At 45.1% G+C, this 576,716-nt stretch overlaps 3 protein-coding genes across 3 annotated transcripts; 1 reads left to right on the top strand and 2 right to left on the bottom strand.

Moving 5' to 3' along the window:
• Nucleotides 1-11,415: 11,415 nt before the first annotated feature.
• TRABD2B (TraB domain containing 2B) lies at nucleotides 11,416-294,826 on the top strand (the record flags this gene model as incomplete). Its single annotated transcript, XM_084266502.1, has 7 exons — nucleotides 11,416-11,587; nucleotides 12,131-12,691; nucleotides 166,397-166,543; nucleotides 181,247-181,421; nucleotides 251,301-251,391; nucleotides 274,324-274,593; nucleotides 294,607-294,826. The coding sequence occupies exons 1-7, from the start codon at nucleotides 11,480-11,482 to the stop codon at nucleotides 294,824-294,826; spliced, it is 1,572 nt and encodes a 523-aa protein (XP_084122628.1). The 5' UTR covers nucleotides 11,416-11,479.
• A 248,487-nt stretch (nucleotides 294,827-543,313) lies between these two features.
• FOXD2 (forkhead box D2) lies at nucleotides 543,314-545,970 on the bottom strand. The gene has a single exon (XM_084266357.1). The coding sequence runs from the start codon at nucleotides 545,838-545,840 to the stop codon at nucleotides 544,506-544,508; it is 1,335 nt and encodes a 444-aa protein (XP_084122483.1). The 5' UTR covers nucleotides 545,841-545,970; the 3' UTR covers nucleotides 543,314-544,505.
• Nucleotides 545,971-561,455: 15,485 nt separating this feature from the next.
• FOXE3 (forkhead box E3) lies at nucleotides 561,456-562,625 on the bottom strand (the record flags this gene model as incomplete). Its single annotated transcript, XM_084266581.1, has 1 exon — nucleotides 561,456-562,625. One exon carries the CDS (start codon nucleotides 562,623-562,625, stop codon nucleotides 561,456-561,458), a length of 1,170 nt encoding a protein of 389 aa, XP_084122707.1.
• Between the last annotated feature and the right edge of the window lie 14,091 nt (nucleotides 562,626-576,716).

Genomic DNA, 576,716 nt, shown 5'->3' on the forward strand with positions numbered 1-576,716 from the left:
AGCAATCAAGGAGAATGGGAGGAGCAAATGAAATCCAGCAGAGTGTCTAGCCAGTGAACATGCAGCTTACTGTAAGGATAAAACATTGCCTTTTGTTGGCAGCTAGCTAAGTGAGGGGCAGCAAGCTGACAACTATCAAAAGATAATGAGCAGAAGTTGCAGGACACCAGGTGCTGGTTTAGTTTTAGGAATGCTGATGAATGTTGCCTCAGTTCAAAGGGAGCACCTTAGAATCTTCCATGGCTCCTTCAGGGAAGGAAATGATCCCTTCCTCAGGGAAGGTTCTGGTAAGGCTTCTAGTCCTTATCTCAGTGGGCAGACAGTGAACCTTGAGTCACGTTGTCCCATGCATGGATAATGGGAAGCCCGGCTTCTTATGCTAAGATGCTTTCATTCTTCTCATACCTTCATCCCCTTAGATGTGTCAGGGTGCTAAAGGCATGAGAAAGTCTCAATAAAGCTTTAACCTTCTGATGACATTTAGGCTTTAAAAGGAGGGTCATAGGTGATTTGGGGTACTTTTCTCTAATTTCACTTTAAAAAAAAAGGATTTCCCACAGGTCCCCAAACACCGGAATAGATAGGCGTATATTTTTCAGTAAACCAATTCAAATCCTTGGTTTCTTTGGCAAAAGGCCACATAAATTCTTATGGATTTGTTATTGCCTGCTATAAATTTACTACTCAGAAAGAATAATATTTCATTTGCTTTATTGTCGGTGCCTCTAAAGAGGGTGAAAATGGATTTAAGTCTTTCATTGGGCATCTTGATGAGGGCAGAGAAGGAACACAACAGAAACAAGCCCAAAACAACACTTAAAGAATTGATATAAGGCTCCATCATCCAGAATTCAGTTGATAAACTTAGGTCTCCTTTGCAATGAATTATGATGCCAAGAGATTAGTTCTGTAAATTCTGAGCAGAACTTGGCAACACCACTTCTAAGAAAGCAAGCGAACTCCTAGGTTTAGTTCATGTAACCCTGGGGAGTTAGGCAATACTTTCCATGAACCAGCAGTGGGTTTGATGTTACTCATGTTGGCTCTTGTGATCTTTCTATTTTACACAGAGGAATAGGGACAGTAGAGATAGTTCACCAGCACAGGTAGGGCCAGGACATTAAATTCAGGTTCAATTTGCATATTCCTGGGTACACAAACACTTTAATTGAGCTAAATTTATCCAGGACCTGGACTCCAGCAGGGAGAGATCCAAGTGTGCAGAAAAGTGTGCTTGGTTTTGTGTGACAGAGTGAAATCAAGGATTCACACTGTTTGTGCTCTGGAGCTTCTCCAAAACTTATGTTTTGCCAGACTTGCCTCCATTTATCAAACTTACTTAGCCTGAAGTCTCTGACCATGTGGCTACCACCATATTACTATCTGAGATATATTAAGTTTATACTACTGAACAAATTTATGACTTGAAAGCCTGATCCCTGTCATTGGGGATCCAAGATGTGGACAGATGAAGCAATTTGCCCAAAGTCAAGAAAAGGGTGGGTTACAAAACGGAGGATTAAAGTACAACCCTTGAGTCCCATGTGGCTGGCCAGCCCCCATGGTGATCCCTTCTCCAGTGATTGAAAGATCAGCAAATTGCTCTCTAAATGCTTCAACATGAACTCTCTATAACACAGCAAATGGGATTTTTCACACTTTGACTAATGAAAGCTTGGCACATGGCATGAAAAATAAAATCCTCACTGCCAGCAGTACATATATATATAAAATAATGTTTATTTCTACAGGGCTTGTGAATAAGCAAGACATTTTTCATCCATGAAAGGCAGTTTCTGTGTGTGTATGTGTAAGTTAGCAACAACAACAAAAAGTATGACTGATGATCCCAACGAACATCATCCCAGTGAGATTCAAATAGTCATAACTTTTTGCTTCTGAAAAGAAAGTCTCTTTTTTACTTCACTCTGCAAACTTCTGTGTTTATTGTAGCAGTATTTCTCTGCTCTTGACAAAAATACATACATAGTCTGTCCTTTTGTTTCATGTTTATGGAATAGTTATCATCATAGGGCTAGACATTCATAGAAGGAGATTCAACAAAAGGATGCGCTCAGAAAGCACAGCTCAGGTTTTACCTTGCCTGCAACATCTACTTCCACATGAAAGCAAAGCTAGTTTCTGAGAAAGTGGGAAGAGCTCCTTCTTCTTGCCAGACTATAACATGTTTCTTATTCTGCTGTTTCTTCCCTGCTTTCCTGGTGCTCTCCACATGACCAGTGCTAACACCGGAGAGAGCGAGCCTACTTCCTCGTGCAGACAGACTACAAGTGATTAAACACAAACTGGGATCAACACTACACTATAAACACATTTTCAAAACAGACAGTATTTTCTCTTCACCTGCTGAAAATGATTTGAAAAAAGAGTGCAATTAAAATAGTGACTTCTGTGATAAACTGATACTGGGATCCTACCACATAGAGAAAAGATGACCTGGCCACAGTGTTTGAGTTCACAGCTAACATTTGATACCCATATGGACAGAGCTCAGTGGAGGAGCCCTTGTAGGCGTTTTAGGGACTTGTAATAGTGTGAAAGGTTTACATTTTCTCAAGTGGAAAAGGATTACTGGGGCTATTGTAAATTTGCCTCAAAGAAACAAAAGAAGAGCTTTACAGTTCTGCAATAATCAGAAGAAATCTAAGAGGACATAGGTAAGTTGTGATGTGCTTTAGCATAGCATAGCATCGGGGTTTATTTGATTAATTCTTCCCTACAGCTTGTAATGGATATACACAGTGTGATTTCAGGGCAGGAGTAGCTTCAAAGTACAATCTGAGTATCACAGATCCAAGCACGCACAGCTGGATCTCAAATATATAATCCACTTGGAGTTACACAGGAGGAAGGAAAGGGGGAGATTACTATGATCTGAAATGTTACAGCTTCTTTCTCATGATTAAGTACATTTATACATTTTACTCAAACCAGCAGAAGTTGTTTCCCAGAAACAGAAAGAAACAGGTAAGTGTCCACACTATGTGTGTGGGTGTACAACATACATATGTCGTGCTCCTCATCTGAGGTTTCCTAGAAACAGGGCAAAATCACGTTTGGTGATTTGGACAGAGAACTGACTGTGTTACAAGAAAATTGCAGGTATTGAAAAACCAGTAATTTTCCTCCGGTGAGAGAGGAGGAGGGATACCAAGTTTCCTCATAAAGGGAGGCAGCCAAATTTCTCCAGCAGCAGGTGCCCTAGCAGACTATGCATAGGGAGGGCAGTGCACACTGCCTGCAGCAGTCCCAGTAACCTATTTGTCAGGAAACACTGCCACAGGCTGTGCTGACATCGAGAGAGAATCCCAGTCCTGTGATGACCCTGCAAAAGCATTGCCGCGCTGGCATAAACATCCAGCCTCAGGGTATCTCAGCACCACTAGCAGTCCTGCCTAAAGCAGTGTCCTCCTCCTTAGTCTAGTCATCTCCTCTCTTATTTTACAACATTTTAGGCAAATCTGGTATTCACCCTTTTTAATGGGCTTAGGATGACTTGGAAGGTTTCATCAAGTATTTGCATACATGTGCAGAGGTGCAAGAGTATGTTTTGTTCTGGATTACTCTTACAAGGCAGTATGGAGATGGCCAGAACCAAAAAAGGTATCCTGTTGCTATGCAGAAGGCAGCAGGGAGTATCACTCTTTTCAATACTTTTCAAACTGGTGAACTGGTACAGCCTTAAAAATAGTCTCACTCAGGAAGGACCTTGGACTTGAATATACTCTTGGAAGTGTTACCTGTGTTAGATTTGAAACAGCAGGGAATGTGAACAGCACTTCTCTGAAGACAAGAAAGCTTCCTAGTGAAATCTGGCAGCTGAACGGTCTGATTACACTGTGTGGGGAGATCACCTAGACCATTTCTGATGAACCCCACAGCTGAAAAATGTAAAAGAGATACTGTTGGAAGAACTTTTCTTGAATCCATCTGTAGGCCCAATCTTTCACTCGGGAAAATGGGGACGGGACACGAAGGAACCACCTGAGCTGCACTTGCTGATACATTAGATTTGCACTACAGAAAATTTTTAAAAGTAGACTAGATTGTCAGGGAAAGAAACAGCTGACTTTCAGAGGAGGTCTCTTTCCAAGCACAGGTGGCAGTTGAGGCATCTCACACCACAGCATTACTCAGGAATCACAGAATCATAGAAAAATTTTGTTGGAAAGGACCTTTAAGATCACCAAGTACAACTGTTAATCTAAGACTGCCAAGTCCACCACTAAACCATGTCCCTAAGCACCACATCTACACATGGTTTAAATACCTCCAGGGATGGTGACTCAACCACTACCCTGGGCAGCCTGTTCCACAAAATGGGAAAGAACTATTAGGGCACAGGGTGGATGAAATGAGGTCAGTGGCTATTACTGAGCACTACCTCCAGCACTCACTCCTAAATGACATGGACATCTGGTTGGGATAGTGAAGGTCCATCTGACCCAACACTGGCCAAGCTAGAGGAGATGCCGTCTAAATCTTCTTGCTTCAAATTCAAGAAACCAAACATACAGACCCATATGGCACTTTGAGATTAGGGAAGTTCAGATCCTGGCCAATTTCTATTGTTAAGCTCACAAAACACTAAGATAAATACTGGAAAATGCTTCAGCTGCTATTTATTTAGGGCAGTTTTGCCATGTGACATCAGAAAATATTCCATGGTGGAATTTATTAACATAAAAGTGGACTTGGTGAGACTTTGTGATCTATTAAACTTCCAGCTAACTAGACTTTTGTTTATCCAATCGACAGATGGTGTTTTTCTGAAAGGGTTATGTTGATTCACAGCACTGAAGTGGTTACTGGAAAAAAAGGACCATGAGTTTAATAAGGAGCAGGCCCATACACATGCAACAAATGTAAGCCATATTCCATCAGCTCCAAAAGAAAAAAAGCAACAGTTTTTTAAACCAAATTACCAAAATATTGGCACATTTTGCATGTCTATTATGTGTGTTCAAAGCTCCTGGAACAGGAACGCTGTTGGTAAATCAGCTACTTCAGACATATGCACCAAGTTACTGCGCTCACTTGGAATATTCTGTTCCAGGTTAGGAGAAAGACAGTCACGCACAGACTCCTCCTTCAGAAGTGCTGTTGTGGAGAGCTGGTTTGGCTGTTTTATAATAAAGGCTCATCCCACTTACAGAACCCCTCTCAGGCTTCTCATTAATAAATGCCAATCGATGTAATAGCATACCAAGGTTGTAGGAACCAATGGCAATCTAGAAAACAGGAGAAGACAACATAGTGAAGGACAATAAAGAGTGGAACACTGAACTCCCAATCATTCTCCAAACATGAAAGAGGTTGGAACTGTTTGTGAAATAAAGTGGAACTTCTTGAACTGACCTATACTGAACTGGAAGAAATCTCTTTGCTTATTAGGCCTCAAGGAGATCATCTGTTGTGCTAAAAACCCCCAGGTACAGCCTTTCCCATGCAGCAGAGGGATTACTCATATTCAGATGGGTGAGTTCCTTTCAGACCTGGTTTTCCCCCATCTCTCTGATTTAGGAATGGAACAACATGTTCTGCTTAAGCTGCAATCCACCATACTTGTACTAGTAGAAGGACAACAGAGAAAGACGGGCTTCTGCCTCTGTGGGCTCAAATCCAAAATATCTTTGAAAGGATGGCAAAAAGAGCTAAAAAGCATATAACTGAGCACTAATAGCATTCACCTATCCTATTATTTTTTCTATGTATATGCATGTGTACATCTATACATGTATATGTATATATAAGCACACTAATATATATAAACACACAGACACAGATACATACACCTTCCTAGGTGTGTGCATGTGTAATATTATATACATACACAAACGCAGACTAAACTTTGTACAGAGGGAGAATGCATACCAGAGTCTGACACTGGGAAAGGTTTTCTTCAGCATATTTACACGCCTGGTCTCAGGCAGGATGTGGTCTGTCATTGCAGAGGCCACAGCACAAGGTGAGACTTTGCAAAATGTAATACAAGCTATTAATGCTGGTTGGTCTGCAAAATTCATACCTAGCCCTTAGAAGGGAGGATGTTAGTATTGAGAGGGGATTTTCTTCAAGAAGTAGATTGGTTGTTTCTGGAACGCTGAGACAAAAGACGCTGAATTGGACACAGGAGGACAAACAGGCAAGGAAATATAAAACTGACTACAGTGACTACATTGTATTGGTTACAACACACAGGAAAAAAAGGATGTGAAATGTTAAAACAGTTGTGATAATTCAGCAGTTTCAGTGTGACAGCCTTAAGTAGTAGGGGCTTGTTCCTCTGACAACTGCATGTTTCAAATCATGAATTGCACGACCCAACAATGATATTATATGTGAGTACAACTGCTAACACAAAAATCAATCTTCTGCAGGAAAATCCCTGTTTGCTAGACACATCACAGCACAGGTGTCATGGCAAATAACAAGTCGTGGCATGACAGCTAGCAGTGCAACTGCTTTAGGCTTACTACTTTTTGAGTCCAGAACAGCAGAGCAGAGAAATATAATGAGGATCCTTAATTGGACCTGAGCAACTGGATCTAACACTGAAGTTAACCCTGCTCCCATTGAGGGTGATTGGACCTCACAAAGTCCCTTCCAACCAACCTAAATTGTTCTACGATTTGTAGTGCACAAAAAGATTGGCTTTCATCTGCCATCTCTGGGAGGAGCAGAATACACCTTCAGCTTCATTCCTGGAAAAAGGAAAAGCCAGGTTCTGACTCTTCCAGTTTTGACACAGGACAGCTTTTGGGAGAGTCAGTGGGTCTGACAGAGCTCCTTATTACAGGAAAGGTCTAAGAAATGCGGAGACTGAAATCCACTGGCTGCTGTGAAATTCTCCACAACAAAGTTCATCATGGCAGAGACAGGGAAAGACTGATATGGCACAGGGCAACAATATGGTATTTTTCCTGGGAGGAGGGTGAGAGGAGAGGAATTGTAGTGAGCCTGTATGCAACAGACTCTGATAAAAAGCATTACGCTTCCCTGCATGCAAATACTGATCCCTCACAAGTTGTTTCCTCTCAGATCTAATAATCTTCTTTACCCATTGAAAACACACTGTAATTACAAGTTCCAATGCCAGCTTCTCATTAACAAAGAAATCTGCCCTCTATTCCATGGGATTTTGTTTTGTCTGATTAAAGATATTGTTAAAGCCTCCACAAATATTTTTTGTACCCACACAGACTCCTTATTGAATCTGGCTGTCTTCACTTCCTATCTCAGTACAACTTACTTGTTAAGTTGTTGCCTCACTGCACCCCTGAAGTGGTTGCCTTTAAGTGGTTGGTGAAATGATTAATATTTATTTAGTAGAGCTCTTTGAAGAGGATACATGACATAAATACCAGCTAACAGTACTACGCTTCCAAAAACCAATAGAGTTTTTCTATTAAAAGCCTGTACCCCCATTAAGTTTCTTGGAATTTGTTAAAATCACGTAACCTTCCCTTTGCAGTTTATCCTTCTTATCTCTTCACAGTTTTTAATAGTATTTCCCATCTGATTGCTGCTAATCACATTGTCATACTGCTTTTACAGCCTTGGGGTTTATTACAAAGCTTCTCTATTACTCCAGATAGGCACAAAACAGTAGCAGGTAGGGAGCAATATACATTTTCCAAAGATCAGAACCATTATTTAATGTTTTTGTAAATATTTACTTTAGAAGCAGGCTAAACGTTACTTAAGATTCGTTCTAAACTGCTGTGTTTAAAGGAAAAAAAAATCACAAGGACATATGGAACTCATCTGAAGAAGAAAAAAAAATGTTACAGCTACACAAAAGAATTAATTTCCCTTGCTGTTACCAAAGAGTTGTCTTCATAAAAGCCTGTGGCATGCTTTTGTATCTTAGGTGGAACATCGTGATACATATCATGTGGTTTGTGGTCTCCTCTTGCTACTGCCTGAAGCTCTGGCTGTAGTTTCTCCAACCTGACTGTCCCACCAAATCAGCACACACCCACATTGCTCTCCCACTGGGAATTCTGTTCCTGTTCTGCTCTCTTCCTTTCCCCCCCCTCCTTCCTTCTTCTTAGTCATCTTACCCACAAGCGGCATAAATCAAGGCGAGGCTGTGTTTTCACAGCTAGGCAGTTCTTGCAACATCAGGGATGAGTACAGGGAAATGCTCCCCCCCACCAAACACACACACCTGCTTTTTGGCTGAGATGAGCACAGTGCCAAAGATGTTTGTTTATTCTTGCCCTGGGTGCTTTGATATGTATGTCATCAATGAGGGTAATCACCCTACCTCACAACACGGCACCCATGACTAAATAAGGACTCACATCACCTTAGAGACCTCCCAGGCATCTTCTCCAACATGTGAGATGTTGGGTCATGTCACATGTAGGGACTTTTCCATGCCACTGGAAATGTCCCTACCAACCTGACAAGGGCCCTCTGTTCTTTCACTATTTTGGAAGAGATTTGGGGATGATGTGGAAAAAGGGTGGACCAAGTCAAAGTCACCTAGTCAAGCAAGCCCAGCCATGTCACTTTGGAAGCGGCACTTACTGAACACAAGGGTGGGGTTTGGTCCAGTTGTGACTAAAAGCAATAGTCCCCTGTGCTACAGTGTCACTGCAGCATCAAGCTTGTGGTGTTTACCTGATTTGTGGCAGCTTTGGGAAGAAAAAAACCAGGATTGTGTGTGATTGTGTTCTGATTGGAACTAGCCCTTGTGATACTGTATCTGTTGGGATACTTGTTGTACAACCCCTCCTGCTCCAGACTTCATTTCAGGTGGGTGCTCAGCCACCTACAGTGACTGTCCAGCACCCTGTGCTCTTGTAGGTGGGCTGGGAGTGAATACTGAAGCACATCTGGGAGAAAGGAGGAGCTGCTGGAGAGAGGTGGTGTGGGCACGTGCAGCCTGGCTCTCCCCTCCCTCTCCTCAAGCGGTTGTGTTGTCACACCAGCAGTGCTGGGAGGACGAGTTGGGAGGCCTGGGTGTCACATCCCCCAAGGGTAGATGAGGCGGGGAGGGCACATGACAGCTCGCTGCCTACAAAGCAGCACACACCTGCCTGCTGCTGCTCCGTGTCCCAACAGCGTGGGGCCATGGGTGACTCCAGGTCACTGACACCTAGTGAGACCATGACTCAGTTGTCTCCCTGGGCCATCCTGTGCCACAGCGATGGGATACCCTGTGGTCTAAAATAACCTTGTGCCTCTTTCTGTCCCCATCTCTTTCTTACCACTCAGGGTAGACCCAGAAAACTAAGTATTTCTTGGCAGGAAGTAGAAACACCATGAAAAGAAACAATCCCCTGCTCCTTTGCATGATTTTTACCTGGCTGGGAGATCTTGGCAGAGACGAGAGAGCAGAAGATGAGAATCTCCACTTAGAAAGTGGCTGCTGGTCCTGTCGGCATGGTTGGAATGCTCTTGGGTCTCTGGAAACCAGGTGCAAAGTCCACCAGACATGCACACAGTGGTTTGAAAGTCCCTTCAGCAGCCCGTGCAGCTGCATTTGCCCCTCAGTAACCACAGTAGATGGTGTTCCTCTCTGTCTTCACAGGACTGTCAGGAAGCCACGTTTACAGACACCTGAGCCTGAGTCTGCCACCATCTTTGGCCAAACTCTTGCTGACTCTACTCTGAGTTTTGCCAGAGCAAGGGCTCCACCTTATACTGGTAATTACTATATTACATAACAAAAAACTTTGGTAGCTATAATTTCTCTTAATACAGTGAGGGACTTCCCAATTTTGGAAAGGGTTCAGAGTCGTGGAGGTGGTGGGAAGGCTGGGATCCACTTTTTGGCGTGTACTATACACAGCAAGCTGGGCGGCAGATTCATGCAGGGCCACCAACACGGCAGGTGTGGTGGTGTCCTGCAGGGAGAAGGGGCCGTGGCCAGAACACTGACCCCCATCCCTGCCCTAAACACATCCAGAGGCAGGAGTTCCTGCAGGTAGCAACAGGCATTGTCAGCCTGTCCTCTGCTCCAAAACCCCAGAGCTTTAACAGAGATGGACACCTGGGAGGAGGTTTGAACGGCAGCTGCTGCAGTCAGGCGAATACTGTGAAAACCTCCAAAGAAACCTCCAGACCTTCAGGGGTTCTTTATGTCTTACTGTCAGCAAGAACCAACTCAGGTCTTGGAGGAAGGTGCTTGCTCCTAAGGCTTTTCAGTCCGAGTGAAGTTGGATAGCACGAGCAGGACAGATGCAGGTTTTGAAAGCCGAGATGATTCCTTCCCTCCTCCTGTGAGGCTGAGGCAGGGGATGCCCCTGATGCGCCCATACTGGCGATGAGAGCTTGAGGCAGGGCCATGGTGCTAGCAGCACCAGGCAGGGTCCATGTCCTTGACCTGCCCTCCACCCCTGCGCACAGCGAGGCATCGCTGCCTCTGGTTTCAGAGGGGCCAGGGGAAGGCGGCGCCTGCGAGGACATGTTGCCTCACGCCTGGGAGCCGAGCCGGGTCGGAGCGGCCGGTGGAGGGCTGAGGCAGGGGGGTGCCTCGGGGCACCCCCTCAGGAGCCGGCTGCCCTCAGACCCTTCCCGGGACAAGCCCTGCCCGAGTGAATTTGTTACACTTGTAGCGTGCGGGGACCGTCGAAACTTTCCCACTTTCCGCTTTCAATGTTCCAACTGAGGGGAGGACCACGCAGGTGCCGCCGCGGCTGCGGGGCGAGGCGGCGGCGGCAGCGGCGGCGGCGGGCGAGGCGGGCTCGGCGGGAACGCCGCCGCCCCTCAGCTGCGGCCGCCGCGCGGCAGCGCCGAGCCGCGATCCCCCCCTGGCGGCGGGCGCGAGCGGGAGGCGCGAGCGGGAGGCGCGGGCGGGCCGGAGCGGCTGCGCGAAACTTTCCGCCGGAGCCCGAGTTCGGCCTCCCCGGCGCGGAGCGCGGTGCCGCCCCGCGGAGCAGCGCCCGCCCTTCCCGGGGCGCCGCGGAGGCTCCTCTTCGCCGCTGAAGTTTTTTTTCCCTTTTATTTAAAAAAAACCAACAAAACAACCCAAAAAATTAACTTATTTCTTTACTTTTTTATTTTCTGGCTCTCCCCTCCCTCCCCACCCTCCCTCCCCAAGCGCCTTCCCCAACCTCCTCCGAACCGGCGGGGCGGGAAAGGAGCTTCTCCGGTCTGCAAAATCAAAGCATGGCGGAGGCTGGCGATGAGAACCGTCCTCCCCAAAGCATCCAGCGCCTCTGACAAGCCCGGAGCCAGAGGGGGTGGGGGTGGAAAGGGCGGGAGTGGGGGGGGGGGGGGGGGGGAGAGCATGGGAGGGAGGGGGCGGCCAGTCCTTCCCCCTGCACTTGTCAGATGCAGATGGGACTGGCAAAGTTTGTTTGAATAAAAAAAAAAAAAGCCAAAAAAAAAAAAAAGGGGGAAGAGCAGGAGGAGGGGGAGGGAAAGGGAAAAAAAAAAAAGATCCTAGAAATCCAAAAAGGCTCATCTGGGAAGGAGAGAGAGGAGAGCGAGAGGAAGCGGGATGCAACTCAACCTGACGCTGATCTGCTTCGTCTTCGGGGGGTTCCTGCCCGACGCCGCGGCCCGGCGGGAGCAGATGGACACGGGGCAGTGCGACCTGCCCCGCTCGGTGAGCCGGGCCGGGCCGGGCCGGGCCGGGGGGCGCGGCTGCTCGGGGATGCGCGGCTGGTCGCGGCGCTCCGCGGGAGCCGCCGGGGCGCGGAGGTGGAGGGGAGGGAAGGGAAGCGGGATGGGGGGGGCGGCGGGGGGGGGGGGGGGGCGCGGGGAGGATGGGACCCCCCCTTCCGTGCGTGTGTGCGCGCGGCCCACGCGGGCGCGCGTGGCCCCGCAGGTGTGGCGCTGCCCCGCGTGCCCCCCGCGAGCGGTGCGGCGTGCCGGACCCGCGTGCGCGCACGCCCCGCGCGGGGCGGGGGGGGTCCTCAGCCGGGCGCGGGGCCGGGGGGATGCGGGGGGCCGGTGGGCTCCGGTGGGAGACAGCGGGGGTCACGGCGGGCCCCTGCCCTGCGTGGGCCCCTTTGCCCCCCTGGGCTTTGCTCGCCCCAAGCCCGGGTAGGGCTTCTGTGGGGAGGTGGGGGAGATGGGGCGCCCGCGGGCTGACTCTCGCCCCTCTGGCCTGCCGCCACTGATGGGTCCCCCGCTGTCGTCCCCCCAGCAAGGAGAGCTCAACTCCTTCCTCTGGACCATCCGCCGCGATCCCCCCGCCTATCTCTTCGGCACCATCCACGTGCCCTACACGCGGGTGTGGGACTTCATCCCTGACAACTCCAAGGCTGCCTTCCACGCCAGTTCCAGCGTCTACTTTGAGCTGGACCTCACCGACCCCTACACCATCTCGGGGCTGGCCAGCTGCCAGATGCTGCCCCACGGGGAGAACCTGCAGGACGTGCTGCCCCGGGAGCTCTACCGCCGCCTCAAACGCCACCTGGACTACATCAAGCTGATGCTGCCCCACTGGATGACCCCGGACCAGCGAGGCAAAGGGCTCTACGCTGACTACCTCTTCAACGCCATCGCCGGCAACTGGGAGCGCAAGAGGCCCGTCTGGGTGATGCTCATGGTGAACTCCTTGACGGAGACGGACATCCGCTCCAGAGGGGTGCCGGTGCTCGATCTCTACCTCGCCCAGGAGGCCGAGAGGATGAAGAAAAAGACGGGTGCGGTGGAGAGAGTGGAGGAGCAGTGTCACCCGCTGAACGGGCTCAACTTCTCCCAGGTAAGGAGATTCGTGGGCCTTGTGCCTTATCCCTCCTCGTGTTTTGGTCGGTTTCACGGAGCAAACCCCAAGCCTGTCACAGTGGGGCAGGTCAGGCTCATGGGCTCCAGAGGCCTTTGCGTCTGGCTGCTGATTCTCCATTGCGCCGATCCGTGCCGCCCGCAGAAATCCTGCGGTCTGGGTGGCGAGGTTATCGTGTGTATTATTCACTTGAGAGGCAAATGTCCTGGTGTCAATGTGTACGTCCGCTGGCTTGCCACTTGTGAGGGAAACTTAGATGCCTCCCGTCCTGTGCCAGAGCTGGGCAAAAAGTGCTTTTTTGTTTGTTTGTTTGTTTTTAAACAAAGTGGCTCTGTGGTACTTGTCAGGAAATGGATGAAGCCTGAACAATGCAAAAAGAAACTTCGACATTGTTCAAATAGATTTAAGTATGTGCAAACTGTCAGTGGTCTTTTTAGTAGTCACTCCAGGTCAAAAGAAACTGGCTCACTTTGCCCGCATGTACTGGGGGGGAAATTAAGTGTTCAAGCTCGTGGATTTTTTCATTTTAGACCAGGTAAAGTTCAGCAAAAGAAAAGGATGTAGATTAAGAAACAAAAGTTATTGGTGTAACTGGACTCCAGAATTCTTTCAGTGGATTTAGCTTTAAACAACCAAATACTAAGCCCTGCGATCTATTTCATTTCAGTGGATTAATCAGGAACACAGTCACAGCTATTGACTTTGCTTTGTGAAACTGTTTATACGAAATCAGATTTACTAGAAATTCAGGAAATGAATGTGTGTGGAAGAAAACAAATAATCCAGGGGAAATTTACGATGGTGTCAATTACTGCTGTGACATTTCGTTTTTAACCTGCTTTTCATCGTTAATTTTGGATCAGCCTATTTCCAGCCTCTACTGTCCCAGTTTGAGCAAAAAAAAAGTTCTCAGTGATGTGGGAATAAGGATTAAAAGACTGATCTTTGGTGTGATTAAAATGTCCTTAGAGTGCCTTCACCCCCTTCTCCCCTGAAGTCTTCTGGGAACTGTTTTAAGGGGAAAAAGCCTGGCTTTCACTAACATTTGGTTCATCCGATATTTCAGCCAGAAGTCTAACTCTGCATACAGCCTTCATACGAGAAGATTAGCTGCATATGCTTTTGGAGGGATTTTCTTGTTTATCAGCAAAAATAATTAAAAGAAAACCCCTCAGGACCTTTGCATTAATTAACACACACGCAAAAACAGGAATTCGTTTTACCCTGTTCTGTTTGAAAGGTTTAAGTGCCTGTCCTCTCCGTTGAGCCCCTTCTTCAAGGTGAGGTAAAAATAATTAACCATTCCAGACATCTAATAGCAGTTGGTTGCATTGGGTCGGAAAAGGCAGCTAGAATGAAGTCCATGAAAGCACTTGCTTAAAAATGTACCCTACCATTTGGAAGCCTTTTAAACATGAATCATATTATACTTTTTTTTGTTTTTAGAGGGGGAGAGTGTGACAGAGAAAAGGGACAGTGTACAAAACTCACTGCTGCTCTTATCATAATGCTGTTTTTCTCTTGTCTCTAAATTTTAAACAGAATCGAAAATTTCCCCTTCTTTTGGCTACAACTTTATAAAAAGAACAGCAAAGGTATTACTGGTATTGGCAAGTAAAGAGCAATCATTTATGCAAAAAAAGTTTGTGTTGATTAAAAAACCCCATTTATTACAGAGAATTGACCTGGCTGCTGAAATAGAACCGTGATCAGGGGGATTTTTCCTAGGTTGAAGCTTTTTCTGGGAACAAGGCCACCAGAACAACATGAGACAAAATTAAACAAAACAAACCATATATTTATTTTCTTGCTTCCTCTAGATTTCATGCATCCTGACACCTGGCTAGTTGTTTAACAATAGTAATTTGTAATGTTATCACACCGTCTGGCAGTCCTACTGCTCGGTGTATTACTGTGCTAATTTAGTGGAGTGGATTACTGTTGCTGGGCTTCACCTCCCAATTTCAGGTCTTGGAGCCTTCCTTAGGCAACACATAATTAAAATACACTAAAATGGAAATCAGAAATCGAGCAGCTTTTGTCTGGTAGGGTGTTTGCACAGTTTGATGAGAACATCTGTGATAAATTACGCTCCCAAATCTGCTAAGGGCATCAGCAGTTTTTACCTGTTTTCAGCATTACGGGAATACCGCACGTAATTTCTGCATTCAGAATTCAAGTTTTAGCTCTGCCTTGGTGAATCATGTCAATGCTTTTGTTTCTCCTATCCCCCAAGTCCAGTATTTTTGCCTTAAGCAAATTAAGAGAGGGGAAAAAAAAAAAAAAAAAGCTTTTTTTCCCCCCACTTCTTCCCCTCAAAGGCAGCTTTGTGCTACTGCAAATATTTAATCTGACTACATGCACCAAATCTGTTAATCTGATACCATGAGGAGGAGGAAACCTAGGAGTGGTCCTGGTGTGGTACTTGGTTTTGATCTGCTCTGAAAGAAAGCGGATACACTTGCATTTTTGACCAGGAACGATCTTTGAATCATTCTGTGCGTCGCTTTGAAATGTTGATTGTCTTAGCCGGATGAAAAGATTAAGGTGGCTCATATAATTAGCTGCTTCCTGGAGAGCCAGCTCTTGCAGGTAGAGTACGGCACATTGTTTCCTATTGTAAACGCAGAAACTTTGTAGTTTGATGCTCTGCTCCCCCGCTGAAATCTCTGCTCCCTGTTTCATGCCGCTGTCCCAAAGCGGCACGGCTCCCATCGCCCTCCTTTCCCACTGGCTGCTACTCCGCAGGGCTGGCGGAGGTGCATCCTCCTTACCCCCAGGGGCTCTGGCAGCAGCTGGTTACACAGAATCCATCCCGGGGTATTGCATAGCTGATGGCAAGGTGTCTGAATCGCAGCAAAAGGCTGGGTTGGGAGCCTGGCAACAGGGGAATTCAGGTCAGGTTTGGGTCAGGTTGAAATTTCACCGCTCCTTGGTAGATGAAGTTTCAGGGTTTTCACTGAAGTTGGGACAGAAGGAGACGAGAGGTATGGAAAGGAGAGGAAGGAGGCGACTTTTCTGTCTGACAGTGTAGATGTTTATTTACAGTGTCCAGAGAAGTGGAAAATGAAGGGGACCAGGACCGAGAAGAGCTGGTGAGGAGCGGATGGCACTCAGGGCCTTCTCTTGTTGGGATCCTGGCAGAGGTGACACAGCTGGTGCCATGACAGCTGTGAGGACTTGTCCACGATCCTCTGAGGGCTGGCTTGGGAAAAGCTTAAGCTTTCCCTCCTCTTTGGGACCCTCATGTGGGTCTGTGGTGGAAAGCTCTCCCCAGGCTGACATACACTGTCACTGGAGCAAGGAAGATGGTGATGGTAACTCCTACAGCTGCTCAGGTCTGCCCACAGCCACCCTGATCGCCCATGGCTGTGTTGGGACCCCCTCTCATTCACAGGGTGAGCACCCTCAGGCAGCATCACGACCCCACTAAAAGCCTGTATGAGTAGCAAGGTCTTACTCTGCTGCCCAAACCTCTCTGCCCTGGGGAGATGGATGGTAGCTCTGGTGTGTGTTTGATACTGTTTCTTAGCAGGATACCCAGACTAGGACAGTGTTGATATCCCTTCCTGCAATTTAGAAATAAAATCCCTCTCCCATCTCATCCCAAGCTTGCTCTCTTCCAGTAGAATCTGCATTCAGCTCATCCCAGATGCCCTGAATACCAAGGTTCGTGAGGAGAATTTCGTGTCAGGCTGAACTCCATCCTGACCTGTCTGTGGGGGAAGCCATCAGGCCAGAGGGGAGCTGCCAGCACCCCCTTTTCTCTCCTCCCCACTGGTCAGGGCTTGCAGAGCCCTGACTCGGGTCTTCTCCAGCCTCTATCATTTCCAACTGCAGGGGGAGATGTTAAATATCAAACCAGTGTTGATTGGATCAGAGACGGCCTCAAAGAAAGAAACCTCAGACCGTGCCAGATTAAACTTCACACTTTACCATTCTTCCCCTTTCATTTCTCTGCCGCCTCATTCTCTGCACAAATAAACCTCGTCTCCCTGCTTTCTACCAATGAGACAGCATTCAAGGGGCAGAAATGACTTTGTTAACAAAATCAGTCTTCATTTCCCAGGTCCTGCTGTTCCATCAAACCCTGGGACATGGCAGCTTTGATTACTCTGGCGATAGGATTAGAGGGGGAACAAGTGCTGGTTAATAAAAGGCCGATGGGTGGTCCATCACGTTTGGTCACTGACAGATCTGCAGTCTTGGAGCTGGACCTTCAGTGGCAAAACAGCACGACACGGTAACACACAGACAGGGCCACGGCCTGGACTTGCTATTTCATCTCCCCTGTCCCCTTGAAAAATTAAACATTTCTGTGATCACAAAGCTGGGACTCTCATTGCTGACTTCAAGGGAAATTGGCCTGTTTATATGAATGAAAGATCCAGGCTCAGAGTTTTCCAAACTGGATTAAAGGCTCAGTTTCAGAGCTAGTTGACTTAGTTTGACAGTGTGTGTAGTTTATTTGAGGGAGTACCGATTTTTAAAAATTTTATTTTATTTTTTTATGGGAAAAGTGTTTGTTGCCTAATAGAAATTGTGCCTTTTTACTTTCAAAAAATCTCAGGCTTCATGAAAAGGGCAAGAGTCATCAAAAGTAGCTCAGTATCACCTGTTTTGGTTGCTGAATCTTGTTGAAAAAAAGTGTTGCTAAAAGGTTCGATTATATGTAGTTATATATAGTGCACAGAGTTTTCAGCTTGCTGGCTCTAATTAAACTATCACCCCATTTCCCTTGTGTGTGTGTGTCTGTGTGTGTGTCCAGGGTACAAAAACTCCCCCAGTGAAATTAACCTTGGGGTAGAAATTCATACAGCAGAAATAGAAATCCTTCCATTAGCTCATTTGGAATACCAGTGGAGCTGCTTTCTGTCTTTACCGGGGGAACTGCTGAGGGTGAAACTATGCAGGTATTAAAACTCCAGTAGTCACAGTAACACCTGAAAGGATCAGCAGCTGACGTTTTATAGCTGTAACTAACTGTGCGTGCTGCTCTTTACAGGCAGTTACTGTGTGCTTCTTCACCACAGCCCCCTCGAACGGCCCACCCTGGCATTTGATGCCTGTTAAGAAAAAATCCAGGCTGTTAATGATGGCTGGAGGGGCAGCTGGCAATTCATCTATTGTATTTATTGTGTATGTAACTGTGAGCAGTGTTTGTAGAACAGGTTAGATATGAGCCCTTCCTTTCCCTCAGATCCTTCACACCTCCCTTGGTAAGATCCAAGCCCAGGACAGGTGTACCTGCCTCCCAGAAGCCCATCTGATGAGAATTCTGCTGGTCGATTTGTTTGCAAAAATTATGGGTGCTGGGCGTTTCTAGGAAGGAATTGTGTCTTTATAAGCTGAGCTTTGAAGGGAATGAACACCCAGGAAACAGTGGGGAAACTAGCCTGGCACACAGGGGAGTCCCTGCCGTGCCTGAGGCAGCTGAACCCTACCAATGCATAGAAGTCGAACGGCAGAATTGTGCCATTTTTGGTGAGAGGTGAGCTGAGGTCAGAGCGTGGTCTCTTTGGCACCAGGAATGCCTGGTCCTGGCAGCAGGGAGCCCCAGTACTGCTGCAGTGAGAAGTGTGTGGGCAGCACCCACACATGTGCTTTGCTCCCTGCAGTCCCCAAGTTCTGCTTCAGGGAAGGGAGTCAGAGGAGGGACAGATGATCCAAATCCATCACTGTACTCTGGCACTAACACTGCTGTCAGATCCCCTGGAGCAGTTTGCCACCTCCAAGCTGCTCACCCAGTAAGTGCAAAATCCCCCCTTCTTTAGTAAATGCTGTTCTCTGTTATGACTTTCTCTCTGTTTGCCATCAGTTTCTGATGCTGTTGCAACAGCAGTCAGCATCCCACCCGGGCCCAGGGTGCTTTGCTTATAAACAGAATGAACCATTGACCTTAAAAACCTCAAGTATAGTGCAACCTACAGTCCTCAGAAAGTCTTTAACAGCCTCCCCTCAGCTCCCTAGTGAGTAGCAATCCACGTTATAAAGCCAGCCCACATCATTCAGGCTAGTCAGAGGTTCCTGTATTGAAAAGGCCAGAAATGATCTTAAGCAAGGGCACTCACTCACCTTGCACTCCTGTGGAGACGGAGATTGGTGGCAGGACTCCTGGCAAAGCATATTTGGGAACTTCACAGGGATGTACTGTAAAATAACAGGTTTCCCCTGTGCTGGGCTTTACACTGCAACCCTTATTAATCTCTTCACTGTCATTAGGAGTTGGTTAGACAGGTAAAAGGCAGAAGAAATCACAGAGTTTCTGCTTAAGCCACATGAAATCGGTGTGATTTCTTTCATCTTTTGGTCCTGTTGGAGGGGTTCCCTGTAAAATGACTTCCCCAGAGCACAGTGTTTTGGATAGCACAGAACAGGAAATTTTCAGCAAGGACCAACCAATGTTTTGGGAAACTTCATGTTTTTTAAACTTTCAGAAGCCAGCATTAGAAGAGCCCTGTTTTGCAGGGAAACATACATGCCTTGTGTCCACACTTTCCAAAATTCCTCTTTCAAGACAACAAGCAATTCAGATCCTAGATGCTGCTGGACTCAGAATCTGCAGAAAGCACTGCAGGCTGATGGACATCAGTATCTTTCTGAACCTCTCACATTATTTATAGGGTGCAGTCACTAAGACATTTTTTCTGAACATTGTAATGATTTGTCAACCTAATACTCCTTCTGTAACCCATAAGGCATTATAGTTTCCAGTTCACATGAGACACCAGAAATTAAACTGGTGCCTGCAGAGCTTAAAACTGCAGATATCAGTGTTTGAACTTAATACCTCACTTCTTGGACTGGAATTGGAACAAGGCTGTACTCTCTGCAGAGTGGGAACAGACATGCAACTGAAGTGCATGCCTGGCTGTACCTGTCACAACAGCTAATCATTTTGGTATCTCATTCATCTCAGTGGATTTGCTTTTTCTGGTGTTCAGGAGAACATTATAGCTGCCTTGGGTTATTGCTATTGTTTACTGGATCTAGTTGTCATTTAAATGCACAGAGAATTAGAGGTGACATGGTTAATACCTGTGTCAGAAGCTCAAGCAGGAATTAGCACAGATGACTGTGGCTTTTATCTGTAGTTATTCCAACAGCAGTCCTTACCATTTGGGTTTCCAATTTTTAAAGCTTCTGCTGCAAGTCATTTCAGGACTTCTAGCACAATATAAATGAAAGTTGCTAAAAACTGTAAATTAAAACCATGTGTTCAGCATTTTGGGATGGATGTTCTATGACTTGAGGAGGCTCATTAACAAAAGTATTTTTAGTTTCAATAAGATCAAAGACCCTAGGTTTTCCACTCTGAGGGTCATTTAATTTAGGCCTAGGCACCCCATTTCTCATCGCACATAGACCCCCATAGACCAGTTATGTCTGAAGAAATCATCATCCCTGAAATATTGTAATTAGATTTATTATCAGTGTACCAGTGCTGGTCACCTCTGTCCAGGCACTGAGGGTTGAAGAGTCTTGTAGATATCGAAAGGGGGTTTTATTACTGACTTCTTCAAAATCAGGATTGCAGCCCATGCCAGTGGGTAGCAGGGTTAGATGTGAAAGGCCATTGGTATGAATCAAATCCTGTATGATATAGTCGTTGTAGAGTGTCCCTTGAAGGCAGGGATAACAGTGAACCATTCCCAGAAACTCCTGTTGGTAAATAGGGAAAAGATTATTTAAAAAAAAAAAAAAAAAAAGTGTTCTGATTTCTTCTTTTCCTAGGCTCAGTTAACATGGAAGTTACAAAATCTTTCAAGTGAATTTCAGTCCAGAGCTCCTTCATGCTTGGGCATCCCCTGGAAAATCACAGAGTTCACTGAGATAGGCACAAAGGAAAGCTAACAAGTCAGTCATAGCCAAGGTGCTAGTTCTAACAAGGCAATTAAGGGAATAAAACTAAATGCTTTATGTTTTCCCCAGATTGCATCAAACTTGCTTCTTCTACCCTAAATCTTGTACTGGGGTACCTGTTGGAAGACACAGATATCCCTGATCAATACATAAAGCAGAGAAGAAGCTGCCTTCCTAGAGCAAAGCAGTACTCATCAGGCTCCCTTAGTGAGCCAAGGAATGAGAAAAAGGAAACAAATCTTCAAGATATTTTCAGACCTCTTTCCATTTTAATAAATTCAACTTATGAGGAACACAGGGAAAATATTTCTTTAAAGTAGGAGATTCTGTGTCTTGAAAGTCTCCCCTCAGTATTTTAGAGACTGTATTAAATCCAAGGTCTCCATTAGGCTCCCTCACTTTTGTTAACAATCACAATGAAGACTGATTATTCTCTGTACACTTTCTGCCACCGCACAAATTTTGCTTTCCTTTGATTTCTTGCAGGCTTTTCCTATTACAGGTGACAGCATAATAGTGATGGGGAATATTTATTTAAATGGTGAGACAGAATGCTCACAGCATAAGGGTTTGCAGAGTCAGCAGAGGGGGAGAGGGCAAAAGGGTGATTTGAGAAACATGCCCAACTTTTTGAAGGTCTTTGTATTTCTGGCATGTGATTGATTAACAATTCTAGAAATGATCATTGAGATTAATGTTATTCCAGCAATGGGACATGTCCCAGTGTGTCCCATTGGTTCTAAAGCACTGGTAAAATCATCATAACACTACTAATTGGGAAAGAGCTAAACCTTGCACCAGATAAAGAGCTAGTCCAGACACACTGGGATCCAACTGGAATGCTAACTTCTTGTTTGAAGCTAAGGTAATTCCTTCTTTTTGGGATATCACTGGAGCAAGAGAGGTGCAAGTAGGCTAAGGGGTCTCAAGATGATTGTTTTTGTAAGACTTAGCTATGCAGAAAGCCCTTCTTTTTCATAATGACTTTATTTCCCGAGTAATACAGAATAAAGCTAGAAAGAACATTCTCAAAAAAAGCTCATCATTTGCTTACTAAGAAGATAACTTAGTAAGACGTAGAATCAAAGTCAAGTTTCTAGGACCAAGCTATGGCCAAAACAATTCTAGTATGGCCTGGCCTTCAAACAATTGGGACACTACTGGTACAAAGTTACAAGCAAACTGAAGTTAGTCCCTGCAGCATTTCCCCTTCCTTTCCACTTGCACAGTGCCCAGGAGATAGTTTCTCCCTGGTGTGAACATCAGGCCATGAGACCAGGTTACGCGGCCCTGGTGGAGAGATGGAGGTTGGCAGGTGAAGGCAGCAGAGGCACCCACAGGCCCAAAGCGCTGTTCCACTTCATGCGTGGGCCTGTGGCCCTGCGCTGGCTCACGCTGACTCGCTCGTTACCCAGCTAATTGTGTGAGGCCAGGGAGGATTTTCTTTATTAACTCAAGTGGCTTGGCTGTGAAATGAGACATACTGTATGGTATATAATTCAAGCTCACTTTCAAAGGCTTTTTTGTTGAAGCTGTGTGTCCAGAGAGACCTGAGCCTTTAACGTGTGTGTATGCATCTGAAACACAGTCAAGAAACTTAATAATTTAAAGTCAGCATTTACACTGGTTTGTGCTCCAGTAATGGAATAGTTCTTGCTTTAAAAAAAATACTCTATTTATATCATAATGTGCAAAGGTGTGTTTTTTCTGAGGAAGAAACTGACTGCTTCGAGCACTTGCTGTGTGTTAACTATGACTTGTAAGGGAGCAAATTACAGCTCCTAAGTTGAAAAAAACATAGTTGGGCGCACTTGGTGTACGTTCTCAAACCTGAAAGTATTAGTTGTTGTGAATCACTTGTAGCAGTACCCTTTTGTGTCTTGAGAAGTACAAAGAGCTGTAATTTCCCAAAAGGTGTCATATTCTGGCATATTTTGGATGGATTTTGTCATTACTGACAAAGAGATCCCAGTGGAAGATATCCCTAGGAATGCAAAACACAATCACCAAAACCCACACAAGATCCCTTATCATGCTTTCTCTAAAGCTGTTGCAGATTCATTTGAATTACACTGGAAAGATTTATCTCTTATTAATGGACCACTCTTCATTTTTTAAAATTGAGTTGTGCAACACATCAAGTAACAATGTCATAACACATCATAAATCAGTTTCCTCACTGAAGGATTCTAGGTGAGTTAATCTAACATCCTGGACATGGTTCATGAGCAGTTAATTTTAGCAGTTCTCTTTGATACGAATCAGTTAAGGCAAAGCAACTCCAGCCATTATGCAGTAGAGTCAAAACTGGTTAACGGCAAAGCAAGTACAGACAAAGATTGCTCAGAGATAAGGCCTTTGGCAGATCATTCAATGGATCTTTGCTTTATATAGAACAATTGTAGCTCTAATACCAGCAGTGCAGACACTCTGGTACAAAGAGAAAGTGCACACACACACACTCTCACCAAATCGCAGAAGAAAACCACACACACCACTTGGTACTTGCATCTAACAAGAAAGTCAAGGTAAAGTTCACCAACCCTGATGTAGTTACCAAAGAACTCCATGGCAGGCAGTGAGATGGGAAGAAATACCCCCAAAAAGGCATTCAGGAATTATTCCCATTGTTAGTGGGAGAAACTGAGAACGTTTGATTTGAAACACAAAGTCACCCGGCAGCCTGCCAAATGCCATTTATCTCAAGGTCATGCAACATAAATAACCCCAAGGGTTAGCTCTAAAGCAGAGGAGCAGGAGGTAGCTAAACAAAAATAGGGGAATGGATTTCTCTCTCTTACTTGTGGATGTTCAGCATGCTACTGACAAGGTTTAAGGCCTGGCACTCCTAATGAGCCTGGCATATGTAAAACACACCAAGAGCAGGGTGTATAGCTGAGCCTAGCATCATGGAAGGGACTGTGGTGTGAGGCCAAGCCACTAAGCTGTCACGTGTTTTCTGCAAGAATTAGTCAGGGAGACTAATTAAAAAGGAAAAGTAAGCCAGAAAAACTTTCCTCTTGGAAGTTTAATTCTGAAAAGATTGATCCCTGCTATACAGTAGGTACAACCAACTTCAGTTTACTGTTTGCCTAATGTGGTCACATGCATTCTTCCATTCTTCCAACACACCAAAGTATCCAAGCTTTCTTACTTTTTTTAAGAGAAAAAGAAGCTTCACAACTGTCACGTCCAGTAATCCATCATTCCTGTTAGGGAAGGGAGGGATGTGTTTTGCCGAGATCGCTCAGACCTGAGAGTACAGCTTTGAAGATACTAATGGGAGAATCCCAAAAGACTTGGCAGCCAGTCTTCCACTCTCTGGGGTAAAGCTCAGTGTGAAACCCATTAAAACAAATTAAACAAGCTTGCAGTCCTTGAACCTAGAACCCGAAACTGTATCCCTGTGGTTCTTGAAACTGGGCAAAGTGTCTTTCTCACTGTTTTATGTAGAAAGGAATTTTGTGTAGCCATAAATGCATAAAGAGAATTAGGAAGTAAAAAAAGTTGATTGATATTCTTCTAATTTATTTGTGGTTTAGATAGGCTTAAAAAGCAGACTGGGTGGAGTGACTTGTGGTTTCATGTTGAATTCTTGATGCCATAAAAAAAGTGAACTCAACTCACCAAGTCAAATGGAAAATTTCAAACTGGAAGCATTTTGGTTTAGCTTTCCCTTTCCTGGTTCAGCCAACACTGCAGAGATCACTATGCACAGAGTCCTGTACATCTTCTAAACAGGAAGGAAGCAAGATGGGCATCTGGATAAGGAACCCTGATCCTTAATATATATGTGTAGGACAGTTTTATATATGTGTATATATTACATAACATGTTGGAAACTGAAGCACAACTTCAGAAGCTGAAGTATCCCAATTATGTTACTATATTGGAGGCTAAGACTGTGATTTATCCATCTATCTATACATTTCTCTATCCCTTTCAACTTAATTATCTTAGAAAAAGAAGTATTTGTATGTGGAGGGACTAGAGATGGTGATGTGAAGGAGACATCTCCAGAAGTCTAGGCTGATTGCAAACTCTAGAACCTAGAGTTCTTCAGGCGAAGGGCTGTGGTGACATCTCCATCCCTTGGTGAGTAGAGCAGCTCTACCCATCTTTGCACCCTGGTTTATCCCTAATGAAACTGATTTTTTCAAACACAGATGATCTTTAAAAATGGCAGAGAGCGTAAAATTGCATCATTTGCAATGAACCAAAGGCTTTTGTGTTGCAACAGCTTTTGTTGAGGGTTTATTGTGTTGAAAATCCACTGATTTTGGCACAGGCTGGAGAACTCAGCAGTTCCACTTTGCATGTCCTGCCACCATTCAACAAGCAGACCCTGCTGCTAGACATTGCAGTAGGGCAGCCAGTTGGCTTCTTCCAACCTCCTTAGGTTTCCAGATGTCATAACAAAATGAGAGAGAGAGACTTAGCCATCTTCCATTTGTTTATGCTGGAGCTGCTAGGCAGAGACCAAGGCACAACACTGCACAGCTTTTCAAAAAGGACTTAATAGGCCTCTCTATAAAGAGATCTAAATATTTGCTCCAGTGACATTTATCGCATCACACGTCTGGCGCGAGTGTTTCGTCCTTGTTTTGCTTGCGTGTTTGGATTCTCTTATAAACATTAATGAAGTGCTTGAATACAAATGAATAGTCCTCCCCCCTTCTTCCCACCCTGGAGGGGAGGGGAATGGGAGGGCATGAAGTAATAATAGTTCAACCTTCAACCCATAATTGCCCAGTACATTTTTGATGACAGCTTTCATTCTCACGTGCTTTAAAAGACTTTATTCGGTGTGTACATCCGTGCAGAAGGCATTGCACCTTTCTTCAAAGGAGCTGCAGCTGGGGTTGGGGTAGGAGGCAGCACAACACAGCACTGTGTCATTTGATATTTGATTAGTCATGGCAAGTTGACCTGCTGCTGGGTTCCCAACAGGATGGCAGAATTGTGCCTCATCTACAAGGCTTTTAATAGGGGATATATTTAATATATTCTTCCCTAAGCACCTGCTTTCATCTAGTAGCTGGACAGAATAATGGGCCTGAAAGACCTCAGATCTAACTCCATATGGCTGTTCATCTACCTCTTGCTGGAGAATGGAGGTCAATCAGTAGGTAGTTTGCAATTATCTACAGCTTGAATGTGACTGGGACAATGTGCTTCCATGTAGCCCCTTCTGTTCTCACTGCCTTTCTGGAGGACATAGGCCCTAGAAAGTGGTCAGCTTGGTCTGGCTTTTTATTTCTGCAGTAAAAGCGAGGGGGTGAGATGGGTAAGGAAAGACTGACCAAATCTTGTGTCCATAGGTAGTTACCATGTGGGCAACCTTTACAATATTTTCATATTGTCTGGGGCATGATGCCCTAAAACAGATGTGCTAGATACCTGTTCCCTGCTCGTAAGAGGGGTGAGGTTTGAAGCATATCAAAGTTTCATCTCTCAACCTGCTCCAGACTGAGAAAACAGAGAAAACATCATCTCATTCCTGTGTGGGAGTAGTTACAATACTACTCCTTTCTCTCCATGCAGTTCAAAATACCACAGTATCTTCCATGCACTGAATTATCATAATCTCCTACCAGGTGGGACAGTGCTTTGCTCAAGACCTTGCTGAGCATCTTTGGTTTCTGCAGCTGGGCTTGTAGGAGCAGTGGTTTGGCTTGTGTGGAAGCCAGTAATGAAAGAAACTCTGTACTAGCCAAGAGGGTCTCTTCAGAAATTCCCATAACTCATGCCACTAAGCTCTCAGTTCTTTGTTAAGAGCAAAACTGCTGCCTTTAAGCTGTGGAACATAAAAGAGGTAACCAAAGCCTGGAAAGTAATCAAAAGTTCATTCTTCAGATGATCTTTGAGAAAAAAATCATCCCGTAGAAGACATCTGCGAATCTGTTGTCTGCATTAGTACTAAGTGCAGAGGATTCATTTCCCAACAATCAGGCTTTGGGAGGTCAAGATTAATGCTCATTTTTTTAGGGAAAAAACCCCACCACGTTTCCGTCATCCAAGTAATTAGGTATAAAATGGATTAAAAATTAATAGTGTCTTTGATTCAGCATGTATGTGAAACCATTCAGTCTGCACAAACTTGTGTACTATTAGAAAATGCCTGTCAACTCCATTAATTATTGAATTGCTTATTCAGTCTATACATTCCTTGCATAAATCCATATCAACTTTGCCTCTTGTAACAGTATTTGTTTATATGAGCTGGAACTCTCAATCCTGAGGAGTCTAAACTGCCTCTTGAAAGAATTTCTTCATCTGTGCCTAAAGGCACCCAGCCTAATTGCTATTGAGGGGATGCTCAGAGGGGTGCTTTTTTGGTTAGGAGCTGAGAGTAACATTATTGTCTAGAAAGGTGTTCTCTTGTCACCTCTGTTCATGTTGATAGTTAAAACAGAAGAGACTAAAATTATTACAGTTCTCAGCAGCTGTGAAACACTCACTAGAAAAAAGAAAAAGCTGAGAGAAAGGGACAGAAAAAAAGTATTTGCTGATATTTTTGTCATCCTCTGCTGATGTGCCAACACTAATGGAGGCTCTTTTTTTTTTGCTAATTTGTAGTCCAGTACATTCCAGGGTCCCCGTCGCTCAAGCATTCTGCCTTTCACTCATCTGCTGGAACACAAACATGGAAGTGTATTTGGAACTCGCTGGAGCCTTAAAAAAACAATATCAAGGCAAGCTGCCAGATCAGAATCTAATACACAACATATGTTTACAGGGCTATAGTCTCTTGCCATGCTGGCTTTAGCAGCACTCCAATGTGAAGTAGAGTAAATGCTTTCCAAGACCTTTTATCATTCATCGTGCTTATCAAAACAGTAAAAATACTGGTTTTATTTTAGCAGACGTGCCTTTCCTCTTGTTTGAAGCCCTTTGAATCCCCCAAAACATTTGGGATCAATGGAATAGTATGTCCTTGGTCTTGTTTGTCTAGTTCTCCTCCTCTTCATGAGAGCTCATCAGCCTCAAGGCTGACTGGGTTTGTCCACCAGTTTGGCAACCATCCCTGAACGGGACCCCTAGTCTGTAAGGAGAGAGTAATGTTCACCCCTGTCTGCCTTGTGCATTGGTAGTGTAAGTCATGGCAGTCTATGAAGGGGAAAGGATTGGCCAAGTGTAAAACACAGAGGATTTAAGTGAATGAGGTGTTTTAAGCTAACTTGGGTTACCTCAGCTTGTCCAAAGGCAAGAGTTGTAATCGATTCACACTTAGTTCAGGCCACAGGCTGTAAAGAATTAGCTAGCACTGATTCACTTCGCCCGTTCTCACTATTTAATATCCTGACTTGGCCATTATCAGATTTGAACAGCAGTTTAGAGACAGAGGGAGAGTTCTTGATAAACATGTAAACATGTGTAAGCCATTTCCCATCCTGAAAAGCGAGACCAGCCTAGTTCTAGGCAATGTAAAGCCTAACTAGTCCCTTAGTACTGTGAGGAAAAATTGTTTGCTTGGAATTTTAGCCGCCTCTTGGGAGTCTTCAGCACTGCAGAGAGGGCAGTGGCCAGTGTCTGCAAGGAGTCTCACTAACAATCTGTGGTTTGCTTCTGAGCTCTGTTACCTGTGCCTTACACACTGCTGGTATCTACTCATCCAGTGGTGCTCAATCCACAGAAAGATAGGACCATTGAGACTGGAGTCTGCTGCAGTGGAGAGCTGCAAGCTAAAGGCAGGGACTTTCTGACAGGGCAAGACTTAGGAGTGGGATGCAATGGATAACACCACAAGGCAGAGGGAACAGAAAACAGGGATGGTTATACCAGACTCTTTTTACCTTCTGTGACTGCTCTGACAGCGTGCAGAAGACCATCTGCCAAGCTGCTACAGCAGCAGCTGGATGTGGCCTGCAGAATGGGTAATCAGTTAACAGTATGCAGAGTCCATGCAGGAAGATTAAACTGGAAGTGTCTAAAAATGGTGTGGAATGAGTCAAACATTGGTGGGTACATGAAGCTCTGAAAGAGCTTTCTCCTCCAGGTCAGTCTGCATATGTGGAATATAGCTCACATGGTCCATGGAGCATGCTAGGCCACCCAAATCCCGTGAGCTCCATCTACATGCACTCCTCCAAGCTGACCAAGGGCTGTGCTTGCAGGCAGGCTGTGTTAGCAGCAGGCAAGGCTTGTCTGGGGCCTCAGAGACAATCCTGACGTAGCCCTTTGTGTTTCAGTTTTCTGCATGCAAGATGGGCAAGATATTAGAGCTATTTATTTTTGGAAAATGCTTTTTTTTTTAAATAGAAACAGCAGTCATATAATTATCTGTATTTTGAGGAGAAGAAAAAAAGTTCCTTCAAATGTCTCAATTTCAAATTTAAAGTGAAGCTGGAAAAACCCAGGAGTCTCGTCAGCAAAGCAACAGTCTGGTGACGGACCCAAATGGACATTTTTGTGCTGTTAGTTCATAACAACACACTGAAGATAGAAAAGACAGAATTCTTAACCCTTTTCTTGAGATACACTTGTTCCCGGCTGTGGAAAGCAACAGAGGTGGAAATCTCAGCCATTTTGGGTGAATATGTTAATGGAGGAGGAAGTCCTTGGGTTCTTCATTGATGGGGGCTTTCAACACAACTCCAGTTTGCCTAACTAACAGGTTGTTTGGGGCAGGGTGACTTTACATCTACAGAATATGCTTTTTACAGACACAGGAGATTTAATATGCTTTTCCACCTGATTTCCAGTGGGTCAGATCTCTGCTCACATTTACTAGTGTCATGCTCTTAGCAGTCATTGTTCTTGAAATAATTCTGGATTGTAATGGGGAACGGGACATGGCAGCTTCACCTCAACATTTCATCAAGGAGGTCTCTCCTAGACTGTCTTAGATTGAAGTTCATTTCAGAAATAAAAATCACATATATGGAAGTCATACAGGCTGTAGTATAAATACAGACCTTAAGTCTCTTCCAGCTCCAGAATTTTGTTGTCTGTAGCTCAGGTGACCTATGTGTCTTGCCTTTACCTTTGACCACAGACAATCAACTTATCCTTTCACTTGAAGAGACATTGAAGAGGTGGTAATGGTTTGGGCTTTTAGTCCCTCATCTTTTTCTTTGCTCCCAAGAAGTGTTTTCTTTCTATCACTAAGGAGATTAGCTGCCTAGTTCAGCTTGTGAGTCAGAAGTTTAGCCTTCTGCTTGCAGTGCTCGTTTGTCTTTGCTGCCTGGTTTTAAAGCAATTTCTGTATCTATTCCCCATTCTTCTTCAGTTATTCATAGTTTTATTTGACTGGCAAGTGCAAAGTAAGGTTTAAAAGTCAGTAAAAGTCCATGTTGGCTAATTCCTTGGACACAGTGACTATTGAGATACTGATGTCTTCATGACATAGGCTCTGTTTCCTGTATTTCATCAGTACTCTAGGTCCTAATCACTTGCTGTGTGCGAAGCATTTACTGCTGCTGCCCAAATGCAGATGTAGGTTTCAGATCATGAGATTTCAAGTTCTGAGAATCAGCGTGGGTTTTAATGCTCCCGGTGACACAGCCAAATAGCGTTGTTATGATAAAATACAAAATTCATCTCTGAAGCACCTCTTTCTAGTGTTGCCTCATGCATTCTCAACTAGCAACGTATTCCTTTGTCTAAGTGACTTCCACTGTTGGAACTTTTTCCTAACATATTTAAGGTTTTCCTTTACTACTTCCAGATGTAGCCCCTTGTTTCACCATTCTTTTGACTCTGTAAATACATTTGCTCTGGTATTGGTACTGCTGGGTTATTTGGATAGAGATGTCATGATACACATGACAATAACTCTCTCTTTTAGGAGTCACTGGTTAAAGAAAACTTTTCCCACAGCAGACAAACAAACAAACAGGCTTCTGCAGAGACTGAACTTCAGGAACTGCTGGGGATTGCTCATCCAAGATTCACACCTTTCCTGGGCCAGTTGGTAGAGACACCTCGTGGCTGTCAGGAGCTCTACAGAGCGCATCGCAGGTCGTGTCAGATTGATTTGTGCTAACTAACATCCTTAACATCCCGAGTCAGTTGCGAACGAGTTACGGGGGAGGCTGCCAACCTGCTAATTAACAGCTAGAAATGCTTTGCACTCTGTTCCGATGGAAACAAGCACATTTCTTCTAAAGCGGAATCCTCCCCTCCCACTCCCCCACCCCAGCAGCAGCGTGTCGCCTGATTGTAATTGAAACTATCAAAGGGATGTTTCTATTTAAGGAGAAAAAGCTTGGTTAGTTCCTGGATGCCCAGGCTCGGCTTCGCACTGCCCCTCTCCGCGCTCCGCGGAGGTAGCGCAGGCTGCAGCCTGGCAGCACCGCTCGGAGCTCCCCGGTCAAAAGCCCCACCGGTCAGTGTCAGAAGAGCACAAAAAAAAACCCCCAAGCTGCGTTCCCTTTAAACACACAAGTCAGGAGTGAATTAGGCAGTGAGCTTTACGCAACAGAAAGCCAGACTGACTTCTTTACATTTCAGGTCATCCATTAAGGTAGGTAATTTAAACAAGCGAGTCCTGGTAAGATTGCTCACCAGGCAATAAGTCTTTCAAATGGTGAGTAAGACTTTGAATCCACTATCTCCCTGAATTGGCAAAGCCTGCAGCTTTTCTTCTGTTTGATAGAAACTCTTCCGTGAAAGTGGTGTTGTAAAGAACAGAAGCCCTCAGAGGAATAAAGTATATAACCAAGCAGCTCCATGGGATGTAATTGCTCTAGATGCTGCTGAATAGGGGCCTTGTGATTTCCTTAGTCTTAAATGTTTAGATCGTATTATTCAAAATCATATTATAATCAAATCCCAGTACTTACATACATACATATATAAATCAAAAGGACAGGTAGGGAAGTGTAAATAGACATGAACTATCTGTCATTTCTGTTACCCCTCCTTTTCTCAGTGAAAGCTGAATCATGCAAAATGCTGGAAACCATCTTTCCATAACAAAGGAGAATGAAGTCCTTCATGTCCTGTACACAAGGGTGAAAGAGCCTTTTCCTGGAGAAATGAGTCAAAAGCTCCAAAGAGTCCCTCAGATTCAGGGGTTAGTTCCTAATTACAGCTGAAGGAGTCAAAACAGTAGCAAGGAGGACAGACTTATGGAAATTATGAATTCAGAGTGTTTTTCTCTCTATGGTCAATTCCCATCTTCATGAGCATATAAACATGAGAGCAATAAAAAGTGTTTGTCTGCCTTTCTGGTCTCTAGAGCATCTCAGGAGTAGGAGAGAGTCATTACAGAAGATGACAACTCCAAGTGTGTAACAGGACTTCATAAGGGTTTTTTTGGCCTTAATCAGAACCCAAGACCACCTAAAAAAGGTTAGAGCTAAGGTGTGGATGTCAAGTATCATACTTGAGCCAAGACTGTATCTAAGGGAACTTCCAGGCATTTTCTTGACTTGTCCATGCCTTCTCCTTGCATTGGGCTGGACATCCAGCTGATATATTTTTCTATTCTATGAAAAGCATACACCATGTAGGGTAACATTCAGGTCTTCCAGGCTTTTAAAAAAAATAAAAAAGTCACCATGTTTACTTCAACTTTCCCTTTCTAAATTGCTTTGACAGCCCTGTGCTTTTCTAACTCGTTTTGGGGAATATCCAGTCTGCCATTGGAATTATTTGAATTGTACAGAAAGAAAGGAGGGCCTGTTTCCCTCCAAATTCCATATATTGTGTCGCTGGAGCTTTTCATGTTCCATAAACAATGCTCTCTTTTTCTAACCCTCTCCCCCTCCTGCCCGTAGCCTGACTTTCTATAATTTTCTTGACATGGACAACTCAGCATTTTTGTGAAAAGCTATGACTGATTTTCTGCAGCTTTACAAACAGGAGCTTGCAAGAGGATCAGGTAGTTTGATGTGAGCAAGAATGGGTAGGGTCTCTGGGACTTCACATACGTCTCAGTAGTGCATCTGGTTGTGAATGATTGTTTTCCCTTAAAACATTCCTGGTCTCCCATTGGCAAATCTCCTCTCATAACTAACGGGACATTTGGAAAAAGGTTGGTATTTTAAAATATCTTCTTAATCCCTGTAGATCTCTAGCCACATACAAACTAGTGGCTTCATTTTTTTTTTCCACACACCACTCTCTTTTTTAGCTAATAATTCAGTTATTATGTGAGTGAAGTCTCAGGAGGTGCTCAAAGTAGCAGGCGCTGGGGAGTTTGAGTTCATTTCGAGCTTCCTATAAGTCTCTTAATATTTGAATGGTGTTTCATGGTCTGTCTTTGGTGGCTCATGAAGTTGGATCCCAGGAGAAAAATCACAGCCTAGATAAGCAGCAGTGGTAGATATTGCAAAACCAGTAGTGCTTCTGTAGCTCTTCAGAGGCTTGATGCTTCAATATTACTATTTTTATTCTTTTTCTTTCTGAGGAAGACGCATAATTTCCACTCTTAATGATGACCACACATGGGAAAGATGACTCAGCAGCATTTGGGGAGGCTGTCTGATTGCTCACACCCTCATCTGGCCGCGCTCCCTGTGCGTTTTGCATGGCATTTCTGGAATACTTTAGCAGTAGCAAAAGGGTTATTGCAGCGTTTGATTCCAACCTTATAAAGGCTTTAAAAGAAATGCCAAGTCCCTGTAGGCTGGAAGCAGCAACACTGATCGTGTGCCATGGAATGAAGAGGGGAAAAAAGTCCTGTTCAGTGCCTGCACTCAACACCAGTGTCACTTTAAAGCTCTAGGTTGCTTTGAAAACTGCCTTGCAGCCCGGCAGCTTTGCGGTGGACCTGAGAGGTCTTGGGTTAATGTCATCTAATGCATCCTAATGGGTAGTCTAATTGTAACTGCCATTCCAGCTGTCCCTGGTGTGTTTAACTCATGTAAGTGAAAAACGCGGCTTTCCAAGTTATTCTTCAGCTTGAAATATTATCTTCTCCTTAAGTAATGTGTTTTAATTGCAGAAGCAAGATAAAATATATGTGGAAAAAGTGGGCGAGAGCATGAAGATTGTATATAAATAGCAGGGCTTTTTAGCTGTTTCTTTTCTTCACTGTTGCCCTGTCTTCTCTCAGCTGACTGCAGGCTAAACAGACACCGAACAGGTTCCAGCTGATCCAGAGAGGGGATAAGACAGCAACTAGAGATGTGCTGTCACCTGTCCCGACTCCCATCTGCTGCAAGATGCCCAGGTAGTTAGACAGCAGCACTCTGAAGCATGCACATGCCCACTTGATGTCAGTCTGGAGCGACTCTCCTGATGTACACTGGCAGAGGAGATCAAAATGCGGCTTAAAAATCAGGTGGCAGACAAGGGGGGAGGGAAAAAAAAAGGAAAACAAAAAAAAGAGTGAAGTCAGCAGACACTCAGAGGCTGGGAAAAGCTGCCAAACAAGCATTCCTGCCCTTGCTTACGATTCTCCCTCACATACAACTGGCTGTGTACGTCTGGGAGCAGCCAGCATAGTGATCTATTCATAAAGGGCCAAATTCAGGAACTGACCTGCAAGGCTTAAGTACACTGACTACACATGGAGAAGGTGGAGCGAGGGCTCAGAGGGGCTTCTTGGAGTTGTGCAGGACAAAAATCCCCTTCTTTCCAGCTAGCTGAAAAGCAGGCACACCAGAGGGAAAGAATGGTGTAGTGGTTAGGGCTTTAACCTGGGACTTGGGACAGCCAGGACCAATTCTCTAGTCCATCAGAGACTAGGTCAAATTTAACTTCTGCGTTATTTACTTTCTTGGGACAGGAGAAATACAGCTCAGTTCTCTCTTGGCTTGATGTTTGCTGCATTAGGAGAAAACTTACGATGTGTTGGGATCACAGAAAGTCATTGCCTAGCTAAGCACCCTGAACACAGCCTCCCTCCTGCAAACGAAGGCAGCTCTGTGCAGAATGCCAGCTCTCCCTGTGCCTCTGCATCCTCAGTGGCTGGCAAACCAGCCACAGGTTTGCCTTTCCCAGTCACTGGGAGAGGAGATGTGAGGGGTGAAGGTTGAGGACGGTGTGTTTCTCAGTAGATATTAAAGAATAGCAGTTTCCTCCGAGTATCTTGGTCTGTAGTTTGCAGTGAGCAGGTAACGATTAATACCCTCCTGAGATGGGCTCCTAGCTCTCCTGTCACCCAGCCAGCACTTTCAAAACTGAGACAAGATTATTCCATTCAGTCATTCAGGGAGAGACATTTGGGCTTGGAAAGCAAAACCAAACCTAAACCCTGTTGGCATTTCACTGTGTGCACCTGGGCTGAACTCTTGAAGTCACTTAGCCTTCCAAAAACCACAAGACCAACACCTCCAAAAAGACATGCCAAGGTATGACCTTAAAAGCTCCTGTCTGTGTTTGCTTGTCCTTTGGTTGAGCAGGAGGTAGCCAACAGGCAGACCACTGATGGTCCTAAAATGGTGATGGTAGACACTGTGAGACTGTCAGAGGAGTAATCCAGTGACCTGAGATGCTTCTTGATTGCCCCCTTCTGCTCAGAGGAAAGGCAGCGTCCTGTCATCCCACAGCAGTAAGGAGGAGTCTGGAAATGAACTATGGAACAATTTGTCCATCCCCCTTCCACTGCATAAATGTGAAAGGAAATTAAAGGGAGAAGGATAAAAACATGGGTTGTTTCAGAAAGCTTTGAATATACTGCTGTGGTTGAGACTGGATTAATGATAAATACAAGTTGTTGGGTTTGCTTGGATGCTTGACCTGAGGTAAAGAAGAGAGGTGCAGTTCTACTTCATTTATACAAGGTAGGAACCACTGTCCCTTGCTTCTACCACAGTGCTCTGTACCTGCACAGAGAACAGAAGGTGCTTTCCAACAATAGTCTGATTGTACAAAGAGACAGCCTGTGCTGCCCAGGGCTAAAGAGAGGAAGGGGGCAGACTTAGGTCATTTATTGGTTAATTGAGCGATGCTTTAATTTTCCTGTAACCTGCAGCTGCCTGGGTTCCTGTGAGAGCAATGCCTGGGACCTGGCATTCCTTGAAGCTCCTGCAGGGATGCTGTAATGCAGATTCAGCCCCATACTCACTACAGGCCTGAAGCAAGAGAATAGCCAATGCTGCAGAGCTATGATTCGGTCTTCCCTGCACTTGATGGGTTGACCTGTGACATGTCCAGTCTCAGCAGGGCATGTTGTGGAGGGGTATATTCCTGGACCACATAAACTGTTTTCATCAAATGATGCTGCTGTTCCTTAATGCTTTCATGCAGGATTTGGTCCTTATCTGGTATTCAGGTATCTGTAGTAGGGTCTTTTGGTTCAACTGCTGGTTGAAAAGAGTGTTTACAGGGATCTTCAGTCCTGTTTTCCTCCCCTGCTCAGGATGTAAAAAGAAAGTAAACCTTATTTCTGTGACTTGTGAGCTATGTTTAAGAGAACAGTTTTTGCCTTTCAAGCTCATTCAGGAAATGTTTAATTTCTCCTGTTATTAGCTGTGTGTAATTGGTAACCAATCACAGTGGGAACACCTCTAATCTGATTAGTGAGCCATTCCTAAAAAGGGACAGAAAGACTGACTGTGAATGACTTATATTTTTTGCCTGTGCTTGAACAGTGCTTCCACTATCTGGGTCCTTATATAGGCTGGGGAACATTGCTGCTGTTGGATCTCTTCTCATTAGTACCCTCTTAACCTCTGAGGTAGTCTCAGGTCAGTACCTGAACATGAAATGCAGCTACAGTCCTTCCAAGTCTTTCCAGGGAAAATCCACTAGCTTTAGCTCAACATTGGCTTTTCCTCTTCTTTTTTTTACCATGCATTTTAAGGTATCTTACCTTTGGAAATCAGAGCTGGCTGTGACACTGAGCAGATGCTTCTCTGCACTTCAACTGCTGGCTATCTATCCCCATCTTACATGCACACGTGTTTAAATGACATTGCTTAGACTAGAAGCTGCACGTTTTTCCCAACTGCTGTCAACGCTTGGCCAGGGCACTGCAAAATTAATAAGGGAGACTAATTACAAGGCAGAAATGCTTCAGAAAGGGATTTATTTGGTGAAAGATACTGTGCATATGTGCCTGGGATAAACTGGTTTCTTCTTATGCCCTGTACAGAAATATCCTTCCTTACACTCATACTTCTGTGAACCCACTTACTGATGCTAAGCTCTGATGGTTTTCAGACCACCTGGACAATTATGAGCTACTCTCAGTTCTCTCATATGGTACAGTATTTAGTAGTACCTATCAATTTGCCCTAGTCTTTAGATGAAGAGCTCTTTGTAAGCACAGGTTTGTCCCTAGATAGCAGTTGCTGTGTAAGGCGGGCAGTCTCTGCAGGTAGAGTCGAGTTTTAAGAGAAGAGGTTATCACGGCCACGTGAGCAAAAGTATAATCTTGACTTAAGGGTTGCAGATTATGTGTTTCAGAAACAGCCCACAAGTTAGATGGTTGAACCTTCAAATATGCAGGTTCTTTCGAAGTTCTGCCTTTCACATCCCTGAGGTGTGTCAGGCTCTGCTAGGTTTTAGCTTTGGATGATAGGAAATTCAGAAGTCAGTTACGAACAGCCACAGCTTGATTGTGTGTGTACACACAGAAACACACATGCTGAGGGAAACTAGAAAAACAAATCTACAGAAGCAGCTATTTATCCTGTTCTTTGTTTTCCTCCTTTGGTGTGTGAGCACAGCTGGGAATCTTGCTCGGTTGGGTGTTTGCAGAGGGGCAGATGGTTCATGCAAAGCCTTCTGCTGAAGGCAGGCTGGGAGTTTGGATCATGACTTCTCCACAGAGGTAACTCAGTGTGAGGAGCAGAGCTGGACTGACCTCACAACATGAGAAAATGAGGCTCAGTAAGTGATTCGTCTAAGAAAAATGGCAGGAGAAAAGAAACTAAAGAAAAGCCTCTTCTGAGATGGGGGGAGTAGTGGCCTATTTTCTACTGATCATTAGAAGATTAACTGCGGGTCATGTTCCCAGTCAGGCACTCTCAGAGCTTATTTGATCCTGGGCAACAGGTTTATTTGCCTAATTTATTGTTGCTCTTAGACTTTTAAACTCAAATATAAATTAAAGACTTTTGTTCTGTGCAACTTAAAGGCATCTCCAGGATGGGGAGCCCAATATTTGGCTTGGCTTCATGTTCGAAGATGTATTTCAAGAGCTTCTGGGCTTTACTAGGATGACTTTGGGGCTGATGTTTGTTTTCTGAAGTATTTTGGTGCTTAACATTTCTGCATGAAGAAGAAAGGTCACTGCCAGCTGTGAAGCATCGAGGAAGAGCAATTGTTGTAAGGAGCCTGTTAGGCAAGGCAGTTGTTGAAGGATAGCTTATAAACCAGAACAAAGTTAGAAGCTGCTTTGTTATCGCCGATACTTTCTGTAAGCATTGGGGATCATACTCCAGTTTTGAAAGAAACATCCTAAAGAGGTGGTGAATATACAAAACCTAGTGAGTTACAGTTAAAAGATCTGCAGATTATCCTCTAAGACAACTCAGAACATATCTGCATTCAATAAACTGAATCCTTCAAAAAGCTTAATAAATGTATGGGCAACATGAGCAGGATGGCCCCCAGGATGAGCTGAGATAAAAATATCTTGACTGAAAAGAGGGGTGAGTGCAGTCCATGCTGAAGGAAGAGAAACAGGAATGAGAAGTCTTTCTCAAACCTTATAAAAATGAGTTTCTGCTGAATCAAGGTTCAATGCAAAATGGAAGTAAGCTCCACTAAGTAAGTATGATTTTGGTGACAGAACCTTAGTTTTTTTCAGAGATCCCAACATTGAAACAAGGGGGACCTTGCTTTCTACGTGATACTGTCTTGGAGGCATGGTGGATATACATGATCAAGTGCTGGCTTGGTTTCACCAGTGGTTCATCATTGTCCTTGGTGTGATGGCTGACCCAGAGCAAGTCATTTCAAGTCTTCAAAATTTTGTCTGCTTACTGAGCAACGCTCTGACATGTGATGGATGGTATTTATACCCCCACTACATGGGGAGATTGTGGGCAGATCAGTCATAGCTTCAAGTCACTTCCACTCAAGTGCTTCTGCAGTGCAATGCCTACCAGATTGGCTAAGCTCTTCAGGGTACCATGCCTCTTCTGTCTTTGAAGTTAGTCAAGATATCCTGTTCCTCTAAAAATATCTATTTGGGATGTCAATAATTAGAATATATTGTTCTTGGCCCACAGGGAATCTGACACAGCAGCTCTACCTTAAATACAGTGATCAGCCTGCAAAAGCCAACAAAATCCCACAGAGCAAGTGATAACAACTGTTTCACTTTCTTAAATCTCCCAGTAATCTGAGGGATGAACGAGCTTCATAGCTGAGAATTGTTCTTAAGTACAATTTACTGGGGTTTGTTTTTTAATACTTGCATTTATTACATTTTTTTTTTCTTTTAAAGAAAGTAATTTCATGAGATTTGCCAAAGAACATAAAGGTTTGTCATAACGGATCAGTTCACTTATCCCTATAAATCCAGTACCCCATATCTGCCAGTGATGACTTGGCTCAGCTTGAAAATCATCTTGTATAGTACAGTGGGGTGCAGTCATGGCTTTGCTAGAGGGCTAAAAGCCTTCATCCTTCCTTCCATGTCCTGTTAGAGTGACCATGGTAGCCTGGTGTTAGCATCCCCTTCTTGATATTGCCACAGCTGCACTGCCTCTGGTTGGGAAAGGCTCAGAGGTAGCCTGAAGTCTCCAGAGAAGCATTGAGGAAGCTTTGCAATAAAAACCCTGTCCTCTGGCCAGGTAACTGCAACTGAGCCTTCCCTTTCTTTCATAGTGTTTGAAAGTTCAAGGAAATTCAGTGTAGACTCTTTTGTACTGTGGGTCAGATTGTTTGGAGGTTGGATGGATGGGAAGGAGAAAAATGAAATCTGAAATGCAGCATGTGGATCACAACCATGCACAGCAACTGCCAAAAATAATAGGATGGGTCTTGTTCTCTGGATGATCTACAGTAAAAACAGAGATGGACTAAGAATTTAATCTGTGATGAGCTCTATTTCTCATGTGGGTTGGTGTCACAGATGCTCCCTCCACTTCCCAAAGATGAAGCTGCAGCAACTGAAAGCAGACATCCCACATAAGCTGAAGGCACAACCTCATGTTACTGTTCCTAAGGTTTCAGAAACCCTGAGAGGCATTTCTGCACTAGGATTAGCTACCTGTTTGGGGTTTTCATGTTACCATTACAGAGCTATGCCATTGTGGAAGACACTGATTCCTGATGCTGTTGGTGTGAAGGACTATCTAAATCCATCTGCCCTGGCACAGTCAGTGCTGTACAAGCCAGTGAGCGAAACATTCTTCTGAGGGAACAAACCCAGCTCCTCTCTGCCACAAACAGTCCACTTAACTTTGGGTCATTCATTTCCCTTTTCACCTTGTCAGGCTTTAACCATGCTCCACAAGACAGCTGCTTGTTGAAGGCTCAGCCTGTCATCATGGGGAGAGGTGGGAGAAGAGGAAAAAAATTGAAACCCCTCATGTTTTGGATAGGAAAAAATATCCCAGTTGTGATCTACTGTTGCATATGTAGGTCAGGGAAGGATTACCCTGTGGTTAAGGAAGAGGATTGTGTCAAGGGACAAGTTTTGTTCCCAGCTCAGCCACAGTCTTCCTTTCGGACCCTAACACTTAATTCTTTGTGACTTTGTTTACTCACCTGTCTGATGGGAATAATACCGCCTACATCAGAGGCAAGTTGTGCTACTCTGTGTTGATGCACGTGGTGTTAGTTAGGAACATTAAAATGCTTTGTGATCCATGGATTTTAAAAAAATGCAGTATAAATGGTCAGGGCTGTTACTTGAGATTTTATTTCCAGACACTGGTTGCAAGTCAAAGTATCTCCTTTTATTTCTCACTGCAGAGGGTTATAAAACATGAAGTGGGCATTAGGTTGCACTTCAGAAAGCAAGTGCAAGGTTTGGACATCCCAGCAATAATCTAATTTAATTTCTAAGCTTTATATCTCTTCTAGTTTCCATAGCTAATTTCCCATGTTATTTTTATATTTACTGGCACAATGCTTCTTTGAGTTTGCTAGTGTTAAATATTCATTGTCCTGTATCATTTGCTTCCATGTTTGGTATTCCAAGATTTGTATTACATCTCCCTTGGCTTTAGAGATCTAAATTATTCCTGTGCTCATTACTCAGCTGAAATTTGGAAGGGGCTTCAGATCTTTTTAATTTTTTTAAGTCTGTTTTTGTTACAGGCTTCACAAGCTCACTGAAAAATCTTTTAAGAAGGACACCAAAATAGAAGGTGCAAGCCTCAGTTCACTAATCCTGTCTGATCTCAAGCTGACACTTGACATAGCTACAGAATATAATTTTATTCAGGAGACTTCCTGTTGTATAGAAGGTGTAGTGTGTAAAGGAAAGTACAAAAAAAATCTTCAGAACAGGTTGTCTGATGTCATTAAGAAGGCTTGTAGCTTTAGGGCCACCAATTTAAACACTCACACATTTATCATGGAAAGCAAGCCCCTCCTCCCCAACAGCAGTACTGAGTTGCAGCACCATCAGCCAAGCTCTTCATCCATGCCTTGAGCAGCAAGTGCTTTACTGTGTGTGCTGAGACCACTGAGCTACCCAGCCCTCTGCTGCTCAAAGAGGCAGCCACATACTCCCAAGAACAGGAAAGGTACAGCATCCTTGTGACTTGGGCAGGGAAAGCCCTGAACCTCACTGCTTGTGGCACATGGGAACAAGCTGCTTGTTCTTTTTAAAAAAATACCTAGTTCCACTTGATTTGAGATCAAGACAAGCAGCAGCCATGCAAACTTCATCTGCTGTGGGCTCACTGCCATTTTTCATCCCAGAAGCTTAATCTTAAAGCCCAGTAGGAAGGGAGCTTTGTATCTTCTTTTCAAGTCAGATAGGATTAAGTGTAGGACAAGGAAGAAGGAGCCAAATAGGCAGCTCCACAACCTCTTCTCAGAGCTCCTCCCCTTACATCCTTGAGAACACAAGGACAGCTTTAGCACTCAGAAGAAAAGAATCTTGGTTCCTGCCCTAGATTTCTTGCTCTAGTTCTACAGACTCCTGTTAGCTCATTTATAAATCTAATCCAGTTTAGGACTTCAGAAAGCTTTCCCCCCACCCAGTATTACTTTAGGAGCTTGAAGACTAATTTCCTCTCATTAGTCTTTACTAATGAGAGTCCGTACCCTTTCTCTCTCACTTGCCTAGTGTATGGATACACAGGGTAGAGAACTAACTATGAAACCTCTATGTATCTGGTAGAACAAAACATACAAAAGAGAATAACTGGAGAAAGAATAAGGTAAATGAAGGAGAAAAAAAATACTGAATCTAATCAGAGAAGCAAAGAAAGAGGCTACCCCTCAAGCTTGTCCCCAGCCAACATTCACACAGAGCCATCAAGTGAGTGAGCAGGCAAGTACTCACTTTTCCTCTCCCTAGCCAAGTCTAAGGCCCAAGTGAGCCACAATTCCTTTTTATACTTATTCTGGATGAGCTTTTCACCCCAGGTGAGGGTTTAAGCACACCTTCCTCACAGGTAGGCTGTTTGTGTCTTTGTTGGAGATGACCACCTGTTTGCTTTCTCCAAAGATGACCTCCTAGTATTTGGTTTTCTCTTACAGAGGTACTCTTTACAGTTATTGCTCTATAGGACAAAAAGTAGAGCAAGCTGATAGTGGGGGCTAAGTTAAAAAATGGTGCACTAGAAAAAGTAGTAGGTATATGTGCTTGAACTGGGGAGGTTATATGGTATGATTTGATTTATATGAATAGGAAGTTAGCTATAAAACCTGTGGCAGAAGTCTAGTTTGAAACTGTGGTGTCTTTCTCACATCCTGGTCTAAAACTTAGACTGCTTTTTAGTACTTTAAAATCCTTACTCCAAGGCTGAGATGTTCAATTTTTATTCTTTTTTTTTTTTCCCTTCTTTGATGTTTTCCTGGAAATCTTTATCTCTGGGTTAATATGTTGTCCCTTTCCTGTTCCTTTAGCTAGCTTTTGGGTCTATAAGCGAGGCTCATCTTCTGCTTCAGTAGCTGCAAGAGTCCTGTGCTGGCCTTCACTAGGATGTTGCTGGAATTTCACACTACTGTTATCTGTTCCTCATGCAAAATTAGCCAGAGTTACTTGCACACTCCCCTTGTATGTCCAAAACACTTCCTTGGGAGTGGAGACAGGAAAATGGGGGAGGGACTGGGGTGGTGAGAGAGAGCAGGGGTCCATCCCTGTGGTGTGTGTGTCTGGATGTGGAGGAAAGAGAAGAGGGAAGGAGGGAGGTATAGTTTATTGTGCTAAAGGGGAACAGAGAGGACATTCTGCCGGTGCTTATTGACACAAGCCTCGGCAGTGACTCCGGGCTTCCCCGCCGGCTGTGAGTGACGGGCAGAACAGGCCACTGCCTTGTTCAGTGGAATCCTGTGCAGCCAGGCTTCTTGTGGAGGGATGGATCCTCCTTGGGGAGCTGGCGAGAGGACAGAAATGCAGGATCCTTTGGCTGACAGTCTGGCGTCAGGGGACAGACATTTTAGAAGGGCAACCACTATGGTATTAGGGCCATGTCCCCCAAAGAGCCACCTTTGAAGTCTCCTGGAAGCCAGCTGTTCTGGTGCTGGAAAGTAAGTTATTTCTGTTTGGGATGGCCCCATGGGACTCACCCAGCCTCAAACTCACATCCATGACCAGTGTCACAGATGCCCAGGCTGCCTTCTCCTGGCTGACCCTGTTCCTGGTTAGGAGCAATGGGAGTGGATTTCCAAGTGGAGCAGCTCAGGCACAAGGTAGAAAGTGGCTTATCCACAATGTGCCCCTTTGATCTGTGAGCTGGTCCTGTGAGAGCTGAGCCTGTTCAGGGTACCAGAACCTGAGCCATCCTTGGTGCGTGCTGTGCCCTGGAAATACAGCCAGAGAGTGCTGTTGTTCATTTAATTGTAATTTAGGTAAGGATTTGTATTTTTATTCTTGGAAGAGCCCCCGGAAGAACCCTGTGTGCCCTGGCAATTTATCTTTCTCATCGTGAACAATAAACATGCCATTGTAGATTGAAGAAGGGGTATGAAAACCTTACTGTGGTTGGCTAAGGCTGAGAAATCAAAGCGCTACAGGAGTCAGCTCTTGCATTATTGTAGGATTTTCCCTTAAGTAAGTGGCATCTGCTGAACAGTTGGAAGACCAAATGGGACTGGTTTGGTTTCTAGATGCACATGTATCTTGACAGAAAGAAGGGAAAAGAAGGGGAACAATTACATATGGATGAGCAGGTGTAAATGATGTAGTGAGATAGAGAAGGATAGGGAGTTAGGGAAATCAAGATAAAGGGGAAAAATGTAGGAGAAAGCACTTGCTGTGGCACTGACTGGTGTTCTGGACTGTATTGATTAGCTAGTGCTAAAAGGAATTGATGGTGATGCAGATGAGCATGATGTAGTTTAGCTAGAACTTGCAGAAAAGGTTTTGCCATTAAGAGTGGTACTGTGGTACTCTTCTGTCTGAGCAGGGATACTGAGAGGTCTTTATGTGAGGGAAGGTGTCTCTGTTCAGCTCAAAGGACCATTAAATAATAAGTCCAATCCCTTCTGTATCACAGGCCATTGAGAATGACAGCTCATTATTCCAGTGGAAAAACCCATAGGGGTTGGGTGGCCGAAGTAAATTTTGAAGGGATGAAAAGAGGATCCACCTTTTCTCTTGGGAAAGGAGTGGTTCATCACACCCTCCTTTATACATTTGCACCTGTGATGTTTGTCCAGATTTTGCAGGCATCAGAAGCTGTCAGGGTGGATTTGTACGGGGACTTCAGGCAGGCAAAGGCAGCAGGAGAACAGCTGAAGGCACGGAGAATTTCCTTGGAAGTGGAAAAATACAGGCAGCTGACTTTCAGGGAGAAATGTTCCTTTATTAGATGTAAACTTGGGTGCTGCCACCCCTGTGAACTAGCTGTGTGAATTCGGACCAATAAATACGTTGCTCTGCCAAGGTCTGGGCTAATTGAGGGAATGCCCGATGTTGTGTGCTGACCCTGAGGGAACACAAGTCCCTTTAAAGTAGCAGAGTGCCATAGGTATTTGAAATCTGGAGTCACTGAGGTTTTGCTTTAACCAACTTGGAGCTCATGAGTGTGCTATGTCACCCTGAAGCCACAGACATGGGGAGAAAACCCCATTGTATCAAAATTGTGGTTAGGTGGGACAGTCAGGGAAGGTCAGGAGAATACAAGGCAAATACTGTGCACAGGACTAAATCCCCATATTTTCTGGCAGTGTGAAATCAGGGCCAGGGTGTTTGTTTATGGAGAGAGCTGTTTGCAAACAGGGAAAGGCTGCCAGCAATGCAGGAAGGTTTTCTGATGCATAGCAGGTGCTCCTTGGGCCTGAGCAAAGAAAGCAGCAACTGGGAAGATGGTGTTTTTTTCTGAACATTGTGAACTAACAAACAAGTTTCTAGGTCTGTGGGAAGTAGCAGGAAAACAGATTTCTGCACTGGAATAAGCCAAAGGTTCAAGCCATGTGATGTGGGGTATTAATCTAAGGCATCCAGGGGTCGTGCAGTGGGAACACGTGTGCATGGAGTTGTGTACTAAACATGGGCCTGATCTTGAGCCCAATAAAAGCTGCAGAGCAAGGATTTTTAGAAGGGCTTCTCAGGATGTGAGCATCAAGGTCACGATTCCCTCAGTGCACTGCGTCCTACCCACCAAACAAGTTTTGGCTAGTTACTGGTGCTTTATGCTGCTCTACCTCACAGCTGGGTTTTTTCCCTTGCACAGAGAATATCACTATTTCTAAGTAACTTTCCTGCTAGGAGCAGGAGATCAGAAAAATCACCAAGGACGTGGAAGATGCAGTGAAATAAAATTTTCAGGAGAGTTTTGAGTTAGAGAAGTTGTGCCTAATGTGTTCAATCTACCTAAAACATGGAGCTTTGACAAGATAACATTGTTCTTAGAGGGACAACAATTCCTAATGAAACATGCCAGTCTGCTGGGACTAGTAGATTTGGAGCTATTTTAGTTTCAGTGCTGTGGATAGGAAAAATAAATTAAGAGAAAAATTTTGGAAATTTATGTTTTTCCTCCTTCCTTACACTAGGTGAGAATGCAGCTCAGACAGCAGGTCACAGTCTGGTCTTATGGGGGATTTAAGACTGAGTGTCTCAGAGTATTGGACATATTTGAATTGAGTCCACTTGCAGCCTGAATCCAGTAGTGCTTTGCAGCTGCAGATAAGGATGAAGTCATATGCCAGATTGTGGTCTCCACAATACATCATTACCAGGATAATCACATCTGCAAGAAGGCCTGTTAGTGTCATGCATTATTGAACAAGATCAGGTACTTGTATTTCTGAAATAAGTCCAAGACAGTGTAATTTGCCTGCTTATTAGTTTCCAGGGTGAAGCTGCCAAGAGACCATTACCAGGAGTTATATGAATTGACAGGGAAGGCTCAGAGGACAGTTTGAACCCTGTGATGGACAGGCATAGATGTTGCAGTCACTGGGCTATCGGTCTAGTTAAAAGATGACGGTCTACAGACATCCCATTTCTGGTGTATTTGCTGTATCTTTTTCTTTCTTTAATTGCCTGTTTTCCATGCAGCCAGCTCTGATACTGACGTTGAGGGTCAAATCCAACTGGTTTAATTGGATGACGTTTAAAACAAACAGTTTTTTGATCCTAAGAAAATTCCACGTTTTAAAATTTCCAGTCAGATATTTGTTGTCACTGGGAGATGACTTGAAGCAGGGAAACTCATTCTGTCCCAGCAGATGCAGGCCCTGCTGCCTGCCTTCACCCCGAACACACTTTGTGTAGGCAAATTAACTCCGCTGCGAGCTGGATACAATGCGTGATGGATTTCAGCGTGGTACGCCCAGCTAGAGACTCACAGCCAGCGTCTGTTTCAGAGCTGGCTCATTTCTAACCAATTTGGAGCATAAAAGAAGTGCAAGACCACATCTGCTGGCAAATTCCATCTAGACATACCCAGAGACAACTGTACTTCGTAGATTGTGACGCTGCAGTCTGAAAAATAGGATTTAGGATTTATTCTTTGTACCAGGCATACAAAGGATAGCAGATTGGAGCAAGGAGGCTGAGAATTGGATGCCCAAGTGTAGGCAGTTAAAGTAAAACCTGCCAGAAACTGACGGTTCTGCTGGCTGCTTCAGCTGTAATGGACAGCTTGGATCCGCTTTAGAGAAGTCCTGAATTTTTTTTCCAGGGACTTCTTTCAAATCTGGATTTCTAAGACATCCTAAAGAGAGCACTTCAGAATGGCTAGATTCTTTTCAGGCGTGTAGTCCTAAAGTCCACCCTGTGGGTCCTTAATGAGTGGCTGGAACTGCACAAATTCAGGGGTTTTATAATCCATAACAAGCTCTGGTCCAGCCTTCTGCATAACGGTCGAGCTTTACTCAAGATTTAAGCCTGCTGCTTGTTTTTAAGCTATAGCTTAAAACATTTGGAAGTAGTTTGGAAAGACCGCAGCCTTGGTTTGCTAGAAGGAGAATGTACTCTGGTTCCAGGGACAGCAATGACGCCTTTGATCTCCTCACTTCCTTTTCCTGGCAAGTTGCAGTTGTGACATTTGGTGTCTCACCAGAGTCTCAAACTATAGGTTTTTGGGAACTGTTTTGTGGCCTGGGGGAGGGGTGGCATATGGAACAAATGTTCTGCGTTCGATTGCTCCCCTGGGCTTCAATGCAGGCTCAGCACACCAGCAGATCTAGACAAAGGAACATGGTATTTCTGAATTTTCGGATTTGAAAAACTATTAATTTTCCCACTATAATGTCCAAGAATTCTTGAAACAGAAACAAGTTCCTATCTCTGCCACTTACCCAGAGCTTTCGAGATGCAGTCAACCCAGCAGCCATCCCCTCGCCAGAAATAAAAATATCCATGGTGGGGTTTTATTTCCTTCTTCTGGAGACCTGGGATAAGCAACACATGATTTGGTGCTGCTGACATCTGGCAGCATCGTTCCTATTTACTGTAAACACGAGTCATCGCCCATGGAGTATTTTATTGCTTGTGGTTTCCATCTTGTTGTATGCAGCAATTACGCACATGGCGCAATCTTTCCATGTCAATAAAAAATGTTTCATTCTCAGCAAGGAACATAAGAATAAACCCAGCAATTCTTATGGGCTACTGTGCAGAGTTAAATGGGATGTGATGGGGAGGAGCTCTGCAGGGGTCTTGGCATGGAGGGCGGGGTGGCTTTCTCCTCCAGGGTCCCTAGGTGGGACTCACGGGCTTGGGGACAGTGAACAAAAAGTTGGTGTAAGCAATCAGCTCTCCAGCCTGCAGCTGAGAAAAGGCCTCACAGCTTTTGTTTGCTTTGTTGGCAAAATGTTGTGCAGCAGGACGCCTTGTGAGTGCTGCTGGAGACTTTCCTTCATTCTAATTTCTGTTTCTGTCTCTATATTATTATTTTTTTCTGGTTATCCAGGAGTTTAGAGATGTTTTCAGTAAAGGATTCATGAGACAATCTTCAAAGGGGGCCACAGCCAGGGGAAAATCATAAGCATGAGTGGAAAAGTAGTGTTTTAAATTAGTATGAAAGCTTGGGGGAAGTCACTCAGGCCCAAATCCACAAGTTAATTTAAGCCTCTTATTCCTACTTAGGTGCCCGGCTTTCCCTTTGGAGTTTGGCATCTGAAGGTACTTCCCACTTCATTCTTCCCTTGGCCTATTGGGAAACCGAGTACAAGGTTTGCCTGCTTTGGTGGGAGCACAAGGGCTTTTGTCTGGGGCTTGAGACACTGGGGCTAGTCTTAGCAAGTCATCCAGCCTCTCGACAGTCTCTGGGGAGGGACAGGCCCTTCTGGTGGGTGTTTCATCTCCACAGAAGATAAGTGTCTGAGATATGTAGGATGAATCGCTCCCTGGAAGTGCCAGCCTCTCTCCACTGGCTCTCAATGGAGCCTCGCCAAAGACTTTAGACTAGGCGCCTAAGTTTTAGGCAGCTCATAGTATGAGAGGCGAATTTCACCCCCAGGAGCTTTGGGTGGAATTTAAGCTGTCTGAAAATGACAGTTGTGCAAGCAATAATAAACAGTCTGTAGTTCCATGTCTGGAATCTCCTTATAAATAGGGGCATGCAAATCAATTAGATAAAAATCTGAACATTTCTGAATCTCCTGCCCAAACTTGAACAGAACCTTCTCTTGGATTTGAGGAAAATCCCCTTCACTCTCCAACCTGATATATCTGTTCTGCCACATAAGCAACCTTCTTGTTTCATGCAGGGATGAGGATGAAAGAGCCTTGGGTTGTTCTCAACAAGTCTCATCTCTGGACATCCATGACTTGGTCAGGATGGTGAGAGTCAGTGGTGGGAATCTTCTGGGAAGAGCCCAGAGATCACACTGTGGCATGATCCTGGCACAGTGCTGCTGATCGAAGTGCTCCAGATAAGCTAAGATGTAGATAAGCACCCCAACTACTGAGTGCTTATCCAAACCAAACCTTTCAACATTTATCCACATTGACTGTACGTAACTCTGCCCTTAGCAACAGAGATTACACCCACTTTTTTCTTCTCAACTTCCAGTGGATGAGCAAGAACCTACTTGAAGACAAGTAAAACACCTTAGGCTTTAAGGTTCCCACACCTTTCTTCTTTCTTTTTCAGAAACTAGTCTGATTATGTATTCAGTTCTCATTATAGTCACTACCTGGGAAACCACAAATTTGGGTAGGAGTGCTAGGCAGCTCGTTGTGAAGGCAAGTGGGTCTCACTTTCATAAGCATCAGTCAACAGTTGCTCTCAGGGATGGGGTTGCAGGCTCATGGTACCTGCCCTTGCCTGATGCCCCTCAGTTCTACTAGCTGCCTACAAAGGGGAGGATTTTATTTAATTGTTATTTATTGGTTTTCATCTTCCCTTCTAAGCTTGAATGTTTTATTTTTCTCGGGGTTTTCCCCTCTTTTTTCTTGAGTCCCTAGAGATAAGAGAAGTGGCCCTATCCTTTGCTCCCTTTGGTATCATAAAAATGCTCAGGTGCCACATGGCTGTGTCTTGTTCATGCACTCAGTGTAAAACTGGCTTTTGACTTAGGATCAGGGAGAGTTTTTCCCTAAGTCAGACTGACAGAAGCCATTCTTCACCTTGTTTTTGTGAGTTTCCTAAGTAGCACTGGGTATGGGCCACTTTCCCTGACCAGTAGGCATTATCGCCTAACAAATTACCTGTTCTTGCAGGGACTTATGGTTTCTTCTTTCTGCCTGTAGCACATTGTATTTTTTTGTGGCTTTTGGTTTTTCAAATTAAAGATTTTAAGTTGTTATAGATTATGTGGAAGTGTTTTGTGGCTTGTGGTGCGTAGAGTTATGTGGAGTCAAGTTTGGTGGACCTTTCTGAATAAATGTCCTTATACATTGACTGCGAGGGGCTGCAAAGGATGAACCAGGAGATTTCTGTGTTTGAGCCCAGGGCTTCTTTGGCTTCTCCATTCATTTGGGCACATACAAGTAAATGTTACTGCACTTTCTTTCAGAAACTGCCTTAATCTTTATATTTATGGGGACTCAAAACTGTCCAGAGGTGCTAACTCACCCAGCAGCCTGAGACATTCATGTTCTCTCATTCATTATTCATAGATCAAGCAACTCATTGGCAGCGGTATAAGAAGCTTCAGTTCTTACCTGGAAGGTCACCTCTGAAAAGAGGTCTTTCTGTTCCCACGTATCTCTCCCCTCAGCCTTTCCGTTAGGGGGACTGGGCCAAGAGCACATTTTTTTTGCCCAGAAAAGTGAAGTAAAAGTAGTTACACTCACAGAAAAAAAATAGTTTTATTTATTAAGAAGTAAAAAGTATATGTCAGATGTGTTCAGTGTATCCATATTATATGGCATATACGAAAAAGCTTCCATCCTACACCTCCCTCCCCTCTTTTCCTTGACAAGAAATATTCTGGTTTCAATCTCTTTTTTTGATGGATTGGACAATTCTGATGCAAACAATTTATTTTAATCCCATGAAGTGTTAATTTTTTTGCAACCCTCCCACTTTTCATCGACCATATTTTGATTAAAAACATTTCAGCTATCCCTACTGTCAAGACTCCAGACACAGATGCTAACTGGTATAAATTGTGGTGTGAATGTGTATGCACAGCAGCTTATTTCCTGGAATCCCTTGAATGGGCATCAGATGGAAAAACCTTTGAGCATTAGCGATGTGACCTGCCTTCGACCATGGTATCTAGAACCACTTTATGAGTTTTTCACATTTGGCTGTATTTACTTTTAAAATGCTGAAACATTTTTCTGAGTCAATGAAAATTCTCACTGGCAATATGTGCTGAAGTACAAATATTAGAATCTTGGACAAATACCTTAATAATAATCATAATTTAAAGTGCAGCTGCATGTTTTGTTTTGCTTTTCCTCAAAGAAAACCAGACACACCCAGGGAGGTTAAAGAGGGAAGATACAAAGAACATTTATAATGACAGCATAAAAATTATCACTGGTTTTCTCCTGGACCATGGGTGGGCTGGAGGAGCACTCTGGAGGTCTCTAATCCAACTTTTAGCTCAGGTCAGGGCTGACTTCAAAGTCAGGTCCAGTTGTTCAGAGCCTGATCCAGTTGAGGTTTGGATATCTACAAGGAGAGTTTTTACAAGAATCTCTATGGACCCCTGTTCCATTTCTGAACTATCATCCCTGTGAACATTTTTGTTTCCTGATCCCCATTTGAAGCTTATCTTGTGCTGTTTATTTCCTTTGCCTTTTGTCATTTTGGTCCAGGCACCTCTGAAAAGAGCCTCTCTATAACCCCCTTCTAGCCAGTGGTTAGACCTCTCCCTTTGCTCTCCCTCTGGGGACTCAGAAATATATTAAAAAAAAAATCATCTCACTGAGGTACCTTGTATTGGTGTAAAAAAACCAACCCAAAACCTAAACACAACTTTTTAAAGAGTACTGGCAGTTTTATCAGTAATTTCCAAGAGAGCAGAGTTAGCCCAATAGTAAACCTTTTCACAAGTCCATTCCATCATGTTTTTAATGCACTTTCCAAACCAAAAAAAGGTTAAGTGCTCCATCATACTCATCCTAACCAAACAGAAGTTCTGACTTCTCTAAGCTGTGACCTCTGAGGGCAGTATTTGCAAAACAAAACTGACCGGAGATACTAAGTCTTATTAGACATTAGTGGTCAGATGGCTGTGCAGTCATCACCCACTTCTCCCTCTTAGGCAGTTTTGGATTCAGGAAACTTGAGTTGATTTCTTATGAATGACTACAAGATGAGAGCTTTTGGAAGTCAACCTTCCCCTTCTTCTGGGGACAGATTTGCAGAAACCAAACAACACACTCAGGTCTGTGAATGGAAAATATGTGTGGCACTCAACCACTTGTGAGGTTGCTTCAGCAAGGGGAACCTAACCAGCCCAGCCAGACACTTCCACAGACGTGGGAGGTTGGTTGGTGGGTGGGGATGTTTACCCACTGGGTATATGGTCCTGAAGTGTGTCTGCATTTTTATGTGTGTAGCTTCTCCATGCAGACTTCACCCTTCTGCTCAGAGCACTCAGGAGCGATTCCTCTGCTGGTGTACGTGCCTGCAAGCCCCAAAGAAATCCACTGGGAACTTGTCCTAATATTTTCCGTTGTCTTTCCATGGGGTAAGAGCAACTCTTTCCTGTGTATAAGATTATGAGCACTGAGGAGTGCTCTAGGTACTCAGAGAAGCTAAAAATGGGCTCCTCAAGTGCAGCTGGATGGTGGTCAGAAGGATCTATTTTTACTTGACTTGCGTTTGCACAGAGGCATCCATGCACGACTTTCTGTTGTTCCTGGAGTCTTTCAAGCATATGGTAAATAGAGTTTCAATGGGTTGGAACCTATTGCTTCAGGAAATGTTGTTACAAATTGTTTTTCCACTGCAGTGCATTGAGGGTTTTTCATGCCACCCCCAGCATATGCTCTGAAATCCAAGTGGTCTCCAGAAAGGAGTGGCCAGGAGGTTTTGAAGTGATGTGAAACCCATTAGGCTTGCAGAAAAAGTGGTAAAAGCATCAAAAAACCTATCAGAGTGTAGAAAAGCAGAGGCTGTTACTCAGAATGCAGTCAAACCATGTTTCTCTAACTAGATTAGTTTACATCTTGTGGTATATAAAGAAATAAAAATTACTTAGATTGCAATAAGCCATGTTTTTCTAACTAAATAGATTGGCTTACATTTTGTGGCAGGGGAACAAAAACGTTGATTAAGAGACTGTTTAGGGTTTTTTCAGCCTCACTTCTCAGGCTGGATTTCTGATGCTTGTGTTTAGTGATAATCTTTGACTGTTTTGAGGGCACCTTTTTTGTCTCGCTCTTCTCCATAGATTCTTATGAACAGAAATTGCCCATAAGCACCTGTAGGCAAAAGCAAATTTTTCTTTAGTGATTGCTTTTCATCCATTACAACTGTTCTCTTGAACCTCAGCCTCACAGGAACCCTCCTATTATGTAGGGCATCTCTTGACCATGAGATCCTTTTTCCTCCATATCAAGTGTTCTCATCTATTTTTTCCTGGAAAAACTTTCTTTCAAGAATCTCTTTCACACAGTGCACCTTTCATGATGTCAAGGTCTCATCCAGTTTTCTTCACATATTAAAAAAAAGACCCCTAAAACCTGATGTATGTGGGTAGAGATCCAAGGCTTCCAGTGTGTTTTCCATTTATACCGTCTGGCAGATCTCATTTAGTGAGTTGAAAACGTGAGAAATTGAGCTGAATGCCCAGCACAGCACACTGTCATAGGTAGGGCTAATGTGATGGAAGAGGGGGTTGGGTTTTATGCACAGGGGACATGAACAGAGACCTTGAACAAAAATAATGCCTTACTTCATGGAAAACATTTAAATCCTTGGTGCTGGGGCAGGATTTGAAGGATGAGATCAAGGCTGAAATGGGTGAAATCAAGGCTGAAGGATGAAGTCAAACTTTGAATTCAAATTTTTTGGGGTGAAAAAATATATCTTCCCCTTCTGCTAGACTAAAACCTCTGTCAACTTTTGTGGCATCATGCTTGTGACCTGGGTTTGGAACACTCAATGAACTGTTGGAGAATTACAGTTTTGATTCAGGTCATACTCTGTTAACTGAGCACTATGGAAATCCTTGCTTTTTCCTCTGAAGCTGCTGACGCTGCCTGTGACAACATCCTGGATTTAGAGGCACCACTATTGTGATAGCATCTGTCAATTCCTGTGTTTCCACTGGTTAGAAAAAAACCCACAGTCCTTTCCCACTATGTATACAGACTCAGAAGTATCGTCCTTCCAATTTGTTCTTTGTAGCCTGCTGTAATGCTGTCTTTTGGGAGTCAGCTTCATCTAGACAAGGTATGCGCTGCACGTTAGTGTCTGTTGAACACTGTAAGATGGGCAGAGACTCGTCAAATTCGTGAAACCCAGAAAAGTAAGTACTCAGCTTGTACCCAAAATGAAGAGCAGGCAGAGTGGACCTGGCACAACAAGGTATCTCTGTGTGGATGAAATAATTAATCAAAACAGAAGAATAGATCTACCTTGAAAGCTTGCTGAAGTCAAATCGAAAGCAGATGGGAGGCATTTAGAAGAAATTCAGACTGGCTGAACTGTATTCAGGCAGATAAAAGACTTTGCTAAAGAATATATCTTCCACTTAACACAGAGAGGAAGTCCTACAACTCATGTGGGCTTCAAGTGATGACATATGGTTCAAGTATCACGGTCCTCTTCTGAGGAAACAGCACAAAAGCTTGTCACCACCCCGGTGAAACATTCAGAAGGCTGCGACAGGGCTGAGTCTGTTCTCTTGAACCAGAAAGGACAGCCAAGCACTCTGATGACAACAGATGAACAGAGCTCAGAGCTGATTTTTATTTTTTTTTAAGGGAAATAGCTCATAATTAGAGGCCTGGAACCCCCCCACCCATGAAGGATTTGTCCTTATACTGCATAGATATAGGGCAGGTATTTCAACTCACTGAAATCTGTCTGTCATCTCCAAGTTTCATGAAAGAAAATTGGCCGTGGATGTCTTCAGATCCCTGTTCCTTGGTGTGAAACTGCCTCCGTCATAGAGACACAAAGCAAAGTAAACCACATCTGAGAGGAAATCTTTTCTCTTTTATGCATTACTTTTGTGAACCTGTAAAAAGTACGTGTCTTCTTGATACAGTCCAAGATTAACTCTTCTGAGCGTGTGAACCGCTTTTGTGTTCACGGTTAACACAGCAAAGTTTGTGACAGTTGCAAGATGCTTGTGGATAACCACTTTCAGATTTGAAGTGACACCTGCTGGTGTTGGAATTTGAGCCAAAATGTGACAATCATCACGGTGCAGAATCACAGTGTGTGAGTCACAAGATGTACCCATTGAAATGTCCCCACTTTCAAAGATAAAATAAACCCCAAAACTGCCTGTAATCAAACATTATTCCTGGCCCTAATTACTAAGGAAGAAATTTTAAGTATATGTAAGGCAGTTGAGGGTGTGTGTTAGTCACTCAAAGAATAAACAGGGAAATTAATTAAAATAAAATGATTCATTATATATTATTATCCCAGCTACATTCATTATGATGTGAGAAATATTCCAACTACTATCATAAAAGCACTCCCTCCACCCCTAGTATTTTTGGCACCTCTAGAAACAGCAAGTGCTGAAACTCCCACGTGGGGATGTTTTGTGTGAGCTGTAGAGCCAGATTGTACCTGGATTTTTGGGTGGGTATTTGAACATTTGACTGCTTATGGAAAAAGAGCCTGTAGCCTGAACTTTTCTGAGGGCAGCTGTAACCAGGTGGATCCCCACATTTCTGTGCTCTGGCCAATCACAAGTAGTGAATAGGAAGAAATGCGAAGCGATGCCTTGAAAAGGTGAAACATGAGCTGAGGCACTTGCTGAGGATGGGGCCCTGGAGGACTGTGATGGGATGGTTGCAACCTTGCTTACTTCCTGGAGATCAGAAGAGTCCCTGCATTGCTTTGACCTCTCGCTTTTTCAAAAGGCAGTGACTTCTTCCCTTCCCATTGGGCTTTCAGCAGCGCAACACAGCCCATCACATCAAGTCCTACTTTCTCATCACAAAGAACAAAACATACCACCCCCCCCTCCAAAAACAATAAAAATAAAATCCAAGGCACCCATCCCCATAACTGTCAGGGTCTCCTGAGGTGTGCTGAGTGAGTGTGTGTCTGTCTGTCTGTCTCTTACACATGTGTTTAATTCACATATTTTCTACTGGAAGGGATGTGAAAGTGTGAGTTTAGAATTTGAAACAGAACGTTTGGGGTTATAAAAATTTAGCTTGGCTCAGAAAGGCTGTGTGTAAGCAGAGACTTAATTGACTTCTGCTGCCTCTGATGGGTCTCTGCCAGTCATTCAGGCTAGATCGACGGGCTGTCACGTAATCTCTGCATTGGGGGAGTTGGACCAATAGTTCCACAAACCGGGCATTTATTTTAAGCACCCCAAGGGAACCCTGGACAACCAGCCCCCAGATCTGTGGCCTCTGTTGGGACATTGCTCATGAGAAAGACATTCACCTGCTCTGCCTTCAGGATTTTGTTGCCACTGTTTAATTTGCAACTGGTTCCTTGCCCCTTTCTCCCTTGCAGTTTCTGTTCTCAGACTGCTATATAAACACACTGCAGCAGTGCCAGAAGTTCTTGAAGAGCAGAACTACCAGGTGCTATGGAAGGAGAGGTTCACAGTGCTGCTGGAGGTGGAAAACACTGCCTGGTAACTTCACATTGACTTAAGCAACAAAAAGGAATTCACAGGAGAAGGATGATGAGTAACTGCTCTTCCCTTTTATACGGGAGGTTTTATAATACCCCAGAACTGTTTAGCAATACCTTTCCAAAGGCCTTTTCTGCTAAAGGTGGTCTTCATGTCCTTCAAGCTCCTCAGACCTTCTGGTCCTGCATTAGTATTGTCAAACTCCCAAATCCCTCCCAGCAGGGAGACTATAAGAAGCAGTTTGAAGCCAAGCTCTAGGTTTGGTCTGGTCTGGGGTTATCAGGAGAGGAATCCCTCCAAGTTTACTGAAGCAGTTTTGCCATTCACTGAAACACCAGAGTGTTCACTGAAAAACAATGTTCCACCAAAACACTGAAGGGGAAGTTTTACTCTCTTTCATTTGTTTAAGACCAGGGATTTGGCCTGGGAAATTTGTTTATTGAAATATCGAAGGAAAGTCTGGCTGCATCTTTGTAGCATCTGAACTCTTTCCATGTTTTTGAGGGTGGGGTTGCAAACTTGGTCTTCTCAGGCCCCTTCTAATTTCTCACCCTAAAAGTGATATCACAGTATGTTTTACAGTGTCTTCACTGGCATAAAGGGGTGTGGTTTTTTACCCTGTGGTATCTGACACATTGTAGTTACCCGCAGTAAAAATAAGGCAGTGCATTGTGGCAGCGTAACTCCCCGAGATCAGACAGGGATGCTCAGCGTCCAGATCTCATCTCATGGGGGAAAACGGCAAACAGCCTGGCCTTAGGTTAGGGTTCCTCAGAGGTAGGTATTACATATTAAAAATCTCAAAGTACCTTAATTAATCTGGTGAAGGATAGAAGTTTTAGCACTGTCATCCCATATCATAGGAAAAATCTTAGTTGGTATACAGCACCTGAACATCGCACATGAAAAATGTATCAGGTACATGGGAAGAAGCTGCCAGAGGGAGGTGGAGGGGAGAACTTCTGGTTTTAATCTTGACAATAATAGCAAAAGTCGGTGCCATCTTTGCTGGCAGTACAGATGACCAAAAATACTCATTTACTTATTGTGGAAGATACCGTATCATTTTTTATTTACTCAAAAATGTTGCCATTTAAACTGAGGAATTGTTTTGGGTTTCAGTTTATTTTTTCAGTTAAAAAGGGCCTCCTACTTTCTTGTCCTTTGAAATATATTTTTTATTCAATTTTTTTTTTTAATTTGTTTTTCATTACTGATTCTGGTTGTCACATCAGCTGTTTCACAATGTATGAGTTTTTGGTGAGAAACATTCATTGCAATATTTCAGTGAAAATACATTGCCTGGCTCCTCCTTGGCTCGTTGTGTTTGTGCCAGGTGTAATTTAATGATCACAAGATTGCTAGATATCTAAGGTACGTGATTATTTTTTTTTAAGCTACTAGGGGTGTTTGTTACTCAACTTCTGTGAAATTAATGAGGAAAGCATGGACTTTGAAAAGCACAAACACCAGTCTCTCTGCACTGTATTTTGACACTTGGTGGGAAGGATGGAGCCTTGGTTTACTTCTACTGCAAAGGTGCTTATGTTGCACCAAGAGGGCTTCCTGATCCAAAATTAGACAAGAATAGCCAAAACAACTGTAGGAAAAGAAAAATCTGCTTGGTCAGGAAATGAGGAGACATTCAGTTCTCATTTTGCTAGTTAATAAGGATATTTTAGGTGCATTCCAGCAGGGAAATCCTCTCCTGAAAATGTGAATCTCAGTCAAGGTTCCTCAGGGTCCCATGAACCTCTCAGCAAACCTGAGTCCATTTGGATGCACGAATGCTAGAATGAGCTTGACCTGCAGTTGGCCTGGAATGAGTTATGTCTCCAGCTGGAAACCATGCAAAGTGTGATGGTTTCGTATGGCTAGATATGACCTTAATCCCAGCAGGCTTGCTTAGGCTGAAATCAGTGTCTGAAGATGTGAATGTTTCCTCCAAACCACCTTTCATTGCTTCCTGAAGCTCATCCATCACTGCTCACGCATAACAGCTCTTAATGCAGTAAATTAGTGACCTTAATGCAGAGCAGAGATTCAGTTTGATATCATTTGATACAATTTGAGTTGGTACAAGTCAGTTTGATTAATTTGACTGAACTTAACCAGAGTTAACCTCCCTTGGAGGTGGCAGTGATAAATCAGAAGAGTAGGTGATCCCATCCGTAGAGTTCCCCAGCTCAGGAAGGTGAGAGTGGATAAACCTGACTTGCCTGGGGTGGCAGTCAGTAAACATGGATTTATACTGTGTTGCTTCACTGCGTCCTTTACGGTCCTGTGTATGATACTCATACATATGATACTCATACTCTGCACTGCCTGTGAATGGAACAGAAGCCCATCCACATCTTCAAGTGGGGACAGAGCCAACAGTGAGTGTGACCATGTTGCGAGTGTCACAGATGACTGAGGTGAGCACAGCTGCAGGTGGCAGACATGCAGTGCAAGGGAGGCAGGGCTGCAGCTATGTGGGAGCCAGCATAGGAAATGTGGGCTAAAAGCAACAGTCGTCAGGAAATGAATCTGGAAATTATTGTTGAAACAGCCCAGGGCAAAGCTGCAGAACAGAAATGGCTGCTGACCTCCTAGGGTAGGTTGTAAGAGCTGGAATGAGCAAGCAGAAGAAAATACATAGTTTAGAGATCAGAAACTTCTATTTGCTCTGCCTCATAATGCAAGGAGAAGAGGACATTTGATTAATATAGAAAGGTGATGAAAGAAGTGCTAATGAAAGAGTACTTCTTCACAGGCTACGTAATTGAAAAGGAGAGCTCATTGCTTCAAGGTGTCTTTGAGAGCAGGAACTTAGCAGGAATTAAAAATAAAGAAATGCAGAACCCCCAGACCTGTGATACTGCTGTAGATAATAAGAGGATCCAGTTTTGTCAACAGTTCTGCTTCACTGCATAAATTCACCTCCGACTCCTCAGGGTTAATGCTCTGCTCCAGAGAGAAGGCTGCTCCAGCTGCTCACTGCTCACAGCTTCCCTCTGCAAGGGCTGGCATCACCAGGAGTCAGGCACAAAACGGGACTAGGATGACTCCTGATGACATGCAGTATCCCTGGGTGATGCTTCTAAGGGTGTCTGGCTCTTGGTCTGTCCTCATAGGGAATGCTGTTCCGACCGGGGGCCACTGGACCACAGACAGACATTACTGCTTTTGGAAGTGGTTGTCTGGGATAATGAGGTGATAGGCAGTCTCCACAAGGAATGCTTAAAGGATGTTAATCTCACCTAGTGAGTAGGGACTGCAGAACTGTGGCACGTATCACGTAATTAAATTGCTCACTGCTACAGGATATTGTGGAGGCCAAGAGTACAGATGGATTTGAGAGGGGAGTAGACACGTTCGTGGAAGGTAAATCTGTGAGTAGCTCCTAGTCCTGATGCGACCTCCAGTTCAGGCAGTCCTTGAGGTGATGATTTCCAGACACCAGGAGGACGTGCCATGGAAAACGACCATTTTCTGTGTGACTTTTATACTTTTCCCTTTCAGTCTTCAGTGGAAGACAAAATAGTTAACTAGACGGATGGAGACTCCGGTTCTTCTTTTGTTTTTATCTTTATATACTTAAGAAGCCTTAGAAATTCCTGAAGGGCAGATGACTCACGTTGGCAAGGGGTTCAGAAATTGGAGGATAGTCTGAAAACCCTGGGAAGCGAGATGGGAATAAGGCAGGCATTATGCTCAAAGAGTACTTAAGCATATGGAATAAGTTACTGGGAAATGGCAAGCAATGTAAAGACATTATACTAAGACTTTAAGATGATACTTTAAGGCGATACTTTCTAAGTTCAAGGGACACCTCCATCTCTCCTTTGAGCAGGGGCTTGGGAAAAGAGCAGCCTTACGGAAGGGAGTAGGATTAAGAAGATTGCTGGGAAATGGCAGGCAGATCGTGCTGGATGCCCTTTCCCTGTTCCTAAAATTTCTACCGTCCTCATGAGAGGAAGAGAAAATAAACCAAGGAATGGTAATGCTTGGGGTTACACAATCAGGGTCGGAGGCTGCTGACCTTGCCGCTAATGGTTTATGGGCAGCCACAGGCGTCCGCCGCTGCCCCGTGTTTTTGTTACACATTATCTAGCAGTTGCCAAACGACTCGGTCCCAATATGCAGGAAATTACTTGAGAGCTATATTTAGCAAGATGAGCCCATATCTTGATTTGGCTGGAAGCTGAGGCAGATTGAATTAATCTAGGGGAAAGACGGAGTGTGGGGGGTCCCGGCAGAACATTTTCCCCCAAGTTTTCCTGAGGTTCTCTGACCTCTCTGGGGTTTCAGTTGTGGACCAGCCTGAGGGCCATCACATTGAAGGCTGAAGAAAAGGGGGTTTATGGGTTCCCGGTGCTGCATGTTGCAGCACGGCCCAAGGTCCCATCTCTGCTGCACGGCAAGGACAGCCACAGTGTGAGTGAATCCTCCTGAGGGACCACAGGATAGGCTCCATCCCTCTGTGGTGGCCCTGAGACTGTGATCTCAGCCAGCTCCTCTGCCTAAGGATGGACATGATCCACCTGCCAATCATGATGCTTCCCAGCACTCTCCCACCACAAGCTCTCTGGCTGTCATGCAGGTCTGATTTCTCATCCTCTTTCCCACCAGAATCTGGGACTAGGAGGCAACATGAAGGTTCCTCCCCTGGGTGGTTGCCACTCAAAAGAAGGTGGCTAAAAATCACATTCTAACAGGAGCAGCCTTTGTTCCTCCTTGTCCCACCTTGTGGAGCACCAGGCTCAGGTCCTCAGTCATGGGACAAGCTGTGGAACTGGCTCAGTCCCAGGAGAGAAGACACCCACAGGGCTTGAAATCTTGACATGGAGATTTTCTCTCTGGGTTCCCACCTCCCAGAGGCTGTGTAGGGAGATTCTCCTTGTGGTTCCCTGCCCTTCGTGCAGTTGTGTTCTCAGAGGTGTGTGAGGAAATGTTTGTGATGGGCCTGATTCACAGCCCACAAAATCAGATTGGGTTGGATCAGACCCCGTAAGGGGTTTGTGTTGTATTTCAGTGCACAGGAACACAAAAAGCAGAGTCTGGTTATTTGCTCAATAATTAGCAGCTCTGACCCCTAAGGGGAGATAGATCAGTGCTGGGACGAGTCTCTAACCAAAGTGCCTGACAGCAGCTACACCCAGCAGCCAGGTGCTGTGGGAAGGAGGGATTTCATCAGTGCTGTGCATCCTTCATGAGCACTTAGTGTGCAGTGAGCTTTCTGTTACACTGGTTCCGGGCTCACATGAGACAAGGAACATGATCTCTTGGCTAACGCAGGGCCCTGAATTTCCATTCAACGTTGGAAGGTGTTTTGCATGGCCTAAAGACACAGTGTAAGTATCTGACAGGAAAGGAACGGCATTGTGAATACTCAGTGAGATGTGTCTCAGGGAGAAATGCTGACAGAAAGCGTTTAGCTTCAAGAGTTGGTTTGAAGTGTTCCCATTTGTCCCATCCTTTGGTATTTTCATCAGAGAGTTGGTTTGCTGATTTAAGAACCAAAAGGCAGTGTCGTGCAAGTTGAATGACCCACACAGAAGTGCACAGTGAGGTCACTGTGCCCTGGGGTTTGTGGCAGCAAAGCCCCTGAGGTCTTGCACAACGTCCTCCACCACACAGAGGTGTGTTCCTGTGGTTGGGGAGGAGGTCAGCGTGGGGGTCCTCATGGTCAACAGCTTCTCATCTGGGGCAAGTAAATGGTATTCTGTGCAGGTCTGAGAACTCGTGAGCTGTTCAGGCTGTTTGAGATGATTGGTTTCATTCAGGGCATTATTTAAGCACGGGCTGAGTTGAAAGGGGAAGCCAAACCTGGCTGCTTTTGTGAATCAGGGCTATCCTGCCTACTCTAATTCTTACCAAATTAATTGACGAGATTCTTTACAAATGTTGTCCCAGCATTTGAGCTTCTGACATGTGCCCTTTCAAGTGGGCAGCACAGTGACTGAGTAGAGCAGTTACATTAATTTATTTCTTGTAGGAGATTGTAACATTCAATGGTATTTGAAAGCTGTCCGTGCTAGAACATGGATGGCTATTGGCATGTCTCTGATGCCAACTCACAGAGAGACGGTCCTGTCTCCTATTGTCAAAAACATACCCTTGGTTTCAGCATTCATCACTATTTGTCTCTTGTAATTGCATTTTCTTGAGTACTGGAAATTAAATCAACAGTAACAGAATATTTATGGCTCAGAAATACTCTGGATGATTTCTAGAAGAAGCTGTTTCCAGTTTGGTTATTTATGTTCTTTTATCATGGATTTTATAGTGGGAATGGGGAACTAAACAGCAGAAACCATATGAAACATGCTGAATGATTTCCTCCTTGAGCCAAACATACATTTACTACAGGCAAGAGATGCTGGTGTGAGTGCATGCAGCTCAGAGCATCCAGACCGTGGCCAGTGCTCCAGCTCCTACCACCAGTCTGCAGAGAGGGACAGGCTGGTTGCTGAGCTCACTGGGCACATTTTCTTCACTTGGAGGTTGCCATCATTGCCTGGAGAGGGGCTCGAGATGGTCTTGGAGGAAAGGTTGGACTTGGGGTGGGCAAACTGCTTTGATCTGCTCCCTGCTGTCGGTTTCACTCACGTATGGGTGTTGGAGATGAAGCTTGTCAGGGGCTCTGACGGCTCTCCCACTGGGAGCATCGTGGAGCCGGGCTTCTCCTCGCTAGTCAGAGTGAAAATTGAAATGTCTAAATTTCCAGCGAAACAAAAAATTGGAAGAATGCATTCAGGAAATTGAGAAGTGAACTTGTCAGGTCTGTTTCCTTGATGTCAAATTGTTTAAGACTGACTCACCTCTTGCACTGTCCCACTCTCTTCTTGTCCGCAGGGCAGTTGAAATAAAGCACTTTGGCTTTGCTGAAATAAGAATAGTAAAAAAAAATTGATAATTTTTCTTGACAGAAAATTTGCCAGTATGAGCACACTTGGAGAATCGTTCTTGTGTCGGTATTTTCTCATATAAAACTGTTCTATTCTCAGTGATAAGATCTTTTTACAGTTCCTACCCTGGTCTCAGCTCTAGCCTCCCTGTGTTACTGTAAATTTTTATTGCATGCTATAAATAAATAGTAATCATGTACAGAAGGAGTCTTGATCTCACAAGGGTGTGTCATGATCTAGCCACAATGATGACGTATTGCCAGTTGAACTGATGACCCTGTTACTGATGGCAGTTTTGCACATGGCTTAGCTTGGGGGTAGAGATATGAGTGCCCAGTCTTCCTGCAGGATCCCCAGTTTTTCTACATGGCCGTGAGCCACGGGACGTATTGTGTATCTCAGAGCTGAGGGAAGGAGCAGCTGCTGGGCTGGCTCACTCCCAGGCAGAGGCAGCGTTTCTCTGGGCATCCTCCCGAGAAGGAGAACGCTGTGGAAGGGATGTGAGTGCCTTGGATTCCACCGTGGCTCAGACGTGCTGGCCCTCGCTGTCCTGCTGTGTCCTTTCCGGTGATTTGGATGCTTTAAGCAGTCCTTGGGCTTAAAGGCTTATGGGAGGTGTGAGTTAGACGCGTTCTCTGGCTCAGGACTTCAGGCAGGTTATGGCTGTGAAGATTGACCATGGCATTTTTCTTCTCTGGTCTATAAGGACCAGAATAAATCATTGCATCAGTGCTGACAATCCTTTTCAGGTTTTCCTCTGGATAGCTTTTACAGCAAGAGCTGATGTTGAAAAGGCCCAAATTGCCATTCCTGAGGTACTGTAAAGAAATCCTGTGCTGCAAACAGTGCACATAAAATTAAAAATAAAAAGAAGGACCTTTGTCTGCCCTTAATAGTCCAAGTGTTTCCTCAGACATCGCAGGCAGCCTGCCCTTCCTGTCGGGATGGCTGGCTGCAGCATAGGAGATAACGGCGTATCTTTTTATAGGATGCTGCAGACTGTAGGTGGAGAGCCCAGTTCAAAGTGCAGGTCACTGAGCTCCTATAAATTGTTCCTGACATCCCCGATAAAATCCATGCTCTCTCTTCCTCCCTGTCTCTTCTTTTAGCAAGGGGAAAGGGCTGGTAGTAAAGATACTGTTTTTTCCACTTCAGTCAATACTTTGATGTTTAAAGCTGTTTAATATTCATTAAAACTGCTCTTCAAATGTAACTGCAAGAATTACACTTCCCTTTTTATGATTGTCTGTAGGCATTATGGGAGAGGCAGTTAAAACCATCTCCATGACGGGGCTCTCTCCCTGCAGAGGAGCAGAGTCAGGCCTGGGAGCCCCTGCCCCCCTGACAGAGGTCAGATATACGTGGACAAATAGATTGTTTCCTGGGAAAAGATGGTTTTGAGTTAATTGAGAGTGTTTGGGACTCGGTGCCGAGTCGTGACATCCCCTCTCTCTCTCCTCATGCTCCGCTCCTGGCAAAAGGTGCTGGTTAAATCTTTTTGGATAGAAACATTTAGATTTCTTATTTCAACATAAAATTAATTTGGAAATTTGTTGAAAAGTTGTATATACCCACTTGTCTTTAAAAGGCTTTTGTTTAGGGGATGGAAAATCTCCGAGAGATGAAGTGAGACACTTGAATTTGAGAATCCTGAAACAAAATATTTTACTTGACTGAAACTAAGAAAACTTGAAGAAAAAAAAAAAGAAGTCTTCTTAAGGCAACCTAAACCAGTATTTCCCATTATTGCTGACAATGAGTTTAGAGAAACAAATGAAAATCAGCTAATCACACACCTTGGGATGAGCTGTTGCATATCTTTGTCAGGGTCTTTCCTCAACCCCTGCAATTACAGATCTGTTCCCTGAAGAACATCTGAGATCCTTTCGTGTCTCCCTATGACAATGCATCCAAGCATTTCACAATGTTTTCACCAGAATGCACTCACAGGGAAGTGCTGATACCTCTATTGTTGTGATGGGAGTATGATGAGAGACTGATTTATCTCATCCAATTTTAGTTATCTTAAAAATTAGACATCTTTTCTAAGCTGCTTGTCTAAAGCCACATTGTAGTTGATTTTCTCCCACTGTTGGGTCTTCTCATCGGGGTTGTGGAATGTGGGCAAGGAGACTGTTTCTGCCTTTAGGAAATTTCTGAGCCATATTATCAGGGGAGGGAGAAAAGACAGGAATTGATTTATTTCTTCTATGGTAGTGCAGCGCTCCAATTGTCTTTGGAGATGTGAATTTGGACTTCGTGCTGCAGCTGTGAGAAATGCTGCTTCTCTGGCCATCTGCGATTAGTGGTTAGTGAGGCTGGGGAGTCACGAGTGCTGGAGGGGAAGCCAGAGCCAACCGCCTTCTGTCTTCATGAGTCCTTGGCTGGGAGACATTTGCTGAGGTGACCCATAGGCCAGAGAGGCTCGGATGGACCTTCCTCTGTGGCTGCATTTAAAAGAGAGGTTGCATACGGATGCAAAAGCCTTGAAACATTTAAACTCAGCAATTAGAGCAGGTGGCAAGACCTTTCAGGAGAATATTTCTACCTGTGATGTTAAGCTCCGTTGGGATTTCTTTGCAGCTCGGCTTCATGCTTCAAGGACTGTCATTCAGCTCCAAATGCACTCCAAGAGTTACAAAAGAGCCACTGTCCTCTGCTTAATCCCTGGATTGTATGTCTCTATTGGTGCCTGGCTGAAGTATAGTACACACAGCCCTAATAGAAGCAATTAATGTCAATCAAATGATACCTCCTCCCACACACCATTTGCACTAATACAACCATCTTAATTGCCCAAGTTACTTTGCTTTCAAAAAGCATGTTCCACTTAATGATGCCTTTTCTGACACTGAAAGTCTGTTGTAGCAATCCTGCTTCTACCAAAAATAATTTTCAGAAACAATTCTCTCTCCCCCTGCTCCCTTTCAGTCCTTTAACTTTGGTTTCCTTCATCCCCAAGCTATGCACAGACCAGTTGGCTCCAGCCAGTACCGATTCCCTCAGCTGTCCTGGCGCAGCATGGTTGGGTTAGCAAAGCTTCAGAGTTGTACAACGGGGTTTGGAAACGCTCTTCTTAGCTCAGGGAGATGTCCTGAGAAAGGAAGAGTGAGCTGGCACACAGGGAGAGCGCAATTGCTCAGTCACATTAAAGCTGAGACAAAATATTTCTTGTTAAAGAGCTTTAAAATAATCCCTAATGTAAAAGCTTAGCAGCTGCAGCAACACAGAGCCTGAATAAATTCCATGTATGTTCCAGAGCAACACAGAGCTTGAATAATTTCCATGTATTTCTGTATGTGTGTGTGTGTGCCCACGTGTGGGTGCATTTTTCCTCCCATCCCTTTGTGCCAGCGCTGTAATAAGCTGCACGACGTCAGATGCTCCCAGGTCAGCACTGATTCATTTGCCACGAGGTGTGAAGAACAACCCGTTGGGGTTATGGCAGTCTGAAGTGGGACATCTGATTTCAATTCCATCTCCCAACAATTAATGCCTTGCACACAATTTCGGCACAATACACAACTTACAGCCTATTATGTTTATTATCAGACCATGAAGTATTAGTTACAGCAAGCCAAAATATGTCAGATACCCCTGGCTTCCTCTAGCATTCTTAAGAGTGAGTTTGAGCAGGAAACTGAAGCTTTGAAACCCTTGAACACACATGGCCAGCTTGTGAAATCTAGCTTTGATTCTCCTTGCCAAACTGGCTGTAATGGATTTCAGAAAGAAATCAAATTTCCAGCACTGAATTAGAAGAAGAATGGTATATTCTGTGCAATGGAGGGAAACAGGTGGACATCTAGGTGTGAGATAGGAGTGTAAGATAGGAATTGCAAGGGAATTGGTTAATTCCTTTAGGCATGGGAATGCAGAAGTTTGTGGGCAAGACAGAGGTTTCATGGTAATCAGTGAAAAGGTGATTCCTTGCTTAAATTTACATGTTAAGTAAAATATAAAAGGAGTGCATGCTGGCATCATGGGTCAGGTGGAAGGGGGAGTAAGCATCATGGATGGGAAAGCAGGGAAGGAGGATGTGGATTGATTCAACATCTCTGCATTTCCTAAGAGCTAGTGTGGGCTGCTCTGACTTGGCCAAAAACCATGCTAGATGCTTGCGTTCTGACAAAGTGAGTTTTCCTGAAAGCCCCTACTTGGATGTGTATATATATATACAAATATATATATACTTTTTATCCTACACTTGCTTTTGGAATTTCTGGGAACTCATGAGCTGAAAAGTCCTGATTTATGGGTCTGCAAGTTCAGTGCTCTCTGAACTTCTTTGTTAAAATGTTCTCTATAAGCTACAGCATTACAATGCTGGCTTTTTTCCATGTTTCATACCAGAAAATGAAGAAGGATCTCACAAACTCTTGTACTGTGCTTGTAGTGATAGTATGTAAGTGATCCTGTGGCGATACGGGAAAGGTTAAAGTTCGGGTGGGTAGGTAGGTAGGAACATGTGTATGATTTTAGTGGAGTGGATGGAAGGCAGGTAGGTGATGGGGTTCTGCAAGGTCACAGTGTGGAAACAGTCCATTGTGTCTCTCAAAGCAATTCTGAAGAACCACACACCAGTCATTCCATTTGTCTGCTGATCCTCCAACATGGTGCTGCCGGCTGTCAGGAGCTGAATGCTCCCCTATGGAAGCAGTGGCAAAGTGCAGACTGCACTCCATGTGCATTCATGGCTCTGTGATGAGCTACTTGTGCCCTTGCATGTGGAGGAACCCAAACATGAGAACAGCTCTCAGATACAGCGTTTAATCTATCTTCAAAAAAATAGCCAAGAAATTACTTTGATGAATGGGTTTGTTGTGGTGGTTGTTTTGTTTGGGTTTTTTCCCCCGAAGGGAAGCTGAAGATCTAAATCTTTTGATATATCCTTTTCTGGATGGGACAAGATACACTTAAGGAGAGCATATATTCACTTCATAAATGCGTATTTTTTAGTATCTTCACATATAAGTAGGGAGAATTAAATTTCTAAAATGACTGGCCCATTCAGTAAAGAAAGAAAGATTTATCAGGGCTGAGTGTCTCATCACTTAATGGAAGTGAAGGAAGACTTCTCAGATACTCTCATGATACTAAGAATATTAAGAGTGATTTAATAACAGATATTTAGAAATAGTGTGGGCAATTTCAGCAGTGTGTGTAGAAGCACAAAGCTCTCATCATATCAAGAGGATGCTCTGGAAGTGGATGATTAGTATGAGGCATAAGGATTTTTACTTCCCAGATGTATTCTTCATCTTATCACATAGGTTTTTGTTCTCTTTGTATGTGTAAATAACCTTTGAGAAAGCAATTTCCATTTATGGGGCTTATGATTCCTTAACTCAAACTTTAGGCATTCATGCCTGGAAGGATCTGCCCAATCCCCAGTTTTTCACTAAAAATGGAGGCTATCATCTTTTGAAGAGATTACATGCTGTGCATTGGGTAATAGGTCTGGAATGTGTTATTACCATGAGAAAGTGCTCTTTCACTGATACACTGATTACTGGTGCCACACTGAAGAAATTAAAAATTCTCTCCTGTGTTTTTGTATTCCTAATGTGCTCACCAATTCTATCCTAGCAAATACTTAAAAGCAGTAAAGAGGAATGTCAGTGGGACTAGAACTCAGCGATTCTATATCAAAACTCCTTGAGTCTGCAAAAGAGGAGGAGAGAATATTGAGGACCAAATTTTTTTTGGTACAGTCAAGCATTTTCAAAATTAGTCAGTGTTTTCATGTTGTATTGTGAGACTGTCTCAGAAGGTCCAGATACTCAGAGGGTACTACTTACTTGCAGTATATATTGCTCTTGAGGTCTTTGGGTTTTATTGTTTCATTGAGGTCAAAAATACTTAAGCAAAAGCTGTGTGGTGTTTGAAGTTTCAGTTACATGCAAAGGGAAAATCAAGAAGGGAAGAGTGAGAAATTTGGACATCTGTTTCTATGGATTCTGTTATCAGAAAGCATAAACTCCTGGCACTCAGCCTATGATTTATCCTCAGCAACTTGCGTGGCAGCAGGGAAGTATAATCCTCACAGTATACCTATAGTCACAGCCTCATCATAAAATGATGACTTAGGTTTGAAGGTAGCTCTGGAGGTCATCTAGACCAGTTTACCACTCAGATGAAGGCCAAGTTCAGAGTTGGGTTCCATGCTGAAGGTAAGATTGCTTAGGTTACCAAGGCGTTACTTGGTAAAGCCGAGAAGTAAACTGAGGTTTCTTGTGTCTTAGTGTGCAGCCTTTCAAGTACAGTGCAAACCCATACTTTGTAAGAAAGTGATTTCAAAAAGGGGGCAGAAAACTAGGCTAACCTACTTCAGCTTATGAGCTGGTAGTGCCATCCATTCATGGGCAAAGGGAGTGTTCAGTGATAGGACGCCAAGTCAGAAGATGGAAGAGGTACTTCATCTGAGTGGTAAACTGGTCTAGATGACCTCCAGAGGTACCTTCAAACCTAAGTCATCATTTTATGATGAGGCTGTGACTCATTTCACTCTGAATGCATTGGGGGAAATGCATAGAGTATTCTGAAGTTTTAAGAAAGGCACCCAAATGCTTTCATTTCATACAGCTGATCACCTGCAGCGCGCCGAAGTTCAGGCTTTTAGCTGACAAATATCTATAGATGTTTTCTGCTTGTTTTCTGTGCAAACTTCACTGTGCTGACAGAAAACACACTGTCCATATGGGGCGAAGAATGGCATTTAGTGTTGTGTGTTGAAATCCCACTCACTTTTACACAATATGCTTCAAAGCCCTGCTGCCTGGATACAAATGTAAGTTGTGTTTCCAGCAGAAGTTTTACATGGTTTAGCATGAAGTAAAAGCACTGGGGTATGAAGCCAGTCGTGTATATAAACCATTAAACAATTTCAATGCAAAGCTGCACAAAATGTCTATTAAATTTAACAGTACTATTAAAAATCCAGATTTAAGCTTTCTTTGTTTCTAGTATTGAAGCTTTGAAACATGGAGCCCCTGACAGTAACCAACCAAAACCCAGCCTTTGCATGGTATGTAATTTCATAGCAAAGGTGAAATGTCCTGGTCCTGTGCTTCCCAACTGGTCTTGCTCCAGTCCTGAGCTAACCTTCGGGCTTTCTGCGGTGTCAATGTTCCCTTTATGAAGTGGGCTCTAGCTGGTGCCCATGGAAGCCTCTCCTAAGGAGGTGTTATTTTAATATATGAAGGGCAGTCATTTCATTTCATAAAGATAGCTTGTTCTGCAGAGGAAATAAACATTACACTTGACAGTTGCTGGGATGCTCAAAGATCTTCAGCTCCTGTGGGGTCAGGGGAAGGCCTATGAAGTGTTTCTGTGTTCCCCACATTATGGTGCGTGAGGCTTTAGATGTCTTCTCTGAAAACCAATTCTGTGGCATAACTGTAGCCACTTAATAGTTTTATTTTACTTTGAAATACCATGAATGAATGCCCTAGAATGCAGGGAGAAGTGGGGTATTAGGTAGAAGGGTGCTGGTAGCAAATAGAGAAGGGTCCCATGGTAACTACATTAAGTATATTACCTTCTGTGTATTTGGTTGTACCAAACTTGCTGGCACCAGGCATCAGGAAGGTGTGAGGGCTTCAAAACCATCTTATACATGTCTGGTTTATGGGAATAGCATCTCTGTTGGCATATCAGAGTGCAGGTTAATGGACTTCTGCAGCTCTTGTTTCTCTCAGCCATTTGTCTTGCCATCTGTCTCAAGCACATAGGAGGCCGACTGAGATGGTGGATTGCCCCAAAAATTCCTGCTTTAGATTTTCTCATTTTGAAGAGGGACCCCCCCCAGCATGCTGTGGGTGACTGCCCCTTTTCAAGACGAGCGCAACCTGTGTCTTTGATTTAATTATTTTTGGATGTTGCGTGCGCTTTGGGCTGATGGATGACTATTTCTGACTCAAGGTCTAGAGGCCAAAATGCTGGCTTAGCAGCTGGAGGGAAGAGTTCAGATGAAAGGGATGAGAAGCCTCCTGCCTTATCTATTAATCCAGTGCTGTATTTGTTATCCAGAAATTACAGGGAGCTGGCTGCTGAGCAGAGGTGAAGCTTACCCTGAGTTATTCCAACCGCATTTCTCAACGTCATGTTTGTTGTGCTTGGAAGGAACTGCATCGTTCTGTCGTCTCTCTCCCTTACTCCCTCTTACTGAACATAGTAGCTATACTATACTCTTACTGGAGACCTGCAGCACTTAATGGTGAACCAAAGTTGCTTCATTTTTCCCTCATTTGATGAATGAAGCTGGAGTTGAGGTGGTTAGGGAGGGGTGGAAGCAAGGAGAGAAGGAAAATTCACCTTGAGAAAACCCAGATTTCCTTATTGAGCAGAAGATGTTATGCTGAGCACAACACATACTGCAGGAGCTTTGTTGGCCAAAAAAAGGGAGAATGCTTTGTCTGTCTCACAGTGCTTACCACCTTTCTGCTTAATGCAAGAATACAAATTATACAGGAGAAAAGAAAACTGAACGAAATCTCAGGTAGAATTCCCTCTCTGTCATTCCAGTATCCTATACACATGCCATTCTGTCACCCAACATCACTCCTGCTTGAATGAATGCAACAGAGAGAGGCTGTGCTGAAATCCATAGAGTTTTCTAAATAAAATGTGCTGTATGGGAAAACATAAGGTAATTCCCAGGATAAGTAGCTCAGAAATTAAAGAATTTGCTTTTCTTGCACAATGTATAACTTCTCTTGTAATGGAAATAATTTCATCATTAACAAATGCTGTTGTTGGCACTACTTTACCATTCTAGTAACAGCTCTCTGATAAAACAATTTGCTGTTTCTTTCAGTTTTGGGGGTTTTGGGGTGTTTTTTTCATGACTCATCATCTGTTATGCACCAGCAATAGTTCTTTGGAGTGAAGACTGCTGTGGAAATAACCCCTCAGAACAGTGTTGTATGATGTAGTATCCACTAGTGTCAGGGAATTTCTTATGGAAGAAATAAATACCCCAACATCGGTCATACAACATTCCAATGAAACATCAGTTTCCTTTTCAAAAGCTTGCAGAAATGGCAGCATCTACTGTATCTATTTTTCCTTGCAAGTTTTTATTTCCTCTTTGGATTTTGCTTTTCAGAACTTTGTATTTTTGTCTAAATTAGTTCAAGCTGTCACCAACACATATGCATTTTTTTTCATGCAGCGACAGTCCCCAAGAAAACAAAGAAAACAATGCTTAATTCACTGCTTTGCATTTTTCTTATAGATATTGCATGTATTCTATCTCATTAATTATTTCAGCAGCAGCCAGACAATACTATTGCAAAAGAGTTTCGTCGCGATGGAGGACTTTTTTTTGGGGGGGGGTTGGGAAAAATCTTGGGGAAAGCCAACCAGTGTGATTTGGCATCTCCATTCTTTTTGCTTTTGTCCTCCTTGGACCAGATGGGTTTCTTACTCACTGGTTCCAAGGGGACTTCTTGTGGGGTAAGATACTATATAACATCAGTGAGGTTGTGACAATCTGGCCCTCCCTGTGCAGAGAGATATTAAAAATCCACTCCTCCAGGGGCTAAGAGAATTAGAGAATCTGCTAAATAACAGCTTTAAAATGCTTTTTCCTATATGCACATACTTGTTTTGAATGGGGAGTGGAGTTTCCTGGACTGACTCCAAAGCTGATGTGAAGGAGGGTGATGGACCAGCTTCATAGTTGGTCTGGGAAGCCCCTGGTGTATTAGGTCCTACACAAGCAAAAATTGGTCAAGTCTCAGACATCACAGCCTGGTCCCTTGGCCAGTCATTTATAACCATGGAAAAACAAGGGCAAGGTGGGTGCAGAAAGTACTCATTTTGTACTACTGGAGTATTTTGACCACTCTGTGTTTATTTTGCTCAGACATAAGTGACAAAACAAGATGTAGGGCACAGTGAAGCAACGCCTGGGAATCTTGCCACTGATGCTAATGGTGTTGGTCTCTAATCCCTTTCCAGCAAAGGCGAGATGATGCATCAGCAGAATGGCCGCCCACACTGGGAGAGACACCAGGACCATTCACGGTTGTCGAGACAGTGAAACAGTATTTTGGGGAGGGAAAAAAAAAAAAATTAAAAAAAAAGAAAAAGCTCATTCCTTAATATATGGTCTTATAGGGTAAATATTTATCCAGCCATCTAAAGGCAGGAGTAATCGCTGCAGTTTTCCCTTCACTCAGAGACTGGAGATTTTCCCTGACTGCAAAAAAAAAAAGAAGTCCAATTTTGTGTATGTGAAGAAATCAAAGCGTTGCCCTTGAAATGGGTTTTTCAGCTGTCTCCTGGGTATTCTGGGGTTAGTTTTCACCACGTGAGGTTCTGAAGTGCATACTCAAAGGTTCAAACAGAGGAAAATTGGCTATCACTGCCAGCTCTGTTGGGTGGGGAGAAAGCAGTTCCTTTATAGAAAAAGGCAAAAAAAAAAAAAAAAAGGAAAGACTTTTTTTCTTCTTCTTCTTCCAAGGGACTATATGAGAATGAGCTGGAAGAAGTCTTGACTTTTATTATATCCTGTAATCAAATTTGAGCATCTTATTTGCTTCTTTTCTCCAAGACCGCCCTGGTGGTAACAGTCCACGCACACACACAATTTTGGTATGCATAAACCCATAAATTTCATAACAAAATATAGGAGCTGAGGTTGTAGGAGGACTGTTAAGGCAGAAGGTGCTGAAATGTAAAGTCTGTGCGTGTTTGAAGGGATGTCATTTATTACATACTTCTGCCTTTAAAAAAAAAGCAAACCACCTTACTGTTACCACACAGGCTGTATAAATATATATTGCCTAATGCAAGATGGTGTGGTGTAAAGATTTTATTGGCATGCAGTAGCTTAGCTTGAGTAGCAAAGGCCTGAGCAAGCTCTGTATCACCTCAGAAGTGTGCCAAGAAAACATGTCCTTGGCATGGGCAATGAGAACATCCCCAGTGACGCTGCAGAGGTGTAAATCTAATGAGGATAATAACCCATATGCTTCGGGACGTCAACCCATTACTGGCTGCCTGGGATTAGGAAGGAATTTCTCCTTTGGTTGTGTTATTCTAAAGCCATTTATTGTGGGGCTCCGCACACTTCTCTCTGAAGCCTCTGCCACCAGCTGCTGCAGGAAGAGGATAATGAATCTGATTGACTACCTGGAAGGGCCTGATCTGGCAGCTCAGGCGCTCTTCTGCGAATTCTCTAATGATACCTGTTTTATGTGGTTTGGAAAATGCCTGGATGGGGCACTTTGTGCACATCTCTCTGTAATGCCAGCTCCTGTAAAGCTTCTTTCATAAATGTGTGGAATAATTTAGGTTGGCATGGAGCTCTGCAGATCTCCAGTCCAACAACCCACTCCAGGCAGTGTTGACTTTAAAGTTGGGTCAGGTTGCTCAGGGCCTTGCCCAGTTTAGCTCTGAAAGTCTCCGGGGGTAGTAATTTTGCTGCTCCTCTGTCCATTCTTCCATGAGGACTTTCCATCATCTTTAGTAGGATATATATCTTCTAGATACATCTGTCTTGACTTGAGCTGAAGAAAGGTGGAGTCTCTCTACTCACAGTTAGTAATTTATTTTTTTTTTTCCTATAATCAAGAGAGAGAAAAGCTTGTCTTCTGGTAGAGCTTTTGTCATCCAAACATAGGTGGTTGAGGCTGCCCTTGGCCTGAATAATTTCTGGCATGGTCAGTCTTTCTTCAATGAACCTGGGAAGAATGTAGATGTCCCCCTTGGGTTTAAGAACTATGTACAAGGCAGCAATAGTTGCCTGGAATAAGTCTCAGCCCAAATACAAAGTTGTCCAAGTTGAAGGGAATAGTGACAGATTATTTACTACAGTGTTATAAGCTGACTATGAAGAAAAGCACCCCAAAATACTAGAGAAGGTAAGGTTTTTAAAAAAATTTTAATGGTGTAGAACTACTATTCCTGAGCAACGGGACCTTAAAGTTTCTTGATGCAGCTTTATCTTTAACTTATTGTTGCACATCTAAAATGAGTGAAGATTCATCCTGTTGAAAAATGGCTTTGGGTTTCACCAATGTCAGCTGATACATGAACTCTGAAGGTTTGATGTGGGCTGTCCTCATCACAGCTGGTAGAACAATTCAGACTGTTGCTGCTTCTTTGGGAGAGAGAAAGACATTTAAAATAAAACGTGAAAAAACACATCTGTCTTTTAGGTGACAAGGGAAAACTAGTAGGAAGAAAAAGTAAGAAATTCTGTCCTTTATAAAAAGCAAGAAAAGAACTAATCACAAAATCTGTTAAAAGATTCTGGCAAGAAATCTTTGGCAGTTCCTAAAATTCCACTGAATTCTAGACTTGCCCAACGAAGTCTGGTTCCCTGGAGCAAGATCTGGAAAATCCTTGGATATGGTGCTCTCCAAACAGAAAACAAAAACTCAGGCACTGTCACTTGGGGAAAAAGTCCCCAAGATTTTGGGATGAGATTATTCCAAAACATATCTCCAACAAAGTGCTGTTTATTTCTTTCTCTACTTTGTGGACAGAGGCCTAATGCTTGTCATCCAGTCTTTTACATCTCAACGAGTCCCAGTGAATTTCTTGAGAATGAGTAAGGCTTTCCTGTCCTAGACTGAAGAGGGAACAAAAGAAGTCAAGGACAATTGAAAAATCACTTTTTATTCCCATCTAAGAAACTGCCACAGCTTTTATTAGCAAATTTAATTGAAGTCCTTCCTGCAAGGCAAACCCTTTGCACACTGTCTTATTTTCAAGACGTCCGGGGGAATAAATGGAGTGATGGAATCTGGAAAGATCTCGCTGCAATTCGAAAAGTAGCTTTCTCCTTCCTTTCCCCCCCCACCTACTGCCACAGCAGGGGAAAATTATGGGAGCAAGAAAAATAAAGCTCCCGTGATACTAAAGCTTGCTGCTCTGTCAAATAAAATTTTCTGTATTTTTCTGTGAATTATAAAAAATAGGGGAAAAAAAAAATAAAAGAAAGAAAGAAAAGAGATTGGTGTGTAAGTATGCTGCCTGAATGGTGTGCCAAACTAGTGCGGGCAACCCACACTAAGAGCCCACAGAGCTGCTGCATTCCTCACCCCGCGCACGTGGGCCGCGCGGGATGGGAAGGGGAGCTCGGAGGAGCAGCAGCTTTGGCTTCCCCGGGCTGGGCGCAGGCCAGCATAGCTGTGGCTGGTGCTCCGGAGGTGGTGTGAGGCGGCCAGCCCGGACCTGGCGCGGGGGGGGGGGGGCTGCCCACTCTCCCCAGAGCCGGCGAGAGGCCTCGAAAATGGCAAAACTAAACATGCTCTAGGTTGCTTTTTTTTGTTGTGGGAAAGGGGCTGCTTTGTCAGAGTGTGTGGGGGGAAGGATTCGTTTGTCTTAAAAAATCCTGAAAAGGAGGATGTTTCAGGGAAAAAAAAAAAGGGTAATGTTTCAATTTGGGTACATTTATATAATATCCCCTTTGGAGCTGTAGTTTGGTTAACCTCTGTGGGTCGAGCTCCCAGCTACAGAAACCTCTCCTCAAGCTCGCTGGCCAGAGAGCCTCGTGAAACAACCACCACCCTGGTGCTTTGTGGAAGATTTAAGGAGGGAATTTGGTCTCTGGAGAATAGGGGAACACAACACACCCAAGAGATTTATTTTTTTTATTTTTCGTTGTTGACTTTGCAGAAAGACTTATTCTCCAATTAACGCTTATAGGGGATTAGCATTCTCTTCCTCTGTTTAACCTCCAGTCCCCTCCTGTCTGGAGAGCCATGAAATACGTGATTAAGGTCAGTGGGATCGTGCTGTTTACCAATGGGCAGAGTATTCCATCCTGTGCCTGCAAGTTGTCCCAGTTAGAAAAGTGAAGTTCCCTCAAGTCTCCAGTTTGTCCTGTGGGAGTTAACTCCCGCTGAGCCTCTCTCGATGCCGCTGGTGATCCCTCTGCTGTGTAATGTGCATGTCTGTCTACGAGACGTGTACTTACTGTCTTTTGAGAAGCAGCAGCCAGTTGTTGAATCTTGTTATCAGTATGTGAGATGTCCTGGGTCATGTTTAACGAGCACCTCAAGAGCCCTGGGTTGTGTTTGCTGTGCTGCTACCGATGTTCTTTGGTAGCCATGGGTGAATCACCTCTCCTGTGCAATGGGAAAAAAATAATCCACTTTCTTTGTAACAGTGCTGTGAGAGCTACTGAGAAAAGTATGATAGGAGGGTAGGGAAAGGAGTAGGAGTTTAGGTTGGACCACTCATTGGGGCGTTTTAGGGGTGGGTTGGTTGGGGAGTGAATATCAAATTTGAACACCGTTTGGTTTAAATATACAGCCCTGTGAGTATTCGAGCTATTAGTGAGTGGTGTATCTTTTCAGACCTTTCCTCTGCCCTGTCAGTTATCTGGAGCCTCTTGTTGAGAGGCAGACAGTGGTAATCTCTTTCAGATGCTCTTAGTATCTGTCTGTCTATAGCTTGGCCAGATCATGAGTGAAAGGGGGATCATCAAAACCAGAATAAAACAACACAGCAGCCATCCAGCATGAAGTGATGGAAATTTGCGGGTGAGACAAGCTGCCTTTCTGCTGGTGCTCTTGTGTTTTGTTTTTAAATGCAGAGGGCATGTCGCTGCTTCTCAGTTGTCAAAGCTAGGTCAAAGTGATCTGTGTCTCCAGAAAGCTATGACGTAAATAGAATAGAAAAGGAAGTATTCTGTCAGTTGCTGAAACTGGCCATATGCTGCAATCAGATGCACAGGAATTAGAAAAACAAGAACAAGGAAACTCTGTATAGCATCAAAGGCGGAGTTGGCTCATCACTTTGAAGAGCAGGAGCATAGCCCTTGCTGTTTGTTGACTTTCTCCCAGTTTGCATGCTTGAAACACTTGAGATCATGGGCATGTTAAGGGTGTGTTGACACTGGAGGGCAAAACCTGCACCTCACGGGTGCAGTGAGGCTGTTAGGCAGCAGAGATATCAGAAATAGGTTTATAAGAACATCTTGAGTGCCTGGAACCATGATGGGGATACCTCTGCAGAAAATAAAAAAGGGTAGTTTCAGTGGATCACACAGAATCAGATATTTGGAGCCTTATGACCATTACAGATTGGTAAGATCTCTTCCCTGGGCATGGTGTATCTACACACAGCCATACAGGATTGTGTCTTTAGATGCTGAGCAGAATCCTTTTTTGTTCTGTATTGAGTTGTTGTTCTTTGAAGGTTTAACCTACTACAACCACATTTTTACTGGAAGTTATTTTTGGCTGGATTTTCAATGGGTTGATATGTGCTGCAGTCATGTGGCTTCCATAGTGACTTTTGGTAGATTTTTTTTTCTCCCTTATTTGATAATTTGATAATGGAAAGTGTAGGAGTTAGAGGTCTTAAACTCCCATCATTCTGATGGAAACTGTCCTAAGGGGTTAAAAGTTACTGGAGAGCTACTGAGACGGGTAGATCCAAAGGGAGCAGAGTTAGAAAGAACAAAGTAAATCAGGCAATGAAAAGCATTGAATGGAAGTTCAGGTTGTCTGGGAAGAGCACTTGCACACAAAAAAAATCAGTATGATTTGTTAAAAGTTGGCAAAGCATTGCCAAATCCCAACCAAGGTCTTCTGCTGGGACGTATCTGACAATGTTGATTGCTGACTGTAGGCTGCTGCAGTGTCTGCAGAAGCATGCTAGGAATTCAGGTCCAATGTGCACTTCACCTCTCATTCTACCCAATAATCCATATGTACTATTTCAAACAATCCTGATTTTCTAAAACCATCTGTTAAAAAACACTCCTCCTTTGTGCCCTTCCATAGCTGATGTTTCAGCAAGATCTGCTACCCGTGTTCTTGGTCATCCAAATATCAAGCATCCTCCAAGAGATGTTTAGTCCTAAACTAATCCTGTACACACCAGGAAAAAAGCAACCTGCCCTTGATTTTTGCTGAATGAATGGGATCTTGACAGAGTGAACTTCTCTTTTCCATAATGCCTGAAGCACATTATTGGCTCTTGAGTCTGTGTTTGGAGTTTGAGGCATGGCAGCTCTCCTGTGTCTTCTCTGAGGACTGGATTTTGTCTTTTGTGGTTGTGGGCATGTTCTCCAGAGTTCACAGAGGATTGTATGCTGTGGCACTCCAAGTTGCATGTTACCAGATGGGCCCCAAATGTTTGTACAGATTGCAAGCATTGCCCAGAGTCTATCCAACCTGGCCCTGTGAGTGATGGCAGTAGGGAAGGAGCAGAAATACGTGTGCTGGATTTATTGTCAGTCCTGAAGCTGCTTGAAGTGTTCTAGATACAGCTGCTAGGTCTCTAAAGCTGTCCTCATCAGACTGAGGATCTCTCATTAACGTCCATGACTGAAATCACTGACCATCTGTATTTTCTGAAGCTACAACAAAGGAAACAACAGTTCAGGTGGGGAAAAGCAAAGAAGGGGCACTCAGTGCCTTCAATAACTTCTAAAGAATCACCAGTTTTATTTGAGACCAAAAAAGAGAGATTTGTATCTCATAAAAGTGGCATTAGTGCAGAGCTAGATAATTAACATAATCATGTCTAATTTCAGTATAATTAGCATGCTGTAATTAGAAAAGCCATTAGTATAATTAGAACATGTATAAAATTAGCACAAAGGTGTTTTGAGTATAGGATCTGTTGTGCTGTGGGTTTATTTGCCATGGTTGGTAAAGCTGTTAGTGTGATTCTGCATTTCAGGTGGCTGCTGGTGGGCAGCTCACATAGTCACATGGCAGAGGAGGGTGGCAGTGATGAAGCTGTAGTTCTCTTCTGAGAAGCCTTTCCTGGAGGAGAGTGTGTTGTTGGGCTAATAATTTTCATGGGAGGATGCCTGAGTGTGTAAATTGGCCCTGTGTGTAATAGCAAGATTTTCCTGCCTGCATTTATCAGACAGCACATTTTGGGAATGGGGATGTTCTACTCCTCCGAATAAAACCTCTCCTAAATCCTGAGGTCTTTGGCAAAGCTGCATCAGTTTTCACCAGCCAAAGGCGTAGTGGCCTTTTGAATTGGGGCTGGACATTGATTACTGGAGAGGTTAAGCTGCATGAAGGCTATTTAATTACAGACCTACAGTGGTTTCTGCATGCTTTGCCTGGAATTCATTGTGCATTCAGGAAGGTGTGTAAATCAAACAACCAGCACATCAGGCGGGGGGGTGGGGGAGTGGGGTGGGGGCTGAGCAGGAGGAATTATTGGATGCCCTCATAAAACTTTAAAAGGCTTGAATGTCAAGTTTAAACTCTTGGGGCCTTAAAACTTGAGTCTCAAGGCACTTCTACCTGCTGTTTCATCACATAAGCTTTTCACTGTTCATGAGCTGCAAACCCAAGATGATTATGACTTCTATTTCCCTGCAGTGTATTTAATTTCCTTTTACTGTTGTCATCATACCCATGGCTGAACCACCTTTCATCTCCTCCTACCACTCATCATCCTTTCAGTTGCAGCCAGTGATGCATAGGCTTTTTAAATAGAGTGTTCCTTGTAGGCTCTTATATCAAAATCTGTTTAACCTCTGGTGCTTTCAAGCTTAAGGCAAAAATCACTGTGTATTAGCAGCTCTAAGGCATAACTGCACTCAACAGGAGAGTCAGCACATCTGCAGAGTGATACGGCGGCGCAGAGGGGATAAGCGCGCTGCCAGCTGCGCCTGCCTGTCCGGCTCTGCGCCTCCTGCTGAAGCGATGGGTGCCCCGTGCCCACCCGACCCTGTGGCCACAGACCTCTTGTGCCACGTGGTTGCGGATGCCCGCTCTGGTTGACCTGGCCTTACGGTGGAAGGGCTGGACATGGCCCTAAACATAGCTGGCAGAGTAAGCAAGGCACTGGAATCGGTCTATTTGTTGCCACGTACGGGCTTTCCAGACATTTCCTTGCAATAGGTTTGTCCAGGGGAAACATCAAGCATCTCCTCCCCTGCCCCTGCATCCCAGGGAGTCCTCTTGCATTCTCTCCTCTCATCCTTTATCTCTGTGTGTGCTTTCTGTCACCGGTGTAATCTTAGATGCTTGGGCCTCTTCTCTGGTGTAGTATTTAGGAGCAAATGCTCTGCGTGCACCATCAGAAATGTTTTACATGATACCCTAAGTGTCATGGAGATTTACAGCTAGATAAAAGTGGTGGCATCCACAGCAAAGCAATTAAACTGACAGCTCAGTGGCTCAAATGTGAATTCGGAGGAAGTTTAGGGTCACGTGCAGCTGAATCTCCCCTTTGATTAGGTTTGGCTAGAGCAAAGCAACAAGTAACAGTTCCTGATGTCTCTGCCAGGAACTAGCTCAGGGAAGCTGTGTTGCATTGCTGTTTCTGCTTGGCGGCTGGAGTTTCTTCATATTGGTCCCTTCATCACCCCACAAACCAAACCCTTTAGTAGCAGCTGTAGCAAAAATGATAGAGAGTGTGCCTGGGGAAGGATCCTGAATTGAACTCTTGGCTCCCCAGTTAGCTCAGACATTACATTTGTTGGGTCAAACAACAACAACTGTGGCAACAGAAGAACTTGCAGATAATGGTTCTGTTTGGTAAGTTCCTGATAAAATACTCACTTCTTGCAAGATGCTTCAGTTAACACTCAAGTCCAGGGAGAATCTTATCACTTGATGATCATCTTGCAACAGACAGAAAAAGTCTGTGCTTCACAGTGCTCGTTTCCTATAGTAAGTGAGCCTCTTGGCTCAGTTTAAGGCTTCTTGCCTATTCCCATCCCACGTCTTTATTCTATCAGTCCAGTTTTATAACATCCTAGAAAAAAATCACTAGATTTTCTTTCAAAGAGACAGAAGGCATGGCTCAGCAGAGGATTGCAGGGTATCAAAATGCTTTGCTAATGAGAAACGGGCAAACGAATCTAAGGAAATAACTCCACTTTCCCTGACTATTTCCTCATGCCTGGGACTAAACCCAAAGCCAAGCTGAGACTTAGTACTAGGGTGGATTCATGTTTTTCCAATGTTATTTTTGATTGCTTCTCACATCCCATCCCTGCTTCGGAGTTTGGGTTTGGATGGAAGCGGCAGTGCTTGAAAGGTTATGAAATGGTTGTTTCCATCATGTCTCTGGCCCAGTCAGCCACAGAAATAGTTAGAAGTTTTGGTGGAGCCTCTGAAAATTCATTTTCAGCCATGAACTTTGGGAAGCCTATGGATGGCCTGGAAGAGGCTGTGTTCTGAGGCTTTCAAAGCTGACTAGTGAGGTTATTGGTTTGGAAATGCAGACTGTAAATGGGAGATAATGGAGATATACCTTTACTTGGTTCTGTTTCAGCACTGCTGCTGAAGTGCTAGGAGTAAATGTTGAAGAAAGGTTCCCCTTTTATCTCATCTTTGTGATGAGAAAACGGGGGGAGCTTTGGTTTAGCAAAACCTCATCAGTTGTTATGATTTGGTTTTGCAGACCTTAAGCTGGGGAGGTTGGGGTCTGGCTTCCATTATATTCTAACCAGAAAGTTGATGCAGAAGAGCTGTTCTGCTCAGACTATCCTGAATTTGTCCTAACTTCAGTTTAGTCCCAGCAAACCCTAAACTTTCAGCCCTTTAGGGTCTGCCTGTCACTGCTGCTAATGCGTTACGATACACTGCATAGGGTTTGATAGACAAATGAACTCTTGGAGGGTATTTATCATGCACACACACAAACACACACAAATGTGTGTATGTGCTGCAGTATTATGAGGTTCCCTTTCATTTGACCACAGTGGTTTGGGCTTAGCCACAGAAATCTCATACATACACTAGCCAGCTCCTATTTTCATTTGTGCTGGGATGAAATCAAAATCCACTCGGCATGCCTCAAATGAAGGCAGACAGTGTGCCAGCACCGTGCCACCAAGGGAGACAGCTCTGTGTTGGGTTTTGTCTTCTCAGTCTTTATAGTGCTGGGTGAGCTGCAGCCTAAAGTGGACCAGAAAGAGCAAAATGAAACTGGTGATTATGGGCTGGATGTACTGGATGTGAACACTGTTGAGAAATTTAAGATCAACCCTTATAAATAAACTTACAGTGTATGCATATAACTAAATTAATAGCAGGCATAACTCTTTTAAAAGTCACTTGACTTTAATTGACATATCAATATAATTGGCAATTATCTTAATTGATATACATGGCATAAATGCTGTGCTCTGGAAAGCTTCCAGTCCTTCTTTATTAGAGTATTAAGCCACAACATATGCAGATTACATGGAAATACCACTGAAGCATTTGTTAGAAGAAATTCCTTTCTTATGTCTGTTTCTTACATTTTTATATGCATGTGTGTGTGTGTGTGTGTATATATATATATGTAAATACGCAGAAAAAAGTCACGAGGACACACTGAGTATTATCAATAGAGTCTTTTAAACAATTTCAAGTGATTCCACTAAAGGGTTTCTACAAGTTTCACACTCTGCTTTTGTGGAAATCAGCTTTCAAGTCAGTCAGGCTAGAGATTAGATCCAAAGATTTAAAACCCCTATAGATCAAAAGCAGATGCTCTTAGAAGACATTTCAGCCAAGACAAGCCGTCTGGGGACATTGTTACAGCGGGAGAAGACAATTTATCATTAAAACATGAAAGCCTCTGTTCAATAATAACCAGATGTATTAAAAAAAAGAAGGAAAGGAAAAGAAAAAGAGAGAGAAAGAAAAAAAATAGGGGTGTCAAGGCCTTGATTCATTTGTCTCCCACTAGAAATCATCTTTATCCCATACTTAGGAAACGAGTGCAGATTCTTTGATGCCAAGACATAATATAAGAGAAATTGAAACATTTCACATTGTAAATCCTTGGCAATTGTCAAGGAAATTTTAATTATATAAAAATCTGTGATGCCTTAGGTAAAGATAAGGAGCAATCAAGTTAAGGAACAGTTGCAGAGACCTAAGAGAAGAAGGGGGGAAGATCTAACAGGAGCGTTTCAGACCCTCCTCTCTTTCTTTGTACCAGTTTTCACCTCTTCCTTCACTCTGACCTAGTGCAACTCAGCAATAGTCCTCAGCTTTAACGTAAAACATTTCCCCTCCAAATATTTCCAAACATCATTTAAGCCTTCCCCATACAGCAGAGGGATTGCTGCAAGCCACAGACGTGTAGGGGAACCAGGGCAGAGGGAGATGGGATGAGTTGCTTCCTCATGCTCAGTTTACCGATAGGAGAGACAGGAAGTGAGATTTGTAAAATCTCCTTTTTCCAGTCTCTAACCACTAGAGAGCATCCCTTCCCAGTGAAATGTATAGCTCCCTAACACAGGAAATGCATATGCTACCAGTATATGGGAAGTAGGAAGTCCTCTTCTCTCTCTATTCTTGTTTTACAGGCCTTACCATAAGAGAGTGGGTGTGATTAACAACATTTGTTAGAATATATTTAAAATCATTTCCAGGTCTGTGGTTAGATGTTTCAGGCTGAAGCTCCCTAGAGAATGAGTACATCTGAGGACTCGGAGCGAGTGATGTGAAGTCAGGACATGAGTTCTTTGCCATTGCCACCAAGCAGGTCGCAGAACAATCTGCCTGAGCTCCCTGGTCCACCCACAAAATGGGATGGAAACCTCATTGTTTTTCTGCTAGGAATAAGGGAGTGAAATGCACGTCATGTCGGACAGATGGGATAGAACTTGCAATTGACATTGTTATCATTGATGCTGCTGGAAAATGCTTGGTCCTTGACATGGAAGCTTTTGGGAGAAGTATATTGGTTTTGGTAAAGCTCTGGGAAAACTGCTCCCATTCAGGACAGAAGTTTTGATGAGTTGGAAGGAGAGACCTGTCCATCCTGTGCAAGTTCAGAGGGGAACACACAACTTGTATGGCTTTCTTGATACTCCTTTGAGCAAGGCAGATTTGAACTTAAGTCTCTGATTCTCTGGGTATCCTGAAGGATGGGCTCCTCTGTCTCTGACTGAGAAGAAAACCCTTGTCCTGGCCCTGAGGAACCTTCCCAATAGAACTGTTAAAACCAATAGAGAGATTGCCAGAGTCAGTAATGTGACCCTGATACTGTGTGTCTTACATGTGAGCCTGTGTCATCATCTGCTTTCTGCCTAGTTTCTGCCTTCAGTATCTTTGATAGGGGATTTGGAAGAAAGAACTAGCTGATAGATGGGCAAAGAGGATGGCTGGCCCCTCGAGAGGAGGGAAGACAATTTAGAGAATATCTCCTAGACCCTGTGATCAGAAACCCTGGAGATGTAGGACATGGATGTTTGTGTATTTCCACATCTCTCTGAGCACAGAGCACAAGTCAGAGGTTTCCTTGTCTGTAGGTAGCTTCTGGGTTCTAGTCAAGCCCTGCTACAAGGGCTCAACACCAGGAGATTTTGTGAGGGTCCAGGGAAAGTATAAGGACACTGTGCCAAGGCCTGGAAAACATACTGGCCCTCTAGGAACTGGAAGCCTTTAGCAAACTAATTCCATTCCTTTTTCCTTGAACAAGAGAAGGAAGACATTGCCATCTCCCAGTCCAACAAGAACAGTTACGGTGGAAAGTACTTAACTTTCTGGAGAACTCAACTTGGGTGAGCTGGAGAACTGTCACCATGGGAAAAAATGAACTATTTTTATTTCTCCTCTGTGTGCCAAGCACCATTCCAAGCAAATCTGTTTACTGTGCTAAGCATAGTAATGTTGATGTAAAGTGTCAAGAAAACATGAGATGGGTGCTAGCTTTTGACTATTCTGTTGGAGCCACACGTTGTGCTTGGAAACCCGTGTGGACCCACAAACCCACTGGGGACAACAGCCCTTTAGTGACACACAAGTCACAACATGCAGCTGTTGGCTGGAGGTGTATGGTTTGTTATTCCCATTTTTGCTTTTTCAAGTGGGCTTAATCTCCTTTTCTTCGTTTGGGAAGGAACTCTTTGTATCTGCCTTGGACAGCAAATGTTCATAAGCAGAGCAGACTGAAGGAGAGAAATTGGGTCCAGCACTGCTGTCATCAGAAAGCTGAGTAGTGTCTTTCTTGTTTTGACTCACAGCAGGACTTAATTGGATCCAGACTGGATCTGTACATGCATTTGGAAACCCCAAATGTTTGAGAGTTCACCTCTGAGGTTCTTGCCATAGGTTTAAAGGCAGGAAAATTGGAGAGAAGGGGATGTTCAGCTATCATGGGAACACAAGATCAAGGAGAATATGACTTACAAGGGGAATGACAGGTAGAAGCATTTACCCTTTCATTGCCTGATGTTTCAGTTGCACTGATCTATTTTACATGTGTAGGACTTCACCTGTGCTTCTAGGCCCCCAGTGGCTGAATTTTGGAAGGTGGAGAGATTGGAAGGTAGATTTTGGAGATCCACTAGCACATGGGTGCGGATGGCCACCACACTGTCACTGCGGTTGTTGTCACTGTGCCTGAACAGAAGCTTGTTTGGAGCACAACAAGTGGTTCATGTGGCCACATACATCTTTTACACGGTGTGGGAGATCACACACATAAAAGTTTAGTGCAGAAGTGCACAAGCACAGACTCACACAGCCCTCGGGGCTTTTCTGTTAACAATCAGACCCATAAAGCACATTAAAATAAACCTATTTTTACAGCTCTGCACTGCTGTTCAACCAAGCATTTCAAGAAGCAAACAAAAGCACCCACAGCTCTGGAAATATGAGACTTCATTCCTATCCAGGAGCACAAACTGTACTCGGGAGGGAGTTATGAAACCCTGTTTAAGTTCAGATTTGTATTCAGTTTTACATACCTTTGATTCACCCTTCTGTAGGAGGTGGTTTTTAGTTTTTAGCCTTTGATAGCTGTATACTTTTGTTGACAAACCATTTCTAAACAGTTTTTCCTCAGGGTTATGAGAATATGAGGCAGAAACAAGTGAGGGGTTTTTCCTCCCCTTTTTCAAGTGCAGGTAGATACAACAGCAAAGTATCTTCAAGTGCAGAGAGCATTCTTGGCAACTGTTTCATGGCTGCCTACATGAGGACTTACAGAGGGCATGAGAAGGTGCTCTCTGTCCAGTGCTGTTCTCAGGCATGGATGAGTTTTTAGGGTCCCTACTGATTGGACCCCACTACAGAGCAGCTGAACACCCCCCCCCTCACCATCTGATCCATCCTCATCACTTGGATAGGGACTGTTTCTCATTGGGCACCAAAACATGCTCTGGCTACAGAACTGCTGTTTGCATCAAGGACAGCCTTGCATTGTGGACTTCAGGACTCAGAGAGGTGCCTCTGGAGTGGAGAGGCAGCTACTGTCAGAAAGGCATCCTCTGAGAAAAAAAAAACCGAAGCAAAAAAGAATTCACTCTTCCAAACAATGTCTTCAGCATCTAGAACAAAAGGGTCTTGATTTTATTTGGAGATCCAAACCTCAAACAAATGAGCATTTAAAATAATTGATTGTAAATGTGGAATTGCTGTTCTTGTTATAATTTTTCTCTGATTTTCCTGCAGTCCTTTCAAATTACATCACAAATCCTTTTGCATTTGTCAGGCTAAGTGAGCCACTCATTTTTCCCAAACCTTGCTTGGCTGTAAGGGCTTTAAATATTGCAACACTTGACATAAAACAAAGATTTTTGCTGATAAGCGTGTGTAATGGTTCAAAACTGTTCCAGCGAGCAAATCTGGTTTCTCAAAGGTAAACGATACAAAAAGCTGGCCTTTGATTAAATATTCCAATCATTACATGCTAATGGTGCATGAAGCTGTGATTTATCAGCCAAAACAATGTGCTGGAAAATGAACATAATTCATTAAGCTTGAACCAAACTCCACTTGAGCTTTCCACTCACAATAATTCTTGGCTGAGAGCAACTCGTGTCATACAGGAGAGGTCTGTTTGTAGGAGACTTCTAATTTCTTATGCTGCTCTGCTCTCTGCCATCTGAGCTGTACCCTGCAGAAAGCAATCGTTGGCCTCAGTGCCCATCAGCAGCACTGGCCTGAAAAAGAACCGGGGGGGCCACAGAGGATGGTTTTTCTTGCCGTGAGTGTTTTAGGCAGCGAAGAGCCGAAAGGCGTGAGGTTCAGGATGAGCAGGGACAGATCCTCACCAGAGTGCAATTCCAGGGGCCTGCTTGGCCTCCGTGCAACAACACTGCTCTTCCAACAATGAGTACAGATGACAAAAAGTTGTTTTAACTCATGCTGAGTGCAAGCAGAGAGCGAAGAATTACAGCTCAGCTTCGGCGTGGCGTGGCGTACCCCCTCCTCCCCGCCGGTTCCCGCCTCGCTGCTGGGAAGCTGCGGGAGGATGGACTGGTAGCAATCCCTCTCCTTGGCCTCCTGCCTCCACCCTGTGAGAACAGTGCTGGGTGCCAACGAGATATAATTACTTGTCAGGCTGAAACTTGTTTATTTTTAGGCACGCCGATGTGAGCTGGGGACACGGGCTGATCAGAAGTGGTTTCATGCTCTTCGCTACCTCCAAAGAAGGGTGTCTGAAGGGTGTCTCAAGCGCGGGGCTGGAGATGGTGTGCCTGCTGCTAGCAACACGTGTTGCTGTGTTTTGATAACATCCTGGGGCTGGTTATCGTGTAATAACAAGGAGTTAGATCTGTTTATTAAAAAAAGATGTCTGTTTTGTTACTGTGTCTTTGCTAGGAAAGCAGTTGGGGAAAGGAAAAGGACAAGATGCCAAACTGATTGTTGGTGTAGCTGCAGAGAAGGTTCATCACTACTGAGATTTTTGTACCATTAGATTCAAGACTTAATGTAACTCAGGGTCAGGAAGCAGTTTAGTCTATTCCCCATAGTCCCAAACCTCAAAACCACCGTGATTAAGTTCCTTCTCACCCACTTTGCACATCCAGCCGAACACCAAAGACACAAACCAGAAGAATTTCCTGTCCCTCACATCACTTTATTTCTGTGTTCACACACGGAAGAGAAATAACAAAATGATCTATAAAGTTTAACCAAAACCAACTCATCAAGCCCATGAAGCTTTGAAGGAGACAAGGGGAGAGGGAGGAAGATATTTTTGGCTGGAGAGGTGTACATAGATGTGCATCCGGCCTGATACGTGGTCATGGGCTGGAGCAGCAGTGACAGTGCTGGGACTCACCAGCTGCATCACAGGCCAGACCATGGTTGTTATTGCTCCCAATAAATCCAGAAGTCCAGATATGATAGGAAAGGGGGCAGGGATGTCAAACACCGCCCAGAGAAGGTGCCTAACATAGCATGTACATGATTATGTTGAGCAGTGGTGTTGCCCATGTTCTACAGCATGGGGTATCCGAACCATGCTGGGTACCTGCTGTGTGCCATGCTCCAGCCTGCTCTCCCTGGCCCAGCCAGAACCGAGCCGACAAACGTTGTGTCAGGGCATCACACTTACTGTGGCTTTCTGCTCCAGAGAAAGCAGTGCTGGGCTGGAGGGGCCTCTTTGCCCAGACTCAATGGTTTATGTCGGGGATGATGGATAGCTCTGCTTGTAGGTTACACCTGCGGTTAGCTGGCAGCGCCCGCGTAGCTGTTCTGGGAAGCTGACGTGCTGCTGCTGCCTTAATGGTGTGATTGACTAATTTGATTCTCCTTTGATGTAGCTGAAAGAGCTGGACAATTTTGGAGGAGGGAATAAGGGAAAACCCCTCTCACCTCTGTTGTGTTGTGCAAGCAGAGTGCTGTGGGCTGTACTACAGCCTGCTCTGGGCGGGGACAGAGAGGTGAGAACAGGACCTGGTCTGGCCTCTGGCAGGGATTGAAGCTTGGCCTCTGCTGCCAAAAGGCAGGGTGCTAATCCAAAGGGTGGGATGGATGATCTCTTTGTTGCTGCTTGGTTCGGGAAATGTAAGGATGTTGGTGGCACTGGAAGAACAGTGGCAAATCATCAGGCAAGCAAAGAGCTCATAGCACTGTAGATAGGGGAAGCACAGGGTGTGGAGAGTAGTTTGCCCTCCCTGGAAGCTAAAAGTATGATGGATGTCCTGGTAGTTCTCTTGTGTGGATACCAGTCTACCTCCTCCTGCTGTGTCCTTTCTGCCACTGTTCCTCTTTGAGGATGCCAGGGTAAGGGCTGTGATCATGTGAAACACCCAGTGGTTTTAGGGACAAGGAATTTTCAAGGTGATAGACTGCTAGAGACATTAAGCCAGGGAAAGGAATGAGCGTAAGGAAAATGGTGATTCAACCTTTAGGAGTTTCTCCAAGGTCTCAAACTCTCCAAGTTTCTCCCAGTATCTCCATATGACCTTTGGAAATTCCTGCATCATTCTTGGCCCACCTTCAGCGGTCTGAGTGCAGCCCCAAGGAAGTGCAAACATGTCCTTCCTGCTCTTTACTTAAATGATCAGATCTTCTGAGCAGTTGTTTACTGTCTGGGTTTGTACAGTACCTCCAGTAGGTACAATACCACAGCAAGTTTTGAGCAGAGGCTCAGATCCTCCAACACACTTAGGTGCTTAGTGCCTGCTCAGTAAGAGCTCCTACTGACTGCAGAGATCTGGGCTTAAGGTACAGCGAACCACAGATAGTCTTCCTGGCACACTTTGGACTTTTGCAGAAGAATAAAATAATTCTTACCTTTAAAGTCCATCTGCCTGTGTTTCTAACCCCTTGGACACATTTTGATTTATTGGAGGACACAAATTTTAACCTTGAGCTTCCTTCTCAATATTCTTTCATTACTTTTTCCATTGTAGTTTACATTCCCCGTTGCTAAAACTAACAAAATGTTCATGTTAACAGAAAGCCTTCTCCCTGCTGGGCCCCAAATTAAACATTCCTGGAAAGGCAGGAGGCAGTTCCTTTATTCTGTGTTGCGAATTAGCATGTTTGCATAACTTAATGGTCAGTGCATCAGACAGGAATTCCAGAAGACATCAATCTTCAGCGCTGTGTTTGACTTCGCGGGCCGAACATCCTCCTCTCCGTACGGCAGGGCTGCGTAGGCTGCTGAAATGGCCTTTTGGTGTGGGGCTATCCATCACTGGCTTCAGGTCTGGTTTCTGTGAGGAAACCACAGGGAACAAAAGTACGTCAGATGATAGCCTACTGAAAAGCAGGCTTACGTTCTCAAAGCAGAGAGCAAGCAGTAGCACATCCCATTGAGGAACCAGCTCCATCCTATGAAGAAGAGCACTGAATTCTTCCACCTTCTGCAGACACACCTCGAAAAAACCTCTTTACCTCCAGCTGCAGCTCTCTTGGTGCTGTGAAACCCTGTCTGAGGGATCTGGGGAAACTCCATTCCAGTGCCACCATACGTGTTGTCACAGCTGCAGTGTATGAGCTGCTTTAGAGGAGGAAACCACCCATGAGCACATTATTTCCTGTCCTGTACTCTGCAGAATTTTCTTCTTTAAGAAAACAACTTGAGATTCTTCCCAAATGTACGTTTTTTGTGATTTCCTTGCCAACTTGAGGCCTGATCTAGGCTCACTCAGGTAGAGGGGCTGAAGTCCCCTGGACTTGCACAAGGAAAAAGGTCTAATGGACCGTGTGTATTTGAAAGGAGAAGAGGTTACTGTGCTTGTCGATATTACACTGAGGAAGAAGTAGCATCACCAATATTTATCTGGGATGGTGTTACCAAACTCACAAGGTGCCCACTGAAATCACTAGTTTACCTCACTATTACTGTTTATTTGTGTTAACAAATTGCTGAGGCGAATCATGGGCTGAGATCCAAGTGGTGTAGCTGCTGTCCAAGCTAAAACCCAAAAAATAAGCCCTCCCTAGGGAGTGTACAGTCTCTGAGGAGGGTTCATGCACCCTCATGTCCCACAAGCACTGTCTTACCCTCTGTGGTGTTCCACTAAAGTCACTCTGAGTGTAGGACATACCTTATGGCTAACATTTTCAGGGAAGGTTTGGGTTAGTAATTAAAATACGAACAATCGTGGGATCCTAGGCATGTATTCCCACTCATGGAGCCCATCCTTCATGTTACCACCTACATCCACCCAAAAATTCAGGACACAGTTTCTCACAAGATTTTATGGCAATCTAGGAATCCAGAAGGATGATTACCTGAAGAACTGATAGGACAGCTTTCTGAATGGCCTCACTCTTTCCTTCCTAGCAGAGTTTCTTCAAAATTTGGGGGTTTAAAAATTCCTGGAAATAATTAAGCAAAAAATTTTTGTACCAACAATATTTATCCTGGTTTCTTAAAACTAATAACACCTGTTTTTTTTAAAAAAATACAACATGCAGGAAGTAAATATTTTAAACATTTTTCTTATTTCTGCTGCTTAGAAAACTAGCAGCCTTTTTTGCATATTTTTGTTGTCACCTGTGCAGTGTTTCTCAAATCAAGTCCAGAGAAGCTATTTCTATTCTGTCTCACCCAATTGAGTTCTACTGTCATTCCAGTATTTCTTTCCAGTCAGTCCCCTCTTGCTTTTATCTTGTGATGTACAGCCACCCCTTGCAGCCCAGCAAGTTAAAACACCAGAGGTTTATTGCTCTCCAGTAGGATTTTCTTACTGATCTTTTGCTCAACATTTTGTGTTTCTCTTTCTGAAGACACAATGGTAGGCTTCCCAGGCAGGCAGTAAACGTTCTTCTGTTATTGTTCAAATCCACCTAAAATCATGGCAATATACTTAGAGATTTTTTTTTAATGTACATCAAAAAAAGATTTAAAGAACACCTTGAAATTTAGAGACAGGCTGTGGTCCTGTAAAACTTGTCCATAATCAAGCATTAGAGTTGACAGTCTAAGTTAACAAAATCCCCAAATATCCAGGATGTGTCTTTAAAAAAACAGATAGCTCATTTTCTGAAATGTACTGCGAAGGACTGGATTTTTTAAAGTATATGATGATATTTTTTTCACTCTGTGTATTTAGGAAACATGAAACTAATATATGTTATCAATGTATGAGAGCTCTCTGAGTTCTCCTTTCTAATAAATTCCCTCTTTCACAGAAAAGAAATTGTTTTGTTTGGATGGATAACCACTAACTCCTCTCTGCCATATTGCAAATTATGAAGTGGTTTTGGATGTCTGCTTTCTAAATGAGTGTATTTGATGTAATAAATGCCCAGACGTAACTGTTGTCTTAAGCTGGTCAAATTATTCATTACAAAAAAAAATACTGTTTTGTAACAGCATTAATTCTCTTCATAACTGCTCAGTGCACAATTTATGGGAATACAGGCCATGCCACAGGTTAATTTATAAACTACTAGCACACGCTTTTCACTACTTATTAATTTGTGATTAGTCGCTTGAGTCATCTGTTGTTGACTCTGGTTTTTGATTGGACATTGGAAGTGTGATGACTAGGAGAAGAATGAATTGTAAATTCAGATTTGTAATGTGGCAGCATCCATCACAAATGCACAGAAGCATTTGTAAATGAGAAGGGCAGGCATCACCCAAAGGTCCTCCAGATGAGCATCTGCTGTGATGATGAATACATGCAGAAAAAGATGAGGAAAATGGACTTTGCCACTCACAGTGCTCTTGGTGTCCTGGCAGCCAAACTTCTCACCAGTTTTATTGTAGGTGAAGGAGAGTTTTAAGAAAGAGTCACCAGAGGTGACTCCTACATGAGGTGTAGGAGAAAACAGGAGAGACTGGGTGAGAGAATTTGTTTGAAGATGTAGGCAGGGTTGAGGAAGACCTTGTGAGACTGCTGGAAATCTGAATTAACCCTTTGACACCAATTGAGAGATGATCAGGAGAAAGAGGTTGTCCTTGAAGAGGTGAAGACAGATAGTTTTGCTTTGGTAAGCAAAAAGAGAGCAAAATAGAGGTACAGGTGAGAGCATCAAAAGAAGGGGATTCGTAACTGTAGTCTGGAGGGATATGTGCCCAAAGTTGCTGTGTGTCTCAAGATCAGAAAAAAAAGGTCAGGTAAGGACTCAAAACAGGTATAGAGGGGCGACGGTGTTCAAGTGTGCAGATGGAAAGGAAGGCCATGTCTTATGGATACTTTGCTGGCAAAATGTGGAAGACTTTGATCTAAGATGTATGTGAAGACCTATAAGATCTACGGAGAGGTCCAATAGATGAGGACACCTGTCCGGGCTGTGGTCCTGAGGGATGGGCAGGAGAAATACTCTGACCTAAAGGACTCAGGATGTCTCCTTAAAGTGTGGCGGTGGAACTGGTGTCTGTATGCCAAATAACATCAGCTATGGGTATCTTATTGATTAAGGGAGAGTGCAGGCCGTTCAGGAATTTGGTGAGGGTGGTGGTGTAGGTTCAGTGGTGTTGTAAGTGATACAAAACTAAAGCTGGTGATGTCCTCCTGAGCAGCATCCTCCTGGGCAGCAGTCAGCTTGAGGCTGACTTGTATTGCACACATACTGCACAGGCATACAAAGGCTTTTCTGCCTTTGCTAACTTCCATCCTCTGTGTAAGGATGTGTGATAAGCTTAGATGCAGAGCTGCAATGAAGAGACAGAAATTTGTCCTAGGGAACATGCCTTGGTTTGGAAGCAGCAGTTGGATTCTTTAGATGGGCGATGCACATTCGCAGCAGCACAGACAGCAAAATATTCTTAGTATCTGGCCAGCAATGCAGGGGAAGGTTCAAGTCATTCAACAGTATCTGTCATGAAGCTGCTATTTATTCATCTTTATTACACTGAAGTTCCATGTGGTTTTGCTATTCTGTGAATATGCTGGTCTGGCAGAGTTCTTACAGATCCCTAAAAATGTGACTGTTTTTAGAATTATGTGTTGTTTCTGCTTTCTTCTTTTTTTTAATTTTATTTTTATTTTTCAATGGCTAGAAATCAATTGATCTTTCTGTAACCAGCAAGCCAGGGTAAAGCATACTTAGAAAAAGCTGGATCCCATGGAATTTTTGGCTTGCTTTCTTAAACTGTGGCAGGACATCCTGATGCTATGAAATTACATGGGGGGGAAAAAAAAAGTCTTGGAAGAAAAGGTTGGGATTAGTAGCTTTGTTACTGAATGGATTCGTTGAGTTCCTGCTTTGATAGGAACATAATGATGTTGAAAAGTAACAGAATCTTTGAGGAGCTCTGGCACATTTTGAGATGAAAATTGAATGCAAAACTCTGGAAGGTTTTAAGGAATAGCCACTTCATGTTTACTGAGCCCCCTCCATGACTTACAGGTACTGAGCTTGTCTTTACAACAGAAACATCTGGCTTCTTTGCTGTCTTTATTAAATTATTGCAGTGATTTGGGGGGAAAAAAATAGTACAGCCAGAAAAGGGAAGGAAAGAGAAAAAGATACATTTGTGGAGAGGGACGGTGAATAATGCAGTAATTTCCTTGTAGTGGCACCCCAGATACTTGTACAGAGTGAGACTGACAGGAGGGAGAGGGAGGGAGAGGACATCTGGACCCACAGTTTTTCCGAAATTTGTGACATGTTACTTGGAAAAGATGTAATTAAGATTTATTTATTTTTCTGAATGCTCTGCTCTTTTGTATTGTTTTAGCACACATGGCATTCATATAAATCAATTAGAATGATAATAGTCTATGAATATAGCGTCTCATCCACAGCCCACTGAAGTCTATGGGAGGGCTTCCCATTGACTTCACTCGGCACTGAGTCAGCCTCGCTGAGAGCCTTTGATCAGCCAATAACAGCTATTAAATTCCCCCATGTCCCTCTGTGTGGGCAGTTTTCATGGCACTTTGTGCTGCTGGACTCAGTGAGGAAGGGTGCGTGTGGGTGACGGGCACTGCAGAAACTCAAGCTTGTCCATCATCTCTCCTCTGCCACCGGCTTCTCCTGGTTCCTGATGATCGGTAGGATCTTGGCAGGTTTATGTTGCTCTACTTGCCAGGTTCGTTTAACTGCTGGGAAGCTGAGTCATGACAGTCTTGGTAGGCAGGTTGTGCTGCACAAAGGAGCGGGAGATGCTGGAATACCTACTGAAACCTGCTGCTTTGGAGGGGCCCAGCAGACCATGTGCGCAGTTAGAAAGGACTCAGGAGCCACTGATACACTGAGCTGTGGTACCCACCTTACCACAGGAAAGGTCTGACCACCAGCACTGGTTTTTAGCACCCAGTTGTGCTAAGAGCATGCACAGCAGCCTGCTGTGGCAGGGCAGCTGATGGCCTCCCATTGCTTTTGTTAGGAAAGCCCATTTGCTTCTGAATGTGGGACCATGTGTAAGATAAACACGGGGACTGGGAAAGCAGTGTAACAAAAGTGATGTTATACGCTTGGTTTTAGCCAACAGGAGAAGCAGTCAACTCATCTTCAGCACAGTGATGGCTCCTATAACTCACTCATTTAGCTGCTGTCATTTTCCCAATAAATACTTTCTGAATGTAGAACTAGAAGAGTCTATTGTTTAAACCAAACAATTCTACACCACATTAAACACAGTGGGTTTTTTTCTTTATTATCTGTTGATGAAAAGAAAACGATGTCTTCCTAAGAAAAATACTATTGCATTAAAATAAGAAATGATGGTAAAGGAATTAGTCACATTTGCTGTGTAACAATGTAGCAGAAAAGAGTTCTCACTTGCCAGTGCCTCTCCATCACTAGTGACATCCAAACTGCCAGGAATAACTGTTACACATATGCATTCCTAAGTAAAGAGAGTAGGGATAAGTAATTAGATTTTGAGCGATTGTCTTTCAGATAAATTCCATTCCACAGCACTGGTAGTGGTTCTTTGGTGAAAGAGAAAAGAAGAAGGAGAGCCAGACCCTGCTCAGGCGATGGGTTCATTTTCTAAAGGGTGAAGTTATTTTGTTCACTGTATCTTGAGCTTGGAACAAACAAACCCAGACATGTTTAATGTAAAAGATATTGCCCTAGCACGCTGTTGATATGCCAGCAGAGCCCTAATCCAGTGCCTGTTAGCAATGGTTAGCAAGGCGCTGTTGACTCCAGTGGGCTTTGGAGCAGACCCAGAGACAGCTTCACGTACGAGCTAATAATCCTACCGCAGGGTGGAACCTGATTCCCGGCATTCGGCAGGAATTTCCTCATTTATTTCATTAAGCCTTCAATCAGATTGATGTGGTGATACTCATCTCATCCATGTTCAGTCTCAGGATTCAGTATCTCATCAGTTAGGCTCACTTTTTTCATCAGGAGACAGGATGGAGGGCAGTGCAGCTCAGCTGCTGCAGACTGCCAGCTCTGGCTGGCTTTCTCCGGATGCTCCAATCTCTCTTGGCTCAGTGTGATAGAAAGACCCAAACTGCAGAGATGAGGCAGCTAACTTGCAGATAGCTGAAATCAGATAAAATCAGTCTCACCTCTGCTGATCCCTGTGCATCTAGCTTAGGGTATTCTTAGTGCATGAAAGACTCAGCTGAATTAGTTGCCATTGGACTTCATTGAGAATATCATAGAGAATCCAAACTAGAACTTTATTTTGAATAATCATGAGCATAGTAGGAAAAAACCCCAAAACTCCTTTCTCCTTATTTGCTGCTCTGTTCTCCCACTGATGGGACAAGTCAAGAATAGAGATGTCAATCCTAAATAAAGTTATTACCCAAAATCATTGCTCACCTTTAAGGATGAACCTTGAGTTGTGTTTGCTGTAGAGACTTACTTGTGCTATTCTTAAGGAATAATGCATTCTGTTACTCCTCCTTTTCTGTTGAAGTCACTTGAGTTGGTTTTGCCAGTATGTGTGACTTCTCTGTGGCCTAGAGCCATCACCGCTTGAGCTGTGTGCTTGCCTTATCTCAACAGCTAATCAAGCTCAGGCATGATCAGTCCTTGCTGAGGGGATTGCCAGGGAGAATCCAGGCTGCCAAAGGAAGGGCTGGTGAGGTTTGTCAGGAGGGTTTTCTCCCTCTGAGTCAGCACTGAGTCAGCCCAGTATTCGTGGTGGCACGGTGTTGAGGGGTGGCATGTTCCCTCTGTGTTCATGTGTAATCTGCTGTTTCTGCTTAGTATCAAAAGGATGCAGTGAATTAAAAACAAACCAAAAAAAACCCCAAAAAGCCAGAGCATTGCAGACCCTTGCCTTACAGAAATGTTTACTTTACTGATACTTATCTTAGATGAGCAAGGAAAGCCATAGTGAAATATGGTGAAATGTATATGCAGGGGTGAAGGATGGTAAAGGTCTGCTCAGTCTCCTTGCTCCAAACTGTAGGAATAATCAGAAAAGGAAGTCTGGATTGGAAAATAGTGAAAAGAATTGCCTTTTCTATATTATATGTCATTCATTAAGCAGTAGAGCCCATTTCTGTAGGAGGTTACCTGGGAAATGAAATTAGTTATGTTGAGAGGGGGTTGAAGAGAAGATCACCATGGGCAAGCTCTACCCAAGCTTAGAGCAGCATGCCTTGAGCATGTTTTTTTGAGAGGAGTGAGGGATGCAGCCCGGTTTAGACTGATGGAGAGGAGGTGCCGGGTGACTGAATAGCCTACTACAGCTATTTGAAGCGCAGTTACAAAGATGTCAGTGTCAGAACACCATGGGGTAAAACAGTGAGCAGTGAGCAGTAACAAATTGCAGCTTGGGAGGTTTAAATTAGACATAAGGAAAAATTTTTCGTGAGGAGGGTGGAGCAGCACTGGAAGCTGTCCTGGTTACCCAAGCTGTCATGGTATCTCTGTCCTTGGAGACTTTCAAGGCTTGGCTAGACAAAGTGTTGGCTGACCTGACCTACTGTCAGCAATAGTCTTGCTATGAGTGGAAGGTTGGACTGAAAACTTCTAGCGATCGCTTCCAACCAGCGTTTCTGTGATCTTATGATATCCAGTGTGGAATTTCCTTAAAATTATATCATTAAAATTGAGTCCTTGGAACTTGCCAGTCTCCAATACAAATCCCTTGTCCTGATTTCCCTTCTGCTGGTGTCTTTTTTCATCTACACTGCCAAATCACATTATACCCCCTCGGCAGGGTACAACAGCCAGTGCACTTCCATGAAGAGTATCCTCTGTGCTCGGTGAAGGAATATTTGCAAGACAAAGAGGGTGGTTTGACTTTTTGTGGCACTTACACCACGTTCTGCAAATCTGTTTGTCTGGCCAATAGCTTGAAAAAGCTTCATTTGCCCCCAGTTGTCATTGCTCATGCCACTTCTATTTCTGATGAAGTTCTGAAATATGCCGTGGGTTTTTATTCAAGTCCTTGATTACCAGCTTCACCAAAGGAAAGACTACTCCAGCTTTAATCTACACTTGGAAAACAGAATGGGTCACCTAATACTGGTACACTCTGATATCAAAGTCTTGTGGCAGGAGAAACACACATGTCTTCAGTGAAATTACAAGGAAAGAGAGATGATTTGAAGCTGCACAGCTCTGGCTGCCATCTCTCATGCTCTTGCCATGGAGATGCAGCCACAGCAGGCCCCTGACCGAAGCTGAGCCAGACATATTTTACATAATAAGAAGATACTCTGAAATGCTTAAGCAGATAAGTGAAAAGCAAGTGGCAATCTGCTCCTTTTATTTTTTTGTCACTGGCTATTTGCTTTCTGGGCTGAAAAAATTTATTGCTCCTTCTCTGTCCAATAGGAGAGATAAATGAGGGTGAATTCTTCAATGAGCAAAACATACATTTGGAAACATCATTTTAGTATCAAAATGAGATTTCCATAAGAGCTTGCTGAATGAAGCTGTAGCAGTATGTCTTGATCCCTCACTAGGAAAGGAAAAGCAGCCAGAAATTTCAGGACTAAATCGCCTTGTAGTTCTTCATCTTCTTTCTTTGTTATTTTTTTGTTTATAGAAAAAGTGAATTTATTGTGCATGGAAAAAATACCAGATTGACAGCTCTGTAAAAGAAAAGCCTCTCTTAATCCAGAGTGCAGATGTGGCACAGTCAGCATTAATGCAAAATGCCTTCCCGAGAGCCAAAGAAATCACTGCGAGTCATTTGGCAGAGGGTGGGCTCTGCCCCGCTCCTTATCCGAGGCTGGTTCACAGGGCACAAGTGCCAGCCGGTGCTGAAGTGCTCTAAAAGTCAGTTCTGCCTTCAAGTTCCTCTGTGCCACTCTTGTTGCCGAGCTGCTCTGCCAAGGAGAGCCTGGATTAAGGGAGAGGGGAAGAAGGCCAAAGCGGGGAGATTTATGCTCATTAAGAAGTCATTTAAGTCACCGAACAGGCTGTCAGCAATTCACTGGGATGGAAATGGATGGGGATCCAGAGTGAAACTGCCTCAGGAGGGTTGGCATCATTCTGGTTTCTGTAGAGACGGTCCTGCCTTGAGCAGGAAGAAGCTGAGGTTTGACCTGAAAGCCTGTAGATCTCTGCCTCAAGGCTCTGGGGCTCAGCACCTCTCCAGTTAAACGCTGCTCAGCGCTGGTTTACACAAATAGGAGTTTGTCCCATAGCAAGGCAGCATAGCCTAAGGCCTGAGTATAGGTTGAGTGTATAGGATGAGACTTGGCATATGCCCACAAAGCACTGAGGTTTGTGCCTGAAGTGTGGGAACTAGTGCATGCCACAGATGCCACCTGCCCTTGATACTGCCTGTGTGCCGGAGGATGTGCTGCCTTGGGTCCACCATGAGCCAGGTGATGTCTTTGCACCTGCACAGGTGGGGATGGAGTGTTTGGGTCTCTACAAAGACCCTCACCTCCGAGCCACAGGGAGCCTGGGATTAATGGCTCTAAGAGCAGAGCATCCAAGCTCCTGCCCAGATTTTCCTCTTCACCTAACAAGCCTGCAGCCTGTAGAAAGCTGTAGGTGGTTGACACTTGGTTGTGGTGCATTCACTCTTTATTTGGCATGCTTCAGGGCCACTCTGTTGTGTGTGTGAGGAAGGTTGTTTGTTTTTATTTTGCATTTTTCCTCTGAAGTATATGACTTTTTCATCAGGGTGAAAATCTGTCAAATGGCCATTTCAGGCTGCCTAGAAATTATGAGGCTCTGGAATCTATTAAAGCATAAATGTCAAAAGAAAATTACTGCAGAGTTTCTCTGGCCTTTCTTGTTTTACTCCTTGATGTTAACTTTCCTTGTTTGCTGATGTGGGCTTTTTGTGCAGGGTTCAAAAAAAAACCATTTTCTTAAAAAGATGCTACAGTTATTAACTATTTTTTGCATGTCTGCAATGTGCAGGCTGTGCATGTGTGTGTATGTATGTAGGGTTTTCTATCAAGATAAATCTGTGGAGAAAAATGTTGTGGTTAAAAAAAGAGAGAGAGAGAGAGAGGGAGAGAGAGAGGGAGAGCCTGGATGCCAGGAAACCAGAACTAAGTAATTCTCCTTTTTTTTTCACTGTGAATATTTCTGAATTATACTTCTAATGTACCATAACAACAAACAAAATGTTTTCTTAAGTGTAAGTAGATTTGCTGTTGAGGAAGTCTGTGCCAAAGCTATTTTTGAGCAAACAGATGTCAAGGGCCTAAACAAAACCTGAAGTGTGCAGAGGCATTATGCACCACGCTCGCATTCAGAGACAGACTGAAGACAGCAAGCTTGTTAAATTTTACTGGGTTGTCTGCAAAAAGATGCTGTTTATGTGACTAGGTGGTATGAGATTGATTAGGGTCTACGTACCAGCCCTTTCCAAAGCTCAACCTATAATCCCTGATTTTATTTTAAAGCACTTTGTACTTCCAATATACAACTAAAATAAAATTCAAAGAGGGGTCAGATGATCTGTGGGTTGGCACAACTTTCCAGCTTTATTTCTGCTAACCCTGAAGACTCTGGACAGGGATTTGGCCTGGAGCAGGTGCCCTTGGTGGCTGTGGGGTGTCCCAGGTAGAAGGAGACAAGTAGTCTCAGGAGCAAGTGCAGAGAGGCAGCGTGTACCCCTTCTCAAATGCTGGATATCATTTCCATGTCCATAGGTGTCATCAGGAGGTCCTGGTGTACGTGACAGAGGGAAAGCAATCCAAACTGGAGAAATAAAAGATGTCCCAGAGTTTGACTGCATTGTGAACTTTCCTTTCTGCAGTTTCTTTCTGCATAGATGTGTTTAGTTTATTACATATTTCAATATAGCTCTGGGAAAAGGTGTGGGACAGTCTGGACGTTCCAAGGATTTAAGAACTGGAAACCTACAATTAATTTTGGTTAAGGAACTGCAATGGATTTAGATGTTTTAAGCAGCAAAGAATGAGCTAAGGGTCTTGTGCTGTTCTGCAGGGCTGGAGTAAGTCCAGGCACAGGAGGGAAGTTATGGCAATACCGTGTCTGCAAGGCCAGGACAGCTTTTGGTTCAGTTTAGCAAAGCCTGGGGGCCTGATGCACATTTACACGAGTGCTCCCTCGCACTGTGGTGGTGGTGTTGATTATTGTCAGCAGACTGGGATGCCCTAAGTGAAAATCAGACATGTTTTACAGGGAACACTAGGAAGGTTGGCAGGAGACCCTTTTTCCATGTTTGCAAATAATGTGATGTGAAATTCAGCAGCTTTGTGGCTGCTGAACAGGGCCGCAGAGAGTCTGTTAGGGCACATGTGTTTCCAGACTTTACCAATGCCGAAATACCTCCCAGTAGCTGTGTATCAAAGAATAAGGCATTAATTTCCCTGAGCTCATGCTGTAGTGCTGAGCTGCACCAGAAGGGAAGTTTACAGAGTTCAGTTAGATCGGTCTAAGTCCACGCAAGGGATCAGTAAAACCCAGTAAAATAATATCCCAGTCCTTAGAAAACGAGCTTGGTGAGACTGCAGCGATACCCCAACCCAGCCACCCCCCCAGATTGTGCTCAGTAGGGCATCCATCACTGGAAAATGCATCTTGTTGTCTACAACACTGTCCAGAACTTGTCACATGTTTTATTATTACCTCGCCTATTATGTTAAAGGATACCCTTAAGGAAATACATTTGGGAAGAAGATTTAGCAAATTTAATATAGGTGCAACACCTTCGTTGTACTATGTTGCATTTTGTCACCCACTGGTATTTGGTATGATTGGTATTAGCCATAAAAGCCTTCAAGGATGAAGATCCCTGGCTATGGACAGGCATGAGAAGGTTAAAAGAAAAAGGGGGAGGGGGTGTGTGTCTTTCTTTAACTTTATGGCTGTGGAACAGATGCTCAGATTCTCTGAGCATCTCTGAGCTAAGTTAGCTGCACAAACAGGGGTGATGGCCGATATATAATGCTTGATTTCAGAAAAGGTGTTTTTCTTTCTTGGAAATCCTTTATATTTACAATGCAGAACATTTTTTTCACTGGGATCTATGAAATTTTGGAGAAAGTTAGTATTAGTCCCAAATTTAGAACTAGAAATTGATATTTTTTGGACTATTTCCCATGAGTTGAATTAGCTGAAAGTAAGGCAAATAATTCCTCATTGGATTGCCACCAGTGCTGTAAATCAGGTAGTTTGGGAGTAAACTCCAGAGGAAAATTTTTTTCATATCCTGGGTGAAATTAAACCAGAATCACTTTAATTCAAACACGAATTTGGAACATAAGATTTTCCTTGACTTCTGACAAAAGCAATTGTATTTTGAAAACTCAACATGCTATTAAGATGTGTCAGTCTGAGAAAGAAACATGTATATTAATTTATTTGGGAACCGTGGTAGTAATACTTTTGAATTATTTTACTTTTCCCATCAAAACACTTCAGTGAATATTCTAAACTTATTTAATTTGTGTTAATAATTAAAAAAAAAGATCAATTAAATAGATCCATATAACATATGCCATGTTCACAGTTTCTCAAATTTCTAGAAAGCTGACATAGAAGCATGAAATTGGTTATTATTTACTAGCAGCTATATAAAAGCTTCAATCAAGACATTGCATTTGTCAGAACTCCCTGCAGCATGTTACTTGTAAATTTTTCCTTAGAATGACAAAATTCATTGAGCAGATTTGGGCAGGGAATGACATAAAATAGGCTTTTGTACAATCCATGTACCTCTGAATAGCTCAGAGACTATGAAGTGGGAACCAGTCATACTCTATATGTTGTGCATCCTCATTGCAGTCCAGGGGGTAAGCTGGAATCTTTCCCCTTATACAAGTGGTCACAGGAAATGCATAAAGATGTAATTACCTGACCCTATGCAGAAGAAAATGTTCCTGAGATATCCTACCACCAGAAATTCAGTGGAAAGGGACCGGAGTTTCCTCTCACAAGCTCTCAACTGCAATAAGCAGGAATCCATGGTTGGAAGGGAGGCAGAAAGTAGCAAATTTTATGGAGACATACAATCATAGAATTGTTTATGTTGGAAAAAACCTTGAAGAACATTGAGTCCAACTGTCAACCTAGCATTGCCAAGTCCACCACTAAACATGTCCCTAAGCACCACATCTACAAATCTTTTAAGTACCTCCAGGGATGGTGACTGCAACTTCCTTGGGCATCCTGTTCCAATGCTTGACAACCCTTTCAGTAAAGAATTTTTTCCTAACATCCAATATAAGCATCCCCTGACACAACTTGAGGCCATTTCCTCTTGTCCTATCACTTGTTACTGGAGAGAAGAAACCAACACCCACCTGGGTACAGCTACCTACCTCAGAGGAGCAATAAGGTCTCTTCTCAGCCTCCCTTTCTCCAGGCCAAGCAACCCCATTTCCCTCAGCTGCTCCTCATAAGACTTGTGCCCTAGATGCTTCACCAGCTTCACTGCCCTTCTTTGGACACACTCCAGCACCTCAGTATCCCTCCTGTCACTACAAGGGCCCCAAAACTAAACACAGCACTCGAGGTGAAGCCTCACCTGGGGTACAGGGGTACAATCACTGTCCTGGTCCTGCTGGCCACACTACTCCTGATACAGGGCAGGTTGGCCTTGGCCACCAGGGCACACGGCTGGCTCGTGTTCAGCCAGAGATTATAGGGCTGTGCAGGCCACCCCCAGTCCCAGGGCCTCTGACTGAAGGAGGACAGCCCACTGGAGACGGCAGTCCAGGAGAGTGTAATGACAATAGCAGTGCTAGTCCTAGGTTTGTGAGAGGAAACAAGAAGATTACCTCACAAAATAAATATTACTTAAGCTGTTCACTTAAGAAAGGAAAGTTAATGCCCAGGCATCGTGCCTAAATGCAGGAGATTTATCCTCCTCTTAGAAGTGTGTTTCTTCTGCCAGAAGTTCTGCATTACTGCATTAGGTTGTCCTGTGGGACTACATCGCCATCTGGTTCAACCTATTGTTCTAAGGAGTTCTAAGTATCTAACCTCCATGCTGTATGCAGTTATGTGTACGGCTATTTACGTGGTTACTTACGCGCACGCCGCTCATTGAGAAGCACTGAGGGCTGTGGTACGTAAATGCCCCATAGGCTGTAGTAAGTGTTCACCAGACTTCCACTCCAAGGCACGCTACTTCCCTTTATAAACGAAATCCCTAGTCAGTGTATGTTTTATTACACTCTTGAAGAATGCATTTTCCTCTCCAAATCTGATTCACTTTCACTTACTGTCTGTGGAAACATCTCTTTTTTGTAACTCAGAGGGAGTTGCAAGACCCATGGCCAGTAGAAGGGCTCTAATGAAATCCATCTCAGGTAGAGAGGAGGAGGCTGCTGCTACGGTCTTTATCCCAGCATAGAGTGATATGAGCAAGAGTTGGCATGACTGGAGTTCTGTGCCCAAAGCAAGCCATCATAGGGGGTGCAGGCCCTTGTGTGGGAAGATGGATGTGATAGAGGTGTGCTTGTCTGGAGCACTGAAAGGTACTGAGAGTCGCTTGTGAGCTGGTGGGAATTGCACTGAGTCTCGAGATGAATCTCATCACTGTGGCAGGATCAGTGCTGTGCTATCCTGGCTAAGAATGTTAAAGCCAGGGAAGTCTGCAGTAGTAAAGCCAGGGAAGTCTGAAGTCTCCCCAGGAGAATTGCAGGTGGTCATAGTCAGTGGAAAAGGTGTGATAGTTCATGAAACCCAGGTGGCATGGAGAAACGGTGGTGCTGGGATGATGTTGTGCATGTAGCGTGGCTGCTGATGGAATCAGATTTTCTTCTCACACACATCAGTGCCTTAATAAGTCCCAAGCCATCTTCCACCTGAGAGAGCCTGGCCATACATGCAAATCCACAACCAAATATTATCTATTTGATTAACTTTCCCTGGGCTTGACTCCTCATAAGTAGGATTCGCTTCTGCAATGACTCTGCAGGAGGTGAGGGTGTTCAGCTCCTCCCTAACCTGAGACTTTATCCTGGAAATCCAGGTGACTTTCCTGTGCTGATATATGAGTGCTTTCAACTACCTACAACTGAAATCTAATTATTTGCAATTTAACTGGACTCAAGGAGTTGCTTGTGTTTGGACCTCAGCTGGGGACACAGTTGCTTGTAGTGGATTTACCCCTCCAGGTACAGAGGCACTGGGGTGGCCCTTTGGGGGTTTGCACAACGTGTGTCCGTAACTGGTACATCCTTCAGGCACTGAGGCAAGCATTCCTGTCAGCTTGAAACTGGTGGTATGTAAAGATCATCTAGAGCTGCTGGGGTGTATGAACACCATCTAGGGCCAGGATGGGAGCATGCTAACGATCTGTGTGTGCACGTGTGGGCACGCAGGCTGGAAAAGCATTGCTCCATCTGCAGATGTCTCCAAGGGGAGTAACCACCACACTGCACAGAACCTCTGAGCGCTGTGGGACATGGCTTTACAAGCACAAGAAAACCCCAATGAAAACAAACAGTCCCCAGGCTAATGATCTGCTGCTTGTGTTTTGTGAATGGGGATGTGGGACAAGGATGCTGGAGAAAGGCAGGGTGGATATGGAGCTGCTTAGCCTGCACAGTAGCTGGGGGTCTTTTTCCTATCATGGCTCAGTCAAGCACAACCTCAGGTTTCAACAGCTGGTTAGCCACATCCATCCCAGGGTTTATTTTATTATATTCTATTTTCATTGTTATTGTTGTTTTGTAACCAGGAGGGCTGCAGTGGTTTCCAGCGTGCTGCATCTCTGCAGACCTTGTGAGCTTCTCCTGTGGGAAGTGGGGAGGAAAGGAGAAAGACATATTTGAAATGAAAACAAAATAGGGGAAAAAAAAGGAGCAGGCTGGTATTTGCTGAGGAATGCTCCCCACAATGCTGAAGTTGCATAAGTGCCGTCTTTGTTTCAATCCAAAATCTGTTTTTTTGGGTTGAAACAAGGCCACCACTAACAAGGCCAGGAAAGAAATTTCCTAATTGTTCAAAGTGAATTTAGGATTTTGATGGAGCATTTGACTCTGGGTATGGTTCTTCTAGCTGAAGAAACAGAAATTCAGTCCCTTCACATCAGCCAATACATACAGGAATGCCACAGCACAGATGCAGCCCAGGCACCCTTGCCACATGGCTAATGGGTTTGAAGGGAAACCCTATTCCTCCTCGAGAAGGGGAAATGATGAAGTGACAGATAAAGGAACTCAAAGGGAAGGACGCAAGGTATTTTGCAGCATTTGGGATGAATTTTATGGTGAGATGGATTGGTTACAGGCGCTGTTATTGGGCCATACAAATCCTTGATGGCAGTGAACCAGCCCGGGCTGAATTTGTCTTACACAATGCATTATATAATCCTCGGAAGTTTGCATGGAGCGTGTTTTCCTTTCTGAGGTTTCCCCCCCCTTAATTCCTTCATTTCCCTGGTCAGTTCTTGAAACATTCCTTTTTTTTTGATCTTTTAACATTCATGGCCCTGGGAGCTCATTGAGGAGCAGTGGGCAGCCTGTTCCAGTGAGCGGGATGGTGTTTCTGCTCTGTTCCAGTGTTCTGGAGTGTCCGTAGGAGGTTCCAGGAGAGAAGCAGCCGAAGCTGTTTGTCCCAAAACATGAGTGCTATGTCGTGCACATTCATCACTCAGCTTCCCATCTCCCCTTGTTGTGGGCACATCCTGTACCCACCCTGCCCCCTGAGTAAACTGTGTCTCTCATTAATCCAGAGCCAGTTCTGAGAAATGAGCGCATTGCCCCTGTCATGGGGTCAGACCCCACCCAGCCATCAGACTGGAGCTGGAGGTGGTGAACACTGAGGCCATCTGCAGCCAATGCTGCAGCCATCTTTTCCCATGTGTTCTGGCTGCTTTGGGCAGACAAGGGCTTTGAGAACTCCCTGACTTGGAGAATGCACCTTCAACAGAGAGCTCTGACCACTCCTGACTGTCTAAAAAATACTAGACAGCTTCATCCTAGAGCATCTCTGAGCAGCCTAGGTTGGCTTGCCCAGCAGCTGCTAGTCAAATCACACCACCTCAAAGCAATGAAACCCAAAAGGCAAGAATGGGGAGAGAGCAGGAAACCAACTATCTATTGCTTTTATAAGCAGCTCACCTTCTCTTCCTGTAGCAATAGTTCTTCCTGTCCCAGGTAATTGAATTTGACACATTTTAGCCATGCTAACCTTTGGCTTTCAACACATCTCCCATTTTGTGGTCAATTATTTTTCAGCAAGGCAAATACCATCTGCAGTTACACTGGTGAAAACAAAATCATCTGGAGCTTCAGTTCCCATGCTTCAGGCATAAGCTCACAAGGGCTGAGGTCAGGCAGAAATCGCACCGCTCGTAGCAGATTGAGGCTTTTACACCTTCTCCTGTAGCATCTGGAAGCTGCAACTGCTGGAAGCAGGATAACAGTCCTGCTGGGCCAAATCCTGCATTGATGGAGAGTAGGTCTTTAGGAGGCTTTTCCATTGCAGAGCATTGTTGTACTTAACCACTGTGTTTTCCTCCCTGGTGAAACTAAGCCCATGTGATCGGTGCTGATTACTTTTCATCCTCGGCCGTGCGGGCAGCTGTAGCAAGAGCAGGTCACACGAGACGTGTGGCAGAGCCAGAAGTGAAAACCCAGCTGCCTTACCCCAGTCGCAGGTGAAAGAGCCAAGCCCAGCTTTCTGTCTCACTGGAAAACCCCCTAAAATAAAGCCATTTTAATGAGAGCAGCCCAGAGAGGTTTGCATGGGTGGCAGATGAATGATTCAATGTGTGTCCCAGTGCACAGATTTCCTGGACCGTGAAGCCAAAGAGTGAGGAATCCTTATTGCTTGTGCTTTCTTCTGTGAGGCTTTGTGCAAATTTCTGCCTCAGTTTCTCCACCTAATATGAAGCTTGATTGTCTTTCCCTTCTTTTGCTCAGTAAGTTGAGATCTCTAGTTGAAAACTATTGAAGCCTGTTACATTGGTAGTTCCCAATGTAGTTTTCCCCATAAGTAGGGATGGAATAGTGTGGTTGATTATTGCAAGGAAGGAAACACACCTCTTCCTCACCTCATTTAGTGTCCTGACAGGTTGTGCCAAGTCCATAAGAATCATCATTGCACCATCAGCCAGACCAGAGGCTTCTCCTCTTGGACAAAGCCAGGTGGACTCACGAGGTTCTGCAAACCTCTAATGTCTGCCCTCAGACAATGTTGCCACATTTCCTTCCCTTAATCATGTGGAAAGGACTTGACAGTCTGTATTACAACTTTGCAAGAACACAAGCTTGCAGGGAATTTTATGGATGAAATAAATCTCTTTAGAGGAATTCCAAGACTCTAGGACACTTGAGATTTGGGGTTTGCGTATATATTTATTTGTACATATTTATATGTTTCTCTGTTTCTACGTGCCTCCCTCTGTGGAATTGTAATGATCCTGCAGATTCCCTGCGCTCATGGCCACCAGGAAATGTTGATACATTCAAAAGCCTGAGCAAGATGCTGATGCCCTCCATCTCCTCCTCTGGGGAGAGAATACATGGAACCTCAACTTAATGGTCTGCCAGCTGGTGTGCTGGTGTGAAGCCATTGCTTCCCCAAGGAGGGAAGGTTAGAGGCCTAACGAGCATCCAGAAGCAAAAAGCGGATCTAAGAGTTTCTGGGTGGTAATATTAACACTTTGGTAATGGCTTAGAGGAAAGCCCTAAGTCCTCTTGGACCTGGCTTCTGCCTGGTTGAAAAACCACGGAGCTCAGTTGAGCGTTGTTCCAGCTGGAACGGAGCCCCTGAAATTCCCTGTCTTGGAGAGGGGGAGAGGCAAAGGAGAGAAGTCAACACAGACAACAGGGAAGGCAAGATGGAAATATCAGTAGATTTGAAGAGAGAGATGAATCTCTGTTGCTCTGTGGATGCTGCTGAGCCACCCCTCTCCTTACTCTCAAGAGGAAATGGGAGGGACCCTAGGTTGTGCTTGAATCTTCCCAAAAGTTCCCAAAGGGCATCTCTTCACATGCAGACATGGGCACGGATGCCCACTGCCAGACCCCTGTCTTGCACACTTCACATGCTCAGGAATGCCTTGCAGGGTCGTGTTGTCAGCATTTCCAACACAGACATTTAATGTTCCTTCACTTGCCAACCAGGGCGTGGGTATAGCAGCAGAACACGTTTTTGTTTAAACAGCGAAAACAAGCGAATAGGTTCCCCATTCCTCCCCTCCTCCTGTCTGCAATTCAAGCGGACTCCTAGTCCTGGGGTATTATTCCTGGCTGAGAGGGAAAGTTTATGTGAGTCCCTTGTTAGTGCTCTTGGCAGCTCATCACACTATTCCTGTAATACTGCAGCACAGGTTTGGCTGGGGAGCAAAGCGCAAAAGAAGATGGGATTTTGGGAGAACCATGGAATGCTTCAGGTCAGGAGTGATATATACCATGAGGGAAGGAGGCGATGTGGAGGTGGGGTGAACTGGTGAGCTTCTTCAGACCTGTGTTGAGTTCGTGGCCTGGGCTAGGGCGGGAAGCAACAGACCAAGGAGAAGACAGCAGTTGCCTCTTGGAGTATTTTGCCCAGATAAACCTCCTCTGAGTGGATCCACTTGCAAATGTGGAAGTCCCTGGGAAAAAAAAAAATAAAAAAAAGGACAAAAAGAGACAGGAGGTAAATTGTTGCCACTTGTACAAGACAAGAGAGACAGGTTTGACCTTGGTGAGGTCTTTTCTAGCAGGAGAGGGGAGATTGGGCTACATGTCAAACTTCCACCAGAGAAGATATTTCAGGGAAGATTAGGCATGTGTCTGGCAAGAACCAGCTTATTTTCAGCAATCCCATGTTAGACTTAAAGAGATCTCTGCCTTAGAAATCCCAGGAGGCTAAACTGTAGGCTGCCAGCAGACTTAAAGGGAACAGTTCCCACAACAGAAGAAAACCTAAGCAGTTAGTGATGCTCACCTAGACAGCCCTAACAGACCATTCTCCACCATCCCAGGTGGGGTGAGGTGGAGGGAGGTCGTATCTGAACACTTAAACTATGCATACAAGTCAGGTGTGGGTTTTCTATACTCAGCCTGCAGCAGTGATCTAGGCTGTTCAAGATCTCCTCTTCCACCATTATAGCTTATACAGAAGGTCTAAATCAACAAAACCTCTAGGCAATTGTGTGTATGTGTACTGGGGAGGAAATCCTTCCTGATCCTGAGTACATCTGAAATCCCGAAGCAGAAAGGTTTTGTTATATCCACTCCCTGCAAGCAGGGCCAGGATAATGACAGAGTATGGCAGAGTCAGTCCAGATAACCCCCTTCTCCTCAGCCCCATGAAAGATGAGAAGGAAAACTTCATTTCAGTTGCAAGAGGGGCCATAATGATCATCCAGCCTGATGCACTGAAGCTGGTTTAAAATGTTCCTTCTCAAGTAGATATCTAGTGCCTGGATTTACTTGTGATGTTAAATACTCAAGACAGAATCTCCCTGCCCGTTCAGATTAGCTGCATGTCCATAAAGAGTGCAGACTTGAGCCTTTTTGTCCCAAGCGTTTGCCTGTCTCCGTTAGTCATGCCGCCTGTAACTGGCATGAGCCCCAAATCACTCCTGTGATTGCATCTGTGAAGGGTCTGTGCCTGCTCTATGCACATCAAGTTTCTGCTCTGAATAACACAAGTGGGAATGGGATTCTGCAAATTGGGACTATCACTACATTTGGAAAGTGTTTCTGGCAAAGGTCTTACAACTACAGGTCTCTGACACACAAACCCTGATTCCATGTCTTTGGGAAGAATGCTGGACACCCGGAATGCCTGGTTTATGCAGGAGGCTTGCCTGTGAACTCCTGTGGCTTCAAGGGCAATTCATTTTAATACAAGCACCCCTGTGTATTTAGAGCTCTGAAATTATGGTCAGGTCAGACCAACTTGCTTTTGCTTTTGGATGAACACTGAAGCCAGAACTTGAGGGAAGAAGTGGCTGTTGGGTGTGCTCTGTGCAACCTTCGCTCCATGGACATGATGCAACATGAATATTGAGTATCAAAAGGAAGGGCTTCTCCCCCCTGTTTTCACTCCCACGTAAGTGGAGTGACTTCTGTTGTCCTGGTGAACCAAGGATGGGGCACAAAGGATTAATATTGCCTTTCCTTCTTTAGCAAATGGACTAATTATTCCTAATTACTATTAAAGTTATTTTTATAATTTAAGCAGGTATGATCTATAATTATACAATTAGGGTAATAATAATAGTAATAACAGATGCTATAACACGACCTTCTCCCCTCCCACACTCAGGCAAGAGAAATGAGGCAGGTCCCAGATGAAAGAGGAGGGAAAGAACAAATCTGGCTCTGTCCCCCTTCCTCTGCAGAAGTCCTGTGTTTCAGACACCTCAGGCTGAGCTCGGATTTTCAACCCTAAATCCCGTTAAGCCCCTGATCCCTCTAGCAGGGAGCAGCGATGACACTGTATCCCAGGGCAGTGGAGTGGTGGCTGGGAGCTTCAGGCCTGGGGTATTAAATCAAAGCTTTCTTGCTGGCTTTAGGTAATCCAAATAGGCACCGTTCCCTTTTGTTCACCAACAGGCCTGAGGGGCCAGTGCTGTTACTTCACTGGACTGGGACTAGAAAGAGATTTCTAAAAGAACTAATAATAGCCACTTTATTAATACATCTGGAGAATATGTCATAAATTAAGGGACCAAATGCCTTTGGAGTGGGTCTCTTGGACATGTGAAAATTTCTCTGTTGCCCTTCTGCAGCAGCTGATAGTTTATGAATTTGAAATAAAACTGAAAATACTTCCTGCTAGGAGAGAGGAGTGCATAAACCACAAACATCCCAGCTACTTATGCTTCCCTTTACTGCAGCAATGGGTGGGTGGTTGTTAAAACCCTAAATCTCACTTCTGGCTGGAAAGAAGACGTGAAGCCATCCCTGGAGAAAGCCCTGTCCATGTGTCATCCTCCTCCTCCCACACACACACACACTTAGGAGGTTGCTTTAGGGCATTTGCAAATGAAGAGCCAAATCCTGCATTACTGGAGCTCCATGAGAAAGTGGGGGTGTCTTGCCTGGGTGGACTACTGGTCCTACATGTGGTGGTGGGCTCCGCCTCCCAGATGAAGGTCGCTTCAGCAGCCACATGTCATGCCTACACACTTACGTTCAGGCCACTTGGAGAGGACAGATAATGTTAGGATGAATTTGGGAATGTCTGAAGTTAATGCTTCTGAAAGTTTAATTGTTCCAAAGGTGAGGCTTAGACCCAGGGAGATACCTAACCTCATTGCTGATGGGAGCAGGGTGGGACTGACATTCCAGGCTCCTTTGTACTGGCAGCCAGACTTCGTGTCGTGCAAGATTTTCTTGGGGACTGCTATGGGGCATGTGATGGAGGACTGGCATATTCCACATCTTCAAAAATCTTTCCATCCCACAAGATACATGTAGCCAACACCACTTCCCGACTCCTAATGGATCACTGGGTGGGAGGGAAGTCTGTCCAGAAAGCTATACTGCACGTGGGTGTATTTGATGTACTGCCACCAAGTGCCTTCTGATCAGAATCCAGACGAGGATCTATATAGAGTAATCTTGGCATTATTTTCTAAGGCATCATTAACAAGAAGTCTGGTTTTTGCTGGAGCTGGACCTTGCCTCCAGCTGGATGTGGGAGAAAGCGAAAACACAGGTGATGATGGTGACACGACAGAAGTTACTTGAGGATAGACTTCCCTTGGAACTGCCTGTCTCTCTGACATGTGTAGTTATGGAGGGGGAGGAGAGGGCTGCTTGTCATTTACTGGTGCAGCAAAGGCTCGAGGTTAAGCCTTGCTCTGGCTGTAGCCAGGCTGACTGGATATGATCCATGTGTAAGACAAAGGTGGAAATCCCCTCAGTGTCGCAGCACAGTTCAGTTTGGAAAGCATCTCCAGAGGTCTCTAGTCCAATCCATCCATGAACACAGGGTCAGCTTTGAAGTTGCAACCCCTCTCCATGGTCTCATGAACATCTGAGTCCATCTCAGTCCAAGTAAACAGTGTTATCTTCCAGGTAGTGGATGTGCATACTTGCAGAGTAATGGGTTTGGGAGTGCTCTGAGGCACAGCTGAGCTGGCCAGTCCCAGCACCATCTCCAGCAGCATGGCTGTGCATCTGCGAGGTGGTCATCTCAGGGCTGGAGCAGCTGCAGATGGAAGGGAATAAGTGAGCACAGCTGTCAGGACCACCCCTGCCGTCCAGGTACTGGAGTTAAACCTCCAACACAGAAAGAAAACATGGAAGGGGAAAGAGAGGTCAAGTCAACATGCATATAGTCCATGAGAGAGATGTTCCCATGAGAGAGCAGAAAAGAAAAACAGGTTTTGGGAGTGATGGGCCAGGAATTACCGGGTAGGAGACCTCACCTCACCAGTGTGGCATGCTCTGGCTATGCCCTTTACCATGAGTGCTATCCTGATGTCCTCGTTCCCTGTGCCCTGCTGAGCTTCAACACACAGCTTGATGGCTTCAGTCAGTTGGCCTCCATGGATACAGAAGGCATTTCTGCTGGAGAAAGCTCATGTTATGCTCCAAAGGTTCTTCCTTTTTAGTTATGGCAGAGACTAACGAGGTTGAACAAAGAAAATGCAAGGTGTGGGGAAACATTACCCAGGGCAGTGCTGGCCTGGGGCTCAGAAGAAATGGTTTCTGACACTGGCCAGGTGTGGTCATGGCACCCTGACCTCCTGTGCCTCAGTTTCCCCATCTCTAAAAGTAACCCCTGGGTGTTATTCCTGTGTGTGCTCACTCACGCCATGCTGGGGCCTCATGTTGCATGGCATTTAGGACCTTTTTCTCTCCTGCAGTTCAAACTGTTGTCAGGCCCTGGGCAGCAGAGACAAGGGGAGATCAAATAAAGTTTGGTGTTGACTTACACCTGGTGGTTTAGCTGTCAGGTAGAGATCAGCAGCAATACAGCTGAATGTGGACAGCAGGGACAACCAGTGTTCCTGCATGTAGAGAGGAAAGGACATATTTCTCCTGGTCAGTGCTGTGCTGGCTGTCCTGAAGAGGACAGGTTTGTGCCTCCAGCATCATTTCCAGTAGAGCCTATGTACTTTTCCATAATGCAATGCACACGTCTTGTCAGGCTGGCACCATCTGATCAGAGCAAGAATCATCTCTGCTGAAAGTTCTTCTCTCATCCCTGCAAGCTTCTCCTGTTGTCCCTCAGCACAAGTGACACATGGGATTTTGTGGGATGGCCACAGTCATAAAGGAAAGTCCCTTCTCCCAGAAACCTGATAGCATGTTATCAGGCACACTGATAGCAAACCTTCAATATTATCAGGACACTGGAGATGTCAGGCACGGGTTGTCTACAGGGATAGAAAATGGTAATTTAGGTGGTTAGGGGGGTTTATTTATTTTTTTCCTAGCCTTGTACTCCTTTTCTGATAGGTATCTTCTGCCCTGGGAGCACTGAGCAGCATTCACACGAGCCCTTTCTGGTAGCTGCACTCTGAGCATCACACTGAGCAAACACGGAGATCACCAGCGGTGCTCAGTGACCCTCGCTCTGGCTTGACCCGCCGGGCTCGACATCTCTTTGGTGAAAGTCTGCTATGTGTTAGCAAGTAACTGTTCAAACACAGATGCTGCCTGTGTCAAGGAGGCTTTTTGCTCAGAAAGTACAGACAAATATTGATCCTCTATTGAGCCTGGAGAGCGGGCAGGAGCAGCACGGTGACGTGTGATAGGAGCTGAAAGAGGTCCCACAGCACAGGAATTGAGGATACTGAAGGGCCTCTTATTTGCTGATCAGGCAAAGCTTGACGTGTGTCTAATCCCCCTGGCCAATGTGGTCATGGGGGTTTAGCTTTAACCAATTTCTAATTAAAAGTGTTTACAGATGAGTGCTTTATTTACCCAGCATTAATTATAAAGGGCTTTACTCTAGCAGGGAGCAAACGAGTTTCCTGTCTGCTGTAGCAAAACCCTTGCTGGGAGCTCGCTTTCCCCAGAAGGTCCATAATAAAGTTATTATACCGACAGTCTTTGTGAGGAGATCCTGAGCAGATGGGGGCAGGAGAGGTGGGAGTGTTTCCACCTCACATGAGCCCGCTGTCACAGGTTTAGGTGTCCCCTATTCCCATGTTTTCTGCCTGGCCGCTTGCCAGTCACCAGCCAAGGTCTTCTGGGTCCACAAGTCATTAGTTTAAACCCTGGTGTAATCATGTATTAATTTATACATGTATAAAATGCAAGCAGGAGGATATAGGCTGGTTTAAGATGTTCTCTGTGGTTGGAAAGGGGCTGGATGCAGAGGGGGTACACAGGATCAGAGCTCCACGGATCCGTGTGTGTCCATAATAAACAGCAGCCTGTCTCTCAGCAGTTCAGATGGAGCCAAATGCCAAGTATTGTTTGATGTTTATCTGCTTGTTTTTGTTTGAGGAAACCCAAGTTTCTGCCCATTTTGACAAGATTTCTCCAAAGGAGAAAAGCCAGTTGGGAAATTTTTGTTGCAAAGCAATTGTGACCTTTGGTCCTGAAAAAGAAAAGTTCATTTTAAAGTATCCATTTAGCAAATTATTCCTTTTAAAGTGTTTTCTATATATTTTTCTGTATTTCCCTACCAGTAACATTTTATCATGTCTCGTAACAGCCTGTAATTCTATACACACTTGTAACAAAGAAACTTCCAGAACTGCTGTTCTTGAGAAGTTTGGGTTCCTGGGAACGCAGGCTCTGAGATGTTGACATTTCCCACACAATTCGCTGCTCTGGCAATTTTAGTGATATCCAGCACTGCGTGCAGAGCAGCTAACAGGGTACGTGGGAATAAGGGATCAGGTGGTAAGAGCCAGCTTCAGCCTCAGCCTCCGCTCTTTACAGTGATGTCTGTTGGTTTATTAAATAAAGAGTTTTGTTGGACTTTTTGTCCCTCTGTCAGGCCTTTTGGTGGTAGTCAACATTCCTTCTTTAACTTGTAAACAAATTATTTCTTCGAAATTCAAAGGAGAAACTCCAGGTGTCACCCAAGAACTGACACAGAGGTAAAAAAGGACTAATTCTGTGCATAATGCCCAGATAATCAGATAGTTATTCCCTTGTGAGTGTAGTGTTGTGATTCTGGTGGCTTTTCTTTAAAGTATTGGGGATCATTCACCTTGGGAGAGGGACGTTCTGGTGAAGAAGTGGATCTGATCATGTACAGCATGCACATTTTAGGAGCAGTCAGACATCTTCTGCCTTGAGTTTCTTTTATACCCCCATATACAATTTTGTTCTTGCCATGATCTAGTGCACAGCCCTGCAGTAGTTATGTTTGAGCTCTCTTTAAGGGCCCAGGAGGCATCATGGAAGAACCTTAGAAATCTGCCTATCGCAGATTGGTTTGGCTCACTATACCCCAGCTGCATTTGCTATGCTGTGGAACAGTTCCTCCTCATGCCTCTGTACAAGGAAGGATGCTTCTGGTGAGGATGTCAGCTTGGGGTGAGTGTGTGGCTCTTCCTTCCTTGCACACATCTCCCTGTGTTGCATGGTCACACCTGGAGAGACACATTGGCACATGGTGAGAGTTTGCTCAGGCTGAGGTGGGGGCCTTGGTCCAGGCTTGATGTAGCTGTGAATTTGCATAAGGCTCTATTATTCAGCTCAGCAATTCCCCAGTGATCCTCGGGGTAAAGTCATGTTCTAGGCTGGTGCCCTGTCTGAAGTGAATATGCCTGTGAAAGCCCAATTAATGCCAAATTATACTTAGGGGAAATCTTTACCTTCAGCTATGATATTGTAAATTATTGAATGCTGCCGAGAAAATTACCACACAGTCCTTCTAAAAATACCTACCTCTGTCATAGTCATACAGAGCTTCAAATGTTTTATTGAGGGTGACTGGGAGATTAATTTCCATTAAAGATGCAATTTCCTTATTTAAAAAAAAAAGGGTGTTGTAAAAGCCAAGGTAAAACTGGAGGAGAATCATGAGTTCAGGACCCTGTGCTCACTGCAAAACTCCCTACAGTTGTACAAGCAAGGGAAGGAGGGATTAGGGATGGGCAGGACCTTTCTTTGCTCCCATTGTGATGCAAACGATGCACTTGATGTCTTGAAACCCACCAGAGCCAGGGATAAGCCTTCAGACCCAGGTGATCAGCTGTGGTGGTGCAATGTGCTGGGGCAGAGCAGAGCTGCTCCAGGTGTGACAGGGACAGCAGGCTGCAGGTCAGCTGCAGGATCCTCTCTGGGGTCCTGTGTCATGTTTGTGTGATGTCAAGTGGTTTAGTTCCTTCTCAGGTGTAGCCGGACAGGCTGCCCATGGGCTTCCTGCAGACAGACTGCAGGAGGTCTGCTGCCTGCTGAGAAAGCTCCCGTGTCCATGGGAAGTGCTCATTCTGGAGCTGTTTTCTGTGTTGTCTGTGCATCCACTGCAGGGCCTCAGAAATTACCTGAACTGCAGTGAATCGATCAACTCTTTCTTGAGAGTTGACCATTTGGGGGAAGTGTGGCCCATGAACCAATCCTCCAGCAACTGCTGGCAGCTGCTGGGTGCCAGTATGGCTTTGGGAGCCAAGTGGAGCTTGAGGTGGGGCTGTGCTTAGCACTAACTTGAAATGGCAAGGGACACCACTTGTCCTCAGTAGGTACAAACACAGTCTGTAAGGACAGACCAACAACCGGCCCTCCATCCTGCACTGAATGCAGGCAGGCTGGGAGCTGGCTTGGTGATAAAGCTGGAGTCAAGCCTCTGGCCACAAGAAGTGAGACAGTAAGTAGATGAGTAGAGGTGGTGAGAAGCACCATGGCTTTAGGTAAGCCCTTCACATGGCATTGGGAACACAGGATGCTTTATTTTTATATCCACAGTAGCCGGTGCTTTGGCTTCTCTGTGTGAGCGGGGCCTCGAGTCCTCTAATGAGCAAATTCCCCCAATTCTGATCCCTTGTCTTCTGCTGCTCTTTTTTATCTTTAATTTGACATGGAGGCCCTTTAGTCTGTTCAAACCTACGTAGCTTAAAGACTTACTCCTCCAATCTACAGGCTGTATGTAATGGTTTTGTCAGGCCTTCACTACAGGACCACAGTGAAAAATTGTTTCACATACAGGTCCATCCATACCCCAAGCATCACCTGAGGCTAGCAGGGTGTCCCCAACTGCTCCACACTGCCTCCCCTTCTCCTTCTCACTCAGTACACGATTTCATTTAAAACTGTGGTGAAAGATGTGAAAGAAGATACACACAGCGAGAGGTAAAACCCTTCAGTCTGTCAGCATGCCTGGGGGAGGAAAAAAGAAACAAAGACCATCCTGGGTAGGACAATTGTAAACTGAGAATCAACATAAGCAGTGTTTTCAATACTAGGGGCTAGCATCGCTCAGCAGAGAGAAGGTTGGGTGGTGGTCCAGGGTTTTATTAGCAAGATGATGCCAGCAGTGAGATCTCAGCCCCATCCAAAACCCAGCATCCTTCGTTCTGCAAAACCAAACTGGAAATTTAAAGAGCAAACTGGAAATTTAAAGAGCTTCATAATGCTTCGCTTTTTGACAGCACTCCTTCAGTTCAGACACCATCTAGGCATTAATAAATGAGAACTCTTCACATCCTTGCTGTGAGTAGAAAACTACATGGCAAATGAATTTTCCAATTAGTTGAGGTTTTGGGAAGCAAGCGTATGAAATTTTGTTCCATGTTGGAACAAAAAAAAGCAAAATTGTTTTGCGTCATTTGAAACATTTTCAATATATTCAAAGCACTTCGTTCAGATTTCAACCCCTTATAATTTAATAGAAAGTAGAGTCTATTTTAAATAAAGTAATTTTGCAGGAAGAACCCAAACTTCTCAGTGAAAGTATGGAAACAGACCATTTGAATCTTAAAATATATATATATATATATATCCCTGAAATTTTCCACTAAAGAAATATTTTCATAATGATTATGATTTTATTTTTAAACCATTTAATTAAACCAAGAAACAGAAAACTAGACATCCATTTGATACCTTGTGTCAGCTCTGTCCCTTTCTTGTCTTCCCAGGTCTTTCCCCTTTTGACTAGACCCAACTGACAACCGGGGCTAAATTTAATCCCTTGGTTTTCCCTTTTTTCCCTGAAGGAAATGCCCTGCATAGCCATCACAATTAAGAGGATCCCCTTTTCCCAGGGGACAGCCTCAGGCATGGGCCTGTGACTGCTGAAATTTGGCTTCAGAATATTTTTATGACGAAAGTTTAGTGAAAAACCGATGCATTTCCATGGAAATTTTCCAATTTTTAACCAATTGGTATTTTCTAACAAAGAACATTTTGTCAAAAACATTCCCATCCAATTTTCCTGCCTCCTCCCCCAATTAGGTCTTTAAAAACAAGGCAGAGGCAAACCACACGTGTATCACAGGGTAACGTTGTTCCTATAGTCTAGGAAGGGGATGAGATCTGAAAAAGATTAGGAGAAAGCAGGATGATGGCTGTTATTCCCGAATGGGACAGGAGGGTGGGGGCCACATTGAGAACTGTGCAGCCCTGAAGATAGAAGATCTGAGCTTTTCCTGCCCAGGCTGCCTCCTTCAATCAGAGAAATCAGCCAGGTCGATGAAATTTATGAAGTTGCCCGGTGATGGGTCTGCATTGTAAATAAAGGCAAATTAGCTGGCGGTATGTTAGCACATATTTCACTTGTGTCAGGGTGTAATAACGAACCTTGTATCAAAGTCTGCAACACCACCTGAGTTTTATATGCCCCATTTCCTACATGTTTTGAACAGTGGAACCAATTTATAACGTAATGATTTTTCCATACATAATTTCTTTCTTATGATTTCCATAACTCGGGAGTTTTTTACTACGACTCGGGCTGAAGGCAGCCTCGTAAAGGATATGAAAAGAGGGCTGGCTAAAGTGTCTCATAAAAAAACCAGCTCGGGCGATTTGCTAGTGACTCTCTATGGGTTTGATTGTGCCTCGAATTTTGGACGGTGCCAGGAGCCAACAACCTGCCTTTCCAGCCGCGTTCGCACCGTGCAGCCTTTCACACCAGGGGTGCGGCGTTGCTGTTGCGAGACAGGAAAGAGGGGATCTGTGGGCTGGGAGGAAAGGGGGAGGTTTGGCTACCTTTGCTCATCCACTGGCCAATGGGGAGGAATAGAAATTTACTGCTGGTTTAAGCCAATCTGAGGGCGTGTTGATCATCAGTGCCCTGGTTTTGAGTGGGACTCCGTCTCCCGTTAAAGGGCTGAGTAGTGAAAGGGGGGTGGGTATGTTTTTAGCCATGTTCCTTCACTGGGTACTGTTAATACTGGATTGTCCTAATTATGCTGAGCACTGGATGGGGCAGGTGGGGAGGTGAGCGTACCTGCTCCAGGGAAGCAAACTGCTTCCTCCGCTTGACATCACTTTGTGAGCATCTCAGAGTCAGTGAATACAAACCCACCTTTTTTTTGGCAGATGAGATGATTTAGTTTGGGAAGCTCACCTCGTGGTCAAAGGGCACCCATTACCCTATGGAAAAAAGGATACAGAAAAGAGGGGAGAAATCCAAAACAATTGTTTCAGCCATTTTCATTAAAAACTCCTTCCAGTTTTTGTTTCCAATTGGAAATTAGTGATTTAGGAAGAGTTTTAATTTAAGCAAGGTTAGAAAAGGAAGACTTTCAACACTGGAGTACTTTACTTTAGGCTTGAACAAAAAGGGCCATTTCACTGAGATGAAATCTCTGCTTATGTTCTTATTTCATTGCAGCTACTGCATAAATCTCCTCCAAAGCCAGCCTAGATTGACCCAAACCCCTCTTTCCATTTCCTCCTATTTCCATCCACGAATTGACAAAATGGCACATTATCTGTGAACCCACAGTATCTCCTGCCACTGCTCCTGAGATGATGGCATACATCCACCCTCCTAGCTTGCTACTGTGTGACTCTGGGCCCTATAAATCAGGACTTTGCAAACACTGCAAGTGATCTGCCTTGCCCCCCTCGCTGTGCTTTCCTCCTAGACCCCAATCCCATGTGTGACATAACAAAATCCCTGCAAAAGCAGCCTCTGAATCAAAGCCACTCCCAAAGTACCATTTTGCTTTTAGAACATGCTCCTACCCCTGTCAAAGCCCCAACCTTTAGTAATACCAAGGGAAACCTTTTATAGCTACATGGGGTTTCCCCTCCGGGGATGAGGTTAGTTAGAAGCAGGTGCTTGATTAGTGGTGCAGGTCTTTTGGCCAGTGCCTGTCCTTGCACGGGAGGATGCTGAAGTACCGAGTGGAAGGGGGAGAGGCAGATGGGGAATAGGGAACACCTGGCCTGAGAAACAACAATTTCATAAATCTATGACATTAAATACTTTGATCTGTGTACTTGATATCTCTGCAGGATCACTTCCACTGTGGCCCAAGATCAGCCTAGGGTTTTTTGTTGTGTTTCTTTCCTTGATAGGCTTCAGTACACACAGTTAAGCTGAAAAAAATAAATTTGAAGGGCATAATTTATCTCTGTGAGTCCTGGTGACTATACATCAAAATCATATCCTGCCAGGACCACAATCTGATTTGGTCACCAGCAGAAGTTAAGAAACTGCCTGTGTTAACACATCAGATGATACAAGTTCCACCCACACTTACAAGCAACACAGAAAACAAAATAACCAGGTGACAGACAAGAACACATAAATATTGCTTCCAGTTGCTTTCCCATTTATTTGCAAAGTTTCTTTTTGGAATAGGGAAGAATTTTATCCAGGTTCTAGCCATTAGGTTGTTTATTCAGTTAGGGAGAAATTATGTGTTGATAGAAACCGTGTTTTGGGTGTGGGGGTGGATGTGGTTGCAGTGATGGTGATCTGCTCTGGCAGCCACTGCAGCTTCGGTTCTGTTCGAGTGGGACTGAAGCCCCTACACAGCCCCACATGATGGGTGAGTAAAAGCAAAACTGCCTTAGAGAAAATGGAAGGTCTTAAGTAATCTCCTCTGCTGTGTTTAGAAATGGATGTGGACAGCGTGCCTGTGTGCACTGGGCATCCCTCCTAATCGATACATCTGCCGGATACTAATGACGTCCTTTTCCTGGGAATGTATTACTTTTAATCTGGAGTGATTAGTATTGTGGGTTCACACCATGTGACTTTTGTCTCAGCTGGGTAAATAGCATGAATCACTTTCCCCTTTCAAAGCCTTTCAGCTCCAAATACCCATTTAATCTGACTTTATAAGTTAATAAATCACTCACAATAATTAAGCATTAGCTCCATGTGCCAGCAGAGTGCTGGGGAAGGCAAATGAATTGGTGCAGTCCTGTGTCTTACAGACCTTCTCACACCAGAACTCTCTCTCCCCTGGGGTGCTCGGAGCCTGGTGCTGTGCTGTTTGCCAGGGTTGAGATGTGATGGTATAGCACCTGATGACTGGCTGCTAAGTGAGGGAGTATCCTCTCGGGGCTTGGCAATAGCTGTGGCTGGTGGCAAGATGAAGAGCAGATCCCTGAGCACGCAGAAAGGGGGTTGAAGCCCTGGGTCATCGTTGCTGGGCACAGGGATGCCTGGAAGCCTTGCTGTAGCTTTGGCTTAAAGGTGAGGAGAAGGGGGGCTGTATCTCACCTGACTTCAGCCATTTAGAGGCTCATACAGCTGAAGTGGCTTTCTCAGTGGGCAGGGAAGAGGGGGAGACATGCACAGTACATATCTAAGACATGTGTAGGGTCCATTTGCTTATTGCTGAACAGAGGTGGGGCCTGGGTCGCTAACCTGGGGTCATCTACCCATGACTCAGATCTGCTCCTGTGCTCAGGAATTGCCTGTGTGGGCTTATGTATTTTCCAGCTATCCCTGTCTGAAGTCAAGATGCATCTGCAGAGCTACCCTGAAGCTCAGTAACACATAGCCAGGTTTTCTGAGGTATCTGGGCTGCTGTGACATGCACCTTCTATGTTTTAGAGAAGATGGTGGGAGTATGTGTTTCCCAGGCGAGCCATGCATGCCCTGAGCTCTGGTCATAGCAGCCAGCTGTGTGTCAGGCATGACAGTCCATGGCTCTCTGCTTTCTCTTATCCTGCAGTTGTGCATCTTTGGCCATGGATTTTTGAAAGGGAGCACATCCTGGCCTTGAACTCTACCCTCCCCATTAATATGACAGTCTGTGCTGGATAGCATCGGACAGCTGATGGGGTGTTTTTCAGAGATGCTGAGCACCCTCCTTTGCCCTGAGTCACTGGAGCCTCAAGCAGTAACTGGCCGCAACAGCCTGTACCTCTGGATTGGTGTCTGCCTCTCACCTCCAGCCCCAAAAGCAGTGGCTGCAAAGTTGTAGGTCACTTTCCAGTCCCAAAGCCTTTCCCTTGATATCATAACCCTGCTCCTACCCCACGCTCTTCGGCTTTGCTGTGAGCAGAGATTTATACACAGGAAATGGAGAATATGACATTTTGTTTGTGCCTCTGTGCATGCATAATATCTTTAATATGAAACTAGTTGCCACTTAATTAAACAGGCTAAAGACCTCCATTCAGCGTGTTGTATAGAATTTATGAGTCTCAGATCTCCCAGACACGCGTTACAGCCATGGGGCAACACCCACGTGACCAGCATTCCTTTTTAATTTAATTTCCTTACATAAATAGCTTCATTAAGGATCAGTTATTTGGGCAGAGAAAATACTATTCGAATAGGTCAGACTAAGCCATTGAATTTCAGTCCCTGCTACTGTTAGAGGTGGGAGCAGCACCAGACCTCAGCATCACCCTCCTGTTCGACCGTTTGCTTTCACCTTCAGACTGGGAATCTCTCTGGTGAAGGTGGTGGACTTATTTGAGAGTTGATTCAATGTGCAAGGTAGAATCGAACTTTTATGGGGGCAATACTAAGGAGGACGTTCTCAATCTCGTAGTCAAGGTCAACCCTTTTGCTGGGATATCCAATTTGTTCATTTTTATCTCTTTGATAAAAAGAAGTTCCCTTGCTTGCAAGGTTGGTTCACACAGCACCTAGAAAAATCAATTCCCAGCTTTGAACCTCCAGTTTTACAAATGGAAATCAATGAGACATTGCTGAACTCCTTGGGAAGCTTCTGTCAGTCACCTCTGGGCGCTGCTGTGCTGCTTTCCCAGAGCAGGGGGGAGCTCACAGGACTCGGGTCCCTGGCTACAGGCAGGGGAGGGGAGGGAGAAGCACTGGAAACGGGCCGAACAGGGAAGTGTGTTTTCATTCCCTGCACCCACTCTGCTTACCCTGCATAGCTGCTGTCAAAATACTGCTCCATCTGCAAAGGCAGATGAGACCAATATTCCTAACTGATCATGGAAAGATTATCTTCATACTCTGATATTATGGAGTTTGCCCTTGACACCACATTAACTTACCCCTTTCACATGAACAGATACACAATTCACATATCAAATTAACATAAAGACCACCACCTGAGGTAGCCAAGACTTATTCCCTCCAGAAATTCGACCATGTTGCCAGCCTCAAGGCTTCCTGCTCCTGCCAAAATCACAAAGCCTTCCCAGGAGAGTGGGTATTGCTGATTTCCAGGCTGTCTTCATGAGACTGCACTGTTAAGGGCATATTCCAGGAACAGTGGGAGGAAAGTTGGACATTTCCCTCTATCTCTTACATGGCATTCTGTAAACATTGGGAAGTGGTATAAACACCCTGTGTCCGGGATGTGAGCCGAATGCTGAGTGTCTGCAGGTAGGACAGGGCACTCTGTGGACATGCTGTGGTATCATTGAAGCATCTGATTTTTATTACTCCCTGAGATAGGGTATCAGGCTCAGGACTGTCACCCTGAACGTGTGTGCAAGGCATGGGAATGGCTGCTTCTCAAAACGCCGGCCAACTGTAAATTGTACAAACCCCTTTCGAGATGGGTGGTCTTGCTTGTTGGACACAGGCTTTTGCCTTTCAGCAGGGAAAGGGTTGAGTGATGATTATCTCTCACTTTTTTCCCATTCTGTTTCTTCTCGTGATAAATAAAACGAGCCTTGCTTGAAGTGATTGCTTTTTAATGATGCATGTCAGACGTGCAAGCAGTATCGCTCCCGTTTGAAAAGGGCATGTAATGTAACAAGCTGGCTGAGTTTCATTCCCAAATCACCACCGGTCCCTCTATCAGCATAGAAATAAATGAGTTCTCGTTGCCTGCGGAGGCTGGGGGAGCCTTACCTTGCCTGGATATTACCTCCTTGTTCTCCGTGGGGGAAAAGGGATATAAAGTAGCAGACCCCCCAACAATTTTTTTTTTTTTTCTGATTGCCAGACGACCTCCAAGTAGAAAATATGTGTGATCCCTGAATACCTGTCCAAGGAATTACATTTCTGTGAGGCTCATAACACCATTAATAACTAACTGCGCTAGCTCCCCGCGGAGCCCCGGGTCTAGTTTGGGTAGTGCTGACCTAAAGAATAGGTTGAGCAGTTTGAAGAGGAAAATGTTAGAGGCAACTGAGACTGTGGAGAAGCCTTGAGTAGGTCTTTTGTTTTGTCTCAAGGTTGTTCACATGGACACTGGGGACTGAGAGCTTGTTACTGCTCGTTGGCATTGCCAGGCTGTGGTACGTGCCAATGAAAATGGTTTAGTTGGAGCTGCTGTGGGGGGCTGTGAAATGCTGCAGCTGAGGGGAGGGGGGGAGGCTACCCTAGGAGGTTAACACCAGGTATGGATGGTTGGTGTATTCGTTATTTTCCTCAGTAATTACCCTGTGCTGCAGGTAGGAGATAAGCCTGGGCTTCATTTGAACCATGAGCTATTTGGAGAGCAGGATCGTGGAAGACACCAAGTCAAAGAGACAGAAATGTGCTGTACCCTTCATCCCTTGCATGCAGAACACAGCCTCCCAGAACCCAGGATGTTTTCCAAGGCATTATCCGGTCCAATTTGAAATGACCCAAGCAATGAACCAGCACTTTCCCTGGCAGCTTGCTAGGATGTTTTCTCCACCTATCCAACTCATATTTCCCGTTTCTTTATTTCAGCTCAATACTTCCTTTTGCCTGGCTGAGGGTAAATGTGCTTCACCACTAAACAGCCCACAGCAATCAGGACCTCAGTCATGTACCATTAATCCCTGGAGCACAGCATTACTTGTTCACCCTCCTGCATGCCCCAGGAGAGAGTGAATGATTGACACTGGTCATAAATGCTTATAGTGTTAATTCTTTAATGTCTTGCTAATTTTAATTTGCCCTGTTCACATTGGGAGGGGTGTGATAACAGCTGCTGGACAGAACACTGCCCATTGTCTGCTGCTTATCACTGCTGGAAACATGCCTCTCCTGTTGCAGTTTGCACAGCCCCAAGGCATGGAACAAAAATGAAGGCTATTTTCGTACAAATAAACATGGAATTGCACAGAGTTCTGCATCTTTGGTGGCCAAGAAAAAAGATCTGTGTGCTGGAATCTGGTCTGTGAAGTAGGCATAACCTTTCTCATGCCCCTTATTATATGCAAGGGTTTTGCCTGGCTACTTAAACCCAACCTCATTTTTAGAAGGCCTTTATACACTGAAACCCTTCTACGTCTCAGCCCCAGCCTTTGCCAAGCGCTTAGGCAGGTGGAGCATGTTAAGGCCATGAGCTGCACTACATGAGCAGTGCTTATATTCATCCTTGCTCTGCTGAAATGTGCCCTGAACTGCCCCAAAGAAGGTGGCTGTGTTGGATTCCTCCGCTCCCTTAAAATAAATCAAACACTGAATGCACAAACCTGCCTTTTTGGTTCACATATGGTGTGTGGTACTTCTGGGAGAACGTGGAGTGGGCTCAGGTGGAGATTGAGATACAGTTGATGAACTGGTGGAAGCTGGTGTGATCCCATTCCATCTTTTGGCTTGGATTTGTACTGTTCCAGGGCTGGCTGCATCATTTGGTCAGTGCATTTCTTAGCAGACAGCTCTGTGATGCTGATTTCTCATTTTCATGGTGGTCCATACCACACTTCTTGGGCTGATCTCATCAGCCTCTCATGTGAGACATGGAATTCAGCATATTCTCATCCCAGTCAAAGCCACTGGACACTGTTTTGAATGAAATGGATAGAGTTGAGGGTGTTACCAGTATGGGCAGTGATTAGCAGAAACTTCACTTCATGGTGGTTTGAGTTAAATTCATTCATCTTGATGGGATGCTCAGAAAGACAAGCATCCCTTACCTAAGTAGGGAGAGCCCTCTGACAGATTCACAGAGATGAAAACACGAGCAAGTTCATGCCTGGGAAGTTGGATAAAGAAATTATTTCTTCTGTGTCTATTTTTGCTTCCAATTTACAACTAATAATAGATTTCCTTTGTATTTTTTTAATAACCATTTTTAGCCTAATTGCTGATAATAAATCAAACCCCAAAGTAAGCAAAACTTCTGACTGTCAGCAGCAAGGGGCAGATGTGACAGCAGACTGTCCTGTCTGCCCAAGATTGTATTTTTAAAAAATATGTGGAAAGTGATGGGATACAACAAGAGCTGAATTTCAAGGGTCACCCTGTGCTTTTCTTTCCCTCTGAACAACATCTTGAAAGTGCCAAGGGTAAAGAAAACATTCTTGAAAAGCCAGCCAGAGGAAAACAGACCCACCGGGCAGCAGTGACTTGTAGCTCGTGGGGCTGCACAATTTTGGGAGGTCATTTCATCACCTGGTTGCTCCAAAAAACCCTTGAAGATGACTCTGATATCGTCAGAGAGGATGATGGGGCTGTTGATGTGGTAGGATCCCTTATGTTGTGGCTGCTGACAGTCACAGCAGAATCCAGTGGAAATCTTCTGCCCCTGAGCCCGGGTGGCAGTAAATCGTACCTAGTAAAGCATGCAAACCAGATACATACCAACCCAAGGGGAAAGCCATGAAATATTCATGAAGTCTTTCTTATGAAAGAGGCTTATTCATAGGTATATAAATATATATATATGTGCACACTTTTGAAATCTATTCAAACCAAATAAGAGTTTTTTAGTCACCTTGCATAAAATAGGAAAGCAGATGACTTCGGTTCTACCTCTATTATACAGTCATCAGGAGACTGAAATAGCTCTGGAAAAGGAGCCTCTGGTGCTCTGCTGCCTTCTAAAGATGTGTGCCTTTCTTCTGGCTCTGCTGGCGCGTCAGCAGAGCAGCTGCTCTGGGGAAAATCACTTGCTACTACCTTGATGTAGTAAATCAGTCAGCCGTTCCAATTTATTGCCCTCTTTGCAAAAATTGCACAGAACTGTTCCAGCGTATCAAGGGATGAAGCTTTTAAATATCCTGGGAATGGCAATGTTTATGATAGGGTGGAGGCCAGGCTGCGGCTCTGCACTCATTGTCGGCATCCCTGTTCACTGCCGGCATCCCTGCTCACTACCAGCATCCTTGCTCACTGCCAGCATCTCTGTTCACTGCCAGCATCCCTGCTTGCTGCTGGCATCCCTGCTCACTACCAGCATCCTTGCTCGCTGCCGGCATCCCTGCTCACTACCAGCATCCCTGCTTGCTGCTGGCATCCCTGTTCACTGCCGGCATCCCTGCTCACTACCAGCATCCCTGCTCACTGCTGGCATCCCTGCTTGCTGCTGGCATCCCTGTTCCATGCCAGCATCCCTGCTCACTGCCAGCATCTCTGCTCGCTGTCAGCATCCCTGCTTGCTGTCAGCATCCCTGCCCTCTCCATCTGCACCACGGGAGCATCATTCCCAGCTGATTGCACTGTGCCTGCACTGGGGCTGTGCTGTGAATCAGACTGGGGACTCCAGAAGCACAGCTGCACCAGTATGGCTGGGAAACCCCAATAGAAAATGTGTCCCTAGGTAGTGTACCCAAGCCACACAGAAACCCAGTTCCTTTGCCAAGAGCTTATATCCAGAGACAGATGTCTTCTGTGCCTGTATTGCTTATATTTGATCTGTCAATAAGTATTGTGAAGTTTTCACCATCATTAAAAGTCCTTTTTGAAAACAAGAGAGAAACAGAAGGGGGGGAGAGAGCATACTGTAAATAATAACCAGAAGATTATTTTAGGAGTTTTGCTCAGTTCCTGCAAATAAGTAGCTCTAAATTAGACTCTCATTTGCCTTTTAAAGCAAAGTCATCTGATTTAGAAAAGAGCCTTTTATCCTTATTAAAACATAGGAGAATGTTTGTGGTTACGTTTGCCAAAGTAGCTTCAGCGTTTTCTTTTCTGGGAAATTTGTAAGCAAAGTTCTCCAAATGCTTTCTATATCTGATGGCAATGACAGAAATAGTGAATTAGGAAGTGAAATTGCTGGTGACATGACTTTAATAGGCAAGGAACAGCTGATTTTATTTCTGTTCAATGCCAGTGAGGAATGTTGTCTTGCTCCTTTCTTTGCCGGAGGTCCCAGGGTGACCATAGAGTTGCGAGATGGAAGGCGCTTTAACCACACATATCAACATTTTTCCTTCTTGGTCACAAGCTTCAGGGTCTCTTTTTCCCTGTTTGGCATTATTTCTGGGCTGGAATCAGTTTGCACCTTTGTGAGTGGTGGGAAACCCTGCACAGGGGAGAAAAGACGAGGAGCTTCTGCTCAGAGTATCTGTGCTCAGTGTGGGAATTTGCCACAGCCCCGCTTAGCTGAAGTTTTTAACCTTTGAGGTTTCTTTCTGATCCCCGTCTTTCTAGACCTCAGACAGTAAATACTTGTGGAGTTGTTACAACGTGTGCTAGCCAGAGATATGTCAACTTGCTGTCTAATTAATATATAGTAAATTCTGCGGGAAGAGACCGCTTCTCACTGAAGCTGACTCTGAGGAAAGTTAGCAGAGTATTTTCAGTTCCCAGGGGAGTTGCCCTGCTTGCTCCACTTAGATGTCTGGTCTAAGATGGTCATTTGGTTTCCATCTCTAATCCGTGAACAGAGAGAGGGACCCAGAGCAGAAAGCTCAGTCCTGCAGCACTAGGATGGGCAGAGCTGCCAGTCGGGGTCTCTCCTGGATCAGGTCAGCTGTGGCAAATCACACAGCTGATTTCAAATCGTGCCCTCACAGGGTTTTATGCTTTTACGTGTCTCATCTTTAGGAGAACATGTCCCAGTTGAGGCTGCCTGGTTGGACTTGGTGGACATGTGAAGTTCTGGGAGCCAGAAGGTGTCTGGTGACATGTTTCTACCCAGGTCAAGGAGCTGACACACTAATACGTGGTGGAGCCTGTTACCAGTCTGGGCTGCAGTTGTCCTCCTGCACTGTGCCAAGAGCTGTCTGGCTCCAGTATTGGTGACTGACCTTGGATGTGGTGGCCAAGGCTGCCGCTGTGGCCCAGCATGTGAAAGCTCAGCCTGTCACACTTGTGGCTGAAGCAGAGGTGAAAAGGGGTAGAAAACATGATGGGAGCACCTGTCCCAGATCTGAAAGTGTTTTAGTTTGGGCAGAATTATTTAGTTTCAAGAAATCCAAAGTGTTTGTTTTCAGTGTTTCAAAACACACACCCCCAAACCAAAACCGAACCCAAGTGATGGAGCTGTTCCCCCTGGGACTGCCCTTTCAGTAGGAGGCAGTCTGTCCCTTTTTACTTTTTGTTGCTGCTTGAAGAAAAGGTTTTGAATGAGGAACATGCAGCTCCTGTAATGGGCAGCCTGACTTGGATGCCGTTCTGTGTTGACACAGAACTGGAGAAGAGCAGATCTGGGGAAGAGCACCACTAATGGCATTCGAGAAGTATGTGCCTTGCTTCAGCAGCTGGGATCGAGGCTTCACAGACCATGCCTGATGTGGCTTCAGAAATGAATTTCCTCATGTACCTCCTCATTAGCTGCCATCAGGTACTTAGGCAGGGCTCTCAATGGCCACGGTGATTACCTTTCCCTTCCCAGGTATTCTTCCACTCACATTCCAGTCCACAGGGTTAATATCTTCATCGTGTTTTATCTACAGCCAAGTTTGGCAGCCAAACATTCGCTCTCACCTGTTTCTTCATTTGTTTCACGTGCACTCCTTTTACAGAGAAAATATCACTGGCAAAACCAGTGTCTGACATCACCATGCCTGGGGTCTGTTTATTTATCCTTTCATCACCTAGTAAGTATCTAGCACAAACAATATTGAACTGGAAGACGTGTACGTACCTTTCATAACCTCTTCATTTTGTTTAAATGCCCCAGCCTTGGGCTGTATTTAACATGAAGCTCTGGGAACTGCATTCATAAACCAGATACTCAGCTGTTGTAAGTTACTGTAGCTCCATTACAGTCAGCGATACGAGGCTGATTTATAGTAGCTGACCTGTGCAGGAGCCAAGGAGAACACATATAAATGGCAGACATTCCAATAACTAAATTAAGCATGGGAAAATGCAGGCTGGCTCCTTGGAAAATACTCCTAACCAGGTCTGTAAGTGCCTGGAACAGGTACCCGAGTGAAGTGTTGGAAAGGTTGCCTTTTGTGTCTGCTGCAATATGGCAGGGATGGAGCATTTGGAGAGCTAGGAACGACCCAGAAATATATTAACCAGATGCTGCACATGCCTGGGTAGAGAGTGGGGTAATAAAGTGACTTCATTCCTGAGAAAAATGCTCAGATTGAAACCCGGCCAGTTGGTGGGTGTTTCTGTACCGAGTCACAGCGTTTGCTGTGTGCACCTCTGGACACTGCCTGACAGAGCAGATGACAACATAAATACCAGATAAAGTTATCAAACCAGGGCAAGGATCTGGCTGGCTCAGCTCCCAGTGGCCAGAAGCACATGTATAGGCAGATATGCAGACGTCGTCCCCATGCCCACCTACCATCTGATGGTGTGCAGCTCACCTCAGGCGGAGGCCATGTTGGATTAAATATCACTTGATGGCTTTTTCCCTAAGGTCTAAGAGTTAAGACATGTATTTGCTCAACCTCCCAGCCTGCTCTGGCACTGTGCTCCACCACTGCGTTGTGGCGTGGCGTTCAGCAGCCCACACGTTTCATGTGTGTGTGTGGTGGCAGCTCTGTAACACATCACACGGCTCAATGTTCATTCCTTGGTATGAGGTAAGGGTTAACCTGGTTTGTCCATCTTAGATGATATCATCCCCAGTCCTCTCAAGCTGGTGCAGTTTCTTCTGCTCTTTGAAATTAACAGAAATTAAGAATTCACTTGTGCTGAACCTCTGTGCTGTGTTCAGAATCACCCAAGTGGATGTTGGAACTGAATCCATAAAAAGGCTTGAGGATACCTGAAGGCAATTCATTTGAGAAGTGAGGGAGTAAGCTGTCTCTGTCCTGAGGCTGGACCTGGCCTCCGTGCCTTCAGAGTCAGATCCATTCCAGTCTCTTACAGGGGTGATCATCACCTGGGTTGCATAGTCCTGGAGAACATTCTGCAGCGTTGGCTTGGCTCTGGGTGGTTCCTGCCTGGGCTCAGCCTCATGCCAGGCAGCGAGTGCTTCCATCAGGATCTTTGCTGTAGTTGCTACCTCACTGCATGTTTAAACCATTCGGAATGGGACCTCTTGTGTGTCATCATCTGTCTTGCCAGGAAACGTTTCTCATACCAATCACCTTGTGCACCTCATGTGTGTCCCAGTAGTGCTGCCAAAGTCTCCTGCTGCCTCCTCACAACCTCCCAAGAAGAGCATAGCTCCTTTGGGCTCAGCATTAAACACAGACATGCTGTTATGAGGAGTACCTGGTTCAGCATGTTTCATTGAAGGGTCTTCCGATACCTAGATGCGGTGTAGAGCTCCTTCAAAGGTCTGAGCCCTTAACAGTGCCCATCAAGTCCTCTCTTTTACAAGCCACCAGAAATCACTCTGAAGAGTAACAGGTACATAACTTGAGGCCTCAGGCTGCTGGGCAATTAGTAAATAAGGCTTACCAGTAGCACCATGCGGAGGTGTTTCGTCTGGCCTTGCTCTCCACCAGCGTGGGCTGTTCCAGGGGGCACACCATTTTTCATTCCCGCTCTCAGCCGGGCAGCGTGCAGTCAAGTTCTGTAATAACAAACAGTGAAAAAGGACTGGGCTTTGTGAGCTTTAGGAAGTAAGGCAGAGAATAAAACATGGTCCATTAACCTGCCAGAAAAGATACATGGAAGACATAGGAATGACTCCTAAACCACCCTGCTAGAACATGAGAAATTTTTTTCCCCTAAACTGATTTCCTTATGAATTATTTTTTTACTGCATAATAACAACCAAGAAAAGTATGTTTTAGTTATTCACACTGACCTTTTAAACTTCCAAGAGAACTGCATACTTTCTGAGGCCCCATGTAGGGCCTATTAATAATTATGCACTCCCACTGAGCTCCATTGATTAGTTTGGGTCCTATTTCACACTGTAAAATGAAAAAAAAAAAAAAAAAGAAAAGAAAAAGTCCCTGGTGTTTGTGTATGTTTTTTCTTTCTACGTTCAGCTCTCTTCAGCCATAGATCAAGTTTTGCTGTTAGCACAGGTTTCTGCCTGTACTGATGCGTTACGGTGCTGTGGGCTCCGAAAGCCAGAGAAGGGGCAAGATCAGATGGCAGGGAAAGGGGAAGAGGTGTGACCCGTGGGCCAGCAGTGACAGCAGAGTTCAGCTGGAGTGATAAGGGGCGACATGAGTGACAAGAGTGCGCATTAGTATGCGACAGCCCCGCTCATGCCTACGCTTTCATTTCTGCTAGCAAACATTTCTTTGTGAATAAATCTACTTTCTTGGCAATGCTGCTTTAGTTTCATTAAAGAGCCTGGAAACACCCCAGTGGTTCAGGCTGAGATATATAATACTGCTAACACAGATTTGTTTCATAACCCACAAACTATTAAAAATATTAGTGTCCTCCTGGGAGTTGCCTTTAAAGATTCCCTTTTTCTTTCTCTCTCACTTTCAGCGCGGGGCTAAGACAGCCAGCAATAATGCAAAGCAAGCTCAATTTATTCAGCTAAAAAAATAGATAACACAGTTTTTTACTACTTCTGAGCACTTTCTTCGTCTGAATGTTGCTTTGTGTTCCACTTCTTATCCAATGTAAACAGCCATAAAGGAGAGTTGCTGAGACAACATATGGACGTTTTCAAAGGTAGACTTTACCCGTCCAAAGGGAGGTGAATTTTTTTGGGGAGTGAATTTAATCTGGGACTTTGTAAATGGGATATGTTAGTCCCTTCAAGACTGAGCAGGGAGCTCCAAGTCCCTTCAGGACTGATCAGGTCTACATGTGTGCTGGGGGTCTTTATTCCACCCGTCTGACAAAGAAAATAATAAGTGAAGGAAAAGTTAGCAGGCTCTGGAGGAACTTGGGAAGCGAGTAGGTCCAGCACCCAAGGTGGGGGCTTTGGAGCATAGGGGGAGCAGAGGCCACCTGGGACCCACAGCCAACAGGGCTGTTGAGACCTGCGGGTCAGGGAGCAAGGGCAGGAGGCTGGCTACAGAACCTCTTTTCCTTTCAGCTAAGGCTGTTCAGGGAGATGGAGGCACCAGCAATTTCTTCTTGGTGGGTAGATGTCTACCAGCCTAGGTTTTACTTCTGGTGCCAGAAACTGTGCATCTAGGGCGGAAGATGAGGCAAAGAGGACAAGGAGTCCAGAGTTGTAGAGCGTGGAAGCAGCTTTGCGGCCCAGAACATTGGACAGCATCATGGATGAATGGGAGCTTTTTCTGCTAGAGATGGGTGGAAGGGCCCATATTTCACCAACTAAAAGTCCATTTCAAACTTTAGTGTGGACCTTCAGTTAGGCATAGTGAGCATTAGCTTTCCCCTTTGCTTATCTCCTAGAGGAGTAAGAATTGGGTAGAAATTGTTATGCAGAGCTCTTCTTACACTGCTTCTGACATTAATGTCCACCACAATAGTGTGGAGAGGTCCAGGCAGAGACTTCCCAGCACCAGCCCCCTGTGCTTTCTGCTGCTCGCTCACATAGCACAGGAGACTCCTGTCTAGTGAAGGAAAAGAAAGGGTGCAGGAAAAGTGGGCTCTTTGTTTTACAGAAAAGGGATGGAGCACAAAGAGAAGAAATAACTTGTGCAAAGTCACCCGGGGTGTCACAGGCAGAGCTGGGAACTGTGCTACAGCTCTTTTATCCAGTCGGTATCTAACCCACAAAATAATCCAGTTTGGTTCTGCTGAAAAAGCAAAATTTATAAATATTTGCTTAAATCCTAGCTACTTTGCATAGCAATCTGATTCATGTAGGAGTTTTTTATATAAGATTGGCAATTCAAAGCTTGAGATTTTTTTTTTTTTCTCTTCTGGGTCATTTGAAGAAAGTGTGAAGAAACTTCTGAACAGCCGAATCCAAATGTGAACCAAACTTTCCCCGCTTTGAACTCCGCTTATTGCAGACTGTAATAACATTCATCCACATTTCACAGGCTATCCTTGCAGATGGAAGGAAATACAGTAGCGCTGTTTGACACAGAAGAAATTAGATTTACGTGAAATTCCCTTTCCCTGTGTCCCTCACTTTATTTCCAACAGACCTACAGTTAACAATCGGCAGTGTTTCACTTTCAGACAGTGTGGTTTTCATTACAGAGGCTGAGGGAGTTTAAAATGTTCTCAGAGCTCACAGCGTACATAACATCCTACCACATTGCTTTTGATTTCCCTTTGCGGCACTAGCGTTACAGATGCTGTACAGAACGTGTTAGAGGACACTGCTTTTATTTGCCATCATTACAAGGAGGAAACATATTTAGAGACATCTGTTCAGGCTCTTTGATTTCAGCTGAATGTAAGACATCTTTGATGAAGAGTTGGTTTTGGAGCAAGGTTCTGTCAAAGCCTGGCAGCCGTGCAAGCCAAGGGAATATGGCATTGCAATGTGCCTCCAGCCTAATCGGCAGGTGTGGACAGCACGGCTTTACCAGGAGGGGGAATTTAAGCTCTCACCTTGCCAGAGTTACCTTTCCTTTGAGGGAAGTTCAGCTCTGTTTAGGTTTCACGTGGGGTCAGCTCCACACAGAGCGGAGGGAGAGGAACCTCAAGGTGGGGAATGACCCCCGTAGGCTGGAGGCTTCTGTCTGCACAGCAACAAGGCAGCAAGGGTGCAGTGCCTCCACCTTGCCCTCGGAAGCATAGGCATTGTTATTTGCCAGATTCAGAGCCTGAAATAAAGTTTTTAGAAAGTGAAGCATGCTTCTTCTAGGAGCTAGGGTACTTCAGGAGGTGCTACAGAATCTGAGCTGTCTCTTTCCAAAGAAATGGTGAGATTTCAAAGACATCAGTGGGGATTTTGAGAAGCAGAGAGGGGTTTTGAGTATAATCCCTGTCTGTTGGTTTTCTCATCCATGCTTGGGTAAAATCTAGGAGCAGTTGTTTTCTTCACAAGGGCTGAGACACGTTCACACACTGGATTATACCTTGCAAGAGCTTGTTTCCAGAATAGCTTCTTACATGATGTCAAAATTTAGGACAATGAGTTTTATGGGGTTTCTGAGAGCATGAAGGGCTTGTTCTGACTCTGCTTCTGCCCTCCTGATTTTTAGACTATTGTTACTGTCAGCTGCACGCAGCCCTAATGGAAAAGGGCAAACCCAAAGATCTGAAGAGATCAAGTACTTTGTAAATGCAGTTTAAAGTTTGTTTTCTCCTTTCTACCCAGTTTTAGAGTATATCCCTGAAAGAAGTTATGGCTTAAAGAATTTGCTTTCTACGTTTGCATTTCCATAAATACAACAAGCAATATTCAATTAAAGTAAACTCTTTTTTGGGTTGTGGGAATACCACACACATGCAGACATCATATGGCACGTGCATTGTGGTGCGACTCGACGTAACATCTACTTCTTGTTGTGTGAAAACTATCTAGCAGCACAAATAGCTGGTGTGAAACCATGGTAGCTGGCTAATGCTGCACTCATTTTTAGTCAATATAGGTGGAAAATCAGGTTTTGCAGTTAAGAAAACATCAGAAACGTTTATTTATACAAAAATAAGACAAAATTGAATAAGAATAAAATTAATTTAAAGAAGTTATGTAAATCTAAGTTTGTATCTTTAATTACCAAAGGTAGGAAATACTGGAAACTTAATAGTTCAGACTTTGCAGTGACTGGGGATGATCCAGCTCTTCATAAAGCTTCATTTTATTCTCTAAAGTGTTAATCTCATGTATAGTTGCTTATAAAAGCAAGGAAATCCGCAATGAAAATTTATAACCACATTAAACAGTTTCTGGGACACTTCTTTATAAGAAATAAAGGGAAATCAAACACTTCAGAATGTATATATTTATAGCATATATATATATATACACACACAGAGAGAGACACACACATTCATATATAAATCAGGAACACTGGAGCAAAGCAGTGTGGGTTACAACCTTCCCTGGAAAATCCTCATCAGCAGAATGCCAGGCTGAATTATAGATCCAGTAAGATCCCTGGTGCTCTCTGTGCTAAATGCTTTATGGTGGAGTGAGTTCATTGACTGTAGTGTCAATACTGGTGACATATTCAATACAGCTCATTTAAAAAATGCTATTGAAACTTATATGGTGGACAACTGACTCCTTGAGGGTATAACTTGTTGGGGTTTTTACCCAAAAATGCCTGTTTTCTATGAGAAGTTGTATCCATATTGAAAGCTGATTGGCCAAACCTAATGTTATTTATTCCAAGAGACTTCAGTGGGTGGCCAAAGGATTAGAGATTTCTCAACAGAAGTGCAATATTTTCCATTAGAAAAATCCCCTCTGATTCTCTGGGAAACTCTAGTGTTCCGCTTCCCCACGTATCTTCTCTTTGTCATCATGGTCAGAAACTGACTGGCATTTCTGGCTGACATTTTTAGATAAGAAATTTTATACTAGAAACAATGCAAATAACAATACATTGGCAGAAGCGAGTGACATTTACAGTATGATATAGTCCTGACATTTTTATGCCACCAGTGGGGATTTGGCCTGTTTGATGATTGATTCTGTCATTCCTCCATCATCCAGGTAGACGCGTTCAACTTGATACAACTACTTAGCTAACATCCTGGGTTTGCTCCCTAGTGAAATTCATGTCTGGTGAAGGAGGTGAAGTGAAGCCTAATGTTGTAGATAATGAGCAATGTTGTTGACTGACTGCAGAGTGATGAACCTCAGTCACCACCTTGGTTGGAACATTGAGGCTTGGACCAGAAATCTTATGTGCTACTTAATGTATAACTAGTTGTGTCTTCCAGTTGAGGGGAATAATTAATTCATAATCTCTGTGCAGTAAAGACAGAGGGTCCTGGAGGGTTGTTAGAGAGATGAAACTGCCATTTATGCTGAGGTGTAGTGTAGCACAAGGTGCCTGCACTGCTGACAGGCTTCCATGGAGATGTGAATTGCATTTGAAGGATTTTCTAGCATCCTTTATCCCTATCGAAAAAGGGAGTTTGAACATTTGAAGACAGCAAAGAGGAGCCATGCAAAAATAACTGAAGCTTGGAAAAATTTTTTACCCTGGGAGATGCAAAGAGCTCCATCTGTTTAGTGTGCAGAGTTAGAGGTGAGGAGGTACCTTGATTTGATGACCAGGTACAAGTTCATGTGAAAACCAAGTGACACTTCTTTATCCAAAAATGATACAACTAAAACCAGCAGCAGGAAACAGATGCTGGTGAAACTCTCCTGAAACATAGTACACTGTTTCTGGCAGCTGATGTTGTTGCCTGCCCTGAGAGAAGTCACCAAAGGCAGGGTTGGGCTCTTCTGATGAGTTTTAGAGTGGGTGTGATTTTCATATTCAACCACACACTCTCCTAGAAGAGATACCACCATATCTTCTGAGGTAGTTTGGCCTCAAGACCAAACAGAAACTATGCAATCAGTCTAAGAGCTTGTGATATTTTATGTTTAGGTTATTTCAGGTTTAAGCATCTGAAGGAAAGTCAGATCAAATAATCTAATAATCACCGCTGACCTTAAATCTGCAAGTCTTGGAGGAAGGAGGGAAGGTTGCCAGGGAGGAGTTTGAGTGCCCAAGTGCTTTGCTTATTTTTTCAAAGCACTGCAGCTGCTGTGGGGAAAAGATATTGCCTCTTCCAGCAAAACTTGTCCTGCTTATAAACCCTCCATGTAGTTTTGCAATGTTAAAGAAGATTAATGTTACCATTATTCCATTAAGACACAACTAGGTCAACACCAGTGGAATCTGAGCAGTGCTGAGAACTGATCAATTAAATTCTGGCTGAACCGTTTTTCTTAAGAATAAGGCACATTCATTGACAGTGGGATTCACTGGCCTGTGTTGATTTTGATGGCAAGTGAATGAGTTCATATTTCATTTCACTAGTGCTTTGATATAGCTTGGCTTTATTGGTTTGATTGATTTTTTCATTTTGACATAAAATATCTTCATCTATTATACTCCAGAATTAGAATTAGATGTTGTTAGTCTATCAAAGGAAAAGGAAACATTTTTGCTGTTACTGAAATGAAATGCTTCAGCAGGTTCAAAATGCATTGTTCAATGTTGTAGTTCTTTTTATTCCCCAAGTTTTGCTCTGGGGGAAATTTTGAAAACTGGCCTTTTTTTGTTGTCAGCTTGGACTGAAGACAGGCTTCGTGCTTGGTCTCCAGCTGAACAGAAATGCTGCTTCCTTGCACTATGGAGGGATAACAAACAATGAAATGATGCTGACATCTCTGAAGAAAAAGCCCTCCAGGTGAACAGCTTTTAAAAGCTGGGAAAAAACAACGTACTTGGAGTGGGAATTATAGTTCAAATACATTTGTTTCATGTCTGGTTACAAAAGAAACCCAGGACCCCTATGTGTTTGAAGCAGTGGTCTGCCATTCCCCATCCATTTTGCTCTGCTAGGTGCCACGGAGGAGGTGAAGAGCTGAGCGGTAGAGAGAGGTACATCCTGGCTCTGCAGCGATGGGAGATCAGACAGCACTGAGTTTTGTGAGGCCAGTTCATCATCAACCCAGATGGAAAGGGTTGTGTGAGTAGAAAAAGGGGTTAGGAACAAGTCAGCTGAAGGCAAACTTCCCACAGCGTGTCGGTTATCTGCTTGAGAGAAATTTCTGATTTTTCCAGGGCATGTGGATCTGCCCACATCAGTGAGACAAAACAGGGCACCACAGGTTTTCATCTAGTGATGAAAAGCCAGAAAGAAAAGAGACCAGCTTCCAATTCCTGAACCAATGAAGAAGTCAGGATCTGGAGTGAGGCAGAGACAGAGAGTGATCATTCGAAATAATTCAGAAAAGGTCAGGAGTTGATGTTACTTGGGAGGTGCTAAAGGTGTCAGAGCTTTATTTTCATGTTTCTCTCAACAGAGAGAGCTGTGTATTCAGGCACAAACTTTCAAATGAATTAGGTTTGATGCTTTTGACCTGCATGTGTTCTGGGAAGAAAGGGTTTAATTAATTGCAGGAGTCAAACTGATTAAGGTAGCCAGGTAGCCATCAGAAAGAATTACATCTCTCAAGCCAACTTCTTCTAGCAAACCCAACTGTTTGCTCCATAAAAACCCCACAATTCCTTGTATGCTAAGTTCTGTAGCCCAGAGGAAAAAGAGAAACACAAACACAGGAAGGGAGGAATGCCACAGAAACTGTTTTATTAGAGGGAGGTTTGATTTCTATTCCAACACAGTGTTCTTGGTTTTGTTGCTTAGTTTTGATATTATTTTTTTCTCCTGGTGGTAATGGCACTTGTAGCTGGTTTTGTTTTCTGTGTGCCAGGTAGTACTTAAAATTAGCTGTTGGGTAATTGGTGTCTTTGTCTTGAGTGCTAGAAACAGATGTCCTAAATAATGTCAAAAGTTGTTTCAAAACCAAAGGGGATGATGGTGAGGACCTGTACTGAGGCAACTCTGTTGAATTTGGTGTGTCTGATTGACTCATGTGGGAGGAGATGAAGCCCAACATTTCAGTCAAGTCTTCTCATCTGCTGTCCCAGGCAGAAGGTAACAAGTTCTGTGAACTTTGCCACCACTTGTCCTGAAATCTTCTGAGTATTGTCTTGTGCTGGAGATCAAGATCGTGTCCCTGAGATCAGCCCATGGAGATGAGACAAGGCTTGCTATGAAGCCCCAGCCCGGGCACGCACAGCATAAGCTGCTTTCTGCTGTTAAAGTCATTTTTACTTTAACTCCTCCACTGTTCAGCAGTGTGTGAGGAAGCTCTGAGGAGGTTTTTTTCCTTGGGAAAAAGCCAGATTGGCATCAGCTTCACCCTCACTGAGGGGAGCGAGTGAAGGACGGACTATAGCCATCACCTTCCCAACCTGCTCGGCATCTTCTCCCTCCTTGATGGAGAGCCAGGGACAGGGACACAGTCAGGCAGCCCCAAAACATCTTCAAAGCAACAAAAGCTTACAAACAGACCCAAATCTTGGTCGTCTCCCATCGTAACCCATCTCTGTATTTCTCCTGCCACTGGGTCCATGCACAGGCAGCGATGGGGCAAACCCAGGGACGGCACCTTTCTCCCATCCCCTGCAAGTACTGATGTCCTCTCTTCTCCCTCCCCAGGAGCTGGGAGCTGGCCCAGTGAGGCCAGCCAGCACTAAAACCAAACTCTGCTTTTTTACTTATTTTATTACAGTCCGTAAGAGTGGGCATTGGCTGTGTCAGGCAGCTGTGGTCTCGGCAGATTGTGTTTGTGGTTCGGGCTCTCGGGATTCCTCATTTCTAGTCCTGGCACTGCTGTTTGCTCGGTGTGTGGCCTTGGAAGACTCACTTAGCTCTGCAGTATGGCAGTTTTTCCTTCTGTATGGTGGGGAAGTGACACCTGCGTTGCTGAAGGGCCAAGCCGCAGCGGGGATGAACAGTAGCGTCTTGCTAGTGAGTATAAGCTCTTATGGTAGCAGCACAGAGGGAAGACGTTAAAACAAAGGGTGTTACATGTGAATCCAGCAGCAGTTACTTTCTATCCCAGGCACAAAGGTTCTGAGTTTGTGGTTGCTCTTTGCCAATCCTTTGAAAAGAAGGTATATCATCAAAGTATATATATATATTTCATATTATATATATATATATATATATATATAGCTATCTCATCAAATTGCACCAGCCACTGAAAGTTTGTATATTGGCTTATTTCTTTCAGGGCAAGTATGGGCCTGATCTAATTGTCAGGAAAGGGAGGTGTTTGTAATGGAGTGCTGTGTGGTGAGGTGGGCCGAAAGGGAGGTGATGCTCCATGCCTCCCCATTCCCCGTTTCTGCAGTGCTGAGGAACTCTGCTTGGAGATTAATCTGATCTTTCCAGAGCTGGTTCTGTTACTGGGCACATGTGTCATGATGGCAAAGGACTAACACTGGGATGTTCCAGGTGCTCATTTCAGTGTTGTGGAAAACAGTGTCAGAATCCAGCTGCTCCCTCATTTAGAAAATCGTGGAGAGTTAAACTTTGTTGAGGCAGCCCCTGAACATACGGCTTCATTTGAGACAACACGGTTTCCTTGATACTCTGAGTAGGGCCAGATATGCAGAGTTGTGCCCCCATTCCCCCAGCTGTCAAAGGGAATTTTATTTGTTGCTCTAACAAGAGGGAACGAATTACTGCAGCGTAGCTCACTGCCCACGCTAAATCCCTGCGTGGAAACCTCTCTCCATCTGCCTCACCACTAACAAACCTACATAACCTCGTTGTCTCTGAGAGGTCGAGGGAAACTCAAATCCTGAATCCTTGCCGTGAATAGCGGATGGTGCTGATGTGTCTGTAAGGATGGAGGTCGCAAGTGAGAATCAAGTTGGGGGGCAATTCCTATGCATGCCCACACAATTTAGGAAGAGCTCACTGGGTGAAGCAAAAGGGGTTCCACTCTGGAGTCTTAAGTGTGTATTGGCCTGTTCCCTGGAGAAACGGAAGGAGGGCTGAAGAGTCCAGGTTCTCATTATATTTTGCTCCCTCCATGCTCGTGGAAGTAACCTCATCAGAATCCACCATCAGCTGCTGCAACAGGAGATCTTTGTAAGGTGTGAAGGCATCAAGCTGAAGAAGTATATGGTAAAACAATACCACATGTTGAAAGCACAATAGGAGTAAGTCCATTTTGGCACGGCCTTCCACATGAAATCCCTTTTAATTTCAGTGACGTCACATTCCCAGTCTCAGGGAACCTATAGCAATATTTTCTGTGCCATAAATAAATCCACTTGGAGACTAATAAACTAAACTGTTGCTAATTTGTAATGTGCCACTTTTGCGGCAGTATCCAAAATTCATATGCACTAAGATTCCAGGGCTGGAAAGAATGAGGTGGCTTGTCCCTAACCACTGCTTAACTTTTTAAGTTACACTGGTGAGTCGGGTGCAGTTTGGCTTTTAGTGAGACCCCTGGGGAAGCAAGGCCATCTCACCCTACAGTCTTAAAAAAAGGCTATTAAAATAAAAGCATACCTATAAATAAAATAAAATTCAGGGAAATGATGTCTTTGTGACCGAAGCAGGAACACTTGTGCCATTCAGGGGCCTCGCTTGTACTTCTGACTATCACCACTGATAAACACGAGCGACTTTGCCTCAATATGGTTTATAGGCACAGGTGGGCCCTCTTGCATTTAGGATCTCTCTGCTTGGGATTATTGCTTGGCTCGAGGAGGCCTTTCAGTCTGAGGTCTGGTTGTGAGCAGAGGGAAGGGGCGTCTGGCATCTCAGCGGGGCAGGTCGGTGCGTAGCAGTAACAGCTGGTTATTATTCTGATTGCCGGTGTCCCATGTGTACCTTGGTCTCCTTGTTTCATTGTGTTGTGGTCTGATTGTTTGGGCTGATCTTAGATTAGGCTGGAGTTTTTCCAGGGTAAAAGTAATACTCCAGAAAACACAGAGATCCTGCTTCTCCAGGGCAGATCTGTCTGAGAGTCACCAGGAGACTGTTGTGAATTTGCCCCTGTTGCCACACCTTGGAGTGGAAAATTTTGCTCTTTCAACTTTTTGGGTTCATATCAACACAAAAGCAAGTGTCAGAGGACTGGGATTTCTCTCAGGACACAGTGCCTTTTTTTTTCTGACAGCTCTTTGGGTGGTTGATGACTGAGAAGGTGTTCAAGGCAACCTCAGACAGCTGAGTGCCCTACTGTTATCACAGAAGCATCACAGCATTGCTTCCTCTTTGAAAACCCTGGCCTGGCCCCATCTTCCCATTATACAGATAATGTGCACCTCCTCTTGCAGAGAAGTGGGACTCTCTCAGAGGATGAAGCTGATAGTTCCTCCTGCACAAGGAAAACCCACAGTAAGCTAACAATCAGATACAGCAAACCTGTGCTTCGATACACTGTGGGGGAAAGATTTGCCAGTTTTCTCCTGAAAGAGTCACTCTCTGCCACACACATGGTTCTGAGTAAACAGGTTAAAGCATGTCTCTCTCTCCAAGAAAGGACCCCAGATCATCTTTTTCATCCTCATATTGTCATTAGAAGTGTGGATGGGACAGCTGAAATTTGCACACTGAAATGAGGTTGTGCATACAGCCCATAACTAACACCCTGGGCACCACCCAGCAAAGTTCCTCAAGGTCTTCCCAGCCATGCTAGCTGGCACACTGAGCAGAAACCCTGATAGTGAAGGTCACGTAAGCAATAGACAAACAGTGCCTGACAGCCTGAGCTTCTGCAGTGTTGGTTTTGTTCTGTATTTTTACTAGATTAGAGCTCGTGTTCTGTTACCATTTCCCCAGGGCTGTATGTCAGCCCTGTGATTCTGCTGCACCATTTGTATGGGGAGGGCATTGGAGCCGTCCCCAAAGGCTGAAGGAGGTCTCTGGGTGGAACAGGTCCCCGGTTTTAGCAGTTCCTATGGTTTGTTGTCCACAAGTGAATGACTGGCATCAGTCATTCACACAGAAGAATGATCTTCTCTCATGGTTGAACTTGATCTTCTTGCTCAGAGGGAACCCACCAAATGTGGTAGTTCAGCAGATAAAGCCATGTAGTTTTAAATAAGTCCTAATAGGAAGAAGTATTGTTGAGTGTTTATTGCAGGGTCAGGATCTTTCATATTAATCTTTCCCTCCAGCACTGGCAACCCACCCAAAAGTAACATCTAGGAGTTCAGGTATATGGGACCTTTGGGAGCTCAGTAAGTTCCAAGTTAGTTGCTGCCTGCCTGCACAGCTACCCTAACAGGCTGCATGAGTGCTCCTAAATGATGATTAAGTCAAATTACCTTCCTGTGCAGTTGTGGCAGGCTGAGGGTTGGCATGTGGATAGCTATTTACACTTTACCTGACACGCTGACGTGCTACATCGCAGTAACTTCGACTGTGGTTTGCATTCTTAGTGCATGAGACTCCTTCCTACCCCATCCTTCCCCAAAATGTTTATAAACCATAGGGGGACTTAAGCTAGTCTCCACATGAAAATAAATTTGGGGTTGTCCACATCAGCATTTAGTTTGGATTAGGAGCTTGCTTTTGAAATATATCCCTCAGTCTTACCCCTCTTGCACCTTGGTGCTTATTGTGGATTCAACAGGCATTCAGTCCATGGGACCAGCCTCATGCTAAGCCAAAATAAACCTCTTGAAATGTATATAATGTTTATATCAGGCCCCACCTCTCTCCTGATCCATTCCTGTCGGCCACACTACTTGCCAATTTAGCCAATTGAGACTTTGATTTTTAACAGCTTCCCCCAACCCCTCCTCCATCTCATGCATTACAAGAAATCCTTTTCACATAGTTTCACTGCAGTCGGTGTGAAGTGGTGCAGCTCATGGGGGCAGAATCTACTCACTGAGTAAGAGCTGTGCCTTGAATAGGAGTTGGCCTGTGAGCTATGGATAATTGTCAGGGATTGTTGTTAGCTGACATGGGTGACTTGTGCCACCAAAGTCCATTGTTACTTCATTTGCTGCATTTTCATCTTCACCTCTATGTATCTGTCAGTGTATTTTTTTGCTAACATGGTATCATGGCAAAGCCACAGTGCCCTGTTATCCAGACTGAGCTCAGCAAGGCCTGCAATGTTTGTAAATCCTCCCTCATTAGCAAAGGGTCCTGAGTGAATGGCTGGTATGTGATTGCCACAGCCAAATCAGATTTCTTTCCCTGACATCATTCAATACACCGAATAGTGATAGAGCCTTTTCCTTTTCCTTTTTTTCACTTTTTTTCCCTCTCCTTTTTCTTTTCCTCCCTTTCCCCTTTTCTCCCTTTCTCTTCCCCCACCCTGCAGTCTGGTCCTTGCTGGGCTGGAAAGTCACGGAAGCTGTTTGCTGTCACTGTGTTGATACCTCCTTCCTCTCCTAGCCTGGCCCAGGATTTGCTTTTGTTAGTTTTCCTTTCGGGAATACATGTGCGCTTCAGCATGAGGTCTGACAACCTTGACCCTCCAGGCATGACTAATTCCCGTTTACAAGACCACTACAGAATCCATCAGATCAAAAGTGTCAGGAAGTCAGGAAAACCCCAGCATGCAGGGCAGGCTGGAGCTGGTCTCCCCATGCTGTGTGACACAGCGCGCTCGGTCGGCCCTGCTTTGCTACGATAAGGTCAAGGAGAAATGGCACTGGGAAGGAACAGGAGGTAGAAGGGAGGGAAGGAGAGTTTCACAAGCAGCCAGTGATGTGTAATACTTTGCTGTTCATAGCCAGACACAGTGCACTTGTGCAAAGCATTTCACACTGTCCTGCATTACATCCTTGTCTCTAAATTGGAGAGACAGACTTGATGGATGGGCCACTCGGTGGATAAGGAGTTTTGCACTCAAAGGGTTGTGTTCAGTGGCTCAAGGTCTAAGTGGAGACCAGGGATGAGCAACTCAGGGATTGGTGTTGGGACCAGAGCTGTTTAACATCGTTTCTGGTGACATGGACAGTGAGGTTGAGTGTACCCTCAGCAGGTTTGCTGATGACACCAAGCTGTGTGGTGCAGTTGAAACACGGGAGAGAAAGGATGTCATGGAAATAGGTGGGCTTTAGGGTCCCTTCCAACCCAAACCATTCTGTGATTCTATAATAAAAGCCAGGGTTAAGGCAATAATATAAATTGAAAGTAAGGATTTATAAGAAGTCTTGTGATGTTTGAAAACCTGGGGGTGGAGTCTTTCACAGGGTAGAGTTTGAGAGCAGAAAAATAACAGTATAAAGCTGCTAACAGGCTTTTTTTTTGAAGTTGCCTTCAAAGTTTTATCCTTAAGCTGTTCAGGAGTGGTGGTAGTGATAATGCCAACTGGTTGTGGGTCTTATGTGGGTTGTTTTGGGTTTTTTATACTGTCTTTTATACAAGCACGTCTTAGAGTTGGAAAACAGGATGAGTAGAGTGTCCCAAAGATCTCTCTGGTGGTCTTATCCAACAGCTTCTTCTCAACCAAACTCAATGACTTCAGCTCCCTGTGAGGCCAACTGTGAGTGCTCCTCAAAAATCCCACCCAGAGAGACAGAAATCAATGTTACACAGACAGTGTGTGGGTCAATCTCCTGACACAGTCAGTCATAGCCTGCAAAGCCAGCACAGTAGAAGAGGAATAAAAATTTGAACAGATGTGAGGTCTGAAAGAATGAGAGTTCTCTGTGAATGAGGCCTCAGGAGGCAGGAGGTGGCCTTGAGTCAGCCATGGAAGAGTCACAAAAATGAGGTTTGTTGAGTTGTCCAAAGAGAGCTGGAAAAGAGTGAGTGAGAAAGACAAGGTCTATGGGGAACAAACCCTGGAGAGAAGACAATATGTAAAATAAATGAAGGATCTCTATATCTGTTGCAAGCATGACCCTTGGACTTCAGCAGGGCTGTGGCAAATAGTGTTTGGTTTTATGGATACAACTCACACACAAATCTGGGCTGCAGTGCATGGGAGAGGCGTGGAGATGGCTGATTCAGCAAGTTTGCTGGCTTTTTCTCTTGGAATTGTTTGAGCCCCTTTTCATTTTCCCCTTTGGTCTTCAGGATGGGGATTTCAACGTTGTTTAAAACCTTCTCAATCACGTATCTGAAACCAAAACTTGGTGTGAACTATGGGAAGGTGGTTTTGTAGAGCTTCTGTTCTAACCTGGAAAGTGCAGAATTCACTCTGTGTGGGCCTGATCCAAGATCCATAGAAATCAATCTTAGATTTGCCATATACTTTAATAGAAATTGGACCAAATTGCAAAAGTTTCCTATTCCTCTGGCCCATTTATTTGGAGTTTTGCCCACTCAATTTAAAAGAACAATTTATGTCATGAGAAATAATCCCCTTTTGTTGTGTTTTTCTGTGTTTGAATTTTTTTTGCTTAATGTTCTTTCCTTACTGTTACTGGCTGAGAAATGAGGGCTGTGACTTTTTTATTGTTTTATTGGGACATAAGGAGGAAAAGTTATTTAAGTACTCACTAAAGGAAGTTTTCTCACTCGGCTTGAAAGTGGAGGGATTGGTCTGAAAGATGCCCCTTTGAGTACTCTGAAGGAATGAGATGTCCACCATTTGATGACCAATTACTGTACAGTCTCTGGGGCTTTGGCCTGGAAAGCAGCAATGCTGTGGCAGAAAATAGCATGCTAACTGAAGACAGCCCCTCTCTGTGACTGCTTCTTCCCACCTCTGTGCATCACAGTCCTTTGGGACCTGGTTCATGGGGCTGTACCAGTGACTCATCACCGCCTTCCTGTCAACCCTTCACAAGAAGGAAACCCATTGTGTCTCACTGCCCTCTTACCAGAGGGGATTTGTCCAAACCCACACCAGGAAAGCCAACCCGCATCTCAGCACAAGTTACTGCCTTTACCATGGGCACAGAGTTTCTTTCTACCTCCATTGCAGGTCAATACTGAGACAGAGTTCTTGGATGAATTAGAGTTGGAACAGCAGAAAAATAGTATGGGTGGTTGAGCTGAGGTAATTAGTTTTCATTAGCTGAGTCTGTAAAGCTCTGGCATTCAGTGTCCTGCAGCCTGCTGGGATTTCCAGTCTTCACCACCCTGAGTCCTCAGCACCTATTGCAGCTCTGGGCCACCCGGGCAGTTTTGAGCTCTGTTGCATGTCAGGAGCTGGTTGTGTTATTCCACGTGGGGATTTCACACCAAATGTGCTGGCTGTGAGCAGCCTGCCTGGCCACGCTCGGTGCTCAGCCCAGCAGTGAAGCCCAAACACATTGCTCATGCAGAGCAGCACGAGAGGAACTATCACCTCTCCAGCATTCCTGTCTCCAGGATGAAGTCCTACAAGGATCCCCTGAGGGCTGAGTTTTCAGCTCAGCATTCCCTTGGGGTCATGGCTGCCTTGTCACCTTTTCTCACAGGACTTGTCCTTGCTTGGAGACCTGTGTCCTGTCCATCTCCTGTTGTAAGAAGAGGCAATAAATTCAGTAGCCTGGAACAGGAAGGCTGCAAAAACAGCACAGGGACAAAGGCATTCGCGTCCCTTCAGGCTTCCAATGCCCTATGTGCTTTATTTTCAGGGGTGAAGAAATATGGTGGAAAACATCCACTCTCTTTAGGATAGACAAAACCAAAACAAACACTAGAGTGTTGCTTTGGGGTTTTTTGGGGGTTGTTTTTTTTTTTTACTTTTTTCACCTCTTAGACCTGTGGTTTTCATCACATGGAGAGCTTTTACTAATAAATTTGGCCTGCAAGACAAATGTCTGCTGATGGAAGTGAGAGCAATCCTCTACATATCCTGTACCTGTATGTGAAGGGTAGCCTGAGACCTTCCTGCTCAGTCTTTTGCTGGGACACAAGTGTGGTGTTTCTTGTTTTGGGTTTCGGGTTTGAAAATTGGGTTTTCCCCTCTTAATGTCGTAACTCAGAAGTAATAAATATTTTAGAATAAAGTTGGAGTGACTCATTTAGGGTTAGATCTGACCATAAGCATGTGATGAATGGGTTTCAATTTAAATGCCAGTGGTTGGGGTAGCGGCAGGCGCTGGCTGCCACGCGAATCCTCCAGCATCTACACGTTCCAGCCTCAGTGGACCTTATTTAATGAGGCAGATTTAGCAGGGGTTTAGCCTGGCCCCTGGGATTTCTGAAGCTGCACTTAAGAATGCTGATTAAGGACAAAGGAAAGATGTCTGACTAAGCACAACTATCTAAAGGAAATGTCCCTATCACCCCCAAGGAACTGTAAAATTGCTCCTTCTTGATTTGTCCCTTCAGAAAATATTTGTAATGTATGTGAAAAGCAGGAGTCCCTCACTTCTTACATGGTGTAATCAGTGGAGTGGTGTAACTTGGTGCAAATCCATCAGCTTGAAAGAGTTACTGCTAAATTAGGCAAGTGAGAACCTGAAAACATATCACCTGTAAGTAACTGATGTAAAGGCAAATGTTAAAAACCCTCAAGGATGATTTAGCATGGCTCAGTTTCAGCCATGCCAGTGCTGGTCTGAGATGAATTTTATTGACATGAAGCTGCTCCAGCAATCAGGCCTCGTTTCTCCTTGCTGACAGTCAAGAGCAGACGTGTCTCTGAGCGTAGGCTCTGTTGAAGTGTAAGTGGTGGCAGTTCTTACCTGAGCCTCTTGAAGGAAATGCTGAGCGTTGCTGGGTGTTATGGAGCAGGGCCTTACAAAGCTCCTCTGGCTTTAAGTTTTGTCATAATCTTCCTTTAAAAGGCTTGGATTGTGCTGTGCCTCTGATCTGAGAGGGTACAGGATGGTGCTCTGGCTGAGGATCTAGTTCTGAATATGAATTGCCAAGCTTGCTATTATTAACCTATCATTGTTAATGACAGTGTGATACAAATCAACAGAGAAATGGGACTGGGCACCAAAGGATCTAGAATGTAATAAGCAGTGATTTAGTGTTTGTTAAATCGGCTATTGGAGGAAGATGAGTGCATCCTGAGCCTGGCTTGCCACTCTCTATTGAGTGAAACACATTTTCTGGTGTAAGTCTTTTTTAATTGCAAGCCATATGAGCTGTTTGGGAGGTAGTAGGGAATCCAACAACTGTAGATCTTTTAGAGAGAATAAATAGACTACTTTAATCTGTTGCAGCACTGTCACATTGGTTTCCATTTACAACTGGGAAAAAAAAAAGGCTAAAGATTGTTTATTCCTATTATTTTGCCTTGATTTTTTTTTTTCCCTCTGTGCTTGCATGTGTGGGAGGGTTTTTAAAGTTTTTGTCTTGCTTAGTTTTGCAATTTTTTATGGCCCACATTCTGGTGTGTTACAGCTCATCTGCAGGCTGCAAGGCTGGACGACATGAGGGTGGGCAGTGTTTCGTTTCTGCTGATAACTCACACTGGTAGGAAGTGTGTAGGTTACAGCTTAGGGAGTGGGAAGAAGACAGTAAAACTAAATGTTTGGGAATTTTTCAGAATGTCCAATGCCTACAGTTCCTATGTAGGGGGAGATGTCCCTCCCTTCTGTCTCCTCCCCCTGTTTCTGAATGGTTTTGCAGAGCAGCTGTGACGAAGGCTCTGCTAAACCCAAAGTGCCACAGCCTGGAATGATAATCAAAAAAGATGCGTGTTGTTATAAACACTCAATCATTTTCCTTCTTTCTTGTGGAGTTGTTATTAAGCCCAGAGGTTCAGAAGTTCAAAAATATAAAGGAATAATTTGTACAAGAAAAGAAAGGAGTCTATTTCACAAGCCATTGATGCTTCCACTGGGAATTAGCAGTAGCTGTTAGAGTAGCCGGGGTCATACAGAGCAACCATGCATTCTGCTCCCACTTAGGAAACCCCTAATTTTTAACTTTTTAACAGCCACGAGCTTAAGTTTCTGGCAATGAAAAGTGGAGGGAATGTTTGAGGAGCTCTTATTAAAAAAATAAACTTCAAATGGTGATTGACTCCCCTTTTATGTCTCTAGAATGGGGCCCATAAATCTCAACAGTTTTCTCTTCAATGGCTACTTGTTCTTTCTCATTGGTGACAACTTTTATTTTAAGTGAGCTCAATTCTTAAATTAACCCTTGTGTTGACTCAAGCCTTCTTGTTTGTCTTTGCTTTGCCTCCCACGGATGGAGAACAGTTTAGCATATAGTAACAGATCCATTCCCATTTCACGGTTGACATGAAATGTGGGCATCAGTGTGTCTCTGGAAGAGGGAGCAACCAGACTTCAGGAGATGTGTTTCCAAAGAAAGCACTGAGCTTGCAGTTACTGAGACTCCCATTTGGGTCTTTGACACAGAACTTCTGATGGGCAGATGAGCTCTGAAGTTTTAACTTACTCAAATTCACAAGTTCATCAATTCACTGGCATTCAAACTTGCAGTCCTATCAGTCTGAAGAGGTTCTAGCACTCCCTTCATCATGTTTTCTGTAGCAGCTATAGGTATATAGCTGTCCAGCAGTCCCTGGATTTTTCTTGTGCTTAGAACGAAATCCAACTTTTGAAGCCTAGTAATAAAATACCTAATATAAACCCCATAAACACCCCAAGTGGCATCAGGCACTGAACCTACCAGAAGACAACTGGAAAAGGGTTCGATGAGCAAGGGTGTTATAGCCATGGGTATCCGTTGGGTACTGAGTGTCCTGCACAAGCCCTGGGAACCAGCAATACTCCTACTCCAGTGCCTGCCTGTGTGTGGGCAGTCAAATTTGGAAGCTCTATCTCATATCTTTCTGTCAGTGACCTGTTATACAGTCCTGGGGCCTAATGCTTGTGTCAACATGAGGTTAGGTTTCATGGCATCCTAAGCAGAGCAGGAATGTCCTGGCTTATATTTGTCCACCCGGGAGAGGGTGGGAGAGGAGCATTCAGCAGCTACTGGGCTGAATCTCTTGACAGGTAGTGATATAGGTCAGGGGCTTGAGTGGGACATGAAGGCAAGACTTCATTGGTCTGTTTAGATCCCTATCAGCTGTGATTAATTCACTGCTATAGGTGGAAGGATAAATGTGGCTTCCTGTAATCTTAATTGTTTCCACCAGCCTTTGAACTGATGCATCCATCTGGTAGCATTTAATTGTGAATACAAGGGGTCAAACTGTGTCCAAGACTGCATGGTGGGCAGCAGGACCAGGCCTGAGAAATGCCAGTGCCAGCTGCGAAATGGTCTCCTGGTCATGCAGTTTGGGTGGGGCAAGGGGACTCGAGTTAGTCTGGGATAGGTGGTTTGTGATATCATCTGGAAACTTTTAGGCTCCAGATCTTCTCAACTGATTAAAGAGGAAACTGGCAAAAGTGCCTTAAGATGGCTGGTGATGGATTGGAGACTTCCCACACAGGGACTTGTGCTCTGCCCTTCCCAACGCTCTTAACGCAAATCCAGAGAAGACAATGTGAATTGCTTTTCTTGAGCAAATACCATTGTAATTAATAGGGATTGTGTAGATCTTCCACAGAACTACTGTCTTCTTGCATCAGCAGTCCTTCCCCAGCTTTCCAGACTCTCTAATGGCGTAAGTCTTCAATCTCTGCAAGATTCTGACTCGCACACTCATCTGTCTACCTTCAGCACCCCACATGGGACTGGACTTTGCTTTGACATTCTGGTACACAAAGCTTTCCCATGATAACAACTTGAAAAATACCATGCTAGTCTCACTCCCTCTTTAATGTCACCGTGTACCTATGGGAAATTCTGAAAAGGGCAGCAATCTTGATATATTTGGTGGAGGTGGCATGTTTTGAAAGCAGAAGGATCTTTGGCAAAGGCAGCCTGCACGGAACAGAACCAGCTTATTTCAGCTGACAGCTTTGGAGAAAACCAGCATTGCTAAGTTTCAAATTAGTGTGGGTAGACACTAATAAGAAAATGTAGGGCTAGCAATTCAGAAGAAATAGTTTATTGCTTTTTGGTTAATCCCTTTTCAATTTCTATCAGCATAGAGAGAGCAGAGCTTTTTCTCTCAGCCGTTTCTGCCCAAAGCAAAATGTGATGAAAACAGGCAAACTAAAATGTAATTTAGCATCTTACAAACAAAGAGGAGCCGTCACCCCATCAGAAGGAGAGTCAGAATTTGCAGTTTAAACAAGACTCCATGAAGTCTTTGTCTTAGTAATGTTCGTGTCCTAATGCTTTGAATCCAGTAACTTCTAGTTACAGAGCTTAGTGAAGAATGTTTCCTGGGCAGCTTCTTTTGCAATCTATTCAATTTTTTCTTCTCTGTATTAACTCTCTGACAGTTCTCTCAGATGTATTCATGGTTTGGAGTCATTTAATGAATAATTCCACACCTACAGCTCATTTCTAAGTGGTCCTGAGCATTTACTCTTCAAAATCTAAGCTATGATTCTCAGAATTTGATAATTATATATCAAGATTAGAGGAACAATTAAACTGGAAGTATAACTGCTCTTGTACAAAATATAAAGATGGGACTAAATTCACTGTAAAGTGAATTTGGGAAAGTGAAGCCAACCAGCTTACAGCTGCAAAGAACTTGGTCTATAAAACCACCTGAGCCTACTCCCCTTCTTACCTATTTTAGGAAAGGTATAAAGATCATGAACAGAGAAGAAATGTGGAACAGATGTTACCTTCAAAATGGGCTGATCCCCCACAGGTTTGGGGAGAATGTAATTTCCTACCCCCTGCATCATCCCCTTCTCCTCTGGGGTGTGCAAGCAGGATTTCAAGGGGTGTAAATCATCAGAAGGATGCTAAATTACACCAGTGGACTGGCTCTGAAACTCCTCCTGCTCTTAGGAGTTAGGCTTAAGAACTTAAATCAAAGCTGGAAGTGATCCTCTGTGCTCTGCTTTGTATGCACACCACTGCTTTGGGATTCCTTGTTGGATGGTTTCCCCACAGTCCCGAGGTGGAAGAGAGGGCTGGAGCCTGAGCTCCAGCACCAGCATTGGGATTGTGCAAAAGGCTGCTGCTATTCATCTACTTTCTTCTGGAGCAACAGCAGAGAGATTTGCTTTGGGGAGCTGCTTTGTTTTCACCTTGGGGTCTCCACAACGTGCCTGAGCTTTGTCCTGATGTCCAGTGTCAGCCAGATTTTGGGAAATCTTCCTGGTGAAGCACAGCTGCAGAGGGTACAACCTGCTGAATGTTTGCAGAGTGTTTCAGGGGATGGCAGTGTGAGCTTGCTTACATGTGTGTGTATTTGCAGAGCATCAGTGTTAATCAGGGGAGGCTAAAAAGGGGTAAAGGATTTTATTTTTTTTAACTCTACTTTGGGGAATGCATTTCCTCTTCTGGAACTGTATCTGAGGCATGGGAAGAAGGGGTAGAGGGCGAACCTGAGACCTCTCTTTTTCACGTTTTTTTTTCTCTGCTGTTTGTGCATGTGAATCAGAATGGTGCCTGCAAACAACGTTAATTGTGGTAATCATTTAGATGTTTTTCTACATGGGGAAATGGCCTGCCTTCAGGAATATTTGAAGCTGTGCAAAGAATATTCTCTCAGGTCTTTTCTTCCTAGTTAGAAAAGTAACCAAATTTTGCTCTGTTGTTTCTGCCTGAAGCAATACAGGGTGAAAACAGGCAAAGTAAAATGTGACCAAAATGTTACTTGAATTAAGTGCTTTCTTCAGAATTTGCTTATTTGTGTAAACATTTTGCAACGCACCTGATTCTTGGCTCTAGTCAGGAGAGGAAAAAAAAACCAAACCTGTGAAAACTCTTGATTCTTCAGCGGTATATCCTCTCTGGTAGCTGGTTTCATAGTCATTCTCTGGCTGCAATGGAGACTATTTAGCCTAGGCTTAAAAAAGTTTCAAGCAATCTGATCTTTCAGTTCCAGTGATAATGAAAATACAGTTATAGCCATCTCTCCGAAGACAACCTCCTCCAATTAATAAATAACAGAATTACACTGAGGGAGCCTAATATATAACAGAAAATAGTGTCTGAATTTATCATTCTGACCTTGAAAGCTAGCAGGGTAGCTTGTTACAAATAATTAATTTTATAAGTTTCTTCTATCTTGGCAACCTGACTGTGAATAGATTGCAGTTTCCTTGAAGCTATTTGTTAGTTGAATTTATTTGTTGAATAATTGATGTAAATAACTTGGTGAATAGTAAGTAATTACTCTTCGTCTCTGCTTAGTTTGAAGGCGAGTGCTTGGCTACAAGTAGATGATATTAGAAACTTGAGCTGCTGTGATTTGATGGGAAGGTCACCTTCTCTGCCTGGTTAACTGAAAATGGAATCATTTTTAAGCTATTTTCTCCTTCTGGGTAAAATTCCTGTACGTGGCAACAGGGCTGTAACGCTGTACAGGGAGCACACAGCGCTCCCCAGGCCATACGGGCAACAGGGTATGGATCTGACACTGCTTCCTCTCCCCCCAAGCAGTCTTGCCCATGTGTCCTGTGCTCCACAGTTATATTTTCTTGTCTTGGGCATCTCTGGCTTCTACATCTACCTCTCCCTGCATCCCCCCCCCAGAAAGGGGGCTGAAGCAGGAGCTGTTGTATTTATTTCCTTTTCGACTCTGGGCTGTGTCTGTAGCTTTTCCCATCTGTCCCCTTGGACAGAGGACCTGGGGTTGAGACAAGCAGGAGCTTGCAGCAAGCATTGCAGCTCCACACTAAAACCCCCTGTGTATTAGCCACAGTCTATAGCTCAGTGTGAGCATTTTAAAGGGTCTGTTTTCAGCGGCAAGCTGCTGCCCCACAGAGGAACCCCAGCAGGCTGCCTGTGAGGAGCACGGTGGTGTGGCTCCAGCCTTGCCTTCCTGCAAAGCACCTGCTTGTCTTCCCAGTGAATTATGATTGATCACCGGGGGTGCCGTTTCCCAGGCTTTGATAAAATACTCCTCTGAGCAGTTGTCTGCAGGATTTTTGTGGCCATCTGTTGTTACCCAGGACTGTAATGTCACTGCCTAATTGTTCTGCAGACAGGCTCCCTTTGCACTGGATTTTTGCTGGAAGAAGAGGTGGCCTGGGGTGTGGGCTGTTCACTTCTGCACTGCTTCTGCACACAAAAACCCTCATCCTAGCAGCAGGAGGATTGGGTGAACCCTTCCTTCTGGGCTGAGGGACGTGTGAGCCAACGCAGCATCTTTATTCACAAAAAGTGATGCCATTCATGCTGGGCTCTTTCCTCTGCTGATTTTAAGGAAATGGACCGTTTGATCCAGCTGTTGGCTTGCTGGGCAGCGCACTGCATACCCCTTGTGCAGGCTCCCTCTGCCAGGGCTGCTGCAGCAGTGCATGCAGGGCTGGAGCTGCTGCTGGTGCTCCCCAAATTATGTGCTTGGCAAGGGCTGCATTGCAACCCTGAGGCTGATGCTGAGCTGTGAGTTTCTAGGAGGAAAGACTGGCCTCCCTGGTGAGGCCACCCAGGGATCATTATGCCCCACAGCAGCTGGCATGGGTGGGATGCCATCAGCTGTCCTGGATAGTGATAGGGTTTTTCCTAAGTGAGGGAGACCTGAAGTGAGCAAGCTGCAGATCAAGTCCTGTGTTTATTGATGGGCATGAGTTATCCCATGCTTGTTCATAGTTTCCCACGATGGTAAGACCCTTTTGCATAGTAAAATTAGTTCAACCCTTAGATAATGCTCAGAAAAAATAAAAAATACAGCAAACCAAAAAACCCCACAAAAAAACACCTGCTTATCCCTGCTGAGTTCAGCTCTCTGCTTCTTGAAGGTTTCTTTTTCTCGTGCTGTTCCAAATCTTAATTACTGCTTTTTAATTTCAATTTATTTTCCTGCTGACCTCATGAGGACACAAGTCACCTCCAGGCTTAGGAAATGTTCCCTTTTCTACAGCTGCTGACTCGGTCGTGCTCACGTGGAGACTGGAAAACTGAGACAGTCATTGCCCCAAACCATTTGTCCTTGGCCAGAGGTTGTAGCTCCATCTGGCTCACTGGAAAGTGCTCCCCTTCCCCATGGGTTGTGATTTATGTGCCATCATGCTGGTATATGTGGCAGTTGGTACCTGTTTCTGCTGATAGCCCGGGCTGGGAGTTGGTAATTCAGGACACACATCTCCATGTCCCTTTCAGCCCTGCTGCAAGAGCAGCAGTCTGGAAAGAGGCCATGCTGGCATCGGGAGGTGTTAAGCTGGGATGGCTGAAGGAGTTAATCTGCTGCCTCACTGTAATATAATAGAAAGAAAAACATGCCTGTGGGGCTAGTCCATTTTACTGTGTAGCTTCAGCTGGTAATTAAAAAGAAACAGTTCAAAATTAAGCAGTAATATGAATAAACCCCCAAATTAAATACACCCAGGACAGGTTGCATTTTGCGATGGGTGGATGCTTAGCGTATCCCAAAACCAGGCTTTAAAAAAGAATTTCTCATGCTTGGTGCCTAAAACCAGGAGTTCCCCAACCACAACCCCCTACCCCACACCCCCCTACCTCCCCAGCATTACAGTAATGCCCCTTTCATTGCAGCTCACTCGTCGCCGAGGCCAACTGGTAGGTTCTGCTCAGGGCACGTTCCCACATTCCTCCTGTTACGGTGGAGACAAAAAAGTGAAGTTGAAACCCCAGATGGGCCCAGTAACAATTTTATTTGTGAGTCAAGAGCACAAATGTGGTTTCAGGTTCTTGGGAAGGGTTTCATGTACCCCCTTTGAAGATGATGATCCTGAAAACGAGGACAATGTGCCCATTTAAGGTGGAAGAAAGCGATCGATGGTGGGCACTGCCCTTTGGGCATCCTGCCAGGCATCAATTCAAGGCATCTGACTGCTGAGCAGAGTAGCAGGTTGTGACTGCTGTATGTACATCGAGCACCTGGCTACTTCTGAATGGGCTGGTACAACCAAGCACAGTGATGGGTTTGAGGTAAAAGCATGGGGAGCAGGGAGGTGGGTGGAAGCAATAGGAGAAGAGGTATTTTTCAGCCTCGAGCTCCTCAACTAGCAGATTTCCAAAAGATGGGAAGTGCTGTCTGAAAAAAGCTCATCCTCTGCTCACCTCATTTCTGGTGTTCTATCCCAAAGTATCTGTTGCTGGACACTTTTGGTGTGTGTTGGACTCACCTGGGACAACTACTTGTTTTGTTGACACCTTTGAATCAATGTGTGACAGCTCCTGCAGCACTTCTGGAGTGCTGCTCTTCTCTGCAAACCTTCACACAAGGTTCTAGTGCTCACAAAACTCTTTAAGGTACATGGGGGAATTTCTGTGATGTTGAGGCAGCATTCGGGTTTCTGAATACAAGGGTTTGTAAGTGGTGAGATACCTATGGGACAGGAATAACTGTTCAAGCCGGGCTTGCAAGGGTGGTGGTGCAGGAGGGAGAAGGGACCAAAGGACATGCAGGAGCTGGGCTTGCAGCCAAACCTGGGACATCACCAAATAGGCAGCAGGGCCATGTCCAATGTGTTCTGCTGGGCCACTGCCTGCTTTGCCTGGGTGAGAAATGTCTCTGCCTTTGTCTACACTTACAGGTTTCACATGGTCTGGAGGTGTTAGACAGCCATCGTGTGGTATCTCACAGTCCGTCTCCTTTCTCTTCATGGAGTAGGGTCCATTCATGTCAGCTGAGTGCCCCAGCCTTTTGTCCCTGAAATGGTATTTCCAATATAAATAAATCTATTGCCTTCCCTTGAGAATACAGTGTTGAAGATAAGAGTTGATTTTACTGTCTGTTTACCATTTTGTTGACAAGATCTAAGACTGGAGACCAGAAGCCTGGTGACACCAGTGCTACTTGGACCTGCAAGCCATCGCTGCCAGGCAACATGTTGGTTACTAGAACTTACTGCTCTTTAACCAGGAAAGCACTTGAGGAAACCAGCTGCTCCCAGTGTAACTCTTTTGTCAGAAATATTGAGCTGTTAGGTAGGTTTAGTCATGAGAATGAATCTACTGAACTCGGTACAAGTGAGAAAGTGGGTCTGTGCAGAAGTGCTGGTGCAAGTAAATCCTACGTACAAAATCCACACGTTTAGGCTGCAAGTTTAACAGAGGTAATTCTGCCCCTTCCAGTGTTTCAGTTTTAAGTTGCACACCCTTCCTCCCCTTATATCTCAATTTATTTGCCTAAGCTTGAATATGAGTGTTGACCAAAGCAGAGTTATCCTGCAGGGTTACTGCTCACTTACACCATTGCTGGTTGGACTTCAAGCTGAGATCTTGGCAGAAGAAACTGTCCCGATGGTGTGGTGATGGCATTGTGAAACTAAAGCATCCTTCTGGTACTGTGTGGTGGCTTGCAAAAGGGTAAAGGATGGGAATTGGATATCAAAGTTCTTATTTCCCCATTCCCTTTCTTATGAATTAATCTGGACTTTGAGTACCTTGAGAAACCCACAGAGTTCACTACATTTAGAAGAAAAGGCTTCAGATCTTAAACTTCTCCCAGTAGTGTCTGTGGTACAGCTGCTGCTGACTTCAGTTTACTTAGTTAAGAAATTATCCTTGGGTGTTTTGACCTACTTAAGGTGGCTGTTTGCAGTATGTATGTTGGGAATGACACAATGTTTCTGAAGTATTGTCACCATGAAAATTAAATCAGGTAAGGTTTGTATTCCAGAGTCTTTATTTATTTTTTTAATGGCCTTGTGCAAGGGAAGACTGGTATCCTAAGAGCACAAACTGAGGCTATCATCTCACCCAATAACCCACCAAAACCCCAAACAACAGCTCTCTGGGCTCTCAGTTAATGATGTATCTTTCCCAGCCAGGCTGAAGCCAGGAAATTGGTGCAAAAGCAATACTATGGAAGGGTCAGCCCAGGGAAAGCACGGGAGCTGATATCAACCAGGAGAGTGTTCCTTTGGCTTGGGGGTGAGGGAATGGGGTCTCACACACATTGCAGTGTTTTGTGTCTAGGAATTGCTTCTGGTTTTGAATGCTTTGATACATTCAAGCACAAAGAAAAAGTTTTAAAAGTATATATTTACTTTTACACATGCAAGTTCCTCAGAGGAGCTCTGGATAAAGAGAAAAATCTGGGGGCTGAAGTCAAGCTGTTTGAAGTCAACTTCAGGAACAGCTTTGGGAGAACGGGGATGAAGGCTGGAGCCCTGATCTCCCTGCAGCACCAAGAAACCCACCCTTAGATCCAGGGCTGCCCATCAGTAGTAGCGTGACCGCTCTGCACCATGGCCCACAGTTCACTGCCGCGGCTGGGCCGGTAGGATAGGTGACGGTTAGGGGGTTCTCCAAGCTCCTCAGTCAGGTCCAAACTGTTTTATTAAACTGGTTAATTGGCAGTTTGAAAGGGAGGGGGAAGAAGCGAGGTCCTTGGGTCTCCCTGGTCAGTGCCAAGCCGCAGACTGTTAACTGCTCCTGCCTTTCAGAAGCAATAACTGCGGGTTTGGGGAACATATGGAACCAACTAGCCGAAAGGCTTTTATGAGGAGCTTTAACAGGGGGCACGGTTTTGTGAGCAGAAATTCCAGTGGATGAGTTAATAGTTTCACTTTCCTTAGCTGTCCCTTTATAGGAACAACAACAACAAAGTCGGGCTCGTTCCTCCCACGGCCCCGGCCGTACAATGTGCCGATGCATCCAGGATCTCGTTTGGACACTGGGGGAGTCCGTTAGTAGATCCTCCGGGACCTGTTTTTTTCTGAGCTATTTCCTGATGCTGACCTCATTAGGTGAGTTTCACAGCTCAGTAATTCCTAGCAACAGTGCAAGAGATTCAGGGGAAGGGGAAACCCATCTTCTGGAAACCGGTGGAACTGAACGGATTTGGGCAAACACTTTTATTGCTTTTCATTAATCTGGAAAATCAGGGGGTTTTGTGTGGGTTTTTTTTTCCCCCCCCAGCCACTCTTCTGACCTGAAAGTGTATATTTGTTTGAGCACAGAGAAGGATAACAACAAAAGACAACCCCCAGAAGAACCGTGTACCTCAATATTTATGTTGCAGTTTGTTTTGAACCATGCAAGAGAGATGGCATTTCTTTTCCAGAATTGCAGCTTCAGTACAGACAGGATATAGTCACTCAGATGCTTCCAGTAATGCTTATTTAGTGTGTGCATTCTGCTGGCATGTGTCCAAAAGAGAGAGCAATGGAAAACAATAGTTGCCTGCTCAATAGCTGACATCATAGTATGAGCTTTTAAGTACTTCTTTTTGTGGTATCATTATTAACCATGGTTCTATGCAGGGAACATCCTGTAAGTCCAGCTACTGGAGTCCTGTGGATACAATGGTTATACTTTGTTGGTGTTAATTTTAGGAGTGGAAAGCCATTTCTTGCCCATCACTTAGAGTGAAATTTGTCTGAGCACCAAAGTTTGGCCACAGAGTTTCCTCAGGGTTGCCTTTTGTTCTCAGGTCTCCTGTATGGGAAATACACCAGAAGAACACAGGTCTGTGTGCCTTCAGCTTAACACAAAATTTGTTTCTTCTGTTGTAATACCTGAATTTGTTGTCTATTTTATTAACAATAAATTTAATAAGATTTGTGACCTCTGAAGTATTTTATCTGATAAAAAGATATTGTCTTATTTTTTGATGGCCTCCATGATACCCCACAAAGCTGTTCTTCCATGATGGCAGAGGTCAGACAAATTGAGGAAGGTGGACCTGGCACCCTTTCTGCTTAGTTAGAAATCCATGTTATTGCCTGTTGGACAAAGTGATGGGCACAGTCAAGCTGCCATCAGAAACTCATTTCTGAAAAAGCTTGTGAGTGTTCAGGATAATCAGCAGAGGTCAACTTACCTCTGCAAAAAGTGTTAAAGGTTACAGCTAACTGCATCCTTGAGCTGATGTTCAGTGATGATCAGCTCCCATAAAAAGGCTTCCTCCTGGCAGGGTGAAACCCCTTTTCTGTTGTCCATGGTTGATGTCCCAACCAGGGCCAGAGGCAGCTGAGCAAAAATGGCTTTCAGAACGCACCAGTGTGAATGAAAAGGCATTTTCCCAAGGCCGAAGTCATGACTTCCCATCGCTTCCCAGAATAAATACTGTCTGCTGTATTTATTAGGTGGGACTGTGTATAGGCAGTCGCTCTAAGTGTGTTTATTTTGAAGTCCTCAGTTGTTCAGTAATCTCAGGCACCTCCGGGAGATTTAACTCAGATAGGGGTTTAGGCTGGAGGTCGTGGGGTCGCAGATATTAAGATAGAGAGAAGGAAAGGAAACAGCATTGTTTTTGTGGCATTATCTGAACAGTAAGGAAAAATAAATTCAGGTTTTAAGATGGCTTTAACGTGACTCTGAAGGAAATGGTCTACAAATCCAGCCAACAAGCAGGCGGCTGCAACGAGACCTCGCTTCTCTTCAAGTTTGTTTTCAGCCGCCCAACCAAAAACCATGGTGGTTATGGCTTGATTAAGCAAGGCTTCTCTAGAAATCTGTTTAAGTGGTTACAGTTTTCCTTTAGTGTAGTCATATGTTTCGCTTTCTAATTTTAACTTCCCTCCCAAAATAAAGTTTCTTGAGTTGCTTTTTGGCCAGCAGTTTGAGCCCAGCGATGAGCCTCCTACGCAGTGGTGGCTGCGTGCTGGAGATCAGCTGGTGGCCAACATCACCTCTAGGTCCCAAACATGAGCAGGGACACTCATGAAATCTGGGGTCCAGTGCATGAGGATCCACCTCCTGTAGTAAACTGCAAATAACTCTCTCTCATGTGTAGTCTTTGATGTCCTATCAGAAGCAAACTTGTCCTGTGGGCTTTTGTGCAGCCCAGCACTTCTTTTCAAGAAACAGAGGCAATTTTCTTTAAGACCTCTAACCCTCTGCAAATGTGACTGAAACCAGCTAATAGGTTCCAAATTTATTAGCAGAGGACAGACAGACATGGAGTATTAATGCACGGGGCTGGTTTCCTCAGGAAGCCAGAATAACAAAAAAAAAGGAAAATTAAAAGAAAAAAGAAAAGGCATTGGGAGTAAAGTAGGGATTTGTTTATCACTTTCTTACTATTTTATCATAAACCACACTCTTATCCGCAGGGTTGCTTGGTGGTTTGTATATGTGTGTGCCTGTGTGTATACATATTTTTGTATATAAAGATCCAGCAACATCCATTGTTTAAAAAATCAAAAATGAGCCGGATTTTACTAAAAAACATTTTGGGCAAACCTCTGCTTTCAGTTTTCCTGTCAACGTTTTTCTAAGCTTTTATTTTTATTAGCCAAAATGTTTAGAATCCCCAGGAAATCCTGGGATGAACCATTTCCTCTTTGAGCTGTAGCCCTTTAGGGGAAAAAGAAAAAAGCTCAGATCCTTTCAAAGGTTAGAAATTTTTCAAACTGTATTTTTTACAGATTTTTTAAATTAGAGATGGACTAAGTTAGGAAGATGCTTAACTTCAGGCTGTGGTCCTGGGAAGGGTTGATCTCTTTGTAGAAAAGCTTGAAGAGACCCTTAGATCTGGGCGAGGAAATCTGTTAGGCTCAGATCTTAATGGGGAACTGATTGCTGAATTGAGGTATAACAGGTTCAGTTGAAAGATTATATTTTTAAAAGTAAATTAAAAAAATAACATTTTTCCCCCCCTTCAGCCAATTTGCATATGTTAGTGTGTAACAGCCTTGTGTTACGAGGCTGTTAATGCCCTAGAGACACTGTTGTTGTTATGATTTTAAAAAAATAACAATAGTTTCAGATCATATTTGTTCTGTACCTGAGACTTTGCAGGAAGAAATCCAATTGACTGTTTCCTTCAGAGAAACTTCAATGGGAATCATAACTTTAAACCAGGATGAACTTCCATCCTGCAGATACGTATGTGCGTTGTTAATTTTGAACTTCTCTGGGGTTCACTCCATAACGCGGGTTCAGTTGCTTAAAGGTTACAAAGGTAAGAATACACGTCACAGGCTGTAGCCTAGCTGGGCCAGCTGGAGCTCAGCATGGGCTCCCTTTGCCCAGCTTTGGAGCTGATGCTGATTCTTTGGTTATTATGTGGTGAAACACGAGAGTGAGGGATGCAGGAGTCTGTTCGTGAAAAACCACACGTCGATACAATTTTTCAGGACTCTGAATTTGCAGTCACTATATATCACTTTATTTTATGACAAGTGCGTTTGATTATTTCTATAATTTGTGACAAACTGTCACCTACTTTTATCAAGTAGGTGATATTTTATTCATGTACTTTTTATCAAGTTTCTTTGGAAGGGTCTTGGAAAGCCAGACATGAAAAGCCGAGACGCGGTGGTTCAGTAACTGGTATAAATTACTCCCATAGTCTATCACAGATATAAAAAGATTTGTGGTAATTCCTGTGAAATTTAGTAGCCTTTTTGGTAATGCAAGTGGGGAAAAAAAAAAACCATTTTTCAGGACATTTATATATTTGGTTACCTAAATTATAGTGTAAAGAGTGCTTCAGGTTTCTCTCAGGTTCAGGATGGGGACACTCAACTGGTCTGCTAGGTTGGTGTATCAGTATCTCTGATATTGGTGTATTCAGTATCTCTGTTCACTTCACAAAGGGGTGGGTGAAGGGGAAAGTCTAATGGAGGGAAACTAATAATGTATTTCCTAAAGTTTCTGCTGCTAGAAGCATGCAGAAAGTCCCAATACTACAACTGTAACTTCAGAAGTTTGGAAGATTCTAATGTTTAATCAAAAACATTGAGTTTGAGTTTAGGATTTAAGCTGGTGCACAGGAAACAGTCAGAGATAATAAGTTTTCTAATTTAGGGTCTTTTTCCATGTAGCCAACTAGTCAGCAATGATAGCCATGTCCTCCAGCCATGATCTCTGGTCAACACATGTATATGTTGTGAAGTTATACTTAATGAGGAGTATCAAAGGTCTGATATAATAAGGTCTTCTACTGGTCAAGCACTTTGCATCTGACCCTTTTTCCAGCTGGGAATGCCTGAAGACCAGCCCTTGTTACTGTGGGCCAGGATGGATCAACAGACTGCAGGTGCAAGAGAGTTCTTTTTGAGTTTGGCCTTCTTATGCTTTGTTGCTTTGATACCTAATTTTTTAACTCCTCCCTGTTTTTCCTGTCTCTGTTTCTACAGGTGTTGTTTGCTCTAAACCAAACTCTGCTCCAGCATGAAAGCCTCCGAGCAGGGAGCTTGCAGGCCCCGTACACCACTGAAGATCTCATCAAGCATTATAACTGTGGAGATCTGAATGCTGTCATATTCAACCATGACACTTCTCAGGTAAGCAAAAGCCAGCTAATTGAGAAAAATCAGTTGTTTTAACAGTGATGTCACTTACAGGGGCAGGAAGTGTCTCCCACCAAAACCAGATCTAAAATTTCTGCTCTGGTTATAATGATCTGTAGTCTTTAGAACTGAGGTGAAGGATTAAGAGCCTGGTGTAAAGCTTATCAGTACAGCAATAAGTGAAGTTGTTGTCTCAAGCTCATTACTTTATAATCCATCTTCTCTTTCCCTTCTTCCTTTTGCTGCCCTGTGTTTTCCTTCCACACTCCCTGGCCCAGTGATAGAGTGGGGTTTCCTTGGTATTGCTTGGGCTCTGGGGAAGGCACTGCCTGGAAAACTTTCCTAGGAATGTGACTGAAAAAAAAGTTAATTATGGATGTTTGTGGGGCTGTTGAATGTAGTTCCCTCACTGAGGTGGGGGGGAAATCTTTGTAATATTTGAGCTTATATATGAAGAGGAAGTGAACCTTATGTAAATACTCCATAAAGTAAATAACTTCTCAAACATGTCATAATTCAATAATTTTGTATGTGTCTCAGGCAGCCCTTCTGTCTCTGTTTATCTTAGTTATCCAGTGCTATTAAAAACCCTCGATGGAGCAGAAAGCTGCTTTCCAGACCAATCTGTGACTTCATGACAAATTTTGAGATTCTCACTCAATACATAGGTTCCTCTCTCAGATGCAGTGACTTACTCAGAGGGGACCTGTATAAGCTTTGGCAGCCGTGGTATTCTATATGTTTTGCCAATGGAAGTCTATTACATCATGATAGTGGTTTGCTATTAGCAAATGAAAGTCCAGGGTAACTATGTGACTCCAAGAGAGAACTGAGATGGGGTAAGTTCAGTCTGTTGATTGAGGCAGATGCCTCATAGACATCTTGTCCTGCCCTTGCTATCTTGAGTTGCAGATGTTTCTCAGAGGAACAGCTGGGAAAGTGAGGGTGGCCCCAACCTGGCTGAGGCAGAAAGGTCACAGCCACACTCCACAACATGGGTACTTTCCCAGAGGTCTTCTATGCCACACAGAGAAGTTCCAGGTGACCTAACTGCAAGACACTGAGCAGCAGCTGCAGCTTCTCTTTCCTGTCACTTATCATAGCAATAGTCTGCCCCTTGACAGGAGCAGAAAGATGTCACCTCAGACAATTAGAGGTCCTTAAATTCTGGACAAATTGTCATGTCTCCTCTGACTTTAGAGTAACCTGGAGAAATCAATGGTTGCAACTATTCCTGTAATGTCAAGTCACAGCACACGCAATAAACATGTAATGATACTGGAGAAATAGCTTTGCAAGGTGTGGTGGTGTATTGACCACAAATACAAAGAAGGGACAACTAGCAGGTAAAACCACAAACAGTTCTGGTATCTGAAAGTCCTGTGTCACCTCTTAATCTCTGTTTAATTTCTCCTGCAATAAAGCTCTTGTCCCTGAGACACTGGTTGCATTGACTCGGTCAGCTGAGAGCTGTGGACACAATGTCCTGTAACAGACCTGTGGGTTAAACTTGAGAGGAACACATTTCTGTGAAAACTTCTTTATCCCTGCAAATTGCTCAATCAAATGTGAGTTTAAAAAAAAATCTTAAAGAAGCCCACAGCCAATCAGAGTTCCAGCAGTGGTGTTAGTCATGGTCCCAGAGTGCACGCGGTTGATAGAGATTATAACACTTACAGGCCATGGACAATTAAAATCCCTATATGTATACTAGTCCCTGCAGAACATTAAATGTTGTGGAGTATTTTCCTCTCCTGGGTTGTTGTTTTTAATTTGGGTAAAGAGGTTTTTTGTTTGGTAGTGTTTTTATAAACCAGCTTTATACCATTTATTTTTAATTGCAAGCAGAACAAAACAGAAAATTAAAACCTAAATAAACTCGTTATTCAGGTCAAATTTTGTCAGTTGTGGTAATTCCAAAGTTTATTTTGTGTGGTTTTTGCAAGGATGATAGACTCTCTCTGCCATACAGAGTCTTTGCCATTTGGTTAGTGAATTAGAGTAGCCTGGTTGAAATATTAAATATGAAGCAGCCCCTGTGGGATCTTTCTCTTGAGACATTAAATGTAGGCACAGGGATTTAGCATGGGCTGAGAGTGTACTGCAGGCCTCATCAGGTGACAACTATTGGTCTACAGGTGCAGAAAAGCTATAAATATTCCAAGAGAGATGCATTGTCACTTAAACAAGGGCAGGTACCGATGCGAAGCCTGGGAGACAAGCTTGTCATGGTGTTTTTAGAAGGTGTGCCTGTTCTTTCATGACACCCAAGTGCTGACCCAGCTCTTCAGAGGTCTGGCAAGTCCTTGGAGCTGGTACCAGCTTTTTGAAATACCACATGGTAAGGACATCAGGAATGGAGTTGTAAGACCTAACACTTGTATGAATGGTGAAGGCTGGGTTTGGGATTTTTTTAAGGCTTTGGGGTTTTTTTCTTTTAATTAAGAACAGTGAAAGGGGGAAACACCTCTGCTTTCCTGTGGTTATATTACATTCTTCATTCCTTTCTCTCTCCTTCTTAAATTTTGTTTCCAAGCCCCATTTTTTCCAAACGTATAAATCCTTATTTAAACTCTATGAAATTTTAAGAGGCTGAGTTTATTCAGTTAGACTATGGCCCAAAAGTGCAGTAGGAAACATCTCCTCCACTTCCACAGCCTTCTGCACACGCTTGATTCTCTTGCGACTTCTGTAGTCAAGAGGCTTACGTTGGAGTTTCTGGGCAGAGAGTCAAAATGATACTGAAGATGAAGTTATTCTAAGGTAAAGATAGTAAAGGTGTATTTCCTGGGTTTTTCTTCAGACTTTTTCCCCTACAAAAAGCCATAGTTTCTTTCTCTCCTTTTGAAAAAAAAACTTCCATACAAGTGAAGAGGTATTGGATTAGATCAGCACTTTGAACATCAATATTCTGTCTGTCACTCTCACAGAGGAATTGAGGTCAGTATGTCCAGATACATTAAAATGCAAAAAATCTGTTAGTGCAAAATCAGAATATTATCTCCAGAGAATATTTGTTCTTACCAGTGACAAGAAATTGCCCAATGATCTGAAGCCTTGGTGAGGAAAAAGTGGGGTGCAGAATAATTTATTTTGTATTTTGCTCTCTAACTCTGGTGTAAAGATCTTAAACATTTTAAAATGTTATGTCTATAGAGTTATGGGTTCAGGGATAACTTGCACCAGTTACTTTCTGTGGTTGATTTGAGATGTTTGATTTTTTTAAGGACAGCTCTGTAAAACAGGTTGGAATTAGCTGGTTCTGGGTTTTCTTGTATTCCTTGTATACACTTTACTAGGGGGGAAATTGAAATACCAAGGCTGAGATTTTTCTCCTTCAGCCCTTCCTAAAAACTATTCCTGTGGTCTCCAGCTATTGTTTCTTGTCTTCTCAGCTATTCTTCCAACCTGTGGAGAGGCTTCTGTCTGGGAGGTTTCACTGCTTGCTTGATAGACAGTTTTCTTCAGGCCAGGTCCCATTTTAGGTTTAACAGTACAATTCAGGAGTCATACCTGTCACTTAGAAAGCATCTTTCATCTAGAGAACCTTTATGTTTTGCATGTGTTTTAGACTCTATTGAAAGCCCGTTGAAGTAATGGATAATATTTCCATGCCTTCAGCAAGCTCTGTATGAGTCCCAGTGGGCCCAGCCATCATCTGGATATCGGAGTGAAGAGATCAGGTTAGGCCAGTGAATAGCGCAGTTTGTCGGCTTTATGGGCACCTGAGTGTAGCAGCCTTCTTGTTGCCAGGAGAGGTGAAGTCTTGGCTTTGTCCTACACAGAAAAGCAAGCTACATGATGAAGTTGCTTTCCTGCAGACATGTCTCGACCCTGTTCAAGTGCTCAGGATTTGCTGTGCCACCTTCTTCAAGCTGTGTCCATCAGAAACAACCGAGCTTTTTGTGTACCTTACAGAACGATGTCACCCATATCCTTAGCAGCCTCTGCAGTTTAAACTCCCATGGATTCATGCTGAAACGCAGTGTTTGGACAGGGGAAGTGACCTTCCAGAAAGCATATGATGGTCCTGATAACTTGACATTAAAGACGTGTATGCTAACACCATGTCCGTGGTCAGCCTCCCTATACTCAAGACAAAAAGCTTCAGTGCATCACTTCACAATGCACATGGTGTTTGTGAATCACCAGGTTGTGTTATGTACTCCTTTAAAAATGTTATCATCCTACATTTAAACCTGTTGTCTGACATTTAAGGGTCCTGATAATTCTAATTGCATCATTAACTTGCCCCATTCTCCTTCTGGATAAAATATAACTTGGTTTCTGGCTCGCTTCTCAAATCACTGAAAACTATCTGTGGAATGTCCCAGCTTCAATCGCTGCAGAAACACACAGCTGAGACCACTGTGGAGAGTGTTGAATGACAAGCAGACCTAATTTGTCCAAGGAATGGAGTTTTATCTAGGGCAAAGGAAGATAAATCCATAAAGCGAAGGCACAGCTATTGTAATGCAACACTTTGGAAGCATCTTATCGTTTCCAGCTATAACAAAGTGCAGGCGAACTGGCACAGCCTCCTGTTCTTCCAGGGAAAATGATTACAGACTTTCCAGCGAAGCAAGTGCAAGGTTGTCCCAGGCACCAAGGGAGCTGGTCTCACGAGTTTCACGTTCTGGGTCCAGGCGAAGGGTCAGTAACGCTTCCAGGAGTGTTTGTTAAAATGACATGGATCCAGTCCCAACACTGTCCTGGTGTTTGGTGATACGCAGGCTTGTTGCCACTTGCACCCCGATAGCAAGCAGGGGATGTCTCCCACCTTCTCTTCTTTGGGCTGTAGCATGGGATCACAGAATCATAGGGGTTGGAAGGGACCTTGACAGATCATCAGGTCCAACCCCCCTGCCAAAGCAGCTTCCCAGCTCATATTGCACAGATAGGCGTCCAGATGGGTCTTGAATATCTCCAGAGATGGAGATTCCACCACCTCCCTGGGCAGCCTGTCCCAGGGCTCTGTCACCCTCACTGTGAAAAAGTTCTTCTGCATGTTGGTCCAAAGTTTCCTGTGCTCCAACTTGCAGCCATTGTCCCTTGTCCTGTCTCCACAGACCACTGAAAAGGGGCTGGCCAATTCCCCCTGCATCCCATACTTAAGATATTTATAAACATTAATTAGCCCCCCCCCCCCCTTAGTCTTCTTTTCTCCAGGCTGAACAGCCCCAGCTCACTCAGCCTTTCCTCCTAGGGAAGATGTTCCAGGCCCTTAACCATCTTTGTAGCCTCCTTTGGACTCTTTCCAGGACGTCACTGTCTTTCTTTATACCAGGGATGCTGCTGGAGAGAAGTTGCCTGCCCATACTTCAGGAGAGCTCCTGATCTGCCACTGTGGGATTGTACTTTCTTTCCACTTACACCTGAGTTATGGCTTTTGGTCCTGATATCTTGTGAGCTTTTGGAAGTTTAAAAAAAAAAAAACAAAACAAAAAACCAAACAGAAGTGCAGCCAAAATTTTCAGAGTCTAATTTTCATATTATGTCAGAACAGGATCCCAGATTGGAGCAATACTATGTTTTGGCTTATGTGTTTCAGAAAATTGGTTGCAGATTCAGATTGTGAGAGTTAAGTCTACTTGTTGATGACAGTACTGGGGAAAGCAGTGCAGAGATTACTTTTTTATTAATAATCTGGAACATGCCCAGATAATTTTAGTGCTACAGGTTTTGAAAATAGGTTCCTTCTTGAAAATTTTCATTATGTGTTTGCATTTAGAGCTGTTTTACCTTGGAAGTTCATTCCTTTCTCTTTTTAGTTTCCATGGAGAAAGCAATGGGAGAGGGAGAGAAATGGGGGAATTGGAACAAGACATTTAAAAGCAAAGATTTTTCTTGCAAAGACTGCTGGGTTATTAGAAAAGGAACATATTCACCTACAGAAAAGGGCTGATTCACATGAAAAACATTTAAAGATTGTTGACTACCTGTATTTATTAGTAAGGGAATAAGCTATGAAAGAGTGATTTGGAAAAACATTTGGAGTTCAAGGTAGTAGCATGCTGCTTTCTGTGCGTCCTTGTATGTTTGCTGTAAAGCATTTACTATCCCTTCTTTTTAAAGAGCTGGTTTATGAAGTGTTTCTTGGAAAGACTCATTCAAGAGAAATGAGAAAGACTTGTTAGGGTTTGTTAAATAATATCTTCTGGGTTGAATGTACAAAGTGCTTTTTCTCCTGTGTTTTATCCAGAAGATGTATTTGTCACCTCATTATGAAAGGGAAGGGGAAAAAAAGAGGGACAGCAAGTAGTTGGGTTGTCTTTGCTGACTTGGCAGGGTTAGTATCAGACATCATGGGAAAAGACCATGTTCTGCTGTGCTCCTTGATACAGTGTTTCTTGGTCTGGCACTATTACTGTGCATCACCAAATAGCCGACGCTGCAGATTGGGTTCCCCAGTGTGAACTGGTTGTGCTTTCTGATGGTAACTTCAGACCCAGAGCTTCTCTTCTGTTCTCTAGATAGTTGATTGCTGATAAACACAAAGTCAGGGCTTAGACAATTCCACCAGCTTTGATGCAATGAAAACCGTTTGAAGGGTAACAATTCATAGAATGGTTTGGGTTGGAAGGGACCTCAGAGATCATCTAGTTCCAACCCCTCTGCCTTGGACAGGGACACCCTCCACTAGCTCAGGTTGCCCAAAGCCTCATCCAACCTGGCCCTAAAATTTGTCTCTATTTCACTGACTTCATCTGAATTAGTCCTTATTTTTCTCCTGACTGGTCCCCATTCCATTTTAAAATGCTTTCTTGGAGGCATTCTGTATCTTTACATCTTACACTAAACCTCTCAAACAACTGTAACTTAAAAATGAAAAGTAGTTCAAAAATCATCACCCAGCTTGTTCCAGATGGCTAAAAAGCTTAGGCAGGTTGGGTTGGGAGTAACCTGGAGTTTTAGGATGGAACAGGAAGGCAGAGCTGTCTCTCTCTGCACAGTCAGCTCTGGAGTTCTCATATCCAGCACTGCTCCTGCTGTATTATTAACCAGCTTTTTGCTCCTTGCTCAGCTGTGTGATATTTTCCAAACCATATCTCTTGGATCATATTTGCCTTGGGATAAAATCATTTTGCAAACTTCATACAAGCGTTCAGGCTTTCCCTGACATCTCACTGAACCGGGATGGGAAGAGACTCACTCACTGGAGACCCCTGAACAACCAAACCTAGCTTTGTACCCACTACTGACCAGCTGTTCTCCCAGTGTGTAACAGAAGACAAAATGAAAAATACCTTTGGAAAAAGAACCACAGTGCTTTAATAAACCAACCCCAAAAAGCAAACCTTCTGGCCCCAGTTTTTTCACTTTATTGCCCTGCTTTGCCCTTTGATCCATATCTTTACTTGGGTGTCGTGGCAATATAATAGGTGATGGTTTTAGTGTCAGAACAGAAAAAAAAATAATATTCTTTGTCAAAGGAAACAAAGCATTTGGAAGGGAAATAGAAAAACTTGAACTTTTCCATATGTTTGCAAGCTTGTGAAGGCTTTGGTCTCAAAAAAAAAAAAATAAAATCCCAATGTAAAAGGGGTTTTAAATGGGGCAGGAGTATCATTAGGTAGTAAAGATTTGCCCTTCCCCCTGAAACCCAAACCGGTATTTGCATACACAGCAGGCTTGTCATCCTTATTCAATTAATGAACAGGTCCCTGTAATCTGGTCCTAAATATACACTGCATAGTTGGGTGAAGCTTGCAGAAAGGGGGACGGGATCATTGTTCTGGCTGTGTTTTGTTAAGACTTCTTTAATCAAAACATTCATTCAGATAGAGAGGCCGGCTGCATATTTTGGCATCGCTGCCAAGGGGAGCAGGGATGGGGTTGGGGGGGGAGGAAGAGAGGCCTTGGGGGAGGGGCTGGTGTTGCTTCTACTTTCTTTTTTTTTTTTTTTTTTCTCTAAGTGCTTGGAAAGCAACTATTTAACTGGTGTGGAAAAAACAAATAGAAAACATACATGGAGGTCATGACTTCCCAGGGATTTGTTGAAAGTCGTCTTTTTTTAAATCAGGGATAAAAGTATCACCCCCCAAGCTGTCTGTGAGATACACGGTCCATCCCTGTGGCTCTTCTGCACTTTTTTAGTTTTGCCCCTTTTTTTTTTTTTTGTTAATACATGCTTTCCTTCAACCCAAATGTATGGGAGGAGAAGGTAAAACCACGCAGGGCACGCCACTGTCATTTGCCTGGTTGCCATCTGGGAGACCAGCAGGATGGGTTTGGAGCTCCCAGGAAAGGTCTCCACCATGCAGGTGCAATGGGGGCTGAAGCTGCAGGGACACAGGTGTCCAGGTGCTCCAGGGTCTTCAGGTCTCCTTGCCTGCAGGCAAGTTTATGCTCAGTCCAGCAATGACTTCTGCAGCTTTTGTGCCACCTGCAGAGCTGTTTTCTGGAAGTATCATGTGCTACCTCTAGAGACTTCACTAGCTTTCACCCCCTTTTCTCTCTCATCTTTTCCTCTTTATAATTTTTTTCTGTTTACAAATGTAGATGCTCCAGTGGCTCACAGAACAGAACTAGCTAATTTAAACCCAGTTTCAGACACCTCTGTTGAGTCGGCAGCAGCACGCATCTCAGCAGCAGCCACGTCCTCCTCTTGGAGATGCTCGCTCTCACAGCCCATTCACTTTGCTCTATTTGAATCCTTCATATCAGAGGCTGTAGGAAGGGGATATTTCTCTCCCAGATGCCAGAAGGGTCCATAAATCAGAGGGAAACAGGTGTCTTCCAAGTCCAGAGCAGTATATTTTGCAGCACTGCAGTAAAAACCACAATGCCCTGTCAAGGCTGGTTAACAGGAAGGTATCCTCCCTTCATAAACAAATGATAACTCGAGCTCAGATGTCAGCCTCTGACCCAAGAAGGGCTGGTGTGAATTTAGGTCCGTGCAGTTTTTGGAGGAGCCAGCGGGTTTGGGGATGCTGCTTTGGCTCCCTGCTTAAGCCGCACTGTCAGCTCTGGAGATCCTTATCGTGTGTAGTGCTCTTGACCGCATAAAAGTTCCTGACCTGCGTGGTGCAGGGAAAAATCTTCTGAAGCAGGATCCCTTGTTTGTCTTCTGGCCTCTGCCCATGTAAAGCTCATAAATTAGAAGACTAATAAAGAGAACCCAAACTTTATCATGTTTCTTCTTTAAGAAAAACCCAATGCAGTCAGTGTGATCTGGGAATAATTCCTTGCTAACAACTGGAGATAAGGATTACTACCATGGAGGCTGAGCTTTCCTATTAGGGAAAGATAGATGGGTTTTGTATTTAGGTGCTGGATTGGAACTTGTGTGAAGCTGATGGTCAACTCTCTGTCTTGCCATAAACATCCCTTGTGGTCCTGGGTGTGCCTCCTCTGTTTTTCTCTACTTAACCTATGAACACTCTGGGCAGAGATGAAGATGGAAGGTGTTGGTAAGAGATTCCCCTGCAAGGATTAGGGATGATGCTGTAATTGTGTCAGTCTAGAGTTTGAACGTTTCACAGAGGGTTGGGATGGAAAGCCATTAGCTATCTGCTGATTAGGAGACAGGGGGAGAGAGGAGTCTCAGAAGCCAAAGGGGTTGACCAGGACACGAGAACGTAATGGCAGGAAAGCTGTTTGGAATCACTGTATTTTCCACGGCGAGGGCTGACTTCCCATTTCCTTATCTCAGCTTCCTCCTCTACATCTGCAGATAGGTTTACAGATGAAGACCACCTCTGCCTGTATGCAGGCAAGAAAGGCCACACAGCCCTTTATTCTAATGTTGGTTGTACTGGGTTTTTATTGACATAATCTTACAATTCGAATGCACATTCCAGAAATAAGCCAGCATCACTGGAACAGAACAAGGCTAAAAAAGGTTATCAGGGGATTGGGAAATGTAGTGTATAGGAGTAGGAACGATAACGCTGTTACTCCACATCTGATTGTGATTTGATACTGGACTGAAGCTAGAGCAGTTCCACTGTAGCAAGTAGATCCAAAGCAGGAGAGAAAAAAATAAAAGTTAACCAAAGTTGATGGTGTCCCAAAAAAAATTGCAGATAGATATTCCCAGCTTTGGCCCCGTGCCTCCAGCCAGAAAATTTGTCCAAATACTAAAAAAAAGTAAATAAGAAAATGTACTTAAATGTAGTCCAGTGTTTATGAATTTGCAGCTGAACTTTGGCAGGAAGCCCTAAATGTGATAAAAGACTCTGCACAAATATATTTTGCTTTTCTCTTTTTTTTTTTTTCCATTTCTTTCTCTCTGTCTCTACAGACAAAGCTGATAGCACAGCATAGATCTTGAGATATGAGCAACGCATTTTTCTAAGCTAAAGTGTGTTGTTTGCTCTTATGCTAATGATTGCAGCAGAACCCCAACCTTCTTCCACAGAGTATTTGTGGGAAGAGAAGCTACTGCTGAGCATCGTCTTGGACTTTGGATCTTCCTTTGGGTCCTTCAACAGCTTGATTCAGCCAGTGCTTTGTGTGTAACATCTGTTCTCAAGTTGGAAAGTCTTGCTGTCCCCATTTTACAGATGGACTTTTGAGAGACAGGAGGAATAAAGCCAAATGCTTCAAAGATACTTAGTGGAGGTTAAGTGCTGAATTTCTTTTGAAGGTCTAAACCCAAATGACAAGCTTGTGATCATGCGAGAGATTTGTATTGCCCGTGGGAACAGAACCATTTTTTTAGGGTAGTGTCATAACCACTCCACAATCCTTCCTCTTTCTTCTTCCTAAAGCTCCCACTGACTTCAAAGGTGAAGAATTATGGCCCTCATCCCGCAGCACTGTGAGCTCGGACGTGTGTGCAGAGCTTTACCCACACATATATTCCATCAGGGATACTGACTCAAGTGAAATTACACAGGCAGTGTGGAGGAGAAGAAATTTCTGCAAGACTGGGACTTACTTTTTGTTCTCATTCTCTTCCTTTAACCTCAAAACCTTAACTAAGTAGGTGTACCAAATGACTGAGGTTGGGGTCCATCTGTACAGTCCACAGGAAAGCTGTAACCCAAAGTAAGTAAGAATTGAAAAACACACAAAAAAAAGTTCTTGCTGATTCAGTCAAACAAAATATTCTTTCTTTTGAACACCTCTGGATGAATGGGAACTGTGCAGTATGTGCATTTGTCCGTGTATGTATATAAGATGGTTGGATTCTCAGAAAACTGACTGGATTGCAGAGCCCAGACAGGAAGAACCTATTTCTCTCTGTCCACCACAAAGTGAGTGAGCCCCAGGTGATGGATAGCACTGTGTTTTTGTGCTGATCCAACTGCTCTTCTCCTGGATGGACAGCAAAATGGAAAGGTTGGATTTTTCAACAGTCACATCATCCACTTCATTATGTATTTAAATATTAGTAACAGTATTCAGCTCTTTTCTGGAGGTCAGTCCCTCACCCATTGGCACAGCAAATGTCTCATCCATTCACTTGCAGTTCAAAATATCAAAACCTTATAATTAAAATGTTAAAATTAATTTTTACACTGAATGGCAACAAAAATAATTGATGAAGTAGAAGTGGGAAGATGCGTCCCTCTGGTGCATTCTTCAGCCCATCCTTTTAAAACAACAGATTTTCTTCTTTTTCAAGGAAAAACCCTTCGATCCCGGCCGCAGTTAACAGCTTCCTAATTGCATGTGACTGTTTCTTGACTTCCTGATCCCTGTCAGGTGGTTAGACATCCAAAAGGTTTCTTAAATCAACAGGAGCAGCTGCCTCCTTGAAGCCAGGCATGGTGTATGTCACCAACTGTGGAAAGGAACTGCGATACAGGGAGGAGCGGAGGTGATTAATGGGGCCAGTGTCGTAGCTCAGAGTGTGGTTGCACTACTGTGTAGGGGCATACTTACTTCAATCATTTATCTTCTGTCCTCTGCCACAACCTTGCAGAAATGCAGGTGCATGTTTTATTTTTGCCAGTGATGGAGCAGTTGTTAGAAATACAGGAGTACATGAGGTGCAGCAGGATCTGAAGCTGATGATGTGCCTCTAGAGGTGATGCTTTCCTTTGCCTCATTCATTGGACAAGCATGGGAAATGCTGACAAAACCCAGTCCTTGGTTTTAAATTTATCTCTCTGCCAGTGGCAAACTCTTTCCCACAGAAGAGAAAGAGCTGGAGCGGGAGGGGAGGGGGGGAGCAAGTAAAATGCTCCATTTTGTGGACTCTAGATTAGATAAGGAGAGGGAACAAACTGGGTTGACTATGGATGTAGGGTTGCAAGTGATGGATGCACAAGCTGAAGAACAGTGCATGCCTTTTTGGCAAAGATCCTCTTGCTCAAGGTCTGAACACAACTTTAGGAAGGCATCAGAGCTTTCCCCTGGTTGGAGTGGGATAAACAAAGCCATTTAATCTCACAGCACTGCTGGATTGTCCTCACAGGCAATGCAGTACCTCGCTTTCCCCAAAGGATCACAGATGCTTAGAGACCAGGGCCCATCAGCTCCCAGCCTTCCCTTCTGCCAAAAGCAGGGAAGAAGGGACTTCTCTTATGTGAGTGTTGAGCCTTCACATGTTCCCAGAAGTTTTCACCTTCCATTTCAGTCTCTGAAGGCTCACCTGCCTCCTGGCTCAGCTACATCCACCCATTAAACACAGAGCCTTGTGACATCTTGCACAGACCAACAGCTTTGTGCTGCACAGGACACTGCAAGTGTAAAATGGCTTCTCATTCCTCAGACTTTATTCCTACAATAAAAATCTCTCCCTGCCTTTCACTGGGGATGAAAGCCACTACATCTTTGCTGCTGGAGCCAGCAGCTTTTTACCCCTCCGATGCCGGCAGGCTGCTCCCCTGTCCCTTGGAGACAAACACATGTTCTTGCCAGATATCGAGGCAGCTTCCTTGTGTATTAACAGGAAACTGGCATCTTAATGGACGGCTTAATGGGACTTATTATTTGTTGAGTGCTGGCAAAGGGCTAAACTGAGAACAAGGTGTGAAGTACTTGCATGCTCTGAGGAGTTCTTGCATGTTCTGAGGAGATAGGCTGAGTAAGCCAAGCTGTGATGGAAAGCCAGGAGGAAGGAATGACTCAGGGTAACGCAGCTGAACCTTGAGGAGAGATGTCCTGTGAGAAGTACTGTGATTTGGCAAAGCAGGATGGGAAGTCGCAGTGTTTGGTGTATCAAAGGACTACATGGTCCACACAGAGCAAGAGGCTAGGGCAGGTCGCTGTCAGCAGCAGTTTTAACTCCAGCCACAGCTCGGGAGATGTGGTGCCCATTTCTGTCTCACCCATCTGGTACAGCCTGTGGTGGGAATCCAGAGCAAAGCCTAAACTTGTCCTGCATGGCAAGAAATCTCTGCTACCCTGCCCCCCCACACATTAGGAGGGCTGTGGCTGAGGCTGTGGTGAAAACACTTTAAGGAGAGCCACTGGGAAGAGGGAAATTAGTTCTTTCTCTAAGACTTGCTGCAAGCTTCTGGAGAGGCAATCTGAGTGAAGAAGGTGGGAAGAGACAAAAATTGTTGTCATAAAATCATGTGGCCAAGTGGGAGGGTAAGAGGTGGGTGAAAAACAGAGACTAAACTATTAGAAAATGAGTACAGGAATTTCATATAGTAGAAAACCAGAGAAAGAATTAACCAAAGACCTTGCGTAGGTATTTCAGCACGGAGAGTGAGGGATGTTCCCCTTATGGGCTGTTCATGCAATATCCTTACCACCAACTCAGATTAACACTGGAAATCCTGGCAGCTTTACGTGTGCCGGGGGAGTCAGGAATCTGAATCTGGGTTTTGCAGCCTAAGTTGATTTCCAGTGGCAAGGCACAGAAAGCTGTGGGAAGGTGCCTGGGTCCTGTTAAGGTCCTGTGAACAGGCAACAAACACTGCCTGTCATCAGTGCTTCCCACAGCAGGTCCCCTCAGCTCCCGAACTCTCATGGTAGACCTTGGACCCTCACCATATCAAAAGAAGTTGCCTGTCTTTAAATAAACAGAGACTTCTGCCTTATCTGTCCTTCATAGCTCATTGCTGGTTCTGCTGCCCTAACCGGAACAGTCCTCATGGTTTCCACCTTGCTTCTGTACCTATGAATATCTCTCCTTACATAAACAGGGACTGAAGGAGCAGGTCTTGTGGAATTCCCTTCCTTCCCCCAGAAATATCAGGAATATTCCAAGGATTTGTGTGTCGCAATGCCTGGTCTTCTATAGTGGGATCTAATAACATCGGAAGCCACAGGAAACATGAGGGGGTTACCTTGTTTATATCTTCCTATGGCTGGATTTGGTAACAGTTCCTACTTTGGTAGCCATTTAGGTTATTAAAAAGGAGTGTGTACAAGCCAGCTCTTGCACTCCTTACTCAAGCTCAGAGTGATCTCAGCTGAGAGCAGATGACTAGACTTAGCCTGGCATTAAATAACCAAGGAACTGTGCTGAGCAAGCAGAGAATAAGGGGTTTACTAACTCCTAGAATCACATTATGCTGAAGGAACAGCAAAAAAAATCACTTGTTTCGTTTAGGAAAACACTAGTTTTAGATGGGAATGAAAACAAAGTGAGTTGGCTGATGATTTGGTTTTGCTTTATAGGGCTCACAACAGCCCCTCACCCTCCAGGATAGTGGTTAGGGTGGTGGTTTGTTTGCATGCCAGTGATGCTCAGGTGTCTTAAATAAGCCTAGAGGTGACCACACAGTGTGTGGGGGGGATTGCTTAACTACTGCCACCTGCACTCCAGCTTCTCTTTCTCTCTTTCAGGTGCCTAACTTCATCAACACCACACTCCCGCCCCACGAGCAGGTGACGGCGCAGGAGATAGACAGCTACTTCAGACAGGAGCTCATCTACAAGAGGAATGAGAGGATGGGGAAGAGAGTGATGGCGCTTTTAAGGGAGAACACAGACAAGAGCTTCTTCTTTGCCTTTGGAGCAGGTACAGTGTGGATTTTTCTGGTTCACTCAATTATTGTGATTGAAAGTAAAGCAGTTTGAGTGCTTCAGGGTTTTGTTGCTGGTGCTACAGACAGATTTCTGCGGGGACTTACTTTTGAAGTAGAAAGGTTTTCATTTGTCTAAGCTTGCTTCTGAGGTGCAGTGAGTTAGTGTAGGAGAGGGGTGTGGGTCCAGTGGGGCTGTGGACAGGCTGTACTCCTTGTTTTCCATCTGACTGCAGAAAGGTAAAGCTGTTAATGCTTTTCACATCGATGTGTTTGTTCCTAGCCCAGCCTGTGGGCTTCGCAGGCTGTGTTCACACTGTGGTTGTGTCTGTGGCTGCAGGACAGGAGATGGTTGAAGTGCCTTTGAATTTGCATGCAGTGGCTCTGGGGTCGTAGAACTTGTTGTGGTTTGAGCACTGGCCTGGGGTTTGAAACCTTTGGGGCTGCTGCTTTGGTGGTGTGTCTGTGTAGACTGGCTGGTTTTGGACCTTGCACAAGAGCATCAGTTAAGTGTGTAGCTCAATGCCAGTTTTACATTGCTAAGTAAAATTGTAATGCGTCCCTCTGCCTGTTTAAGTTCTCTCCATGGAGTTTGCAGAACAAAGATGTCTGTTGTACCTCTGTGAGCCTGTGACAGTATGTGCTACTGTCCTTTCTCTCTCTTTTTAATTTTTTTTTCTTTTCTAATGGAATTCACATTTCTGTGTGATAAGAGTATAAATTATAACTGTTTGGGCCCTGGTTCAGCAGAATCTTGAGCACTGGCTTAAGCAGCTCTTCAGGCTCCCTCAACTTCAAGGCAGCCTGAGATTGTTCTGCTGAGAAGCGATCCGCTCCTCCTGCTCCCTCCACTTGACAATTTCTCATTTTTGACAGAACTTTGCTTCTCATCCCATGGCTCTCTCTATGAACTTTGGCAACAACTCGCCTTTTGCTACTCACTTCAGTGGGAATTTTGATTAAGGACTGTGGGGTTTAACAGAGATACATGTATTTTGATGTATTTATTTTTTGAGTGTATCCAGACTGCATTTTCCCAAGCTTATTTAATCTCAAGTTTGCCTGATGTTTCTGTCCAAGGAGTTTTGCTGAACTGTTTTTACAGTAGGAAAATATATCATGGAGGTTCATAATTGGACAGGGATTCACAAAGAACAGCTTGTCTAACCCGTAGTGGGGTTTACCAGAGATTATTGAACATGATGATTTTGGTGTTGTCTCCAGTTTTGAAATACCCTTAACCACTATATGCTGGAACTGGGAGGATAAACTGGGCGTAATTGTCCTCTTGCCCTGCTCTGTGCATGCTTTTCCTGGGCATCTATTAGAGACCATGGCTTGAGATAGGATCTTGGACTGGATGGGCCCTGGATCAGGGCCACTGTAGCTGTTCTATGTGCTAATAACAGAGATGAAAATAAACAAATGTGTACTAATTGCACGTTGCTTCCTATAGAAAGCTGTGTCTAAGTTGTGGGAGGTTTGAACTTTTGCTCTCCATCCCTGAGAGCGTCTCCCTGAAACTCTGGGGCAACATCACTTGAGGAAGTTGGCTCATGAAGGATAAAATGGGATTTGCTCTTTACTTGCCATTTCTTGGTGATGCTGGGAACAGACTCTGTCTCTGGGTTCTTTCTTGTTCCCAGCACCAACTGTCACAAGACAGAGCAGACGCGTGAAGCGGGATTTATTGAAAACTGGGGATGCGGGACACATGGAGGCAGCATTTTGGTTTGGGTGCTCTGTTCCAGCCCCCCTTTGGCCCTTTTCACTGAAGTGCCATCCCTGCAGGCCGTCCCCACTTTAAGTATAATTAATTCCTCCTCTCCTCTCCAGGGTGTTTTTTTTTTCTTTGTGCAGTAAGTACTGAAAAAATTAATAATTTTTCAATGCCAGAACTTTCATGTGGCTGAAGCACAAGCAAATTCTGTTTCTCTTATGCTTCTTTTATATGCAGCTTTTCTCCTAAAGGTTTTTGTTGGTTTGTGGGGTGGGTTTTTTCACACACTGAATTATAAGAATGGCTTTGTTGATGCATTTTGTGTTTTTGCATTCTTATATCTCTTTCTCGAAATTTAAGGGACTCCCTTGGTATGTTTTTGGGTCAGGAATTCAAATTGTTTTCTAAAACCTTGAGGGTTTGGGTTTGCTTTTTCTGAAACTGAGGGTGTTTTTGGTGAAAACTGAGGCTTTTGCATATTCCCATAGATTCTGAAGTGCAAAATTTTAGGAATGCACCTTTTAAATTAGGATGAGCATGATAGAGTCTGCAGGAGTACATTAGCTCTCAGAACAGTTCAAAGATCATTTTGTTTAAGACCCTGAATATTTAAGACTTGCATGATGGAGGGGAAATAATTTGGAAAAAAATATTCTGGATAGTATACTCCAAGTATTGTTCTTTTGCTAAGCATGATCTCTATATTATGCCATTTATTTTGAGGATATTTGAACTAACGAATGAATAACAATTTAATTATATATATAGATTACGAAATTTGGAAACCATTTCCTAATGTCATAGCTTCTGGGAAGGGCAGAACGGGATAAAAATGTGCTGGCAAGTAACATGAGGAAAATAAGTATTTTTCTAAATAAGAAAATAAGCCTGTTATGGGCAAAGCACCCTGGAAAAGCTTCACCAAACACAAAGTTACAGACCTGGGCTGCTGTATGAGGGGAGTCCCAGGCCCTGACAATGATTCATTGGGCTCATAACTCAGTTATAACTGGAGCGAAGGGTCTTCCATCCTGAAAACAGCCCTCCCAAGGCAAAGCCTTGCCTGGTTCCTCTGGTGGCCTCACCATGAGGAGACACACCTTACAGAAACTGCAGCAGTTAGGTTTAACTGGCTTTTGCCCACAGCAGTCGAAGCTCTGTTGGGGCACCATCCTCAGCTTGATTTAAGATGCCAGTGCCATGGTTGGGTAGTTCAGTATTGTCTAACACTGAATTAGTATAATGAGCTTGACTGTGCCGTGGGACAAGTTGCAGATGTCTTTGCAAGCAACAGTCTGGTTTGGTTCAGCATATGCTTCTCAGTGACTGTAGCAACAAGACATTTTATAGACTCCTCCAAAAGTATGTATTGTTGTTTAGAGCAAACCCAAAAGAAAATGAAGAAAACCCTACCCCAAAACCAGACATAGGGGACACAGTGACCAAAAGCCCTGGTTTACAGGATGAAAGCCATTGTTGGCTTCAGCTGTAAAACAAGATGATGATGCTCTGGCTGCCTTGTGGTGCAGGAGCTAGCACTACTGAGGTTGTGGTTGGAGCTGGAGGATGCCAGGCTCTGTGAGCAGGAAGTGTGGTCAGTAAGTGTCATGGATTAGGACTGGAAGGAATCCGCTCTGGTGGAGCATCCCCATGATAAAAAACCCTACAAAGTTCCTTTAGGATCAGAAAAAACACAACTTATGCAGAGCAAGCTGAATCCCACCTGGCTGGATGAGCATATGGCTGGAGGGGAGTGCAGATGGTCAGAGACACGGTGACTCCTCTCACAAATAACCTTGATGTGAGGTAAGACATATATCCTTGGCACACCAGCTCTGGCAAGTCAGGAAACATCCCCAGTAATTCTGGATGGAAAAGGATCAATTGTGAGGTAAAATGCAGGAAATAAATTGTGTGGGGATTGGTGCAGAGACACTCGGGTACAGCAGGGATAAGTACTGCTGCCTTGCTGGAGAATGCTCATCTCCCAGGGAAGCTGTGGTGGTTGGGCTGCTTGGAATAGAACAGGTAATTAATTTATTTGCCTGTACTCTCTGGGTTTGTGGTGTGGTTACTGGATACTATGTGTGTAGAATTTCTACCTAATTCACCCTTGCTTTTAAATGAAACTGGTAAAAATCTTCCAGCTGATCAGCTATTTAGTAGAAACCTGGATATTTGGGGAAGCTCTTTGTTTGCATCTGAAAAAGCAAGTGTACTTCTTGCAGGTTTTGGGTCAAACCCGCAGGTGTTTGGGTGTTGTCCTGCTCCTCTGCCCACCGGGATTCCCAGTGCAGCAGTTGTGCTGTGTGTCACTGGGAGCTGAGCCACACAGACCTCGCTCTGCGTTGTGGGAGAGGTGGTTCAGCCTGGTCTGTAACAGAGTGTGAGGCTGTAAGACATCGAATGGGTCCTGGGGATGGAGGGTGGGTTACTGGGCAGGCATCTGATTAACCAAACAGACTGAGATAAAACGATTTCTAGATCCCCAAAGCATCTTTATGCTGTTGAAAACTTTTGTTGTTGTTGTTCTTCCAGTCAAAAGTATTAAAACAAAGAAAACTTAAACAATTCTAAATGGAGCTCTTCAGTTTCCTGCTGTTTTTAAAAAATTAAAAGTATGCTTTTTCAATAGACCTCCCCCCTTCCCTGCCTTCTATTGCTCATTGTGAGCATTGCTCACAATTTAAATGCGTTGGGCCAGTTCAGACTTCTAATTTATTACTTTTTAAAACACATAGAAGTGAAAATAAGCATTTATTCTTTCTACTCTAATTTCTTTCTCCTCTCCAAGAAAAATACAGTCTTTGGATAAAATGGGACTGAGCTCTATACCCAGTTCTGTACACTTCATTCTTTTCCTGCCAGGGTTTACCGTATTCAGACTTAATGTGCAAACCTCACCGTACTGATATTCACAGTAACTGCACCCCAGTAATGAAACAGCATTTATTGTTTGTGCAGTGAAACGATATTTTTCAGGTAACAGGCACAGTAATCTTTCCCTCTGACTGAATGAAAGTGGCTAAATAGAGTACTTCCAATTAAAATTTGGGGGTTTGCTTGGGCTTTTGTGTTTTCACAGTGCATCCTGGCTTGCTGGGAAATGTTGATCTGTAATAACTGTGAAGTGCCTTAGACCTTCTATGTGTACAGGCAATTTATGAAGGTCCATTTACAGTCAAGAGAGAGATACAGCCAAGAGCACACGGGCCGTTAAAAAGAGTTAATATTTTGGCAACTAAGACTATACACATGAAGTCAGTGTTTAAGAAAAAAATCACTCTGGTTTATTTCATTTTTATGGGCAAATAATTTTCAAGTAACACTTATGATAACAGATGGATAAATTTATGTCTGCAGTTAATTTGAACGATAATTTCCTTAGGATGTTTTACTTACTTGCATTTCTTTCTTTCCCTCTCTTATGAGAGCTGTCAGTTTTGTAACTGAGAGCTGGATTTACTGCTTCAGAAATTCGGATGCTGCTCCAGTTCACAATGTTTATTAGCAGCCAAATCAGTAGGCTTTAAGGCAGTGTGTTTGGTTATTAAAAAAAAATAAATATATCTCACAGAGAATATTCTTCTGGTACTGAGAGGAAACTGAAATGCAAGTAGCATAGCAACTCACAGGGCAGGAGGAGAATCAAACTCTGTCCTGAAGTCATGTGGTGGAGGAAAGGATGTGTTTTCCCTGGGACCCCACTAGGTCCAGGCAACCACCCATATCTAGGAGGTCAGAGATGATCTAGGCACTTAGTTGTGGATGGATTAGTTTTAATTTTCTGAGATGCTATGCAAGAAAAAAGACCCAGGCTCTGTTGTAGATGTCTGTGTGCTGCCATGAAAGAGGAATTCATCCTGGAGGCAGGCAGGAATGGCACAAGTAGTTTTTCATCATTCCAGTGCTCAAAACAGGTGGATTTCTGCTCCATCCTGCAGTTTTCTCAGCCAGCATCGGGCTGGCAGCATCATCAGAAATGGTTCTGATCATCGTAAATTGGACTGTTAACGATAATGTTACATGCTGTTTCCAAAGTCTTTTGTAATTGTTATCTTGCTCTTCATTATGGCACTTGGGGGTAGGGGGTGTTGGAGGAGCCTGCAAGCCTTGTGGAAGGGAGAGAATTGTGCAACTTTTCTGTAGGATGGGGTTGGTATGACAGTGCAGCAAGAATATAAAATCTCCTTTTTCTAGTCTTCAACTCCAGCGCTTCCCTTTTGCTCTCTCTACGAAGGATTTCCAAGGAGAATTTCAACATGTCAGTTTAGATACTTTGGAGACACCAAAGAGAGGAATGGTCTCAGCCTTTACCTTCTGGGGCAGTAGGGAGTGGCAGGCATCTCCAAGGTGACTCAGGTCTTTTGTGGTCTTGGTCACTGCTGGGATGTGCTTATTTTTGTCCAGAAACTGAAGTGCAGAAAAACCTGAAGTACTCAGATGTAGCTGTCTTGAACAAACTCTGTCCATGGCTAAAAAGGTGACTGCAACTGGGATGAAAGATGACTGCTTTTGAATTTGAGTGGGAGGAAAGATGGGGGGAGGTGTGATAACTTTTCTTACTGGAAACCATATTTCTGCTCAATAGTTTGGGGAAGGAAAGGAAATGATGGATACTATGTGCAGCTTAAACGCAAGTAATTAAAATCCAGAGAGCCTTTGTGAAAGCCATTAGCACCTGCCACCAGATCTGGCACTCAGGTTCACATATGTTACTTGAAAGTGTTCTTTTGAAAAGGGAAATGCCTTGAGGCCGCCTTCCAACTGCACGCTGAGGACTCCGGATTTACAGGTGTTGAATATGCAAATAGCTGTTTTGCACTCCCAGCTGATGTGATGTTTCCAGCTAATGGGGCATGAGGTTTCCAGCAGAACAACAGTGGGTGTCACTGATTGGTGTTGGAAGTCTTGTTCTCCATCTTCCAGAACTGTGTGGCTTTTTCCCATTTCCATTATTTGTCTTGAATCCTCTGTAGAACATAAAAGAATAAGAGGGGGGGGGGAGGCAGAAAAAAGAAAGTGCTTGCAGGCTGGAATATAAGAATATAAAGAGTCTTTATCCCCCAGGTCAGGCGTCCTGGTCCAATGCTGATTAGTGGTGCTACTGACATCACCAGCACAGTTCATCAGCGGGTTGTCTCAGTGGAGCAAGAAGTTGGCGACCGGGAGATTGAACTTGGCCAGCCTACAAAAGAGAAGAAAAGGGTGAATTAACAGTTTGCAGATGCTAGAATTCCCTCTGCTCGTGTTTATTTGGGCATCCAGATGCTTATAGTGAGGTTGGCCTGTTTTTGTGTGTAGGCTTGTTTTACTATTAGTTTTTAAGGGAAAGTATCACTTTGCTTTTAAAAATACCCTTGAATGCTAATTTTGACCAAGGCTGTGGAATGGATTCATTTAAAAGTCTGCATTAAACAGGCAACGCCTGATTCTCTTTTCAGACACTCGGTTGTACATCAGGAGATGCTCCACAGGGGAAAAGCTTGTTCCAAGTGCAAATCCAGCCTGTAGCCCTTTAAAATAAAAAAAATAATCAGGGAACACTTTTAATGTACATCGATCTTGTATCATACAGAGGTTTGGAAGCCTCAGAGTACTTGCTTTTCACCTGAAGCTCAGATCTGCAAAGAGAGAGCTCCTGAGTTACAGGGCCCAAAATAAGCCTGCCTAAGGGAAGGACCATTCTGAAGACCAGCTCCTGTAGCTCTGATTTAAGAAAACCTCCTGTTGTATAACAAGATATTAATTGTAGAAACACAGTATGCTGTATGCAATTGGGGGGTATCCTGAGCCTGCCCTCACCTGTACCAACTGGGGAAGGCAAGTGATGTATCAAGTAAAAGAGCAGATTGATGTCACTGGCCTTGCACTTGGCTTTTTCTCCTGGTGTGTCACCACCTAAACTGTAGAGGGAAGCTGGACAAGTGCTGGAATCCCTCAGGTCTGGTGGAGAACTCGTGGTGTTCAGCAGGGAGTCCTGCCCAGCCACTTCTTGCCTTTGCTTTCATCGCTGCTCCACCCCGGCAGGGTACAGCCCCAGATCGGAGCTACGAGTGTTTGAGTAAATGTTAAAAGCAAATAAAATGGGCCTTGCAAACCACAATGTATACGTTTACCATCTCTAGTGTAATTCTTCCTGTGATGAATGGGGAAAGTTGCCTGTACACAGTAGGGTTTTGGTTTAAAGAAATGCATACATTAATGTCAGCTCCCCTGGGTCCCTGACATTTTCATATCGTATTTATTATTATGCCCGTGCCAAGTTCTACTGTAGAAGTCTAATTCTGCCTGCCTGCTCTCAAAGAAAAGAAAACTATATTGGCCCCTCCTGTCCTATAATAAAGGGATTTTTGGCTATGGCCTTGCTGTATTTCTCTTCAACATTTGAGATGTAAAAACGTAGACATAATTCAGGAAAAGTTCTCTTTTCAGAACTGCAAAGAATTGTGAGAGATTTACACCCGGGCTTAAGCACTCTGCTGAATAGGAATGGGCTTAAACATGGGATGAAATACTCTTTCACACCCCCTCCCCATGCAGGGGAGAACTTACTGTGGATCCACAGGCCACCCTGCAAGCTCTCAGGAGACGTGGCAGAGGTCCCAAGTAACTGCAGATTTCATAACGAGGGTGTTGAAACCAATATATGGATGCCAGGCAATTCATCACTTTCTATCCAAAAACTGTCTCATCAGAAAATTCCCAACCAGCTTTAATAGTGCTGTTGGGAAGACATTAAAAGGACAACGTGGAGAACCCCACGACTGGCAATGTTCCTCTAACACTGAGGTTTCTGTGGGATGTTAGTGTGAAAAGGCAAACGGGATACAGATTGCAAAGAGCCCAAGGATCTTGTCTCAGCAGGGATACCTTCCTGTGCTACCCACAGTGGTTACAATGTCTCCACACCCAAGCTTACTTCCAGTCCCCCTGCCATCTGTCCTGGTCCCAGAGGAAAAGGAAGTCTGGCTACTCTCTTTGCTTAGCCCCATACGCTGCACAGATCCTTCAGTGGTGTTTCACGTTAATGCAGGTTGATGGGGTTGACAGGGGTTCATGTTCCTTTCTGCTGCCCCCCTTGCCTGGGTGTTTTCCTCCAGTGGAGGAGCAAGGATGTCCCAAGGCATTCTGGACCACAATAGCTCTATCTGCAGCAGCCTCCCTGGCAGAGCCTTGGGCTATTAGAGCAGGGAAGGGAGCTTGGTAGAGTGAGGAACCGGTTTGTACTGCTCATGCTGTACCTGTAGGACTCCAAGCAATTTCTGACCAGTTTTAGGGCCAAGTTGCAAGTTGTATGGAGAAGAACCAGGGATCTTCTCTGTGGATTGGAAAGACAGGGCATGACTGCTGGCTGAAGCTAGTTGTTTTGCAAAAGTAGATGTGAAGCTGAAAGCCTTAAAAAGCCTGGCTGTAAATTATGTGGATTTCTTCAGGATTTTTACTGGTGTGGAAACTGGGACTGGAAATCTCATTAAACTGGGCATTCTTGTGAGAGTTCCAGGTTTTCTTGGTTGTGGTTATGCCAGGAATACCATCAGAGCAAACTTGCTGAGAAAGGATTTATGGATTTGGCATAGAATCCTATTCTCACTGAATTAACGGTGGCTCTGCAACTGACATCAGGGTGACTGGTGCGTGCACCTGGATGAGACAACATTTATTTGTCATTCCAGTTCTTTAATCTGGGCTGCTACTTCCACATTGCTGGGAAACCTCAATACCCTCTTCATAAACCTATTAAATCCCACTCCTATTGTTGTTTTCTCTGGTAAATCAGAAGAAATTTGTCAAGGAAAAGCAAGTGTGTGCATAATATACTTGTGCCCAAAAAAATATTTAAATATCAAAAATGTAAATTTAAGATAGAATTACTTAGAGAGGCAGAAGGGAAATAATTAGAGCTCTAGCCAGCAAGAAGAGATGTCATAAACTTCAGTTATTCACCTCTTGCAGACATTCGAAACACAAACTCTGCCACTGTTGAACCATTTTAGAGGTTCGTAGAAAGCAGCAGATGTCTGTTGGACAAAATTGCTCTGGTGGCAACTAAAACTGGGCTTAAGCCCAAGTCCAATAGCTGCGCTGCCATCTGAAACTGGAAAAAGTTTAGGTTCGTGCTCCAGTCTCTGCTCCCTTCCTGCTCTGTGCAATAGACCGAATGAAACTCTGAGTCTGGACTTGATGGATGGGGAGTGAGAAGCAACTCCTATCCATGGAGAACATTGCTGTTTCAAATTGTTTTTCCAAAAGATAAGTAACAAAAGTTGTAAATATGGTGATTCTTAGCAAAAATGGAGAACACTAGTATGCTGGTGCTAGAGTGCTGCTTGTGATAAAAGCTCCCAGAGGTAGCCTCAGAGGTCTAGTTCTTGGTAGACTGTTGTGCTACAGAGTTCTGAACTGAAACGTGGCAAAATATGATTTCAGAACTAAGAGGTTTTTATTCCTATCATCTTCCAGGCAGGCAGTGGGAAAGAGGAGGCAGATGAATCTGTTATGAAGCTTCTGTTTTTAAAGAGATGTTCAGTGAGACCTACTAAATGCTTTGATTTAGATAAACTGTTACTCATCAACTGAAAATTATTCTGCCAGAGAACTTACAAGCACCTTTTATACAACACAACGTTTTGTTGGAGTTCAGCTTTGGATCCATCCCTGGTAGAAAAGTGAATTATCCATTATTTTCCTGGAATAATGTTGCAGGACTAAAACCCGTGTGACTTTTATCTAAAATAAATAGCATGAATGTTTTCAGTATTTTTCCTGACTTTATTATGGGAAATACCTTAAATACTGAGGTTTGCAAACTTTTAAAAGTTGTATTTACACACTGAAGGTAATTGGAGAGAAAAATCAGATGCCACCGCTGGGTTAACTCAGTATGAAATTCAGCACCAGTTTTCAGTATTTATACAGAATCCACATTCACTTTGCATTTTTCCTTGAGGTGTTTGAGGTACAGTGAAACTGCTGTGAGGTTCTTATCACTTAGCGATCTGGTCTGGTTCCAGTTGAGATTTTTGCAGTACCTCTCACTGGGAGGATTGGTTTAAAAGGAACAGAAATCTGCCAAAGAAATAAAGCCTTCATTATTGACATCAATGCTATTTTTAATCTGGTTTCCTAAGGAAATGAGGCTTAAGCAATCAGGGTGTTTGTGAGTATGCATGTGTGTGTATATATAGGTGCGTGTGAATGTCTTTTTTCCCCCTTCATAAACTTTTCATCTGTTGGCTGATCATAACCAAACCTGACAGGTGGCTAGAGTGTCCAAGATAATAAACTCTTGCATGCTTTATGAAAACACTGATTGCATAGAAGGAAAAAGAAATTCATAGTGCTCATCCACCAGAAGAGCACAGCATGAGCTCAGCTTTTGTTAGATCTCAGGAAATCTCTGTGGGAGAAGGAGGTGAGACACATCTCCATAGGCAGCTGCGCTTTATTGGTTCCTCTGCATGCAGGAGGATGTGGTGTGTAGTCCATATATTGGTCATGGCATGGCTTGAACAGAACAATGATGTTTAGGGCTAATAGGTATTATGAAGAGTATTTCAGGAGCCACGTGTTACCTCTGGGCTGCCCTCTAATGAGGGCAGAGTGGTATCAGGGAGCAGGTTTGTAAATGTGACTGAGGCATGGCTCCAGGACCTTCCATAAACCTAATGAGTTCTGGGCAGTCAAACTGTGCAAGCTCGCTACTGCTAATTGGCCAAGTGTGCCATCAACCATGCCCAAAAATGTTCTTAAGTAGCCAAAGGGTGAAAACAGCTTCAGAAACTCTTTGGAGTCCAGAAAGCAGCCTGGGGCAGCATTCCTGTGTGCAGAGTTCAGGAACACTTTCCCTGGAGTGAAGGTCATTCCCTTGAGAGCAGAGAGGGCTCATTGGCAGTTGGGACCAGTATCAAGAAACGAAGGAATAAAGCATGACCTGAGGAAATTTGGTTTGCAAAGTTAGCTTTTCAGACAAGGGGATGCTTGTCACTTAGCAGTTGGAGATGATGCTTAGAAAACACTGTGTTGAGGACAGGACTTGAAACCTTTCCAGAGCAAAATACAGATGGGGATCAGAAAAGCCAAGCTAGAGTTAATTCTTAATTTTTATCATTTTTTTTGCCTTGAGATTGAAAATTCTCTCTCTAGTATTGTGGTAATAGTGATAACTGTTGGGGAGGGATTCTCCCTCTTGAACTGTAGGTGTCTGAAAGTTCAGTACATCTTCTTGTGTAAGATCATAAGGTTCCTTTCAAACCCCCAGAGAGTAAATCCTCCCACTTATCTCAGATTCATATTTTAAGATGGAATGAATTGCCCTCTGGAGACATCTTTCCACTGACTACAGAGGAAACCAAGCAAACTGACCTCCAACAGATGCCTGACTTTCAGATGAGTGGGATTAATTGAACCCTGAGAGAAGGAGTCAAGAATTCTGGGTGTTTTGTCCTTACCTCTACCTGACCTTGAACAAACTGCTTGGTGGACCAAGTTCCCTGAGCAATGTTTTGCATTGCTGCCAATGGAAGAGCCTTGTTAGTCCTGCTGAAAAAAATGCAAGCAGGAGACTGATGGAGTGCTTTCCATCATGCCTTGGAGAGCACCTTGTTGTGGACATTAGGGGAAAAGAAAATTGTCTGCCACTAGCTCTGGAAAACTTGTCCAGTTCCAGATCTCCTTGTTGAGGGAGAAGGAGAGCTGTAACCCTCCTCTAGTAGCGCCCAGCTCTTGGATACTGTTGAAGCCCAAGGTCAGCCAACCGTTTTGTTTGCTGTTCAGTTCCCCCCATGAGCCCCAGTGCTCAGAGCAATCTGCCCATCTTTGTGACTGCACAGATGGGATGGATCCAGGCGTGCAGAAGTGCAGAACGTTTCCATCTTTCCTCACCTCTTGGCTGTAGGGAGGGAAAGCCACTTCAGAGCAAGGGCGGTCATTCACAAACCTGGTTGGCCTGGAGCTGCATGAAGGAAAGAGAGGCACTGGCAGGAGAGCAGGCTCTTGTTTTGGTTCACTGAGGATGGCTATTGCAAGGGAAGGAGCAAGCAGGCAACGAAAAAGGCCAACAGAAACAATGAAAAAAGGTTTTGACATACCATGTGTCTGACTTTTACTGTTCTCTTAAAGCAGCAACGAGGCCCAATGTGTACGTGCTCTCAGTGAGGAGTGCTTCGGGCCTAGAGACCCTTTGAAAACCACTTTCTGATATAACCTGTCTTTTTGTATGCAAGACTTGAGGAAAAATGGGAAGGTGTGTGGGTGAGGTATTATCTTTGGTGGCATGGGGAGTGTTTTGTTGTTTGGGGTTTTTTTAGTATTATGGAGGAACTCACCAGTCTCCTCTGTGGGGCCACTCGCTGAGCCTGTAGTATTTATTTGGCATCTCCCTGAAACACTAGTATCTTGGAAATAGCCTTCCTGAATTTACATTCCCAGTTCAATCATCTCCCACACAATAAAAGCTCTACTGTTGGCTTGCCTTTAACTTCTGTTCTGCGCCGCGTTCCCGTCAAAGGGGAGCCCTTCCTCCTAGCGTCTTTGTTTTCCTTAATACCTGCCAATCACCCCGCTTGCCTTTGCCCAAAGTTTGTTGTCTTTGCAGTTGGTCACAGCGTGAGCTACCAAAAACCTCACTGAGCTTGACGGGGTATTCTGTTAGCCTAACCCTAACACACGATCTTCCACCTCCCCAGCACACAAAGGGCCTTTTCACCAGCCCACCGCAGCTCGAAGGTTTCATTTCATGTGTTACAATTAATCTGTATTTATTGCCACTTATCTTAAATGGCTAACAATATCAAGAGTCTAAGAAGTGCTTTTAATGTCAAACTGGGTCAATTAAAACTCTACTTAAAATATTTGCAAAACTTCTAGCCTGAAAGTTGCCCCCTCAGTCTGCTGTTAACCAAAATGTTTTAAATAAATACACGCAGCTTGAGGAGACTGATGTTTGGTAAAATTCCCCTTGATATTTTAGTAGAATCTAGGACTAATATCCTTACTCCTACCTAGCTTTTTTGTAAAAGGAGAGAAAGAAATAATATTTTAGATGGTTAGAAATGTTTAAAAGACTCTTTCAATCAGTTAAAAAAAATCCTTAGGGGATGGTATCTTCTGGTCTTAAGAGTTTTGAGGCTATTAGATTGATCAATCTGACCTCCTGGAGCTTCATCCTGTTCTTCTGTGGACCCTAATAGCAAGTGCTTAACTCAGAGCTTCAAGGCATGGGCCACAAGTAACAATTTTGGTTTTTAAAACTCACTTAGTATTGTCTGTGACCCCAGGAGAGAAAGTGCTGGAACATAAAATACTTAAAAGTTGAATAAGGAAAGAGCAGCTTTTACTAGTGTATGTTGAGTTTTGCTGAAGGCTGCTGATGACGGCTAGAGGAACCCGCTTTTCCCCCTGCCAGAAAGCCCATAGTTTGTCCTTGAATTTATTTTTTTTTTAAAGGTTATTTTCCAACATGGTCTTAATAAATTACATGAAATGACTGCTGGTGTACTGCTGATAAGGCTGAACTGTTAATGTAGTTCAGCCAGGGCTGCACCGTGTTAGGATGGTGACACACGTGACATGGATAAGTCCCAAGAGGGATCCCCAGGTAGGACTTAGTTGCGTTGGATGCAGCATGTGCCCAGAGTAAGCAAGACCCCTGGGTGGGGTAATTACCTAAATTAAAGGTCTGTTCGCTTGGTGCTGCTTGGGCTTTAAGTTGTGATCCTCAAACACTCATGCTTTCCATGAGCAGTGACACTGATGGACCTTGGTTTCCAATGGTTTGAGATCACTTGCTTGAATTCCCAGCAGTCCAGTAAGGTTTGAACTCTGGCCGAGGCATTTCTGTTAATTAGGGCATTCGTATCATCTTTATGGGTCTCTGATGTCCCTAATAAGACTCACCCTGCAACTTTGCTTTCCACAGGAGAGGTCAGTGAGTCCCTCTCCAGCCATCTGTTTTCATAAAACATACAAGAAAGGACTGTCTTGGAGACAGCTACTCTTTTCTGATGGATTTGAAATTTGCCCGTGGGTTCAGAATATTTTGGGGGAGATATAAAAACAAAAGCACGTGTGTAAAGGGACAGCCCGATCCTGGAAGCCTCGTGTTCTCTGGAAACAAGGTTAAGATGAAGTTGTCATATTTATGCAGTGTGAATAGCGCACAACTTGAGGACACCAAATGGTTTTAATCATGTCATTAGTCATTCCTTCTTGTAGAATATTCAGTTAAACAAATCTAGCTTGCTCACATGATCTGTAAGCCTGTTTTATAGGTCAGGGATGGAAACACATTTGGAAGAATTGCTTTTGCGTCAGAAATAACCTTGAAAAACATTTCTGCTGCTTCCTGTCCATAAAAAGAGTGTGATTATGTCAATTTGGAGGAAGGCTATTGTTATTGTATCAGTGTCCTAATGAATGCAAGGGTATTGGCTGGTGGAATGTGCTTTTATTGCTCATAAGTTGCTGTCCCGTTTGTTATTCTTTTTGGCTTTGTTTTTAATCTTAGTCAATGTATCAAGAAACCAAATAATGCTGGTGACTAATTGCATCCCAAGAATGATGAATAGCACAAAGCTGACAGCTTGCAAACAAGTCACAGTCTGAAATATCTTCATATAAACCTTTTTTTTTATTTTTTTAAATGCTTGTAGCAGGAATACTGCAAGCTTCCCATTACTGCCTTTTGTTCCCCAATTATGGAGCCCTGTCAGCCTGGCTTCAGATGTGTGGCACAAAGCCTTACATGGCCCTATTAATTTATATTCTTTTCTTTGGATTTGGCAAAAAATATGTCTCTTAAAGGTCAGGTTTGAGATCTTTTTGAAAACCATTGCCTTTGGCAGTGTTATCTAAGGGTCTGACAGGCTCTTATCCTGGATAAGGAATACTGCCTTAGACTGACTTTGGTTAAGTCTTTTAGTTCCTCTAAGAACTGTTTATGAGACTGAGTGTTAATATTTGGAGCTTCCTTGTGTGGGGCTACCCAAGAGCTCTGGCCAGCTTCACAGGAGGCCAGTGATGACAAGCTGGGAAGTGAGACAAGAGGGAGGTGAAAACTCTGAAATTTGGTGGCAGTGTGTAGTAAGGGAAGAAAACCACTTGTGGTTTCCCATCAGATGGACTGGCCAAACTCTAGGCACCTCTGGTAGGACCACTTGAACCCCTTGGCTACTTTCCCTTGAATTTGATGGAAGGCAGAAGTTCATGTGGTTATGTTGCTCTTTGGAACAAGGTGGCTTTGGCAAGAGGAGGAAATTTCTGTTAATGTTCCCATTCAGGGAAAGGCTGTGATATAAACTCAAACTTGCTCCTTACTTGTATTTTAATGCTGTTTTCTTCTAAACTTAAGTGTCCAGGATTTTGCAGGCTCTCGGTTCTTCACCTACTTCCATTGGATCTAGAGAGTGGAATGTGGAGGCTTTGCCAAAATTTGTCTGAAATGGAGGTAGTTGATCGAGTCTCACCAAGAGGTCGGCAGAGAGGAGTTTGGGTACTCATCCAATATGGCATGGGCACCAGTCTAGTATTTACAAAATACAACCACAATTGTGTTGAAAAATCTCTTCCTGCTGGGAGAGAAAGGGAAATGAATACAGGAAAATAAAACTTGGGTCTTAAAAGGGAAGGGGTTTTGAAGTGCAGTCTGGTTACAGCCTTGGATCACTGTAACTGTGGGAAAATGTGATGAGACAGGGAGCATACCCAAGCACATTTGTGCTTTTTCTCTTTCTTTGGGGTTAATTCTGCACTGTTGTGCACAAGCAGGCAATGATGGATTGTCCCGGAGTTCTGTGCATAGTGTTGAAGAGAGCTGGATTTAATTGTCCTGCATTTATTGTACAAAAGGAATGAATTATGAGCCACTTTACAGCATCTCCAGTGAAAGTGATTATCAGCGCTGCTCCTCGCCAGAGATATAACTCTGTCAAGCAGACTCCCTCCTCTCTTGGGTTCCTCGGAAAAAGCTCGTGAATTTGCTGTCTCCTGCCAGTGAAAGCTCAGGGTGAAACACAAAACCAAAAGCTGCCAATAGCTATATATTCAGTTCAGATGTCGTAAGAATTTCTTACCCCTTTCTATTTTTTTTCCCCTTTTTCCCCTGAGTGGAAGATCAGTCAGGATTTGTGGAGCATGTAACCAAAATAGTGCAGCAGAATGTTTTCCCAGTTGGTCGCTCTCTTGATTTTGTAGGTGAACGCTGCGGTTAAGACTTGGCTGTTGGCTTTAATTAGTTTTGACCAGCGCTCGTGCATGCTTACAGTACAGTTGGCCACGATGCTGTGGAAGGGCATCCTACACCCCCACGCACCCAGCCACCTCTCAGCTGTTTTCACACTGCTTCTCCACCCAACGTGCAGATAACCCCAGGAACAGGCTTAAGCTGAGGCGGATGTATAACAGGAACGTTACGAGCTCTGCCTCAGAGGTGGTGCAATAACTCATCTGCAGAAGAGCAGGGAGTTTTGCTCTTTTCATCTTCTGCTGACTACTGTGGTGCAACAATGGGATGAATTGCAGGGCCTGTAACACTGCTGGCCAGAAGGATATTTGGGGAGCAGAGGGGTTGTTCCCCAACACTGCAGAACAGCAGCTGCAAAGGGAGATTTTGCCTTTAAGGTTTGTTTAGATGCACAGAAATATTTTCAGTACCTTCCAGGGAGCTGGTTTGTGCTGTGTGCTTTGGGGAGCTGTTGGTCCTGTCCCCTCTGCTAGTAGGCTTCTGGTGCTGCCTGGCAAACAAATATGGGATTCCTGTGGGATCACAGATGCTGTTATACCTGTGATAGCCCAGATAAACACGTGAAACGTCACATAGATAGAGATAACAACATGTACACAAGTGTGCAAACCTTTATAAGTGGCTGCCTTTCTGCACCCCACCACAGGAACGGATTTCACATGGATTTATCAACAGGTCTGCAATTGCCAGGAAGTCTGTTCTTGAAAAGAAGGAGAAAAAGAAAAAATAACCCCCCCTGTAAAAAGTCTTGGGCTGTAATGGCACTACCAGGTAGCATGTGCAATTCATTTAACTACGAGTCTACAAATGTGTTAGCTCATAGCTGTGGTAACACTCGTGGCAGCAGTCCCCAGGCTGAAAACTGTCCTCATAATTAATAACAGCTAAGAACAGAGGTTATGCAGAGTGTCATAGCGACAGGTCATGAATTAGGAGAGGAGCGTTTGTGGTCATGTCTTATGTATGCAGAGAATAATTTTTGAAACAATTCCCTAAGTAACTGTGCTCATGGATTTTGGAAAAATCAGCTGTTTAATGCAGAAAGTGGTGATGAGTCTTTCATTCCTTCCACTCTGTCATTCAGTTGATTTATCCGCAGTCGTTTGACTGTTAGTCAGAGGAATACTGGATTCAACAGAGAAAATTTAGGAAAAAGGACTTGGAAATTTACCTTGTGTAAACATAATGTGGACTGCAAAGATTGTCTGAACAGAGCTGCTGGGAGAAGCTGTGAAGTTAAATGGCTGGATGAGCTTTCCACGGGGTGGGAAGTCGTGGGTGGCCACTTGTCCATCATTCAGAAATGGGCCAAGTCTCCCAGGAAGGGCTGGATGGAAATCTTGTGACAAAATGGTCCTTCCCTCCAGTGACAATCCATGGTGGCTTTTTGTAGGAATGTAAAAGTTCTCGGGGACAGGGAGAATGGTAAGGCCAACGTTTTATGCAGTGAGACTTTCCACTTTTTCCTTTGCAAATAGCTGTTTGCCTGGAGGTTGGTAGGTTCATTTGGGATATGGGAAATAGAAGTTCATGTCATACCTGATTCCTGAGTTAACACAAGGAATTGAGTGGAGGCCTGTGACTAGCGGTGTTCCCCAGGGCTCAGTGTTGGGTCCAGTCCTATTTAATATCTTCATTGACAACCTTGATAAGGGAATAGCATCGATCCTCAGCAAGTACCAATGATACAAAGCTGGGAGGGGTGGCTGACACGCAGGAACACTGCGCTGCCATCCAGAGAGACCTGGACAGGCTGGAGAGCTGGGCAGGGAGAAACCTAATGAAATTCAACAAAAGCAACTGTAGAGTCTTGCACCTGGGGAGGAATAACCGTCTGTATCAGTACAGGCTGGGGGATGACCTGCTGGAAAGGAGCTCTGTGGAGAAGGACCTGGGGCTCCTGGTTGATGACAGGTTGGCCATGAGCCAGCAGTGTGCCCTGGTGGATAAAAGAGCCAATGGGATCTTGGGGGGCATCAGGAAGAGTGTGGCCAGCAGGTCTAATGAGGTGATCCTCCCCCTCTACTCTGACCTGGTCAGGCTCCACCTGGAGTATTGTGTCCAGTTCTGGGCTCCCTGGTATAAAAAAAGACAGGGATCTCCTGGAGAGAGTCCAGAGAAGGGCTACAAAGATGATTAAGGGCCTGGAGCATCTCCCCTATGAGGAGAGGCTCAGTGAGCTGGGACTGTTCAGCCTTGAGAAGAGAAGACTAAGGGGGGACCTAATTAGTGTTTATAAATATCTTAAGTATGGGACACAGGGAAATGGCCAGCCCCTTTTCAGTGGTCTGTGGGGACAGGACAAGGGGCAATGGCTGCAAGTTGGAGCACAGGAAGTTCTGCACCAACATGCACAAGAACTTTTACACAGTGAGGGTGACAGAGCACTGGGACAGGCTGCCCAGGGGGGTGGTGGAGTCTCTTTCTCTGGAGACATTCATGACCCATCTGGATGCCGACCTGTGCAATATGAGCTGGGGAGCTGCTTTGGCAGTGGGGTTGGACCCGATGATCTCTCGAGGTCCCTTCTAACCCCTATGATTCTGTGATTCTGTGAGTGTTTGATTTGTTTTTGGAGTAATTGCTGCAAGGGTAGGACAGCGATGGATAAAGCCACCCTAAGAAGAGCTATTCCAGAAGCATTATTGCATAGCAGCTTATTGCCCTTTAGCCATCATGGCAAATTTAGTGGGATGCCATTGCTTTTCTTAGGATTCAGCACACGCAGATATCCAAGGGCTGGATGTCCAAGTACCCACAATCTTAAATTCTGTTTGATTGAAGAGCCAGACTGTCTTAAGCACTTGGTAACCAGAGGGCTGGGTTTTCAAAAGAGCTGAGCCCTTAGACAGGAGGTTAGAAAACCTGGCTGAATTTCAGTGTGAGCCTGGCTTTAGAAATCTTTTATATCTTCATTGAGCACAAAGGGACAGGCTGTCTTGTAAGTTCATGCCTTCATTAGGAGGAACCAAATCCTATTGATTTCAGTGGACATTATGGTTGGATCAGACCTCTTCAGTGTGTGGCCTGTTAGCACCCTACTTAAAAACACTGCCCTGGCAACAAGGGCAACAACCCCAGGGGCAGAGGAATGGGAATGGCACAAGGTGAAGAAGGAACATCCTCTTCTCATTGATGGAGATCTCCCTGTAATAGAAAAGGGGGAGGGAAAGCTTGATAAGTCAAGTGGCTTGATTTGTAAGCGAACTTACTCTAAAGTAAACACAATGCCGTATGTGTCTCGTTTGCCAGTGAGATCATCTGTTTCTTTGTTAGGGAAGAAAATATGTTTCCCTTCCAAGTCCAGGGCCACTCAGGCAATTTACATGAACAAATAAAGATGAGGTTTAGCAGCACTAAGTAAATAAAATACAACTCTAAGTGGCCACCAAAGAGCAGAGCTGCTTGAATGGAATAGTGCTGGGATGCGAGCCAGGGGGCTGCTGTTTGCCATGCCTGCCTATGATTCCCCATCCAAGCACTGCTCAGATGCTTCTTGCTGAGGTCAGGTTTACAGCTGTAGCAAAACATATACTGGGAGATAAACAAGCTATGCTACAGATGGGCAGCAGGGCAGAGAATGTAAAGTTAAACTGTGCCTTTGCCGTGGCCTTTGTAGAAAGCAGCTGGGCTCTTGCCAGAGCAGCATGGATAAAGGTTGGCTGGGGCAATGAATGTTTATGTCTTGGTAAAAGAGGTGGACAGCTTGTTTCTGATGTCTTTTACCAGCTGCATCCTACAGTTGTTCAAATGTATTAAATGGCGTCATTCCTAATTTTCTCCTCTTTGAGATTAGGACCTGGCTACCCTTTCTTTCAGTGCTCTAGGCATAAAGCAGGTGTATAAAATATCTCACATATGAGGAAAAAATCAAAGCACTCCAGCCTAGAGCTGCATTTCTTTGTGGATTCAGTGAATGCGTAAAGGCTCAAAGTGCTGTCAGCCCATGGCTGTTTCCTTGTTGCATATGGGAACTGATGTGAGTAAATATCAGCTGGATTAGATTCTCCTTCTGCCTCCAAGTCAAACTGCACATCTTCCAGTCTGGCACCATGACTGGGGTACTGCAACATCCCCTGTGTCTCCAGTACTGCTCCGTTTTGAGAGCTCACACAAATAGTCAGCTTGTGTAAAACTGTTACCAGTCAGTACACATCATACCACTCATGAACAGATCAGTCCTATGCTCTGCTCATTATGCTGCTTACCTGTGTAATTCAGGGTCAGGGTCTGAGATGGAGTCACATCCAGGACTTTAGTTGGAGCAGAGATGTGTCTCTCTGTTCTGTAGTCATGATGGTTTTGGCAGTAGCTATGTTAGCTCCACCCTAGTGCAGGAGACGTGAGAGTATGGGACCAATCTTGAACTGATAACTTGTCTGTGTCTTCTGAACAGATTGTTATTTCCAGTGAGTGGGTAGCTGGATGACTCGCTTTGCTGTGACCAAGCAGCTGAGCTAATGCAGAAGCATCTCTGGTTTGCTCTGGAGCCAATGCTGTAGTACAGATTTAAACTAGAGCGGCAGAGGTGCTGTAGGGGTTTCATATCAGTTCAGCAGACAACAACATAGAAACACTGCGATGGGGAATTGCTCTCCCCACCCTGTCCATTACAAGTGAGATGTCATCTCCTGTTTCTGTCAGGATTTCATGTCCACAGCTGAGCAAACTGTTTCTGCAATGGATTTATTCCAAATGAGTTACTACCTAAAATGAAGTGTTTCATCAATGGCCAGCAGAAATGGGCACCTCCAAAGTCACTTCACCCATCCTAGCACAGTTCTTTAAGATGCCAAAACTTAATTTCCCTGCTTGCATTTCACTACTTCTTTCACTGCAGAGGAAGCCAATGGACTGTCTTAAATTCGACATCTATTGTTTAAATGGTTAATGCTGGGTGGGCTTAATCCCTTCAAGAATAGAAGGGCAGCGAAGCTGGTGAAAGGGTTGGAGCACAAGTCCTGTGAGGAGCGACTGAGGGAACTGGGGCTTTTTATTCTTACGAAAAGGAGTCTGAGGGGAGACCTTACTGCACTCTACAGCTGCCTGCAAGGAGGGTGTAGGGAGTTGAGAGGTCAGTCTCATTTCTCAGGCAACAAGACGAGAGAAAATGGTTACAAATTGCACCCTGGGAGTTTTAGGTTAGATATCAGGAAGAATTTCTTCACTGAAAGGGCAGTCAAGCATTGAAACAGGCTGCCCAGGGAAGTGGTGGAGTCACCAACCCTGGAGGTATTTAAAAGGCGTGTAGATGTTGTGCTTGGGGACGTGATCTAGAGGTGGACTAGGCAGGGTTAGGCTGTGGTTGGACTCAGTGATCTTAAAGGTCTCTTCCAACCTAAATATTCTGTGATCCTAATAATACCTTCTTATCTGAGTTTCTTCTGTACTCATAGTTGTCCCTGACTTTCCAGACTGAAAGTCATTGTGTGCGGCCTGAGCTCAGATCAAAGGCAATTAGCCCAAGCCCAAATTATTCTGCCAGTGTTGGAGGAAGAGCATGGCTCAGAAACTGTCTCAGGACCTCTTACAATACATTCTTGCGTGATGGAACTGCCATGCACCAAACTGCACTGGGGCTTCCTTTAGCTCTTCACGTCCTTACTCATTTACTCAGGGTTCAGGACAAAGTCTGGTTTGGCAGCCCTATCAAACCTCTAGTCAGTTACATACAGAATGTGTTAAATAACTAATTTTAGATACCATCATTCTCCTCTCTTTCCCTTTCTTGCCTTCCTTACTCCTGTCTCTTTTATGCTTTCACACTCCCACTCCCAAAAAGAAACACCCAGAGCATATGTGTAGCTGGAATGAATCTAAACTGCACCCAAAGCAATTGCTGATATGTACTGTTAAACCCATGAAATCTTACAAAAGTCAAGTTATGTGATATAAATATAACTGACGTGGAAGCTGTGGGCAGAGCGAAGAGTTGGATGAGAATCTCGATGGGAAAGTCAGCGTGTTGCTAGAAAGTCTAATGCTTTGCATCCAGATGCATTTGGCCTTTACATTTCACATCTGCTGTCCTCAAGCGTTGCCATGAATGCGTATTTGAGTTATAGTTACCCTTGCCTGTAGCTCAGCAGATGGGGACATAGTTGTTCAGTGCTTTTATTAGAAGTATTCTTTATATTAGCTCATCATTCTCAATGCTAAGACCTGGATAGGCATTGTAGCTCCAGGTACTTGAGCGAGGTAATTGTATTACTTATTCAGATGTTACAGGATTTCTCATGTATATCTCAGGAGTAGGAAGTATATCTCTCTGGAGAAAGCTGCAGCTCTCTTAAGAGACTGATCTCACTCTCAAAGCGTCTGTCTCTCTGCTCTGACTATAGTGGAGCCTGAAGTACTGTGGTTAAATACCTAAAGTTAGGCAAAATCTGGGCTGGGAATTGGTGCATCCCAAGGACCTTACCAGGGGAGCAAACCAGCATTATTCTTCCTAGTTGACAGGTAAGAGACTGAACTAGTATACCCAAAGCAAAACAGAAAGTCTGGCAGATTTAGGAACTGATCGTGGGTGTTCTGAAGTCCAGTTATGGCCTTAACCATTTGCACACCATTCCCGCTGCACACGGCTGATGCCTGACCCCCCTGAGCATAATGTGTATTTCTCAGATATTGTTAAGGTATCTATATGGTTTTATGTGTATATATATATAAGTATGTTGTTAAGATACACCTGCACTTCCCAGATGCTGCAGTACCAGACTGGTGTTATTGAAACATACAGTTTTTCACAAAAAGACTGTTAGGTCGAACTCAGCTTTGGCTGATGTTGGATTGGAAACAACTCCACTGAGAATTACTGAATCCAAAGACCTCACCTGGCCCAGGAAGCCCCCTGAGCTGCAAAGGTCTGGAGCCTGGGAGGGTACCAGGGGAAATGATCTCTGTAGAGCTGCCCTGGTGTTAGCACTCCTCAGTAGACATCTGCACTGGCCATTGCTAGTGGTGGGCTCATGACCTGTATGGTCCTTTAGTGTGATCTCCTGCCTCGGTTCTTGCATGTTATGGTAGAAAATATTTATTTTCTGGTGGGCTGAGCCCAATCCTGATGGACCCTTCCCATGTCACAGAAAACTGCTTAACCCACAGAAAACTGCTTAACCCACAAAGACAAGAAGAGCCTGGGTGGGCTCTTGAGCACATGAAGGAGCGTGAAACATGAATTCAAACTTTGGTTCAACTTCCCAGCAACCGCAGTGCCATGAGTGCGGTCAAGGATCCAACATCGACAATCTCAGGGGGTATTGTGATGCTGCTAAATTTAAAAGAATAAGAATATTTTTAGCATAAACAGTCCCACAAGTCCTATTGAGAGGCATGGTTCTGATTATAGATCTGCAACACATTTGCCATGATAAAAAACAGAGCTGCATCAGGTGATCTTGTTAACACAGCATTTGTACACTGGGGTAATAGATGCAGCTGTGGCCAAAAAAAGGTGGCTTGTTTTTTTTTTTTAAATAAAAAAAATCAAAACCCAGCAGTTCTATTTTAATAGCAATTATTCATTTATAAACTGTAGCATAAGAGTACCTAGAATCAGAGGCAAGTCTGGAGGTCAGGAAGGACTATAAAATGAGAAACAAGTTCCACTCCCAGGACAGATATCCCTTCTCCTTTGCTGACTCTCCTCAACACCTGCTGCACCTCAGGCTTATATTTGCCTTCAACTTGACTTCATTTTGACATAAACATTTCTTAAAGTTTAACATGTGTTTGCAAACTTTGCTGCACAAAGATGGACATCAGGTATGTGTTTGGCCCACACCTAAATATTGCTTCGAAATAGAGAGAACGCAGCTGTCACTCACTCATCATGATTTTATGAGGGGCTGAGTCTGCTGGGAGGTGCTGGAAGCATAAAACCTTCTCAGCCTGGTCACCCTGGTGAAGATTTCACACTTAAGATAAGAGTTACTGCTGGGACCAGGTTCTTGGCCAACTGTGGACATGTACTGGCGGTAGTGAGCAGCTTGGTGTGGAGTGGGGCGGTATTGGCCCCAGGTCACTGGGCAGTGGAAACACACACAGGGTTCACCACAACCTGGAGCATGTCTCATGTGAAGACAGGCTGAGAGAATTGGGCTTTTTCATCCTGGAGAAGAGAAGGCTCCAAGGAGACCTTATAGCAGCCTTCCAGTACCTAAAAGGGCTACAGGAAAGCTGGAGAGGGACTGTTTATGAGAGCAGGGATGATAGGACAGGGAGTAATGGCTTTAAACGAAGGTAGAATTAGATTGAATATAAGGAAGAAATTCTTCCTTGGCACAGGCTGCCCAGAGAAGCTGTGAGGCCCCTGGATCCCTGGCAGGTTTCAAGGCCAGGTTGGGTGGGGCTTTGGGCACCCTGGGCTAGTGGAGGGTGTGCCTGCCCATGGCAGGGGTGTGGAAGTAGGTGGGCTTTGATTTCCTTTCCAATGCAGGCCATTCTATCCCATTCTAACAGCACTGATTCCTAATTCAGTTTGTTCTGGTTCCCTGTGGCTCTAGTCAGCTGTTTATGCAACTTTAGTGTGTGTCTGAGCCAACGAAGACAACTGTGAGCCCTAAGGTATTTTGAGTTTGGGAAACATGGAGAAAAAGTATGTTAAAAAACCAGCCTCGTTATTTACCTCACCTGCCCAGTCCCCAGTAGGTCTAAGGATTTACAAGGAGTTCTCCCAAGATTAGACATCCTGGGTTTTATGGGGCTGAGTTCAGCAGTTTGTGAGATCAAACAGGGAGCACTAAGTCCCAAATTTGTTTCAGATACTAAATTTAAAGTCTGATGGGGAACTTGGGGATTTTTTTATTATTTTTTTTTCTGTGGAAGAGTTTTATTTTTTTGCAAGCTGAAAACAAGACCTGGTGCATACATTTCCAGGTAATCATTTTCTCTTAGAAAGTGTCATTTCCTTAAAATTAAAATTATTAATAGGTTTTGTCTGGCAAAATTATACTTTGTGAAGGAAGTTCAGTGGGAGGTTTTACATTCCTTTCTAGGATACCAACATGAGCCGTTCTAGTTTGTAGAACAATCTTTTATCTTAAACTTCAGTTTTACAACATCACATACAAAAAAAAAACCCCAAGTAAATTACTTCACAAGGGCACATCAAATGCTATTTTCATCCTTTTGGGCCTGTGAGATGCTTTTGGCATCCAGACTTCGGTCTGGTTTCTTGGCACTTCATTATCGGCCACATGGCACTGTTTAGTCAGCTGCTCCCTCCTGTGATACATCCAAGATAAGCTTATACCTTGGAGAGGCAACATTGCACAAATTCCCACCATCTTTGAAATGCAACTTGTTCTTCCAGGCTGGACCCATCTTGGGCCCACAGGGCAATGTCCTGTGAGTTTGCTTAAGGAGTTTTTCCAATAAATGTAGCTAGTGCATTTCTGTCTAGATCATATTTGAAAATGCACTTTCTGGTTTCCCTCTTTCAAAGTGTTGTCTGTGTCCCACTTGCATGAGCTCTGGTAGGGTGATCTGTGACTTGACTTTGCTTTCTCTAGCCCAGACAATCTCAAACTCAAACTGCAAACCTGAGCACTCCCAATCTGAGAGAAGATTGAAACTTAAATCTAGAACCAGCTCCTGTTTTCATAGGTGATCCTTGAGGGATGTAGCTAGTATTCCAGGTTGTAACTGCATTGTATGGTGTCTCAGTGCCCTGTGGGAAGGGAAGTGGCTGAGGTTCAGGAGTGAGTTTGGTGACACTTGCAGGTCCTCTCTGAGGTATAAATTTTGTGGCTGGTAGCATCTCCAGTACTTTTTCAAGACTGTGACTTCCCTTTCATTAAATGTGCTGCACTCTCCAATTGCTGTGCTTATTTTCATCTCTGTTCCCTGTGCTGTTGGCCTGGGAACATTTCAAACCCCTTTGGGATGAAGCCTGGTTTCTCTGGTTCAGAGGCTGTGGGATGCAGAGACTGCCAGCCAGCTCCACCTAAGCTGAAGGTAATGGTGGCTTTCCAGATGGTGGGTAGATACCCAGCCTCAAAGAGGCTAAGTGGTGGGACTTAAGAGTAAAAGGAGATGGATGGGAGTGGATGGACCAACAGCAAACTGGCCTAGAGAAGTAAGGGCTTCATGGGGCTGTGGTGTTTTGTTTGGGTTGCATCGGCCCCCCCATCATCAGGAAGTGGTGTGGCACCAAGGGGATGTACCACTGGGTCCAAGAGATCACATCTGCTGAGACAGTGCATAAGAATCCACAGTGGAGCCAGCCTCTCCCCCTTCTCATTTCTTCTTCCAAAACCTGGCTAATGTAAATAAATCATCTGTTCACATGTGTTTTGGCATCTGAATGGAAACACTTGTCTGTGCACCCCTACCACCCCCGTTCCCTCCCTCAGCATTGTTGCTAAACGAGCCTTTTTTAATCAGCCTCAGCTCAACCCAGAGTTATCCCGATGGTATTTCCCTCTTGGACTGATAACAAGCTGAAGGAACAGGCTGTATAGCTGGTGACATACACCAGCCCAGGTTTGTGCAGCAGATGGATGTTGGTCAGGGACTGAGGGATACCCAGAAACCCATGTGTCAGGCTCTGTACGTACTGCTCTGCTTGCTGGGGTCTCTGTAGGAGCACAAACTTGCTAAAAACTCCTCCCTTGGTGTTAGCAAAAGTATGACAGTATCCAAGGTGTTCCCCAGAACACCGGTCTTGTGTGGAAACTCCTGATGTGTCTATACCTTAACATTATAGATAGCAAGTTACTGAAGGGGGAAATAACATACATTTGATAATAGAATTTCATTAAATGATAATACAGATAGGTTATTGCAGGGAAAAATACTCATACGAATTGATTTTGACCGGGTCACTCTAACTTCAGGTTGTTTTGCACAAACCAAGAGAAGAGAGGTGGTAGGTCACATGTTGCAAAATGCTTCAGATGCTTCCAGTTGGAAAAATAAATATTCAGGCAATTACAATGCCTCTTGTTAAAGAAGAAGATGGGAACATATTGTCATCCTCCTCACGATGTGCATTTCCTGTGCTGTGGGATAATCAGCCTCTGAGACGTCCTTAATCTTGTTGGATTATTTGTGGCTGCACCTGCCTGAACTTTCTCTCTCCTGATTAACATTTGATTAAATCCACTTTTAAAATGCCAGCATGACTGCAGCACTGGGGGGGGGAGGGCACTTGCAGAGAGTGTTTTGCTCTCCATCCTGATTGCATCTGCATTAGTTATGCTAAGTGCTATGACAGGAACAATATTGATGTAACAGAAGTTTATGAGGTTGATGTGGTCATTCAGACAAGAGGGCTGTAAGCAGCTTCACGTGCTTCAGCTGTGGCCTCCCACAAGGAGAAAATGTCATCTCATTATTATTCAGATTGACCTGATTTGGGTAATTTCTTTCTGGGAGCAAGGTAGTTTTGGAATCTCATTAGCTTACCGACATTTGCATGTGTTAATAGAGTTCTTGCTTGTTTTTAATCTTCCATTCCTTCCTTAGCATCGCAAATGGGAGTTTGGTGAAATCAGGGAGGTTGTGTTAGGGGGCTGAAAACTTTCTAGACGTCATTTTGGACCTGCTATGCCATCTTCTGTTTGTGGATCTCCAACCTGATGCTGACTGATGTGGGAAGGTGTTTCCCCACCCCACAGACCGGGGAGCAAGGCTCCTTGTGAGGACACAGGGGTGCCACCGCCTGTCTCAGCCCTGCCCTGCTGTGTGTGCCAGAGGGGAAGAGGTCCTGGCTTCATCGTAACAACATAGAGCATTTATCAGATACCTTTTCTGGGTTTTTTAATCTGCATTGTATACTTAATCACAAGTGCCTCAAGCTTATCCAGGCCTGCCCTGCTGTGTGAAAACCCAGGAGCAAATCCTGCCAGGAACAAATGTCTTAAGGATATAATCTGTGTTCAAGTACAGTTATCTCTGGCAGCAGAGTTGGTGAGCTCCCTTTTCAGCAGGCTGTGGTGTGATGGAGGAACTGGCCACGAGCTCTGTTGTGTACAGACATCCTGGGGTCACGGGGGCTTCTTGGGCAGCTCCTTGCAGAGGGAGTGGGAAGCTCTGTAGTGGTCTGCAGCAGCGTGATCTGGGTTTGGTAAAGCCTAGCACCCACCTCCAAGCACCCATCGCTGCATCCTCAAGCAGCAGTTTTATTTTACATTGCATGATTTAAGCATAAAAATCCATCCTTGTATCACTGCCTTTGTAGTGACAGTCACTGGCCCAAAACCAATTAGTCTACCTTGATGGACTTCCGTAGAGGATGTCATAAGAGGCTTCAGCTTCTCACAATGTAATCTATGCTACATAAGTGCTTGGAAAGTTTTTAAATTTTTTTAAGCAGTTTTCTTAGGCCTTATGAACATCTGTGCTTTGTAATTTATTTATTTATTTTATTTTTACTAACAGGTGCTTGTGCACTATTTGCTTAAAGAACTCAGTTACCTGCCAGGCAGCCCGTTATGGGAAAGAGAGACACTGAGCAGATATTTCGTTGTGCTCTGGGATACCTCTTTCTGTTTATGTGGACCCTGTGTCCCATTTGTATAAAATTTGAGCTTTCTCTGGACGCAGCAGCTTCCCTCTCTGTCTGATGATGTTTCGAACCTGTAAGTTCGGGAAAGGAAAAGAGAAAGCTGACGCCTTTTTCTTTATTTTTGGCCAAAAAATGTATTATGATGTTTTTCTAAATGAGTAACAAAAAATATTCCCCAAATGTTTTCGATTTATTTTTTTTTTTTCCCCACTGCCCTTACTGAAAAAGGAAAATGAAAACTCCAGTAACCCATTAAAACAGATTCCTGGAGAAGCTTTCATGGGGGGAAAGGGAATATCTTGAAAAATCTTTTCCTGAGAAATGGCCTAACACCTATGCCTGGAACTAAAAATGAATAACGCTTGTTTAAAGAATACCTTGGAAAATCATTTTCAGGCCAGCTACAGATGAAAGGTGGTTGTTCGTGGGTTTTCCCCCCTTGTAGCCTTGCTGTTTGTTTGCTGTAGATTGACTTTCCTTTCTGCAGCATCTTTCTGCACTGACTGTGTTCCTCCTTACTCTGACAGTGGTTCTGCAGTGGGAGCCTGGACCTAGTTTTGTAGGGTTTTTGCCCAGTTTGCTTTCTGCAGACCTCCACGGTGGCTTTACATTTGTTTCACCTTTTTCCCATGAACCCAGTGAACTCTCTGGGCTTCTTTTTATAATTTTGGAAGGGATTTTGCCTAGTTGTTGGGTGGGTTTTTTCCAAAGGGTTTTCTTTCCTGATTGCTGGAGGCTGAATGGGTGAACAAAAACATCTGGGATAAAAAAAAAAGTAAGTAAATAAGTTAATAATAATCCAGATAGACTTGTTTATTGAGCTTTGAGTTGCTGGCAGCTAGCTGACTGTAGCTGTATTAAATTACCCTCTGCAAGTATCTAGTCTTCATTTGTAACTCAGCCTTGTAATTTGCTCCATGCTGATTCTGTGCCCTCTCCCCCTCCCACAGTTCCCATTTTGAAGCACAGGCCTCTCACTGACTTTTTTCTTGTGACAGTATGGCTGATAATAAATTTTATCACCATTTTACCTCTCAAAGGGGCCATTCGTAGACTGGTCCTAACTTCTGCTATGTTATCTACAGGTATTTTTCTCCTCCATATTCGAGCAGCGTGTGTTCAGAGTGGGTAGGTTGTTCAGGAGACATTTCTTTCCTGGCAGTGATATGAATTATTGAAAGAGAAGCAATATAAAGAGAATAAAGCAGGTGACATGTCAAAGCATAATCACTGAGATTGATGCATTTACAGTATGAAGACAGCATTACTGTAAAAAGGATCTCTTGGAGCATCCCTGGAGGTTACTCATCTGCTGACTATCAGGGTAGCAGTTTTCAGGTTCCCTCACAGACCCTCACTTTGCATTTATAAGACATCTCTGCCATGTGAAATGTTAGAAAACCATGCCATGGCAAATAAAGAAGTTGTGAAACGCTCTCTTACTTGATTTTCCATCTTGAATAGTTCCATCTTCATCTTGAATTAAGAGTAAGTAAATGTTGCCCATCTTCATATACTCTATACTGTCCCCAGCTGGGATATAGCCACTGTGCTTTCCTTGGCTTCATCACCTGGATGACCATCAGCAGGACATGAAGGGAAGCCGCTTCATCACGTGGCAGAGCTGACTTCCTTATATTTGTTCTTCACTCCCTGTATCTGGACCTGTCTAGCAGGGCTCCCATGGTTCAATTCCTTTCTTCATTGACTGGGAAGCCTGAGGAACTGAGCACTTTGAAACATCTAAGAAACATTTAACTTGGTACAAATTTCCATGTGAATAAACTGAATTAAGGTATCACAGTTTCTGTGTGTCTGGTGCTGGGATCCCTGTGGCCAAAAGCAGGAGCATGCTCTAAAGGGATGCTCCTCCATAGAAAGCTGGTTCATGGAGATGTGGGAAAGGGTCCCTGTGCTGGCCACAGGCTTTGGACAACCCCCAGGGCTGCTCCTCTTGTCAGAAGGGCTGAAATAATTCCTTTCTGTCTTGGTATTGGGTTATTATAATGTAAGCCAAAGTCATGGGTTGAGGTTCAAGAGATTAATGTGGTGTAGCAGAGTAATAATTAAAAGGCTGCAAGTCCTTATTTTATATATGTTCCCAGTGCAGGCGATGTGCTGTACCTTTTAAGCAGCTTTACTAAAGGATTCAAAACTGCAGGTGTCCGTTAGCTTTGGTGTGTGTTCTGGAGGGGTCTCTATGGCTCTGCCACCAGAGGAGAGCTCTCCTCATGTTTTTCTAAGCTCCTTCCAAGACAGTGGTTGAAAATCAGGGGAAATGAATGCCTTTATGATCACCACACACACACGGGGTGCTGAAAAGCAGGATTTCTCTTTCAGGGAAAAGAAATGTGTTTGTACTCTAAGTTGAATCAGAAAAGCAACATTTAAATGGTTTTGGAACAGAAACTCCAGCCTGCCCCAAAATGAACCTCAGTAGAAATGCTCCTGTGTTTCCCTCTTGAGAATGACCAAACGCTGCTGAGCATTGAAGGTAGATCAGCCATCGTGCAAAGGTGTGATCCATGGAATCATTTTAACGTTGTCATTAGTGTTTCAATGTAACATGACAGTCAGCAGTTAATGCTGTTCAAAAAGTTACAAGTGCTATTAGAAAGAAACAATGAAAGTTCTAACAATGACATGGCAATGTCCAAATGATTGAAACTGAATTTCCCCTTTCAGTAATTTTGTCAAAACTGACATCATCTGCAGATTCTCTTGGGAAACGTCCTCTGAGCTCCCAAGTTCAAATCTGTTGCTTGAAAAAGTTATTTAATTAGGCAGATTCAATGCACATTATGGAAATTAATAGATCTTTAGATCTGTAAGAGCAAAACAATGTGGAATTTAATAGCAGAATGTTCTAATGAAGTGTGCCTTTTAATCAATAAATTACTGTGATTCTGGTTCCCCATGTTTCTCCACCTCCTCCAGCAGCTGAGTACCAGCTGCCTTGGAAAGGCTCTTGTGGAGATGACTGAATGCAGACAGCTAATTGATAGGGTTTTAACTTACTTTGTACTTGTCTTTATCTTCACTCTCACTTTCATATGGCCTCCTGCTACAAACCATCCCGCGGTGGTAGGACAAAGAGAGATCTGACAAACACACTTTCTTTTGTGGGTTTGCAAGGTCGAGTAGCTGAAGGATTGTTTTCATTACTAACATCCTGCTGCAGTAAAAGATCAAATTTAATACATATGACGATTGTTATATTACTTAATCCACTGTTTGCCTTCTAATTTAGCTTGAGTTTGCCTTGTTATTTGGTATGTTAGAGGAAGGCTACAATTTAGCTATTTGGCACACCCTTCTTATCATTGTATGTTCTTTAATATCACACGCTGGTGGGGCCTCCAGCTGTAAGACGTCATGGGATAGCGATCTCATTCGCTTGTCCTCGTTGACTTGGGGAGAGGATGCATCTGGTGTCGATCTTTTTCAGTCCTCTCCATCACAGTTGGGCTGATCTTTTTGTTTATGGAAATGCAGGTACAGAAGATGCCATGTGCTGTTCCAGGGAGGCAGGTGTCTGGATGCTGGGTCGCGCACTTGATGTGTGGTTCCAAAATGGGATAATGGGTGCATGTCTTTGGACACCTCCTTTCATGTGCTGGTGAGCATCTGCACTGGCTTTTTGGTTCTCCAAGGAGGTAGCCTGATGCAGTGCCAGCTGCAGTGTCACTGGAGAGCAGCAGAACCCAGTGCTGTGTCCATACTGCATTGGACACAACATGGACCTCCCCAGCCCTGCACCCCCATCATACTTTGGGCAGTACAAAGCTGCGCAGGAGCGAGCTGACAGGTACCTTGCAGGGATGACCATGTGCACGGTGCTTAGCTGGTTCCTGCACAGAAGTGCATGCAGCCTGTGAGAAGAGAGCCCTGCCAGGAAGTGCAGGACTGTAGATCTTCTGGGGCTTCATCAACTGATGAGACTCAAAGCTCGGGGAAAGCCACCAGGCTGTGTAGCAAGGACCAGAAGTGTGAGCAGCATGTCTGGAGAAGTTGGTTTGTGGATATTCTGTGATTCTGAGGGACAGCTTTTTATTAAATTGGGTTTTATTATTCAAGATTGCCAAACCTGAGAGCAATAGAGAGATTCTCCTTTTACACTTTGGCAGGTATGAGAAGGTAGAGCCAGGCACTGTGCTGTTCGTCCCAGAAGGTCAACTCACATCAACTCACATCTCCAGCAGCAGGATGGCCAAGTGAGCTTTGCTCAGCATCTTCAAGGGCCAATCATATGGAAACCTTCCCCTGCCAAGCTCCACATAAAGATGATCTATGTGCTCAGGACACTGAGCATCTTCAGCCCATGCAGAGACATCCAAATCTCTTCTGTGTGTGGGGGAGGTGGTCATGGGGTTTTTAGTTAGATACATGAATGTTTAGTAAACAGCTGATGGGATCCAGGATAGAATTACAGTCCTTTCTTTGGTTGGTTGGGGTTTTTTCTGGTTGGGTTTTTTTGGGAGTTGCTAGTTCGGTTTCGGATTTTTTGCAGTGGACAAAATTATTCCAGTGGCATTTTAAGAAGAAAGTCACGTTGCAGAAGTGAAGACATGACTATTGGACTCCTTTTTATTTTAAGGATAAGCAGTATTCAGCCCATCAGAGGCAAGATGTTTGCATGTGGCCATTCGATTTGTGTGCCACACATGTGATCAATTTAACCAGGGGAGGATTTCGGCAGGGTGGGGAGGCCGATGTTTCTCGTGACATGTGGAATGTTAAGCCACAAAAATGCAACCACAAAATCAGCAGATTAGAATTCCCATTTGTAAGGAATAAATAATCATTATGGTGAGATAGTCCACGAGGGATTAACACGGCTGCTTCCAATTCTGTTGCTCTGTTGTTCAATGTGCTGTGACATTTTTTCCATGCACATATCTCAGGGTTTTTTTTGTTTTTATTTTCCTTTTTTTTTTTCCTTTTTCCTTTCGTGGCTGGTATTGTAATTGTCAGGGTGATTTATGGGCATGAAGGCAACCTTGTGAGGTTTGTCTCTGTACATACCTCTTGTTTTATTTCTTGGTTGTAATTATCTTATGCACCTGTTGTTCTCCATTGGGGCCCACGTGCTCGGAGAACCTATGCTCACGTTGCAGTTGGTTTACTCAGTTTTACAACATTTGTTAGTCACATCTGACAGATCTATTCTGGCTCTGTGCCGAAGAGCTGCCTGGCAGCATAAATCATTCTTACACTGAAGAGAAGAGCACGGTATCTATTTCAGGTTCCCACCCACCAGAGCCTCATAAATCTAGGCAAATGTTTCAAGAAACAGGTTTGATTGTTTAGAATGAGCTAATGCTGCAAAGCCCTTCTTAGTCCTGAACTGAGTCTGGGACTCTGATGCCCCAGGCTTATAGGGTTAACGTAGATTTATAGGATATGTCTACATCGCTCTTAAAAAACAAGCTCAAGAGCATGTTGGCTTCTCAGTTCCACAAGCTTCTCATCTGCAACAAGGCCTCCCCGACCATGTGTCTTGGTGCTGAGTACCTGACGTCATGTTAACTGTTCTGTTAACCTGCCTGGCACACGCAGGCGTGTGTCTGCATCCTCCATAGGAAGTCTCCAAACAGGGGTGTTGAAAGCATCCATTTCTCAGATTGCAGTGTGCGTGTGTCCTTAATTTGCTCTTTTAGTCCAAAGACAAAGGAGGAGGCACAGGCTGCTGTGTTAGAGGAGAAAAATGTTCATTCCTGATGATGACCTTAGATGTGCTGAATGGCCTTCAGAGGAGGCTCTTTCCTTCACTGGGGGGAGGATGGCTGTCCAAGACCTGTATTAGGTGGTGGTACCCTTCCTCGCTGTGGCCTGGAAGCACCAACTCACAGCCTCTCTCACCTCCTGTGCACAGCACTTGGGTGGCACCTCCAGGCATGTGAATTTGCAAAGCACGAGCAGAGACCGCAGGTACCATCTGGTGACATTAACTTCCCAGAGCATAGGTGTGTGCAGAAAGGACCATCAGTATTCATATGTCTGGTAAAAACATCATAATGGGCAATAATTCTCAAAACATTGCTTAGAGTTCAGGATAAAAAAAGGGATAAACAAAACCCATACCTCAGTATCTGCCTATCTCTTTGCTGCTTGATTTTCCATGTTATCCATGAGGATTTGTTTCAGCACCGTGATTCCTGCTCTGCCTGACTGAATGTGTGAGGAATCCCATTGGCTCTGCTGAAAGAGAGGTGTTGTGCTTGGCACGGTGCGTGTTGGTGGAAGCACAGGATACGCTGACCCAGCAGTTTCTTGTGATTTACAAAGCCTTTTTCTGCATCCTTAGTTCCACGGGTAAGGTGGGAACTTCAGGTATTTTATGCAGGCTTGAAGTGATTTAACTTGTGTAGTCGGTCAGCAGTGGCTGCTGAGATGAGATGCTGAGCGGTTGCAGTATCTTCCAATAAACCTTGAGGACTGACTTTGGATGTGAACTAAAAGCCACTGCTGTTTTCTCCGGCTTCTAGGGTGCAGACCTATGACAGCCACATGCAATGCCAGAGATGTCATTCTGTTTGCAGTCCAGGCTGGTATATTTTAGTGATGCTAAATGAAGGAGGTTTGGGTGGATCTATGGCTTTTTGAAAACTAATTATGCTTATGGATTTGTAAGTCTTCAAGTAACGTGGGTCCTGCACCAGAAATGCTAAGTTGAGGTATTTATATTTGATAAACTGTTTCTGTAGTCCATTTGTTTGAGATGGGCAAGGGGTCACGGGTGATGAAGCATCCTTGGACTTTGCTGGAGAGGTGGGACTGAGTAGTTAGAAATCAGTTAATTACATCTGACCACTGGCAAATGGTCGGAAGAGGTGACAAAAAGAGGGAGCAATTGCTATATCTGATCTGCAAAATTTGTGGAGTCCTAAACAAAGGAAGAATCTTTTAAGGGGACATAAGTTTTACCTCTCATGCTGTTTATGTGAACCTCCACAAAAGGGAAGGACGTGCAGTTGCAGACCATCACTGACTTGGGGCAGCTGTGTCAAGGAAGGAGGGTGCTGGTGAGTTCTCTTTTTAGTGGATTTGCAGGAAGTTCTGACACATTCGTAGAAGACAAGTTCACCAGTGGCTCATTAAAGTTATGATTGCCGTGTAACCTCTGGTTCAGCAACTCCCTGAAGATGAGAGAGTGGAAGGATATGCTGAGAAATGCTCATCTGTGACATACGTGTTCTTTCTGCTCTTCCTCTAAACGTGCAGATACTGCATGGATCCTGGGCTAGATTGACTGCTGGGGAAAATGGCTTCTTTGTTGATTTTAAAATGTAAATGACACTCAGAGGATTTTACATCCCTAAACGTAGTAGAATTGCTGGCGATCTCTATACCATAGCCTCTCCTGTTTACAAACAGATGTGTTATTCTCTTAACTTGGGATTTGGTATAAATTGATCAAAAAAACCCCCCTCTTTCCAAAATTAGCTTCATAAAATTCCCATAACGATTGCATGACAGAAAACTGGCTGAGTACCTCAGTGATGCTCCCCAGCCTGTGATTTGGAGAGGCGACTAAATGAAAATGCGGCCTGGCTTGTTTAAGTGTCGAGGACTCCTTCCTCTGCATGCAGTTGTTGCTATGTGAGAGAAGCTGTAGCTCTGTCTCTGAGGCCATGAAGCCAATTTTTAGGCTCTCTAGTAAAATACTTCATTACTTAAATATGCATTGTCTTTGGGGAGCACCTCTCTTGTTCTCCCCTCTTCCCTCCCTAATATACTTCTTCATAAACTTCTGCAAAAATGTATAAATAAATAAAATAATCCAGGTTCCTTTTTCTTAAACAAAAATTTAATTAAGTGGAAGTTAGATCCCTTTGGAATACAGAAAACCAACTTTAAAGATACTCTAGACATTGGCTTTAAGGATTTCCTTCCCTCTTTTTTTGCTTAATAGACTCCAATCCTAGGATTGTATTTCTCTGCTTCAATGCTAAAAGACTTCTTAAAAGGAGCAATATTCAAAGGCCTAACCCAGACATTTTATGGGATGTCATACGTTTTCAGCTGTTCATAACATAAAAAAATAAAATAAAATACTGCAGGTTACTTTATCAAAGAGAAAGTTGATTTGCAATTCCCAAGGTAGAATTATGAAAATACCTTGAGAGCATTACAGGAACAGACATTTATGAGAAGTAATAAAATTAGCTGACTGCAGTACAAATTTGCTGAATGCTTTTGGAGGAGAAAATATATTCCTTCCCCCACTGCGCAGAGAAAATCAGACAAAACCTGTCAGTTCATGAGGCCTTTTCTGCGACAAATCAAAGCCATTCTCTAGCAGAGCAGTGTTTCTGCAGTGTTACCCTGGGAAAATGATGTAGGCCTGATCTTCCTCCCACTGAAACAATAGAAAAAGAGGTAATGGTATTGACAGGAGCAGTACTGAGTATTAACAGAGCTTTGTGTATGGGAGTGGGGCTGTTTCCTGTCTGTTTTCCATCCCCAGGCTATTGCTTCACTGGTTGGGTTGACTTGAGGATGAAGCAGGGCGGATAGGAAGACTTAGTGAGGGTCGAAGAACAAACCTTAGAGGGTGCTGAACGCCTCAGGTCCAAAAAAAATCCAACTGGCAGAACTACCCTGTTGAGAGAGCAGTTGTGGAGCTTGTTGTGTTTCTTTTTGAACATAGGTTGTACCACCTCTGTCCTGTCCCTCAAGGAGGAGACCTGTAAGAGTTAAAGCATGTCCCTGCAGAGTCATTCTGTGTGAGTCCATGTGGCCCTAAGCCTAACAGATGCCACAAAATCCACCAGAAGCAGGTGGGGCACTGTCACCTGCTATTGACCTGTGCTTAACCCATAATTAAAATGTATCTTCATGGCATCTGGAGTCGCTTTGAGGACATAGAATCATTTTGATTGGAAAAAGCCTTTAAGATCACCAAGTCATGGAGGGATCATTCTCCACTTTTATATGCTCTTTCAGTATTTTTACTTGCAGCTGGCAAAATAATTATATAAAGTACCTTCTTTCTCTTTTGAAGGTGTCTGCTGTAACTTCTGGCTGACTGGCTTGTGCCTTTCTCTGCTAAACTGATGAATCTTTCCACATTCACAAGTTTTCATAGCAAAGATGTGTATAACTGCAGTCAGTATATCTCTGTCTCATGCTAAATTGACCAAGCTACTTAAATCTCCAACTGTGAGGCCTGTTTCCTGGTCCTTGAATTATTCTGTTGATCTTCTTTGTATTTGTGGTTTCTTAAGAAAACAAGGCTTATGTGGGTATACTGAAGGTGGATTTATGTGTCCACCCGCTCCCCTCCCTCTCCCCGTTAACCCTTGACTGATTTCACAAAGGCAGGAAGAGCCTAAATAATCTTTAGGCTGCACATGTTACCTGAAGATCTGCAGCCAGGAAGAAGAGGGAAATCTTATTAGCACTCTAATAAGGGAAAATCTGGAGTGTGTATGCTCAGCCACTATTAGACATCTGAAAATCCATGCTGGAGCAACCAAAACTAGTTTTCTTGAGTTATGCTGCTCCTGACAAGCCTTCTTTTGAAGGCTGGTGAGTGGGGCTGTGCATGGTGGTCACAGTTTCATCTCATGATGCTCAGATACCAAACCAAGCATCTTATACATCCAGCCCAGAGAGCAGCGAGCTCAGAACTGGGGTCTGTGGTCATTGATAAGTATCCAGGTTCATCATCCCAGAGCTCTAGCCGGTATCCCCCATCTGCAAAAGTCTCCCTGTGCATTGATTGTGTCTGGATCTGCGTTGCTTCAAGAGGCAAATCTGTTCAGATGGCTCTATGTCTTCATAATTCACCACACGCATGAGACAGACTGTCAGCGTGGATTTTATTGGCAGTGTTTTGAGAACTTCCAAGTCGTGGATGAAAATGTTGACTAGTGTTGGGCTCATTACCAATCCCTATAAATTATTTTTTTTGCTAGAGAAAGCTCCCATCACAGATGATTCCCCATCTTTACATCTGCTTTTTGAAATTTTTCAGTATGCTCAGTTTTCAAACTGAGTTTTCTATGAATATGACATAGCTCTAAAAGCAGACACTTAACCTCCTTTGGCTTACTACTGTACACTGATGCAGTTTTACTGCCTAATGATGAATGATATCAGAAAGGAAATTATTTATTTTTATCTTACAGTTTTCTCTAATGTCACATTGACCACCAGAGATGTTCTTGCGTCTTTGTTCTTGCTTCTTTCCTAAGGATCTTATCAGTAAATACTCTAACCCTTATCCCTGTTCTTCTTTGAGGATTTATTCCAAAATAGTTTGTTCAAGCAGTCAGACTGATATAAAAACTGACTTAAATTTTGAGTTTGTTTCTTTTTCACCTGTGTCTTGACCACAGTTTGTTGGATTCTAATACTGTAGATGGCATTGGGGGAAAAAAAAAGAGAGCAAGAGGATTTGCCATATCAACTACTTTAACAGCACAAGAAAACTGAAACTTAAATGCATTTCCTTTTTTCAGATCCAGATTTAATCTTCATTTCTGTGTCTGTGCCTAATTTATTGCAGAATCTTTCACTTGTTCAATTAAATTTTGAGTGTTTAGCAAAATTACTTAAGTGAGAGAACATATGCCTTCAGGATATGTACGTGTTTCCTGGGCTATATATGATTTCCTTTTTGTTTTCCATTGATTAATCATTTTGGTTTTCCCTCTCCCTAAATCTAGTTAATGGACCAACTTTCGTTAATCCCATGTGAAATTTACTGTATGTCCCATCAATAGTGTTATTCATAAATCTTGTATTCCCCTGTAGCTAATAAGAAACAACAGTCCAGATATCGTCCATCATCTCCACTATGGGCTGGAGCTCTAACTAGAGCAGTGGAAGGAGGGCAGATTACTCCACCTCAGCATCTCTGAGCAGAGTTGCTCATAAATGAGGCTGCGATTAGAAAGCTTTGCAGAAGAGCAAACTTCAGTCTTCATCTGAAATATGTATGAAAGCAAATTATTTTTAGGTTTCTCTAGAGAACAGGCTGTTGTAAGAAATGAACAACATGACCAACATTGATTGCAACTTCAGGCACTGAGTTTTGCTAATGTCTTTTGAGAATTTTCATCATCAGATGCACCCTAACCTACAACCATACTCGTTATTTAGACCTCTTGCCATTTTTCCTCAATTGACTACTTGCCAAATGAGCACTGATGTTTTTTACTTGGTGGGAAAGCATCTTCATCATGCCACCCTTTTGCAAAATAACCTTTGCAGCTTCCTGGAAAAGATGTGCTCCATCTCTGTAACCCTGCTGCACACCATGAGTGGGAGCACAGTCCTGTGTTTGTGAAGGGTTCAGACACTTGAGCATCTTCTGACATATACCAAACTGAAGACCTATAAAACTAATTTTAAAGTTCTCAAGCAGAGAGGACAGGTAAAGGAATATGTTTACTACAAAAGGCAGGATTCTGAAGAAAAGAGAATAGTTTTAGCTCAAAGCCAGTATTAACAGAATAAATGAAGGAGGTAGATTGACCAGGAATGAAGACAGACGGTGCTTTTCCAGTATTAGTTGGCTCAGGGGTAAAAGCAGATGCCTTTGGGAGAGGCTGTGGGCAAAACCAGGTGAATGTCAGCTTAATTATGAAAAATATTATATAAATGTATATCTTTGCCAATCTGGAGGGCCTTTTCCACCTGAAGTACAGCCCATTTTTGAAAGGTTTCTCTGCTCATGTGCAAGAATCTGTACAGCATTCTCTAATCTTCATCTGAAACTTTCCCACTTCTTCAGTTCTCTCTGCCTGCCTGCAATGGCTACATGTCTCAAAACTAACAGAAAAGAGGAGTTGGTTTCTCTTTCATTAGTGAAATTTCAGTAAGGAAAGTATCTGAAAAATTGCTGCTGAAATGCAAAGGCACAGTCTTTTCATTGCTTGACCTTTTCTAAAAGATGTGTGTGCACATACATGTTTATAATCTGTGTACATGTATGTGTACCATATTTAGATTGTTTATATATATTTCCCATGTTCATATGTTTTGACCTTGTCAATTTTCTCACCAAAAGAAAAACTCTCTACAAAAATAGTTCTTACTTCCTGCTTATTACTCCTTTGCAAATTTGCTCCTTTTCAAAAGTATCTTAAAAGCTCTGCTGCCTTCTCAAATGGAAAGCACTATCAAAGCCTTTCTACAGAACAGCAAAGTGTAATCCTAACATTTTCAAGGAATGTATTTGAAGTTCTCAATGTAAAAGTGTGCTTGTCCAATTTTTTGATGTGTTGCATTTCTTTATTCCATAGTGTCTTAAATGAATTCCCATCAGTTGCAGATTTAAGGTGCTCATTATTTATTTCCTGATGGCGTTACTTTAGATTAAATTTTTCTATTATTCTATAGAGAATTCCTTAAAGTAACCAGATTCAATTCCAATGTTACTCATACAACATAGTTACACTAAAAGTAGACCTACTTCTCTTGCCTAAAAATCTTCTTTTGATGCAATGAAAGCTACGTAGTAACTTGGAACAAGGGCGGCAAAGAAATAGTGGAAATCTCTTCTTGAGTGTTTTCTGTATCTCTAAATACATCATAAGAAATGTTTGGATTTGCTAAGTGAGGCACCTCGACTTTTATTATTTTTCAAAAGAAAATTTCTGAAAATATATTAAAGAAGAATATAGAAACCCAAGAACAAAATATTTCATGTAAAAAATGGCTGATCCAAAGTAATTTCACAAATTATTTCTAACAGCAATTGTCTTTGACACACACAGAAAAGTTTTGGTAGGTTTTTGTTTATTAATTTCTTTAGTGAAATATTTTGTGAACTGGAAAAAGAATCACTAACTCTGCACATCTATCTAGATACTCAGCACACAGTATATTTTCCCATAAAAGAAGCAATTTGGATATGGCAATTCTTATTTTTCTTGTTCATTCGTCTTTAATTCTTATGCTTGACATGAAGGTTACATTAATTCATGGCTGCACCTCACTTGGTACCAAACCATGCAGAGTAAGATGTGGATGGATCCTGTGCTAATAGAGTTCTGAAAGCTGGGGTGTGTCAGATGTTGCAGTTCATTTCACTGAACTGATAGTTGCTCGTTCTGTGGCCACAAGGAAAAACGTTTAAGATACAAATTTAATCATACATATTTCTTGACCTAGAGGCTACATGAATGAGGCCTTAATGCTGTTTACCACCTATGGGGACATTAAAATGGTGGGTCTGGAAGGGCTGTTTAGATGCTAGCAAACTAATCCTACCCAGAGGAGGGAGTGCCATAGCATTCAAAAACAGCTGGAAGGAAAAATCTCCTGTGGATCCAAATTCATCATAGAATGGTTTAAATCAGAAAGGACCCCAAAGCCCACTTAGTTCCACTCCCTGTCATGGGCAGGAACACCATCCACAAGCCCAGGGTGCCCAGAGCCCCATCCAACCTGGCCTCGAACCCTGCCAGGGATCCAGAGGCATCACAGCTTCTCTGGGCAGCCTGTGCCAGGGCCTCACCACCTCACAGGGAAAGATTTATTTTTAATTTCAAAACTGAATCTACTCTCCTTCAGCTTAAAGCATTCACCCTTGTCCTTTTACTCCCTGCCCTTGCAAATAGCCCCTCTCCAGCTTTCCTGTAGCCCCTTCAGGCACCACAGGCTGCTCTAAGGTCTCCCTGCTGGCTCACATTGTACTTCCCATCAGCCAATACCACCAAGTCCTCCTCCTCAGGGCTGCTCTCAATCCATTCTCTGCCCAGGCTGTATCTCACTATACCAATCCAAGTTACTTTTTTCCTGTTAAAGAATAAGCATCTTTCATTAGCTGAGTGACTACACTGTGACAGGTTTAAATGCAGTTCATGCCCACCCAAAGCAGGGAGCTCCACGTTGGCTATGTGTGCTCAGATACTTCAGTATCTCAAGAAGAAAAGTACCTGTTTTTTCATATTTTATTCATTATCCTTTCTCCTTTCCTGTAGCTGCCAGCATGCCCACGGGTACAGAATTGCTCCATCTCAACAGAAGCGGAAGGGTTTTGTGTTGGATCTGCACAGTGGTGGAAATTTTAAGTTGGAGATCATGTTACCTGGTGCAACTTAAAAATACTTGTTTGCCATTCCTCTCCATAAACACTTCTTGTTTGTTTCTTCTCAAAGTTTGCCATAACTGTGTGATTGGTATTAGGTCAGACAGGAGACACCTAATGCACTGGCCATCATGTTCTAATGAAAATAATAACATATTCTAACTTTCTGGGGTAACTTAAAGAAAGGAGCAATAATGTTTTGTCTCCTCTAATGTGTTAAAATATATCTGATTTGCTTCTATGCCTTACAAAACTTCATTTGTAAATCTAAGTAACCAAGCTTCAATTTAGTTTTGTTTTGAAATGTTTCCCAGGCTTTCCTTGGGACAACTACTGCATTTTATGCTGTGTGTGTTTGTACATGTGCAGAGATATAGATACAGATCAAACGTCACCAATACCTAGTTCCCCAGGTCATGGCCTGCTTAACAAAATGACTGTTCAATCTGGGAGTGCTTTCTTTAGGATAGGGTTTCTGCCTGTTTTCAAGGTAAGACAGAACAGTCAAATATTTATGAATGTTACAACATTCCAGACTTCCTTTCCAAGGCTACTTGAGGCCACTCGAAGAAGTAAATCTGTCATGGTGATGGAGACAAGCTTCATTTGCACGCTTCCTTTCATCTCTCTCCAAACAAGCAGTTCATTCACACTTCCTAGGTCAGTGGTAGCAACCGTGCTTGGTTTCTCTGTGGGAATGAGCAGGACCAATCGTGGTCATTTTCATGATGTTGCTCCATTATTGAGGAAAGGATTTGCACAACCCAGGCAGACACATGTTCTCTTTGCTCTTCTTTTCGTGCATCTGATATGCTTGAGTGGGCCAGTAATCATCGAGATTCTACCTTTGCCCTGGAATCACACAGACTGGGCAGCTCTCTTCCTTCCACAACCGTTCTTCTGCAGATGTTTCTTCAATAGGAATTATTTGGGGACTTTTCCCTAAGGCAGTCACAAGCTACTGCAATAGCTAATGAATTCTGGTTGCTCTCTACACAGCCAGGTTTGGACTTGTGACTGAGCTGAAGGATGACCTTTTTAGTATCTCTCTGGTTCTCCCACCTCTATGCCTTTCATGCTTACATCGGCGCTTTCTCTGTTCCTTAATGAAGTGACAACTCCATCTATTTCATACTTATATTTCTCTTGACCTCCCACAGTGGCTGTCAAGCTCAGTTTGACTTTGCTGCAGATGGGGCTCTGTGCCTAGAAATCTCTTTCTAGCCCTAAAAATTAAGTCCCTCAGCTGCTGCTAAGGAAAGTTGGCTGGATGGTAGGAAACTGTATTGTAACAGGGCTGGAAGGAAACCTTCCTCCCAGCTGCAGAGCGCAGGCTGATGTGTACCTCCTGGTTCAATGTCAGAGCCCCATCCCCACATCTCTCACTGCTCAGGAGGATGCTCATCCCCCTCCCAGCCAAGGTCAGCTGGCGAGACCAGCCTCATGCTGCTGTCCTCCTGATGGTGTGATGCAGGGAGCCATGTGCTGCCTTAAAACGAGTTGCCTGTGATCTCAACCAATCCTATGTCAGGTTTTTGTGTTCTGGCCAGTTGTTTGTTGCTGCTTCTGACCAATCCTGTCCAGCCATCCATCCCTGGAGAGTGTATAACAGGACTAAGTAGAGGCAGATGTGAGTTTGCTCTGCTAAATGCAACACCAGAATTTTTGTGGGCCTTGTTTTAATCCTTCCTGATAAGTAGCTGTCAGGGTCCCATGCAGTTATGCTTAGTGGTTCCTTGTTAGCTTTTCTCAGCAGGGGCTGCTCCTCCTCAGGGAGTGCAGGAGACAGCTTCAGCCGCTGCAGTTTTTCATCTCCAGCCCTCATCTGGAAGGCACCTGCTGCGTCGGGCTGGGGAACAGATGGGAAGTTATGATGTGACTTGAGAGCAAACCGTGCTCTCTGGTGAAATCCCAGGTGTAAAAAGGTTGTGGTTGGATCCACGAGGAAAACTCCCACATATGTCAATTGTGCAAGCCTCACATCCGACACGTTACTCGGGGAGAAGGTGGCCAACTGTGCGTCCCATCAACTTTAATGAGAAGTGAGCAGATAAACGGTGGAGAGGAGGGACTGTACAAGGTCACCTCCTGGCCTGTCCTCTACGGGATCACGGCAATGAAAGCAGTGGAGTCGCCTCTCCCTGGAGGTGTCTGATGGATGTTACAGCCAGGTCTTGGCACTAAAGAATGAGTAGGTCCTCACTGCCCAGTCTGCATCCCCAGCTGAGGCACAAAGTAATGTCTTAGCCAAATGTGTGCTCAAGCACACCGTAGCAGCTTAGCTTCTCCTGTGTGAAAGAATTTCCTTCCCTTCAGGGTATTCCCTTGATTTTTAAAAAGTCAAGCAAATATTTAAGAGTGGATTAGAGTCTAGCTCAACATATCTATCATTCATCATCAATTATCTAGGTCATTAATACGATTACACTCAGCTCAGGACTTCTCTGTGTCTGAATGTACCAAGAACTAGGAGGAACTAAAGGTGGAAAGAACCTTCCCCCTGCCACCCCCCTCCCCCTTGTTTAATTGGCACACAGGCTTTGACCTAAAGTGTAATTTTCTGCAACATTTAAGGCAGATAAAGTGTCTTTAGCAGCCAAAGGAAAGCTCAAAGGTAACATTATCTAACCAGCAAACAGATGGAAGATTTAACATTCTTGGTAGCTGAAATTTTGGACTCTGGCCAAACCATGTTAATGGGTTTTTTAGTAGTCGTTCTTTTCCTATGAAAGTGCAGGGGACAGATTTTTAATTTTTTTTAATTTTTAGATGAGAAAACACAATAAAACCCAAGCAAGATATGTAACAATACAGGCAGGAGCAAGGAATAGTATCACCTTGATCAAGAGGGGTCGGGGAAAGCTTGTGTGTCAACAACTGGCATATGGCACATAGGAGTAAATTGAAAAAATAAAATCGTTCACCTCAGAAGCCCCAAATCTTTTAATGAAGGAGACAAGCCTGTTGAAGAGTTAAGAGGGGTTGTCATTCAGCATTAACATTGCCTTCCCACGAAAACTGCAGAGACAGAAGATGTCCTTTGAAGAGCTCTCGTTTCAATTGAGTTGCAGGAAATGAGGCGAAGTCTGAACTCCCTGATCCACAGACACATCCCGTTCCTTGTGCGCTTGTGGCAATCCCTGGTGCTCCCTTACGGCCTCTAATGTTTTGTTGTGTGCCAGAGGGCTTTCCCAATTACCACAGCCATAAGCTTTCTTGCTCCATAGCATATTCTCCCTGGGTTTTAAACATGACAAATTGGGCCCTGAAAAAGCTATGCAATGGAAACCACAGGGCTCAAGAGACAAGAATATGTTTTCCAAGATTTATTGGTAAAAACTCTGTGGTGTAGAGAAGGCAATAGGGGGTGGGGGAGGGGAAGCCCTGATAATTTGCAATAATGTGGACATACCAAATCCCATCATACACTGTATTGACTTTTCAAAACTGTATGAAATTTGAGTTTGTTTGGGTTTTTATAAATTGTCCATATTTTGTGATTTCCTTGATTTTGTAGCTTTTATCTCAACACTTTTTGGGTGAATTTCGTTGTCATGCTCTATAAAAAATCCAGTGTCTCTAGGAGGGAGCTGGGAAGTGTCATAGGGCAGAACCGATTAATAATAGGTAGGAGTAAAGATGCTAATTCAGAGAATCAGGTTGAACTGTGAGGCACCTCTGCAGAGATCTGGAAGCACTCATCACAGAGAGGAGAAGCTGATGTTGGAAGGTTGGGTGGCATTTGCTTTGACTAGCCTTGCTCTTTTCTAAGCAGAGGTTTGGGAGCAAATGAATGACATTAACACTCTACACTGATTACAAAGCGCCAGATAAATCATACAGAGAGCTTTAATTCCACCAGATCTCATTACCACCAGATTGAACTTTTCACTAACTTGCTTGTCTCAAGTGATCTGAGTCAGCACATCAGCTCTGAGCATCCCAGGATTTGGGAATGCTGGAAGCAGATCTGGTTCCAAACACTGGCGCTCAGGAGCATTCTTACAAGTCGTTTTCCAGCAGGCAAAACCTAAAATATTACAAAGGGAGAGTCAGAGGCCAGAAGAAACTCCAGCTGAGAGCTCAGAGCTTCTCCAATGCCAGAGCATCCATCTTTTGAGAGTTTAACGAGATGAGTTTCCATCAGACGCTTTCACAACCGGGCCACCAGCAGTGGCCTTGGACATGGTGTCTCGCTTCCCATGGTGTCTGGGCAGCAGGAGTTGTGGTTCAGACCTCCATGAGAAAGCAGGACAGTGAAAATTTGTGAGAGCTAATTAAACGAGACAAGATTTTGCCTGGCAAGGCCTCATGCCAGATACGCTACATCCTGGGAAACTGTCGCAGGCTTTGCCACAAAGTACTTGTGGTGAAGAGAGGAGGATGTCTTGCCAGACTTCACTTCAAATACAGTACTACAGCTTTTACTTTTCTTTTTTGGAATTGGTATGGTCATAAATTATCTGCTTTAGCACAAGGTTAAACACAGGACAGCGAGAGCTGTGAAGTCTCACCAGATGAAAGGTCCCAGCATAAGTATGCTTATACATAATGTTATCAGGCCGTGCTTCAACTGAGCATACAAAGCATGCTCTGAGGGCTTGAGAGACGACCACCAGTCTCAGGAGATCTATATTCATATTCCTGTTCTGATACTGGCTGCCTATTGGTCTTGGGATGTGTTTTTAGCTTCTTTGTTAGCTCTGGATTCCCAGTGATAGGGATGGCACAATTTGCTCCTCTGCTGCAAAATCTCATTAATGCCACACTAGTCTTTGGAGACTGCATTAAGTATAGCAGCAGGGATCTAAGGAGTAATGCTGTCCTCCAGGGGAGGCTTTCCCACCAACAGGTCCTAGCTCTAACCTGAAGGCTGCAAGGTCTTTGACAGTCATCCCAGCAATGACTGGTTGGTGAAACAGCCATTCATTTCTTCATGCAGACCCAGCCCCGCATCCTGACTGAAGAAATGTTTGATGTAGGATCATCAGTCAAGTGCAGATGAAAGAACAAGCTGTCATCAGGAGTTTGGTGTCTGCTGCATACCCATGGTGTCAGCTCTTTGTTGCCACAGAGGAAAACCAACTCCACTGTGACACTGAAAACAGTGGTGGGACATATGGACCAGTCTCCTGGGGTACAGACTAGGCTTGCTCCAAATCTGGCCAAGGAATTGCTTAAGGTGTAAAAAGATCTAGCTGATACTGAGGAATACTTCCACTGCTGTAGGCAGTACATGAGCTTTCCAGAGCAATGACTCTAATGCTGGCAGAGACCCTTAGTGTTAGATACTCCTTAGTTAAGGTTGGGTCGGTTGTATGTGGAGGTTGTGTTTGTATAATTCATGTATTATTTCTGTGCAGAACTGTATTTATCATGTTTCTCAGCTTCCTGCCTTTGGAAATCACTGTGCATCCTCACTACTTCTGGTAGAGAGTCGTAGCTGCCTTTATTATTGTATTTTTTAATTCACCCATTTCTACATTACATAGAATGCAATTTAATTAAAGCCAGAGCTAAGGAGTCTCTTCCAGAGAAAGACATTTGAATGCTCCTGAGCACTTTAATATTCCTGAACAGTGTTTCAGAGCGAGCAGTGAGCAGGTGTTGAGGAAAAGAGATGAGTTCTGAGAATAAAAAAATAAAGAGGGTTGGTCTGGAAGAGTAGTAGCTCACAGATGTGTTTGCTGATTCATTGGAAATTAAAAGCAGATACAACAGTTTGGGGGGAAATTTCTGTAACACGAGGTCTGCCTCTGTGTGCAGCGTTGTTCCCCGGTTCAGGAAGGAGAGGCTTTTGATGTTGTGTGCCAGTCCTGTGTCACCCAGCCCAGATTTTAGTCTCTTGTGGGTAGACATCAGTCATAAACAGATTGGAAAACTTAGACACTCTTCTTGGAAGGAAGCAGAGGGGGTTTGTTGTTGTTGTTGTTGTGGGTTTGTTGTGTTGTGTTTTGGTTTTTTTCCAATGCACCACTTATTTCAAAGCAGTGTGGTTTGGCAATAGTCCAGAATTCTTGGTTTTCTATTCCCCTTGTTCATCTTGTAAAGCATAAATATCATATTTCCTCTACAGGAAAATATATACCTACTTGGGTATCTTTGTGTATAATAATCTGCGTTTGCATGGATGTGGAACTAGTAATGTTGGGAGTTTTCCTGAGTTCCCTGAACACAGCAGAGCAGCATTAAGGAAAAGGAGCTCAGCATTGGAAAGGAAACCCATCCCTGCCGTGACAATCCCATCCTCACATCTAACCTCTGCTGCTCCATTGCCATGGGCTGCAAGTGGTCTTTAGTGCTGTTCATTAACTACTGTTGGTTGGCGCGTGCCAGGGATGGAAGAAAGCCATGGCAGAGAAAACCAGGTGCTGGGGCAGCTGCTGGCAGCCCAGGAGAAATTCTCAACCTCCTGCATCAGCGCTGGCTGTTCCCCCACATGCCTTCAGGGGATGGTGAGGTCCTCAACTTTCATAGTGTGACTCAGGAGCCTTGGGCAGGGGTTGCTGTGACTAATGGTTCGGTAGCACGCTTTGTAAAAGACTCTTTTTTGCTCTGATGTCTTGGCCAAATTATTTCCTGGAAAATTGGATGAGATGTGCTACCCCTGCAATTCCAGATGCACAGAGTATTCCTTGCTGCTTGCCATCATCTGCTGCCAGTTAGTCAGGGTTAAGGTAGGCTGTCTTTTCTGTGATCAGAGCAAGGATTCCCTGAATATTTCAACTATAATAGTAAAGTTTGGAGACCATAATGGGAAGGAAACTTAGTTTGCTACTGTGTAATAATACTGTACCTGCAATCTGTTGGTAAAGTGTATTGCATTTATTACTTACTGAAAGATAGCCTCACTTCTGTCTTCATTTGCAAAATGTTGGTGAGAGCATATTGCTGTTCCCTGTAAAGACTGAGAAAATTGTGGGATTTGATCTTTCTCATAAGCAGAGTATTTACAGGAAAGGTCTATTTTCAAGAAAGAAGCAATAAACACCCAAGCCATTGAGTCTCAGCTGAAAACTGAGCTGAAAGAACTATCTTTCCTTCTTTGACTGTTCTGTGCTCAGAGGGCCGGAGTTGGGCAGCATCCAACTGGCAGTCAAGTGATCAGAAAATGGGATCGGTGAGTGATGGGGCAGAGGGTGCCCAAGCATGGGTGTAGCGTAACGCACAAGTGCAATGCAAACACTCTCACCGAGCTCTTGCACTCGGAGGTAGACTTCAGATAACGTGTTGACAGCATCAGTCAAAGAAAAATAACATTCTGCCCAGTCTAGTGCATTTGACGCTGCGTAGAAAACTGCTGAGGGGTTGTGAAAGGCGCTCTCTGTTGAAATAAAGCGGTGTATGTAACCTCAGCCTTCTGTGTGCGGTCGCAGTGACGGGGTGAAAGGGTTCGGTGATAATACCAAAAGAAAATCCAACTCCAAGGAACTCTGGGCACAGCACTGGAAAACAGTCTCCTAATATGGTTCATCGCTATAGGGATTTTACTTCTGAGGTTGCAGTTCAAATCCTTCCCTTTCTCAGGAGCAAGTTACGGTGCCTGTTGGCTCAGGCAAGGTTGTATGCAGTAGAAACCCTGGTTCATCTGTTGACTTGGGTGGGTTTAGGACACTTAACAAAACATGTGTATTGTGCAGGTTGCCTGCAGATCTAGGAAAATGGTTATTTGTTGGTTCCAAAGTAATCGTGTCACTGACCAGCAGTGGGAGTTTCTGGAATAGGAGCACTCTGTGTTTCAGGTACTTCTGTACAGCACCAGGAGATATGGCTGGGCTGTGGCTTTGAAAAACAACCACCATGCAACTTTATACTTTTTTCAGTTGTGTGGCTGCACGTTAAGCAGATTCCTGCAAGCAATTCTGCAGTTTTCAGTGGGACAGCTTTCTAATTAGCTCGTGCTTGTTAAGTAAGGGTCATAGCATTGAACCCTGATTTCTGTCCTTAAATTGCTTTGAGATCTTTGGGGGCTGCACATGGAACTCTATTGCTGTGTGTGGTTTGCAGGGTGTTGTCAGTTGAAAGCTCCTCAAGTTGAAAGCATGTCAAGCACCGTTCAGGCTGGCTGGCAGTTGGCTTAAGGTAATGATACCAGGATAGGAATGATTGGCAGATGTTGCCAAAACAATTGAGCAGCACATCTGCCTGAACGTACCGGTCTCCTAGGGAGAGATGGAAACACCTTCCAGTGTAGGTAACGGTGGTTACAGCTCTTCAGAAAGACACAGGCAGTGGCTTCAGTTGGCATCAGGGTGTAACAGCAGTAATATCTGCTAAATGCACTGAAAACTACCAAGGCTGTGGCAAACCTGAAATGATGATTTAATCTAAAGGCCATTGCCTTCAAAACTTTTTTGATGGGTTCTGTTTGGCTGTAGGCACTGAGAGCAGAGCAAGTGTAAGGCACTGGGTGAGAGCTGCTTTTTGTAGAGGAGAAATAGCTGTTCTCCACTGTTACACTGGTATTACGAATTCCCAGTACTGGTTGTTAGAATAACACTGCCAGCACAGTGAGAGAAACAGAGAGACAAGAGGGATCATGTTTCATGGGCCATAAACTGGGGCACACTAAAATAATCCTCTCAGATATGGTCAACTGAATATGAATCCGTGTAATCTTGAACACACTCTGCATGAACTCAGAATTAATCATCAGAAAAAATGAACCTGTGAACACAGAGCTGGATGTCAGGAGGAATATTTTGTTTTCATGGTGAAACATTCAAGATCAACCCGCAGCATTGTCCTACAAAGAGCATCATAAAAGCTAACCCAAAAGATGTCAGTATGAATTATTTGCTGGGAGCCTGACTAGCCCTTCCTCGGTATATTGTGATGCCATGTGGCATTTATTTTCCAGAGAGATTAGAGAGTGCAAAGTCTATCATTAAATAAAGCTCAGCTGGAAAACAGTGATGGTTGTTTTCCTGATAGCAGCTTTGGGCCCTCTAGGACTGATGTTTAGTCATCCTTTGAATTAGTACTTCAAACAATTTGAAAAGTGAGCTTTGGTTCTAATACTGACAATATCTGAGGGTCTGATGTCTACAAGCATGGGAGAAAAAGGTGTCTGCTGCTCTACTGGGGCTCCTTGTCCTGGATTTGGAGTTGATGATGAGCATTGTGGTGATGATGGGAAGGGCAGCAGTTGTGCTATCCTGAGGTTCATTCCATTGTTCAGTCATCAGTAATTTTATCAATATACAGCAATGTAATGGGACAAATAACGTCATTCTGGGAGGAAAGAGGATTATGCTTCCTTTAAAGATGGAGCAGCAGCGGCACAGACCAATTACTCTGCAAGGAAACAGGGTGTTTCTTGAGAGAAACAGTCCCAATATCTCAGTCACAAAGAAAATATTTTTAAATAGAGTTTGATTCCAATTTTATTCTTTCTTCCCCACCACCACCATCCCCCTTCCCTCAAAAAAGAGAAACTTTGGACTGTTACAGTAGGATTCCCCAACCCTTGGTTTACTGTGACTTTGGATGCTTGGGACTACTGTACAGGTCTCCGGACTTACCACCCTCTTTCTGGAGCCCCATGATGTACCTCAGAAAGGAATGAGGGACAGAGGGGAAAGTGAGACTTCTTAATGTGCCTCAGGAATTCACGACAGATCTCGAATCTCTCTAGGAATGTTTTTCTTGTTTCACTCTATTGGGAATTGGCTCTGACATAGTAAAAAACATTTTCAGAAAAAGTTCCTTTCATTTTCTTGGCCTCTCTATTGCTCTTGTCACTGACCCAAAGCCTTTTGATTTTTTTTTTTCTTTTGACGTTCTTGAGCTAATTGGCCTCAATGAAAAGTGTTTTGTTTCCTGCAGAAACTTGGCTGTGAGAAAAAGTGTGGAGGTTGGGAGAAATCTGGGAGAGGCCAGTGCCAAAGGGCCTATATAATAGCCCAGAATAGTCAGCCAAAATATAGTATGAGAGCTTTATAGGTGGAGTTCAGTGGGATGAAAAATACTGCAGTGTTTGGACACAAAAATGCCAATAGGGCGAACAGTGAATTTCTTACTTTGGTCAAGGGTGATCTCAGATTCATCCAGTGAAGGGAGCAGGTAATTTTTGAGGCAGATAATTATTGGCTGAATCTGTGCAAGAGTGCACATTCTCTTAGAGTTTTTACTTCATAACATGGGCCTTTGTTTAGGCAAGAGGATCTTGTCTCACATTCACGTTCTGCTCACTGCTGAATTCAAGTGCTTGGTACTCTAGAGCTTTGTCGTCTTCAAACCAGCTGGAAGTCAGGACCACAGATTGTGATGCCTTCTAGGCATCTTTCTGTTATTTTTAGCCAGTTTCTGATCAGATTGGACACAAGGGGAAACTTTTAAGTGTTGTAACCAAGAATAAAGAGCTAAGCTGGACAGTTATGTAGCCCCAGAAGTGAATTTGAGTGCTTTCAGCTGAAGATAGATGGAAGCACAGGTTCTTCACGCAATTTTCTGTAGCATAAAGCTCTGATCAGCTCCTTTGAATTCAATGGGAGTCTTGTTATTGACTTTAGCGGATGAATCACAGAATCTTTAAGGTTGTAAAAGACCTCCAAGATCCTCTAGTCCAACCGTCCCCCTACCACCTATATCACTCACTAAACCATGTCCCCAAGTACCTCATCCAACCTTTCCTCAAACACCCTGAGGGATGGTGACTTCACCACCTCCCTGGGCAGCCCATTCCATTGCTTAACCATTCTTTCTGAGAAGAATTTTCTCCTAATTTCTAAACTGAACTTCCCCTGGCACAACTTGCAGCCATTCCCTATTGTCCTGTTGCTATTTATCTGTGAGAAGAGACTGACCCTCAGCTCACCACAACCTCTTTTCAGGTAGTTGTAGACAGCAATAAGCCTCCTCTTCTCCAGGCTAAACAGTCCCAGTTCTTTCTGCCACTCCTTGTAAGATTTGTTTTCCAGACCCTTCATCAGCTTCATTGCCCTTCTCTGGACACGCTGCAGGGCCTCAGTGTCATTCTTGTAGTGAGAGCCCCAAAACTGAACCCAGCACTTGAGGTGTGGCCTCACCAGAACTGATTATAGGGAGGACTCAGAAAATTTTTGGCTCTGCTAAGAACCTATTCTGGCCCAGTTCTCCATGGCCAGACACTAAATTGACCTTAGTGTGAACCACTTGTCCATGGACATGGCCTTCACAGGTGGGGAAGTTCTCACCAGAGTGCTCAGTCTTTATGGTCCTGCCTGTAGATCTCAAGGAACAGAGAGGCTAAGGACCAGGAATTCACCCACATTTACAGAGACCTGGGCTTAGCCTAGAGCAGTTATTTATGTCTTGTTTTGTCGGCTGAACCAGATGATTGAAGGAAAAGTTATATCGGGTCAGTGCCGAACAAAAATGTTTTCATTTTCTCACCAAAACAAAAGCTTGGAAGAAAATTCAGGCTGTGCAAAGTGTTTAGTTGTTTAATTTAATGTCCATGTTTGTGTTCTGTTTACAATGAAATGTACGTAGATTACATTTCAGTAAATTCTTTCTGAATGTTTGAAATAAAACCGTGATGACGATGATGTTGTTGTTGTTGTTGTTTTGGAAACAGTATTTCAGTGCTCTTTCTCACCAGTATTCCTTAGCATATGAATTTTTTGGCAGATAAATTACATACTCTAAACCATCCCCACCCCTTGTTCATACAGTGCCCAGCTCCTTCATGATCTCTGTTGAAGCCTGAGACCCACTGACTTATCTGAGAGGCTGGAATGTATGCACAGACACACAGCCTGAGCACTCACAGAGGCATAGCTCTACCCTTAGTGTAACAACCCCATGGATGAGGGAAGGGGAAGATGGGGCTGCTCAGTTTATCTTAAGGAAGCTTTCCTTTCCCAAAAGTCTTCATTGGAGAGAGGTCATTTTTCTTTCTTTTTTCAAAATAAGAACTCAGTATTATATCTTCTCCAAGTTTCTCTAAGTGATTTCTTTGTCCTCTGTCTTTTGTAATCTTTGGGCCAGTTGCACTGACGGTTTAAATCAGTGTGACTCAGCTAACACCATTTAGCTTCTAACCCATAACGATTCAAGAACCACGAGCCCTGACTTATCTCAAGCAAATGACTGCTTCCCCTGGAGCCGGCTGAGGCTGCTGGTGTTATTAAAGTTAAGCAGGAGTCCCCACATTCTGCTGTGCTCAGGTTTGAGCGGTAAGGTGATGACACTTCTCTTGGACTTTTGTTATTCCTTGGAGTTGTTCTCCTCCTTTTTGGTATGTGTGGTTTAAAAGCAGTCCATCATGTTGCAGGCTCTGTAAGCTGTGGGCTGCTTAATTTGTGTGATTCGTAACACAAGGAAGAAAGAACCATCATCATTCCCAGTATTACATCCAACTCTGTTAGCCAGAGCGTTGACCTTGACCGGCTAATGATAGGTATTTAATATATGTGCGTATGTGTATATAGAGATGTAAATATTCATTATGTGAGGTCTGAGATCGCGAGGGAGTGCTGGCAGCGCCAAGTTTTGTTCGATGGTTCAGGCCTCCAGCTGTGCCAAACTCTGGGTTCCCTTAATGTGCCATTAAAACAAAACCCAGGCTTTGCTTGAATGTCATCCAGCTTTATTAAGAGAAAGATCAAGCGTAATCTTATTAAGCTTGTCACTCAGAAACCATAAGGGTGCAGCCTTGGTGTGTCTGTTTGGTCCACATGTGTGAACAATTTTGCCTCCTGATACTCAAACAGGGGCTGTTATTCTTTAATGAAGGCCATGAATAACAGAGCTACAAATTGCAACACCGGCCGGGTGATGTGTGCGCGCGTTCACGTGTTAGCAGGAAGGGGGTGAAGGCCTAGATTGTTTGCTTGGACTTTAACGTATTCCTTAAGCACGCCTGAACCCACATAACCACAAAGTTTTGCAAAATCTGTTGTGTGTATTTTGAGGTTTCTACGCTTCCATAATAACTTACCCAACTTTTGGACGTGACCGCGTGTCGGAGTGGACAGCCGTGTCGTGAAAAGCTGAACAGGATTACCTGATTTTCCCTCTCTTTTTGGTTTCTTTGCAGAAGTCTGCTCACTGGGCTGGTATTGTGAAAAAGATATTCAGATAAATTTGTGCTTATCTTCCTTGTTGCTCCTTCTCCCCGATGTTCACAGCTGGGCAGCAGGAGATAACGGGGAAAACCACTAGTGTTTATACCAGTGTAAAACCAGAGTAATGCAGTGGTGGTTCAGATCAAATATTTCTGCTTGCTCGAAATGTGGATGTATATAGAAAATCTGTGTGTTTATACTTTTATACAGAAAAAAACTAAATTGAAATTAGTCAGGATGTTTGGCCATGTGGCTGCGAATAGATCTGTGTGGGTGGAATTCACAAAGATAAATAGTAGAGTGGAATGTAGATACACATTTGATGGTCTAATTAGGAATAAATTTGTAATAAAAAGAAATACTCCCCAGGCATAGCATGTACGAATTAGTACTTCAGGAACACAGCTTTCCATGGCTTTTGGTCAATTAAATTTAACATCTGTGAGCAGAGTATCCCTTGCATGTGGGGACACAGGGGCTCCATACAACTGTTTGCGTGCACAAAGTAGATAAGGAATGGAAGTGTGTGCAATATGGAGCACGTTGTTTGGGTGTGACCACTGTGCATATTCATACCCCGCATTTACAGCTGAGAATCTCTGAAAACCACAGGACTGCTGCTGCTTTTTTCCCCACTAGACAGACGGTCTCTCTGGCAGATAAGATTTACTGACCCTCCTAGTAGAGTCTTTGCCATTACTGGCTAGAATCCCTCACTCTATCCACCACAGGACCTTTAGCTAAAGGGCTGTCCATCCTTCCTTCCTTCTGTTTTGCTTTTAAAGAAAAAAAGCTTAGTAAAGAAAAGACACAGCTAAGAAACTTCCTAATGCTTTAAAAACACTATGGTTAAAGTGTCCCATAGAGATCCTTTTTCTAATTTATAACAATTTTCTTAGGGTCAAAGCTGATCTGACCCATCATGCCCAGGTGGAGTTGATGCTGATTTATGACATTTAGAGGGACCAAAATTGGTACTTTCTGCTCCAGTTTTCTGGTATTGTGCAGCCTTGGCCATGCTTTGTACATCAAAAGAGAGATCTCCAGATGTAGGCAGTGTAGATCTTTTCCTACAGCACATGTATCTGAGGGTCTAGCAACACACACTATGTAGCTTAACAAGTGTCTGTGGTGTGCTCCTGCCTTCCTCCTCTCTTTGGGGCCCAACAGTTCATTGCTCTGATTTGCCTTGTTTTGTGGGTTTGCTTCCTGGTGTTGGAGCAGGCACAAATCAACCAGCAAACCTTGAGCTTGGAGTGGAAGGTGGGAAGCAATTCCTAGTTTATACCTCCTGAAATGTCACAGCAACACCATCTGCACCTGGTGACCCCAGTTGGGAAGGGTTTTGTGGGCTCCTGGCACTTGTTTCCCCTGCTTCTGCAGAGGGAAGGGCCTCAGCCTACAGCCTCAACCCTCTCCATGAAAAAAGTCCCTTTCCTGCACTTGCAGGGCTTACAGTGGTGGTGCAAAGGCATTGTTAGCTCAATTAAAAGTCTCAGGAAAATCTTTTAGGGCAGGTGTTCTGTGTAGTTGACTGGATTTGGAGATGCCTGGTGTAATTCAGGGGCAGCAAATACTCTGTACAACCCAAAGCTGTTTTCAGTGGAAATGTTGGCTGAGCCTTGAAAGTGCAACTAGACTTCACTGCCCTTCAGCAGTGCCAGCTGAACCCACAGAGCAGAACTATGTGTAATTGATTTTAATCTATGGTCAAAGGCACGCTTGGAGACATCCTTGTTGCAGGGTGTTCTGCTCTATGACAGAAGAGAAAGGGTTGAGTCCAAACTGGAGACCAGGTTGGATGTGTCATGCAGACCCAGGGACTGAGTTGGAACACATCTCAGCAAAGCCACAGGGTGGCCAGCAAGAAGAGGGGACACAAGGGAGTGGGAGCCCACGAGCTCCACAGAGGACTTGCCCTCAGATGGTGATGGAGACCTCAGTGCCATTGAGTGTGCCTTGCCTCCAGTTGTTGCACTGGTTGGGCAGCCACTAAGTGCCACCGGCACTGTATTGGTTAACTGAAAAAAAAGGTCATTCCCAGGTTTGGGTGACTTCACCTCACCTTATTCACAGCCTGATTTGTGAACTTTCTGGTGAGTTTTTCTGCAGCAACAGTGACATCCAGTGGCCAGCTGGATTTTTCTGGGAAAAGCACCAACATCGACAGACTATAGCAACGTGAAGCTTTTTTATATTTAAAGAGACACTGACTAAGGAGGCTTGGGTTTGGTTTGTCGAAACACTGTCTTTTTTAAACGGTCTAGTAAAGCGCCTTCCATTTTCCTGTGCCAGCAGGATGCTGTTTGAGAAGCAGGCTAGAAAGCATCAGTACTCTCTGCTCCAGCACAGTCTATCCCATGCCCATAAAGTTCAGGAGGCCAGCAGTTTGCTGTGAGGAATCACTGTGTTTTGCACTATGGCATCGACACATTTTTCACTCGAGACATCCACAGTCCAAATAAACGACCAGAAAGGGGCTCCCTGGAAGGGTGAAGAAACTAGTGTAGTCTGTAAAACAGTTGACTGTGAGGTCACAATCAGAAAGAACAACCAAGGATCTGTGTCCTGTCAACGGGGAGCTTTGATTTGTGGTTTTCCAACTTACTTTCAAACAGAAGGTGACGGCAGCCTGTCTTGTAGGCTTTTTGCTGTGATGTCACAGATTTGACTGGCATTGGCCCCCACTTTCCTGGGGAGATTTAATATCAGGTAAGAGTGAGACCACGGTGTGTTTTCTTGATTTGGTTTACAACCACGTTCCTGCAAACTGGAGGAGCTGAGGAGACAGTAGTGAGCCAGTCAGTGGGCAGGTTCCAACTGAACATGGGGAAATGCTGCTTCCTGCCACGTGTGGTTACACTGCAGCCACTGGCTGTGGGGAAGCCAAATCCGTGCGTGAGGCTGAACAGGGATTACACAAACTCAGTGGTCCCACTTCTGATTCCCAGAGCCTGCTATGATATACCAGTGTCCTCAACGCTATTTATTTCCTATGGAAAGCTGCTAATTACATTCTTATTACCAGCCAGAAGCCTTTGCTTAAGGCAGGTGAAGATGTTGAATTTCATAGTGCTGACTGTGTGAAGAAAGGCTGAGGTCCCACAAGAACTAGTCCTGGCTGGGCCATGCCTCTGAAGTGTGGTCACAAGTTCAGTGAGATACTCTGCCTCTGAAGAGCTGTTTTGTTGACCAAAGAGCTTTCCAAGACTTGAAGCTGCCCTAAGCTCAGACTCTATTAAGTCATTGTAGGTGTTTTGGTAACATCATCAGTTACCTTCTTTGCAAAGTACAAGCATTGAGCAGGAAGTTGTAGAAGCAGCTTTTCTCCCCCCTCTCCCAAACCTAGCCTAGCTTTGGCAAGCGTGTCCATGTGCATTCCAGACTAGTTTGGGATGGCTCAAGGGATTTGCGATGGGATATGAAACACTTCACTGGGAGGCTGCCTGCCTAGTGCCAGCTGTCAGGACTTCAGCATGGCAGCTGTCCGGGAGGCCAGCCGGTGGCTTATGTGAAATGATCTGATAACTTTGGTTCAGGTGGGAGTCTGTTGTCTTCTTCAGCAAGGCTGCAAGCACACCAATGAGGCACCTTGGGCAAAAAATGAGACTGCATTTCCGTACTGTTTTCCTCACTGCTTGAGGTGCTGATGCTTAGCAAACAATATTGTACATAAGGATAGAGTGTTTTGTACCAGACCATCCATGCTTAGGTGATCCTGTGGTCCTAGCTGGTTGGGCCAGTCTCAGAGATGTCTCAGCATTCTAGGATATTTTGAACTGCTCATCCACCCTCCTCTTCCCTTTAAGCGTGGACCCTTGATATCCAGTGAGTTACTTCTTTATGAATATATATGGAAAGGGTCATCTTCTGCTGGACCTTCCTTCTGTGGAAAATTCCTCTAATGCCACATAAGTAAAGCGAGAATATAGAATAACTCAAAAGGCCTCATAACCAACTCAGGCAGGTTGTCCAGCACAGCTCAATACAGCCCCCCCTCCCTTACAAGCGCTAGCACAGCAAGAAAGAGGGACAGGGCAGAAGAGGAAAGGGTGGGGAGGAAGGATGGGCTCACTGCAGAGTTCAGGAGCTGCTGGGGAGTGGTAAGGTAGCTTGATGGGCCATCATACCATGTCTGATAGATGCTGAAGCTAAAGGAGCTATTTAAACTCATGTGGTCAATTCAGAGAGAATTGCACAGGGGGCTTATGCTCTTCCCAAACCCAGTATTTGTCATGTTGGAATGAATTGTTCCGTGGAGTTGCCCATCCTCTTCAACGAGGCTGGTCAGCTTAGACCGGTCACTTCATTTTGAAATGTCTGGAGCAGCTCTGGGTTCATAGCTTGTTGTGTTAGTTTGACACAGCTCAGTTGTTGCTGTGGTCTGATACAGAGGCCAGAGGAGATGCTTGGGAGGTGACCTCACTTCAGTTCTAGCTTATGTTATTTTTCTTAACCTAAGTGAAATAGCTGGTTCAGACTTCAAGAAAATGTAGGTTTTCAGGAGGGAAAAAAGGGTATTTTTACTGTTTTCCTCATCGTGTACTTGGTGCCAGTCTACCAAGGAAGGTGTGCAGAGGCTTCAGCAGAGCGCTGCGTGGCTGAGCCCACAGGATGGCACTTGGGTCTAGAAGCAAGATGCTGTGCCAGCATAGCACCTGTCCCAGACTAATAAGCTCAGTCCCATCTCGTGCTGAGCCTCCTGAGGTCTCTATGCATTGTACTTCAGGCCACTTCCAGTGAAGGATTTCCAGGGTGTGACATTTGGGTGCCTCCAAATAGCTCCATGCCCTCACCAGGTAGGATGCTTAGGGGGACTAGACAGAGAAGAGTGGAAGAGGAGAGACACAGGGGAAGTTTATTGTATCGAGGAACAATAAGAAGAGAGAAGGCTGTCCTTCAGACTGAGATGCTCTGAGTATGGCACTGCAGTGCAGATCTCAAAGATGCCCTGGGGGAACATGAATCTGTTCTGTTTCCCTGGCATCAATCGTGAGTAACCCGCTCAACTTTTGGCCCCTCATCACTCCTGTCTCTCTCCCTGCTCTCCCTGCCCCCCAGCTACATTGCTGTCTTGCTCCAGGCATATTCTCTGAGTGCTTCGGGGTGAGAGGGGAGAGAGAAGATTACATAGAAGTGAAGAATGAAGGAGAGCTGGGCGGGGGGTTGCTGGACATTCGAAGTGCTGCACGCTTTGGCCTTTTATGTTTTATTGCTTTGCTTCCCGTGACTGTCCAAAAGAGGCTGTGAGTGAGTCAGTTCCTCACAACTGCAGAGAACAACATCAAACAAGAGAGGGAAAATGATTTCTCCATCTGCCTTGGAGAAGGGGCAGCATGATGTAAGGAGGCTATGATGAAAGCCTGCTTTACAAGACCATTGCACGTGGCCTGTGCAAAGTATTTTTTAAGGCATGCTTTGGGCTCAGATACTCCTGCCAAACAGGGGAGGAAGAAAGTTCATTCCCTGCATCCCAACTCTCCTCACTAGCTTCTGGCATAATGCTGAAAATTCCAAGTGCAAAACCATGTCCTGCAATGGGGCAGAAGGCAGTAATCTGGGGTGACAGGCTTTTCTGAAAGATGGGGTGGAGAGCTCCTAGCTTTGAACACCAGACTCTATGGTAAAGACCCTTGGAGTAGCATCAACAGACCATCTGGGGGTGGTCTCTGAGGCTGCTGAGTTTCTGTGGGGTGCCAGTTCACTCACCTGTGAGATTGTCTCTCATAGTATCTATTGTCCATAATTTTGGGGTGCTATTACTGTCCAGGAGCTGCCCAGGGCACTCTGTTATGTGTTGGATCTTTGAAAGTCACTTTCTTTTTGGAAAGCCCAGAAAATGTCTCTGCTGGATCCTCACAAGTATTCATTTTGTTCGTGCTGTCAGTAGAATCTAAAATCAAAATTTTCAGGCAGCCCTAGCATTGTGCTCATCACTAGAGGCTGTGTATCACCCACCTGTTACATCACATGGTGTCATTCTTTATACTTTGGCAAGAGACCACATTAGAAGGGTACTCAGGCTGGAGGAAGCTTTTAGATACACCTGCATCCAACTTGCAAAAGCAAGATCTGTATGCAAACCCAGTGTTTGCTCTTTGTCATTAGGAAGCATTTGAGATACTAATTCAGGGCAATCCCTATCACTAGAGTGAGATTTCATAAAAGCAAGAGGTTTAGGAAGAGAGAGGAGCAATCCTCTGACAGCAATAGCAGCCTGAATCTGAGTTGTCATGAGAAAAAAATCCGGTTTTGAGAGGATGATATTCAATAGCGAAGAATGGCTGGGTGCAGGGGTTGAAGCAGCTAGGATGCTGGAGGAATGCAAAGGAATGAGGAATTTAGAGGGATGATCCACAAACTGGTTCCCTGTGATGGGTCTGGGACATCTGTGTGGGACATCATGTCCAGAGAAGGGGAACCAGGCTGGTGAAGGGGCTGGAGGGCAAATCATATGAGGAGCAGCTGAGGGAGCTGGGCGTGTTTAACCTGGAGAAGAGGAGGCTGAGGGGTGAGACCTTATCACCACCTACAATTACCTGAAAGGAGGTTGTAGAGAGGTGGGTGTTGGTCTCTTCAGCCAGGTGACAGGTGATCGGACAAGAGGAAATGGCACAAAGCTGCTCCAGGGCAGGTTCAGGTTAGATGTTAGGAAACAATTCTTCACTGCAAGAGTTGAACAGGCTGCCCAGAGAGGGGGTTGAGTCACCATCCCTGGATGTGTTTAAATAAAGGGTAGATGAGGTGCTCAGGGATATGGTTTAGCATAGGACAGGAACGGTTGGACTTGCTGATCTTAAAGGTCTTTTCCAACCTTGTGATTCTGTGACCTGTCATAGCAGGAAGTTGTCGTGTGGGATGTCACGTGGTTCCTCCCAGTGAATTCACACCGTTACCCAGAGACCGTTGGGTTAGTGCCAAATGCTATCATGCAGAAATTAGCAAATCCAGATAAAGTCCATTGCCTGCCCTGCCTGCTGTAGCTCCTTACGGCAGCTCTCACTTGGTGTGGCCATCACTCAGCTTCCAAAATCCTCAGTTCAGCCATTCTCAAAGTGGAAGGGAGGCAGCGAGGGAGGGAACCAGGGGTATTTGCCCCAGCTGAGAACGAGCAGCTTTTGGTATTTACATTTTTGCCTAGGCTGAACCTTGTGATGCCAAATGGCCCTAAACACTGGTGGTGCCAAGAGGCTTGGAAAGGAGCCTTGAGAGAGGAGGAGGAGGAGGAATTGGGACTGCTGCCTCCTGATTGCAAAGCGGCCCGAGGTCTAAATGGCAACAAAACGTTATACATAACGTCTGATTCACTGTGTGGAGAATGTAAAGAATTGAGACCTCCTGACACAGTTTACATTGGCCCTTTTTATGACTAATTGTGCAGAAAATAGCTCTGCTTGTAGTGTGCATGGAAACAGTTCAGGTTTCTGCTGTGTGTCAGCTAATGGGCTAGCAGGGCTTTTTTAGCACAACTTCAAAGGCTCTGGGAATGGAGGTCCTTTGTGAGGGAATTATCTCCTGCTCCTTTGTACCCCTTTATCCTTCTAAGCTGTGGAACAAAGAATTGCAAAAGGAAGAGACAAAGTAATTTGTAGTAGATCTCTAGACCTAGGTAAAGTACCTAAAACTCGCTTAAACACGTTTTTTTCTCCTCCTGTCATCAAAACAAGGTTATATTTTTCTGTATAGGAACACCCAAGTTCATTTAACTTTTGAAGGGTGCAACCTTACGCTTAGGTATGCTGTTGATGGGGTCACCGAAATGCCTGAAATGGTACAGGAGAGCTTTAGTTTCTGTGGTCAATTAGAAAATACGTGACTGCGAGTGTTAGAGTTGGCTGAGAAGTGTCTTCACTCTGCCTCAGGATGTTCTGCTAAGAAAGGAAGAAAATGCCTTTTTTTCTGCAGGGTGTACGAGCGGCGCGTGTGCACGCTTGGAGGAGACCGTGGATTTTTCAAACCAAAATGGTTTACTTTGTGCCTTTTTCCTGTGACAAATGAAAACTTGGGGAGATAAGGAAAGGCATTACGTGCATCTGCTTTGTGTAGCGCAAAGCAGAGGTCTTAATTTTTTTAAAAAGAAATTAAAAATACAGCAGGGGTGGAAGATGTTTGATTGATATTAGCAGCCACGCTGTATAACGTCTTCCTCCAGTGCCTCCAGATCCTCTCTCTCAAAAACACAAGGCATGAGTGGACGGAGAATAATCTTGGTCTCGTGAAATTTAGTGAAGAAGCCCCCTCACCCCCCAGCATGTGGTGACCCATATGAGGTGCTCCGCTGCATTTGAATTCGGACTGTGAATCACAGAAGCCCAGAACATTGGTGGTTGGAAGGGACCTCAAAAGATTATCTAGTCCAACCCCCTGCCAGAGCAGGGTCACCCAGACAAAATCACACAGGAACGTGGCCAGGTGGGTTTGAATGTCTCCAGAGAAGGAGACCCCACAGCCTCTCTGGGCAGCCTGTCCCAGTGCTCCATCACCCTCACAGTGAGAAAGTTCCTCCTTAAAATGAGTAAAATGACTCTTTGTTTAGCACTGGGTCTTCTTCACAAGGAAATCACACAAGTATCCCCTTATCCTCAGAGGGTGCAAGGACTGCATCCACACTTTTCCTGATGATTTGGGGGGGGGAGGAGGTGGGGACTGGGGAGGGGGTGTTTGTTTTTTAACTAAGCTGTTAGGAGAAGCTGTACTGTCTGTCTCCATGCCCAAGTATGGACTTTCACTTCAAGTCCTGATCTAGAAAATCTGTTACATCTGCTTTCTCTGCTCTTCCCATACTTTCCCAAGACAGTTGATATTCTGATTTCTTGGATCCAGTTTTCATCAGCTGTCAAGGTAGATTTGCTTATTACTGCAGGAATAGTTTATTCAGGTTCAGGCTGGAGAGGGAATAGTGGTGAGGAACCAAGAGCATTCCACTCTCACTAATCTGCCTGATATGTCTCTAGATACACTAAAATTTCAATAGCTATACTTTCTTGATTTATTTTTTCTAATTAATTTTTATGAATTAAAATTTCCAGTCCAGGAAGATACATTGTTTGAAGTTTTTAGCAGAAGTATTCATATTAATATTCATATTTTATCTATATTTATATTAAAATAAATCCACATATATATTTCTATCTATAAATCACATTTAAATCCACTGATGTTATTAAAGAATCTGGCAATAATTGCATATTCTGTTTACATAATGGGCAACCAGAGGCACAGATTCAATGTTTTTCACAGATCTAATCCATGCTGAGCTTAATTATCTCTAAATTGTTTTAATTACATTTTCATTGTTTTTCATTTCATTACATGCCATAATACATTTAATTGTTTTTCATTTCATGCCATAAGCTGTCAAAAGTATTACTTTGTTGTCAATATCTAACAAGTGAGTGCTTATCCCAAGTTGTGCCTGACCAAGGGGAATCATTTGTTACATAAGAAATTTCTCATATAGAAAATTTTCCTGGACTTTAAAACTGAGAAGGATAATTATGATGGACTTAGCAACAGGAGGGAAGCCAAGACATTTCTTCCAGGAGTTCTTTAAGCCTGGAAATACAGCAATGACATGAAGGGTTTTCATGTTTCACTTCACCCATCTGCGCTGAACCTCCCAAGTGCCACATTTTTGCTCAGACCTTCCTCTTCCACATATCTCTGATCCTGTGCAGTTGCTTGCCAAGGAATACTGTGGATTGCTGTTGGGAAAATATCTGTGCTGGGTGGGAAGGTTGGAACATGCATGCTTTTTCCCATCACTGAGGTAAAGCATGACTTGTACTGTGCATAATGAGATGATGAGTTGGCCACAACAGCATTACTGTGACATAAAATAAACAGGTGGATACAAAACCAATTGCACTGTGTGACTCCCAACCAAGCAGAGGAGTTAAGTAGAAGTCAGAGCTGGTCGGCATAAAATTCTTGCAATCAGGTGGCGAGGGTGTGTTAACAGGGGAAGAGGATGGTGAGGTGGATGGTTTACCTGGATGTACATGGGATAATGCAAACAGGAAAATTTTCAACAGAGTCTAGAAGTAAAGCTTTGCAAAGACCCACTCATACCATCTCCTCATAGTTGTTAAAACTTCAGGAGAATTATTTGGGAGTCAGCTTGAAGTTGTTTGGGTTTGGGGTTTTTTTTGTTTTGTTTTCTCTTGGTTGAACTGTGGCAATGAAAATGTTTTAGCATGTGTTGAATCATGGACCTCAAATGAAATAACTGTGTTCACATTCAAGTTTTTAATTTATTAAAATTTTCATCTGTTCAGGGATTTGGAGTTGGGTGGTGTGTTTTTTTTTTAATAGAAGCTGGTGTTGCTTCTTGTTAGGAAAGGCGAGATTAAAGAAATAAGCCTCAGAGCAGAGGGTAAGGAGATTTGTGACATGTAAATTCAGTCTCTGCTCTCAGAAGTGGCCCTGGGAACATTCATTCCCCACATGGGTAGAATTTTAGCTTGTCAGGAACCACCTCTTCCCTGTAATTCCAGACCAAATCCAACACAAACTGCCAGATAGGTGGCAGACAGTTCCCAGAGGAAAAGGGTATGGCAAAGGACTGAACAGCTCAGGATGACATACCCTGTGGAAACACACATCTCAACACACTTATGTTCTCAGAATCCCTGGGTTGGCAAAGACCTTTGAGATCGAGTCCAACCATACCCATCCTCTGCTAAACCATATCCCTGAGCACCTCATCTACCTGTCTTTTAAATGCATCCAGGGGTGGTGACTCAATCACCTCCCTGGGCAGCCCAAATACAGGACTCTACACTTGGCCTTGTTGAACCTCATCCTATTGGTCTCAGCCCATCGATCCAGCCTGTTCAGATCCCACTGAAGAGCCTCCCTATGCTCAGGCAGATCGACACTTCCTTCCAGCTTAATGTCACCTGCAAATTTACTGAGGGAACATTCAATCCCTTCATCCAGGTCATTGATAAAGATATTGAACAGAACTGGACCTGGGACTGAGCCCTGGGGAACACCACTTGTGACCGGCTTCATGGCAGTTCTTCTGCCATCCTGTCACAGCTGATCACCAGTCCAACAAGCCATCAGCATTCTTTACAGTCTCCACACAGAGAGCAGGAATGGGAAGTCCAGGAGGTATTTTGGTCACCTTTTGGTCTTGATCCATCACTTGCAGAGACTGGTGGGCTTTGCTGAGGAGCTGGCAGTCCTGACATTTTGTGGATTAGGAATCAGAATTGTTGCATAGTTACTTTTCTTTTTCCTGGGTTTAAAGTGATTATAATTGGGTTATTTTGTACTGCTGTGATGTCAAAGATTTGCTGGATCCAGGACAATTGTTTACATTAAGAAATCTCTTGGCATTTAAGACTCCGGTTCAGGAAATGTAGGCTGTTGTACCACAGACTCACAAACATCTCTGACACCTTTGACTTTGCCTCCTCGATGTCATTTTGCCAGTGACAAAATAGGGACCTTTGTTTGCCTTGGCCACTGCATAAAAACCCAGGATATGATCAAATCCAGTTAATCACTCACAAATGTCTCATTTCTTGAATCTCTGAGGGTGTGTAACACATTTTTGGGCCTGCTCTCTGCTCCTTTGGCTTTTGTTATAAGTTAGTCAGGGGGGGAAATCAAATTTTGAATTTTCTTAAAAGGAAGCAGAGGAATCCTGGAACACGCCAGGGCTCTGCAAACGGACGCTTAATCGTTTAAAGAAATGTCTTTTGGCTAAAAGCTCTCACTAGCGCTTGCGAGCTGCGCTAAAAGCCGTACGGCTACATCATTCCTACAACTGATGCGAATTAGCGCCCTTGTTGGCAGCGTAAGCAGAGGGATGCAGGCTCAGTGAGTAGCAGGGGCTGAATTACTCTCCCGTTCAGAGCGACTTTGTGCAGCGCGGGACAAGTGTCCTCGGGGTGACTCTGCTGATGGTGGCAACAACTCCTGACACAGTGGGCTGCGTGGAGAGGGCCTTGGGCATGTCCTGCCTGGTTCTACCCAGCAGCATTTGGCTCTGCTGTGGAAGCAGGCAGCTACAGGCATCTCCTGCGAACGCTTAAGCGAGCACACGCTCTCCAAGAAGCAGCAGCAGACTGGAGGAGTGCATTTTTACACGTGGTGGAACTCCCTGCTGCAAGGGGCAGGAAGTACAGGGAGGCAGAGGCTTGAGCACGTTTGTGGTGAATCGGCCTATTCAGAGCCGGCAGCGAGGCGCGATGACCTGGGTGTCAACGGGGTCACCCGGCCACACAGAGCTGGAAGCTAAAGGGCATAATGGGGGAAGATTGTTCTGCCCTTTTCTAGTGGTGTTCATTTATATATTTATGTACCTTTAATGTTTACCACGGGCCATGCTTGAAGACAGGCTGCTGGGCTACGTGAACTTTAATAAACCTGTTAATGGAGTCCTTGCATCCATCCTTCATACATCTAACCCATCCTGAAAACAATGGGGGACTCTGACAATACGTTGAAAGCTTTGGAGGGATTATACTGTCTTACTGAGTCTGTACCCAAAGCCCCTTGAGGGCTCCCATTGACTCTAGTGGGATTTGCTTGAGACCTCAAGTGTATAGGACTCCCTTAAGTAAACTCTTTCAAGGCCCATGCATGCTGCAGTACTTACTGGGCTCTTTGTTACCTCTTCAAATAGGAATGTGACCTTTACATGTCTATGGAGTGCCCTGATTTAACAGACTAAATCTGGTGGTTTTGGAGAGATAAGGTTGCCATCCCAGCTCCTCCCAACCCTCCTGTGTAGGTGTCTGAGCAATTGATGAAGTAATTCCTGAACCACTACCGGTTTAGGTATATAAATGCTGATCATACATACAGCACAGCAGCTTCAGAGCTTCTTCATAAGCCGATGTCCATGAACGGTGATGGGCAGAGTGGACATCTAGGGGTGGGAGTCATTCCAATTCATCAAAGCTGCAGTAATACTCTCTTTGCCACTGCAGGGTTATTCATATATCCCACGTTAGAAGTTTTAGTCTGTGTACAAACAAAAAATGGCCACAGTAGAAGACACTTCATCTAGGTTTTCTTTTATTCATGATGTCCCATGTGAGGGGAGGGAAGGGTAAATAAGGTGTTGGCATGCTCTCTTTTCCCCTGGCCATAGCCAAAGGCTACAGTGGGCTATGTGGTGAATAGTTGGAGCCTGAATTCCAGCAAATTGCATAACGTGCTTTGCTTTTGGAGCTGGTCTAGCTTCTGGAAACCTTGCCTCCCAAACCTGTTGTTCCAACAGGAGAAACTCAAGTGAGCAAGAGGAGTGGTTTGATTGACAGTGCTATTTTCTACCTGTATTTTAGGTCACTTCCTGGGTAACAACACTGTGATTGATGTACTGAGACAAGCAGGATTTGAAGTGGAGCACACCCCTCCTGGACAACCAATTGGAAAGTAAGCAGCTGCCCACAGACTATTAATCACTTTCTCTCCTTTTCTTTTTTCTCTCCCTTTTTCTGTGACTAAGCAAGATTATTGCATTAGTGCAGGAGGTGGGTTGAGGGGGTGAGGAACCTCCTTTTCCCACTCAAGTTCCAGACAAAAAGTGCATTGTAAAGCATCCATTGTGTGAGTTTGGAAACATATGGAGCCTCAGTGGCTGGGGTTTTTTCACTTGGGGACATTATTCATATCACAGCTGCTTCACTATACCAGATCAGAAGTGCCACGGTTTCTTTCTGTTTTCAAGAAACATCTCATTCAGTTTATTTTCCCCCCATAGCTGTTTTGGGTTTTTTTTTTTCTCTGTGGGGTTTTAGTCACTTCCCTGTTGCAGGGCAGGAGACTGCCACCAACTCAGTTTTTCAGGCCTTTCTGTCAGGCTGCTGCTTTTCAGGTAGAATTTCAGTTTTGCTTGAAGGACCAGATTCAACATAGCAGATGCACCTTGGAAAGTGTGATGAGTAGGTAAAAAGCGGTTCAATGTTCCCTCAGCTTCTCTATCTGACGGATGAAATAAACAGCAAGAAGGATTGAACATCAGGCTCTTAGCAATTTTCATTAGTATAAAATAGAACATGGCACAAAAATGTCCTCAGTTGGTAAAACAGAGTTCCTTCTTCCCCTAAACTTTTCTCTTTCCCAGCCATTTAGACAAGGTCTCTGTCTGAAGATATCATAGCCAATAAAACCAGCAGGGATGGTGAGAAACCATCCAGCTTTGCAAAGCTAGCCTTTCCCCTGCATTCTGCAGATAAAAACTGGCCGAGACTGCCCTGTCACAGGATTGTTATCCTCATTAGGAGAAAGTGTTAGCAGCATGCTCCTGTCCCTGGTGGGCAGACATGACATCGTCCAAATATGAGGTGTTTCAATACGGAGGATTAATTGCAGGGGTAGTAGACCATGTCCCAAAAAGCTATGTTTAATATAGTTGGAAAATCTGGCTGATCTAACCTTGTTTGTGAAACATCCGCAATGATTCATATAGAATATAATATGGCTCCGCTGTACATAAGTGTCTTTGACAGAGCATTTATCCTAAATGCCTCTTGGAATATGTTGAGCAATAAAAGCCCAGTCTTAAATAACAATGGGGAGAAGAGGAAGAAAAAGCTATCAGACATGCAGAGGAGCATATATTCAGAGGAGATTTAAGAAGCACTTTGGCAGAGGGAGAAAAATCAACATGGCACAGGGAATAGCATTAAACACTGTGACTGACTGGAGCTGGAAATTTTGGCTAAAATCAACAAGAATGCCTGTGTCTAAAAATATAGCAGATCAGAAAAACGAAGCAAACTCTAGGAAAACAGCTGAAGTATATTGTTCCTACGTTTCAGACAAAGAAACTTTCCTCTCAGGGAAGCAGGCACTTTCCTCGGCAATTTTCATTTAGTTGAAAGTATCATCTTCCCAAGAAAAGCATTTCAACTGGAAATTGTGAAACTGTTGATTTATTGGCTGTTTGCGAGCCCTTGAGAAGAAAGAAAGATACAGTAGTGTGAGAGATGTCCAAGACCAGTCTCCAGTCTTTATGGTCTTGGGATATGTCTATACGTGTCATCACAGACTTGAAATAATGCGACGGGGCAGGAAACTTGAAATGAAGCCAGGGCTTAATGTTGACTTATTTGCAGTATGGGGCACCCCTGTGTATGCATTCCCCTACCTTGGCAGCAGTGTCTCTCACTTGTGACGTCTTCCCTAAAATTGTCAGTCCCTGAGGGAAACATACTTGAAAGCAAGTGGACGTGGACTGCTGCCTAGAACGATGCATATGTCCTCAGTGGAATTCTCCTACACTTGGTAGCTTCTGTTCCCAGCTCCAGGCCAGAGTGTTGGGCAGGTTGGTCCCTTTGTCTGGAGTAGTACTCTGATTCCTGTGGGTCTGTTCTGAACATTGAACATACACAATTTTATTAAAGCACATGCTGTTGTGCCTGAGTACTGGACTGAGTTGAGGCAGAGTGTACAGTTGCACTCTATGAGGGTTGGATGCTCTGTATGTCTTCCTGTGGTCCGATGATCCAGGTAGATCGGCCGGTCTTTGATGGAAGTACAGAAAGGTAGATAAATGGCATGGTAAAGGAAACCAGACTTACCACTTGCATTGCTCAAGGTGCAGAAACAAGAAAAGATTATGGAAAGTTTAAATTAAGAGAATTTAAATACACTTGCAGGACACGGCTTGCTGCCTTTAGGAGAAAAGAGACTCCCAGCCCTGCACATGAGGGACTGTATTTTCATTGTCCTACAGTTGGGGCCGTAGCCATCAGAAGTGCTTGGAGCTCCCAAGTCAGCTGCTGCAAACCATTTTTGTCTCTCTTTTTTTAGAATAGCTTGTGTTTTATGATTTCTGGGCAAGCTGTGAAAGACAGACTAGTCACGTGGCTATGAAAAAGTTGACTGCGTATTCAGAAAGCACAGCCAAATTGTTGTGACCTTGGGGCTTTGTTGCTCTAATTGAGTCTTAAGGAACCTTGCCTTCTTGTCTACCCTTCTTTTTTTTGTCTCCTCTTTCCTTTTTAAAAGGTAAAATAAAAACATTTGAGAACAATCAAAAAGGCCCAGAAGAGCAACCATTTGGGGGTAGTGCCTATACTAACCACATTTGTAGAAAGAATAAACAAGTAGAAAGTCAATAAATGCTGAGGTGCTTGCAAGCAGAAATTGTTTTGTGGATCCTAGAGATGCAGGTGTTTTCATCTTGATGCTTGTGGAGCCATACATGAAATAAGAGGTATTTCTGTCCTCTGCTGAAGCCCAAAAGAGACATTTATACTTTTCTTCCAAGTAAGTTGTATAAGGGAGTCAGGCCCACTGCATTGAATTTTGGCACTGAGAATTGAAAAGTTGGATAGCGTTCAGGGAAGATCAGCTGGACTCTAATGTAGAGATTGGTGGGGGTGGACAGCACATGGAAAAAATGCAAGGGTTGGAAAAAACCGGAGCAGCTGCGTGCTTATGTTTTGGCCTAAGGAATTCAAAAGAGGGATTGTTGTGGATGGATTGTGCCCAAAAGGACCAATTTGAGCTGGCACACAGGAATGTTTGGAGACATATCGTATTAAAACCAGGGTGCTTTTCAGCTGAATATCAATGATTTCTTGACAGTAGGTTGCAGGACAATCTTTCCCAGGTTAAGTCAATAGCCCCGTTATTTCAAACAATGAAAGTAATTTGGGCAAAACATTCATGCTGCATCTCGCCTGCTACCAGTGCTGCCTTAACAAAAAAGCAAATCGCCTTTAATACCTCTACTCCTCAAATAGTGGTGTAATTATGATTGAAATCATCAGTAGTCTGAACTCTTTTGTTCACTAATAATGGAGCGGTGGTATCATAAATAGGTGGGGTATTCTGGGACTGATGTTTCAGCACTGTCATCCATTTCCGTTTCAGAAAGGACACGATATTATCTTTTTAGGAAATAATGAGTACTGTTCATGTGTATCTGAAGAGTTTTGGGAAGAGTATAACAGGACAAAGACCAAAACCAGTTTCGGTTACATACAGGCTGGGCAAAGCCAGAAGACTGTGGGCTTTCTCCATCTGAAATGCCAAGCATGGCTTGTGAAATGGCTGCTTCTTAAGCTGACCAAAATGAATACCTAAGGTCTCTCGTTTCCATTTTCTAGTGACAAGCACAAATTTGAGCCAAGATCTCCTTTTTTTTTTTTTTTAAGGTACTGGAGAAAAGTAAAGTGAGACCTTGGCAGGATAGAAGAGATAGATGGAGTTTGATGGCTCCAGAATCAATGAACTGGCACATAAAAGTTCATATACAGTGCGTTTAGCTGGTGTGGAGCTATTGGGGAGCTCTCATCGACTGGATTTCTGAAATCCCTGAGCTCCCACTGAAATGCCAGGTGGCCCAGAGCTCTTCCAGAATCCCACTCACTGTCTATTGAAAATACCTTCTTTAAAGCTCGATCCTGTTCTGTAAAAGAAACTCTGTTGTACTCAGCAAGCAGAACAATGCCACAGACACTTGCAAATTTATCCTCACATTGGCTTCACTTGTTTATTTTGTTGCCTGAGGGAAAGTGTCCTGAATCTGTTTGCCTGACAGCCTTCAATAGCATTTGTATTTGCTTCTTATTTTACTGGCTGCCCTCCTTGTCCCCAAGTGAAGGCGCTGGAAAATGAATGACTGAATCAATATCTCATTGCTTTGCCCTGAGATAAGAAAGACCACTTTTTGTTGGTGGGGTTTCTGCCAATTGGCTGTCCCAGTCCCTGTCTGTCTTCAGAAAGCAGGGCTGCGTGCTTGGGGTGGGGAGAGAGGAGGAGATGGGAGGAAGTTTCCCCTCAGATGGATTCCAGTGACTTGAGCAGATAAAAGGCCACAGCTGCTTCACATTTAATTGGAAACAGCCAAATTGCAAGATCAATGCCGGAAGCACCTGTGTCCAGGATGACTCTATTGTTACTGGGTTCTCAGAATCAGCTCTGACCTTCTGCCACGCGCCAAGCCCTGGCGTACTGCACACCCTTTCCCCGGCCAGACAAACACGCGGCGGTGCTTGTTCCCATCAGACTGCTCTTTCTGATATTATGCTCAATGCTACCTTCTTTCAGAATGGGAGAACTCAGGACAAGCTTTTATTCCTGCCCATTTGAGAATTTATTGTAAGCTCTCAGGGCTCTTCTGTGGAAATTAATTACCCTTCCTCCTTATGTTTGAACTCCCTGGCTGAGTTGAAGCAACATGTCTTTGTTGTCGTAGCTTATTCTTTTCCTTCTTTCTGAAGCAAAGAGCTTGCTCCTTCACCTTTTTCCTGTAGCATCCTACCAGTGTGACCCCAGCTCTCTTGCTTAGCATTGTCTCATGATGGAAGTCTCTTTGCTCCAGAATGAATGCTTTCATGTTCCTCACGGGGTGGAAGCGCACACAATCCACAAAGCGATGCAGCCTTTTCACTCCATCAGCTGACATGTAGAGATGGGAAAACATTTGACATGACATTCCCCACAGCCACAAATTGGTAACAGTGACAGTTCAACGGATTACATGCCAGGAGCTTATGGATGCCATCAGGAATCCCCCAGCAGTTGCCATGTTCCTTGGGATGCCCAAGCAACTTGGGCTTTCTGGTGCCAACCTGGCAGGGTTTCTCCATTCTGCTTAGCTGTTAATGTTGATGTTCTGGATGTGATTGGGAGAACATTAAAATTGTGGTAAAGTGAGTAAAATTTTATTTAGAGAAGAGAGGAGGAGGAAGAATGTGAGAGCTGTGATAATTTCATTGGAACAACTGAGTTAATCGAGAAAAAAGTAAAAGCTGGGCAGGTGTTGGTCCATTCTGGATCTCATCTCTTCTGAGACAGGGAAAAATGCACACTTTTTAACCTGTGGGTGGAATAATCTCTCTGTTAGGGTGCTGTAGTTCTTCTTAATCCTGTTGTAAACCTTTGGATCCTTCACTTACCTGAGCCTGAAAATTATACTCCCTTCACTGCCTTGCTTCCCTCAGAAGAAAAGCAAACCTATTATTTAGGTGGGTTTCTCTGACATTGTAATTTGCAGTAAGAGGTGCCTAGGGATTAAAAGAGGTTCATCTACATGCATTGGCAAATGTATTGCCTCATCTCACGTTGGAGAATATGACTACTTAATGCCTAAAATATTGAGTCATGAAAATATGCACATTACATTTTCAAGGGATTCCCATGTGCCTCGAAAATATTCTCCTTTGCAATTTAATTGTCTTTGTGTCTATAATTACCTTACAGCCACAAAATCTGAGCCAGTCAGAGTAACTCTCAGGGGGAAAGAAATTGATGAAAATCTCCAAGATGTGGTAGAGAAACAAAGTCAACTTGCAAGTTCTCAGCCATAGAAACCATCTTGTCGCTTCCTGAGCAACACATTAATTAGGGACAGTGCATCTGCATTCTCTTTAGGTCACCTTTAAACACCAAGCACCTTCTGAAAGTCTGGAATTTAGCAACTTGCTACAAAAAAAGCTGGGAACTAGCAAAATAATTCATGGTGTTGATGAAAGAATATGGAACAAAACTTCTCAAGAATTTCATGCCTGACTAGTTCTCCCAGTGGGACATTCGCTTTTCTCTATAATCAGATTTTATCCTTGGCAAAATTTCTGGTTTCTTTTGAAATAAAAAATGTTTCAGATTCCATATCATTCAGTTCCTTGGGATCTTGGACAGAGGGACACTGGGGAACCTGGGCTTGCTTCATTTTGCTCAAGAGCAGCTTGCTCGCTGAGCTGTCCTGAAGCCAGTGCTAAGGCTTCTAGGGTTTTTGCTGCTCTGCAGTCCATCACGTTTAGGAGATCTGTATCTCATACTCCATAAACTAACAGTCAACTTACAGAGCCTTGGAGACTTCGAAAGTTCAGATCTAGTTCTTACTTTATTTTCTAGCCAAATTTTTGAGTTCTTTACACAGGAGAAGCTGATCTTTCATCCTTTTTCTGCTTCCAGCCAACTCTAATGGAGATCTTTTCACCTAAGGTTATTAGTATAAGATGAAAATTTTGATCTGTAGTTACTGGAGATGAAGCTCATCCAAACTACACTGAAGGTAACAACAAGGCTTTCATTGGTGCCAGTAGCTTTTAGAGGTCATCCTTAATGTGAGGTTGTTGGTGATTCTCTCCTCTCTCTGGTTGCAAGGAGTCATGAGGGAATTGGTAGGAGACTAAGAGTATGTTTGTGCAGATGTAATGTCAAAAGACTGATTTTTCCAGAGAACTGCTCATGGGTGCCTTAGCTGGCCCAACTTGCTTGCAGTAGGTGCCTGGATAGTTTTAGATTACTAATAGATTTGTGAGACAAATTCCTCTCCTATTTGAAGGACTTGTGCCTCGTGTTCAAGTTGGACAGTGTCACTAGACTCATTGAAACCTTTGGAAAACTGCACCATCCCCTCTCCAGCATCAGGAACAGTGAGATTGTGTGAGGTTTGTGTTTGTGTATTCAGCCTGCACTTGTCCTGTGGATTGATGGCCTCTGTCCCAAGCGATATCAATCTCAGCTGAAGTGCAGCTGTACTTTGTAACAGCTCAAGGGGCACCAAGGTATCAAGTGGTATTGTGTGGTTTGAAAGATGTCGTTTATCTAAGGAAGTTTGTGGTCTGTTTGCTGTCACTCTGTCTTTGCAGTGCCGACTTCCCTTACCTTCACTATCACGTTGTCAGGCAAAGAGACCTCACACGTTAGGACAGATAGCTTTTCCACTTCCAGAGCTGACTTCTTTTTCTTCAGCAAGAAGTCTGTGGGTTGTGTTCCAGTCCATAGAGCTGCTTGATTCAGCATGAATGTAATTGCCAGTAATTTTGCTTGCAGGGAGCTTTTAAACATGTTCCTTAAAAAAGGAACAGGAAGAAGGGGAATCAGTGACTTTTTTTCATTGACACTTTCAGTTAAAATTCCTTCAAGAATAATGCCTTAAAAGAAAACAGTTGGGGATAGAGTTTTCTACATACAAATACACTGAATGCGTGTTCCATCTTTCATGAGCAATCATGTGTTCATAGGGACACCTTCTTCACAGTGTAAATGGGGTTAGAGGCCTCCAAAGCAACATTGAGTGCCTGGTGGCATGGCTAAAAGACTGCTTGTGGGTGGATCTTGTTGTGGCAAGCTGTGAAATTTACTGAAACCTTCCTAAATTGACCCCACACGTCCCCCTAACCTACATATGCAACTTGCCATTTTGTGTCCACTTCAGCACAAAATAGTCTCAGTTTTAACAGCTTGTGGTATCTCAGCAAGGCCAGGTGGCTTTGCACTTCCCACAGTTCAGCTTTGGCACTGAAATGACTGGATGGGTGTCCCTTTAGGAGAACTGTGGTGAAGGGTCAGGCTCAGAAGCATATATCAGCTGCTCCTCCTAGTTAAGTGCTAGTAGTAGGAGTAGAAATGCCAAAATGAGTAAGTTTTTACAACAGAAGTAGTGAATTAAGAACGGTGAATATATGAAGCACTTGTCATAGTAAATAACTTAGAAGCCAGAATACATTTTTATGTCATAATCATTGAATCTATTTTATGAGAAGTTGAAGTAAATTCACATGTAATCTCTAAAGTATTTAAAGAGTTTAATTCATCCAGTAAACCATGTGCTGGGAATACTGTACCCAGCTCCAGATCAGATATTCTTCAGAGCAGCTTTAAGGTTTTAAAATACTTCCAAAAGCTAAATTGATCTCCAGAACCTTCAGAGGGTCACCCCTCTCCGGAGTTCTAGCTCCAAGCAAGTGAATGTCATGCCAATATGTTTCCCATTTCCTGGGGATTAAACTGCTATGCTTGATGACTCAGGACTTCCCAAGAAAGCAACTCAGTCACTCTCTCTGTCTGAAGCAGCCTCTGGTGTCTCAGAGGACATGTCTTCTCTTGTGCAGTGATTCATGATTTCAGAGCAGAGGATCAGCTCCCTCTCTTTTTTTTTTTTTCCCTGCCCACAAAGCTAATTAATAAAACAAATTTCTATTAGTGCGTGTTGAAAGACTTTGGCTTTCCACCTACACTCCCAAATGCTCTGCATTCCAGGGAGAATGAAAAATGGACCTGTGAATAGAAACAGGAGGGAGGAAAAATGGATCTGATGCTGTATATGGATGTAGAAACAGTCGCTGTCAATTGATATGATGGAATAACATTCTGAAGTTAATTTCCTGCAATCTTGTTGGCTAAAAATGCACTACTATGGTAATCCAATTTCAGAATTACCACGTGCAAATTAAGAGAGAAAGATTGGGGCACAGGGGCATTTGACAGAAACTGAATTATCTGTTTGGGTCTCCACCTTGGTCTCTGGTTCAGGCACATGTCCGCATGGACAGCAGTTGTTCTCCCTGTGCAAACTGGATCCTTTGCCACTGTAACACACCTCTGAGACTCCAGTTAGTCATGAGAAGCACCTGGAGGATTTATCCCATCAGTGTCCACTGTGGACCTGGCTATGCCCATCTGTCTGCCTCACGTGTAGCCCCACTGCAGAACAGAAATTTTCATCAGCACCAAGAATTAGCCAAAATTTTCACCCAGCATGGTCATAACTCCTGTTGACTTCAGCAAGCAAACAGTTGGTCCCACGAGGGACCAGAGTTGACAGGAGGACTAGATTTGTGGTATTTCCCCTTTTGCTGCTGTGTGGGACATCATGCCGCCTCACAGCTCTACAGTGCTACACTACACCAGTGGCAGCTCGCAGAGGAAGAGAGACCTGATTTGATGCTCTTGTTTGTCGGTGGGAGCACACTGAAGCCTCTCTCTGCTGACCCCAGGACATGTGTCAAGTCAGGGATGATCAGATTTTTCTGTTAACCAGCAGCAACGGAGCAGCAAAGTCATAGACAGGCTCCGAGAACTTTGGTATCCAGTGCCCCATCTGGCCACTAGATTTGGATCTCCTGTCATCTGACCCCATCTTGGCATTTCCAAATTACTCTTGAAAAAACAAAGGCAGTCAGAGAAATACCTCTGTGGAGACAGCACATCCCTGTTTATGTTTGAACGGCCGATACGGATCTGGAGTCCCCGGCGATCAAAGTGCATGTTCGGAGAGACGAGCCCTATGTTGTGTTTGAAGTGAGCACAGCACTTTGAAACAAGGATGAAGCAGGAATAAATCAGAATGAAGGATATGGGCATTAACTACTTTACATGAAATCCCTGCTGGAAAGATGTGGCCAGTGTTGCAAAGTTTTCCTTGGAGAGTGCTCGGAAGTTGCATACCAGCCTATTTGTGGAAAGCTAAACAGTTCCCTATTGTCCTTGATGTGAAACGCTTCCCAGATAAACACTTTCCCCCTCCATTGAAGAAAAATGATACAGCCTGTCCAGAGCTCTAACACAGAGGACTACCCTGGTCTGCTGCTCAGCCTCTGCAAAGTTGCTGGTTTCTGTTGGCATTGAGCTTTGCTAAAGGCTACAGTTCATACACATGCCAGCATTGTTAAGAGAAAGCTAAGTTATTGAGTGAGACTGGGATAATAATCTTCAAGGGTTTAATAACATTGTGTGCCCACATCTTTGTGTCTCCGGGTTCATTATACCCCTGGAATGTAAATCCCAATCCGCAGTGGCTAAACAAGGTTCACATGGATCTCAAATACTTCTGCGGTATCGTCTCCTCCTGATTTCTGAAGGGGAAAGAAAATATTGGTAGATGAAATAAGCTCACATGGGCCTCCAACAAGCAAGGCAGTAAACCTCCGCTGCTGTAGCGGGTTGAGGTTGTAACACTGCCTGCAGCTGCAGCATTTTAAGTCATTTTAGGGAATTATTCCTAACATCAACTGAGTTGAGGCATCATATTCCAGCACAAGGAAGATCCAGAAGTCCCTGCATGAACTTTGGAGAGAAAAAGCTGATTTCTGAAATGAGCAGCACTAAGAATCAAGGCTGTCGAGCACCAGGGTAATAGTGGTGGTGATTTGGTCCAGGTCAGTGGGTGGCTTTTCCTCTTGTTTTTCCCATCTTGACAGATGCAGAGCTGACCACTTTGTCAAGGCAAACCTTGCTTTGCCTTTGTGACAAAGGAATCATCTATTTTCCCTGGAAGTCTGTGACTTCTTCCTAATGTTAAATGAGAATTTTGCACGTGAATCAAACATAGATGTAGATGAGGCTTTAGGTTGCAAATGGAACTGGGAAGTGCAGCTTTCACTGACATTTAGCAGGCATTGAGGTTTTAAACCTCTGAAGCAATTTTAGAAACATGTCCCTCAAGGAGAAAGGACACTGACTTGAAAGAAAGCAGAGTTAATGGGGGGTTGGTTGACTGTTTTAAAAATGCAGCCATGAATTTAGGGTAATTTCTGTGTATTCAGGCATTCGTACGGATGGCAATAACTGCTGAATGGTCAGCAAATCCCATTCAAACCAGTGGAAGGTGGCAAATAACATGCACAGATAAAGAGAAAGGGTTTGAATGAGATGGAGCAGGAAACTGATTTTATTTTCATTCACCATGTGGGTGCACTGTCCCACTGGCCTCACTCTTTACCTCCCTGCCTTTCCAATAAACCCCTGGTCAGTACGTGAATGATAGAACTGATGAGTTCTAGGGGTCCTATGCGTTCTCTACTCATCAGACTGATGTCTAGTAAAGGGTTGAGCTTGTACCTGAGCCTTCCCTCACAGACCCTGCCTCCTTCCTGCCTATTTTCATATAAATAAGGACATACACTCTTTTTGATCTCTCTGCTGCTTGGGATCGTTCAGTTAAAGCTGGCTGTCAGATTGGCTCTTACTGGAGACAGAGGGACAGACAGGCGTGTGTGGAGGGTGTCATCATTTGCTTAGGAAAAGAGCAGTGCTGGAGTAGCCTGTGCTTCTGGTCAGAATTAACGTCTCAGTCTCAGTGGGCCCGGTGGGGCTGCCCCAAGCGCTTGGTCTCGTTGCAGAGAGATGAGTCAGATGAATCGTTCTGCGGTTTTAATTAAAATGTCTTATGTGGGCAGCATTTCAACAGCATGAGGTGGCAGTTTTGCAGTCTGGCCCACGCTTATCTGTCTGCAGTGCTTACATGGCCCCACAGCGTCTCTGGATCTTTGCTGTATTTCTTCTTGCTATCTCCATGTGAGGTAGGGAGTTACCCTCATGGGTGGGTGGAAAACTGGAGCATGAAGAGGTTTTTAACTCCCTGAGGGAAACTGTGACAGCACAGCTAGTTTAGCATTAGTTAAACTACTAACCACGAAACCACTGGGAGATTCCCTCCCCTCTTGGGATGTGATGGGCTGCCCTCAGGCCGGGAGAGCTGTGAAAGCACTGGCAGCACTGTAAACTTGAGACACATCTCAGCCACCGCTGAGCATGACGCAGAGGTCATCTGAGTCTCCTTCCCAATGCTCACATGCTCCTCTCAGCACTTTCTTGTACAGATGTTTCCTGTGTGAAGCTGCTTCCAGTGAAAGCAGGAGATTTGTATGGGCTTTCTGTTCCTGAGCTGAGTGTTGCCTGGCACACGCCTGTAAATCCCACACTTGTGGTACGGAGACATCACCTATCCAGGATTGATCCGAGCTGCCAAGGTAGACCACAACAGCTTTCTGTGTCTGACACCAACACCTACAGTGGAAGGTGATCTGAGACAGAGAGGAGTGTTTACTTATTAGAAGATTAAGTCCTTACAAGAGAATTAGCAAGGAATGATAATTCAGTGTGGCTGAAGAAACCACGGCAAAAGCTGAATGAAAGTTGCAAGCATAGAGGTTGAACCCTTGCTCCTCCAGATCCTTTGAAAATGAAGCGTGTATTCCAGTGCAGGGCCATGTTGCAGAGACAACCACGTTGCAGGAGATTGGTAGGAGGACACGTTCTCCATGGATAGAAAAGTTAGTTGATTTTAATTATGTATACTAAAAAAGCCACAACTTTAAATTATCAGATTATTCTGAGAAGAGTGATTTTGAGATAAAAAGCCCTCTGTTAGCAAGGGGCTTCTCTGTATTTGAGCTGGATTGCAGCACGGCCTCAGGAGGTGTCCTAGTCTGGTCTCTCTCTCAGTGTTCCAGCTTTGGATAGCGATAAGAAGCTAACACGGCTGCTAGAACCTGTGCCAGATGCCAGGCATAATTTTGATGATTCTCTGACATCTGTTAGACTCGTGATATTGCATGCTTTTCAGTAGCCAGGCAGTGCTACAAATACTAGGCTGTGATACCCTCTCAAACAAGTGGCGCTGCGATAAAGCATTTGCAGGCAAACACACACGCAGAGGCAAAGAAAACACGTATGTACCTACAACAGAGGGAGGAGGGTTCCTAACTGACTTTCTGTGCTCTGGGGAGCAGCAGAACAAGTGGTTTTCATTTTCCTGGTTGTTTGGTTTACTGGCATGTGGGGCTCTCTTCATGGGAGGAGAGCTGGGCTTAATCACTGGGTTTGTGTATGTGTACGTTTCTCTCTGCCTGTGTATAAACAGTTTATGTAGAAGTTGGGTCTGCTCAAGCTTGTGACAAGAGCCGTTTGTCATTCATGTTCACAAAGCACCTCAGTGAAAGTTTCAACCACTGCCAATCCTTAGTATAATTTATACTTTTTCCTTGACAAATTCAATCTGCAGAGATTAGGCAAAGGGCACCTGCCTGAGGATCTTGATACCTTTCTGGTCAAGGAAGACAGTTGGCCTAATTCTTCTCCTGAGCCAGCAGAAAGCCCCTGGTAGCCATGTCCAATGCATGGACATTCTCTCCTTTCCTCCACTGGAAGGTGTCTGGCACCTGAATTACTTCAAAGACCCATCACTCCTCCCGCTTTTCTCATCAGAGGCTGATAGTAAAGGACTTAAGAAAACCTCCATGTCTCCTGGTGACCAGTGCTAACCAGTTAGACACAGGAAGAAATTGTGTTTCCCTTTATGCAGACCGCCGCCTCCTGCATTTCCAGCTGTGTCAGTAACTCCTTGGAGCAGATGAGCCCCCAAAGCTCCTTTGCAATGAGGTCTACAGGAGAGTTCAGGGAGGCCACAAAGACTCTCACTTCTGTATGGTCGAGTGCTGTGGTGGTGTATCCTCGTGATGCTCTGGCTGTATCTGTCATCATCTCATACCCTTAACTTGGCAGCTTGCTGAAATGGAGTTCTTTAATGCATGGATAGTTTACTTCTGGGATTATTAAATGTACCAGTAAAAATAATAATAATAGACACTGCAATGAGGGAGAAATATCTTCTGGGGTCAGTGCCCATTTTCCTGTTTTAAGGGGAGAAGACCTGGGCCCTGTTGTTTGTAACTAGTCAGTGAGATTTGCCCGAGTTCATTAAAAATCAATCTTCCTTGTGGCCTCAGATGTCTCCTAGACATTCAAGCTGTAGTTCAAGGTCTGATCTCACAGGTTTCAATTACCAAGCAAAAAAGGGAATATAAAACCTTTTTTCTTCCTGAAGATTTCAGCAGCAATGTGCATGTTTCATTAATGAAGAATTTTAATGAAGGATGGATTTTTCAGACAAATAAGTATTTGATACAAGCGGCTTCATTGGCATGAGTTAATACAGAGAGGGAACCCAAGTGAAACCAGGATAGTATGCAGAGAGACCTTATGTGAAGTCTGTTAATGTTAGAGTTGATAGAACAGCATTGGGCTCTAAAGCAAGTGAGTTTGGAGGAAGAGGAGGAAGAACTCTCCTGCCTTCATCATGTTTCGAGGGCTCTGTCCATCACTGCGCAGTAAAAATGCCCACAGACAGGCTGAAGTGTTGTCTGAATAGGATTTCTGACAACTGTTTTGTTCTTTTCTTGGAAACACTCAGGCCCTGTGATAAAAACAATGCCAGTGGGCTCTAACAGTGTTTTGGAGAAAGGCAGACTGGCTCTGTGTTCCTTTTTTTAGCTGAGCAGCCGTCCCCAGCTAAGGAGATCAGATGTTTTACAGTGTCAGCTACAGAGAGGAGAAGTGGATTCAGTGTGAGAGAGATGTGAGATCTCTTGCAGACGTGGTCTCCTTACGGCTCTTTGGTTCCACGCTTCTGCCTGCTGCTCAGTTTAAGTGGCCCATGTCTCTCCTCCCAGTGATAGCAGCTACTTGTGTGCCTACATTATCTGTTGTCTTGCAATTATGAGAGCTGGACTGAACAAGATACTTAAGGAAGACAAGTTGCCATGCTTGTACTGATTTGTGATCTACCCAGTACCTCATCTCTGCTAGGGCTCAGCTTCAAGAGCATCAGAGGGAAGTAAAAGAAGTGGTACCAGGTGTACTTTGAATAATCAGCCCAAAGTTTTAAGTCTGAAGTCAGTGATAATGTTTTAGTACCTTGAGCTAGGCATTTGGTACCCTGCTCACTTGATGTCTCTGCAGAGAGTTTACTTTTAAGATGTGATGGAAAATGTGAACTGCTGCAGATGTTTCTTCTCTCTGGAGGATCCAGCAGAGAAGGGAAACTAGTTCCCAAGGGGGAGACAATCTGGGAGCAGAATTCAATTTGTAATGCAAATGAGTAAGGTACAGACAACAAGTTGTGTATTAGCTGTAATTCCACTGAGGAATTGAAACCCAGCAGCCAGTTTGGGTAGGGGGAGGTTTGTCAGTCAGGTTCTTAATCTTGAAACCTGTCAGGATGACAACTACTGGGATGGAACAAATGCACCCTTGCTTTCTTTTCTAAACTGAGGTCAGGAATGGTTTGGGAATAGTTTCCAATTTTGGAATAGCATAAGATGGGAATAGTTTTGCAACTGAATTAGCAAACTGGACTTTACACATGGCTGTACAGCTCAGTGTCCAAAAAAACTGACAATGACTAGAGAGGAGCAGACATCCATAGATATCAGGAGCTCCACTGACTTACTGTAGGAGAGAGACGAGTTTTGGTGAGTATTTCTAGTTTAATTTTGGCAACTGGAGGAGAAAGGAGGATTTGTTCAGGCTTTGGTTTGCTTTCAGCTCACTGGAGTCTGAGATCCTATGTGCTGAGATGAGATGGTGGCATTCGGTCACCAATTTGGGGTTGGACCCAACGATCTCTCGAGGTTCCTTCCAACCCCTGTGATTCTATGATTCTATGATTGTGCAGTTTCTCAGGCACTGCCCAAACCCCCATAAATACACTGGAGAATCAGAACTGGCCCAAAACTTAAGCCCAGCCCAAAGGTCTGGAAATGTCACACTGAGATGTGAAGAAACTTGGTGTTGCAGATTGGGCCAAACTAGATAAGAATTTTATGCTTTGCAGAACCTGTCAGATGATGGAAGTTAATTTCCAGCACCTTAAAAATGTGCTGTGTATAATTAATGTGACATCACCTCAAAGAAACAGAAAGATCAGAGAGTTTACAAAGAGGAAGCAGAGATTACATTGCCCAGTAATAAGTCCACCATTGTTCTTTATTAAAGCAATATGTATGAGTATATTAGAAAGTTATTAAAAGGAAAGAGCAATATATTTGTTCTTGTTACTAATGGTTTTCAAGCAGTAACAGGAAAAAAATGTGTGGAATAAAGCTTGAAAATATTCCAGTTCAATAAAAATGCAACCCTAAAATCTTCTTTTGTGGTGTAATGCCATCACTTCAGATTCATCAGAAAGCCTGCATATTCTTGGCAAATTTGGACAAAATTCAGGCTTTCTAATCCAGATGTAATGCTGATGCTCCAGGATTTGTTTCTGTCCAGAATCAGGAAAGAAAAGCAGAAATATTAAAAATTCATTGCAAAGTCAACACTCAAAAATTTATTAGAAGACGCTAAAACATTTGAGTTAACATTAAGTCTTTTAGTGGTACATGCAGGAGTTGTAATCGGAATCTGAAGCCCTTTCTCTCCAAGAAAGACCAGAGAGTCAACCCGTCCTTCCTCTGTGGGCCCAGCCCATGTTCTGAGGCTGCTGTGCAGCTTGTGCAGTTTACACTAAAGATGCATAAACAAAAGATTGTTTAATTCATGAATTGAACCAAAACCAGTCGAGAAGGGTAAATAAGTTCAGAGCAATATGAAGTTGAACATTTCAAGGACCCTTGAAGGCAGGGATTGGGTTTTGATGGGGTTTTGTAATTTTTATTTATTAGTTGAATTTTTCTTTTTAATTGAGATCCATTTTTAAACAAAAAAGGCCACTATGTAGCATTCAAGTCTTTGAAACAGAAGACAAAAAAAATAAAAGCTTTGTTCAGAAAGTGCTGAAATTGAACATTTTGAGTTTTCTGAAATAAAAGAACTCATATGAAAATGTGGAAATGGCACATTACTTTTTTTTCAGCAGATTCAACCACTTACGTTGCAGAAAGGTTGTATCTCTTCTCCTGTACCCTAGAGCAGTTCTGCTTTTAATGAAATGGAATAGATAACAAAAGTGTTATTCCTTTTATAATTTCTCATACTGGGAAGGAAAACTTTGCCATCCATGGGAACATCTTGACCTCACAAGCTTTTCACTTCATTTATGGACAGAGCTGAGGTTTTGCATGTCTATGTGTGTATACCAAGGACCAAATTCACTTTGAAACTAAGGTCACAGTTCTTGAACAGCAGCGATTCTTCCCAGAGAAATAGTCTGACGTGGATTCTGAGTCCAGAGATACCATCCAAGTTTGGGGTGGACTGTAATCTAATTTAACTACTTAACCTAATTTAACTGCTTATGACATGTAGTTAAGTCTGGTACAAAAATGAAAAAAAAACCCACTTTGTTTCCAAATTCTGTTAAGAAATGTAAATGCTTTAATGGTGGTACAGAGGTCTAAGGCAATTGTATTCTAAGTAAAATTAATTCATTATAATTAAGCCAATCAGTTGGGTGAGTAATCAGGGATTTCACAGGTATTCTCTTTTGCTGTTGTCTTGAGCTCAGATTCATCCTTGGTAATATACAGCACTTACCCAAAGCAGCTCAGCTAAGTTAGGTATGGAGAGAACCTAATACTCCAATCTCTTCTTTGGAGTTACTCTCTTTTGCAGTAATCAAAAATACTGAAACTTACATAGATGCTTTAATCATAAAGGAGATGAACTCCATGGTGGAATGCACTGGTGTCACCCTATTTGAGAGACTATGGTCTAAATCTGTATGTCACATCATGAGTAAGAGGCCCTATAAGCTATACAGGGTTGGGTTAGGACTTCTGCCTGGTTTTTTGTTCTCCTTTTGTTTGCTGCTCTCCCAAGAGCTTTGAAAATCTGAGTTTCATCCTAGCATGGAAGAGAAAGAAATGTAAAACTTCTTGTGGGACAGGACATTCTGGTGCCCATCCTGTGGGTGTGCATGACTGCTCTGAGAGATGCGTAAGGAAGAAAAAAACAGCAAGAAGCAGATGTCTCTGTGGCCTGTGGCAAGGGGAGCAAGGGTGCGTGCGAGGAACTGACAAATTCCTGCCTCAACAAAAACTCCTGAACTGGAATTTATGAGAACTGGTCTATAATAAAACGCTGTTAACTTAGTGTCTGGCTGTCATCCGGGTGCATCCCACGAACAGTGGCATTAACGATAGAGCTGCCACATCACACATTCCTCGCTATCACCACAGCTTCTCTCTTGATGAAACAGAATCTTTCCTTGCCTGACAGTTCTGAAAATTGAAGCAAGAAAAACCTCAACAATGTGGCTGTACTTGGAAGCGCGTGCAAGCGCGGCAGCCTTCTGAGCAAAGCTTTTCCATTGCTCGCGCTACAGAGACAAGATGCAAATAACACATCGGCAGACTTGGGTTTTAGAAGACCCTGCACACATCTGAGGGGACAGAAACGGGACCACAAGACTGCTGAAAACATAGATCGATGATTTAGGTGTGTGGAAGATGCGGATGGTCAGCAAAGGCCTGTCTTCTCCCATAAGCAAGGGCAAATGCTTGGTCTGCTGAAGCCCAAGGGAGGCTTGCTGGATCTCACCCTGCATGTTGTCACCATTATTGCAGCGGAGTCAGTGGGCAGAGGCATTAGTGGGGTCTGCCTTGCCTGTTGGTCCCCTCAAACAATTGCTAATGAATCGGTGTTTGGGAAAATCCCTGCTGGTGGGGATGATGTGCAGTGCTAGATGTCGTGATAACACCACGCGGCCTCCACTGGTGGGGAAAGGTGGGCTATTCGCAAGGGCCGGTCAGAGCAGGAATGAAACCTGGATGCTCTGATTTGCCTTACAGAGGAGGTTATCAATCCCAGGGGTGGTCGTGGCCCTCTGAGCTGCAGAAATTGGATACCTGATGTGAGGGATAGGAAGATGCTTTCCTGGGCAGTGAAAAAGGCATGGCCAGACTGCCAGCTGGGCTTGGGCTTGATTGAATGAGGGACTTGGGAAATTTTAAGCATGGGAATAGTTAAAAGAAGCTTTTACAGGACATCCTGATGTTAGTGTCATTTTTCTGACCAGATCCACTTGCTAACCCTAGAAAATCCAGATGATGAGTCAATTTTCTATTGTTGGTGCCAGCACAGAGTGACACTAGACACCAGAAGGCAGAGAGAATGCTGAGACAGCCTAATGGAGCATACAGCTCAGCCTAAACTGCTTTTGTGTTTTGTTTTGTTCTTTTAATTCTTGAAAAGAATTAGAAAAGGATGGCAGATTTCACCAGAAGGGAAACAAAACCGCAGAGGCCTTTGTCTATGGATTAAGTGTTTTCAAGAACTAGCAAGAATAAATGTTTTCCTGTTTTCACTCTGGTTTCTGTACCTTAGGACCAAGCCATGTAGGATATTTGCTCCTAAGTTTTCTTATTTGGACTCTGTTATTTTAAAGAACTTGTTTTGCAGAACTGTGTATCCCAGGGAAGGAAATTAAGGTCAAAGATGAGAAAAACCCACCTAAGGGCCTGAAATACTTTTAGTTTCTCAAAGACCACCCTGTGTGCGGATGATAGATTTAAAAATGGGTGGAACCTCTAAGCCTGGAGTTGTATCAAGTTATTCATGAAAGATTTCTGAGATCTTTGTTTGGACCAAGATATTTGGGTGGTACTTTATCACTCTATCTTCAGAACAGGCACCGTGGCCTCACAAACTGAAAACTAGCCCTGCTTTTTCTCTGGCTTTAAAAATAGCTGCATATCTTGAAAAGCTGTCTCAGCAGTAGTGAAGGAGTGTGGAAAACAGTGTAGTATATCCCCATGGTTTCATACGGTGCAGCTGTGCTAACAGAGAGCACTGAGACTGAAAAGGCATGAAATAGTCCATGAAACGATCAGCTGAATCTAACTGTAAAGCTGTGTGCAATGGGGAGATCTATTGTCCAGGTATCCTGTTGCAGATGCGAGGCTTTGTCCTTTTTTTAAAGGGTAAAGATACCCAGAATGTTAATAATTCAAGCCCTTTGTATTAATGACATTTTTACTTAAATCAATGAGAAATTTATATAGTCTACCTGACTTTGAACCACAATATTCTAAAATTATTAAATATTCTTAAAATATATTTGGGTTAAATATCCATACTTTATGGGATTCAAAGTTTTCATTTTATTTCTGGTTGAATGTCTGTAGGCTGATGATCAGATTTGAATGCAACCAAGTCTCTAGGTTTATTCAGTCAATTAAAAAAAAATAATAATTTGTTTTGACAGAGGCAAGCATGCACCAACACACAGCATTCAACAACCCCTCCTAGGTTTTGGGGTAGTTATTAGGAGTACAGGAATAAGGAAGAAGTATTGACCAAGTATAATGTGCAATTGCCACAGTAGGGCTATTCCCCCTGCATAGACTCTGAAGTACAAGTGGTTAGTTTATAACCCTCTTTAGGTTACAACATTTTAATGTTTCTTCAGTGTTTATTTATCCTCTTCCCAAAGAATGTTCTGAAATATCAAGTTTACAATCTGTGGCTCATGTGATGGTAGTGGAAACAATTAAGCTAGAAGCTTTCAAAGCCACCACTGGGATTTTGATGCCCAAACTCATTAATTTTAATAAGAAGTGAGCTGCCAGTCGTCTTAAGTGGTTTCTAAAATCTCAACCCATAAAAACACCTCTCTACTGGTTCCAGTTTACTAGGAGCTTAGAGCAAGGTAAACACATGTAACAAAATAGTAAGTGTTAAAAGGTGGAAAGTATGTGTTCAGTTGTCTCTAAAACCATTCAAGGAACTGAATGGTGGCCCCAGCCTTGAGCTGGCAGATGTGGGCTGATGTGGGGGCTGGTTCTACCTTCAGTATCTTGGGCAATCCCTGACTAATCAGAACGTGACAAGGAGAAGAAAGTCAATGGAAGCAGAAATCTCGGCAGCAGCTCAGTTCCAGCTGTGATGATCACACTGCTTGTCAACTTTGGACCCCACACCTACTCCATGTTCTTGCCTTCTTAATATGTCTCTGCCCACCACAGCCTTGTGGCCAGGGTAATGCTCTTCTCCCTAGTGTGTAGATGGACAGCTTGGTTGCAGGAAGACCTGGGTGAATTCACACCACACAGTGGTGAGCAGAGCAGAGGTAGCCGTAGAAGTACCAAAATGAGCTTGTAGTATCAACCAGTTTGTATTTCCATCACTTTGGCGTGCAGGGAATGAGGCCAGGGCTTTCTTGCCACACATTGCTGCCTGCTGCCATTGCCGTTACCCACATGATGTTTGGTGATGCTTGGTTCAGGTCCTTCCTACCTGCCTAACTCATCCTGTCCAAGATCACAGTGTGTTATCTTTCAAGCTGCTAAATGGCTGCATTTGCATGTTGATACTTCATTGATCCACCATCATGGTAGGACAAAAATTAAGAACTCTCTGCCCACCCAATGCAAACCTTTCCTTTTATGAGTCTGGAGATGGCTTTGCTTCAGCCATGAGCTTAAGAAGTCCCAAAGGCTTTGGAGAACACCAAGATCTCTCAAAGAAACTTGTTGCACTGATGAAAACTCGTCAACATAAATCATGGGTGAAAGCCCTAATGGGGGTAAAAAAAAATCCAGAACCAGCCTCTCTCTTTGATGTAAAATAGAGCATGGAGGGGTATAAATGAGTTTGAAAAGGACTCACTGAGAGTCTGAATGCTTGGGAAAAGAGGAAAAACAGGGGCGTTTCTTGTGTCTTTTATTAATGAAAGCAACCTTGGAGAATTTTAGCATTAGCTTAAACAAGTGTCTTTCTTTTCTGTATCTGTCAAATGATCTCTGAAGAACTTCATTAATGTTGGCTACAAGTGACAAAGTTACTGTAGTTTTTGCCAGTGAGTCTGGTAGTAGGAACAATTAATTATCAGTAGCTCTTGGAAGGACCTTTGGGTGAAACATGATGTAGTGGAAATAGAGATGACCATTTTGACTGCTATTGTAATGGACTTCCAAAAAATCAAAAAAAGAAGAAAAGCTGCCATTAGTAGTAGATGTGACTTTTTTGGAAGAGAACAAAATGTTCCATAAATGAACATGTGGTTTCACTTGCAGCACATTTTGTACATTGTCACCAATGAAGTTTAGGACTTTTTATTACTTTTTCATTAAAACGTCTTACTGGTTTCACTCAGGAGGCAAAACTTTTCACGTGGCTTTAATTGTTTCTGTCATAAAAGTCATAGCATCCATGTAATAGAAATAGTTTTGCAGACCACAGCTTCATATTGCCTATTAATTCTCTTCCACTTTCTGTAGCTACAACTCATTGGGCCATCCAGAGAGAGAAAAAGATCCTCCCTTACAATTGAGACCAAACAGGAACTTCTACTGAAGTTAGGGAGGGGAGAGGAATCGCTTTGTGTCAGTACTGGTATAGTAGATTTTTGCTTCAGATACCCTTAGCTCACAAATGCTAGTTCACATATCAAAGGAGAGAGTTTGTATTGACTTTTTTTCCTGAAATTAGTGAAACTATAGAAGTAGAAAACAATAAAAGGCCCTTTTTCTGCATAGTTCCAGTCCGATGCAAGAGCTGTGGGAGTATTGTTTCAAGATAGCTTTGGACACATCATTTACCCCCCCCACCACCCCCTCTTTTTTGTTTCATTTCCCCATTATGCAAAACCTGATGGAGTTCAGGTCTCACACATCCCATCCCAGCAACCTAGCAGTTACATCATGCTCCTGTCATCAATCTGGGCTTCCCTGTCACCAATTCTAACTCAGATGAACAAGCACAATTAATGTTGCAATCAAAACAATGACTTGATTTCCACAGAGTTGAAAGTGTCACCTCGTTAATTTAAGATCAGCTTCTGTTAAGGATCTGTTTTCCTCAGATAGAGTCACAGTTTTGCCATTTAACCTCCAGCCCAAAGAGGGAGGTGAAGTTGACCTCTGCCACAAGCACTAAAGGCTGGAAGAGGTAATTAAAATGCCAGAAAACAGCAACTGCCTTGCCCACCTTTTTCAATCTAGTATTTATGTAAAAGCTTTCTAGGAAATGACACTGATACCTCTAGTTGCTGCCCCAGAGCAAAAGCCTTTCTCTTTGTACACCTTCTTAGCAGCTAGGAGTACCCACCAAGTAATGTAGTCCTCTGCTTTCACTAGCATCATCCCTATCTTACTTGTCAAATGTCGTGTTTTGCAGTTCAAGGACAACAAAGATAAGCCCAGCCTTGGAAGGCTCCTCAGCAACAGCCCTACCTGCTGTCCAGCTTTCTGAGCAGGTCCCACTGTCATCTCCTTCCCTGAAGCCCCTGCAGATGGATGAAGAAGACAGCCTGTCTCCTCACCTCCTCTTGCCAGATAGCATCAGCCAGCTGGAAGAGTTTGGCAGGCAGAAGAAATGGCACAAGAAGCAGCACAAACACCATCGCCAGAGGCAGTTCAATGACCTCTGGGTTCGGATAGAAGACAGGTGAGTCATAACTCCTTGACCTCTTCCTCCTGTCTCTTAACTAGTTGCTCTTTACAGATTCCAGCTCTTGTTGATTAGACCATAAGGAGGGTTGGAGAAAGACTAAATGGGAGAGACAGGGAGCGAAGTGATGTTTTTGGAGCCTAATGAAGAACTAGGAGGAAGGCTCATAAACATGTTTGATCTAAAAGGAAACAGAAAAAAGTGAATGCACTGAATATTTCAAATACACAAAGACTCCTCAGATTAAAAAACAGGGAAAAGATCACACTGGAAAATATTCTGTGTTTGCCCTCTCTCTTCCAATAATTACTTTCCAATCTTTGCTGTCAGTTTTCAACCCAAAGACTTGCCCATTTTCCAATCATGCAGAATATTCCTCAGAGTTTTTAAGATTCTGACATGTCTGATTTTCAATCTTTTTAACAGTATTCTGAGACTGAAACAGTTTAATTTCGCAGACTGCGTTGGAAACCGCAAACTGAGGCAAATGAAGTACTTAACTAAGGCCTCTATGTGAAAAGAATAGAGGTGGCCACATTTCAGTGGCCATTCCAGTATTGGTCCGAGGTTGAAAATTCCCATTCAGTGTTTGAATAAGAGCCTTCATGTTTAAATAGGGCTCCTCAATGTATGCTTTTGGGATTTGTGGATGATTTATTCTCCCACCTCCAAAGCCCTTAGTGCTTTTATCCAGGCCAAGTCATGGGCAGACAAACAGCCACAGTGTTTATAGATCTCCTAACAAGTAAAAGGAATGAAAACATTTGTTGGGAACTGGCTACTTGCCTGTACACGTAATGATTGTCTTTGAGCATTACTCTTATTCCACATTTTCATAGCACCTAAATTCCTTGCAAGTAAAGTAAGTCAGAGTGTCTCAGAGGTTTTTCCCTTTACTAACTCCACCTATTTGTGTTTTAGGATTTTTTTACTTTTATTAATTCATTCTAATGGAAAAGTTGCTTGTTTTTTTTTCTCCTTTTTTTTGTAATGTATTGTGTTCTCAGGGTGAGTGATGTAAGAGCTGTTATTAAGATGGTGCACATTAATCTTAATGCAGTAAGGCTATTTCTGAGGTTAATGTCAGCCTTGGTAAGAGGGATTCATGTGTTTTGTTCTCAGTGTATGTTCAGTGGTTGGATCCTCTCTGCAGAAGCAGACAACTGAGCCATTTAGTACAACACAGTTGATTGCCTCACAAGGACAAGGGACTTTTCTGTCATTCTTCTGAGTCACAATGTCTCATCGTGTCCCAGCATTTCACAAGGTCACCATCATACGTGGTGTCATACAAGTGAAGTGCTTAAATATATCTGGTGGGACCCTGGAAATTAGGTGCAAACCTCCCCCTGCTTCTGTCCTATCTATCCAGAAAGGATCTTGGATATTGGGCTTGATGTGGCTGTGGAAATGTGTAGCTAGGAGCTTAAAGCAGTGGTGCTTGCATAGCTTTGGCAGAATCTTGTGCCTCACTCTGTTTTATTTCAGTAAGATACGTTCCCAGGAAAAGTATTTAAAAGGTTAGAGTTAAATCAATCGCTCTGTGCTCCTGTGAGATTTCATCTGAATCAAAAACCTTTTATCCTTCTACATCCATTTCATAAGGATGGAGATTGGGATAAGGAAACGTAAGTTTCCACTCCCACCACGCTGGTGATGAACCAGGCACTGTGCGTCGCCTGCCTTGCTGAAAGATCCGAGGGAGATATTAGTGGGAGATCACAGCCCTAGAAATGAGGAAAGGCTGGAAGAAGGGAAGTCTGCCTTAGTGCTTTCAGATTGTTTTAGTCCTTCTACAGTTCTGGAGTAACTTCTGGTGTTTTCCTGGAAACAAAACAAAACAAAAAATACAAACTGTTCAGCTAAATGAGAGCCTCACAACCAGCTCAGTTTCCCCATAAATTGGACGGGGTCTCAACTTTCATAAACCAGCTGCTGCATATTGTGCTTTTGGCAGTTGGGTTTCATCAGCATTACTTGCAAGCTGGACCTTGCACAAGGCAATAAACAGTGAGTTCTCTCTAACCAGTTCGTTTCGATTGGCAGGAAAAGAGCAGAACTGTGTGCCTGTCCCCGGACTTTGTAGTGCGATCATTCTTGGGAAGAAGCAGCAAGGATGGCTAATAATATGGGCAACGGAGTCTTAACTGTGAAGGAGAGAAGCATGTGAACTTCTGTGTTGCCTCAGTGTTCACCAGCACCCAACAGGGAGGCTGTTAGCATTCATTTTCAAGGATAATTAGTGTTGTAGAAGTTCACGTTCTGGCCTGTCCCACAGATCCATTGTGCATTTCCACGTACTTAAACTGGGGCTTCCAGTGTTCTGTGGACTGAGGGCTCTGTGAATAGTGTATTACCTTGAGCTTTGGCCCCATGTTTCCAAGTGGTTCTTCCAGTTTGAGTTTCCTAGCTCATCAGTTGTCACCTGAAACTTGACTTGTTCACCTTGGAGACAAAGTAGAGGGATTTAGGTCATTGTTATGGCTTTTTGGGGGGGTGAAAGCTGCATAAAACTCATTGTTGCCATGCGAGGTCTCTAGAATTCAGCTGTATGAGCTGCCTTTCAACCTGAAAAGTCAAAGAGAAATATACAGGTGGAGGACAAATCCAGGCGAATTTAAACCAGATTATTGATTCTTGTATGAACCTCATTGAACTGTGAAACGACTGTGGTTCATACAGCTCTTTTCCAAAGCTTTATTGACCATGGATTAGAGGACTTTATGAGCCATGAATTGCAAGGCTTTTATGGACTGTGCATTTCTAGGCTATCTCATACACATCCATGGAAATCTCAGGGTGTTTTTTTAAGCTACCAACACAGAAACAAAGGAAATGAACACAGGAGAACAATCTTAAAGGAACATCAAAGGTCTGACTCCAACCTATAAAAGCCAGGAAATCCATAATTAATGGTTCCACTAAGATTTCAGCTCACATAGTCGTTCAGGTCTGATCTGAGGTTATAGCTACAATCTGAAATGGCCTTGTGAAAAATGAGTCATCATTTAATGTCACACATCATTATAGGTATTTACTTTCAGTTTTACCTTGGAGATTGTCCTTTTCTTTTTGTTCTGTCTTAACAGCTGAGGCATTTGAGTTGGCACCCCTAAGTGGAGCGTGTTTAGATTTGTGTGTTGGATGGTTAGTACCGCTGTGGAGGATGAGAAAGCTGCCGCTCTGTCTTCTCCCTGTCTTTGACAGAGCTAAGATTTGCTGATCTCCTGGGGAGTCGGCTACACTGAGGGCTATTAAAAAATAAAAAATGCTGATGAAATGTGTGGTTTCCTCTCCCTTCTGGCTACATTCCCCCAAATCTAAACAAAACGAAGAAGTCCTGCCTGGCTGCAGTTTGTGTTTGAAATTGTTTGTCAAGAATCAAAATTAAACAGAGATTTCAAGTAGCAGGATTTTTTCTTTAACTACTTGATTTTGCAGAAACATGCAGATCTGAAGTCTGTCTCTGGGAGGAATTCGAACTTAGACAAAACTTAAACCCTAGCTAGCTCCCTTAGCCAAAAGCCAGCTGGGGCAGCAGGGAGGGGAGGCAGAACCCTTGGGCTGGGAGGCTGCAGTTTGGCATACCGAGTGTGTTATTGTTCCTGTTGACACTGTGTTAGCTAAGCTTCCCCTTGTAATGTGCATAATTAATGTCAGATCATTCACTGGCTTTTCATGATGCACTGCTCAGTAACTTGCAAGAATAGAAAAATGTCTGTGATATTTCAGAGGAGTCAGTGAAGGCCAGATCAGGATCACACCATTGTTCTAGTGGGCAGATAGTTTAAGGTTTCAAACTAAACCTGCCCAAGAGAACGGAGAACCTCTCCCAGCTCAGGGGGGGTTTCGGTCCTGGGGCCCTAAAGCAGGATGGGAGGAAAGCTCATGGGAAATGGGAAGGAGGGGACTTAGTAACTGGGAGGATGTTTCCGGAGGTGTGGGGTTTGGAAAGAGTGATGGCAGCTGGGGGATGTGAAAGAGAGAAATCCAGTGGTGGGAAAAATGAATTAGAGAGGATGTAATGGGCAAATTTAGAGGTTCACTCCCACTGAAGAGAAATGGGTTAAAATGGTGTTTGGAGAGACAATGAGGACATACCAATGTTTCACTTGCACAGGAAAGAAATTAAGGGAAAAGAATTGTGATCAGAAGAGAGAAAAAGAAATTCTTGTCCCAAATGTAAGCTCAGCTCTGAAAAACCTGTCATTAGTGGGAAAGGAAATGAATTCCCCTTGTAATTTGAAATGGCATTTCTCTGATAGCCCAGTGCTGACTATCCAACCCTAGATGAATGCAATAACATCACAAATATCAGTTTCTTTTGGAAGCAATAGTTATTTTAAGAAGAAAAAAAAAAGTTATACCAGTGATGGATGAAGGGAGACAATGTGTAATAAACTGCACTAAGTGTGTCTGTATAGAGTGAACCTTATCAGTTTGGATGGAATTTAAGCACTTAGCCTGTTATCCTTTCTTTCAAGACAATGCAGTGATGGAAAACAGAACTCTGTCAACTCAGACAAACTTTTAATTTCACTTAACTGCATCTGAAAGGTAAATTTCAGTAAATGAATCCAAATTGCTTCCTTTTCACAACACACGGTGCTGAAATACAGTACTTAACTTCATTAAAGAAAAGGCTGCTTTTCTTTAGAGGAGACCTAGACACTTTTGAAGTCTAACAGGTAAATTGTGGTCAGATGATTTCCCTCCATATGGTAGCTTTGAGCTTGAAATTTCCATCACTGGGGCCTTGTTTGTTTAAATTACTCTATCCGCCTCCTTGGTAAGGATACTCCCAGAGACTGCATGCCTACTGATGCTCATGGAGAGAGGGGATCACTCCATCCCCTAGTCTATCTCTGTGCAACCAGGTACGCAGATGCCACCTCCGCATTTATTTGCCCTGTGTCCAACCAAGGATGAAGACACAGCTTCACAACCTTTCTAACTTGTTATAGTGAACCTGTCTCCCAAAGGGACCACTCCAGCAGTCAGGAGCAGTGGGAGCATATGTGTGTTGGAGTCTCACCTTCCCTTCCTTGTCACACCTCGTTGCTGCTTGGGGCTTAACTGTGTTGTGTGGCCCCTTGGCTTTCCTCCAGCACTTCTGTCTACCACCTCCTTCACTGTTCACCTAGCAGGATTTCCTTCTCAAGAAACTTTCACGATCACAGTCCCTATCAGTGACTGCCCACAGTCTCCAGGGCATGGCATAGAAATAGCCACTAATCAGAAAAATCTCCAGGTTTGACAGCTCGGGCAAAAGACCCTTCTGTCACACCGAGGGAGTCTCAAAACTTCCTGTCCAAATGTTCCCTTCTGGTTCTTCAGTGGAAGTTGAACCTTTATATCTTGAGCAGACCTGATATCTGCTCTAGTTTTTTATGAACTCCTGTGGATGTACAGTAGCAAGAAGAGGACATTTTGGGCAGTGAAGCAAGCAGTTGGACCTTCTCTCTCCCTACATTTCACGCCTCTCTCAAAATACTTCTGTGAAGGAGTCCTCAGATACTCATTTTCCCATTCTTAGTTTCTTACTGCTTCCATTTGATTCCCCTTTAAGATGAGCAGATGACTTGATGCCTCCTTTAAACAAGCATTGACATTGACAACTCTTCCATCTTGCCCTTTGCACAGCCCCAAGTACACCAGGCCTCAAGCACAAGTAAAATAACAGCACAGTATAACTCAGTGCAATATAACTAAGAGGTAAATCTCTTGGCTGTAACAGATAATACAGTGATGACATATCCTCCCTCCCTAGATGGTTTTTATGGAGGCTTCTTGGATTATCAGGTTGGTCAGAGTGCACAGAACATATTCATTAAATCTGTGAGGCCTGGGCTCAGCACACAGCTCTGGTGCATCACAGTAATGGATGGGAAGTCCTGACGTTCGTGTCCAAACCTCTGGCATCTCCACACTAATAGACCCTCCCTGTCAGCTGGCCGTGAGTGATAACTTCTCTCCCCTTGTGAAGTCAAAGAGTGAATTTGTTATCCTCCAGATGGGGCTGAAAGGATGTGCAGCCACACTTCCACCTGCTAGACATGCAGAAAGATCTGTTCTGTTTTGCTTTGTTCTGTTGTTCTCTCTGATGTGCTGTCACTGGGTGATGAAGCAAGCACAGATAAATAAGCAAAAGCCTTGCATATTTACTTTTGCTATTGCTTAAGTGTCTCACCACTGGTATGAGCAATTAATATGAAGCAATAGGCAAACCTTATTTTAATGAAAGTTATAAATACCCAAATATAAAACCCTTAGAGATAAATAACACAGAAGTATTTGGAAATAGAGACATAATTTGTATATAGATTTCAGGTTTATTTCATGAAACTGAATTATTTATTAGTAATGCATTAGGTATTTTATTTTTGTGAAATTTAAATCCATCATGAATATTAAATCCATATTTTTGAAGGCTAGAGAGTAACAAAATTGGAGCATGCAAAAGCTAGGATTTTTGAACAGTGATGTATTTTTCAGCACTGGATATGCAAGAGCACTTTCTCCTCCTCTCTCCTCAGTGCTGATTAAGATTGAAAATACAATGCAAGATGTTTTATGGAACTTGTTAAGAGCTTTCCCTTCCTTCCTTGTTTTCTACTTTTCATTTTGGATGTGTTGAGTAAAGGTGGTGTATAATAGATATTTATATCTGCCCCGGTTTTATGAATTTCTGACTTGGGCTGAACGTAGCTCTGCCACTGTGAGCTTTAAGCCACCTAAGATCTATCTGATGCAGCACAAACAAAATATCTGCTTAGGATTCACTTTCAAGAAGGAGCTATGATAATTTCTACCTCCATGATGTACATCCCCACTTGTTCCACCTGTGCCAGGACTCCTTCATTTTGGACTACCTGTTAACTTTTCAGTTCCAGAGTTCTCCATTCTCTGCTTAAATTTTCTCTTTCTCCAAGAAAAAGAGAGCCTGACCTTTTAAGCTCTGGCTGCATGCACTTGGCATGGACCCTGGAGCAAGGAATAGGAACAGACCCCTCCAGCATCTCTATATTCATCCCCAGACCTCTGCACTCACCTCCATCTCTCTGAGCTCACTCTGCAGTGAGTCCATAGAACTTCACTTTGCACTCAGTCTGTGGCAGTGAAAGTGTGGGCTTTTGGAGCCTGCAGCCTTGAGCAGAACGTCTTTGAGATGGGGGGGCATCTCTCACTAGTAAAGAGCATTTCTTTGTCATCTGACATGACTGCAGTAGGTGGGAGGCATAGCTAGGCACCCATAATCATTTTTTAACCAGGAGGTAGATGTCCTCCATGTTAATTCATCTTCTTTGCTTTTTCTACCATTTTTAAGCAGATGTATGTATAGTCAATGACACTGCAGACTGGATGAGACAGCACTGGCTCAGTTATTCTTTGCTAAATTCATGGACATCATAGAATGATAGAATCATTAACGTTGGAAAAGACCTCCAAGATCCTCTAGTTCAACCATTCCCCTACCACCTATATTACTTCCTAAACCATGTCCCTAGGTACCTCATCCAACCTTTCCTTAAACACCAGGTTCTTTTTGATGATGCTTTTCCTTCTCTTGACAACCTGTCAGCCTTGGGGACAGTGTCTCTGATAGTGGCCAATGCCAAGAGTGTTGAGGCCTGTTAGGGTCAAACTGTGGTCTAGACACCTACAATAATAAGATGTTAGTAAAACCTTTATGCTTTTGCATTGGAATGATTTTTTTTATTCCTTGAGCATCAGAAAGTCATTTACAGTTGGCATTAAGCAGGAGAAAAGGTGCCTATGGGTGTTAAATGTAGAAGCAAGTTTATTTTGCCTCCAACTTGTTTTAACGCTATTCTTAAGCTAGGATGATTGAATAGGTTATACTCCATTTGAGTCTTGAGATTCCCATCCCCAACTACTGACTCATAAAAACAAGGTTTCGAGACAGGACAGAGTGTCTCCTGTGGAGGAGTGAGGCAAAAAAAAGGAGGACTCTTGCTTCACTGAAAGAGTTAACGCTAAGTGAGTTTGACTGTCTTCGGTGTTAATGCAAGGCTCTTTCCCCAGCTATTTTTAGTCTGTTCCAGCAGTGTATCCCACTGTGGTCTGGTATGTGAGAGCTCTGCTGTGAGGTTTGCAAACACTTGTATTTCTGTGTTGTGAGAACAGAGCGTTTGTGTGCTGCTGGAGCGCGTGTTCCTTCGGCGGCTGAAAGGAAGGGCAGGCCGCGCATGTGATCCGTGCACATGTTTACTGTTGCCTGTGAATAACCATGTACAGCAAATGGGCTCTGGAAGAAAGCTTGTTAGCAGATGTCGTCATGGCCCTTCCAATTTATAAATATGAGCCTTGACATTTATATTTTCCATATCCAGGGCTTTCACTAGCCAGATGTTCTGAGGATTGGCTCCTTGGAGCCTTTAACTATGACAACCCATGGCATATTGTCTAACACAGACAAAAAAAACCCTACCCAAGCCGTATTTCTGGCTCCCATCAAACAGATAAGAAGGGAAAATGCACTGAGTAATACCCTCAGGTAAAGGAAATTCCTCTGAAGCTGAAATGCACTTTAACACAGCTCTTCAAAACTCTTTGCATTCATTCAGCTGAAAAATGGAGATGTCTGGTTTAACAGGCAGAGAAAATTCAATACCCAGTAGCGCGTTTACCCTGCTGTTCGGGGTGGGCGAGGAGTGTGGCTGGTGTTAAACTTGCAGGGCTGGCTGCAGGTCATACATCGTGGGAAGTGCTGAGTGGGCTCCCGCCCCTGGGGTGAGTTGGATTCCTTAAACACTGAAGTGGGAAGTAAAGCACCTGCTGTGGCCAGCTCCATGTTCAGATGCCCAACTTACAGCACTAGTCGGTTGTTTTCCACAAAATGTGGCTTTTTCCACCTTTCCACCTTCTTCAGAGCACTGAATTGCTCCCCAGACTACTAGAGCCAGGGCTGAGGCTGCAGGGAGGTGGGACCCCTCTGCACATGAACTGTTTGCAACTGTTAGGGTCAGGAGCAAAGCGTTTCCCCACTGCTGAGCCTATGGAAGCAGCAGAGAGCCCTCAGTGCCATGGCTGCTCCTTGCACTGCACCCATACGGGGGGGGGGGGAAATGAGTCCTCTCAAAAGCTGGGTTTGGGTTGGAGATGAGACCTCTGAAGGGATGCTGCTGTGTTAATGACTATCTGCCTCAGCCATAGGGATGTGCAGACGTGTTGAAGAGATCAGTTACCATTTAAAAGCCAGAGCAACCCTCCTTCTCAAACACTGCAACCCTAATTTGGACTTCTTGGAGTGATCTTCACATCCAACAGTACCTAAGCCCCAAAAGTTTGCAGATCTGCTGACCCTCAAAGTGAAGCCTCAGGCTTAGCAAAGCTACACTAAATGCATAAAATGTAAAAAAACTTTACCTTCCAGTGAAGACACTTGAGTTACTGTAAAGAAAAAGATGTCTTTAAAGTTCAGTGGAAATGCAAACACACAACACTGTGAGTGCTATCCCAAAGGAAAAGGGTAAGGGATATGGGATTTATTTCTGGTTCTGCTATTCCCCTTCTGACTGGTGGGTTTCATGCCCTGTGAAATTAAGTGAAGAAAAGTGTGACAGGGAGGAAGATGACATGACTGTTGCGGTGGGCAGTTGGTTTATAAGAGGGGTTTAACCACAGTTACAGTGTGGTAGTGGGTTTCTCTAAGAAGACGGGAGGAAATTTGATTCCCTGACAGTCCCAGCAGCACAGGCTGCGCTGTGCTGAAAACCCAGCAGGACCCCAAAGGGCAGCTGTGGTCTAAGTCCAGTTACTCACTGGGATGAAGGAGATTTATTTATATTCATATGGCTTTAATGCTATAAAAGCTGGGTTCCTGCAATTATGAAAATGCCAGGCCAAATTCCAATTTCACTCAGATCTCCTCTTTACAATTCCTGAATAACTTAACTGAACAAAGTAAGTATTATACCTGGGCCCTGAGCCTGCTACGCTGGGAGGTGAGGGGGCCAAGCCCAGTGCTTGTGAGCTGCTGGGTGTCAGGGTGCCTCACCTAGCACTGCCTTGGAGAGACGTGGTGCAGACCGTGCTCACAACCGCTCAGTTCTGCAGAGACACCTCGGGGTCCGGGTTACGTCGCTCAGCAAGGAAAGCTTTTGGAGCCTTTCTAGCCCTGCAAGCCAGCAAGCAGCTTTTTATGAGACACCAGTGGCATCTCCGGGCTTTCAGTGTGTTTGGAAGGGCTTGGCAAGGAGAAGGAGTCTATGCTGCGGCTGGTATGACTCTAGTTGTTTTGCAAGCAGCAGGAGGAACCCAAACCTTGTGGGCAATGCAGCAATTTAATGTCCTTGGCATTTCTGCCTGGTAGCTATGCCCGGTGAACCTTTTTATTTTGAGAGCGAGTCTGTTGGAAAGAAGCAGCAGCCAGTGCATTTGTACTGTGGAACAAGCTTGTATTTAATACTGCTCCAAATAACAGGTTCAAAGATCTTACCCAACCTTAATTAGTCTTGCTAAGAAAGACTGGAAAAATGCAAGCAGCGAGCAGGAAAGCCAGCCCAGTGAATTAGAGAGAAAAATGTGATACAGAGTAAGCGGAGAGAAAAACTGTTACCCAGAGATGGAAAAAGAGCAGGGAGAAGGAAAAAGAAAATTGAAATCAAATGGAAAAATGCAGTATATTGGTCATCCATTTAAGCCAGTTTATATTTTGGTTGTTCATTCCGCTCCTTAATACATTGCACAGGCATCTTCTTAGCTGAAATAATTGTGTGTCTTAGAGAACAGTCTTGGAGAAAAATACTTCATTTGTCGGCATGTTTTAGGTATTTCACCACTACTGCCTATTCTAAATCTTTTTAAAATCTGGAGGGGAAAGTCGATATCCTTTACAGTGTTTAACAAGAAAGTGACGGGGTCAAATATATACATCTCTCTGAATGTATGTGTTCCCTGAGCACATCTAAACATGCATGGTTAATTCTGTGCATCTGCAAAAAATATTTGAGCATAGGGCCCACACAATGCCAAACAAACACTTGAGTGCACATCGGAGAGGGCAGACCGAGTCACTCTGGTTCTAATTAATTGAAAGGTTGAGCCCAAGACATAAAAATATGGATTATGGTTTTGACCACCCCAAAAAATGCAAATTGGTTTGCATCTGAGGCTGTGTTGGTGAGAGTGGGCAGTTTGCAAAATACAGACACGAGACAGATACTCTGCTCATGCTTGGGATTTGGTTCAAAACTGTCTGATTGCAGCACCATCAAATGAACTCTTAATGTGTTGTATATCAGCAGGTTGCCCAAAAATCTTCACAGATTGCATCACTGACGAGATTTTTTACAATACTAAGCCCATCTGTGTATTCACCCTTGATGTTCTTGCTTACTTTGGCTGTAAAATTTGGAATCATTGTCTGTCCAACAACCAATGAAACAAGGGCTTGGTTATTTGAGCCATGATGATGAGTGCTTTAATTGTGCATACAAATCAGGTACACAGCCAGATGTGTGCAGTGGGTGGGGGTGAGTTTGTGGATGTTTTTGAGCCCACATCACTATTTAGACTATCATGAACACATCCTGGCTCAGATGTCTCTGCAGAACTGTTGGAACAAAGGGCTCTGAGCTATCCCCTGTTAGCAAGGGCCAGGCCCTGGGTAAAACTGGGATGCATTATCCCAGCTCTGTGCTTGCCTCGTCCCAGTGCAGAATCACAGGAGGATATTCTTAGGATATTAGAGAATCATCAAAGCATTTCTTAGAAGGGCAAAGGAAAGGGCTAATGTTGTCATCTCCTGCCTCGGGACCACCCAGACACTCTGCAACAAATCATGGTTCTTCAGCCACAGTATCTTGAATTATTGTTCACAGGGATTTTAAAGAATTACACTTCTTTTTTTCCCCCCTTCTTTTTTTTTTCCTTTTTCTTTCCTTTATTTTTTTTTCCTTTCTGTAAAGGAAGACATGTAGTTTCCTGACAGGCTGGTTTTAATAAGGTCAAAATCTTTGTTGTTGCCAAATCAGAGAGGAATATAACATCTTTAAGTCATTAGATGGGAATGGGGTAATTACTCAGAGGGTGTGCTTCAAAGGTTATTGGTTTTTACAATGTTCTGTGTTTTTACACCATTCTGCAGTTGTCTGGGAAGGAGCAGTGGGCCTGATTCTGCTGCCGCCACATGTGTGGGTGCAGGATTTGTGTTTGCAGGGTTTTCCTGAAGGATTTCAGGGCAGGCAATTGAAAAGGGCCATACAGAGTCTTCTCTGGGGATGAGGGAAAGCTAAACCTGACTGCAAGGCACAGGATATTTTCCCACACGCTGAAGGTTCACTTCAGGAAGGGGCCCTCGACCTGTGCCAGAGTTGTTTCTCACCTGCTGATCCCCTCCCTGCCAGAACCATCCTTGCGTGCAGCTCTGTGTCACTAGGTCCCCATCCCAGGGGAGCCTCAGGCTGCATTGCTGTGACAGCAAACTCCTCTCCCCCTCTTTCTCTGATGCATCAGTCCCCACTGCCCCCACCGCTTCCCATCCCCTCCCTGTCCTCTCCTCAGGCCCCACAGCAGATGATACGTTTTGCCATAACAACATGACCCACCCGTGGCTTTCAGCTCCCCCCTTAGTGTTCAGACTCACAGCAGGTCAGTGTCACTCTGGGGCTGAAATTGTCATCACAGAGGTATTTTGCAGGTGGCCTGGGCAGTTGGGACCTGCAAATCACAGTGAGAGCCTGCAAAATGCTTCACGTTGGGTTAATGCCGGTGGTGTCACACTAACGCTTCAAGGTCTTGACTCGGATCAGAGTCAGGGGAGTAACAGCAGTAAAGAGGTTTAACGAGGTTTTGATGGTTCCACAGTGGGTGACATGAGGATAAAAACCAAATCTCCTGGCTTCCAGCCCACAGCCATCCAGAGGGGAGTCAAAACTGCATGAGAGGCATTTGAGCTGCATTCCAACGTTGAGCCTCCTCCTGCTTACAGCATTGTGGCCTCCCTGGAACCCCTGATCCAAGTGAGCCACCCTCTCCTTCTTCATGTCAAGGCTCAGAGCCAAGACCCCAAAGAGGGGACAGCAGGCTGCAGCCCTGCCATTCTCATTGTTGGGAGCATCTGCAGGACTGCAGAGGGGAGACCTGACCCAGCCAGCCAATGCTTTTTACACAGCAGAATCAGGTTTCCTCTTCTCCACCTTGCAGCCCCATCCCAGTTTAGAAGCCTGTCCTTACCAGTCAAAACCCTCACTGGAGCTAGAGCTTGGCTGGGCTTTAGGAGACATGAAATCCAGAGATAGAGGTGTTCAGAAGTAGCTCAATCTTGCCTACCTTAGTGATAAGCTTTTGAGGGGATGGGTTGTCCTCTGGAGCTGTCTTGTTCCTCATGAACTGTAGAAGGAACACAGCTGAGTAGCTCCAACTACAAGCCCGCATCTGAGATAGCTACAATTAATCCCACCCTTTAAATTCTATGAAAGACCAAATCATCTGAAGGACTGCCCATGATTCTTCTTGATGGCACCTTCAGCAGGTGAAGGTGTCTTACATTGCTTCCCTTTATCCTTCTAAGCATCCCATCCTTGCATTGTGTCCCCACCAGCACCTTTCCTGCAATTCAGCACATGGTGACAGTGGAGATTGGGGTCCTGGCATGCATGCTTGTTCACAGCTTTCTGTCCTTCCAGAGCCATTGCCTGGTGAAACTTGCACTTCTTTTTCCCTCTTTCCTCAATATCCTTTTCTTTCTCCTTTAGATAAGCCATAGCAGACATGGCCCTAACAAGGAGCATGGCTGGGGGAGTAGACTTCTGTCAGCAGACATGCACTGCCCTTTGCCTCTGCATGATGGTTGGAAGCTCCCAGGTGCCCCCTTCAAGGAGAAGAATTGCTCACTGTCAGTCTCTTAAGGACCCAGAGTGTTGAAATAAGGCTGGATCAGAGTTTGACATTCCTCTCAGGTAGAAAGATGGTTCCCATTTGAGTCTTATCAGGAGAGCTCAGATCAACAGTGATGGGTTGTTGAAATGCTCCCAATGTTGTCCCCTGACCCCTCTATTGACAGTCTGGCTGCAGCTGCCTCCCCAGGACAGTGCTGCTCATGGAGAGGGTGGATGCTTGCAGTGTGGAAAATGGCCAAAGATACAGGCTTCCAATAACCCTGAGTAAAGGGAAAATAGTAGAGATAAGGCTCTTTGGCTCATCCCCTCTCTTCTCTGTTGGCCACAAACCAGTGTGTGATATTGCTTATTCATTCAGACATGCAAAGGCACTTTATTACACTACTGCAAATAAGTAGTGGCCTCCTCTGGACCAAAACTGGAGTCCTTAATCAGGTCCAGGTTGGATTATTATTTTTTTTTAATGAACTGAACTTTGAGAAAGCATGAGCTTCTTGGCCTTGATCCTACAAAGGGCTTTAGGGTGTGCTGAGTTGTAGGTATGTGAATACACTAGCCTTGCTGGGATCGCTCGTGTGCTTGCAGTGCTTAGCATCCTGCTAGTCTGGGACCAGGACATCCAGCATCCTGCAGGATTTATCCTTCAGGCTACAAAAGCAGTGTCCTTAAGGAAGGCAGTGATGAAGAGATAGATGATGAAACAGATGGGGGACACAGAGTCTATGCTGAGCTAAAGAGGCCCTTCCAGAAACACATCAAACACTGATATGAAGATTTCAGGAGATAAGGACTCCACATTCCCTTTAAAAGTTGATTTTTTTTTTTTTTCCTCTAGTTGAGCACCCATTCTTTTCTTACAAATGTGTGGCCAGACTTCTTGCCAGCCAGCTTGTTTACATGCTGCAAGGGGTTGTCCCAGCACTTGAAGCAGATGTATTATTCAAATCTTGATTAATAAATTTTGGTGACATAAATAGGTCTGGTTAGTTCCAGGAATAATTGTCTTCACTAGCAGAACATTATTTCTGATCACCAGGAAAAAAAAAAAAAAAGAATGTGATCAACTCCTTTCACATCTGTTCATTAAATGAAAAGGAAAAAAATAGAGCAAAATTTGTTTGAAAAGAAACAGGAAACATATGCTTAATATCACTTAAAAAAACCCCTAGCCATCATAAGGTTAACATCAAATCACAAATGCAAAACACCCATTATTGTATTTACTCAAAAATTTTCTTTCAGTTTACTAGCTCTTTAGGTTTTCAATTGAAACATGCTTTTTTTTCCAGGGTTCAATCTATGCTGGCACATTGTCTTGATAAGGTTCTTTCATCAGATGCTCTTGTAAGAAAGGCTGTCTGAGTCCACATTTGTTTACATTTATTAAAAATAGTTGTCATGTGTTTATATAGCTCCTTTGATCCAGAAAAAAAAAAATCCCCAAACACTTTGTAAGTTATGCTTAAAAGGGTCACTTCCTTCACCCTCAACAGAAACCGTGTTGGGACCAAGGCACGCCAGCAGATTAAAGATGCATAGAAACATCACCATCCTTCAGTCAGGCCTCACCCCTCAGGGCACCGACAGATTTCCATGAGCTTCAGAACAGTTACTGGGACCATAAAGGCAGCCTGGACCAAAAAGTAGAAATTGCTCACACTTTCTTTTGCATGGCAAATAGTGAAGTGGTGTTACCTACTGCACAGAGCAGGGGGCTGGCAGGACCACAGCTAAGCCTTCCCGTCTTGGGCATCTCACTCCAGAGAAGACACAGAGGGACTAGGCAGAGCCAGGGCAGAACAGAAGAAAGGATGGAGGGAGAGCACCTGTGGAGAAAGGTAGAGGGAGTTATTTGTTTAAAAGACAGAAGGCTGAGAATGAAACATGGTTAAGTCTTCAAAACACGTGAAAGGCTGCTGAGAAGAGGAAAGAAGTAAACCTGTCCACAGGGACAGGAGAAGTCATGAACTTGCACTGTAGCAAGGAACATTTGGTACAAGATTAGGCAGTAATTCTGGATGTCAGGAATGGTGAAATGCTGGAATAGATGTCTGCTGATGTCTGGAATTGCTATCATTGTAGGTTTTTTTGAGACTGGATTAGTCATAAATGTCAGAAGGGGTTTAGATCTTGTTCCTGTCTTTGGGACAGATGGACCAGGAAGTCCCTCCTGGTCCCATCTTCTGTCATTCTGCTGTGGTGTTACACATGGTCAGATGAGCCCTGCTTATATGGATAAACCCAGTCACGCTAAAAATAATTCTGTGAGCTCCCTGAAAAGTCCTCACGAGCTAAACCAGAACAGAACTTCCCTGGACAGGCTACATGTGTGTTTGTTTTAATCTCCACTCTTAAAATCCTCCCAAACCATCAAGGTGCATCAGCTCGCCCCCAGCACAGAGGGCTTGAATCATGTAATTCAGTAGGGTCTGTTCACAAAGCCTCTGCCTGGGGCCTCATTTTTGGGGAAAGTTTTACACATTCTAATGATGGTAAGACAATGTATGACTAATGCACTGATTTGAAAAACTGCCCTATTATCTGATCAAAAGTACAAGCTCATGAATATGATACCGCGGGTCATTTGGCTAAAAGATACCTGGAGTCTTCCAAATTTTTAAAACAATACCATAAACAGAAGCAAAAAAATAGAGGTATGAACAGTGGAGACAGTGGTTGCCTGTTCACAGCAGATCATGTGGAATGTTTTATTAAAGATATTTTTATCAGACGCAAAAGACTGAAATACAGAATGTCCTGGGCTGGCAAGAGGAGGAGTGATAATAATTTAGATGATTATCCCTCAGATCTGTGATTCATTTTTATTATTCTCTGTGTTCATTTCAGGAATAATCAAAACCTCCCTGAGGACAGTGGAAGGTTTCCAGTTGAGTTCAGGGGGCTTTGCCGCTGCTTTCATCCTTAGGGAAGGTCCGAGGGTCAGTGAGATCCTATGTGTGCAGGCAAACAAGCTCCGAGGGAGTTTGGAGAAGTCATCTCCTGACGTCAGGGCCACCTCGAAGATTAGGTTGCAATTTAGCCTGGCTGTCTAGGGCCCCCTCTCTAAGCTATTTGTAGAGTAAGTACCCCCTGGAGACCTGAATGAGGTGGACCACCTTCTGGAGAGGTTTCTCCATAGAAACAGCCTAGTTACAAACTTGGAGCAGAGGTTTTTACAAGGAGTTTTGTAGCGTTTGATAAAAGGGATCATTCTCTTTAAATATCTCTAAACCACCTTGGCAGCTGGCTAGAAGTAAGAGTTGCATTTCAGAAATGTCTTGTATGGATAAGCTGTGATTCGTTGGCTATTAGCATGCTCTGTACACAGTCATGGAAACACACTGTTCTTCTCTTGTAAAGCACTTAAGGGTTTTTTTCAAAACAAACAACCCCACCTAACAGCATTTATCTTAACAAGGAAACCTTTATGGGAATCCAATGTCTTGAAACCAGAAAATGACCTCACTAACTGAGGAGAAGAGTGATCAAAAATTTTCAGGTCTTTTGACAGGAAACCCTGTCTTTTTAAGTAAGCTGTATGGTTGGGGGGGGGTTCTCATAAATAAGACCTGTTTTTTACAGGAGAAAAAAAAAGAAAATTGACAAAAAAAGACCCCAACAAAACATTTCTGGTGGTTGACTAGAAAATGGAAACATCATAAAGAAATGTAAAATATTGATTTAAGGCTGCTTTAGGAATCTATTAGAGGTAGTTGGGTGAGGAATGGGCTCATGCTGCTTTTATGGGGTCCCTGGCCAGGCTGTGTTCCCCATCAGACATCTCACATGTACATCCCCAAGGTGCAGAAAGCCAGCTTGAACAAGGGAGATTTTCGTCTCACTGGAGGTTCAAACCCATAGAATGAGTCAGGAGCAGAATACACACAAACTGCAAGTCTGAATGGTATTTTGGCCCTCGTTTTTAAATTGAAATTGAAACCCAGAGCTTCTTTGCAGTTTAATTTAAATGGTGTAGTTCTGCCATGTGACAAACAGTAACAAAATGGTGAGTACAAGCACCTACCCATACCTACTTTCGGGGAAACTGGTACAGGCGGAAAAAATCCCAAATTCTGAGTCCCACTGTTGTTGCCAGACCTGTGCACCACAGCATCACTCAACAGGACAAATGAGATTGGGGTCAGAAGCTGGAGCATGACTGCATTTCTGTTGAATTACTCAGAGGATGCAGTACCTAGTTTTGTCAGCAGTATGCTTTAATGGTGCTTTGTATTCACTGTGGGAGAGCCGTTCCTACTTGATGTTAGGTATATTACAGGAGCTTGGATAGACAGTACCTAATCTGGTATCATTCTTGCCAAGCACTAGATGAACCATTAAAAAAAAGATGGATAAATTTGAAACAGCAGCATTAGCTTATCCCAGATCAACTCTTTGTATTAAGTAACTGCAGCAGTTTTCATGCAATATAGCAAAAGCTCTAAAGCTATGTGTCTTCTCTCATCAGTTCAAGACAGAGAGCAACCACTCATCATGGGAATTCAGATAAGAGCTTTCTCCAGCAAGGCTTGATTTCAGAATTTTCTGTTTACAGCAGTTTGCTTCTCTGGAATGAGCACTGCTGTCAAAGACCTAGTATTGGTTAGATGGATTATCTGCTCCCGTGGAGCAAATCCTATGTCTTTAATTCTGGACCGCCTTTTCTTTTTACTTCATTGCACATTAAGAGCACTTCCAGCTACAGAACTATCCTTCCCCAGAAGATGCAGTGACAGTATAAAAGATGAGGGAAGAAATTAAATTAGTTATTCCAAAACCTTAGGTGAAGTGTAACGTACAGTGATTGTCTATAGGATTTGATGTTGACCTGTATGTGTGTTAACCAGTGTCCTCTTCTGGGTGGACTCTGATCTCCTCACAGCTTGTGATTGACATTTGAAGCATCTAAGCTAAAGGATATCTTGTCATTGCTTAGACAGAAAAAGGCAAAAGTCTTCAATGCTACTAAATTCCATTTCTGTGCATGAATCCAGAGCAAAGTTTTGTCCCTTTTATTTGATATTATGCAAGATGCAGACTTTTTCTTCCAAGGTCAGGATCTCAGATACTGTAGCTAAATATTTATAGGACTGCGGAGCTTCTTAACTCATAAAAAAATTATTTCATTATCATTTTCAGTGCCTCCAAATCCCCTTTATGGAAGATTTAAAAGGTAACACAGAGAAGCTGCAGATATTAGTGTCACGTTTTGTTTTCAGGGGAACTTGTCTTTTTTATCCTTGCTCCAAAGCAGAATGAGTTGTTTTCAAAAATCCAGAATCTGCCTTGCACAGTCTGCACACTCAGTTGTGCTGCTCTGTGACAACTGGTGGATTATGGCTCATCCAATAATGGATGCAATGGAAGCATTTTATGAAATGGAGATTACAACTTAAAACTTCAAAATCAATTATAAATGGACCTTTTTGACCTTCAGTGTCATGGGAATCATGATGAATTCCAACCTGGTCATTCAAATCAAAGTGCTAACTGAAGCTACAATCAATAAACAACCATTCCACAAACTGAGGCAAATCCACAGAAAGGGAAACTTCACACCAAGTCTGGTTTTGGCATTGTGATCTGACCCCAGAGTCTCTTAAAGGCAGGAAAAGAAATTACTTTGCTTGGTGTGCTCAAGCTGGTGTCAGATGTGTAAGGGGATCCTGGGAAACTCTTTATAGCTTGTGAAACAGGGGCAAGACATGTTTTGTGACCCATCCTGAACATAGCATCCAGTTCATGGTAAGACATGTCTCTGAGGCATGACAATTTTTGAGACCTTTGGTGGCAAGGTGGTGCCTAAGAATATAAGAATGGTGTCATCCTGGATCGGCACAAGGATACAGTCTCTCGTGCTGGTCAACAGAGCATGCTCAAAAACAAGTGCAATAAACTAGATATATCAAAGAGTGATCCTTCTGTTGGCTGTATTCTACCAGCAGCCAGAAGCTGAGGTACATCCAGAACCAGAGCTGTTTCCAGAATATCACACCTACCAGCCCCTGGGGATCGCCTTGCATGTCTAATGCATGAAAATAACTGCAACTGTCAGTGCTGTCGTTACTACCACATAGGATCACAGCATGCAGGGTAGAGATATGGGTTCTCCTGTTTAATTTCATTCTCTTATGTTTTCTTTCAGCACCACCACGTTGCCTTCGTATATCAGGATAACCAATGGCTACATCACAGTCAAACCTCCCATTTGGATTTCAAACCAGCTGGATCAGAGACCACAGTCAGATCGCCCATCCCAGCCACAGCCCACAAGCTCAGCTTCAGCCAGCCTTTCATGGCCATCAGTAACTTCTCTCTGCGTGGCCATAGCTGCTTTTCTCCTGAATCTACTGCAGCCTTCCTGACCACATTAGTACAACGTGCAATCCCATGGAACAGAGAAGAGAGATAATTTATGAATGAATTGGAGGTTATGACAGCAACAATTACAAACTGGACCTTCTCAGTGAATCAGTAGTGCCTTCTAGCTGATTTTTGTCTCTTTGCCCAGATACATTTTGAAACTCTAAAGCTTTATTGTAACACTGACTTACATCTTCTTTTTGTAGAAGGATCTTTATTTCCCATAGTGCTATGGGGTTTTGTAAAATATACATGTTCATATAAAGGAAAAAAAGAAAAAGAAAAAATGTATTTATTCAACTGGTAAACTTATTTTTTCTTGTTGTATATGTTAATAACATCCCTATTAATCAGTAGCGATGGTGAAACAGATAAATTAATATTTTCTATATTTGTTTTCTAACTGACAACTCTGCAAATGTCTGAACTGACACCAAACAAATGGCTTCTTTGTCTCTTTAACCCTTACCTTTTACAGAAACTGTCCAATAAGTACATATCTGCTGAACTTCTTTATTTTACTCTTTTTTTTCAATCTCATTAGCATAGCTTACACTGGGTAAAGCAGATCCTGCTCTCTTTGGCCTATGCCCATAAGAAAAATAGGTGCATTCTTAACTCAAGTTAGCTGCTACAACCTAAAATCCCAGTTATTTTTATATGGCTTTGGAAGTCATTAGTCAAGATAATCCTCTAAACTCCCCTGTTGTCTTTAACTCAACTATTTAACTGCTTTGGAAAGTAACAATTTCCCTCTTTGCCCTGGGATTAATTCATTAGCTAACACAAACTAGACACCTTTTTCTTAATAAAAAGTTTCTTTTAACGTCTGGATTATTCCCACTGGAATTATATTCTTCTCTCCTTCATCTTGCATAAACATGAGCCCACAACCTTCCCCAATGTAAATGAGAACAGAACTTGGTCTGTCTATAGGGTAGTTTATTTGTAGTATCCTGCTAATCTATAGGACTTCTTTGTACCAGTTGTATTAATGCAGATGGACAACCTGGAGGGCAAAAAAACATCTACAGATTCCTCTTCAGCTTGCTGATACGATGCTTAGAGCCAATATCTTTGTGTTGAATTGTGACTTGTTCAAAGTCTGTTCAAGACCACAAGAACCAAATTAGCCCCTGTGTCATGGAGACTTACAGAACGTTGCTCCACTTGTAGACTATGGCACCTCTGTTGACTTAGATGGAAAATTTATGACACCTTACACTCACTGAAAAATGTGTTCCCTCTCCAACCAGCCACTGTTGATAAATGTGATGAACAACATCCATGGAGACAAAAAACCCCAAACATATCCACCTTAAAAACTGTCATGCTTAATATAAGGCATGTTGATTATTTTTTTTCTCCCAACAAAACAGGATGAAAAAATCACTTTGGATACAAGCATTTCAACCAGAAAGTTATTTTTAGTTGAGATAGTGTTTTTCATTCTACATCATCTACAAAACAAAAATCCATAATATATATAATGAAAAAGTTTTTTTAAAGTCTTGGAAAACTGAAAAATACAATGCAAATCTTTCTTTGTGAAAAAGCATTGATTTTTTTAAAAATGTCTAAGATGATGATGGTAATACTGATAAAAATCAGACTGGAAACTGCCATCTCACTTTCTCACCAGCTCTACAGCCTCATCTCCAGGAGTGGAGATGATTCCTTCAGCTCTCCACAATGAGATGGTTTAGAATTCACTGTTCCTCATTGGTACCAGTTAATTTAGCAAAGTATGTTAGAAAGTAATTAGACTACAAAAGGCACATGGTTTTATTTGAAACCATGATGAAATACAGAGCTTTTCCATCATGCATCCCAGCCCATCACCTTGCAAAGGCCAGGGACAAAACCAGATAAATTCTTTTTAACTTATTGCACACCATGACCTCCAGCCTTTGCTCTGCTTTTTGACAGAAGGTTGTGTATGTTTGTTTGTGGTCAATTAATTTAAGTGGGTACAGCAGACAGGGCTATAAGCTACCCCTATTTTTTTCAAGCCCACCAGTTGATAAGGCTGAATGGAAAACTTTGAGCTTTGCCCCAAATGTGAGCTTCGAGCACGCCCTGTGCATACTTTTATATTGTGTATTTTGGCTAGCAGAAGATTAGAGATGTTAGTTTTGGACAGAAGCCATTCACCTTGCATAATATTTATTTCACGGGGCTGGATATTGGAAACATATTTGGAGGACTTTCATTTCAATTTTATTTGAGCTATTACCCTAGAAATGCCTTCATTTGAATACAGTGTCTCAACAGACCTTCAAATTCAACATTAATGCATTTGAAAAGATGATTGGCTCTCCTGCTGTATTCAAAGCAGAGATCAGAACTGAATTATAACGTCTTTATTTACAAAAATGGAACTGGAAACAAGGTGGGCAAATCTTAAGGGTGATGATAAGTTACATCGTAAAAGTGAACAGCTGGTGAACCAAAACCCACTGAGTTTTATTTGTTGTAATCTGATTGAATCCAGAAATTATTCTGTGGTACCATCCCAGAAATAATTCCAGGTGTTGGAAAACTTACAGTATAACTAGACAAGACCACATAAAGATAAGGGAGAGAGAAAAGAGCAGAAAACAGAGACTACTTGTCCAAGACTGTAAGAAAAAAACACCAATAGGACCAAGATTAGAAATTACAGGTCTACAGCTTCCCAAGCTGTGGCTTTCTCCATAAGCCTCTGGGGTTTTTTTGAATATTAGGACATGTCCACACTCCATAGCTGTCATTAGCCTGCACAGAATAGTCACTTGGTTTGTCACTGGTGAGGTGTTTTTTCTGAGTCACTCCACCACTGGACAGTAATATTCAGTATTCATTAGCACAGATATCATGGTATGTTTGGCTATCACAGCATGTAAATAGCTTGGATATCAAAATATGTTTTCACGTACTTGCCTATCCTGGCATTTGTCTGCAATTCCTGTGAAATGACTGAATATTACAGGAGCTCCCCACATTTCCCATGTGCTGGTGCCCTACCTTTGTCATACTGCAGCGCAGGTGTCTCCTGGCTTTGGGGTCAACACACTTGACTTCTGCTATCTGAAAGCAGAACCCAGGCCCACCTGGTCATATGCATTTCCTCTGGTCAGGGAAAAGACACAACTTACAAAAAAACACAAGATTAAGTGGGTTCCCATGGATCCTAGCTCAGGAATGCCACGTGAATGTCTTCAGCACACTTTTCTAACCAAACATTGATTTTATTCTGTTGTCTTACCCTAAGGTATGTCTTGGGGCAACTTCTTTTGCTCCATGGCATGTAAGCATAGCAATACTAGACAACGAGACCTGCACTGTGATTGATAAAATGGATTATTTGTTAATCAGCTACAGCAGCCCAGTATTAATTAAAATGCACTAATACTGGTTAGCACAGATCTACACACATCCATTGCAATGGATCGTGTGTATTCACCATGTGTTTAAAAAGTGTGCATCAGATCTGATACAAGCTCTTGAGGTCACACTGCCTGCCAGCTTCATGGGACTTCTGTTTTCTCTGTAGGGTTCTCAGAAAACTGGGAACCAACCATTTTGTTTTGCTGAGGGAAAGCTCATCATCCTGAGATTCCAGGAGCAGGAATTTAACAACTATATTGATGCCCACTGTATATCCCCACTGATGCTATTTACCTCTGAGAAACACAAGCCAAGAGGGCCACGCAATGGCTAGCAATCAAAGACAGGATTTTGGATGAATCCAAAACTGAATGTTCATATGATTCCTCTTTTCAACGCAGCTACTACTGACACCAATACAAATCACAGTATATATAAAACTGTAACATTATAAACAACTGCTAATTATCTGCCAAGCTCTTGCCCTGGTGAAGTAAATACCCCATATGACCAGGGAGAGATCCAATTTCCACTCTTCCATTGTTTTAATGCTTTTCTTGCATATGTTTAACTATGGATGCTATATTAACATGCATTGCCACTTGGAGAACCAGTTAGTAAGCTGGGACAGAAGGTATTTTATATTTTATGACTGATACAGACTCTCTGCTATCCCTTGGGCTGTTGAATAATGCAATACCTCTTCTGGCAATAAATGATGAACATGATTTATGATAACTATGCTTTTTACAGGTGTCATAATCTGCTTTGTTGAACTTCCCTTCCCGTTCCTCCAACCTCCACTGTAACTTAGGAACACCCAAGGTGCAGAGCTGTGTATTTGTCTAAGTTCTTAGTCATACAGTTATGGAGAGGGAAAAAGATGGAAAGAGGGAGAACTTAATCTATGTTTAGTGCATTGATTAGTTCAATGATATGACCCAGTCATTACCATACAGCACTGTTAGGGAGGAATTTCCCATCATATATTTATGTTAGAGAAACCAAAGTGCCAATGTTATTATCTCAGTATAAACATTATCATTCCAAACTTTGCGTAGTACCACATTTCTATATTATACCCAAAAAGTGTAAGGGCTTATCATATCTCTGATGTGATCAATGTTCTGTAGCATGTGCTCGAGTTGAGTTTCAATTTAAGCTGCTTTCACCTTACCTGAAGCATAAAGATAGTAGCCTGATTTTGAGATCACAGGGTATATGCTTGTGTGTGTGTGTGTGTGCACATACATGTATGTTTTCTCCCAACCCAAAGGCAACCTTTCCTGTGACTAGCTTTTCAAGAGGCACCTTAATCTAGCTAAAGGCAGCGAGGTCTTTCCAATAAATAGTCCATACTTTTCTTCCACAGGAATGGTTAGTCATCCTGCAGATCCATGCTCACCCTGCATCCTGAATTGCATGTTTGTCAGTTTTCAATTCAAATGTATTTCAAATATTTTTTCCTGTTCCGCCTCCTGCTTTCATGAACTGTTTTGAAGAGTGTAATAAAAAGATGCTTTCTAATATTATTTTGTCAAAATATTTTTGTAGCATAATATATTAATAAAATGTTATTATAAATCCATAGCACAAGCATCTTGTATGTCTAGGTTCTTTCCTTTGCACTAAAAGCTAGGGCATCACTGACAGAAGGGAATATTCAGTTTGTAAGGGATATGCACTCTGCTTCTCTTTTGCCCAAAACTGACCTGGGTTGGAGGAAATCGTATTCTGGGGGTGGTTCCTCATAAAATGATGTGGGTTTGTGCAGTCCGTTCCTGGGGAAATGTGAAGAACCTCTGTACCTTTTCATTGGTGAGAAGTTGCTGCCTCTGGTGTGTAACGTGTCTTGAGCAGCCTCAGCCTCTGGTGCACGTCACCGGCAAGAAGCCACTTGGTCAGCCTGATGGTGTGTTTTGGGTGGGGCCCGGAGAGAGGAAAAGGCTCCAAACAGCAGATACAGGACCTGGGAGCTGAGCTTGCCTCTACTGTTTCAAAGGCTCACTGGGAAAGCACACAAAAAACCCATGACCCACCAAAGGTCTTTTGGGGGATGTGGAAGGGTGGGGGAATGCAGGAGCAGGGATCTTAAAGGACATCTGTCTGAATTCTGGGGGAACACGCTGGCACAGGGATACGACTCAGACTGAGGGAGGGTTTGGAGGGTTCATTCTTATATCTGCTCATTTGCCCACTGCCAGGGTAGTGCATGGGGAATCCCACACCCTTTGGGCTCGACACAGTGGCATGTAGGAGCACAGCTGGGAGATGGAGAAGGACAAGTACATGGACAGCCAGAAGGTGGTCCACAGGGCTAAGGACAGTGATGCTGCTGACCTGGCAAGGCTTAACACCAGTAGCCCACACCGTGACACAAGCTGATTCCCAGGCAGCAAGAACAGGCAAGAAAAACCCCAACAGCCTCTGCAAGATGATGCTACTCCCTGCAGTGCCACTGGACTGAGCCAGTGAGTTAGAGCAGAACTCAACTCTTTCCTTTTAACAAGGCCCTTGCCTCACTACTCTATCCATTTGCTTAGATACAAGTAGTAAAACAACATTGCAAGCCATGGAGCTACACCAGTGCCATGGGTTACTGCCACTGCCGTTAGTCCTCAAGCATCAGCTCTCATGTGGAGCAAGGGCTGCAGGGCTGGGAGGCTACTGCTTGTGCTCAAACTAGCTGGAGTGGGTGGGAAAGCCCAGGTGAAGTACCTGCATTCCCTCCTGGCGGTGGTGAGAAGCACTTTCTCCAGTGCAAGCAGTTGGTATCCTTTGAATTACTGTTGCTACTGGCAAATAACCCTGGAACTATGTCTCTGCTGGGGACGGAGCAGAAACTACCTCTCCACACCAAGATAGAGTCAGACAGAGATTTACTCATTTTTCTTGGCATATTCCTCTCTCTTGCATCCAAATCCTGCCTTGTAGCTGACATTGCAGACTTCTTGCTGATTGCAGCATCATTGTTTGCTTCTTAATTATGTGCTAAATCCTTTGCTCTTTAACACACTATTTTAAGAGGACTCCACCAGCAAAGCTGGTTTAGAAATATCCCTGGTAGGAAATACAGCGGGAGGTACAAATACTTGAGCTGGTTTGAACTGAAATAACCATGGCACAGGAAGGAATTGCTGTTGCAACATGGAGGGGAACCTCTCTGAAAACATAGTTTAGAAAGAGCCCATCTATTGAAATACCAACCAGCCACTCAAAGCTGCTCACAATCGCTGACTTTGGTCTTGCAGCCAGTTTGGAGAGTCCATGCAGTCCAGCCACTTTACAGCCACACTCCCAGCCTCAACCAGTCTTTCTGTTCCTGGACATGGCCAGTCCCAATCAGCCAAGTCCTTTACCTCTTAAGGGTCCTGTTCAGCTGTGGATCTGATCACAGTATAAACTTTCAGCCAGCAGAGCCAGACACTGGCTCAGTGGTGCCAATTGCTTAAGCTTCTCCTTCCCCTGACCTCTCCCTGTACTCCTAGACTGTAATTGCAGGTTTTTTACTCTAACATGACATTTTCTTATGTCTATAGATTTGCACCAGAAAGAGGGGAAGCTGAGATGAGAAGAGTTCAGGGCAGAAGATTGGTTTTCTTGAGGAAAAGCTTAGTATCCGCATTGACACCCAGCAGCCTATCAGCCTTTTCAGATCAGTGCTTTCCAGATCCCAAACCACCTGAGTGCCACCCACAAGTGCTCCCCACACTGAGCAGGGTGGAAGGAATATTTAGCTAAATGACATCTCTGTGTGCTTTCCATGGTTAAGTTTCCAATTAATTCACCTTGTGACCTTCTAGTATTTTCCACTGAGAGTGTAGACACCTGGCTGTACTTGTAATGTAGGGAACACCTTTACTTTTAGCCTATTGCAGACCGTAGAATTAAGCCAGGGATCCCCAAGGGCCTGTGGACCACAGGCAGATGTCTCTGGGTGGAGGTTTGCACTGTTGTCCTGCACGCATCTTTGGTCCACACTAAGGACCAGTGGCCTCTGGAGAGCAGCGCAGTGCAGACGTACCCAACACAGTCTGCTGCCATATTTGTTTATTTATTTATTTATGAGTTTGTTTTTATTTAAACCAGTCTGGGCTTAGATTAAAATTCAGGGTGTTGTTGCTCCTCTCTTCCTAATGAGCATTTAAATGGGGGAGAAGAGATGCTGAGGAGCCCTTTTGCCTTTTGCAGGGTGGGGGCTGTGTCATTTTCCAGTAGAGCTCAAGCATAAAATGTCTGTGTGCCTCTTTTGGCAAGCCTTTTTTAATGCTTTTTTAAGCAAGTTGTGCTGTGAGCAACAAACCTAATGAAGGCTTTGGGGTTTTTTTAGCACGTATCTCCCCTTCACCCCACTGCAAGTTTGCCAGTATTTATTAAGGATTGAGCTTACCACCTCTCCCTGCACAGAGGTACTAATAGAGCTCCCATTACCTGTTGCCTATTGCCTATCCTCATGAAACTCCTAGAAATCATCAAACTTGAGACCTCCACCTCCATGTTGGCAGTGTCAGAAATTGCTAGCTGAAGGGGCAGCTCCAGCACGCTGTGATCACACAACCAGCATCAGCTTAGAAATGAGGTTACAGAATGACTTGCTGGTGAATGTCCATCAAAGGAAAACGCATCATTGCTTGTGCACTTAATCACCACTGAACTAGGGCAGAGCTGTTCCTACTGCACCTGGTCTGTGGAGGGACTGACTGAATGGGTCACAACAAGCTGGGGGAAAAGCAGGAGTTTAGCTTAACATTACGACATGCTGTCCCTCTAGCTCCAGACTCATCCCAAAGATGTGCCCATCTAACGCAGCCACACAACATGCTCCAGAGCATCACCAGGGGCTCAGCTGGAGCAGAAGGGACCACTCAGAAGTATATTAAAAGATCAGGGACCACTTGGATGTACAGATGGAGCCAGAGAAACTTCAAATATCACATAGAATGTCCAAAGACAAAAATTAACCCACAAGTCTGTGGCCAGTAATGGAAAAAATAGTGTTTTGATTGCTAAATAGCAGTATGGCAGGAATATGATAACTTATTTTCACTGGGGTTTTGCAATATAAAATACTGAAAAGTTTGAGTAATACAAATTCTGTATTACTTTTTTTAACTTATGGTTTCTCCCACTACAAAGAAAAGCCTCTTAATATGTCCGTGTACATGCAGTGAGCGAGGTTTGGAAGGGCAGAGAGTAACAGCAGTACAAACATCCACAGGCTGGGATGAAAAGGTACCCGACAGCCACATGAGCTGCACCTGCACCAGCCCATGCCATGCCATGCACCTAACAATTCTCATTGTGACATCACAAGAACGTCTTGAGACCGCCACTGAGTGAGGTTCAGGTGCCAGGATTTCAGGATGATGGAACAAAGCTCAAGGTCAGGGTCCTGGTACTGCCATCATACTATTGCAGATATAAAAAAGAAAAGAAGCCAGGACCTAAAATCAAAAATCTTTGAGTTAAGCTACTTAACAGCCCATATCCCTAATACACCACTCTGCCTTCTCCCTAGGTTTAACACCTGGTAAACTGCACTGTGCGTGCAGCTTTGGTGAGAGTTTGAGCCAAAGTCCAGCCAAAAACCTTCCACTGACCATCCTGGGCTTTGCATTAAGTCCTGAACACCTGGTTCATTAGAGCAGCAGGCCCTGATCCTGCAAGCTCCAACACCTTGCTCCACAGCATGCTGGCACTTCATTAGGTTAAGGTGCACCGTTGGGTGTGAGCCGTCACCCAAAGCATCACGTGTTATTCTGGTTTGCATGTCTGACAATCAGCAGGGAGCCAGCCCTCCATGGGGGTGACTTTCAGAGGAATGACAACAAAAACAACCTCGACAGTGAGTTCATGCTAGCAGCCCTCGTTCACACCTGGAGCTCCCAGCCTTCTTGGAATGAAATGCAGTTTGAACAAAAGGACCAAGATAATGTGAGAAAATATCAACAATGGGCAGATAGAGGCAAAGCAAATGAAAGACAGATGTAGGAAGGAAAGTGGGAGCTTTGTGTTTTGATTTGCACAGGCACCGTATCTTTATTGTCCTAAGAAATATCAGTTTGTTGTCCTAATGATATCAATTCTCCTGTCCTCTTGAATGACTTATGATGCACCTTTTCTTTCTTCATGTGAAAGCCATTGGTTTTAATAATAACATGATGGATACATAAAGCTCTATGTGGATGAATTATTTGAAGCTGTGGAGTAGGGCTCTTTTCCTTTCCAGAGATCTCTGCAGCTGTTTGTCTTGGCAGGGGTAGGTTTGTCCCCAGCTTCATCCTGTGGGAAGTCCATTCCACCCACTCAAGTTAGCTGCAGCATTCACTTCACTTTTAATGGGAACATTATTATCTTCTATTTTGCACTCTCAAAAGGGGAAGAGACAGAAATTCACACCTACCCATCTTTCTTCACCCAAATTGGAGGATGCGCCTCGAGGAATTTGCCAAGAATTGTTTTTCTCTTAGCAACAGTCCAGACCAAAAGGATGACACAGAGTCTATGATGTCATCTCTCACACGTTACTTCAGGTAATATGTGCACTGCAAACAAAGTAATGTTGGCCATGTGGTTGTAGGATGGACAATGCTGGTTGTGTTCTCTGGCTGAGCATGGGCCAAGCGTGGTCCTTAGGGCAGGATCCAACCCACACAATGACTCTATCCTGCTGTTGCCTTTTCCTCCAAGAGAAATGCAAGCAATTCATGAAGAGCCAAACATTTTTCCTCAACCCTGTTTGTGCCAATGCACGTTGAGTCTGATCTACCACTACTGAGTACACAAGGGAGGGCAGATGGAGGCAACTCTCTATGTGGAGCCTGGGGCTGGAGATAAGGCTTGATTTACTGAGAGGGTGGGTGAGCACTGGCACAGGCCCCCCAGGGAAGTGGTCACAGCACCCAGCTTGATTGAGTTCAAGAAGCATTTGGATGATGCACTCAGTCCCATGCTCTGACTTGGCTGGCCCTGTCAGGAGTGGGACTCGATGATCCTTATGGGTCCCTTTGAGCTCAGGATATTCTATGATTCCCCATTGCTGCAGGCTTGATGATGACACACCGATACAGGGGTCCTTCCCTGTGGCTGAGCTGGCCTGTAAAAAGACAGGCAAAGTGAGAAATCACAGTGCCTGGAGAGACACTGTAAAATTCTGAGACTGGTTGGTTTCTCCTCATAATACTTAGCTCAAAACCTCAATGTTCCTGGCCCATTTTTATCTAAAAGTGTTAACACTAAGGTGGAAGGAGGGAAAGGAAGGCTAAAGTATGGTGTTAATGGAAGACTCAGACATGAAGACAAAAGTGCATACCAGGTTTGGAGCCTCTGTAACGTGTTGCCAACAACAGGCTCTGCTTGAAAGGAAAGTACCTAGCTCAGCATGCAGTCAAGAGGAATAATAAAACTCTAGTCATTCAGAGGCAGTGAAGAGGAGAAAAACAGTCATAAATTTGCTGGCTTCTGTTTCTCTTGAACTTTCAAAATAATTTTTCTCTCCTGCCCAGAGATTAGTCACAGAAGCAAATGATACTGTATCTGGGAAAAAAGTTGAATGGGTGGAAATGGTCTTTGGGGAGGAGAGGAGGGAGGGAGCAGACACACACTTCTCTCGCTTTCTCACCTTCCCCTTTCTCTGAGCCTCAATGTACAAATTAAAGAGTTGGGAAAAAGTCAAGGGTTGAGTCCAGCATGAAGCCAGTGGGGCCTTTCCTTTGCTGCCTGGTGGGTTTGGGGAGCTGACCTCGCTGCTCCATGATCTCTCAGGGCTTCCACTCTACAAGAAGCTTGATTTTTCCCCAAGGCCCAAGTAAAATGATTTTCAACACATTTTTCCAGACTCAAAAAAAGAAAAAAATATAAGGGACTAATGAAAGTTTGTTCATAAATGCCACTCATTGGGAAAGGCTAGTGCTTGCTATGGCTTTCAGAATAAAACTCCAGTTCTTCCAAGCACTTCTGAAGGACTGAGTTAAACTTCACAACACCCAGAGGTGTCAAGTAAGGCAACAACCTCAGCCCCATCTTAATAAGGTGGGAAAATGAGGTGGACAGTGGATTTAAGACATGCCTTAAATCACAAGGGATAGCTATGGGAGCAGGATTCAAAAGGCAGCCCTTCCTCTATGGTACACTGTTCTCAGAAGCATGGCTCATTTATTTCAATTAATAGAGCTTTATAAGGGCTCCCCTGCCTCCTTTTTTTGGCACACATTACTGGAAAGACAGTGAATTAAAAGCACCAAAGGGCATCATTTTCATTTAGTGTTTAAAGAAGCTGTTTCCATAAAAGAAGAATATGTGAAATTTGCCCAAAAGAGTAAACCTAAGAATAACCTAGAGGGTTAGAACAAAAAAAGAAATGTCTTTTCTCAGACAAGGTTGACCTGACAGTTCAGCTCTGGAGTGGCCTTTCTGTGTAATACCAGTGAAGTGGTTCAACCAGGGACTGGTTCCTGTCACAACATTCACTCAGGCATTGCAGGATTACGGGTTTCTCCAACTATCTGAAATGAAATTCTTTAAAAAGCACAAATCTAATGCATGTAGTCCACTGCCTTCTTATTTTCTCTCTTCAAAAGCATGCAGGGTGGGATTCAGTTCATGTGCCACGCACTGTCAGAAAGCTGTCACCCAAGCTTGCTTCCTTCAATTGTGCCACCCAGACTGACCCTTCCCTTAGAGAAATACTTCTAGTTTATGTGACTTCTCGTCACCTATTTTAACAGATGCTGTTATGTGTGGTCCCAGACAGCTTCTGCCCTGAAAATGCAGTTATATGTGTAATGTCTGCAAAAACCATTTCAATTTGTCTCCTATGAAGGGTGACCAACTTCAAAATCATTTAAAAAAACAAAAACAAAACTCAACAATGGCTGATTTATGCTCAGTGTTTGTGCAGCTCCACTGTTTGCTGCCACCATGCAAAGTACCTCTGCTGTGGCTGAGATGTGTTATGGCAGAACTTGCCAGGCTAGCTAGGAACTGGGCAAAGAACAAAATGAGTGGCAAGCTCCACAAAATACCTCCACAGCAGGATCTGAGCAGAGTTTGACCTTGTCAATACTTGCTGCTTCCTAGAATTAGGTTCCACTATCATCTCCTGCATGACATATTTTGATCAGGATTGCCAGGACTGGGTGATGATGAGACCTTTGGTGAATGCCCCTAACCTTGGCTGGCATTTTTATTAAAGATATTTATATATTTATAAATTTATTTATTTGTAAATTTATTATTTCTTTATCTCAGTTATACTCAAAATGGTCCACTATGAGACAGAACTGTGTAGTTTTTTTTTTTAATTTGCCTTGGAATGACTTCTTGTTACAATGCACTTTTGTACTATAAGTTCAGAATTTAAAAGAACACAACATGGTTTGGCATTGTGCAAAATAAATCACAATTTTCAATTTTGTTTTTAATTTTTAAGTGCCAGCATAATGATACATCTGCCATTGATAAACAGCAGAAATGTTTAAATGTCACTGAATGGAAAAATCCACATTGCTGCTCTAGCTGAAAATGTTGCTTACACTGTTGCTATTATAGTTTTATTGTTGACTTGCACCTCCCCTCTCTCCAAGCAGCATCATTACCCCCTTTATCCTGGTTTTGAGACCAGGAATTGGACTTAGCTTTTGTACAGGCCTCTGTAACTAGGGTCTTCTAAATACCCCTTCCTTCTGAGCTTACAAGGCCTGTTATTAAGAATAATTGCTAATGGATGGGCTCTCTCTCAATCGAACTTCTTGCAATCCTCCCATACTTCAAACTGCTGAAGACCTCAACTCATTTCTCTCTCCTAGCAAACTGTGCCTTGAATGCAATCATTGTGTGGAGCAAAACGTCACTGCAGCGTGATAATTTGATGATGATGATGATGCCCAAGTGCTGGGCTGCACGGAGTAATAATCACTGGTTAAACCATAATCACAGCACTGGAAACCATTGGTTAATCATGGAAACTTCATATTCAGTGTGGTCTTCTGTCCTGTTCCAAGATATTATGAGAAATGGCCATAAGCAGGCTGACAGGAATGTATTTGTGCTGTTATTCACGTCTTGTGGCAGGCACACCACATCCCAGAGGTCATCGGCCTGTGGTTTGTTTTGAAAAACAAGGTTTGTGAGCAAGACCCAGTGTTTGAAGATGAAAATGTCTGCAGCCCTCTGTTCTCTTTATTAGGATGAATAAGGCACCATCTCCAGCTTCATTTCAAGAAACTGTACTGTCTTTCAGCCATGATTTCTTCCATGAGAAAGTCACTCGTAGTCACGTTGGGTGAAGCTACAAGGTGCTGCTGATGTGCTACAGGTACCAGAAAGACTGACTGACTTGTGCAAAGACAGCCTGGGTACCAGCCTCTCATCAGGAAACAAAGCCTGGTGTGGCACCAGAGGGTGGTGAGCTGCAAGGGGTATCTCCAAGCTGTGAAGATCTCTCTAAGGGTCTTGCTTTACTCTTAGGTCTCTGTGCATCGGGACTGAGGTATTTGGGGAGCTGTGTGAAGGGCTCCAGATGCCCATGCTGTCCTGCTGTCCTCATCGGGGTTGCTCAACCCATGCCATGGCTAACTCCAGCAGGGCAAGAGCCCTGGGCCAGCAGTGGTGGGCAAACAGCAGAAACCTCACCCTAAATTCCCTGAATGCATGGGGGCAGAGGTTTGGGGGTTTCATGCTTGTGCTGAAACAATGTTCTGAAACCCATGAAATGGTCAAGTGTGCCAGCCCTCCCCACCTTGGAAGAGGCCTTTAAGCAGCGGGGGAGAGCCCATGTCTGTCTCTCCAGAACACAGGGCAGGCAACATCCACCCTACACCAGCTTTCAGATAGTGACCTGTTGTGGAGCTTGAACCCATCCACAGCCAGGACTGCTTCAGCCAGTCATGCTTCCCCGTGCTTCTCCCCCGTGCTGGGACACACAGATGCACAAAGCCAGCTCAGCACTGAAACAGCAGCAGAGCGATCTGCCTCTTTGCTCGGGTGGTTGTTGAACAGCTGTTCCAGCTATGACATAACTGCTTTTAAACTTCAAAAGAAATCTATTTCTGAGCTGAAAACATACAGATTGTTTCATAGAAAAAGCAAGGGCAAGATTTTAGGAGGCCGTGGAGTGGGTAGTGGACACAGTGGAATTGCAGAGTACACATAACATCTTGTCAGCTCTGTCTTCTACTCCTTAGGGGTCCAGTCCTGCAATCTTTTTTCTCAAGCAATAACCTCATCCATGCCAACAAAGCCTGCTATTCCATCTGCTGGTAGCCAGGCTGGAATGTGTTTGCTTTGGGAGTGATTGTGTTCTTTGCTGGTGGGCTCGGGACAGATAAAAGCTGGTGCCCAGCTCTGAGGAGTAGTTTTCTATTGAGGCGAATGAACTCATTAGCAAAAGATTCCTTTAAAAAGCTGGGTCTTTTGCAAAGCTGATGTGGGTTAGAAACATGACCAGACACAGCCCATGCTACATGCTGCCCCTGGGAAAACTTCCCAATGCCAGCTGGGACAGGCTGAGAGTGCAAAAATCACACAGCTGGGCTTGGATGCCTGGGAATCTTACAAAACCCAGAAGATGCCCAACTTGTTCAGGCAGTTGTGAGGTAGCAAGTGACACGGATGCTCTTTAACATTGGAACAGCACCTTAAATTCCCACCATAAAAAAAGGTGGAAATGTTTTTTCTACAAAACCTGATTATTGTTTTACTGATATATGCAAGGAAGACAGAAGAGATTTTATTAAAAACAAGCAAAAAACCCAAACAGATTCCTGTCTGGAGCTACATCACTAGCCTGCCAGACCCCAAGTTTTTCTCTTTCCCTTCATGGAGAATCCTTCTCTTTCCATGAATAATGGGTGCAAGCTTCATCTTGCAAACAGTACCCCGAATTAAATGGCTGCCCTTGAATTAACTCATTGATGTTGGCAGCTAGAACATGGCAATGGAAGAGAGGTAGGAGGAAAAAAAAGGAGGTGTTATGTTTAAAAACAAACAAAAAGTCTCTCAGCTGCCAAAACCACAGTCTGTGGAGGGATGTGGTGGTGGTTCCAGACTGTGGCAATGAAAAGCAACGGTTGTTTAGCTGCTTTGGGGGAAGGGAAACACACTCCAGCAACATCATTACCCAATTAGTCCTAGAGATGCTGCTGTGGAAAAGGAGCACTCTCACATGTGAAACAGGATGAGCTCCTGGCACGATGGCCAGCAAACTTTGAAGAGTGTGGTGGAGGCGAGGACCAGCAGTCCTGGTGGGTCCCTCCTGCTGAGTTCAGGGAGCTGGAGGTACCTCAGGCACATGAGCTTAGGGGTATGGGTATTTGCTCTTTCGTTCACACCCTGTGGACCAGTTCTTCAGGGAGCAATCAATGGTCCCTCCTTTCCCCGAAGGACACTGAGAGCAACAGAGCAGACAGTGCAATATGCTGACTATAAATGGTTACATTTTAAACCAAGAACCTGTGCTGTCAGTATGTACTGAACACTTAACATGTAGCATCTTCATGTTAGGAGACACGTTAGTGACTAAGAGAGCTTGAGAGAAGACTCCTACGTGAGTCATCTCAGCTCCTGTTGAAATCCTCACCCTGGCCTGGATCAGCTCTCAGATTTTTAAGGGCAGACTCATGAGCAGGCATCCAGTGCTCTGCTACGAGATGAGCAAGTGAAGAAAACCACACACAACCAACACAGCCTTCAGGAATGGTGCAATTTCAAAAACACACTGGGAAATATTTCTACATCGCTGAAAGAATTGACTTGGAAGCTTTGCCCTGAGTCCATAATTGCTGTCGGGTACCACAACTCCAAAAGAAATGTAATTAGTCCTCAATTAAACCACCCTGCGTCTAGATTAAGGGTTATGCTGTGCAGCTCTGTTCTGTAGACTAAATATCCTTGCACAAATGTATTCTGGCATGAGGGATTTGCGTAGGTGGGTGGCTTGTGAAGGAATTCATACCAAGTCCCAAGCTGAAGACTGTGAGAAGACCTCTCCCAAACACATTGTCCCTTGCAAAAATAATAGAAAATTGATGATTCTCCACCCCAAAACCACAGTGTTCCTCAAGCCCAGTTCCAGAGGGCAGCCTAAGTGCTGTTTTTAAGCACTTGTTGCTCAAAGGCAGTTCAAGAGATGCTGCTGTACAGGGCTTTGACACGGGAGCAGAAGAGGTGCTGCCCCAGGGTCCACCTGGCAATTTGGACCCTTGAGGCACAAAGTGAGCGCTGGGAGCTGATGGGGACAGCAAAGCACATGGATCCCCAGCCCAGGTAATAAGACTGACTCGCCAGAGTGCTGCCCCATGGGGAGCCTGTAACCTCTGCCTCTCTTCTTCTCCTGTGCTGTGACTGTGCAAACCACGGCAGCGCTCAGACAGTAGACACCAATGTCTGCATTCCCACGTGCTCGGGTCTAGCGCCAGGGCTGAGGCAGGTCAGCCCCAGATGTGTTCTGTACCAGGGCCTGTGACACACTATTTATTCGTTTGGCTATCAGTGATCGGTGTGATACGGATTTTCCCTACACACAGTGGGCTTTGTGTGAGGATGGGACTTGGCTGCTGCAAGGAAATTGCTTTAGGTTACTGCAAAAGCAACAATATAATCACTCCAACATTATTCCGGATAAGTACCGAGCTGATATACAGCAAGACTTTATTTATATCATGTGCAATTAGATTTGTTTTCCACCTTTTGACAGGAGCATTTCAGCCCAGAGTAAGAAGAATGAAACACACAAGCAGCAGGAGGCCACAGCCAGAAATGCTCCCTTCATCCAGGGAAGAAAGGGCTCTTATGCTGTGAAAGGGAGCCTCCTGTTGTCTTCCAACGGGTACTTTCTGGCCAGCTGAAAGCTAAAATAACCCTTCCTTTATGCTTCTGATACTGTGATCTAATGACTAAATGGATTTTTAGTACAAAGCATAATTTCCTCCTTTGGTTTCTCTCATCACTTAATGGAAAGGTCCCCTAATGTATTGATCGCCATAGCATTCTGCTTCTGTCCCACACAGGGGCTGCGCAGCAGAACTAAGGAGCAGGTTGTCTTATAGCACTGCAGTCATATACTATCACTACTACTACTATTATTATTGTTGTTATTATTGATTTTTTATATTATTATTATTATTATTATTATTATTATTATTATTATTATTATTATTATTATTATTATTATTATTATTATTATTATTATTATTATATTACTACTACTACTACTACAACAATAATAACAACAAGAAAAACAACAGCTCCATTGGAGCTTGCTGCCCACAGCCACTCTCACTGTGCAGGCCATTTCTGAAGACCACCAGTTGAAAGGCACAATTAATTCTTTGCATGATACATGGTTCACCTCTCCTCACACTTCGCTGAAAGGAAGGGACAGTGTCCCAGCTCCCCAGAGTTTAGCTAAAGGCCAGTGATTCCCACTGCTCTGTTCAGTGGCACTGGGAGATGGCACCTGAGGGTGAAGCCTCGCCACAACCTTCTGAGTTGCAAAGCCATAACCTTGCTTTGCATTAGGCCCTTTGTGATGCCCAAAACCTGGATGATGCCTCCTAGCAAACTGATTCTGCCAAGAAAAACAGATGCAGCTTTAGGCATGGAGAACGTTGATGTACTGAGGTCACAGCAAGAGTGAAGAGCAGCAGAGACCCTAACTGAGCCTGAGCTCTCCCCTGGTGTGATGGCCTCCAAAGTCTGAGGAGCATCAGCAGTGGGATATGAATGTAAAGTGGGCAGGAAGCAGATGATTTGGGCGCTGTAAGACATCTCTATGAGAACAGAAGTTGAAGACACCCCAAATCTTACATGCACAAAGAGTTACAACCTGTAGTGTGTCAACACAACTCTTAGGGACTGACATATGGCAGGCCTCAGAGCAAGGCAGTGGTGGGACAGATTGGGGGCTTACAAGGACACATGTCCCACAGCATCAACCACTTCCACACGTGCTATGCACATGCTCTGCAATTGTTTGGGGCTGCTGCCTTAATTTTCCTCAGCTGTCCCCATTGCAGCAGAAGCATCCTTGTTCAGAGGGGCAGCTGAACGTCAGAAGTGCAACACTGCTAAAAGGAGGGGTGGGGAACCACATTCTCCTCAGGAAATTCAAGTAAAACATCTGGAAAGGGAAGCTGCGTATTGCTTGTGTTTCACTATGGAAAGAAAATGCCTTCTAAAATCTAAAATCCAGAAGTTTGTGGAAAGAAATGCCCTGAAAGTTAACTGAGTTCATGTCTTCCATTAATATTCCTTGTAAAGAAGCATTCTTGATTCTATGCTCCACTAGCCATAGCTTCCATGGCTTTCCTGGCAGCTTCAGAGCTGGCTGTTGACTTCTTGAGACAGATTGGTGGCTAAACTGAAATTAACTTATGGACACACCCTTTCCCTGGACAGGGGCCACCTCCTCACATAGACCCAGGTCTATAGCTCCCACTGAAGTGGGTCCAAGGCTTTCCAGTGAAGTGAAACCTTTTGTCATGATCTAAACTCAGGAAGGATGATGAGCCCTTTGTACCTTAAAACGCTGACTTCAGGCGCTTTCACCCACTATCTGGAAGCACCTACCTGTGGCCAGTGATGTCTCTATTTAAATTAGATTCCTAAAACTAGGCTGCCAAGAATGCCTTGGGGAAATGTTCAGCATCCCAAAGCTCATCACAGGACACAAACTAAGCCCAGCTCTGCTGCTGCAGTGTCGAGCCCTGCAGCTGTTAAACCCACGATGCCATCGCTTCCTCTGCAGGGTATGGGGGGTCCAAGGCAACAAATGCACAGCGACAGGTCAGCTGACCTGCTGTGCTTCAACTTCTTGCTTCCTCCAGCACTACAGTTACCAGCTGAGAGGGAAGTTTGCTGGGGGGGTTGGTGTTTTTTGGGGGTTTTTTTAATCATTAAGAAAGAAGTAAAACAATTCATTGTCCTGGGGAGAAAATATCCCTGGAGTCTAACTACTGAAAAATCAAACTGCATTTGAAAAGCAAGACAATAAGGCTAGCTTGAACTCACAGAGCATTAGAGTTGCTCTGGCAGGAGCACAAGTGATTTTCTGATAGATGGAATAACAATGCTGCAATTACATAAAACAATATGTAAACTGAAAATGCAATACTACCCTGCTATTTGCACACTCCCTGTTCCACTGTCATCCTCTTATTGTTAGCCCTTTAAGTATTGTCTCTCTTAGGCTTTTAAATACTTCATTAGCATAAATTGCCACCAATCTTTTTGTCTTGAAGAAGAATATTCTCTCCCACCAGGACTCTAATGAAGCCAGTATTTAATGTGGGGAATTCAGGCTTCGGCAATATCTCTGTGCTCTTGACGGTTTAAGTAGCAAAGTCACAGAGAAGCACCAGCAGAAAAAATAACACCTGAAAACCTGAGGCGGGGTGGGAAGTGTGTGAAAATTAATCATTCCCTGTGGGGAAGAGTTTATGGAAAATTTTGTAAAGGATGACGAAGGTGAAACAGATCCACCTCTCTCCTCCTCCCACCTAGGAAGCACAGAGAGATGCTGTAGGAAACGCATCTCCTTCAGATGGTAAAACTACCTTTAACTCCTCAGAAAACAGCCGAGTTTACTTGTGATTTATGCCTTGTTAAGCGCTCAAAAAAGAATAAAAATGACAGGGTCCCTTTCCCCTCCAGCCCAGGAGCATCGTAGCAGCGGGCAGGAGCCCACAGCCTCCTAGCTCGTCCCTTCTAATTTCTCCTTGTAAAACTTCTACTGCCATAGTGCCATCTAGAGACAGCTAGAGAAATTCAAGGGGGTTTGTTGTTGCTAAGGCCAATTGTTAGTGGTGTTTTGAGGGTTTATATGGCCATATCCCAGCAATGATTATTGCCTGCTAGTCCGGCAGCCCTTCATTTGAACATCATGCTCCAGCAGTTTGATACCAAGCCCTGTTGAGTCCAATGCAAAGACATCTGTTGGGTTCAGGGCTGTCAGGATTAGTCTTGTCCTGCTTCCATGGGATGGGGATTTCATCATAGCTAGCTCTTTATTAACATAAAAGTACTAACTAAGCACAGCAGCCCACAGCTGCAGACACTTGTGTGTGTGACTTCAGGGACAGCAGTACCTGAGCAACAAATACAACATCACACTGCTGGAATTACTACTATTTTCTCTCTAAAACCCAGTGCAGACAGAGAATGTGCAACACTTGCTGCTTGTTCTGCTGGTTTAGCAGCATCGTGTCCCTGTGACAACCTGAAGAAAAGCAAGTATTTTGAAGGCTAAAAAGGGGATTTCATTAAAGTAAAAATTAAAACTTTAGCCACATTGGAGGGGAAAATAGCATGCTGACATTAAGGCACTGGCCTGGTAGGGAAGATACAGTTTTAATTCCAGATTTCCAGGTGTATCAGAGACACAGCAGGACCTGGGACACCTGTGCCTGTGCAGAAAGATGACAATGACTCCTTCACTCTGTCTTTTTTCCTTTCTCTTCATCCCTCTGTGCAGTTGCTCAGTACCCAGCCATGGCTTGTGTTGTCACAAAAGTAATGAATAATATTAACAAAAAATATTGCAACTGTCTCTCCACCTAAGAATGATTTAAAGATGATGGGTTTTTACACTCCCAGGAGAACAGATTTACAGGCAAACTTAAGCTGCTAAATCAAAGGCAAATTATGGAAACGTTGTGAAGTTAAGGACGGGGAAATTACAGGAGATAAAATAGATGATCATCTTGCAAGCACTGAAACACCTCCTCTTAATCATAAAGCCAATGGCCTAAGATGGCAAAATATCTTTGTTCCACTGCAACTGAGTGTCCCAAGGAGAAAGCTGAATTAAATAGAAGGCAATAAAATACAGATCTCACTCACAATAAAATACAGATCTCACAATAAAATACAGATCTCACTCAATGGCTGCATGAGAGTAAAATATGCACCTTTCATACATCCTTAAAAGATTTATCATTACTCATGGTTATAAATTTTTCTATAAAAGGGGTTTGAATGGAAAATACCTTTTTGGTCACTTGGAAAGAAAAGACAATAACATCATGACCAAAATCCTACTGATGGGCCAGCTTTGCCAAGGAAGAGGAAAAGCTTCATTGTTCTAGAAACGGTATCTTGTCTAAAAAAAATAGGTCCCCAACTGAATATCTCTGTGCACCTCTGTAGGTCAGTGTACATGAGAACATGGCAGGAGCATCTGGAGATGTGATTTCTGAGCCTGATTCTGCCTGAGAGGCTTATGTGGGCAGACCCTGCTGTGTATGGGCACATTCAAAGCTTGTCTGCTGAAGGTAGGTGAGCCTGATACTGGTACATCCCCCTCCTGAGAGCCTTTGGCTAGTAACCCTGGTGTTGCAGACTCCAGCAGCAAAACAACAAAGGGCTAAAAGGAACAGTATTAAATATTTTGCTTTTTTGCCATTTTAAGTCCACCTTGCTGGTTGTTGTTGAAGAAATATTCTTTTTCCAAAGATCTCTTACTGAACTTTGGTAGCACAAACCATTTACTAAGCAGTTTCACAGACCATACAGAAGACTTTATAATATCTTTTGCTTAGGACTGAGTGGGTTGAAGTGTGGTTAAATATCATCATCTAAACAGAAACTTTGTCTCTAAGACAAAAATGTGAGTCACTGACTTTCATGTGTGCATTTGTTGACTTTGTTCCAAAACCCCCATTGCAAATCATGACAAAACCAAGAAACCAACCAAATGAAACTTCCCCACGTGTCAGATGGGTGATCAGCAGAGAAAAATTCCTAAGCAGCCACAAACCTACAGCACATATCCTGCTGCTGAACCTATCCAAATCGGAGGAGAGGTGGACATGACAACCTGGCCCTCAAGGAGACTCCAGAGACAGACCAGCGAAGGATCAGAAGGACTGATGGAGCACGGAGAGAGCCTCCTGCCCAGGAGAACAATATCCCCCCAGCGCTAGCAGAACTCTGGTCAACAAAGAGGAGCATTGTGGCAGAGAATAAATTCCTCCCACGTATTTTCTCCAACACAACGAAATAGTGTGGGACACAAATCTGATGCTATGTATGCCTCTCGAGTCAGAGAAGGGAGAAGATAGCTGTGTTTTAACATCAGCTCCTAGGTATAATTTCCTGTAATTGTAAAGTGCTTTAGAGGTCCTTGTGAACTTGGGTGGATAGCTCCTAAGTAAGTTGATGAATAACCCAGGACTGACTCATCTCCTAAAGAGACTGAGCACTGAAGGAGGGAACGTGGAGAAAGGTTTTGCCTTCCATTAGCAACACTATCCAAACAACTGACCCACTCCCCAAGAGATTAGTTCACAGCAGGTGAACTGTAATCTGCTCTGATCGGCAGGCAAGGAAAGCATTCATTCCCGCTGCATTACAGCCTGAGCTTTTCTTCTCTTTTTTCACACATTGTGAGCTCCCAACAAAAGGCTCCAGCTATCAGATCAAACAAACATTTTGCCTCTTATTTGCAGAAATGGTTCTGGTCCCAATTTGGGATGGTAACCAGCTAATAAGGACTGGGTGATGAGTATTTTTTCCTGGCATGGCCATCAGCACTTTCTCAGCTGGAAAGTGGTCATTTGATAAGTGTCCAAAGCAGTAGGCAAGTTTTTGATTGGGGTCAATTTTGTGCTGGGAAGTTGTTGCCAATTTATGCTGTTAGAGATTATCTGCTGAAAACTGTTATTTGACTATCACATGGCACTACCATCCATCTGGCACTCAGTTGCCAACTGGAAAAAAAAATATCACAAAATAACCATGCCATTTCTGTCTTTTTGGTCCAGAGCCTCATGGCAGACCTACAAGACACCATTAAATGATAAGTTTTCCTTCCCAAATCTGCTGCATATTAGAATTTATGGACTCACTAGTTTTTATAGTACATCTATTTCCCTAAAACCAGCAGTAGTGAACCAACCTCTTTTATATCACCAGCAACCATCCATCTCCCTTTTCTCCCATCTTTCTCTTTGGCCAACAATCTTATCGCTTCTCTCCTGGCCTTTTCTCCACAGGTATCAAACAGACTCTTGTCTCCACAAACCTGAATAACTAACAGAAATCCAATTAGATTCAGAGTGAGTGTTCTCAGCCGAGATTTAATTTGAAGATGCTGCTTCTTATTTTTGGAGTGACAAAGACTCTGTGTGCTTGATAGCTTAGCTCTTTGGGTTCAGGTGTTGGTTTCTTTCTCTCCCGCCTGTACCTACAGGTGGGATGAAAGGTATCACCTCTGCCTACACATACAGCTTTGCTCTCCAATCTTGTTAACTACAGTGTGGGGGGGAGAAGGAGAAGGTGGGTGGTGTTTACCAGGGATGGTGCCAGCTGCTGACCCCAGGAGCTTCTGCACAGCTTGTGGTCCACTGTGGGACCAGTTTACCAGGCTGGAGTCGCGTACGGCTCAAAGAGACATCTCGCGGCCATATCCTGTACTGCAAAGGGAGTTCGTTCATCAAAAATCTGTGTGCTGAGGGCCAGGAACTACCTCAGTACAGCAGCTTGTCACATTGGACCAAAAGGCAGAGGACGCCAGAACACTGTGCACCTAATTGAGCCTCAAGCTGTTCCCTCTGGATGCCTTCAGAGCACGAAGGAATTGGAAATACGGATGTATTAGGTACCTGCACATTTAGCTGGGACATGTGTGTAAGAAAGAAATAGCTTGGCCAGGGATGGCAGGAAGCTACAGAATCTTGAGTCCCTGGGAGAAACCAGAAAGGGAGCAGCTGTTCACCATCTCCCAGCACAGGAGCCACCAAGTGAATCTCTTTGGGGAGCCATGTTCAAGCAGGAAGAGGAGGAAGTGGTTCCTCCTGACCAGCAGAGAATCCAAGGAAGTCCAAAGGGTTCTGTGGATGTAGAAAGGCCATGAAGGTCAGAGGAAAGACCGGACAAACGTCAGGAAAACAGAGCTCCACTGAGAGTGAGCAGACAAACCACAGCAGTGTCTGGAAATCCCCTGGGCTGCAGACACTCATTCTGGGAAAGCCCTTGGGGAAATCCAATGTCCTTGTCTCACTGGTGATTTTTTCAAGGCATCTACCCACAGCTGCTGCAGGAGCCCTGCATCCAGTGCTGGGAAGACCTGGGTCTGACCCTGTGCAGCCGGTTTTACGCTCACAGGTAAAGCTACAAAAAAAACCTGGGATCATCTTAGGAACACGGAACTGACACTGACTTCTCTTTGAGACCTGACATGGAACGTAAGAAGTGAGAGCAGGTTGGCAGCAGGGAGCCTCAGATCTTGCTTTAATGTCAGGCTCAGCACCAGGGTTTTCAAGTGAACTGGGAAAAGAGTCTCTCAAAAGGAGGAATCTGAGGGGCTGCCTGGACCAGCTGGGAGGATGCTCTAACTCATCAGCAGTGAGTGGTGAGGCTCTGGTTAGTCTGTAGCTTGTGACAGTTGTGGAATGAAAACCTCATTGCATATTGCTCCATACAAGGGTGCTGGTGGCCAGTCCGGGCTGTATCCCTTGCCTGGGACTCTAAGCACTTACTCTTGCCAATGTAGGTCTGAGATGCTGCTGTGCATCACCTCCACTTCCTCCCACTGCCAGTCCTACTTCTATCCTCTCAGCTGGTAGCCCCTTGCTGTCCTTAACACACACAACCCCAGCAGCACCCAGAAAAGGTGAAGCCCAGCAGGTCTGTCATACCCTGTGCTGGGAGCCAGCCCCATTGCCCACTCCCAGCCACTGAAACAGTTTGATACATCTCATTTATCCCCTTCCCTGACTCTCCCCTTTGTTTCATTTCAAAATGCAACGTTCTGCCCAGACCTGTGACAGTGAGACCCAGCACACCAAAGCCCAACACTAAGGTGAGGAGACCTGAATATTTGAAATAGCCCAACCAGTCCCAAAGGTTTTCAGTCACTATGCCACATGGGAAAGCTCCCACTGGTGCCAGGACGGTCATGAACATCAGATTGGGGCATAATTTTAAGAGTGCCAACACCACCAATGGATGCAGGAGGAGGGGCCTGGATACCAAAAGACCCTTGTGCACCTCCCTGCTCCCTGTGGCTTTGCTGGTTTAGAGCTGTATGAGCTTCAGGTAAGCAACCATCTCTTGGAGCCTGGCTGCAGTTATCACCTCCTGCAGCAAACAGGATACAAACGCACCGGAGTCAGTGTGCCAGTGTACACATGTAAGGGAAACACACCCGGTATAAGGTGATGCACTGACACTGATCCCCACCTACCCCAGTAACAAGTAGTTTCATTTTGGCTTCCTATAAATTATCCCCTCCTGCTCCCTTGCCTACCTGGGCCCTCATCCTGAAGTTCTCCATCCCTGGGCCGGGGAGGACAAGAAGCTGAGACTGAGCTCTGGCTTCACCTCCCATATTCCTTGCCCAGTCCCCATCCCCTTTTGAGCATGGAGAAACATCCCAGAATACATCCACTCCCCAGGGTTTGAAGACCTGGCCCACCACTGTTAGAGCCTGTGTGCAATGCTGCATGAGTGGTGCCCCAGGTTTCAAGAGAAACACAGCTCAGTCCCACAGCTAGGAAAGGGTTTGCACTAATCTTTCTTGGCTCCTGCTAAAACGCTTCCTCCATGATTAACACCAGAGGTGATTTTGATAGCAGGATTCATTGTCAAAATAGCTTATAAAACAATTCCATAAAACTGTGTAAATCTTGTGTTGATCTTACTTTTTACAAGGAGTCTTAAGGCTGTATATCCCAGCACGATTTACAAGGTTGTTGCAGGTGTGGGGCCAGCCTCAGAAATACAGCTACTACTTAAACTGTGCCTTTTTACAAGCCTGGGGGAACATCCGTTTGAACTATAAAAGAAGCTTTCCAGCCCACTTGCCGTTGCCCATCGGACTTCAGTCCCTCCTGAGTCACAGCCAAAGTGTGGGGACAGGATTCCTTCATCAACACACCTTAGCAAAGTTTTCCAGTACGCTGAACTTTGGCTTCAGGAGGAGCTGAGCTCCCCAAGCCCAGGTATGACTGCAAACCACTGAGCACCTTAAAGCCACTTGTCACTTGTAGACGTGGGGCTGTTCTGCTGTGGGCTGCAGTCATTCACTCGCAGGCTATTTACTGGTGCTCTGGAGCGCGAAAAAACAGGTGGGAAAGGGAAGAATGAATAGCCCAATCATGTAAATCTGATGGAAGAAGGCATTTAAGCAGGCAATATATACTGTAATTACAGAGTAAGTATTTAACAGACATCAGGCTGAGTCTGCTGGGGATAAAGGAAGAGCCAAGATTCTCCCTTTGAGTTAATAATAATCAGGATTTTAACCCAGTATTAACAGCCAAGATTACATCCCATCCTCCATGCCCTCTGAGCTCTCCTCTGGCTCTCAACACAGCAGTCCTGAGACTGCTCAGACTACAGAAACTGAGCCCTTCTCCCATAGTGTCTGCTGAATACAGCATCTCTTAAGTTCCCAAACCATCACATACCTCTGCTTTGCAGGGTACATGGGCAACCAGCTGCCATGCTGCACCCCAAAGCACGCTATGCTTTTCAGCTGGGTACACGGGCTCCCCATTTAAAATACTGGGAGGAAACAGGCTGTACTTGGGTTTGAAGCCCAGGGTCTGTGGGTTTTAATGCAGGTTTTTAGTTTAACCTGGGACAAGCTTTATTCCTTCCTCTGTGGAGCAAGGAGACTCCTCCACTTACATGTGATCGGGCAAAGCAGTGCCACCATTGTGATATGGGGCTATGGGCAATCCCCTGTCCCACTGTCCCCACCTTCATCCTCCTCTCCAGATTTCTGGCATCACCTTCCCAGCGGATGTGTCTCAGTGCCCTCTTATCTCCTGCTCATATCTCCTATGTAAGACCAAATATTGACACTGTTCAGGAACAGCCCTTCGCTGTGAGCGCATCTCCTAACCTTCAAGATAGCCCTTGACCTCTTCCCTGATCCCTGAAATACACAGGATAATTGCAGGAAAGGGTCACAGTGACTCACTGAAAAGCTGGTTTACAGCAGTCGGAGGGCTAAGCCCAACACATGACTTCTGCTTTGCAACAGCTCTTTCTGAAGGATCTCAGCAACACTGAGTGACAGACATTTGGACCAGTGTCGTATCATTGTCCTCAGCTGAAATGAGCTTTTCCCTTACCCCGCCAAAGCTCCAAGTCATGATGTCCCTCAGATTTAATAAAAACTGGAAAAAACTCCCTCCCTATTTTTCTAAAACAGGCCCTCCAAAATAGCTTCCCGCTCCTGAATCTGACAACGTCACAAATCAGTTCAGTGGCTGTGGCCTGCAATACCTGAGGAAACACCAAGCTGGAGAGGCTGGGACCATCTGCAGGTTACATGCTTGTACAGCACCTGACACACCGAGTCTCCTTCCTAATCAGGGTTGGTTAAGATGTTGTTGCAAGACAGTAATATACCATTATATGAAATGCTTTATGTATTTAACATTCTAATCATCCATGAAAGTAACAAGTAACTGTATAGTTTAAATTATGAAGCCCCATTATCTCCGTCTCTGGGGTCATTCAGCTCTCAGCCAGAGCAGTCCTTCCCTCTCTCCTGGCTATTTATTTCCACAAAACACGGAGAAGTCTACTAGGAGCCTACTCTACACACAAACCTGGCTGAACCCTGCCTGTTTGAGTGATTAGGCAGGGACTGATAGACCAACGTGGGTAAAGCAATCACACAGCTCCGTTTCCTTTGGAAGCCAGGCTAAAAATAGGGAACAGGCAGTAGACAACCAGACAGGAAGGCAGGAATGGACCTAGCAAAAGTTCCTGCCTTGTTTCCTGCTCATTAGCGTCTCTTGGCAGATGTCAGGTAACCTTTAGAAACCCTCCAAAGAAACATCCATTTATCAGACGTTTCTTAAATTGAGATAGAGGGAATTTGGACCCTGCACATTTACAGGCATCCCAGGGGAAGGAGAAAAAAAGAGAAGAAAAAAGGAATGAAAAAAAAATCTCTTCTGAGTGTACATATTGTATATCACAGAGTTTTGTTTCTATTCTTAACGCAGCCACAGGCCACCTGAGGACTCTGTACTACACACAGGACCAGGTCACACCAATCCATCTCCCCCTTCTCTTGGTGCCACCGCTGCTCTGACTGCAATCCCAAGCACAGTGGGGGAGAACACACATGCTTCAGCAGCAGTGGTCCTCCCAGGAGGTGAAACGCTTACATCCTGGGTAAGAGTAATGTGCTGTCTACCAAAGCTTGTCAGCAAGATGTTCATGACGGCAGGGAGGAGAGTACCATACAGGTTTCAGCTTGGTATGTCAGTACGTTCTTCCAGGGGTGAGAAAAAAAGGTGTTTTCGGCAGAAAAAACCGGATCGACCCTTCCCTCAGCCTCAGCTGCCGGTGATGGTGTGTGCTGCTCACTAGATGGCGAAGGCTGCCTTCCTCCCTGCAGACCGCCCGCCCCACAGAGCTCCTGCAGAAGCAACCAGGGATGCTGCTGGGGATGAGGAAAAGGATTGTGATCACTGAGGGAGGGTTTAGGGGAGACGTTTGGAGCCTGATAAAGACACAAAGAGAGGGAGGGTGGATTATTAAGGTTCAAATGGTGGTAAGGTTCTTCTTGAAGAAATGGTGCCATGGGTTTGAGGAACTCCCTCTTCACCTGATTTCAAATGGAACTTTAGGTGAAGCCCCAGCTACCAAGAAGGGGTAGGGAAAGACACATCCCAGTGAACATCTGCAGATTTCCTCCAATATTCAGGACTGTCTCTGTCTTTTCACCAGAGGGATCAAGCTGGCATGACCCACACTTGTCCCTCAAATCTATCTAGGGAGCTCACAGAGTGATACAGACTGGGGTTAGTCCAACCTGAGTCTCTGAAGTGTTTCTGGGGCAAAATTCACCCTTTAGAGATGATAACTATCCTACAGATGCTCCATGTGAGTGTCTCCTGTGAGTCTCAGTGTGAGTCTCCTGCTGCTGCCATGGGCTGAGCCCTGCCCATGTAGAAAGCTGTGTGCCACCTTCATGGCACCCTTCCTCTGCTGTCCCAGTAGTGTTCAACAAATGCAGGCTTGCAACAGCAGGAACAGGAGCACAGCAGAGCCTGATTTAAGTCCCTCCACAAAGGTTGGGGATGTTAAAGTTGAGCAAACCCCCTGACTTCCAAGGCTGAAAAACTTGGTTGCCCTACGTACCTGCAGCCTCTTGTCCACAACTAAGAAGGCATGAGAAAGAACTGTGCCCTACCTAGGGTGCTTGGCTACAAGCCAAAGATGTCATTCTCAAACAAAACAAAACAAAACCTGAAACAAAACAAACAAAAAAAAAAGCAAGAAAGAAAGAAAATCCACACAAATTTTAAAAAATAGTTATGGAGTGGGATGAAACAACCAAGCAAGACTGTTTGGAATGTGTTCACCTACACTAGTGAGCTGTGAAAGTAAGGAGAGTGTTTTCAGCCCCATTCTCAACAGCAGCTGGCTCCTGGGAACATACTACTCTTGTAAATCATCAGTGTTTACATGGCAAGTTCTCCTCCATTGTAGCCAGAGCTTCTTACACATCCTTGACTATTTGCAAACAGCTCCTCACCCACAAGTGCCAGTATTTTCAGTCACACCAGTTCAAGAGAGGAGGAAAGCCCTCTACCAGATGTCTCTCTTGTCAGGTGAAGAACTGACTGAAACTGGCTTAGCATTGCTGGGTTTAGTCTGGCCACAGCCACTTCGTAGCTCAGCTCTCAAGCGACCATATGTAGGCATAAGCAGCATACCACAGTCCTTGGCTATACTGGGCTTGAAAACCTCATCTCAGCTGGTCTTCTGGGTGATGCTGACTACCTGGGCCCAGGTGGACTCTTCCTGCATGGACCATATGAGCCTGCAGTTGAAGTGTGCAGAAAGGGACAGGGCATGTGTGCGCTCCCTCAGGCACCCAGTTCCAGCAGAAGTGTGGTGTTCATGGTGTGCAGATGCCAGCTCAGGCACCTGAAACATACTTGTACATGGTGGACCATCACCTGTTCCTCCCCATGAGATGCCCTCATGCAACTAAAAGCCCATCTACATGAACCTCTCAGCAGCAGCACCAGCAAGTCCACACCACAGCAGCCAGTGATATATGGGATATATGCCCAGATGTGAATACACAGGGCAGCAAACAGGGCTTTGAACATCACCCATGGCCATTTGGCATAAAATTAGCCCTGAGAGTAACATTTAGCAGCCTGAGCTTTTTCATTGCTTCCAGAATCCCAGAATCCATCACACCCCATACTACACCTTTTGCAGAATAATGCAAATGCATTTCTATTCAGAAACCCAAGGCTGTTCCTACCCCGCTCAATGGGACATGAAAATACCTGGAAGGTGGTACTGACATTTTTCCTGCAGCTCTTTTCTATTTAACAGAAGCAAAGTCACGTTGCTGAGAGACCCCTTAGTAACAGGAAGCAGTTGTCCAGTTTAAAGAACCAGCTAAAAAGCAAACAGTGTCGCCTCCTTTTTAAAGCCCCTCAGGACAATATTTACTTTTCTAAAATATCATTGTGCCACGGCTTTGGGACTTTGCTTGACAAACTTGGGGGTCTCTGAGCAGTTCAAAGTGGGCTTGACCTATAGCTGAGCATGGAAAACAGGAACTGCATATAAATAACTAAATTACAGAGAGATCAATTCTCAGTCAACTCATTAGCAATGCCCGGCGTCTTTAAGTGATAACTCCACTCTCTAAGACCTTTACGTAATTACTTGCACAAGGAGCATTTTACCCTTTGGTTGGCAAGTTTCATAAATGAAGGTTAAGTTTACTTAACCACCCAGGATTTACCAGCCATGGTAAAGCATAAAATGCGCGTGCTGCCAGGTGTCTCTGCAGAAACTGCCTTGTTGATTCAGAGACTCCAAGGTTAAATGGTGGCTCCTGAGTCCAAGTTAGATTCCCACTGGGGAACTGGAGGATCTGCGCTGTAACATTGTACCACAGTTCAGCCAAGGTTGATTTAACGAGGCTTAGAGTTAAGATAGCAGTGATTGCAGAAACCTGAATGAAAAGCAGGGGCTTGCTGTACGTCGCACCTGTAATGGGGATCCTGAGCATGTCATGCTCCAGGCTGTTACAGAAAGATGCTATACATTTTTTCCTAATCAAGTACCCATTTCTATTTTCTATCTACACTATTTGCATGCATATACATCTATAGGATGCATGTGTATATAGCCTGAACATCTCTTACTCCACACAGTCCATACAACTGAGCAGCAGGCCAAATTTTCAGCTGGTGTGAATCAGCATAGTCCTATAAATGTATAAATGCTTTTGGCAAGTCACACTACACAAGGATAGATGTGGCACTTTCAGCACGGTGGGTTTGATTGACTCTTTCCTGACAGCATTTTGGATGTCCTCATTGCACTCACCCCATTTTCACATACATTCAAGTTTCTCAGCCACCATCAGAGCCCCCAGTGGCTTAGTAAAGTTGTTTATATACCAGAAGAACTTGAGTCAGAGGCTGTGAAGCCACTGGCTTGTGTAATGCAGGAATCCTGGGAGAGAGCAGCCAATAGGACATGTTTTTTCCATCGCCAAACCCCACTCTTTACCTGACAGGAAAGCTGTCCAACTTCTGCCCCTCAGCCCAGATGTTATCCACTAGAGCAACACAACAGGCTGTGATGCTGTCTTCCAAGGAAGGTCCTCAAGTACAGCCAAGGCTGCACCCACCACTCTATGGACCACTCTGGGAACCACTCCTCACTGCTGCCTTTCCTAGGGGTCCTGCACTCCCTCCTCAGCACATGGCCAAAACAGAGAGGTGTCTCCCCATGGGTCCCACATGAACCCAGGCAGGAGCTGAGAACTGGGATGCACCTCAGGTAGAACAGAATGATCTGCTTGGGACCTCTTCTAGTCCCATCAAATGATGGGGATGTCTGAAGTCTGCTTACCTGAAGTTAACTCAAATGTTTGGTTACATTTCCAGGTATCTAAAGAAGGATTGATGGATCTGGTCTTCCATCATCTTCAGATGGAGTGAGCTAGACCATCCTGATCAAGAGTTTGGCTCTTATAGTTGAATAGTGATCAGTGTTTGCCCACTGCTGATTTGGAAACATAAGCTCTGCTCACACTGCCAACAAGGGGTTGGAGCTGTAGGTGTCAGAGCACAGATGAAAATGGCTTGAACCAGAATTAGATCTGAATTCACATGTGAGCCAGTCCCATTCTGCCAAATTTTCTTGTGGTGGACCTAGAGGCAGAATTTGAACTGATATACATTCATATGAACTGGTGCAAGCATAGAATGGTCTTGTTTCACAGATACCAGGCAGATGGGTTCAATACACTTCTTATATATCTAACACCATATTTACAAATCTATAACCTTCCTATTAATGGGAGTATAACTGTTGATGAAACACATTACTCACATCTGAACAGGATTATAGCATCTCTCTAACACTGATGAGCCACTTTTATCAATGGACACTCGATAAATGGTGGGCAGTTGAACCCAGTGACAGGTCAGAACTTCCTCTCTCTACAGGTCTAGATGCTTCTGCACTTCCTGACCTTCTTGAGGGACTGTTGGCACAGCCATCACATTCTGGGGGTATGTTTGCAGTGGGAGGTAGTATCTTTTATTAGAACGCACGTCAGGCTTTAAAGAGCACGAGCCTTTCTGCAGGTCTTTCCCCATTAAAGCCCCCTGACCATTCTTCTTGCAAATCTAAGTGGGATTTTAAAGGCAGGATAGATGTGGTGGTGCAAAGGTTTTGTAAAGGGCTTCACACAATAGGCTATACATTGCAACAGCTAACCGTTAGTCTTGGGGAAATAGCTCAGCCTCTGATCTGACATTTCAGCAGCTAAGAGCTCTGCCTGACAGATCCGACTCTGAATTACTCTCTCAAAACCTTATCAAAAGGAAATGGAGCCTTTTGAAATCGCTGGCATCTCTGGAAGACTGCTTTATCAAATTTCCCCCGTTTCAAGCAGAAAACCTCTGTTTTCCTCTGCTCTTTAACCTCTTATTTAAAACGTCATTTTACTTTGAACTGTCAAAAGAGGCAGCGAGGGAAGCAGCTAGCTTACCATTAGAAGGAGGTGAAAGCTGAAACTTTACCCGTCCTTAGTGAGTTTATCCACATATCAATGGCATGCTACACCAGCGTGTTTATTTTTATGACTAGAGCATATCCCTTAACCTCAGGGATCCCACCATTTCCCTGGAATGTACAGACGGTTCGTATCACTGATTTCCCAGTGGTCCTTCCCCACACCCCCTCCACACACACACACACATAAACACACATTCTCTTGATCATGCTGGTGTACACAACCAGACATCAGCTTAACACACACATGCACGTTTCTATCCATAGCATCCATCTGATCCACAGCTCCCTGCAGAACATGCCAGTGTGCACACCCCTGTATTTAGATGCTCATATTTACAGCACACATGAACATGGAGGGTTATGATTGGTGTGTGTATCTATTTATACAAGCCTACGTGCACATGTATGTGCTTAAATGTGGGTGTGAAAATGTACCCATGTGGAAAACAAGGACTGCAAAGCCTGTCAACACACACCACTGAGTCCCATGGCTGCTCAGGACCTTGCTGGGTGGCTCCCATGGCTTTGGATAGGATCCAAACGTCTTCCACCAGCCAAACCCTTGGATTTATTTTACCTGTGTTTCTGTATCTGTTTTAAGGGGAAAACTACTGCCTAGAGCTAATAACCAAACTGATGGACCAGATTCCCCCTCCAAAGCCCTACAGCAATTAGGATTCTGTGAAGTTTCTTCAGCTTTGCTCTATTATAACTATGTCCCCTTACCGTATTGACTCAGACTCTAATGAGATGTTACCAAGCACTGAGGTTGCATTCAAGCTCTCATATAAGCGGCCAGCTGAGGATTGGACTCTTTTATCAGTTTGTGCTGCTTACCATGGGCCAAGGTCTTCAGCTGGTGTAAATCAGCACAACTCCACTGAGGCCATGAAAAATGAGGTGCATAAGTTAAGCATCTGTCTCAATGGCTGATGTTTATCTTTGCTCCCATGGCCTCAGTTGCACTTAAGATGAACGTAAACCCATGAAAACGGTTTAATGGGACACGGGCTTTCTGCTGATCATCTGCATGCAGCTGAATTTTACCCCATTTGATTGCTAAACCAAGTTCAACAGATATGCATGTTACAAATAATTTGTCATGCTCTCAGGCGCGTTCCACCCCAGGCCACAAAATGTTCACAGTAATTGAAATATACAGCCAAATTCCAAGCTAGCATAAATCTCCACTGATGTCAAGCCATATGGAAATCCATATGATTTGAGGGCTGTAAAAAAAAAAAAAAAAGAAAGAAAACCACCATGCCTTTTAGTGAGAGACTTATGCAGCTCAATCTGATTAGTCTATCACAAAGAAGATTAAGAGGTGACTTCACTAGGATGTCCAAGTACAGCTGGAAAAAGAAAATACCAGGTACGGAACGGTTCTTTAATCTAGCTGAGAAATGCCAAGTGAGATTCATTGCTTGGAAGTAAATGCCAGGCAAATTTGAATAAGCAATAAAGCATAGATTTTTTTAACACAGAATCATTGATCAAAGGATAAGGTAGACTCTATCATTGAAAGTCTTCAGACCAAGGTCAGATGCTTTTCCTCACAAGATTTTTTGTCTAGCATAACTTGTTGGGTTTGATATAACAGTGACAAGATCAGCTGTTGAATCTGAAGTCATCTAAGAGGTTGTGACCATTTGTAAGAAGCCAGCAAATTAAGCTTGAGAAAAGCCACTGTACTATTGCTAGGATTAAATTTACTACAGATTGCTCGAATTTCCACTTGAAAATGCTTGTGGGACTGCTAAGTAAAAAATTATAGCAGAACCCAATGAACTTGGTAAAATAGAGAACTAAAGGACAAATTAATGATCCCTTCTCTTCATCATTATTTATGTACTTTAAAGCCCGGTCAGTTATCCCTGGAATCACAACATTTTTAGATGTTAATTTCCTTCCAATTATAGCACAGGAAAAGAGATGAGCCCTCTCAAACATGAAAGAAGAAATAATACTGATCGCTAAGAAATAAATCTGTATCTTGCTGGAGCTGCATTCCTCTCCAGCAAAATCGATGTTTTTCAATGGATCCCAACCACAGAGGGCTGTGGTTGCTCCCAGTTAGAGCATTTACCCTAAGAAAGGCCCAGGTGCCAAGTTCATATTTTTCTTTAAAAGTTCCCCAAAAATGTCTTTGCACCATCTGTTCTCTAGCAGTGGTGCATTCTTCGGGCTGCGATGTCATCAGCTTCTCATTATTATTTTTTAACGTTTCTTCATAGTCAATCAAAATCAAAGGCAGAGGAACAGATTTGGGGTGTTTGGGCTCTGCTTGCATGCTACGCTGTGCTGGAGGTACATGAGGTTATTTGGTTATTTCCATCCGTGGCTCTTTGACAGCTGAGTTTGAAGTCGGAACCCCGGCTTGTCAAATAGATTATATCTAATATATAACCACGATGGAAATGGGATTTTAGATAAAAATCTAAAATTGGAATGAGGTGGGAGAGAAACCAGCTCGCTCCAGGCAGCTCTCTCAATTCATTGGTTCAAATCCCTCCCATAACCCACAGGGCAGTGCGGGATCCCAGCATTTCTTGGGAACCGGTCCCATGCTTTCACTGCAGTCAGCAGGATGCTTTGCTGTGCCTCTGCTGGAAGCTTGGGAAGGTTTGAAACCAGGGATGTCACAGTCCAGCATACACACACACCCCCTTTGCAGTATGTAGCTACATAAAGCACCCCCTTCACGAGGGGGTGCTTACTCTGAAGCAGAAGAGGGGCTGCTGGGGTCAGCAGGATGCATTTGCTGGCTCTGCTTTTGTCACTGGCAATACAGGCAAAGGTAAGAAGAGGTTGATGGAAGCCATGCTCCAGATGCAGAAATAAAACCCGCTTCTCAGAGAAAAGAGCAGCAAAGCCCAGACCTCCCTAACACATTACTGGCTTCCCCACGGCTCTGCTCAGCTAACGGCCGTGTGAGTAGCCACTGCCTTACCCAGCCACACTGCTTAACTGCAATTTAGGAAATAAACCCATAGAGACTGGGATTAAACAGAAAGGGTGGAGGTGCTGGGCATTTCCCTGGGATTAGTAACTTCTTAAAAGGTTGGCCAGTGGCATTTCAACGCCAGGTAAGTCCCAGCAGCAATGCTGCTATGGCTTTCTGGACTGGAGCCAAACTCCAAACAGGGGAAGTGGCACCACCCTAGGAAAAGGCCCAGTCCCTGGGGACAGTTTTGGGGCATTTGCTGTCCCCTAGAAGTGATGAATGTTGTTGGGCAGAGCCACAGGGAACATTTTTAGTGTTGAAATTGACTCTGGCCCAATCCAGTGTGTCCTATCTGATCTGATGACCGCTGAGTTATAACCAAAGTGGAGTGAATCGTGTCAGGTGTCAGCTCTTCAGAAGGGCCACTAACCTGCAATATAATATAGAATCACAGAATCATCTAGGCTGGAAAAGACCCTTCAGTTCATCGGGTCCAACCACTAACCTCGCACTGCCATGTCCTCCAATAAACCATGTCCCTAAGCACCACAGCTGCCATACCTGATGGTTGAATGGCTACAGCAGCATTTCAGCCTCACATGTGACTATATCATGCTGGAGTATCAATGATGGCCATCAAGTCTTCATGTCTCTGTAGAGATTCCTCACCCTTGCAGAGCACAACCTCGAGCCTCTCCAGACAACAGTTGAGCCTCAGCACCTCAGGTTGAAATCACTTTGATTCTGGTTGCTATATGGCCCTGCGTGTTTTCCTTCTCAGAAGAAGTGAGGGGGGAAATAAGAGGAAATTAAGACAGAATCGGCATACATATCTTCCTCCAGCAAGCTCAAGGGCAGAGCAGCAGTTCCCCCACTACACGGTGCTAGAAACCAGACAGAAATCACTGCAGAGCAGCAACTATGGTCTGTGCTTGGCAAAGAGATCTCCAAACACTCAGATTACAACAGTTTGGAGGATAAATCAGGCTTCCTGGTCTTGCTCTTTAAGCCCTCAATTGACCAGAAGGTGGTAACCCAACAAGTGTTTTTATCATACACATAAGCACTGAGTAAGCTGAACCACAGACACTTGGGGGATTACTACATGACAGAAAGGAACCCAAAAAGTTTATGAACCTACAGGCAAGGTGCTGCACAAGCCCTCTGACAAACCCTCTTTGTAAGATGGACAAGTCAAAGTCAAAGGTTGGAACAACTCTCTGGTTTCCTCCCCTCTCTCCCCACCAGTTTGTTTATGATTATTTTGCACACAGATCACAAGGGGGGGGGGGAAGTGTCTTATTTCACTAGGGAAGGGAAAAGAAACACACTTGATGGTACTTTAAAGAAACTTTTTTCTTTCCTTTCAAAAACAATTCGAATAAATTAATAGGCCCAGCCTGACAAGTATGAGTCACTTTCAGTACAAACTAACCACAAAAGCTGGAAATCTGGTTTCAAACTTCGGGAAGGCAGAAAAGATTGAAAAAATAATTCATGCATTTTTTTTAAAGCGTGCAATATTGCCAACGATCAGAAGAGAATGATAAGCTTCCAACATCAGAGATCGTAATGTAACGTCTAAGCCACGGCCAAGCAATAAACAGAGCTCTTTAGTGACCAAATAATGAGAGGGTTTGAAATCGAAGGATCATACTGTGTAACCAATGCAGAGAATAAACTCCAGTCCGTATGTGTTTTTACAGCTTGATACTCCATGAACACTAATAGGTTTTTCTGCCAATTTGCATAGATTAGCCTTTGAGAGAGATCTCCCTTACTGTCTTCCCAATTCTTTATTTTTTTTTTAAAGCTATGGCTAGTTGATGTGTCTTTGTCGACCCCCACTCTGTTTTTCTGTATGGCTCTCACACACAGATATCCTCCCCAAAACGCAAACTGATTTCCAGTGGACGTACACGTGTTTCCTATTGACGGCTGTGGCATCCGCGTGGGTGTTTGTCTGTGACTTATAAACATGCACATGCAGACTCGTGTGAACTTAGTGGTATTCCTGTTGGAAATCTTAAGTTATGTCTTCAAAAATCACAGAAGAAATGCTAGCAGAGACAGGAAGAGAAGAGATCTCTAAAGCTTTTTCTTCCTACAGCCCTGAACAGCTACGACAGAGAGAACTGGGCTCCTAAGGGCAATTGTAATGTGCATCCCTGGCTTCAGATCACAGTCGCTTTAGCAACACACCAAAAGACACGCTAGTTCTTCTCTTTGCTGGTTTAGCTCCCACAGCCTTCTCCTCCCTGTAGGCTAGGTCAGTAAAGAAGCTGGATAACAAAGCTTTTTGCCCACTGCTAGCATGGGCATCCTAGCCCAAAAATGTAACCAGCAAGCCAGCCTTTCCCAGGGTCAACTGCAGCTTACCTCCACAACCACTTTCCTCCTTAGGCTTTCAGCTTGGGCAGCCTTGGTATATGGTAAAAACATACACATTTCTAACAAAAAGACCGTGTCAACCTTGAAACATTGCAGTTTTACAAAGAAATACCAGACATACACATAGACAGTGACTACACACACACACCTGATACAGCTTTGCAAAGAAAGAGTTGCTATATTTTCTGGCTACACACACATGTACATATATAAATTAGGGGCAAGACAGCATCTCTTCCCGTGTCTCAGCCCCAGAGACAGCTGATGTATTAGGACTGAAAGATTATGTAGATATCGACCTGAGGCAGCAGTAGTGTGGGATAATTTAGTCCCAAGGGTTAATTGACTATGAATGATCTTGAGATCACCAAACAACCTAACTAATAGCTCGTAATAGGAGCTTTACATACAAGGCACGTACAAAGCATCCCATCTTGCAATACCCCACGCATTATTATATCCCTCCTATTATGGCAGATTCAATATTATATCAAGTATGGCACATGTTTTATACTGTGTAGTGTTTCCAATGTACTACATATTGTGTGATATTTATTTTGCATCGTATTACATATTGTGTAAATCTGTACAGAAGCAAGGACCGGATGCCGAACCATATTGACAACCACCATACGATATCCATTAAATGCAGAAACCCAGCAGTGCTGGCAGGTACTGAGCTGGGGAGGGGGAGCGAGGGGCAGTGGGGCACGATCCTGACGAATGGAGTCGGGAAGAAGGAGAAGGTGGGGAGGCAACAGGTCATTCTTCAGATTGTAACCCTAATTCTCATCCTTCTGGCTAGGTCGGTTAGCTACACACAGGTCAATTCCAGATTTTCTGACTTTCACCCATCCGTGTGTCAAAACAAAACCTACAAGTGGTTTTCCACTCTCCTCTGCCCTAAACAGTGTCTTGAGCCTCTCTAGTGGAGAGACAGAAGGTGGGCTAGTAAAACCAGAACCTGCACACCCAAGACCAGAAAGTGAGGTGTCTGAGGCAGGACAGATCTTGTCGCCCGTGTTACCCCCTGTCCCCACACCCCCGGCTCCCCTGCAGCAGTCGGTTTAAAACGCCTTTAGCAGCAGAAGTTAAACTGGTTTGCCTTCTCTCTATCAAACTGGTGCGTTGGACCAGGAAACTGCCAGCAGCATCCCGAGTGGCAGTTGAGCAGGAACTTTCTGCCTCCCTGATCGACGCCGAAGCACCTGAACTCGGTGTAAACCCCTGACTCCGCGATCAGGTCCTCGGGGAGGGAGAGAGGGAGCAGGACGATTTTGTGACTTTCAGGAGGGGTTTTGGGGACCGAGGGGCGCCGGCAGCAAGCCCACGGCACCCACGTGCTCCCACGCTTCTGCTCGCAAGCACCAGGCGAACCGGTACCTCGGGGTTTGGAGCCGACCCCTTTCCCTTTTCCTAAAGTGATACTCGAGTTTCGCGCATCGCCGGCCGCATTTAGCCTCGAAGGTCTGCTTCCCTCGCTTCCCCCTCCTCCTTCCTCCGGCCCGGCTTCCCCCTGCGGGGGTAGGTACCGGGGGTAGGTACCGAGGGGGGTGTACACACCGTCCGGGGTCCGGCTGGCACTAACGGGGGGCGGACCGCCCGGCGCCGGGCTGACACCGGCACCTCCCCGCCGGCGCCGCTGGAAGGAAAGGGCCGGCTGTGCCTCGCCGCGGCCCGAAAGCCTCGGGGAGGGGGATGCACCGAGGAGCGGGGGACAGGCACCGGGGACGGGGGGACCACGGGGCGAAAGCACGAGAGCCCAGAGCACCAGGGAGCCCACCCTGCCCGCGGCCCCCGGGGGCTAATCGGCTCCGCTCCCCGGCGGGCGGGAAGGAGGAGGAGGAAGAGGAGGAGGACGAGGCGCGTTTCCATGCGGACAGGTCGGCAGTCAGCGCGGGGCCCGGGCTCACGATGGGAGGGGGTCGGGGTACCGTCCTCTCTCTCCCTCCTCCCCAACTCCCACCTCCTACTCCCCCGCCCCTCTCCCTCCCCCCCCCCCCACCCCCCCCCGCCCCAATCTCCGCAACACCCTCGGCTCCGCACGGTGCGTACCCGTGTGTGCACCCCGCGGGTGTGTGCGCGGACACGCCTGCGTGCGGATCCTGTGCGAGTCTGTAGCTAAACGGTGGTTCGGTGATTGTGTACAGCTCAGAGGTCGTTCGGGGGTAAAAATGTACACGCACCTATATTGGAGGTCATTGCTCTGCGTATGGACACCCATATACACGGACACACAAACACACGGACACACATACACGGCCGGGTGTTTGACAGCCTTTCTGCAAGCACCGCGGATGGATGTCCTCACCTACGTTGTAGATTTGTTCAAAGATACCTGTAAGTGTGTGTATGAGCCGAATATGCCACTTCTATAACTTATATTCCCAATTCTCATTCAAGAACATAATTCATCTATGCATATGCACTAGATTTAGCTGAAGTATATACTTAAATTAAGGATATACACAAATTTACTTCGAAATATATTCTACAGTGGATAGAACTGTATATACAGCAATTTCGAATTACAAGTAATGTGTATATAATGCGCCTCGTACACACAGGGCATATTTCATCGCATGGTTCACAAATGTATCCCCTAATGAATTACGAATTTGTCATGTGTGTCATATATATATACACAGGTATAATTGTGTGTCTACGCGCTAAACTTGTAGATTACCGGGGAACGGAGAGGGCGAAGTAAGAGGCAGAAGCCCCGGGCAGCCATTTATCAACGAAAACCCACCCCGGGGGACATAAACACGCTGATTTAGTTTCGGAGCCTGGCTCGGCTCATCGGGAGAACTGTCATTTCCAAACCACGGGGCAGCCGAGCCGGTCCCGCCGGCGGAGCAGCCCCGGCCTGGGACGCGGAGGGGGTGGGCAGCCCGGGCCTTGCCTGCGCGGCCCCCGGGGCAGGAGGGAACCGCGGGAGACGCGGGGTCCCCGCCAGCCCCTGGCGCAGTTGCCCCGGGGGAGGCAATGATGGTTGCGGGACTGCAATAGCTGTGTTTGCCACACGCGGAGGAAGCGCGGATGTCTGCACGCAAATCTTTGCAGGGAAATTAAAATAAAGATGCAACAACAACAACAAAACCCAACCCAGAACAAACTAAAAATCGCAGCGAAACGGAACCAAACGGTGTCTCCCGCCGGAGCCAGCCAGATCCAAAGCCGCTCGTTGCTGGCAGCAAAAAGAAATCAATCGGGAGGAAATAAGATAATAATAATAATTAAAAAACCCACCAAAACGTTGGGTTTGGTTTAACTCCGGACAAGCGTTTTTCGATACTTTTGTAAAATGATTTTGCAGCAGCCGATGCGATTGTGTAAAAAGCCCCTCCCGGGGTGAGCCCGCGGCTGCTGCGCGCCTCTGCCGCCCCCGCGGAGCGAGGGAGGAGGGGTCGGCGGAGGGAGGAAAGGAAAATCAACAAGGTGTGCGGGGGGTGTTGCTGAACAGAAAGATGGAGGAAGCCTGAGAAATGCTAAAAGAGAACGGGGTGGGGGGGGGGCACAAAGGTGGCAAATCACGAGAACGACAGTTAGAGTGGGGCTGCGCGGTAGAAAGGGTTGGGGTGCTGAGAACGGGCTCCGGGATGAGGCGGATTTCGCCCTAACTACACGGGAAGCTTAAAAAAAAAGAAAGGAAGAGATAGAGACCCGCAGCCGTGTGCCAGGTGACAGTGGTCGGGACGCAGCCCTCGGCCCCGCAGCCGGCTCCGAGGCGTCCCGGGGAGAGCCCGCCTGTCTTGGAGGTTTCTTACACGCTAATGATCAACATCTTTATTTGCTAATTAGAAGTGCCTGGCGGTGCTGGCGCCTTGAGCGCACCGCCGGCAGGGTACGGCCATCCCACCCCCTCCGCCGGGAGACCACCCCGTTTGGGGCATCGCTGCCGGCCCCGCTGCGGTGCCACCCTTGGAGCCACCTTCCCGCGCGCACCTGCATCGGGGGCGGGATGGGGGGGAACCAAACAACTCCCCATTCTTCCTAAAACAGCGACTCCATGGACAGGGCGCTGCGCATCCTGAGCGAGTCCCGCAGGAATCGGCGCGGTTTAATCTAACGCAGCATCGGGGGGAGGGGGAAGATTTTTCTATGTATTAATATTTGTTAATAGTTCTATATTCTAATTTTTTACACCCGAGAGCAGCACGGTTCCCCCGTGGTGCCCCGGCCGCGGAGCCGCTGCATTTCCCTCGGCGGGGCGCAGGGGGTGCAGCGGGACCGTGCGGCGCCGGGGCCTGCGCGGGGCCGGGGGGAACGGCCGCGCCGGGGCCGCCCGCTGCGGGCCGGGGCCGGAGGGGGGGGGGTTTACTCGTATTTTCTTGCCTGTTTGGGTTTTTTTTTTTCCCTTTTAATTTTTCCCTGCCTTTTTCTCTTTAAACTGTACCTGGAGGAGCGAGCCTGGCAAAACCGGCCCGTGCATTTGCACTCCCCCTCTCCCGCCCCCCACCCCTCAAAAAGCAGGGGAAACCCACCCCGATAGTTACCTCTCCTGCTACGTCTGAGCCTCGGTACTGCCCCCCTGGAAAGATGGGGGGGACAGATGCTGAGCTAAATGATTCCAGCTCTGCAGCTGAATTCCCAGCAGCCCGAATAAACAACACCGTCACCTTCCTGCTGGGGAATGGGCGAGTTCCCCCGGTCCCCGCGCCCCGGCTGCCGCCCCGGCGAGGGACACCCCTCACGGAAAGGCAGATTTATTGTCCCTAATCAGCAAACCGTTTAGGTCATTACAAGCCCATTACCGAGGGACAGGCGGGGCGAGGAGAAACCTTGGCCACGTCCTAACGTGTGAACCGGTGCCTTTGAAAACCAGAGAAGATACAAGGGTTCCCTGGGGAGTCCCCTGTTACCTCTCTCCTACAGACATGCCCCTAGCTGATCTGCTCTCTGCTGCTGTCCTTCAGCCTCCTGTGTCCAGTCCTCCTAAATCTGACACCCCTATCTTTGCGCTGACCGCTTCCTACATCATTTGCAGCCAGAGCAATTCATCTTCCCAGTAAGGCCTGGTGGGCAGGATTGTTCCACTGGTTCTGATGGATTATTTTTTACACCACCACTGCCTTTTACAAACTTTTCCCCTTGTTTCTTTTCCCAGTCCCCCTCAGTGCTGACTGTGCTCTGGGTAATCCAGGGGTGGCTGCAGTCATGCTAGCAGCACATCCCATCAGGGAAAAATTTGGGGCAGGGCCTCTTGGGTCTGAACCCACTTTGATCCACACTAGGGATCCAGCTTGGAGGAAGGGAAAAGGGAGCAACCGAAGCCCTCTGAAAATCAGGATTCCAGTACCAACCCTGATGTGGCATCCTGCAGCATCTCTGGTACCTATCCTGTGTACCAGGGATGTCACCAGCTACACAGAGCTGGGGGGCTGCACAGATCCTTATGGTGGGGCCAGAGAGACCCTTGTCTCCCTCCTCACCCCATTTACCTCCACACTAGTAATTATGCAACCTCTCCTGACCCTGCTTTCTATCCCTTTTATCCTGGCCTCAGTGCCTGTTCGCCCAAGCAGGCAGGGCTGAGCCGTTGGAGATTGCTCTGAGGTCCTTCCATCTGGCACTTTCTCTCTGTTCCCCCACTCAATAAATAAAATAAGGGTCACCTTTTTTTTTTTTACTTTTTTTTTTTTTTTTTTTTTGGATCACACACCAAGGCCCATCACAAATGAGACCCCCGAGGCTTTGATGCCTGTGTTTGGACACAAGCAATTATCTCTAATTATTGTTTTGCTTTTCAGTTTGCCCAACTTTCCAACAGCCTTGAAAAGAAACTTCAAGGAGGGGGCTCAGCAGACTGAATGAGACATTTCTCCATGAAAGCCCCTCCCAGAGCCCCCTCTCGCTTCCATATTGAGAGAAACAAAATCTTCACAAATGTTTAAGTACAATATGGGTTTGGTGAGGGGTTTTCTTTTCTCTTTTTTTTTTCTCTTTTTTTTTTTTTTTGAAGATGATTTCTAAAGACACGGGAACATTTGTACAAATAAGGCACAGATGGGAGTGGGGTGGGGGAGCAGACTGGAGCTGAATATCTGGGAAGGGAGGTGAAATAGTTTTCAGCTGGGAAGGAAGTGGAGACACAGAGATTAAAACCCCCTTAGACTTTCCCACCACTCATAAATAATACATTAAATTGCGCTTACTGCTTTCTGCTCACTGATGAACACTGGGCAAAGACCTCACGTCCTGAAGAAAACTCACAGTCTGAGGGAATGGCAGGAACGGGGAGAAAGAGTGGTATTTTGGGAAGCTGCTTGGAAGGATGGGAAACCCCTAAAAATACCATATCAAATCTGTGCTCATGCACATGCTGCACACCTAGCAAAATGCAGAGGGATATATATATATATATATACACACACACATGCGCACCTACACACATGTATATGTGCAGCCTGAGCAAAAATGTGTTCAGAGACTGGAACACACCTATGCACATGGGTATCACACACACACAGTGAGTGCAAGTGTGCACAGAGGGGTGTGTATACATATGCTCACATCCACATGTACAGATTCACATCCACAGGTCCATCATGTGCTCACGCACACAAGGAGGTTGGGGAAGGATGTGGATGCACTTGCAGTAACCACCACAGATCCTTGCACTGTACGTGTCAAGTCATTCGAGAGCCAGGATTTTATCTGGGCTGCACTATGCAACCCTTCCAGCTTCTTAAAGCAATGATAATTCCTCAACACAGGTCTCCCACTGAATTCCCAAAGCCCATGTGCTCTAACTGCTAACTCACCATCTATTTAGCAATCCTTCACAGTAACCAGAGCAGGCTATGCAAAATATGTCCACCCTGCTGAGACAAATCTTTGGCTGAAGATATTGATTGATCATCATCTGCAGCTAAAATTCCTCTGCAGATCAATGCCATCCCATCATTAGTTCTTTAGGAACCAGCCTAATGGGCCATCACATCTCCATCCAAGAAAAGGAAAACACAGCCCTGCTCCTACCCCAGACCTAATTGCACAGGCCAAGGGTGGCAAAGGTGGGGGGAGCTTTTGTTTATCGCGGTAGCACTGCAGAGGAGCGGTGTGCCAAATATTTGCCTTTCTGCCTGGCTGTCTGTCAACATGTACGTCTAAAAAAACACTCTGAATATAAATATATAAACACAAAGTGATAACGCATGTGACTTTGTGCACACCATGCTTATATATAGTGAAGTGTAGCATTGTACACACGTGTATGTATACATGCATGCATATAAACAAACTCAGGCATGTACGTCCCTTGGGTAGTTTATTTTACCACTTGATTATTAGCAGTGGTAGCAGCAATAGACATATTTCTGTCAGATCTGGACTAGCAACATAAGAGCATATTATCCTTTTAGGAAAGTAATTAGCATCAGGGATCTGATTCCTTTTGCTCCCCTTCTAATTAATTATACTTGGTAATGCCATCATTAAGAAGAGCGGAGTGTTTGTTCTTTTAATCTCCGTGTAAGGGACATGAGTTGGGAACAAGCTGCTTTGGGGTAGCTGTGCTGCACTCTTTATTTCCCCACTCAGCCCTCCTCTTTTTTTTTTTTTTTTTCTTTTTTCCAGCCAAGCTTTTTGCATCCTCCCCCCCCCAACCAAAACAAAACAACCTCCCCCCCCCCGCAACAAAACCTCCATCAAACTCACCCCTCCAAAAAAACTAGGAAACACACTGAATTAAAGAAGTCTTGACTTAAAAACGACCCATATGTTTGCAAATGCTTTCCAAATGATCCCTTTCTGAATCCATGTGTTGTGCACAGGGTGGCAGGGCGGGGGGAAGGAGGGCAGGGGGGTGGGGAGGACACCCCACTACAGATTGCGGCTCTGATCTCTGGGTTTTTCCTGAGCTTGGGGGCTGTCTGCGGTACGGCGTGACCCTTCTGCCAGGGGTCGGTGCACTCGCCCGGAGGGCGGCTGTCCCCATCGCTCCGGCATAACCGCGGGCCCCGCTCCCACACGTGGGGTCCCGGATCTAAACCGCTAATTGCACGGGTTCACAGATCCTCCAGTCCAGTGCCTTGCCGAAAACCGGCTCCTCGCCGGGCCCGCATCTCTTGGGGACCACACACAAGCACCGCACAGAGCTTTTGTGTGGCAGAAAAAAGGGGACACATAATAGAAAGGGCGAGAAAGAGAAAAAGAGTTGGTAAACACATTGGCTGCAGTACCTAGAAACCAAGGCAGTGCGACAGGTTCCCAAGAGAAGATCAAAAGTTGGCCTTTAGGATAAGCAACTGAGCAAACTCAAGTATGTTTCTATAATGAACTGCACAAAAGCAGCAGAAGGACTACCACGCTAAACTCAATGAGCTGCTCATAATGCACTGATATGTATATTATATAGATATTCCTGTACCTGCCGTGCCAGTCCCGGCCAACGTAGGTGTGCGTGCGGGCAAAGTACAGCACACCAGCCCGCTGCGCACACTGCGCGCCGCACTGTCTATAAACAGGTTTCCATGTACACAGCACGAAGATCTGCACAATTCACTCGAAAAAGAATCAGGTTGGAAAATTCTCAGCCCTGCCACGGGACCTCCGTGGGGATAATTACACAGCTTTGCCCATGGGTACCTGCAGAGGTGTGAGCTGACGGTCACGGCGACAGTGCTGAATACACAGAACACATGCGTGTGCATCACATGCAGTTCTGCACGTCCGACAGAATAAATCTATTTGCTCAGATGTCCACGCTGGATTTTCATACAGTTCTGTGCATATTATTTCTGTTACAAAACTGTGCAATGGATTCTGGACGTTAACAGGCACAGATGGCTCTCTATGTTTATAATTGTGGTATACAGGCTACTTTTATATCTAATAAAAAAATCACGCTAACATGCTGCTCCAAAGCATTATGGTTTTACTCAGAAATACACAGTGAGAATTTTCTTAAGAGAGTACGATGTGTTTTTATATCCTATGACTTCAGCAGCCTGGGAGATCATTAATACTCATTTATCCGTCACCTGACATGACATCTGTCATGTCACTTAGCTTTCCATTAAGAAGAACAGGGAGCAGTTATTCTAAGTTATGTCCCAGCTATCTCCTTAAAATGAAAAGGCCCCGTTTGTTCCAGGAGCTAATATGCTGGTTTTCTTCACTGTTAACCAGTGAGGCAGCAAGTCCAGATGTGACAGCCAGACGGCTGATATAAATGCACATGGACATTTAAGGTCCAAAAGGAACATAATACAGCGTAATCCCAGTTTAACATTATTTTAAAATAAGGGGGAAACACTTGAACTCTCCCTACATAATGATACGAATTTTGCCCTGGATAAGATTACGTGGTTTTCAGGCATGATTAGCCATATGTCTAAACTGAAATGAGACAAAAACAAACCAAGCAACTTCGCAGCGCCTCGTGCTGAGCTCAGCGCTTTTTAAAAAGGACAATACGGAACTCATTCGACTCCAGGGTAGTCATAGCAATTGTTTCACTGAGAGAAATATGTTGCTAGAAAAAACAAAGTGGATGTAACAGCCTTAATTTGTCCATTGCTTTAGAAGGGCACCTGATGTAGCCTATTTTTTCAGCTGATAGCATGAGTTACAATCAGTTTAAAACCCACACACCAGATTCTTGCAACCTTCAACCACCTCTTGTCTCTCTTAATTCATTCATCTTAGTAACATAACCTATATGAACTTGCAAAGTAATAAGCCAGTGAAGACAGAAAAGGATCAATCTACATCCAAGTGTGTGTGGAGCATCTGTGACAGAAGGGAGGGAAGAATACCAATTTAAAACTGTTAGTAGCAATTGGTTTTGCCTGCAGACTTACACTAGCACCCTTCGTCAGACCACACAGAGAAAGTGGAGAGGGAAAACTGAACTTTTTCTAGTTTATAAGAATTAGGGACTAGCCAAAGAAACAACGACGCAGCAGGTTTAAGAGACACAATAAAAGTTTTTAACAAGGCACATGGTTAAACTGTGGAGCTCACTGACACAGGCACAGAGAAGTTTAAAAAACAATTAAATATTCTTTTTTTTTCTTTCCTTGGCCCGTACCTCCACGCTTCCCATGGCTAGTGGTTAGAGCAATCCCTTCAAACACGCATCCGCAGTGGTAGGGACTGAACCCCAGCCACCCCCATCACTAGCAAAGGCAGTCACTACCTGGATACCACATAAAAACAGATGGAGACATGCTTACAGGTACATCCCTGCTATCACCATTGTCTGCATGCTCACTGTGCAGTGGGCTGGCTTAGGGGGATGCCCTTAGCAGAGGAGATTGTGACACCGAACAGTTCACCGACTCTAGAGGGAGTCAAATTAACAGCCTGACACTAATCAAGCAGTTTCTGACATAGGTTGAACATGCAGATTGACAGGACAATAAATTCAAGCCTCCTGAGGATGGACTTTTGAAAGCATCTCAAAGTAGCTCCTGGCATCTTCACACTGCAGGCCAAGGACCACAGGAGAAAGATGACTCCTTCCCTAGAAGACATGGTCCGTTCTGGCTCTGCAGCAGCCATACACCTCATACTCAAAAGCAAAGACACTCCCTGCACTTGCTGACAGTCATCTTTTGGTTGAGGAACCCTACAGATGAGACCAGATGAGCAGAATGCCAGCAGCAGGACAAAGTCCATGTTAATAAGCAGCTTGGAAACAGCCTGTGGTCAAGGTACTGCACCACACATTTAGCAGAAGCCACCTGAGAAGTCTCTAGGCTTTAGGGGACCAGCTTTACAAAGTGAAGTACACCTTGTGCCTTCCTCCCTGTGCTGTCAGTTGGGTGGTGAAGCAAGACTTATACTTATCTGGGATCTTCCCTGGGAGAGTTGGGGGGTGGGGTGAGCTGTTAAGCTCATTGAAGCAGCCACAGTGGCACTGGAACAAGTGGGTTGGGAAAGAGCGGCTGGGGGGAGTGGAGGAATACCCCCAGGTCTCACAAATGTGACCTGGGGTTGAGGCTCCTGTCATGCAGGCCTGGGAGCCCTCACATGCAGCAGTGGTGTCTGTGGATTTATAAAAAAAAAAGACTTTCTGACACTCCTATGTGCCTTTCCCTTTGCTGATGGCTGAAGAAACTGATGGAGCTCAGACTGCCAAGAACCTCGAGAGGAATTTTAGGAATGTGTCAATTAGCTCAAGAGAGTCATTAGCAGTGATTCATTGCGGCTTAGCGTCTCTTCCTTGTTCTTTCTGGCCACATGACTCGGCAGGTGAGTTTGCCCAACTTGAGCTGGTTTTTGGCCGCTTGAGCCAGTTTTGCAGCTGATGACTTAAGAGGTGTAACTTCTCCGGCAGTAGCCGGGTGTGAGTTCAGCCTGGGTGTGAGCCGGGTGTGAGTTACAAGCTGAGAGGGAAGATGGAAGTTATTCCAACTCCGAGTCCTTCAGAGTCTTTAAATACTTCAGTTCACCTTGGCCTCGCTGAACACAGGCCCTTCGCCTGGCCATAGCTGTTCTGTCAGCCTCCCACACTCCGTATAAAACCAAACTCCAGCCCTCTGTGTCCTTTAAATTATTTGCCTTTATTGTACAAGCTCCAAGAACAAAGCTAAAGAAAAACAATGAAAATAAACAAATTTTAAACACAACCACATTTCATGCCCATTCCTCAAGCCAAGCTTTTATTATTCCAAAGAACGGGGCCACAAATATGAGGGACAAGAAGTGATAAATTAGTTCCTCTGACAACCAGCAGATCATGGTTCTTGCTCAGAGAAAGAGTAGCTCGCAGTGCTCTTTTTAGGTCACAGATATCATGAGACTTCGTTAATGGCTCACAAAGTGTGCAGGGAGCTTTAAATGAGAACTATTTTCTTTGTGTGCAAAATAAACTGATATTAATGGCTGGAGCGGGAACAAGTTGGCAAGATACAGGCAGACCACAGTGTGGTCAGCACAAATTACTGTCATTTGCTGAAATAATTGCAGTGGCAACTGTTGCTGTTGTTGCTAAGTGGGGTGTTTCCCCCCCTGCATTGTCTTTGCGGTGTGCACTATTTCTGGCCAGATTCTGCCATTCCCATGGAGTCAAGTCTACCCCCTCTGAGATCTGGATCATCCTGGCTTAGTCTATTCATAAGGATGGACACCACTTCGTTCCCCTCAGCCACAATCACTGCCCAAGGCAGGTAACTCTATTGACATCAGATTGTGCAGAGTGGCAGGATGAGATTATGGTCTATTGTATTGCAATTTAGAGGTTGCAGCCCCTAAATTGGTGGGTGAGAGGGGGAGAACGATCGTGCAGCACGTGCCATGCCCTGCCACATGAGGAAAGGACACCAGATGTTCCTTGGCAGGCATGGGGCATGAAACTGCTTTTAGGTTTGTGCAGAGCTGATGGTTTTTTCCAGGTTCCCACATCTGCCATGTAGGACCTTGGACGTCTCCAGGGGAACATAGAGCAGAAGTAAAGGGCTGGGGCTGAAGCATCTTCCTCCTTTTCTGTCCAACAATGTAACTGAACTGCACAAGCACAAAAACTGATTTCCAGAACAAAGGCAACAGAGCATTGGCCTTAACAGAAAGAATGAAAGAAAAGGCCACAACAAACCGACAGAAGGGGATAAAGGAGAAAAATGTAACTTTTTATCCACTCACTAGAAACATTTTAAATATGGTGAAGCAGAGACGATTTATTAGCATCCAATTACCCTACGAGAGCAGAACAAAGAGCTGAAGCTGTGCCCGAAGGGAAGGTGATACTTTCTCACATGGTTGGCCCAGAGCTCCCCCAGAACAGGGTACCTGATAATTACAATGAAAGAGGGCCAGGTGCAGCCAGCGTACAAAAGGGAAAACAAAGAGGTGAACTGCTCTTTGAGCAAGAAAGAGTATGTTTTCCCCCGTTGCCTTTGACACAGCTTTGTGTTCTCAAGTGATCTCTAACTTCTGATGCACAGGACTCTCCATCACCCATTATATGAATATGGGAGATGCCATCTTTGAACTCTTTGTGGTCATATGTAAGCTTACAATGACACCACTCCTGAAGGCTGGATGATGGGTCCCCTTGGTTTATGTACCTCTAAACCTTTCCCAACCAAGTTTTGTACTGAGGGGTGCAAGGCCAGAGCAAGAATAAACCGGGTCAGGTCCAAGATCAGAGGTTCCTACTATCACTTCTGGGTGTGAAAACAGAAGAACAGAAAGATCTGAACTGTCTCTGGATTTCAAGGGTCGATGGAGACTCAAACCTTTTTTCTGTGTGTGATAATTTGGAAATGGATAATATGTTCTAGCTCAGCACTTTAGAGACGAGAAGTGTTTGAAAGCTATAGTGAGGAGGTACTTAAAAATCTTACAGCTTCAGAATCTTAATACAAAGCATGAATCTTCATCTTCCATTATTAGTCACAAAATAGTAGAAGATTTTGACTTTTTATCTCATGAATCAAAAACACTAATATCCAGAAAAGTATTGCAGCACATAAAAATCATAACCAACATGAGACAGAATAGATCAGGTATCTCCTGTTGCTCCAACATCTCAAATTCCCTCCTCCGTACTCCCTACAGGATCTGTCACTTAGCCTTCAAATTTCTCTGCACATGCAAATAGCATTTAAATACAAAGGGAAATAAGACTTTGGTGCAAACTGTGTCTTTGGACCCCCAACTTGGTCCCAACCCAGGAGTGAAACAGTTTTCCCAAGCAAAAGACCTCAGAGCTGTGGCTGTGGTGTCCCTCACAAAGAATGAACTGGTGAGTTGATTTCAGTAATGACGACTAAGCCATCACTCCCTCTTCTTTTTTCTCCCTCCCCACCTAGTTTTATCTGCATAAATATTAATACTGCAACTCCTAATTAAATCCAGGAATATATTTACCTTCACAGATGAGCTACTTCAGTGACACAAGAGGGGCCTTTTGTTTCCATGAAACTTTGCAGCCTGCAAAATGCAGTAGTTCTTTCCAGGGTTATTGCTGCTCAGTAAATAATGGGAAAAGATGAGGAATATTTCTGAAATAGGTCAAGTACTCTCCAAACAGAAACATGCTAATAGGGAGAGATGTAAGAACAATGTCAAATGTCAATGATCACAAAGTAGCTCCCGAATATATATTTACTGAATGCAATGCTTCCCCGCTGAACAGAGTTGACATAATGACATGCTCTTAGAGGAAACTTTCCTGGTTATTTTATTAGAGGTGTTATTATACCTTCTTTTTTTTTTTTCCCCCCTTTTTTTTTTTTCACTGAAGTGCAGCTAGAAAGTTCCTACCCTGAGAAGACAGGCTCTTTGAATAATAATAATAATAAAGTAGCCCGGAAAAGGCAAACAATGTCAGTTTTTCTCAGAATCATTTTTACAAAGCAGCACTTCTCTCCACACCCAGTGCAACAGCTCAACCAGTATTGACAGAACGTTATGTTTATGGGAACATCACACGGGCTGATGCTGAAGTCAAGACAAAAGGCCCCAACTGCAGCTTCCCTACCAGCAAGAACTTACTGCCCTGTCAGAGGAAAAATCTAGACTGATTTGACATGAGATTGGATAAACCCAGGCTGTCTGGTCCTTATCAACCCTGCGCGTGCAAGGGGTTTGGCTGATAACCTGCTACACTATTTATGCTATAACCAGCTGAAAACCACTTCCAGAGCAGGCACTGGCAGACTCATGTCAGACAGGACATGCTGAATGGGGTTTTATCAAAGTCTATCTGGAGTCTGGCAAATTGCTGTTCATGAGCTGGATGACGCGTGACAAAGCAAACCAGGAGGTCTGTTACTCCAGTAAGGCCACGGGCAAAGTTCAATACTTGCACAGTCTCTCCCTCTCCTCTGTCCCACTGCTCCTGGCTGATCAAAAGTCAGCATGACATGTCAAAGAGAAAAGCCCAGCTTCACACCAAAATCAATAAACCTGGGCATCTTATGCAAGACACATGATCTAAGCCTGTCCCACTGCTCACTAGCTGGAAGGTCTCCACTGTGTTTATCTTCTGCTGCTGCTTTAAAACTGCCACATCCCAACAGACCAATGGGAAAAAAAATAAAAATGCCATGGGATTTGTTAGCTTTGGATCCAGTTCAGGTCAAAACCATGAAAATAGTCCATACCAACTTTTGATCAGAGCTGATAAAATCCAGGGATAGACAGGCTTGGGTGGAGGTCCTTGAGAAAAGGCATGGAGCAGCTTGGATCCAGGGGAATGCAACAGCTGCAAGAAGTGTGTTCAGAAATATAGAAAACATAATATATGAGAAATGGTTGAAAAAATAGTGGGTTTGTATAGTCTAGAAACCATAAAGAGGATACAGCTTAACAGTCAACAAACCCACGAATGAGAAGAGGGAGGGTACAGACCTCCGGATTTCCTATGGGAAATTGCCCTTGAGCTGTAGTTAAAGAGGGGATGATGTTTGACATTACAGAGAAAGCTGTTCAAGGTGAAGACAAGGGAGAGCTGGAAGAGGTTGCTCAGGGAGTTTATGGTACCTCCATCACTAGAGTGTTTTAAGAGGAGGTTTGATGTGCATGTGCCAGGAATAGGTTAGGTCTGACTAACCCATTCCTAGATGAGAAGGACAAATCATTACCTTCTCACAGTCCCTTCCCACTCTGTCTTGTAGAATTTGGCAATTCAAGCATGAGTGAAATTCACTGCATAGATTTCCTCAGACACACCCATAATTTGGTATGTTAACTACAACCCCTGCTCTTTGGAGAAGGTCTCATGGAAGAAACACTGTGCAGTTCAATCACTTTGGAGACCATCACACTTTGATGCACTAAAGATGGCTTCACAAATCAAAGTGGGGACAGGCAGATTTCTTATCCTGGAAAATCAAACATGGGCATGCCAATAGCTGGGTGTTCAGGAAGGCCTAGGAGAGTTGGGGACCAGGGGTGCAATGTGGACCTAGCTCTACATGTGAACTGCCCCCAGCCGCAAGATGTTTACATCTAAGCTGTTGGTTGGGGGCCTCCTCCCTGTAACTTTCCCATGTCGGCAGCTATTGTGAAACACCACATGAGGGGGGTTTTGTGCTGGGAAGCCTTTCAGGGGTCTTTATTTTATCTAAATAAGGACAAAGAGCTTGTGCCATGCCAGCACTGCCCCACTGGAGTCAAAAGGCATCTCTGTTCAAACACCAATGGCTCGAGGCCCGAAGATGTGCAGCTCTGGTGAGGAGGACCCAGGAGGCGATGGTCTGTTCCTGCCAACCAGCAACGTGGCTGTTTGTCCAAAGGAACAGCACTCTGTGTGAACGATGATAGGTTTATTTTGCAGCCAGCGTCACAAATTATGGCGCTTTTCCATCTATTGTCCTATATGCTAAGTAAACATCATAAACCATTTTGTAATATGTGCTTCTGAAAATCCTAATGCAAGAGTTTTACCATCAAGGAACAATGAAAGGGCAAACAAGGAAGCCAAACTGTATAAGCCAAACTGCTTATAGTTAGCTTTTTTTCTTCCCCCCGTATAGCAGGGTGGTACATAGGTTGGTTTCTCCTGTCATGTCTTTTATGGTGGGTTTTTTTTTAAGCTACTATGCCATGTTACATGGCTCCATTCATAAAATTCAATTCCACGGGGCAGGAAATCATTCCCTTTTTCATGATCATATCATCTGAATCCATGCTGCAGGCGACAGGGAGAAATTACTACTCCTGATGCACATTTAAGGAGTTTCTGCTGCTGCACAGTTCCCACATCAATGGGAAACTATGCACATGCATCAAGGCACAAACCCACTGGGTAGGCTGAAATGATTTTTGAGTGTGTGTGTGTGTGTGGTTTGGTTTAATTTAAAGATGTGCAGATAGAGTTTTCACTCAGCGAGCGGTATTCATTAGTGCAAGGCAGCAAACTTGCCTGGAGATCTGAAGGCCCCAGAAATCAAGCTGTGGGTGGGTAGTGATTGGAAAGGTTTAGAGGGTGATGATTTGATAATTTCCCTAGCTCAGAAGCCTGCAGAGAACACACACATACAAAGTCTGGTCTAGGGCTGCCCCGTATCCCAACTGCCCTGGTTGCAGGTACTGCAGGGGCATGCCCTGGTCCATATGGATGTGGGATGGACCTACACTAGGGGTATCCCAGGAAGGATATCTACAGACAAACACAGGTGATGGGATGTGTCTGTTCAAGGACCGTTTGGCTCATGGGCTATGGAAATCCCACAACTGACTACTAAAAAGTAGAGAAATAGCTCTTAAATGCATAACAGCAGTTTGAAAATGAGGGGATGAAAGACAACACCCATGCCAAGATGGCAACACAACTCTTTCTGGGTTTGCCTTGGTACATGGGAGGTTCAGGTTAGAAATTAGGATAAATATCTTCTCAGAAAGAGTGGTTGGGCATTAGAATGAGTTGCCCAGGGAGGTGGTGAAGTCACCATCCCTCAGGGTGTTTAAGGAAAGGTTGGGTGAGGTACTTGGGGACATGGTTTAGTGAGCAATATAGGTGGTAGGGGGACAGTTGGACTAGATGATCCTGAAGGACTTTTCAACCTTAATGATTTTATGATTCGATGAACAATTTCAGATCCTGCTTAGACAAGACTGGCAGCCCAGGTGGGAACAGCCTGCAGGTTCACAGTGTGGGTTCCCTACCATGGCACTGGCATATCCCTGGCAGTGTTACTGCGCTGATGCAAAGATAACTGAATAATAACCCTTCACCCACCTTGTGTAAGGGCAAGCTGGCAGGCACCACTGCAGCAGACAATGTTGGGAGCAAGCAGTGGGAATCTTCCCTTCTGCCTCCAAAACCACCCAAAAAGCTCAACCTCCACCTGACTTGCCTGAGTCTACGGACTAAATCTTGTGGCTGTCAGTCATCTCAAAGCCTTGCTCTGCTTTTCTTGCCCAGAATATGGGAAGCACACGGGGATTTCAAAGACATCCCACCATCATCCAGGCTGACGCTGCAGGAAGTTTAAATTCATCCTAACACAAAGATTTCCTTCAGAAGGAGACACAAAATGTCCCTTATTATTAATTAAAAATTTCTTCATGATTTTGCTCACCTTCTGATTCTATCTATTGGCAAAATACACCACCAGATCGAAGAGCTGGCATGTAGAAAAGGGTGGTGAATCATAAACAAATGCTGTTGCTAACACCAAAATAGGGTGTTTGGAGGGTTGTGTGAGCTTCCCATACGCCTGATGTGAATGCAGCTGTGGACTCACATACAAAAAACAAGCTTTCAGAACTTAACCGCAGAGATCATTCATTCTTTGGAGTCCTTTCTCAAGAGACCTTATTACATTATTTTTTAAAGGAAAAAAAAAAGAAAAACAACAAATCTTTTATATTTCAGCTCTGCTCATTTACTGTAAATATGACAGTGCTCAAAAAACTGCAGCTCTTTCAAAGTAATATAGGATATTACCTTTATACTTTCAAAGCCATTCTCTGTTGGCCTTAAGAAAATATCTAACTCTCTTCTTTAAATGCACATAGCACAGACCAAGTCAATTTTTCATTGTTGCATGCTGTATGTTGAATTTATCTGTGCATACACAGCTGGCAATACTAATTCCTGAGAGTCCGCATATGAAGAAGGATACTTTAAAAGCCCATTTACTATGCATAATATATGCTCATAAAAGCACATCTCTCCTTATCCTGCAAAATATCCATAGTTTGCTCTATCTACCTGGTATATCTGAGAAAGGGTCACTCAGTAATTATCCAGTTTCCTAAGCTTTCACTTGACTTCTCCTGCTGTCAAATGCCCCACAAGGCAGAGCACATACCAAGGGTGCCCATCTGGCTGCCCCGGCAGTGACCAGTCCCAGTTCTCTTCCAGCACAAGGTACAAATATGCCTGACCATCTTCTGCAAAAATCACCTGGGAATTTCACTTGCTGATCCCCACAGGCCATGAATGGATGAAGCACTGTCTTTAAATACTTTCCTCCCCCTGTGACCAGCAAAACTTCTGCTATGCCACGGGTGTTTTGCTGAACTGCTCAGTGAAGCTGTATTAAGATCTTGCATATTAATACAGCAATGGTGAAACCGCTCCCGCAGGGTTTGGGCTTGACACCATTTAATCCAGCTTTAAAACTCCAGTAAGCTTAAAGTGACCGAGGTCTAACTCCGAAGTAAAGTGTGGGGGGAAAAGAGGAAAGAGCATGAATGCTCTGTGCATAGATGTGGAGGTGCAGGGGAGAGAAAGGGGTGCAGAGCTCAGAAACAATGCCCAAATTCTTCCTGAGACATGAGAAATAATCCATGAAGTGTAGAAAGTGAACAAAGCTCTTCCTCGTTCCTGCTGTGCCCACCTCTGGTGTAAATATAGGGAACAAAGCACAGACCTGGGAGAAGCAGCTGAACAATTTGTAAGACAGAAAACGCAGCCCCCAGCAGGCTGCACCCCCTGCCTCCTCATCTGTCTCACTTGGGGGCTGAAAGGATTTTCTTCAGTAGTTTTTCACCTCTGGCTCTCCTGGAAAACCCCACATCAGTGTGGGGAGCTCTTGGATGGATCCCTGTCAGGGCAGTGCAAACCCTCTCCACAGCCCTAAGTGTGGGGATTCATGCAGCTGGTGTCCCCGCTCTCCTGAAACCCAAACGCGAGGCTGACAGACGGGTTTGAATCACGCGAGGGCCGATAACCATCAAACGCCACTAATTTCCAACAAATTATCTAATCCAGATGCTTGCCGGATTTGAGTAAACACTGCACCCAACAGGATCATAAAACAAATAAGCACAAAGCGGTTTAGGGTTTCAGCTCTCCCCTCCCCTAGCCCGGGACCCTCAAATGGGGAAAAATGCAAATCGGTTGATCCTGCGCTTGTGTTTGAAACCAGAGCGGTTCCCATGGGATCACAGAAAAGACACACACACCCCCCCCCCCGTAGAGCAGGCAGGCAGCCCCCTGCACAGGGCGCTGGCAGTGGGGGAGTGAGGAGCACGAGCAGGTTTGGGATAGCTGCTGCTCTTGGGCAGGAAGGACAACAGCCAATATTGCCCTGCAACGATTGTGGTTGGGAACACGGTGGCCAAAGAGGCATTTATGGATGTTGCTGCCTCTCAGGGAGTGAAGGAGCTTTGCAAAACCTCACCAAGACCCCGAGATGCTCAACCTGTGTGCTGCAGCACAGCTGTCCCGCAGCAAACACCCCAGCTGCAGGGGCTGACACCCGCAGCGTCTCCCCAGTGGGAGGAGAGGACTGCATGCAGACGGAAAGAGGCGGAAAGCATCTCCGGCCTGTGTGGTTTGTGCGTACAGGCAGCTGCCTGCAATCTGCCTGCCCGAGGAGGGAGGCACAGGACCGCTCTGCCGGCCCACCGGGATCCGGTTGCCTCTGAAATCACCCCAGCTGTTTTTCCAAGGCAGAGGAGAATTTAAAATTCCCGCATTTGGCAAGAAGTGTGCACACAAATACGGAGGGCACAGGATGTTTTCAGCCATGTAAATTGGTTCGGGAAATGGTTAATAGGTTTTGTGCTGTCTCGGGACAAGAGGCAGATCCTGTCTCGTGTAGGAATGCCTTCAGAGTTTAGTTTTGCAATGGCTGTGACCCAGAGAGACACAGAAGGGTGCATGTGCACACCCACAAAGTAAATGCATACACACACAAACATGTAATTACAGATTCTTTTTTCCCACCTTCAGCACCAGCCTATTTCTTGGACAATTCTCCTACGGGACCACATATAAGACAGTGCACTAAATACAGGATTTCTGCAGTCACATAATATTTTCTAATGCACACATATGCATTTTGTACCATGCATAGGCAAGCTATATATTTAAATATACACTACATACAGCCACGGACCAGTACTGTATGAATGAACATGGCACAGCCATGCTCTGCCAAGTCCAGGGACTCATGTAAATAAAGGGTTTATTTTACAAATTTCCTTACACACAAACACACACGCATGCACTGGAAACATATGGGATGGAAAACATTCTTTTGCACTATTGGATTCAAAGATACAATTACCCGGAGGTTATGTAAGCTTTGAACAAGGAGGGGAAAAATGTAGTGTGTCTGAGCAGGCCTTCTGGTGAAAAGGGGGGAATGGCACCTCCCCACTTATGGTGCATTGTCTATTCTGTTTCAAATTGGGAAAAAAAAATGTTTTCCCTATTCCATAAACAACAGCCATCCTTCTTTCAGCAATTCATGGTGGTCCTCGTTCACAAATGTTCATTAAAAAAAATAGCCCTAAATATTTGTCTTCCCAGACTTTTTTTGCCGCATGAAGAAATAAACCAGCCATGTTGCCTCTTCCCGAGGATTTTCAGTCTTCCCCCTTCGCAATTAAAGCTGATCTCTCCTTGCAGCTCCGCTCCCCTCCACTCCCCCTCTACCTCCTTGTCTGTCTAATCTCCCGTTCCCCCTCCAAGTGTGTTATTTGGCTTTGGAATTATATCTATTTACCCGGGGTGGAAGTTGCACAACGGATGTGTTTATGCGAGAAAATTATATCACTGACAAACGCTGATTGGCATGTGGACATTGGGAGAGAAAACTACAGAGGACATTTTCATCAGCTTGGAATAACACAATGATTGTGTTTTCAGCAGCGCTAATGGATCACATACCCCTGCTCACTCCGATAGCTGTTTACACAAAGGACGGCTTCCCAGATGCAGCCAAAAAGAGACAAGAAAAAAGCTTAGGATAAGAAAACCCACCCCAGCAAACAGAGTAATAATAGTAATAATGGGCGATCAGGGATAATCCTTCGGAGGAAGATCACGGGTCTAATTCTTGTTTGCACTGAGATCCCTTCACACGGTGCTGCTGGGGAAAGGGGCTGTTCAAGTGGATGCAAACGATAGGGTTGTGCATAGGGAGGTCTTCACCCCGTCGGAGTGGGACGAGGCCCTGGGGAATGAGGACGACCCCTTTTCCCTGGCTCTGTGCTGGTAGAGGTGCTGCAGGGTGCGGGTGCTCCTCGGTCCCACCACGCCTGCTGCCACCCCTGGCTTTGTCTGGGATTGGGGAGGAGGATTCCTCGCAATAGAGATTTCAGCGATGCTGGTGTTGGGGTAGGGCAAGGAACTCGTTCCTTTGTCTTTCAGGCGAGCAAAGGGAAAGTTGGGGTTTTAGGCAAGAAAAGATGAGAATAGAGATCATCTGGTCGGTCTCTGCTCATAGCTGCTCCAAAATAAAAAATAAAGAAGGGGACAGAAGTGTAAGTGGTGGGGGGAATCAGAGCCCCCTCCTTTCTCATCATGCATTTGACCTTCTCTAGAGCTCACCTATTTATCATGCAAATATGTATATCAGGAACAAAGCTCTCAGCCCAGGGAAAACACTTTACATAAGCTTTCGTCACTCATAGCCAGGCTCTGCCATATCAGAATGACAGATAGAAATACACAGTTTTGTCAAACGCTTTTTGGAGACCAGATCTACAACATCCCTTTAATCTGTCCGTCTCCATATTCTTCCTCCTCCCCCCTCCCTTTTTTTTTTAGTTTCTTTTTTAAGCAAAGATGCCATTCATCTAAAAATCAAACAAATGACTTGTTGGAATCCAGACTGTTCATCTACCTCATGCTCCCAATTTCACATCTATTCGTGCCTTTGAGAAAGCTAAATCTGCCACATGCTGTCCAGGGAAACCTGGATGATTCTGCTTTTTATTGCTTCTTACATGCCTCGGTGTTTAAAGACAACCCGTCTTTTGAACAGCAGCTCACAATCTGATAATATTTCTCTTTGAAAAGTCAACATACTATCATTGTTTCGAATTCAATTATACAGCCGGCTTTCTCTCCGTGGTATGCAAGCACTATATTTAGGTTATATTAAATTATGTTTTAATAACATCCAATGGCTTTTTTTTATCCACCTCAGCCTTTAAAAGTCTTAGCCCCTCCAAAGGAGGGGCGGGGGGAAGCAGTTTATTAATGCATCACTTCAGAATTGTTTTTTAATTGGAAACATTTTGCAGAGAAAAGACCATTAATAAAATTCGATTCCAAATCAAACTTCTCTGTGTATGTTATTTTTACTCTGCAGTCAAACGCTTTTATTAGATTTAAAACTTTCACTGTTCTTTTTTATCTCTAGCTGTATAATGTTCTACAATAAAAAATAAAGGGCCTAGCGACTCCAAAGTCTGGCAAAATAATATACTTTTTTGGATGTCTGTGTATGTTGCCAATTAGTTTTGCTGTAAATACAGACCTCCATCCATCATCAGTCTCTGGGTGGCTATAAGAGATCTAATTTGTTTCAGATGCCTTGTGCTTGCCGAGCTATTCACCAACTCTGCTGACCTGCTGCGAAGACCAAAAGCTGCAGAAGGATGACTGACAAGGGAAACTGGAGAAAGACCTATCTACTTAGGGACAGATCCTGCCCCCCCAAACAGGGAAGGAAGGGCCCTGCAAGCTTCCCCCCCGCTCCCTCCTCCCTTTCCCTCTCTTCTTTTCAGAAGCTTACAGTTTTGGAGAGGAGCTCAGAGGCGTAAGACACGCGTTAGGGAGGCTATGACAGGGTAATGGAAAACTCTTCTCCTCAATCCATTCTCCCACCTCCCCTCGCCTCCTTTTACAAGCCATGCTTCAAACCTCCCGTTCTCCAGGAATTTTATGAATGCCTGAGCCCAGCCAAAATAAACTCGTAAAGAAGGAGTTTCAAAAAAAGGTCACAGACCCATACAGCAAGTGCGAACCGGTAAATATCAAGCCTTGGGCCAAGCAGCATCGGGTGGGAGCCTTACAGCTATACACAGCCTGGACACGCATTGTTTGTCAATCTAAAGAGTATTTGATTCTCCAGTTCCTGCACCCAGGTCCTGCCAGCTTTTAGTCCTTCCCACTGGCATCCCACAGTCCCCCAGAAGGCCCCTTTGGAGGCAGCAGCATCCCCAAAAAGGAACAATGCAGGGAGACCTTTTCCTCCTGAGACTTTCATGCTGGGGAGGGACAGATTGGAGCCACTGACTTGGGGTCTCATTGAAAACAGCCAGAAACGTCCGTCAAAACTGTTGTTCCACAAACAACTGGGATTCTCGCTAACTACGTGGTTTGTGTCTGTAAAATATGTTCTGTAAAACAGAACATATTCCGCATTTATTTAGGGGGAGTAATAAAAAACCCACCACCAGCCACAAGCAGAATAAAAATGGTTGCCTGCCTAACAATTGTATATTCCCCTGCCAAGCAGAGAAACCCTCTTGACACCTGATGCCAGTGACAGCTTATTTATTCCCCCTGGTTCTCCCCGCTTCCTGGGTTGCAGCAGTGCCATGCAGTGCACAAGACCAGCATGCAGCTGGGTCCAAGGCTCGCTGCAGAACCCTGACTGCTCACTTATTGCCTTGGCCAGGATTTGGCTTCCCCATGCAGCAGCATCGGCATGGGGCCTACTTCTGAGCTGCTCCCATGAACTGCATGGCCCTGATGTCTCATACCAGCTTCATGGCTTGGGCACTCACCCCACACAGGAGATGAGGGTTTCCTTTCTCACCCTGTCTCAGGGAAGCTCAGACATGCAGACCCCAAAGGCACACCAGCACAGATGGGGTGGGAGCATTCCCAGCCCTTCCGATGTGGTCAGGCCAGGGGCAACTCTAACGCTGCTGGGAGAAGCGAGCAAATGGAAAAGTTGTTGGATTATAAACCATAGCAGAAACAATCCTTAAAGCTGAGGCAAGAGTAACTGAGAAGGAGCCCGAGCAAGGCTCCTGCAAAGGACAATGGTTGGGAGAGCACGATGGTTGCCTCCTCACGCTCCCTCCCACTTCCTGTCACAGCAACACACTTCACACCCAAAAATAGGCTTAGCCACAAAATCCCTTCCTGTGCCTGTTTTGCAGTTCTGTTCGGGGGATATCTGTGTGAGCTCAGGGATCCCAAGCACCCTTGTGCTTGTGGTCAGCATTTGTAGATCACCCTGAGGGGTTTAAAACCCACCCTGGCTCAGGAGACCCTGAGCAGTGATTTCACATGCAGCAGCAGTTGGGCTGTACCAGCCACAGGCAGCAGCTGTTTCTGCAGTCACATGCTGAAGTAGACAGGGAACTGATATGGCAGAAAATTAATTAATCCAGCTACAAAGAGAGGGGTTCAGGGGTGCATCCAACAGGAGGAAGGGCTGGGAATGCTTCTTAACATCTTTGCTAAAAAAACCCAAACCCAACAATCACTGTAACAACACAGGTTCAGTTTTGACTATGCAAACGGGTTCAAAAGTGCCCTACACTGTCCAAGATGAAGATGCTAAAATTGCTTTCAGGAGAAGGATGTAAAGATGGAAAAGCTGAACAGCCAAACTAAACCAGGGCAGTTGGAAGAGGTTCCCACCATCTCACCCGGATGGTTTCTGCTCTGCCATGCCACACATAGGGGGCCACAGAAAGCACTGAGGGCCTATGGTAGGGGACAGTACCTGAGACCCACCTCCATGGGCAGCACAAGCAAAGGTTCACATCCTGAGAGGACCACCTGAGTCCCCAACACACAGATGGAACCTGCCAGGGCAGCTGGGAACACTCATGTCCTAACTGTCAGGCCACCCCAATCATCTGTCCCGATCATGGAGATACTTGTGAAAACATGACACTGCTTTTCAAAATGAGCATCATTGTTCCAGCACTTAGGGAGGGGAGGGAAGTGAGGGGAGGACCCTCCCTTTTCAATTGCAGGGCATGCTTAGTTTTCGTCATGTTGCGGGGGGGAAATTACTTTTACTCAAAACCATATGTAGAGCATCAACAAATGCACATCCTGTGAAGTTGGGCGTGTTGCAAGAGGGATTACAACGCTGGCAATTTATAGCAGCTGCCTTAGTAGCCTCTTCTTCCACGCATTATTCTGTCAACATTGTATTTTCCTTGGAAAAACATCTACAGTAGTTTAAATCTCTTTACTGAAAACAGATCTACTACAGGTGCTTTAGAGTTCATCCACGGGATATGAGAAGGTTGAACGTCCCCAAGAAAGGGAAATTTATGTCAGTAATGACTAATTGATTTGCTTGGCTTTAAAATCCCTAATGTATTTTCACATTTTTTCCTGCCTTCTTTTTTACAAGGCTAATAAAAGAAGCTACATCATATATTTGTCTTCTATGTGGGTTTATTCTGGGAAATCCTTATTTTTGCAATGTGTTTATGTTTTCCCTCATTTCCTTTTACCTTTCCTTTATGAAAGAGCTTGTTTTCATAGCAAATCAATAGGTTAAAGGTGAACACTAATGAAAAAAAAAAAGTGTGTTTGGAAAATATATGGTGAAAACAAGGCAGAACTGGAAACCAAATCTTTGTTCACTGGAAATTAAAGACACACTTTTCACACTGAAGAGGGATAAACGCAATATATTTTGGTAGAGCACAGTGAGAACTGTGGACTCCTCTCCAAAGGCTCCCAAACCCAGTCCCAATCCCAAAGGTCTCAAGAACCGTTCTGATCCTCACAGGGATGAGGAGAGGGGTTAGTGCATCTCTGTTGGGGGTCGTCTATGCAAAAGGTTACTGCAAGATCCTTTGCAAAAATAAATATTGTTACTAAATCCCTGGAGCAGCTTACAATTCCCCCTGCTCACAATTACAATTTCCCCATTAGGAAACTTCCTTGAAAAACCCACTTTGGCTCAATTGGAATGTGTTTTTTCAACAAAGTTGAAACATTTTGATTTCAGCCTATTTCTTTTTACTTTGCTCTGCAATCATTCATCATCCTCCGACACAGAGTACTCAACAAGACAGAAATGGCAAAGTCACACAGAGGAGTCAAATGTGCTGTTCTGAAAGCGACAGCCCGTTTCATTTGGGGTGAAATATTGCTCTGTTTGGGAGGATGGGATACAAAAGAAAACAATGGGGATAGCAAAATTATTCCCTTAAACATTGCCATTTCTAAGGCTGCCAAAAGTGGTTCCACCAAGAGTTTTGTTAATGGGAGGGCAGTGTGTGCCAGCCTGTCCAGACATCTACCTAGAGATGCAGACAAGGTCTTCAAGGCCACTGGAAAATTTCAACTGCATGATTTAGTGGGAGAAACAAGGGCACAAAATGGTACAGTATTATTAAATCCCTGCCTGAGCATCACAGGCCAGGACACCAGCACAGAGAGGGGAATAGGAGGGCTTTGGGCCCTTCCTGGGTCTCCCATGGGTTGAAGAGTCCCGTTGGACCAAATCACATCACTGCACTGTGTCTCAGTTTCCATCAGTGCTCTGAGCCAAGCCACGGGACAAACCTCTTATGGCATGTTTTGAGATTTGTGGGTGACGCTGTATCACAACGCGGCTCAACCTCCACGTCCGTACCACAGTTTCCGACTTCACACTATTTCAAAGTGGTCTGACTAAGGCTGCCAACAAATAAAAATAGAAACTGAAGCGCTTCATTAGAACTGTACTCAGCCCCTCCATATCAAGTAGAGAATAAAATAATTTAAAAGACCACTGGAAAGGACATCAGGTAAGAAATCTTGTTGTCTATAAAACAAATTCTTCAGCTTTGTGAAATCAACGTCATTCTGCTCACAAAACTGTCCCACTACACTTGTATTCCAATTTTAAAAGAAGAATGCTAAAGGAATATGCTGTGAATCACTAAAAGGCCAGCTAGGAACAGGGGCATTCTTTAAATTAGAAGGAGTATCAGAGAGCCTGGGCCATGGAACACGAGTTCACCATATGTCTCTGTATGTGTTCGTACAGGTTCCTGCATATGATTTACAAACACCCTACGGAGCTGGGAACCTAACTCACAAGCTGACAAAAGCTGTGGAGGTTATGGAATAGATGGTTGCCCATTTCCTCCTGGGATCCTACTGCCAAGATCTTCTGGGATGCAATCTGTCCAAAAATCAATTAATTTTTTACAAGGACCACTCCCGCTGAACCTTGCAATATCCATCCTCTGCCACTGTCTACTCGAGTTATTACCCTCAGGTCACGGGAGCTTTGGCACACTGAAGTATGTGCATGGTGGTGTACATTGCTGGAAGCTATTATCCCAGGGAGCTCACAGGATGCAACAACTTGGGGATGTTGTTTCCACTGAGAACCAGAAATCACGTTTCTGGGCTGACTGATGTTCAAAATGGGGTCATCTGTGCTGCCCAAATTGATGCTGACAACTGCGTTTGATGTCTCTGTCTCAACCCATAGAGAAAAATCACCATTCTGTTGCCTTGACTATGCGATTCCTAACTTGGTGTCAGTGGAGGACAAGGTGAGGAGTGATAGGCTGATACTGGAGGAAAAGAGTTTGGATAAAGTATTACGGAAAAAGAACAGCTCTTTCAAACAGGGAGGACTGTAAAAGTCTGGAAGAGGTTGTCTGGGGAGGTGGTAGGATCTCAGAAAGTCAGGGTTATTAAGAACAGGTTAAATAAACATCTGACCAAGAGACTTAGACAGAGCTGGACCATGCTTGAGGCAGGAAGTGGACAAAGATGACCTCTGATGGCCATTTCCAGCACTATTATCTGTTCTTAATAATGATCAAGTAACCTGTGGTGCTTCAGACTGAGTGTCTGTCTTAGAAGGTCCTTACTCAAAATGCTGTCCATAGTTAATTAATTCAGACCCAAGGGGCTGGAATGGCCACACCAAGCTCCTCTTGGAGCAATGGACTTCATGTCAGAGGTGAAATAGCCCAAGTGAAGAGAAAGCTGTTCAGAAGCAGAAAATCCAGATGAGTTGTTTTTAATTACTGTGATAGGTTTCCACTTAAATTGGAATATCAGGTACACGTTGGGGGACAGCTGCAGACTCACTCTGTGATACAAGTCACTATAATTACTGGTGAACCACAGTAGTGAATTTCTTTGGAGTACCTGGTATGAAACACAGGCATGCCAGGATTACCTATTTCCTAGTTGAGACTGTTTATAAAATCATTACAATTACAGAAGCTCTAGAATTATAGTGGTTAATATTGTCTTTATACGGCAAAGGTTTCACAATCTCAGCCCAGAACAGGGAGGTCCTGCCTTGATTTAGATTAGTGATGTCAGTGTCTCAACACATCTACATGTTTTAAGCCAACTTTGGTCATATGTATTCACCTCAGTTACTTTCAGCTATCTAAAATTAAACATCTATTTGAAGACTCCTCTGGACCTTTCCTCTAAAGTCTGTGGAGGAAGACTGACCTCTCTGGAGAGCTCTTCATTCCTTCCTACAGCACATGTCAAGCTAGCTCAGATGAACCATCCCGTGGAGACACCACACTCACCATATAGGTTACAGAAGAAGTCTAGATGATATTAGACAATTAATATCTATACATCTGACAAGAGGTGATAGTCCATCCTTAGGGAAATTTCAAATGTGTGGGTTAAACTGATCAGTGTAAAAACCCTTTCTATCTCAGTGCTTTATATCATGACCATTTTCATGAGAAATCTGCTGTTTGACTTTCCTAAAGACAGCAAGCCAGAGCTCTGCCTGCTCCAAGTCTGCACTGCTGCATCATCCTTCTTTGGAGGGGAAGTGTTTTTTCCAAGACACCAGCAGTCTTTGGTAAAGGAAACACAGGGTTTGGGTTGGGTTTTCTGTGTTTCTATCAAATCAAGATATCAGATATGGTTGTTATTATTTAATAATGATAATAGTAACAATTTCTCAGATGTAAAAGTAATACAATAATGACAGGCTTCATGGAACATACAAAAAAAAGCTAACAAATATAATCAGTTGCAGAAGGAACCGAAGAAAATCTGGGACATGAAAAGCAGAGTAACAACTGTTTGCGGTGAGCTGGGCTTTCATGATAGGGCATCACAGCAGCAGCATAAAATGGATACAGGGTCTACTGTAAAGCCGTGTGTCCTCCAGATGGCAACATTGATTGGTATTTCTAAAAGAGTTTGGAAGGAGCAATCTTTCTCTGGGATATCCAGATCGGTCTTTGACACAGACACGCAGTAGTACTGCCCTCAAGACCCTGGGCTGTGTCAGGAAAAGGCAGCATCTTCAGCAATATTCACATCAGTAAAAATGAGAAGGAAAAGTGAAAGTCATTACACAACTTGCAGATTTGGCAGATTTTTTTCCAGAAAAATATTAATTAAAAAATACCAACATTTATAACACAAGTATGTGGCAAAGGACAAAGTAGTATTTTAAGCACCAAAATCAGTACCTAGGATGGAATGAAGGCCATTAAAGATGAAAAATGAGAGATCTTAAAGATGCCTGAGTGCCTTCAGAAACAAGTGCATTTCCCTTAGCATTTTGTGCCAGTGGGACTGCATGTGTGAAGACCTCTCTCATTTTTCAGCAGCACCTGAACATCTCCAAGTCTTGAGAGAAAGAACTAACAAGTGATGGACATGACAGTAGCACCTAGGACTGCAATAATAATGGTATTTGGTGCTCTTCTGAGACCTTTCATTGAGGATTATGTAACCCTTCAGAAAGGAGATTAGGAGAAGGAATTGTAGTTAAATCTGAGATTTATATGCATTTACCACAAATGAATTCTACTCCCTGAGCTGAAGCCAGGTGAAAATAAAGAAATGGATAAGCTCTTTTGCCTTTATTAGTTTTACCAAGGTATAATTTTTTTTTTTTCCCAGTACTCTCTAGGTCAAGTTGCACTGCAGTCACACAGCATGAATTCTGCCTTCATTTTGTAGTCAATATAATCTCCTGAAGTCCTGCTCTTAAACTGGCCAGGTTCAGGGAGAGATTATGGGCAAACACCACATTAGGATGAGATTCAAGGCCAAGTAGGAGGCTGGTGTGAACTGGTTTGGTTCAGGTGACTGCAAAGGAGTGTCACCCAGCAGTCTGGGAAGACAACGTCGTCTCATTTTCTAGGTTGGCTCAAATCTTCTGTATCTTTTCCATTTAGAGAGCAGACGAAAAAATAAATTCTATCGCTTTCTCACACAATTTGTTTCTTTTTAGTTTTTTGCTAGTTCATGCTCAAAATGTCTTGAGGTTTTCATGACTCATCTGCCCTCTCTAATAATGTTGGTTGGCTATTAATGAAGGGTTTCCTGGAAAATAGAAAGTTCAAAGTTTCAAAAATCCTGTTTTCCATTGAAGTTTAATTTCTAGAATAATTTTCCACTTTCAGCAAGACTGAAACTGAAAAGCAGAGAACATTTTCCATTAAAGTCTGCTGAGAAATTTCCTTTAGTTTCTCAGAGAGGACTGCAGGGCTTAAAACAGCCTCCACTTTCACCACTGCTGCCAGGACAAAAGCCAATATCTTCTGCTTCCCTTGTCTGTCTTAAAAAAATACTGAGTTCCCAGTTTCTGTGCCATTAGTTCTTCTTTTACTACTTCTCATCTACACAGACTATTCATGACAGTCACGTTCTGATCCACACTTATTTCAAAGTATATGGAGTCACCTCCATACATTTGGCCCTACCAAAGGAGATGAGGCTAATCTTTGTCTGGTAGGGGAAGTTATCTGGAATTATTTTGACAGCTAAGACCATGGTCAATGACTTTATTCATCCCTGTAGCTCTTTAAAGGATAATACTTTTTCCCAGTTTTCACCCTGCTTCCCATAGGGTTTCCATACTGAAGGCTCACCAACAGGCTTTGTAGCAGCACAAGCAGAAGCTCACCCTGTATTTTTAGTTTTTTAAAGGTTATCCCTGTTCCAACTGATGTGAATGGAAAAAAAAATTAAATACAATATTCCACAAGTGTTTGGACTGGGGTCTTTAGGGGTACAAGACAAAAGCAGGGCTTTGGTTTCTTTTTCTACCAAAAAAAAATCTCAAAACTGTAATGTTTAGTTTACAAAAATACAGATTTTGGTAAAGGAAGAAATAGTTTGGATAAAAATACTGGGGGGTTTTTTCCAATCTCTTTAGATCAACTTTTAAATACTCAAGTCCTACTTCTACTGAACACCAAGAAAGTTTGCAGAAAGCTATTTCATTAATTCATAATTTTAACTGAAAACCACACAACCCAATGTGCCCACTCTGAGCCACTCTCCTCCACAGCAACTTGTTACCAGGACAAGCCTGAACCACGCTATGGGCACAGTCTGCATGCCAGCAGTGGGATGGGAAGTTTTGCTGCTTCTGCCTGTGTCAGCATGATTGAAACACACAGGAGCTGACTGGCTCAGATATGATTTGAGGTTGTAGGTGGGAACCAATGCAGCAATCCCTCCTTATTTATTACCATGGTAAAAGCAAGGCTGCCTTTAAGATTTGGTTGAAGTGGTGGCGAGCTAATGCATGGGTGTTAGAAGGGCATAGCTGTCCTTTCAGGAGACGCAGACAGCAAAAGGCCCTTCTGGATGAAGCTGCAAAGCTAAAATGTTAATCTGATGAATTCTACCTCGATGGCTCCGAGTGAGAGGTTAGCAAAATACTTTCTGTGCCAAGAAGCTGTAAAATAAGCTTCATTTTAGATGCGATAGGGGAATATCTTCTTACTAATTGTACCAAGGTGTCTGCTGAATTAGCTGAGATATATCAGCAGTCACTATAAAACCTCTGTGTGAAAACATCTAATGGAGTCAAAGAACCCAGCACTGGAATAGACCCCAAGGCAGATCAGCTGTGCCGAAAACTAAACCAGGCTCAGAAACACCCACTCACACTGCACAAACCCTCAATTGAAAGGAGGAGAGCTGTGATTATGCTTGTTCCTGTTAACTTCTGCCAGGTCCAACTTCGCTCAGCGAGATCATTCATTCGCAGCCCAGTCACTCACCCCCAACTGCATCTACTGCTGCTCTTACTGGGGCAGAAGCGAAGCTGCAACCAAACCCCATTATGCCTTCACCTTTCCCTTGTCTCTGTTCTGAAAAACACACAGCACAAAGCAGCTGGAAATGCTCTTGTTATACCTACTCTACAGGTGAGCATGAAACAGCACAATTATCCCTGCAATTGTCCCGTGGCAGTATCATGCTCCACATTTAAGAGAGGGATGAAAGATACAGACCAAGCCTGAGATTCTCTACAGGCCTGGAAACCACAAGGTCCTAAGCAAGGTCTGAATTGGACCCTAGCTTAGATCCCAGTATCATATGTACATCTGTGATGGAGATGGGAGGGGAAGCCCTGGCGTCCTGACTCCCAGCTCTGCTTGGCTGCTGGCAGTGCCACGCTTCTCTAGCCATTTTAACTATGCCACAGCACAGACCTCTTTTTCCTGCCCATGTTACATGTGGAAAATTTGGGCCTGGTTGGGAGGCGTGTGTGGGCCTTATCTTTCTGCTCTCTAAATAAAGGGTCATTTCCCATATTCTGCATCTGTCTCAGTAGAAGTGATTTTATAGTGGTGGATTATTTTACAATATGTTAGGTTTTTTCTCAGGCACCAGTAATACGAGGTAATTTATTTGTCCAGTGGAAGCCAGCTTTTATTTTCAGTAATTTCCCCTGATTATGTTTATCAATAGGTATCTCTCAGCAAAATGCCAAATCTCACAAGCATGTTTGGAAAGTCAAATAAGTTTGTGTAATACAAACCTATGTCATGTCAGGAATTAGTTTGACTAATAGCTCTTTAATTAAATCCTTGTGGGGTCTTGGTGTGAAGAACAGACCCAGTTTCCAAAAAATTTAATTTATAAGATAAATTCACAAATATATCCATCTAATAAATCTTTCCTACATCCAATATTTGTCCTAGAAACAATAACAGGACAGATAATTTATTAGACTATTTCCTATTGCATTATAATGACTATGCTTGATACTTTAAATGTACTCTTCAGAGCACTGGAATGATGGAGGTTATAACTAATGAAGATAAAGATTTCCAGGACGCATTGATCCAGGAGAGACATACTTAGTGTAACTTCCAGACCTATATGTAATCACAGAAATATTTCCCTAGAGAACACAAATTATAGATGACTCTAAAACTGCCACTGGAGATATTTTGCAGAAACCACAACAGGAAATGTTTATTTTCTCAACCCTAATAACCCTTTCAATACAAATTATTTTGGATTTTTGAGAAAATTGCATTAATTCTTAATTAACTTTTTTCTTGCAAGACACTTCACATTTACATCAATATTTTTCTTCACTGTCTTTTCTTAAACCAGCTCCTTGATTTCTCACTTAAACTGCCGTTGTGTAGGAAACAAAATGCCACCTGAAGTGTCTCCATTTTTCTTCTCTCAGAGAACTGCATGCACACTATACAGATGAACACAGCAAAAGGTCATTTCTACCCTGGTGTAAATGCACGTGAATCCTAATAGCAGAGAACGGAATGGAAGTGCCAGGTCTAAGACATAGTCCCAGCAACCAGAAATACTGTCCTGTTATTTGTGAGTACTTTTCAGAAAGTTAGACCTATCTCTTATCTATCAAATCACAATCCCTCAAATTCAGAGATATCAGAGGAAATACACCCTTGTTGCCCTTCCCTTGTCCTACAGCACGTCTGGTTGGAGCATCCCTTTCCTCCAGTGGCAGAGGTCCCAGGTTCTGGGTTCTTTACAATCTATTTACTTTACTCGATAATGATCATGATACTAATAGTAGTTTTTCATACCAAACAAGTCATTTCCAGGTAAATCTAGCAAGAGACCATATGTCTGGCATGGAAACTGCACAGCCCTGCTCCCAGTGTGAACTGCTGAATGGGCTGACTTATTTCAGGTTGAGGGGGAGGAAAAGGAGTGGAAGACAACAGCTGAGAAGAAAGATGTTTTGATCAAGCTTGTTGGAAGGCTCAGAAGTGCTTGATTCATTCCTAATTGTGTTGGATATATTTCATCTCTTGACAGATTTCTCAGCATCGGTGCTGCTCACTACACAGGTCTATGCAATAAAGCCTTTGGGGTGTGTGTCTGAGGTCAGGCAGTTGCTCTGATTCCAAAGGGTACCAAGCTGAAGTCAAGATAGCCACCTCCCAAAGAGTGAGAAATAAAATGCATCAAAAAGAAGATGCCAGCTTGGGTTGCTGAGGGTTTTTAGAGGAAAATCTGATTTTCAACCTGTGGTTTGGCCTGCAGCATTTTGCATGCATGGATTTCAAAGCGGTGGAAACGAGGGACTTTGTAACCTTGGCTAGTGCTAGTCCTGCTCTGGGCAGACACTCCCTCAAGAAGTCTCATGTCTTGTGGTCCAAACACCACCTCTGCTCAGAAGTCCTTTGCATGGTATTGCAGGCAAAGGTCTTTGGGCAATGACACAACTAATCCATGCTGGGGAGTGTTTTGAAGATCAGGGGACAGAAATAACCATCACATCTGAGGACTTGTACTCATCACCCCTAATCCAACAGAGCATACCTTTTTTTTCATGCCCCCAGCCCAGCAAAGATCAATGTTGCTGCACCTCACCAATTCATTTCCTGTAGCAAAGTACACCTCTACCTAGGAATGGAGGACCAAAATAAGATCAAGTCCACTCTAATTGCAAAAATGGTAGAAACGTAGGATACACAGCGCTTTTGCTCCTGTTTCCCCACTCATATACAGAGGGTGCTGCAAAACTTTCCCCCAAACTTGTAACAAGCTTAAAACAATCTGCACAAAAGACCAAAAGGCGCAAATTACAATGTACACTGAAAGACTTCGGGCACTGAGACAGTGACAGGCCCTGCAAACAGCAAGGGAATTTGTTAGGTGCCAGTTCCCAGGTGACCCTTGGCAGCTGGCTGCGATCTGTGCTGCAGCTGAAGACAAAGAGGAGGTGACAGATCTCTGCCTCTGTCATCTGATGAAAAACTTATGCCTGACCCCAAGCTTGATGATTTAGTGCCGGTCATGTGAGCATGACTCCCTGAGTAGGCTCCAGAGAAATTGCTAACACCATCCCGAGCGCCAACACAACCAGCTCCGTGTCCTGCCGCTAGCTGTGGCCACTTTCCAGTGCGCCAGAAGGCGGCAAAGAAAACTCTCAGAAGCCAAGTTACATAACATTTACACAATATTATAAACTAACACAGTTCTGGTTTGGTTTTTTTGTTCCCATGAACATGATATGACTGAATGGAAACTACTCTGTGGGAAATAGGCGGCACATTTTGAATCTTAAGCTTCCAGAATTAAGATGCTGCTCAGAAGAATTCGGAAACAGCGTACCTGGTGGAGGGATGAGCCCAGCTCAGAACCTACAGCTGAAGAAACCTGGAGTTTGGGAACAGTTGAAAAAAAAAAACACCAACAAAACCAAACCCCTACCTCTGGTCTGACTGTTGCAATCAGGGTAGTGCTGGCCCGAGGCCAGGATGTGCATCTATGGAAGCTGTGTGTCAGCATGACAGCATTCGTGCACACCTTGAAAAAAGCCAGAATAATTCTATAGTGGGCTTTGGTTTTTCTTTCATTCTTTCTGAGCTCTTCTTAATGTTTGTACCAGCATTTCTTAAATCCTGTTTCAGCTGCTGCTTATAATCCTAAAGTGGTGTTTGAAATCTGTCTCTGAATTTCAGGGTGTGAAGCCAACTTGAATCTCTTGTCTCCCCATCAGCTCTCCTGACAAGGATAAAGAAGGACAAAATGTTATGCAGACTTGTTGACGGAGGTGAAACTTGGTGGTTGCCAAAGATGGTTTCTGGAATCAGTGCAAGCCCTCCACTGAAACCTTACTGGCATGCAAGACAATCTTTGCTTTTTACTAGTAGGCCCAAAACTAACATTTTCATAATAATTTTCCAGTATCAAAGTGATAGTTTTTATCCAAGACAGCTGAATACTACAGAACTGTGTAACAACAATTCAGTGCCAAACATATGCTATGTATATATTTTAACACCTTTGATAATAATAAAAAATGCATGTTCCTAGCAGTTTTCTCAACTTTCATTCAATAACAACATCCTCAAGTTGATGCTTTTTGTTTTCCTTTCATATTATTACGAACCTGTGTTTAATTCTCAGTGCCAGTTTGGCTTTTTAACCTCTCTTTCTACATTCCACTAGTAATGTCTGATTAAGAAATTAGCCTTTCAAGTGCTATAAAAAAATCCAAGAAATACAGTAACACAATACCATGGAAAACTGATATAATCTTTTCAAAACTATAAAAATTGGTCACCCAAAGGAACATCTGCATGGTAAAAATTTTAAACAAACTGGAACGGAATCAGATAGCTCATAAAGAACCAAGCAGCTAGAAGAGCCATTGGTCGTTTACATATTTTGCTGTCATCCTGACTTGGAGAAGACTATCATTTTGAAGCATGTTTCTTCAGTTTTAGTTACCAGCATCTGGAATGAATTCCAGGATGGAACACTGAAAGTTTTTAAAAGGAAACTCAACCTTACAATAATTATTCCTTAAATCATTAATATGGTGAAAGTGCCAGATGTAAAAATATGAACAAAATAAAATAAAATATGCTCCCAGGTATCACTCAAATCCCTAATGTACATCTGTCTGTTTTCTCAGCTCATTAATATCTGTTGTAGCCTCAGATATTTTCTTTTATGTAAAAATTTCCACTTGCTTGTTATGTCTTCTGTCTCACATTAGAGTTATTGCTTTACCTCTCAGAATAACTCTGGCTGTGTACGTTGTGGGACCATGGATCTACTGCAATGTAGGCTTTCCTCCAGTGAAAGATAACAGTGTATTCACCTTCCATACAGCAACACAAGAAACTTTTGGTTTGATGGATATTCAAGAGGGACAGCATTCTTAAAGAGTGCTTTCATGGTGACACCAGGGCTTTGTCAACATGGAGCTCCTCAGAGGTCCCGTGCTCCTCACAGGCACAAGATGTAATGCAATGAGACCTAGGTCTGAAGGACTGTTGGGTTTGCTGAGCTTCGGATAGCACCAAGAGTCTGAATACCTGGCAATTCGGTCTACGCCTTCACTCCCTGTTCACACTTTCAAAGCAGCAGGATGAAGGCAGCAGGAGGAAGGATGGATGTCACTATAGTTTAATACAAATTGATTGATGGTCTGATCTTTTCAGGATGATGATGCAAATAATAAGGCCAAAAGTCAAACTCACTTCTGTAAGTGAATCTACTTGAAATGTGATACCGTTTGGCAAAGATTTGCACTTAAATCGCTCAGGAGGACCCATTTCATTGAAAACTCCTGGAACACCTAACTAGACCCTACCAAAGCCCCAGCCATTCATTTGTTTCCACTAATGTCTTTCCTCCCTCCACAAAGAAGATGTCTCCTCAGAGCTCCACCGAGCACTCCCAGCACCACTAAGCATTTTTGCAGATTAATTCTTGTCTGAATGTTACTAATTAGGCCAGGCGACTATATAATGAGATGCTTACAAAGTTTATTCATCACTAAAAATAAATGTTAAGCATCTGGTTTGCAGGCTATTCCCATGTGCCACTCAGGTCCGCGTGCTGTAGAACCAGATGGAGCTGGAGGGAGACCAATCACAGCGCAGAGGGATTACATGTCTTAAAACCATGGTTAACTTAAATAAGCAAGTTGCCATCCCTCCATAAATCCCACATCTACCACCAGATGTGTGACAAGACTATTGCACAGAGTTTTCTAGCTCAGACTCCCCTGCTCCGAGAGGGCAGAGGAGAAAGCCCATAGCAAGGGCCATCTCTCCCTTGCACATAGTCCACTTGTCAGCAAAGCAACTCTCTGTTGGTGACCATCTGAAAAGAAAGCCCTGATGACTCACAAAGCAGAAAACTGTCAAATGGGGCTACGCTATGTAAAGTCTTCTGTCCCAGGCAGTGGTGGAAATGACTCATCTCTAGGCTAAGCTTGGGGCAGTGTTTCTCTCTGCCATCTTAACCAAAAATTAAGCGGGTTTCTCAAGATGTTTTCTGCAGTGAAACCATTGGTGATGTTTGCTTACAAGCCCTGATTTAAGTATTCAGAGTAGTAGTAAGTTTAAACAAGGACACCGTGTCTCCTTAAAGCATTCATATTAGCCTGTGTACAGGCTACCAGAGAAGGTGGGATTGACAGCTGGATGCTTTATTTTCCTGTTTCATTACTGAGCAATGCTGTGCAAGAAGCAGCACTTTTCCAGTGTCATGGGTTTCACATTGACTAGGTAAACAAGATCTGGGAGTTCCAAAGTTCTGGGTGAAAGGAGGTCATTCCTCATGCAGAAGAAGAGAGATGGAAGGGAAACAACCCAATACAACATTACAAGAGAGAAGGGAACAAGCAGGGTTTTCCCGGAGCTGACTGAATCAAACCCTCTAGAGAAGAGTAGTATGTAAACTCTATTTCTCTTTTTGGATGGGCTTAGAGGCTACTTTAGGGTCAGGAGTCTTGTTTTGATGAGCATAAACAAAGGAGATGATTTCTTGTTATCCTCAAAGAGCCAGCCACCCAAGGAAGAAATACACAAAGGCAGAACCGATAGAGGAGATGACTTTAACTGTGAAGGCATTTTTCCAGCACCTGTGGTTTGTTCATAGTAAGATGCACAAGGTAATAAATTCATGTTTGGATTTCAAGCACCCCTAAATTCAGAGTTTTCAGATTCTGGTTGGGTTTTTTTTATTCAGTACCTTACATTGCTGGGAACATAATAAAATACGTTGGTTCCAGGAACCACAGAGTACATGTAAACTATGTAGATGAGACAATTAACATAAGAAAAATACTCCTTTCGTCTGAAATGAGAAATCTGCAAAGCTATCTGAGTGCAAGAAGGGAGCTACCTCCTACTCTTTAAACCAGCTGTGAACCTTTTAACTGACTGCTATTTGAGCACTATTAGGTGGTGTGCTCTGCCACACTGACCAGTTTTCCCAGAAATATAAAACAGCCAGATGGACAGAGTAAGATCTTTAACCTGTCTGATGTCTCAAAACACTAAGATTCTCTAGAGAAACTGTGGTGTGGAAGGAGCCCACGGTGCCCCAACCTTAAACAGCAGCAAATCCAACCACAAGACACAAAGCTGCAGGACATCCGACTCCCGAAGCCCCACTCCCCACTGAACAGGCTGATGCTACAAGGTCCAGACCTGCTTACAGTCTGCTGCCTCCCCCAATACTGCAGAGTTCTTGATGTGGGGTGGAACATGCTAGGAAGAGCTATGCAGGGCCACAGTGGATGTGATTCACACTCGCCTTTGTGATGGTAAGCAGAGACACAACAGAGCATCAGGAAGGGCGTTTTTGTGGTTGTGTGGTTCGCCCACATCCCAGAAAATCAGTCTCCACCATAACATTTTTGCTTTGTTGGAAACAAGTCCTTTAATGTGGCTGTAAGGCACTGAGAGCATGAGACAGTTCAGTGCTGTGCTGGTGGGAGCCTTATAGGTGTGATGCATGGACAGAGGAACGATGACAATCTCATCAAATTTCACAGTGTTAGAGCTGGGTTAGACAAACAGGGATGGATTATGGAAAGCTACAGCAAAGCTGGAAAACATTTTGGGAGGTTTAGTGGCACTGGATCAAAAGTGCCCACCTGGTGAGGGAAAGGAGCTTTAACATGGGCAGCATCTCCAGCTAGCTGGAAGCAGCGGACACTCCTTTCATCATTACCCAGTGCAGGAAGAGAAGCCAGGGAAAACTGGGGTTGGAAGGTAAAGATGAAGAACAGCACAGGTCAGAGAAGTAGGATCTTCTGGGGCCAAGTGCGCACAGATGGTGAGGAAAAGTGGGAAAGGACACTTGCCAAACTAAACCCAGACAGCACTGCAGCAGAAAAAGAGATAAGCAGCAGTGGGTAGGTAAAGAAACAGGATCAACCAATGCCTGGAGACCCTGGTGTAATTCTCATGGTTCATCTAGAAAGGACCAGACTACTGCCATTCACAGACCCGGGATCACAAACAACTACCCATATATGGCTGTTGTCATAACTTATTCCAGCTGGAACAAGGCTGAAGGCACAATTGAATGGCATCGGGGGAAGCGAGATAGAGGATGCTGCTTTGGAGTGTTCGGCAGGATTAATCCACGGTTCCCCAAGGGAAAATGGATGTTGACAAACTGGTGAGAGTAAATAAAACAGTTGATGAAAATAAGGACTGGCTAAATGAGAAGAATATTAAGTAACAGGCATAATGCGCCCGCTTGCCTGTGATTTCTGGTTTCAATGTATTTCCTATATTCAATATATGTCCTATATTCCACCTTGGAAAATGACACACTCATACACCCCCTGCCACAGAGAAATCACCAGAAGTTAATGCCACAGAGTAAGAGTATGAGTGCTGGTTCGATAACAACTCCCCATCACTGTCTCAGGCAGGATGGTCTCTATTCTGGTTTAGGTTAAGCCATCTCCAAAGCAGGATTAAGCTAAACCATTTCAGAGTAGGCTTAGGACAAAAAACTGCCTGTCCTCATATGGAACTAGTGACTGATGCCAGAACTGAGGCCACTGCTCCACGATCTTGAGACTACTTGGAAAAACCAAAGGAGAAAGCAGGTGATACTAGAGATGCTAGGTAAGGACTGCACAACAGTGAACACAGAAGACACAACAAACTGGACAATTTTAGAGAAAGTCAAATTGCTTCTAGCAAAACCCTTTTGTGGATGGCATGAAAATACTCCTGCTGGCTTGCACCCATTTTTATTGACAGAACCATCAGTTGCTATCACCTGGGAATTTTGTTTAGTTCTTTTAGTTACAATTCATGGGTAAACTAAGAGACCTCGTAACCAATAAATTCATGGCATTGGGGCTGTGGTACAGAAAACAATTTCCTCCTAACAGCACTAAAGGATTTTAGCCTTTGCTATTGCTGAATCCCTGAAACACCTCTTCTGGGCTCTGGCCACAGAGGACATTTGAGGCTTGACTCTTTCCTTTTAGTCCAAAGGAGAGCAATCTCCCAGAGTCAGGGTCTCGTGTCCAGTACTTAACAAATGGAAAGGGAATGGGAGCGAGACGGAGCACATTCCACAGCCTGGTGTGTTTAAGGAAAGGGGTATAGCTTTCACTCTCCTGCTGTTAGACAATAATGCGCTGACTGAAAATGTCAAGCTCCAGTTTAAACAAAATAAAAGACTGTAAAAGGCCCAGGGCAGAGAATTTAAACACATATTAATTAGGGCTGGTAATACTCTGACATTTGCTGGATTTTTAATAAACTGATGAATATTTCTCCTTCGTATTTCAATGGCATGAAATCAGTGCAGCACAATTAATTTCAACAAGTTTCGGTCAATGGGTGCTGAAGGAAAACGAACATACAGCGTCACGGACTTGAATTAGAAGGACTCTCACTTTGAGCAAGTCACGTGCAAACCCATTGCCCTCTGCATGAGAAAATTGCAGCTCAAGACCTTGAGAGGAATTCATTTACATGCAGTAAGTGACTGACTTAAATAATAATAATTACACAAAAAGAAGAGGAAGACAGAGAGAATAGATGACTAAGGCTCCCTCAGTAGAAGGGAGTAAAAGGCATCCCTAAATGTGGAAGCACACTACCTATGCATATGTTAGCATTAAGTCTTAGCTTCATATGTTCATAACAAACCAACAGAAAGAACGTTTTCTGGAAGATGCTGAAGCTTCAGTTGTTCCTGTAGCAATGAGCACCAGAGCAACCTCTCTTTGCTTGGTTGTAATCTCTTCCGTGGCATTTACATGACCAGTTCAGAAGATACCAGCACCTAACCAGAGCAGTAACACTTCCACACAACCAACCATTTAGCATTGCAGGATTTTGCAAATGTTCTAAACCTCTTTGTGACAGTTCCTCTTTCATTAGTAACAACAATATTTCTTTACATGATGAGAGGCTTCAGCCATGGACAGGGTTCCCGCGTGCAAGCTTTGGTTGAAACACCCAAGAAGCAGAAGTCTGGCCCTGGGCCATCTGGGAAGTTCAGGCATGAAGTTAGAGGTCAGGACAAAATGGCATGGTGTTAATATAAACCGCTACACTGGCACGAATTGTGATACAGAGCACAGCTCTAGTGTTCGAAGAAAACCAACTGGACAGATGCTAACTCCTGCATCAGTTCAGGTATCATGCCACACATCCTCAAATCATGGTGATCCTGAGAACATCACATACACATGAACATGTACTCCTCCTGCTACTAAGAGGAATTCGTGTACATAGAGGGAGATCTTAGCTTTGCTAACAGAAGCCCTGGGGTACAGTTACTGTAGAAAGAAATGGAATGACAATGTACATTCTGTAATAAAGAAAAAAATTTTAGCATTTAAAATGTTAGTTCTCACACTAAGCACGTGGCATTCAAGTCCCACACATAAGAAAAGTTCAAGCACAGAACAGAGCTGGACAGCCTCTTTCCAGATTTTAGTGAAATTTTAGATTTTGAAAATAAAGCATTCACATTTCTCTGTATTCTTTTCAAACTATCAATCTACAAAATTATGAAATGAAAAACTGAGAATCTTGAAACCTAAATAAACTGCAGTTTAACCAAAGTGAAATATATTACAAATAAACATTAAAAGAGGATTTTTTTTAAAAGTCATTTGGCTTCAAAATGATAGAAAGCAGTTTTGTGTTAAATTGTGGCTGCTATTATTCCTATTATTATTAGACTCTTGTTATTGCCAGTATTAATAAAATACTTGTATCCACTAAAGCCTAAGAATGTCTATCAGAGACCCAAGAGCTGGGTATTCTACTGATGTTTATTTGAAAGACTGTCCTTGCCTCAAAATTTACTGTTGCACCCAGGGGAACAGAGAACAGAGATAGCTACTTAGCACAGGAGCTGGATTATCACAGATACCCAGTGTCACAAGATACATCAAAACCCAGTCCATCATCATCAAGTGTAACACAGGAGACCTCAGGTGACCCAGGCAAGCTCAAAACATCACTGTGTCTTAGTAAGAGGTAGACCTGACTTGAACAGATTACAGACTATACAGATGCAGGAACAGCTGTGGGACTGTTGGCAGCTCCTTGTGCTGCTGTTGGAGATGACCATCTCCCAGACCCTGGACATTATGCCCATCCCCTGATGTTTCTTGAGGCACACAAGAAGGAAGCTGAAGAAAGTTTGGAGTTTATGGAGGAGTGCTTCCCCTCCTGCTCTGCACAGTCAGAACACAGGGGCAACCTCAGCACTGCAGGTCACAAATTAAGATGGTTCTCCTCCCCACAGCCAAACTACTATCCCCAGAGGAGAGCTGTCTTAGAACCAGGCTCATCATTCAGGTTTCGTCTTGCCCACAGAGATTCCTTTCAGCCCTTATTGGGCATTACCCCCAATACACAGACTAGACTTCTCCACTTGAAATTAAGTTTTAAAATGTGGACCACATATGATAGATTTGTAGACAGTTGTTTAGGGAAGGGAGTGCTGCAAGAGATTCATTGCACTACAGGCTGACGGCTGATGCCTAATTATTGCTAAACACATGGGGTTTCCAGAAGGAGCCTGACATGATATATGTGGTGAAGGAGCAGTATGGGCTGCAGAAGCCATGGCACCCCAGAGAGACAGATATGAAATGGAAATTACTGAGGCCAATGATCGCCACAAAAAGAATAGAGAGCTGGGAAATACCCAGCTGAGTTGGAAGAGATCGGAGATGGGGAGGAGGCAGGAATACTGGATTCCAAATAAGAGGAGTTCAGCTCCTTTGCTTCCTTTCTAGGGCAGTCCTCCTTGCAACCTGTGTAACTCAAAGAGATAAGCTCTTTGTGATGAATGTTGGTGGGTTTGGCAGAGGATTTACAGCCTGTTTTACAGGAATGGGAGTTTGGAGGCGGGGATTCATGTTTCTCAACTTTGCTATCAGTTTCCTGAATAACCTTAGTGCATCGTACAGACCAGCTTTTTTGAAGTGCAGCAGCCCGAAGTTCAGTGCACAACCCCATGGTCAGCCCCACAGCAAATCCCTCCTACAACCTATAAAGGCCTGCTTTGTAAATTGGGAAGCTGGCCTCCATTCTGCAGCCCTTCTTCTCCTAAACAGTTGTTAACTGTATTGTCCTTCTGCAAGGTCCTTCCAGAGGCTCCTTTTATTCATGCTCACAAATAATAACAACTGCAGGGACAGAGGAGGTACGGAAAAGAGAGCCAGATAAAAGTATTATCTGAAAACCACATCACCACATTGACAAGTAGAGCTGCATCAGAGGGGACAGAGGAAATTCTTGTTCCCCCTACTTCACCCCCCAATCCTTCGCTCACATCCACCCCTACAGGGACCTGACCAGAAAGAGACTAAGTTGATATCCCAAAAACATCAACCCTGCAGGATTACCTAGGACTATCCCAAATAAACCCAGAGAAAAAAGGCTCATAAGTACTTGGTACTCATTCAGCACGTGTCATCTGATAACCTTGGGGCAGCTTACAATGTCTGGCTAGGGAGCAGCAGGCCCAAGCTTTTCAGAATAGCAGGCTCAGTTAGATGACTAAATATGGTATTTTTTTATGAACTTGGAGCACCCACTTTGGAGTGCTTGGCCCAGGACTGATTCCTTTTGAGACCTAGGTCTTTGATCTCACTGCTAGACAAAATAATTAAAGGAACTGAAATACAATAGAGGTTTCTTTCCAGCATAAAAAACATTTAAAAAATACTTGAATATCTTTTTTGGACTCTTCAGATAAAACATCATGTAGAAAAACAACATGGTGTCTCCTGTGCTTATTCCATCAGCTCCCTTCTTCTATACTGACACTTGAAGCTGTTCAGATCTTTTATTGGGAGAGAGAAAAACGGGAAGCATCAGGTAACCCCATGGGGGCTGTTCAACCTTAACCAGACACATTTCCCTCTAAGGACCATTACCTAAAATGCTCTTTTCATACTGAATGCCCCCACTGAGAGATTTTGCTTTGAAAGGGGTCCTCTGTTTGGAAAGAGGCTTTTCTTTGTTGTTCCACACGCAGATTTAGTATTTTGGGAGGTGCTTCTTTTTTCTTGACCTGGTAGTCATCAGCCTGCTTGATGGCTCCACTTCAGTGACAAAGATGATCTGCCTCCCTCACAAAACACACGGGAGTCTGCACGGCTGGAAACAGGAGGGAGAAGAGGTCCGTATCACAAGGCTGCAGAAGGATTTGATAGGTTTCTGCTACATCCTGCCACCCAGTCTGGCATCTCAGGACAAAACAGCCCAGCGGTGCTTTTTCTCCTCCTCAGCAAGGAAAGAGAGAGGCAGAGTGGCTGAGGGGATTTCCTACAGGTTCAAAGGTGCCAACTGAAGCTTCACTTAGACTTTATGCTGTAAGCTTCCCTTGTGGGAAAGAATATCTGGTAATTTGGAGTAAGGATTCAAAATCAGATATGACATAGTGACCTCAGTCCCTTCCCTGGAGAGCTTAGGTTCTTCTGGTAGGCTACATTGCCCGTGACAACTAAAAAAGTCACCTCTAAGTGTTTCAGCAGCAAATTTCAGTACCTAGAGAACGAGGGCTGAGTGAAGTCTTTAATGCTACCAATAACTTCACCTTGTCTCTTGGCTTAAGATAGTTTGGCATCCTCTGACCATAAACTGGTCTTCAAAAGCCAGTGCCTGGCACTTAAATGAAAAATCAATATTTACCTAAAAGAGCAGCGGTGTTATCCTTCACATTCACCTTCTATCATGGGGCATCTTTCTCCCCACACCACATCCATTCCTCTTCCTTCCCTTTTCTCCCCTTCAGTCTGACATCCTGACAAGGTGGAAAGGCAGAAGGCTGGATTTCCTCATCACTGAGCCAATTAAAATGGCTATTTTGGTGATGGAGTTGGATTGGTTGCCAGTGCTGAAGCCAACCCAGTGTGACCACACGGTCTGAGAGTCCTGGGCTGGCTTTGAAACTTTCTGGAGCAAGCACATCCCACTCCTTGCAAGCATTTCTTATGACATTCCTTCATTTTACATTTTGTTCTCTGGGAGTACATTTGTTATTAATCACTGGCTCACCCATTAATACGGTGCTTTCTAACAGTTAAACCAGATATTCCACCCTAGCAACTCAAATTAATATTTGTTTGAATAATCTATTTAAGATGATGTCTGGCCAGCAGTGTGGTCTGGCTGGCAGCGCTCTGCTCTCCCAAGCGGACGTGTTCATTTGGTTTGTTCCACATTCTCTTCTGCTGCTCTTATTTTATATCATCCCCCAAAATCTTCCATGCAGACTGCTTTCTCCAGCAATGGTTCCTCTTGCATTCAGCCCATGTAAGTCAGAGTATTTTTTCATTGCTTGGCCTAATTGTTTCAGACAGATGACTCTATCGAAGCCAAATATTTCTGAGGACCTTCTTTTTGTGGCTTTTTGCATTATTTAAGATTCAAGTTTAGATACATGTTCTGAATGCAGTGATAGACGAAACAAAAGATGCTGTCTGTGTGTGTATATATAAACATCTGTATTTATTCTATTATTTCGCAGTATGGCCACTAATTACATATATCATCACACTGAGGTTGTTTTAAGGATTGTTTTCCACAAGATCAAAGTCCTCTTGACTTAATTTAAAAACGATTAAAAAAGCTTGAGAGTAATCAGACACTGGTTTGGGATAGATATAAACGTTCTTTTTTGAAAGGCTTCAAGTCTGAAGCCAAATTTCACAGTTCAAACTCGTCTAAAAAACACCAATAAGCAGCAGTTCACGTCCAGTAGCAATTCCTCCACTGAGTATTACTTAGACTCCAGTCCAAAGCCCTTCTGTGTTTTGAGGAAGTATGAAGCTTTTCTGGCTTGTGTTTGCCACAGACTGCCTTGGAAAAGAAAATTTTCAAAACTGTTCATTTTCAGAATGTTGCACCAGTAGAAATTTGCTTTGACAACACCCCTCTGAGGTACTGGGATCAGTGTAATGTGCTCTGACTTCACAAGATGCTGTGAACACAACCTGTGCAGTGGGAGTCAACTTTGCCCTGTCAGCTCTGGACCAGGTCCACAGAGAATAAAGTATGGAAAGAGGTAAGAACACAAGTTATCCAAACCTCAGTATTTTTCAAAGCCTAAGACACTGTATGTGCTGTGGGGTGTTATTATTATTTTTTTTACTTCAGAAATTTGTTTCAATCAACTGTGATTGCAAAATAATATCTGCACATGACTGTTTACCAAGGAAATGCCCTAGGAGAATTATCATCATATACAATTTTCTTCTTGTCTAAAGAAGTGTTTCCTGTAACACTTTTCACTGATATTAAAATGTTCTCTTCCTCTTGCCAGAACTATTTTTTTTTTCTCCAGCTGCAAAAGAGCAGGTAAATGACAAAGATCAGCCTAAGAATTTCCTCCTCAACCAAGGGAAATCAAGGTGTGTTTTTTTTAATATGCTCAACTGAAATAAATGGACATCGCTTCCTGGAAACCTGCATTTCATGTGATAACCACAATGACTTCCAAGAGGAAACTGCACAAACCTTTACATCACGAGTGATTTCCTTTTGTTTGAAATCTTCCCCCCAAATGGAGAGAAACCTGGGAATTCTGTATGTTTGAGTCCTTATTTATCTTAGTCATATGATCATCGCTAGAAGAAAACAGCAGAAACCAGGAAAGTGATCTGCCTTTCTGTTGTATAACAGCTGTATATATCAAATTTCATACTGGAATATTTATTATAGGAGACAGGGCCTATAGCACATACCCATCACACATGTATTTATGTTAACCTATGATTACATTAATCTAAACACACACTGTGTAATTGTTGGAATGTATATGTCCCTATATGATGATGAAGTAAAAACCATTAATATACTGCCAAGACCCTTGACTACATGACCATCTCTCAAAAAAATCTATTGCCATGTTCTCCCAGGTATTCCAGAGAAAGCCAAAGTCTGAGTGTGACAAACTACACACTCCCCTAACTTCATGTCCACCTCTCCTAGAAGCTTCTAGCAAGCTGGGCAGAGGGAACCCACCTCTGTGCTAGCACCTTCCAGGTGGAAGTAGGAGTTTGAGGAACAAACCATTGCCAGGGAAATGCACGTTTTGCCCTATGAGAGACACACTAAGGTCAAAAGGCCCACCAAGATCCAATCCACTTTACCAGGGTCCCATGAAGACATGAGTGGACATGGACAGCTTTTTTCCTCACTCAACACAACACAAGAATCATTCATACCTAGGAGTTTTCAAAACCTACACTACAGCTGCGAACTAGCAGTTGTACTTTAAGGCAGAACCTGCTACAGACGTGGTAAAGAACTGAGTAAAACTCTTCTCATCTACTCTAAAAACAACTGCAGGTTTTGGAACTAATGGCTCAGTTGTTGCAAATACACATCACCTGGACAGAAGTCACGTCAGGCTGGCTGATGATAACTTTATATTGGAAATGCTCTTTTCTACCCGAGGGAACACTTTATGTATTGTGACATCTTGTCATCTCAAAGTTCAGCTAGACAAGAAGGTGGTGACCAAAACAAAGATATCCATGAAGGAAACAAATCTTTGACACAGAAGACAAATCTCTAGACTATGGAATTCCTCTCCACAAAGGTGAACCTCAGCACCCACAGAACCAAATGAGAAATCAACCTCTTTAAACTCACCAACCTTCAACAATTTCTGCATGTCCATGAAACTTTCTTTCAATCAAAAATAATAGCAAAACAGTAGTCCGTAAATTCATATACCTGTCAAGATATTTTCTCCTAAATGCCAGAAAAGAGAACTATAAACTAGAAATATGTTGTTACAGCCATATACATTTGTAGATATGTAGAAGAGCTACAGATATTACTGTGCTGTAAGACAAATTGCAAGATTCAACCACATATTGACAGATTGGTACATAACTGCATGCAGAACATCTCTACTAGTACGTAGCTAGATTTCACATAAAGGATGCACTTTTAAACACTCACATTACATTTATATATATATGGCAGCTAGTATGATGTAGCAATTTTATTATCCTGTGCTTATGTGCAAGGCTTTGTTTTTGGTCTTGCAATTAGTCCAGGACAAATCCTTTCCATCAGCTCACTTCTGAAACTGAAGACTTTCCAGCTAATCTTTTGTATAAATCTCTTGGAAACAATTTTGCTCAGAACAAAAAATACACCACATCTACTTTAAAAGCTCTTTTCGTCAATGGCCTTGATGTGAAAGCTGTATGCTCCATTGCTATTTTTTTCTCCTCTGCTGTTTATCTTGAAAAGCAGCTGGTCCTTTATAAATATCTCACTATTTGACTCAAAGGCAGAGTATTTTAACTCCCTTCAGGAGTTATTGTAACTCCTCTTCTAACAGACCCTTCCCTTGACCTTACTCCCACCCTCACCACCTACAGAAGACTTCCAGGAAGCTTAGAATGGAAATCTGCAGTACAAAAATGGTGTAAGGTTTTCATTCTGCATCACTAGGTGGCAATTCCTAATTTTCAGTGGGGCCAAGATGCACTCATTACTGACTGAGCTCATTAAAAAGTATTTATCACGTGTTTATGGAACTGGGGGGAGAAAGAGGAAGGGAGAGATTTTTCCTGAAAAACTGAAGGCCAGTTTTCAGTGTTTTGGTTTGGTTTTAATAAAAATTTTGAAAAGGAGAAATGGGGGCAAATGTTTCTATTTTTTGGTATTAACATTTAAAAGTCCCAGTATTTGTTAAAACCACCTCTAACACTAAGGCTTTGCAGCTCCCATTAAAGTCCATGGGAACTGTGAGCTTTTCCAGGACTGGACCCTCTAAATGCTGTAACCGACTTCACATACAGCCAATTCCCAAGTCTTTATCCAGGTTTTACTCAGCCTTTACTCAATCAAAGCTCCCACTTAGGGGCAGTAAATAAGGACTTTAGGAACTGGCCCAATGGATAGGTTCCACAGCATGCAAGACAACTATTATTAAGCGTGGGCGTTAGTCAGCAATAAGCCCTCCTCCACCTCTTAAACTTTTGGTGTTCCCACAAGGGAAGCTATTGAAATCCTGTGCTTTGTAAGTTCAATTCCCTTTGCTGGCTTATAACACAGCTGCTATATATTATCTTATACATTTGACCACAAAGGTGCATTCTATAGGCAAGATTCATCCACTCCTGCCATCCCTTTTTATTCATTCACTGCTTTTCAGTGTAATGTTTGGGGACCCTGTTCTCAGCCACTTGTACATTTCAGCACTTGAAACACACCAAGAGGGACAATCGCTTGACTGATATCTCCATCTTAGTATCTATACCCGTCTCTCTGTTTCTCTAGCTTTCTACCCAAGCCATTGTGTGCACCAATTGTGCTATCATAAAGCAGAGTGTTGGGCTGTTTTGTGATGATGAAGAACCATGCAATCACAAGCTTTATTGCATACCATCCCATCCAGTGACCCCTGTTCTTATCATGAGAGCCCATTCAAGGGGAAATTACACCAGACTTCAACGGGGAAAGTGTCCCTCTGTTTCCAGGCTATTCAGGACAAAAGGTGAGAACCACAGAACAAGCCTCTTCTGCTTTAATTGTGAAATGTTTCAAGCAATTGGAGGGGGGTAAGGGGTGGGAAGGGGGGCTAGGGAGGATGGGGAGGGAGGAAAAAAAACAAAAAAAGAAAAACTCTATTGAGATCAGGTGGTCCCATTTCCCAGAGATAAACAAGTTCAATAATATACTGGTCAACAGAGTTACCCTATCCTCAACAGGCTTTTGTTTTTTAAAAAAGGACTAAAATAACCACTTGGAAATGTTAAACCAAGGCATGGCATTTTAATATGAAAATGGAGGCCTAGTATATTTTTGGTCCCTCTGACAACGATTGCCCTCAATTAGATCACTTATACTCAGTAAATTGGTTGCTGCGAGGGGTTTGTGATCATAAAAATAATTCATACATGGCAAGTTGCTTTCAAACCTCAGGTTTTTTGCTGTTGTTGGTGAGCTTTTTTCCTCTGCTTTTTGCTTATTGCCATAGTAACGACAAGTGCATATTTTGGCTCGCTTCCAAAATAATATTCAAGAATGTTCTTTTCGTCTGTTTTTAAGAGGAATCATTATGAATATTTGAATTATATTTTCCAATTAGGTGAACTGAAGTGTTTTCCAGCGACTGCGGGTTTTTTCCTTTCGTTTATAGAAAATGCAAAATTTTTATTACACCAAGGACTTTCAAGACAATAGCTACAGAGACTGTTTTTCAGTACTGTTTGTCATATCTAATTCCGAGCTAATTTTTAATGGACAGGGTTCCATGGGGATTTGCTTGCAAATTTCATCAACTTGAGTTCCTGCTTCATTTGCTGAAATGCAGCGTTTGGAATTGACCCAGCGAGCAGGAACACTCTTGTTCCTTTTAAAACATTACTGTGTATTACAATAAACAGTGACTGGTTATCAGAAATAAAATGCTTGATTGTCTACAGATTTAGAGCACGTGTTTTGTCTCAGATGAACTGTTGAGTTAGATTCATCACTGACACTGCTTAAACAAACACACACATTTTATTTTAAGCCTCGTGTTTCTTCTCAAGTCAATAGGATGTGCTCAGTACACAACAAAAGCAATTGCACAAGGAAATGCTTTTGTGATGGACATATTCTGTGCTTCACAGTTCTTACTATAAAACACAGCTGAGTAAATCTCAGTTCCTTCTCTCTCTTTCACAAAATATCATCGTCACAATTGAGTTAGAGTCTCCAATAATATTTGTGACTTGGTCATTTTTTGGGTTTTTTAGTATAATTTTGTATTTAACTTCTCCCACACTCTTTTAGATTTGTACTATACTCTTCAACTCAGGTTCTGAGTGGACAAAAGCCAATCCACCTTGCCAAACCCACACCCTCTTGCCAAACCCACACCCTCTTTCACCCTCCTTCAGCAGTAAAGTGTCTGTCACTTGAACAGGAATCCAAAGTGCTCAAAACATTAATGGGTTGCTTAAGAATGGGCTTGATATGCCCCTGCCTCCGGACTCCTCTCCTAAACATTGGCTGTTGAGGTTTTCCTCAGGGGCAGCAATGGCCATTTCACATGAACTGAATAAACACAAAATAGAAGAAAGTATTTTTAAACCCAGGAGGTTATTTTATCAGAACCTGTTTCTGGTCACTGTGCTGTAGACACAAAGGACTTGCTGGTCAGTGAAAATCAACGTCTGCAAACTCTCCAGCGTGTAAATGTTTGGATTTATTGCAAAATCAAGCTGTGTTTTCCACCTCTAACAAAATAAACACAGTCAGCCTGATGTAGATTCTGCACAGGAATAGAAATACCTCCAAACATTGAACTCATATGAGACCCTTTTCCAAAACAGGCTATAGGTGAAAAAGGTCCTGAAACTTCTAACATGTCATCCCAGGCCTCTCAGCTTCCCTTCCAGTCCTGGCCTTTACACAGGATTGAGTCAGACTCAAAAGCCTCTGAATCTCTGAAAAGCCATGTCTACTCATCATTGCTTGTCCACCTTGACCCAAGGAACTGCTAACATGTCAGAAGATTTTCCTAGCAGAAATGTCAAGAGCATAGAGTGGTGGCACTGGGGGCAGGAGCAGCAGGGGAAGATGCAGCAGGAGTGTTTTACAGTGCCAAAGTGTGATGGGCTCTTTGCAAACAAAGGTGAAGGTCTGGGTCTGCCAAGTTCCTTCAATCCCAGACCTGCAGGCTCTGTTTTGTAGTGTTTCAGGCTAAGCAGGCAAACTAAAGCACTGTGCGTATCCATCTCTCTCATTACAGCATGAAACAAGCAATTAAGAAAAAAAAAAAACACCCCACACTACTCGGACATGTTTGATCAGAAAGCACTTAAGCAACACAGAAGGAATCCACAGCTTTTGATACTGCATTAATACACTAATATCTTAATCCTTTACCAGTGACAGACTACACATTTAAATCCCTAATGGGACCTGGTTTCCAAATTACATTATTTAATGTTTATTCAGTGAATAATCCAAATAGTATTTAACACCACTGAAGAAAAAACACACACACCCCCTGGGCGGATTGTCTGCTTTTCCTTTGCTTCGTAATTACCCAACCAAGGGTCCTATTAAATAACTCCATTTTTTATGATCTTAAAGTGAAATGAACCCTCTATTTGAACATTGCACAGAAGAAGCACTTCAGGCACACATGCAGACTGTAAAATTCAGCTCCATGTCAAAAACTTTCCACTGATCAAGAATGTTTTGCTCCATTTGGGGACTTTCTAGCCAGACGTATTTAATACCAAAGGGCTTGATCTGGGCCCCATCCTGGAAAGAGAACAAAAGCAAACACCAAGGGAGCATCAAAGAAATAGAAATGGCTCGTCAATGAAATCTCTGCGTGTGGAAAAGGGGAAGTTAATTGCCTGTAACATTATAACATAATTAGGACACTTTCAATAGGATTTGTGCCACCCAGCTGTGGACACGGCTGGTGAGGCTGTAATCACCCAAGCTCCCTCATTACCCAGCAGAAAGGCCACCCCTTCACTCTGGTGGGAGCTTGGGCAGCCATGAGGCTAACAGAGGTCTCTGGGTGCTGGAGTTTGTGTTGGGTGGCACAAAAACAAGCAGCTCTGTGCTGTCATAGAATGACCCAGCACTTCCTTGCCTGATCCCCATGGTGCTCCCCTCCAAGCCTTGTCCAACAACATCCCACTTCTGTGGACCCAGAGGGATGGAATAGCCCATTCACTCCTCTGGGAAAGTCAGTCAAACCTGTCTTAAATAAAGGCCAGGCTTTTTTGTTTTTTCATTGAACATCACTAATTGAAACCTTCAGTTTTCAATATAGAAATCAATTTGAGAAGATCCTAGAGCTGCAAGTTAAAAAGTGTTTGTGGAAGAGAAGCTGGGGACACAACGGAAAGATGGTTTTGCCCCTTTTTGGAGTGAAGAATGAATGAAAACAAGCCTTTTCAAGAGATTTCCTTGACTAAGATCTGCTTTGTATTTGTCACAAACAGCCAATGGTGCTTGATTCCAGCATTTAACTGTTTCAATCTACATAGTTAAAAAAAAAATAAAAATACCCAGCACAGTTCTGGAGACACATGTTTTGACATCACAGCTCCTAGTAAGCTGTCAACATTTCCATTAAAGAGCCCTGTTTGGAGAGCTGGACATATCAACAGCTTCAAATGCATGTGGCTTGCAACAGAAGGCAGACATGCTACTGCTAGTTCAGATGTGAATGGATGGATTCAGGGATACATGGACAGACAGACAGCTCCTGGAAAACCACCAGCTTCTGTCGTGTGAAGTCCTGTATTGGCTCCTGCGGTCCCAGATCATCACTAGCTTCTCCTAAAAGAGGAACTGTTCAATAGAAGGTGGCCCAGCAACACCCTAAACACACTGCAGAGGGATGGGGCTGGTCCCCCCCTGTTTCTCCACAGCCAAACTGGGAATGAGGGGTCAGCAAAACACTGCCCATCTCACACACCAGCACAGTGACTTTTGGAGGGGCACTGGTTTAAAGACCATCATAAGTGTGTAGCACCTAGAGAGAGTGAAGCGCTTGCTCTCTGCATGAGCAGTTTGACTTTCCTACCTTAATAACAAAGGGAGATTTTGTTCCCAGCATTATCATTCACATTTTTATGACATGATTGGCTGAAAGAATTATAGGTCTTCTCTGCAGACCAAGGTAAGCAACCCCAAAACTTAGGCTTTTGAGAGGATTTGAATAGTGTACCTTGGACTCTCAACCGCAGGGCAGAAGCAGGGAAAAGAAGAAATAGCACCTGATTCCTTTCCTTGTAAAATGAGGAACCTCAGTTATTAATGAGATATACGAGGTGACTCTTATACAGACCTCGCTGTAACAAAGCCCCTCATAATCACTGGCGGATTTAATTCTACCTTTATATGAGGCTGTGAATATTTATCCTTACTGCACCAAGGGGGAACAACTCCAGCACTGATGAAGTAACTCCCCCAAGGACTCCCCAGTGGGGCTGAGAACCTGACCTGCACCTCCTGCATCCCGGTCCAAGCTGCTCTGCTTTAAGCAGCACGGTGTTCCAGCGAGCGATGCTGGGAGCCAACACAGGCTGGTGTGGACATCGCAGAAGGAAAAGAGAAGCCAAAATGCGCTGCACAGTCTGAAATCTGAATTTACCGGCAAGGTCAGGGAGCTATTTTACTTGCTACCACTGTGAACTCCAGGAATGGAATCAATTAGTATTAGTTTAAAACATCATCTGTTTCAGTTTAACAGAAAGCTTCTGTTCAATGAAATACAGGATTGGTAAATGAAAAATAAAAGTTGATCTGATTTTAGTAACTCCTAAGGTACTATTTTAGGAGTGGCAGAGAGGTATATCATACATCTGCCACAGATGTGTGCGACATTACTCTTCTTTTTCTTCATGTCTTCACAGAAAAACGTCCCTGCAAGTCATGCAGGAGTGTAAATCTCAAGTCTTCACTTAGCAAGATGTTTCACCAGCGACTGCAGATGTGTGACAACATTTTCCTCAATGATACTGTTAGGTGATAAACTGGCTACTTTCAAATGGCTGTTTGCCCAGGTAATTAAAACCACCTTTAAAGTCACAATGCAAGAATTCCTGTCCAGGCATCGTTTCTATCTTTAAAGAGGTAAATTCTATTTATTTATTTGTTTTAAACCATAGATTTGACAGGCTACAGACAGGAATCACTACAGCACTGCAAAATACGAGTTTTCCACAGTATTGAACTCACACCGAGCAATGCTGCATTATTATTTTTTTACAAAAGGTTTTTAAAGTACTGTCATCCTTTCCAATTCAAAACAGTTGTAACACATTTCAGCTCCTCAGGGGCACCACCAGCTTGCTCTTGACCCAAGTGTCTTACAAGGCTAACAGCATATATTACTTTATGGGTAAAACAGGAGTGATGTTATTGAAAACTGAACTTAGAGTGATCTTAACTACAGAAAAGGAATTCCATTGGCTGCAGTTGCACCTTTTGTCTCATACCAGAATTATGAGACCAGAGCTAAAGGACACTGCAGAGACAATTTAACGTTACTGTTCTAGCGACACTACTAAAGTGCTTCAATTTCTCATCCCAATTTTTTGTTATATGAATACCCCTTCCCTCTCTTAATGTTGTTTTTTTCTTTTCTTTCTTTACTTTTTAGAGAAAAAAAAACCCACAACAGACGATGGGAGAAGTCTGGGAAAGTTTTTCCCTCTCCCATCTCCTGTGCGGTCTTAGAAATAGAACGAAGGGAAGACAGAAAAACAGCAGAATATTTTTAATACTCCCCTCCCCCAAAAAGCATTCCTAAGCAATTAAACATCATCATCTTCCAAACAATTATTCAAAGCTTCATCAGTACCACAGTCCCCTTGACCTGGGGCAGAGCAACCCTGTCCTCTCCTTGTGCCATCTTCACACCGCAATAGCCACGACCAGCGATGGCACCACCACTTGCCCTGCACGCTTCTCTTCAATTTAGTCTATTGGTTAAGTGGCACTACTAAGAAACCACCATGAAGACAGGGAGAGGAAAACAGAGGTGAGGTTTATTTCAGTGAGGACAACTCAATCCTCATCAGCGTGATGAATTGAGGACGGAGCATGAGAGGAAAGGCCAGCCTGGCATCCTGCAGACACCCAGCACAGGTCACGAGTCAGCAGAATAAGCCATGGAAAGGACTAGGGGGGGTGTGGGGTGGGATGAAACAGCTGCCAGGCTGCCTCATCGGTGGAAAATGGCATCACTGCCCACAGCACACTGCAGCGAGGAAATGCAAAAGTGGAAACTTACAGATATATTTTTACATGGCGATAATGATTTTAGCATCTGCATAACGTGCATGAGCCAGGGCCTGGATCCCTCCACCCTTAAATCACTTAAAATCCTGTTCTGCCTGAAAGTAATAATCTGTTTGCTTTTATTGCTGTCTTACAAACTTTCCGTACCAATCTACTAATGAAATGAAGTGACACAAGCACTGTCAAACAAATTCGGCAAGGGGAGTAGGGAAAGGAAAGGAGGATGGTCATTGGTTTGGGAAAGTGGCTCTTTGGCCCCTCAAAGTGGTTCTTTGGCTTTTCTAAGCCCACAAAACCACCCCTGAAGCATGGCTACCAGCTTCCCGTTAGACGCTTGCTAGGTCACCAGTACACCTCATTGAAGGAAGACCACTTTAGGCAGAGAGCTGAGACCTCCAGTGATGCAGTATTAAGAAGCTATTCCCTTTCCAGATGGTGTAACCGATGCTGATTAACCTAAATTATGTCATGCAGTGAACAGCATCAACCCATGCTGTGTGCACCATCTCAGATTGCAAGAGAACAATGGGGAGAGGAGAAGGAGATAATGGAGGCCACGGGAGTCTGGTACGTGGCAGGGTCACAAGGTTCAAAGTAGAACAGCAAAATAGATATTTTCAATATGCATTTTCCTTTGCTGAGGATCTGCTTTGCTTCCATGCTGCAGGAGAGAATGACACGGCATCCTCCTGGATTAAACGTGTGATGAGGTAACTGGGAAAGCAGAGGTGCTGTCTCACTTCTGTTATTGTTATTACCCACTGCTGCTCTTTTTAATAAAATTTTTAATATATGTGGACCAAACACTCCCTGGATCTGACCAACACCACACAAGACTGAGTGTGGATTTGCAGAAGAGGGAATTTGTATTCTCTGTGTTGGCTCATCCATTATGTTATTCCCTGAAATAGCCTGATGCAGATTTTCATAGGCTTATACTCTGAATGGCTGAGAGAAACACTATTTTTTAATACAAGGAGTGTTTTCCACAAATCTCAGTACTCCTGAAGAACAATAAACTCATTTTAACTTCTTCCACACCCATCTATCTGAATGGATAGCTGGGGAGAGAAAGAGGAAACAGAGATCTCCTTGAGACTAAAGACAGGCTAATCTCTCTAGGGGTAACTACATAGGCAGTTATGTATATTTAGGTCTGCAAAGGATTATCTTTTGCAGGAACACAAATTTGGAACATAGGAGGACAGAGGATAAACAGCAAAATAAGATAAATTATTGTCTTAGACCTGGATCTAAATGACTGAAATGACTCATCTCTGCATGAAATTACTAGTATTGTATTATTGTTTAGATATCTAATACATTTCATTAAAAAGCCTTCAAGTATTTAACTCCAACTCTAGTCCTGTGGCAGTGGTTGGTCTGTTAAACACCGAATATTTAATGGAGAATGCCAAATATATCGTTGATCAACGTAACCGGAGTGAAAACAGCACTTGGTTTATTCCAGGGGAAAAAACCCAAACCCTTGATGCTGATGATTTCAGAAGTCTTATTCATAAATCCCTTTCCCAGAGCAGACCTGGTACGTGAGGAACCTGTGATAGAACAGCACAAAACTGGGGCATTCACACATGACAAACCTGGTCATTGGAGAAGAACCTCCTCCTTGTGATTTTCATGGCCCGGAATCACCCAGGATGTCATCATAAATTTTAGCTTCCAACAAGTCTAAAGTATACAAGCTGATTTTAGACATGATAGCCTCGCTCCTCACCAACTCCACACACAGCCATTAGATCTCCACTTGTCGCATTCCCATGAAAAATCATAACACTGACCAAGGATGAATTAATCCACTTGTCAACAACTGCTGACCTGTGTTAGATTTTGTAACAAAACCCCAGACTAGCATCACTAGGCTTCAGGTTCTGGCAAAAACAGCTTGCAGAGTACACTCTGCACACTCCTTGAGATTTCCCTGGGGGCGCAACTCACTGGAGAGATGGATGGATACTTGTACAGATGTATCCCAACCAGTTTAACCCAGAAATTTTAGGAGATCGGGTTCCCCAGGAGATTCCCTCGGTTGTTAAAATACAGTTCATCATTTTTTTTTCCCATTAAAGCCTGAGTTTGATTTTTCATGAAAGAGCCACTGCAGGGCGATTGGTTCTCAGAGAACAAAGCAGCACAGGCGCTACGAGGAAGGGGGAAAGAAAACAAAACCAAATAACTGAGTGAGACTGTTTTAAATAACTCCCAAATTGTCACAGGATTGCAGAATTCATATACGATGCTGAAGAAAGGGGGAGCTAATTTTCTCCAGAAGAAAACACGGTCCTTGCTCTATATTATGCCACTCTGACTTTTTCACTCACAAGGGTACCTGCAGGCTGCATACACATGTAAATATTCATATTCAAAACATTCCCCTTGAAAAAGCATGTGTGAAAGGCATATTATGGAAATGAGACTGGATCAATACCAGAGTGAAAATGGGATTCAGACCTAGTAAGGCATCAGTGTGCTTCAAGCCCAGCTTTCACTTCTTTCCTTTCCCTCTACTCCATGCTACAACGGAGACCTCAGATCTTTCTGAAATGGACAGACAGTAGCAACAAAATGACTTGAAGACTAAAGAAATTCAAGGAATTCCCTCCATCTAGGATATCAAGAAGTTCAAAAGGTACCACCGTCTCAGTGGCTAAGCATCTGAAATGTCAGGTGTTAAAATATTTTTTTAAAGAAAATGAGAAAGGCAAAAGAACCACCAAAGGCTGGGTACGGGGTCCAAGATAACTCAAAGAGAATTCACACACATATTTGACACACCAGGCTATTTTCCACCAGACTAAAATAGCAAGGAGAATTTTATATTCACCCCTTTTTTTTTTAACTGTTCCTATTAAAAAAACTGCATCAAAATTACAATAAAAAATTGAGCTGAATATTTTCATTCACCAGAAAATGCAAATCCGGGTCAATTGTTTAGTAATGCATTTCTCAGAATTGTTGACCTTTTGACCAAAACCACCTATATAAGATAATACACAGCAAGAACATAAAAGGAGCGAGATTAGAAGCTGGAGATCTGTAGAGTCTCTTCAAAGGATTTGCAGAAGGTAACTCATATAAACAAGCCCATATCCAGTAAGATGAAATTTAATATCTATTTTCTGCACTTCTCTTACAGGCGTCTTTGGGATCCAACATTAACAATGGTTAAAAATGAAGAAATTTAATCTTTTCCTTTTCTTAATAAAAAAAAAAAGAAAGAAAGAAGAAAATCTTTGAATGTGTTATTTGATATATGAAAAAACAGTTCATTCTTTTCTAATTCTATCATATCTTCATATTAGTAAAGGCACCTCCACTTTTAATTGGTGGCAACAAGTAAGGGAAGGCTTTCCATGTAAGCTGAAATAAAGAATGGTAGACAAGACAGACTTGTCTTCTGAGCTCATCGTTAGTACTTCTAGGCCAAAAAATTTAATTTAAAAACCCCAAGAAACATATTTTAGAAATGATACAGTAGGTTTTCACACAGCACTGATGGAGATCTGGCACAGCTGAGCTGAGGCAGAAATTTCTCAATATATAACTGGGAAAAATCCACATCCCAGAAAACTGCCAAGGGAAAAGAGAAAGCACTGGCTTGCTTTGAAAAGCCACATCTTGGAAGAAATCTGAGATCCCAGAGGGGCACAGCAGACAGAGAAAAAGATGCTACAAAAGAAAGAAGGTTCAACCTTCATCCAGAAAATCTTAATCCACAGATACAGGAACTTCAGGGAAAAGAGTATCTAACTGCTAGCAAACCTAACTGGAATTTTATGATGGAGAAGCCAAAACAATAAAAGTTGTGAGAAAATTAAAAACCTTCATTTCAGCAATTTTTAATTAAATGCTTTAATTTTTCATTTGGCAAAAATTCCAATTCTCCTTTTTAAACATATCTAGTCCTTAGATAATATGCAATATACCAACTAATTTAAAAAAAAAATTAAACCAAACCCTCCCACATTGTAATTCTCTTTTTTTTTAAAACAAAGCTTGAAATAAGCTAAAAGTGGCAACTGGATCAAAACAGATTTAGAGACGACCTTTGGGGTTTTGCCAAGCAGAAGATTTGTCCTCTGCAGAGCACCAAGAATCACAGATAATTAATGCTCTGATAAAGCTGTCCTACTAAAACTCCAATCCTTTCATTAAAGCTGAATCATTAACAGGCCACCCAAAAAAAAAGCAAGAGAAAACTGGACTTGACTTTCCAATGATATTTCCTTTATTCCTGGTGGTCTCTGCCACTCTTAGAGTCGCATTTTTGCTAAGCAAACAAACTGGCATGAAAAGAAAAGCTTTTCTCATCCATAGATCGATTAGATTAGATGATATCAGATCGCTGTCAGCCTACTGAAATCTGTGGGGTGCTTTTGCTCTTGGCCAGCTAAGATGGAGCTGATGAATTTTGGTGACAAAAAGTTGTAAAAAAAATAAAAGACAGATAAAAGCTTACTTCTCTTTCTCTGCTTGCTTAAATATGTTCAATCACATGCTGGAGAACACAAATACATATAGTGATATAATTATTCAAAATAGGTTTTTCTACCATGCAACATTTTCTTTAGAGAAACAGGTCCTTTTTATTTAAAAACCCTGTAATTTCTATTTATTTTCTCTGAAATTATTTTGCTTGTACGTATCTTCCCTGAAAATAAAATAGTGGCAAAAAAAAAGCCTGCTATTAGGAATGTCTTTAATTTTACATTACTTTTTCCATGTGTATTCTTTCTATAGAAGCAAACCTCAACTCCAAGATGTTTTTTAAGATTTACATGTTTGTTTCATTTTGTTTAATATCCTAATCGGTTCACAGTAAATTTGACCACACACACATACACAGTGATCCCAGCTGGGGGAATGTGGCGAGCCAAACCAAAGACACAGTCAAAAATACAGCCCTGCTGCTGCAAACTTTGCAAAAATTATAAACAAGACCCTTAAAATTATAGCTTGGCACCACACAGCAGTGACCGTGATGCTGACACTGTTTACAGAAAAACAAGCTGAAAGCAGTTCCCTGCTCTTTGGTGCTTAAAGGGTTATGGTAAAGGCAAAACTTGCATTTAAACATTGTGGTGTACTGATCTGCTCCCAGTTTGGCCCAATGTTTTATGAGCAGGTCTGACAATGCTGATTTCCTTGCAGGTAGGAGAATAATGCAAGTTAACTCTGAATTAACTCTTCCAACGTCTTAATCCCCTTTTCTCTCTCTTTTATATATATAAAAATATTTTTTTAGGAGTTAATTCATTACCTTTTGCCACTCCCTTAATATTAAAGCCCCAAACAAATGAACCCAAGGACTTGTTTGCAGCCTTTGGGGATGCTTTTACACTTCATGGGAAAATATAAGGGCAAAGCTAAGACTACAATATTCAAAAGCAAATCAAAAAAATCTGGTTTTGAAGGCCTTTGGTCTGTCCTGATCTGTCCTGCACATCAAAACCCAGGCTAGAGTGAAAGGTCCTCCCTGGAAACACCCCGGACTCCAGGGCTGGGTGCAATGGGGAGGGCTGGTTCCCAGAAGATGCCATGACCTGGGCATGCTGCTGGAGAAGCAGCCCAGGGGTTTGCTGCTGTCTGTGAAACTTTGCCCCTTTTCCTGGGATTTTACATAGAAAAGGTGTTGTGTGTTGAGCTACAAGTACCTGGACCTCCCTCCTGATGTATCAAAAATTTGGAGGCTGATGCAGCAGCTCTCAGGGGCTGTGAAGGTATCTGCCTGCATTTACTGAGCCGCTGCCTTTGTTTTTCGTGACACTGAAAGTCCAACACTAAAGCTGCTGGAAACTCAGTTGAGGGAAAAGGAGGCGGAACCAGACAACCAGATTTAAATATAAAATGAAAGAAAAATAATGTTAAGGAAAAAAAACCCTCTTCCCCAAGGAACGCCCTTGGAAACAGAGCCTGACGGCGGTGGGATGGCCAAAAACACAACATCCGTGTCTCCAAGCAGCCCGGACTTCCCACAGCACGCGGGTGCCCTTTATGGGAGGCCTGGATGAGCGAGGGCGAGATCACAGGGTGCAAAGATCAAATACCCCCGTGATCAGAGCGAGATAATGACTTGAGGACACAGAGACATTTCGTGCCGGCTGCGGCTCGCGCAGTTCTCCCTGCGCTGCCTGTGAAGCTGAGCGCGAGGCTGAGCCACGCTGCCCCATAAAGCGCTATCAGGATTTCACATCTGGCCCGCACATCTTAATTTAATGATGATATGGCAGCATCCCCTCTCCACTGCACAGCACAAATTATCACGTTGCTGTCTGAGGACATAAATCTCATTTAGCATTTCTTCCCCTTCAGGGAGTTTTACAGGCCAGAGAGCAGGAAAAAGATATCCACCCGGATGCACGGAAGGAGCTTCTTATGTGGGTAGTGAGGCTGAAAAGCCACCCATCCCTGGTAAAAGCTGCAGGTTTGCCTACTTAATACCTCTTTCTGAATGCCCTGTGACAGGGTATAGGCTGGCAGAAGGCCACATAGGTTGATGTCCACCGGCTGGGAGTGCAGTCCATCCTGTGCAGAGCCCCTGGAACCACCCGCCTGGCACTTCAACTGTTCCTTCTACATCCCTGTTTTTTGCAATAGGGATGTAGAAGGCAAAACTGTGCCTGGTTCCTCCTTTCTGGAGACCTCCTCTGGTTTAAGCGCTCCTCTCTGGGCAGCAGGCACGAGCTAAGCATGCACTAGAGGCTGGTGGGGCCAGCCCACGTTGGAGGAAGATCAGAGCTTCCTGACCACCCTGTAATGACATTTGGGTCCTGCTGCCTTGGTGCTCACTCCAAACTCACAGGAAACCCAGTTTTCTGGCCAGGCAAGGTTAAATCGATAATGGATCAAGAAATTCCCAGTGCTGTAAGGGGCGCAGTGGTGTCCACAGCCCCCATTCTTTCTCAAAACTTTGTTATTATGGGATGGAGTGTTAAGGATCTGTCAGCATTTCTATTACAAACCTGTCTTTAGAGGTTTATAAAGGCAGCCATTTAAAATAACACTCCCTTAAAAAGTAGGTATGTGAGTTGTCAGCAGTGGTGTTTCTGTTTTCTTTAAGATGGTTTAAAGACATTTTAGCAGATTATTAGCCTTAGAGAGGTCAAAAATAATCAGAGGTGGTTTTTTGGCTACACTTTTGGCTACCTCTGGATAAATAATGGTTTAATTTGAAAAACATTGAGTACATAATATGAACTGTCTTTGAGCAACAACAACAGAAAAAGGAAAAGCCTCAGTTAACAGTCATGCTATTTATGTTTTAGAAACAGCTCCTGCACATGCACAGCCAACACTCAGTTTTTAAAGCGTTCCCTGTGATGTGGGTAACATGATTCAACAATAGCGACATGGATGGGGTGATTGTTCTCATGTCCTGACCTCACTCTTCACAACCCCACATCACTTCTGGGGCACCATACTGGGGCTGGCCCCAAACAAGACACTCAGGATGGAGCACCAGGGGCTAAAGGAGAAGGAACAAGGGCATCTCAAACCCCCTGCACAATTTCAGCCCAACCTCTGCCAGCTGCTTCTGAAAAAGCGAGTTCTGATGCCACTTCACAGTCGGAGATGGTACTTTGCTCCCCAGCTGGCACTGCCCACATCAGCACCTACTCCCACCTGAGGAAGCTCAAGCCACAGGTGGACCAACCTCCAATAGCAAGAACAGAAAATACAGATGATAGACTTTTAGACCTTCACCTAGGTGGCTATTTGGACCATCTGATCTGTGATGAGCAAGAAGCTCACTTCAGTTCATAGATGGAGCCATTACATTTCTGGGCTGGCCCTTGCCATGAACCTCAACCAGCTGAGGCCAAGTCCTGGGGAGACCTCATAGCCTGTGAAATGGGGGAAAGACCAGAGGGTGAGAGAGAAACTGCCTCAAAATCTGCCTGTGTGCCATTAAATGCTGTTACCAGCAAAAAGTCAAAATTATATTTTTTTTCTTTCACTCCATGAAGAAAATTGCAGGCCTGATATTTTGTTACAGCAATAATTGCCCCTGAGATTGGCTTGCAATTATTTTGGTGAGTCTGACCTTCCAAAGTGAAATGACATGAACAGCACAGCATCCATGAGCCCAGGTAACAGCTTAACAGCTTCTAATTATTTCCCATCAACTCTTGATCTTCTTTTACCTGATTGTTGCTTCAAAGTATTTCAGCAAAGAGGAGATGGCCCCAGCACTCTCTATTTATCTCAACATCTTGGTGAAAGTTTTGGAGCACTTTCCCTGGGCAGAGAGTAGAGACTGCCTGCAATGCCTGAAACACATTTTTAACTGACAAAGCAATGTTTTACTGCTAAACTTGTTGTATTGCTCAGACAAGACATTTGAGGGTTTGGGTTTTTTTACAACTATTAATTTTTTTGCCAGAAAATCTATTTTTAAGACTGTTCATACATAGAAACTTAATATAAATCATGACTGTGGACTTTAGAGTGCTTATGTCAATGTAAACTTTGGAGTGGGGTTCTCTTATTCTGGAATAAATTTTCAGAGCTGGACAAAAATAACCATAACCAAGATTACATTAAGGACAATATAAAGGGCCTGCTTTGCCTACCCTTCCCTTTGCATAGCCCATCACTCAATAGTGACATGAAGACAACCCCTCAGTCTGCCCAGAGCAAGCGCTACAGCCTCCTGAAATCTTCTCCTGGGATCCCCTCCTCCTGACAACTGCTCTGACCCACCCCAGAAAGGACCAGATAATAATTCCTCTTCCATCAGCTCTGGGTACATATCAGGTGCTGCCTCAATTCCCATTTCTGTTCTCCTTTTCTCTCCCATTTCTTCTGTTCCTTCTAGAATTTATTTCTTCCCCCTCTCTCTTTAGCCTGTTATATATTTAAAAAAAAAATCTGATCTAAGCAGCCAAGGCTACATTACTTCTTGCATTTATTTATCTAGCTATATTTCGGTGAGCCTGTGACCAAAAAGGCATCAAGAATCATTGCCTTAAATAGCCTGCCCGTGGCGGAGCTCTCCTGGCGCTGATAAGGCAGGATGCTGCCCCTCCGGCACGGAGGCCTCGCCGTGACTCAGCTCCAGAAGCTGTTTTCTAGCTTTGCTCTTTTCTTTCCTCTCTCCTTTCCATATGTTCTTGTCTTTGGGACTCGGTTTTGCTTTCTCCTTCCAGAATGCAGAATCGGACTCCAGCAATAACAGTAGCAGAAACAACCCCAATCTGTCTTCATTAAAACAACTTCTTTTCCCAGAAAAGGCAGCCACACCACCTCTGCTGCTGTCTAAGCACAGTCAGAAAGGGATGGACACGACAATGGATCACTACTAAGGAAGATTGTTCAAAAGCAAGAGTCTTAGGATTGTGCTTTTCAGATGCTTTCATGTCTTTTATTCGGCTTTCTGGAGTCAGAGATCTTTGTATTCAAAGCCCCAAACATTATTTATAGCACTTTATGGAGACAGACCCATCAGCACTCAGGCTCTCCAGACCCCTTCATCCGATTTTCGTTAGCGCTGTACCACAAGCCCACGACATTTAGCAAATGAGAAACCAAGTCACAGAGGCACAACAGTACTGCATGAGAAAGAGAGGGGTGTCTTCACAAACCCCACACAAGCATCCAGCTGCTAGTGTTCCTCCCTCAGAGGAACTACAGGTTTATTTATTAGCAAAAGGCCATAATTACAAGTCATCTGTGTCATCATCTTCCAACACCCCCGCTGCAGTTGATTTGGCTTTATGCTCTTTATTCTACTGGAAGAGGAGAATTTGACCCAGCATTTTGAATTCTTGCTGCTACCCAGGGTCACTTTCTCACCCTCAGTCCTGGAGAGCAACATAAATCCCGCAGCACCACATGGCAGCAACTGCACAGGACGAGGAAAATTATAGGGATGATAAACATCACAACGGGGGATGAGTAAGGGCTCTCACATCTTCGCTGCTTGCTTCTACCTGGACCTTAGAGAAGCTTCTACCCCTCCTACCCCAAGAGAAAAGCCTCAACAGCTCACCCAGTCACAACAGGCGCTGAATCAACCCCAGACCACAACCCACGGCCCACCTTCTGTAAGCGGATACATTTTGTATTTAATACCACGGTAAATTAAAATATGGCAGACCACATCAAGCCTTTATTTCACATACAATAAAAGGGCTTCCTCGGTCATAAAAAAAATGGGCAAGGAGAGGGGAAAGAGGCCACCGCACAACAAATTCCTTCCTTACAGCCTGGAGAACTTGCGGGGGTGGGTGAGGGGGGGGAAATTTGCCAGTTAATAAAATGTCGTGTATGAATTATACGTCAGGACTGGCCCCAAACGTGAACCAGACACAGTTTGGTGTGCTGGGATCACTGCGCTGGCACAGCACAGGATCACGTCCGGTTCTGCAGAGACTCGCTTACATGCTTATCTCCGAGGTTTAAGCTCCTCCTGCCTCCAGTTAAACAACGAAGGACATGTGTAAGTATTCACATGCTGAAGGACTTAGTTTTACAAAGAGTGCTTTGTTCTGCAAAGGTTGCCCACGCTGGAGAAAATACTAAAACAATAGCAAGCATCACAACTGTTTATCCTCTTGGTTCAAACACGATGCAAGCATCCAAATATATTTGACTTATAAATATATTTAGATTTTGCCTCATGTTTTTCCTGATGGGCTGGGTGCAGATGTTAACAATACATTTCTGTACCCAAAATTCACAGACACCACTAGAAGAAAATCCACTGACTTGAAGGGGACGTTGCAGCAGCTCTACCACTGTTCCAAACTGAAACCAAAACTGATTTTAAAACCACTGCTGCGACGATGTTGCCTTTCTAATAGTCCTGATATTAAAACCCCTTATCATCAGCAAATAAAGGATCTGTGTATCCTGCATATTGAAGTATTACCAGTCACAGACCGGTGCCAGGCACCGTATCAACAGCAAGAGATACACAACCCCCATCCCAAAGTCCTCACAACCCCATACAAAACCCCAGCCGGGTGGCCACAGACCTATGGACAAGCTTCTAGAAAAAAAATCTCTCACACCGCTATGGCAAGCAAGCCTGTTCCTACACCCCAGCTGCCTAACCATTCATCTTTATTACGCTGTATTTATCTGCCGCTCATAACAGTTTGTTTTATAACGCTTTTTTGTTTAGCTACAGTAGCCGTCCAGATTTACACAAGGAAAGGAGCAGGGGCTTGCAGCAAGCACACACACACACGTGGAGCCAAGCTCGCTGCTCCGCTTCCCAGACAAAACCCAGCCAGGACAGGGCAAGGACCATCACATGTGGCCATCCTTTTATCATCCCTATTCCTCTTTTCCCGTGGCACGATGGAGCTCTGCCGCAGCCTCCTTGCGTTAGCGCGGTTGTGGTAATTTTAATACGGGTTACCGCAGCAGAACGAGTACATTTACTGCTGTGCTGCACAAACACCACGTCATGAGCGGAGCACGCCGAGGACTCCCACAACTTCCACACCACATACCTCCCATGCAGCGATCCTGATAAAGACTTCAGGGGTTGGAGAGGCAGGGGGGGGAAGAAAGAAAGAAAAAAAAGTGGGTGGGAACAGGATATTTTAATTGACTTGACACTAAATTCCACTCCCCGCGTTGAATCAACTGAGCATTAAATTCATGTGTCTATTATGGTATGTGCAGATGTGTCAGGGCACACACGTAAGTGTTTCCAGTCGCTGAGTTAATTTCTCGTTGAAGGAAAATAATGTGAAACCCATTAAAGGAAAGGCCAACAGAATTTGATAACAAGATGCAACAGCTATCTAATGTTTTCAAGCAATCCCAACAGATTCAGATGAGGAATAAAGCTTTTCAGAAGTTTTTCCTAATATTCACTAGCAGTGAAGTATTTCTTCGGGACGGACAGAAGGCTTTTGGGTTGTTTTTTTTAATTGATTTTGCAAGGGGGTTTAATGGTACTGTATTAGCTTGTATTTTATTTTGACATAATAATATTAAAGGAATAAAAAATATCAGTATTTGTTCTACTGTTTTTTAAAGAAGATCTTTTGTAATGCTGGAGCAGAATATTTTGATATACAAGATCTATCTTCTTCTAGCTTAAAATATCTTCAAAATATTTTTTTTAAAAGCAGGAAAATTGAAAGAAACTGCTTCAAAATGCTTTGAAGAAAATGTTTTCGTTGATTGGAGGGATTTTTCTTTGATTTTTGGTACACGTGAAATGAAGACATTTTAATAAAAAAATGCATAACATCTTGGAAAACTCTGCCAGCAATGTGCACAGGACAGAGGAATCACAATGCCATCACTTCTGTTCAAAAACGAGAAGGCCAGATTCCCCACTGGCCTAATCCCAGCAAACCAAAGGACGTTGGATCAGGAGCGGACTGGTCCTCCAGAAGGAAAATCAGCTTTTCTCTCTGTAGGTAGCGCATCCTCTGGTTTGGTGTGAATCACTGGGATACAGCAGAGGATGTGGCCTCACGCTTTTTAAACAATTCCCATCAAAACACTGTTGAGAGCATAAATCCCCTTCTCCAGCACTGGGATTCATACAGACCAGGCTCTGTACTGCAATGACAGCAGCCGGTCCCTTTCAGGCTACCAAAGTCCCTGAAGTCACTGTGCTCATGTGCACAATGCCCAAAATTTCTAAGCTGTTCTCCTCTTCCTTTTTAATTTTTTTTTTCTTTAAAAATAGGTTTTAAACTATCGAGGAGGAAAACGCTTCTCTGCTGCCCCTCCGTCACCACGCAGGAGCTGGTGAACGATGGAGAGTGGCAGCAAGAGCAGCGGGGCCTTTCAAACACAGCACCCAGTCCAATCTATTGTTATCTAGCTCACCCAGGGAAAACAGAGTCCGATATTTCCCTTGAATCCAAAACAATCTACCGCAGCAATTTTTGTTACTCCAAGAAAAAGAGAGCGAGAGAGAGAGAAGGGAAGGGGGGGGGGGGGAGGAAAGCAAAAAAAAAAAAAAATACATTACTTCTCTGAATTACACGCCACTTTCATAATTCTCCCTGAAGTACCACACAGGGACTGTGTTGAAGGGAGGAAAATGAAAACAGCTGCGGAGGTTTTGGGTTACACTGCAGCTCCGTGCTGCCTTTGGCCCTTGCCCACCAGTGCAGTTTGTTCTAATCCTGGTCGTGAATGTCCGTATTTGTTACCGCTCGCTAAGGCGAGTCTTCTGCCTCTTGGAATAATAAAAACTGTTGTGTGCTTATCTGCTAAGCTTCTTTGACAGTTGCAAAAAGTCATCAAGTCAGCAATGCGCCCGGCGCCCGGGGCTGTCACTCAAAGGGGCTGCCCGTGGCTGCCGGCTGGGGCGGCCTTGCTGCTGGACGGGGCGTGTGTGCAGGCAGGGGCTGTGAGGTTGGGGGAGCCCAGTGCCCCTGCCGCAGGGCTGGCATTGCACCCATGTCCCAGAGCCCCCCTTTCTCCTCCCCCCTCCACCCCGTTTCATTTCTGCTGCATGTACCTCAAAACAACAAAGGCATCTCCTCCATCAGTAAACCCACTCCTAAAAATAGGTCATTTTCAGAAGGGATTTTGGCTCCTGAGGCAGATTTTGATGAACACGAGGCAGCTTGCTTTCAGCAGGGCTGTGATTTAGAGCCATGGAGCCTCCCCTTCCTCACTCCCATCACACCAGCCAGGTTTCCCCTCGTCCTCCGTCCACTCTCCCTTCAGGTCCACTGTGCTGCCATACTATTTCCTGCTGCTGGGCTCCTATTTTCTCCCTAATCCCTGACTTCCTCCACACTCTCCAAATACTTCTCCTCAGCCTCAACTTTATTAACTTAAGCTGTTTATTCTTCTGCCACTAGAAAGTAATTCTGTTCATTCCCTTTTCTTCCTCCTTGTCTCCCCCAACCCCATCCCCAACCTCGCTGCATGCTGAGAAACCATTCGCCCCTTTGGAGAACCACATATATTTTTCCCCCAATACATTTGGGAGAGGAAAATTGGGGGGGGGGGGGGGGCAGGGAGGGGGAAGTTCCCGGCAGCTCCCCACTGGAGGATCATATCTGCTTTCAATTTAGATAGTTAAAAATCACAGCCCCTCTGGAATCTGGAAGAGGAGCGCGTGTGCGTCTCTGCGTGTGTGGTTATATAGGCGCTCATTGTGTTTGTCTGCATGGAAATAGGGTGACATGTTTATTGTGTGTGTGCACTCGTGTTGTTTTTGCTCATGTGGAAACGGTGCGGCGCGTTGTTTGCGGCCTGCGAGCTGCCTGTGGCTGCGCTGCATCCGCACGGACCTGCCTGAGCCTGATGCTGCTATCGGTGCGGGAAAGTCCGAGAGCTCTACTGACCACAAAGTATCGACCAGCTCCACCACAATAGCCCAAAAGCCTTCCTGGGAAAGCCCTTGGGGAGCACAGTGCAGCACCCTGGGGAGGGATGCAGACCAGAGAGTAGGAGCTCAGCCACAGCTATGGATCTGGAAGCATGAACACCTGCCCTTAAGCACCTCCAGAACTGCCCGGAGCAATAGCTCTGTGCAGATCGGGACTGCACCTCCAAAGGTTTACTAGACTGGTAGCACCCGGCTTTATGTGCAGTCATGGCCAAGGAGAGCCAGCAAACAACTGGTTCCTCCTGGCACATTTCTCCATTGCAGAAACATCAGAGAGGTCAGCTGTACTTTGTGCTCCTCAGCCCCCCCAAACCTGAGGATCCCTGCTTCCATGTTCAGCAGCCACACCTATCTATGCATAAAAAAGCATTTATGGGACTATACCTGTATCCATACACATATACACCCACACAGCCTTCCACAAACATGTGTGCAGGGCTACAGAAAGCAGGAGTGTGTGTTAAGATCCCGATGCAGCACCGAGGGGAGGCTGGGGTAATGCTTCTGCCTCTAATGCAGTTCACTTCCTCTCCAGATCCCAGCAGAAGTGACTTATTACAGGAGCTTATAAAACTTCCCCTGAAGAATAATTGCAAAATGAAACAAATTGTGCTAAGTGGTGGCCAATAATTTCACCAGGGACAGGGGCTATTAGACCAGCCGGGAAGGTCCTCGTCTCTGCTCCACCCTCCGCCGGCTGGGACAAGCCCTGTCTAAGGGCAATGTGGTCACAGCAATTTTTTTAGGGGGTGATTAATTGTGTCACCATCAAAGGAGAGCCGACATCACAATCTGTCCAGAGCTGCTCATAGCAATGGCCATATCCCAGCAGCAGGGCTCACCCACAAGCAGACAGACACCCCTAAGCCTGCTCCCAGCACTTCACCATCCATCCACTTAGAACTTTTTCCCAGAGGATACGATGCTGCCTTTGCACAGCCTCAACCTGTCACTCTCTACGTTACCCACATCAGGCTGGGAACAGAGGCTGTTTGCTTGGCTGTCGCTCCTTCAGGATATTTGAATAATATTCTCATGTCTCCCCCAGTCTCTAAACTCCAGAGCAGACTGGCCACTCCTCTCTGGTCACCTCTGGGAACCTCAGCTCTTTTTTGTTTTCCTCTGCACTGCCAATTGCCGATGGAACAAATTCCCTGTGGTGTTAACCAGTATTTTTGGCCTCTGATCAACAGCTGACCCAAGAGGAGATGTTCTTCTGAGACAAGAAGAAAAAAAAAAAGGAAAGAAAAAAAAAAAAAAGAACAAACCCAGCACATTCCCTCCTCCCTTTTCCTCTTCCTCCAAAAAAATAAAATAAAATAATCACACAAGTGATGAAAAATGGCCCATGTGTAAAGAACTGCAGACCCCAGGGGCAGCTCCGGATTGAACTCCCTACTTATACACGGTTTTACATTATTATTTACTATGGTAATCAATGTAAAAACACTGCCTACCCTAGCAACCCCTGTGTCATATGGTGTGTATACATCACCTCTGGGAAGCAGGTCAGCTCTATAAAGAAAATCAGCCATATTTAACGTGAAACTCTGTAGTTTTTACAATGTTTTTAAAAATGTTTTACAACATGTAGAAATGCTTCCATAAAAGCAGACTTATTAATCCCAGTTTTAAGCTGTCTTTTAAAGTGTAGTTTTCTTACACAAATATTTTCCTTGTCTCCCCACTGCTTCCCCCCCCCTCTTCTAAATAATGTTACAACAGAAAAGGAACCAGGTCTTCAGACAGGGAATGAAGCTCAGCACTGTTCACCTCCACAGACCCCCCAACTTCTCTCCCCAGAAGACAGGGGGGAAAGAAGAGGGTTGCCTACCCCAGAGGAGGTAACTCTCCTGAGCACTATCAGCAATGGAGGGTATCTGCAGGATTTAGTATGTTTTCTTATGCCTGTCCCAAGACTGAGAAACTTCGCACCAAATGTGAGGCTCTCAACCACGAAGCCTAAATTAGGAACCTCACTGGGCCCCTTTTTCCACCAAGGGAGGGCTACAGACAGCTCAGGTCTGAATTGCCCTCTGGAGATGCCTGTCCCTTATTAATGCTGGAAAATCTAGTATAATTACATGCCTAATTTAGGAATGAGATGCAAAACAAACCCAGGCCCTATTCCTGGAGATGTTTCCCTACCCAGTACCCACCACCAATTCCCCCCCAGGAGCCCACCGCACCCTGCCTCCCCCCAACCCCGTGCAGGGGGCCTGAGCTGAGGTGCTGGAGGTACCACAGGTCCAACAGAGAAGCATCAAGGCTGCATGAAAGGGACAATATCATCATGCCACAGATCCAACCCTGCATGGGTCGGGTGACAGCAGTGCTTCAGCTCCAGGTCACCTGTGAAATCCCAAGTCAGTCTTTTACTCATGGAGAGGAGCAGAGAAACCCCAGATGACCCAAGGGAGGGCACCATCCCTGAAGCAAAGAATTTGGTTACTGCAGGTGTGGCTGCAGTGGGGTCAGGCCCCCAGGGGCAGCCCAGCACCTCCTGGTATGTGTGCCCTAGAGGTAAGCACTGCAGCAAGCAGCCCCCAGCCCTCCTGCAGCCTTCCCAACTGAATAAAGCTGCACAAATCAGTCAATTTTTTTTCAAGATAGCTGCTTAAGCCTGCCTGGTAACATCTCTGAGGAACACCCCAGGTTAGAAAAGCACTATACAAATCACATTAAGGAAAAAACAAAATCTATTGCATTGGCATTTAAATTTTCCATCAGACAGAGAAATGAAAATTAGGGCTCAGATAAAACAAGCTCCCTGTCCACCCCCATTTCTAATCCTCACAGTAATTCCCTTTGGGTAACAGCCCATTTTACAGACAGCAAAACTGGACACAGATGACTTGGTCACACATTTTTCTCTAAATCCTGACAGACAGTACTCAAAAGCATCAACATTTCAGTGATGGGGGACAGGATCGCTGGTTCCTGCCATCTGGCCCAACCTATTCATGCCCACCACAGGCCTCATCTCTCTAATAAGCTTGACTACTCTGATGGGGGGATGCTGTTTATCTTCCCCCCCGTGACCCCACTCCACAGCTTGCCTTGCTGGTCTTTCATTGGACCCAGATTTCCACCCCGCTTGCTGTTTTTCCAGCAGTAGCTTCTTGGCTCCTGGCAGGCTGGAGAGACATTTCTGTCGGCAGCTCAGGAATTCCCTTTGTGTCTTTCCTGAGTTCAGGCTCACCTTGATGCTAGTCTCTGACCCCTCTTTAATGCAGAGGAATGTGTGAAAAATTTATTCCCCTTTTCATTAAGAACTCATTTAAATTCACCAAAAAGTGAGCCAGCTCCAGCCACTGGGGCTATATTGCTCTCTGTGAAGTTGTTCTATTTCTGACTTTAAGCTCAACAGAAACGTGAGATCTCACTTCTACTGATCCGACGGTTTAATTCTTTGGCATCAATGATGAAGAAAATGATGGGGATACACACTGGAGGTACATATTTTAGTGCTCAGAAACAGTCTGACCAGCTACAGGGAAAGGCTGCGTGTCTCTGGGCGTAGCATCCTCCTCTTTGCTTGCTTAATTAGCAACTGCGGTAAGAATGGGAATTTGATTTTCCATTAAAAACTTAGAAAAATATTTGTTTTGTTTATTTGTTTTTCACAACACAGCAAGTGAAAGCCAAACCAGTCATTTCTACTCTGGTTTGTTTTGGTTTTTCGACAAGTGGAAAAAAAAAATACAATCACCCTGGCCTTGCAGTGTTTTGGGGGCTGGTCTGGAAAAGGTGCCAACGCAAATAGCGTCATCCTTTGTGCAAATCTTAACTTCTTCTTAAGAAGAGAAACCATTTTTCATCCCAAAAGCACTTTGGAAAAAGTCAAAGCCCAGTTGTCAACTTCATTCTCAATCTGATCCGTATTATTGTCCCCTCATCTCCCGTGTGCTCGGAGCTGGGTGTGTTGCAGCGATGCGCGTAGCTGTGGCATGGCTGTCTGCCAGCAAACCGGGGAGGTACATGGAGCTGGATGCAGCACGAGTGCATCAGGAGAGGCAGCGAAGGACCCCATCATCTCCAGCAGTGTGAGGGGCAGAGAAGGGGAGAGCTTGTCATCCCTCCTAACTGATAGGAAGGTGAGGCAGGGTAGGGAGGAAAAAGGACACAGGGCTGTAGTTCTCCCCTATTTAGGTCAAGGCTTTACTTATCCCATACCCAGCCAAGATGTGTTCAATCTACTCAACAGCATCTCTCTCCCATTCATTGACCACAAAATTACCGTTCATTTCTCCCTGCCCCTCTAGGCAAAGACACCCACAGTGATCCTCCCACAAGCACCTTGATCCCAGAAGACCTGCTCTGTTGACGTCCCCATGCGCTGGGAGAAACTGGCTACCCAGTGCAAGCTGCAACCAGCTGCAGTTTTCTTTAGTTGTGTCACTTGTGTATTTGGGTCGCAGCAGGGGGGAGGAAAAGGCCCTAATACAATTTATTTTTTAAATGAACCTATTTAAAACTATGGATGCCGACTTTTCAGTAGTCTTCTGGGGGCTGTTACAAAGGGGCCCTGGTTGAAATCTATCTGAAGGGAGTTAACCACAGCCCTTTGCTCACACATGTGGTATAATGTTGGCTCTTTATTGCTTTTCTTTACTCCCCACACACACACATTTAAGATACGCAGAGTAGAGCTTTTCTAAATATCTTACAAGTGTGTTTGTGTGTACGCTGGATTTATGGCAGAAAAGGGAACCTACTTCTGCCCTCAATTAAGGAAACCTGTGAGCAAGCGGGACTCAACACCAAGCCCTACACAAGAGGCAGGAGGGAGCTGCGGGAGGAGAGTGTAACACAACCTGGTGACACATGGAGATGACAAATACCCGCTTCTTATCAGGAGAAAAGGAGACAGTGCACTGGGGAAAGATGCCAGACTCAAGATTCACGCGTCTCCCTCCAGAGAGAGAAGCTGGTCTGACCCTCCATGTCTAAAGCTTGGTCCTGCAAAGAGCCAAGGCTTGGATTTGTCTCCTTTGGCCATTCAGCTGAGGCACACAAGCCTGGAGCACGGTCACCTAAGATTCACCCTGGTCAAGGGACATAAATCAGCTCCCTCAGGGCTTAAGGCTTTAGATCATACCCAAAATATCTGTTGGAGGGGTTTCTGCCTCTCCAGTGCCTGCCTGACCACAGGACTTCAGGCTGTGAGATAAACCAGTATTCATCTACCACAGGCAGAGCCAGTGCACAAAGAAATGAATATTTGGACCACCTACCATGGAATCTAGGTCAAATCTAGGTGTTGGAGATAACATTTGTATTCAAAAGCGATGAGCAGCCAGACCCTGGCTCCTTCACCCCAGGAAAGAGACCTGTGCTTCAATGATGTAATACTGGCACCCATCACACGTACTTCTCTCCCTTGACCATCAAAAGCAGATCAGCTGAACACCCCCTCCCTGTCACACTAGGTCCCCCTGAGACGGTCCTAGATCCTCTCTTGCCACACCTTGGAGTCAGGATTTGCAAAGCAGCCTTATCAGATGCCTGGAGCTGTCATGCTGTTTCACGAAGGTACAGAAGCTGAGCTGGTGTAGATCACCCCTATCAACTGAAGTCACCAGTTGAAGACTTAGCCCAAAGCTGGCATCCCACAAATTGCAACTCCAACCCTATTTTTAACCTTGTGGGGTTTTTGGAGCTCTGCTTTGCTGCACTAATGTGCTTTTAACATTGTTTCTTCCCTGGTATGCGTGCTATATTAGCACACATGCACACGCGCACCCTGTATACACAGAAAGTCTATAAAACAGGGCACTCGTATAATTTTAAAATAGACAAATCAGTTTAAAGCATTAAAGCAAATCTGGTAAAAGAAAATCTCTCCTGGGTTGACATTTTGTTTGCCAAGTTTTAGCTTGGAATGAGTTTTTATGACCGAGTTATAAACCCTCGAAAATAGTGGTTTATAATGGAAATCTTGACAAATCCTTAACACAGGCCCCATTGTAACATATTCTGTATGTATCCCATTGATCTGAGGTAATAACGAGTTTTATATAAAACATTTTAACCATGGGAGCGACGTGGTTATCTCCAGGCTTCCAAAAATATTTTTCAAATAAATAGGTGGCTTTTTCAATTGAACAAAAATCAACGAATTGAACATCGAAAGTGACATCTAAATATTCATCTGGACTGAAAAAAAAGAAAAAACAGAACCCATGGTGTTTCTTTGGCTGAAAAGCAGCCACTGACTAAGCAGCAATTCAGCTCTGATACAACTCTGAATGCAGGATGGGGTATTAGCCACGAGCAACAGAAATTACTTTCTTAGCGGATTAGCTGTAGGTCTGAAGCAGTAAGAAACTAAAAGCATGCCACTGCCTGAGCAAGCAAGCTGATAGAACTGGGATTCCAAGGATTTGCATGCTAGGTCCCCAAATACCTCCCCTTCTGTCCCCTCAAGACATCCCCTGCCTTTGCCCCAGAAGCTCCCCGTTGCTGCCCTGTCTTGGGCTGAGCCCAGGCTTAGGCTACCTGGCACCTCTATCCCAGGTACCACATGCTTTCAGCTCCACAACCAGAGCTGTACGTTTTATCCTGCCCTCTGTACTGCAGTGGTGGTGACGAAGGTATCGAAGCAGGTAAAGGGCAGGACAGGTGTCTTTTCCTGGGCCCAGAACCAAAATGCCCCCCTAGACTCTAAAACACAGGAGTCTTTCCACAGGCAACATCTCTGGGAGTGGAGAAATGTAAACAGTAACTTCCAAGGAAATTATATCTGCAAAAGTACTTTAGTAGTAAAGCCTGAGACTGCAAGCACATGAACACAAGCAGCAATAAAAATTCTGTACCCCTTTCTTTCCTTCCCCCCCTGCTCCCCTCCCCCCCCCCCCGATGGTGCTAGAAGCTTTATCTCTATAAAATATTTAAAACCATGAAAATTTTTCAGCCTTCCTTATTTAGCCTTACATTGTTTTCATCAGATAAGGAGGTCCAAATTCACAAATGACAAACTGAGGCACGTATTTATGCAGAATTAGGGGCGTTCTGGGCTTTTGGAAGGTATTTAGCTATTGAACTGGTCTTGCAATCAAGATGCCAAGAACTTGTTATGAACTGGAGTGCAAAGTAAGAAGCTATATATATATATCACGTGGATTTATTTGCTTTAATGTAGTATTTTGCTTAAGTGAGTTTTCCAGGCTCTCTTTTGAATCAATTGAAGAAGGCATCTTCAAGAGATGATTCAGACTACCCTAAAACAGTCAAGATGAATCACTGCTTGGTCATACTTATCTCTCTTTTTCTGATTACAGCGGGAACCTAAATGAGCAACCCCAATAAGTCACAGAATCACAAGGTTGGAAAAGACCTGTAAGATCATCAAGTCCCCTGAAGAGAGTCGAATGGCTTGTCTTGGCAAAACAACAATTTGGACTTGAACCTCCATCACCCTTGGCAAGCCTGGGACTACCTCATTTACATGTAGGGTTTGCATAAATGGGGGTATGAAATAAAGCTGCTTCCTCACAAACAGATGCACGTGCACACGGAGAAGCGCAGCCACCGCAAGCCCGAGTTCCTCACTGATAAAAACAACTTCCTCCTCACACAATTGTCCCCTGACTGTAGGTCTGAATCCCTGCACTTGCATCCAAAGGGAACAAGCCATTTCCATCCCCGATGCATTCCTCCTGCTTCCATTGAAAGCGATTACTACACTCCCGCTTTAGCATGAACATAAATTTTTCCGACTTAACATGTTGCTTTAGGACTCAGTTCCACTCCACAGTAGACTTCCATATGTGCTGTAATGTTTGTGTTTCTAAGCGATGCCTCGGCAACCACATCAGGGTTGCCGAAAGACGAAAACGAAAAGCCTGCTTTCTAATTTTCTTTTTCTGGCCATCTCAGTTGGAAACTCCAAGGAAAAGAAGGTCGTCTCTATTCCCCAGAAGAAATGTAGCCCACAGGGCCAACGTGTTGTTAACACACACCAAAAGAATTTCAGTGGCATGTGTCTATTTTACCCGAAAACAAAAAGTTAAGTAACGTTTCACTGGGATTAGGGTTAGAGGGGAAAAAAAAATTGAATTTGCTGGCATATAAGAGGCATATCAAAATATCTTGTCCTTGTGGAAAATGCCAGCAGGTGTTGTCTAAGGATGTTGGGTTGGGTTTTTTTTTCCTTTTTAAATACCACAGTATTTCCCCACACACAGTCCTAACAGCATCCTTTCACATATTTTCTTGAACAGTTGACAATTTAGCTGCATAAACTTGCATGAATTCCATTCCCCAGCTATTCATGAGCAAGCAACAGTTTATTCAGATGCCTTGACCAGAGAGGATAATAGCTTTGCTTTTCTTGCCCTCTCCCCCTCTTTTCTTTTTTTTAAAGGGTAAGATCTAAATCTCATCGACATCTATGAAGAGATGCTGAGGTTTTAGGATCATTTTGAAAATCTGGTCTGACATGTACCATAGAATTTCACTGGGCTGCTCTGTAGCACACCCTAGAAATTATGCTCAATGGAAGACCAGTCCCATTATTTTGCTGGGCTTTGAGAATCAAGCATTTATGCCTTAGTTCTAGAAAGCATTTAAACACATGCTTAAGTCCCTCCCTAGTCAATAAAAGCACTTAAACACATACTCTGTTCCCGCTGAAGTCAACTGGATGTTGACACAGCAGGTAGCTCGCTGAGCAGAACAAACTGCTAATGGGGTAGCCTCAGTACAGCATTAATGTACTCTGGAGCTCAGAGCTGGGGATGCATTTCTTCATTTTTATAGCAATCAAAAAATGGACTTGCCATCCCATGTGACATTAGAGGATGTTAAGATTTGTTCTTGCCTGAAGCAAGGTTGTGAAGTCCAAAATATATAAATATGTATATATTTTTAATTAAGCACAAAATGTTCTCAAATATTTCGTATCACTTTTAACAGTTTGCCTCCACCAGGGCAGAGAGTGCCTTTTCCATGCTTCCATTCAGCTTCTGCTGGGACATATTTATATGCAACGCAGCCCATGCCAGTCCCAAAGCAACTGCCCCCATCCCCACTCCTTCCACCCCTCCCCGCTGCAGACATACAGAACTGTCCATGGCAAAGGGCACCCAAACTCCCATGACATCTGCTTCCAACAACACTAAACTGCTCCAGTGGAAGACATTCTCCCTGGTTCCCTCTATGTGAAACTATGGTCATCTCCCCTGTTGAGCAGACCACCCTAAAGCAAAGCTCCAGTTCTTTGCCCTGCAGCCTCTGCAGAGAGTCCCCCAGCCCCAGAGCTGCCTCCCACTGCCCAGAGCCAGCTCCTCTGTGCCTTGGTGATGCTGCAGGATGTGCTGGCTGCCTCTGCCTTTCCTCTTCCAGATTTAAAAATTTATCCTAACCTCAGTGAAGTGGTTAGGGGTGCTTAAGAGCCAGTTATGGCTCATTTGAGGCTGCACTGGGTTGGTGGGAGCAAGGAAAATGACAAGAGCTGCTATGACCAGGTTAAATGGCATTTTCTTTCCCTCCTTCCCCATGGCACTTGGATTGTAAGGGGCAGCAAGACCCCTGGGAAAGATTCTAAAATGGAGCAGCCAGGTTTTTTTGCCTGGTCCACAGCAACTGTTACATCTCCCCTTTGAAGCCCAGGAGCGCTAGTCCAACCCCCAAATGCTGCTCCCCTGCCCCGATGGTGCTGGGGGAGCAGGCTCTGTGCATCACCTCCAGCTCCCCAGCACCCACGCCTGGGGCTCACAGGGGTCACTCTGCCCACACTACAGGGCAGTCCCACAGCAATGGAAGTTACCATAATTGTAGCTTGCCTGAACATATGGTTTCAAGGATCCTTCGGCGTGTAAAATGCATGAATATGCATCACAACTAGATGTCACCGCTTAAGTTACATAATCCTGCACAAACATATATTTAAGAAGGACCCGACATCCTCTGTTTTTTAAGGGGCTTTAGCCATGATTAATTCTCTGAGCTTATTAATCACAACATGTGTTAGTGTTTGATAAATTGCCCAAAAGTTGCATTAGCTAATAAGTATAAGAACAAAACGAAATAGTTTCATCTGTTTTTATAATAAGACAAAGAGCATCATGGGAGCATACACGGTGGTCATGAATAAAAGAGAAACATTCATTTATGATAATTGGTTTCAGCTCCCCGTTTGGCTGGTTCTTGTGACCTAAATGTATCCAGTTGTTTCCTTTCTTTCCCGTTGGTTTTTGGGTCACTCCTAATGGTTTAATTCAACAAAAAATGTCTACCATTTCCTGTAACCTCTGTCTTTTTTCATTCCTCCTTCCAAAATGTTTTTTTCTGTGCAGCATCTAGAGAAATCTCCCTCTCTCTCTCTCTCTCTGTTTCCTTCCAAGTGAACAAAGTCAATATTGTTGACAGAGAAAAGGTTTAACTCCAGGCAAAAGGGAAAAAAAAGTAATAGTCATTTATTTGTCTCCACTTTTGAGTTCACAAGGGTTTTTTGTTTGATCCTGGCGGTCAAGACTTTGACACGGAACATGCCCCCTCTGACCATGAACAATTTATGGAGGGAGAAAGAGACAAAAATCCTTATTCATGTTTAAGAAAGCAAAGGAAATGGCTGTAGATTAATATTTGTGCATTTGTAGCAAATTTTCTGATAGGTCTGTAACACATTCAACCACCCTGGTTGAGAAACACAAGAGGCAAAACTCAGCCCTGGAGAGTTGAGTTTTGTTACTCTTGGACACCTTTCAAAACATCAGCCCTCATTCCGCTTTTCTTAGGGCAGCTTTTTCTTCCAGCAGAGAGTGAAAAATGCTGTATGGCATTTGCGAGGAGGCGGCGTGCGCTGGCTGGGGATACCTAGAAGCACAAGCAGAGAGCACTTGCCGCGGTCCTTCCATCTGTTCTCAGGCCTGATGCTCCCTGAACATCACAAAGTGGATTTACATCACTCGTTTGTCCTGCTCAGACTGACAAGCAATGAATTTTCTAGCACAAGGTCCTGAGTTCGAGTTAGTGGGAGATGAGGTGCAGCACAATACTGGGATGCCAAAAAGCTGTTAGCACTCAGTAGAGATACCCTAACATGTGCCATCAGGGGTCCCTGTATCCAGTTATATTCACCACATTAAAACTATTTGGGCTGAAATTCTCCTTTGCCAGGTGTCTGCCTCCAGCAGAATTTTCTAGGAAATTACAAGGAGGGTGGGAGAGGGGGATGGCTGGCAATTTTCCAATGCAAGATTAGAGAAAAGTGCTTAGCTGATGTAAAAATAAATTCTCACAATTATTTTTTCGGAGACTCTCTCACGCCTCCTTCCTCTGGAAAGGGGACTGGAAATTTGGTGTCACCCTGGGAACCGGGATGTGCCTTCTGCATCCAAATTTGGCAAAGTGAAAAGCCTTTGAAAGCATCCCACTGAAGATTTATTAGCCTTTGAGAGAAAAACCTCTACAGAGTCTGTCTGCCTTGATCTCACTCCATTTTGGGGTTTCTGGGGATGGCTCAGGACTTTCCTTGCTATGACTCCCGTCTTGGCTACCGACACGGCTGCAGCTCCGGGCACAAGAAGAAAGAGGCAGAAAGCCATCCCTGTCGTGCCAGCTCCTGGGGTTCCCCTGTAGTCCCTCACTGCCCAAATCACACAAAGAAAGCAACAGAACCACAAAGCAGAAGAAATGGGGGAAGGACCAGAGAGAAGCCAGGAGCAAACACCTCAGGGGAGATTGAGCTCTGGGAGACTCTTGCTACATCAGGGAACTAGGACCAGGCAGCTAAATGAGGCAGGACAGCCTGGCAAGGATGTGTCACACAAGCATAGATAAAACATATGCACAAGGGAGTGGGTGAAGGCCACAGCTATGGCCTCACCCCTCACGTTTCGAGGCTTCTGAGTTCCAGCCTTAAATTTCTCACGCATAACAGCTGGCTATCATTTCCAGAGCACCCAGAAGTCTCCACCTGACCAGGGCACCAAACAACAAAGCATCTCACTGCTACATCAACCACCCACTGGAACATCTGACAGGCTAACAAGACACAGCAGGAAGATGTAATGAGAGGGCAGAGACAGTCGGACTAGAAATGGCACGATTTTGAGTATGCTGACAACACACACAAGGTGTAGTTGTTGCTCTCACAACTCTGACACAACGGTTATCCAGAGACCCTCCCACTGGAAATCAGCGCCCCACAAAATCATGGGTGGCACATGAATAATTGCAATTTTAACTATAGAGTACCTAAGAAATCATTAGCCCTTAAAAATCACCACCCCTTGCAACACTGAGCAGCAGAAATTCTAGTTCTCTGTTCTTGAAATCTGCTCTTGCCCATTGGATTGCACACCTCAGAGACTGAGGCTTTCAGCAAAGAAATCCAACCTGGAGAAACTCCAGCTAAAATCAGGGGTATCACCAACACTTCATAAACTGGGAGTACTTGTTCCTAAGCGTGCGGTAGAGGCTGGGAGTGTAAATGCCTTCAAGACATGGTAGGGCACATTCAGAGGGGATGGCTCTGTTGGTGGCTAGTTAATGCAGAAGTCCAAGCATAAAATGCATCACAGGAAACTGTTGACAGATGTTTCAGGGAGGCTTCATGTCATATTTGCCCTATTCCTGGGGGTGCACTAAAGACTACTGCTAGCAACCTGGTTGAGGCTGCATGGACATCTCTATCAGAGCAGTTTCCCTCCTCTCTAGAGGGGCTGCCCATTACTGAACTCCAAGTCACGGCCTGGATCTGTTGTGACCAAGCCTTAGCTCTCAGGAATCACAACTCACACGTGTCACCACCAAGGGTCACGCAATGACTTTCCACAGCCACTATTTCTCTGAAGTGGTTCCATCTTGGCTGCTCTAGTTTGGGGACGTATTTCACTTGACACAGTTGCAAGATGGATCCCCCCACATCCTCTGCTAGCACAGACACAGCCTCAGAGATTTCGGCTGCAAACTCAACACGCCTCCCCTGTGAGTACAACAAAGCTCATGACTGCAGGAGAACAGCATGTGGAAGAGCCAGAAAACACCTTTCACAACAGAAAATTAAAACCCACTGTCTAGACAAGAGATCAGGAATTATCTTAAATTCCAAGCAGTGATAATTGGTTGAAGGGAATTGGGGGTGGGGAGGTGGAGAGAACCCAAAAAACAAGAAAAGGAGAAAGGCTTTATTAACAAAAATTATGATCCTTTTTGGGCATGCCATACCAGTAAGAGGAAACTATGATTTCACTGTCACAATGCCACTAAAGGCTCATTGCAGCAGGTTTTCTTCCTAGTTCTGCACTTTTCTATCACAGAAAATCCATGCAATTTATTATATACAGTCCTAGTGCAAAAGCTTTCAAAGGAGACAGGCTTGTTACTGCAAGAGAGACCTGCTTTGTGTCTGCGTCAGTCATGAGTGCAAATGTGATTTAAGGGAACTGCACATCTTCTTAAAATATGACAGGCATTAAAATGTTATTGCGTCCTCTCAGCAGCTTCTGAAAACTGATTTTCTCTACACTTATCACACCAAGCTTGATATTGAAGCCATCTATAGGATAACCACACAAAACCAGCTTCAGTATGGACTTTCCAACAGAATGGACTGTGTAGTTTTGTGGGACAAGGTAGCATATTACTGAATACTCAAATTCTCTGTGGATACAGTTTAACATGAAGAAAAAAACCAACTGCATGACATCAGAAGTTTCCTGTAATCTCCAAAGCAATTTACCGTAATCACTTTACATACCCAGATTCACTTCTGGTGATTTGGGGGGAGAAGACTGCATGAGTCCCTTGACTCCCCCGTCACTTGTAGTGATGTTCAAACATCAGCATCAGTCTCTGATCCTCTCTCCTTTGCCTTATACCTCTCCTCACCCTCCTCTGCAGTCAGAGCTCAAAGATATTGGGTCATGCTTTATCACACACCCAGCTGACATACACCAAGCAGGCAGCTCGGCAAGTTTTCCATTTGAATTTTCTGGTGAATGATATTTGAAAAATAAAGCTCTAAATATTCTGCCTTTGAAGGAATCACAGCAGCAGGAGCAGGGCACAGAGATTCGCAAGATCCACGTTATTCTGCAGCAAGATTCACAATATTCAGTAACAACACTCAGCAAAATTGCACCTTTAGTTTCTTTTGGAGGCAGCAGGTTAATTAACATTGTGTGTTTGTGTCAAACACTGTGGAAACGTTGCAGGGCGCTCTTTGTATCTGCCTGGCAGTGGTGTCTGCAGCTACTCCAGAAACGCGGAGACGCGCCGTTAGCAACACACTCTGTTTCAGTACACCCTAATTATCTCAATAACACTTTGAGCTGATCTGCAATTCTAGGCAAAAGCAGGCGTGACAGCCAGCCAGCTTTGCATTACGCAGCACCTCGGCTCCCTGGTTTGGATGAGCACTTCTCCCTCTCGAGGGGGACTCGTACACATCTCACAGCCGCACGGTGGTCCCACAAAGCTGTTGGCGGATGGGGTTTAAGCTATGAGAAGTGACTGGCTCTAAATCTTATCAAATCATTTCAATTGTGTGAATTAAGCTGCTTCCTTATATCCCCAAATACCCTGAATAACCGTGAGCTGCCTTTCCACTCACACTGAATATGCCATGAAATAAAAACACTTGTTCCTTCCTGAGTTACACAGAATTCAACTACCATGAGAAAAACACGGGCTGTATCGCTATCTGCCAGGGCTCTGCACAGTAAACTCACATCTCCAGCTTACTTTGCAAACACTAACACTGAGCATGACAACAGCTATGCCATTTTTCAGTGCCATTCTACCTAGACACGTGCATTTTACAATGGTTCCATTTCATTATATTCCTGCATGCTTCCTCCTGTTTCACTCCCTGTTACAGCAAATAGAAGATACCTCTAATTAAAGAAAAAAAACAACCCCACCCAAAACAACCAAAACCACATGACCCTTGCATTAAACTATGAGCTCTTTCCACCACAGCTTTTTATTTTCCCCCATTTAATGACTCCTCTGTGCCACCCAGTCCACTGAGGGGTGCGTTAACATGCGCAGCATGTCAGTGTATTTACAACATGTTGGGATTTATGCACAGTTTTGCATATGAGAATAGGAATTGCTCACCTCATAAGCTATGTGGACGGTGTGCTTCTCATTATGATGGAGTGAGAGACAACCTGCCCCATCCCCAGCCTGCTCCAGGCACACATTTCCTTCCTGCCTTCCTTCTACCTGGAGCTGAGGATTCTTTCACAGATGCCACACAGCAATTTTGGGTGGTTCATGTGACATCTCCAAGCCCAGCATCAGGCTGCGATCATCTCAACCCTGTGAAGGGGCAGTGGAAAGAAGCTCTGCCAAAAGGCAAAGTGGTGGGATTTATAGAATCTTTACCAGGAGAGTAAATAACTCCCAGAAGCAGGGCACGCAGCTGCAGCCAGGCCTGCTCCAGCTGGGCAAGGGAGAAAGGAGCATCATCACAAAGGGCTCTTAAAGATGTTGCTGCAGCAAGGTGGGATGTTCTGCTGATGCCACAGCCCTGCACAAAGCATTGAGGGGGGTGAATGCATTCACAGAAAGGAACACCAGAAAACATGCAGAGCTTAGAGAAAACCTCACCCTCCCTTCAAGGCACATGATGCATTTGCATCACAGCAGATAGCTAGAGCTTGGGCAGTGCACAGCATACCTGTGCTGGGAAACAGTGTAAGGACAGTTCTGCAGGGCCAGTTTCCAGGTCCAGCTCCCACAAGATGCAAAGGTGATGCCAGTGAGCACCAGCACCCCTTCTGTGCTCCCTTCTCTCACCATTGGCAGCAGAGGTGCTGGAGATGTTGCAGGGAGCCCTGTGTGGGAGTGGGCAATTCACACCCAGCAACCACATGTCAGGCACAGGGTGGGTCTACAGAAGGGACTGTTCCCCAGCATCCAGAGCCAGCAGCAGCTCTGGCTTAACCCAGACATGGGGTCAGAGCAGAGAGCAAAGTGCTGGCCCAGTACCTTCCTAAGTTTTGTTTTAAATACCTGCAGTTTTTTGTATGTTTCAATCCAGACAGGCAAGCACCAATGCCAAAAGGTGGCTGTACAGACTCCTCTTGCCTGCTGCATGGAGGAACTGGGCTACCAAACTGCTGCAGAGTCCTACAGGTGAAGGGCAAAAGATGGAGGTTACGTCCCAGAAATGGTGTTTTTGCCATCCTATCGACCTCAAGTCAGCCTTAAAACCATATAGCAATGACAAAGCAAAAGCCTCTGCCAAAAATATAGACAGGACAGTCCTGCCAGAATATATGTTAAAGACAGACACACAGTTATTTTTTAGAGCTGCTGGCACACTGTTCTCAGGAAACCTTTCCCTTTAAACACTAAAATTAAACAAACACATGAAACGCAGGGAGAAATGTAATTACTTTATAGCTTGACTTTGGTCTATTGCCTCGGGTATCCAGTTCCTTTTCTTACTGATGTGGAAACTCAAATTCCCCCCTAACAGTGTCATTAATTCCTTGGCCTGGGGAGCCCAACTTTCCTGCTGCATTTTGCATCAGGAAATCCCAGCTGCCCGCACCTTGCTCCGAAAACAGCTCTGCAGGTGACATCGGAGCTCCTGCCCTGCTCCCGTCACAGCAAGGAGGCAGGAGGGATCCCCTCTCCCACTAGGAAAGGGGAGTGGATTAAAACAATTGCCTAGACAGAAAAAAAAAAGAAAACCCCACAATTAAAGACCCAGACTAAGATCTAGCTTCTCCAACCTCTAAGCCCTCCCAAAACTCCCCTAGCCTGCCAAAAAAAACATCAAGGGGTGTCTATTTCTGCTTGCCTTTTGCCTAAGAAAAGCACTTTCCCCCTCCTCTCTCTCTCTCTCCTCATCCCCCCCACAGCTCTTTCACACAGTCAGGGCTGGCTAATGATTAAATCAACAACTAGTCCCAAAACATACCCAGGACACTGTCAGAGGCTGACAGAGACTGACAAGAGATTCCCACTGATGTGGGTGAGCTGGGGGTGTCCCAGCCCTTCCTGCTTTAAAACCGCTTTAGTGTCCTGTAGAAAAAGCAAACCGATTTGGAGGAGCACAAGAAGCCCCATGGGAGAAGCAGCATCTCTCTTGGGCTTACCTTCCCGCTGCCCTGAGTTCTGGGATGCTGATGTAGTCCTCACCATCTTGTGCCAGCCCAACCAGGCAGCCACTCTAACTCCTTCCCTGTGCCTGGGCAGCTGCTCCCAAAAAGCCTTTCTTGGGCACCGTGTGGATCCTCCCAGCTCTTTTCAGAAAGAAATCTTTAGAGGTCGGTCCTGGAAGCGGACTGGTAGCAGCCTGCCCTTTTGCAAGCTGTCATGTAATTTAGGAGGAACCAAAGAGGCTCTGCAAGTATATATACCCCTGTCACACACACAGAATGTGCCTGGCATCTGAAGCAGCCGATGCTGGATTTATCCCTTCCCTTTTTGCCAGTGACTGACATAAGTGCCGGGAACTCTTGGTGGAAAACTGCTTATGAGCTTTGGGCCCAATCCAAACCCCACTGAAGACAAAGGAAAGACTCGCGATTGCCTGGGAGCTGGCTTCACATCAGTCCCATTATCTCTGCTCGGAAAGCTGTGTACAAACAAAGCAGGCAAGGGCTGAGGCATGGTAAGCCTGTGCCCCAAGGCCCATCTCGTCTGAGGGACAGAAAAGCAGCGAGGTGCATGTGAGCCTTCCTTAAAACATCCATCCAAAGCCCTCCAGGGAGGGAGTGAGCCTCCGGAACTGCATCTGACTGCATCCCTGAGCCCTCACTCCTGGGTGGAGATGCCCTGATCAGGAGCAGACACCCAGATTTCTCTGCTCAGGGTGGTTGGTATCACAGAAAACCTTCAGAGCCAGACCTACATCCAGACTTAAATTGTGCAAATCACACACCTCACAGGCTGAGTGTTGGACACTCCAACACCGAGCACACCCATGTGCCTCATGGGACACAAGAGTCCCCATAAGCTCTTTATATTCAAAGAGAGACCAAAAGTTACATTTGCAGGTTACCTCCCAGCTAAAATCCACAAAACCATTTGTTTGGTCAACAATTAAGCAGCAATTTGCATTCTTCCTGGGTAAGAGGCAGCCTACAGAACTGAAAAATGCCTCCACACTGCTTCATCCCACTTCTGGCAGCACCACCTTTCTTCTCATTTACAGGAGGGGAAAGAAGAAAAAAAAAAAAAGCTGAAAAAATAAATTGTTAAGTCATGCTTTTCTATTTTAAGGCATTTGTTGTAACTATACAAGGCATTTTTCCCACGGGGAGAATAAATGAGAACCATGAATCACACCAATAACTTACCTAAGCGAAGTGCAAAACAATTCTCTGTCCTGGGATTAGCGTTGCCAGCTCCTGACCCTCTCTTTGTAGAGCTTATGCTACACAACGTTTGTAGCATCAAACCTATTTCCACTGGAGATAAGGGGATTTTTTTAACCAATACTCTTCCACTCATGAAAACACTTAGAGGGGATACGGTTACTCTGCCCCATGACAACTCCCCTTGAGAAACCAGTAAAAGGCTTCCTTACACCCCACCTTTAGAAACACATTTGAATTCCTGCGTTGTTAACAGGCTACCGTGTGTCAATCAAATGACAGTAAACAGCAATGTGTCTGTCCTTCAAATAAGATGAGCATGAGGCAAAGTGACTTACCCCCAAGCTCTCTCTACTGAGGTTGAAGCTGTGGTCTGGCTTGCATCTGAGGTGGGCTGAGACCCTGCACGCAGTTACCTGGGCTCGGTGGTGGGTGGGAGGTGTGATGATGCACCAACCTGCCGTCAGAGCTCACCCCAAATGGTGCTAGCCTAAGTCTGGTACAGTTTAAACTATGCTCAGATACCCCAAAGGAGGCAACTCTGGGGAGTGGAGTAGAGCAGCCCCTACAAGTTTCAAAGCCTGTTGACATTTTTGCAATGCCAAACTCTGAAAAATCACAGCTGGAGTGTAGGGTCAGGTACCCCTGAGCTTGAAACACGCAACACTAAGTTACTTTTCAATCCTGGCCTGAACTATAGCCTTGCAAAAGCCTAATTCTCTAGGATTTCCCACCCCTCATCCAAAAAAGTAGAGAAGAGAAAGCAAGGATTTAAAGGGAAATAAGCTAAACCTCATAGCATGCAAAATAAATTCCCTAATCAGACGGGTCTTGCCACATCCTCAGTATGGTGTCACGGCTTGAAAACATGCCTTGTTTTCTAAGCTCATTTATTTGCTAGGAAAACTCAGCAACTAAAGTATGCCTTGAAGAAATCCCTGGAAAGGCATCTGCAAACAGTCGCACTGAAACTTTCGATTGCTGCTGAATGTAATTCACGGCAGAGCGAAACCCTGGAATCTCTGCGAGCGTGGGGTACAAAGAGCTCAAGGAGGTGTTTGGTACGAAGGAAATGGTGATGCTTCTTCCATTTCCCATGAATATCATATGCACAGCTCCGGCCATATGTTGTGTTGAATCTGCCACATTCTTCGGTGGTGGGCACAGATGTGGACAGATCTGACAGATCAGGGTCTTAGGGTCACACAGGAGTAAATTGGGGGCAGATGATTTGAGAGTCACAGCTTATTTTTAGAAAAAAAAAAAGGGGGGGGGGAGAAAAAGATTGCTAAGAATCATTTCTACCATGTGTCTGAACAAGAAGAGCATTTATCTCCCTAAAAACAGAGTTTCTCTCAAATAAGGAGTTTGTTTTAAGAGGCTAACAAAGATTTTTCTATGCACTCTATAGATCACAGGTGCAGCAGAAAAGCATACACTTTGCCATGTATTTCTGTGCTTCATTATCAGGTATGATTTTCAGACGACCTCCAACAACGCTCCATTCTTTGCCAGCACAAAAGCAAGTCCTCTGACAGATAAGCAAAGTTTCTCCCCAATTGCCTGACTTAGGTTATTCTGTGATTGTTCCTCTGATTAATGCTATTTTGCATAATTGCACGCTGTGGGTGAAAAAAGACATCAAGGAAGTGGAAAGCCCATTCCTAAGAATATAATCGCTACTTGAAGATGGAACAGAAAACAAGGAAAAAGAAAATCAGTGCTAATTCAAACCCCTTAGACCACCAAAATACTAGAGCAGTGCAGCAGATCTGCTTCTGCACATCTATTGTTTATGCTCACAAGAGAACGTCACGCACACGTGCATGCCCTCTGCTTCCTGTAGTACAAAGTTTGACAGCAGAGAGTGGGGATGAGGTGTGACACCACTTCGTTAGCCCCACAAACTGCACTGCTGAACACTGACTCATACCCTGAAGCTCTGCAAAACTAAGGCACAATTCAAACCCAAACAGCATTTGCCAAGGGAGGACAAGGAGAGCATTTCACAATGCTGCCTGCCACAGCTCAGGGACCTTCCTTTGAGAAGGAAAACAGAAGAAAACCCTGGACCAACCAGGATGGTGAGGACAAGGTGCTGATGGCAGGAGCATTGCAGCCAACCGGGTCACCAGAGTCTTGGTGTTATGGTCACACTCAAACATCTGCAGTGGACTTTTCCAGGCCATCAGCAGAGATTTCTGACTGCCAACCTGGGACACTTATTTGTATCAAGTAGAAGCTCAGCCTGGAATATGCCTTGGGTACAAGCATCCCAACCCAGGCCCCCAGATGTGTTGGAAACTGCTCAGAGAACAATGTCACCCCTTTGCTCCTCGAGCCGAGTGCTCTCCTGGGCCTGGGCAGGAACGTGGTGAAGCTGATCTGGAAGTGTAGCTGGAATGTTTCCATCTCCTCTTATGAGTCACTGAGGAGTTGTAGGTGCGATCAGTCATATTTTTCCTATGTTTGGCTAAGAGTAAAAAGCCTGAGTTGATACAGCCTAAATTCTCCTGATGTCCCTGCACCTCGGGGTTTCTCAGGGGCTCCTTCTGGGTCCTCGGAGGGGTCACACCAAGTGACAGAATGGTTCAGATGGGATTTAAGCTGTGTGATGCTGGCCCAAAACTGTACACTGAAGTGCAGCTTAGTGATTAACTTGTTGGAATAGGGATCAGACAACACAGCTGGTTAGGTGAACATGGACATTTCAGCCCAGCCATCCAAGCTCTGGGCAGGGATCACATCACTTAAATCCTTTTGTCAATCAAATCAAATCAATCTTTTTGTTTGAGATCCACAGTGCTGAGAAGGGTGGCAGGCAGATGGAGAGGATGGTATTTCACTGCTCCAATGCTCTGGGGGTCTCCTTGGACGCATCAGAGTTGTATTTTGCTCAAACACCTAGGCACCAAGTACAGCAACTCAGCCAGGACTGCTGGGCAAGCCAGACTGAGGATGGGATGCTACAGGTGCTGCAGTCACTTCACAGAATCACAGAACATCAGGGGTTGGAAGGGACCTTGATAGATCATCTGGTCCAACCGCCCCACCAGAGCAGGATCATTCAAATAAGCTTTTCCTCTCCGAGGGATTTGTTTTCAGCTGGGTCTGGTCCCTAGTCTGGATAAACACAGAAGTTTCCATATGCAAGGCAGGGGACAGGAGCAGATCTGCAGGGTGAGGAAAAAATAGGACCACCAGTTCCAGAGGAAACATGAATTTACGCTGAATTAACTCAGCAGCTCAGCTGGGATTTGTCCCTGTAACTTGGTGATTCAGAACAATTCCCATTAGGCAAACAGATAAGCAGAGGCTGGACATTTCCCTCCTGGAGAGACATTTATGCTACACAAGGGAGGCAAAGACTGGACAGTTGTGGGTCGGAGCGGTACCATCAGCTACCGGCAGCGTGACCCAGCAGCAAGCAGTGTACAGGCTGCAGAGACATGCCAGGGGCTGCCATAGAGCTCTGGGAATAGACTAGCAGTCTGGGTGCCCGTGACTTCCTACTATCCCTTACAGAGCAGAGCTGCTTCCAAGGAACCAGAAGTTCAACCCAAGCTAAAATTTGGGAGGAAGGTTGTTCTTCGTTGGTGATTTTTTTCTCCCTGACCACGGGCTTCCATCACTTCTGCCTCACAGCTGTTCAAGTACAGTTCCCCTAGAAACTCCTGCAGCAGTGATTTTTTTTTCCATCCACTTGAAAGAGAGACTTAAAACGCATCCCCTGCTGGCAGAAGAGGAAAGGTAACATTTTACACACCTCCTCCACATGTGTGTGCCCGGTGACTTCTGAACATGCACAGATAGCATCACAGAAATACAGGATCTCTCAAGACTGTCTGGTCTGTTCCTTCCAGTGCAGGTTAACAGCACGTGGCAAGTATTTGCTTGATCTGCTTCTAGTGTCCTCCTGGACTGGAGGCTCCAGGCACAAGTCACAGCTTCACTCTCCTTCCCTACAGAAAGCTTTCCTCCCGAGTCTCCCCAGCAATGTCCCAAACCTCTCACCCTCTCTGCTGTGCAGCCGAGCTGCATACAGCAAGCTTCCCCTCCCCAGGGAGATAACCTGCTACCTACATGCTGTTATCTCTATTCTCCTTCCCTTATAGAAAGCAGGGGTGAGATAAAGAAGCAGAAGTGAAAGAGAAGAGGAATGTATGCTGTGACAGGAGAGAAACACAGGTCATAGTTTTGGGACACACCTTCCTACTACAAATGGCACCCTCCAAAGGCAGTGCTGGTGCTGTTAAGAGCTGAGGGTGGAAGAAGAGGTAGTTCTACACCCAACTCTTCTGTAAGTTTGCTTTCAAGTCTTGAAAATTAGCATCCACCCTTCAGTATGTCTCAGTTTGGGTCAATCTGCTGCTTAAAAAAAGAAAAGATTCTGCCTTGCTGCATTGTTCAAAGCTTAAATGGACATTTGCAAAGCTCTAGGAGAAATGGGGTGAAGGACACTTTCAGAGAGACAAAGCATTATCATCATAAAGTGTAATCTTGATGGTTTTTATGGGCAAGCATCAGCTTCCAGCAGTAATCTTTAAAGCAACATCCATTATCCAGAAAATCGGCTTTCAGCTAATGGTCTGTTACAAGTCACACTTGGTAAAACTCCATGCTTATTTTCTTCCTTCTTTTTCCTAAAAGCATTTGGAAATCCTGCAACAGCTGCCTGAGGGGAACAACAGAGCCCAGCTGGCTGACAGCACGTAGCTGCATGGAGAGATGAGGAGCAGCATGTGCTGGCTGCCAACCTGTGCACCACAAACAACTCCCGATGCCTCCGTAGGGTGGAGATCTCTCCCAGACCCATCTCACCAGCCTTGCAGGGCTGGTTTTGGGCCAGACACTCTGTGTTCTGGGCTCTGGTTGGAGACGAGGGTCTGTCTCAGACACCTCCTTACTAGGAAATTTGGGCAGTAAAAGGCAGAAAGAGGTGGTGGTGTCCTAAATGGATTTATTTCAGTTGAGATTCCGTGAAGAACTGCATCCAAGGCAAGACCCTGAGCCAAAGTGCCTTGAAAGCAGGAGGGGGATGAAACCCCACCTAGCCAGGCTGAGCCCCTCAGCATCCTCATTGTATTTACTGCTTGTTTTTCCAGAGACCGTGCTGTCCCCAGTAAAGACTTTTCTGTGATCCCCATAGAGGTCCAACAGAGAGCACCAAATCACCTTCCAGCTTCATTCAGCACCACCTCACTCCCTACTGCTGAACCTTTGTGGAGAGCAGCCCCTCTCCCATTGCTGTCTGGAAATGCTCCATTTCACATTTTCTCTAGAGAAACCCACTCCTCACCATGGCCACCTGCTCAGTCTCCTTTGTGGCACATGAACCCCCCACACAGAACAACTGGGGGGACTTTCCCCATGTATTCAAGCTGTCATGCAAAGAGGCCTGTGCTATGAGCACCAGCAAACACTGACGAGGGACCACAAGCAATGGCCACCACTAACAGGAGCACAGAAGCAGAAGTCAGGTGCTGGTCATCTCATACATCTTGGAGATCCAGCCCTTCTTTGCACCGGTGCACAAAGCCAAAAGACAACTGGTACAACTCAGAGAAAGGGGAGTCAAACTCAGCAGCAGGCAAAGGGAGAAAGGAAGAGCAAAAGTGACTGTTACTATTTAATAACTTTGAGGTTGAGCTTTTACCACTGTCCCCACAACCTTTCTATGCTTGACCCTCTGCAGCTGGAGAATGCTACCACCATGGCAAGCAACCTCGTGGTAGGGAAGCATCCAGCAAGCAGAGGTCCTGGAGCCAAGTCACACGATTAGGTACAACTGCCCTTCACCATCCTGGTGTCATGCCAGCAAAGGAGAAACGGACAGGAGGAGGGGCAGCTCTGGGTTGGTGACCCCAGCAAGCCCAGAGGGCTGAGCTGATGGAGGTGGGGGAGATGGCCACAGTCCTGCTGGGTTCTGCCATAATTCAGGGATGTTTGCTGACCTGGGAAACCACAGCTGGCTGAAGCAATGGGTTAATTTTTGGGGGTGTAGCCCACCTACAAGCTAGATGGGCCCTGCTCTTCTGGTATTAATGGCTTTGAAACACCATTTCACAGCCAGCAACATATGGCTCAAAGAGACACCATGGGAAAGGAGGAACATCCCTGCCGTGGCCACATGGATCTGGGTCTCAGTTGAAGAATCTTTCCTGGTGAAAAAGATGGATAAAATTGAAAAAGGGCTGTTGGAGGAGGTGGGGGTTGCCTGAAAAGAAAACTGCTCTTTGTTTTAATATTTTATGTCATTTTCTGCCATACTGCCAAAAACGTTATGCTACATTTCTAGAAAGCAGCCATTATAAGGTTTTCTTTGCCAAAAGCAATGGAAGGGTGTTTTCCAGCTTTTTAAAACCAAAGCCTCATGGGGGAAAATGAACATTTTCACTGCCATTTTTTTCCCCTATAATTTACTTTGCTAGAAAATAACTTTCTACTGGGAAAGAGATAAAAATGAAAAACAAACGCTGTGCAGTCACTCATCCAATCTTTTCATGGATTTGCTGGAAACAGCAGAAATAAAAAAAGTCTCACTCATACTGTGAGGGGTCTTTCCAATTTTTGGAAAGTTTATGACACTTTCAGCAGGGCTGACTTTGTTTTCAAACAAGCAGCAGCTAAATCCTGGGTTTGAAGCCAGCTGATAGATGATCTCAGAGGAAACAACACCTCTTTTGTAAAGTGCTATTTTGCTTCCTCCCTCCAAGATTGGATTTAATGGTTTATTTATGATATGAAGGAGCACAGTACTTTCACTTATTCTAATGACAAGCAAAGTCCTGGCTGCAGAGTGAGAGTGACCTGATTTCTTCCCAGCTCTACTGAGGATTACTGGGGTAGGCTGGAAGAAGTTTTGCCCTGCAGTACCAGGTGCTCTGCAGCAATGTCAGGATGAAGACCCCTATACAGGCATCCTGGGAAATCCACACTCAGTCCATCAGGGAAGATCTGAAAGTCAAAAATTAAACGGCATTCTCCAGGTTGTATCCCATTTCCAGCTGCAACATCCCTGGGCCCTAATCTCCAAACCTACTACCTCATAAAATTTGCAAGCAGATTATGATCAAATAGTGACCTGCAACAAGACCTCCTCAAAGCAAAGTAATCCTGACTCCCAGTTGCAATGTAATCTGGTGTCTACCAGAGCTGCTGGCTGACACTGGAAAAACAAAGCAAAGGGGAGAGAGACCCAAGACATTTCCAGCTTTTGTCCAGGTCCGGTAGTCCCATCTGCTTCATGCAAAGCTTCTGATCCTCAGGGACTTGATCCAGGGTTCTACTGACTCTATTCCCAAGAACCAAGGAGAGGAGAATAAAATAGCCAATGGTCTGAAGACAAGGAATGATGAAGCAGGCCTCCAGCTGGGAAAGAGATGCACAAGAGGAAACATGATTTGGCTGTACAAAATCCTGGGGCTGGGCAAGAAGCATTTGGTTTTTATCTCTTCCAGCACCAGAACTGGGGTTGCTACAGCAGGAGCATATGAAACCAGCCAGCGGCAGATTCAAAGCAAATGCAAGGGAATAACTTGGGTGGTTCAAATGTAACCTGGAGTTAAACTGTGGGACTGTCACAGGATGTATAATTAACAGATAAATCAGGTTAAAGGGACAACTCTGCACAAGTTCAAGAAAGAAAAAAAGCACCTCATTGTGAATAGTTAAAAAAGACTAAACTGCCTCTAGTTCTTGAGGTCCTTGGGGAGTACTTAAAGGATGAAGAGAATTTGGAAATATCCCACATGCTTGCCCTGCACCTTTCCTTTTCTGTTCATACCAGACTCACAGCCTCTGTCAGAGACAAAATCCTTGGTCAGATAGACCCTCAGGGTGGTCACTTCTGCTGAAATGTCCCAGAGGCATGCCCAGGCCTCAGCAGCCCTCAGACCTAGAGATCCACCACCACCAGAGAAGCTGTCCAACTTCAAACAAAGCATGATGGAGAGCTGAAGTGTTGAAAACCTACACCTGCCATGACCTACTTCTCTGGCAGACACAGACCTGCACAGAGCCAGCCACCAGTTTCCTGACCAACAGCTTCACAAACAACAAACCATTTAAAATGAACCAAGCCAATTATTGAACTTTCCCCATAGTAGAAGGAGCCTTTATTTTTCTCTCTTTTTTTTTTCCTTTTTTTGAAAGGGCAGCAAGAAAGCAGCCTGAGTATGAAGAAGACACACAGCCCATAGCAGCACACTGCTAGAAAAGTCTTTCCACAGGCACACATGTCCCTGCCTCTCCAGGGGCTCTTCAGGAAGTAGACTTCACCATGAAACCATGCAGGACCTCACTAGGGACCGCGAGGATTAAGGTATTCACTGCCTTTGTGCATATGGGTTGGAGAAAGAAGCAGATGAGATTAAAGCATTGACTTCTTTCCAGTTTAAGGTTTCCTGCTGCAATTACGAGGCAGGATTAGCAGCCTTAGTATACAGGAGACCAACACAATCCTCCAGAAGCATTTCAGATGCCATTTTTTAGTTACAGACGATTATCCCATTGCTACTCTGCTCCAAGGCCCAGAGCTTTCCTCAGCATCTGACTCCCCAAGCCCCACAAAAGACTTCTGAGCACTCCTGAATCCAGGATCGACCCGAGTTACCTCATGCTTTGCCCAGCACACGGGCAGAGGAGCAGCAGCTTATACATGACACAGCTTCCAACAGGGCTCAGCAGCAGAAGGCATATAAAAGGCATATTAGCAACAACTTGGTAGAAAGAAGCCATGTTGGTGTCATTTAACACAATGAAAAGCATAATTGGTTACAGCTGACAAACACAGAATTGCATTAAACAGAATGTTGGATGCTGGGCCATGGTTTACATCAAATTGTCAATCTCAATATGGCAGTCCCCTAAAAAAAGCTGCTTTTTCTGTAAACCCTCAGGAAACACAGCAAATCATGGCAACATGTTTATAGTCCTCAAATGCCACACGAGGAACCTGATATGTGTCTTTTATGGTGGGATATACTGGAGGGCGTTTCAGCGCGTCCATACTCATTTTCCAAATACATTGTACAGCTTCATTAAGCCTTCCTGAATCTCTCAGAGACTGACTTTTAGATAAAGCTGTGGAGTGGACAATCATCAAGGCCAAACTCCCTCAATAAAAGTGATATCTCTTGTCTTATCTCCATATTGTTTTCTGTCTTCAAGTCTGGCAGCTGAGGCTAGAAATGGCAGCGATGACATGCAGATCTTTACAGCCTGTCCCTGAACTTCCCTGTCCACTCCTGCCATGTAAACTGATGGCTGCTCTTGGACTTTGCCACTAACTTGACACCAGCAACTGCGGCAGAGGGATGATACTATTTACATCCAAACAAAAGTTTGCTTCTGTGCTTACTGTGGCTGGGACTCAAGTTATTCTGAGATGGTTTGGGGTTCCTGCACCTATTTATACACCAGGTCCTTTAAGGAAGGGGCAGGTTTGCATGGTACAGCCAAGAGTACTTCTGCACCCTCTGCAGCCCCCTAAAACAGAGGAACAGGGGCACCTGGATTGGGTTCAATGGAATAGGCACCTTCACCACAGTCTGTTTGGGAAGATGCACCTGATCTTGATGCACTTGCAGCACACCCTGCCACATCAGGAGGTTTCATGAGTGGCAGAGTTCCTGAAAGCTGATGTCCTGGGAGGTTTGTGCTTTAGATTCTCTAGTGTCTTATACTCAGGCTGTAGTCAAACTGAAGATCTTCTGGGGAGATCTTTTTAAGACTTACAGCTCCGTGCCAGTTTTTCCACCAAGTCTGACAGGTCAGTGGAGATGAGGACAAAAGGGCAGACTGCATACTTGCATAAGAAAAACAAACTGAAAATTCACACAGCTTAATTTTCAACTTCAGAAGAACAGAATCACAGCAGGAAAAAACATTTTAAAAACTCAAATAAGCTGTTTTAAATGACGATCCAAATTACCTACTCTGTAGATGACCTACTCTGATATCAGCATACCTTCAAGGTTTCAAGATAAGGAACTACAACACAAGGTAGATTTTTACAGCAGGATGGCAGCACCCTGGTTTCATTCAAAGTCCTGGTTTACTACTATGAGTACTTGATCAGCCTTGCAGAAAGTAGCTTTGAGCTAACTTTATTAAAGAACAAACAAGAAGAAGAGTCAACAAAACTGTTCTCTAAGTTTTAAATACCAGGAGGGGAGGGAGCTTTATTGCTTTATGCTACTACATTACACAGATACAACAACAGCTGTCAACAATAATATTATCTGTATTACAGCAGAGATCCCAACTGAGATTAAGGCCTCATTGTGCTGGACACTTTTAAAAAACAAGAAATACACTGTAAAAAACCACCTCAAAGGAACTCAAGACTGAGTAGTCAAGAGAGAAAACAGAGGAGGGGGGGAATGAAATTACTTTCTGCTTTTACAGATGGGAAACTGAGGAATGCAAAGGATAAGTGACTTGCCAGAGGCTGCAATAAGGAGTCTGTGGCAGAGCCATAACTGAGCGCAGATTTTCTAAATCCAGCTCCAATACCATCCAAATCCAGTAGCAGACTTGCTTTTAAATCAGCCCTAATAACATTACGGTTGGATCTTACTTGTAATCTAACTGGAGAGTTACGAAGCGGATACACATTTCTCTCATTTTTTTTAGGAACACTCTTATTTAGTCCACACCACATTTTGCTCAGGACTGTAAATTCTTCATAAAATGGGTCCTTTGTGTCTAATTTTCTCCACTTAACCTAGAGGCTGCATTTTTAGGTGCCGTGCCAGACACAAACTTTTTCCAGCGCCTGGGCACCCCCCTTCTTCCTAATGCTCCTTTACACGCTGAAGGCCAACAAACCTGCTCCCTTCCTGCTCCCTCCTCAGCATCTGCAGGAGATACGGGAACATTTAACACAACTAACACGCTCCCGACACGCTGCTGCAAACGGGAAGCCCCTGAACAAATGCCACAACCCTGCAACACAGCCCGTTGGATGAACGCTTCAACTCGTGTGGTTAATGAGAGTCAACATGATAATTTGGTGTTAGTCAGAATTACCACGGTTGGATTACCCAGTTTTTCAGCTTCTTCTAAGCCATCTTAGTGGCCTTGATTCATAAAAGACGCAGATCTACCCCTTTCAAATTGCCCCTTCATGTAAATACTGTCAGTGCAAATAAAGCAATTACCATCAAGCCATGTGAAAACGATCAACACGCTTCGCTGCGAAGTAAGCAAAGTCCATAACAAGATAGCAATTTGCACCCTTTTATTTTTGTAAATTTGAGGAAAAAAAAAAATTCGGTTTGTTCGGTGCACAAGTTAAGCATGGAACATATTATTTAATCCTAATGCAAATCACACCAGCAGGAAATGTCGTAAAGAAAAAAAGTAATCTTCTGAAGGAAAAATAAATTATCGACCACGTTAAGAAGGAAAGAAACATTCTCGAATAATTTCTTTCTTTGTTGGTATTGGCTTGCAGCATAATCCTTCCAAGTAAATTGTAATTTCCAAATTAGATTATACATTATGTCATATTAGTTTTATATTAGAAAAACAAACTGACTGAAAGGAAAAATGCCAAAGTCGACTTGCCTGGTAATGTAAAATTTTTGTGTTTCTACTGTGAAATGCTTGATGTTTCTTTCTTTTTTTGTTTTTTTTTTTTTAAATGAGTTTTACAGCAAACTTAAAACCTAAATTAAGGGAAGATATTTACTCTACCTGACCAAGCCCCATTTGAAACGCAAATAGAAGAAGAAAGAATGAGCATTTTCAGGACACCGCATAACCATAGCAACAGCTATCTCTGCGTATAAATACAGATAGCAGCATGGAAAATTTTATGAGTTACGCATCAATCAAGCATATAAGCACCTACTGCACTCAAAAATAACTTACATATAGGAAAGAAATTGAACCCTCACAGGTCAAGCGATCTTCAGATGTTAGGACATGCCAGAATGTCTGTGTAACTTTTGCACAGCTCCTCTGTTATACAAGAGCCTTTAAATACATCACCCTCTTTTCACACAACCCCTGCTTTGGTCACTGACCAGATTTGGAGGGTGTTTGCTGGAGATTATATTGCCCAATGTGTCTTAATAATCTTCTAGAGTTGATACTTGGTCCAAGCCTCCTTTCCAAGGTTCTTCCTGAACTCTGCATCCAGGAGGGACCTCAAGCCAGTTTTTCACACGCTTTGCTTGCACTTCAGAAAACCTTAAAAGACTAAGCGGAGATAATGCTTGAGTTTCAACATATGTCAAACAAGTTGTTCAAGCACGGCTGACCTAGGGACAAGGCCATGTGGCATCAAGGAAGAAAGCAAGGTAGGTACAGGGTCACAGAGAAGATGAGACTGAATTGCTGTGAGCGATGAATTGTAGAACATTTTGAAGACAACCCTGCAGGTGTAAACACAGAAGTACTGTAGTTTCACCACCTTCTTCTTCACCTTCTAAACTGTCCCAAGAGCAAAGGTACAGTACTGTCACTACAGTTTTTCAGTAAGTTTAGACAGCTAAAAACAAATTGTAAAAACAATCCGTTAATCCTGGGTGCTGTGGGACCCAAAAGCCCACCAGCCAGTTCCTCCAAGTAGCTGACTGCAGTCGCTCGGGAAAATGGACTACCTAAACTGATCCCCCTCCACCTCCTCACCTGTGCTTCTCTCCCAACCCTGAACAAGGCTGGCTAACTCCTTTTCCACTTCTTTCTCAGTCAGGTATGGGGGTACCAACACCCAGAGGACAGCCTCCAGTTTCAGACCCTAAACCTATAAGTAAAGTAGCTACAGAGAAAATCCAGCTTGGACATTGGGCAGGGAAGATGTTCATCCTCCCCTTTGGGGAATGATTTTCATAAATGGAGGCAGACTGAAGGCAAAAATCATTCCCTGTTTATCGAATTTCTACTCAAGTCATGCAAACTTTTTCTTTTTCAGTGGAGAAATGTACATATGGCAAAATCTTTTTCCACCTTCTCATAAGCATGAAACAGTTTGGACAGATTCTTAGGAAGCAGCAACATCCTTTGGAGCAGTATTTTCCTTTCTCTCTCAAATGGTGGTATCATTTGGGATGCAGTTTTCCTGGGGGACAACTCTAATTAGCATGGACAACTGCAAACCAAAAAAAGTAAGCTTAGGAAAGTTGGAGGCAATCAAAGCAAGGATCTTACTGCGGAGGTTTCTGGCAACTCTTCCATGGTCATAAGCTCCTGAGTAAGTTCTAGCGTGTGCTTTCTTGCATGCATACACATGACCACTTTCCTGAAAGCAATTACCAATAACTATGACATTCTGGAGATAAATGAAAGGAAAAAACAATATTTTTTTTTTCTTTTTGGTAATGGGAATACTATATTCTTCTATGGCATTTCCAAGTTCAGATCAGCTGACAAGTAGAAAAAGCTTTGGTATTAATTAAACCAAATGATAGAGAATATGAACTGCGTCTTTGTACATACCAGGGAAAATAACCTCTAATGGGAAGAGAGATGTGAGAAAGGAAGATAAATCTGTGCACCCCAGTGCAGCAGACTGGCAGCACTTATGAACCCTAACAGCAATTACTTTGAAACAGAGTATGTTCAACATCCTAAAGTTACCTTTGCTTCTAGACTTCTCCAAAAGCACAAGGCCACCAAAACTGACCTAAGCCTCCATGTGCCCAAAGGAATGTCTGGACATGGAATCATCTTAAATGTATTATACATATATATACACACACACCAATTTATATATAGAAAAGAGAGAGACATTCAGCCTCTAAAGACCACTTTGGCCTCAACATTTAAATTAACCAAAACAGAGGTTTAAATGCAAGTTCTCACTTCACCTCAGCTACAATCTCACTACTCCCATAATACAATGCTATAAAATACAACAGGGTGGTTTTAACTCTAATATATTTTTATATCATCACAGCTACAGCAACACTGCCATTATAAAAGAGACATACACAGACATGTCTATCTCGCTTCCTGCAAAGGTTACACTTACAAGCTTTTTAAAAGGAGCCAAGAGATTACTAAATAGATGTACTAACATGGTGGTGAACACGAGCACTGTGAGGTACAGACCATTACAAAGCCCTTAGTAAAAGGTGGCTCTAAGCCGTGATTCTACACAACTTGTTGGCTTCCATAGCAATTTATAATCTTTTTAAAAACATCTATTAATCACCTGCTAATCCTTAGCAAACACTTCTAAGTGGATTTTTCATAAGAAGCAACAACACCTATAATCTCAGGATTTGGGGTGACTGTCATTGATGGTAGTGTAAGGCAGGCAAGGAGCAAAGCTCCATGCTATGCAGCCTCATTTAACTTTTGTATTTGACCCCATTGGATCACGAGTGTCACAGAGCACTTATTCGGATATTTTATTCAGAGATTGGCCTTATTGTGCTAAAACTCTACTGATTTACGCAGCCCTGTTGATCTTACTTAAGTACAGTTATGTACACTGCTGGCATTAAGATGGCTAGAAACAGTTTACTAAGGTATAACCCTGCAATTATGTCATGTTTCAAGAAGGGCCAGAGATATTACTTTCATCTAAACCTCATTATAACAATGTACAGACCCGATAGGAGAGTAAGTTGTTTGGTGTGGATCTGATCTACCTTAACCCATCTCAGATTTCCACAGCCAGCCTATGCTTCTGAGCTAGGCCAACAAAAGGACAACTGAGGAAGATAACCACTGACTTTGTATTTATGCTTTTCCATCACACCTTAAAAGAAGGGCAGCTGATGAGCCTTCAAGTCTGCTTTATTTCTTGACTACTTACTCCACTAACCCATGGTATTTCCCATGACATCACCCAGTCCAAGCATCCCACTGTATACAATAAAGGATGATGTTCTGATAGAAATTATAAGAAACTCTTCCATGATGTAGCAAAAGCACAAACCCACAGAAGATACAATCCTTCAGTCTTCTATAAAGCAACATCTGATGTATGTGAGCAGGGAAATTGTTTCTCTGACATCTCAATACAGAATAATCCACTGTGGATTTTTTAACTTTATTATTATTGGTCTCAGTCAAAGAAAGATCATAGCCCATTTAGTCCTGATATGGTGGGTCCCACCAACCTACCCTCTCACATGCAGGAAATCAGTCTTTGGCTTTAGTGTGAAGAATCTTTTCATGTTTTCCCTCCCAGGCCTGACCCCAGATATTCCTTTCTCTGATGACATTCCCAGAGAGGCACTGGATGTAAGATCTGTTTTACGCACATTCATCAAAACGCCTTTTTTCATCTTTTCTTTTCTTCCCCCTTTTTAGACAGAGCTAACAGGGATTTCACTGGAGGACCAAAATGCAAGTTCAGGTTCTAAACTTGATACTCAGAGCACAGTCCTTCACAAAACCTTTTGTGACACAAAATGCAACTAGCAGCTAAGGAGGAGGGGAAGGATAAAAGCAACAATTCTGAAAACCAAAGGCTCTCACAATGTCCATAAAACAGCAGTTTCAAGAGAGTCAGAGTCCCAGCCAAGAGAGACAAGACACACATACACATACATAGACAAAGAGTCCAGGAGACCACGTCCAGAATGATATAATTGGTTTGCAGGCACACTTCAATCACTCCTTCATTTTGTAGACTGCCATTATTTAGCTTAATAGGAACTCAAAGAAAGGAAGGCGGAAGTTAAATGAAGTAACCTCCCACCCAGCCCTGATGTATTATACTGGCTTCCTTTATACTGGCTTGTTTGTACCTATAGAAACTGTTCTCAATGACACAGGGACCAGGGATTATTATCAATAAAGAACCTGACTTGATCATAGTCACCCATTACCATGAACGCTACTCAACAGCTTCATCTATTTAAAAGAAAAAAATAATAATCCTTTTTTTAACACATTTTTTGTTGTTGCTGAACTTCACTGGAAATACATATACTGCAAACATCTGCTTTTACACACAGCCTTTGTGCTGCGATTTCAGAGGAATCCTGAAAGGCTCAATCCAAGGTTGTTATCTGGGGACACATTATTTAAATGAAGATCTTTAATACACCATGTCAGAAGGCCATCTTCATCACTGTGATTCCAGGGAAGCGGAGGCGCTGCACTGCAAAGAATTTGGCTTCTTACCTACATAAAATAAACAGTTTCAACGTCTGAAGGTCTCAAAAATAGTAGTAAGGGTTCTTTTTTAATAATCCTCAGTCTACTATTTCAATAGCTAGACTACACATTGCATCTCCCCGCACGTATAGTACAGCTGCTTTATGTTGGCCTTCTAACTGTTCATTATTTTTGTTTTTATAATAAGAAATGTATGGAAACAAATGACCCTTTCAAAGTGCCGATCTGCTAAAAGAAATAGCAAACAATCCCAAAGCCACAGAGACTCTTCTATTGGCACAAGAATGGTGGCCGTTAGTCATTTCAGACCCCAAATGAGATAACACTTTGAAACAACATTCATTAATGTTTGAAATCCCAATACAGAGCAATTTAATTCAACCGGCTTTGTTCTTCAGAAGAAACCTAAAGGGGAAGGCGGGAAGGGTAAAAAGACATCTTAAGTCATATAAACTTTCACCAAAGAACAAATCAAAACATCTGAGGTTCATTCAATAGGGCTGACTGGCCTCAGCAAGACGACGACAAACAAAGAAGCATTGTATTGTTCCGTGGAGTGAGGTTTTTCCAGGAACATCCCGTCAGATGCTTTCCAAGCGAACACCATGCAGCTGAGAGTAGGTGGATTTGAAACAGTGCAAGATCAATACAAATCCAGCTTTCCATTTCACAGGAAGTCGACTGTTAAAACAGTAACATGCTTGTCCCTAGCATGTAAAATAGAAAGGCCACACAGGGGTTGGCCATCCAGTTACTGCTCAGTGTGTCTTAATGACATGATACATACATACTGAACATCTTCCCTACTCCACCCTGAAAGCTTCAAGAGCCAAACAGGCCAAGCCTGTTGAGCATGGGAAATCTCTGATAGAAGGCAAAATCCAACCCCATGTTCAAAAAGAACAAGTGATCCCAATTCCTCTGGTGGCCTTGGAAAGAGCTTTTGAATACTGCATTTTGTCACCTATCTTGAAGGGCCAGGGCTTATGTACAAGGGGAGCAGATAGGGTCAGTAACAAGGAACATTACTGACCACATCCCAACTCCTGAGAAAGGGAAGGGATGGAGAGAGCATCAGTGTGAAACCAAGCATTCTGCTGGTCTTAGATGTCTACTGCTCTATTTTTTCATGCAATTTGTTCTTCACATTTATGAGTGGAAAGAGATCTGAATAAAAAGCCCTGACTCAAGTGGTCTTTGCATGCATCCATATTTGGGCCAGCAACATGACAAGAATGACCCAAGGCTTTGAATGGCTGCTGCATGAGGCATGACTCAAGGGAGAGGTACTTCTCCAGTTGTGATGAGTGAGATGGGATGTATTAGAGATTGGTGGGGCCCCAGCCACAGTGAGTAGCCAGGGCCCCACCAATCTCTCTTTTTTGACTCTTCTTTCCTGGTCTGGGAAACAAGAAGAAAACATTGAGGAGCAGTATGAGAACTAACAAAAGCAAACAGCTCTTCCCCCAGCAGCTGGTGAAGCTAAAGAACTTCTTGATTGCAATGCCATGAAACGTATGTGGCTTAAAAAAGCGATCAGCCAAATTCATTAGAAAAACCCCTCCTTAAATACAAACCACTACTTTTTTCTGATGAGTCTTTGAGCCATTAAATGCTGGAAAAGCATGACCAGACGCTTTCCCTATTGTTGTAATTTTTCCTTGGCATTGACCCACCATCAGTGGCAGAGTATCAGGCTAGAGAGACCTTTGGCATTACCCAGTATAACTGATCTTACATTATGTGAGCTACCACAGCAACTGCCTGTGTGTGTTCCCAGCCCACAGCAAACATGAGGTAATTTGGATTAATTTAACCCACCCAGAAGGATGTTTGAGCTAGGCTGAATCGTCTCACATTCACCAGTGGCCAAAATGCACAAAGCTACCTCAAGCTAGCTACCAGAAGCTCAGGTCATACCAAGCCCCATGGCACTGACCATAGATGCTGCATGTTAGAGAGTTCACTCTAGCCCCAAAGAACGAGTTCATCTCTCTACCTGCTCATCTGATTGAGCCTCCAACAGATTCCACCAAACCAACAATGTTTTGGTCACAATCTGATCTTCAGGGCATACCTTTGATGGTTGGATTTAATGATCTTCTAGGTCTTTTCCAACCTTAAAGATTCTGTGATTCTATACCTTCAAGCCAAGAGATTACAGAGATATCCCAGTCCACGCTGACAAAGTTATGACTGGCTAACGTCTGGTTTGGGAAGTAAAGATTTTTCCCAGGGAGGTAAAAGCAGAAATCAGGTGAAGCAATTCAGTATTGCCTTGTTGGCTAGGCGAACGCAGCTGCTTTCCAGGTTAATTTCCAGTTTAATGTTTACAGACCCCAGCTCAGGCACCAAGTTCGTGGTGAGCTTAACCGCTCTTTTCAAGATGAATGCTCAGCATTGCTGCAGCCACTTCTCAAAGGCATATCGCTAGTCCAGTTTTCCAGGTTTGGTGCATGAGTAAATGTTCTTGCTTTTGAGGGATTAATCAAGCCCTCTCCAGAACTTCAGAGTAGCTATTTTTCTTGCTCTGGTAATACTACTGCAAGGAATCCATGCTGACGTCGATAGTCTCCCACAGGAATGCTGCTGTGGGAGCATCTGCAAGTGATTAATAAACTGGGAAAGAGCAAGACAAAAAGGTTCCAGTTGGTGATGAGGCTCCATGGGATGCCTCTGGGGTGTCAGAAGTTTTAAGAGTCTTATCACTGTTTGTATGCCTTTCTAGAATATGTCTGTGAGGAACAGCCTGGAGGCATGAATATGAAAGATCAGCAGTCCCAGAGAGGGGAGATGAAGTGATTGAGCCTTCTATATCAACATCCAGGTCTGCAAGACCTTGCCTGTGAGTTGCTTGGATCTTCTTAATGGTAAGGGAAACCAGATGCTCATTAGTCAAAGATGTGGCTAATGTTCAACCAATAGCATGCTGGTGTAGATGTTAACCTATGGGTTTGCCTGCAAAATGGCATTGGGACTCTCTAGTAGGGCTGGGTGGGAGTTAGTGATTTCAGCCCAGATGGATTTGTGCACACTTATTAGATTACTTGACTCCTGGGTTCTGCAAGTCAGGTTGGATCCTCGCCTGGGGGCAACAGAGCAGTTCATCTGGCCAACATGGAATCAGGCTAACTTACACCAGAGGAGGTGGTGAGGGATTGAAATAAAACCAGCATTAAAAGCTATCAAAAACCTGAGTTTCTCATGGAGATGGATCCTCCAAGGTCTCTGTGGAGGGAATTCCCATTGACTTCAACACACAAGGAGAGCTTAGAGGAGCAGACCCTTGAACCTGGGTCAAAGCAATGAACGATACCCAGTTCTGCTGCAAATGACATAAATCAGGCACATTCATTCCAAACCAGGCCCTGCAGCATGACCCTTAACCAACCTTTCAGTGAACCTGAGATATGGTTTTCAAATTTGTAATGAAACCTGAAACTAAGTGATTTTCACCTGGTTCTGGCTTTCACAGAAAACATTTCACAGCAAGCTTTATTCCCTAGGTGTGATCCCTTAATTTCTTTGTTAGATTCAACCAGTCCTTTGAACTGGGAGAGATGAAGAGTTATCTGGTGACAATTACCTGAAATACATTAAATTTTGTGTATGAATATGAGCTCAAAGTGGATACCTTCCATGGAGTTCCCTAAGGAATTTTAAAGGCTCACCATTTCAAACCCATGCACCTCAAAAATTAAAAGTATAAAACTTATGCTAGGCTTCCATGTAAAGTTTTCCACAATCAAAAGCACCCGAGTTGTATCCCTAGGCAGGGAACTACAAGGGAAGATAACAGTAGTTAGTGCAGTCATCAATCACCTTGAAAGCTAGTCCCACCAGGACAATGCTGATCTGCTGAAGGGCTTCCATACCACAGGGAAACCCAGCTCTGGAGTAGGTTGTGTGTCACTAACGCCAACTGCTCTATTTCAGATTCTCAGCAAGCAAAGATTTCCTAAAGGTCCTTTCCTGAAGGGCTGAAAGATCCTGCATAGTTGAAGGCCAGTAACTAGCTATATATCTGAAGAGAAGACAAAATGTATCTGCACAGATCTACCATGAATTATTCCCTCCAACATGTGTCTTTAAACACCTAAATGAGTCAGGATGCACAGAACTAAGGTAAAAACTCAACTGCTAGAGCAATATCTAGATTGAAGGGTAAAGACCAATGAAATCCACCAGTCCTAAGAACAGGTGCAAGAGACTGCTGAAGACCCATGCTCAATCCCTCCAGTAAAGTTCTGGCTCAGATGGGGCACACAGTGTCCCAGACCATCCCTGAGTGTCTAAGTACAGGTCCCTCAAAGGTTAATACAAAGCTCCACAATCCATACAGGGTCCTGTTCTGCCTGAAACCATGAAGGAAGAGAGGCCATAGGTTAAGTGGGGAAGAGGTCAAACAAACCCATTACATTGCTGCTCTTACCCTCCCTTGATGGTAGAGCACAAGCACAAAAGAAGAAAATAGAGGAGAGATGTGACAAGCCCCCTCTTACAGCTCTGCTCCCCAAAACCATCACTCTGAGCAGCCTTTTGACTGGAAACGTAACATCAGATGCTAGAGCCATATAAGAACTGAGTTACCAGCAAGGGACCTCACACCTTGGATGGGGTGCATCCACAGTCACTGGAGAGCAGAGATGCTCAAGCATTCACAGAGCTTCACATCCTGCTTGCTTTCCAAAGATTGCTCACTAGACAGGAACCACCCTTTGAACCATGGATCAGTACATGTTTTCTTTCACACAGGATTTCTAGACAGGTAGCATTGCCTCACATTTGATAATACCCTTGTTATAAAGGACACAAACCCATGATTTACTCTGCAAAAAGCATAACGCTAACTGAAAATAGCCTAGGAAGGATATAGCGTCATACCTAACACTACATTAAATGCAAACTGAGAACCTGATATATTTTAGGAAAATTCAGCACACTCTAGACTAATAAACATTTTACAATATTATTGCACATGTTCATTTCACTTTGTACAAATAATCATTCCCTTCACATCTAATAAGTCTGCTTGACACATTTGTGGCCTTATAAAAACACCTTCAAGGGGCTTGTTTTGAGGCATTGATCATTTATTTATACAAAGCTCAAAGACAATGACTAACGATTTTGATGGTATAAAAGTCTTCAGCTGTGATCTTTGTCTTGCTGTTTGTTATCTCAGAACTCCAAAGGAGATTTTAAAGAACGAATAAATGGCTTTCCCCTGCCCCCACAGCAACATCAAATCAATCAAGGTGAAGGAAAAGACTAAACCTGTTTGCCCTCTAGTGTGTTTCCAGGGTTGGAAACAGCACGCAGTTTGGAGCCCTTATTTGTAGTTTATGTTGTCTACACAATCACCGGAGGTGCCAGAGCCTGGGAAAGCACAGACTGAAAAATCAGGCTTCCAACCATCACCTGCAGGGACACTTGGAGCTGACTTTACTCACTTTCCACATACAGGGCTTAGATCAACCTCACTGTAAATCAGAAATAACTGATGCTGACAGAACTAGAAAAACATCAAAATTTTAAGTGTAAATGGGCACAAAGCTGGGTACCCCAAAAGTTGGCATGCACTTCTAACCTTGTTCCTCACTGCAATACCACCTTTTTTTACCTCTTACCTCAAAGCAAACCCCAGCTGCCTGTCTCTGGTGGGCCAAATCCTTAAGGGCTACAAAAATCAGAGCAGTATTATACAAAGCCATGAAATCACATGGATTTAGGGTATCAAGTACATTTATCTGTTATGCCAATTGCTCCATGGAATGTTACAACACGGCAGTCCTCCACTGACAGAAGGGAATGGCCACTGAACGTGGCATTGCTTTTCTAAGCTTGCCTTTTTTTTTAGCAAGCCCCTAAAATGACATTTTCATTAAACTCATGATAGCTGATCTATGTTCCAGAGTTAACCAAAAGCAGAACCTCCACTCTAGTTATGACCTCAGATAGATGTAAATTCGAATGAGGTGCCAGGGAAATATGATAGAAATAGGAGAATTATAAGCACTTACGTAACAATACAAGCATTCTGAAACTTGGTTTACAATTAAAACGGATATATAATTAACTGTATTTTACTAGGCCCAGATTATGTTCAAAGCACACTGAAGCAGATTAGCAGATTTATGGAAACACATGTTAAATGGTTGTACAAGCCTAGGCTTTCCCTCAAGCCAACTCTCCCTCATGCTTTGTTGTCATTGCTGTTAACATCACATGATACCACACGGCACAATGCAAAAATTAAATGCCAGGGGAAAAAAAAACCACCTGCTAGTCTTAGGAGATCTCTGGGGGAAAAAATTAATAATATCCATGTCCTCTGATTGTGATACAGCAGTGAGGTCACGTTAGCTTTCACTTTCTCCCACCCCAAGGAGACCTACCCAATCACTCTAGATATATGTCCAAGGGGTAAGGCAGCACCACCCCCAAAATGAGATCAGCAGTTAGGAAGAAACCTCCCCTTGTGAAGATATCCCTGAGGATACCCCAACAGCTGCACATGCAATCAGCATTGGTCCTGCTCCTGTCTTCCCAGAGAGACCTGCCATGAGAGACCTTGGTCCATATTGGTACCGGCTGGGATTGCTCTGGGGGTGCAACAAACCCTCTCCAGGTGGTGCGGGGCTGAGGATCTTGACCCTCACAATCCCCCTGCTCATTGTGCACTTGCAGAGATTTCCAAGCCCATTCTAGCAAATTACAGTGGATCTGCAGTCCTTAAGGATCTGCTCTCCCCATGTTTACTCAGCCTTCTTTTTTTGTGCTCGCACCCACTTTCACTTCTATTGGAAATTTACCAGAAAATGTACAAAACACGTGAATCATACTAAAACCCATTAAACCTAAGATTAATTTAGTCTTAAAGGTTAGCTCCATTTTCTTACCACTATTTCTGTCTGCAATCTGTCTTCATCAGACACTAATTAATAAGCAGACACAGCTTTGGAAAACTGCCTTTAATCTTAGGAAAGGGTAAATACTCATGGTTACTAATGCAAAATCTCACTACACAATTCATCAGGAGATTGGAACATATAATTTTCCTTTATAACAGCATACTGATTTAGAGGACTAAAAGCACAGGTGAAGCTGAAAAGAAATATTACTTCAGAAGTTTAAAGTATTTTGCTTTATTTTTTCTTTCTGCAGTGCCAAAGCAGTTGTATTTTCCTAAGACATTTTCATTTTTTTCTCAGGCAAAGGGATTAGATCCTCCTGTGATTTACACCAAGAGCCTTTGCTTGAAGTCAGGGTTTGTTACTCCTGATTTACAATGGCGCAAGTCATTTGGGGATTAACCCTGTCCAGAACTGTGTGCAGAAAGGGGGGTCTTATGACAACTAGGAGGTAAAATATTGCTCTCCAAATTATATTTTTAATGATCGCTTCCTTTCATAATGATGCAAGATTATATATTGACTGTGAAGAACTATTTATGTGCCATGACTAAGATACATTTTCATCAAACGTCTATTTCTCATGCCTAGAACTAATTTGTATTTGATTAAAGGTTTTCTACGCATTTACAGGAAAGGATTATTCACGCTGAATTGCTTTGCTCAACAGAACAAAACAAAAAAGTTTGTGAGCACTGCCAAAATAGCAGTTTTAAATACATCTCTTTTTACTGTGTGCATCGCAGTAGGGATCTGTTAATCAATACCATGCTGGCTAGCGCCGATACGCTGGCGGCTGGGCTAGGCCAGAGCAACAGCACGGAGGCGGCAGATGACAGTGATCCCTCATTGGAATTACAACCTTTACCTGGACTGGGAATTGTGATCTGTGGGGTACACTGCAATCTGCAGATCCACAGCATATAAAGGAGGAAGATGTTTTAGGATACAACCCTTTGCCAAAAAGTAGGAGGGGGGAAATAAAAATCTTATATCTTTTTTGACATGTCTTGAAGACCTCCAGTGACAACCACTCCATCCCTTCCCCAGGCAAGGTATTCTGATCAGCGCTATGTATACTCTTCTCTCTGCCTCTTTTCACATTTTCTTGAGTAAATAAACTATGCTGGCCTACCAAACCTAACTAACAGGTTGCATAATTTCTTCTCACTTCAAAATGACAAAGACACATGGAGCTAAAAGCCACTTATTTGAATCACATCTGCCTGCTCAGGCCACGCAGAAAGTGTCAGTGCCTTCCTTCACCCAGAGCAGATTGCCAAATTTTAGGCTCATCTCTGCACACAGTCTTCAGGGAGTCTGAACACTTCACTCTTGCACAGGCTGCCTTCAGAGGCACTTGGGGTCAGATCCATCAAGATTCATCTCAACTGACTCCAGCCATCCAAAACAGAGGTGTCTAATCCAAATCAGTCACTCAGGATCCCACAATAGCCAGTGGAGAGAAATATGTCCCTCACAGCAACTTCAGTACTTACCTTCGGGTAAGAAGTATCACCCAGTGGAGGTGCAGTCCCTCCCCATTGACTACAGGGGAAATCTAGACTAACCAGCACCAGATGCCCCCGGTTAAGTCATCTCTAAATATTCACAAGACTATTTCCACTGCAAACCCTCCCGCTCCTCAGTTCCCTGACAAGACCTCCATGAAGACCAGAAAGGTTTCAAAAGGCAAAACATCCAAAGCAGTGATATACCCAAAACTCAAAGTGTATTACGTAAGGACGGGTCCAAAACAAAAATCTACAACATAGGCAAGTCTCATCATTCTTCTACCTCTTGCTTTCCATTCTTTTTTTTTCCCTTCCCCCCTCTTTGCTATCTCTATCATCACTCCTGCTCTGTGCTGGAGCAAAGCTCCAGTATGTTGAACACATAGGGTGGAATTCTGTGCACTAGCATTGAAAAAGAAAAAAAAAAAAGACAAAAAAAAAAGAGAGGAAAAACTCCTCTGAAAACCATTTTAGCTATTAAGATGCTTGGATTTTTCAGTATAAATAAATTTATTCGTGAGAGCACTTAAGACAAGTTCTAAGGTTAACAAACACTGCACTATGCAACTCACAGCTGTGACAAATATTTAAGAAATCCGATACAACATGCCTAAAAATTATTCATTTGCAGGCCTCGTTGCTTTTGAAGATCAACTGTTTTATTTGTAATTTTTGACATTTTCCTTCTTTTCCTGTTTGGCCTGTGAATTTGAAAGGGTTGTAAACACGTACTCCAGCTCTCTGCCTGAGGCACTGGGCTGTTGTCAGCATGCCAAAAGGAAAAGGAAGCCGATAGGTCCTTTGGTACATACCGATATGAAGGGCTTGTAAAGATAGTATTTGTTTGTTTTTTTTGATCTGACTTTGAATCTGGCTGTAGTGCCTCCCCTTCAGGGAAAAGCAACTTTTAAATAAATGCTTCAAGATTGTGCAAACATTTCAGTAGTTTCAGAGTCCTGGTGTTCTGGGTCAGGGAAGGAAGAAAATACATGTCAGTCAACAGAGATGGAAACGATAAAAAATGGTTAGAGCTACAGTCATAATTTTTTCCTGGGCTGGGTGACGGGTTCTTTCGACGGCTGCATCACGTGTCGTTTCACTCATGTGCCTTTTGGCTGGCCTATAAAACGCGCTGTGGATTTTATGCATGTGCACACACACACATGCTTGGAAACAGATTAAAAATGCACAGTTCTTTCAAACTCATTTTCCTTCAGAACCCCGGATCTGTTCATGTCACAGGACCAAGAAAATATACGCAAGCTTGCTAGTTGCGCTCTCAGCCCTCTGCGAGCTTAGAAATGGTGGTTTCCTTTCACTTCTTTGATTTAGCTATGTTTCTGTGTTGCTTTTGAGACCTTACCACCCAGCAGCTGAGGATCCCAGCTGCCTAGCACAAGGTGTTGTACTAATGCATAGGCCACATCACAGCGCTCAAGGCGGTAGGACCAGACCCTGCTGCATAAGCACGAGGTAGAGCCCAGGCCAAAGAGCAGGAGGAGAAGCAGAGACAGAGAAGGAAGTGAAACGGCTCTTTCAAGGCCACAGAGCAAACCAGTGATAAATCAGGGAATGAGAGCCACATCTTCTGGACCTTTATCGCAGCTGAATGAATCAGGCGTTTCTCACATTCCCCTTCTGTGCCTTGCCTGTTACTTCCTGCCCACAACGCTTGAAGCTTGCAGCAAATTGCAAGGTACTTTTAGAGAAGAGTATACTTTTTAGGGTACAATATCTGCTTCTTGTCCCATGGGTGGTTAGGGGAGCTGGGGAGGGCTGGGAGTCCCAGAGAGGATTTCTTATTCCTGGATGTGGGAATGCAGAGCCCATCCAGTGGCACTCAACAAGGAATGAGGGCTGACACATACACCTGGGGAAGCAGGTCCCAAAATTACAGGAAGCCAGGCATTGATTCCTTGTTCAATTCCACAATTTGATTTTATTTTTAAGTGGATCTATATTTTTGCTGCTGATTTTTATTACCCAGAAATTTTAAGGACAACTTGTGGGTTGGGTCTTTTCCCAGAGTGTTTATTTGGGTTGGTCTTTACTAGAAAGGAGCCCCGACGGTTACACACCTTAGGTTAAAGGCCTAACAAAGATAGGAAAGCCGCAAGTTTTGATCAAGGAAGCAGGACAGGCTGAAGATCCAGAGGCACTGGGGGTTCACAGTCCCTTCACACTACAGCTAAAACATGCCTGGTTATCTTCCACATTTTACCTGGTGCTAAGTCGGTCACATTAACAACCTTTGCTTTTCCCCGGGGCAAGCCAGCTTTGTGTGGCCTGAGAAACACTCAGCAGCAGCCCAGCACAGGGGCAGTTAAAAAGAAACAAAATCTGCAGCAATACTCTGGGGGAGGGGGGACGGGGGACTTCCCAAAAGCCAGAAAGAGTGGTAGGGTGAGGATCTCCCAGCCCTCGGACCACAGTTCCACAGTGGAGCTGCAGATGACGCACAGTGTCGGGGCACATTTTCCCCCTTGGCAGATTCTGAGCATGAAAACACTGGAGGTTTGGGCAAGGAGTGAGAGCAAGAGAGCAAGAGGAAAGAGGAAAGTTTATGCATACAGTACATTTTTCCCAGGCTGGGAAGCACTGGCTGCCACCAAGGGGCCAGTGCAGCTGCCAGGGACTGGTCAGCCCTACAGCAAACTCATGGGCACTGCCACCTTCCAGCCCACGCCAGCCATGAAATTCAAGCGTCCCAGGTTGTTACACTACTGCTGGACCACCAGGACAGCTCCATGGTGTGTTTGAAGGGAATCTTTCCACGCAATAAAACCCTCAGGCCGTTATTCCTCGGATGCTTGGCAGAGTGCTGCTGTCACGTTTTCATGGCAATAGCAGCCTGTGGGAGGTGGGATCCCAAGTGGAGACAGTTATGAGGCTGTTATACATTTGTGGCACAAGCCAGGGTGGGGTTTTGTTATCCGGCATCTAACAGGGGAGCATGTCCCCTCCTTGGCCTGTAACTGCCCCACAGAAAGCATCGCTCCTTTCTTTCCCCCCTCCCTTGCCCCTGCTGCCACACATCCATCCCACCAGTGGCTGGGGTTTGGGGGAATTTGTCTCCAAATGGGAACCAGATTGGAAACCGGATTAGCAGGAATAAGATAAAGAATTAAACCCAATCAGCAGGCAACCGCGTTTTTAGAAGGCACAGATGCACACGATTAGCTTGCCGCATGTGTTTGAGTCAGATCTCAACATCAGAGATGGGCTTGGAGAAAACCTCAAATCCCCCAGGAGCCCACCGGGGCCCCGGGGCGTGCCTTAGCATGGCAAAAGCTGCGCACATCCCCAGAGCCATGCCTGGGAAGCACAGGGATTCGGACAGCTTTCCAGCTACCCATCCCCGTTGGTTCCCATGAGGGAAGAGGGCATCCTTCACTGCTTGCTCCAGCAGTGGGCAGACGTTTGCATGCCCTGAGTGCTGGCTGCAGAACACAAGCTAAAGGGGAGGAGATGGAGCAAAATTAATCCCAAAATCACAACGCCTGACTATTCCCAAAGTGTGTTTGGGGAGGGGAGTGGAGGGGAGAAACAGACTTTTTTGTTTTTTCTCCTCCACACCCAGGTCAGAGTGAGTCAGGGAATGGGGGTGCTGGTCCAGCTCCACCCGTTCCCCAAGCAAGGCCAAAGAGGGTGAGAAAAGTTAGGGAAGGGCTTCCCACCTCCAGCTGGAAGAGTCCATGGCCATTTCATCACATCAAGAAATGCTCCAGCACCTCCTGGCCTCACACTTAAAGCCCATCTGAAAAGTAAATATTGCTGAGAAACAGAACAGCATCTGCACGCTATCAAGTTTTCTTGGATCTCAGGCAGTTCTTGGGCTCACCATCTTCAGAGGGTGGTTTTCTGCTGGGGCAACAGGGATAGGACAGTCCAGGGAGACTAAGAAGAGGAGAAAGAAAGATTGAATTCAGTGGAAGAACAACTCTGATTTTTGGGAAGCACTTTTTCACTGGCAAAGCATCACCATCAAGTGATTGTTGCTTTGACATTTGATACAGGTTCATGAGTTCAGTAGGAAAACATGAAACCAGAAAGGGACAAATCCTGACCCCAAACAGGCAGGGAAAGCACTGGCCCAGCCCAGGGAGTGCTGTAATTTAGCAGCCAGACCACCCCATCGTTCCTATAACAATAAGGTAATCTTAACTTCTATAGGACTAAATCCCAAGCCCAGTATAGTTCTTTCCAATTGGTGAGAGCAGAGTTAAGCTGTGTGGTTTGCAGCACCATCAGCTAGGGAGCTCTGAGTATTCTGCAAATATTAATTCAGAGGCAAAAGTCAACCATGAGCAAGGAGACATTTCTTTCACCATTTCAGAGCTAGGGAAACAGAAGCAAGAGTCAAACAACACTCTGAGGTCATGTGTGCTATGCCAGGCTCTCCGCTGCTGCTGGACCTCACCTGGACAATGCCGGGTCACATCCCACAGAGCTTTGCTCAAAAGATTGGGCAAGGGCAGATTCACCAAGCAACTGCATGTGTCCACACTTTGCCTGGCCTCTTTCCTATGACCAGGGTCGAGAACCACCTGTCTGAAAAGGTGATGCAAAAACACACAGCCTGGAAGTGGCCTATGCAGGACCGCTTACCCGCAGAGTGGTTCTCCCCTAGTCCAGAACAGCACTTCAGCAAAGGAGGGTTCAATGCATCAGGCCATGGCAGGTATAAACAAGGGCAACGTTGCAGTCAGTTGCAACAGTTTTTCCGGCAGAGTTTGCCACAGCTTTGCCATATACAGCCATGGGTGGCTTGAGTCTTCCACCTTGAAAGCCAAAGGTTTTTAGAGCCTTCTTCCATGAGGTCTGTGTGGCCATATGTGCATGCACGGGGCCATCTCTTGTGGGTTTTGATCCAGCAGCTGATCTCAAACACATCTTTACCCAGAGAGGGAGATTATAAAGATTCATCAGGACTAACTTCATGTCTCACCTCAACTGTTTTTAATCAAGTGACCTGAACAGACACTATCAGGCATACTGGAAAAACAGCTGATCTGAGTAAGAAGAGTTGCATCCTGAAGGTGCCCACCTCTCCCCACCAAAAAAGGTGATGCTGACTAGCTCCACAGACTTGTTCTTGTAGCCAACTCAGTTCAGAGATGAACCACACCTTAAGTTCCTCTAAGTTTTCAAAACATCTTCCTGTAGGAGAGAGAAGGCCCCTGTGAGGTTAAGGCTCAGTCTCCAGCAGACACCAGGGATGCCTCTCGTGCACTGATCCCAGGGTACCAATATCTAGGTCTCACTGGTTTTACTTCTCATGAAACAATTTTCTGGCACTGACCACCAGTACCCCAAAGCAGCAGCAAAACTACACATGTGCTGTGGTCTAAGGAGATAAGCAAAGCCAGTTTTGAAAGGAGAGAACACAATTTGTAAAATAGTTTTGACCAGTGGAAAAAACAGAGTCGCTATGTCATAACTGGGCACTCCCAGAGAGCTGTACAAATGTTTGTTTTCCCTCTTGCAACAAGTCCCATAGATGATCTCCTGACCAGCAGCAGGGCCAGGTCCTGTCTTCATGACCCTGCTACCCCTCCATTTCAGTCAGCCCTCACCCCTGACATGACAGTCACAGAGAGTCCCCAACACAAATGACCTTGCCCGGACTCAGTGCTGTGGCTCAGAAGACACGGGTGAACAGCCCCCTTATTCTTCCCCACCCCACAGCCACCCCCAGCTCCCAACCCACTCTCAAAATACTCCACCTCCCATAGTCCACGCAGCCACTCCAGCCCCAGCTGGTCAAATCCAAGAAAAAGATTTGTTTAAGCTTTTTCCAGCACGCATTTCACTGCAGACATTGCATTTAATAAAGGCTGCACCACAATCCTTTTCATAATGGCACCGAGCAATCTAGCAATATCCTCATGCACTTAGAGAGTGAGTTAATGAAGGAATAGGTTAATTGAAATCGACTTTAGTATAGAGCACGAGCGGTTGAGGCGAAACGTGGCATAAAATAGAAATGAAAAGAAAACCCAGCTTCTCAACCCAGCCCGTAGCTTTCTGGCCATACACGGAAAAGAATTATTATTTCTTTTTCGTCTTCTAATATGTTCGACAGTAAAACCACCAATAATATGAAAATAAATTACACCTGGGGCAACCTTATATTGCACTAACAGTCTGGCTCTGATTAGCCTTGCCTTTATCATGCATGCATCGTATTAGTCCGTTTCAAAGAATTCGCGGAGAAATTCATACTTCGACCTTAAAACAGAGAGTAAAAACACAGCTGAATTTAATTACCCGCTGACCGCATGCACTGGGTTAGGTAATAAAATATAGAAGCAGTAAGATATGTAATGCTTTATTAAGCTATCTCAGATACAAGAGCATGCCTGGCAATTATGCCTGAAGGCTACTGAAGGCTACTCAGAATCTCTCACGGACCACCCAAAGAGAGCGCTGAACAGAACCCGGTTCTCACTGCACAGAAAAAGACATCCATAAATAACACAGCTATATGCAAGCAAAGTGCTTCCTTGCTCCTATCTCCCTTTAAATCCATATGTTTATCAAACACACATTGCCCTGGCATCAGCCTATTCTCCTCAGCCTTCCTCGAGACACGGGTTTTTAACGCTTTCCTGGCTCGCTCTGAAGGGATTTCGGCCCCAAGTATATGAACGTTTAAATAAAACAAAAATTACATAAAGTGCAGGAATGGCTGGATGAGAAAGGAAAAGTGGAGTCTGCCTCCCCTCCTCATTCCTAAAAAGAAACCCTGGCTGCAATTAAGGCGGACAGGCGAGATGGGAACCAGCGCGCAGAGCCACTCCGCAGATAAATAAAGTGTTTAGGAGCGCACAGCGCATGCCGGTGAGAGGGCTGGGAGAGAGAAGAGAGAACAAACCTTATCTTAATTCCAGAATTAACAATTTAAAGGACTCCAGTAATAGGCACAAGCTGCAAATACTGGTCTGACCAGATCCGTGTGTTTAGGCAGTAATTTTTGAATTACTCTAAACTAACATCAACTCTTTTTATACGCTTCATCCAACCTTAGGCTGCCCATAACATGTAAACTTACACTCATAAAACAGAGCTATACAATGAATAATGAAAAGGTTGCAATAAACAGAGGGAACAAAAAAAGCAGCCCATCAAAAGATATGCTGCCAGGGAATTGTACTATAAACTGGATAACCCGAGTTTATAAAGAGATTCACATTTTCAGGCCCTCATCCAGGCGAGGGGCCCAGGTTGTGGGTTTCCAGCAAGACAGACAGTTGTCTGTCCCCTGCTCCTGCACCATCCCCACCCCCTGATTTTGCAGGGTACCACTGACAGCTGCCCACCCCAAATTACAGCAAAAGCTTGGAGGCTGGAGGCAGAGCGGCCAGATCAGGACAGAGGCAGCGGAGCCAAGGGAAAGGTACAAAAGGGGTGAGATTTGCTGAGATTGAGGCAGATTCTCCTGCGGGAGGGAAGCCTCAATCAAAACCTCACATGCAAACTTCCCTGGTGACCACCCCTTTTTCTCTTCTTCCATTTCCCTTCTCAGTTGTTGTTGGCTTGGACTACAGACAATTTAGGGTAGGAACACTTTTGCGTGTGGCTGTGCCATCCCTGGAGACACCACACTTGGTTGGAGTCTGCAGGCTGTGTATAAATATAATCACTGCCATAAGAATCAAATTAGAGAGGGATCCAATATTCACATCTAGCCCCTCTCACTCGTAACCAGCTGAACCCAACTTGCAGATCCCAGAAAATTTCCACCTCTGGCAATCTTCTCCCCCACGCTTGCCATGTAGGTCCGCTCCTCTTTTCCTGTGACGGGAAATCTGTTTCTCTGTGTATTTAGGTTTGGGGTTTAGCTTTTTTTCTTTTTAATAAGAGAATCCATCCAAAGCAAAGGCCAAAATTTGAATCAAATCTTCCCAGGAAAAAAAAAAAATTAACCAAAGAAAAACCAATCCCAAGTTTGGGTCATTTTTTCCTTTCTGACATTCCCTGGCTCTTGTTCCTTTGTTGCTCTTCTGCATTTCAAGTTATCTGGCCAGGATCGGAGGCAGACTGTCTTAAACATATTGCGGTGTGAAAGGCTGCTCTGGAAGGATTTCTGGCCACCACTCTCAGTGCAAGATGAGTTGGAAATCTCCACATAGAGCTGATTCTCAAAGACTTTCACAGCAATGCTGGAGGGGAAATAAAGAGCTCTGGAAAACAGCCATACTCACATCTCCAGGAGCTTGTGAACATTCATGGTAAAGGGGAACTGAGCAGCAGCTCCATCAAAGTGACACTTCTCTGGCTGGATCAGTATTTGTATGGATCACATTTTGATCTGCAATGTCCTTTAGCAGTGCTAGCTGATAAGTATCCTAGTTCATACCACACATTTCCCACCACTGAACGAGAGACCACTCAGGTACCTTGTCTGCAGCTGCTGAAGGAGATGAGGACACAGAAGTCTGGATCCCAAACCTTCTCTGTTCACACCAGAGTTTGAGAGTTTCCTGAGGTGCTATACTTAACGTAGGTTTCCTGAAATCTGTCCCCAGCATTTCAGAGTGGGGGGTTTGGGAGATAAAAACCAGAACCTTGTATGCCAGATCAGGAATTCTCGCAGACAACGCCTGCACGGAGTGCCCTCACAACAGGCAGTGGGGGACCCCTGCTCGTTCGCATTCTCTTTATAAACACTTGTTTATTTTATTATCTTTATTTGAAACAGATTATGTAGCAGAAGACTTCTGGAAAAATCTTTTCCATCTGACTACTATTTTTGGCAACATGCTGTACAGGATAGAAATGTGCTTGCTCGCGTTTGTTTATTTTTCTTCATCCCAAAGGCTGCAAATGGAGAGAAAGATGTATCAGAAGTAACTTCAGAGAAAGCCTGCGACTGTCAATGTCAAGACAGCTCAGGTGCAAATGAAAAACCTTCACCTGGGACCAACTGCAGGACATACACAGTAAGACAGAACTAGTTTCGCTTTGAGAATTCATTTCTGAGCTTTCCCTTGAAAAAGAGCTCAGGAAACCCAATACCAAACACCAAACGATCTCCATGAGCAGAGATGAAGGAGTGGCTCCTGCCACAAGGAGAAGACAATGGATCTTCTGATGGGAACCAGAAATGAAGGCTGACAAAGACGTCTTGAGTATTACGTCACAGTGATACTCTTACATTGCAAGAGAGTGTTCTACTAAGTTAAAGGTGTTTACTCTTTCTCTAAATTACCCAAAACTGGTATAGGGAACAACACAAGATGATAGGTAGCCAGTAAGGTTCAGTTAAAAGTCCCTAATTCACTTCTGAGATCAGGACCACTAAGCCACAAAGACTATAGGCAGATGACCCATGCATTTCAAGAGAGGCTGGAGAAGTTTATGGATTACGTAATAAAATTAGTTGTAAGAACACCAACATACAACTACTCATTTCTCTGCATATGCAAAAAACATCAAGGATGTGGGTCACTTCATTTTAATTGGTTATTTTTCTTTATACCTTAATTACACATAATGGATTTTTTTTTCCAGTTTACTGGCAATTTTCCTGGACATACACAATCTTTCCCTTTTGTTCCCCTCATCTGAACAGAAATGAAAAAGAAACAAGAAGGGACAATTTCTAACAGAATTGGGAAAACATTGCTCGGAGTAGAAACTATCCATTGAACTTTGCTTTGAGAAGGGGAAAGGAAATCCTTTCCTGTCAAAAGCATTTATACAGAGAAAACCCCAAAAACCTCAGGCTTTCCCTTCCCACGTAGAACTGCTGAACCTGTCTTCATGATGTAGAATTTCTTTATGGGACATGAACACATGCCTCCATAAGCCATCAACAAGGCTCTCACACAACCTGCAGCGCCCGTAACGTCTCTATAAAATTTTCACTTAAACATTATTCATTGATCTGCTTGTAAACTTCCCAAACAGCACGTCGCCTAATTAATCATTTTTATACTAGATGCAATTGTGTGTTTAAGCTGCAGAATGGTTTGCCATGGCTAATCACATCCATGCACCGAGCAAAGATGGAGCTGTTTGACAATTGAATATGAAGCTTTAATTATTCTATTCAGAAACAAAGTTTTCATTAGAGAATCCCAGAGCAGCTGGTTACTGTAATGATATCCCTAGTGGAATTACAAACAGGATGAAAAGGGTTGGACAATGTTATTTGACTTACAGCATCGCAATGTTCATTTTGAAAGTCATGAAGAGTTGGACAAGATTCTTTAAGCTTTCTGTTGCTGATGCCAAAACTCAGCTGGAGTGTGTTTTCACGACACTCTCCACTTCCTATTGTTTTGCAAAACGCTTTTTCCACCTTCTTTGAAAGGCCTCTGAAAACAATACACCTCTGAGAGCAAACATTTTCTGCTAGGAGGAGCTACTGAGCTGAGCACAAACTACAAATCCTCTCTGGATTCCTGTTGTCTATGACTGCATGGAAATACCGTGCATGTGGCTTTGCTCTCCCAACTCTATACTTTTAGGGAGCAGATGTAATAGGAGAAGGTGCCACTACCATTAACACTACCTAATACGGCACATACTCCCCTAGATGCAACCCTGAGTCATGCAAACATGGATATTAACTGTTCAAAGATGTGGGTGCAAGGGCACAAGGAAGTCCCCAGTGTGAGCTGGACTAGCTCCAACCCCACATCACATACTGCCCTAATGGCTTTATGTCTAGCTGGGGGAGAGAGAAAGAAGAGTGGCCCAGTGCGAAGGAGCAGCCCATTGCTCCTTACTCTTCTGTAAGGAGCTGGGACAGGAAGGAAAAGAAACAAGATAAACCTCCCTGCCAGTTATACTCAAATTTAAGACTTCCAGCAACACACCAGAGCTTTCAGAGGAACCTTCCCAATGCTATCATAGGCACTATTCTCTTTAATAAATTCACTTCAGCTTGTCCCAGTCTCTTCCTTTATAGCAAAGGTGGTGAAAAATGAAGTTCCTGACTCTAGTAATATGTGCCCATTCTTCTAGAGACTGCGAGAAAGGAGGAGGCTAGAGGGTCAGCGCAAAAACATGAACTGTCATGAAAGATCCTTTTTCCTGCAGAAAAAAATCCCTTTCCTCTGCCTTGCCCCCCTCAAGCCATACGTGCTAAAGTCCAGGATTAGGCTCTGAAATACAACATCTCTATTGAATTCTCTCCTCCCTTGTTGCCCTCCCTCCAGGATTTCCCTAACCAGTTCAGGCTGTGGAGGTAAAAGTCCAAAGCTTATTAGCAACGTCCCCAATGTAAGCCCACCATGACAAGAAAAAAGAAAAAAAAGCTCATGAAGACATATATCCTGCTGAGCCACCAGAGAAGCTCCAGGAACATCAAACACAGAACCAACTCCAGTGAGTTCTGATGTGGTTTCAATTTTGGATTCTGTCATTGGGAAAGTAATCAGGTCAATCAGAAATGTGGTGGAAACCCAGCTGAGAACATGAATTACTGCACATTCTGGACCACCCAAGACCAGAAAAGGGTAAAAAAAAAAAAAGCCCTATATCTTAGTAATACTATAGCTTTTATCATTAGGGCGAGAATTATAGTTGCAGTGAAACTATGGAAACAATACAGGCTTGTAAATGCTTCCCATTGAAATCTACATTTATTTTTTAGTACGTGTCCTATTGCTGTATAAAACTACTGAGAAAGTTCAGTTGGGGCTGAGGGCTGGGGGTCACATCCTCAACGGATGCAAATGTGGAACAGCTCCAGTGCTGGGAGGACTCAGCCCTTTGTTGAATTAAATTCCAACTAGAGACCGAGTTATTTTTTCTCTCCCTCAGTTTACAAAAAAGAAAAAAAAAAATCTATTTGGGGCATTTGTGTAAGTAAGTGGATGTGATTTCTTTTTCAAGGATGTTTGGAAATGAGAAACTGAAGCACTGGAGAGGTCTCTCACAAGATTTGTTAGTGTCCCTTTCCTCAGGCCCCCACCCCCCTTTAGCAGCTGTGAAAATAGTCTAGCTGGAACAAACATGTGGATTAAGATGGAGACATTTCACAAGTGCAACCCTCTGTAGCCAGGCTCCGCTCACCATTCCCTTTCCACAAGTCTCACTGAATTCCCTAGAGCCTGATGGAGAAAAAGGGAGCAAGTGAAGGAGAAATCTCCTTCTAGGCAGTATGGAAGGGCTGGATAGGGCCCACAAACACTTTCTACCACATACAGGTTTGTTGTAATTTCATAAAACAAATGGCCCACCCCTCAGGTGAGGTGAAATGGGAACAATTCCTCTCTTCTGTAAAGGAGGCAGCTGTGAAACTGGCCCATTTGAGGCTAGAAGCACTTGGAGTATAAGGAACGTGAGATAGCTTAAATGCAAAGGGGTAAGGCAAAACCCAGGGCCCAGTGAGCCAGATTTCAGGCATTGGCATCACTCACAGAAGCCTGAAACTGTCACTGTCAATTTGGCCTCCACAGAGAGGCCAAGGTATGCAATCTGGACAGCGAGCCACAGAGTCCCCATTTCACCCTCTTCAATTAAAGCCAAAGAGAAACGAAAAACTTTTTCATATAAAGGGTAGTCAAGCACTTGAGCAGGTTGACCATACAGATCATGATCTCCATCCCTGGAGATACTCTACATTCAGCTGAGCAACCTGCTCTAGCGTACCCCACTTCAAGTGATCTCCTGACGTTCCCTTCAATCTCAACTGTTCTGTGTGAAGACTTCGGTTTGATTCTGCCTCTACCTGAAATAGGGCAAAGAGGTCCCTCCATTTAAGGACATGGCCAAGAAAATTCCCTGTGAGCAGAGACTGGCCAGCAGGCAGCCTCCACACTGTGTGGATGGGCAGGGAAATGCAAATTTGCTTCTCCACAAGCACAGAACCTCAAACACTGCAGCCTACAGCTAGACACAGCTTGCAGAACTTTGAGGACGAGAATATGTGGGCAAATTCTTTTTTTGCTTATCCACTTTTAGACTGGAGTGTGAGGAACTGAGTAGCAGGGTCATACTTTCTTCCTCCTGTGGTCTGCCTCAATCTAAACACTGGCCACAGTGGAGTCCAAAGCACGTTCTGCTATGGTAATAAAAAGATCATGGTCATTTCAAAGCAATTAAGCCCTCAAAATCAATTGTGCTTTACCACAGCCATCCTTGCCCTTGGAGCACACACCCAAGTGGAAAGAAATTGATGGACATTTCCACATGCCCAGCATGCCATTCTAAAGGCTCCTCTTTCTATTTCTGGCTAGTCAGATCCCAACAATCTTCCAAACCCAAAACACTATAAAATCAAATCCGTAAGAGCAGATTACTTTTGCTGCTTCATCTCTGTCTCAGAAAATCAGAAGGCCTCTGTGGTTCTCGCCATTCATAGCAAGAATGCCATCATCAGGAGAGGATTATTGCCCTGTGGCTTGGATCAGCCAGTTAAGTCGGGCTCTGGATCCCATGGCAGGGCAAATCCCATCTAGGCATGTTACACTTTCTTATGGATAGTGCATGCAAGCGACTGCCATTCCAGATATCTTCACAGTTGCTTCCAGAAAAATGGAAGTTCTGCTCATGCTTGGTGCTGAGCAGATACTCTGCAATATGGTGCTAAGTCAGTGATAGTGCACAAGATCTCTCCAGTCAGACACTGCCAACTCTGACGTCTGTCTTTGCAGCACCAAGTAGATGAGACCGTGGTTTTAACTTACTTCTGCTAAATTCACTCTTCAGCCCAGAAAACACAACATTAATCTGGCAAAAACCATCCCACTACCCACACCCCAGTCCCTTTGTGGAGAAAGGATCCTTGCTTTTTCACCCATGACATGGCAGGTGCCAAGCAGATGTTTACAAACAAATAGCCTTGAAACCTCCTGTTCCAAAAGCCAAAATGCTGCTCGCTGAACAGGTTCCATGACCAATCATAATCAGCTGAACTGGGATGAGGTTAGAATATAGATGTAAGGAGTGCAAGAGTTATTTGTATCCCTTTATAGGAAGAAAGATAATAATATACCTTCAAGGTATCCTTGTTCTCTGCTGTCTTGCTCCCTTTCACAGGCCCATGAGATACCCACCTATAATACTCAATTCAATGCATTGTCCTCCATCATCCCAGGTGGTAAGGAAAGAATTATAGAGCAATGGGTCCAGGACAGAGCCCTCAAGATCCCCCCCAAACTGTAGCATTCAAATTTTGACAATGAATTATGAAAATCACTCCCTGAGTATTATCTCAACCTAGCCTTCCAGCCCTGTTAGAGAAGATTCAGCTCAACTGGGCTTTCCCTGCTCAGTTGCAAGGCAACAAAGCTGTTTTCGTTCAAATCCTTTTGGAAATGATAGTTAATACAATGGTCTTAGCCTTAAGTTAGTATATATACATACATACATGTATATGTATCTAAACAAATAACCACAGGAGGAGCAAAACCTTGCTGGCAGTCTGAGGCTTCCCTCTGACCAGATGTACCCAGTTCATTTCCAGCAAAATTCCATGGAAGCCACTGGAATCCCACTAGGATGTGCTAGGCACACACTAACTTGCTAAAATAACGTGGAAGATTTACATTCATTCTGCTATAATCTATTACTTAGCACTATTTTTTTCATAGTCACCATAGCACCAAAGCAAACGTGACAGTATGGACACTCAGGGTCAAAGGCCAGCTTGCTCCTGCTCAGCATCCTCAGCCCGCTGTGCTGGGTCCCCTTATACTCAGCTCACATGGTTGGAAATTTCTTGGTCTAACAAGACTGCCATCCTGATCTTCAGTACGTCTCCCCAGTTGCCCTTTCCTCAAGGTGGGATCTCATAGCCATGAGTCCTACAAGCCACTGTGATGAGTTACTTGTCTCCCTAAAGATAGAGTTCATCCTTTCCCTGACAAGTGGATGCCTCGAGTCATAATGTTGTAAAAGTTATTTGTTTGAAGGGACAAGCTTAAAAAACCTAAGTATAAGCTTTAATGCTTGCAATAACCTTCTGCCTCCCTTTGATTTTATTTTGGCTTGAAGGGCAGCTACAGCAAAGATATGCACCATCCACAATAAAAACAGACTGTTATATTATAAACAGAAGGGACTGGAGATAAGCCTGACTCAAAAGTTCCAGTTCTAGACACTGCCAAAATTTTTGTGGAACCCCCTCAGAGACCCACATCCATGCTGCATACCTCGCTTTTGATGAGGGGGGGACACGAGCAGAACATCAGCTAAGTGCAAAGCAGAGCTGGCTGCCCTTGTGAAGTATCTCTGCCTAGGATTCTGTCATCTCCTCCCACTCATTCATGCCCTCCATACTGCAGCCTCATCATCCCAGACCCCTAATCACTTGATGTACACACTGTCCATAAATTAGGAGACATCACAGTGTTATTTGGGGCACTGAACAAGATTACTGTGCAATTACACCAACGAGCCACCTTTATCTCCAGGCTTGAAATCATGCCTTTACTTAAAACACTTTAAATCAATAAAATTATACCGTAGCCATCGACAGTACATACAGTTTTGCTTGCTGGAATGACCCCCATTATGTTCAACGGGAGATATGTTTCTGCCTGATTCAAGCACAGCAAACAGACTTCAAGTAATGGCAAATGTCAAGTGGTTTCAGGAGGAAATAATTATAAATCATTCATGACACCCTGCTATGTCCTAGCTGTTGGTTGGCTTATTCCTCCTGATTAGTGCTTATTTGCATACAACTCAGACCAGTGCAGCAATGATGGAGGCTCCTCCAGAGAGAGGAAGGTACCCTGAAACACAAAGGGAGATGGGTAGGCTGTGATGGGACAGATACTATAGAGGCATGAAGAGCGCATAAAATCTTGAGTAGCATAGAGAATGTAGATAGGGAACCATAAAACTATTTAATCATCATCACTGGGAACCAGCAAGAGGAAGAATAAAGAGAAAACAGAGGAATGTCATTCCATATGTGGTGGGTAGTGAAGCTGTGCAGCTCCCCACTGCGAGAGACTGCATGGACAAGAAGTTCTGATGGGCTTCAAGTCTGTCTCCAGGGCCAAGGGTGGTCAGTGCAGAAGATGCAGATGGAGGGCTGGGCTTCTCTTTCTGCACAACAGCAGGGAAAATGGATACACACAGGTATCATCCATAGCCTGGCTCTGCACATTTAAGGCACCACTGATACTGCACTGTCTGTCTGTATAATGGCAGCAAGCAATTTGGCTCTCAAGTGTGGCTCGAAGAAAAGCGAGGACCAGCCTCAGCGAGGATGCAGTTAACTGCAGGAGCTGCCACAGTGATGGCAGGCAGAGGACCTGGTCCTCAAGAAGTGTCCTGCAGCCTCAAAGCCACATATGTGACATATGACCAGAGCAGTACTGGGGCAAGCACTTCCAAAGGAGATAATGGGGAATCCAACCCCACCTTGAGCTCAAGTAACTTAAACTCCCTCTATAGCCTTATCATACTGTCCCAGAAGAGACAGGAAATTTTCAAGCAGCTCTGACTCAATGGGGATTGTCTGACATAGTGACAGAGCCCTGATTTAACAGGGTGATAATTAACTTCATGCATCCCAAGTCAGGCAAATGCTGAGCATCCCTGTCGAACCAGGGCCTACACACAGCATCAAGATATCTTAAGCCTGGAGAAGTAGGCTGGAAACATCTAACAACACGAGGATTTCCCATGATAAATCTGGTACTTCCTGCTTCTGGCTGTGCTGGGTTTACCACACAAATCGTCTTTCTCACAGTCCTTCGGCGCTGCTCATTCCATTCTCAGCTGGGCTCCAGACGCACAGAGGTGCAGGGAAAGGAAAATAATGAGACAAACTTGGGATAGGCAAACCTCGTGGTGCTGGAGGCTTTTCAAGGCTCTCAGATACTTTGGTGGGTTTGCAAACTGGGATAAGATTGTGAACCACTTTTTTTTCCCCTGCTGTAATTTAAAATGCATGCTCTCCCTCATGTACCACCAAGGGTGGCTTGGTTATTAAAGGCACAAACAAATTTATTTTTTCTGGGAGACTCAACTATGCCCGGCGAAGTGAAGAAACCTGGACCACCTACCACAAGCTGGGTAGCTCAGAGAGAAAATTGCACATAGCCCATACCCTGTGTTTTCTTCCCATGCTAGTGCTCCCAACTCTGGTGCCCATCTGCCATCACAGCATCCCCATAGTCACTCCGTGCAAACATTCCTTGTTTTCAAAAACAGAGATGATCCTAGAGTTGTAACACACCCAAATCTGGAAGTGATCTCAATTTCCCCCAAAGTCTGGCATCCCATTTCAGGTCCATTGTGCAGAGTGACCAGAGAGCAGTGCCTAAATTAGACCCTTGATGTAAGCTCGAGTCTCACAGAGCACCGCCTGTGGCTTTGGCACTGTTTCCCAGTTCAAGTTCATCTTCTGCCTATGCCGTTCCCCGCTACAAAAGATTTCTCTTTATCCCTTTATACAGCTGCATCCATACAAGTTTCATCCCTTAAACCTGCACCAAATTCATCTTAAATGATTTCTTTTCTTCCTTTGTCTGTAATTCATCCAATGTTTTTCAATAGCAGTGATTGTCCCTGTCCTATTAACTCTCCTCCTAAGCACTGCCTCTCAGTTTTTCCCACAGCTCAGTCCTTCAAGCTTTTTAACATGATCTGCAGTTCTATAAAACCTGACTTATTGGTATCTTTGTACCAGACCAAGGCAGCAGTGCCTGCCGTACTCATGCATACAGAAGGCTGCCACTCTGAGCTCAACGATGGGAGGTCTTAAAACGGCTATTTTGTTCCTGCCTTTGGCACTGTATTAAGAACTTGGATTTCAACTGCTGTTCGCCATCACCTTAAGGTCACTTTCAGACCTATTGGGTTTCCAGGTTCCCCCCTCCAACTCTAATTGCACAAATTAAGATTGCTTTCAATTTTAATTTCCTTCCTTTGATGGTTTCGTCCCACTCTTAACATGGTTTGAACGTGAGTTGGGTTTTCTTTTTTTGGTTTTAGGCTTCCTCTGAACATCTCTGCTGCCCAGTTACTGATTTATTTAACCTACATTCACAATATACAGCTAAGAAAGTGAGACTAAATGGTTGAACATTCATTAGAAACAGATCAAGAAGATATTATGTTAACGGCCCCGTGACTGCTGCTTATAGCCTCACATCTGGCCAATAAGTGCCTCTATAAATCAAATATGGCATAAAAGGATGAGGAAAGCTGTAGGGTTGCAGCAGGCAAACACTGTCTCTGCTCCACCACAGTTTATCTCAAAGGAGTCTGAGCACAATCAAGCTGGTACTAGCTTTGTTGACTTTCTGCTGGTCCAAATACCTCCTTGCCTTTTTCACTCTCACCATCCACATCCCTTCAGATGAGCCCTCTTCTGCTGCTTCCCAAACTCGCCACCTCAGACACATAGTTCTGACATCTTCATTGTCTGCAGCATTGCTCTGAAAAGCATGAGAAAGCCCAACATGGGGCTGGACATCCCATCACAACCACCCCTTGAGAGACACAGTGCCCACATCTCTGACCATTTAGGCTGAAGGGAAATCTAGCATCTGTTTTGTCCAACACCATCAGAGTATGTAGCGGGCTGAAATAGACTCTGAGCCTTAAGTTACATGTTCTGCTATCCCTTGTAATGGCCATAAATCCTTTAGCCATAGACAGACAGCTGTCAAGTTAAACTGGTGTTTATTTCCTCTTCGCTATAAAATTTTCTACTTGATGTATTTTATTAGAAGGAGAAAAATAATCTCATCACTAATACTCTTGTGATGAGCACTAACATGTTTTATGACTGTATTCTAGATTTTCCACTAGTATAACACAGAACAGATATGAACAACTATTTCCAGCATTATAATTTTAATTTTTCTTAAAGAGACAGGACAATCAGGTACAATAAAAATTGTTTTTTCATTTTCAGCTTTAACTTATATGGGTTTGGGCCAAGTGAGAGCATTTGAAAAGAGCATAAAACTTTCCACCTCAGTTTGCCTGGACACAAGTGTCTTAAGAATTACTGGCCCAAAATTGAAAGCCTTTCTAATCTAAGGAGGATTTTTATTTCATGGAAAGTCCTGTTTCTCCTCGATCATTTTGTTGATGTTTTCTCCTGTTCATCTCCACCAAATCTAAGCATTTTTTGTTCTTTCCCAATCAACTGTGCTGCTGGTCCCTGTTAGCAAGTCAGGTCTACCTGGCAACCATGCACAGCTGTATTTGTTCTCATGGAGTACTTCACTACTGCTATGTCACTTCAGAGAGGGTGTGATGGACTTGGGCATGAGCTGGTTGCCTGACAAATACAAATATTTCCTTGCAAATACAGTCCCTGAGCCTCACATTAGGTCAGCAACTGCAAAACTCATGAGCAATTGGGAGCTCTTTGATGACAGCTGAGTCTCTGTGCAGACCCAGGAAGACAGACAGTTGACATCAAGGCCAAAAATAAGGCAAAAGCTGTCCTTTCTTAATAAGAAATAAAAATTAAGTATATAAAATATCATATTAATATAGAGGTTTTATTGAAACAATGACCTGAATTAGTCAGAAACCGTAACTCTGTTTTAGTGCATTAAAACGTAATGAAAGCATTTCTCCCAGTCATCCAATCCTAGATCAAATTGCCCCTGCATTGGAGCAGCCAGGACACAACCAGAAAGCCAGTGGTCCTTACTTCTGAGGCTGCCCACAGACCCAGCACCACCAACCTCCCATACAGCCTAGCAAAAGCAACCCCAGAACAGGAGGGGATACCTGCCCCAGGCAAAAGAGCATTTTGCCAAATGCCACCCAACAGACCTGGGCAAAAGGAGGAAAAGCAACTGGTAGCCCAGAACATGATCCACCCCCACCAGCCCCCCATAATCCAAAATCTCAGGGCTCAGTAAGCCTCATGCAAAGAGATTTGCAACCCCTACAGAGACAGAGCATGGCAGTACATAGGAGTGGGAAGTCTTTAGAGGGTTTGCAGTCTGATTCACTGGGCATTTCAGGATCAATCTTGTGTCAGAACAATGCGGTCCAGGCAAATTTATGGAGAGTTTGTTCCATCGCCTCGCAGAAGAGAGAGAAAAAGAAGGAAACTTCTACACTCCTACTGATTAACCACAGTGCAAACTTCATAAACGTGCTCCTGACCTCCACCACAACGCGCAGACTTGAGTCATTCCAATAAAAGAGGAAATGACACTTTGCCACAACATTACTAAGTCCACATCCCATAAAACCATTCAGGGAAGAGGGGCCAGGGGGAAAGGAGGGGGAAGCAAGAAAAGAAAGAGAGAAAAAGCAAGAGTAAAGCCAGGCAATTATCTGTTATTAACCCAGTCCTTAGCAGTATCACATTGCTCCTAAAAATAATGACAGGGCAACAAAGCTTGTTTGCATCTCCAGTGTCCTTTGTGGGTTCCTCATTATTCTAATGAGCTGCTGGAAAAAGCACTTCGGTTCCATCCCGTCGGTTATTTCACTGATCACCCTGCTTTCATTTCCACCTGGCACCACAAGATGTTTTACAATTAACACTTTGATCCTCTCTTCTTCTTTCCTTTTTCTTTTCTTTTTTTTTTTATAATCCACCCAGGGACAAATGCAGACATCCACTTTGGGAGGAGCCAAAAAAGCTCTCGGATGAGGCTGTGCCCATAATTTCCACATGATGCATGCTGGGTTCGCTCAGACTTTGGGGCGAGCAGGCTGGGCATAGCTGGCAGAGCCACAGAACATATGCCTTTGCTTGTGTGACGCCGCTCCCCTGCGGCTGGTACCAAAAAGAAACCAGGAACAGTTTAAGAGTAAATAGATAGGCGTAACATCTGCCATGTGGGCTCAGGAGCAAAACAGGGAAGGGATGGAGGAGGGCAGCGATGCAGCCAGTGCATGAGCAAATACCCTGTGGCTTGGTGGGTTGTTTCTGTCACAGTGAGTCACACCACCCACCGCGAGTCCCAGTCTGCCTTTTCTCCAGTGGAGAAAAAAAAGGAAGAAAAGTCTTGTTTGTATCAACACTCTTCCTTTGTCACCTTCTATTCCACCCTACAGAGCCATTATTCAAATTATTTAAAGCTTCAAACGAGCCAAGACAGAGGTTCCAAGAAGCAGGACTGCCAATCTCTGCTTCTCCCCTTGCCCTTGTCCTCCCCATCCTGCTGCACCGCTCTGGTCCCCTGGACAGAGGTGATCTCTGCCTCAGATCATCATTTGGCTGGAAATCCAAATGGTGGATACCACAAGTTACACACTGCTGCATATTTAGGGGACAGGAATGACAAACTGCTGGGGGGAACGGAGTAGCACAGCACCCACCATGAATAGGGCCAGCTGTTGCATTGCAACAGACGCACAGTGAGATACACCTCACCCTCCTCCAGCTAAAGCCAACAGAGGGTACCAACACCTTTCAAAGGTCTGAACACTAGGCCTTGCTGAAATTTGGACAGTCAAATGCATTTTTTTAATCCTTTTGTCAATAAACAGTATTTTCTCAATTGAATTGCTTCCTCCTCCACAGAAGACCTACTTTTTCCCCCCACAAATACCTTTGGAAAGGATACCAAAATAGCTACAATAGCTACACTCCAAACCTCCAAGTTTTAAGATAAACTGGAGGATGTTTTTGTGTTGCTTTGCTTTTAGCAAAACAGAAAATAGCTTTAAAACTATTTTAAGAAAATTATTTTAGCTCCTACACAAAGTGTTTGAAAACAATTTTACCATTTCAATTTCATCAGGAAAAGAGATTGCTGGATAACCTGAATATTAGGAGCTCATCATACAAGTATTGAAAAGGAACATCTGTATCAAAGTCTTTCGCTGCAAAGTTGGTGATTTACATGGGAATTTTACCAGAGGCAAGGGGAGAAGCTGAAGAAAGCATTTCTATAATATCCTTATATTTTGGGGGGTTGCAGTTACAATACTTGCCATTTCAAAATAATATTGGATACTGTATAAAAAACCCACACCCCCAAAGAAATCAAGATAAATGCTCCAGACTGTCTAATAAAAAGCACCCATGGCTTTGAAAATTTAGTTTCAATGGAAATTCCACATGTCGGCTGATTTGGCCCAATTCATAATTTCAAAATGTTGAATCTTTAGCATTTTGTTAAGAAAAATGTTGGTTCTTCCAACCCTTGAGTTTGAGCATAACTTTACTGCAGTTGTGTTTGAACGAGGGCATTTACAAGGGTAAACTCACACACACATACTAGTGTTGACAGGATCAGGGCTTCTGGTAACTCGCTGCCACTCTGTACAACCTATAATGCTGTACAATGCTTGCTTTATGTACACCAGACTTTGACCTTATTCATCAAAAAACCCTTCTGACTTTGCTCCGAGGGCTTTTATGTTCTCTGAAAACAATAAAAATTCCCTTTTATGACATTACAACTTTAATTTCAAAGTGTGATGAGTGAATATGGTGTTGTTCTCCTTATTAAGGCACAACGAGCTTGTATGCCGCGGCTCAAATTATTTTTACTCGGGGTTTACATAACCCTGATACAACAACAAGCAGATTGGGGTCCAAAGTGCAAACCCAGGGCCCACGCAATCTAAAACCCCACCTTCCAAAATGGACGATGACTTTGACCTCTGCAGCCATAACCCACGGGGAGCAATTCTTACACTACAGCGACTTCTCCACACAGTAAAACTACCGGCTCTGTAGCACAAGGAACTCTTCCACCAGTGCACAGACCCAGAAGTCACAGAAATACAGACATCTCCCTTCAGCTTCTTTTAAAACATGACTTTCCAGAACTCACAGGTGCCACAAAGCCTTTGAAATATAACAGCCAGGCGGTGCAAGGGACTTTTGAGGTGAGGGGTTGATACTGATCCCTCAATTCTCAGTCACCAGGGAAGAAAGAGTGAGATTCTGGCTCTGTTAAACCCAATCCAAAGCTCTTGGCTCCTTTAATTTTACCATAGATTTACTCATGGGGGCTTACCTATTTATTTTTTCATCTGAAAAAGATGCTAATCCAATAGAAAAAAAGCAAAGCAGATTGCCATTGTGAAAAAACACCCATGTACAAAGATACCCCAACGCTCTAGCTCAAATTTTAAACACACTAACCTCCTCAGCTGGAGTTTGAACAATGCAGATTCAGTTCCAAGGCCAAAGCTGTGCTCATAATGCCTTACTGGCACTGCTCTCCAGCCTACCTTCCTCACAACTGGCAAAAAGGATGCTTCCGCTGGGATAATTTATACCAGTTTCCCTAAGGAAATCCATTGTAACAGCACAAGGGCTGTTTTGCCAGGATAAGCTATAACATTTATGCAGCATTTGCCAACATATATATATATATTTTAAAAATTTTATGGAAAGCCATGGCTCTCTGCAACGCTGTTCCACTGACAATGTTTCTTTGCACAGATTTGGCTTGGAGTACTGAGTAGAGATACAAAAGGCATTATTATATGAGGCTGGAGATTGGCTCCAAGCTCTGTAGAAGCAATTGAAAATAGGAAATGCTGAAAAATCAAACTCAAAGCATGTACACAATCCAGGAAAATGTTGCAAATCACTTTTATGAACAACGGAAGTTACTCAGTCTTGAACTAGGCCCTCAGCTGGTGTGACTGGCACAGCTCCACCAAATTTAGCCATGGTATGCTGGTGTGAATGCAGCCCTAAAAATTTCCCATCTGGGGGGTTTGTTGTAAAATTTGGGTGGAGACTACCAGCCATCTCTGGGCACTGCTACAGTGTGCTAAACTGCTACCAAAAAAAAACCCACCCCCAAAAAGGGCTATTTAAGGCTCCTGGGACCCCAAATATGATGAAAAGAAATCAAAGACAGAAACGTGACCCCAAAGAGGGCATCTCTTTCTATGTGAGGATGACCTTTAGCTCAGTGTGAGTGGAAAAAAAAATGAGAGAGAGAAAGAATGAAGGGGAAAGATGGGAGAAAGCAGCCAAGAAGGGGGGAACAGATGGTGGACAAATTCAGAGGGAGAGAGGAGATGGGAACACAAAAAAAAGAAAGGTGAAAAAAAGGCAGATTAAGAAATAGGAATCAGAGTTGGAGGAGAGAAAAGGGGAGGGATGGGCAATGATAAAGGGAACAGGGTTAAAATGAGCAAACAGAGAAGGCATAAAGAGAAGGGTTGGGGTTAAAGGAGCAATTGCCCTCTGGCAAACATACTGCAGTGTAAATGGAAACACGTATGTCAACAAGGAGCGTCCTGAGGTGGGCTGGAGAGGAAATAGCTTACATGACATGAGCTTCTGCTGGGAACCACCGCTGCCTTCTCCCTCTGTTCCCCCTCCACCCCAAGTCACCCCTTTCTGCTGATGCCCCCACATAAAGCAAGGCAGTGCCAGAGAGTTCCCTAAACACAGCCATGACTGCACCTCAACCCAGCACCACTGCTGGCAGGGGGAAGCTCACAGTTATGCACAGCTACAGCTGCTACCTGACTCCACCCAGCTCAAAGCAAGCTGCATCACAGCTCCTCAAGATATAAATACACATGACATTTTCACAGGTAGCTTCACACACTCTTGAATTTGAAAAAGAGTTTCAGAAATAGCTGATAAAGACACACAAAGGTCTCTAGAGCTCTTAAAGCTGCGTCCAACACCTGAGCTTGAGTCCTCCAGGAGCTCTGGACAGTGCTTAGGACTGTAATCCTTCATTTCACTGCCTGAATTGCACCAGTCAAGATCCAAGTCCCTCAGAAGCACCTTTTTCTGGAAGCTAAATCATTTTTCAAATTCCAACCAGCCTTTTACATGATCCAGCCATCCAGTTGCACCTTCAGACATTTTCCAGAGCATTTCTGGTGCTTTTCATTCTCCTCCTTCTTTAGGAGAGAGCTTAGGGAGGATGGCAGCAAGGTGACAATAAGAACCATGATGAGCTTCCATAGACAAGAGGAAAATCCCATGATAAAGAAACAGCAGAGCTATCTGAGGAGACTACCATCACTGTTGCCCAAACCTTTGTCATTTGAGGGTTTCTACACTTTTTGGACATACCTGGTTGAGATGCCATACATTCAGCAAGGCCTATTCCATAAGTGTCGCCTATGACACCAAAACTTCCAGATACTCTGTGCATGTACAAGAGGGCTGTTCTTCCTTGCAGCACTGGACCTTATAACTGTCCAGGGTTTCAAGATATGCCAAGAGAAACATGCTGAGCAAAGAACCTTTTTTCTATCCTAAGGCTTCAGCCTCTTTGTGCTACTGGCCACAAAAACCAGTATACCCAAATCCCTTTAGCCAGAGGGAAGAAGTGAAATGTCCTAGTATTTATGCTCAGATGCCTTTTTCCTGCCCAGAAACATAACACAAGTCAAGAGCGTGGCTCAACCAAAAGCTTGCCTGGGTCACTACTCACCTTAGTGATACCTTATTGCAGGGCAGCCACTTCTGCTCCTGCCTGACAATAGCCCACACTTTTATCCTGGTGTTAGCACAGCCAGAAGCAGGGTGTTACACCACCTTAAAGACCCACGATGGCTACAGAGAGAATGTCTTAGCATAGCCAAGCTGTTAGACTACTACAAAATTAATCCAAGGTACTGGCAGCAGATCTATTAGCTCTTGAGCATGTTACTGTGAAGGAGCTGACACACGGTAACTTCCACAGCACCAGACTCCTTACAGGGATGGGTGATGTGCTGTGTATTACATGTTGTAGGAGGCTGTTCCCAGCAGCCATTCATCTTTCTCCACATCTCCTGTTGTGACTTTGCTTTGAAGTGATAAGAAACACTTTGCAAATATCCCCCATCACTTTGTCAAGTACAGATCACTACACGTGTGACCGGGATCGTTAATGCCTCTATACAAAGACCTTTTGTCTATTAAAAAAGAAACCCCACAACCTTTAAATGTGCAGAATCCAACTCTTTACATACGCCATGCTTGTAGATGATAGAGAGATGAAGGGCTTCCTAGAGCTAAAGACTCAGAAGATGGATGAAAGTTCAATCACGGACACTGAACCTTTCTGACATTTAAACATTTCTACCCCAGAACACATGACAATCCTTCAAACAACCATGTTGTTTTATTTTTACAGGGACGCCAATTAGCCTGTTTTGTTTAGATTGGTAATACTTGCAATGTATAAACTTTCTTAGCACATGGCAAGTGAAAACAAATAACCTCCATCAGATACGGATTTTCTCTGTCAAAACGTTGAAGGAAAATGAAGTGGCATTTCTGGAATAAACTGCCTCTAGACTTCCTTCCCAGAATCTGGAGAAACATTTAAAGGTAGAAGCAGAAATATACATACTGGCCCAAGAATAATTCTCCAGTGGGTACTTTCTCTCAGTGAGTAGTTTTGTTGTAGCAATGACGGTCTAAAAATAGCAATATTTCCAGATAATAACCTTCTCCTAGGTCAGCTGATGCAGGTGAAGAAAACAAGCTCTGAGCACAGTTTTCTTAACTCTGTTCACATGAAGGGGTTCTTTCCTTGCACAGCCTTGATGCCAACTGTTGTATGTCTCCAGCGACCAAGGCTTTCCAACAGTTTTCTCTTGCTTTTCTTTGTGCTACCAACTGCCTAAGTAACTCCTGAGAGGGTAGTCTAGAAGTTCAGGAGAGCCTGGTCCAATTCCCATTTGTCACAAGCTGCTTGCAAAGCTCTGGGAAAGCTACGTGACATCTCTAATCCCCCCCCTATTTCTCCATCACCTATAAAGCAGGCAAGGGCCCTCTGACCCCAGCTAAGTAAGGGGGAGCAGGGAGGCAGCAGTGCAGAGCACACAGAGCAGATAAACCAACCTGCAGAAGCACAAGCAGCACAGCTGGAGATGGGACTCCTCTCATGTATAGTGAGACCTCTAAAGTAATGTAGCTGGACTGCTACATTCTTCCAGACCACAGGATGAACCGTCTCGGCTACCTGCACTACTCTTCTGCTTAAGATGCAGATGCCTCACCAGGCTCCTGAGGGAGCCAGAGGAGAGGAACAGAAAAGATGCCTGGCGGTGAAGTCGCAGTCCCTACGGGTTTATGAGGTTCCATCTCACCCCTGAAGTTTCATCCTACTGCTCTAGGACTCACCGACTGACTTCACTGCAGCGCCGCACCAACATGCAAGCAGGTTTTTCCTTCCTACGCCACAGAGAAGTTATTTCCTTTGAAATCAGAGAGAATAATCTAGTTCTCCAGGGAAAGACCAACACTACTGGATTTTAAGGCAATAGATATGTCCAAAACTTCTCTGGAAAGGGAGCTAGAGAGCTGGGCAGCCACCGAATAACCAAGGAGTCTAATAGTCACAATCAAGGCAGGGCATTTTTAAACAGCCCATTTTCTGAGCACAGGATAGTGGCTTTGTCTTAGAGAATGCAAACGCATTGTGCTACACAACTGTTCCAAAGACTGATGCAGAGAGCTGTTTGTTCAGCGTTCTTAATCCAAACAAACAGTTGCATACTCTTACCTACAACATAAGCCTCTCATCGTAAGACTCTGGCCAAGAAAAATATTTTCCTAGCTAGTTTGTTATGAAAATGTTTGAATAAAAGAAGCAACATCAATAACTTATGTAAAAACTTCAACCCCTAATCAGCTGAGCTTTAATAAGGTTTGAGATAACAGCACGAACATTTTGCCAAGGATATAAAATAATCATAAAATATTATAATTGATGTGCTGTTCTGGTTTATTACAGCTCACAAACTAGATAGTTCATTATATGGAAGAAAACATTTTGGACCTCACGTTAACATATTGTAGTAATTAATAGCTATTATTTGGATTTGGGGAATTTTCAGTGAGGGCTTTTATTTGTTTCAGAGCAGGGTTGTTGTTGATTTGGTTTTAGGGAATTTTATTATTTTAACAGCCTGTACAAACTTGGCCAAAGACTCACATCTCTCTGAAATCAATTGAAACTATTTATGGCACAAAGATTTGGACCACAGTGTTTGAAAGCAGTGGAGATGGCTCAAATTAAACCCTCAAAAATAGAGGGGAATTTAAAAAAAAAAAAAAAAAAGCCCTCCAAACTGCAAATAAACCCTTGACAATAAGTTACACCAAGTTGTTTCCTTTTTGGAAGGTAGTGAGCTGCAAATAATTGCTAATAAAAGGTTCACTGTGTTTGGTGAATACAAATCTTTATTTAGTGGCTGCAGAGCAAGTCTTTTTCTTGCTCTCTTGACAGTTTAACTACACGCCAACAATATTTGCTTAAAGTCTTCGGCTCCATTAATCTCAAACCCTGCTGCACAGATTGCCAAAGCTGATGACAAACCCCAGTTAGCATGGACCGTCTACTTGCCCATGACAGTATTTTTCCCATGACACGAAAAGGATGGGTTTTTTCTCCAAAAGAGAGCACAAATCTACCGATTCTCAAGAAGGTTTGAAAGGATAAGTCTATGGCTTAAGGTGACTGATAGAGATGGCTGGGGACTACATGGAAAGGAGGAGGAGGAAGAATACCCTTGCACTCTAATTGGCTTTTTTGTTTGCTCACAGTTGCTTCTAATATGGACAGATCTCCATAAGAAAACAGAAAATTAGCACCTGTTAGGACAACTTAACCTTCAGGGAGAAAAGCAAACATCCTTGGGTTGTCAAGATTTTGAAACAAAGGTTACAAAGGAGGTGATTTTCTTTCTGGATTGTTTTAACCCTTTCTTGCAACATACTGTAATGAAAGACCACCGCTGCTTGCTAGTGACTCTCTTCTGAAATATGGCAATGAAGCAGCGCCATAAAGTGTCGGAATAATTAGCAATGTCATACCCTGAGCATCAGATAGGGAAAGTACGTGCACATTAAACGTATTACTGAGGGAAACTGAGGCAGGGTAAGAAAAATCATCACCTGTCTTCTGCCCCCTTATGACTGGCAAAGTTAAGAAGAGACATTCACCAGTTGTGCCAATTATGAGTTCTACAACAGAGAAGAGGTTGAGAGCACCACTGCTTTAGCTATTTTTACAGTCACACTCACCAAAATGGCTGATGGGACACAAGTGGGGCTGGTTCATTAACACTGGCAGCCCGAGTTACAATATAGGAACAGGGAATTGAAAGAGATTCCTTGGCCTTGTCATCCAAAGCAACCCCACTGTTTAAACCCTTGGGTAATCCATATAAGTTTGGCTGTAGAGGAGCATGCTTTCCTGGTCCCTAGTCTTCAGTTGCCAGCAGGGTCTGAAAGATCTTGTTTATCTTGCATCCAATTTGAATTCTCATGGGACCACAATAACTTCAGAGGTTCCTGAGCCAACACCAGCTTTTCTCTGAACTCCATCAAGCATCCAGTCTCCCATGGCATTTATTCCAAAGCCACGTTCTCCCCTCAAGCTATGCTGAGAAGCAGGATGCAGCATTAGCAATGCCCTTCCTCCAGCCTAGCCCAGCCATGCCAGCACCATCTTGAATCATAGATTCTTAGAATGTGTTAGGTTGGAAGGGACCTTTAAAGGTCATCTAATCTGACCCCCTCTGCAGTAAGCAGGGACATCTTCACTAGATCAGGTCGCTTAGAGCCCCATCAAGTCTGATCTTGAATATTTCCAGGGATGGGCTCTCCACTACCTCTCCAGGCAACCTGTTCCAGTGATCCACCACCCTCACAGTGAAGATTTTTTTCCCCTAATATCCAGCCTAAATCTCCCCCTTTCTAGTTTAAAAACATCAACCCTTGTCCTATTGCTTCATGCCCTCGTGAACAGTTCTTCCTCAGCTGTTCCCTCCCCACCAAACAGCTGGACTTCATAGGAAAGTGCAGCAATGCTTTGTGCCCACTCACTCTGCTGACTAACAGAGCTCAGCTGCCTCTCTAGACAGGAATAGCATCCAGCAATGATTTCTCACTTTCTTCTTACTCAGAAAAAAAACCACCAACAAAAAACCCCACTCCTCAGAGACAGAAAGCTTAAAGCAAAGCTAGCAATTAAAAAAAAAATCAGTTCTGTATCCTTTTTCCTGACTCATCAGCAGGTGCTTTGGCCAAAACCACAGCTGTCTTGACAGAGTAACTGTGTCACCTGTCCCAGAAGCTTTCTTCCACAGGCAGATGCTAAAATGCTGAATTTTGTGGGAAATACAAGAGATCTAATGGAAAAAGCTGAGAAAGAAAACAGAAGTACTTCCAAGTGAAAGCCGTGGTATTCAGCCATGGCTATGGACAATGCAAGCAGGGTATGTATTATGTATACTTAGCTAACAATAGCATCACCCCTCTATCACCCTGCCAGTGGCTCGTTCTTGATAGATAATGACTTGATTAAGCTAAGGACTTCAGAGAAACTATTCATATGTGAAAGCATAAAGCCTGCACAGAACTCTGCAGGACGGTGACCTCAGCAAGTAAATTGAACTAAAGTGATTGTAAATGAGCTAACATCTTTCACTTAACACTGCCTCCTGTTACTCTCCAACGGAGGCACCAACCTCTCTCCCTGGAATCTTCCACTTCTCCATCAAAACCACAAGCATCTCCCAATTTTTCTACACTTTAACCCCGGAGGGGTTCACACTGTAGCTAACAGCCTCTGAGAGGACGGTAATAAAAACTGAGTGAGTCTTTGTTCTGATTGCAGACTGAAGGGAACAATCCGCAGCACAAATGTAAAATAGCTTTCCCGAGTTTTCTTTCCCCCCCACTTTTTGAATAATCGGTATCTGCATGCGAAGGTTCAATGTCACCAAACATGAGGCTTGTGTACAAAAGCACAAGATCCTTGACTAAAGCACAGCATACTTAACAGCTCAAAAGCAATTGTTGTAAAACTTGATGGAATTGTGCCCGGCAATAGTATTTTATTGTCGTTTGTACAGGGAAGCTTCAGCACATTCTGGGCTGCTGCTTCTTTTTCTTTTTCTTTTTTGCCTTTTTTTTTTTTACCTTGGGCAAGTGGTGGGTATTTGATGAAGAAACTCAAGCTCAGGAGTTCATGGCCATATTTACTGTTTTCTCCAGAATGTACATATTTTATACAAAATACAACCCAGGTGTTTGGAAGAGAAACACTTTCTATTTATCCAGGTAAGAATATAGCCCAAGGTCATATTAAAGCTTGCCACTGAAGTTTGCACTGACTGGGGTGCCATAAAGGTCCAGTTTGACTTGGCATTGAATATTTTTGTGCTCTGTACCAGGTTGAACCCAAAAATCTATTCCAGACAAAGGGTAGGAAGATAAAAAAGAAGAGAAAATAAAAGAGCCCCAAGGCCAGAATCCTGCTGGGATACAAGAAACCTGGAATCAGCTCCTTGCACAGCAAGTATTTAAATTTTCAATCCTCTTCATCCAATAAAAGGTCCTTAGCCACCTCACTACCCTCCCAGTGCCTCTGGCATAGAGTGTTCTTGACAGCAGGGTGAATTATACATGCATCCCATCATCACCCCCTTCATCCCAAAGGTCTGATGGATAGAAACATGCACGAAAAGGAAAAACGACATAATTCTTAAAAACTTTCAGATCATGACACTGGGAGAAGGGCTGTTTCCCTCTGGTAAATGATTTGGAGAAGGAAGGAAGAGCAGGACGCTGGCAACGCCTTGCTGTTCCTGCCCTCCATCACCAGCACGCTCTGGACAGTGGCAGAGCAGCAGGTTTTCCCACTGTAACAAACCCAATGCTCAGCAAAGACATCGCCCATCAGCTCTTGGCCAGCATATCCATACAGGCACAGCTTTCACAGCAGAGGGGACAATCCCACCCCATCAGACCAGATGCAGGTGTCAGTGCCTAGTGTGGTGCAGCACACGGACACCCCTGCTCAGGTAACATTCTCCTCTAGCAGCATTAGCCAACAAGGAAACCTCTCCAGAGCCTGGGACATGTGCATTACCCTGCCTGAGGCATAAACAAGGATGTAGGGGCAGGTGGCTGAAGCTCTGCAGAACAACGGGAAAAGTAGTCCCAGGAAAGCAGAGCTTTGCTTTCCAGATGGAGTCAAGCACATCTGGGGAGGCAGCACCTCGCAGCAGAGGGGCTTCTCCTCGGAGCCGGAGTGCTACGGAAGTGACACCCTGGAAAGAACGCCACACGCATCTTCTTGCCTCTGCTGAGTATGCTCAGAAGCGCATGGCACATTCTCAAGCAGCAGTTTTAAATAGTTTGTTGTTTTGTTGGGTTTTTTTAATGCTGGGATCTTTATCTGGCCACCAGCTGTTTATGCACATGAGGGTTTAAAACAGCACTTCTGGCAGTGTGTGTTTCGTTGCTGTAGAAGGAAGAACACGCACGTATAGGTGACCAGCTAAAGCTGACAAATGAAAATACCTGAAGTGAAACATGTGAGGAGGAGGAAACATTTTTATCTGCCAGGCAATGACTGCAAGCTGGGACTGCCATCTCTGGACTGTCCTTTATACGCTTTTTCTTTTCCTTCCTAGAAATGGCAATGTAGAACAATTATCACAACATCAGAACATCCCTCAGCCTAAGGAGTGAAATGAGTTTATTTCCTCTCCAGCACATACACGCTAATCAATATGATCTATGAGCAAACGTTCTGTGCACCATAAATCCTGCATAGCCAGTGCCTGTCAGGCGTACTGCGTGTATTGGTATTTCTGTGCAGGATTTTCTGCATGGAGGGAAACCTTAATAATCGCTAAGTCACAGCCACACAGCTGGAAGGGATCTCAGAACTTCTAGTCCCCTCTACAGCAGTGTCCCTATCTCCTCCCTCTTCTCACCCCCAAGCCCTCTCATGGTTAGATGAAAAAAACAACCAGCCACAAAACTTCTTCCAGCTTTTACAGCAAGAAGATAAAATAGAAACAATGAGAGACTCATACTAAATTTCTGTGTGTGCCCATGGGAACAGTGATCCCTGGTGTCTGGTACTCCCTCGGATCACTCCTGCCTCCTTGCAGCCCATAGCCTCTCCCCAGGTGGGAAATAACTCACCAGCCTGGGAGGGGTCTTGCTGCAACGTGCAGAGCGAACATGTGCATACAGGCACATATACACACAGTTTTATATATGTACACACACACACATATATATATATATATATATATATATAAAATCCCCAGGACTTTGCGGGGGGAAAGGAGGAAGAGGGAAATCCCTCCTTTCATCTGGACCTAAATGGGAAGACCTGGTTTGCACTGGAAGTGAGATTTCTGAAACGTAAGGAATGAATGGTCTGCTTTGTCTCCGCAGCTTTGATATATCAGTTCCTTCAGTGACAGACTTGTTAATCTTTCCAATGTTGCTTTTTCAAAAAAGACAAACACAGTGGATAAATGCGAAGGGCCAACCACATCCCCTCCCATAGGAAGTCTCGCCACATGGGCAATTCTTCCAAGTAAAGAAAACAGCCCACTTTATTTACAGGGTAAATCATTTTGACTTATCTTGCAGGGGTTTGCTCATAGCAAACTGACAGTTTCCCCCTGTTGCACAGTAAATGGCTGACGGGGAAAATGTTTTCCTTCCCACCATGTAGAAACAACCAGCCAGAAGGGAGGAGGGGTCGGGGACTTCATTTTTCTAATACTCCATTAATGTTCTCCTAGCTGACAATCACTGCAAAGGCCTGAACTCGCCACTCCAGGCAGCTCCAGCAAGAAACCTGAATCTCTTCAGGGATTTTTACCTAAGTACAAGACTCAAGTTAGAACGTTTGGTCTTAAAGGGTAAGGTAACCATTAAAAAGCTTTCCAAGTAAGTGCCACTACTCCAAGAAAGAAAAAAAGTTTCTCTTCCCCCCCCCCCTCCTGTTTAATTCCTTACGCTCACACAAAAACTGGATACATCTGTCACCTAAAGCCACAGGACAGCAGGGGTAGGAACTTTAAGGTCTAATGTTCCCAGATTGTTTGTTTGGGTTGGGTTTTTTTTCATATAAACTTTTTTCCATCGTGACTCACTGCTCCATCTGTTGGGTTTTGTTTGTTGCTTTGGTTTTGAACGTTCAGCCTAAATAGAAAATTAAATCCGACTATAAATGCAAATTACTATTTTCTTGCAGATGAAAGTTTGCAGCTCAGGGGTGTCATTAGGTCCAATTTTCCTTCTGTGGAAGTCAGTGATATCTTAGACTTCACCTTCAGAGAGTCAGCTCACCTCACCAGCCCCCCGCTCGCCGCCCCCCAGCACATTTTCATTGTGCCACCTCATAAAACAAAACAAACACGTTACAAGTATCAAAACCCTGGGGGGAGGTTTGAGTTTCTTACCACGCCACATCCCTGCACTGCACCCAGCACGCTCTGAACAGCGCTGCCAGGTGAGCAACAGGAGCCACAGCGAGAAGAAAAGCCATGCAGGTAGTGTGTTGGCTGAAGGTAGGAAGGACAGGATGAGTGGGGCAGCTCAGAACAGTGTTTGGATAGGTTTGGATCAAGGGAGGAGAGCATTTCTCCCTGCCATGCTTACACCATCCCATCAGTAAAAGCGGCTCCTCAGACTTCGTTAACGATCCCGTTCAGCTAAATTGGGATGCCCTGCAAGTGTGTGAGTCAAGCCTTGCCGATTTCAGTGATGGCAATAGGATGTGCTTAACTGTTTTGCACAATAGCAAGTTAAATAAACCACCTGAGATGCCAGTTCTCACACAAACAGCAGCAAAATCCACCACGATTTTTAGATGCCCTACACACACACAGACATGGAGAGCGAGAGTAGTATTTTACGATCCTAACACAACAGGTTAAGAAGTGTGCATGTTCTACGTCCCAAACAATATCTTAGTTAGGAGAGACATCAATCAAGACTAGACCTCAAGCAAAACCCATGTAATTGCAGTGATTTATACCTTTTGACTCCCTGGCCTGCTGACACTGGAAAGACAATGTGCATCTGAGTTTGCTGCAAATATCCACTAACACATTTTTTTCTGGTTTGGGGGAGTTAAAAATATGAAAACATATGTTCTGATTTATAAACTGCAGGTCAAACATGCAGGTGTTAATGGCTTTTTCTCTGAGATTTTCAACTCCAGCCAGACCCGTGTATGAACAGCCAATTAAAAAATAGAAAATAGCACAACATAATGGTGTTCCCATCATCTCATAGTAACAAAATAGCACAGCAAAATTAGAAACACAGACCTTTCCACCAGGACTCAACCTCCAGGTAAGAAAACAACTTGGGATCCTGCTCGAATCCAACAAACGCTTCTGCTTTGACCTTAAATGGTGTGATTTACAGTAATAATAAATATTTTAAAGACCTTTCCAATTTAAATGGCTGAAAGGTTGAAAGCTTCCACTAGTACAGTTAGTTGAATGATTAAAAGTAACTATAACCCTGCTGGTACTAATGAAGGCTGCACAAAGGTTCAGATTGCCTAATAGGTACATTTTTCCTTGCTGGGTTTTTTCTTTTTTTCCCTTCGTTGTTCTAATATTCCCTTTGGGTCCCATCTGCACAGGTAAATTTATGATGTTGAGGATTATCCTGAAATATGGGCTCTATCTACACTGGGCTAAAAACCCAGGCAGGTAAATACAGGCATATCATAAGACCTGGTGCAGTTTCATTGTCCTTATACCTGGTCATGAGCGTTGTGCCACTCAAGGACTATGTAGGTGAGGACTTCACTGCTGCTTACCCTGCCAGTCTACATGCAAAAGTGGCATGACACAAGAAGATCAAAATGGCAAATACACCAGGGCCAGGAACTAACCACTGGTTTTCATCTGTGGTCCTGTGAAACAGCAACAGCTGTAGGCACTTTCTAAGCTATGACCAGAAAGCAGCAGTGCCCAAGGGCAGCTCAAGCTCCCCATTCACGGGTAAAGTTAATTTTGGAGAACTAAGTTGCCTTCTGGAAGGTTTTTCTTTACTATCTACAAATAAAACCCAAGCTCTTCCAACCAAGTTGCCACAGAGAAGTTCCTGAACAAGAACAATTCAAGATTTTAAGTTCAGGTATGCATAGCAGCATATGACAAGACCACCTTTGCCTGAGAGTTCATGACTTCAAACCTTTGGTAACACATCAGAAGCTCCACTGTCCTTGGTGTTGCATGTCATTCCACAGGTGCTTTGGGTCAAAGTGCCTCACTTGCAGTACACAATGCATCAGAAAACACAACACTTGCAGAGGTGCAAAAGAACCATAGGAGCACAGATGTATTCACTGGGAAGGGCACCTGGAGATTGTCCAGCCCAACTTCCCATGCTAGAGCTGGTCAGCCAGTGAGTCTCAAAAGCCTCCCAGGGCGGTGGTCCTACAACTTGCATGGGTACCTACTCCAGCACTGCATCATCCCCTCAAGTGAAGCATCTTGTCTTAATGTACAAGATAGGTAAGAAAAGACCAATACATCCAAACGTGAAAAGTAAAATGCAGAAAGTCAAAGCAAAGAATGAGCATGTGAAGAGTAGCCTAATTTTTCATTACAGTAGGAGGCTGATATCACAGAAACACACACAGCTATTTCACACTTACTGGCTTTTTTTAAGGCTGGTTAGTCCTTTGGTTTACACAAGCTGAGAAACACTGCCCAAAACAGCCTGAAAAAAATTCCATGTGCCTTTTCTTCCTGGTTTAAAGAGCATTTTCCCATCAGGTAGCATAACTTAGAATTAAGCCACAGATTTGTGAAGACAGCAAGTCAATATTGCCTTGTGACCACAGACTCATTGAAAATGATTGTTTTAATGGGGATTCAAATGGGGTTTGCATAATTATATCAATATATAAATCAGCTACACCTTTAAAAAAATAAATAAATGAATGAACTGGACACGGAACTCCCAGCAAGTCTAGCTTCTAGCAACAGCATCATGAAGAAAACACCTTCATTTTCAATCCCAGTAAAAACATGGTGTATGTGGCAGAAACTACAACCCAAGAAAGCTAGAGAACATCCCTTAAAAACATTCCAAGCATCTTTCTTTTCCATGCCATGGAAGATGATTTTTTTTTTCTATTTCTTGTGAGGCACTCTGCTGTTTTGCTTATAATTCCTCAGGGACTAGTGACCTCATGAAGAAAAACAACCAGGACAGAATTAGCCTTTATTTATATATTAATAGTTTTACCTCCAGCAGTAGCAGATACAATTTTGACTCAAAAATCATAATTTGTGAGTGTTTGGATAGCAGCACTCCTGCAAAGTTGTGGTGGCAGGAATTGCTGGGGAAGGCTGAATTGTGGTTGCCGACGGCTCTATTTATTAACGATTGGATCCAAAAATTAAGCACGTACTCCAAAACCGACGAAAGCCAGGAAGATCCTTCACATTCTCTGGATTTTATATCAAACCTTAAACATGAAGTAGAGTCAGATCTCAGTGGGGGGCACTGACAGGGAATGCAAGACGGCAAATCTCTTCCAACACAAGCGCTCTCAACAGTGTTAGCTAACCGGACAGAGCTGGAGGCTTTAGGTCAGACTGGATATCCAAAGACCCCCTTCTCCCCATCATTGCCATCTCCTTGGCCAGGGTCAGTTTAGCAGGTGACTAATCCTTGTCCTTATCCTGTTCGATGAGAGGTCTGGTCCCTCTGCCTGCCTCCCTCCCCAAAACACCCCTTGTGGGGCTGCGAGAGAGAACCTCCAGCTTGAGGGCCAGCGGGGTGGTGAAAAACGATACGAACCCAACAGCAAAATCAATATTTGGTCAGGCCGAGGGGGGACTATCAATTCTTTTCTCATGATATCCGTGTCTCCTGCACTTCCTGCTTTGCCGGGGCACTGGAAATCCAAGTCCCTCCTAGACCAAGGGTGGCCAGGCTTTGACTCTGCAACATCTGTACCTCACAAGAAGTTCACGTGTGGTCTCCCAGGCCGATGCTTGTCCACTTGAGTGGCAGCAGGGACATGCTGGCACGAGGGTTACTGGGTAAGCCATGAGGAAGCAGGACAGCAGGAGATGCTGAGGACAACATTGCTAGGTCAGCACGGGGGAACACCACACAGAGATGCTGCCAGCTCCTGCCTCTGCCCTCTTCCTCACAGCTTTGTAGCTACATCAAGGTTTTAGACATTAACTTCTCATTTAATCCCCCATATCCATTTTCTCTAGAGACTTTTGTGCTGTTTCTGCCCCAAAATTCTCATGTCCTGGGCAGAGAGCCACATACGATATTGATACTAGGGAGTCAGAAATGGTTCCTGACACTTGTATCCAGGTGCAGCACCTGAGCATATCCCAGCTCCCTGTCTGGGGACCTGACATCCTAGTTTCCACAGGGAATGGGGACTAAGGGACTTCTATCTCAGGTAAAAGTGCAACCATAGTCAAGACCAAGGGTTGTTCTCCTAATTGATTAATACTTTCTTCCACTTCCTCCACTACTGAGGGGCCTTCTCACAGGGAACCATGGACAGCATGATGGCCAACACTGGGAACAGCAGGCCAAGATAGAAATAAAGCCATACTACTATGTCACTAACCACAATCAGTTTAACATCTCAAAATACGGTTTTCCTAGAAAAAAAAATTACTATTTTAAGGGTCATCTTCCTCTGAGAAAGCCAGGATCTCCCTAAAAGTTACCCTGGATATAAAGAGCCTTGCCAAGCCACACACTGCGCTTGTTGGTGCCTCAATTTGCCCAGTTGCAATAGTTTTTAATTACTCTGGAAAACACCCAGGGATACAAGAATGAGATGAGGGCAGGAAAGGTTTCCTCCTCTCTCATCAAAACATTTTGCTCCCAGGTATAAAAGCAATAGTACTTGCAGCAGAAAGTCTGCTTTTAGCCAAGGCTTACAGAAACCTGCCAGCTGCCTTGAACTCCAGGATGGAGAGTGACCAGTGAACCGTTCAACTTCTTGCCTGGGCAAGAGGCCGTTTTCTCTGGAGCAAGCATGAGGCAGCAAAGCAACTCCACTCACGTACCTGGCCAATACCCATAAACCTGAGCCACACTGGACAGTCATGCAAACACCCTTCATCAGCCAAACACCATAGCTCAAGCTGTCTTCTTCAGGGAGCACAAAAGAGGGATTCCCACATCACAAAGTTCACCCAGAGTTTGATCCCACAAGAAAACCAAGCCTCCCCCTGGCATTCTGCACACCATGTGTGCCCACTCCTGACCTGGCTCAGATTTGGAATATGGAGAGTCCTGAAATCCTGCTCTTCCATTCAATCTACATATAGGAGAAAGCAGCCCATCCAGAGCTGGCTTTTGCTTTCTGATGTCTCTAAAAGCATCCCCAGGCTCTGCAGGCTCTTGGCCTCTCACTGCTCTGCCCTCAGCTAGATGAGCCTGATGGAGATAAGAGGAAGTTTGAACACATCCCTGATAAGACGCAACAAGAGAGGCAAAGGACATCACATGGGGCAAACCTGCATCAAAGCAAACATGGGCCTGGAGCAAGAGATTTGCCTAGGAGAAGCACAGCCATAATGCTAGCAGGGTTAAGCACGTTGCTGAGAGCACCAGGTGGCACTCAGATGCTGCTATGCCAAGGACAACAGGGTGGCACAGCACACAGCTCTACCTCCAAAAGTCTACCCTCAAATAAATACAATCAAATCAACTGGCACCTGAAAAAGAGCTTCCCATCACTGCTCGCAGAAGAGAGACAAACCATGGCCAAGAGCGTCCTTTGCAGGTTGCATCTGGCAAAAATTGCCTTGCAAGTGTTTGGGAGAGTCTATAGAGAAAGTGCTCAGCCCTCCAAAAGACAAATATACAACAGAGCTGGCTAGGTGGAGGCTGCCCTTGTTAAACTTCATGGAAAAACACAACTTGTGCAAACTGAATTCCCTCCCTAACCTCTTCCCCTTGTTGAAATATTAAACAAAAATAACTTCTCTTTTTATCTTTGAGCCAGCAGGACAAATTCATCATTAAAGGAACTTCACTGAAGTCAACAGGGATATATCCGAGATGAAGAAATGAATTTGACCTATTGTGTTTTGTGTCCTTATGTTCTAACGAGTAACTAAATTGTACAGACTTTTAATCAACAGGATCTGAAAACCTGGCCAAAGTATATTACTTTCTTACCCCCAGCATCGCTACATGTACTTTTGTATTTCTTTCTTTTTAAGCAAGTTTGAAAATGGGTATTTTCAGCCAATTTAATCATGTAGGGGGGTTTTATTCATCTGTTATCAAAACCTTAACAGAGTTTTCATAGAATATTTGCTCCTGAAGTAGAAACTGAGAAGTAAAATAGAAAAGATTGCTGGGTTTTAAATCAATAATTAAATAAATAAATAAATTTTACCCATTGACGTAAAAAAGCTCTTTGACACCATACTTGCTCAAACAACTCCAGCCAAAGGACACCTAGTCTGACCCAGCCACATCCCTGGAAAACATGTGTAACAAAGCAAAATAAAGCTGCAGGACATGAGAAAAACCAAAATAGGGTGCCAGCAGCTCTCTCTGGGGCACGCACTCCTCTCTAGACAGAATACGAGGCATTCAGGGGAAGGAAGAGTGGCTGGAGGAAGGAGGGGAAGATGATGAAATATAGAAGCTACTGAAGCCGTTGTTAGGTGGAAGATGCATTTTGTGTCCCGTGTTATATTGCCTGCCGGTCGATTACGGCGCAGCCTGTATAAACACATCATGCGTGCTCTGACAGGGAGTCGGGGTGAAGCAGGGTGTCAGGGTAAAACAGAGGATAATAAAATCACTTTAGATTTATTTCTCTAAATTGGAAACTTCATGCTTACACCTGACTAAATCATCAGCCTGAAACTTTAGCTCGACTCCCACAGAAAAAGTATGAAACCTTATCCCATCTTTGTTTAACAAAGGCCAATCAAGCTCCCCTAATGAATTCTGCAGATGTAGGCGACGGGACGCGTTTGGCCATTTTAATTCTGTGGGGCTTCATCAGACCTGTCTCTGACATACCCTTCTTAGCCTTCAAGGGACCAAAAAAGGTTTCGGCACTCTCTAAGCCATGTTGCCCTACTGCAGCCCACGGGCAGGGGGGACACGAAAGCGTGTTATCAGGTATTAGCCACGGCCTTCATAAATTATGACAAACATTAAGGAAAGCATCACAGGTGGCCAGCAGTGGGGGCTGGAGGACGGCAGCGCTCACCCCCATTCATCCCCAGCCTAGCTGGAGCAGGATCAGGGCACCTCCATCCCTATCCCACCGCCCGTGAGTCTCCCTCCACACTTGCAAAGTGCAAAAGGACTACTTTTTTTTTTTTAAGGAAAAAAAAAAAGTCTAGCATAAGGAGCTGGTTAAAAAACAATAAATCAGTGGTGAAATGTGGATAACAACCTTCTCTGTAAAATCAACATGGATTGTGTTCCTGCAGAGAGCTGTCTGACAGGCTGGTTGAAGCCTGACTGCTTGCAGCCAGATTTTTTTTATTTTATTATTTTTTTTACAGGCTGAAGGAGTATCTTGGATCAGGGGGAGGAGAGGAGGTCTCTTCCTTTCGTACATGGTTCTGCTGCGTTAGAAAATCAATAAGCAAGGTCCTGACCTCAGCATAACTTCAGACATCACTCATGAATACCCTTGAATCACTTCCCCCCACCAAAACTCAAAAAACAACGGTGTACACCAGAGGGAGTGCTGGCAGGGAGGGGAGGTCTTGTTTCAAGATGTGGGTAAAAACTCAACTGCACCTATCTTTCCTGGCAGGTAGAAATGAAATTAGAAAATGAACGTGCCTGGAGAGAGCAAAGGGAGCGGGGTTAGCTGAGGTAGAGAACAGCCCAGCAGGAAATGCCAAAAAAGAAACCATATGGCGCATGGAGGTGCTGCAGAATAATATGAGAATTCCCACTATGGTTTGGGGTTTTTTGGGGTTTTTTTGGGGTTTTTTTTTGGTTTTTTTGAGAGGAGGGCATCAAAAAATAGAACATATTTTCTCCCTTCATGTTTTAGCACTGCGCTATTTTCTGTTAAGTCCCCTTTTTTTAAACAACAAAAAAAAAAAAAACCAAAACACAGCAACACCCCCCAGAAAACCCAACACCACAACTTTGCCACACGTTTTCCCTCCAGCCAACTCCTCAGGCTGGCTAAATTGGGTGATTAAAATATAGGAAGGCCTCCAGATTCCCCTCAGGACTGTTTTTAATATCTGTAAAACTGCCACTTTGTCTTGCCAAGGTAAACACCATCGCATGCAGTTCAAAGGTGAGCAAGCCTAAATGTTTCCCTTCGCCTGAAAGGAATCTGCCTTGGGACCCCGCGGGCTGTGCCGGAGGGGGACGCGGCTGAGCCCGGACCACGGTGCGGTGGCCGGAGAGGCATCTGTGTACACAACGCTAACTTCTCCCACACAAATACTAAAAATTTCTCATTAAAAATTATTGCTGTGTCAACATGTGAGGCCACTCAGCCCCCAATCTGGAAAAGACGTTCCGTTTTTTTTCTTGCCTTTGCTGGGAAAGCGGCAGCGGCAGGGAAGGAGGGGGGGGGGGGGGGGGGGGGGGGGGAGATGGGATGTGAGACTGGAGTCATCTGCTGCTGACTTTGGATCTCTTCTTTCTCCCTTGTCACTCAAGTTGAGATTTCCAACTGTTCCACTTCATCTATTTTAGTTACTTGCTACCCAGATTTTTTTCCCCCCTCTCCTCCTTCCCTCCCTATCACGGAGCTTTATATTTCCTTCCCATGGCTGGGCTGGCCCTGGTGCTTTGACGTTACTTTAAATGGAAATGCAGTTTTAAGTCATCTCTTTTGTCGTAGCGGCTGCTGTTCCTTCAGAGCAAAAGATTTGCTGTTATCTGGACCGATCGACACAGATGCAGCCATAAATCTGAGGTTGCTCTGCCCGTGCGTGAGCCCTTCCACGGGTGGCCAGGAATTCATAGTAAAACAGCACAGGGACCAGATATTCGACCAGAGCCAGTGAGAGAAGATTCACATCAAAGCCCCTCCAATTCAGGCTCTCAGTTCTGCCCTACGACACTGGGCATTTTGTTCTGATGCACCAAAATACAAGTTTAAAAAGTCTGCTGTGCTGTCAAGCAAGGTGTAGGATGAGAAGTTACCCCAGGGAATGAAAAAAGAAATAGGATGAGGTGAAGGGGGAGCTAGATGTGTACTGTAAAGCTGAGCAGTGCCCCCACCCCAACCACCACTTGAAGCACTCATCTCAGGGGAGGGCTGGGTGGGCGGGCAGCCAGCACACCCCCCCAGCTCTCCCAGAGGCTCCTGCTGCCCCGCTCTCTAACACGATGCCGTGATGCATTCAGGCTTGAGCCGAGACGACATGAAATACAGCAACATGTAATTAACCTGATGTAATGCTATATATCAATAAGTTAAAAAAACCAACAACTTGCTTTGAGGTCAGGCACCCACACACGCAACTCAAACAGTGGAGACCTAATCCAAATTTATTGGAGTTTGTAACAGCTGGACTTATGCCGCTAATACCTTTTAAGTGCCTCTTTTAACAGTGAACTGAGTGTGTCTTTCATTAAGGTGGAGTTGAAAGTATGTTAAGTTCATAAGCATGAAAATAGCCATTTAGTTCTCTTGGAGATTAATTCTGCCTTCAGTTTATTCTCATCGAACCCTAGTAATAGTCTGGGATTTGGTCTTTAGTGTCCCATTTGCATGAGCTCTGTTTATTATAGGGCCTCTTGATAACGCGAAAGCATTAAAATATTTCTTTCCCCAAATATATAGGCATTAATCTTGGAATTCTCCTAAAGTCCTTAATTTGCCATCAAATCCCACAACAGGAACAAATGCGCTTTCTAATCAGCAATCTTTTCTCGCTTATAGGCCCTGATCCAACAAGCTTTTAAGCAAACAATTTACTTTAAGCAAGGAGTCGTCATACTGGAACCAATGGAACAGCTCGTGTGTTGTGATGGATTGGGGCCATAGAAAATTGCCTTGATGAAAATGTCAATGCTCCCAAGAGCTGGTGAAAATATATTTTTATTATAAACACACAGAGGAACTGTTTTGATCTGAACATTATGGGGAACAAGCTTTGAACCAACGCTTTTTCACGGTCAGACCTAAACAGAAATTGAACACCACCAGGTTGGATGACAGTTTAAAAAGGCAGCCCAGAGCCAGATTGATGTTTGTATATAATGAAATTTAGTATTGATGTGATATGGACACTGTCCAGCCTCTACAACTTGTTAGGGTGATATACAGAAAATGTGGAGAAGATAAAAATCAAAGAAGCACAAGGAAAATAAGCCTCAACACTAAGAGGAAACATTGTTTTGAGGAGCTATTTTGCTGCAAATGTTTTGAAGATAAGCTACGACCAGATGTAAAATGCAGAAGTGACGATGCTGTCCAAGCACCACGCGCAGACATCCATCATGCTTGAGTTTAAGGCAGCAAATCAAAGCCAGGCCATTCACGAGGCACGATTTAATAACCAGAGATGGGTTTGCAGAGCCTTCACAAAACCTCCACTTTGTCCCCATGCCAGTGCATGCCCATGAGCACCAGGCAGCATGTGGTCAGGAAGGGTTTGAGCCTCCACCTCACCTCCTGCAGGTCATCTCACATTGTACCTTGCTACAGAGTGGTGCTGAGTGTTACAAGAACAGACATCACATGGGACACGTGGCCTCCCAAATGAGAATCATAGAATTGTAGGGGTTGGAAGGGACCTCGAGAGATCATCGGGACCTAACCCCAGAGACCTGCACAGAGTTAGCCCCAGACTCCTGCTGCAGGGGCTAGGGAATCATGCCATTCCTTTTCCAGGGAAGGCAGCAGTCCCTGCTGAAGAGGTTTTCAGTATGCAACCTTTAAGCAGGTTGCAGGGACATCAGACATCTCAGCAAGCCCACAGCCTGGTGAACCAGCCTCCCACTCCCAAAGGAGAAGCTACAACCTGGGAGCAGGGACAGGAGTACCAGCACTGCCACATGGGAATTAGAGAAGGGGCACTGAGGTAGTAAAGGCAGGCATGAGGTAAAGGAGAGACCTATGTCCCATCAGTGCCTCCACACTGAATGCCTTTGGATGTGGAAATTTGTGGGACCGGGAGGAACCTGGCAAAGAGCCAGGGAGGAGCAGACTCTTCAACAACTTCATCTGCAGCAAAGCCACATCCTGACTGCAAATCTTGCAAATCAATTATGCCCACAGGTTGTTGGGTTGCAAAGGCGGGGGGAGAGGGAGTTTGTTTGCTTTGCTTTTCTTAGTAAACCACAAGACCATTATCCTGAGAATGACAGGCAGGCCCAGGGCTGCCGGGTGCCCAGGAAGAGGCTGCCAAGTCCCAAGGATCACCATTGCTAATTGGCTCCTCTGAAACAAGCGTGACAGAGAACCACATTTTCTCACTCGCGGGTTTCAGGGTTATATTTAACTGGCCGAGGCAGAATTAAATGTCAGCCTGGCTGGAAGGGGAAAAAACAAAACAAAACAAACAACAACAAACAAAGTGAGAACTTGTCATTGAGCCGGGGGAGCGTCAGTGCTAAGCACGCTGCAGATGATGTCCACACACAGGGCTGGCAGCCCTGACAGCAAGAAGGAACCAAGGGATTCACCCCTTTAAAACCATAGTTTAGATTCAGGTCATTATGATTTCTAAACAACACATTGGACTGGTGAGGAGACATATGGTGGGAGTCTTTATCCCTCCTGATTCCTCCAATGGATATTCCCACCCCCTCAGTTTGATTGCATCCACAGACTTCAGCAATACCAAAGGCAGAAATTTCCAGAAAGAGGGGATGGGGTGATTAATAGGCAGGGACAGAAAACTTCTCAAACACATCTGGAGCCACAGAAGGAAGTCCCATTCAGCTGGAGCACAGGTCCCTTTGGGGGAGATGAAACAGGGTAGAGGAAGAAGGGGAAGGAGTGATCGCACACACACAGAGCACCCACTCCGAAATATCTGGCAGGGGTTCAAACACCAATGCACTGCAGCCTCTGGTATGGGAAGGGCAGCTCCTACCTCCTAACCCATGGTTTGAGCTCCCTTGGGGACATGGTACCAGCTAGAGGAAAAACATCACCCCATCCCCACAACCTGCTGACTGTATTTACCTCCCTTTCTGCCTGCCTCCTACCTGGATTCAGGCATGCAGAGGTGCCACTCTCAACAGCGCCCACCTTTTGGGGAAGGGCAGTGCTGGCATCCCACAGGTTTCAAAGCCAGCATCAGGCTATTGGAGAACTCAGTGGCCCACTCAAACAGCAGCAAAGCGGCTATTTACCTTCTGCCAAACAGGACAACGCACCTACACATGTGGAGAGACAAGGCACATCCAGCTTGCTTTGGTTGCTCCTCACTTGCTCTGGTTCAGGGATGAGGAGTATATTACCATGCTCACTTCACAAGCCACATCATAGGGACCCTTCTCAGGTCACATTTATGAAGGCAAGACCAGAACCAAAGTCAGGGAGAGGCAGAGTCCTCCTACACCATACCATGCAACACCAACTTACTCATTCAGCTTCACACACATTAGCTAATAATCAAATTAGACTAAAAGCACAGGTATGGTCTTAGCTTTACGGACTTTTTTTCTCCACCAGAAGCTCCTGTTTAACCCAGGTAGTCTCCTATTCCCCAAATAAGAGAAAATGTCAGATTCCAGAAAAGCAGAGCTCCTCCAGGAAACTGAAAGCATCTTTTCCAAATGGTGTGCTTTCCAGTTCGAGTTATTCCTGACCAAGTTTAAAATCCTGCTTTTCCAAGTCAAAAAGGATATTGCAAATAAAGTTTGAGGCAGTTTGATCTAGAGAGGGGACTGACAGAGTTAAACTTTTTTGGTACTTTTGAATTAGAGCTTCTTTTTCAGTGAAAAGTGGTTGACTTCTCATCTTAACTGGGGACCAAAAATTTCAAAAATCCAACAAAATGTTGACACATCCATATTTCCTTCTGGTTGGCAGGTCTGTTCTGTAACCACCCCTTCTTAAATGAAGATGGAAATATTAAGCCTCAGCTCATATGTCTAGAGGCTTATTTTCTTTAGCTCCCATCTTTAAAAATCTGGAGACCATAAATAGCCTGGCTTCTTTTTTTTTTCCTCCAGACTGCAACACAGCCTCTTAAACCAAACATTTGTAATCGTCACAGCTGTAATAAGTACAATGTTTCTTCAAAGGGATTACATTGGACTGTGGTTTTCAGTATTGCTTCGTTGTCTGTTGTGAAATCTCCTCACCATAAATTAATTTGATTCTATTATCTTTCCGACAATCTGCTTTCTGACAGATAGTTTTTATCTTGGTTCATTCCTGTTTCTTATTGACAGCTCGGAGCGCTGTTGAAGAGATACGAGTTATTAATGTTGACAGGGCTTGTAATGGAATATCTTTTATCCAGCAACGTATCCTTTGCAATGTTTTCATTCCCCCTTCTCTGGCTACTTTAAGAGGTTGAACAGAGAAAAAAAAAAAAAGAAAATAAAATATCAAACAAGCCATACAGCTTGACTTTCCTGGAAGCCTTTTCAGTTCTTTCTGGAACATCATTCTACATCTACCGAGGATGTTATGGTATAAGGTGTTATTCATATTGGACAAAACTACTAAAACAATAACATTCTGAAGGTTAAGTACAGTGCAATCCTGTTGGAAATCCAAGCACTGGATCAAATGATTTGAGAAGTCCATATTTTTACAAAATGATGTAAGCCTGTAATGCCAACCAACAAGAGAAATGGGGAAAGAAATTAGTGAAACAGCCTATGTACTACTCAAGCTTGAAAAAACACCTCCCCATGTGCCACCAAATAGGAGAGGGGAAAGAAAGGCATAGATTCAACCCATTAAGTCAGAGGTACTTTGACAGATATCTGGAAATTAAGCATCTGTCTTCTGTAGGCCTGATCTCTGGGTCAAAGTAGGGAGCTGGATCTTAACCTTCCCCATCCTGCTTTACCATTATCCTTAAAACACCCTTCCATTCCTGGTATGATTCATTTTGCCTTTAATGCCTGCTAAAGATTTTCTTGTAAACATTAAAACTGTGCAAGGAACACAAGAGAAGAATTAAACTGTCATACCTCTCCCTTTGCACCTTCTCTGCTGGAGCAAGTAAATTCCAGGCCCCAAAACTTCAGCAGCAGCGACTGTATTTATACCAGGGACAGCGGATAAAACACCTCTAAATAAGTGTAATTCTTTATTCAGGTTCCCCTGCAAAAGCATTTTACAGCCACCCTGGGTTCACACCGCACAAGATACCAGGATTTACGATCAGGATTTAGGCAAATCTGTAACTCCTAACGAAGGGGAAAAGGCTTTATGTGCAGGGAGCACGACCCCTACCCAGCCTCCTCTCAGTTTCCTATCTCTTTCCAAAGCGTACGGTGCAGATGCTGCCAGAGGCAACAGAAGGTCCAGGTGTCCAGGGTTGGCACAGATAGTTCCAGAATAGAGGAAAAAAAGCAGCCTTAGTGGTCCCTGGTTTCCACATGGAGCATGAAACTTCCCCAGTGGTCTCCTGTGAGCTTCACCATCAGGAATGCATCTCTCCTACCAGCATGGCAAGGACTGACTTTGCCTCCTGCCTGGCTCACAGGAATTCATTAGACCTAGGGCTGCATTGGTCTGATGTGTCCCTGCATTGACACTTACTCACAGAGTATTCTCCCTAGATCTGTTGGTTTACTTTGACCAGCTTCCACATTCTTATCTTTCCTCCAAAGCGATCAGGCACTATTTCTTGGTATCTTTAGCAGTAGGCTCTTAAATCTTAGCCAGCTCGCCTTCCAGTGAAGTTAATAGTACCTTTCCCCAATTATCTGGAGCCCTTGAGAGCCCCCTGTTATTACTGGAGTGGTTTTCATTAGCTGTACTGGTTCCAGGCTGCAGGAGCATGGAGCTCAGCACAGGAGTCAAACTGTTCTGGACAGAGCGAACAAGAAACCCTATAACACAATTAGAAGTACCCACAGGGTAACATATAACTTTACTGTCAAGCCCTGAAATAACACAGCTAGCTAATGAAATAGCAAAATAAACTTTGTTTTAATTAAAATTAAGAACATTTTATCTCTCTCATTTTAGTCTTAAAACAGGGGCAGTTCAAAAGTCACAATGGAACAAATGAAAGAAACATTTGCAAAGCAAGGGGCAAGGTGTGAGGGCAACATCACTGTGTTTGGAACAACCTGCACCATAGACTCCCAGCAGAATCGTCATCTGAAATCAGCCTGCAGTAGATGTACATGAATCAGATTTGTAGTGAGGTAAACCTAAAACCCAGGGATGTTCTCACAGACCCACCCGACCTCCGACTCTGACAATGAGACATGAACTGCTCAGGAGCCACCAAGGTCCAAGAAGTGCGATCCAAACACAAGCAACGGGTCTCTGCCTTGTAACACCCCATTCCCTCATGCCTGGGGACAGCAGCTCTGCTCCGTGGGGAGTTGAATGAAACTTTGTCTTCATCCATCAGCAGCAGCTTGCTGCTGGCAGCACTCCCCATTCCTGCACGAGCAGTCAGCAACGCAGCCTTCGCTGCTGCAGCTCCATGAACCCATGGTGCTGAAAGCAAGCCTGGCATCTTACTACCTTCCACTAGCTGGATTTACCCAGCTTGGGCTATGTTGAAGACAGGTGGCATGAACCTGATGCCTTGTCCTTGTACAGCATCATGGTGTGCACTGACAGCGGGGCACCCAAAACAGGTCTGACAGTATGAGGCTTCACTGCTCCAGCCACTAGCAAAGCCAAATGCTCTCATGCTCATCTTATGGCTCTCTCCTTATTGCCTCTTAAGTGTCCTCAAAAGCCTTGAAGGGATGTGAAGTTATGCTGCAAGAGGGACACCACTACGTTCCTCTCACTTGCCATGGATATTCAGCACAGGAACGAGCCTGGCTTGAGACACTCTAGCTGAACAAGGCTGTTATAGAAGTTTTATACACACAAATGGAAAAAAGGGGAGCTGGTTAAAAATAATTATCTTTTCTTTTATATACGTATATAAACATACATTCTGGCAAAAGGTATTGAGACAAAAGCTATTCCGTGCTTGACCAGTTTTAATGAACAATGGAGGTATGCAGAGAGCTAGACTGTATGATCAGAGTCTGATGAAAAGCAGAAATCACCCAGGGGAACCAAATCCTCTTGGTTGAAATCCCAGGTTTTTTCTCTCTCAGAAGTTTTCCAACAGATTTTCAACAGTTTCAATGCAACCTTTTTTAAAACCAGTTTGATATCTAGTCCTGCTGTGAGAGCTGAGAAACTTTCTTGTCTCTTAATGCTCCAAGTATGCATATACCACCAGTACATTCCCTACAGATATGGATGAATTTTTCCATATAGGACAAGCACCACTGAAATTCATCATCATTTTATATATATATATATATATATATATATTAATGCACCTAACTTACTCTTAAATTGTGTAACCCCTGGACCACCACATTCATTCATTGCTTCCAGTATTCCCTAGGCATTTCTGCTTGCCTAGATTTAGGCAAGACAGATCAGAACTGGACTGGAAGGATGAACAGGGCTGATTTGATGGTTGGGTATTTTCTGCTCACAGCCAGGTCCCCCCTCATCTGTGCCCAAAGCCAGTGGAAGCACAGGTAAATAAAACCTTGCTACATCCTTTTATCCCCTAGTCACCAAGTTTGGATGATGATGCTGCTTTGTGGGGAGCATTAGGAGGTATTCAGAAGGCAGGCAGCTCCTTAGCCCATTTGGAAAAATCAGGTCCCTCAAACTCCAGCAAATCAGACACCCAATCCCTGATTTCTCAGGCACTGGACCTTAAATCACCTGCCTGAGCCCAGGAGCTGGGTCACTGCTTTGAGACACATCTGTAGTTTCCCAAAGAAACTGGCAAGTTCCGTAGCTTGATCCGGAGGTTACCGAATGCAGAGCATGGAAAAAATAAAATCCCAAACCAAAGAGGAAGTAACATCCAAAGCCAGGGAACATGGAATCAGCTGAAATATCCTTTGCTTACTGCAAGAGCTCTCTTGCTCTGGAAGGCACCCAGGAGGGCAGCCTTCTTTGGATCAAAGATTAGTTAAACTCTTGACCTCAACCATCAGATCCAAAAGCCAAGACCTTCAAGTTTCAGAGAAATCGGTCAGTAACCAGGCAGGACAGTGGCATGCTGCTTTGGTGGGCCCTTTGTGCCAAATCCAGCATTGTAAATTAATTTGCTCTTTCTACAAGGTCTAACTGCCAGAAGATCTGAGCTACCACAGAAAGCACCGAGGCAAGGAAGGATAATTCTAAAGCGACCAGTGTAGGTGCTGAAAACCACAGCACAAGTAAAAAGTCCCTTAAGTTTATTTGATGCTGTGGTTACATCGCTTTCTGATTAAAATCAGCTCAAATTTGCTTACATCTGCTTTAATATCTAGAGACCTGCTTTGTGCAAAGCGTGTGCCATGACGAGCGTTAGATGTCCGTTAAAAGCAAAGAGCCTTCCAAAGCCAGCGCAGGAAAGATTAAGGGAAGAGGTGTGAAAGGGAAAAAGCAGAAGAATAGGAATTAAAGTCTCAGAAGCAGACTCAGGATGTCAAGAAATGAGAAGCAATGTAAAAATAACACAGGAGGTCAATCACCAGTGATAGAGTTCACAATTCAAGACCTGCGTATCTTAAACAATCTGAAGTTATTCAATCCAACAAAAGCAACAGTTCTCATTATACACTTACTATAGGGAAGTATTATTTCTGTGTTGGCTTACAAATTGTCTCCCTCTTTCTTTCTCAAACTCATCACAGTCTTAGCTAATACAAGTAAATCTCTGTGCATGAAATATGAACCACTGGCAGCTCTGAGGCTCGCTTTTCATCCCGAGCCTAATGGGCAAAGCACCGTGATTTCATTTCATGAGCTTTTCCAACTGAGCTCAGAGTCGATCATTTGCCAGCGCCTGACTCTTGCAAACAGCCTGCTGGAGCCGCTGAACTCACGGGGCCAAATCCATCAATGGTGAAACTCCAGCTAACCCAAGACACTTTAGGCCAGAGACCAGTTTGTTCCAAGGCATTAAAAATGTCTTGAGACCTGTGATCACAGAACACTGTCATAACACATAAGAAGTTATGGTATGTTAATTAAAAGTTGTCAAAATATACATACAGCCCTGCCTGTGCTTCACTTGGGAGTGCACAAGAAGCCAGGAAGTTTGGTTCTAACAAGGAGCACTGCAGCTCTGAGATAGTGAAGTGGCTGTCCAGCACACCAGCACGGGCTCAGGTAGAAGCTGTGTCTGCCTCTCCAGCACAAGGCTCTAGGCCCTTCAGCAGTGTTACCAGGCTCAGTCACTTATTTAAATGCCAGAACCAAACCAAGGTGTTTCTCTTCTTAAATAGCGCTGAGCACTTAGTGCCCCCCTCCACGAAGGGAGCTCTTGTATTTCAAAGGAGGTAAAAACCTTCATTCTCAGGTAAAAACAGGCAAAGAGTTTATAAAGCTTATAAAGACAATGGGGTTCCTCCATAACAAAGGGAAATGAGATGCCAGATGTATTAAACACATTTCCTATTGACAGTTTCAAGCATAGCAAAGATGAGGTGCAAACACCTACTAGAAGAATTAAGGCGGCTGTAAAGGATGGGATGAATCAGAATCTAAAGCAGCAAGTGCCAGGGGAGGAACAGTCAGGAGGAGACCTGTCAGCCCTTGCCCGGTGTGGGGCCAGCAAGTGGGTCCTGGCTCCATAGCAGTCTCAGCCACTGAGAAGCATCCTATGGTAGACAGTCCTGGGACCACTGCTGATGGAACAAAGGTAGCACCATAGCTCTGTGCAAGAACCCAACATGTTAGAGCATACCTGAGCATCACCTTCCTTCTACACTCCATATAGGACTTGGCATTACAACCTCACTCAACCCACTCCTGAACTCTTCAGAAAAAAGCTAAAGAGCCCAAACCAAGGCTTGTGAAAGCCAGATCCTCCAGTCCTACCTATTAGACAGACTCCTGATCATTCTGCTCCCAGAGGATGTGGGATATCTTGGCCCAAACCCTTTACCCTTCCCTGCAGAGTAAAGTCTGGAGCCACTCACACACTCGATTTTCAGGTTCTAACCAAAGGGCTGCTGGGAGGAGTCACTCCCCACAGAAATTACAAGGAACACAGCAAGTTGCCTTTTAAAGTTTGATTTTTTGACAAATCAGCAATTTCCAAACAGGGGTTAGGGGGACAGCAGTGGGGTATGGCTTGTCAGAACATTCTTGCAGTACTTTGTTTAAGTGCTTTGTTGGATCTGGATGCAAAGAGATTAGAGAAAGGATAAAAAAAGTGAGGACACACTACAAGACATATTAGAATAATTTCAATCCTTGGCACAAGTATTTAGGTTCCAATTGCTTTCGCTAATATATCATAAAGTGTCAGTAAAAGCATTATGTGATATCCTGTGAGAATAACATTGTCTTACAGAGAAATACTTCGTTACTGTTTTCTGCTTAACAGCTAGCTACAACAAAATGAGGATTGCCAGGAATTTAAGTGTATTAATTGGAATATAAGGAGGTGGAGGATTCCTTGAAGAAAAAGACACTTTTTCTAAGCAAAGATGACTGTTAAAAATTCAAGTCATGCAGATTATACTCTGAAACCAACAGGCAAGAACTTCCCATAGTAACTCTAAGTATGTTTTCATAATATTAAAATGAATTAACTGCGAATCATCTTAGGCAATTATGCATAACAAACAGTAATTATCTGTTTCCAAAAGGGCTACACAGAGCCTTCATTGACTATTCTGGTAGGTGTCTCTCCAGTCAGTCACTTTTTAGCAGAAAGCTGGCAGGAGCTAGCACTGAAGTAAGCCAGCCTGACTTGTGGTTCAATAATGGAAGAGGAGAAAATTAAACCCAGAATAAAACCAGTACAAGAAAACAAAGGCAGAAGCCTTAAACAACAGAGCACAGAGCTCTGATGTCAGTGCTTCTACCTCTGATGGTCTCAGTCAAAAGAGCAATGTTAACTCAACCACATCACATATCCTGTTTGATCTACAGTAATCATTAATGGTGTTAGCCCAGGAGAAGAGAGCTTCTCACATCCTTTGGACTCTTGGCCACAAAGGCAGCTCTGGGTGCAAGTTTGAGCTGTTCTGGAAGGGCTCAAATTTACAAATGCCCCCACAGGGATGTTTAGCACCAGTGTCCTTAGAGGAAACCCTCCCAAGCCTGGGAGGCTGCAGAGGAGATGAAAGCACACATACACCCCAGGGAGCAGGGCCAGGACAGCCCTGGGAAAGAGCAGGTTCAGGGCCCCAGCAGCCTCTCAGGGATGCTCACAGGCAGAAGTGGGATAAGCAGAGAGGGTCACTCCCAATCTACCATGGAGAAACAAATATCCAACCTATGAAAGCAAGTGGCAGCTAGGGATTATCCTTAGCTTTGGCACACCTGATCTACCTATTATTCTTATTTCTCTTTGTTTCTTTCACTTAAAATTCCTCATCCTGTTCTTGAAATGCCAGAAGACAAAAAACCTGACAGTAACTGAATCACACATTTCACAAAGTTACACTGAACTTGACAGCAGCCTCTGGACATTCTCAGGGCACTCAAAATTTAGGGCCTGAAACAGTTCCCATTGGAGCCTTTCCATTCATTCAACGGTAGAGGGATTAGGATGGTCAGTAAGGGGACAGGCAGGGGACAGCTGCCTGGGAAAGTGGGCAGCCAGGGTACCCAGGCTGCTTTCCAACCCCTGTCCCCAAACACACAGTCCAGCAAGCCCATACACCTTCCCACAACTGCTCCCCCTTTGTCCTATCTTTGAGGACAGTATTTGGTCATTCCAGCTGCTAAGTTCTGCCCAAAAAGTCACCCTTTTCTAAAGGGTTTCCCCTCCCTCCCAGATCTGTGAGCTCAGAGACAAGAGATGAAGCCTGGGAAAGTCAAGCTCAGAAGGGAACATTTTGGATAGGCATGAATATATAAGAGCAGGGTGTGGAGTCTGCACACGCTTTGCCAAAACTCAGCCTGCCCGGGTGCTAATAACATCCCATTCAGCATCCCATCCTCCCAGAAAAACCTCTTCACTTCCCCAGGACACTTGAGCAGAGCAGGAAGGTGGGAGGCAGCTAAGTGTTAACAGCTTGTGCTACAGGATCAGGGCCTCCATTGAGGTCAAAGACACTCTCTATTCCTGGAACATCTCCAGTCCCTGGCCACCCTTGAAACCTGGGAACTTAGCCACCTTTGCCCCACCTTCCCTGGCCGTGCCAAGCTCAGACTGGCCACCACCCAGATTCGGGGCCACCAATTCTCATTTTTAAGTAAGAGGTGGAAAGGGGAGAGGAGAGGAACCAAGACACTGAAAGGTCAAGTGCCTTCGCCAAGGCTAAACAGCACAGCAGTGGCGGAGCTGGCACCCAGGCACAGGAGCGCCTGTTTCCTACGCCAGTGCTAAAACATCCAGACCACCCTGCTGCCTCCCAGACCACACCGCCTCTGTGAAATGTGTAGAAATTCACAGGCATTTTCCCTGATTTTTACAGGGATTTTTTTTTTTTTTGTTGTTGTTCCACACTTGGCTCACAGCTGTTTGCCAAAATCAAATTGCTGAGGTGTTTCTGTCTCTTTAAAACTTCATAAACAGACACTTGGACAAAGACCATCAGTGAATCACAGCTGCGGTGGGGACACACACACACACACTCTCTCAACTTTACCATGGCAGGCTGAAAAAAAATAAAGCCCAAACTGAGGTACAACCCCATCACTCTACTACACTAGGCAGGGGCTCACAGCCCCTTTGCTTGGCACAAGAAGTGCTGGTATCTGGAGAACCAGAGTGCTCTTCAAATTTCCCCCAACAAATAAAACAGCATTTTATAACTTTTTTGCTCCTTACTTCCAAATCAGAAAACATTCCAGTCCCCTCCTGTCCTCCCAGTGCTCCTGGGCTCTGCTGTAGCTTGCCATCTGTATTTCAGCAGGATGATGCTGATTAACTCAGGTAAGCATCTGGGCCGTATTTCCCCACCTTGTCACCTTGCTGCTCTGCTTGCAAGACCCCACAGCCCCAGTGTCTTGAAAGTCAGCCAGAAAACACTCCTGCCACCTTCTCAGACCTCAGCCCTGTCTGGGCAATGCCCATGCTGCAGGTGAGACTTCTCAGCCACCACACCTGCCCTGGAGGTCCCTGCCAACCCCACAGCCTTCCCCCTGGACCACACATCTCCCTACAGAACCATTGTGGGTTTGCATGATCAACCCTGGGGTCAAACCCAGGACACATCAGGGTAACCAGGGAAGATACCAAGGTTTACCCCAGACAGAGGCAATGCTACAAGCAAAACCCACAGAGATGTGACTTTTTTTTTCCTCCTTTAAAAAAATAAGCAAAACACCAACGCATCTGCCACCAAACCACACTCTGCAACTTGCCACCAAGGTTCTGCACAGCAAACAAAAGGTTAAACAAACAAACCCCCAGCAACATCTCAGGCTTGCCAGATGCAGGGGAAAAAAAAAAAAAGCTTTCAGCCAGTGACATTTCTCCTTCCCCAGCTGTAGGTTCATATTTTTAATGTCAGATTGCAAAAATAATAAAAAGAGGGGGGAGAAGGCAGGGGGAAAAAAAGAGAGCAAACATTTAGCTTGCAACTGGATGGGAAATGAACTGGAAGCTCACATTTGTGTATATTTCTCCCTGGCGAAGAGAGTGGCTGGCTGGTATGTGTAAGGTCCTGCAAACCTGTCCTGACATCGGCAGAAGTGTGACCAGCAATACCTCTCCCGTGCCGGCTCATGGGTTTCCTCCTATCTCACTTCATCTCTCACTAAGCCCGAGCGAGCCCGCACTAGCGCAGATTTATCGCCATCTGAAAAACATTAAATATCTCAGGGTTTCAAGTATTTGCAGACAGCTGAAGAAGTGGCTGTGATGGAACTGTCTCTTTCTGGCATAAAGCTATCAATTTTCCATGAAAGCTGAGGCCTGAAGTTCTTTTTTTTTTATTATTTTATTTTATTTTTTTACCCCTGGTAAAAGACTGTAACAAATGACTTATTCCCCTTTTAGCAAACGCGAGGGAAGCAGACAGTCATTATTAACAAATGTGTGCACGCACAAGCAACTAAGGGAAAATAAATCCCATTTGAAGGTTAATTAACTAAGGCAGGGTCACAGCTTGACAATCTGCCCTCAGCAAAGGGGAAGCACAACATCGGAGGGCCTACGAAGCAAAGCCGTAATGAATTGTGACTTCAGGCTTGTCTGTGCAGGGAAATTACCACGCAGCCAGCTACGGACTGGATCTTTAGTGCTCACCCCACATTTATAGCATTAGACCCATTGTGCAGACTAATTAGGAACTAGTTTTACCTCATTTACCTCCTGACAAATGCTTCTTTGCTCAGAAGCCGAAAGAGCAAATTGAGCCCCATCGGCTCCTTGGGTTTCGCCCACACCACTGGCTCTGCACAGTGGCTAGCAAGTCCCAAGCTTGGGGAGCAGGGGAGGGGATAGGAGAACCACACTCAGCTCCCTACAGATTAGCAAGAGCCTGAGCTCAACACCCTTAAGTGTCCCCAGAAAGCCCCCAGGGTTTGGGCAGAAGAAAACTTGTGAAAATAGTCAAAGCCAGTCTTGGGAAGAAGGCTGAGAACAAAGTGATGGAGAAGCCAAGAGACATTTGTCATCCCAGCATCTTGTTCAACACACTCCCCACCCCATCCCTGCCTGTAGCTACTGTACCTCTCACAGTCTCCCACACCCAGTGGAGCAGGAAAAGCCACAGAGGTTTAGCCCAGGAGGCTGCGGGGAATTGGAGCAGTGGTGGTGAAGAGAGACACACCTTCTCTGCAAGGCTCCAAGGAGCTCTGGTGAAGGGGAGCAGGGTTGAGCCCAACCTAGATTTCTTCCAAGGAAATTTCTAAGGAGGCCCAGCTGGCTCACTTTCACTCTGCCTGACTTCTTGGCCAAGCTGAAGGGCACCAAGCCAACATCAGGCCACCTCCATGCTGAGCAAATACACCCACCACAAACGTTTGTGCAGGTCAGCTATCCTGCTTGCACCTTTTTGCTACACAAGCACCAAGGGAGTATGGGGTCAGCATGCCACAAAAGTGTGCTCTGCCAGCCATCAGCTGGCAGAGGGTACAATGACCAAAACTAGCACGGGCAATGTCAGCCTGGACCCTGGCCAGACAAGGTGATATGCTGCTACACACAACTGACAGCTGTCCAAGGCCAAGTCCTTCAGGGTTGCTTCACAGATGCAGAGTCACATATGCAAAATTAGTCAAGACACCAGGTGCCAAAAGTGCTGGGGAAGGTCAAATCTACCATCACCAGTTAAAACCACACACACATCTTCTGGCATTTTGGCCTTTTGAGGCACCATACAGGTAGGGATATTAACAGATGTCAGTGGGAGGAGGGGAGGAGAGCTGTCAGGTTGGGATTTGCAGCCAGCCCCTACAGGGACCTCAAAAAAAAGAAATCACTTCACCTCCCTGCGCTTCTTTCCCTGCAACAACAGGAGGCCAGTGACCTTCTCTGAGGGAGAATTTTCCAGGTCTTAGGGGGATGGCAAAGCAACTGATAAGCAAGTCAGGCCATGGCTTTCTCGGTGAAGTGCAGCTACTTTCACACCTCGCTCCCCCACATAGCGGAGGGGACGGCTGAGTTTCAGGGGGTAACTGTAAGGTGCAAAGCATGCTTTCTGTCCAACGGGGTCTCCACAACAGTTAAACAGGCCAGTCAGTTGGGGACACACCATATGGTGGGCTAAAAGCTCCCCCTTTTGGGGAGATCCCTTTGGAGACACTCCGGCACAGAGAGGTGGTGCCTGGCAGACACATTTCCGTGCTAAAACCAGAGATTAGCAAACATTTCTGCTCTTATCTCTCATCTGCTGTGGAGCATAATGAAAGGGGTTCACTATTAAGAGTAATCATGCTCCTCCCCTTGGGGCTTGGAAGTCCACCACCTCCTGCCTGCCACAGCAGTTTTTCATTTGCCACTTTATCTCATTTTTCTTTTCCTCTTCCCAAACTGTGGGTTTCACAAAGCTTCGGAGACAGCTGCTTTTCTGGAAATGAAATGCTTAAAGTCAGCTCAGCTACAAGGTGAACCCTGCTGAAGGCTCAAGTCAGCTGGTGAAAAGATTGTCTTCTCCCTGGCGGTCCAAAACCCAGAGGACATGGAGATAAAACCATCAGAGAAAATGCTGAAACGAGAAACAGACAGACAGGCCACCAAAAGACAGAGCAGGCCCCAAGAGACACCATCTAAGCAAAACCATATGGCAGTCTCAGCAGAGCCATCAAGAGATCTGCTCCTAGCCAGCGCCTGCTAGCATGCTCTCCAAGCACCTCATAGTAGTCCTTCTTTTCAGTACAGGGGCATCCATCCCAAATTACCTGCCCGTGGGGCAGCCATTCAGCTAAGACCTTCTGAATCTCCTGTATGATCCCTTCTTCTTCCTTGTCCTCTACACTGTTTTTTCTCCCCCCTTTTTCTTTACATTCAGTGCATAAGTATTCTTCCATTATGCACTCCTAACTAAGCATCTAAGACTTTACTTTCATCTATTCTCCTCAAACTAAGCCCTGCAGAATCAAGCATCTCACCAGCTTTCAGTGTTGCCATCACACTACCGGCATCAGCCAGCTCCCCATGAAATCAACTGCAAGACAGTGTTCCATCACAGCCCATCAGCAAAGCCATTTCACCAAGATGCACAAGAAGGGGAAGAAGAAACACCTGTAGGAAAGTAAACAAAGTCCATGGGGGTTTTGTTTTATTCAGTGGTCTGTTTCAAAGTGCAGATTCACGTTCACCACTGGATACACACATCACATGCCCGTGAAATGTAGATGGCCCCCTCGCTATGAAAAACAGCCTGGGGAATAAAATGGGTATAGAGCTATATACTCTACAGGCTATGATGTCACAGTCCACTGATGTGTGCATACTGTCATATGTTTACCCACTAAAACATAAATAATATTTTATGTAGGAGTCCATTTGCAAGGCAGTGTTTATGCAGAAGTGGAAGGCCTGTTCTACAGGAGAGGGGGAAGGTTACAGGGCTGTGTTGCTGTACTGATTTACAGGCTGCCTGGTTTAATTAGTATTTGAATATGATTATTTTGGAGGCTGTGGGTGGTCATTCACAAGGGAATGCCAATATCATCCTTTGAAGACTCTTAATTTATTTCATGGGCTCACATAACTGCATGAAACTAAACTGTCAAAACCCCAAAACATCCTTTTCAGGTACATTTGTATAGCACCTTTACCCAAAACACCACAAACAAGAACCTTTACTCATCAACCTATAGGGACAAGACTGCAATATCCAGTAAACAAAACACGTACTTGAGAGCCAAGAGGTTTAGAAGCGTCCTCCAGCACAAGGATGCTGTCCTGTCCATGAGGTTCTCCTCCCTCACACCTCCACCCACCTCATATTTCTATGCTGTGTGTGCTCATATAGTCTCATTCTTATTTTAAGAACATTAATATATACATTTGAAAACCCAAACCATTAAAAAGTAGTTGGCTCAGACTTTTACTGGAACACGTGCACAAATATGTTGTTTGGATATTTTTATGGCCATTAACTTTTCCATATATAACCCAGACCTCCCATTAGGTGTTGTGAACTGGATCGCCTCTTTACTTGCCAAGTTATATTTCAATTAAATTAAAGTCACCTTTGGTCCTAATGAACCCCTGTTGTTTGCCTAATGCCATGATTAATTCCAGCTGCAAGAAATGGTATTAGCCTGGGTGGGTACACAGTTGAAGACTCTGATTCTCCTCCAAGATTTATGGGTGCTAGAGAAGGCTCCATAACTCATATTGCCAAGTATATTACTTTTCAGGCAGTAAACAGAGGTCTCTGCCACAATAGGCCTCCACAAGCGCTTCAGAAATTGGGATTCATCTTAAATCTGATCCTGCCGTAGAAGATTAACAGAGTTCTTTGAGCACAGATACCAAACTCCTTTCTTCCAAAGCTCAGCAGAAAGGGAGGCACCCCACAGATCTTGGAGTCAGCTGGGAGCAAATACCCTTACCTGGGGAACAACATAGCCAGGAGGGATCACAGCCTGTACTCTCCTTCCACACCCTCCAGAGATGAAGGGGTCCCTCAGACCATGTTACCACACCAGACTTACAGGGCCCAGAAGAGAAAAGAATAAAATCTGGCCCCATGATTTGAGAAATGCTAAGATAAATCTAGGGCTAATGATTTATTTTTGATCCAAGAGTGGCTACTTGACACAGAAAAGTGGCGCTGGAAGTAGAAGCCACAGGCCACTGAAGCCTTTACATACATGTCCAGCCATTAACATGCTCAGAAGGAAGAGGACAGCTCTCAACACCCTGGAGAGGCTGTACTCAAGTGGTGAACTCAGTGCCGTTAGAGTGGTCTTAGACACATCTATAGAACAGCTACTGGAGCTTCAGGAGATGCAGACATGAGAAGTATAATTCTGAGCCTCAGCTTTGCCATGAGGGTGCTGCATCAGTGCTGTAGGACCCAGACCTCAGGTTCCCCAACAGTTAGGAACAAAGGTCCATCCAGGTGCAGAATCTCTTTCTGAACTATTTTCTATGAGGTAAAGATTTCCATGATCAACAGCCACTACCAAGCTTGTCTTTCATGACAGTATCCAACCCCCTTTTTATCCCACTTGTACTTGTGGTCACCACAGCGTCAAGTGGCAGAGTCCCACCACGTTATTACCTCTGGTGTAACAAAGGCAGGTGCCTGCCCAAGCACAGCACGATGCTGGAGGAGTTGTGTCAACTCTGGCAACAGTATCTAAATTCTGACTGTACCTACCACTCCATGACATCCAAAGAGATCATCAGGATCTATAAAACCTGTGAGTTGCTCTTTTTTATTTCACAGGTTTACAGGTGACTTTATGGACAGTCCCTTCTCTTCCTCTCCATATTAAGGCCACAGAAGCTGCTTCAGTATTCAAAAATATGACTAGATTATCACTCCTTTCCTTTTATTAGTGCCAGTAGCAATCTGACACCACAACCCAGCCTGGCCACTTGCTTCACACCTTCCCAGCTAGCATAAGGTGTCCTTAATCATAGTTGCAGAGAGGAGGAGAAACTCAGCAAGTCTGACACCACAAGCTCTGAAAATAAAATACAGCTCATACTGTCCAGAGATGAAACAGGATAAGAACAGATTGTACCTCTGAGCTATACAAAAATTTCTGCCTTTTCCTCCTCAAAAAAGTATTATTTACAGAGGGGGGGAAAGATGCTGTTGCTACAAGATCAATTCTTAGGATAATTCTCCCATATTTAAATGCAGATAAACCAGGAATAACTCAAGCTGGATGGAGTTTAAGACAGAGAAAAGTAAGGCCTATGATTTTAGAGGGGCCAGGGTACCAGAAACAAATATCCATTAGTCCAAGGTTCAGACCTATCTTTATACAGTAGTTCAATACAAATCAACGTCTAAGTACAGCATCAAAAATTAGTTGCACAATCATCACATTCAGTCCGTGACTTCCCTGGCATCCACCTCGCCTACACTGGGACTGCACTTGAGCAAGAGTAAAAAGGCAGAAGCCAAACCATGTTACATGTAAACTCTGCAAAGAAATACAGAAGTTCAACAGGCTTCAGACAAACCCAAGAATAACCATTACACTGTGGAAAGTATTTGCCATTAAAACCCTTTTCATTACAAGTGCCATTTCTGAGACTTCCATCCTGCTGAAAAGCTATACCAGTCTCACATCAGAAAGTCTTTAAGAGAAATTTCCATTGCTATAACTAATTTTTCTGTTGAGGTGGTATTGTTCCCCTTCCACAGGAAATCTCAGCAAAACAGCCATGGTTTAAAGACAGCCAAAAAGGTGTCCTGTTCTGTTTTTCAGGTGGAGCTTATGGTCATAAGACATCTAGGAGAACATTAAGCTATATATAGGTTGTAGAGCAAACAGGGTAAACATCTACCCCACTGAAAGCAAAGGCAAGCCAAAGGAAAAGTTCAGCTCCTTCTGCATGCCAGCTGTGATGCTAACACAGCTACAAAGTCCTATCTCTTGGTCAAGAGTTGCCACAAGCTCACAGAAGAGTCAGAAATAACACAAGAACAAGGGTTGTGTAGCCTGTTCCTTCTGATACACCTCTTCCTGCAAGCTTCACTACTGTCTTGTAAAACAAGATGTGAAGATCCTACAGAAGAAATACAAGGCCCTAGGGAATGCATCTAAGAGTAAACCCAAGAACCTCAAGCAGAGTGTACACCTAGTGCAGCCAGCTTCTAACCCAGCTTCGTTTCAACCCTGACATCACTCCAGCAGGGAGAAACTCTCATACAGAAATTGGTATTGATTCCAACAACTGCAAGTTCACTTTTTCCAGACACACTTTCCTGGCACGTGCTGCATTTCCAACACGTGAAGGGCAGGCAAGACCCTCCAAGGTACCACCTAGAACAGAATTTAACCCAGTTATCCTCCATTAAACCCAGTAGCTTCCAACTGGCCAGGACATCAAAGAGAAGATTCATACTGATTTTAACCCAGAGGTTAAGATTCCAGCATTTCTCTCTTTGCAGCTTCCTCCTCATGATTAAAGAGAAATGTGCTGTAATTCTACTTTGAATATAGGTCTGGCATCTGCAGTTTATGTTTCTCACCACCTCAAGGAGATGAATACATTTTCTCCTGGTGACAGCAATCCACTTACTAACAGAGGTACCATTTCATCTTTTAGATTCAAACATTTTATTCTCTTATCCTTGTGAGTTACCACTAAAGACACTAATGCAATGATTGTCGATTTCTCCATTCCCCCTAAATACATTGAACCCATTCTCCCACTTTAACCCTTTGATTAGTCTTTTCTGAAATTAAAACTTCTATGAATTGGGTGGGGAGGGGACAGAAACAAAGGAGAAAACAGAAGCAAGCCTAGTTTATGTCCCTCAAGACAAAGGGGGGGGGAAGACAGTTAACCATCACAAACAAGGAAATACAGCCAGCTAAACACCACTGAGCTCAGCGCCAGATGCAACTTGTGCATGTTGCTGCCCAGAGAAACAGAACATTTCAGACAAGAACATATAAGAAGTGAAGGTTGCAATGATGATTTCACAGGATTCATTGCCCAGAAAAGCCTTATTAAGCTTCACAGCAGAATTTTCTTACATTTCAGGATGTGGGTCAGAGAGACCCTTGCCACTGAAGCTGTATATTTCCAGAATATAACTCTGGAGCTCACATGTCAGAGTTGGTCAAGAAACTATGAAACCGCTGGTCTCATTGCCAGCAGCAGGCATCCTGCTGGAGCACTCAGCTCTTCTGCTCCAGAGCCAAAGCATCAGGTGCTCAGCTGTCCCCAGCCCCCATGACACCAGATCTAACGCTGCCTTCTGCATCAAAACAAACTTGATTTGTGCCCATTTTGTGGCTTTTGACTTCCAAGTTCCAGAACTGATGTTGCCAGACACCTGATTTTCTTTGTCAAAGCCATGTCCTCTTCTGCTACCGAATCTTGGCCCAGCAAAACTCTTTGATATCTCCCCTCTATGACTTAAGTATCACTAATGTATATAATTAACACCGGGTCAAACATGCCACTCGACACTTTGGATAATCTGGTTTCAGCTATAGTACTGAAGCTGTTTGATTGTGCCAAAGATGGCTAACAGGCACCAGGGCATAAAGCAGGGTCAAGAAATATCTGCTGAGAGTTTTTTACTCAATCAGTGAGGATTTAAGTCTCTATTTTAATGGCTGGCTAAAAGGAAAGGGATTTGTTAGGATTACTGTCTCTGTACTGATATAAAAACCTGTTTGTACAAAAACAAATGCCTATTTTATATTATAGAATATTACCCAGCCTTAAATAATCCCAAAAAACATGTAGAAATTGGACCTGGAGTTGAACAGGCCATTATCTCGACCCTCACAGTTACTCAAGGAGACAAATCACCCCGGAAAAAAAGTCAGCCCCAAACTCTATCCAGGCCTGCTTGAAACAGAAATGCATTTTCATTTCTTACCAAATAAAATGCCCGGTGCCTCATCCAGAGGTCTGGACAACTGGCTGACAATATGCTAGGAAGTCTCAGCAAGGCATGAAGTTAACAAGAGAAGCAGATGCATTCCCAACATTTACTGGCTCCCATTTGAAATGTGTTTTCTTTCTATGCCATTAGACACGGCTCAGCCCCAGGACTTTGTGCCAGCTGTGAAGGATAGGTTCACCTGGTGAAGTGTGTGGCTGGAGCTGCATGGACACACACATCAGACAAGCACAGCTTCTGCTGTACTTATGGTTAAGCCCATTCAGAAGGAAGAATTCCCAGAAGTTCCAAGTGCTGCAAACACATGCCTCCCCAAGAGAAAGTATTTTCAACCTGGTTTCACAGAGCCAAAGGACCCAGGCTATTGAATTAGTATCTGATTACACTCCCAGCTACACCTGACCTCCACCACCCCCAGGAACACCTGTAGCAAGGCACCCCACCTGTCTTAAACCAACATGGCTGGATAAGAAAAACACAAGAATCAGACTTCAAAAGCAGTTTCACACGTTACCAAAACTTCTTCCACACCCTGGATCACTGCAAGCAAATCACAGACCCACACATGTGCTCAGTAGGTTCTTTCACCATGAAACCTCAGGTTCTGCAGGTGACTTTCTCCGATCCCACCAGCCTGCATTACTACATGGGACAGTTTAGCAGGCAACACAAATAGATCCAATCCCTTATCCTGAGAAAGCTTCCAAAAGCAGATTTTGAATGTCTACACAGTGCAGTAAAACACAACACTTCATTGCAGAAAAAAATCCACATCCCAATGAGATCTGCTTTTCAATGCAAAATATCCATCAAAACAATTTGTTAAGCTTCCCTTTGACAATATAAATAAAAGCAACCACCATCATATCATATCCCAGTCCTCAAACCTAGGTCTGATCTCTTCAAAGAAGGACAAAGTTGCTCTAAGCAGCGTCGCAAAGAACTTAGCCAGGATGTATCTGTGAAACACCACATGACAACTGAGAACTGGTATGAACAGGGTAAAGTTGTGATAAGCTGCACACAGTCAAGACAAAGCAATGGCAATAAATATGACAACAATCAGCTTTGCCTTTAAATAGTGAATATTTCTCACCTGTGAGCCCAGGACAGATGGAGACATATAAAGCCAAGAGGTCGATCTGGCTGCCTGGCATAGCTGGTGGTACTTCTTCTCTTCCCTTGGAAGAAAACCTGCCACTGTCTCCTTACCTTGCAATCCAGGTATAAGTTCACAACCAGGCGCTGCTATCCTGTTTGACCACTGATCCCAACTGCTGGCAGAAACCTGGGCAGAGGACAAAGCAGAGACTCACTACAGCTGCCTATGATGCTCCTTCTCCCTCCAGCCTGTCACTAACACCTTTCTAAAACAAGTCCCAGTAGGTACATGAAACTTGAACTGACCTAGTAATGAGGGACAAAAAGCTACAGCCAGCATCTTTTTACAAATAAATAGAAAAAATCCAGGGCAGGTTCTTCCCTTTTCCCAGTGAGAACCCAGATGGGATCCACCTTCTAAAGATGGAGGCTAACAATGGCCAACTGTTAGCTAACACTTTTCACCTGGGATACTCATGATCAACCCCAAAATGGATCAGCTGGCAGTGCTCACCTCTGGCTGTCATACTGCTGGCACCTGGCCATACCCTGAGCAATTAAGCAGCCAAAAGCACAGAGAAAATTATGGGATGAACTCTTGGGAGCAGCAATAAGCTCATGCTAGAGCTGCAGACCCTTTCCAAGGCAGTTCTGGCCGACACTATGGCAACTGGGCCACAAGAATCTTCCTTCTCCAAAGGGAGAGACAAATTAGCCCTGTTCCCACTGCTTTTTTTTTTTTGTGCTCAGCACTAAAAGCTTTATCCAGACTACAGTTATTTCATCATTGACTTAAAGCACAGGCAGGTTTGGAGGATCATCAGAAAAAAAAAGCAGCATGTCTTTTCAGCAACACATCTCCACTGGTCTGCCTAAAAATATATATATGTCAGAGTTTTCAGAAGGTAATGGAAGGACTTTTGAGCACACAAGATTAATGCAATTTAAGGCCCTTCAGTTAAATTACATATGTTCTGCCAAAATTGGTTTTAAAAAGCAAAAGGCTCATTCCACCACAATACAACCATCTCCATCCCATATACTTCAAAAAGGAACAATGTTTATTCTCTAAAAACTGTTTTATAAATACTTTTAATCAAAAAGAGCAGGGGAGAAGGGATAATCTTTTTACATAATTTTTCTTTTCTCTCCTAGCTCCTTTATCTTCCCCCTACCATTTTAGCATGGAAAAAGAGGAAATACCAGCTACATACAAAAAGTTCAGCTCATGCCTTTTTTTTTATTCCATTAAAAATAGCTTCAGAAAGCAAGACATTTTTTACTCCCACAAAAAAAAAAAAAAAACCCTCAAGGTTTTCCAAAACAAAGCTTTAAAAAAATAAAAACCTCCTTTACCCAGCATTAACCTGGCTCTCTCCACAATCAGGGCTCCACACTTAAAACCTCCCTAACAGAGGCATAACAAACCAACATTAAGCTCATTTATTGTTACTTGCTAGTTGAAAAACGTCTGCTTTCCAGCTAAAACACCAGCCTGCACTCACAGCCTCAGAAGAGCCAGATCGGAGGTCAGGATCCCTAATCCCAACGCCTCCTTTAATTTTACAACCAACAAATCCACAGCTACTGAGTACCACAGAGATTATTTTCCAAGCAGCAGAACAAGGCTGCTTGCCTAATTGGAGGACAAGCAGAAGAAAAACTCACACAGGGTTTGCCAGCAACCTACATCTCCTATCCTTGCCCTCTGAGTAGAGCACCTACCCCCATCCTCTCCCCACACCCAGCACCTTGTGCTGCAGGGTGGAGGATGCTGTGGACAGGGAGGGGAGCCTGTGGGCGGGGCTTGTCGTGATTGGGCGGGGCCCGTTGTGATGAGGCTGGCCCTGTTGTGACACAGCTGCGACAGGGCTGCCCTGGCTCTCAAGCAGCGCTGGTTCTTCGCAGGGTTGGGGTACTTCAGGTAATCGTCTTTAGGTCCAAACTGAAGGCACCCACTGCCTTCTGCAATGAAGGCAAAGCCAAGCTGGGTGCTGGAGCACTCTCCAGCTCTTCACAGCAAGACCTGGCCTGAGTGTCTGCCCCACCTCCCCAATTCCAAGGCTGGGGTGTTTATCCCAACAGTGTTCAAGAAACAGAAGAGTCCAAATCAGGTGGTTTAATTTATGAAAGTTCCCCGGTTTTACCTTCTTGGTACCAGGAGGAAACAAGGACGAGTCTGTGCCGAGCGGGGTTCAGCCTGACTGCAGCCTGCAGCTTCTCCATACCATTCCTATCTACCTGTTACGTTCTGCTTTGGGGCTGCTTTGCCTGCAGGACTCAGAAATGTCTTGAGTCACTGCACAGGTTCTTGTCTCCTTCATGGTGTGTGCCTCCCAAGGGGCACGGACACCCTACACACGGCTGTTGTTTGGGAACTTGCCTCCTATCTTGCTGAGTGCTTTATGAGAAAACACAGCACCTTTCAATGTGGTTTTAGTCCCCAGTGCATAGTTTAATTGGAGTATGAGAATGATAGCAGTGGAGCACTGGTACAGGCTCCCCAGGGAAGGGGTCACAGCACCCAGCTTGACTCAGTTCGAGAAGCGTCTGAGCGATGCAACTCAATCAACATGCTCTGATTTGTGTGGTCCCTGTGGACCAGCCAGGAGTTGGACTTGTTGATCCTTATAGGACCCTTCCAACTCAGGATATTCTGTAATTCTAATCACTCCTACATCAAGTAAAGGCTCCAGTATTATGCCCACTAGAACCCACCCTAAAAGTTCTGCCGAGGGCCATCAAAGTGCTGGCTGAGGAAAGTGGGAGAGGAGTTGTTCTGTTACAGTCTGCAGAATCTCAGATTTAGTTTGTGGGTGCTGCAGATTTTTCAGAAGATATGAGAAGCATTGAGCATACCTTAACTGACTGTCCCCCGCTGAGCTCCACCACACACTGAGTTTAAACTAGGTTAGCCACAAGCCTTCTGGAAACCACTCCATGGCAGCTGAAGCCTTTGGTAGGCTCTGTGTGATATTTCTGGGGCTTTCCACCCAGAATGGATCATTAAAAGCTGTGCTTTTCAGCATTTGTGCTAGGAACTGGGAAATATTGTGCCTTCACGTTGCAGTATCTCACCTAATAATTTAGTGTCCCAAATAACAGGGTTCTGCCTCCTCTGTCCACAGAAGCACTGATCAGATATGAAGAGTGAAGGACGAGGAGACCAAAGGAGTCTCCTTCACCTCCATCTCTTTGATATTGTCCTCTGGGACAACAGACCCTGAATTAAATCTTTTTGGTGTCCTGGCATGTGGCACCTCAGGCACCAACAGGGTATCCAGACAGCTGCTGCATTCCCCTGAGAAAGCAGCATCTCCAGCCTGCTTTGCCCCTGGAAATACTCCAGCAAGACCATGCATAAGTGACAGAGATACCTGAGATGTTCAGAAAGAAATGACACCAACCAGTTCTACAGCTAAAGCTAAAATCTGGTTTTATTAGAATAATCACAGAATTGTAGGGGTTGGAAGGGACCTCAAAAGATCACCAAGTCCAACCCCCCTGCCAAAGCAGGTTCCTTAGGACAGCATATTAAATAATATTATATATATATAAACAGATATACATATAAAATATAAAAATATGTTTGTATTATATATTTAGATACTATATATTTATATTGCATTATAAAATATAATATTAAATAAAAGCTTTTATCTACCCACAAAAAGTATCTATTCTCAATATACACATCAATATGTTTCCTTTCCTTAGAATGGTGGGAAAAGCCACTTTCCTCTACAACTCCCTTCTAACTGTTGCATCTCTCTGAACATCGCGTCCTAAGTCAATTAGAGCCAATTATTTCCCATCTAAGCAAACCAGGCTCTAATGAAGCCAAGAACAACTCAGTGCTGCCAGAGTCAGAGGAGAGCAAGGATGCTGTTGGCAGTTGCCCTCTGCATGATTTCGGAGCTGTGAAAATGCCACAAGAGCCACGACCCATGTGGATTGGGAGAGGAGGGTACAGGCAGCGGGGAGATGGGGTTAGGGCAGGCAGAGGACACCAGTGGGTGATCTCCAGCTACCACCACAGCACCTTCTCAAGTAGCTCTTGGACTCAGGAGCCAGCCCCATTTTACTGACGTGAGGTCGTCTTCATGTTATTTCTGGCACCATTCGCTGAGGCACAACTGGGGTCCAAGTAGGTGTATTTACAAGCAGATGCAAATACACCAAGCCTCACTACACACAAGCACTGCACACAGATTAACAGGGGAGGAACGACGGGTACCACACGACAGCTCTGCTGGCTTCTGGTGGCTTTTGCAGGAGATCAGAGGGTTCATTCAAGGACATCCAAACTATTTAAAACATACTACCCCATTCCTTTATGCTACAGTGGCTTAGGAAATACCACTGCCCTTTCCCCACACAGCACAGCAGATGTGGAGTCCTGAGCTTGAACGCAGCTTTAACCATTGCTGTAAAGGCATCAACTTTACTGGTTTCCCTGAGGTTATTAGCTCGTCATGTCTCTCACAGCCCCCAGTGAAGGCCTAGGGAAGGATAAACAGCACAGACAGTCTGGAAACACTGGATATTTCTCCCATTTTCTGCGTGACTGCCATGGGCTTGTCTTCCTGGTTTTCATAGGTCTCCCTGGGCCCGACCGTTCGTTTCAGTGCTCCATGCTTGGCCTCTCCTTCGTCCTCCCCATGACTCCTCACAGTCGGGGTTCACTGGAGCTCGAGCTGCCGAGCCACCCCTAGACCCCATCCCTCATTCCCAACCTGTGAGTCACTTCCCCTCATCAAACCTCACCTTTCAACTTCCATTTTTCATTCGCTTATGGTTTTCCCCCTGTCTCCATAGGGTGTTTTGCTCTACACCACTCAATTGCAGCCCTGTTGTGGCCCAGGCAGGAGCGCTGCTACTGGCTTCAGCAGGGAACGGAGGGGTGTGAAGACATCACATGAACACACAGGGCTAAACCTTCCCTCCATGCAGCACAGACCCAGCCCCTGTGGAGATGGGCTGACTTGCATCAGCTGGAAATCTAAGCTGCATTGCTGTGGTCATTTGGGGTTGCTTTTCTCTCAAGAAAAAGTCATTACTGAATGATCAAAAGTTGATTGGAAATTAAAACAAATCCATCTGGAAAAAAAAAAGAAAATTCAGTTTTTTTCCCATTTCACATGCTTTTAAACTGGCCCCTCTTCTATGATTTTTCATCAGTACATTTTGTTTAAATTATTGTTATCTTTGGAAACCATCAGAAATATGGCATTTGGTAAGAACATTTAGTGTCTAGCCAATAAAAGACTGAAAAATCACCTCTACTTTTTTTTTTTGTTACTAAAATATAATTAGCACAAATATAGTTTTATAAAGCTTCATTATAAAAGGCCTTTAAAGAAAAAATGAACTTTTTGCCTGTGAAACACCATAAACTTTCAGCTTATTATACAAACCACACACACTGCAGTTTGAGGGTTTTGCCATCCTCAGGCCCTGGCAACCAGCAGCAAAGGGTCTTCTGAACAGCAGGGTTCATGTGGGCCTTCTGGCCCAACAGTCTCTGATGGATACAACCCCTCTGGGTATGTCTTTATATGGGTATGTCTTTATTCTTCCTTATACCTTCCCATCAGGTATGAATGGGAAAGTCCTCTCTGAAGGCAGTGGATGTTCAACCACAGAGAGCAAAACGTGGCTGACAGATTTTAGCACATTTAATAAGCTGTACCTGTGGTCAGAGCAGAGATAATCCTACAGCCACTTTTGCCCCTTTCAAAATGTCACTCCTGCTGTCAGCGTCCTCCTCCTGAGCTCTCCTTCCTTTATGCCCTCAGGTCACCAAAGCCCAACAACAGTCAGTGCCATTTCCCCAGGACTTGTCACATGAGCTCTCCCTCCTTCACTGAGGGGATGATCTTACCTAAAAGAGATTACTCTTCCTGGGGTTTCTTCCAAAGGTCCCAGCCTCCATCCAGACCTTTCCAGCCATGTGTCTCTTCCAAGTGTCCACAGGGCAGAGACACCTCTAGGAACTTACACAGCAGGAGATAAGACCATCCTTCTTAATTTATGCCACTTCCTGACAGCAAGGTCAGATCCTGCAGATGCTGCCCGGGGCCATGTGCACAGGCCAGGAATTACAGCATGTGCCTGACCTGCCATGCAGATTCCCATGACCACCAGCTCAGGCCCTCCACCAAGAAACCCAGGGGTCTGGGATTGCCTCTCTGGCTCACCAGTGGCTCATGGACACCTCTGTTTTCTCCTCCTGCTTATTACACAGACTGTCCTCGAATGCATTCTCACAGCACCTTTCCTAATACAAAGCCAGGGCACCATGTTGCTCTCCCTCATCACTGCCAGTTTGAAGGATGCAGACCAGGGAGCAAAGAGTGAGCCCTGCCAGGAACAGGGGACTGCGCTACCACAGATGCTCCCCTCCATCCCTGGTGACCAGGGGCAGGGGACCCAGGGAACAAGGGACAGACGGAGCTTGGGAGGGTGCTCTGGTGCCTGTATGCAACCCAGGGGAGCCCGGTGGTGTGAGTGCATCTTCCCCGTCCCCAGCTTAGCCAGAGATGAATTACTGGGGACAGCTGAGACAGGAGGCAAATGGCATCACACTGAAGCTGAACAAGGCCTGTGACTGTGCACTGTGGGATCCTAAATATTTGGAGAGCAAAGGTCAGGAGAACAGGACACTCCTCAGCGGTGATTTTCTTCCCGCCCCCACGGCAGGGACGTGAGGCTGCTATGCCTGGAACGACCCTGGACATTGGTTGGAGCCAGTGCCCTGACGTGTCACCCCAAGGTTCAGTGGTACCCACAGGCAGGTCCCTGCTCTCCTCCAGGTATCAGGTGCTGCTAGGGCTCAGCACAATCCCCTTCCCTGCACCCAGTCAGCACTTACAACTGACCTGGTGTGGTGAAGCCTTAAGCCAAGGGAACAGTGACCAACGGCTGCTCCACATCCTCAACGGGGAGCTGCTGCCAGGAGGCTAATGGCTAATTCTCCTCACCACGTCCCCCTGTGCCGGCTGGCCAGGCCCCTGGCCGTTGCCAAAATAAACACTCGGGCATGGCAACGCTGACATTTGCTTTCCACAAACAGGCACTGGGAGAAGGAGGCAGCCGTGTTATTTTTTGCAGGCTGGTCACGAGGCAGGAGACAACCTGCTCAACATGGGGTGTTTGGGATCACATCTGCCTCTGTGACTTTGCAGCCGTCCCCAGTGCACCCCAGCTGCCCCTCTCTGCACAGACCACATCCCCCACCGAGCTCTCAGCCACGTCCCAAGTACCTTGGTTGTGCTTCCCGGTGTCTCTGCAGGGCTAAACATTTCTTGCCACACTCTGCTGTCCCCATGCCAGGGCCAGGAATGTCGCCAGGGCAGCAGCCCCACAAGTAGGAGGTCTGAGCGGGGCATGGCAGCAGCAGGTATGGCCCCATCTGGCAGGGGGCAGGTATCCAGCACACAGACCATCCCTCCCTGCAAAAGACCATCCCCCCACTGAGGGGTCACAGCTCTGGTGGCTGTTGCTGGAGTGTAGGTAGGGGTGGTGAGATGAGCTTTCACTTGCTGGCTCTTTTCATGTTTGGGGACATCAAAAGGCATCTGAAGGGAGGTTAGGGAGTAAACAAGTTGAGCCAAGGTTCCTGCCAGAGGACAGAAAGGGTTGGTCCATCAGATCAGCTTGGAAAGTGCTTTTCTGTGGATTTGTTGCTTGACTTTCCCAAGATCAGCTGGGATGGGGGAGAGGTGATGTGTGCCAGGGTTACTGTGCAGTCCTCACCCCTGCGAGCTGCCATGCTGGCTCCTTCCTTCCCCCAGAGGCTGTAGGAGATGTGCACATAAAGCATCCCAAGGCTGCCCACACCCCAGCCCACCCGAAGGAACCCACATCTGACAGACCTCTGGTGGAAAAAGGGGCATTGGAACACTTCACAGGGGACAGGGAGCAGTTTAGATGAAAACATCCACTCTCAGATGCATGCTGGTGTTGCAGCCTTTCTTGCCTGTCCCACTTCCCTATTCTCATCCCATCTTGGGATGTGGGAATCGGGTAAAATCAGCTACCAGAGTGATGGCATCCCTAGGATTTCCCCTCGAGGGATGGCTGGGGACAGAGGGGAGTCCCTGGGAATGTGGTGCCAGTCGATTTTATTCTGGGAGAGATGCCAAAGCTGAGCACAGCTGCCGAAACAGGGGGTTTCCTCACGAGCAAGCTGCTGTCCCGCTGCCTCTGCCCTTGGCTGAACGCTGCAGGGAGAACAGGGAGAGATTGCACATCCCGCCCCTCCACCCCTACTGCCACCCTGCATGGGCAAGAGGCAGCAACCCTCCCTGCCACAACCACTGTCCCAAACACTCAGTGCTGTGGCTGTGTGAATATTGCTGTCATGCTCATTAATTGCTCAGCTAATTCAGCTCAGTGCAAAATAAAGGGCTCTGTTTTTTCTGGTTAGTGCTCAGCCAGGTTGAGGCATCTGGAAACAACTCACACATTTCCAAGCTGAACTGAGTATCAAAGGACAAGTTTGCAGCAGCAAAAGGTCAGGCTGTTAAACCACACATCTCATTAGCACAGCGCATCACAAAAATGGTCAGGAATCACAAGGCTGAACAGGGAAACTGAGGCACAGAGCCACAAAGCAGCATCCACCAGGAGCAGACCCCATCTCTGCAGCCTCATCCCCAGGACCATGCTGATCTCCCCCTTGGTGGGGGGCAATGCTCTTTGCTAAGCCACCCCAAGTCCTGTCACTTAGACAGCAGCAGGCAAGACAGCTTCAGAGGGTACAGAGGGCACACAGCCCTCCGGGCCTGCGCTAGCAACGCGGGTGAATTCCTTGAAGCTGCTGGATGCTTCTCGCAGCTGCAGAACAAATTCAATAACAATACTATGAGCAATGCCTTTTTAATAGGCATGAGGTGAAAAGAACCCAGCGAGTCAATATTTGTGGATGAAAACAAAATAAGCCGAGCTGTTAGCACAGAGGAATGTGAGGGAGGCTGGGAGGCGGCTAGGGTAATTATTATTTCATCTGCCAGATAGCCCTGGTCCTGCCCGCTGACTCCTTCCCCCCCACACACACCCCCCAGGCCATGCTGCCTGTGCTGGAGGGAGGGCAGGGGAGGGGTGGAGATGGGGCAGAAAAGAGCAAATGTTTTGGCTGCGGCAGCATCGGGCGTGTGGCTGGGGCTGGCTCAGCACTCCGGCTGCCGGAGGGCGAGCGCTGCCCTGGCCCAAGTATTTAATGTCAGCGGCTGGAATGTGCTTAACACAACATTTTACAAGGGAACATTAGTCAAGCATCTGCACTGACAGAGCAGGTCAGTGATAAGGATCCAACGCATGGGAGCTGCAGGGAGAGGACTCTTGTTACAGGCGAGGCTTGTAGGGGCGGTGCTGGGACAGGCTGAAGGGGTAGGAAAGTGGGCCAGGCAGCCCTGATTTTGGTCTAGCTGTCCTGTACAGCATCACACTGGGGTGACCACGCCACACCAACAGCAGGGTCCCACTTTCCACACTGCCTCAGCTATTGCATGTGCTGCCTGAGAGCCCTCCTCCAAGCCCCCTGCAAGGTGGGATTTAGGGAAACCTGTCCAAAAGCCATGCCCGTGTTTGTGGGAGTACTGATGTTTGGCTGTCCCCTGGTATTAGGCACAGGTGGGAGCCTTTTGGCAGCACACCTCAGGCTTTGCTCCTCTGCAGCAGGGTCTCTCAAGACAGCCGCTTCCACCTGAGCCAGCACCATCAGGCCGAGCAGGGAGCATCTATCCCTAAGAAGTAGGAAGGCGATGTGTCACAGCCTGGAAATCTCCCAGAAATCAGGTGAAACGTTAGTCAGCTTTGCCTGAAGCTTGAAAACAGCACTACCCTCCATCTATTCATAGAGCTATCCCTGTTCATTAGCCTTCTTGGCCCCCAGGCTTAAAAAAATCCCCCGGTGTCATGACTCCTTAATAAGATGTCATCTTCAGCCATGACAAACACGAGGCTCAGTAAATAATAGCCCTGCCATGTAATGTCATGCCTCTCCCATCTGTTGTAGTAATGACTCTGCCTGCTCACCTGCCACCCTCTCCCGGCTGCTCCGCACGGGCAGCAGCCAAGCCAAGCCAGCGCTTCCCTGGCTGGGGCCAGGGCTCGAACACCCGGCCTGACCGACAGCTGCCAGGCTTCTTTCTTGGTTTTGGGGTGGGCAGGGCAGCCAGCCCTTCTGCAGGGGAGGTGGTGGTGTGGGAGAGGGGGAGCACGGCCCTCTGGCACCTGACTGTCCCAGGCGCTGCAGAGGAGCTTCCTCGCCTTCCTCTCCCTTTCCTCCTTATTCTCTCTTTTTTTATCATTTTATCTTTCCATTTAACTTTCAGTCTTTCCCTTGTGACTCTTTTTTTCCTTCCCTCCCATTTCCCCATTTCCCTGTTTCTATTTTCTTACCTTTCCTTGCTGCTGCAGTCCCACGTCCATGTGCTTGGTGCCTGCTTGAGTGCCATCTCCCTGCTTTCACTGCAAATCCATTCCCCAAAAGCTCTCCAAGCATTCTTATGGTACAGAATGAAGCTGAAGGAGTTTGAAAAGCTCACCTCAGCAGTTTTGGACCAGAGTTCCCCTTCTCCATTCATCCTAACCCACCAGAGTGCATTAACCCCTTTGTGCTTCAATTTACTCACCTGCAAATTTGGGCTAAAGACACAGAGCAAACCTGTTTGCCATAGGGGTGGGGTTTTCACAACGGTTTTCTGTGGGCAATTCAATCATCTCCCCAGAAAATCACCATTCTCTCTGAGCTGTGAAAAGGTGACACCACTACAGATCAGCTGCTGCTCATCACTGCTTAAGCAGCACTACCTGTTTCCCTCCTCTACACCCCATGCCCATTGCATCCCTGTCTAGGTGCAGCCCCACACAAAGGCTGGAGAGGCAGAGGCCATCAGGCTGGAGCTGCAGAAGAAGAGTTAATTGTTGATGGCAATTAAAAGTAAATAAATAAATAACGTGGACTAATCAAAGCTCCTTCTAGTAGAGGATGCCAGGGTGTGAAATGTCCTTAGTCTGAAGTGAAGGCAGAGATGGACACTGCTTTTACAAGATGCCTTTCCCCCCCTTTCCTGTGAAACTTGGGTTACAGTGCCTGTGGAAAGGACAGCAGGACGTGGCAGTGCTTTTCACCATGAAAACTAATAGGGTCATGGCTGCTTTCATCAGGGGTGTAATCAGAGCCACGGGTAATGTTTTAAAAGGCACAGCAGCTCCAAGTGCAAGCAGGGATTTATTAGTGAAAACGAAACCATGCTCGAGACTTCACGAGTCTTATTTTAAGAGTCTGAAGGAGAAAGGAATAGGGCTGGCTGGCTGGGCAGCCAAGGAGGAGAGGCAGCCAGAGCTCTGCCATCAAGCAGCAGTGACAGACACGGGGACAAGGGCTCACAGGCCAGGCTGTAGTTCTTGCTCTGTCACAGACTCTCTCCACGACCTTGGTCAGTTCACTTAGCCGTGCCATTCTACAGCTCTTACCTGCACAGGGGGACAAAGATCACTCTCCTACAGCTCTGAAGAGAGATGATACTTCTGTATTAATAAGGATCATGCTCCAGGGACACTTCCAGCCTCTGCAGTCCCTTTGAGGCCCTGGCAGAAACCGAGGGAGTGGCCAACCAGTCCCACAGGATCCTGCAGATTCAGAGAGCAACTCTGGCACCTTCATCCACTCTGGCACTGCCATGTGACAGCACAGCCACACACAGCGTGTGGAGACAGAAAGAGAAAGGGAAAAATTAACTAGCAGGTTGTCACAGAAAGCAAATGGATGCCCAGATTCCTAGGGTCTCTGGTTCTGCTACAGACCCACAGTCTGTCCTGTGTTTGAGGTCCCTGGTTTCTGCCGCCTTGAAACAGTCAGAGTGGTGGCCCAGTGCCACTGCAGGAAGGCTGAATTCCCAGTTTTGGCTGATGCTCAGTGCTCCTGATGCTATTTGATAGACCCAAATAGCTCCTCCGTGCTGAGGGACAGAGGATGTCTCACCAGTCTTCACTTTGGCTCACAGAGGAAGCAAGCACAGTCAGCTCCTTCAGATCTGGGAGAGACCTGAGTTCAACCTAAAAGTGCATTCTAAGACTGGATTTGGGCCTAGGAGAAGAGGATACCATGCTCCTGAGAGCATGACACATGTTTAGTGTCTGCTTCTTTCTCTCAAGGACAGTGTGGCTAGTCAGCAGAGGGAGGCTGTGCAGAGAGACAGTCCTGCATCTATTTATCTCTTTTTGAAAGAATGGAAAGCCTGAGAAGTGAGAAGTTCTGCTTGGAAAAAGCCTGTTGGAGAGGCTTTCTTGGCCTCAGATGCCCTTGCCATCTGCACACATAAGAAACCCTTCATAAGGTTCTCATTTCCTCTTTACCTTTTTTATGTAGCCCATAATAAGATCCCTAATTTTAATGGACTGTATGGATCTCACTAGCAGGGAATGGCTCCAGCAGAGAGGCTTTAACCCTCTCTTTCAACAGAATCAGCAATAGAGCTTTTGGTCCCTTGCTTGGCTCCACAGCACTGGTAGGATTTCTGCAGCCACCTCTACCAAAGCCCTCCCTAGCTGCTGGGAGATGCTTGGGCATAGGTGGGAACTTGCCTCTCTCCCTCAAATGTTTTGAAGCAGTACAAGAGAAATCAGCAGGACTTTGGCAAATTGGAGGATGTGGAGGAACTGGGCTTGTTCCTCCAGAGAAGGCTAATGGGTGGGTTCAGAGAAAACAGAGGTGGATGAGAGGCAATGGACACAAGGCACAGCAAGAGAAACTCTGCCTAGATATTAGGAAAATATTTCCTAGTGAGACCAGTGACAGGAGAGCTAGAAGGGTGGAAGAGGGTTGTTCCCTGGGACAACCCTCTACAGAAAAAGAAGAGCCTAAAGACGTGACAGCAGGGTGCAAGTGGTCTTTGCAGGGCACCACACCAGACCTGGATCTGTGCTAAAACCCACTTAATGGCTTGGGTAAGAAGCAGGGGAGAGCACAACCCAGCCCAAAAGGTGTTACAGTGTTCCTTGCTTTGGGACACAGCTCAGCTTGGATGTCAGCAGCCTGGCTGGGATCTCGTCTGGGAAAGCAGCACATGGGAGCTGATGGAGCCGTCACACCAGATGGGGGAAGGCAGAGCCAGGCAGCAAGGATGCACAGAGCACATGTCAGAGGATCTGGGCTGGTTCCTGACAGCTCCTTTCTCCCAGAGCTCCTGGACAGGAGACAAAACGTGATTTCTTGCTCCTTCCACTCAAAGGCGGCTGTGAAAGTCTGATTTATGCTGAACACTCTGGAAAAGAAAAAAGCTTGGCTGTGGAACCAAGTTCAGCTCCCAGCCAGGAAAACCTTATATGGGATCAACAAGTTTTAACCATGCAAATCGAATTTGGGTCCAAACAGAGCCCTGTTTCATGACTTCTGCCTCTCCCTTCCTTACTGCACTGGGCCAGGCTACCTCCTCCCCTAACAAGCCCTCACACCAGTTCCCCATGGTGGAGGCAGGCTGGGATGTTGCAGGCAGCTTTTGCCTCTCCTCTCCCCCTCCCTCCTTTTCCAAGGTGCAAACGTGTCACAGCTCCACCTTTCACTGACATGATTCCCAGCAGCCAAAATGCACTGGAAGAGGTCTGTCTGTCTGTGAGCCTGTCACCAAAAGCCATGGCTGAGCGTGGCCTTGGGGCACTGGGGAGAAGGACTTGCCAGCAGTTAAGGTAGGCAGGTAATCTTTTTTAGTTGTGCCTTTGTTTCCACAGCTGGATGCTGCAGACCAAAGGCCACTGTATGTCCTTTTCCCTCAGACCCACCATCACCTGGATGACCCTGGAATGGGTTGTGAATGCAGGCTTTGGACATTGTTTGGTGTGTCTCCAGTCACAGCAATAGCAAATCCTCAGCCCGTGCTTATACAGGTAAGACTGATTCAACTGCAGGCCTGATGCACCAAGGAGAGGTGAGACCTCCCATCCAGGCCTGCTCACATGGGAAGAGCCCAAGGGGTTCAAGAAGCCCAGAACCTGCTGTCTAAGATAGAACCATCTCTGAAGCTTATGCCCAACAATCTGGCTTACAAGGCAGGTGCAACACAGCCTGAATAGGTCCCTGATCCACCTGGAAAAACACCCAAGGTGTACAGTGTGTGGACAGGAGAGGCAAAGAACACAAGTTGCAGAAGGGAAAGCTTTGACTAGATACTGAGGGGTGGGGGGGAGGAATCACCTGAGGAAGGTTAAACACAGGGGCCCAGAGGGGTGGGGGAATCTCCATCCTTGGAGACATGCAGAACTTACTTGGACAAAACCCTGGGCAACCTGATCTAAGTTGGCTCTGCTTTGAGGACTGTTGGGCCAGAAACCTTCAGAGGTTCCTTCCAACCTAAATTATCCTGTGACCTACATTCACAGCACTCCCCAAGATGCTCTTGCATCATCTAGAGTTCAATAAGTCCATCTGGGCTTCTGCCTCTAAATCAGCAGGATCCTAATTCTCCCTTATGATTTAATCCCTTAATTCATTTGCCATAATCCTGTAGTATGTGGTTGGAGGAAAAGGAAACAACACAGCAAAGCAAACAGAGAAATGCAACCAGTGCCCCCGAGAATAGTATATTACTCCTCCTCTTTCCTCTTTGCCTTCCTGCTGTTCTGCTTCCATGAAAATTTGTGGGATTTCATCCAAAGCTTCTATATCTCCTCTCCAGCAGTGGCTAGGGATGGATGCTTAGAAAGAAAATATCAGAAACAGTGAGCACAGAATGATCCTCTCACTGCTGCAGCCTGCCAACCTCTGGCAGCTGAAGTTTCAAAGACATCTGAAGCTAAAGGCCACATCCAAACTTGAGCACTTAGTAGTTACCATCTGAGAAGCTGCCAGCGGAGTGAGAGGCACAGCAGAGTGAGTTTTACAGGGTGCCTTAGAGAAAGGTATTTCCTCTTCTTCGTGTGAAACAGGCAGCCTGGTCCATTCACCAGGCACCTCCATGTACCCTCTCTCCCCCTGGTCCCAGCCCCAGCTCTTGGGCTGGAAACTGGAGAGGGACCAGCATCACTTGTAGCTCTGCTTACTGCTGTGAGCATTGCACCCAGCCCACAGACAGCGAGCTTGAGCAGTTCATCCTTTTTCTCCATTTCCTCTTCTTCCCTGTGCCCCTGATACCACAGCCATCTCAGAAACTCAGTAATAAAAGCATCCTCAGGGGTAAAACGCAAACCCCCTTCCCTTGAGAAGAAGAGTTGGGATGCTTCTCTGCAGTGCTGTGACTCAGCCCCAGCCATTGTTCGCCCAGAGAAATGCCGTGCGCCTTCGCGGTGCGTGTGCAGCTTGAAGAGCCCTTTGGAGACGATTTACCCACCCAGCCAGAGCGGGAATGTTTCACACTCTGCTCTTCTGTTGTGCCACCAAGGGAGACCTCCCTGTGCATGTACACACTCCTGCACACACGTACACACCTGCTTCCCTGGGGGTGCTGAGCAGCCTGGCCCTCTTCCAGGGTGCTGGGAGGCAGGAGGTGAGTGTTGGGCACACACAGTACTCGCAGGCAGCGGTTTCTACCAGCTCACAACACAGGGGAGGAGTGATGAGGGGTGCTCCAGTCAAGTACACAGCTCAACCGCACGTGCGTACCCACAATTCGGTCACAGGCGTGTGCACCAACAAGGCAAAGCAGCTGTATGCCAGACCTCTTCTCCCTCTCTGACCTCCTTGCTTGCAATAGCCCCCACTCTCCTGCTTCTTCCCATGCAGCACGAAAATGTTGATCCTGCCTCAGCGAAGGTCATCTGAAACGTGGTGATCTGAGGAGCTGGACCTGTGCATCCATACCCCCTGTTTCTTACAAGGTGTGAGTGAGCTGGAGTGCAGCTTTGTTGAGGAAAATAACCTACAAACATACTCACCACTATTATCCACTAATGAAGCACAGGGTGATGGTAGGAATCCCCCTTCGTGGTGTTTCTGGCTACTCAAAGTTCACACGGCAGCAGCTTTGAGAGGAGAGCAAGAAGATGCCTCTCCTGCCCCTGTGCTGACACGTGTGGCTGGCTTAGGAAAGATCTTGGTGGAGTTTGGAAGAGAAGCAGAAATATGTATTTCCCCAATAATCACAGAACTTCAATAAATGTTTTCCCTCAGTAGGATGTAGCTGAGGAATCTGGGGATCGTTGCTGGAGTCAGCCGCTCCGAGAGGAGAAAGCGAAAAGCCAGTCCAAGTGCAACAACTGCCAGGACAATAAAGGGATCTGAAGGGGTTCAAGGGTAGGAGGGGTTTTTTTTTGTCTCTTCGGTGTTGTTTCTCTATTAATTACATGTCAGAAGCAGCAAAGCACACCTCCAGACCATGCACAGGATCTCTTTCTCCTTACTTGGGCAAGAGCACATATAGGCAGGACAATTGTGCAAACAAAGCTGCGTGCCAAGCCCACCACACTGAAGGGAAGAAATAAAAATAACAGTTATTTAAAACACGTGTATTAACAGAGGGGTTCACCTCTCGCCTGCCTCTGTGCTCTGCTGACATCACAGAGGCAGATGAAAAGCCTGGATGGAGCATCAGGCTGACCCCAGCCCCCAGGGCATGGAGGAGCTTCACTCCATTGGTCCCTGACCTCCCTGGGTGACCCATTGGCACCCATACCTTCACCCACACTGCCACATGGACCTCTCTGTCCAAGCAAGATCCTGGGGAGCAGAACACAGATGCAGGAGGAGCTGGTTGAAATTCCCACTCTTCCCTGTATTTTTAAATCAAAGTACAGCTCCCTCCCCACCCTTCCTCCCTGCCTCCCCTTTTCAAATGCATTCAAAACATTTCAGCCCAAATGTTCCCAATTTGGGGCTGAATGGCATTTGTGCTTTGTAAGGGGGGTGGAGAGATGCAGAACAGCAAAGGGCTGGTGCCACCCAGCCCCTTCCCACTGCCTGGCTTTGCACCAGGAGGCCAAGCCCTGAAGAGAGGTGCCATGTCCTGCCCCAGCCCTCCATTCACCAAGCAATTATATGACAGGATCTGGGTGCTTCAGCATGTAGTGAGGAGGGTGACGCAGGGCTCTCAGAGATAATGAGAGCCAGAAGGTCTTATCAACTTCTTTGAGGGCAGAGTCAAGCCCTTCAAGTGAAAGCCCTTGAGGGAGCAGAGAGGATCTTCCCTCAAGTGTCAGGCACATTTCAGCAGTTTATAAATACTGATGTCCTCTCTCTCTCAGCCTCAGCACCGACAGCCCAGTTGCACCCTCAGCTCTGGACCTGGTTCTGATGGAGCTGAGCACCTGAGCTTAGCTTGGCCAGGGGAAGGCAGCATCAGGCCTCAGGTGCATGTGTGTTTCCAGAAGCACCTTCACCTGTCATTACTTGGTTCAGCCTTCTTGGATTTGAGCTACTTTTCCCTACACAGATCAAAGAAGAGGTTAAACTAAGCTCACCTTTATGAGAGCAGGATAAGTCAGTCACTTGGCTGGAAGGGGAGAAGGATCCAGCCCCTTCCTCTCCCCCTTCCACCCCAGTCCTCTTCCTCACCCCATTCCACTGATGGGAGCATTGTCCTGCTGCAGAGCCTCCCCAGGCACAAGGGTGATGAGCTAAGATGTGAACCCTAATGATGGGAGAGGGGACAACAGTATGAGAACCCAGAGCTGATCCTAGCCACACCAGGGGCTCCACAGTGCATCTATACCCAAATGCGCCGAGGAGGGGATCAGGGGTGGGACCCCCAGCCTAGAGATGGGGCTGTCTCCACGTCTTCGCTCCCCGGGGCTTCACTACCCAGCCCTTTCCCAGCAGATGTTCTGCTGAGTGGGATTCCTCAGGGACACAGAGGGAGGGTGCAGCTCCTGCAGACCTGCTCACCCTGCATGGCCAGGCTAATCCCTTCCCTCTAACCTGCCAAGACCTGCAGATGGGAAAGGGGGCTGACATAGCACCGGGTGGCTAGTGAACCCCCCACAGATTGAGGGGTGAGTTAGTTCTGGTCTCACCTTTGCCAGGAACGGGAGGATTTTAGCAGCACATCCACCACCTTCTGCAGCCTGGGCTCAGGGCTGGTAAAAGGGTTTGTGTTTAGAAAGAGAGTAAATAGAAAGCTCCCGGGGATGTTTGTCATGGAGACTGGAGAGAGGGCATTAAGCACAGGCGTTTGCCTGAGCAGCCCAAATATCTCTACTCTCCCCTTGGGAAGGAAGTGGATTTGCAGCTGGTTGCAGCCCACACCCAGGCATTACAGCTGTGCTTTGCTGGAAAGGGGGCTGAACCCCCTGCCCTGCTCCTGCCACCCATCACGGGCAGTGGCGTGACATGGGGAGGAATTAAACCCAGCTGTGTTCTCCCAGCCCTGCTACGAGGTACCTAGTACTGGTGCCTCTGGTTTCCAACGGGATCCCAAGTCGGGTTTCCCTGGATTCACCTCCTGTTTCAAGTCGTGGGCGGGGGGTAGCTGCCCCAAAAGGCGTGCAAGGTTTTGAGTGTCGCTGGGTTTATCCCTCCAGCCCTGGGAACAACAAAAAAAAAGGAGCATCCCGACACGGAGGCTGAAGTCTCTGCAAAGGGCAATCAAATCCCTCGAATTTTGGGGTGGTCTCAGCACAGGTCCAAACCAAAAAAAAAAAAAGCACAGAGACTTGTGGTCGTCTGGGGTCCCTGGAGAGCGGCTGGAGGGTGGCAGCGGGAAGAGGGTGAGACGGAGGGAATGGGTTTGCCAGCGATGCCTCCCCGATGGGACCGGCTAGCCCGTCCCGCGCCGGTTCCTGCCTCTGCCCCCGGGTTCCTCCTAACGAGGTTTCCAGCTCGGCTGAACCCCCGCGTTGCTTTCAGGTCCGCAGCCGTCCGGGGCTGCAGGGAGTTGGGGAGGAGAGTGAATTCGCCGTCCCCATCTCCCGATTTCTCCTCCCAAATATTATCGAGGATTCGGGTTACAACAAACAAACGCGAAAGCGGAGCCAAATTGGGGAGGGGGGCGCAGAAAACATCCTCACTGCTTCATGGGAAGACCGTGTGTGCGTAAAACCCTGTGGCAATGCTCCCTTTGAAAGGGGGCGGCTCGGGGTTGCTTTCGGTGGTGGTCCCCGCGCCCTGTGCAAGGAGTTTGGGATGGAAAGTCTGCAAAAGCCATTAGGACTTTTGTGCTGGGGCACTAGAAAAGCAACGCAGACACCACTCACTTTTCTAAATAAACATTAGTCTTAAAAAGTTTGCACTGCTGACCCCCGCAGCTCTGATTACTTGTAATTCTCTGAACCATATTTTAAGGCTTCAAACTTTTTTTTTTCCCCTCTTTTTTTTTTTTCCTTCCGGGGAGGGGGCGGATTCGGTCCGTTCCTCCCTGCAGCCGTGCCACAGATGTCGCCGGTACTGTGTGCTCCGGTGGCAGTGGGACGGGGTGGTCCCCAGCCCCGCAGCCACAGCCCGTCCGCATGTTCAGTTCCCTCCGCGTTTCCCCGGAGAAGATTTTTCTTCCTTTTCCCTTTTTTGGTGGATAGAGATACTATTCCCCTCTTCGGGCTCCCCGGGAGGGCAGATGCGGGCGGGCTGCGGTCCCATCCCCACCGGGCTGGGCCCCCAAACAGCCCTGGGACACACAGACCCCCAAAAAAAATCCCAAACAGCCACATCTTCGCAGCGCGGCGGAGGCAGCTGCACCGAGGTATCATCAGTATAATTGGAAGGGTCACATGTTAAACCCTCGCTGTTGTTCGCGGTAATGTAGCTGTGTCCCTCGGTTGCACATTTACCGATTTCTCTCAAACCAACCATTGTCACAAGGTTCATTCCAGGAGGAGTGATCCAATGGGTTGCCACGGCAACTATAATGACATTAAAATAGAGGCGGCAGCCGCCACCCCCCCACACACTCTACCACCCCCCTCCTCTCGCCCCCATCACACACACACACACTCCCGGCTGCAGTCTTCCCTTACTGCGTGTCTCTCCCAACTTAAAATCCGTCTCTAACCCCTCAAAAACCCCCACCTCTCCCGTCGGGGCAGCCGGGGAAATAACACCGCTACCCAGGTGTAAAAAAAATGGGGATGTGGGGGATGTTATTTAAATCTTCCCGAGGAAAGCAGCCAAATGAAAAAAGAAATAAATAAAGGGGGGTGTGGAATCAGCGCAGAGCCGCCAGCGCACCCGCGGAAGGTGAAAATCACCAAATCTGGTCAGCTTCCAGCCGGGAAAGCGCGGGGGTCGTGATGCGGGAAGGAGTGATGAGGGTCGGTCCCTGCCCCGAATGCTCGCCGGGAGCGGGGGAGATGCTACAGCCCTGCGGGTTGTAAAGCCCCCGCGGGGCGGGCGGTGAGACCCTCTCCCTCGGCGCCGCTACCCCGCACTGGAAACTCACATGGCGCCACTTCGCTTTTCGGGAAGGCGTTCGTTTTACCGATTGGTTTGCTTTTATTGTTTCTTATCGGCCCTGCTACGCCGCGTTCCTGCGCCTTTATATTTCCCCCCTCGAAATCTGGGGCGAGGAGAGATGTTTAAAGAAATAAAAACGGAGCCGGGTGTCCTTCTCGATGCATCCCTTCCCTCCCGGTGAATATTTCCCATCCGGTCTTGTCCTGGGCAAAAAGCGCGACCAAGAAGTACTAAGCACAAGGACAAATCTGGGAATATCGATTTTAATATCAGCTGGATGTGGCGAGGGGCTCCAATGTGCCTGGTTTTCAGCCAGGAGAACGCACTGCCCGTTTTCGTCCCCGGCAGCCGACAGCAGCGCTCCCGGGACTCCAGAGACGTTTCCCCGAATCTCTTTCCCGATCTCTGAGCGGGACCGAGAAACGAGTCGTTTCCATCAATTCCTCGAGGTTTTGGGGTTTGGGGTTTTTTTGTTGTTTGGGATTGTTTAGTGGGGTTTTTTTCCCACGGAAGCCCGTGGGGCAGTTTAGCGGTCAAGGACGGAGGGGAAAGACCAGACAGCTCCCCTCAGAGCCGTGGGTTCATTTCCTCCACCAAAATGTGCCCGACACCTGCGGTGAATCCTCAGAACACGGAGCAGAACTCCGGGCAGAACACGGAGCCTGCCCGCGGCTGGCAGCGCCCAAAAATCCCGGGGGGGTTTGGGTCAGCCAGAACCGGCGCCACCCGCAACCGGTTCACACGCAGTTTGCGGCGGCTCCGGCACCCGCACCGGGCCGTCCGCCCCGGAGCTCCTGTCGCCGAACAGGGCAACGGCTCCGGGTACCCCAACACATCGCGGGTGGGGAAGGGGCCGAGCTGCGCTGCCACTGGGTCGGCGGGGGGTGTGGGGGGATGCACCAGACCTCCCTGAGGGGCTGCAAGACCCTCCGGAGTTGCTTCCCTCGCACATAACCTCTGCAGCCGCCGTGCTGCCCCCGGAACCTATTCCTCATGCCACCCACCTCTCAGCAGAGATAGAGAGAGGAACACGAGGACACCCCCGCAGCCTGACCACAGGTTCCTCATCTCCGTCTGCAGCTGGAAAACACTTGGGCTTGGGGGAGGACAAACACCCGAGGCGGGCAGGTTCGCCAGTAGCAGTTCCGCGAGGGGACCCGAGGATGCAGTCTGCCCCCAGGAGCTGGGGCGGGGGAGGGCGGTCGGGATGAGGGAGAGGACCGACCGGAACCGCGGGAGAGACAGAGAGAGAGGCGCTCGTGGGTGGGTCACCCCTCCTGCAGGGCTAAGGGGGGGGTCCCGGGTCCCAACCCCAGCCACAACTCCAACTTCTTGAAGCAGAGGGCGGGGATGTGGGACCCTCCGCCGTGCGGCGAGAGTGGCGTCTCCGGGAGAGGGGAGGCTGCCGGGGGCGCAGCCGGGGGTCAGCTCGCTGCAGCTTCGGGGCGGGGGGCAGAAATGCCCTTTTCAACGATCTCCTGAGCTCAAGAGCCGCCAGAAACGCCCCTCTGAAGTGATCCTCTTGGAGGGGGCTTTTTGTAAGAGATGCACAGAATGAGAGTTTGTCCGAGAGGAGGTGGGAGCATTGTAGGGCAGGGGAGAAAATTAAATTAAAACCGATTTAAAAAGAAGGAAAGAGAGAGAGAAAGGTGGGCAAACGAAATGACCCGGCTTGTGAAACGTGTCGGTCTCCTCTGGAGCGACTGCAGAAGGGAGGCCTTTCCACCAGGGTGGATAAATTTACTCGTGTCCCACATGACCGAGGGTGGGGGACCGACGGGGGGGCGGGGGGGGGGAGAAAGGTCATGGGACTGGGATTTGGGTTGTAAGTCACAGAGGAGACGTGGATTTCAGCGCCAGGATCCGCGTTAGGTGGCAGCGGCCTCGGGTTTTGCAAGAGAAGGAATTAAATAAGGAAAAACGGGAGGAAAAAAATGGGGTTGAAAAAGAGGAAAGGGCATTTCAGAAATAACCCCAGTAAAATCTCCGGTGTGGGGGGCAGTGGGAAAGTGCGTTCGGGGGCACAGCTCCAGGACAGCATTGCTGGGAGACCCTGCTCGACTAGGGAGGGGTCCCCTCCCACAGCCTCCACTCCGGACCGGCGGTGGGTGCTCGGCGCTGCACCCCGCGCCGGGCCGGGGAGCGCCCTCCCGCCCAGCCCTGGAGCTCTGCCGAGCCCTGCCCGCTCCTTTTGTCGCTTCTACTTTGCGGCCACGTCTCTCTCCCGCGAAAGGGAGACCCCAGAAGCGCTGCGGGAGGGCGGGGGAGGGAGAGGGGGGCACAGCACTGACCCGGTACCCGCTTCACATCTCCCTCCCGTCGCCCCCACGCAGCCTGCCGGGACCTGCCGCGGAGGGGGAACCGCGGTCCAAGGCGAGGGTGGTCTGTCTGGCTGGACTCTGGCATTTTTTTGGGCCCCATCCCCAGACGGGGGAAGTTTTTCTTTCTCCATTTACTTTGTTTAAATTTAAAGCGACAGCCTCGGCTCCTCCAGCCCCGGCCCGGAGGTCCGGCCCGTCGCGGCTGAGCTGTGACCGGGGATGCCTCCATCACGGTTCCTCTCTGACCACGGGTGTAAGGTTTCCTACTCCTAGGGTCTTGTTCTGTGCACACACCCCACCCCCCTACACCCCCACACCCCCGATGCTCGGGACTGATGGGGGAAGCACCATGGGGGACATCCCAGGTAATCTCGTGCGGGTTGGGGGGGAATTTCCCACGGATTTTGCAGGGAGTCCAGCTGGAACTAAAGACCTAGTGTTTGGAGGGGGGAAGCGGGGGTTCATTCACATTACACGGCCTTTCCGAGGACTCTCCGCTCGCCTTCGTCGGCTGGGAAAAGTGAAGTATCTGGAATTTTTGCGAGAGTGAAAGGAATCGCCGGTGTTGGTTTAATCCGTTTCGAAACCGCGGTACTAACGAAAGAGGAATGTCATTTCACTTAAAAGGCGAGTTAAAGCGGGGAAATCGAAATCTGGTCGAAACGGACCAGGACTGCCCCGAAAAACGCTTCTCTGCCACCCTGAGACATCGTACCCGACCCTCGATAGCCAGAAAGGACCGAAAGGTGGGAGAAATACCACCAAATCCATAATCAGAAAGATCCCGATGCACGAACATGAAACCTTCCCTGCAGAAACCGACACACAAACTCATTACACCCCTTCGGGCTCCCGCCCGACCGCTCAACGGGGAGATCATCTCCCTTGCAGGTTTCCATTCGGGTTCACGAGACCTGCTTTGGCACACAGAGAGATGAACGATTACAGTTCACTCCACAGCCATATGTCTAATTTATCCGGATCCCAGGGGGAGGGATGCGGGCAGGCAGGGCGGTTAGGAAGCGAGGCATCCCGCCTGCCCGCGGCTGGGAAAGGCCGCCGGGCTCCGGGATGCTGAGGGTCGGCTGCCCAGCGTAGACGGGACGGGCAAGAGACTCCCGTCCCGGGCGAAGGGTGGGCGCATCCCGGGCCAGTCCACCCAAGGAGATCAATCAGCTTTTGGATACTGAGGAAGGGTTGGAAATGCGCGATCGAGCCCTGCCGCAAGTGGGGTTTTTTTCCTGCCTGTCCGGATCGCAGCGTCACCTGTTGCTGCCCCGGGCTTGGGACACCAAGTTGCATCGTATTTAATAAAATAATAAAATGCGAACTGGTCCCGCACGGACGCTGGGTCCCGTCTGCCCCCGAGGGGAGTTGGGACCGGCACATGCTCCCCCTGAAACCTCGCCTGGACCGGGGACACCACCCCTCGCTCGGACCCCCTCGGGTAAACGCACCGGCGCGCAGGTGAAAGGCGGGGTGTACAGGGATGTGCTGTCGGGGACCGCCGTGCTGCCGGCTGAGGAGCAGGGCATCGGGAAACGCAACCCTGAGCTGCCCCGCAGCACACCAGCAGAGGCAGGGGAACCGCCGAGCCGGAGTGTGGGGCCCGACGATGTCCCCTCGTTCAAAGGAGGGAAGATTTCCCCCGCCCTGTGCTCGCCGGGTGAGCGATCCTCGGGGCTGGACATATAGTTGGAAACCTGAGAAAAAGACCGAAATGGAAAGAAAAAGGGTGGAAGAACAAAAGAGAGAAAGAGGATGAAGAAAGAATATTATAAAGAGAGACGAAGATTAAAATAGGAAGAGGGAGATAGAGAGAAAATAGAAGCAAGAAAAGAAAGAGAAGAGGGAGAAAGAGAGGGTGAAAAAGAGAGGTAAAGGAAGATGTAGAGATTGAGAAAGAAAAGGAGAAAAAAGAGGGAGAAAGAGTAAAATAAACAGGTAAATAGAAGAGTGAGAAGGAGAGAGAAAGAGAGACAGAGAGGAAGAAAGAGAGAGAGAAAGAAAGAGAGAAAGAAAGAAAGAGAGAAAGAAAGAGAGAAAGAAAAAGAGAGAGAAATAAAAAGAGAGAGAAAGAGAAAGAGAGAAAGAAAGAGAAAGAGCGGAAGAAAGAGCGAGCGAAAGAAAGCAAGCGAAAGAAAGAGCGAAAGAAAGAGCGAAAGGAAAAGAAAGAGCGAAAGAGTGAAAGAAAGAGCGAAAGAGTGAAAGAGTGAAAGAAAAAGAGCGAAAGAGTGAAAGAGTGAAAGAAAGAAAGAGCGAAAGAAAGCGAAAGAAAGAAAGAGCGAAAGAAAGCGAAAGAAAGAAAGAGCGAAAGAGCGAAAGAAAGAAAGAAAGAAAGAGCGAAAGAAAGAAAGAGCGAAGAAAGAAAGAAAGAAAGAAAGAAAGAAAGAAAGAAAGAAAGAAAGAAAGAAAGAAAGAAAGAAAGAAAGAAAGAAAGAAAGAAAGAAAGAAAGAAAGAAAGAAAGAAAGAAAGAAAGAAAGAAAGAGAAGGAAAGAAAGAAAGAAAAGGAGGAAAGGAAGAAAGAAAGAAAAGGGGTAAAGAAAGGAAGAAAGAAAAGGAGGAAAGAAAGGAAGGAGAGGTGAGCGGTGGTCCGGGAGACGAGGGGAGATCGCGGGTCCGGCCCCTCTCCTCGCCCAGCCGACAGATGGAGGAATGAGTGCAGGGCCCTGACCTAACCACGAACATCTCAAGGAAGATTTCGAAAGCACCAACTTAATTTCCAAGACAATTTTCCTGCGGCTGAGTCGGCTGCGACAGCTCCTCCCGCCCTCCCCGGATCGGAAAATGTTTGTGTTGGGGTTTTGTTGTTGTTGTTGTTTTCTAAAAAAACTCGTTTCTCTACTTTTTGTCCCGGGAATGGAAAGAAACGAAAGGGAAATAGGGAGGGAAAGAAGATGCTGGAGGGCACTTGTTTTCTAAAGTTACGAGGCAAGAAAGTGTTTTCACGTCGGGCACTGGGGCACAAGGAGACTGAGAGTTATTATTAAATCCTAAATCCACCGTGAAAACGGGAGTTTCTGAGCAGTCACAGGGAAGGGCCAGGTCAGGCCCGGAGGAAGGGCCGAACTATTGGGAAAGATGCTCACGATGTTTGAAGGTGGTTTCTATAATCCAGGTTGATTTATTTTTGGTCGGGGCTGCGAGGAACTAGAAAGAGAAAACCTAAAAAGCTACCGGGGAAAGAAATAAGATCTTGACCTTTCCTAATTCTCCAAATCGGCAGTAATGGAAAGCAGAAGGTGCCAGGGGAGGAGGCAGGAGGAGAGGACCGAGCGGGAGGTGCGGCGGGGCCAGCCGGGCCGAGGTCCCGCACCCCGCAGCTGGTGGGTCGGAGCCCGGCTGAGGAGCGAAGGGCCACTCGCTTCCTCGCTCAGAACTCGCTCTGTTTAACGGGGACTTAGTTAAGCGAAAGCAGAGAAATCTCTCTCACACACACACATACACACACACACTCCTCCTCCTCCCCCCGCTGCGGTCTAGGCGGAGATATTTCGGGTCAGGATCGTTTTATGCCGCCCCGATAAACCCGAGAAGAAACCCCCGTTTTTCCGCCTCGCCGGGGCTGTGTTACACACGGCGGAAAACCGCCGGCCAGTAGAACGCAGAGAACATCGCGGGTTTCTTACGATCCCTTCATCTGATACACGGGCAAGAGAGGAGCGGGGCACATTTTAAATAAATAAATAAATAAAATAAATAAAAGGGGGAAAAAAATTTACAAGGGGTGGAAAAAAAGAAAGAAAGACAAAATTTAATCTCCACAGACGTCTGACCAAAGAGGGGAAATCCGCATCCCCCCCCCCCCCCCCCCCCGGCCCCGCTCGCAAACAGCCGCCGGCTTCAGCTCCGGCGAGAAAAGAAGGGGAAAATCCCAAAACCTGCGGAAAAGGATCGGGCTCCGCGGCGGGAACGGGGTCGCCGCCGGCCGGGCTTTTCCCGGGGTTTAACGCCGGCAAAATCACCACCGAAAGCAGCTATGAGAACCGGGTGGATTCGCCTGCGGACGAGACGGAAGGGAAATGCCGGGTCGCCTTTTTGGCCAGGGACTCCCAAGCAGCGACTGCAACTGCTGATTATTTTCTTTTCGGTGCTCGGTTATTGCTGGTGTCCTCCCCGCCTCCCCCCATCCTCCCCCCCTTCCCCCCCCCCAATAAATAAATAAAACCCTCCTTTAGGCAGCCAGGCGTGAAAAATGATCCTCGCTGAACGCTTAAAAATAATGTCCCGTGAAGATCGGGGCTGCGGAGCCAGCCAGCCCCGTAATTAGGAGCCATTATCCGTCCTGCCTCGCCGAGGCAAGATTTCGCATTAACCCCCCAAGCCGAGTCCTGTTCCCGGCCCTTTCCCCGCCGCCCCCCGCCCTGGCGGCTGGGGAAGAGCCAGTTCCCGGAGGGTCTTTGCCGATCATTCCCCCTCCCCGCCCCGGCTCCCCAAGCGACGCAGATATTTTCAGGCGGGGTGAGTTTGACGGGGCACGGAAAGAGCTCGGGTGCCTGAGGGAAATTTCGGGATTGGGAAAAAGCTTGTTAGAGGCACTCGGGGGTCTTCCCCCCGTCAAAAAAAACCAACAACCCTAAAAAACCCCATCACCCCCCCAGACCCCCGCAGGCCCGGGAGAGCCGAGCACAGCCCGGCTGCAGCGGGTCACCAGGCCGGCCCTTTCTGCGGGCGGGGTGTGGGGGGTACCGAGGTTGCCGGCGAAGGGGGAAAATTCCCCTCCTCCCAAGCCAGTTTAGCTTCAGTCCCGGCCGGCGACCGCAGCTTAAAACCCCTCAGTGACTTCTCAAGGCAAAAGAACGGGAACGGAGCCGGGGAAAGGTGTCCCAGTCCCAGAAACCCTCGATCCCCCTCCCCTGAGCGTGTGGGGGGAAGGGGCGTCTCCGGGGAAATGCCGCTTCCCTGCAGAGAGGACCCCCCTCCATCTTTCCAAACCCTGAGACCACCAACTTGGAGAACCCCCTGCACCCAGCGGGGGCTGCAGGGACGAGACGCGCTCCTTCATCCCCACAGGCACAGGCTGCTATTTCTTACCCGCTCCCGGCACCCTTGCCTCTTTTTTCCTCCCGCATTTCGCAAACAAACGAGGAGAAAAAAAAATAAATTAAAATGGCTACTTTATATTAAAATAACCAGACCCCCCCCCTCCCGCCCCTTGCAGACACACAACCACCACCCAGCCTCGCTGCACATCGCTTTCTTCCTTCGGATCCCGTCTCCTCAAAGCAGGCTCGGTTATTAAAGGAGGCTGAACAAAGATAGCCCCGAGAGCAGCTATCAGCGCATTTTAACTTCATCAAAGACTTCGGGGGAGAGGGAGAGGAGGGGTCTGGCACCTTCTAGTAATGAGCTTGTCAGGAACACCCCTGCCAGAGCAATTGAACAATTTGCACACAAGCAAAAGAAAAGGAGCGGGGAGGGAGGGAGGAAGGGGAAATGCTACAAAAGCCCCTTCAATTTCCAACCATGTGCTTGGCAATCTGGAAAATAGATTCATTGGCCTCCTCTTTTCTCCCATGTCGAGTCTTGTAGCCCCTTTTGTAGGAGCTGGACATGAAAGGGAGACAACCAAGTGCCGGACACGAAGATCGCTTTTCAAAAGCAAATGTGTGTGAAGGCGAGATGTGAGACCGCTCGCTGCGGGGAGGCGGCACGTTCAGCAACAACATCAACAAACTGCGCGGAGGTTCGAGGTGGCACAGACAGGGGCAGCAAAGGGGGGGAATTAAAAAAAAAGGGGGGGGAGGAAGAGAGAAAAGAAAAGCCGACACCCCCTTTCCCCGGCGCACACCGCCCGGCTCCTGCCTGCGCCCCGGCGGGGCCCGCACAAAGCCCAGCTCGCCCGGGGACCGGCTCTGTCCCCCCGCTCCCTGCCTCGTACGTCTCAGCTTTTTCTTTTTCTCCTTCTCCTTCAGCCGGCTGCACGGGCAGAAAGGCCTCGATTCTTTAGATCAGGATCCCTGCCAACAAACAAACCAAAGAGCCACGTTTGGTCCCTGAAATAAATAAAGGGGGGGTGGGTGGGAAGGGGGGGGGGGGAGAAGGGAGCGCTTAAAGATGTTTATTTACTTTGTAAGTTGTTGCAAAATTTAGGCGGAGATCAAGTTTCATTCGGTCATTCAAATGCTGCAGGCCCAAGGGGGACGTGTGTGCGGGGGGGAAACCCTCCAACTTACTTTCTCATGTGTCAACTTTTCCAAACAAAATAAAAGGAGGCGGAGGGGGAAGAGAAGGGATAACCTTTCTCCCGGCCCCCACCTCCCTCCCCCTGGAAACAGGCAGGGTTTGTTGGGTTGCATTTTTGGGGGGGGGGGGGAAAGGAGGGGGACGATGGGGGGGGGGGGGGCACGGACGGACACGACACGACACGACACAACACACTAAAAAGCAAACAAAGAAATTAAAAAAAATAAAATTAGCAAAAAAGTCCGAGGGGTCCTTCCCCTTGCCGGCCCGTGGACCCAAATCGGGGGCTGCCCCCGGCACCCGGCCGTGGAAGGGGCCGGGGGAGGCACCGCCGGTGGGGCAGCCTGCAGCGGTGGGAATGGAGGTGGCGCGGCGCAGCCCCGGCGCAGGCTGCGCGCCCGGCAGCGGACGGGACGACTCGGCCCCTCTAGCTTCGGGCAGCGAAACTCCGCGGCCGGCCGAGGGTCACCACCCAGGAGGTGGGAGCCACTCGCTTCCCCGAGGCCCGAGCGGGGCTCTCGGCGTGACAAAGGACATCGCAAAGAACGATTGGGATGGTTATTATTTCTTTTTAACCAGGTCACAAACATTTATTAATTTACACCAACGGTGGACAAAATTCTGTTGCCTTTTCCACATCAAATTATTCACAGATTCTCTCAATAAAATAGATATGACGGATGCACAACCAGTGAAGAGTTAACTGGACTCCGCTCATTAGCTCCCGAATAATCTATATACAAATAATTACCAATACACCAAAAAAACCACGCACGGAGGGGGTGGGAAAACGGGGGGGTCAAAAAAAAAACAAAGCCAAAACAAAACAAAAAAACCAACCAAAACCAACAAAAAACCCAGTATGGGAATTCTCCAAACTTCCTGACGGATCTGATTTGCTTTTAAACGTGTGTTTGAATGTCTCATAAAAAAAAAATAATAAAATAACAAAACCAAAACAAAACAACAAAAACAAAACAAAAAATCCCTAAACCAAAACAAAACCAAAACACAGTCCTGAGTTTTACCGACTTTTCCTCTTCTTAAAAATAAAGAAACCCTAAACAGTGCCTTTTAAAACCAAACCCGAAGCTTCAAAGAAACTAAAAATAAGATCGAGTCAATAAAACATTTTCTTTGAGAGCCGGGGAGAGACAGACACACATGGCAAAACCGCCCGGGAGAGAGATCTGCAGGAACGAAAACGGGCTCGCTGCGAGCGGGGACGTCTGCAACTCCCGTGGCTCTTTTCCCAGGCGATTTGGGGAACCCCCGCGGAAAACCCGCACCTCTCAAAGGAAACATTTCCGACCCTGAGACGGTTTCTTTCTTAACATCCTCCCCCTCATCCCCCGCAAGACGTTGCGTGTTCAACCAGCCCAGGTCCCAGCTTAGGTTACGGCCACTTTATAAATACGCTTTGGCGCTTGCGGGACCAAACCGCGTTATTCTGTCCCCCCCTCCCGCTCTCCCGAGTTATTTAATTACTTCCACCACCCACCCCACCCCGAGCAAAGAGACACGAACAGATCTGGATGCCACAGATCCTGGAAATAAAGTAAAAATAAAAAAAAAAAAAGAGGAAATAATTTCCTACCTTAAAACACAACAGGAGGAGATGGGGGGACGGGGAGAGGGAAGGGGGGGCAGTTTCGGAGGAGGGGGGAGAGCTGGGAAGGGGCCGTTTGCTTCGCGACTCTTCCCCCCCCCTCCCCCCCATCCCCCGCCTCCCCTTCTCCCCCCAGCACATTTTAAAAATGACAGCTGCTCAGGGTTGTGATTTTACTGGAAAAGTTCTGGGCCGGCTGCAGGAGCGGCTCGTGTGCCAGGCTGACCTGGGGCTGTGCCGGGGCCAAGGCGGGGCTGAGCACGGCCAGGACCTGCGCCGGGGGGCCCGCCTGGCCGGCGGGGTAGGGCGCGGCGGGCGCGGCGCTGGGGTTGGTGCTGGGCGGCGGGGGCACGGCCCCCCCGATGATGTTGTCTATGGAAAAAGAGGGCCGGGAGGGGTGGTTGGTGCTGCCGCCGCTGCCACCGCCGGGCGTGGGGTCCGGCTTCAGGGTCTGGAGGAGGGCGGCGGGCAGGGCGGTGGGGCTCAGCTGGGGGTGGTAGAAGGACTTCCTGCAGTTCAGCTCGCCGCCCAGGAAGGAGGGCAGCCCCGAGGCGGCGGAGAAGACGGAGGCGGCGGCGGGAGGCGGCGGAGCCGGTAACGGGCAGTGCGGCGCCGGGAAGGGGAAGGCGCCCGCGGAGCCGCCGCCTCCGCCGCCGGGATGGTGGTGGTGGTGGTGGGGGTAGCCCTGGAGCTGCAGGCCGTAGTTGTAGCCGTAGGGTCCGTAGGCGAAGCCGGGCAGGAAGGCAGCGGGGTCGGCGGCCCCGGCCCGGAGCAGCAGCTCGGGGTGCGGCGGGTGCAGCTGCTGCTGCCGCTTGAAGCGCTTCCTCCGGCGCAGGAAGCTCCCGTTGTCGAACATGTCGGCGGACTCGGGGTCCAGCGTCCAGTAGTTGCCCTTGCCCGGGTTGCCGGGCTCCCGGGGGATCTTGACGAAGCAGTCGTTGAGAGAGAGGTTGTGGCGGATGCTGTTCTGCCAGGCGGGGAACTTCTCCCGGTAGTAGGGGAAGCGTCCGCTGATGAACTCGCAGATCTCGCTCAGCGTCAGCCGCTTCTTGGGGCTCTGCAGGATGGCCATGGTGATGAGGGCGATGTAGGAGTAGGGCGGCTTCACCAGCGGGTTTTTCCCCCCCGCGCCGCCGCCGCCACCGCCCGCGGGCGCCTTCTCCCCGGGCGCGGCGCCGCGGGTGCACGCCGGCTCCGAGCCGCCGGCGGGGGAGAGCCGCTCCGGGGACCCCCCCATGCGCGCCTTGGCGGCCCCGCTCCGCGGCAGGGCGAGCCCCAGCGGATCGCTGCCGTCCTCCTCGTCCTCCTCCTCGTCGTCGTCGTCCTCCTCCTCGTCGTCCTCGCTGTACTTGCCCCCATCCTGGGGCGGGCCCACCACGTCGATATCCGCGTCCTCCACCTCGGAGAGCGGCTCTTCCTCCGGGGAGCGCTCGGACATGATCCTGCAGCCGCCGCCGCCGCTGCTGCCCAAAGTCATTGTTGTGCGGCCGGGGCGGCCGGGGCCGGGCTCCCCCCCCCACCTAGCGGCGGCTCCCGGGATGGGCCCGGGGCCGTGCCGGAGGGCTGCGGCCGCCGCTGGGACTCCGCGTCCCGGCGCCGCCGCTCCGCGCCCCGCTCGCCGCGCCGCTGCTGGCAGGGCCGCGGCGGGGCTGCGGGGTGGTGGCTGCGGAGGGAGGGGCGGCGGAGGGGGCGCGGGGCGGGGGCGGAGGAACGGGACGGGACGCCCGGAGGCTGGGCAGGGAGCTTGGAAGCAGCGATAATAAATAATAGTAATAATGATAATAAAAGACGAGAGAGAGAGGAAAAAAAAAAAAGAGGGGGGGAAATAGGGGATGCGGCGGCTCTTTGGCTGGGCTGGGGGGAGGGAAGGAGGGGGAGGGAGGGGCGGGAGAAGAGGGAGGGGGGAGGGCAGAAGTTGAGAAGGCGGCTCCCCCCTCCCCACCCCTCCCGAGCTGGGACCTGGTGGAAACACTCCCGCTCTGCGCCTCCTGCTAGCGCTCCCCAGGCCTTTATACGGCCGCCTCGGCATCACGTGGCGCCCACCGCCCGCCGGAACCCCCGCGGGACACGGCGAGGGGCTGCCCGGCCCGGCCCTGGTCCCCGGGGAGCGCAGCTCCCGACGGGGATGCTTTTGAGGAAGGACGCTGTCCGGTGCCCCGGCTATCCCTGGAGCCGGCTGGTGCGGGTGGAGGGGTAGGCGCAGGATAAAGCCGCCCCCGCCCCAGGCATCCTGCGGAATGCAACGGCCGCCTCCCTTCTCTCGGGACCTGAGGAGGGTCCCTTCCCTCCCTCGAAGGTTGTCCACCCACGGGATTGGGGGACTGAGTTGCTGCCCTCCAGCATCCTTGCCGACGGCGACCCTCGCTTTGCCAGCGCCGAGCCCTCGGCCCCCTTTGAGTGGTCGTGTGAATTCGGGGATCCCTGCTCCCCTTCTCCACGCCCTCACGTCACCGACACGTCACCGAGCTCGGAGCGTTGTTTGGAAACCCATCTTCCCCGTTGGCTCCGACGGGCCCACACGCGATGGGATGCTGCCGCCCGGCAGGTGCGGGGCGGAAGGCGAGGAGTCAAGCCTCCCGCCGTGCGAGAAAGAACCAAAGCGAAGGCTGTGCGTGTCCGCGGGGTGCTGGGACGGCACCGGAGTCCCGCATTCCCGCCCGACGGGGCTGGCTCGACCGAGCACCGCTTTCTGCGGTGGCCCACTCGCAGTGCGGCCAGGCCCCAGGCCCCCCTGAGACGGAGAATCTCCTCCGACCTCGGGATCTGTCCGCCTCTCTCCTGCCATCGCTCCCCTCGAGGCACAGCATCCCTTGACGGCTATCAGGGAGGAGGTGGTGAGCAAGCAGCGGACACCCACCTTGCCGCGGGCAAGGATTTCCCTGTAACCGGAGGCACCCCTCCCTTCCCCCCGAGCCACAGCGGTGTCCCCGCGGGTGGCAGAGCCCCGCTTCCCTGCCTACGGCCGCCCTTTCCCAGGGCGCAGGGCGGGGGACACGGCCACGGGCGCAGCCGCCCATGCCATGCCTCATGGGTGGCTGTAGCAGTCCGATGTCGCCGTCTCCGTCGCGGTCACATCGAGCCTTGCTCGCACGGGTTTCCCCCGCCCCGCATTTAGTGGCTTTGCAAACACGCAGCCGCTTTCCCAGGGGGAAGGATGCCTGGAGAGGGAGGAAGGGGATGGTTTCCTCCAAGGGGGTGCCAGGGGGAGATCTCTTCCACACACCCCCCTCAGGGCCGCGTTCAGCAGTGTGAGAATCCGCGGTGATGAATTGCCAGTCGCTGCCGTTAACAGGTGCGAGCATTTGGTGATAAAATCTCCAGCACTAATACCGGGGAGCCGGGCCAAACAGCTGCGCGGCCCCGCTTCCAAATGCCGGTCACAATTACTCAAGCCCTAACGACTCGGTGCACGGGCTCGCCGAGCTCGGGGGGACCCCGAGGAGCGGGCAGGAGCGGACGGCGCTTCTCCCGCACATCTCCAGTTGAAGCACCTACTTCAGAGCCGGAGCCTTTGGGCGGACTCGGTCGCATCCTCCTCCCTCGCTGCCAACGCTGCGATCGGAGAAGATTTCTTGACCGGAGGGGAAAAATAGATGAATAACTGTACTGCGAGTTTCTCGGGAAGGTGGGAAGTCAGTCCCGCGGGTGTGTGGCAGGGCTGGGGGAGCTTTCCTGAGATCTTTCACTTTTATACTCCTCCGATGTGGATGCGCTACGTTCCCAATATATATTCAAACATATTTGTGTGTATACACATATATTCACCTATATATATTTATATTCATATGTATTTCTTTTTTTAATTCTTTTCTATATATATAATTAGCTAACACGGAGAAATGCTTCGGAGACGCCGCGTTTTTCCTAAGGACTTTGTTTAAACTCTCCCTTCATCAGCCCCGCGGAAACGCGATGGGAAGAACGAGTGGAAGAGAACGGGGAGGGAAAAGACCCGAGCCGCTTTCCATTTTTATTAAGTAAAATAATAGTTATGCCTCCCCTACATAAACGAAAGTGTCATAAAAAATTCCGAAGCAGCTGCCCGAGATTTCGACCACACACACAACGGCGCGATTGAATTTCCACTTGGTGCATTTCATGGCAGCGAGGAACCGCCAGGAACTGAGCCTTGTGCCTCTGTACTGCAGCGAAGGGGGGGGTGAGGGGGTGTGTGCACCCAAATGACACGCTGAGAGCGGCCGAGGGCAGCGGGCACAGCCCGGGGGATGCCTCGCCGCCCCCCGCGCCCCTCCGCACCGTATCAGGGCGGCCGCCTCCCGTTCGCCCTGCCTGAAGGTTGGCCCCGCGCCGCTCGAAGGGAAACAGATGTGGGTGCCTGCTGCCCGGACCACCTCCCCCTCCGCCCCCCGCACTGCTCCGGCTGCGGGTTCTCTGCCTGCCTGTAAGGGCGGGCAGCGCCGGGCAACCCGTGGGGGGAGCCCCCGGCAACGGGGGGCTCTGCTGGAGTCCTTTGCTGCTGTGCTCGTGGGCATCGGGACCCCGAAACTGAGGAGGACGGAGGTGGGGGGAAGCGAGAAGGGTCGCTCCGAGGCGGCCGTTGATGGTGGGATGCGGCCGGTGCCTTGTCCCGCTCCCGCCGGGACCTTCCCCTTCAGCATCCCGCTTCCAGAGCCGCCGCAGTTCGAGAAATAGTGTGTCGCGATCAGCCATCATCGACACGATTCCTGCCTGTTTCAAGGCAAAATATCGTCCCCGTTAAAATTGGGAACGACCCGAAAGGAACCGACAGTGACGGAGTCACGGTCCCTCCATCTGCGAGCGGCTCCTGCTCGCCGAGTTGGGGTTAGTCCTGGCTTTGCCACGCAATATCGGCTGCGGAAACAAATCAAAACGAGAAAAAGTACCCCAACTGCACCCGTCCCGAAACGATTTAGTGAAGGGAAACCCAGGATTGAGACAAACCAGATGGTCGGATCCCAACACGTCCGTGTGTACATACAGACACGCACACACCGGCCGTGCATCCGCACACGGAGCCAGGGGTCAGTTCTAATCACGGGCTCACACACCGGGGTAAGGAAGAGAAACCCTATCCGTCGACCCGAAAAGATTCCTTTGCCGTCCTACTGTTCCTAGGCACGCAGGAAGCGTTTTTCCTAGGGCAGATTTAAAATTTTCCTGCTCCCCTCTCTGAAGTACTTTTTTTTACCGACAGCTTTCCTTCCCATCTCCCGTTTTAAAGCGGCTCTGCTTTACATTTCATGTTCAGCTGCGGCATCAAACATGCCCGGGGCTGAGAGCTGGCGGGGTGGGGAGGCTCTTCATAAAGTCTCAAAAGTAGGAAAAAAACCCAAACCATTAGTCGATCAGGATTCCACTCCTCCCTCCCGCCCCCTTATATGAACTTTCACTGTCCCGCCTGCCTTAATGAGGCGTTTGGTCCACGCGTGACAGGTCGGCGTTTCGATGCTCTGCAGATTTGTTTAGCAGGTGGAACCCCCCGGCCGAGGATTCCTCCCCCAGAGGGTCCCGGTGCCCCCGCCCAGGCAGCTGCGTGGGAGAGTGGTCGGACCCCTGCAAGCTGCAAAACGGCAACAATCACCTGGCACTTCTTCTTCTTCTTCTTCTTCTTCTTCTTCTTCTTCTTCTTCTTCTTCTTATTATTATTATTATTATTATTATTATTATTATTATTATTATTATTATTACTACTACTACTACTACTACTACTACTACTATTATTTTTGCCCCCGGGGAAAAGCTCCTCCCCTGCTCTTGCCTGCTTGTCTGCCGCAGGGGAGGGAAGGGAGATCAAGACCGAAGCACCCTGGGGATGGCCTTGGCCAGAGCATCCCCTGGCGCTGGGGTTTACCGGGGGGAGGGGGCAAAGCCCGGGGAAGGGCAGCATCGGGCCCTGAAGCGTTTCCGTGCGCTGCCCGGAGGGTTTAGCTCCAGCCCACCCGACGTGGCTCCCAGATCCTTCCAGGTGATCTGTTGGCTTTGGAATATGTAATCGTTCTCGTTGCCTCTGCCGAGCAGCATCTAAATTCGTTTATTCTGATGAGAGCTGCATCTACAAGTCCCCCAAGGTTCAGTGATGGATTTTTCTGTATTACCTCGTTATCAAGCTTGGCTGACCTCTAACTTCTCTGAAAACACGAACAGGACAGACCTGCTGCTGCCTGGGCTGCCCCAGGGGGCTCTTTTTCCACTTATGTGATTTCCTTTGATATTATTTCTCTTCTTTCCATATCCAAGGCTCAGACCTTCAGTGCTCCCTGCAGTTCAACCTTTTTTGCAGTCCTCCACTGCCAGCTCCCAGCTCGCAAAGATCAGTTTGCAGCCTGCACACCAGGAGCTCCCAGCACAGGGAGGTAAGTGGGAATGGTGGTGCTGGATAGCGTGAGATACATGGAATTCCCAGTTTGGAAACCATCGGAGCCAAGTTCCTATACCCATCCCTGAAGCACTCAGATGTCAGACATCTTGGTTTTGTTGACTCGCGTTTTCAATCACAAATGTCCCAAAATCGACACCAAAAAAAGACCTCGGGGTTCAAGGGAAGCTCTTCCCAGACACCCCCAAATGCGGGGCTGAAACCCTGTGAACATCTGAAGAACAACTCCCTCTCTTCCTGCTCCTCAAACAAGTGAGACACTCCTCTCCCTCCCTACACACACCTTTCTTTAGGCGCTGTGACCTGAGTTTAGGACCTCGGTTTTGGACTTGCAGTTCAAAAACTTTGTCTGCTGCCCTCTGTTCATAACTGATCTCAGCCCACATAGATTTGAAGCCCACCAGGCAAACTCCTACACAGCTTGGCACTCAACTGATTAACTCTGGCTTGGGAAAAGCTTTTTTTTTTATACAGTTCTTCAACAATCTGACATGAAAAGAGATGGATACACACACACACACATGTGACTCAGAAGAACGCAGTGATTTCAAGCCATAAACCACCAGGTGCACTTTTGAGACTCACCAAATCCAGCTCTCCTGGATGCCATAAAAAGCACATTAGGCAAAGGCCGATGCATGCGGAAGGCAATTATGCTCTGGCACATGGCAACGTGTGTAGAACAGCCTGGTAACTGTGCCTAGCACACAGGGAAAAATATTCATGTGAAAACAACCCTGCTAAATCGTTCCATTCTTCCCAAATCCCCTGAAAATAAAAGAGAGGGGGGTTTGATTTTTTTTTGGGGGGGGGGGGGGGGGGGAGACGGAGGTGAAATATATGTGGGAGAGCATTAGAGTTTCCAAAACTGGGTGCACCAGTATATAAACTAAATAAACGTCTAGATCCAGAATAATAGAGAAACCCATGATTAGAAATGCAGAAAACCATGACCAGGTTTTTGAGTGCAGGTTTTTCTGTGGTAGCACCTGCTCGTGCCCATGATCAGGAAAATCCCCAGCGCTGAGTTCTCTGCATTCAGAGGTCCAGTTGCCCCAGTGCCCACCTCACCTTACAAAAATCCACTTCTGCCAGAAACACCAACTAACAACCCTCAGGAGCCCGGAGCAATATCAAGAGAGGGTCTTCAAAGGAAGAAAATAGAGAAGGTGGAAAATTACTGGGAAATAGCTTGATTGGGAAGAGTTTGAGTACATTTTGGGGGGATTTTTTTTTTTCCTTTTTTTCCCCTGCATGTGGTAAATGCCTGGGGATGGGGTTCTTTATGCTTGAAAGTCTCCAGCACTCTCCCGATCAGGTTGGGGTGAATCTGCTGTAACCTCATAAGAAATCAGCCCTGCACATGCACACTGGTATCTACAGATTCACCTTGCAAACAGGTTCATAGATACACTTTGCCTCTTGACCTCAAATAACACCATGCTTCAGTCTTCATGAGGCTGTGATGTTCCTACTGCACTCCTTTCAGGACTCCTTTCCTCTGTTCCCCTCTGAATAAACAGAGGGGAAAAGTTTGAAACCGAAAGTATGCAGAGATGAAGCATCTCTCCCATCAGAAAGGCAGAGGCAGACCCAAGGCCAGGTAGAAAAGGTGAAGAGCAAAGAACAGACAATTCATCTGGCTTATTACCAACAAGCAAAAATATCAAACCAGGCGTCACTGTAATAGTTTGGGGCTAAATCTACATTGAAGGGTAAATCTCAGCTTCATTCCCCTGCCAGCAAATGGCTTTGGATGTCAGTTCCTCCACTGCATCTCCACCAGTTCACAGCTTCTCCCCACAGCCCAGCTCCAGCACTTCCACACCCTGGCAGGTCCCTCCCTCCGGCCCAGGACCCAAAGCTAATCCCTGTTTTGCATGCTGGGACACACAGCCCTGGCGCATCCCAGGCTGACTTTGTGTCAGCATCCGTGTGGCTGCAAGGAACATCTCTCCACCTCCATAAAACAGGTGCACAGGTGGAAAAAAGGGACACACAAGACACCCATCCTCAGCATCTCCAGACCGGTGTGGACTTCTGCCCCTTTCTTCAAAGGACCAGAAGAAGCCACTGTCCTGAGCTGCATGAAGGCAAGAGGGGGAAAGCCTGTCAATGGGCAGATTAGAATTTATCCAGCCACCTTGGGGGTGTTGAAGCTTCACATACACAGACATCCCCCCCATCTTTCTCTTACTGCAAGTGAGCCTCTGCTCACTCTTGCTGGGAAGAGGAAGCTGCATCTCTCAGGAGTGACACTGAGAGCTGACATCTGGCCATACATTACTTGGAAAGACTTGATTTCTGTAGGATGGATACTCAGCATCTCCCCACCACTTGGATGCTCCCCATGATCGTTTTGAAATGCCTTTTTTATCACGGCTTCCCAGGCTTTTCCACAGTCTGTAGGCTCGGCATTAAAATTGCCTTTTAAGAGGGCGTGAAACATCGGTGTTATCTGCTCTCTTAAACACATTGCAGGGATCCTGGGGGGGAAGCGGGCTGGTGGGGCTTCCCTCCCAGCACAGAGATAAGCGTGCCATCTAGAGGAAATCTCCTTTATTGCCAGGACTGGCAGCTGAAAATTATCCAATAAAGCATAATTAACCTCTGGCTTCAGAGAAAATCCTCCATCCGTGCCCTGCTGCTCCGGGCTGCTGCACAGGCTCAGAGGGCTGGCAACGTGCCGAGGCATCGGGGTGGCTTGGGAAGGTCCCGAGCACTTGAGGGCTGTCACAGCCCGTGCTAGCACACACTGTCCCATCCTTTCCCTGTAGGTGATGTCAGCCATCCAGCCCTGCATCTGGATGTGTGGGAGGAGAATGCAGTGTGGGTCTTTCCATCGCACTTGTTCTCTACCACCACGCCTGCCTCTGAGGGAAGTAAGACGGCTGCAGGTACGTACCACAGGATAAGAAGGCTGTATGTCTCCTATAGTGCACTCCAGGGGCTGCTAGCAGTGGTCCTGCACCTATGGGTGCCAGTGCCTGAGCCATACGTGAGGGCCCAGGTGCACAAACTGAGGTGGTCGTAAGGATCACTGCCTCCACCAGCAGCTCCCACCATGAGGATCACAGCCCTTCACACAGCTCTCAGGGGGCTGATACTGGTGTGTGGGGTACAGCCCAGTGGGGGGAGACAGGGCCCCAGCCCCCCATGGGGCAGATCTGTATGTCCACCCATTTTTCCTAAGGAAAAAATCTCCTTTGTGGCTAAACTCCAGGCTGGACTGATCTCATGGGCTGCTGCTGGCATGCTACCCTCACCCAGACCTTCAGCCATGGTTGTAGGTCTGGGAAATGTGATGTGGGAGCTTGTGGGATAGCAGGTATTGCAGGTCTTATACCCTCTTGTGGTCAGCATCAGCCTGCTGAAACCCACAGCATCCATATCTCACACCTCCTGCCTTTTCTACCACTCCAACAAAGAACAAACAGCATGTCTGCAGCCACCAGCATCAGGCTCTTGTCCCACGAATGAAACCAAATCCCTCAAGCCTAAAGTTAATTGACAAACAGTGATCCGGGTCCAAGCAGAGGGGCAAGTGCTGCTGTTCAGTGGGTAATTGTCTTGTGAAAACAGAAAGTCTTGTGAAAAAACACATCAGAGATGGAGAAAGAGCAGGGAAGACCACAAGTGAGAGAAAGCTTGCTCTGCAGAAAAAACAGGTGAACGCTTAAAGGGAGAACACTGGTAGAGGAGATGCTATTGCACTGATTTGCTCATTTTCTACAGGATTAAAAAAAATATATTGACATGGTTTTTACATAAAGATTATTCCTATTTTTTCCCACCATTTCAGAAGCTCCCCACAGTACTGCTGTCCGGTGCTCCCAAGCAAGGCTGAACCCCTGTGACACCTGCAGCAGTTGTTTTGCTTTTAACAGTGATCCTGTTTCCCTTTTGCACCCTCCCCACCTTCCTCCCCAACCCCCCTTCCCAACCATGGGCTCTCAGACCTGACTTCTATACCCACATTCTGATGATCACCCACGCAGCTCTCACCACTTGCACAGTTCTTCCCCTACTCTGTGGCAGAGAGGGGAGGCGTGGATGTCCCCACAGCTCATCACAGGTGCTCAGTCCTCACGTGGAGCAAGGGGCTTCACGGCATCACCCTAGGAGCTTGTGCGCTTTCTAAGTCTCTTTATTTCCTGTCATTGCTGAGAAGAGCCCAGTTGTAATAAAAATCTGGGCTCCGATCCTACAAACACTTATGCCTGAGCTTAACTCTAAGCACGTGAGTCGTCAAAGGGGACTATTCATGTGCTTAAAATTTAAGCATGTGCTTAAGCGTCTGTGGGCCTGGAGTCTGTCAGTGTGGGGATTTGTGCCTTAAGCCCATATTCTGGGTCATTATCCTTTTCATGTCTTCTCTGGCATCTCAGAAGATGCTTCAAAGGGGAATTTTCAAGTTCTTCAATAAACTTTGCCTTCCCAAGCAGCCCGGATTCTTGCCTATTCGATGGGGCAATTCTCCTCGGTTGCGTCCCCTCCCCCTGTTAGCGATAATCCTGTGCTATTTCATGCTTGGCCAGACAATTAAGCCCTCTTGCTGCTTGGCTCTGTCTTTGTTATGTATAATTGTTCCAAATAATTAGCCACTATTGCACGGTATTCTGAAACTACTTTGTATTGCAATTATACTTAGAGGGTGAGCATCAGCTCAGGAAGAATCCGAGCTGCAGACAGCCTGGAAAGAAAGGGCTTCGAGTCGGGGGAAGATGGATACACACTTAAAACAACACTGTAGAAAACCTAAAACTGTAAATAACAGAAAGGAAGGAGTAAATGTTGCTTGGAGGGGGTCTGCAGCTGGTGGGGTCTGGGCTGGAAAGCTGGGGGTGGGCTGCGGGGTCCTGGCTGGGGTGTCACCTGGCTGCCACCTCGTGGGTGCTGGCTACGGTGCAGGAGGCAAAACCCATACTTCCATCACACGTCCATGGTGACTTACAGCGAGCAGCTTGGCCCAGTGGCCAGTTTGGTGATTCCATAATGTCTAGGGAATGTGTAGCTGTGCTGGGATGCATTTGGTGCCTGGCAGCAAAATGTTCCCTAATCGTGTCTTTGGGGTGGTGAAACTTGTGATCTCCCGAGGGTAAAGACTGCAGATTATGATATTTGGTCAGTAGCCTCCTGTTTTCCCACCAGCAGCCAGACCTCTGCTGTGGATGAGTGCTGGATGGGATGCTCAGTTACAGCTCTGTGCTCTATGTTTGTTTGAAAACAAGAACAGTATGGTACAGCAGAGTCCCCTTAGTATTACAGAATCAATCACGGAATCCCAGAACGTTAGGAGTTGCAAGGGACCTCGAAAGATCATCTAGTTCCACCCCCTCCCCACCAGAGCAGGGTCACCCAGACTAAATCACACAGGAACATGTCCAGGTGGGTTTGAATGTCTCCAGAGAAGGAGACTCTACAGCGCTCTCTGGGCAGCCTGTCCCAGTGCTCCGTCAGCCTCACAGTGAGAAAGTTTCTCCTTATATTCACATGGAACTTCCTATGCTCCAGCTGCACACGCTGCCCCTTGTCCCATCACTGCCATCATTGAGAAGAGCCTGGCTCCATCCTCCTGACTCTCTCCCTTTACATGCTTATGGGCATTAATAAGGTCACCCCTCAGTCTCATCCAAGCTAAAGAGGCCCAGCTGCCTCAGCCTTTCCTCACAAGGAAGGTGTTCCACTCCCTTCATTATCTTGGTGGCCCTGTGCTGGACTCTTTCAAGGAGTTCTATGTCCTTCTTGAGCTGAGGGGCCCAGAACTGGACACAATATTCCAGGTGCGGTCTCACCAGGGCAGAGCAGAGGGGGAGAAGGACCTCTCTTGACCTATTAACCACCCCCTTTCTAATACATCCCAGGATGCCATTGTCCTTCTTAGCCACAAAGGCACACTGCTAGCTCATGGTCATCCTGCTGTCCCCCAGGACCCCCAGGTCCCTTTCACATACACTGCTCTCATAAGAGCCTGTAGGTGCTACACTGCCAGCACTTGGGCTCTGCTGCTCTGCTGCCTAACTGCAGCCCTGCTTCTTGGCCACCCTAAGAGCCAGGCCAGCCCCCAGCTCTGCCGTTCACATGCACCCCACAGCACATTTCAAACACAAAATGGGGCTGCCAACGAGGCTGGTAGCTGCAGACAAGTGCATGTCATCACTGCCCCTCACCTTCCATCAAGGGCCCAGGGTCTCACTGTGCTTCCACTTGTTCCCCTGTTTTCACTCTAGAGAGAAGAGCTGCAGGGGGACATCCAGCATGATCCAGGCCTGCATCCTGTCCCCAGCGACCTCCTGCAGCGGATGCTTTGGGAAAAGGTTACAGAGGGCACAGCCAGAGAAGTCTTTTCTCTCTGAAATCTTCCCAGTGTCAGTAACTGGTGTGTCAGGGCTTTCCCAGACCGGCGGCTGCATCCAACCTACTGTGTTGAATAACGAGCCTCACCCCGCTCTCATCCTCATCCCGACGACACTCCAAGCCTCCACATATCCTGCCCCCACGCAGCCGTCAACAGGAGAGACCCCAAGGGCCGGGATGCTGCCGGTGCATGCTGAGCACACACCTCCCCCCACAGCCCCCCCTCCGTGTCCCCGGGCCCACGGCGAGGGCCGGCAGCGGCTTCCCAGGGATTTCCACTGGAGGTCAGTGTTGGCCTGAGGACGGCACCCGGCACCCCGGGCCACATCCCTCCGACACCCCCTCCCCACGCCGGGGCGTTACACCCGTGGGGTAAAGCGGCGGAGGGCAGTGTTGCTCCGGCCCTGCCCAAACACAGCGGCTGCATCTCCCGCTCCTGCCCGGGAGTGAAAGACTCCCAAACGTAGAGCGGAGGCCCTGACAGACCCCCAGTGCCCCAAGGTGCAGCTCAGACCTCGGGCAGTGCTGACTCCCAGGTGCTGATTTTGTTAAAAACGCCTTTTTCAGCTGGCAAAGCCCATCTCAGCTGGTCCCTCTGTGCCCATCTCCCCATCACTTCACCGACGCTGTCTTGACTTTCTGTGTCAGGATAAAGACACCCTGCTGACCACCCCCAAACGGCACATTTGCAAAGGGCAAAGCATTGCCTAGAACAAAAGCTGGTTGCAGTATAAAATTCCCAGCACTGGGACTGCCAGTGGACAGCTGGCAGCACCCAGACAAAACCTAACAGCACCAGAGGGACCAACAAGACCTTCAGGAAATGTGCTCCAACTAAAATTTTAGCTACTGATGTGTTTGAATGCAACTGGGTGGAAAACACCATTTATAGCTCAGGAATATCAGCTGGAATTAACATTTTCTATCACTTGTTTTAACCTGTGGGAAAGCATCAGGAAGCACGGACCATGCAGAATGCTGTTGTGTGCAGGCAGACATGGCAGCTCAGTTGGTCCTCCCTGTGCAGCCAGTATTTCCCAGGGGGAAAAAAAGCATCTTTCTCAAAGTAGTGGCTCATTTTGGTTATTTGTTTCTGAAGGTGCAGACTGAGAGACCTGAGTTCAGCAGTCAGACTACATCGGTGATAGTGCAGATCTCCACCCAAATCTCTTTGGTGCTCGGGATCAACTCCAACCCTCTCTCTGCATTTCATGGGCTCATGACAGGGATCTCCCCACCACAGGATGTCCAGGGGACCTCTTGCTATCACCCTGAAGGATGACATTCTTTCCACGGTCTCGAAGAGCAATGGAAGTTTTGCCTTTGTTTTTTGTGTGAGCAAGATCGAGATAGTTATGACTGTCATTACTGAATATTGCCTAAACTCCCTAAATAAAGAGGGATTTCAAAGGAGACTTGGCTTCACAGCTGAGATCTGGGTGACAATTACTCCTGTTTCATTCAAATCCCTCTTATTCACTAAACAGCGACATTGAAAAGACACTAAAACAGATGAAGGGATCAAGTATAAACTTTACAAAGCTTAAAACTACTCTGTCCCAGCTTTACATGACACTTTAATCCTACTCATTTGCTAGATTCACCCTAACTGTAAACAAAGCTTTGAAATGAAAGCTTAAAAGCTTGCTTGGGATACATTAAGTTAACCAAGGAGGCATTAGTTTAATGACAATCACAATATAAGTTGCCAGAGGTTTCTGCGTGTGAGGATTACTATCTACAGGAAAGAGAAGAAAAGGGGTCTGTTCCCCATGCTTTCAGCTTGTTTGGCAGTGTGGTGAGGGCGGTTTTTTACCATGGGAGGATGTGCAACTCAATGCTGCGCGCCTGGGTTTGTCCCAGCATAGCAGGACAGGGGCACTCGACCTCCCCAAGCAGGGTTTTCGGGGCTCTAGTCTACTGGAGTGATTCTTGCTTCATGCCAGAGCCCCCTTGGCTGAAGAGACCCCCTCTAGCACAGGCACAGGAGTGGGATGGGTCTCCTGCAGACCACTATCGGCACCCATCCTCCCCCATCTGGGTTTGGGTGCTGCTCTCCAGAGAGCCCCATAGGAGGAGGGTACAGGCGACTGGGAGGCAGAAGCAGGACACAGCCCAGCCCCTCAGGCACCCTCAGCGCCCCCTGGCTCCCCCAGCACTTAACAACCAGAGATGCCAGGAACTTGGAAAGCGCTTTCCCCGTCTTCCCACTCATGCAGGGAGGAGCTCAGCCCGGTCTGAGATGTCCCAGCTCAGCCACCTTTTCCCAGTGCACCCCACCTAGGCAGAATCACAGCATCTCCTGCCCAACCCCTCCACCCAGCACTGTTTACCTTTAATGCCAGTACGTGGATCTTCCCTATCTCAGCAACATTCCCCTCCTCAGTGCACACCCAGCAGAGTCCCAGCCCGGCGCCTAGAAATGCTGGAGGGAAGCCGATAGACCCAGCGTCTCAAGCATGTGCCTGGCTCTGCTCCCCTGGATACTCAGGCAGGACTTCAACAGTGCTTTTGTTTGCCTAACACCCCAGGATCGGGCCCTGGGAGTGAACGTGAGATACAAGTGTCCTTTCTACTGACGGTCCTTACAAACAAGCATCTCAGCATCCTCTCAGTCCATCTGTACAGACAGCATGCTACAGACAGGAATGGCACTTGAAAACTTCCACTAGGTGGAAGAACTCGGTCTGCTGGTATCTTCCATAGAGAGACAAGGTATTGTAAGGGATAAGATCGTTCACAGTGGCTTTCCTGAGCAGGGCTGTTCGTAAGGGAAAAGCACAGAAGCTGCTGATGCTGGAACCAGTGTGAAAGCTGAAAAGGTGAAGCTGGAGGGACCAGAGAGGAGACCCAGAACCCAGCAGCTCAGCCAAAGGCTGCAGACCAGAGCACGGCCAATTGTTAGAGACAGATAAAGTCCCAGTTTTAAGAAGGCAAAGAGAAAAAAAACAACATTTTCTTCCCTCCCTTCTTATACTAATCCCATTCTCGGTTTCTAGAGAGCACATGGATGAAAGAATGAAAAGTCACAAGCTCCCAAGCTGTGGACAAAAGCTGACTCCTTGGGTACCTGCCTGTACACTCAGCTTTCGGTCATGACCAGCAGCGAAGGAATGAGATGCTCAGTTTTGCACCAAAGCTCACCTGACACCCAACTCCTCCTTAAGCAGGAGGAAGATGCAAATAGTAACTATGAGAAACTGCCCTGCTTCAGAGAACACCCTTGAAAAACAGGAGAGAAATCCTAGCCTGTCTCTTTTACCCAGAGGATGTTTAAATTTAAATAAGGTAGATCCTGGGATGGGGAATTCTGCCTTCAAACAGGGCAAGGCAGCCTGGCTGGCAGTACTGTGAACAGAGAGCGGCTGTCAGGCCAGTGAACACACTGGTACTTTAATCTATGTTGTTGTTAGGAAGGAAAGCTACAATCTCCTAATTTCATGTGCTAAATCAGTATTTCACCTGCAAGGGATTCCTCGGAGGGAAGAAGCATTCCCTGCTATGCCAATGGAAACCATCTTGTCCAGTAAGAGCTGCATGGGTAAACCTTGCAGATGGCAAGAGAGCTTACTGCAGCTTCTGCATGGCTAGGCAGTGGTTAGTTACCATTTGCTTTTTCTAAAAATATAGTAATAAAATAGCTTTGGAAAGCATCACTAAACATGTAAGACGTGGCAGTGTCATGACAGCAGCATGAGTCCATCTCCCACTGTTTATAAGACTGATAATTTCCTCCTGACAGGGTCTGGCCAGAGCCAGTGAGGAACAGCAGCACTGTACATGTTGGAAGAAGAAACTTTATTTTAAAAAGTCCTTTCTAACAATAGAAGTTATTTTTAAAAATAGTAAAAAGAAGTAGTCAGGGTGTTGGGTTTTTTTTTCCTACTGGGGAAGGAAATGATGAACATCTTCAGTACTCATTCAAAATCCAGTTAATTGGTTTGGGGCGGGTTGATAAGTTTCGTTTTGGTTACACAGGAGGCACACAGGAAAGAGAAAGCCCATTTGTGAGACAGTTCCTGCATGTTACACCACGCACCCACCTCCTGAGCGGGCTCCTCCTCGCCTTGGGGTGTCCTGGGGTGCTCTGTCGCAGACCAGCATCCCCAGGCTGGGGCTGTGCGGGAGGGACACCCCTGGGTGTGGGGAGCCCAGCCAGAGACCACCCTTTACAGGTGGGGATGGGGCAGAATAATATATCGCTTTGCCTCCAGCTAAAAATAAGCTGAGAAAGAGTCCCCCCATAGGTGTGTGTCCATGCACAACCAGAGAGCCCCAACTCCATTCCAGCTGATCCCCACATCAGGGAGAAGTCTGCAAGTCTGAAGATGCTCGTGGAAGCCTGGGGATGTCCATCCAAACCCCACCCTGGCTCCTTCACATGTACCGCTCCAGGCCGGTGGGGAAATTTGGCTGCCTCATGTAGGCGTTGCTGGAGCCAAACTGGCCAAGGGGTGATGCAGAGAGACCCAGGAGCTGCTCACTGTGCTCAGCGCAAGCTGGGGGCCTCATGGCTGGCAGGGCCAGTCTGTTGGGAGCCCCATAGAGCTGCGGGCTGTTGGGTGAGTAGCTGCCCTGTGCCACAGGCAGGTGGGTGGGAGAGGCGGCGTAGGGGTAAGCCAGGGTGTTGGGGCCAGCACGGCCCAGCAAGCCAGGGCTGACGGGCTGCGCCTGGAAGCAAGGAGGCTCGGAGCTGCCGGCGGAGCAGGTGGGAGCCAGCTCAGCCGCAGGCAAGCCCAGTGATGGGTGTCCCAGCTCAGCAGGCGGTGAGGGCTGCAGGGCCTGCTGTCCGCTGATGAGGCTGTCAATGCTGAACATCCTGGGATGCTGTGCAGGTGGTGCTGCCCCAGCCGCGTAGGGGTGGAAGACAGTGCTGGAGATCTGGGGGCCATAGCCGGGTGAGCAGAGGGTGTTGGGGTAGGGTGCTGTTGGAGCTGCGGGGCGGCCGGCGGGTGGGGGCGTGAAGGCACTGGAGTTTTGCATGTAGCCAGGGTAGGTAGTGATGTCGGTGCGCTTGAAGCGCTTCCTCCGGCGCAGGAAGCTCCCGTTGTCAAACATGTCCTCAGCAGCTGGGTCCAGAGTCCAGTAGTTGCCCTTGCCGGGGTGGCCAGGCTCCCGGGGGATCTTGACGAAGCAGTCGTTGAGGGTGAGGTTGTGCCGGATGCTGTTCTGCCACTTCTTGGGGTTCTCCCGGTAGAAAGGGAAGCGCTCGGTGATGAACTTGTAGATGCCCCCCAGGGTGAGCTTCCTCTCGGCGGCGTTGGCGATGGCCATGGCGATGAGGGCGATGTACGAGTAGGGGGGTTTGCCCCGCTGCACCGGACGCTTCCTCCGGCGGCCCCCGGCCGGGGGTGGCGGCTCCTCGGGGGGCGGCGGAGGCGGAGGGCTGCCCCCACCGCCCCGCGGCTCCGGCTTCACCGGCAGCGCCTGGCCGGCGGGCGGAGACCCCCGGGGCGGCCCAGGGGAGCCGGGGCTGGCCGCGGCGGCGGGACTGGGCGCCGGCAGCGTGCACATGCCTCGCAGGCAGGGGAAGCCGGCCGCGTTCATATACGGCCCTCACCTTCCTCCTCCTCGGATGGGGGGGGAGTGGGGAGGGCGCGACGGGAGAAAGAGCCCCCCCAAGGGGAGGGGAAGGGGCGGGGGGGGCAGGCGCCGCGGCAGCAGCTCCCGGCGATGGGGAGGTCGGCCTTGGGTCGCTTTGCAATATATAGGGCGGCCGCCACCCCCTCTACCCCGCCCGGGGGGGCGTGCGGTGCCCGGCCCGACCCGGCCCCTCTCCCCCAAGAGGGAGGAGGAGGCCCCTGGGGAGAGGTCCTGACTCCCACGGCTAAATCCCCCAGCCGCTCCCCAGGGTTTTACTTCGCAGCCATGCCCCCGAGCGGTCCCTCCCCCGGGGGTCCCGGGTGCCAGCGCGGCGGCCGGCTCCGCTCCGGGGCCCTTCGCCGTGGCTTCGCTTTCTTTTTAGCTGATGTTTCCTCCCAGGAGAAAAAACAAACGAAATGAGTCCCGACGGACAGACCAGGGCGAGTTTGGTGCCGCAGCCAGCCCCCCGCAGCAGAGCAGGTAACCTCCCACCGGGACATCCCAACTGCCTGGATTTCGTTGGGTTTTTATCCTGGGAAAAGCGTTTAGAGGCGGCTCCAGAAGCAGCGGCGGCTGCAGCTGGGTGCTTCTCCCCGAAACCAAGCCCTCGGTTGAGTTACTTCGCAGCCTGGTGAGACCTCCTGAATAAGGAAATCCTGGGAAAAGTTTGTTTCTTTTCCCCTGGGAGGGAGGAAAAGGATCCTCGGGGCTGCCCGCAGGTACCGCCCATAGGGTAGGCAAGGGATGCGGGGCTGGGCTGGGATTTTGGGGACAGACAGGGTCTCTCTGTCACTGCAGAGGGGCTGATCTCACAGCTGAAGATGGATGGAGACACCGGACTCAGAAAGCCCACCTGTGTTTCAGGGAAAACCTCATTAGAACTCATCCAGCACTCGGAGCTGTCTGTGTGTAACCACATCCCCCCATCCACGGCATATGCCAGTACCATAGCTGGGGGGTTGCCGGCTGCTTTATCAACACCAAAAGAGCTGTGGGCTTTCCCCCTGACCTCATGCATTGCTGCTGAGCATCACCCCTAAGCCAGATGCCCACCCTTGGAGAGCCGGGCTGGGAGCAGGTAAGGGACTCACTGCATAAGGGTGGGATGGACAAGCTGGGGGACACTTTTATAGCCAGATCACAGCTTTACGTGTCCATGTCACAGGAAGACAGGTGGAAATGTCTATGCCATTAACACAGTGGCAGATCCCTCTGTATGTCCCATGTGGAGCTGTAACTTGGTTGAAAGCCTTTCCAACAGCAGAGTAGGACAAAAGTCTTTCTCCTCAGAGGCAAGTAGGTGATCTGGACCGGGTTGTATCATCCTCCTCCTTTCCTTTTCAAACTAAACCCACCACTCAGTCTTTTGGAAAAGTCTTCAGCCCTTTCCTTTAAACATTTCCTAGTGGTTTCAAATTCTCTGACCAGGTTATTTCCCACCATTGCTTGTTCCCCTGTTTGGGTCTGCATGCAGTTTTGTTCTTGCTTTATTTTTCCTGCAAATATTTGTGGGACTTCTTCCTCTCTCCAGGGCTCAGGCAGGGAATTGTGGGTCTAATAGAGCTGTGGTGGGTTCAGTCCTGCTCTGTCACAGACCAGCTGCTGTTGGAGTAAATTGCCTCAGTTTCCCTTCTTCCAAATGAGGGTAATAAAAAAAGAGTGTAGGTGCTGGCTGGAAGACAGAGAGAAGGGTAGAAAGGGAGAAACACAGCCTTAGAGAAAGGTGCCTGTCTCCACAGAAGACAGATCTTCAGGAAGGAAAGCAAATCAAGGGTGCAGAAGGGATCCTTATTCACCTTGGGAGAACTGAGGGAAAAAGGGTGGAAGATACATATTCCTCTCAGAGCATGTATTTGAGTATCTGAATACATCCAGTGAACTTCAGTCAGAGAATATGACTTTTCCAGTCACTGGATGGAGGTGGCAGCAGGACAATTAAGAAGGGAGTCACTAAAGATCACTTCAGGATGTGCAAAGAAAAATACCCACTGGGAGAGAGGGAAAATTTCAGCTCTGCAAACACTGTGAGATGCTCATGTCAGTATAAGGATTTTAATATATCCTGATCCAGCGAGGATGTGTTAGGGAGGGAAAAGGGTTATGGGGTGCAAAGGAAGAACAGCTATTCTCATTCAATCAAATCAAACAGCCCTTGCTTATCAGTCACTCTCATTTTTTATTGGTTTAAGCATCAGAAAAGGAGTTTGAAATGAAAGCCCAACACTACAGCTGGGTCTAGCACTGCCTACTCCTGAGATCACATCTAGTGAGGGAAGAGGCATCTCATCTGGACAACAGGGTATGAAGACCCAACTGCATGAAGTGTTTCTAGTCCAAGGCCCTGATCTCATGTCATTTGACACAGTGGGAGAAGCCCTGGCTCTGTCTGGGGCTGCGGGCTGGCTGAGACTCCAGCTGCTGAGTAGTTACTTTAAAGCTGACGGCACCATTCAAATTGCTCTCGACTTCACCGGGTTAGGACCCAGATGTCAAACTAGTTTTGACAGATGGATAAAGCAGCGGGACAGAGGCAGGCAGGAGCACAGAGGCAGGAAGCAGACAGTGCTTTACCATGAAATAAGGAAAGCCCAAACAGACAGACACTGATTCCCACATTGCTCTATCACTCAGGGTGCTCTTCCTGGCCCATATCATTTATAAAAAGGTGAAAGACAATAATAAAGATGGTTACTAAACAAATGCAGTCTGGATCTCTCTTTAAAGTGAGGTGAGGAGGGGGGAATAAATCACATTTACTTGGTATGTGTAAGTTTTACCAGCATCTGCTGCCTTCTGCATCAATTCATGCTGAGTACACAGAGCAATTTCAACTGCTCTTTCACCTCCATCCCTTGAACAGTTTTGAGCTGCAACCTCCATTAGAAATGTTGGGCACACACAGATTGTTTTGCAGCGTGGGTGAGTTGTTCCACAGCAGAGGGATGGGGCTGTACACCCTCAGAGAGCTGCTGTTTCAAACACACCACGCTGGCATTGCATCAGTGGTACCCAGACCATGTTTCCAAGTTGCTCTTTGCAACCATGTGGGTTAGAAAACCCATGTGTTTGCCTGCCCCAAAACAAAGCAATCTGCTGCTATATTGGGGTGTGTGTGTGTGGGCACATTCCTTAACATGGCCATGCTGAGAGATCAGTGTTTTTTTCCCTATCTTAAGTGAAACAGTAGCCTAGATATGTGCACTGGGCAGAGTTGTGTTTGGAGCATTCCTGTTTGCAGAGCTCTCCCCTTAGTCATGAAGCCACCCTTGGGACATGCAAAGAAGGGTTGGGGGCTCTAGGAGCAAGAACCTCTCCAGTTTCTCTCCCAAGGCCTGCTGCAGTGAGCAGCCCAAAGTATCTTCCAGCCTTGAAGCCAGCAATGGCCTCTGGGGGATGCTTCAGTGATACATGACCCACTTGATGGTCATCCTAGCATGGCCCCAAAATACCCCATCACATATTAACAACCAAACACTGAAAGCTGCATGGGTACCACTCCCTTGAAGTCATAGCAGTTGGGCCCATTCCCACCCTCAACACATCCTGGTCTGAGTCCCTTTGTGCTCACAACTTGCAGATGGACACCCTCAGAAGCAGCTTGAGAGACCCTCCCACCACAGCTACTCCATGTGATGGGAAGGCTTTGCCACCAGAAGGTGAATCATGTCACCTACAGAAGAGCTCAATACACCAGGATGTATCGAGGGGTGTGTGGGGGAAATCCTTTTCTCTTGGGAGATTTCCTTCATGGAATGCAACCTCTCAGAGCAGTGACATGTGATGGAGAACAGCAACAAAAGCAAAACAGGAGACCCAGAGGGTCTGCTCAGTGGCTTGTAACCACGACTAACACATGAGCAGGAGTCTGGGCACCTCCCTACTCAGCTGCAGCATCAGCAGCCCTGCAAAAACCACCCCAGAACACCAAGCAGTGGCAGCCTGGGGCCGAAGGAGCACCAATCAAACACCCTTCCTCAGCTATTACATTTCTTTATAATGCAGTAAGTGGATAACTGAAGCAAATAAATTCTTCCCAAGAGCTAAGCCTTTGAGTCACCAATGTCTTTGTAAGGAACCAAGCAGCCAGGTCCAGGCAAAATAGTTTCTTCACAAAAGGACAGCTAAAGCATTTACCAAACTGGGAATGTCAGGGGAAAATTCCTAAAGAAACAAACTTGCAAGCTAATTTTTACCTTTGTAGGGAAGGGACTTTTTGTTTGGTTTGTGGGTTTTTTTACTACAGTCAAGATCCTTCCCCAAAATGCATTTCGATAGAAAAATGGTGTTTTCTTTTATTCCTCTGGAAATAAAGGGGGGGGAGGAAAAGACTCTTTTTATTATTATTATTTACCAAAAATAATATTCTTAACAAAGGATATATTTGTTCAAACTTGTAAGAAAACAAAAAAAAAAAAGGGACTTGAGCTACTGAAAACCGTGATACAGGGGCAAAACTTGATTTGGAGTTTTGAGACTTGGCTTCTATAAAGTTTGGTGCTTTTTTGTTCAAGGAAAAACTCAGGATTTGAGGAGAATAAGTATTTAATTTTCCTTTTTCCTGGAACAAAACCACTTCCTGCCCCAGCTCTGTACATCATGGCCAAAACTCAAGCCTAGGGAAAGACCAAACACACGGGTCAGGCTGAGCTGATCCTCCTCCCTGATGGCTCAGCTGTCCTGCCTGGTGGCTTCAACACACTGAGAAGAGCAATGGATGGGTCATGCACAGGTATGTTTGAATATTTGTTTTTATAAAGCAATGTTAAATACTCTAGAAACCCAAAAGGGTTTGTCATTGTAATACAGCCATAGCACAAAAGCCATCACTTGGTGAGCGTGCTGTACCAACACACTGCTCTGAGCAGGGCACAGCCCTGACCTGATCACAGCTCTGATCACCCTTCTGTCCTGGAAGGATTCAGGCTATGCAGCAACCAGAAGAAACCATCATGCTAAAGTGCTGAGGACAACCCCTGCAAGACTAGATCCTTCACAAGAAACCTCATTCTCATGCTTTCTACCTCCCTCTTTTAAAATTGTCTGTTGCCAAGGAACTGCTGAGGCAAGTTTCCTGGGATTTGTTCAGAGTTTGAGAGGTAGGTGATTAAAGACAAGTGCTTAGTAGGGTCATTCTGTGAGGCTTGTTCATGCCCTCCCCCCCAAAAAAACCTAGATGTTTTCACCATTTAAATAGGCAGTGAGGTCCGTGGAGGAACTTGACCCATTGGGATGACAAAGGTGGGACAGGAACAGGCAGGGAAACATCCTGGACCCAGGCACAGCAGCAGGAGTGTTGTGTGCACAGCCCACACTATTTTCCTCTCTCTGACATCACGTGTTAGCTGGAATCCTCTCCAGGCTGGGAAGCCCTGCTGCTGCCCCAGTGCTTGGTAGCTGCAAGAGGCATTTCTGCTGCACAGACCCTGTCTACACCACAGATCCATCCAGCCCTCTAAACTGTCCAAGGCTTGTGTTTTTGAACAAAATCAAGGAACTGATGCCCAAGTGCCTCAGATGATGCATGCCAGGGCTTTTCCTTGACCATTTGGTCCTCTCTTACAGCTACCAGACCAATTAGCTGCAAGCCCAGGCGGATGGTTACGATCCCACCTTGCTAGTTCACTGCCTGCTCTCTTTTTCCTGTGTTTAATGCTCCTGCCAGCAGCGATTTCCTTCACTCCAACCATAATAGCCTTTTCCCTCCCCTTAGGCCAGGAGCACATCTCTGTCATGGAAAATTTCCCCCAGTCTTGTACCTGCATCCCAATCTGCCTGCAGCCAGGCTGGCAGGTTGGTTTTTTTCTCACTGCTTAAAATGCTTTTGAAACAAAGGATCTTTAATCCCCCCAGACTATCCAGGCACCACTGTCAATCCCTTCCTGGTAGTGTAGGCAGAGCAGAAACCTCAGCAGGAGGTACAGGGAACCCCACGAGCTGCTGGGAGCAGGTGGATGGAGGCTGGGTGGGACATCAGGTGTCCTGAGATGGTGGGGCAGAGCAGGGCTGGGACTGGAGAGAGTGTCCCAGCCATAGTACAGAGGCAAAGCCATGAGATAATGGTGGTCTGGGAGGAAGAAAAGCAGAGATCATCTCATCCATCTTACATGTTCACTCACTAGCCTTGAGAGGGGTCTCCAAGGCCCATAGTGCCAATGGGGAGCCAGGGGCTGTCAGCAATCACAATACTTCTGCTGAGCATCCTAAAGCTCGGCAAGACAAGAGGCAAGTCCATCAGCAAGATGCCTACCTTCATGCTCCCTAGGCACAGAGGGGATAACCTGGCCACTGACCAGTACTTCTGCCCCAAATGTGTCCCCCCCCAGTGCAGACATCTCACCACATGTCTTTGCTGGTGGAAAAGGTTGCTGCCTGGAGGGCATACAATTTAGCTAAGCTTGTGAAGACCTCATCTGCCTTAGAGAGCATGCCTCAAATGACCAAAAATAGTGCATTAACTTCAAAATCCACATGGTTCAGGAAAAGAGTCTCCAGCCGTAACAGGCCAATGTTCATCACATTGTTTTCTTGTGAGTAGGTGAGAGAGATGACTGAGACTCAAACCATACTGGACAAGTATGAATCACAGTGTTTGTCTCTCATTCCTCCTAGACACAACCATCCCTTTGGGGCTGGGAGAATCAACCCAGACACTTCTTTGTTTTAGAGGTCCTCAGAGATAGCCAGTTAATTAATTTCCAGCTGCCACTTCTGAAGTGCTGTGGACACTGAGGTTCTCCAGCTGAGATGGGAATCTCTACACCACAGCAGTGTTCAACACAGATAGGAAGCTGGCACCAGCGTGCAGGTCCTGTCAGAACTGGGTGCCTAGGGAGAGCGTTTGTGGTTCATCCACCACCACTTGCTCTGGAGCAGCTGTTCTGGAGGACCACACCACATCACTCTGGATCAGGGCCACATAATGTCAACCTCAATCACCCCTCTTCAAAAACATCCAATGCAGTATGTCCTTGGGTAAAGGTCAGAAATTCTTTTGCCCAGTTCTAAATGGGGTTAGCAAGTAGAGCATCACAGATTGACTCTAGGGGAGTAAAGCACCAAGACAGCGGCATAATTGGGACCACAGTCCAAATGCTCTCTGATGGAACCAAGAGCCTTACTCATGTTGGCTTTGCAGGTGCATCTAATTAGCATATCTTGCATATTTTCCCCACATACATCATGTTATTTGATTTGCACTGTATATTTTGCATACATTTAGGTTTTGTTTGCATTATGTAATTTTTTTTACTTCATGACTCTGTAGGATGGAGCTAATGGCTTAACCATACAGGTTAAGTTTCCCCTAAACCTTAATAGCTGTCTCAGTAGGCGTGACACACCTGTAAAGACCTAAAAGATCAAAAATAGGTAGCTTGCCTCCCCCCGCATCACACAGAGAGGGAAACTGAGACCGGGGGAGACACACAGAAAACCTGTGAGTGGCTCAAAAAAGAAAAAACTAAGAATCTGGTTACTATTTTTCCAGCATAGAAGAGTCTAGGAGAGGTTTGTAAGAGCTGTTTAGGAAGCCAGTTCCCACCCAGACCAATGAGAACTGGGAACTTGCATCCTGACATACTTTTTTTAAAGAAAAAGACCCCATAACCAAGAAAAAGCAGTACTAAGAGGTGTAGACTGGACACCAAAAGAGCTGTCTCAAGGCCCAGATGAACAGCCCATCAACACCAAGATATTTGAGATATGTATTTAATTAATTGCAGGGCTGAAGGGGTTAAGAGCCCCAGTGAGCAGCAGGCAGCATGCCAGCACCCACCAGAGTGTTTGGCAGCTTCTACCACAGAATTAGCTGGTTGCAAGCATGTCCTAATGGCTTTGCTTTGCAGAGCCACAAAATCCAGAGGCTGGCAGCTGCCATGGGCTTGTTCTTCCACAGCTTAGTCTCCTCCTAAGGAAAAGGGTGCCAGACACAGCATCCAGCAGTCAACAAAATCCCAGAGGGTAAAATATGAGCAAAGGAAGATGGAAAGCCTTTTCAACAGTCAGGTGTCTGTGCTGTAAGTGTCTTGTGGGACCAAGGCTGCCCTTCTTTTTCAGTCAGTCTCAAAACGTGCCTGGCCTCAACACCAAGCCAGAGATGCTTCAGATATCCCATCATCAGCTGTTAGGAACACATCCCAGTGCTGATCAGACCCCACAGAAGGGATGTCAACAGCCCTTGGCCTCTGGAGACATGCAGTCGCTTCTTCACTAAAGCCAAGACCAAGTGAGAACCTTCCCAGGGCAGCAAACTGCAGCATGCATCCTCTGTCAGGAGGAGCCATTGCCAACTGCTCTCACGGGGCCACCAGCCAAGAGGTGGGGTAACTGTGTCATAATTCATTAGCCTAATTATTGCTTGTCTTCACAAGTGGATGGAGAGGGACTTCAGCAAACAGCCAGTACTGGGACTTGCAAGGACTCGCTGTGTCTCTGCTATTTCTCCTACGTACACTCAGATTACACACCTGGCAACCCCACACTCAGCAAGTGCCTCATTCTGCAAACAGAGACTGCATACCCCAGAGGGGCTCCCAGGCCTGGTCCAAGCTGATGTTGTGAAGTAACACCTCCATTCCTACCCATTCTGGGGAAAAACAGTGGCAACAGTGGGATACTCTATGCAGGGTCCACACCAGAGCCTTGAACACTGCATATGCCATGGGGGCAGCTTCACACAACCTGGTGCCACCTGCAGAATATTGCTGCACAAATGTCCCTGCAAGGGAGGAGTTGATGACAATTTCCCCCCTCTGGTGTCTGACTGCACTGGAGGCTCTCACAGCAGATACCTGTTCCTTACAGCCAGGGTGATTGCCATGAGCCTGATGAAAAGCAGACCACATCCCACCTCTCATCTGATCCAGACCAAACATCTTCCAGTTCCTCCACAGAGCAAACAAAAGCCTGAGCAAAAAGGGAGGGTAGGCTGGAAGGGACCTACGGAGTTTACCCATACGTGGTGAGGGTGAAACAGGACAGTTTCATCTCTCTGGTTGGGGTGGGAGAGATTTCAGGTGGATTTAACAGCTCTCAGCAGCACTTTGGTCTGTTGACTTGGATGGGAGCAGAATCAAACCAGGGCTTAGCATGTCCAGCACCCTTCTTCCCAGGGTAAGATACAACCACGACACAAAGTTATCGTTCCCCTTATGTAACTGGGGAGCACCCCCACAGACTATTTGGGGACCAAGTCAGGAAAGATTCTTGGGACATAGGAAACCCATGGAGGATAATTTTTCAGGTGGGACATCTTTGCTCATTTAGATGCAAGAAACACATGACCAGCCTTGACAATTGATTGACAGCTCCTGGCCATTGCTCAGCAGAGTAATTTGGAGAGGAAAGATCACAGACACAAGAGGAATGGTTGGGTTTACATCCAACACTCTGGTGGTGTGGAGCAGTGTGCTTGCTCTCACCATCCTATTGCAGCCTCCCCATATTGAAAACAAAGATTACATTCATGACCTGCCTCAGAGGTGTGCTGCAGAGGGTTAACTCAATAACCTGTCCAATTAAAACACACAAAGAGCATGAAGAGCATCTGTGTCTGGTGTCAGCAACGTTTACTGACTCACACCCAAACTCCTGAACCAGGACCCTGGGAAGCAACAGAAAAAACACAGTGAGGTACCACTGCCAGCCTACACCAAGAGCTCCAGACCACAGAGCAGCAGTCACATCACCATTGGCCTGGGCTTCACGTGTCACTGATTGACTCAAGTTTTAATTATGCCTCAATATCTCCACGTCTCCCAAAACACAAAGCTTCCAGCCAGGCAGTTCCTGCCAGCCGAAATTTCATAAAGAGCAGCTAGTGACTAAGACAGCCCAACCTTCAAGTCAGATGCTAACAGCTTTGGACAAGTGTGGGATTTTTACACCCCTATCTGCAGAAAAATCTGATGTTTAGTGCCCTGGCTGTGAGCAGGTCACTTCTAAACCCCTGAACAGCCCAGGCCAAAAAAAAAAAAAAGGAAAAAAAAAAGAAAAAGGGAAAGAAAAAAAAAAAAGAGGGGAAAAAAAAAAAGTGCCTGAGGGGAATTGTACCGGCTCTAATCCCTTCTGCCATTCTGCATATTCATGGAACATTGTCATAACACATCAGCCGGACAAAAGGTCTGTCGGCACCTCCTCCTCATTCCTTTGATAAACCACGAGACAAATGCTGAGTAAACACTTGGAATCCATTCACTGCACTATTCTCATCGGGATGAGAAAGGGCTCCTCTTTCTTGCAGGCCCAGAGCTGCTCAGCCTAATAAAGTACGGCCCACGGCCTGTGAAAAGAGAGGCCTATGGATGATGAAAACATGGATTATCTCATTTCACCCTCCTTGTATCAGACCCTGCTCACATTTTGAGTGCACTTGGTCTGACACGCAATTGCACACACCAAAAAAAAAAGAAGCCAGGGGAAGGGGTGTTTGTTGAATGGGGCGGAGGGACCGTCTGTGAAATTTCATATATGACCTTTCCCTAGTGGGAAAATTATTTATTATTGCCCCATCAACATCAGCATCCCCCTGAATATTGCAGTTGGTGAGAACAGCGATAACACCCAAGACAAAGCTTTGCAGGTCCCTTTAATGACCTGATAGGAGCTGGCGGGCACTGAGCCCCCAGGAACTCGATGGGATGTTGCTGAGCACCCCATAAACAGCTGCCTGCCCACACCATTGCCTCTCTGTTACCTGCTTGGCAGCAGGTGTAGGCAAAGCCCCATTCTCCTTGCACAGCTGCAAACTGAGTCCTGAGCTAAGCCAAGTGCCTGGAGAAGGAGGATTGATTTCTGTACCCATGGTGGGCTGCAAACACCTCAGTGGTTTGGGGTCTTCGGGTGAAAAGTACGATCTGAGCCAAGTGGGGCAGGGTGCTAGACCTCCTGTGCTGGAGGTCAATCCACTCCAGTATGAAGATGAAAACATCCAACCTCTTTGCTCAAGCTTGGAGCTTGGAGTCCACCAGAGCACACTGGTGAGGCTGGGAGCAGCACAGCTTCTTCAGCCTTCATTCATACCCCACAGACAGGCAGAGACACCAGAAACACATTGCCAGATAACTAACACCTCAAAAATCAGCACAAAGGGCCTCTTTAGGCACCTCTGTTAGGTGTTCAGGGACTTTCTTAAGGTTACATTGGACATCCATCACCAAAGTCACCCTCAAGCACTTTCCAGCACCTACTGCAGCCTCTTCCATTTCCCAACTTTCTGGAGGCTGACTTAAAAATGCCTACAATAAAACCAAAAAAACCTTAATCACCCCAAACAGGGCAAGGAACTGGTTCATTTGAAAACAATCATCTGAAAGAAACATTTCCCACTTAAATATGATCCTTTATTTGGAAGAATACGAGCAGCTTCCTAAGTGAAAATTAATCTCAGAGATATTACATGGGGAATGAGCACACTTAATACAGTTCTACCCTTAAGAGAAAATGAGGTGCTGTTACGAATTGCTGTCAAACGATTAAGAAATAGTAAATAGACTGATTACTAACTAGGGTCTCTTCTGTTTTAAATAAATGGCTCATAAACCTGTCCACAGAGGGATGAGTGTATTGGTTGCAAACAGCATATCCAATGCTTTGGCCTCTGGAAAATCCTTAAGCTTCAAACAACCTGCAAAAAGCATGAGCAGTCGTTCCCCAGCCTGGCACATGACTTCTGAATTTGTCTATTCAAATATGTGCATTTTACAAGGTGTTTATCACAAAACCTTCCCCCCAAGGACTCGGTCCAGTCTCACAGCAGCCCCAGTCGCTCGCTGAGCTCAAGTAAAACCCCTGTGAGCCCTCAGTCAAGCTGGCTGTTTGTTTTCCCAAGTGGGAAACTCCTCTCCCTAAGCAACCAAGACATAAAAGCAAGTGTGAAACTTGCAGGGCTTCCAAGAGGCTGCGTTGCTGCCCAAAAGCAATTTTTGAGCTAAACTGTCTTAGCATGTGTAACAGCCACGTTTCCCTGCCCTGGGATGGGCAACGAGCAGCCCAGCACCTGCCACCTACAAACACCTACATCCAACCTGGGAAGCAATACAACACAGCACTTCATTTAAATATTAGACCAGGACAGTGATTTCCTTTCTTCGATGATGCTTTTGTTTCCCAGATGCTGCATTGTTTAAAAAAAAAAAAAGAAGAAGAAATTAAAGTAATTGAGCAATGCTGCTAAACCCAGACCCACTGAGATTACTTAGGCACATAACTCCTGCTCGTGTCCAAATGATCTCAACAGCCTTGGATACACGCCCCAGAGCACTCATTGCTCGCTCTGTCTTGCAGACCCAAGTCTCCACACAGTTTCTCTGCCTGCCCAGCAGTGGCTCCAGCCTGTGGGGGGGGGGGGGGTGGGGCTCTGAACTCAACCCCACAGGATTGCATGCTGAAAACCAGTGTTTAAGATGCACAGCAGCTTCCCTCCTCTGCACCAGGTGCCCCCAACTCCCTTTCTTCACCAGCTGGGACCCAGCTAGGGATGAGATCAGTTATGAAGGGGAGCAGGAGTCCTCAGCCTGTTCTGGACAGTTTTCCAGGGACTCTTCTATGTTTTGCACCCAGTCCCATGGCTCCTTCACCATTGCCCACTGTCAGGATCCAGAAGTAGTCACCTGGGCTTTAAGCACAAGCCAGGTCTTCTCCAACGATGCTCAGTGCTTTACAGGGTAGGAGGCTTCATACATCTTACTGCAGCCTGTTACTCTCTGGGGCTGACACTGACATCCTCAAGAGCTGCTGGGCCCTGGGGAAGGGTCAGAATTTGGCCCTGAAGATCAGTGGGGAGTTCTTCCATCAAGTCCTGCAGTACAGGCTGTGGTACCTGTTGTGTCCCGTCAGCAGCATTCAGGTTAGAGCATCCAGCCTTAAATTGACAACGTTCCTCTGAAAACCCGAGAAGTAATTGGGGGATCTGCTAATAGGGCTTGTCAAAATCAATTGGGGTTAAACACCTTTAGCTACAATAACAGTCATCTGACCCCGGGCTCCAGAAACTGCGGGGCTCAGAGGAACCCCGGGGGGTTATTCCTGGCTTCCCATTGCTTTGAGACAGATAAAAGAGCAGACGATGCAGAGCTGGGTAATCCATTCAGCCTGTCCCAGCAGTGCACTGAAGTGACAGCTCCCAGAGTTTCTGCAGAGCTGGCTCCTCCTGGGAACTGTGTGCAGAGGGACCAATTTGTTCAACAAAACCTGGGCAACCAGAGTTTTCTTAAATTCAATTGCCTGAAGGAGAAGGCAAATAGCATTTAAGCGGAGGAAAGGGCATTAAAACCACATCTTTGATACAATGGCCGATACACCCCACGCTGCCAACGCCTGAAATGATAATATTTTTTTTCTTAAATAAATAGCTCAGCAGCCAGCTCTCAGCCTCCCCCAGCACAGCAAGGCTTCATGCTGCAGCAGCCACATTTCCAGCCCTCCAGGCCAAACTGATTCAGTGCTTGCCCTCTTTGCTGGGCTCATTATCAAGGGTGAAGCAGCTCAGGACAGAGTCACAGCAGCACCCACACCATGCTGAGGATCCCCACGCCCGGAGGGCACTTACAGCTTGTGTTTCCCACCAGCTCCCAGAAGGGAGGTGTTGGGAACACCAGTTAGCATTAGCATCCTTCCAGAGTTGGTATGAAGGGCTTTTCCTGCCCTCAGGAACTTACTGCCTTTAGAGACCAACCAGACCTCAAAGCAGGATGGGTCAGGAAGAGAAGCAAATATTCAGGATTTGGGGCACCCAATGGGTCTCTGTCTTTCCCTGCAGTTGTGACATCTTCCTCCTCCTCTCCCTTCTCCACACAGACACTCTCTGTGACCATGGGGCCATTGAGAACCTCAGGAGAAGGTCCTCCGCTATCCCAAGAGAGACTCCCTGGGGACTTGAGACCCTGAGCTAGACAAAAGCAATGCAGAGGAAAGAGACACAGCTCTTCTGCTGTGCCCCAGCCAGGACACTTGTTGGCAGGCTGCCTCTTTGCAGAGCAGCAGATAACTTCATCTTTGAGCACAATGTGATCCTGGAGGGGATCAGGCACCAGGCAGCATCGCTTGGATGCTCCCAGC

Source organism: Gallinula chloropus, assembly GCF_964237585.1.
Source record: "Gallinula chloropus genome assembly, chromosome: 6".
Lineage (NCBI taxonomy): Eukaryota > Metazoa > Chordata > Aves > Gruiformes > Rallidae > Gallinula > Gallinula chloropus.

Bases quoted from the DNA above. Each gene is read 5' to 3' on its own strand.
- FOXD2 (XM_084266357.1), bottom strand. From the start codon at position 545,840: ATGACTTTGGGCAGCAGCGGCGGCGGCGGCTGCAGGATCATGTCCGAG.